General features: G+C 53.2%; 33 protein-coding genes, 1 long non-coding RNA gene and 3 other non-coding genes across 72 annotated transcripts; 23 read left to right on the top strand and 14 right to left on the bottom strand.

Moving 5' to 3' along the window:
- Window positions 1–9,383: 9,383 nt before the first annotated feature.
- On the top strand, window positions 9,384–17,811 carry HEYL (hes related family bHLH transcription factor with YRPW motif like). Its single transcript, XM_063177364.1, has 5 exons — window positions 9,384–9,544; window positions 12,959–13,025; window positions 13,364–13,447; window positions 13,890–13,971; window positions 15,304–17,811. Exons 1-5 carry the CDS (start codon window positions 9,465–9,467, stop codon window positions 15,972–15,974), a joined length of 984 nt encoding a protein of 327 aa, XP_063033434.1. The 5' UTR covers window positions 9,384–9,464; the 3' UTR covers window positions 15,975–17,811.
- A 3,578-nt stretch (window positions 17,812–21,389) lies between these two features.
- On the top strand, window positions 21,390–35,382 carry PABPC4 (poly(A) binding protein cytoplasmic 4). Its single transcript, XM_063177240.1, has 16 exons — window positions 21,390–21,473; window positions 21,736–22,294; window positions 27,450–27,643; window positions 28,425–28,540; window positions 29,002–29,141; window positions 29,316–29,410; window positions 30,000–30,137; window positions 30,704–30,799; window positions 31,256–31,528; window positions 31,766–31,853; window positions 32,547–32,663; window positions 33,125–33,252; window positions 33,815–33,908; window positions 34,002–34,132; window positions 34,211–34,310; window positions 35,032–35,382. The coding sequence occupies exons 2-15, from the start codon at window positions 22,102–22,104 to the stop codon at window positions 34,295–34,297; spliced, it is 1,890 nt and encodes a 629-aa protein (XP_063033310.1). The 5' UTR covers window positions 21,390–21,473; window positions 21,736–22,101; the 3' UTR covers window positions 34,298–34,310; window positions 35,032–35,382.
- On the top strand, window positions 30,418–30,553 carry LOC134430155 (small nucleolar RNA SNORA55). The gene has a single exon (XR_010030745.1). It is a non-coding gene; the product is annotated as a small nucleolar RNA SNORA55 (small nucleolar RNA).
- LOC134430152 (small nucleolar RNA SNORA55) lies at window positions 31,043–31,170 on the top strand. The gene has a single exon (XR_010030743.1). It is a non-coding gene; the product is annotated as a small nucleolar RNA SNORA55 (small nucleolar RNA).
- Window positions 32,762–32,894, top strand: LOC134430153 (small nucleolar RNA SNORA55). Its single transcript, XR_010030744.1, has one exon. It is a non-coding gene; the product is annotated as a small nucleolar RNA SNORA55 (small nucleolar RNA).
- A 1,206-nt stretch (window positions 35,383–36,588) lies between the features above and the next one.
- Window positions 36,589–40,756, top strand: PPIE (peptidylprolyl isomerase E). The gene is made up of 10 exons (XM_063177371.1): window positions 36,589–36,647; window positions 36,725–36,823; window positions 37,248–37,291; window positions 37,836–37,862; window positions 38,036–38,117; window positions 38,229–38,329; window positions 38,436–38,559; window positions 38,684–38,869; window positions 40,196–40,338; window positions 40,432–40,756. The coding sequence occupies exons 1-10, from the start codon at window positions 36,617–36,619 to the stop codon at window positions 40,498–40,500; spliced, it is 906 nt and encodes a 301-aa protein (XP_063033441.1). The 5' UTR covers window positions 36,589–36,616; the 3' UTR covers window positions 40,501–40,756.
- A 2,491-nt stretch (window positions 40,757–43,247) lies between these two features.
- Window positions 43,248–56,438, bottom strand: LOC134429831 (bone morphogenetic protein 8B-like). Its single transcript, XM_063177209.1, has 7 exons — window positions 56,048–56,438; window positions 49,139–49,334; window positions 47,500–47,648; window positions 46,781–46,975; window positions 46,157–46,236; window positions 45,743–45,853; window positions 43,248–44,022 (listed from the first exon to the last, which is right to left on the bottom strand). Exons 1-7 carry the CDS (start codon window positions 56,436–56,438, stop codon window positions 43,873–43,875), a joined length of 1,272 nt encoding a protein of 423 aa, XP_063033279.1. The 3' UTR covers window positions 43,248–43,872.
- A 1,130-nt stretch (window positions 56,439–57,568) lies between these two features.
- MACF1 (microtubule actin crosslinking factor 1) lies at window positions 57,569–204,541 on the bottom strand. Of its 20 annotated transcripts, none has more exons than XM_063177469.1 (101): window positions 204,307–204,541; window positions 169,778–169,839; window positions 168,492–168,581; window positions 167,200–167,298; window positions 165,224–165,301; window positions 163,827–163,919; window positions 157,440–157,606; window positions 156,617–156,729; window positions 156,417–156,523; window positions 155,941–156,060; window positions 155,749–155,844; window positions 155,393–155,520; window positions 155,217–155,310; window positions 153,857–154,011; window positions 152,122–152,398; window positions 151,476–151,604; window positions 151,161–151,238; window positions 150,913–151,074; window positions 150,264–150,368; window positions 149,684–149,779; window positions 149,239–149,364; window positions 146,845–146,997; window positions 146,228–146,382; window positions 145,814–145,940; window positions 145,208–145,391; window positions 144,023–144,192; window positions 142,704–142,882; window positions 142,396–142,534; window positions 141,742–141,935; window positions 141,452–141,614; window positions 140,909–140,992; window positions 140,707–140,814; window positions 139,940–140,038; window positions 139,627–139,779; window positions 139,437–139,525; window positions 138,915–139,050; window positions 130,777–136,314; window positions 130,132–130,281; window positions 129,599–129,814; window positions 129,368–129,517; window positions 127,454–127,687; window positions 126,034–126,177; window positions 125,715–125,948; window positions 124,994–125,209; window positions 124,027–124,542; window positions 123,573–123,749; window positions 123,019–123,142; window positions 122,509–122,717; window positions 121,220–121,537; window positions 119,337–119,503; window positions 118,295–118,451; window positions 117,573–117,690; window positions 116,299–116,361; window positions 115,338–115,579; window positions 114,473–114,602; window positions 113,512–113,711; window positions 112,243–112,738; window positions 110,190–111,661; window positions 90,307–90,468; window positions 90,003–90,173; window positions 88,706–88,872; window positions 87,611–87,770; window positions 86,889–87,215; window positions 86,114–86,198; window positions 84,934–85,175; window positions 84,647–84,853; window positions 83,578–83,697; window positions 82,417–82,524; window positions 81,871–82,089; window positions 81,073–81,276; window positions 80,294–80,302; window positions 79,031–79,262; window positions 78,021–78,247; window positions 76,662–76,784; window positions 76,471–76,572; window positions 75,728–75,829; window positions 75,453–75,626; window positions 75,198–75,353; window positions 74,856–75,053; window positions 74,399–74,527; window positions 73,895–74,068; window positions 72,668–72,823; window positions 72,341–72,547; window positions 72,109–72,228; window positions 71,794–71,963; window positions 71,518–71,677; window positions 70,790–70,984; window positions 70,088–70,216; window positions 69,862–70,005; window positions 69,571–69,759; window positions 69,144–69,261; window positions 68,540–68,703; window positions 67,326–67,488; window positions 67,088–67,242; window positions 66,791–66,865; window positions 66,072–66,089; window positions 64,081–64,198; window positions 62,448–62,659; window positions 61,829–61,939; window positions 60,045–60,168; window positions 57,569–59,284 (listed from the first exon to the last, which is right to left on the bottom strand). In XM_063177469.1, exons 1-101 carry the CDS (start codon window positions 204,524–204,526, stop codon window positions 59,028–59,030), a joined length of 22,782 nt encoding a protein of 7,593 aa, XP_063033539.1. In that variant the 5' UTR covers window positions 204,527–204,541; the 3' UTR covers window positions 57,569–59,027. The 20 variants fall into 20 exon arrangements, with proteins under 20 accessions (XP_063033539.1, XP_063033540.1, XP_063033547.1 ...); XM_063177470.1 differs by having other exon boundaries at window positions 127,460–127,687; XM_063177477.1 differs by lacking the exon at window positions 204,307–204,541 and adding an exon at window positions 199,286–199,417.
- LOC134430030 (uncharacterized) lies at window positions 160,136–161,618 on the bottom strand. Its single transcript, XM_063177490.1, has one exon. The coding sequence runs from the start codon at window positions 161,513–161,515 to the stop codon at window positions 160,469–160,471; it is 1,047 nt and encodes a 348-aa protein (XP_063033560.1). The 5' UTR covers window positions 161,516–161,618; the 3' UTR covers window positions 160,136–160,468.
- Window positions 172,456–175,489, top strand: LOC134429908 (uncharacterized). Its single transcript, XR_010030679.1, has 3 exons — window positions 172,456–172,570; window positions 173,544–173,607; window positions 175,185–175,489. It is a non-coding gene; the product is annotated as an uncharacterized LOC134429908 (long non-coding RNA).
- A 5,990-nt stretch (window positions 204,542–210,531) lies between the features above and the next one.
- On the bottom strand, window positions 210,532–211,671 carry NDUFS5 (NADH:ubiquinone oxidoreductase subunit S5). Its single transcript, XM_063177244.1, has 2 exons — window positions 211,364–211,671; window positions 210,532–210,802 (listed from the first exon to the last, which is right to left on the bottom strand). The coding sequence occupies exons 1-2, from the start codon at window positions 211,577–211,579 to the stop codon at window positions 210,698–210,700; spliced, it is 321 nt and encodes a 106-aa protein (XP_063033314.1). The 5' UTR covers window positions 211,580–211,671; the 3' UTR covers window positions 210,532–210,697.
- Window positions 211,672–212,658: 987 nt separating this feature from the next.
- Window positions 212,659–222,007, bottom strand: AZIN2 (antizyme inhibitor 2). 2 transcript variants are annotated; one of them, XM_063177401.1, is made up of 12 exons: window positions 221,728–222,007; window positions 221,102–221,215; window positions 220,835–220,938; window positions 219,670–219,844; window positions 219,422–219,598; window positions 218,473–218,645; window positions 217,623–217,754; window positions 216,337–216,502; window positions 216,054–216,216; window positions 215,494–215,606; window positions 214,581–214,801; window positions 212,659–213,664 (listed from the first exon to the last, which is right to left on the bottom strand). In XM_063177401.1, exons 4-12 carry the CDS (start codon window positions 219,766–219,768, stop codon window positions 213,523–213,525), a joined length of 1,386 nt encoding a protein of 461 aa, XP_063033471.1. In that variant the 5' UTR covers window positions 219,769–219,844; window positions 220,835–220,938; window positions 221,102–221,215; window positions 221,728–222,007; the 3' UTR covers window positions 212,659–213,522. The 2 variants fall into 2 exon arrangements, with proteins under 2 accessions (XP_063033471.1, XP_063033470.1); XM_063177400.1 differs by lacking the exon at window positions 221,728–222,007 and adding an exon at window positions 221,368–221,509.
- Window positions 222,008–223,045: 1,038 nt separating this feature from the next.
- Window positions 223,046–229,857, top strand: AK2 (adenylate kinase 2). Of its 2 annotated transcripts, XM_063177247.1 has the most exons (7): window positions 223,046–223,159; window positions 223,547–223,672; window positions 225,467–225,577; window positions 225,680–225,774; window positions 226,340–226,412; window positions 226,907–227,102; window positions 229,039–229,857. In XM_063177247.1, exons 1-7 carry the CDS (start codon window positions 223,046–223,048, stop codon window positions 229,044–229,046), a joined length of 723 nt encoding a protein of 240 aa, XP_063033317.1. In that variant the 3' UTR covers window positions 229,047–229,857. The 2 variants fall into 2 exon arrangements, with proteins under 2 accessions (XP_063033317.1, XP_063033316.1); XM_063177246.1 differs by lacking the exon at window positions 229,039–229,857 and having other exon boundaries at window positions 226,907–227,955.
- Window positions 229,858–231,955: 2,098 nt separating this feature from the next.
- On the top strand, window positions 231,956–258,687 carry RNF19B (ring finger protein 19B). The gene is made up of 10 exons (XM_063177684.1): window positions 231,956–232,037; window positions 244,964–245,637; window positions 250,866–251,071; window positions 253,371–253,515; window positions 254,064–254,226; window positions 254,637–254,751; window positions 255,187–255,327; window positions 255,472–255,679; window positions 257,157–257,288; window positions 257,880–258,687. The coding sequence occupies exons 2-10, from the start codon at window positions 245,075–245,077 to the stop codon at window positions 258,364–258,366; spliced, it is 2,160 nt and encodes a 719-aa protein (XP_063033754.1). The 5' UTR covers window positions 231,956–232,037; window positions 244,964–245,074; the 3' UTR covers window positions 258,367–258,687.
- Window positions 258,688–259,277: 590 nt separating this feature from the next.
- On the top strand, window positions 259,278–263,246 carry TMEM54 (transmembrane protein 54). The gene is made up of 6 exons (XM_063177583.1): window positions 259,278–259,290; window positions 260,692–260,886; window positions 262,089–262,147; window positions 262,272–262,451; window positions 262,527–262,664; window positions 263,154–263,246. The coding sequence occupies exons 1-6, from the start codon at window positions 259,278–259,280 to the stop codon at window positions 263,244–263,246; spliced, it is 678 nt and encodes a 225-aa protein (XP_063033653.1).
- Window positions 263,247–263,464: 218 nt separating this feature from the next.
- On the bottom strand, window positions 263,465–265,680 carry HPCA (hippocalcin). Its single transcript, XM_063177254.1, has 3 exons — window positions 265,224–265,680; window positions 264,248–264,353; window positions 263,465–264,038 (listed from the first exon to the last, which is right to left on the bottom strand). Exons 1-3 carry the CDS (start codon window positions 265,599–265,601, stop codon window positions 263,941–263,943), a joined length of 582 nt encoding a protein of 193 aa, XP_063033324.1. The 5' UTR covers window positions 265,602–265,680; the 3' UTR covers window positions 263,465–263,940.
- Window positions 265,681–276,689: 11,009 nt separating this feature from the next.
- FNDC5 (fibronectin type III domain containing 5) lies at window positions 276,690–292,787 on the top strand. Of its 2 annotated transcripts, XR_010030686.1 has the most exons (7): window positions 276,690–276,775; window positions 285,297–285,412; window positions 285,702–285,900; window positions 287,760–287,852; window positions 290,388–290,521; window positions 291,137–291,676; window positions 291,816–292,787. XR_010030686.1 is itself a non-coding variant. In XM_063177345.1 (6 exons), exons 1-6 carry the CDS (start codon window positions 276,697–276,699, stop codon window positions 291,176–291,178), a joined length of 663 nt encoding a protein of 220 aa, XP_063033415.1. In that variant the 5' UTR covers window positions 276,690–276,696; the 3' UTR covers window positions 291,179–292,787. The 2 variants fall into 2 exon arrangements, 1 of the variants encoding a protein (XP_063033415.1); XM_063177345.1 differs by having other exon boundaries at window positions 291,137–292,787.
- On the bottom strand, window positions 281,159–305,617 carry S100PBP (S100P binding protein). The gene is made up of 4 exons (XM_063177344.1): window positions 304,494–305,617; window positions 304,205–304,302; window positions 303,500–303,604; window positions 281,159–281,594 (listed from the first exon to the last, which is right to left on the bottom strand). Exons 1-4 carry the CDS (start codon window positions 305,502–305,504, stop codon window positions 281,477–281,479), a joined length of 1,332 nt encoding a protein of 443 aa, XP_063033414.1. The 5' UTR covers window positions 305,505–305,617; the 3' UTR covers window positions 281,159–281,476.
- A 1,173-nt stretch (window positions 305,618–306,790) lies between these two features.
- On the top strand, window positions 306,791–313,079 carry YARS1 (tyrosyl-tRNA synthetase 1). Its single transcript, XM_063177649.1, has 14 exons — window positions 306,791–306,845; window positions 306,945–307,009; window positions 307,674–307,820; window positions 307,899–308,074; window positions 309,571–309,700; window positions 309,950–310,030; window positions 310,300–310,392; window positions 310,571–310,706; window positions 310,879–310,964; window positions 311,324–311,459; window positions 311,752–311,846; window positions 311,954–312,147; window positions 312,242–312,383; window positions 312,488–313,079. The coding sequence occupies exons 1-14, from the start codon at window positions 306,830–306,832 to the stop codon at window positions 312,596–312,598; spliced, it is 1,608 nt and encodes a 535-aa protein (XP_063033719.1). The 5' UTR covers window positions 306,791–306,829; the 3' UTR covers window positions 312,599–313,079.
- Window positions 313,080–313,243: 164 nt separating this feature from the next.
- NHSL3 (NHS like 3) lies at window positions 313,244–328,400 on the bottom strand. 2 transcript variants are annotated; one of them, XM_063177647.1, is made up of 7 exons: window positions 328,299–328,400; window positions 319,275–319,430; window positions 318,969–319,024; window positions 317,696–317,813; window positions 317,236–317,352; window positions 314,290–317,148; window positions 313,244–314,075 (listed from the first exon to the last, which is right to left on the bottom strand). In XM_063177647.1, the coding sequence occupies exons 1-7, from the start codon at window positions 328,384–328,386 to the stop codon at window positions 314,053–314,055; spliced, it is 3,417 nt and encodes a 1,138-aa protein (XP_063033717.1). In that variant the 5' UTR covers window positions 328,387–328,400; the 3' UTR covers window positions 313,244–314,052. The 2 variants fall into 2 exon arrangements, with proteins under 2 accessions (XP_063033717.1, XP_063033718.1); XM_063177648.1 differs by lacking the exon at window positions 328,299–328,400 and adding an exon at window positions 320,713–320,877.
- Window positions 328,401–343,302: 14,902 nt separating this feature from the next.
- Window positions 343,303–351,117, top strand: SYNC (syncoilin, intermediate filament protein). Of its 4 annotated transcripts, XM_063177685.1 has the most exons (6): window positions 343,303–343,568; window positions 344,801–344,847; window positions 345,241–345,372; window positions 346,330–347,677; window positions 349,001–349,125; window positions 350,545–351,117. In XM_063177685.1, exons 1-6 carry the CDS (start codon window positions 343,464–343,466, stop codon window positions 350,606–350,608), a joined length of 1,821 nt encoding a protein of 606 aa, XP_063033755.1. In that variant the 5' UTR covers window positions 343,303–343,463; the 3' UTR covers window positions 350,609–351,117. The 4 variants fall into 4 exon arrangements, with proteins under 4 accessions (XP_063033755.1, XP_063033756.1, XP_063033758.1 ...); XM_063177686.1 differs by lacking the exon at window positions 345,241–345,372 and having other exon boundaries at window positions 343,315–343,568; XM_063177689.1 differs by lacking the exon at window positions 344,801–344,847 and having other exon boundaries at window positions 343,417–343,568.
- Window positions 351,118–351,442: 325 nt separating this feature from the next.
- Window positions 351,443–360,688, bottom strand: RBBP4 (RB binding protein 4, chromatin remodeling factor). Of its 3 annotated transcripts, none has more exons than XM_063177690.1 (12): window positions 360,585–360,688; window positions 359,176–359,323; window positions 358,768–358,913; window positions 357,592–357,765; window positions 356,453–356,568; window positions 355,688–355,848; window positions 355,289–355,415; window positions 355,118–355,195; window positions 354,000–354,076; window positions 353,816–353,873; window positions 353,611–353,721; window positions 351,443–352,537 (listed from the first exon to the last, which is right to left on the bottom strand). In XM_063177690.1, exons 1-12 carry the CDS (start codon window positions 360,598–360,600, stop codon window positions 352,472–352,474), a joined length of 1,278 nt encoding a protein of 425 aa, XP_063033760.1. In that variant the 5' UTR covers window positions 360,601–360,688; the 3' UTR covers window positions 351,443–352,471. The 3 variants fall into 3 exon arrangements, with proteins under 3 accessions (XP_063033760.1, XP_063033761.1, XP_063033762.1); XM_063177691.1 differs by having other exon boundaries at window positions 359,176–359,320; window positions 360,585–360,651; XM_063177692.1 differs by lacking the exon at window positions 360,585–360,688 and adding an exon at window positions 360,239–360,256.
- A 196-nt stretch (window positions 360,689–360,884) lies between these two features.
- Window positions 360,885–367,511, top strand: ZBTB8OS (zinc finger and BTB domain containing 8 opposite strand). Of its 2 annotated transcripts, none has more exons than XM_063177392.1 (8): window positions 360,885–361,049; window positions 362,190–362,366; window positions 363,641–363,665; window positions 364,684–364,805; window positions 364,993–365,075; window positions 365,286–365,338; window positions 365,504–365,540; window positions 366,158–367,511. In XM_063177392.1, exons 2-8 carry the CDS (start codon window positions 362,279–362,281, stop codon window positions 366,242–366,244), a joined length of 495 nt encoding a protein of 164 aa, XP_063033462.1. In that variant the 5' UTR covers window positions 360,885–361,049; window positions 362,190–362,278; the 3' UTR covers window positions 366,245–367,511. The 2 variants fall into 2 exon arrangements, with proteins under 2 accessions (XP_063033462.1, XP_063033461.1); XM_063177391.1 differs by having other exon boundaries at window positions 360,885–361,167.
- Window positions 367,512–369,976: 2,465 nt separating this feature from the next.
- LOC134430038 (zinc finger and BTB domain-containing protein 8A-like) lies at window positions 369,977–375,755 on the bottom strand. Its single transcript, XM_063177504.1, has 3 exons — window positions 374,807–375,755; window positions 372,505–372,674; window positions 369,977–371,027 (listed from the first exon to the last, which is right to left on the bottom strand). The coding sequence occupies exons 1-3, from the start codon at window positions 375,753–375,755 to the stop codon at window positions 370,695–370,697; spliced, it is 1,452 nt and encodes a 483-aa protein (XP_063033574.1). The 3' UTR covers window positions 369,977–370,694.
- A 2,831-nt stretch (window positions 375,756–378,586) lies between these two features.
- ZBTB8A (zinc finger and BTB domain containing 8A) lies at window positions 378,587–387,129 on the bottom strand. 4 transcript variants are annotated; one of them, XM_063177268.1, is made up of 4 exons: window positions 387,037–387,129; window positions 384,736–385,715; window positions 383,985–384,154; window positions 378,587–382,006 (listed from the first exon to the last, which is right to left on the bottom strand). In XM_063177268.1, the coding sequence occupies exons 2-4, from the start codon at window positions 385,685–385,687 to the stop codon at window positions 381,674–381,676; spliced, it is 1,455 nt and encodes a 484-aa protein (XP_063033338.1). In that variant the 5' UTR covers window positions 385,688–385,715; window positions 387,037–387,129; the 3' UTR covers window positions 378,587–381,673. The 4 variants fall into 4 exon arrangements, with proteins under 4 accessions (XP_063033338.1, XP_063033340.1, XP_063033339.1 ...); XM_063177270.1 differs by lacking the exon at window positions 387,037–387,129 and adding an exon at window positions 386,738–386,801; XM_063177269.1 differs by lacking the exon at window positions 387,037–387,129 and adding an exon at window positions 386,714–386,762.
- A 2,723-nt stretch (window positions 387,130–389,852) lies between these two features.
- Window positions 389,853–401,117, bottom strand: ZBTB8B (zinc finger and BTB domain containing 8B). The gene is made up of 4 exons (XM_063177299.1): window positions 401,064–401,117; window positions 399,186–400,055; window positions 396,511–396,689; window positions 389,853–393,719 (listed from the first exon to the last, which is right to left on the bottom strand). The coding sequence occupies exons 2-4, from the start codon at window positions 400,051–400,053 to the stop codon at window positions 393,408–393,410; spliced, it is 1,359 nt and encodes a 452-aa protein (XP_063033369.1). The 5' UTR covers window positions 400,054–400,055; window positions 401,064–401,117; the 3' UTR covers window positions 389,853–393,407.
- A 74-nt stretch (window positions 401,118–401,191) lies between these two features.
- BSDC1 (BSD domain containing 1) lies at window positions 401,192–412,536 on the top strand. The gene is made up of 11 exons (XM_063177300.1): window positions 401,192–401,238; window positions 402,007–402,067; window positions 402,597–402,713; window positions 404,178–404,345; window positions 404,426–404,480; window positions 405,187–405,302; window positions 406,403–406,471; window positions 406,610–406,691; window positions 407,158–407,679; window positions 409,264–409,367; window positions 410,520–412,536. Exons 1-11 carry the CDS (start codon window positions 401,228–401,230, stop codon window positions 410,550–410,552), a joined length of 1,338 nt encoding a protein of 445 aa, XP_063033370.1. The 5' UTR covers window positions 401,192–401,227; the 3' UTR covers window positions 410,553–412,536.
- A 760-nt stretch (window positions 412,537–413,296) lies between these two features.
- On the top strand, window positions 413,297–436,301 carry KPNA6 (karyopherin subunit alpha 6). The gene is made up of 14 exons (XM_063177336.1): window positions 413,297–413,337; window positions 422,619–422,728; window positions 423,898–423,993; window positions 424,825–424,924; window positions 425,191–425,285; window positions 425,848–425,979; window positions 426,151–426,239; window positions 427,639–427,738; window positions 428,930–429,093; window positions 430,539–430,617; window positions 430,709–430,834; window positions 431,661–431,788; window positions 433,340–433,518; window positions 434,811–436,301. The coding sequence occupies exons 1-14, from the start codon at window positions 413,334–413,336 to the stop codon at window positions 434,993–434,995; spliced, it is 1,587 nt and encodes a 528-aa protein (XP_063033406.1). The 5' UTR covers window positions 413,297–413,333; the 3' UTR covers window positions 434,996–436,301.
- Window positions 436,302–436,987: 686 nt separating this feature from the next.
- On the top strand, window positions 436,988–450,031 carry TXLNA (taxilin alpha). 2 transcript variants are annotated; one of them, XM_063177292.1, is made up of 11 exons: window positions 436,988–437,118; window positions 438,102–438,235; window positions 440,357–440,653; window positions 442,675–442,766; window positions 444,102–444,272; window positions 444,684–444,878; window positions 446,056–446,175; window positions 446,346–446,420; window positions 446,746–446,838; window positions 447,016–447,111; window positions 448,052–450,031. In XM_063177292.1, the coding sequence occupies exons 2-11, from the start codon at window positions 438,127–438,129 to the stop codon at window positions 448,337–448,339; spliced, it is 1,536 nt and encodes a 511-aa protein (XP_063033362.1). In that variant the 5' UTR covers window positions 436,988–437,118; window positions 438,102–438,126; the 3' UTR covers window positions 448,340–450,031. The 2 variants fall into 2 exon arrangements, with proteins under 2 accessions (XP_063033362.1, XP_063033363.1); XM_063177293.1 differs by lacking the exon at window positions 436,988–437,118 and adding an exon at window positions 437,124–437,140.
- Window positions 450,032–451,704: 1,673 nt separating this feature from the next.
- Window positions 451,705–453,551, top strand: CCDC28B (coiled-coil domain containing 28B). The gene is made up of 5 exons (XM_063177311.1): window positions 451,705–452,223; window positions 452,308–452,462; window positions 453,007–453,161; window positions 453,273–453,295; window positions 453,454–453,551. Exons 1-5 carry the CDS (start codon window positions 452,069–452,071, stop codon window positions 453,503–453,505), a joined length of 540 nt encoding a protein of 179 aa, XP_063033381.1. The 5' UTR covers window positions 451,705–452,068; the 3' UTR covers window positions 453,506–453,551.
- Window positions 453,552–453,927: 376 nt separating this feature from the next.
- IQCC (IQ motif containing C) lies at window positions 453,928–459,252 on the top strand. Of its 2 annotated transcripts, none has more exons than XM_063177306.1 (5): window positions 453,928–454,203; window positions 454,301–454,360; window positions 454,972–455,221; window positions 455,818–455,927; window positions 458,652–459,252. In XM_063177306.1, exons 1-5 carry the CDS (start codon window positions 453,943–453,945, stop codon window positions 458,754–458,756), a joined length of 786 nt encoding a protein of 261 aa, XP_063033376.1. In that variant the 5' UTR covers window positions 453,928–453,942; the 3' UTR covers window positions 458,757–459,252. The 2 variants fall into 2 exon arrangements, with proteins under 2 accessions (XP_063033376.1, XP_063033375.1); XM_063177305.1 differs by lacking the exon at window positions 458,652–459,252 and adding an exon at window positions 457,242–457,606.
- An 89-nt stretch (window positions 459,253–459,341) lies between these two features.
- On the bottom strand, window positions 459,342–462,218 carry TMEM234 (transmembrane protein 234). The gene is made up of 4 exons (XM_063177714.1): window positions 461,730–462,218; window positions 460,387–460,453; window positions 460,169–460,261; window positions 459,342–459,625 (listed from the first exon to the last, which is right to left on the bottom strand). Exons 1-4 carry the CDS (start codon window positions 462,216–462,218, stop codon window positions 459,564–459,566), a joined length of 711 nt encoding a protein of 236 aa, XP_063033784.1. The 3' UTR covers window positions 459,342–459,563.
- Window positions 462,219–463,176: 958 nt separating this feature from the next.
- EIF3I (eukaryotic translation initiation factor 3 subunit I) lies at window positions 463,177–470,863 on the top strand. 2 transcript variants are annotated; one of them, XM_063177304.1, is made up of 11 exons: window positions 463,177–463,287; window positions 463,544–463,636; window positions 463,719–463,806; window positions 464,274–464,339; window positions 466,045–466,194; window positions 467,437–467,564; window positions 468,810–468,920; window positions 469,196–469,285; window positions 469,699–469,772; window positions 469,856–469,948; window positions 470,520–470,863. In XM_063177304.1, exons 1-11 carry the CDS (start codon window positions 463,285–463,287, stop codon window positions 470,599–470,601), a joined length of 978 nt encoding a protein of 325 aa, XP_063033374.1. In that variant the 5' UTR covers window positions 463,177–463,284; the 3' UTR covers window positions 470,602–470,863. The 2 variants fall into 2 exon arrangements, with proteins under 2 accessions (XP_063033374.1, XP_063033373.1); XM_063177303.1 differs by having other exon boundaries at window positions 463,240–463,362.
- An 893-nt stretch (window positions 470,864–471,756) lies between these two features.
- LOC134429903 (myotubularin-related protein 9-like) lies at window positions 471,757–479,933 on the bottom strand. The gene is made up of 11 exons (XM_063177310.1): window positions 479,597–479,933; window positions 478,945–479,135; window positions 477,678–477,786; window positions 477,367–477,492; window positions 477,109–477,282; window positions 475,580–475,797; window positions 474,310–474,471; window positions 474,091–474,232; window positions 472,564–472,784; window positions 472,321–472,472; window positions 471,757–472,012 (listed from the first exon to the last, which is right to left on the bottom strand). Exons 2-11 carry the CDS (start codon window positions 479,124–479,126, stop codon window positions 471,867–471,869), a joined length of 1,632 nt encoding a protein of 543 aa, XP_063033380.1. The 5' UTR covers window positions 479,127–479,135; window positions 479,597–479,933; the 3' UTR covers window positions 471,757–471,866.
- Window positions 479,934–480,859: 926 nt separating this feature from the next.
- Window positions 480,860–482,494, top strand: FAM167B (family with sequence similarity 167 member B). The gene is made up of 2 exons (XM_063177309.1): window positions 480,860–481,202; window positions 481,942–482,494. The coding sequence occupies exons 1-2, from the start codon at window positions 480,918–480,920 to the stop codon at window positions 482,203–482,205; spliced, it is 549 nt and encodes a 182-aa protein (XP_063033379.1). The 5' UTR covers window positions 480,860–480,917; the 3' UTR covers window positions 482,206–482,494.
- Window positions 482,495–485,698: 3,204 nt separating this feature from the next.
- On the top strand, window positions 485,699–502,207 carry LCK (LCK proto-oncogene, Src family tyrosine kinase). Its single transcript, XM_063177294.1, has 13 exons — window positions 485,699–485,958; window positions 492,317–492,423; window positions 492,523–492,604; window positions 492,709–492,799; window positions 492,890–492,988; window positions 493,581–493,684; window positions 493,759–493,908; window positions 495,284–495,436; window positions 497,045–497,224; window positions 498,494–498,570; window positions 498,672–498,825; window positions 499,409–499,540; window positions 501,286–502,207. Exons 2-13 carry the CDS (start codon window positions 492,322–492,324, stop codon window positions 501,486–501,488), a joined length of 1,527 nt encoding a protein of 508 aa, XP_063033364.1. The 5' UTR covers window positions 485,699–485,958; window positions 492,317–492,321; the 3' UTR covers window positions 501,489–502,207.
- Window positions 502,208–502,669: 462 nt separating this feature from the next.
- HDAC1 (histone deacetylase 1) lies at window positions 502,670–521,759 on the top strand. The gene is made up of 14 exons (XM_063177298.1): window positions 502,670–502,764; window positions 506,896–507,008; window positions 507,351–507,468; window positions 508,700–508,774; window positions 510,280–510,418; window positions 511,520–511,661; window positions 512,631–512,723; window positions 513,437–513,545; window positions 514,795–514,935; window positions 516,773–516,881; window positions 516,969–517,099; window positions 518,586–518,732; window positions 518,905–518,974; window positions 519,898–521,759. Exons 1-14 carry the CDS (start codon window positions 502,716–502,718, stop codon window positions 519,923–519,925), a joined length of 1,464 nt encoding a protein of 487 aa, XP_063033368.1. The 5' UTR covers window positions 502,670–502,715; the 3' UTR covers window positions 519,926–521,759.
- Window positions 521,760–522,889: the final 1,130 nt, after the last annotated feature.

The raw sequence follows: 522,889 nt of genomic DNA, 5'->3' as shown, positions 1-522,889 counted from the left end.
CCCGTGTCTGCCAAGCCTGGCTTCCTTTTGAATCCTTTAGCTTGTGCCAAGCGAGGGAGAGCAGGAGGAGGGGGGGAAGAAAGAGAAAAAGGGGGAAAAAAAAAAGCAACAACCACAGGAATGTGTCCAGGGATCTGGCTTCATTCAGGCTGTGAGCCCTGAATACCCCGGCTCCACTCGGGGAGCTGGAGGGAGGCAGCAGCGGGAAAACAAACAGGGAAGGGCTGTGAGGTGGGGACAAATCAGGGAGGGGGATGCGTCCCCTGCATGGCACCAGGAGTGAGGGTGGCACAGGTGCCATGCTGGGAGCAGAGCTGCCATGTCTGGGTGAATCCTGGCTGTGCTCCATCCCGGGATGGGGACACGGTGCCCACCCCATCCACATCCCACCACCCTGGGGACGGTTCCCAGCCCACCCACACCCCGCCAGGGCTGCTGCCAGGGGAGCCTGGGAGAGCCTTTCCTCCACCACATGGGGAGAAGGATGGTTTTTGACTCGCTGCCGACTTTATTCCCAGCAAATTAATAATTTCCTCTTGTGGCAGCAGCGCTGGCCCGAGCGTGTGCGCGCTGGTGGCTCCCGCTGCCCTCCCGGAGGCTCCGTGCACCCCCCTCCATCCCCATCCCCATCCCCATCCCCAGCTGGGCTCCCTCCAGCTGTGCAGGGCTGTCAGATCCAGCCCAGCTGTGCCGGCCGCGGCCTCAGGAGCATCCCGGCGGGAGCAGGGCCCGGCTGTGAGCTGTGAAATGATGCTGTGAGCTGATGCTGTGAAATGATGCTGTGAGTGCCGGGGAAGCGCCTTGGGTGGCGGCGAGGGAGGCGCAGCTCCAGCAAGGAGCTCTCGCTGCCTCTTGGCTTCGCTGCAGCGCTCAGAAAAACGGGGAAAAAGCAGCGAGGGAGCCGCCAGCACAGTCTGGGCTCTGTCCTGGAGACACGGGGCGGCTGCTGGACAGTCCCAGCGCGGGATGGGAGCGTTGTGTTGCAGTGTGATGCAATACCCTGTTTCAGCTATCCCAGTTCCTTTCCCAGGTGTGCCAGTCCCCTCTCCCTTCCCCTCCCCTCGCCTCCTGCTGAAAGCTGCCCGTCAATCTCGGTGTGCCAGCAAGGGTGTATGATTGGCAAAGCTCAAAAGATGCCTCTCAGCCCTGGGGACATCGGGCCATCCAGGTGTCACTTGTCCCCTGAGACTTCCCTCTCCTACGTGGTTGGTGGGATCCCTACCCCTTCCCTCTCCCCGGGGTTAAAAGACACAGCAACCACACGGTTCTGGGTTCTGTTTATTCCTGTGGGCCAGAATAAAACTCTGGATCAAACCCTCCATCAGAACCGACTCCTTTTCCTTCACCATCACCTAAAGCCTTTCCACCAGAGGTAAACCTGAGCTCCTGCACGCCTGGACTTGTCCCAAGTGCCAGCTGCAACATCCAGCCAGCCAAAGGTGTCCGTGGGGTGAAACCACCACACATCCAGCCAGCCAAAGGTGTCTCTGGGGTGAAACCACCACACATCCAGCCAGCCAAAGGTGTCTCTGGGGTGAAACCACCACACATCCAGCCAGCCAAAGGTGTCTCTGGGGTGAAACCACCTCAGCTGCCACCCTTGGTCAAGCAGCAAGGGCCAGACGAGCCCAGGCACGTTCCGTCCGGCGATATTGGGACATAACTCCAATACTGGGGTTTGTCACTCGTGTCCTCCACACAGAGCTCCACACGTGCTCTCCGTGCATCCCCTCCAGTGCATAGAAGGCGCTCTGGGGCTGTCCGTGTGTCCGGCCGTGTGTCCGGCCGTGGCACAGACACCTCTCCCCAGCATGGGCACCCATTATTGGCCGATCTGCTGGGAACCATTCCTCGGGCAGCCGATTGTGTTTTGTTCCTTATTTATGTCCCCGGGGCGGTGCCACAGGTGGGCGATTGTTCCAGCTGACAGCCCGAGAGGCGAAGGAACGAGGCTGAGCTTCCTGCTATTCAATTAGAGAGAGGGAGCATTCAGCAGCAGCTGCTGGCTGCTGGCAGGAGCAGAACCGCGCCGTGGTGGGCGCAGGAAAAGGCAGGAAAAGCTGCCTGGTGCCATGGGCACAGCGGGCTCCGAGCACCTCTGGCTGCCACTGCTGTCTCCTCTGAGTTTGTTTTTTTAGGAGGAGATTTCCTGATCAAAGCAGCTCCGTGGAGCAGAATTGGGATGAGGAGTAGCTGGGTGAAAAAGGGGCTCAGGGGGGACCCCCTGGCTCTGCACAACTCCCTGACAGGAGGGGACAGACAGGAGGGGGGTCAGGCTCTGCTCTCAACAAGATGAGAGGAAACAGCATCAGGGGAAGTTTAGATTGGATAATAGAAAAAAAAAATATCTTCACTGAAAGGGCGGTCAGGCGCTGGAATGAGCTGCCCGGGGCATGGAGGAATCACCATCCCTGGAAGAGCTCAAAACCACACGGATGTGGCACTTGGGGGCAGGGTTTAATAAAGAGCATGGCGGTGCTGGGTTAATGGTTAAACTCGATTTTAAGGGTCTCTCGCAGCTTTAGTGACTCCGTGGGAAGCGCCAGCGTGGAAAACAGCAGCGTGTGGTGGTGGGGGATGCTCTGAGCGGGGAGAGGCCGCGCCAGGAGCAAAGCCAAGAGCTGGAAGTGCCGCAGGGAGCAGCTCCCCCCAGGCCTGCAGCTTCACCCCTGCCCTGAACTCTGCGTGATCCCTGACCCTGGGGCCTCTGTGGCAGAGGGCTGGTGGCTTTGGGAGCCCTCTGGATGTGCATTTCCCCTCCTCTGTGCTGGAATTGCCAGGGAATGATCCCTTCCCCTGCTGGCTGGGAGCTCCTTGTCCCTGTTTCCCCAGGCATGTGTGTGCTCCCTCCTGGAGGCCAGCAAGGGAGGGAGGAGTGTGAGCTCCGCATGGGGAGCAAACCTCTCTCCCTCCTCCCCTCACTGCCTGGGTCCCTTTTGAGGCATCCATGGCCTTGTGGAAACCCCTGCAGCGCCCAGGGTGCAGTGAGATTTCAGGGTCTCCACGTGCCAGGAGCCCAAGGCCATCCCTGCTCTGTTTCCTTCCCTCACTCTCCCCATCCTGGCGCTGATCCAATTGAAGAAGAGTTTCCTGCAGCCACCTCTCCCTGCCCCTTCCCCGTGCCATCTGTCCCCAGCACGGTGACAGCCTCACTGGTGGCGTTGCTGCTCCAGATCCTCCCATGCACCCCTGTGTCACAGACACATTTCATGGAAAATCCTTTCCTTAGGGTTTTTCCTCCTGAGAAGCTGGGAGGCCTCAGGAACAAAATGCAAACATTGATTATCTGCTGCTGTGGAATGCAACAGGGGCATCTGGGATTGGTCTCGTGGGGTTGTTTCTAATTAATGCCAATCACTGTCCAGCTGTCCGGACTCTGTCTGAGCCACAAGCCTTTGTTATCATTCCTTCTTTTTCTATTCTTAGCCAGCCTTCTGATGAAATCCTTCCTTCTATTCTCCTTCCTTCTATTCTCCTTTCTTCTATTCTTTTAGTGTAGTTTTAATATAACATATATCATAAAACAATAAATCAAGCCTTCTGAAACATGGAGCCAGTTCCTCATCTCTTCCCTCATCCCGGGACCCCTGCGAACACCGTCACACCCCTGAGCTCCCTGTTCCCAATCCCTCTGTTCCCCCGGGCTCTGGGGGTGTCTCCCAGGCTGGCTGTGATCCCCAGGACAGGATCTGCACACACACACACACACACACGGAGAGCCCCAGATGCCTCCACGCACGCCAGACCCGCAGCTCCACCACGCCGAGGGCGGGTCGGGGCTGAGCTCGGCACCTCGCACGAACATCGGTGACACTGCAGCAGCCGAGGCAATCGGCACCAATTATCCCCTTCTGGGAGCTCGCCCTGCAAGCTGCAGAGGCTTTTCCGCGCTTTGGGAGTGATGGGGGCTGGATGTGCCAAAGCTGCGGCCGCGTCCGAGCGAGGCTCGGTGTTTCGTGTCGCTTCCAGGGGGCTGGGAGGGCTCGGGGGGGATGTCTGTGAATGTTAAAGGCACTTGTGAAGCCAAGCAGCACGGGCGCATGCTGTCACTGCCTCTGCAGTGCCATCTGGCCAGCAGCGACGCAGCTAGAACCAGGGCTGCGCGCAGGAGAACATTTTACAACAGAAAGCAATTAACAGAATAAAGCCCCTTTTAAAATCCCGTAATTAAAAACAGTCCCTCCCCCTTGTTCTCCTTTTAAGCTGAAAGTTGCTGTTTACTCATTTGCTTTACAAAGTGTGCCTTGTTGTGGCTTCAGAAGAAATGAAAGTTTGAAGTGGTTAGAGAAGAAAGGCTCTGGGGCTGCTGCGCTCCAGGCAGGGCGGAGGGGCAGGGGCTCTCCAGCCCGGCTTGTTTGTATTTGTTCTTGTCTACTCACAAGATCGCTAAACACACATTTAACAAGTGGTGAAGCTGTCTACCAGCCCGATCTCTCCCAGGGTTCATGAGAAGAGGCCTGGCACATTAGCATTGCTGGGGGAAGGGGAGGGAGGACCGGCCTTTTGAAGGGTTGGTGTTTTGGGGCTGAGCAGGGAGGGAAGGGCTCCTTGCCCAGGCCAAGTCCCAAACAAAGGCATTGTGTTCCCCGGAGCCCTGGGGATTGGCCCCGGGGGAAGGCCAGGACCTTGCCTCACCAGCCACGGGTTTTCCCATCCCAGCTCCTCTTGTTTCCTAGCAGGAGTGCAGCCCTGGGGCCATCCAAGGCTTTCCAGAGGTGGAGCAGGGCTGGCATCTCCAGGGCTGGCTCATCCATCCCTGAGAGTGAGAGCCACAGAACCCAGGGCTGCAGGATGGTCATGGGGTGCCACAGCAGCTCACCTGTGCCCCACCACGCTCACCTTGCCCCCATCACCTTCACCTGGTCCTCATCACTCTCATCTTGTCTTCACCACCCTCATATTATCCCACCACCCTCACCTTGTCCTCACCACCCTCACCTTATCCCCATCACCTTCATCTTGTCCCCGCCGCCCTCACCTTGTCCTCACCATCCTCATCTTGTCCCCATCACCTTCACCACCACCCTCACCTTGTCCCCATCACCCTCGCCTGTGTCCCATCACCCTCACCTTGCCCCCATCACCTTCACCTTGTCCTCATCACTCTCATCTTGTCTTCACCACCCTCATATTATCCCACAACCCTCACCTTGTCCCCACCACCCTCACCTTGTCCCCACCACCCTCACCTTGTCCCAATCACCCTCACCTTGTCTCCATCACCTTCACCTGGTCCTCATCACTCTCATCTTGTCCTCATCACTTTCATCTTGTCTTCACCACCCTCATATTATCCCACCACCCTCACCTTGTCTCCATCACCTTCACCTTGTCCCCACCACCCTCACCTTGTCCTCACCACCCTCATCTTGTCCCCATCACCTTCACCACCACCCTCATCTTGTCCCCACCACCCTCACCTTGCCCCTATCACCCTCACCTATGTCCCATCACCCTCACCTTGTCCCCACCACCCTCTATGGGTACAAAATACCAGAGAGGAGCAGCCCAGTGTCCAGTGGCCACGAGTCCTCAGTCCCTCTCTGGATGGCCCTGACCTCAGGGGGTTCCTGGACCCCATCTGTGGGCAGGTTTGGTGCAATATCAATTATCACTCGTTGTGGCTTCTCTGTAAAGCGAGTGCCCAGTGCAGCAGCACCATTGTGGGTGGGGAAACTGAGGCACGACCCACTGGCGGTGTGTGATGCTAAACCATCAGGGTGGTGATCCTGCCCCACTGCCCCAGTGACACAGAGTGGCACAGACCCAAGGGGACACCAGCAGCTGCAGGGTGTCCCAGCTGTGAGCCCGGCAGGTGCAGCCCCTGGATCCCATGGGATTGCAGGGCCGAGCCACACTCCCAGACCCGCCGTGGGGCAGTAGGTGTGAGGACACAGCCAGCCCTGCCAGGGTGGTGAGGGCAGCGCCGGATTCCAGCTCGCTGTGCCTGCCTGGGGAAGGGTGAGGCCACGGCTTGGTGGGAAAATGTTGTTTTTCCCTCCCCTGGCCTGCCCGTAGCAGCGGGCTGGGCGGGCTCGGCGTTGCGTGGGCCGGGGAAGTGGGGGGGAGTTTGCAATTGTGGTGCCTCTGGCTTGGAGCAGAGCCACGGCAAACAATCCTCTGCTGGCCCTGCTCCAGGTCTGACAGAGCACCGAGGTGATAGCGCGTTCATCCCTCCACGCTTTCATCCCAAATCACCTCCTGAAAGCCCTGGTTCTCCTGTCTCTGATGGATCTGCTTAGCCACGGAGGGAGGCAGCCTGTCCGCAGCCAGGAATCCTGTCCAGCATCCCTGCGAGGCCTCTGCCTTGGGAATTACAGCTGTGGGACCTGAGGCTGGGAGGTGATGCTGACTGAAGATGTGAGGACAGGGCATTCCAGGCACGCACGGGGTTAAACCAGAGGTGTCAGTTCACGGGGAGGTAACAGATAAGTCCTGCTCCCCGGCTGCTCTGCCTTTCCAGAAGCCTTGCCCTCCCTCCCACATTCCAGCTGCTGCAGCTTTTCACAGCTGGCCGCTCTCCTGGGACATTTCCCAGAGCTGGGAAGGCAGGGAGGGGAGGGAGCAGCGTGGTCCAGGCCTGGGAGGGGGGTCGGTGGCTGGGCTGACCGTTGCCCCTCCAGGGACACTCAGTCTGGAGCCTCTCACCCCCAGGACAGGCCTGGCACAGGCAAACCCAGGCAACCCCTGGCAGGGATCCACCCTCAGCCCTGGCCCGGAGAGTTTTTCCTGCTGCAGGGAAGGGACATCAATCTTTGCAGCTCACTTATTCCTTGGCCTCTGAAGCAGGGGAGCCAATTAGTGCTGGGTGTGATGGATGGCTTAGCCCCGTCCTCGTGACACCCATCCTCTGGAAGCGGTTCCCACCACGGAGAGGCACAGCCAGCCGGAGCAGGGGACAGCTCTCAGCAGCTCCTGAGTCCCTCAGGGTCTCACAGGGGTCCCACAGGCATTGCAGCAACGCCAGCTGTGATTGCAGAGGGGAAACAGCCCCGAGCACGGGGCCAGTGCTGTTAATTCAGGGCTTGGGGAGAGATTTCCTCTGATAATTCCCTGGCTTGGCTGCGGAGAAGCCTGGAGCTCTCCAGGGAAGAGCAAAGCAGCTCTGGGCAGAGGTTGGGCACCCACTGCTCGTGGCTCTGCCCTCGGGGTCACTGTGCCATGGGAATTGGCTGCAAAGGTGCCCAGGGGGAGGCCAGGAAGGGCAGAACCCCCATTTCTGCACCCCTTGCCTGCAGTGGGGGACATCTGGCTGCTCCCTCCCGTGGGACGTGGGTGACACTCCCAAAATCAGCTCCCCTCACACACCTAAGCCCATTTAATCCTTCCCTGTTGTCTCCACCGAACCACCCCGTGAGGGGTCCCTGCTCCATCTGGGGTGGCTCAGATGTCCCTCACAATCCCCCCGGGATCCCTGGGGTCGGTTGGAAACGACTCTCCAGGAGCACAGGCTGGAGAAGGGATCCGATTACAGGAGAAGTGGGTTTGGGGGCCCCTGCTCTGCTCATAATGAAGTGTAATCCTAGAAAAACATGTTGCCAATTACACTTCAATTGAACCCAGATAATGATGCTTAGACAGGGCCCAGAAAAGATGGAGTCTGGACAGTGAATTCCTCTCTGATGGAGAAGAAAAGTGTCCCTCTGTGGCAGGTCTGGGCTCGGCTTGATTCAGGCTCGCTGTGATATGAGCAAGAGCCTGAAACAACCAATCTCAGGATCCCATTTAAATGGTTTTATCAGTGGAAAGAGTATTAATCTCTCAAAAACACATGTTTATGGGAAGTTTGGTTTGGAGATGTAAGTGTTTCTAACTGAAATCACTTTGGAAAGGGAGGAGGAGCGGGTCTCAAAACTGCTAAAATAACACTTTTCTAATTCTTCTGGTTCAAAGTAACTTTTCATTCGGAAATGTAAGCTAATAACAGCTCGGCTTCTTGACCACTTCTCGCAGTGAAAACAAAACACCAGAATTGGAGCAACAAAGCGCTGCGACCTAAAGCAAAGGTTTTACTCCCTTTTTTTTTTTCAGTTTACAAACACTGCCGAGACCTCAGTGCTCCCCTCCAGCCCAGGTCCCTGCTGCTTCACTTCAGAAGGGAGGACGGTGAGGTTCAGCCCCAAAATCTGCTCGGGGGTGGGTCTGTGTTGCGCTCAGCGTGGGCGAAGGGCAGGCAGGAGCCGGGATTTGGCTTTTCCGGAGCTGCTGGGGAATCGCAGACACCTCGGTGGGTGAGCTGGCAGAGATGGCTGAGGGAGATAGGGAGCACAGCCCGGGAGGCCGCGGGAGACGGGCGGCTTGGCTGGCCCGGGCTCTTATCGCCGCCGCGGTCTCTGCACAAGGGCTTTGGGAAACCCACGTGTTGCCAGATCTCAGCGCCGATTATTTTCTTCAAAATAAAAGGCATTATTTTCGTACTGGGAACCTCCACTTCGGCGCTCTCCCTCCTCCCCTCTCCCTGTCTCTCTCCCACACGCACACGTTTTTGCTGCCTTGGGGGATTTTAGCAGCAGCAGCAGGGCTCTGAGAAACAGATTCCTGCAGGAGCGGGGAAAGGGAGATGCTCGCTCGGTGCTGGGCTGTGGGTTAAACTTTCCAGCATTGTGAAAAGAGAACCAGAAATAGCATTACAAAGCCTTAAGTTGGGCTTCGGCCGTTTTGCCTCGCAGGGTCGGTGTCAAACGCCCTGGCAGCGCCGGGAGCCGGCACTTGAGGAGGCTCCGAGGCTGTGGGAGCGTGGCAGGGAGCCGAGCTCCCGGTGGCACCGGAGCTGGCCCGAGCTCGGTGCCACCGCTGCCACCCGGGCCTCGCCGGTGGCCGCCGACTGATGGCAGCCCCTTGGGCCGAACCGAGCGAGCCCCGAGCCCGCAGAGCCCGCAGAGCCGGGCAGACATGCGTGTGCGTGTGGGGCTGGATGTTGATTTTTCCCTGAAACAACTCAAGGCTTTATCAGTCCCATCTCTTTCCCACGGTTTTCTGTTGCCAGTGAGGTCACTGGTCCCTTTAAACTGGGGCTGAGGCCAATGTGCGGCGGGAGGAAGGGGGGCCGCGGGCAGGAGCGGGGGGGACATGAGACGGTTCACACAGACTGTTCCTTTTACAGGAAGACTTGGGATTTCGACCAGCGAGCGGGAGGAGGCGGCGGGGCTCGCAGGGGGGGCCCTGGGAACCGGGGAGCGCCGGCGCGGCCGCGTAATCCGTCACTCCCGGGAGATGGTGGCTCATTAACCCATTAGCCGGGAGGTGGGGACGTGCCGGGAGGGAGCCGGGCAAGGCGAGCCGGGGGTGGGAGAGGCGCGGCGGGCAGGGGAGGAGCCGTGCGGGGCCGGAGCGGCGGAGCGCGGGCAGGGGCAGAGCGCTGCCCCGGGCACGGCGGGCACGGACGGCACCGGAGCGCTGCCCCGGGCACGGCGGGCACGGACGGCACCGGGGCCACGCGTGGGGAAACCTCGGCCAGTGCCAGCATGAAGCGGCTCTGCGAGGAGAGCTCGTCCGACACCGAGTCTGACGGCACCATCGACGTGGGCCGGGAGGAGGAGTACAGGTGAGGGCAGGCTCCGTCCCACGCGGGATTTGGGGTAAAAAAAACCCCAAAACTCCAGGACCGCTCCCCGCGGGCTGAGAGGGGCGGCAGCGCTCGGTGCCTGCCGGGCACGGCAAGGGAGGGCACCGGGTCTGCCACGCTGCACCGGGCACAGCAAGGGAGGGCACCGGGGCTGGCACGGCTGCACCGGGCATGGCAAGGGAGGGCACCGGGGCTGGCACGGCTGCACCGGGCATGGCAAGGGAGGGCACCGGGGCTGGCACGGCTGCACCGGGCATGGCAAGGAAAGGCACCAAGACTGGCACGGCTGCACCGGGAGTCCCTCGCACCTCGGTTAACCCCTCGGGTTCGGGCTGGTCCTGCAGGATGACCCCAGAGTGCCACCCAGGGCTGGTGCTGGCCATGGGGCTGACCCAGCAAGGAAACCCAAGTGTTAAAGTCAGGAGAATGCCATCAAAGGTGGCTTCTCCTGCCAGGTGGCAGAAGGGCAGTGGGACCCGTTCTGTCCTCTGCACCCCGAGATGGGGCAGCCCCCCCCAGAGCAGAGGCACCCACAGCCCTGCACTCAGGCAGCCCGAGGGCTCACAGGGAATGTGGAAGAAAAGGGGGGTTTTGCATGAGAAAAACGCTTCTGCCGTGCTGGTGCATCGGTAAGGCAGCAGCTGGGGCTGTGATGTGCTAGGGAAGGGCTGTCCCGATGCCCCTTGGCAGTGCAGGCTCTGTCCCATCGCTGCAATTTTGGCTTTGCTGTTTGTGAGGGAATGGTGAGGACAGGAGCCGTGTGTGGTTCCCCTGGCGATGCCCTCAGGCTCCCCTGGCACCGGGCACCCCAGGCTGGCTCAGCCCTCCCGAGGGTGCAGACGGCACAGGGGATGAAGGAAAGGCTCTGTTATTTGTTCCCATCCAAAAATCAGCTGCTTTTGAACTCTTGTTTCAGTAGCCAAGCGTTTCCCCTCCCTCAGCGTCCAGCGAGGCCTTGGATTAATTCATTCCCTCTTGCTCTTTGCTATCCTGAGTGGAGGAACTGCCTGGCTGGTGCCAAGCTCAGCTTCTCATGGGACTCAATTCATGAATCTGCCTCTGATACAGGCGCAGCAGAGTCAGGCACGTCTTACACAAAATGTCCTGCAGAAATTCCCTGAGCCCTTATGCGTTTCCAAGTGCATCAATATTTAAGCTGCTTTCCTGCTGCAGCTGAAATGTACCCCACCTCTTCAAATCAGTGCAGCACAGAGCCCACAGGGATAAAACACTGGAATTGTCACAATATTTTATTTTCATGACCAGTAATGATGAACTTTTAATCTCTCTGTGGTGCTGCTAATGCGTTTGCCTTCTCGAGCCAGTGGCGGGACCAGGCTGGCTGCGATCTGGTGATATTTGTATAGGTGGATGTTGTTCCTCATGCCACGCAAATCTACGGCCAAAAGAGCAGTTCCTGCCCTGCTGGGGGCACACCCTGAGTAATGCCAGCCTGCATGGGATGCTGGTGCGCCCAGAAAAATCAAACATTTCCAGGCGGGGAGTGAGGAGGAGGAGGAGTGATTAGAGCAGAGAGAGGCTGCCTGCCCGGCTGGGGTTCCCAGCCCATTACCCATCGGTTGGGTGCTTTGGGCAAACCAGTTTCCCTGCAGTGAGGGGATGAGTCACGCCGGGCGTGAGGCTTGGATCGGTGTGTGGAGCAAGTTTGGGCTGCGGGGTCACTGCAGAAGTGCAAGATCTGCTCAGGTCACAGCCAGAGCTGTGCTGTGGGTGATAAAACCAAGCAAAGAGCAATGCAGCAATTTTCATCATTGGAGAATACGCTCACGCTACTTTTTTATGTGGTTCAAATCCACCAGATGTATTCTTAAAATACATTTTGCAGTGAGATGGGTGTTGATGTCCACATCACCAAGAGCTCACTGAGAGCAAAGCATCCAGACAGCTCTACAAAGAGTTTCAAAAATCACTATTCCTCTTTGGATGCCTATTTTGCATTTCCAGGTGGATTCAGCACCTGCCCCCTGCACCTGAAACACCCTGGTGTCCACATAGAGCCCGTTTTCACACCAAAATTGCTAATTTTCTGTGTCTGTGTAGCTGGCAATGCGTGTTAGTACTTGTGGAGCCAGCCAGCACCTCTGCCCAGAGAGAGCCCACCCAGCAGACATTCAAATAGGGGACCTGCATGGAGACGAGCAGAGCAGGCAGTAGAAGAACGTGTTATTGTGTAAAACCACTTCTGAAAGCAGCTCGCTTGGGCCTATTTTTAATAGGCTGCCCTGGGTCGGCTGGCTGCAGACAGCACTGTCTGTGCAGGGAAATCTTTAATAGACTCTTATTAAAATGCTTCGTCAAGCTGAAAAACATTTGTGTTGGGGTGGACCCAAGTGCCCCTTTTCCAGATTTGGGTGTGTGGCACCAGCTCTGCTCCTTGGGGCGTGCTGGGCTGGCCAGGGCTGAGTTCACATCCCTGCTCTGAGTTTGGTAAGGCACAGGGACAGCCCCGAGCCAGCTGCCCTGTGCAGAGGGACAAACCCTGCTTGGGGGAGCTGGGAGGGGGCCCAGCCAGCCTCATCCCCCTCCTCAGCCTCAGGGTTCTTGCTGCAGGGTGCTTCCCACGCCTGGTTATCTGTGGTTATGGAGACTTCACCTCCATGGGTTGAACTTTGCTTCTTTCTGCGCGTCTTGTGCTGACCTTTGGTGCTTTTAGCTGGGTGGTTTGTGGGGCCCTGCTCCTTAGATTGTCCCCATGATGTCCCTCATCCCCTGTGAGCCAGCAGGAGGGTCCCTGCTCTGTCACCAGGTGTCCTCTGGGAACGGTTCAGGGGTGTCTGTGAGTTCAGAACATCCCAGCCCACCCCGAAAATCGCGGCTGGGGAAGCGACTGCTCTGGGAAGCGCTCAGAAACCACATCAGTGCCACCACTGGCCTCACCCTGAGGAGCAGCCAGCCCTCCCTGGGTGGGAGCTGGGATCCCAGGGCTCACATCCCTCCTGCTATCACAGCTCTGAGATGCAAAGCCCTGCAGACAGGGCAGGCTCAGACACGAGAGAGAGACGGGAGGTTCACACGTGGAGGAGAAAAGGCCGTGACTCCAGAGCTCAGATCGCTGCTTTTCCAGCCCTGTGGAGATGCCATCACAGGCTGGGATGGAGGAATTGTGCCTGGGAGAGGATGGACAGTTTGGTGCAGAAATCTGTCCCAGGCTGGTGGGAGATTCTCAGAGGGGAGAGAGTGGGATTCAAGTGTCTGCTCTGCTCCCCATCCCCAATTCCTGAGCTCTGTGTTGTGGGTAAAAATGAGATGGGAACCACAGGAGACATTTTTTGGGATGGGGGGAGGAAACTGCAGATGGCAAACGTGTGTAGAACATATGTGCAACAGAGGTTGCTCTTCAGCCAGAAATGATCCCCTCTCCTTCCTTTGCAGCCACGTTTCCAGGTCTGTGTCTCCCACCACGACATCTCAGATACAAGCCAGGAAGAAGAGGAGAGGGGTGAGTGTTCTTTATGATGATCAGGGCAGCTGTGTCCCCTGGTCAGGCTAGTCCTGTGTGCACTGGGGAGCTGTTGGCCATTCCTTACTGTTAAAATCACCTTTACACTGCTCCTGCTCCACCTCCTGCAGAACTCTCCCAAAAAGCCAATTGGCAGAAAATGGGAGAGCAATTTCACCTGGGCTTACCACGCCAGCCCACGTTTCTCCACCCAACTCCTGCACCCCAAAACATTGACACACACACAGCCCTTCCAGGGCACCTGGAGGGTTTCAGACCTGTGAGCTGTGGCTGTCAGTGACTGTGGTTCCTTCTGTCTGCTTGGGAATCTCCCACAGATCATCGAGAAGCGGCGCCGCGACCGCATCAACAGCAGCCTCTCGGAGCTGCGGCGCCTGGTGCCCACGGCCTTTGAGAAGCAGGTGTGTGTTTGGGTTTGGGGAGCCCCTGGTGCCCCCTGGGACGTGCAGGGTTTGGGGTACAGCCCCCAGAATGAGGCAGTCTGGAGCAAGGCTTTGCCTTTCTTACCCTCCTCCCTCGCGGGAGTAAGTAGGTGGTGGAAATGGGGTGGTGAAATGATGCTAGCAAATATTCAGGAGCCCTGGGGAGGATCAAATCAATCTAGGAAGTGTTTTGCAGGTATGAGGAAGCACAGAAATGGGGGTTTTTCAATCTGCATCATGAAGGAGCTTCCTTTTTCTGCTCACTTGATGTGAAAAGCAGAGTCCTAGTGGATGCCTTGTGCCGTTCTGAGCACTCCTGGGTTTCAGGGAGGAAATCATTGGTCAGACCCTGGCTCCTGAGAGGCACAAAGCCCTGGGCCATAAAATGACAAATGACTTTTCCTTTCTGCTCCCAACACAGGGGTCTTCCAAGCTGGAGAAGGCAGAAATTCTCCAAATGACAGTGGATCACTTAAAAATGCTTCACGCCACAGGAGGAGCAGGTAAGAGCTGCTCTTGTGAGCACATGGGTGAGGTGAAGGTGCAAACCTGGAAGGAAAATTCCCCACTGGAATTTGGGGGAGCTGCCTCCAGCCAGCTCTGCCTGCTTCCCAAGGGAAACGCCTTTTGAGGGAGGGCAGATGGCATTTTCCTACAGATGGGTCAGCACCCCATGCATCCATTTGGGAGTCTGGGGTATGTGGGGTGCTGAACCCCCAGCCCCACAGGGACAGCACTGTTGGTGTCACACCCCCTGCTAAAAGCTGTTTTGCCAGAGACTCATTTATTCCTGCTCAGAAATGGAGCCTGCTTCCAGAAAAACCATATTAAACTCTTTACCTCCTCCCTGGGATACATTTCCTGCGGAGGCTGAATTCTGCATGAGGACTCTGCAAATAAACAAGGCTTTTTTTCCCTTTCTGTTCTTTTTTTTTTTTTTTTTTTTTTTTTGTCTGTGTGTCTCTTGGTTGTTGTAAGAAGAGAGAGGGAGCCCTGTGCAAAATCCAACAAAGGTCTTATTTGTACTGAGACCTCAGTACAGACCCTCTGTCCTGTTCCAGTTAACAGGATGGAGATCACAGCTCCAGTAAAGAAGCCTCTGGCTTGCTTACTACCCAGTTTTGGCTTGCTGGGGACATTGCTGGCATCCAGGCTTTGGTTCAGGGCTGTAACTTGGTCTGGAACATTTGTTTAGATATTCAGTTTGACTGCACTGCAACAAAGGGCTGCATTGTCACGAGAGACCCCATCAAGCACAGTGGTCCAGCACTTCAGTGTGCTGTGACATTCTCTGCTTTATTGCTTATGGTCTCATGAAGCTGCAAGTTGGGACCAGAAGCCTGAAAATCAGTGGTTGGCTGGTGATTTCTGTGGCTTTGAGCTTTCTCAGCCCAGCTGCTTTGGTGCTGACACTACTTTAAAGGGAGTGTAGATTTTGGGAGCCAGGCAGAGGGAAGTGGTGCTCAGCTGTGCGTTGAGGAGACACTGTCCTGAGTGGAATATCCCACTGGCAAAGGCAGGCCAATCTATCCCACAGCCACATCTCCAGCGTCACTGATAGAATCCAATAGGAAAAAACCCTTCCTGACCCAGGCAGAGGGATAAACCCTGCCTGACCCTGGCAGGTTTATCCCTCTGAGATAACCACAGATGCCTCTCTCATCTCACAAACGCCCAGTCCCTTGGGACACCCACTTGGCTGCCCGCTTCAGGAAAATCACACGGCAGCAAAGTGCCTCAAGTGAGATACACAGTGCATTAGAGAGGGTACTGAAATCCAAGTGCATTCCTGAGCTCTGCACCGTTTTACTGCCACCCACGTCCTTTCTCTCCAGGCTTGCTGGATGCCCGGGCCCTGGCCGTGGATTACAGGAGCATCGGCTTCCGCGAGTGCCTCACCGAGGTTGTCAGGTACCTGGGCATCCTCGAGGGCCAAAACGCTGCCGACCCCATCCGGCTGCGGCTCCTCTCCCACCTGAATAACTACGTGGCAGAAATGGAGCCCTCACCCGTGGCCGCCTCCCTGCTGCCCATCCAGAGCTGGCCCTGGTCCTTCCTGCACGGCGCCGCGGGACCGGTGCAGATGCCCAGGAGGGAGGCTGCTCCTGCCGCTCCACTCGTTCTGACTGCATCTTCCCTGCCCTACCCCAGCCCTGCAGTGAGGCCGGCCCCTCTCCGCCGTGTCCCCGGCGAGATGCTGCCCTCCCGCCGGAGCTTCCTGGCCAGCAGGATGGGCTCCTCCAGCCGGAGAGCCCGCGGTGCCAGCTCGGCCACAGCCGTGCCAGCCGTGCCCAGGATGGCATCGCCAGCGGGAGCGCTGAGAGAGGGCTCGTCCAAAAGCAGCCAGATCGCCACATTCCTCTTCTCCCCGGCCTCTGCAGGCATCCCTGTGCCGCCAGCTTACGTGGCACCTCCCGTCTTGGGCGCTGCCACGCAGGGACCAGGGATCAGGGTTGGGACATCCAGGATCTGCCGCTCCTGGGCGACGGAAATCGGGGCTTTCTGACCCTCCCTCCTCTTCTGGAGACAGGAGTTCTTCAGTGTTCACCACCCTGAGGACAAACTCGGTTGAAAAGGCGTCTTTCCTGCTTTGCAGAAGCCAAGGATCCATAGAGAAAATTCTCTCTGCTCTCGCCTCCCTCCTCGCGCCGCCCTCCTCGCCTCACCACCACGCGTCCTCTCCCTCGTGATGCCTGCAAACGTAAATCACATCCAGTTCCACGCACTTGTCTGCACCAGGCCATGCTCCAGACCCTTCTGGATATACGAGGGAGGGGGCACAGGCGTATCCCAGCCCCGTTCCTCCTCCAGCAAACCCCTGTGCAGAACCCAGCCTTGCTGTCCTCTGGAAAACAGCCAGCCTTGAAATACTGCCTTTATTTCCCCCGGGACGCGGAGCTGCCAGCCAGACTTGCTCGTGCCGATCCCCTGCGACGCATCCCCCGGCTGCAGCACCTAATTTTGGTGTGCTGGGATGGACACGGCTCACAGCCCATGTCCAGCACTGCTGGCACCCTCAAGGCAGGCTCCAGCCCCCCCAGCTCCCGAAGAGAACTGGCTGCCTGCTAATCCCCGTGCTTTCCTCTCTGCATTACCAGCTTTTCCCACTTATGTGCCCTTAAGGTGGAGTGAGGCAGCGGCTTAGCAGAGCTCGTTCCCACAGCCCGGCTGAGATCCCGCCGTGGCTGCAGGGCCTGTGCTGGGTTTCTCCTGCTGGAGCAGCCAGCCAGGCTGCCTGGGCACAGCCCCTGCCCCGCACCGAGGTGTGAAGAGGTGAGACAGAGGATTTCAAAGGGACGCCTGTCACCAAAGGGAAGGCTCTGACTGCCAAAGCGAGAAGAAAATGCCTTTCCTTCTGCCAGCCTCCCTGCTGGAGCTGCCTCTCCTCCACCCCCTGCTGAACGGCCGTGACTGCAAAGGGGGAAAATGGGTTGGAGCAGCCTGAATTTGAAGTGCCTCCCTTGTTCTCCCTGAGCTCAGCATCCCTCACCCTCCCCTCCCACGATGTCTCTGTTTTCTTTCTCCAGCACTATGTTTGGGTCTCACACCTCTCATCCCCCTCCCTGGGCCGGGTCCAAAACCCACTGAGGTGTCACTGCACTTGTCCTGAGTCCTGAGAGCTCACCCTGTGTGCCCCGTGATGACTGTCACAGCAGGTCACACCTCTGCTCCTGCAGCTGGCCTCCCCTCCTCTCCTCTTTGGGCAGAAAGAACAGAAGCTTGAAGCTTTCAAGCCCGCCTGTGCCATGGTGGCAGGGCAGGGTGTCCCAGTGCTCCCCCTCACCTGAACAAGCATTTGTGCCTTGACTTGCTGGGATACAGGTGCAGAATATTCTGGACCCAGCTGCACGCCCAAGCCTTGCCCACGAGGTGGAAAGAGAGAAGAGATCAGTGCAAAGAAAGGTGAAAAAGAGGGAGAAGATCTCTTTTGAATGGGAGAAACTCTTCCCATGCCTCAGGTCAGAGGTGCAGCCGGTTGGGCTGTGTGGATGAGCTGTTGTTTTCCCTCCTGCAGATGGTAATCTGCCGTGTGCATGTCAATGTATGTACCTGCCATTGTTTGGGAAGTGAGTCCCTCCCAGGTGTTTTGGTGGAAGTCATCCCATTAACACACAGAAATGCCTCTGCTGCTTCTCACCCTTGTCCTCGAGTGCTGGAATCAGCCAGGAACAACATATTCCCTTTTAATAAAGTCACAGGAGGGAAATCCTGGTGGGCCCTGGCTGTTCCTGCAGCTGGTTTGTGCACTAGAGCTCACGGCCTCACTTTACACTGTGCAGTGCTCTTAGATTCACGAGCTGTGACATCAGCTAAGGTGTCAAATAAAGTCTTTCAAACCCCTGTCCTCGTTGTGCAATGTAGTGTTGAAGTGAATCCAATCTGCTCGGATCACGGAAGGGACCTGGGAAGGTCATTGGTGAGTAATTTTGTGGCAGGTTTTGATTCCTGAAAAGCTTCAAAAGAAAGGTAAGATGCAGCTTTTAATGTGACATCCCCTCTGATTGTTTTATAGCTCTTGGTCATTCTGGCCCTAACGCTTTTTACTTGGGAAAACAAGTCAGAATCAGATGGGCATTCAGCAAGGCTTGCCCTGAGATTGGCAATAGACGAAATAATTTCATTAATGTTTACAGAAGTGTCAGGGATGAGATGGGGTCTGGCAGAGCCTTGCAGCCAGACTGAGGGCTCGCCCTGCTCTGCTGACCCTTTGCAGCCAGGACCAGAATAACCCCTGTGGCATCTCACTGTGGGGAAATGCTTTGGACTAAACAAAGAGCCACAGCTGAGAGCTTGTCTCTACTTTGAGGAAAAGACCAGTAAATGATCCCTCTTCGTGAAAGATGCTTGGGAGAATTTTACTGGGGAATGGTGGGAATTCAACTTCCTTTCCCATAACTCCTTCTCGCTGCAAAATGCCTTTCAAAACCGCCCATAAATCCCTTCCTTAAGTGCTGTGTGGGGAATTGCTGGAAGGGAGCAACTGCAGCTGTGATGCAGCATCTGTCTGGGAGCGGGGAGAAACTTCAGGAGCAATAATGGGGCTATTGATGAAGGCTGGTCCCGTGGTGCCCGGGCTGCCCTGACCCGGCTGGAGGTGACGGTGGGAGCTCAGTGCTCTGCTCTGGCCTCGGCCAGAGAGAGGAACCAGAACCAAATTCCCCTCCGTGGGAGGCAGCCACACAAACCGGCCCCGCGGGCTACAGGGCTAAAACAAAACAGAGACAGTGGGGAAAAAAAAAAAAAAAAAAGAAAATAAAAACCAAAGCCACTTCCTGATCTCTGCGGATCAAACGGGAGCCAGGGTGGGTGGAAGGGCATCGGTTCAGGCCCGTGGGGTTTTCTCCCCACAGCAACACGGTGATTACAGAGCAGTAGCTCGGGACTGCAGCTTCATTTTATTTTGTTTTTTTTTTTTTTTTTTCCCAGGGTTTTCTTTAGCCTAAACCCTAATACATCCCGGCAGCTTTTGATCTACCCTGCAGGGGAAATCCCCGAACTCTGGGTGCACTCCCTTCATCCTTGTTCTTCAGGCAAAATAAAAATCCTGATGGAGAAGGCTGTGGGAAGGCGTGGGCAGCTCGGTGGCACAGCGGTGTTAAACAAGGCTCCCACCCAACGTGGAGCAAAACAGGGTCCTGATGAACGAGCTTGGAGGGGACAGGGACACTCCCAGGCTGTGGGAGAGCTGCTGAGCAGCAGGTGCTGCAGGAGCCAGCCCTGCTCTCCCAAATTCCCCTGCATGACAAACATTGCTTATCTCAGCCCTGGGTGAGATGTTCTCCCTCCTCCCTGCTCCTGGAGCAATCCCTCCCTGCCATCTGCTGGCGAAATCCTAAAGCCGAGGAGGAGAAACCCCAAACCGGGGGCAGCATTTGGTGGAAAACCTGCCATCTGTGCTGAGAATTGGCTGATCTTTCAGGGTGACCATCAAGGACCGAGGCACAGCTCAGACACACGGTGGCACAGCAGCTTGGGAGGCCTCTGGATGATGGATGGGTCACCCACCAGCACCATCGATGGGCATGGATTGGCCAGATAAAGCCATTAACAGATGTCCCCGCTGCTCCAGGCGCTGCTGAAGGTCCTGAGAGGGCCAGCTGGGAGGATCTCAGGTATCTCAGGTCACCAGGAGCAGCTGCGCTCGTGTGCTGAGGGCACCAAGGGCAGGGGGTCCCTGGGGCAGTTTTGTACCCCCAGCCTGTCAGTCCATGTGGGGAGTAAGAGGGATCAAGCAGGACACAGGACTGTGGCTGTCTGCACCGAGTCCCCTGGGAGGGAGCACAAATGTCACTGAATATGTTTCAAATCAGAGCCACAGCGGCTGCTGCAGCCAAAGGGCGTTTTATGTGGAAACACGCTCTTTGAGCTGGGCTGTGTTTTGACTTTAGCTGTCAAAGCAGGAGCTGAACGCTTCCACAGCGACATGCCTGTGTCATGTCCCTGGTTTCCCAGCGGAGGAGGTGCCAGCTGTGAAGGACCGAGCACAAAACAGTGGCAGGTGTGATCCCACCAGTGCGGCCTCGCAGCACCCTCAGCTGTTGGGAGAATGATGAGAGCAGGAGGAGGAGGATTTGTGTCATTCGTGTTTTTTCAGGACAGAAAATATTGCAAATCACTACAATTTGCTTCGCTATTTTTACCTTTTTTCTGCTACTCTTCATTATTCTACTGTAGTGGAAGATTATTCCACTGAAGGGGAAGACACCATATCCCGTTTTTATGATAACGTTTTATCCTGCTTTTAAAGCAAATTAAAGGCAATTTAACAATTGAAAAGCCACAATGCCCAGCTAACCAGTGTCTACAGACTATCTTAGTCCCCCTTAACAGGACAGCCATGGAGCCTGAAGGTCACTGATGAATCACCGAATCCTGCACTGCCGTGTCCTCACCCTCCGCTGAAGATGCTGGAAATAGATAATTACGGATCTCCCTGGAGCTGATCTCGTGAGCGTGAAGCCACGGGACGGCAGCAGAGGGGGGAGAATCCGTCTCCCTTTCCTGCTAGCAGCTTTCTGCTGGGAGCTGTTTGAGCCTCACCCTGGGAAGAGCGACTGACAGCTCGATTCCATGGGGAGACATTGGGATAGGGCAGCCCATGGTGGGAGCTGGCACAGCACCAGGGCTGCTGCAGGAATTCGCGCTAATTTGGGGAAAAATGATGCTCTGAAGAGGAGGAGGAGGTTGTGGGAACAGCTCCTCATCCCGCTGCCAGCAACACCTCCAAAACCAGAGCTCAGAGAAGAAAAATCCCAGAGGAATTGTTCGCTCTTCCTCTGCCCCATGGCCCTGCTCTCCTCAGAAGGCTTCTCTGGATTTTTTTTGTGTTTTATGGTGGGACTGAGCTGCCCTGTGAGACATCTGCACATGTAGGATGGAGTGGGAGGGGAAAAACAACCCCACAAACTCTTCTGGGGTTTGCTGCTGTGGATCCATCTCCCTGCCAGCTGCCCACAGAAGATTGTGCATCCCTAAATCTTGTTGAAGTGGAACTTGTGTTTTAGCTTATGGCTGTTGCTCCGTGTTGGGAACACTGAACAGTCTGGCACATTCCTCTGACACCCTTTGGGGATATTTTATAGATTTATGGGATCCCCTCTCAGCCTTCCCTCCTGCAGGCCCAGCTCCCACAGCCTCCCCTCACGAGAGCGATGTTCCAGACCCCAAACCATCTTTGCGACCTCTGCCGGACCCCCCTCATCTCCTTGCCTTTATTGCCCTAAAACTAACAACGCAAGAGACATAATTTCCAACAACGATTAACTTTAATCATTCCCAACGCGGCCCGTTCTTTTGTGGCGCCCCCGAAATGGTGGAAGCCGGGAGGGAGCCAGGAGAGTCCTCCCGCCCGCTGGGGGGCGCTGCGTGCGGCGCGGGGCGCTCCGGGCCGGGCCCGGCCGCCTCCTCTCGGCGGCCCCGCGGCCCACTCGCGCCGCCGCGGCGCCTATAAAGGGCCGCCCGCCGCCCGAAACCGCCGCCTCTCCGCCCGCCGCGGCCGCACCGCGTGAGTTGGGGTCGGGACCGGTGCCGCCGAGCCCGCCCCGGGTCGGTGCCGCGGGGTAGGGAGCGCTCGGGGGAGCGCGGAGCGCTGGGAGAGCCCGGCGGCCGCGCCCTGCCCTGCCCGCCCTCAGGCCGCCGCGTGCCGCGCTGGTTTATTTATAACACCTTCAGGCCATCTAGCCGAGCCAGATTTAAGAGAAATAGTTGTATTAGTGCGTGTTAGAGCTTTGTTTATTTATTTATAGATTTATTTTTTATTTCCTCAGGAAATCAACGGGCCGCCGCTCCGCAGAATCTGGGCTAAATCGAAGCGAAAGATAAAGAGACCTTGGGGTTTTAGGAGATTTTTGTTGCCTCAAAGCGCTCGGGAGACGGCGGATGAATTTTGGCGTCTTATCCTCTCCAGGAGATTTAACTTTGTGGTGTTTTTGCTGATTTTTTTCAAGCTTGCACAACCCTCTCAGCTGCTCCGTGTCCTGGTGCCAGCCCCCCTTGTCCCAAGCTTCTGCCGGCCGCAGCTTAGCCTTTAATTAAGAGTTCTGAGTGTTCCCGCAGAATTAATATTTATAAGAAGCTTGCCTTGAACCCCCCCCAAGTGCAAAACCCCAGCGGTTGAGAGCGCCGAGGGGAAGATGAACACGGCCGCCAGCAGTTACCCCATGGCCTCGCTGTACGTGGGGGACCTGCACCCCGATATCACCGAGGCCATGCTCTACGAGAAGTTCAGCCCCGCTGGCCCCGTGCTGTCCATTCGGGTCTGCAGGGATATGATCACCCGCCGCTCCCTGGGCTACGCCTACGTCAACTTCCAGCAGCCCGCAGATGGTGAGTGACAATTGCAGCCGCATCCATCTCTTTTTTCCCCCTTATTTTAACTCGTTTTCCCCCACTAATTCACGTACTTTACAGGATGTGTCGTCTCTTTCTGGTGATTGCAGCTGGAAGAATTTTTAACTGCTTGCTGTCTACAAAATGCACTTCTCACTAACGTCTCTAATTTTAGACAGGCCTGTTTCTTGCACTGATAGTAAATTTCAGAGATTTGTGGTTTTTCCTCTCATAATCCCCGTGGTATTCATTCTGGGGTAGTTTGCGGCTGTTTCTGTGGGGATATGTGCAGCCAGTCCTAGCAGAGAAAGTTCAGAGTAGCTGAGTGACTGATCTGTGGCTGCTCCACATGCTCCCAGTTTAATAAATTTAATATCTCCTGTGTTCAAGCAGCTGGATATACCTCAAGTTGGGAAAGCGGCGTTCTTGCTTTAAAGTGAAATAAAACACTTTGTTCAATGTGTTGAGAACCAGATTGTCTCATGTACAGAAGCAACACTTGCTTTGCTCTTGCCAGACTCTTTTTTCCACACTTTGTTTCCTGCTCAAAGCCAGGTGTTGCAGCGTGAAGCAGCACATGAAAGATGGGACAGGAGAGGTCATTTTGGAACACGTCTTTTCTGGAAGGAAAATGGGTCAGCGTTTTCTGCCCCAGTTTTCAGAGCTCTGCCTGCTGACTGCTGCAAGTTTATTGCTCCGTGCTGGGATTTAACAGCATCTCTGTGTGATAGGGGCATCCAAGTAGAGATAAGAGCGATCTTTTCCCTTGAATTCACAATCAGTTTACATCAGCACAGATTTCAGCAACAAGTAAACTTTGCTTTACATTTTTGCAGAGCTTCTGTCCTCTCCCAGGGCTGTTCCTTGTGATGCCATTTCCTTGGGCTGATCTGACTGAGCACTTTGAATTCTCTCCCTTGTCATGCTGATTAAAAGCTGACTTGCACCCCACTGCATAATTTCTCATTCATGGCACCAGAAAGCTTTTTTTTTTTTTTTTTTGAGGGGGCAGTGTCTTAGGCTCTGAACTCATTTTGCAGGATCAGAGAAATAAAAGCAACGAGCAGAAACAAAGCCAGGAAGGAACTCCAGCTTGAATTAGATAAATTTTGGGGAGATGGGCTGCAGAAATGTAGATAAAGTTCTCTCAAAGCAGAGAAGAGTGATCTCAGAAGGGATCAGTGGCTGCTCCCGTGTGCTTTAGCAGAATCACTGCACCTTGTACAACTGAGGCTTTCCCAATATATTCCAAGGTAATCTTTTATGGTAATAAATAGGCAGGAATTTAGGGGGAGGCTGCACCATTCTGGGCTGCTGGGGAGGCAGCAGACATTTTAGGAAGCTCCTGGGCTTGAAGTGATACTTGGAGCTGGTAGCTGGTGTCTTGTTACTGGTAGGTCTTAGAAGGTCAAGTGGTTTAAACCTAATCATTGAGTGAATATTGGGACAGGGAAATAGTCAAACTCCTCCTGCCCTCATGAAGAAATGTGAATTTTTAAATTCTCCTGTCAAACTGCAGCATAAATAAAAAACCCCAGCTGCTGCACTCCATATAATGCAGCAGGACATGGACAGATAGTTTGGAAAAGGGCTGTGGTCTCTGCAAAGCAAACTTGACTATGAAGAACACAATTTTCGTTGTAAAATGCAGAAATTTGGACTGTTTTCAAGGTGCCACTTGCCTGCATGAGGCTTCCTGAGAGGAGGAGGGATTCTGTGTTTTCTTCCAGGAATGCATAATCAGAAATGCACTTGGCTTCATCCCACTAAATCTGAGTAAAGCTGAGGGGGGAGCACTGTAGGATCTGATGGGATTTAGGGTTGAGAGTAGGTGCTTACAGTAATCAGGAGCTTTTGTGCTCTGCAGACTTCTTGTGGACACGTGGTAGGTTTGAACTCTAGTAGGTGTTAAAAAGGTTGATAAATGATAATTTGCATTTCCCTGGCACCTCTTGTGGAAGGGTGAGGGCTTTGTAAATCTGAAGGAAGCGATGTTTTAACTTTATTTTGGTGTGTTCTAAAGCAAGACTCTGCCCGTGTGTCCACAGAGTAAATCAAGCAACCAGAACTCATCCCCATTTCAGGGTCACAAGGAGCTCACATCTTGAACGTGCTCTGCAATTCCAGATTCCAGTGTCCAAACTGGGCCAAAACTTATGTTTTTTCTTTACAGTTTTTAGGTGCTGGAGTGATGCTGGACAGGCATTGTCTAACTGGCAGTAATCTGCTGCAGAGAGGTTTATTTTTAGGGAAAATGAGCTCTGCTGGTTTTGATTGCAGTTCCTTACTGTAGTAACCAGGGAATGCTGAATCCTGAGCCTGTCATCCTGTGATAGGCAGGGTGAGGAAACGCTTCAAAGTTCTGCCTACTTCAGCCTCAGCAGTTGTTAATATTTATTCTTTCTGACTGTTCAGAAGGGAAAGAAAACAAACTCAACAAGCAAGCTGAATTTCTTTTCATGTGTTGCATGGAATTGAATTCCAAACATTGACAGTCACAAAAAGACAGCTCGGGGCAATGAAGCAGAGAAACTTTAGTTTGGCTGCAGAGATAAGGTGTCCTGAAAGTGCAGGAAAAACAGAATGTTTCCCAAGCTGAGGAGGATCCCAGGGCTGGAAATAGATCTGTGTTTCTGTAGGAAATTATAAATAAACTTGTTTGTTCTCCTCCTTGAAGACAGTGTAAAGGAGGAGCTGTGAATGGCAAATTGTGAAGTTGAAAGGGAAGAGTTGGTACTGCCACAGGCTTCTCATTTTGTTGTTACCTCAGTGATGCAGGAATTTAATTCTTTTGATTATGCACCATCTCTTTTTTTTAAAAAAGTGTCTAAATTTGCTCTGTGTGCTTTCCTTGTCAGGGCTTTTTTGCTGAGTGACCTAAGTGAGAGCCTGGAGGTTTGGGGAGAATAAAACTCCTTGTGCGGAGTTTTGGTTGAATCTTGGGATGTGAGGTTGGTTATTGATCTTCACGCTGCTCAACCACAGCCACGAATTCCTGCATTGTGTTAACTCTGCATCTGCACGGGAGGTTGATTGCTCTTTGGCCTGAGGCAAACTGCAGTGAGTATTCAGGTGCTCTCCTTATCAGAAAAGGAATGAAAAGCAAGCCTGAAAGGGGCTGTGAGTGTTTTATGTTCTGGATGAGCCGCAGTTGAGTCTGCTGGAAGGATGACAGGAACCAGTGGGAGAGAAACAGATACAGGAACTGAAATGGCCTAAGCTTTGTGGCTTAAATAGAAGAACATGAGAAGGTGTTTGCTCAGATGAAGGAAGTGAATCAGATGTGCTTGGTGTGAGTCATTCACAGAGCTCTTGCAGATCCTCCTCAGGTTTTCTGAGGTCCTGGTGTTGCATCTCCACCTGCGGGTGTGGCACAGATCCCTCGGGGAATCCTCGTGGGGCTTTCACGGCTCACCGCGAGTGTCTGGGTGTAATAATAGAGTGGAACAGTAGCAACCTGTTGGGAGAGCAGTGCAATAGTATCTGCTCGGGGAGAACCAGGAGGAGCTTCCTGACTGCTCTGGAGCTGGGTGCTGCCTGTGGAACCATCGCAGCCACTGCTTGATCTGCTGTCACCTGCCAGCAGCAGCCTGTTCCTGCTGCAGATGGTGTTATCCGCCCGGTTTGTGCCCTTGCCAGCACATGCTTCTGCAGGACCTCTGCCTGCTATAAATAAACACTGCCAAATTTGACGAGCTGCACCGGCTCTCCTGCTGAGCTGCCTGCACCAGGAAAGGACTGCAGGGAGAACCTGGCTTGCAGATTCTAATGCTTGCATGGACTTGGAGCAGCAGCTGAGGAATCGTTTTAGCCTGGCAGTTAATTGCATTTAGCACCTTGGTCTAAGCAGAGCTGTTGGAGACCTTAAATTATATATTTTTTTTTTCAAGCAAAGCTTGTTTCCAACTGGGTTTGTGTGTGGGGGGAGAACAGTGATGGTCCCACTTCAATTTAAAAAGCAGCAACAGCAAAAAAAAACACATTTCAAAGCACATGGAAAATTCTGAGAAACTTCCATGCAGTGGTGGAGGCTGGATTGGGGGCAGGGAGTGTAGGCTTTGGTGGGCAGTGTTCCACTGGAATTCCTGGAGGTACTTTTGGGACATGCTGAGTTGTTAATCAGGCTGCACGAGCCAAATCACGTGCAAGGTGTTCAGATTGGGTTTTTTCCCTTGCATTTTATGCTCCTGAAATCTAATCAGCAAATACCACAGGGTGAAGGTGGCCTGGGACAACTCAGCCAAACAAACGTGGAAAACTTGGGTTCTGCCCTGTTAATTTTCCTTGATTTTAATGCATGTCTTTCCATCTCTTTGCCTGCTCCATGCTGGGAATTAAGACTCTTTCTTTCTTCTCTGCTCGCTCCATGCTGGGAGTGTTTTCTGGCACAGAACAGTGCAAGCATCTCAATTTTATGAACAAGATCCTGATGTGTGTACGTAATGATCCTTTTAATACACCAGTAGGCAGCAGAAATAGCCTCGTGGAGGGGGGTTTCAGTGCAGGTTAGAATGACAGTGCTGGTGTTTGAGAGCTCAGATAAACACTTCCCTCTTAATCACATGGGGTGCACAGACCTTTTTCCCCCCAGAATTTTCTCAGCTCCCTTGTCATCTTTAGCTTGAGCAACTTGGGAATAATTTCTTGGCCACATAAGTTATGTAGAGGCTGACTCATGTCCTCACAGCCAGCCATGTGTTCGTGCACATTTTCCCTGACCTGACAGGGAGATGATCCTTCTCTCTGAATAGAAATGAGGATGGGGAGATGTGAGCTTCATGAAAAGCAAAACAGCCACAGAGTCACTCCTTTTACTTCATTTTTTTTTACCAGAGTTTCCTGTTCTTTTCCTTCTTTGAGTGGAGTAATTTACCTTTATAATAATTCAGAATATGGCTAATAAACCAAGCAGTTTAATAGCAATTTTGCTGTGATGGTGAATATATTGCTATAATGTAAATTGAAAGTCTGTGAAACCTTTAGTGACTGTGCTGCAAAAACTTCCCTTGAAACATTGAATTAAAAGCCATTGATCACCTCTGATAATAACCCAGATGAGCTGAATAAAATTCAGAGAAAAGAATCACCCACCCACTGGAAACCTTTATTTTCTAACCAACCACAGAAAATCTGTTCTTGGCTTCTCTTGCAGCTGAGCGAGCTCTCGATACCATGAACTTTGATGTGATCAAAGGGAAACCCATTCGCATCATGTGGTCTCAGAGGGACCCTTCCCTGAGGAAGTCAGGGGTTGGAAATGTCTTCATCAAGAACCTGGACAAATCCATAGATAACAAGGCACTTTACGACACGTTCTCAGCGTTTGGAAACATTTTGTCCTGCAAGGTGAGATGTGGTTACATTGTCCAGTTCTTTTAGGGTGGGGACATGATCGGAGGTCTGAGTGGAGGTGGAGAAAGGGACACTTTTTCTCAAGTATAAGGAGCAGAATCACAGAATATTCTGAGTTGGGATACACAAAGCTCATCAAGTCCAAGTCCTTAAATGAACGGTGCCTAAGGAGATCAAACTTTGGTGTTAAAACAGAATCTCTGAAGGGTAGAGTTAACCAAAAGCTGAAATTACATCAGATGTGGTCCTAAAGGAATCTGAGGCTCAGGAGCTGACCCTTGTCAGGAGCTGACCCTTGTCAGGTGTGATGGTGTTCGCAGGGGTCTTAGGATGAGGGAAGAGATGAGGATCTGACTCCATGTTTCAGAAGGCTTGATTTATTGTTTTATGATATATATTATATTAAAACTACTAAAAGAATAGAAGAAAGCCAGCCTTCTGATGAAATCCTAAGAATAGAAATAAAATGGAATGATAACAAAGGCTTGTGGCTCGGACAGTGAGTCTGAGCCTGCTGGACTATGATTGGCCATTAATTAGAAACAGCCACACGAGACCAATCACAGATGCACCTGTTGCATTCCACAGCAGCAGGTAGTCATTGTTTGCATTTTGTTCCTGAGAGAAAAAAGATCCTAAGGAAAGGATTTTTCATAAAATGTGTCTGTGACAGTCAGGAGCTGCCAGTGCTGATCCTTGGCGGTGACGCATTTTCCCCCGCTGGCCCGTGGCAGAGGGGGGACACTGACAGCTGCCTTTCCTCCCTGTCCTGCAGGTGGTGTGTGATGAGAATGGCTCTAAGGGCTACGCCTTTGTGCACTTTGAGACCCAGGATGCTGCAGATAGGGCCATCGAGAAGATGAACGGCATGCTGCTCAACGACCGCAAAGTGTGAGTGTCACAGGCGGCAGCAGCAGCGCTCACATGCTCCGGGATGCATCTCGGTATTAACAGGGACACACAAGGCACTGGTTCTCCTGGCCCAAGCCTTGGCCTGCTACCTCTCCACTCCAGGGCTGGTGAGTGACCCTGCCCAAGCCATGGCCTGCTACCCCTCCATTCCAGGACTGGTGGGTTTCCCTGACCCAGCCTTGATTTGCCACCTCTCTGCGAGCGGGCTGGGGTGGGTTCTGTCTAGGGCCACTGGGTCTCCTTGGCCAGCCGCAGCACAGGTGATTTTTCTGGTTGCTCTGTGGCCTGTTTGTTCTCCTCTGCTGTCACCCTTTCTTGTCCCCATTCCCAGCTCCTACTGCACACTCATTTTTTTTTTTGCCTTGCCACAAGTCACACATTATTTTTTGGCTCTTGAAACCGATCTGTTTATTGGGATTTTCATTTTTTTTGTCTTACAGATTTGTTGGGAGATTCAAGTCTCGTAAAGAGAGGGAGGCTGAGCTGGGAGCCAAGGCAAAGGAATTCACCAATGTCTATATTAAAAACTTTGGGGATGACATGGATGATGAAAGACTAAAGGAGCTCTTTGGCAAATATGGTAAATACAGAAATACTTGTATTGAGGCTGTGAATTTCATGAAATGTGGTAGTTTGAGTGCTGCTGTGTAGTCCCAACCTGGGTCACTTTAAAGCTGAGAACTGAGATATTACATGAAATTTAATAATCTTTACATACTTTTGATATTTTACTAACCCTGTCCCTTGGTAACAGGTAAAACTCTGAGTGTTAAAGTGATGACAGATCCCACTGGAAAATCCAAAGGCTTTGGCTTTGTAAGCTTTGAAAAGCATGAGGAGGCCAACAAGGTAGGACCAACTTTTATGTTGCTTGGATAACTTCAGAGAAGAAAAACTTGGTTTATATTGGGAGCCTGTTTCTGAAATGGAAGAAAATTCTGCCTTGGGCATGACCTCTTCTAGATGTGGGAACTTGGAAACCTTTTGCACCTTAATAGCTTGACATTCAAGGGTAACCTGGCATCCCTCCAGTTTCCTAGATCCACACAGTGGCATAATCAAGAATGTTAATTGCTGGAGAAATACTACAGTGCATGGCTGAAGGAGGAGGAGGGCACCTAGAGTGAGAACATTGCTCAAAAATGGTCTTTTCTAAGCAGAATGCTTGTTAAAATGTAGTTTTAATTACAAGAAAGAGTGAGGATGAATTTCCAAGTTAGTTCAGCACTCTGTGGTGTGTCAGCTTGATCTGTGTGGTAACTTCAGCTTGTCTTTAGTGATCCTTGTTAACAGGAAAAGTGCAAAGGTAATGTGCAAACTCCGATTTATTGGCTGACAGGCAGGGACACATCATCAGCCCTGGGCAGTCCTGCTCTGACAGGATCAGGGCTGTCCTGCTTGCAGCAGCTCAGAGTTTCCTCTTGAACCCTCTGTGCAGGCAGTGGAAGAAATGAATGGGAAGGACATCAATGGGAAAATGCTCTTTGTGGGCAGAGCACAGAAGAAGGCTGAGCGCCAGGCAGAGCTGAAGAGAAGGTTTGAGCAGCTGAAACAGGAGAGACTCAGCAGGTACCAGGTGAATAATGTTTATTTTTCTCAATGTAAGCACTATTTCTGGTCTGTTGTAGGAATTGCCAGAGCAGTTATTGTCCTGTGAGACATCCTGGGTTAAAACACAGAGATGTCTGTGTGGTATTTGGTGGCAGAGGGGGCATCAGGGCTTAGTTTTGATACTGAAAGTGTTTAGGAAAGTCTCCTTGACTTTCAGATGGGCATCCCTGGAGGGATGAGAAGAGCCAGCCCAACTCTGCGCTGCTCTCTGTAATTTGTGGCAGAACTGGGTTGTGTCAGAGGTGGCATCTGCAACTCCCCCACTCCCTGAGGTGCACTGCTGGGCTGGGGACATGTGATGATGCCACAGGAAGGCAGAGGAAATCCAGACAAGCTCCCTTTCACCACAGTGGGACTTGTCTCTACGCCTTTGCAACATTTATCACCCTCAGCTTTGGGTGGTGTGGCAGGAACATGATGCTAAATTAAGAGTTTTCAGATAAATTACAGCTCTGGCAGATGGATAACAGTTGATGTGCTGAAGAATTTTTTTTAATGTTGTGAATGTCATGCTGTTCTTTCCCTTTCCAGGGTGTTAACCTGTACATTAAAAACCTAGATGACACTATAGATGATGAAAAACTGAGGAAGGAGTTCTCACCTTTTGGGTCAATAACGAGTGCCAAGGTACTGTGGGATTTGGGGGTTACTTGGATTTTAAAGCCTGAAGAAGGAATTGTTGTCTGACATGGGATTAAAGGGCTGTTCTTAACCTGTGGCTATTGTGATTCTGAAAACACCTTGGCTAGTAAATAGTAGGATTTTACTAAAAACTTCATTCCCTTACTAAAAGGGGAGACAGGAAGTGGCAAACATGCTTGCTTGAGGTGGTGAGCATGAAATGGCACTTTCCTCTGTGCATTTAGGACTGCACCAAATCTTTCCCATTCCTTACTGTGCAGTGTGGGCCTGGGGACACATGGTGCTGACAACAACGCAGAGCAAATCCAGACAGGTGGCTCTTCATGAGAACCTGTCTCTACACCTCTGCAACAAGTTATGTGCTACCTAAAAATCTTAAAAACCACAGATTGTTCAGCTCAGTTGTACCAGTGCCCCATTAGCAATTGATCTTTGCTGCAGGTGATGCTGGAAGATGGACGGAGCAAAGGCTTTGGCTTTGTCTGCTTTTCCTCTCCAGAGGAGGCCACCAAGGCTGTGACAGAGATGAACGGGCGCATCGTGGGCTCCAAGCCCCTCTATGTGGCTCTGGCCCAGAGGAAGGAGGAGAGGAAGGCCCATCTCACCAACCAGTACATGCAGCGCATCGCTGGCATGAGGGCCTTGCCTGCCAACACCATCATCAACCAGTTCCAGCCCGCTGCTGGCGGCTATTTCATGCCTGCTGTGCCCCAGGTGAGCTCCCGTGGGGTTTTTAACCCGTGTTAATCTCACTGAGCCTTTCTCGTGCCTGTGAGCAGCAAGTCCTAATGAGGGGTGCAGCAGTGGAGTTAATTCTGGGACTTGCCAGCTGCCTGTTCTCTTAATCCGACCTGAGTGTTGAGTCCTGGCAACGGCTGCCAAAACACGTTGTAAACAAATGTTTGTGATGCACTTGGATGTTGCCTCTGAGCTTATCTCATCTTCCTCCAGGCTCAGAGCAGACCCACTTACTATGCACCCAACCAAATGACACAGATGAGACCCAACCCACGATGGCAGCAAGGAGGGAGACCTCAAGGTGAGAGTGCCAGAGGCTGTTTTGGTTGTAGAACCCTTTGGGAGCTGAACTTCCCAACAGGAACAATTCATGCTTTCCTTTGTGGGAATGGTCCTGTGCAGGGCCAGGAGCTGGACTCTGATCCTTGTGTGTCCCTTCCAACTCAGCATTGATTCTCTGATTCTCCCTGTGCACTGTGGTGGTGTTCCCCAGGGGTCCCAGGATGAGGGAAGAGATGAGGATCTGACTCCATGTTTCAGATTTTATAATTATTTATACATTTTATAATTATTTATACATTTTATTATTATTTATAATTTTACTATTTTATAATATATATTATATTAAAATAAAATTATATATTAAAACTACACTAAAGAATAGAAGAAAATTATTTAATCAGGCTAGCAAGGAAAGGAATGGAATGATAATAGAACCTTGTGACTGACCAGACAGACAGCTGGACTGTGATTGGCCATTAATTAAGAACAACCACTTGACACTAATCAAAGATGCACTTCTTGCATTCCACAGCAGCAGATAATTATTGTTTACATTTTGTTCCTGAGGCCTCCCAGCTTCTCAGGAGAAAAAGATCCTAGCAAAAGGATTTTTCAGAAAATACCATGGCTACAGTGCACCCCCCCTGTAGCTGACTGTCCTGCCTTGCCAGCTGGCTCTCCTTTGAGGATTTCCCCTCTTTCCACCCTCTAGGTTTCCAGGGAATGCCCAATGCCATGCGCCAGTCGGGGCCCCGGCCCGCCCTGCGCCACCTGGCCCCTGCCAACACCCCGGCCTCCCGCGGCCTCCCCGCTGCTGCCCAGAGAGTTGGTGAGATGGGGGCTCTTCCTGGGCTTCTCCCCTTCTCTGGGAGGGAGGGGGATGCTGTGGAGATTGGCTTCTTCTCCCCAAGGTGGTTGTTAGAGCCAGCACCTGCTGCTTTCCCGTTCCTCGCTGTGCGGTGCAGGTCTGGGGGCACCCGGTGCTACAGCACGGCAGTGGAAATCCAGATGGGTTCTGCTCCACTGGTTTGGGACTTATCTCTACACCCCTGCAACACAAAGTCTCTGTAGCTTATGGGTTTTGCTTTAGGAGAGCACCCAAATTTGTTTTTTCCCAGCTGGTAAACAAAAGGTGTGGAATCTAGGGAGAACATCCCCTTCTTGAAGCAGCCAGCTACACTTTGGTTTCTAAAGAAGTAGCGCCATGCGAAGTTTGAATTAAAACCAGACATCCCAGCTTGTTAGCATGTTGCTGCAGGTGTTTGTCACAGTGTTCTCCTTCCTTTGCAGGTGTTGGCACAGCAGCACAGAACTTGGCTCCCCGTCCTCCTGTAGCTGCCCCTGCTCCCAGGGCTGTCCCTCCTTACAAATATGCCTCAAGTGTCCGCAGCCCACACCCAGGTGTCCAACCTCTGCAGGTACCACCAGGGCTGGGCTGGGAGGTCCCTGCAGTTTCACATGCAACTGGAGTACCTTTATAGAAACTTCAAGCTCCTTTTATGACCCAGACAGTGTTAATTTGGAATTTAAAAGCCTGGCAGTTGTTCCTTTGCCAGGGGCACCCTGGTTGGTTTATACTCACAAGCCCTTTTGTAGCCAGACTGGCTGTAAAGATATTTTTTTTTTCTTGGTTCTTCCTGTTTTGCAGCCACTTAAGTCTCCCTCCTCTTTGCCAAGTTCTCACTGGGGTATCATTAAAAGAAAGAGCACCATCTACACCTGGCTTTCTCAACATCTCATGATGTTTGATCCAGTTTTTGTGAGATATTTATGGTGTTTTGTGTGGCATTCCTGAGTTTTGAGCTCAAGACTTGCAGGGAGTGTTGGTGAACCAAGGGCACCTTACCTGCCCTTTTCTGAAGCTGAGGTGCTCTGTAGGCTTGACAGAGATCGTGTTTTGGGAGGGAACATCATAGAATTGTCTAAATATGAAGCAATCAGCCTCATCCTTATTTCAGAGCCCTTGTCTGCCCTTTTCAGGCCCCTCAGCCTGCAGTGCATGTGCAGGGCCAGGAGCCCCTGACAGCCTCCATGCTGGCTGCTGCCCCTCCCCAGGAGCAGAAACAGATGCTGGGTGAGTCAAACCCCACTGCTCACCCATCGTTTTCCGTCCCTCGAGGTTTCAAAGACCCAAACTCACCCAACTGACCTCCTTTTCCTCCCTCAGGAGAACGTTTGTTCCCTCTGATCCAAGCTATGCACCCCAGCCTGGCTGGGAAGATCACAGGAATGCTGCTAGAGATTGACAACTCGGAGCTGCTGCACATGCTGGAATCCCCAGAGTCCCTCCGCTCCAAGGTGAGCTGCTTGGCTCCCTTTTTTGTCCAGAAAGGAACTCTGAGCAGGGAGAAAATCTCACTGGGTTTGTGTCTCCAGGTGGAGGAGGCTGTGGCAGTGCTGCAGGCTCACCAAGCCAAGAAAGAAGCTGCCCAGAAAGTGGGTGTGGTTGCTGCTACCTCTTGAACCAGGATGGCTGGTGAGTGTCTCAGCCTTCAGCTTCAGTGGAAAGCTTCCAGAACCAGTAAATAAAACAGTTTTAGTGAACAATTCATCTGGGTCTGTGGGCAGCACTTAGCTGATAGTGGTTCACTCTTCAACAACAAAAAACTCCTCATGCAGTTTCTCCCAGCAGGATATTTGTGTAGAAGTTAAGAAATATTCATTCTGGTGCTTATTTTAAGGGATCTAAAGATGCTGAAGTCCCCGAGGTGTTGTGGAGCTGCTAATGTGGGAAATAGCCACATTTTGAGACTAAACAGGCTCTTAGTGCCCATTCCTTATCCTGGAAACCATAAATGTTGGAAATGTTTCACTGGACAGGTCTGTCCACACAAGTGGTGCCACCTGTGTTTGGGGTTGGCTCTTGTTTAGTTTATGAATGAGGATTTTGATTCTTGGAATGCCTCTTCCTGTTTTTCATGACCCATTTTCTGTGTGTTGTCTGGAATTGCCATCTCCAGGACTTTTTCTGCTGCTGTTTGTGATCAGATGTCACAACTCAAGCTGGCAAAGAATTCTTATTTTCACTGGGTGGTCTAGCAAAGAATTTGAGTTTCTTGTGGATAATAACAATTTCTGATCATCTGACCACCACAAGCAGCTTCTCTGTGCTTTCCCAATCCTTTTTCCTTGGAATGGTGGAATAGTCTCTAGCCTGGAGCAGGAGTGAATAACTTCTCTCCCTTTTTCCCCTCCAGGATCCAAAGAAGCCAAATAGCCCCTTCCTAGACATCAGCTCAAGATGTTTGAAGATCCTTCACTGTCCTGCAGATCTCAAGGCCATGCATTGTATCACATAGTTATATTGCATTTTGTAAATTAATCTTAAAGATCTTATTTAAAAAGCCAACTCTAAAGCTTGAGGTTTCCAAAACCAGAATCTGGGGGGTTTGCAAGCTTTTCCTTTGCCAGAACAGAGCTGCCCCTTGTGTCTTCTAAAGAGGACGTTGAGGATTTTAGGCTGGAAGTATTTTTGTGAGTTTGTGTTTAATCGAACAATCCAGTTTGGAAAGTTTGGGAAACATTTATCAATAAAGGAATAAACTTGCGCTGTGTTTGTCATCATTTCTGTCTGTTGGGTGAATAAATGTGCTGTGGCTTTGTGAAATTAAACTGATGGCTAGTTATTGGGGGGTGAATATGTTAAACAGGGATTTGACTTATTCTGCTTGCTGATTTTGGATAATGAGTATTTAAAATCATGCCTGGGGCTGTGTCTCAAGGGATGATGGCTGTAAACAGTGATCTAAGAAGGGCTGGGGAGGTATTTTCAAGTGAAGGGTACAAGGGTTTGGCCTGTTTTTGATAATTTCTACATTTTCAGCTGGACTTTTAAGTGGTCCTGCTGCTATTTTATACTCCAAAGGTGGCTGAGTTTTACCACTGGGGTAAAAATCCTTTGCAAATTCATTTTGGGTGATCCTTTGGGATAAAAAGCATTATTCAGACAAACACAGGGCATGCACTAAGCTGGGAGAAATCCCCAATCAAAGCTCCAACACCTCACTCAGGCTGGAGCTGAAGGGCTCGGAGCCTTTGGGAAAGCCTGGGATGGGCTGGAAGGAACATGCAGGTGTGGAAAACACCAATCATTTGTTTTTAAAATGTTAAAAGTTTAATAGTAACAAAATTGTTATAAAAATAGCAATATACTTAGAGTGATAAACATTTTGGACAATTAGAATAAGGACAATAGAAACAAAGTTATGGACAGTCTGGGTACCTTTTCTGGGCAGCATAAGCTTGAAAAAGGACACCTGTAAAAGAGGATTAACCCTTAAAAGCAACAGTGCATTGCATATTCATACATGATGCAGAAATTCCATTCAAACACAGGATTCTGTCTGTTTATCATCAACTTCTTCCTTATAATCCTAACAGCAAGGCAGGGAGAAGTTCATTTCTCCTGATAATGGGACAAAAATTCTCTTTCTCTGAAAGATTCAGGTGTCCTGTGGCTGCTATCTCAGTGCGAGTCCTTTCTTTAGAAAAATTACATCCTACACAGCATATTTCCTATCTTAACGTTTTGTTACAACCCAAAACTGTATTCACCACACCACTTAAGAGAATTAACACAGCATCACTTTTAACACGACACATTTAAATATTCATTTTAACGTTTTACAATACTAATAAAATAAAATACGCATTTTTTTTTTTTTCACAGAGGGATGCCCGGGGCCGGGTTCTCTGCTCCCCGAAGCGCTCGGAGGGCGGAGCGCTGCCGCCGTTCCGGGGCGGGCCGAGCCGTGCCGAGCCGTTCCGGGGCACCGGGGCACGATGGCGGCCACCAAGAGGGTGCTGTACGTGGGTGAGTGGCCGGGCTGGGGCACCCCCGAGGGGCCGGGGCCGCCGGCGGTGCCCGGTGACCGCTTGGGCGCCCCGCAGGCGGGCTGGCCGAGGAGGTGGACGAGAAGGTGCTGCACGCCGCCTTCATCCCCTTCGGAGACATCACCGACATCCAGATCCCGCTGGACTACGAGACCGGTGTGTGCCTGGTGGGGCTGGAGCATCCCCAGGGTGATTTGGGGTGAGATCCCCCCGGTGGGACCGGCCGGAGCATCCCCGGGTCCGGGTTTGGGGTGGGACCCTACCCGGGTGCGATATCCCCCGAGGGACCAGCCGGAGCATCCCTGGATGCGGGTTTGGGGTGGGACCCCACCGGAGCATCCCTGGGTGCGGGTTTGGGGTGGGACGTCCCCCAACGGACCAGCCGGAGCATCCCTGGATGCAGGTTTGGGGTGGGACCCCACCGGAGCATCCCTGGATGCGGGTTTGGGGTGCGACATCCCCCAAGGGACCGGCCGGAGCATCCCTGGATGCGGGTTTGGGGTGGGACTCCTGCCCCACCGTGGGACTGCTGTGTCCGTGCTGGCCCTGACCCATCGTTTCCGTCCTTTCTTCCCTCCAGAAAAGCACCGAGGATTCGCCTTCGTGGAGTTTGAGCTGGCCGAGGTGAGGAACCAGCTTGAGCCATTCGGGGTTTTTGGTCCCCTTGGGGTTTTGGGATGGATCCTCTTCCTGCTGGAGGAATCTGTGAAATCACGTGTGGGTTACCCACTGTAATACTCAGATGTTCTGCTCTTCCAAGTCCCCACTTTTCGTATTTTCTCTTGGGCTGAATTCCCACTTTTCCCGTTTCCAACCCAAACTTCTCCCCTGCCACCGTCCCTGGTTGGGTTTCTTGGCTGTCACATATTCGTCCTCTGATTGTCTGTCCTGGGTTTCATACACAAATCTCTCCTCTCCCAGATGCTCATGGCAGCAATAAAACATCTTAAATATAAGGGGTTAGTGGGTTTTTCAAAGATGAGACCCACATGGGGTTTGGAAACCCCACATGGGGTTTGGATATGGCTTTTACAAAACCCATCAGTTCATGCATCCCTGGGATAAATGGGGTTTAGGAAAACCTGGCAGTTGTCTTTATAATAAGATGTTATGCTGGACCTTGAGAATAAATGTTAATAATTATTTTATTTTGATTATTTTTTGGCAGGATGCAGCAGCAGCTATTGACAACATGGTATGGACCCTGCTCCCTGTTCCTTGGGGATTTTGTGTGGCTTTGCTGCCCTGGGTGCTGTGGGCTACAGAGAGAGCAGAAGCTCTGTCCTCTGAGCTCTGCAGGGCTTTTGGGGGGCACGGTGGTTTTTTACCTTTTGGTGGGGCTTTGCTGTGCTTTTTTCCCCTCTGCAGAACGAGTCTGAGCTCTTTGGCAGGACAATCCGAGTGAACCTGGCCAAACCCATGAGGATTAAGGAGGGATCATCCAGGCCTGGTGAGCTGGGGAACAGAACATCCCTGGGCGTGCTTGGAGCTCTGTGCACAAGCTGAGCTGTGGCCTTTTGGGTCAGTTCCTGTGCTCTGACCTTTCCTTTTGTGGCCACAGTCTGGTCAGATGATGAGTGGCTGAAGAAGTTTTCAGGGAAGACTTTGGAGGAGAACAAGGAGGAGGGAGGAGCAGAGGCCCCTAAAGCAGAGGCACAGGAGGTAGGAAAAACAACCAGAGCCGTCTGTATCCCCATTACCCCAAAGGATGAGCATGCAGAGCAGAGAAACATCACCTCAACCCGCTTTTCTTTCTTTTCCTGCCCAGGAGGAGCCTCCTGCCAAGAAATCGCGGGTGAACCCGCAGGTTTACATGGACATCAAGATCGGGAACAAGCCGGCGGGGCGGCTGCGCATCCTGCTGCGCTCCGACGTGGTGCCCATGACCGCAGGTGGGACATTCACACACCTCACCCGTGGTGTGAGGAGGAGGAGGAGGCTCATCCTCCCCTCCTGGGCACCCCCAGGGCGCTCAGCTCTCACCTCCCTCCCCTTTTTTTCCCCCCGCACACACAGAGAATTTCCGCTGCCTCTGCACCCACGAGAAGGGATTTGGCTTCAAGGGCAGCAGCTTCCACCGCATCATCCCCCAGTTCATGTGCCAGGCCGGGGACTTCACCAACCACAACGGCACCGGCGGCAAATCCATCTACGGGAAGAAGTTTGATGATGAAAACTTCATCCTCAAGCACACAGGGCCAGGTAAAGCCATCTCCAGGAGAGAAAATGGCTCAGCATCACATGGCGTGTTAGCCATGTTGGTAGCAGCAGTCCTGAATATATAATATATAATATATAACGTATAACGTATAACGTATAACATATATAATATATAATGTATAGTATATATATGATATACTATATACAATATATATAATCTATAATCTATAATATATTGTATATTATATATTATATATGCATATTTTATATAATTATATAATTACATTATTATATTATATATTTTCTATATTATATGATATTATATTACATTACATTATATATAGAAATATTCTATACATTACATATAATAGATAATATATTTCTATATAATATAATTATATATTCTATAAATATAGTATATTATTATTATATGTATATATATATTTATATATTATACAAATATATGTAAATATAATATGAATATATAATATGATTATATATTATAATTATTATCATCTACATTGGCCAGATTTTTCTGCCACATTCAGACCCTTGTGTCACGGACATATTGCATGAAAAATCCTTTTGCCAGGATCTTTTCCCCCCAAAAGCTGAGAAGCTTCACCTTCTCCATGTTTTGCTGCTTTGGAATGTGATTTGGAGAATTGTTTACCCAGTTTTTACTTGATGACCAATGACAGCCACCTGTCATTGGTCATCAAGTAAAAACTGGGTAAACAATTCTGTTTGAGGCTGTGAGCAGTCCCAAGATTTTATTATCATTCCGTTCCTTTTCCTTGCTAGCTTTCTGATGAAATCTTTTCTTCTGTTCTTTTAGTATAATTTTAATATATCATTTTCTTTTAATATAATATATGTCATAATAAATCAGCCTTCTGAAACATGGAGTCAAGATTCTCACCTCTTCCCTCATCCTGGGACCCCTGTGAACACCACCACAGATAGCAGCAGCCTTGAATTATAGTTATAATTATTATCATCTACATTGGGCAGATTTTTCAGACCCTTCTGTCTCACCGAATGCATCATTCCCTCTCCATCCACTTTATCTGCAGTATTGCATAAAGGAAAAACAATTTCAAAGCTGCTTTTCCTGCTTGATTTTAAATGAGGAATGTCACAGCATGACTGTGAAAGGCAGGAGCAAGCAAATAGGTTTATCTCCATACAAACAGCTTTGCAGCTAAAAATAGCTGAGCATCCTTCACACTTGCAAGTGTTTCTGAGCATAATTAATTTCCAGTTTCTGTGCATTTCGATACCCAGCAGCGTCCTGTGTGGGATGTGGGGTTAGGGCTCAGGGAGCAGCTCCTGGCTCAGCCCTGACTCTGCATTTTCTGACCCCAGGGATGGTGTCCATGGCAAACTCGGGCCCAAACACCAACGGCTCCCAGTTCTTCATCACCTGTGACAAGACAGACTGGCTGGACGGGAAGCACGTGGTGTTCGGCGAGGTGACGGAGGGCATGGACGTGGTCAGGGAGATCGAGGTAGGTGAGGGCAGGGGGCAGCTGTGGGCAGAGCCCACCCCTTTCCTGCCATGAGGAGTCACCCCTGGAGCTGCTGCTGCTGTTTCCCCCAAGGCTCAGGGCACCAAGGATGGGAAGCCAAAGCAGAAGGTGATCATCTCCGACTGCGGGCAGTGCGCCTGAGCTCCGTGCTTGGAGGGAGCCTGGCCTGGAGGAGAAGCAGGGAGCCAGCAGGGATGGGGCACCCCAGGGACCCCCCAGCACTGCCCAAGCTGCAGCTTCCATAGGAATTCCCCTACTATTGGGGTTGGATTTATCCTTCCTGGCATAAATCCCAAATCCCTTCCCAGCCTGCGCTGCCCGAGCTGGGCTGGGCTGGTCCTGCTGCCGTGTTCTGGAAAAAAATTTATGGTAAAAATAAAACCTAGTTTTGAAAATACTGAGGGCCTGGCTGCTGAATTCCCTCTATGGGAGGCTGGTCTTTGAGCAAAGATTTTTTTTTTTTTTTTGTTTTTTTTTTTTTTTTTTTTTTTTGTTTTTGTATTTGCCCTCAACTTCATTAATCCTGTGCCTAAATCCTGGCTCCAGGGGAAGGTAACTGTACCAGGGAGAGCAGAGCAGAGCAGAGCTGAACCTCTGGTGTTGGTTGCATCTCCTGGAGGTGTTTTTGGCTCTGTAGTGTCCTTTTCCAGCAGCAGAGGGAGGCAGGTCCCTGGCTGGTGTCTGTCCTGCTGGTCCAGCTCCATCCCCATCCCCAAGGACGGTGTTCACTGGGAGAACACCAGGAAATGAGGGAGCCCTTTGAGTGGTGAAAAATAAAAAAAAAAAAAAAACCCAGAGTGATGAGGCTGTAGGAAGGGATTTCCAGCCTGCAGAGTGGGATAAACCACAGGGATTTATAGTTCCTGTGGTGGGCAGTGCTGTCTTTGCACTCAGAGGTGACCAGGATTGATGGATTTTGGGTTTCCTGTGAAATTATGGAAGGGGTGTTTGGTTCTGAGCTTGTGCAGGTGGGATGAGGTGGAGAGGAAGAGCTGATGTTCAGATTTTAGAGATCTTTGGAAGTGCTTTGCCATTGGGGATTTTGGGTTTACCCAGCCCAGCCCCTCACAAGTCGTGGTGTTGTTTTTCCATTAAAAAACACCAACTTTCCACTGCCTGGTTTCCTGGGGTGGCTGGTGGTTGTGCACTGTCCTAAAACTCAGACAAAGTGAGATTCAGGGGGTGTGATTCCTGACAGACAAACCAGCCCAGCTTTCCCCTTCCTTGCTCCCTGTTTTTTTTAATTTAAATCCCACATTTTAAAGTCTTCAGCAAGACCTGAGAGGGAGAATTCAGAGTCAATGCAAGGCCTGGGTGTTCTCTCTGCAGGAAGCACCAAATCCCACAGGGCCAGGATTGCATCCTGAGCTGGATTTTGTGTGGAATTAATATTATGGACATGAACCCACTAATTCTTTATTAATTAATTAATTAGTTAAATACCCAGTCAAGCAAAACCTTTCCTTGGGAAGCAGGGTGCTGACAGGGAGCAAATCTTCCTTATTTTGGTGGGGTTTTATTGGGATTTTTCCTCAGCTGTTCCAGGTTCTTTCCTTGTTTATTGATGTAAGGTTCCCCAGGTATCCGAGCTGAGAACCAGGACAGGCCTTTTCCTTTTAAAATCAGAGCAAATAAATAATTTAATTGTGCAAATAACCTGGGGAAGCTGCCTGGGACTGGTCACAGCCCAGCTGGGAGCCCACGGGATGGGCACAGCCTGACCTAAAACTCACATCAGGGCTCATTTTCAAGCAAATAGGTACAATTTTAGCCAGTTCTGAGTCTTTTTTTCATTGCAAAAGGCCCTCTGAACAGAGCCCTGTTGTGCTGTGACATTAAAAAACAAAGAGCAAGAGAAACTCCGTGTTTACTTTCCAAACTTTGCGTTTATTTTATAACAGTGCTGTAGCTCAATGTGGATATTTTATTTTTTTTCCAGCTGGCTGAGTTTGGTGAACTTTGGGTAAACAGGAGGGGGTTTAGTCAGCCAGCTGCTTAATTGGCTGATGATATTTTCATTAAGGGAATTAAAAGCACTTGGGTAGAGATGGGTTAGTGGAGAAATACACAGAAACAGCTCAGTCCCAGAGAAACCTGGATGCTGCCTGCCGCCCAAAAATGCCTCCAGCACAGGGAAAGCTCATCAGTCACAGACAAAACAGAATCAGCCAAAAATCCTCTCTTTCCTAAATATATATATATATAGATATGTTTGTATATATCTGTGTGTCATCAAGCAGGACAAGAAAAAGGAAGTTTTATATTATTTACAACCTAGAAAGGGGTGGGAGGGGTTTATTTTCGGATTTTATTGTTAATTATTGTTATTATTGATGGATTTTGCTCTGCTGGAGCCCACAATGCTCCTGTTCCATGCATAACCTGGGGTCACATTGCTCTGGTGGGAATGGGAGGGGACACTCAGGAATGGGGATGGGACACCCAGGGATGGGAATGGGACACTCAGAGGTGGGGATGGGACATTCAGGGATGGGAATGGGACACTCAGGAGTGGGGATGGGACACTCAGGAGTGGGGATGGGACACTCGGGTGGGAATGGGACACTCAGGGGTGGGAATGGGACACTCAGGAGTGGGGATGGGACACTCAGGGGTGGGAATGGGACACTCAGGGGTGGGGATGGGACACTCAGAGGTGGGGATGGGACATTCAGGGATGGGAATGGGACATTCAGGGATGGGGATGGGACACTCAGGAGTGGGGATGGGACACTCAGGGGTGGGGATGGGACACTCAGGGGTGGGGATGGGACACTCAGGAGTGGGGATGGGACACTCAGGAGTGGGGATGGGACATTCAGGGATGGGAATGGGACATTCAGGGATGGGGATGGGACACTCAGGAGTGGGGATGGGACACTCAGGGGTGGGGATGGGACACTCAGAGGTGGGGATGGGACATTCAGGGATGGGAATGGGACATTCAGGGATGGGGATGGGACACTCAGGAGTGGGGATGGGACACTCAGGAGTGGGGATGGGACACTCAGGGGTGGGGATGGGACATTCAGGGATGGGAATGGGACACTCAGAGGTGGGGATGGGACATTCAGGGATGGGAATGGGACACTCAGGAGTGGGGATGGGACACTCAGGAATGGTATTGAGACACTCAAGAATGGGAATGGGACATCCAGGCATGGGAGTTGGACACTTGGACAGGAATGGGATATCCAGAGATGGGAATGGGACACTCAGGAGTGGCAATGGGACACTCAGGGGTGGGAATGGGACACTCAGGAGTGGGAATGGAATATCCAGGAATGGGAATGAGACACTCAGGGGTGGGAATGGGACATCCAGGGTGGGGATGGGACACTCAGGAATGGGATTGAGACACTCAAGAATGGGAATGGGACACTCAGGGAAGGGAATGGGACACTCAGGAGTGGGAATGGGACACTCAGGAGTGGGAATGGGACACTCAGAGATGGGAATGGGACACTCAGAGATGGGAAAGGGACATCCAGGGGCAGGGATGGGACCTGTCCATCAGTGGCAGCCGCAGGATTTCACCACCATGTTCCTGTGCTTTTTGAGGATGACGTTGTTGTTGCTGTCGTAGTAGAGGACAGAGGTGGCACTGAGCTTGGTGGGGGCACAGCACGCCTTGGGCACGGCCTCAGGCTTCATCAGGTGGACCTGGGGGATGGATGGAGCCCGTCAGTGCCAGCAAACGTGGCTCCAGGCAGCAAACCAACCAAAAAAACCCCGGGTGAATGGGGGGATTATTTCCATCTTTTTGCAAAAATATTTATTCTAAACTCGAGGCAGTCCCTGCTGTGGTTTACATTGGATCAGGGCTCGTGGCACTGCATGGGCCAGGCAGCCCCTTCATTAATTTGGGATTTCAGGGCCCTTTTTTCTCACAAAACCAGACAAACGACTAAAATAAAAAAGCCCCCATAAATCAGCACAGCACGGGTCAGGCTCCGGTGCGTTCCAACAGAGATTCTCCACCCCAAACTTAAACCCTAAAATCCACAACACCTCTGTGAGCAGGGCTGCACTCTGGGATGGCTTTTCCCTGCTGGGGACAGGCGCTACCCAGTGTTTTCCTGCAGGGGCTGGAGGAGGCTGGCAGCACACGGGAGCCCCGACATGTGCGATTCATTTACAGCAGGGGCAGCCGAGCTCTCCCAGCTCGGAAGTCCGGTGTTTTTGCTGTCCAACCCTGCTATTTGCAGCTCAGGCTGGGGCTGGCACGGCTCCACAGCCGCCTTTGCCCTGGCTCTTCCCAGCAGGGCCGGCTCCAGGTGATTCACATCCTGCCCCAGCAGCTCCGTTTTGGGAACAGCGCCGGCTTTGGGGGCGATGGGTGGGTGTAAGGGGGCGGGAAAAAAGCCCCTCCCTGGACGGTTCCCAGCCCCTGGAAGTTTTTGTTAGTGTCAAAATTAAAACACCTTCAAAGGCCGGGCCGAGGGCTCGGCGCTCCCTGTAATTAACCGCGAGCACCGGAGCCGGGCGGGCTCTGCCATTGGGAAACCAAACACTCACAGGGCAGGAAATTCCAGAAATTAAAGCCCTGGCTGGGATGTGGGGTGGGTTTGGGAAAAAAACAAACCCAAGGCATTGAAGCTTTTCTGGCTGGGAATGTGCTGAGCCCAACGTTTGGGTGCTGGGGCTGTGGGTAAAGCCTGAGGGACAGCCTGGAGAGGAGGATGCAGGGATGACACTGAGAGTTTTTTGGGGGAGCTCTGGTGTGCCCTGGGCTTGTCTCTGCTCCTCATTTCACTGCCAGGGCAGAGGGATCATTAATCTGCCAGAAATAATTAATTTTGCCCCAGCTGCTGTTAAAAATGGAGCAGTCAGAACATAAAGAGGTGAGGGAGCTCTGGGATGACAAAATTCTGCTCTGGTTGAGGGTGAGGGACAGAGCTTTGTGCCCTCACTCTGGGCATGTCCACAAATGCCTTGAAATTCCATATTGGGACCTCCTGTCAGCTTGTGGTGGGGGCCAGCCTGTGAGCAGCCACCCAGATGTGTGAGCAGCCCATCCAGATGTGCGAGCACCCACCTAGATGGGCATGAACCCACCCAGATGTGTGAGCATCCACCTAGATGGGCATGAACCCACCCAGATGGGCAAAAACCCACCCAGATGTGTGAGCATCCACCTAAATGGGCATGAACCCACCCAGATGTGTGAGCACCCACCTAGATGGGCATGAACCCACCCAGATGTGCCTTCACCCACCCAGATGTGCACGCATGGTTCTTTATTCCAGTCGGGATCCCGACTGCGCCCTCCCACCTGAACACCCCAAACCCAGCCTTGCTGATCCCAAAATCCCAGCTCATCCTCGGGCTCTGAGTGCTCCCCAGGGCCCTGGATGTCCCCCCAGGGCTGCCCTGCACTGACCAGGGACTGCAGGATGGCGTGGTTGGTGGCGTTCATGCACGAGTCCAGCGGGAATGCGCACTCCCCCTCGCAGTAGTAGGCTGAGTATCCCTGTGGAGCAATCACCCAGTCCTGCAAAAATAGCAAAAATTGGGATTACATCAAGGGTTTAACCCTTCTGTGCCCCCTCATCCATTCCCACCTGCGCAAACAGCTCAGCAAGGGTTTATTTTTGGTTTTTCTGGATCAGCCATGAGTTGTTCGGGGTCGCCGGTGGGGATTGGGGTTGTGGCTGTTCCCGTTTGCCTTCCCAGCTCCTGGGATGGTTCCATGGGCAGGATTCTCCTGGGAGGGAGCCCAGGGTGGGGGAATGGAATGATAGGGGGTGTTTTTTGGGTGTTTTTTGGTCATTTACTTCTCCCAGCAGACAAGTACCAGCCAGCCAAGGTCCTGGAAGCTGACGTAGAGCTCGTGGCGCCGGCAGACCTGCCGCCCATCCGTGGGGTGCACATCATCTGTGGGACAAGGGAACAGGGATTTCAGCCATGGAATTGGGTGGGATTCACCCCCTGGGATTGGGATTAACCCAGGAGAACCAAAGGAGAGGAGCCTTTGTTGCTGCACAAAGGGAAAAGCAGCTCCAGACTGGCCTATAAATTGGTATTCCAATATTGGGATGAAGGAGTTCAGCTTTGGAAGGGCTAAAGCCCAGCTTTGCTCGCTTTGAGGGTTTCCCAAACTCAGGCCTTCCTGCTCCTCTCCTGCCTGAGCTTTCTGGAGCTGTGACACCTTTCCCAGGGCTCCAAAGCCAAGGGCAATGAGGCAAAAAATTCCAATATTCAGTAATCCTGACACGCTCACAAAACACCATTTCCTTGAGGGCATCCAACCCAAACCCTCTCAGCACCTCCCAAACTACAAAAACCTCCAGCCCTAAAACCTCAGGACTTTTTGCTCTGCTTCCCTTGGGCCAAAAAAAATTTGGGATTTCACGGTGCTGACAAGCGGAGCCTCGAGTTTTCCATAGGGACATCCCTCCTCCTGCAGGAAGCACCTTACCAAAAATTCCTGGGAGCTTGTTTGGGTGCGGGAGGTCGTTGGATTTCTTGTGCTGTCTCCTCCTGGCGGGTTTGGCTGCTCGTGTGACACGGGAGGGGCTGGGGCTGGCCCGGAAGAATGTCACCATGAAGGGCTGCTTGGAGCGGGGTCCCCTTCGCCCCAGGAGCCCGGCAGAGCCCGGATCCACGCTGTGCCCTGCAGGGACAGGACCATCCTGGGGGTTTGGCCTCAGATAGAACTGGTGTGGTTAAAGCAGAGGTGAAAAATACAGGAAATTTGCAGCAGGAGGTGTGGTTTTGGCATGCCAGCGTGAAATGGTGACGTGGGGCTAATTCAGAATTAAAAGTGATTTTGTCCTTCACCCCAAGGAATGGATGGGGCTGTGGTTCCTCCTCCCATGGAAGAGGAGCTGCTCTCCATGTGCCTTCCCACCTGGAAAAGACACTGCTGGAGCAGATTTAATCCCATGGGGAAAAGAGGGTTAATCCTCAGCCACACGCACAGAGGATCCCTCCAGGTAAGGAGCTCATTAACTATTAAGGAGCTTAATTACAGTCCACGCCATCAGAACCTGCAAACCCAGATTGCTGGCACCCATCAGAGCTGGAAGTTCAAAACTGCACTGAGATCAACCCCCCCCAGCACATCCACAGCACCGAGAGGACCCCAATTCCGGGGAATTCGTCCCCAAACTCCGCAGGCAGGTCGGGCAGGCTCACCATCATCCGTCTCCACGTAGAGCCGCAGCCCCAGGGTGTATTTCTGCTCCACTGCCCAGTGGCTGCTGGCAGCTGTGACATCAAACACCAGCCAGCCCTCCGTCCCAGCGCGCAGGTCCTGCACATCCAGCAGGAACAGGTCGGATTCCCTGCGGGAACAGGGGGAAGCGGCAGGTGAGTAACAGCACCCAAAGGGCTGCAGCAGGAGGGATAATGGAGATAATGGATGGGGATGACTCCTGGGAGCTGTGCCCGGGCAGATCCCGGCTCTGGGGTGCTGGACACCGCGGGGGTGTCCTGGGAAAAGCTCCCTCGGTGCCCAGGTGGAGATGCAGGGCGTGGCACCGCCCTGGGGAAGGTGTGGGAGCCGCCGGACACGGCGGTGCCGCTGCGGGTGGGGCGGGAGGGAAAGCCTGGGGCTGCTCCCCGTTCCTGTCCCCATCTTCATCCCAGTTCCCATCCCCTTCATTTCCATCCCCATCACCCCGTTCCCAACCCCATTCCCCTCTTCTTCAGTTCCATCCCCTCTCCCTTCAGTTCCATTCCCATTCCTATCTTCATTCCTGTACCCACACTCGTTCCCATCATCTTCATCCCCATTTTTCTCCCTATCCCCATCCCCATTATCCTTGTTTCCATTCCCATTTTCAGTCCCTATCTCCATTAACCTTTTTCCCCTTCCCATTCCCATTTTAAGTCTCTATCCCCATTAACCTTGTATCCATTCCCATGCCCATCTCCTTCATCCTCACCCCCATTCCCATCCTCTTCACTCCTATCCCCGTTCCCTTCCCATCTCCTTCACTCCCACACCCTTTTCCGCCCCCATCATCTTCATCCCCATTCCCATCATCTTCACTCCTATTCCCATTTTCTTCCCATCTCCTTCCTTCTCACCCTCATCACCTTCATCTTCATCCCATTCCCATCATCTTCATTCCTATTCCTGTTCCCTTCCCATCTCCTTCATTCCCACCTTCATCCTCACCCCCATTCCCATCATCTTCACTCCTATTCCCATTCCCTTCCCCTCTCCTTCACTCCCACCACCTTCATCCTCACCCTCATTCCCACCATCTTAATTCTTTCCCCTCTCCTTCATTCCCACTCCCATCACCTCCATCTTCATCCCATTCCCATCATCTTCATTCCTATCCCTGTTCCCTTCCCATCTCCTTCACTCCCACTTTCATCCTCACCCCCATTCCCATCATCTTTGCTCCTATCCCCATTTTCTTCCTCTCTCCTTCATTCCCACACCCTTTTCCACCTCCATCCTCATTCCCATTCCCACCATCTTCATTCCCTTCCCATCCCCTTCATTCCCACCCCCATCACCTTCATCCTCACACCCATTCCCACCATCTTCATTCTTATCCCCGTTCCCTTCACATCTCCTTCACTCCCACACCCTTTTCCACACCCATCACCTTCACCCTCACCTCCACTGCCATCATTTTCACCCCCATTCCCATTCCCTTCCCCTCTTCTTCATTCCCACCCCATCACCTTCATCCTCACCCCCACTCCCACCCCCATCGCCCCGCACCATTTTCTCCGCACCATCCCCACTCCCCTCGCCTCCATCCCCACTCCCACCCTCCTCATCCTCATTCCCACCCCTTTCCCAGCGCCTCACCTGTTGGAATGCTGGGCAGCCACCTCGTAGATGCTGACGTGCAGGCTGCTGTTGCCGTGCCTGGGGACGGCACCCCGGGATTTGTAAATTCGGAACTCGGCGGCCGTCACGGCCTCTCCCGCCGGCACCTGCGTCAGGTCGAACCTGAACTCCTTCCAGTAGGGCTTGGGCGACAAAAGGTCCCTGTCCTGCTCCACTGAGGAGGGAAAAAAGGGCTCAAGAATGGCCGGGACAAGCCTAGAACATCCCCGCTGAACCCCAGCGAGTGGATTTTGGGGATAAACCCGCTGGTTTTGAGGCGCTCGCCCTTGGTTGGAAGTTCCCGTTTCTTCCCGTCTCCCGAGGGTTTGGATCTGGATCAGCCTCCCCTATTTCTGCAATTCATTTCGCTGTAAACCCACCAGCTTCCCCTCCCAGCCCTCTTCCTTTATTAGTAATTACAATCAAAATAAATTGAAATTAAAAGCGCAAACGCTGGCTATGGGAGGAGCACAGAGAATGTGCCAGGCTTTAGCAGCCTTCTGTACTTCATCGAAAGGTGAAAAAAACACCAAAAAAATGAGGTTTTGGGGCAAAAATTGGGGTTTTCCAAACTTTTCTTGCAGCAGACAAGCCCAGGTCTCATCAGGGCCATCACTGGATATCACAAGTAAAGACTTGTCCATAAGTAAAATTTAGCCACAAATAAAAATTTTTATCCTGTGTATTTTTGGGGAGTTGGGAGGGAATATCAGGTCACTGCTTTGTAAAGAAACCCCTCCCTTTTTTCCGGAAAACACCTTATTTCTCCATCACACTGGGACGGGAAAAATCTGATTTTGTTCGTCCATAAAGAATAAACCTTCCTTTCTCTATGGTAATGCAGCCCCCGCAGTTTTGCTAATGTGCAATTATTTGCTTCAAATTGTTCTTTAAAAATATCCCAATCTTCCTGGTCTGAGTGTAATTAAAGTTTATGATTAAATATGATTCAATGTGACTAAAGCTTCTCCTGCTTCAGGCACAAAAGCAATGTAACCTGGTGCTTAGTTTTAAAAGTAAACTAAATAATTAACTAAAAAAAAATAACAAAACAAAAAACCATTTAAAACTCATTTTTTAACCAATTCCAGGGGTGATATATTCCAAATTTAATACACCATAAGCTTGCCATTCCTAACATATAAAAATATATTATATATAAAAAGATAAATATATATAAATATATAAAATATACTTATATGATATTTATAAAATAATATGTACTTATAGAAAATATAAATTATAAATATGTAACATTATATATAAATAAATAAATATAAATAATATAATTATATATATTGATATATAAATAATATAATTATATATTATATCCTTAACATATGATATATAAATAATATATATTTTTATATATGATTTAATATATATTTCTATATAATATAAATTATATATTTCTATATAATATAAATTATAAATATATATAAAATATATATTATTTATATATAATATATCAAAATATATAATATATATTTTATAATATATAAAAATAAGTTTATATAAATATAAAAATTATATAAATATTTATTTATAATGTTTATATATAAATATAAATAAATATAAATATTTATTTATAATATAATATATTTATAATATAATATATAAATATATTAAAATAAATATATAAATATATTAAAATAAATATATAAGTATATTAATATATAAAAATATATTTAAAAAATATATATGCATATACACATATATTGGAGGGAGCAGCGCATCCCTCCAAACCCAACCTCAAGATTTAAGATTTTACTCACATACCCACAAGTTTTTTTTTTTTCCCCCTTCTTATTTTTTCCTCTTTTTTTTTTTTTTTTTTTGCCCCTTCTTTTTTTTTTTTTTTTTTTGGGTTTGTTTTTTCAAATCCCACATTCGCTGCAGCTCCCGGCCCTCACCACAAGCCGTGTTATAAAAAGAGCCGGGCGGATGCGGAGAGCGTTTCCTGCCCTGGTGGTGGCTGCCAGCTGGGCAGGAGGATGCTGTGGGCACCTGTGGGCATCGGGGGGCACACGGAGCCCCCAAACCCTCTGCAGTCCCTCAGGCCCTTCCCTCTTTTCCATTTCTTCCACCGCCCCATCCTGGCGTGGTTTTATTCTTCCGGATTCTTGGGGCCTCGTGGTGCTCACAAAAATCCTTCAGTTCCCCCCAGAATGCGAGCAGAACAGTCACCTCTGTTTTTTCAGCGCTGATAATCCCCCTGTGAGTGTCCCACATCAGTGCAGGGGACACTCCAGGTGTCCCCTTGTGTGTTTTTGGTCATTTTTGCTCCAAAATCTTTGGCTGTAGCTGCACCCTCACCCAGGGATGTGCAGAAGGATTTTTTTTTTGTCAGGGCCACAGAGACCCCACACCAGATAAAAAAGCCAAAAAGGTGATTTTTGTCCCCTAAAGTGACAGCCTCCAAAAACTTTTTTTAAAATGAAAATTTCCTGTTGGTGTGGAGGTGATGGAGGGGTCCAGGGTTGAAGGCAGATTCGGTGGGAGGGGAGCCCAGGGACACCCTGGCAGCGGGAGAAACGCAAAAAGTAGCTGGGCTGCAATTAGCTGAGCTCCTTGATGAACCAAATAAGCTGGATCTGTCTGGGATGAAATCCTGGGAGGAATCCCTGGATTCTTGTCGTGTTGCACTAAAACTGCAGATTCTCTGCTGCTTCAGGGAGGAGAAAAAGGGAACCCCTTTGTAAGGGGAGGACTGAGGGAGAAGCTCCCCCTTCTGTGCCACCACCGGGGCACAAGCAGCAGCTTGGAGCGCCACAAACAGGAGCTTGGAGTTTTTGGAGAGGGCTCAACATCCCCGTGTCAGCTGCTAAAACCAAAATTGCTGTGAAATGGGAGCCCTGCAATTCCCCACCCCGAGCTCCCAGCAGAGCCGTGGGTGCTCGGATGCTGCTGGGGGTGTGCTGGAGGTGCCCCAAAAGCGCGGTTTGGGGAGCCCAGGGTGCCTGGGAACCGGCCCCTGCTCCGGCTTGACGCGGCCACACCAGCAACCCTCAATTATCTGTGGGTGGATGATCCGGATTGCGGAGCAGAGGCACCAAAAAAGCCCAGCCCAAGAGCTTGGCTCATCCCCAGGAGCTGCTGCCCCTTCCCCCAAAGCTGTGTCCCCCCTGTCCTCCCATTACCCCCAAAAAATAATATAAAAAAGCATTATAAACCAAAATAAACCCTCAATTACCTGTGGGTGGATGATCAGGATTGCGGAGCAGAGGCACCAAAAAAGCTCAACCCAAGCGCTTTGTTCTCCTTTTCCCCTCCTTTGGCATCATCCCCAGGAGTTGCTGCACCTTCCCCCAAAGCTGAGTGCCCCTCTGCACTCCCATCACCCCCCAAAATAATATAAAAATTATTATAAACCAATATAAACCCTCAATTATCTGTGGGTGGATGATCAGGATTGCGGAGCAGAGGCACCAAAAAAGCCCAGCCCAGGATCTTTGCTCTCCTTTCCCCTTCATTTGGCATCATCCCCAGGAGCTTCCCCCAAAGTTCAGTGCCCCTCTGTCCTCCTATCAACTCCCAAAAATAATATAAAAATGATTATAAACCAATATAAACCCTCAATTATCTGTGGGCAGATGACCAGGATTGAGGAGCAGAGGCACCAAAAAAGCCCAACCCAAGAGCTTTGCTCTCCTTTCCTCCTCCTTTGGCATCATCCCCAGGAGTTGCTGCACCTTCCCCCAAAGCTGAGTGCCCCCCTGTGCTCCCATTACTCCAAAAAATAATCTAAAAATGATTATAAACCAATATAAACCCTCAATTATCTGTGGGTGGATGATCCGGATTGCGGAGCAGAGGCACCAAAAAAGCCCAGCCCAAGAGCTTGGCTCTCCTTTGGCATCATCCCCAGGAGCTGCTGCACCTTCCCCCAAAGCTGAGCGCCCCTGTGTGCTCCCATCACCCCCAAAATAATCTAAAAATGATGATAAACCAATATAAACAGCCTTGGGGCCGTTCCCCTGTCAGGGGATGCCCAGCTCCACCTCAGCTGAGCCTCCTGGTGTCTCCCATTCCCCGCTCCCTTCCCAGATCCCACCCTTCCCTTCCTCCTGCTGCCCAGGTTATTCTTAGCTGCACGTTTTTCCTTCTATAAACTCCTACAAACCGTGCTCCACTCGTAATTACCGGGCCTGGCTGCTCCCCGTGGGTCCCCACGATCATTTCAGACGCCAAATTAAAAGGAGATGCCAGGATATTCAACCACATCAAGTGCTCTGCATCCCAAAATAGGTTTAAAGGAGATGCAGGGAAGATGCTGTCCTTTGCTAGCAAGCAGGGGGAAAAAAAAATAAGCTCTGGAGGATTTCTGAAGTGGGGAGGGATTTTAGGAGCTATCCCAACACATCCAGACTCCCAGTTTGCTTCCTCCATCCTGCTGGGATGAGCACTGGGAGCTGCAGGACACAGAGCTCAGCCACGAGCACCCTGTCCCAGGTGCATCCCAGGATTTATTTGGGAAGATTTTCCCATTAAAACGCACTCAGAGGATCCAGAGAGAGCACTGGCACCTCGGCACGGGATGCCAAGGATTTATTTGGGAAGTTTTTCCCATTAAATCCCACACAGAGGGTCCAGAGAGAGCACTGGCACCTCGGCACAGGATGCTTCCACCCCACGCTCAGGGTGCCCTGAGGTGCCTGAGGTGCTGTGGCTGTTTTTGGGTTCCTCTCCAGTGCTCCCTGGATTTTCCAGGGAGATGTTTTGGCTGTGGGCTCATCTGAAACAGCCACAGGGAAACCTTAAAGATCATTTAATTCCAACCCCTTGCCATGGGACACCTTGCAATAAATCTGGAGCCAGCCTGGAAAGGGGGGATGTGTGTGCTGTGGTACCCTGGGATGCTGTGAGCCCTCACCCCCTTCCCATTCCACATCTCCCTGCTCCACAGTTACCCCTGCCCGTATCCACGACTCACAGCTGAGGAGAAATCCCAAATCCCATCCTCAGCCGGGGCTTAAAAACCCCAAATCCCACTGGGCTGCTGCAGGGAGGGCACAGATACAGCACAGAGCAGGAGGAGCAGAAATTGGGATGGGGTGGGATGGGATGGGATGGGATGGGAGGATCCACCATCCCCAAACGCAGCTGGGGCTGCCCCTGTCCCCAAACCCGGCCGTGTTTTGGGATTTTTGTCACTCCCCCTTCCCAGGAACAAGGAGTGCCCGTCGGGAGCGGCTCACACAGGTCCAAAGAGGTCCAAGTGCCCGATGGGGCACAGACTTCACCCCATTTGCATGTCCCCATCAGGATAATTGTGCAGCTAATTATGCATGCAAATGAGAGCTGGCCTTCTCCCACAAAAAAACCTCCTTATTTAATTAACATGAAGGGGCTGAGGAAGCCGCAGAAATCAAAGCCATTCAAATGGAAGGCTGGAGCTGTGCTCCACAACTCTCCTGGCTACTCCAGGAGCTCTGGGAAGGGCAGCAATGCCCCTGTGTCAGCAGTGCCATCTCCTAAATGCTTCCCTGAGCATCCCACCGTGGTTGCCATCAGACCTGACCATTTTAAAGCTCATTTTGGTGCTTGGGTGTTGCCCCAAAGCGCTGAGGGGATTTGGTGATTCAGTTTTTGTCTCCATCACTCTCAGCTTTCCCAGGATGCTGAACTGCACCAGTTCCCTCAGGGCTCTGGGTGCGTCTGTTCCAGGGGGATTCCTCACACTCACGAGTGGTAGAGGGGATGTAGGAATGAGTAAGAGACACCTCTACAGCCCCTGCCTTGCCTAAACCTCCTCCCAAGGGTGCAGATCCCTCTCCCTGCCTCCCATCTCCGAGTAGGGATTCTCCCCATCCTCAGAGGCTGTGGGGAATTTTCTGCTCGGGGCACCCAAACATCCCTTAAAGCAACGAGCAGGGGCAGGGAAAATCTGCATATCCCAACTCCTGGTCTGCAAATCCCGCTGGGTTCAGCCCTGCGAGAGGATTCATCCCATCCCGAGTGTTTGTGGCCCCGCTGATGCTGCCTGGAAATGCGAGGGGTGCCGGAGCCTGGTAAGCATCCGGACGGGATTCCAGCAGTAATCAGCAGCCCGGAGGATTTATTTGGAGCCGGGATTCAGTGTCCCACCGAGGGGCATCAGAGCCGCTGTCCCGCCTGCCCCGAGCCCCGTTCTCTGCCCACCTTGTGCCCGCCGGAACGGGGACAGCGGGGATGGAGGAGCCTCCCTCGGCTCCTTCTCGCTGCAGGACATTCCCCTTCTCCATTTCCTCCTTTTTAAGCGGAACTGGGACTCATCCCGGCCACTTTCACCCCGCCACCGTGTCCCTCATCACCACCGTGTCCCTCTCCCCGTTACTGAGCTCAACTTTGGGAAGAAAAGTTCCTTATTTGAACAAGGGCTGAGAAACCACCCGGAGGGATGCTCGGAGCCGCCGGTGCCACGATCACGGACCAGGAGCTGGGGTTGGCATCGGCTCAGCCCCGTGCCCGTCCCCGGTGTCCCCCTGGTGCTTCCCGGCTCTCCTCGCCGGTCCTGCTTTGGTCCACCCGGTTCCTCCGTGCGCTCTGGTCCTCCCCGGTCCTGCCTAAACCAACTGGATCATCCCTGTGTGTTCCCACCGTCCCGGTGCCCCCGGTTCTGCCAAACCCGCCGGGATCCTGCCCGCACATCCCGGTACCAGCGGTACCTCCCGGTGCGCTCCGGTCCTCCCGGTGCCCCGCACATCCCGGTGCCCCGGTCCTGCCTAAACCACCCGGATCATCCCCGTGCGCTCCGATCGTCCCGGTGCCCCCGGTCCTGCCAAAACCTCCGGGATCCTGCCCGCACATCCCGTTACCCCCGGTACCCTCGGTGCGCTCCGCTCCTCCCGGTGCCCCGCGCATCCCGGTACCCCCGGTGCCCCCGGTACCCCCCGCGCCGTTTCTCACCCATATTAACGAGGCTGACCACGGTGTCAGCGCGGCTGACGACGCTGCCGGGCGGGGGGCTCTGCGTGCTGAGCCCGGTGAGCACCGGCCGCGACACCGCCGCTTCCTCACCCTCCTCCTCCTCCTCCTCGCCGGCCACGGCGTGGTACAGATCGAGCATGAAGAGCGGCGCGGCGGCGGCGGGGGCGCGGGCGGGGACGCGGGGCCGGGGCCGGCCGGGCAGCCCCAGCACGGCCAGGATCTCCCGCTGCACGTCCCGCCGCTCGCCGCCGCTCAGCCGCCGCTGCGGGACCCCGGCGGCGTGCGGCCGGCGGCGGAGGGCGCTGCCCGTGCCCAGCTGGCACAGCGCGGCCGCCAGCCAGAGCAGCGCCACGGCCCCGCCGCGGCCCATGGCACCGCCGGGAGCCCCCGCCCGCCCGGTGCGGAGCGGCCCCGGGCACCGGCACGGCCCCGGCTGCGGCCCCGGCCCCGGCCCGCCCCGGCGGGGAGAGGGAAAGGGACGGTCCCGGCAGCGGCACCGCCCCGGCCCTCCCCGCCCGGCGGCTGCGGGGCACGGGGAGCATCGCTGGGCATGAGAAGCGGCCGGAACACAAAGTTGTGGAGACCCAAAGTCATGGGAATCCATCCCTGGGGATGCTTGTCCTCCTGGGTAGCCAAAACCGTGGAGACCCAAATTCATAGGAACTCATCCCTAGGGATGCTTGTCCTCGTGGGCACACGAAGCTCTGGAGACATAAATTCATAGAAACCCATCCCTGGGGATGCTTGTCCTCCTGGGCACTCAAAGCTGTGGAGACCCAAATTCATGGGAATCCATCCCTGGGGATGCTTGTCCTCCTGGGCACTCAAAGCTGTGGAGACCCAAATTCATGGGAATCCATCCCTGGGGATGCTTATCCTGGTGGGCACCCAAAGCCCTGGGTTCCCACCCTCACTCACACCCAAAGCCATCCCTAGGGATGCTCCTGCTCGTGGGTGCACAAATGCATGGAGATCCATTCCTAGGGATGCTCACCCCATGGGCACCCACCCCTAAGGAGGCTCTCCCTTTGTAGGCAACCAAACCCAGGGGTGTCCACCCTCACTGGCACCCAAATCCATGAATATTCACACCTGGGGACACTCACCCTTGAGGGAAACCAGACCCAGGTGGATCCACCCTCATTGGCACCCAAATCCCTGAACAAACACACCTGGGGACACTCACCCTTGATGGAAACCAAACCCAGGGGTGCCCACCTTCACTGGCACCCAAATCCAGAAATACTCACACCTGGGGACACTCACCCACCTGAGAAATCCTCCCAAGGCCACCCAAACCCTTGGGCACCCCCTTTCATCCCTTCCCCACCCCACTGAGCCTCACCCACCCACCTGGACCACTTTAATTTTGGGGCTCGGCGGTTCCCTGCTCCATCCCACAAGAAAACCTGGGTGCAAACACCCCCCTGAATCCCACAGCCACTGCCTTCCCCCCACATGGGATAAGCTTCTTTACAAAGCTAACACTGGGGAATAAAGCAGGAGGCAAGATTGTTTATTACCGCAAGCAATTTTAATACAAAAATGTGTCTGGTTCTTTTAAACAATTCATTGGTAGAGCTTCGGTTTTGCCTCAATTTGAAACCAATTGAGAGAATCACACAGCAACACGGTCAGAGCCGGAGAGGAACAATATTTAATAAATACAGGAGCTGTGCAGAGCCCTCGTCTCCTGGTCACTTGGTCGAGTTGGATTTTATTACAAAGAAAAAGGAGCGTACAAAAGCGAGACAGGACTTGCAGCGAGTGTGCTGGTGAGACTCATTTCAAGGACAAGCAACTGTGCGTGTAAGTCCAGATTTCTCCTAGGAGCAGAGTTCACATCAATCTTAGCCTGGCTGGAAGTGGAATGACCAGTTAAATAATAAATAGGAAAACAAAAGAGAGATGCAGATAAAACAGTGATTGTGTAAGGAACGCCTCGGGGCGGGCTGGTTAAGCCATCAGTCCAGAAGATTCCTTGATTTTGGAGGGCCCACCACCTCTAAGGGATGCATCCCAGTGATCCAGACCTGCAATCCTACCCTGCACGTGAAGCCCCTCCTCAAACCCTTCCCCAAACCCTTCACCCTCGGTTTGTTCTTTAAAAAACAAAGTTGTCAGGACAGTATTTTCAAGACAGCAAAATTGTCACGGCCTTTGCTGTAGTGTGTGCAAATTTTATTAAAGTCAAACTCCGCTTTCTTCAGATAAAACCACATAGCTTTAAAAAAAATGGAAACATAAGCCCCAAGTCCCCTCACCTCATGTTTCTCTGGTTGAGGTATCTGTGATTTACAAAAAGAGAGTTCCTTGAACACTGCAGGATTCAGGTCTTTGCTTTTAAATATAATTTACCTTGCTGAGACAGCAAGTTAAGTTTATAAAGATGCATTTAGGAAACAATCCTAAAAGATAAAGCAGGTTCACACCCTGCACCGCGCAGAAATCCTATTTATATTTTAGTTTTTCTTTACACTTTCACATCTTGACCTTTTTTTTTTTTTGCTTCCTTTTTTTTTTTTTTAAATCTTTTTCTTGATTTTTTTTTTTTTCTTTCTCTCCCACATTTCAGTTTTCCAGGCCCCTCTCTAAACAGGGGGGTCACCGAGAGGCAATTTTTTTTTTTTTTTTTTTTAATATCTACATAAATATTCACATGAAAATAGTAACTTACAAAAAAGGAAAAAGAAAAAAAAGAAACCAAAAAACAAAACCATAAACCAAAAAAAGAAATAATCCAAATAAGGCAGCTTCATAACACAACTTTTCTTTTACACTTTTAACAATATAGTTTCTCCCATTTAGAATAAATATACATCCAATGTAGGGTTAAAAAGTGGACACGGGTTGGGTGCTTTTTTTTTTTTTTTTCCTCGTTTTTTTCCCGCGTGTGTTTTTCTGTTTGCATGTCTGCTTCTCCTTCCTCTCCCCGGGGAAGGGCGGCGGGGGTACAGTATTATCTCTTGGGGCCGGGCGTTTTCGGGGCGGCGGCGGGCGCCTTCTTGGACATGGTGGGGATTTTGGAGGGCTTGGCGGCGGCGCCGCGGCGGGAGCCCTGCCCGCCGGCCGCGCTGCTCTCCGAGGTGTCCGAGCACGCCGACTGCGTCTCCAGCAGGTCGAAGTCGGAGGCGTCGCTGCCCCGCCGGCTGCTGGCCCTGCTGCCCGTGCGGCTCCCGGCGCGGCTCGTGGGGCGGCTGGCGGCCTTCTTGGGGTCTGCAGGGAGAGCCCCCCGAGCCGTCAGCAGGGAGGCCTGCTCCCTCTGATGCCCTAAGGTTCGTTTCTCCCAAGGCCCTAAAGTGCGTTCCCCTGATGCCCTTTATTCCTCCTGATGCCCCAAGTTTTGCTCCCTCTGATGCCCTAAGTTTCGCTCCTCCCAAGGCCCTAAAGTGCATTCCCCTGATGCCCTTTATTCCTCCTGATGCCCCAAGTTTTGCTCCTCCTGATGCCCTAAGTTTCGCTCCTCCCAAGGCCCTAAAGTGCGTTCCCCTGATGCCCTTTATTCCTCCTGATGCCCCAAGTTTTGTTCCTCCTGATGCCCCAAGTTTCGTTCCTCCGATTGCCCTAAGTTTTGCTCCTCCTCATGCCTTTTGTTCCCCCAATGCTCTAAGTTTTGTTACTCCCGATGCTCTAAGTTTTGTTCCTCCCGATGCCTTAAGTTTTGCTCTTTTCGATGCCCTTTGTTCCTCCTGATGCCTTAAGTTTTCTTCCCCCTGATGCCCTAAGTTCTGTTCTCCCACTGCCCTAAGTTTTGTTTCTCCCGCTGCCTCTTGCTGCTTATGATGCTCTAAGTTTTGTTTCTCCTGATGCTCTAAATTTTTCTTCCTCCCAATGCCCTAAGTTTTGTTCCTCCTGGTGCCCTAAGTTGCAGAGCTGTTCCAGCCTCTCCTCCCTCACCATCCACCCCTCAAATATTCTGTACTTTCTCCACTGCACCGGGGGGGGGGGAGTTTCCCCACCTTTTGCTCTCACTCACCTGCCCGAGTGGTTTTGGCACCTGTTGAGACTGGGGAGGAGCTGTTACTGGTGTCCCCAGCCAGGGAGGTCCTGCTGGAGTGGAACGTGGGGCGCTTCAGCTTGCTGCCCGCCGAGGGGGTCACCTTGGGAGGAAGCACACACAGGACATCCCTCAGCTGCCACCTGCGCCCTGACAGGCCCAGGTGACAGGCCAGATCACATCCTCAGCAAAAATCTGGGCATTTGAGGAACCCCCATCTCAATGGTCAGGGAAGGCACAAGCTGCTGCTTCGGTGGTTTATAAAAGAAGGGGAAAGCCCAAATGCTGAAAATTTGGAGGGGAATGGCAGCTTGTGAGCTGCGGGCTGAAAAAGAAAATTCTGAGCAAAGCTGTTAAGAGGCAGCATCAGCTGGGCCGGAAACTTCCACAAAGGGAATGTGGAATATGGGAAAAATAGGGATTTTAGCATCCAAGCAGCTCAGGGGCATTTTGGAATATCAAGTCCAACTCAAGATCTTGAGTAGCACAGGGCAGAGGTGCAGGGACACCCTGGTGCTGATGTCCACACCACTCCCAGTGCCCAGAAGCAGCCAAATTGTAAAAGTGATGGACGGGGAGACAAACCACAGCAGCTCAGCTCTTTTCATGGCGCCTTTTCCCGACCTTTAAGATGTTGGAAGTGCAGCTGGTGTGGGGTGAAGCAGCACAACAGGCAACTCTGCTCCCACTGCTGCTGCAAGAAGCCAAGGGGAAGGTGCCAGCAGGGCGAGGGCACCTGGATCCAGCTGGAAAAGGCAGCTCCAGTTCCAGTTCACCATCCAAAGCTCTGGGTTTGGGGCAGAGCTGCAGGAAAGCGCCTGCCTGTGGTGTCCCCAGCCCTGGGGGTTTTTAGGGGTGCTGCATCCCTGGAGAGATACACAGAGGGCATTTCCTCCATCCCCTGCAATTTTGTCTTTTTTGGGAACCTCAGAAATGTTGGGATGTGATGAAACTGGAGCTGCAGGGAGAGAGGGGCAGCTGAGGGAATCAAAATCCATTAAGACGCGATTTTTGGGGCACCACTGTCATCATCAGAGATTTGGATTCTCATCCTTGATCCTATGTTAAAATAGGCAGCAAGCATCAGTTTGGGGCAATTGGGGAAGCGCTCCTGACCTCCTGATGAATCAAATTAATCCATTTTGCACATGGAAGCACCGCTGAGCAGCAAGACACGGGGAACCACCGGGATCTACCCGGTGCTTCTCATCACCCACTCGCAAGGGCAGGAAAAGTCCACGAGGTGGCTGAAAACTTTAGGAAAACCAAAGCCTCAGCCCAAATTCATCCTCCTGGGAGCACCAAGGCGGTGGCTGGACACACCAGACGTGCTTGAACACGGTGATAAACACAAGCTCTCCATAAAACTGAGGCGCTGTGCTCACGGCGCATGCGCTGTAGCTGATTTTCAAGTCTCAACTCGGCCGCCGGGTTTCAATTTTTTTTTGGGGAGCCAAACGCGGCCCCTTTCCAATAAAGCTCGGAGAATGAATACATTTCTCAAAGCACGAGAGGATTAACACTGCTTGGAAGCAGGTGAGGGCGATCTGAAAGCGTCGTGCCTCACTTTAAAGCCGATATTTAAATTTTAATCCGAGTTGGAGACTCGTGAAAAGCCAACAGTCGGAGGAGCGTTAGCGGTGCTACAAGCGCTGCTCTACCAGGAGGAAAGCGTTAGGAGCAGGCAGGGCAGTGGGGTGGCTCCGTGCCAGGGGCACTCCAGGCTGCCAGCAGCTCCTGTGGGGTGGCAGACCATACTCTACCTCAGTGCTGGGGAGCTGGAAGTCGGAATAATCGATTCCCCTCAGGGGGGTGCTCGCTTTACTGTTTATCAACCAGGGTTTGTCATAGCATCGGGAGAAGTGGTGTGGAGTCTGTGAAATGGAAAAGCCAAGGGAAAGGGGTGGGGGGGAGAGGCGGGATGAGTGGTAAAAAATAAAAAATAAAAAAAATAAAAAAAAAAAAAAAAGAGAAATGGGAGAGTAATCTGGAAAATGGGGGGGGGGGGAAAACGGTACTAAAATGGAGGGAGAACCAAACGGGAATTGCGTAGATTAAAATAAAGGGGGAAAACCCAAAAGGCGATGAAATAATGACATGGTGGGGAAGGAGAAATGAGGAGTGATGGTTTCCTCCTGACACCACAGCCCTGCCTCGGGCACCGGGAGCCTTCAGCTGCACGGCGAGCGCTGGGGACCCTCCTGTGGAGGGCTGGAAACCTGGAAATCTGTCCTGCAGCATCCCACCCCATCCCACCTGGACACCAAGGAGCACCTTCCAGACCCCTCCTCAAACCCCCAAACCCCAACCTTCCTCCTGCAGCTCCCCATCTGGGTTTTGGAGTCCCTAAAGGGAAGGGAAAGCTTCCCCCCCAGTCCCCACCTTGGCTCCGCTGGCTGGGGTGGCGGGAGAGGAGGGCATGGAGGCGCAGCTGTGGTTGCTCTGGCTGGCACTGGAGCTGGACCTGGTCGGGGAGGCCGCTCTGGAGGAGGGTTTGGAGCGGCGGCCCCGCGAGCGGAACGGGGTCATCCCCTGCGAGGCCCCCTCGGGCAGGATGAACTTCTCCCGCAGCTCCAGGTTGGTCCTTCCTCGTGCTGCAGGGGAGAGAGGAAGGAGAACTCAGCTTTGGAGGGGATCCAACGTCCTCATCAGGGCTCAGGAGGCTCCAGGGCTGGGAGCAGCTTCTTTGGGCATCTCCCCAAGCCCAGCTCTGAGAGCAGCGAGGTTCTCCTGCTCTGCCTTAAAACCATGGATCAGCTCTTTGAGAAACTGGCTGATTAAAAGCTGCCCCGGGGCCAGGAATTCACACGGGATGCTCAGTTCCTCTCTTGTGGAAAAGCATCCTGATGGCCTTTAAACTCACCGTGTCACAACAGTGTCCAGTGTGATCTTTAAAGTGTAATCTTTAAGGTGGCTTAAAAATAGCAAAAGCAGCTTTGAAGGGTTGAGATTCTTGAGAATCTGAGAGAGATTCTGCTCTCCAACAGCTCTCCATGAATTTTTTGGGGAGAGAGGAGAAAAAAAAACACCTTCCCAACTTTTCCAACCAGCCACTGGATTCTTGAGAACCTGAGAGAGATTCAGCTCTCTCACAGCTCTCCACTCATTTTTTGGGGGGCAGAGGAGAGAAAACCACCTTCCCGGCTTTCCCAACCAGCCACTGAAAACCGACTTTCCAAAAAAGCTTTCATCCAAACGCCTCAAAGAGCTGGAGGGTCTCCTTTTGACAAGCAAGGGGCAACCAAGCAGGGAGAAGGTCTGTGGGCTTCAGCTGACGTGTTGGAAGCAGGTCTGGGTGCTTCATGCTCAGGGGTGTTCAAGCAGAGAGCGAGGGCATGCACCGAGCCTTACGGAGGAATTCCGGGGCCAGAAAGCCAAGAAAGCAACACCAGGAGGGAAGCACCACGCTGAGATAAGCAAGGGATAGCAACAACCTCGATGCCAGCGCTGCAGAACATCTGCTGCAAAGCGTGAAGGGCGGAGGAGGAGCAGGAAAAGCCCGAGGGGGAGCTCGGCTCGCTGCAAATCAATCATGCTGCTTTCAGCAACAGCCGTCGGGCAGCCGGGGCGCGGAATGCAGCAGCTTGAACAAGACACAGCCGAAGCAATTAGCACCCCAGAGACCCCAGGGAAACGTGGAGCACTCTCCAAAACACGCTCCAGTCCTGGCCAGCCCCTGGCTAATCGTGCTCTGCCCCCTGGGCACGGCTCTGGTCCAGCCCAGGGGTTCTGATCACTGCCACACCTCAAGGTTTTGGGCAGGAGGTGACCCCAGCTCCACTTGCTGAGGCCTTAAAACCAAGGACAACACAACCCTTCCCTCTTTCCCTGGATAAACACTGCCAGGTTTGCTGCAGCATCACCAAATCTGGTGATTCTGAATTCTTGGTGTGCTTTGAATCTGTTTTCTCCAGCTCCTGCCCATCTGGACAATGACCCATCGTGCTGGTGACCCAGCCACGGCATCCAAACTCCCCTCCGTGGGTGGGCAGACTCAGATTGCACCAAGCCTTACCTCTGCACGGGTCATTCTTCACTAGAAACTCGTCCAGGGCCATCCATCCTCCTCCCACACGGACCATGACCGTGCTCCTCAGGATCCGGACCAGCCGCAGCTGCTGGGAGTCTCCGAACTGTGGGGCGAGGAAAGGGTCAGGGAAAGGGGAACAACCACGGGAACACGGCTCCTTCCCTCCCCAGGCTGCACCAGAGGCTCTCAGCCACCTACTCCACACTTTAAAGGCTTCTCCAGACAGGTTCTTCTGGAATAAGTGAGAGGTAAATCCCCAGCTGATGGGGAGTTTTCCTGCCTGGTTTGAAGATGATGCAACCAACCCGAATGCTTTAATTTTAAAGCTGTTAAAGGAGATTTTAGAATTTGGGGGTTGGATGGGTTTTCGCAGCCAGAATTCTAGTTTTTTCCTCTTTTTTTTTTTTTTTTTTGTGAAGGAAATAGAGGCTGGCAATGCCCTGACCCTCCTGGCGCAGCCCACGTGGGAAGGAGCCGGCTGATTCAGCAGGACAAGCCCAGCCAGACACTTCTGATCACCACCAACCAAGTCTGAAACCCAGGGATTCCCCTGAGCCTCAGACTTGACCCCACCAGCCACAAAGCCCCAGCAATTGCCCAGTGAGGATGTTTGGATGAGTGCAGAGTGATGGGAATCCAGGCAGGAGTCCCCAGCAATGTTGATTAGTGATTGCCATGTTCATTAGTGGTTTGAAATGCCTGTGGTATCACAAAAGTGCACCCCAGATCAAAAAAAAAGCATGTAAAAAAAAGCATGTAAAAGCTTGTAAAGCTCCCCCTGAATCTCTTGGGCACCCAAGCCCAGGCTCCTGGGTGTCTGCCAGACCTGGGAGGGACATGGAGAGCCTGGCTGGGATGTGGCAGCTCTGCATCCAGGTCTGCAGAGCACCTGCTGGGATGAGAAAACAGGAGAACCAGGTTTTGGAGGCAAGACCCTCTCCAGAATTATTTAAAAAAAAAGGGAAAAAGAACCCAAACAGGAACAGTTTCTGTGGGTGGAGATGCAAAATTAGAGATTCAATGAGAACAGAGTGTCTGGGATGGGTCAGGGCAGCAGATGAATCTCTGACCCACAGGGATATGGGACTGGACCATTGGTGGATCTCCCTGTTTGAGGATCCTACCAAGGTGTCCTTGTCCCAGTTAAAGAGCTGCTCACAGGCAGGGAAGGGAGCAGGGAAACCTCTGCATGAGGTGTCCTTCAAGAGCCAACCCCAGGAATGAATCAATTCTCATTATTTTTCAGTTTTTGTTGAAGATATTTCTATAATCACTGCCTAAACGAAAGCCAGAGCTCTCAGGAGTCATCCACTTCCAACATCCTCCAAGTTTGTTTCATTCTGGGCGTCTTTTGGGGCACATTTTTGGGTGGGCACCATCACTGCATGTGAAAAAGAAGTTTATTTTTATCTGGGCAGGGGCAGTGGGGACATCAGAGGGACACAGGGTGCCCCGGCCCTGTTCTAAAGGAGGCTGGGCTCACCTCAGGCCACGACACTCTCAGGATCCATGCAGGTGCTGGGAGGGGAGCCTTGCCCCAGTGAGGAGTTACTCAGTGGGAGTAGCAGGATGAGGGTTTAGTTGTCCTACAGGATTACTCAGCGCTCTCATTCCATGGTGATTGCAGCCCAAACCCACCCCGAGCCTGGTGCAGGCTGTGCCCCTCAGGAGAACACATCCAGTGACCATAATTCACCACCACGAACATCCCAAATAAATCCAGAGAGAAAGATCTCAGCACTTTTACCAAATCCTGCTTTTTCCATCAATTTTTTTTCTCCTTTTTTCTGCCCAATTTTTTTTTTTTTTTTTTTTTTTTTTGGGGGGTGGCACTCCTCTGTACCAGGCTCTGCTGAGCAGAGCTCCCAGATCACATCCTCCCACAGCACCACGGGACAGAGAGCAGCATCACAACACACACAGAGGGTTAAAAATAATTCCAGAGGTGAGAGACAGCACCACGAGGTAAACTGTACCTGATTGCCGAGGAAGAACTATGGAGGGAGAGGGAAGGGGGACAGGGGAGGAAAGTCCAGAGGAAGAGGAGGGGAAAGAAAAACAAGAAAAAACATTTATGGGATTAACAGTGCAACAATCATGAAATCTGTTAACTGCAGGAGTTAGAAATTTGGGGGAATTTGGGCTACTTGGGGGGAAGGAAAAGCTCTGGGAGCTTGGGGCCGGTGCTGCTGGAGGGGGATCAGCTCCTCCCAGCTGGAACGTCAACCCCAAACCCAGCTGGGGCAGGGCAGTGGGGATTGTGCTGCCACTTCACCTGGGTGAAGGGTTTGAAACACAACCAGCAGCTGCTTACAAAGAGATTCTGTCAGGAAATCCTTCTCCCTTCTCGGGGAGCGAGCTAAGGAAAACACAGGCACAAGGTACACTCATGCAGGAGGGAAACTCCAAGGGCGGCTCCAGCCCAGTGAATGCAGCGTTTCACGGGGCCCCTGGGCTGCCTGCCCCAGAACAGGGACACTCTTATGTTCTCCCAGCTCAGGGAACGCCCTGGGGCCAAGGATGGAGCTGGGAAAACACATCCCAGCCACTCCACCAGTGCCAGGGGACGAGGTCTCTGCCTCACCCTGGGTTCCCACCCTGTGCCGAGCTGGGCACCCCCTGGGTGATGCCCCCTCCCTGGGTGGGAAGGGGGAGGAGGATTTGGGGGGGGTTTGCATCCCCCTCTCTGCCTTACCCGGTATTTGTTCTCGCCGATCTGCTCCACTTGGAATCTCTTGGCACACTTGCACTGGGCCACTTGCCTGGTGACCTGCCACCAGCAACACGAGAGATGAGAAACCAGCATTTTGGGAGTCTCCCCCAGTGCAAATCACTGCTCTGATAAAACAACCCCAAGCAGCCTTTCCTTCTACAACCAATTAATTCAGCTCAGCACCACCAAAATCTTCTTTTTAATCGAATTTTTCTCTTCCCCGCAGCCTGAACCGCCCCAAACCCTTCTGAGCACCCCCTTTTTTTTTTGCTGCCTCACCTCATCCTCGATCTTGTCAGCATCAGTGGTGGGTCTGTAGGCGTCCTTGTTGGGATGGAGGGCAGCCACAAACTCGTAGTAGTCGATGTAGCCGTCACCATCGCGGTCAAAGATATCGGCCACCGCCGTCATCTCCAGCTTGGTGGTGGGGAATTCTGGAAGGGAACAAGGACAGGATGAGGCTCCTCAATCAGAGAGAGGCATGCAGGAGCTGCAGGGCTGGTTCCCAGGGACTCACTGGAAGCCAGGATGCCGTCGATGAACTCCTGCCGCGTGATTTTCCCGTCCTGGTCCTTGTCGATGCGCCGGAAGAAATCCATCACCCGCGACTTCTTGTGGTTCATCCAGCGCATGTACTTCTTCCTCCACACGTCAAAGTCGAAGTTTGCAAACTCCTTCAGCTGGAAGGAAAACCCAGGGGAGAGTCAGTGGTGGAAACCCCGAAGGAGCAGCGCTCACAGACCCGCCCCAAAACGCCCTTTGGTGAGCTCACGGCGCCACCGCTCCCTGCCCGCCCTCCTGGGAAGGCTTATCTGGACTTTTCCAGACAATTCCCAGCGAGGGCTTTGCCCAAAGTGGATTCCCAGCACAGGACACACAGCGGAGCCAACAGCCAGCAGGTGGATTTTGTGCATCCCAGGGGCTGGGGATGCAGCGCTGCCCACGCTGCTGTGGGGACACACAGGCAGGGAGGGTCAGCTACAGGCACACACAGACACACACATACACCTCTCCCTCACCCCAGGCACTGGCCAGGGAGGATTCCCACTGCCAGCATCAATCTGGGCACAGATCTCCCCTCTCCCTTCCCCTCTGAGCAGCCAAGAAGGGATTTCTTGCTCATCTTAAGTCCCAGCCTAACACCCTCCAATTTAAACACTCTTATCTCCCCACCCCAAAAAGGACACCCATGACCCATGACACCCCACCAGCTCAAGCAGCTCACACCAAGGTAACACAACAATTTTAAAGTTTTTTTGGTTTTTTTTTTCCCTCTCTCTGAACATTCTTGGGGTGAAAAGCAACAAAGAAAAAACATGGATACGAAGGAACTGAACTGACCTACAGCAAAAGCAACAGAAAACAAAAAAAAACCACTCACTTCTGGGCATAGCTGCTTTGTTAAGCATAAATAAAAACAAAAATGGCATTAGATGGTTGGATAAAATAGAGACAGTAATTGTTAAGCTAATTATTAGGAGGAAAGCAGGGCCTGGCTGTCATTAACTCTACAGATACCAAATACAGGGGCATAAAGCTGGTTAATGTGCAGTTAATTACTTAATCACCAAAGGGTTTTTTAGCCTTAATATTTTAGGAATATTTGACTTCTGAAAAGGCAGCAGAACTGCCTGTAGGAGCTGGGGCAGCACAGATTTAAAATGCTTCCTGCACCTCTCTGGGGATGAACTCCCAGCTCCTACCCTGCCCGGAGCAGCCAGGGGCTGTTACCTCCTCCAGCCTGTCCAGGGCATCGTTGAGCTTCCTCTGCCTCTCCAGGGCCAGCAGCCAGACCTGCTGCCAGCGTGCTGAGAGCTGGTTTATCCTGGGATTCTTCGTTTCTGACTGGGAGATGATGGGCATGCTGGGGGGAGCAGCCTGCCCCAGGCATTTCCCTGGCAAAAAAACGGGAGAGGAGTTGTTTGAGGTGCCGTTCACGGAGGCTGAAGAGCAGCAGTGAAATGTGTTTTGGTTCTTTTGGAAGGGGAAAACCTCCCACAGCCTTGCTGGCTGCTGTCCCCAGGTAGGAGGACAGGGTGACAGACGGCTCTACACCCACACCCCCAGCACTCAGGAACTCACACTGGACTCTGGCTTCAAGAAACCACAATAAAAGACCCCAAAACTTCATCCCAGAGAGGGGAGCAGTGCTGGAGCACCCCCAGGAACAGCACACCCAGATCTGGGAAATGTCACCTGGATTCTCCCCTCCTGACGAGGCTCAGCGCCTTCCTGGTGGCTGTTAGCGCAGGATGCCTCGTTAATTGATAATCAGAGCTAATTATCTTCCTAGGAATTTCATTTCCTGCCATCCTAGCACCCAGAGCAGACTCACTGTTGCTGCGGGATTTGTCGATGAAGGGCCCGTGGGGAGGTTCAGTCGCTTTCCTTTTGTAGGTTTTTGTCACCCGGTCCACGTCTGGCTGTTTCCGTGTCATCTCCTCCATAAAGGACTGTCAAAACACAGAAAGGATGAAAAAAAACCCCTTTGTAATTTCAGCCTTTTTTGCTTTCCAGCCCTCGCTGGGACACGCCAGGCCTGTAGAGGGAGGTGAGCACAAAGCACCAGCGACTGGGGATTGTGGCTGAGCTGCTGCTTGGGTTTGCCAGGGCTGGAGATCATCCCTGGGCTGTTTTTGCTCCAGCTGGGTCCCATGCTGATTTAATAGGGAATTCCAGGAGAAGGCAGTGCCTCCTCCAGCCAGGGAGGCAGGGAAAGCCTCCCTCTCCTGCCCCTGTCCCAAGCTCAGCTCAGGGCTCACCTGGTGCTCGGAGATGAGCGCCTTGACCTGATCAATATTCTGGGGGATGGGGTCCTGGTCCCGCTGGATCAGGGTGGTCTCAGCCCACTGGATCCAAGCCAGGAGCTCCTCCAGAAGCTCTGCATTGGCCACCAGCTCGGAAAGTGCTGACTCCAGCCTCTGCTGGTGCTGCTTTGCCCATGTGAGAACCTGTTGGAAACACGGGGTGACCACTCAGTGTGGGACACCTGGAGCAGGACCCACCACTCCCTGGGACAACCACCACCCTGGAACTACCCCTGCAGGACTCACCTCCTCAAACCTGGCCCGGATGATGGTGATCCAGTGCTTGATGGTGGTGATGCAGTCGGGGTGGCAGGCGCCCAGGATGACCTCGCCCATCCCCACCGCCGCGTTCACATCCACCCTCTTCTCCTCCACTTTCTTCATGAACTCCTGCAAGCCACAAAGGAGTTATTCACTGATATTCCCTCCCCTCTAAGCTCGCCCTGGGTGGTGTTTTGGAGCTCCCCATTACCTTGTGGGCATCAATGAGGGCTTGCAGGGCCTCGGCGTCGTCGGGCAGCGCTCCCCGAAAGCGCAGGGACTGCTCTGCCTCCGAGAGCCACTCCAGCAGCATGTGCACGGCTGTCCTGAACTCCTCAGCCTGCAGCAACAACAGCACAGGCTTTGCTCAGCCCCCTGGCAGCTGGAGGGCTGAAAAGGGCTTTAAAAATACTCAGAAAGGGGAAAAAGCCCCTTTTGGGTTTGCCGGGTACTCTGGCGCCTCCCTTCCCTCAGCATCAGCTGCTCTGAAGAAGGAAATGTTTTTAAAAACAGCACTTTTTAAAAGTGCTGTATCCTGAGCAATTTGGCACCTGGGTAGTTTATTCTGTAAATTGCCTACTTGAAGTAGAAGCTGCTTAAGAGCCTTTGACCTTTTTGGTTGTTTTTTTTTATTCTTTTTTTTTTAGCTCCAATCGAGTCTCTCTGGACACCGGCAAACACTGGCCTGGCCTGTCTGATCACTGCTGTGCACATCAGCGAGATCTTTCCATCCTCCCTTTTGCAAACCAGCCTTTATCTGCTCATTTTTTGGGAAAAAACAACCAGAAACCAGCCTGATACCACTCCACTGCTTCACAGGCACCACTGCGTCCTACCTGGAGAAGGAAAACCTGCTTCCCCTGGAGCCCAGCGAAGCATCCCAAGAGTTTCCAGCCACGGATTTTCTCCTCACCTGCTTGAGGGCCTGCTCCAGGCGGGTCTGTTTGGACACAGACAGCTTGCACACCGTGTCCCAGCGGTTGCTGAGCTCCTGCAGCTGCACCTTCACCCAGGTGGTGTCGTCCCGGCTGCCGTCGATGAGCTCGCGGCCCGAGCGCTTCAGCACCTGCACCGTCCCCGTGCGCTTCCCCAGCTCCTTCTGGAACACCTGCAGGGACACAGCAGAGGCTGAGCAAGGCCAGGAAGCTCCACTGTTATCACCTTTTCAGTAATGTGGAAGTTCTCCCCATTTTTTTTCTGGTTTTTCCCCCCCTCTTTATTTGCTCCAGGACAAGCAGCAAAGCACCAACTCTGTGTCTGCTCTCTGGCTTTTGGTGAGGATGAATCAATTCTCATTATTTTTCAGTTTTTGTTGAAGACATTTCTATAATCACTGCCTAAATTAAAGCCAGAGCTCTCAGGAGTCATCCATTTCCAACATCCATTTTGGGCATTTTTTGGGGCATCTTTTTGTCCCCACTCAGGACTCAGAGAAGAGCGGGGGAAAGGTGCTCTCACCACGTGAGCATCCATTTTCAGTTTTTGTTGAAGACATTTCTATAATCACTGCCTAAATTAAGGCCAGAGCTCTCAGGAGTCATCCACTTCCAACATCCAAGTTTGTTTCATTTTGGGCATTTTCTGGGGCATCTTTTTGCCCCGCTCAGAACTCGGAGAAAAGCCGGGGAAAGCTGCTCTCACCTTGTGAGCATCCATCAGGTTCATGACCAGATCCAGGTCCCCGTGGACAGGCTGGTCCTCAGCTAACTGGGGCTCCACCTTGTAGAGCCAATCCACCAGAGCCTGCAGAGCATCCATGAACTGCCCAGAGAACAGAAGGGCCTCCTCCAGCTTGTGCTGCCTGGAAAACAAACACCCCAGTGAACATCCATGAGCAAACTCACCTCCTTTTCTCACACCCCAGTGACTCCACACCCTGCCTATGGCACTGCTGGTGCAGCTTGGAGCTGGGCTCACCTTTCCACGGATTTTCCACACACTGTGTCCCATTTATCCCTGACTTCTCCCAGCAAATTGTCCAGCTTTTGAGTGTCATCTGGAAGCAAGGCTTTTTCTTTGAGGGCTCTGCCTGTCCTGATGGTGGTGTCATACACAGGCTGCTTCCCACCCAGGGTCTTCTGGAACTCCTGGGAAATGGAGAGAAAACAAAACTGCTTCAGAAAGCCTGGAAATGCTGTGAGGATCCCCAGATTTCCATGGCAATGGGAGGCATGGACAGGAGAAAAGCATTCCACCCCATCCAGCACCAGCCTGGCTTTGGCAGAGCCTCACCTTGTGTTTGGAGAGCTGCAGCTTGATTTTGTCAGGGTCATTGGAGATCTCCAGCTCTGAGTCCAGGTGATTCTCTGCATCCTCCAGCCAATCAATCAGCTTCTTCCAGGCTTCGTGGAACTGCAAGACAACACAAGCAAGCCTGAAACTTCACACTGGTGGTGTTCCCAGTCCCTTTGTGGTCCTGCTGGCCCTTCCTTGGCGTCTGCCACACCTTTCCCACGCCCCTCACCTGCTTGGCTCTCTTCCTGGCATCATCAAGAGCCCGTCCCCTCTCCACTGAGCGCTGCACCACCTTCTCCCAGCGGGACTGGACGCTGACCAGCAGGTTCTTGATCAGCACCACGTCCTGCTTCTGGCTGAGGAACTTCAGCTGGTTGCCAGTCTGGTCCAGCTCGATGATGCGGTCGCGGTGCGCGTTCACCTCGTTGGCGAACACCTGCCAAGAGCAAAGGGTGTCCCACGTGTCAGAGGGGATGGGTGTGACCCCCAGGAGCCACGGGAGAGGTGAGGAGCCACCCTGGCTCCCTCTACCCCGGGGATGGAGCCTTTGGGGTACCTTGTGCTCGTCGATCTGGGCCAGCACCGCGGCCAGGATGAGGCTGGGCGGTGGTGCAATGTTCAGGCTCTGCTCAGCCAGGGTCAGCCAGTTGATGAAATCCTGCAGGGAGTTCTGGAAGTCCGTGGCCAGGGCCAATGCCTCCTCCAGCTTCGCCTGTGGCAGCAGGGAAGGGAGAGAAAGGGAGAGGAAAAAAACACAACACGGACGGGGTGAGAGCTGTGATCTGCACACAGAGGCAGCCTTTGTGTCCCTGCAGCAGGAACCTCATCACCCCCCCAGCCCAGAAACACCAGTGCTGTGCCAAGGGGAGGGGGCTGCACTGAAAGGCAAGGCTTTCTCTGCAAACAAGAGCGGTGCCTGAAAGAGGAGCCCTTCCTCAGCACACGAGCAGCTGCGTCACCCTCGGCTTCCTGGGGAAGGGATCTCTGTGGGGACAGGGCTGGATGCATGGGGATGGGGTTCTGTTGGCAGCAGCTGCAGATTTATTCTGGGCCCTTGTTTTATCTCATCCCCGGCCAAAAGCTGAGGATGGAGTCAGCTCGGAGGAGGGTTTGGCTGGACCAACAAAGGCTGCCTTTGAGAGCTGCAGGAGCTGCTTCCCACCTCCCTGAATTAACCCAAAACACCATTTCACCCTCATTTTCTGTGTGATTTAACCAATTCTACAATACAAACCCCATGCCAACAGCCTGACACTCAGCACCACCTGAGAAGCAGATTCAACCTTTACAACCAAGAGAGATGGATTAAAAAAAAACCCAAATCCCAACTTTGTGTGAGAAAACAGGGAGCAGCTGCTGCCAGACCATCACAGACATCTTTTATGAAAAATCCTTTCCTTAGGATTCTTCCTCCTGAGAAGCTGAGAGGCCTCAGGAACAAAATGCAAACAATGGTTATCTGCTGCTATGGAATGCAACAGGTAAATCTGGGATTGGTCTCATGTGGTTGTTTCTAATTAATGGCCAATCACAGTCAGCTGGCTCTGAGACAGAGCCTTTGTTATCATTCTTTCCTATTCTATTCTTAGATAGGATTTCATCAGAAGGCTATCTTCTATTCTTTTAGTACAGTTATAATATAATATATATCATAAAATAATAAATCAAGCCCTCTGAAACACGGAGTCAGACCCTCATCTCTTCCCTCATCCTCAGACCCCTGTGAACACCGTCACAGTCAGACCACAGGGCAAGGCTGGATGCATTTTCCCCTCAATTTTACCTTTCTCTCCTCCATCTTGGTGCTGACCAGACTCCATTTCTGCTCCAGCAGGGCCACGCTCTGCTCTGTCTTGGAGCTGGAGCCAGAATCATCGCGGTTGAGCAGCATCAGCCTCCCCTTGGCCAGCAGCTGGCTGTAGACATCCTCCTTGGCTTTGAGCTGGCTGTAGAGCTCCTGCAAAGAGCCACCAGCCAAGGGTTAGGCAGGGAAAAGCCCAGGGAGGGAACATGCCGTGCTGCAAGGCTGCAGGTGATGGGAACAGGAGGCTGGGGAGTGACAGCAGAGCGACACTTTGAGCTCAGGGAAGGTGGTTAAAGCATCCTGATGGCTGTTCCAGGCATCAAATGCAAAATGATCTCTAAGAGGAGACCAGAGCAGTCTGTTCTCCCCATCACACACAGAAAGGAGAAGTTTTGATGGTGATATTTGACAGGAACTTGCTGAATTAAAAGCACTTTAAAGAAAAAAAAAATAACAAAAAAGAGATCTCTCCTGAGAAATTACCATGTGGGCATTGAGCTGTTCCCGGGCAGTTTCTGGCAGACCTCCCGTGGGTTTTGAGGCCGACAATTGGCTCTCCATCCTCGTTAGCCACAGGAGGAAGTCTTCAATCTCACCATGGAAACCCTGAGCCTGTTGGGGAACAGAGAATCGGCCCCGGATCAGATGACATCAGCCACCATTGATCCAGTGCCAGGGGTAAAGCAAAGCTGGCTTTGCTTTGAACGCAGATAAAGAGGCAGAGCTGGACGTGCCAGCGTGCTCAGGAGGGTGAGACTGGTGTGCCCACAACCCACAGGTGTGCCTGGTCCCCAGTGCACTTCAGGGCAGGCACTGAACCACAGCAGGTACAGAAAAACTTCCATTAGAAAACCCCAGTGTCGCCCCAACCCTTTCCCCCTAAAACAAAGGAAAAGTGGCACCCACAGCACAGGGGTGATTCCCACTGCCTCCTGCTGACCTGCTGGAGGGTGGACTGCAGCTGCTGCTCCCTCTCCTCTGTTTTCTGCAGCACTGATTCCCAGCAGGAATTCAGCTTCTCCAGGCGGTTCCGCAGGCTGCTGGCATCGTCCCCTGCACTCGACTCCAGCAGCTCATTCCCTGCTTTGTTCACTGTCTCCACGGTTGCTTGGTGGGCCAGGACATCATTCTTCAGCACCTGCACACGGTGGGCAAAAGTTGGAAACCTCTCCTAAACACCCTGCTTGCTCTCAGGGAGCAAAACAGCTCAAATCCTTCATGAGAAACTGAGTGCTGCCATGGGAATGGGCTAAAAATGTATCTGGGGTGGGGAAACACTCACGTGGTGCTTTGCAAGTTCCACCTCGATGACTTTAGGGTCCCCATTGATGGGTTTTTGGGCATCCAGCAGCTCCTCGGTGTGGGTGAGCCAGGCCATCAGCTCTGCCAGGGCGTGCTGGAACTGGCCCAGGGCCAGCAGGGCGGCTTCCAGCTTGTGCTGGGCAAGGACAGGGGTGGAAAAGGGGAGTTTTAAAGGGTTGGCTGGGGAGCACCAGAGCCAGTTTCATCCTGTGACAGCCCCAGGTGCTCACTCTACCTGTCTGTGAGCAATTTTCTCGCCCAAGTTCTCCCAGAGATGTTTGAGCTCTGTCAGTGGCTCCTTGATGATGTCTCTGTCTGTCTCATCCGTAGCCTTTTTTAGCATCAGTTCACCTTGGTGATTAAGCTTTTCCATCTCAATCTGCTGCTGGTAAACCTCCATTTTAAACTCCTGCCAAGACAAGCAGGACAAAAACCAGAGGCAGAGTGAATCACTGGAGCTCTGTGAGGCAAAGCAGCGCCACAGGAACCTCTCCCTCCCCTGCCAGGTACCTTCATCTCGTTCATCTGCTCCTTGACCGTGCTCAGGTCGGTGCCCACGGGGGACATGTTGCACAGTTTGATCACAGCGTTGTCCAGCCAGTCAAACATGGCCTGGAAGGAGCAAGGACAATGTGAGGGAATGGCAAAGTGGTCAGGGGATGAAGATGGTGGGGGATGAAGATGGTCAGGGGATGAAGATGGTCAGGGGATGAAGATGGTCCCTCCACCACCCCATGGACATGAAACTGCTCTGTCAGGGCAGCTCTGTCCAGCTCCCTCTCCTGCCTCCCCTCATCCTGCTGCTCTGAGCAGGCATCAAGCACAGTTTGATGTTGCACAGTTTGATCACAGCGTTGTCCAGCCAGTCAAACATGGCCTGGAAGGAGCAAGGACAAGGTGAGGGAACAGCAATGTGCCCCCTGCAGTTGGTCAGGGGGTGAAGATGGTCAGGGGATGAAGATGGTCAGGGGATGAAGATGGTCCCTCCACCACCCCACAGCCATCAAACTCCTCTGTCAGGGGAGCCCTGTCCAGCTCTTTCCCTCATCCTGAATCAAGCTTTGGGAAAACCAATACAATCAAATATCTGCTCCTCCTCAGAGCTGCTGGTTGAGCTCAGGCTCCCTCAGAGCCCTCACCCAGGAGATGTTTCCTGCTTTAAGAAATGCAAATCCCAGCACAGCTCCATGGAGAGGGCTCACAGTGCTGCTCCCAAGGCCCACCCGCTGCACACCAGCAGCCCTGCCCCTCACCTGGAGCGTGTCCTGGTACTGCACAGCTGACTGCATGGCTTCCTCCAGCTTCTCCAGCCTCTCCTTCCAGGTCTTGTTCAGGTTTTCCCACGCGTTGTTCATCTGAGCAACACAGAACTCGTCAGGCTCCACAACCAGAGCTCCCACCTGCTCCCACCCTGGTTTTATCTGGAGGGGAAAGCTCTCCCTACCTCGTCAATGCTCTTCTTCACTTCTGGCTTCTCAGTCTCACCGCAGGCAAAGATGAGATCAGTCCCCAGGAGGCGGATGAACTCCAGCTCCTCGTGCAGCCCGTCTGTCTCCTCCTTGATAGTCTGCAGAGGCACAGCCACGCAAGGAAAACCTTTGTGATCAAACCCTCTTCCAAGACTGCTCCATGAGCAGGAGGGTCCTTGCTGCTCCAGTGCCCTGCACCTTGGCCAAGAGCCCAATCCAAACCCCGAGAGCAGGTGCCACAGAGCGTTGGGAGGGTCACACAGAACAGTTCTGGAAATGATAAATTCTGAAATTTATGCAGTTTCAAGAGGCTTCTCTTGCCTCTCTTTGTTTCAAGATTCCCAAACCTTGATTGTAACAGCATGCTGTCTTTTACAGCTTCCCACAAAGTTTGTGCTTTACTCATTGGTCACAACAGATCAACACAGGGTTCACTGGTACAAAGCAGTCTCCACCACTGTTTTCAGCTAACACCCAACTGCAGGTTTTCATTTATCTTTTTCTTCTCAGTTTCCATGTCAACAACCTTGGTAGAATTCCTTTCAGGGGTAAATGTGAACCTTATCAGCTTCTCCTTCAGCTAACTCTTGCTGGCTCACAGAGCAGCTGTCAGCCCCTCCACAACAGAGAGCAGGTGGCCACTTTTGTCACCACCACCACCCTGCTCTGCTCCCACCTCTGGGACTAAAATAACAACATCTGTATTTAGCTGTGAGCCTCAGCTGCTCTGGCTGGAGATGTTGTTTACAGGAGATGGGTGTTTGCAGAAGCGTTTTGTCAATACAGGAGTGAGGGTTTTGAGGTTCAAAAGGCACAAACCAGAGTTTGAATGGTAATGAAAAGGGAGCAGCAAGGCTAAACTTAGCAAAGAATAAAGAAACAGCCCTGCTGCTCAAGGCCTGAGTCAACTCAAACCCACCTGAAGTGGATTTTGCCACTTGAAGCAACCAGCAACAGACAAATCCAAGCACTTATCTCTGCTCTGACCAAAATCTAAATATACTCTGCCCAAGCCAGCCAGCCTCTGGCTTGGGCTGGGAGCAGAGCCCTGCAAGCCTCCACATCACTCCAAGCAAGTGGGCACAGAGCTCTGGGCACACAGAGCTCCGCGTGCTTCCCAAAACAGCAGCAGATAATGTGATTTAAGGTGAAGGATATGTGAAATCCACTTCTGGCTTTTTCCTCGCAGCTCCAAACTGCAATGGAAATAACTCCTCATAATCTGACTGACTGCCTACAAAACTGATTCACCTCTGGCCACAGCCACGATCTAAGATCTTCCCAATTTAGCAGACAAGCTCCAGAGACCGAGGAGCAGCCCCATAGGACCTCACCTCTGCTGCTTCCACCTGCTGCTTGATGATGGAGGGGTCAATGCCTGGGCTCTCCAGGTCGTGGACAATGTCCTGGGTGTCCTTGATGGTCGTCAGGAGCGCTGCCATGTCGTACCAGAACTTCTCTGCAAGCTCCAGGACGTCAAGGAACTTCATCTCGCGCTCCTCGGTCCGAGCCTTGATGTCTTCCCAGAAGAAAACCATCTGATCCAGCTTGTCCTGGATGACTGGGGAAGGAAATCGAAGCGTTCAGTGAAGAAGGAAACCTTTTGGCAATGCAAGAGCATTTTCAAAACACTCAGAAACAGCCAACAGAATATCCAGAAGGGAATAAAGATGGCCAGGGCTATCAGAGCATTAACTCAGAGGGATGTGAGAAACTCCAGCTTGCAGAAAAGCCTTTATTTATGTGCAAGCTCGGGGCAAATTTGCCCACACACTCTCCCTCCAACAAACCTCTGTTCTGGCCACCTCTAGCATGAAGTGCCTGCTCACTCAGTGCATGAGCTGCCTGTTGATCTGCCAAGGAAGGTGCCAATTAGTGCCAATCGTGCTGACGGGCTTTTTGTGCTGGGGGATGTCCCTCCCCTCCATTAGATGCCGAAGGGACATCAACAAATCCTGTCCCAGGGGCCACCAACAAGAGGCCAGCTGGGCTGAGAAGCCACAAATGCTGCTTTTCTCTTCTGATTGATGCCAGCCTGTCTGCTCCAGATGGAAGCAGATCCATCCATCCATCCATCCATCCATCCATCCATCCATCCATCCATCCATCCATCCATCCGGCTCATCCTTGGTCCTAAAGCCAGGAGAACCTCCCAAATCCATACTAAGCACTCAACCTTGGTCCTAAGTCTAGGAGAACCTCCCAAATCCATCCAGAAGACTCATCCTTCCTCCTAAAGCCAGGAGAACCTCCCAAACACACTTCTGGGACATCAAAGCCTCGCCAGCAGCGATGGAGCCACGCTTTGGGGAGAAATTGGATGCGTAAATCCACCCAGAGCTACCTTTGGCTGCCAGGTCCTTGTCTGCTCCCTGGGAGCGGGCGATGAGCTCTTCCCCACGGCGTTTGAGGGCCTCAAAGGAGGGCTGCAGCTTCTCCAGCTCCACGGTGGAGTTCTTGTTCTCGCTGATGCACTCGCGGATCTTGTCGACCTCGGCGGGGATCAGGGGCGGCAGCCGCAGGCGGGACGAGAGGCTCTCCAGGCTCTCCAGCATGGGCTCGATCTTGTCGTGGAACTGGAGGGGAGCGAGGCCATTAGGGCGGGAGGGAGGGGACAAAGTGACACTGCAGAGCCACCAGCATGAGCGACAGCCCCAAGCGCCGTGCTGCCTCGGAGAGGGGACGGACAAACGCCTGCGACAGCAGCAATGACACCTCTGCAGCAGCAATGCCACCCCTGCAGCAGCAATGCCACCCCTGCAGCAGCAATGCCACCCCTGCAGCCTCCTGATCACACCTGCCCTGCTCCAGCAGAGCCCACAGAGCGACACTCACAGAGCACCTGCGACCCAAACACGGCAGCGCCCCAAAAATTCGCTTTTTTTGACGCTGTCTATTTTGGTGGCTGGGCACAAAACCTCAGTGCCGGTTGAGGGAATAGCCAGGCAAAAAAAATGCTGCTGGAAAAGGGCCCGTGTTTGGTGCTGATGGGAATCTCCAGTGGAAACCCATCCCAGTCTTTAGGATCAGCAGGAGCTGCATGCGGGTGGGGAGGAGCTGCGGCCTCAAAGCAGAACCAGAAAGCCAGGAGTGAGGGAGGGAGGGGGTCTAGCAGGGTTTATTGCTGTTTTTTATAAGAGAGGAGTCAACTTTGGCCTTAAAGATCCCAAACTGTCTCTGCTGGTGGGAAGGACAGCTCAGCTCTGGGGCTGCTCCTGTCCCTCTCCCAGTTCCTGCTGGGAACACACCAATGCAGGTGCCCAGTAAATCCCAGCAGAGAAGGGCTGGGGCTCTCGGTGCAAAGTTGATCAGGACAGGCTGGCTCAGCCAACAAGCAGGAGCAAGCCAGCACATCCAGCTGGAGCAGTGTGAACCCTTCCAGAAGCAAAACCTCTGCCCTGCAGGAAGCATTCCCAGCAGAAGCTGAGACCAGGCAGCAACGCGACCAAAGCCATCCCAAAAAAACGTGATTCCAGCCCCAACCCCGGCGTTAAATTTGAAGCAAGTACTGCTGAGCTGCGCACGGACCAGAAATGAAAGTCTGGGTGTCAAATAGAATCAGGCCAGGGAGGGTAAATGAACATCTGTGGAGGGGGGACTCGCTTACCTCCGAAATCTGCAATGGTGGGGCGCAGTCAACACAAGAATGAAATGGGACCATGTGGGGAGGACGGGCACAGGCAGCAACACACACAGACAACACATTCCACAATGGGAGTGAGAGATGAGAGGGGAGGGGAATGTGGAGGGGGGGGAAAAACTCGGAGTTAATACAAGTGCAAACCAAGAGAAGTGACTACACAATACAGGAATTAAGAAAATAAACACCCAGGACGTGACAAAAACCAACTGCGCTACGGGAACACGGGGTGAAATGAAACATGGCTGGGGGTCAGCAACCCTCAGCAGCAGGAGGAGCACTTCACCCCCTGTCTGGACTTCAGCACCTCCAGTCTCTGCCCTTCCTTTCCTGTTTCTCCTCCTGCACTCACCCACCTCCTCAGGAGATGCCCTGACCCCAGAGACATCCATTACCTCTCCCATACAAAGCATCCCGTGGCTGCTCACTGCACTCACAGCTTATCACAACTGAAAATTATCTCTTCAAGCTCTTTCAAGAGGCCCTTCCAACCTTGGGTGGATGCCAGAGCAGCCCCTTTGAACCAGCATCATTATTGAGGCCGTAAAAATTTACGACCCCATTTACTGTGTGGAGCCTCAAACGCCTTCTCCTCCTCTGCTCCCACAGCCACAGGAAACTACCCTGGAGGTGCCTGACCACTTTATTCCTTATAAAGGGCTTTTACAGGGGGAAATAAAACCACATTCCAGAGCACGTGGCTGTCCCAGGGGGCTGTGAGAGGCAGATTCACCTCCCTGGCATACCTGGGTGGACTGTGAGAACGCCTCGTCCAGCGCCAGGGCCCGCAGGCAAACCTCCTCCTTGATTTTGGCATACAAGGCTTCAGCCCTGGAGTATTTTTCCTGCACCATCTCCCCTTCCTCGGGGTTGAGGTCCTTGAGCTGGGGCCCGATTTTCAGCAGCTTGTCGATGTGAGGTTTGTGTTCAGCGATGGACTCTCGCAGTTGCTAGGGAATAGATGGAGGGGGGAAAAAAAAATAAAACACATTTGTTTAGAAATCTGCTGCGAGCCACTGCCTATTTATTCCAAACAGCACTCCAAGAGCAGGGATGGTATCTGGGAGGAACTCACAGCCTGGATTTCATGCCCCAGCATCTGCCAAGCACATGGCACTCGGCTCTTCCCAACATGGCTATGGCACAGTGCCTGGCACGGGTCCTTCCCCAGCCTCTGACCCTCCCCACAGCTCCACGGGGGACCCCACTGGGAATTTTTTGCTTTTCAGTCTCTACCCTAAAAGCACAAAGTGATTTTTTCCTCCTGCCACGAGCAGGAAGGAGATCCAAAAGCAGCCAGGTTTCCTTGGAAGCAAGCTGAATTTTGGTAAGGAGCGCTCCAACACAGCGAGGGATTTTCATGTGGCGCTCTTGCATAACACAAGCAAACCCCCCCAAAAAGAACAGAAAAGGGGGAAAAATGGAGGAAAATTCAGAAGAAAAAGGTGTTGCTGCCCTGTGTTGATGGACAGGAGGTGGAAACTCTGCATCCTTTTACCCTCATACTCTGCATCCTCTTACCCCCAAACTCTGCATCCCCTTACCCTCATGTCATCCTGCTGCTGCTTGAGCTGCTCGTGGTCGATGGCTGGGGGTGGCAGCTGGGAGATGAGGGCCTGGGTCTCCTCAATCCATGGGTTCAGCTCCTCGTAGGTCTCCCAGAACTGGTTCACCAGCACCTGGGCACGCTCCAAGCGGGCGTAACGCTCCGAGTTGAGCTGGCTCACAGCCTCGTACTGCTGCACCAGGGACTCGGTTTTCTCCTAAAAAAAAATATCAGGGAGGAGAGTTAAAAGGGCCCAGGAAAAGGGCCAGCTCCATGCTGAGAGCTGGAAGAGAAGGAGGTGCCTTTGGTGGCCTTCCACGTTGTAATTCCAGTTAAAGCAGCCTCGGGAATCTCCCCCTCCCCATCCCCAAACCTTGCAATAAAAACCGGCAATAAAGGAGAGTCATAAATGTAAAGAGATTTCTGCTAGCGCTGGTGGGAATTACTGAAGATGGAGCGATTTTAAACTCCTTCAGCACGTGCAAGGGGCTGGGGATTGGCCTCTCTGACCTCTCTGTTGCAGTCAATAGCAGAGGGGGCTCACCTGGAGCACAGCTTTTTGCTCCTCTCCACAGGTGCCAAAGATCTCGTGGCGCTGGCTGAAGAGCTCGTCCATGGAGTCCTTGTGCCGGATGATGTCGATGGAAAACGCCTGGAAAGAGAGAGGGGAGAGAGCTCAGAGCTGAGCCCAGCCCATCCACAGCACCCTCCTGCCAAAGAGACCCTGCAAAACTCAGTGCAAGCATCCTGTGGCTGGGAATGCAGATTCCTGCCTGTTTTCCTCATCTACACCAACCTCTCTCTTTCAAAGACCTGAAAACAGCTCTAAAAATGAGGTATAATCCACACCCAAGGTCCTCAGTGGAGGAAAAGCTCCATCATCCATTTGTTAGTGAATGTTATCCCACAAAATGATGCTCTCCAGAGCTGCATCCACCAATAACTTTGCCATTCCCAAGGTCCACGAGATTAACAGTGGGAAGCTGAGCTCAATTTAACTTAATGCTCGATGGTTCAATCCCCCCTCTCTTATAACACTGTCTTATTTTCCTTTTTTTTTTCCTTTAATTTTAAATCCAATAAGCCTGTGTGCTGCTCTGATTGCCCAGGCAGAGGGAAGAAAAGGGTTTATTTAAAGTGCACGTTCTTTCAGGCATGAGCTCATCTGAAAGATACATGGGAAAAAAAAAAAAACCAAACCCCAACCCCTCCAGCACCTCTTTGTTCCACGTCTGGCTGCTGGGAGGGAACTGTGGAGTCCCTCACTGCAGGGAACAATGAGCAAACAGCAAATGGAAACCACCCTCATTAATCAATACACACATTTCTCTGAACCCTTCCTGCTGCCAGCTCCGGTGAGACCCTGGCAGAGCTTGCTCTGGTGCCCACAAGGAAAAGCTGAAATGGGAGCAGATCTCCCAAGGGAGACCAAAGCAAAGCACCCACCAAGCCCTAAGTGGCTCCTGTGAACAGGCAGGAAGCTTTTTCCTTGGGAAGGCAAACACTTGGATGATTTATTTCAATATTTTCCTTTGTTTTTTTTTTGTTTTTCCTTTCACATCCCAAGGACAAGTGCTGCGTCTCTCCTGCCGCTCTGAGCTCAGCGCAGGGTAAAGCTGCTGCCCCAAAACGCATCCCACGACCCAAACTGGACCATCCCTCCTTGGTGCCCACCCCCAGAAGCCACCAGGGAGTGCACACAGACCTTCTGCACCTGCAGCTGGGCCGTTGTCTGGTCCTGCTCCAGGCGGATGGGACCCAGGGCCATCAGCTTCCTCTTGGTCTCAGCCACCCAGGCCAGCTCTGCATCAGCTGCCTGCTCGTACTGGCACAGGGGAGAGGAGGGGCAGTGGTCAGTGCTGGGCAGCAGGGATGGAGCACTCGGGGAGCTGGGGACGGTGGGAATGACAGAGGGACCCAGCAGGGACAAACTCCTCACCCCAGCGCCAGGAGAAGGATGGGGATCAGGTTTTGGAGCTCCTGCAGTTGGTTTTGGGGCAAGCTGGAGCAGCCACCTCTCCCCACACCCTCCCTTGTCTGCAGGGAAAGGGACATCCCCATAAACAGGAGAGTTTCCTTTGCTCCTCCCTGGAGAACTGACTCCATGGAGTGAGGTCAGGTATTCCCAGCACTCCACAGCCTCCAGTTTGTGCAGGACAAGCATTTTTGGGGAGGACTGCTGGCCTGGAACAAATCCCTGTGCTCTCCCAGTGGGGGATGATGTTTTCCCAGCTCTGACACTCACCCATCACCACTTTCACACCATCCACTTCACCCCTGCAGGCAGCAGCTCACAGGCAGGACAACACAGTGCTGCTCCAGAGTGATCCCATCCCAAAAACACACACCAGGAGGGGTCAGCCATCCCAAAACCATGCACCAGGACGGGTCAGCCATCCCAAAAACACACACTAAAACGGGTCAGCCATCCCAAAAACACACACCAGGACAGGTCAGCCATCCCAAAACCATGCACCAGGACGGGTCAGCCATCCCAAAAACACACACTAAAACGGGTCAGCCATCCCAAAATCACACACCAACAGGGGTCAGCCATCCCAAAAACACACACCAGGACGGGTCAGCCATCCCAAAAACACACACTAAAACGGGTCAGCCACCATCTCTGCTGCCACAGTCCATCCCTTGGAATTCCTGATGGGATTTACCCTTTGCCTATGCTTGCCATCCCTCCCACTGCCTCGTGTGACAAGCAGTGCCTGGCTGCTGGCTCCTGCTGTCCCAAGCAAACCCTGCAGGGGTTCTTCACTCACCTGCTGAGACCTCTGGATAGCAGCATCGATCTCCTCCACCCTCTGCCTGATGGTGTCACTGACCAGCTTGTAGCGCTCGTTGGTGTCCGACACCAGCTTGTCCAGCCCCTCCCGGGCTCTCCAGGGAACCAGCTCCAGCAGAGCCCTGCTCACCTCATTCACCGTGTCCAGGACCAGCCTGTGCTCCATCACCTCCTTCTTCAGCTCCTGTGGAAGCCACCCATGCATGTGTGCCCTTCCCAGCTCCTCCCCAAGCACAAAACAAACCATCCCTGCCGCTCTCCCACCTTTTGCCGCTGCTGGAACTGGGGGATCTGCTCTCCAGCAGGGGACTGCGCCCCGCTGGAGGCCAGCTCCTCCTCCACCTTGCTCATCCACCCGGTGAGCTCCTCGTGGGTGGACTGGAATTTGGTGGCCAGCTGCCGTGCCTGCTCCAGCGTGCGCAGGGCCTTGGAGCTGGCGGTGGTGATGTCGGAGTAGCGCGTCTTGATTCCGTCCAGCTTCTCCTGGATCAGCAGCACCTCCTCCCCTGCAGCAGGGGGAAAATGCTGCTGGGCTCTGGGGGCCTCAGGAGCCACCCCAGAAGGCTTCAGGAGCCACTTTCTCTATCCCGCTCCCTTTTAATTTCAGCATAACTTTTCTTTGTACTGGCGTGACTTCAGCCAGGTTTTATTAAGCTCTGACATCTTCCACATGGATGGGATGGGATGGGATGGGATGGGATGGGATGGGATGGGATGGGATGGGATGGGATGGGATGGGATGGGATGGGATGGGATGGGATGGGAGCTTGTGATAAAACCAGCTGCAAAGCCTGGTTTTGTCACAAGCCACCCCAAACCAAAGCCACCCCAACTCAGTTCTCATCAACGTGTCACAGCTCCAAGTAAAAAGGGTCACTTCACCCCTCGCTGCTGCTTCCAAGGGGACACAGGGCTGCCTGCCAAGTCCTTTGTAATCACTCTTCCTGCTCCACAGCTCCCACAAGGACACGGGGCTGTACATCTGCTCTGAGCAGACCACATCTGAAGGAAACGCAGCGCCCCGACCTCTCTTCCCACTCATAAACATAAACTCACACCCACGTGGCAACAGCCACAACTGCTCAGTCTGGGAAAGCAGCATTAGCAGAGGGCTGGGGGTATTTTTAACCTCTTTTCCATGTGATTTAGCAGCTGGCTGCAGTGAGAAAAGCCTCCCTCAGCACTGAGCATCCCCACAGCAGCACTGGGAATCACCCGCTCCCCAGGCTGGGAGTTCGGGATTTTGGGACCAAGCAAATCCTAAGCTAGGAGTGTTTGCAGCTCAGCATCTGGATGCAAACCAGCTACTCTGGGAGTTTCCAAAAGGAAATGAAGACCTGAGGGAGAAAAGCCTCCACCCAACAGAGCATGGACTTCCCAAGGAAAGGCACGTGGAGGATGGATTCCCAGACCCCCCACATTTCCCAGATCTCCTCCGTGTTACCTGTGGTTTGCTTCAGGAGAGCTTGTCCATTTCTAATGGCTTGGTCCACGTTCTTCTTCCTGTTCACAATTTCCTCATTCAGAGCCTGAAGGAAAAGGCAAATTTGGGTTACCCTGCTGCAGACAGCTCCCTGTGTCCTGCCAGCCAGAGATGCTGTGGGGAACATGAACTTCCCTACTGAGCACAGGCAGGCTGGACAACCCATCTGAAAACTGTCCAGCTATCCTGCTATGGGAATTATTAAGATTTTTGGGACTCAAAGGCCCAAATCTCAGAGCAAACCCAACCCAACCCATTGGATCTGTGTTACCAAAGGACTTGCACTTGCATTAAGCAGAACCTCACTCTTGCAAGGAGCCTGCACAGCCCCAGGGAGCGGATGCAGAGGCTTCCTCAGTGGCCAGCCCAGCTCCAAAAACCCAGCAGACTTTCCCAGCTCTCAGTTTTGGAAACAGCATCCAGCTTTCTGAAGGCACAGGGTGGCCAAGCAGCCTCAGACACTGCTCACAAATTAAATGAACCATTTGAAGTTCCCCCGCCTTGAGAAACACTTTTTTCTTTTGGTGGAGGGGGGGGCCCACAATTGTTGTTCATAACACATGAAATCTCTTTACACTCCTCTCCAAACCTCAGACAGACCCAGCAGCTTGGCAAAATTAAAATCAGGCCCCCAGAAACATAAACAAAACCAGCTAAAATGCAACAAAACAAACAACAGAAACATGGAAGAAAAAAAAAAAAAAAAAAAAATTAAACAAAAATAAAGGGGAAATACCAGCTGGTCGGCATGCTGCTTCTGCAGGACGTCCCGTTTGAAATCCTTTACGGACACTGAGCCCAGCTTGTCCTCCACCTCAGCCAGCCAGTTGAGCACTTCCACCTCCTCCTCCCCAAAAATCCTGGCGTTGGCCAGGGCCTGGTCCAGCAGGGCTGCCTTGCGGCCGCACCGCTCGCGGACCTCGCCGTAGCGGCCCTGCAGAGCCTCTAATCTCTCTGCCAGCAGCCTCTGCTCAGCAGCACAGCTCAGCGAGGACAGGGACTGCCCGACCCCCAGCGCCCGGGACACGTCGGTGGAGTGGCTCTCTATGTCCTCCTCGAGAGCCTGGATGGTGGTGGGGAGAACGGACAACAGAAAGGGTGGGGGGGGAAAAAAAATGAGTGGAAAATGAAATAAACGCAACTCAAATGGGGGAACGCAACAATGAACGCAACTGAAAAGTGGAGGAGATGTAAAAGCCACCCCTGAATGGGTAAACTGAGGAGAAATTAAAAAGAAACACATGAATGGGGATGGTTTTTTTTCCTATCCAAATCTGCTGGGAGGTGCAAGGGCACCGGTTTAATGTTTACCCTGGTGGGTCAGGGCTTGCAGCCTTCTCTGGATAACTCCTCCAGTCCTTGTTTGTGCCAAAAACCTCTCTGGTTGTGGTGGAAACAACACCACTGGAGCGGGACCTGACTCCAACCACCTCCATCCTGCTCCTGCACAGGTCCTACCTTGTGGCGGCTGATCTGCTGCTGGATTTTGGCAGTCTGGGTGCCAATGGGCTCAGAGTTGGCCAATTTCTTCTCTGTCACCGACAGCCACTCGGACACAGGCTCGGTGGTTTCGTGGAACTGCTTTGCCAGCACCAAGATATCCTCCAGCTGCTTCTGCCTATAAAAAGTAATCACAAAATTAGAAGGGAATAATTGTCCAAGGCCAGGTTGGAGCAATCCGGTCTGGGGGAAGGTGTCCCTGCTTGCAGCAGGGCGTTGGAACAAAATGGTTTTTCAGGTCCCCTCCAACCAAAACCAGTCTGTGATTCTCTGAGTCAGTGAAAACACTAAGGAGCAGCTCCCAGTTGGAGCCAGGCATGGGAAGCAGCTTCAGGTATTTGGAGGAAGCAGCTCTGTTCAGAGCAAGGTGAGACACCATTGTCAGGCAAGCTACAATGGCAAAGATAAAAATCAATGTGGAGGAACTGCAAAATAAGCTTTTCCTGCAGCTGTGCCTTTAGTTTAATGCCCTGAGAAGGCAGCAGAAGGGCTTCCCCATTGTGCAGTTTTTCATGAAACAGTTTGAGATGGAAAGGACCTTGAAGATCATTTAGTTCCATTTGTTCCATCCCTATCACTGTCTTGGAGATCCCTCAGCTTGTCACCAGGCTCTTGGTCTTTTGGAGATTCTGGTTAAAGACAATCCTGGATGGACAGCCCAGCTTGCTGGCAATGATTAAAAACACGGAGAAAGGTCCAATCTGGCCTCAGAAGTGACTTCATAACCTCAAACATCAGCTTAGGTAGAAATAAGTAACTCATAAACAAGATTCTGGCAGCATAAAGGTGTCAACAGGATGTTGCTAAACGTTAAAGCTTACAGGAATAAAAATAACATCCCTCCCCTGCAGGGAAATTATTTAATCTCATCTCTTCCCTGCCATTGTAAACCACTGCTATCAGCCCCAGCTCCCAGCCAGCCTTTGACTCCTCGTGCTTTCCAGCTGTTTCCAGGATGTATCTGCACCGAAATCTCCGCCAGCTTCCCGAGCGCTGTCCCCGCGCTCCAGGGCACGGCGACCCGTGGGATGAGCTGCTCCCAGTGCCCCTCACCTGGCAGCTGCCCTGCCCAGCAGCCCTGCCCAGCGCCGTGCCAGGCTCTCCAGCTGCCCCACGATCTTGTCGCGGTCCGCGGGCTCGGCCGACTGCGCGATGCGGTCGCCCTCCGCCTGGATCATCTCCACCGTGGCCTTGCGATCGTCCAGGAGGCGCTGCAGCAGCTTGGGGGAGGCAAAGGAAGGGGGAAGTCACCAGACTGGGGCAGCAGAACCAGATCCAGCCCTTGGAGGGGTCACATCTCCAATTGTGGCTCAGAACCGCTGCCAGTTCTGGGCTGAGAGCAGGCCCAGCCCAGGGGCACGGCTACGCCTTCAAAACCAGCTCAAAAAATTATAGAGTTATATTATATTGTTATATTACATTATAACAATCACATGCTTTGATTTGGGCAGCCCTGAAGTGGTCAGGCCGCCGGATAGGGTGATCATTGTAGGTCCCATTCAAGTGAACTTTCATTGCATCTATTCTATTCTATTCTGTTCCGTTCTATTCTATTCTGTTCCGTTCTATTCTATTCTGTTCCGTTCTATTCTATTCTGTTCCGTTCTATTCTATTCTATTCTATTCTATTCTATTCTATTCTATTCTATTCTATTCTATTCTATTCTATTCTATTCTATTCTATTCTATTCTATTCTATTCCATTCCATTCCATTCCATTCCATTCCATTCTCCTTTCCCTTTTATTTCCCCTTCCCTCCCTTACACTACTCAAGACCCAAACCACTTCTGGGCCAGAAGAGTTTTCCGAGTCTTTCCCACCAACCCCCTCCAACTTATCAAGTTTTTAACCTCCACTTGAAGCCCATTTCCTCTTGCAACCTCCACACGTCAGACCAAGCCTGGCTGAGAATTCATTTCTGAAATATTTCCCCATGACCACACTTGACCTCCCCTACTCCCGCTCCGAGGGCAGGCGCCGACCCCGGGCTGTTATCTCAGCAAACACCGGCACACCTTGGGGCTGCTCTCACACTTTGTAACGTTCCCTTTGTCCAAACACCCCAACCAGGCCCTGCACCACCACCAGCTCGCTCCTGACACAGCAGAATTATCAGCACAAAGCAAAACTCAGGGCTGGAAAAACACGGCCAACCAGCAAAACCAACTTCGAGAGGCAGCGGGACAACGGAGGGACGCGGTGATTTAGGCGATGGAGATTCTTGAGCGTGGGCAAACTGTTCTTTACATTGGGATGTGAGGAACTGAGATCCACCAGGAGAGAAGAATGGAGAGAGCCCCCCAAAATATTGTCTGGTTGTCCTGAGCTCCCCTCCCAGCGCTCACTCACCTTCTGCTCTTGGATCTGGGCTTTCACCACCTTGTACTCGGCAGAGGGAGGTTTCTGGTTGGAGATGAGCTCCTCGGTGTCTGCCAGCCAGCTCAGCAGTGGCTCCAGGGCATCCTGGAACTTCCCGCAGTGCAACAGGGCCTCCTGCAGCTGGGCCACTCGCTGGGCCACCTGCACCCCAAAACCAAAAACAACCCCACTGCAGTGTCAGGCACTGGCCTCGGAGCCTCAGCTCCCTGCCTGTGATCCCATCCTTCCCCCAGACCCCAAAAAAAACAGGGACAGCCCCTCCCCACGCTCCCACCTTCTTGTTGAGGGTGTTCCAGCGGGTGTTGATTTCTTCCATGTCATGCTCCAGCCCTTGGACATCACAGTTTTTCCCGGCGCTTTGGATGAGTCCCTGACCAACTCCATTGACTTGTTGCAGCTTTAGCTGGAGGGGATCCACTTGCTCCTTCTGGAATTGCTGTGGGGCGGAAAAGGTGGGAGAGAAAAGGTGAATTTATAAGGTCTGAGCTGCTCTTCCAGCCACTCAGTCTTTCCATGGATACAACAGGCTTTCCTCTCTAGGGAAGATGCAGTAGCCACTTGCACTGATTTTATTGGAATTGTGCAAGTTTGTCTGAACTCCTCCCTTGCCTTGACCTAGTGACACAGATGTCACAGGAATCTGCTGGTTTGGAGCACAGCTCAGGGTCTATCCACATCCACCTCTGGTTTTAAATTGGAAAATCCCATTTTTCCTGGGAAAAGCACTGGAGTGAAGTAAAAAGAGAAAACCGAGGAAGAAATGAGAGCATCGGCTCCAACTCGCCATCAGATTGGGAAATAATGCTCCTGGGGAAAAACCCCAAGCAATTCTCACAGTGAAGCTATTGAGAACAGAGACCTGACATCATATGAGTTTTGTTAACCACGAAATTACAGGCAAGCAGAGGAGCTCGCTGCATTTCGAAAGACAAAGGCAATAGGCAATTAATGTGCGAGTCGTTTACCACGGATTTGGCACGGTCCTGCCTGGGAATCCTGTGGGGAAAAGCTTTCTAAACCAAAAAAGATTCGATAGGGAAGGGGGAGGAGAGCGAATGAAGCTCCCCATTGTCAGGAGAGGCAGCAGGGAGAATCCTGTTCCTCCGGAGGAGATAAATGCTCTTTATCAGAGCTGGGGATCTGCTGGAACCACGCGCTGCCCGTGCAGTCCTTCAGACGAGCCTGCCCTGTCCCCCACAGCAAACAGCCCAAAAATAGGGAGCAGACTGCTGGCTGGCTCTGCTCCCCTGGCCCAGGAGCCCATGCAGAGCACGGGTCACCCCGCAGCCCTTGGCCCTGTCACGGCGTTTTCCCGTTGGGAAGCAGAGGGGATGGCAAGCAGCCACCTGCTCCCCGTGCCCAAGAACGCAGGGGCACTGCCTGCACTGAAAAATTCCCACTCGGATGCAAGATCTCCCCCAGCAGAGCAGCAGCTCGCGGAGGACACGGCTCTCTGCGCCCGGCAACCGGAGGAGCACGAAGCAAAACCCCCTAAAAACACCAAAATCCCCCTCAAAACACACAGGCACGGCTCCCAGCCCGAGCGAGAGGCACTGCTTTGACTTTCCCTGCCTCGTTTCCAAAGGGAAAAAAAAGCTTCTTTTTCCCAGCAGAGCTCAGGAACCGGAGGGCAGGGAGGTCCCTCCAGGACACGAGCGAAGGGTGAGCTGGCAGACACTGTCCAGAGCTGTTTTGCTCGTGGAGAATTCTGCCACGGTTATAAGAAATAAATGGGGACTTGGAATCACCAATTCCTGGGCTGTTCTCCTGTTACTGTTTATATATGGAGCTGCTGGGTACAAGAGCCAAACCCACAAAAGGATCAGGCTGATAAGGCTGGCATGCCAGGCTGGTCCGAGCTCTCCATGTTCTGCAAAACAAACTCCAAAGGAGCCAGGCAGGGAGGGAGCCCTGTGGAAAAGCCTGGGTGATCCAACCAGGGGTACCTGCAGCACAGGTATCAGCCAGCCTGAGAGCCCAGAACAGCCTGAGGAGCCTGACAAAAATAATCCCAGCAACAGCCTGAGGGTGAGCGTGTCCAACACACTTGTTTTCCTTTGCTCATAAAAGATTCCAGTGATTTAGCTCATTAACCTCACTGTGACTCAGCTTGGAAACAAATATTTAATGACTCCCCTTTGCTGTGGAGCAAGGTGGCCTGCCTTGGACAGACATTTTGGGACTGCAGAAGGACATCTGCTCCACCACACCTCCTCCTCCTCCTCCTCCTCACTCCCAGAAAGGCTTCCCACAGCATCCCCTTTGCTTTCTGCTTCCCTCATCTCCCTTAACCCCTCTGCTGCTGGATTGTGGAATTCCAGGGAGCCTCTCCAGCAATGCCCGGAGCAAGGGGAAGGTTTGTGGGGTCAACAATCAGAGGAGCTGAACCTAAAATAAGGATCCCCCTCACTGATTTTCAAAAAAACAGAAACAACCATGGCAAGGACCCAATGGTTTTTCCCTCACCCAGGTCCCCTCTGGGTGTCCCAGCCCATGCTCACGTGGACCCCCATGTGAAACCACCTCTCCAAGCCCCTCCACATGCGTATCTCAAAGGGGTGGTGCAGCCCAAAGGATGAGTAATTGCCACCAAATCGGGATTTTTGGTGCTGACTAACTTCTGATGTCTCCTTAGTGATATTCCTCCTGTTCCAGATGGCAGGAAATCAGCGCTGGGCTGTGGGAACTCCAGCACTGAGGTCTCTCCAGGCAGGAGCCACAAGAAACACAAATCCCCAAACACCAGAGGGAATCTGAGCCCCTTCCCAAGCACCTTCTGAGCCTCAGCACCTCAATGCTCACAGAAAAAAAAAAAAAACTACAGACAGCGATGACTGCACGGGGCAGGAATTCCCTGCACTTAATTCATTTTACAGGTTTCTCTTCCCTGATGTATTTTCTGCTTCAAAGATGGGAACTCCCTGCCAGGAGCCAGCGAGGAGGTTTTTTTTCTAAAGTCCGTGATTTCCATCTGAGTGACCACAATGTACTTTAATAAGCCAAAAAAGTGCAAGTCAACATTTCAGGTCATCGAGCAGCGAGAAATCTTTTGCCTCCCTTACTTACACAATCACACAATTCCCCCCCCCATCCCAAAAAAAAAAACCCCAATTTTTTTGCCTGCCAAACCCAAGACGATCTCGGGAGGGAGAAGGCTGTTTGGGAGCCCAGATCGTGCGTTACTGAGTGGGCTCCCACCTCCCACCCATCCCTGGAGTGCAAAATAAAGCGAATTCTGTGCCTGGAGCCCCGGCTGCGGGAGCCTGAGCAACAAATACCTCGTTATCTGGAACGAATCCATCTGGGAGAGCTGGGGGCCCTTCTGCCATGGCAGCAGCAGCACCGAGGGCTCCCTCTGTGCCCGGTGTCCCCAGTTCCTCACTGGGACACAGGGAAGGGGCACCCCCATAGCTGCGGGGATGGGGGGAGCCCCTCAACACAGCCCTGGGGAGGGTTTGTGCCCTGGCTGCTGTGGACAAGGGCGTCCCCAGCGCCCTGCTGGGACCCTCTGGGAGGGGTGACAAGGCACCAGGGGGACCCTGCCAAGCTGCCACCCCTGCTGCAGGTAAGCTGGAAGCAGGGTCGTCCTCCAAAGCCACCGCTGCAGCGGGCAGGTGCTCCAGCACGGGCGGCACAAGCGTGATGGCAAAGTCATCTGCGTCCCCCAAGGACACCACCAACGGCACGGGGGCACCGCCGGGGTCCCTGGCACCCGAGGAGAGTGGCTCAGCTGCTGGTGGTGGCACGGTGGCGACAGGCACGTCAGCAAAGGGTGGCGGGGCTTCCAGAAGCTCCTCCACCATCAAGGGCATGGCAGTGGTGGTGGCTCCTGGAGGTTCCTCAGCATCCATGGTAGGATCCCCTGTGGCTGGTGGCACCCCCTGGGGCTCCGGGACAGCCACATCTCCTGCTGAAAGCGGGTGGGCTGGAGCAGAAAGCTCCCCAAAATCCCATGGGATGGCAGGCCCTGCAATGGACAACGTGCCAGCAAGCTCTTCAGGGGCGGCTGGGCAGGCAGGACATGGCACCTCCCAGCTGGGGGCAAACAACAAGTCCACATCTGCTTGCAGGACGGCTGCTGGTGTCCCCCCATGTGCGACCATGCCCTCTGCGTGGGCAGCCCCTTCCAGAGACAGGGCACGGCCCAGTGAAACCATTTCCCACGGGAGCTCCTCAGCAGGCACTGGGAATGTTGTCGGAGCCTGGGAGCCTGGCTCTGATGCAGAGCCAGCGTGGAAAGGCAGCAGAGAACCACAGCAAACATCCCCACTCCCTGCTGGACGAGTCCAGCCCTCAGCTCCACTCCCTGATCCCAAATCTGTGGCTTCATCCTCAGAAACCAGTTCTGGGACATCCCAGCTGGCCACCTCAGTCCTTCCAGGCAGGAGGTGATGGGTCCTGAAGGGATCCATGCCCTCAGTGCCAGCCTGGCTGTGCCCTGGGGGGGACCCCAGCTCCTCCATGGCTGGGGGCTGGCAGGGGGACACTGGGCCACGACAGGGCCCCTCGGGAAGCAAGTCTTGGTTCTCTTCACCCCAGCCCTCTGGAGCACTGGGGTACCCCTCTCCCCCCAGCCCAGCAGCCACATGTGGCCCTGGGTGGGAGGTCACCCCAGCAGCCACAAGCTCCGTGTCCATGAGTGCATCAGGATCAGCCTCCCCCAGCACCGGGGGGCTCTCCAGGAGGGACCCCAGCCCGGCCATGGCCACGGGGCTGGGGGAGGCCCCTCCGTCCGAGTCCGTGGGGGTGACAGCCAGGGTGTCCCTCTCTGAGAAGGGCTCTGTCAAGGGCTCCAGCGTGCTCAGCACCTGGGAGCTGCAGGTGACATCAAAGTCCTCCAGATCTGACACAACGGCAGAGTCTGAGGCGCTGATATCCAAGGGGACCCTGTGCTGACCCCCTTCAACCACCAAGCCAGCCAGTTTGGCCGAATCTGGGTCCAGCCCCTCTGAGTCCATTGGGGACATCTGAATGTCCAGGCAGCTGGGGACAGCTCCATCACCCCCGTCCTCATGCAGGCACTGCTCCTCCAGCTCCAGGAACATCTGCACCGAGTCCGTGTCGGACAGCTCGGGGCCCGTGGGGCTGGCTGGGCGCTCCAAAACCGGAGCAAAGTCCTCAACCCCACATTGCACGGCCACGTCCTCCGTGCAGCACGGGGTGCCACCATCCGCAGGGGACGTGCAGGACAGGGAGGTCCCCGGGCTGAGGGCAGAGCCATCCTCAGGAGCAGTGGATTGTTCCCTTTCTTCAGAAATATCTGCCAAGCAACAGCTCCTCTTCTCCTCTGCCACCAGAACAGCCTTTCCTCTCTCTGACAGCGTCGCCTCCTCCCACTCCTCCATCATCACCCAGCGCTCGTCCTCCTCAAATCTCAGCTCAGACTCCGTTTTCTCCCTGAGATTGGAGGTGATGAGAATATCCAGCCCCGTATCCAGCAGCTCCTCACTAAGGCACGGAGAGAGGTTGACGTTCTCCACCGTAGAGTCCGACTCGGAGGCCTCCAGGGTCTCCTGGTGCCCGTCGTTGAAGTTCCCCCTGATGAAATTCTTCCTGGCCCGTGGCCAGGTGGCACTGGGCAGCCGGCGGGCCCTGGCCAGCGCCCTGGCACGGCTGTCACCGGCGCTCAGCAGGGCCTGGCGCTCCTCCCGGGGACCCCCATAGCCATCCACGCTGAACTGCTTGGCCCCCAGAGCCTCTGCCGTGCCAGATGCCTTGGAGACGTGCTCCAAGGTGAGCGACTCGGACATGGGCTCGCCGTGCTCGGGCTGGCCCGGCTGCTCGGCCAGCATGGTGCTGGAATCCCGCTTGTCCCGCAGGGAAGGGTTGGAGGCGCCCGCCTCCGACACCTCGCTGAGGGAAGCCCCCATCCTTTCGGCGAACTCGGTGAAGTTGGGAGGCATGAAGGACTTCCACGAGCGCCGGTTGACGTTCTCCTTCTTCTCGGGGTTCGGCCGCCGCTTTGGCGGAGCCGGCGCCGGCTTGGAGACGTCGCTGCTGAGCTTCAGCTGGTCGAAGATGACGCGCTCGTCCAGCTTCTTGGGTTCTGGTGGCCTGGACTCGAAGACGTTGGCAGCCCCCAGAGTGCCGTTGCTGGATATGGTGCTGCCGTCCCCCTTGCCCAGGGTGCTCTTGGAGAGCTGGTTGAGCTTCGATCCCTGATCGATCTGCTCGTTGATTCTCATGGTGTCGTATATCGACCTCTGGGGCACGTAGCAATCCTCTATGTAGCCATCCTCATCCTCGCCCTTGCCCAGGCAAGTGCGGTTCTGCCGTAAACAGTCTGGCCGGCTCAGTGGTTTGCCCATACTCTCGTCCTTATGGATGAAGGAAACACCCCGGCAACCTTTTGCCCGCCACGGCAGGAAGCATCACACGGCCAGCAGGTCCCAAACCCGCCGCCGGGGCAGCCTCTAATCCCAAAGTGATGCTACGGGGATGGGAAGTCCCGAGCGGCAGTCCCGAGCAGTGAAACAACCCATCTCACCCCCCCCGGCACCCCTAAAAAACCCCATCCATCAGCGGCTCATCCAAAATCCAACAGCTCCGGTAAAAATATTCCAAGCGGCAGAAACGGCGGAAGAGTTTGAAGCGCTCTCAAATTATCCCGTCCGTCCTTCTTGACTAACAAAGGCACTGCTTGTCCCGGCCGCTGCCGGCTGGCAGGGGCGAGCGGCTCCGCGCGTTTTCTGCCCAGCTCCGAGCGCCGTGCGAGTCCAGCTGGTCCGAATTAGCCTCTCCCCCCGACTCTCGTGTTTTCATTTGAACCGGGCTTGTCAGCGGATATTCGTACAACTTTAAACACAGGAAGTTCTTCATTCGGGGCAAACTCGGAGGTTTCCTGTCTCAAAAACATGATGGCATTGTCGCTGCCGTCACCTCGCCCGGTGCCACCGGCAGTGGCGGAACCCCCAAAATCCAGCGGGTGGGAGCGCGGCGGTGGCGGCACGGCGGAATCGGGAGGTGGAGGAAGGCTGCTGGGTCTTCGCTTTTTTTTTTTTTTTTTGCTTTCTCCCCAGGGGAAAAAAAAAAATTGGCTATAAACCGCATCCAAAAATGGCAAAGGGACGGAGCGGGATGGAATCCCCTGAGTTGCCTCCGGGAGCCGTCGGGGGGGACGGGGAGCAGCGGCGGCTGGAGGCGGCAGTTGCCGCTGCTGCTGCCGCTTCTTCTTCTTCCTCCTCTTCCTCCTCCTGCTGCCGGCCCCGCTCGCACTAACTTTCCCGGCGGCCGGTGTCGGGCTGCGGCGGCTCCGCGCCACCGGGCGGCCCGGCCATGGCGGGGCGGCGGGCGGCGGGGCCGGTACCGGCGGCGATGCGGGGCGGACCGGGGAGGATGGGGATGGTGCCGGGGCGGGCACACACACACACACACACCCCCTCACCCCGGGGCCGCCCTCCCGTTCCCCTTTCCCCGCCGCTCTCTCCCCTTTTGTGCGCGGCTCAGCGGCCGGGCCGGGGGCGGGGGGCTCCGCGCCGCCCCCGCGGGCAGCCCCCGGCCGGCGCGGCGGGATGCATGGCCGCTGCCTTCCTCCTCCTCCTCCTCTTGCTGCTGCTGCTCCTGCTCGTCCTCCCGCTGCCGGCCGCCGCCTCCCGCTCTGCTTCCCGCCGGCGGAACAAAAGGCCGAGCCGCGCAGGCCGCCGCACGCCCCGGCCCCGCCGCCGCCGCCAGCACCGGCTCCCGCGGAGCTCCAGCCCCGGCGGAGGGCGGGGGGACGCGGGGGCGGGCGGGGGGCGGTGCCGCGGGGCGGGGCGGCAGCGCCGGGGCCGCCCCCTCGCCGAGCCCCGCGGGGCCTCCCGCGCCCCCCGCACCGACCCCCGCCCGGCGGGCCCGGGATGGGGGAACCGGAGCGCGGCCCGGCCCCGGGGAGCGGGGGGGAATGCTCGGAGGAGGCAGCGCGGGGGTGGCGCCCGCCCGCCCCGCCGGGGATGGCCCCTCCTCCGGGGGGAGGCGGCGGCAGCCCCCGACAAAGAGCAGCAACGCCCTGGCTCGGCGGCGGCTCCGGCTCCGGCTCCCGCCGCCGCCGGGCCCGCTCCCCCTCCGGCCCTTTGTCCGCCGTTCCCCGAGCCGGAGCTGGCGACACATCGGGTGTCCCCCCCTGCTCCTCGCACAAAGAGCCGAGTTCCGAATTCAGCGCAGAAACGCACCCGGAACACCCCCAAAGTAGCAATTTTGCCTCCCCCCCCCCATCGCTCTGCCAAAAAGCCGCCCGCGATTTGCCACCGTTCCCCTGAACCACTGCAGGCTCTTTTGGTAAAAATCATGATTTTTATAGCCCCGGCTCTTGGGTAGCATCCTGCTCCTCCCATCATCCTGAGTCCTGTCACCCTCTTTTCCTCCCCCAAAACCCTTGGGTTTAGGAGATGGGGGACGTTGGAAGCGGGGAGGGAGGCAGCCCGGGTGCGTGAATCACCGCTGCGAAGTGATGCTGAGGGAAGTCACAGACTTGGGAGAGAAAACAGGAGGGTTGGGAACAGCCTCCACGCATCTCCAGGCAACAACCCGCCCCACCAGCCACCCGGCCTGCTACTTTGGGATGAATTATGGCATCGGGATAAAAATACAAGGTGTTTAATACAGAAAAACGTGCAGCATTGCACTCCAAAGGCACCAACACCGCGAGAATCAGAGCTCGGGCTGTGCCTTCTGTGCCACAGCTTCACCAAAATCCTTCCCACCTGGCCATGGAGAGCCACAGCTAAGGAAGATGAAATCCTGAATATTTTTGGATGCATTGCCATCCTGAAAACGCCGAGGCTTTGCCAAAAAAGTCATGGTGTGGTGTGGTGGGAGCCCAGCTCCCACATCCCCAAGCTCTCAGCCCCTGCAATCCCCATGTCCCACCACCAACCACGGCGTTCCCAAAGCTTTGTTTGGCTTTGGAGAGATGGGAACGGATGTTCTGTGGAAGGGGAGGGGTCGGGGGAAATTGCCCATTAAACGGCCCGAGGTGATCCTCGGATGGAGATTTTTGCACAGTGGGAAACCTTTGGAACCCCTTTTTTCCACCATCAAATACAACCAAGGAGAAGAGGGGGAAGCAGGGAGGGAGTGAGGATCTGAGAGGGGATCCCAAACATCCCCCAGGGAGCTGTTCTGTCCATCCAGGCCATGGAGGGGATCCCAAACATCCCCCAGGGAGCTCCTCTGTCCATCCAGGCCATGTCCCCTCCACATCCCCCTGGACATTCATCTTGCAGCCTCCATCCATCCATCCATCCCCAGCTGCCAACACTGCCCAGAGCGCCCCAACGCCGGGATTTTCCCCCCTTTGGCGGGCGACACCGCAGCTCCTGGTGGCTGCTATTAATGCAGAGCAGCTGAAACAACAAGAGGACAAAACGGAGCCGTGCCAGCATCGGCTGCTCCTCAAGCACCTTGGCCGGGAGCTGCTCCGTTACCGCTCCCAGGGCCCCTCCGCCAGGAATCCCAGGCATCCGGGCTGGGGCGAGGAGGCTTTTTTGTTCCACTGAGAAGGAGGAACGAGCTCTCTTTCTCTCTCCTCTCTCTCTCTCTCTCTCCTCTCTCTGGAGCTGCCCCGTTTCACAGCCAGAAATTCTTTTCCCATTTCCTCACCGAGTCCCGTGCCAGGAGCGAGCCGAGCCTCCCTCAGACACATTCTGCCCCCTCCCCACCAATAATTTCTGGGAGCGTTAGGGGAAGGTTGGGCAGGGATGAAAGGCAGTTGGAAAGGCAAAGATCGCGGCCACAGCTCCTGCAGGTTCCTCAAATCGCGGCTTTGAGGCTCCAAGTGTCACCCCAGCGATGGGGACAGGAGCCAAACAGGGCTGGGAATTGCAAGGTCAGGGCTTTGCCTGAGCTTTGTGTCGGTGCAAGGGATGGATGCGAAGGACATGAAGGTCCTGCCTGATTTTTGTCCTTTCTGGTATTTCTTCAAGACCCCTGGTTTGGCTTTTGCTCAGTCCCCAAACCAGTCCCGTCACCTCACCCAGACCTGGACCCACCTCAGGTCAGGTCCTGCAGATAAAACACCCTCAGCTAAAACCCACCCAGAGGCTTTCCAAGACCTTCTCCAAGCAGGAACATCCCCATTTGTCTCCTGAACCTGCTGGTTTCAAGCTTTCCTCACATGGCCACCAGCCCTGGCGTGTGGGGACGCGTGCTGTCCCTGTCACAGGCTGATGCCACCCTGCTTATGGCCGTGCTGCACCCTGCCACCTCTGCCACCACTGTTTACAGGGCACAGCACTCTTTGGAAACATTTTTAGCTTTCTTTTAAAGCATCTCAGCAGCTGGAAGTGAGGTGAGATGTGAGGAGCAAGAGAGATCAGAGGCAGCTCAAGATCTCTGATGGATTGGTCATTTATGAGATCAGAGTGAAACCAAAGGTCTTCTTCACCCTCAAAGCTTCTCTAAAGTCCACCTTGGTGCCCTTCTGCCCTGGGAGTGCAGGATGGATGGAGGAGAGCTCCTAGCTTTGTCCTTACAGGCCTTGCTGACCATGCCATAAAATGGAATAGTTTGTGTTGGAAGCCGTCATAAAATAGAATAGTTGTGTTGTCCCACTCCCTGCTCTGGGCAGGGACACTTTCCACTAGACCAGCCTGGCCTTGAGGGCTGGGGCAGCCACAGCTTTTCTGGGCAACCTCTCCCCTGCGTCTGCCATCGTGTGGGTCATCACTGTGTCCCCAGATGTGACCCCAAGGTGCCAGCCCTGGGCTGGGACACTGTGCCACGTCCAAGCAAGGCAGGGTGGACAACCCCCAGTGCCTCCAGGCCAGCAGAAGGACCGAGGGCGCGTCCCACCCTCCCTCAGACGCCGCAACAGAAGCACAAAGCCAAATCGAGTGCACGCAAAATCTCCCTTAGAAACGGCGCTTTAGGTTGCGCTGGGATATTTTAGCAGAGGATTCATGCTTTTCAAAGCTTCTGCTGCGTTTGTCACAAGGTCAGAGAGATTTCTTTCTCTCCCTCTTGCTCTCCTAATTCATTCCTCCCCCCAGATCTCTGTGGTTGCCATTCCAGCTCCTGACCCGGGCAGGAGCATTGGGGCCATTCCCACCCTGCTGTGCTGCCCTGGGTGCTCCCTGATCCCTTTGGCTCACAAACCAACCTCACACCAGGGCTCTGCCACCGCTCAATCCCTCTCCAAAGGCTCCAGCTGCTCGGGATGCAGGGAGCCAGCACATCTTTAAATCAGCCATTTGGAACCTGCTCATTCAGGGCTCTCCTGCACGGGGCTGTGGGAGGAAACCTCAGCATCCTCTGTGGGGGTCTGCGCCTCCCTCCACATGGGGAAAGTTTTAGGAAGAGGTTAAAATCCAAACTCGCAGAGAAACCTCCTGCACTTTGGATGCACAGCTGCAGCGAGTGCTGTGCAAAAAAAAAAAAAAAAAAAAAAAGTTAAAAAAAATTAAATTTATTTTGCAGGAGCTGCGCTGCAGCGCTCTCCCTGCAAGGCAGCTAATATAGATGTTGGTATAAATAATTCTCCAGAACGAAGCCTGGAGCCCACGTGTTACAGCAGAGCTCAGGCACAGCCCCACAGCACTCAGTGTTCCCATGGAACCCCCAGAACGCCCCAAAACTCCCTGGCAGCAACCTGAGATGGGACTGGGAGAGTCCCAGGGCCCTTGTGCCAGGAGGTGAAACTGCAGAAATGCTGAAATGCCCATTTTTGTCCTCATCTGCTGCATTTCCCTGCAAACTGAAGCACCCTGGGCATCCCAGTGCCCACAAAATGCAGAATCTGCTCCCCAGAGCAAAGGGGCACAACAGGGAGATGGGGTGAGTAACAAACTGCTCTGAGGCTCTTTAGGAAGTGAGCTAAGTGTGTTATCATCCTGAGAATCCTCTGGATGGGAGACATCTAAACCACTCCTTCAGCAGGAGAACTGGCAATTGTTCTTGAAAAGGCTGCAGTGACTAATCCAAGCCCGAGTCCTTCCCTGCTTGCTCCAGACTCAGTGGCCACATTTTCTCCCTTCCCAAGCCTGGTTTGGATGCTGTGGGTGATGGAAATGTCCCCCAAGATCCCCTCTCCAATGGCTGCATCATGCCAGGACCAGGAGAGGAGCCTGCTCAGACAAAACCCTTCCCATCTCCTCCTCCTCCTCCCTCGGATGCTCAGCTCTCCTGGTCTTATGCAAAGCCGGTATTTTTAGTCTCTCCTGGAAGCGCTGTGAAGTGTCATCACCAGCAGCTAACGAGAGCTCTGGGGAGAGGACATTCCTCTGGCCATGCCCCTCGGCTCAGACCCGCCAGGGCCACCACAGCACCTGCAAGTGGGTGGCTTTGGGAGCTCCTGAAAGGCACCATTTGATCACAGCCCGGATTGTTTCACGGGCAAGGAAAGAAAAGGAAAGGAGGAGGGGGAAAAAAAAAAAGCAAAAAAAAAAAAAAAAAGCAACGATTTGGTCGATCTCAGCAACTCTTGGCTTAATTCACTCTTGTTCTCGGGATCAGGGAAGCCTCTGCTGACACGTCAAGGTCGAAGCCCACCCGTGGTTTGCTGATGGACCAGCACACAGCAGCGTTCTCTTTAGCAAGGAGGAGCTCCTGGGCTACCTTTGCTCTCTCCTCGCTGCTAAAATTTATTCCCAAGGAGAGAAGAGGCTGCCAAGGCCACTGGCAGCACATGGTGGCCAAGTTAGAAATGGGGGCCAGGTTAGAAATGGGGACCAGGCTAGAAATGGGGGCCAGGTAAGAAATGGGGGCCAGGCTAGAAATGGGGGCCAGGCTAGAAAGGGGAGCCAGGTTAGAAATGGGGGCCAGGTTAGAAAGGGGAGCCAGGTTAGAAATGGGGGCCAGGTTAGAAAGGGGAGCCAGGTTAGAAATGGGGGCCAGGCTAGAAATGGGGGCCAGGCTAGAAAGGGGAGCCAGGTTAGAAATGGGGGCCAGGTTAGAAATGGGGGCCAGGTTAGAAAGGGGGGCCAGGTTAGAAAGGGGAGCCAGGTTAGAAATGGGGGCCAGGTTAGAAAGGGGGGCCAGGTTAGAAAGGGGGGCCAGGTTAGAAAGGGGGGCCAGGCTAGAAATGGGGGCCAGGCTAGAAAGGGGAGCCAGGTTAGAAATGGGGGCCAGGTTAGAAAGGGGAGCCAGGTTAGAAATGGGGGCCAGGCTAGAAAGGGGAGCCAGGTTAGAAATGGGGGCCAGGTAAGAAATGGGGGCCAGGTTAGAAATGGGGGCCAGGTTAGAAAGGGGAGCCAGGTTAGAAATGAGCCCCACCAGGGCTCTGCAGCTCGGGCCACCCTCCCTCGGTGACAGCCCTGTCACCCAGCACAGCCTTGTGCTCATCACCCCCATTTATCACCCCCTTCCCCAACGAGGGGAGATGGTGCCTTTAAGGCAGCTCAACAGCTGTCAGAGAGGAGGCATTTCTGCCCAGTGCTGCTGATGCTGAAAATACGAGCCAGAGATACTTTAAGCAGGCCTGGAGAGCGTTCAGCCAGGAGACACCGTCACGCAGCCCGTCCCCACTGCCAGCCCGGGCCCACCCAGCTGCTCCCAGCCCCACGCCTGGCGGGAGCCACACGCATTCCTCCGGGGGCACACAAGGGTTAAAAATACCCCGGGGCACAGCAAGTGGCAGAGGGTCCCTTCCCTGCCACATCCCGTGCTCAGGAAGCCACCTCCCCTCGCCCACCTGCCGGGGTTTGGCTGCTTGGTGGGCTCAAAAAAAGCTCCTGGCCAGCCTATCCATCAGCAAGGTTGTTTTCTCCTCCCTGTGGTTCTCCCAGTGGGGAATCTCTGTTTTCCAATAAAACTAGAGTGGTTTTATCCATGCTCCATCTAAGAAGCCATCACCCAAATCTAGTGGCTACATGGTCTGGAAGCTCCTAGGTGTATAATGCCACCACTTGTCCTGGCTGAGGACCACTCTTGTCCCGCTGCCTCCAGAAATCAAGGTTTTTGAGTCTCAATACCTCGTGCCATCAGCACATGGAGTCGCCCCTGCTCTCCAGTCCCATCCAAAATGGGGTGCTGCTTTTCCTCTCTGCTCTCCTCAGGAGGGCTGGAATGAGGTGATCTTTAAGGTCCCTTCCAACCCAAAGCATTCTCTGATCTCCAAGAGAAGCCCTGGCAGGAGCAGAGCTAACAGTCCCAGGGAGAACCACAAAAATCACCGAGCTTGGAAAAGATCCTCAAGATCACCCAACGAAGGAAGGTCACAAAACGCCACAATCATCAAAAATGAATGGGCTAAAATTTCTGGGGAGAAACCCAAACTCTGATCCTCCTGCAAAATATCCTCAGTGAAACACTGCAGGATGATGGATGCAGGATGCTGGGCAGTCCCCATCCCATCCCATCCCATCCCATCCCATCCCATCCCATCCCATCCATCCCATCCCATCCCATCCCATCCCATCCCATCCCATCCCATCCCATCCCATCCCATCCCATCCCATCCCATCCCATCCCATCCCATCCCATCCCATCCCTGCCTCTGACATCAATGGCTCATGAGATCACATCAGTGGCAGCCCCCTCCCCAAAACCTCTCCAAAACCTCAGGCAGAGACACCTGGGACAAAGCCAGGGACATTTCTGACATCACCACTGACTCAGCTCCCAGGTGGAAAGGTTGGAATTACGAGTCATAAATGAAGAGCTGAGAGAAGCTGACACCCCCAGGCAGGCAGGAAGGGGGGCACAGGAACCTGTGTGGGCTCCCCAGCCCTGGCCAGCTTCTGCTTTCTCTCAGACAGCACCACTGGAAGGGCCAGATGAGTAATTCTGGTCTGGGCCTCGCTCAGGGCATCACCACTCCCAGGATTTCTTTCCTGATTTTTCATTTTTGTATTGAAGCAGACAAAGAGGGTGCTGGAGGCACAACGGCTGTGTGGGCCCTGGCTGACCTGACCTACTCTGAAATAAAGCACTGAGGCTTCAGTTACTGCTGTCTAGGGATTCTCCCTCCCCCTCTCCATCATCCAGCATTAAACCTTTATTGGTGTGACACAGCACTGCCAGAGTTCACTGCATTGAGGAAATCCAGTTCCCAAAAACGCCAGGATCCCAAAATCCCATCTCTTCCCTCTGCTGCCTTGGATAAGCCATTACCCACTGAAAGCTGGATGCTGGAGACCCCCTCCTGCTCCTCCCTGAGCAATTCCAGTTCCCAAAAACCTCCCCAAAAACACCAGAAGAGGCAGGATCCCAAAATCTCATCTCCTTCTGCCTGGGCTAAGCCATCACCCACTGAAGGCTGGATGTAGGAGACGCTGTCCTGCTCCTCCATGAGCAACTCCAGCTTCCAAAAACCTCCCCAAAAACATCAGGAGAAGAGGCAGGATCCCAAAATCTCATCTTCTCCTCTACTGCCTTTTCTAAGCACTGAAGGCTGAATACTGGAGACCCCCTCCTGCTCCTCCAATTTCCAAAAATCTCCCCAAAAGTGCCAGGAGAAGCGGCAGGATCCCAAAACCCCATCTCCTCCTTCCTCTGCCTTGCCTAAGCCATCACCCACTGAAGGCTGGGTACTGGGGACCCTGTGCTGCACCTCCATGAGCAACTCCAGCTTCCAAAAACCTCCCCCAAAAGTGCCAGGAGAAGCGGCAGGATCCCAAAATCCCATCTCCTCCCTCCTCTGCCTTGCCTAAGCCATCACCCACTGAAGGCTGGATGCTGGAGACCCCCTCCTGCTCCTCCCTCGTCTCCGGGGTGGGGTTTAATTAACCCTGGGAGGCAGATTTGGGATAAACAGCCCGGCTGTGCCAGCTGCAGCAGGTCCTGGCTCGCCACATTCCTGCGCCCTGCCCCAGCGCCACCCAGCTCAGCTGTGGTGACAGCAGCAGCCTGTGGTGACACAGACACCTCACCAGGTGTCCCTGCACCTGCAGCCACCCCAAAGTGATGGCAGCCTTTGGTTGGGGGTCATGTTTGATGTCGTTTTTTTTCCCCTTGGGTTTCATTTTGGGGGAAGCGTTCCAAATTCTTGTTCCACGGTTGAGCACGGCTCGGAAGGAATGCAGGGTTGGATCCTGCTCTCATCTTCCTCACGGGGACAAAGCGTCCCCTGGCCATGACACAGCTGAGGTTCTTCCTGCAGGAAATGCCCACTTATCCCTGGAAGAGTTCAAGGACAGGGTTTGGAGCAAGCTGGCAGAGTGGGAAGGTGTCCCCTGCCCCTTCCCACCCAAACCATTCCACGATTCCGTGACTGGGGAGGCACCAGGATCCTCCACTCCTGAGCACTGTGAGGCAGAGAGCCCAAAAATCCCTCCCAGCTGACCCAGGGCTGAGCTCCAATGCTGTGAATTTCATAGGTGAAATGTGACAGCGTTTAGGGTTTGTCCAAGAACAACGCCAAGAATCAAAGAGGGTCCCAGCTCAGAGCTGCCAACGCCAAGCTTTGAAACCCAAGTTCAAAATCCACTGTGTAAAAGATAAACAAAAGCCAGGCTTAAGCTTGCTTAGCCAGGAGGCCAAGCTACCCCAGCACAGATGTCTCCCCCCAAAACACCCAAGAATTTGATTCCACCAGCTCCATCAGGGGCTGATGGGTTCCCCTTGGCCAGACAGGACAAGCCCATGCCTGGGGCATTCTGGCACCTCTGCTCCCAACCAGAAAACCTCACTTCGCATAAAGGAGTCTGAGCCACTTGCACTGAGCAGCACAAGCTTCATCCCATTAGTTTCACCATTTTTGGGGTGAAAAGTTCTCACTTAGGGTCTCCCAGCTGATCTGGGGCTGCTGCTGATGGAGACAAAGCAATGCAGAAACTCCCTCTGCCTTCACGTGAGTGACCCCCCTGTCTCATCTGTACCTGGGGAATCATTTCCCTGGGGGATTCTGCGGTTTGCCAAACTGAATCCACGGAGCTGTTATGTTTAGAAACATCTCAACCGTAGCTCACTCGATTCCAGTCATTAAAATTTAATATTAGCGTAAGCTTTGAGAAACCTGAGCTGACAGCAGAGACAGTGGAGGGGGCAGAAGTGCCCCAGCCTGGAAACTCCTACGAGCAGCTCCTGGTGCTGCCTGGCACTTGTCCCTCGTGCTGAAGAGCCCAGCTTGGCCGTGTGAAGCTCAGCACAAAGCTCCTCCTGACTCTCAGCACCTTTTTACACAACACAGGGGCTCCTCAGAGAGCCAGCAATGGAACCAGAGACACCTGGGTTAAACTCCTGCTGGAGATGAGGAGTTAAAGATGAGGTTCCTTCGCTCTGACAGCTCTCCATGAGCTAAACCCACGTTGTTTCTTCTGTGGCACAGCTGGATCCGAAGCGATCCGTGGGGATGTCCATATAAGCACAGGCTCCAAACCACAGAAATGCCTTTCAGCTGCACTTGATCTCACCAGAAAACTCAGGGCTCCATCTGATGACCCCTTAAAGTCTCCTCCAGATGGGCTTTCTTAACAATCCTGCCACAACCAACCACTCCCTGCCTGGTTTTCCTGGTCACACCCTGGACCCTTGTCCTGGCTCCTGATGGCCGTGGGAGCTGCTGAGGATCTGTCCCCAAAATCACATTTTGCTGAAGCAAAAAAAACCCCCTCCTGCAAACAAAGCTTCCCCCTGAGCATGATCTGACAGCTGCTTCCCAGCCTCCTGCCTCGGAGGAACCCAGCCAGGAGGAAAACTTACAGCAGGAGAGGGCTCATCCATCCCAAAGCCAGGATTAGTCCCTCTGTGACCTGGGAAAGGGGCTGGGGGGGGAGGATACAGAGGAAATGCACAAATGGCAGTTTTCCAAAAGTTAAGGAGGTTGTGGCCTTTTGGGGAAAGAAAAAGGGAAAAGAAAAATACATGGGAAGCTTCAAATGTGAGCTGCTTCCAAAGCCGTCCGTTCCCAGCCTCCACCAGAGCCTTCAACGTTTCTTCTTTATTAAAACGTGGACACAATGAGTCCAGAAGTGCCCACCTTTGTCAGGGCTCTGTTGGCAACTTGCCTGGAGCCCCCGGGGCCATGCCTAATTTGCATCTCATTTACACAGATGTTCATTAAAATTAATGCCTTAAGACATAATATCTGCCTGCATTCGAGCCCTTCTGGACAGACAGAGCGCGAGCGCTCGCGGTCACCCCATCCCTCACCCCATCCCTCCCCACAGAGCACTGCCAGCAGGAGCAGCTCCTCTGCTCCACCAGGACACTCCGGGCACGCCCCTGGTTTGCAATCCAAGCAGGGCAAGAGTTGTGATGTTGTCTTAGAATTTGTTGGGAAATAAAAGCACGAGGAGCCCCCCCCACCCCGAGCTCCCCATAAAGCACCAGCCAGGGTTTTTTGCACAGCTCTCCCTCCAGTCCCTGCTGATGCCCTTCCACGTGCAGACCAGGATCTGGGAACTGTGTCCCCCTTAGGTAGGAGCAGGAGGTGAAGCGTTGCCAAGATCAGCTCTGCAACCTTTGGGATTTGTGCAGAAATCCCCGGGGATGAGCCTTGCATGGAGGGAAAGGAGGAATGAAGGAAGGAATGAAGGAATGCTGCTGTAACCACGATTGCTCCATCCTCCCCTCCTGCTTCTCCCCCATTTTTCACTCCCAGCCATTACACAGCAAATCCTTCCCACCACTGCTGCCACTTTCACTTTCCCACCCACAGAGGCCTCAAATGCTCCACATGGCCTCAATATCCAGAAAATGACTCTTGGTAAGGATACCTCAGACCCCCAAACCCCGCTGGCTCAGGTCACCCATGCCTTAAGGGGTCATCCCCAAGGTCACCGAGCTGTGGACCACGTGCAAAGCCCACGGTGGGTTAAGCTGCTCCTGCCCAGCCTGGGTTTTGTCATCATTCCTAATGAGAGCTGGGAATAATCCCATGTTCTGCAGGAAAGGTTCGTTGATTTTAAGGGCTAAAACCTCCTTTTTGGATGTAATTGTTCCAAGTGACTCTGTGGTGTTTTTAATGGTGATTTTAAATCCTCACCACTGATATCAGCTCAAAGCAAACTGCCCAACACAAGCAATGCCATCAGATGGTGTTGAATTTGTCCCATAAATACACTTCAGCTATTTTTTTTCAGATAGGCAGACCCCAAACCAGAAACACCTTGTCCTGGGGAAGGTTCCACAGAGCTGCTCGAGTGGTGGAACGGGATCAATTAGCCATGAGATGGAAAGTAAATGGCTGTAAAAGTGCCTCTCCCTCCCACCCCCCCATTAACACCAGGAAACAAGCAGCCAGATGTAAATCAGCCCAATCGTCAACTCCTGAGCACATCAGGAATAAAAGTTTCACAGCAAGAGGATTTCTAAGCCATGTTAATATAATTAATGGAGTGTAACAGCATGACCCAACTTCATGATACTGTATAGAAATATATCAAACACACTCCAACTCTTCCCTCTCTCAGTGCTTCATGCAAGCCTTGATGGTCTCCTTGCTGGAGATGTGAACAGCCACATAAAACTTCACCTTGGTTTTATTTCCTTGTCTCACAGTTTATATCTGTAGCTCTTTTTGCACCAAAATGGATGCAACGTGTGACCCAGATGGAGTGAACAACAAACAGAACAGAGGGCCAGGCAGAGCCAGACCTACAGGATGATCTGATGTGGGCTAGACTCTCAAACGGCGCAAATTCACAGCTCAAGTGGACTCAAACCCCTCCCTTCCTCCCCCAAAATCTAGATGCCACCCACCCCTACCAGCCCACGAGCTGCTGGCACGCCAACATCACACATCACCAGGAGAACGGGGATTTTCCTGCCAATCTCTCAATTTTTCCACACCTTTCCACCACAGACTATCGAGTCCACCAGCAGGATTTCACACCCTCCAGAACAAGGACGCTTCAGTGCAAACCCACTCACAAACCACAGCAACAAAAACCACGGAGACGCCACGGCTCGAAACCCACCAGAAAAAAAAAAAAACGCAACGCCAAAAAACACTTTGAAAAAAAAACCCAAAAAAACTCCAAAAAAACCCCCCAAAAAACCCCAAAAAAAACCCCAAAAAAACAAGGAGTGCAAACCCACTCACAAACCACAGCAATAAAAACCACGGAGACGCTACGGCTCGAAACCCACCAAAAAAACCCCACAATGCCAAAAAACACTTAAAAAAAAAATCCCCAAAAAAACCCCAAAAAAACAAGGAGTGCAAACCCACTCACAAACCACAGCAACAAAAACCACGGAGACGCCACGGCTCGAAACCCACCAGAAAAAAAACCGCAACGCCAAAAAACACTTTAAAAAAAAAACCAAACAAAACCCAAATCATCATGGAATCAAACCTACCTTGAAGTCTGCCAGCTGCTGGTTGATGGCCTCCACCTCTGTGCCCACCACCCACTGCAGGGCCTCGTTCTCCTCGGCCGCTGTGGTCATGAGGCTCAGCTCCTTCAGGCGGCTGTAGAAGTCCTCCACGCGGGACAGCGTGGTCTCCACCTGCTCCTGCCGGTTCCTGCCCCTCTCCGTCAGCTTGCTGCACTGCTTGCTCAGCGTCTCCAGCTCCCTCCTCAGCCCCAGCAGGTCGGGGCTGCCCTCGTCCTCCAGCATTTTCTTGCACTCGCTCTCGGAGGACTCGATGTCGCCTTTCAGCCGGTGCAGCTTGCCCAGGAAGGCGCGGACGTCCTCGGCCTGGGACTGGAGGCTGTCAGAGTCTCTCCCGATGGGGCCCATGCTGTCCAGCTCATCATCCAGGTCTGCCAGCTGCGAGAACATCTCCCTGACCCTGCTGTTGAACTGGCCGATCCCTTCCAGCTTGTTCTCCATCAGAGCGCAGCAATCGTTGATTTTCTGTTTGACGGCCTTGAAGTCCTGCTGAGCCACCTCAGCTTGGCCGAGGAGCTGGGAGCAGTCAGATCCATCTGGAGCGTCTTCTACCAGGCCCTGAGTGAGGTTTTTCAGATAATCCACCTGCGGCTCCAGGGCCTGCAGCACCTCCTGCTGTGCCCTGAGCTTCTCCAAATTCTTGTTGCTGCAGGCTTGTGGCCCCAGGGCGTCGTAGATCTCCAGCTGGTGCTTCGCCCCTTCCAGCTTCTTCTCGATGTTCTTGAAGCTCTCCTGGAACTCCTTGAGCCTCTGGGACATCTCTTCAATGGAGCCAGTCTTGGTCTGCAGCTCTTCTGTGATGGCATCCATCTTGTGGTTGATGGCGGCCTTCTCGTCGCGGATATCATCCTCGTCCGTCTGGGAAGCGTCAGTCAGGATGTCAGCAGCACTGTTGAGCATCTCCAGCAGGGACCTGCGCTTCTCCACGTCACTCAGCATGGCCTTGGACCTCAGGAGAGCGGCCTCCAGCTGCACTGGGTCCAGGGTTACCTCCAGCTCTGCCATCCTCGCCTTGCAGTCCTCCACCCAGGGCAGGAGGTCGTCGGCGTGCCGCTGGTACTTCTGAGCTTTCTGCAAGCAGTCCTTGAGCTTGGAGTGCCTGTCAGCAGCCTGCTTGCTGAGCTCCTCCCAGTGTGTTTTCAGGCCCACCAGCTGGTTCTGCAGAGTGGTCTTCTCCTCCCCAGGCTGGACAGAGAGCAGCAGGGCCTCTCCCTCGGCCACAATCATCTCGTAGGAGCCGCTGTGTTGGTTGAGGCTCTTCTGGAACTCTTCTTGCTCCTGGATTTGGCTCTGCAGCCTCTCCAGCTTAGCAGAGATGGGTTGGCTCTGGGCTTGCTGGCACCTTTTGTCATCCAGCCAGGTCCTGAGTTCATCAAACATGTGCTGGAACTGCTGGGAGCTGGCGAGCGCTGTCTGCAGCCGGTTCATCCGGTCGGCTGCAACGGCAACAAGATTAGGAGGCGACAATTAAGCTCAAATCAAATAAGCGAGGTGCAATTATTTAAAATCATCTCAGATGCACCAACTGTGTTTTGATTAACAGGAAGAAGCTTTCCATTGCATCACCAGCCCTTTTTTCCCCCTAACTGATTCATAAATTTCTTAAGTAGTAAGAGGCAGTGGTAATGCCGAAGTCTCAGCCCTCCTGACCAGTCTCTAAATGTAAACTCTGAGAAACCAGAAGATGCATCCCAAGATCAGAGGGTGGCCACTGGGCTTTCTTCATGCCCCAGTCTGAATTTAGGAACCTGGTTTTTGTTCCAAGCATGTGCCACCCTGCTTGGTGAAGAGTCACATCAGTGGGGCTAAACACCTCTGCTCCCTCTCCAGCTCAGGTATTGCTGGAGTTGGAACTCTCCCATGCTTAGTGCCACATAAAACACCCAAGAAGAACCCTAAAAAGTGATAAATGGTGCTTCCCCTATTATTTTCATAAACCCAGTGGTGGGAGAGCCCTTTGGCAAGAGCAGGGGTTGTGTTTGACATCCTAACATCTCAAGCAACTCCTCTATCTCACCTGCCAGATCTTCCAGGCCTTTCAGGGGAAGTGCCACCGTCTCCAGACGTTTCCTCAACTCATCCTTGAGGTACTGCTCCCCAATCAGCACGGAGAGGTCATCACAGAGGGTCTGAGCCTCTGAGATCTCCTCCTCCAGCTGCTCCAGGTCCGAGCGGATCTCGCTGGTCTCCTCCAGCTGCTGTTTGACAGCATCAGGCTGGGTGCTGATGGCAGACTGGCTGCTCAGGCGCTGCCCAACAGCCTTCACCTTCTCTGAGAGGCCCTGCAGAAGCTCCTGGTACTGGGTGCTCTTCACTATGGCTTGGTCAATCTGGCTGGAGCGGGAGTTGAGGCGCTCGGTGAGCTCGGACCATTTCTGGTTGACCCCTTGGAGCTCCTCCTGCACCTGGCTGGTGGATGGGGAGACATCTCCAGGCCCAGTCAGGATGCTCTGGGCTGCCTGGTTGAGCTGCTCGTGCTGCTGCCAGCGAGCTTCGAATTCCTTCAGCATAAACTGCAACAGAAATAACATAAAAATGTTTGCATAAAACTGACGGCTCCGAGTACACACAGTCAAAACAAACCAGACCTCCAGGGGCTTTATGCAGCCCATGGAATCAGCAGGAACAGGCCCTGGGGTGGGACAGCAGTTGGCCTGGGTAGCCCAGGATTTACTGTGACCCTGGGAGTTTAGAAGCTGGGAGGGGTCTATGACTCCAGGACTTTGCTCTCTCTGTTATTTGTCTTATAATGTAGCACAAACCACTTAGATGAGATGAAAATCTAATTGTCTCCACTGGGGATTGTTTTTTTGCTCCATGACGTGGCTGCTTAGAGCCATGTTAGGATTTGGGAGCAGGAGGAATGGAAGGGCCAGGCTGGCAGGCAGAGGGGCAGCACCAGCGAGTCCTGCAGAGCATCAGCACAGGCCTTGTTTAAAGCAATTTCACTCTCCAGGAGGGGCCAAGTGATTCACTGCTGAGTCAATCCAGCGCAGGAAGGGAGCTCAGCACTGCTCCCTTTCCAAGTTACTCACAGCAGTTTGGGCTCAGAGGGGTTTGGAGGACTTGGAAAAGAAGCCATGAGATCTCTGAGCACTCACTGCACCTCAAAGTATCCACAAGACCAACGCAGCCTTTGGGCTCAATGGGGTTTGGAGGACTTGGCAGATGAGCCATGAGGTCTCTGAGCACTCAGAGTGCTCACAAGGCCAGCACAACCTTCACTGCTGGGCGAGATGTTCTCCTCCATCCTGAGCCCACCACCAAGTCACAAACCCCTTCTCACCTGCACCTGCTGCTTCTGAGCGTTCAGCATGTTGGGGTCGATGGAGAGGGGGCCCAGCACGCTCATCATCAGCTCCTTCTCCATCAGCCAGGGCCTCAGCTGGGCCTCAGTGGCCTGGAACGTGGCCAGCTGGGTCGCTGACTCCTCCAGCTTCTGCTGCCGTGCAGCCGTGGCCTGGCTGGCCCTCTCCCACCTGCAATCTGAAGCAGCACCTCTGTTGGCCATGGCCAAGCTCCTGGCCAGCCCATCCCTCCATCACCAAGGTTGTTTTCCCCTCCCTTTGGTTTTCTCCATGGGAAATCTCTATTTTCCAATAAAACTCTATCCACGTTCCACCTAAGCCATCACCCAAATCCAGTGGCTTTCTGCTAGGAGCTCCTGCAAGCTCTTAGGAGGAAACCTTGCAAGCAGGATTTCTGTGCTCTAATCACTGCTGCCATGACCTTGGGTGAGCCATCTCACATCCCTGATAAACGAATATACTCTCATGTGTACCCATCCTCACTCAGAACTCCTGGATGGAGCCAACACATTCCCGCTACTTCAAAAGAAGGAATCTCTGGGCTCCTTTTTGAACACACAGCCTTGTTTAGTCAACACTTAATTACCAAGGGTAGCCTCACTAATGACTGGGATTTTATATCAAGCAGTGAAGCTTTTAATCAAAACAATCAACCTGTGCTGCTAACACATTCCCCCCCCTCACCTTTTTTTTTTTTTTTTTTTTTAAGGAGGCAATCCTTTAAAATCCACATCCATCACAGAGATCCCATTAATCACGACAGGGCTCATCTCAGGAACACCTTCCACACCAGACAGCTCAGAGATAGGTTTGCTGTTTACTGAATTTTAATTAGAAGTGACTCTGCTCTAGCGTGACTTTGGGGCTGCCCCTCACTCCTGAACCTCCTCTAACGTGATGTTTGGTGACAGAAGCCTCATTAATGCTCCAGGCACTTACTCAGGTCTTCCTGCATCTTCTTCCAGTTCGCTGCTTCTGGGGAATCTGGATATTTCTCCAGCAGGCCAGAAAGTGCTTCCTTCACCTTCTGGATCTTCCCAGAATTCTGTTCCAACTCAGCCAGAAATGCCTGGAAAAGAATGATTTGAACTTCCTCAGGCACAGGGCAGGAGAATCAATGAGCAGGAACGAAGCAGCACCTACAAGCTAGAGCTGGATGATTTCTGCTCTTTGCTCCTCAGTTAAATCAATTTTTTAGCACTATTGTGACCTAACTTGGCTGCAAGGGCAGGGAAAAAGCTGGGAATTGCTTTCCAGGAGAAATTGCAGTGACTCAGCAGCAAGGGCTCCAAATCATCTCTTTTTCCCCTCAGCCTGACATCAACAGGTCTAAAAGCAAAGGGGAATTTTGGGATGCTGCTCCATGAATCTGCCTGGAATTCACAGAATGACCAGGTTGGAAATGACCTTCAAGATCATCGAGTCCAACCCAGTCCTGACATCTCAACTAAACCATGGCACCAAATGCCACATCCAGTATTTTTAAAACACATCCAGGGATGCTGATGGTGACTCCACCACCTCCCTGGGCAGCCATTCCAGAACTTTATCCCCATTTCTGTAGAAACTTTTTGCTGATATCCAACTTAAATTTCCCTTGGTGCAGCTTGAGGCTGTGTCTGGGAATGCCCCTCCTTCAACTCAGGGCAAATTGTGCTAATTTGTGGCTTGTGGCCAATTCTGTGCAATAAAGCCCAAATCTCTGGGATCCTCTGGGAGATGCACAGCAGAGGGGTGGAACTGGATTATCTTTAAGGTCCATTTTGTGATTTTATGACCCCAGGAAGTCGTGAAGAGCCATCACCTTGTTGTGCTCAGCCTGCGCTCTCATCGTCTCCGTCTTGGTGGGCGAGGAGGAGGCGTCCAGCTCGGACAGCATCCTTTCCTTGGACTCCAGCCACTTGAGCATGGAGCTGGCCTCCTCCTGCACCTGCTGCATGCTGTCCAGCATGGCTGAGAGCTGCTGCAGGCGCTCCTGCAGGGCTGCACCCAGCGCCTGGTACCGCCGGCTCACGTCCGACACGTCGCACTGGATCTCCGTCAGGTCTGCACCCAAAAAAAAACCAGCCCGGGGTCAGCAGCACTGCCCACCATCCTCCCCCTCACTTAGAACACTATCAGGTTCTAAGCCAGCCCCAGGCAGCCACAGAGAGCTGAGATGAGGAGTAAAGAGGCCACGTTCTGCCTGCGGAGCGACGTCGCATCATCCTCACCTCTCCTGCCACGGGGGATTGTCCACTTGTCCCCCCTCTATGCCCTTAGACAGTTTACAAACAAAGCTCTCTGTCGGTGAGCTTGATGCAAGCTGAGCCCCCTTTTCATGAAGCCACTGCTGATACAAGGTTAAATAATTTGGCAGCAAGATATGAAGCCATTTTTATGCACCTATTATCTCGCTGAACCGCAGAACTAACAGCAGATAACGGGCAATAATTAAAATTGCTCTTCAAACTGGAGGGTTGGATGCTGCTATAATCCCACAGAACCAATAAATTTAATTGCAGGCCTTAAAATGATCTCCCATTTATCAGTTCCTAACACCACCTGACCAGGTGTCAGGGTGCTGTCACTCCCCAGGGCTGCTCCTCTCCGTCCTTCAGCCCGACCTCCACCCTCCAATTACAGCAGCTGAGAATTCCCAACCCCTTGCCAAGCTCATTTCCCTTCTGCTGGGGTGCTGGCAGTGCCACACTGAGGTTGGCATTGCCAGGGAATGGAAATGCAAGGATGAAGATGGGGCAGGGTGGTGTTGACAGTGAGCTCACCTTTGCAGGTGTGGTATCCGTTCACGCTGCCTCCCGAGCCTCCTGCAGTGGGCAGAGTGGCACCTGGGCAGAGGGGACAGGGACAAGAGGGACAAGAGAGAAGTGTCAGGGGTGCAGACAGCAAGTGAGGAATGGCTGCTGCATGACAGGGAGCACCAAGCACTGACGTGGTGCCTCCACCATCCGCCTGCCCAGCACGGGGCAATAATTTGGTTTGGAGCCCCTTTATCTCTCCACCTTGTGCTCCCCTCGTTTTCCTGGAGCTGTTCCTGCCTTTTTGGAGTTTCTGGAGCTGGGCAGCTCTCCCATCACCCAGACAGCAGGGATAATGTGGCTCCTGCATGGGCTGGGGGACCACAGGCATCTTGCCACTCCTGGGAAGCTGCCACCCTGAGCATGATTTTGTGACTTACACCCAATAAAACTGCTGAATGCCTTCCCTGAAGGGATTCATTCCCCCACATCCTCATTTTTTATGGGATGAAACTATTCAAAGCTGTCATTTGCCCAGGGATGCACCAGTGTCCCTTCTCTGGACATCAGATGTCACGACCAAAGGCAGATTCACATTTTCAGGCAGGTCTCTCTTTTCTAACCCCATATTTTAAACCTTTCATGGACATAAGGGGCTGCACCTTTGGTCACCCTCAAGCCTCTCCCCACTTCTCCTGATGGTTTCCCTGAGAACTGCTCATGAGCTTAATCCTAACAAACAAATCCAGACCATAAATTGCCATAAATTCCCATCAGTGATGAGAGTCCAGGGACTTGTTCTCACGAGCTGGAAGACATCTTCGAGCTGGTTTCCAAACGAACCAGACATAATCTCATTGCTTCACAGACTTGAAGCCAAGAGGGAGACCAGTAAATCACATCTGACTATCACAGCCCCCAAATGTCATCCAGATATGAAACCCAAACTGCTGGAGGTCGATTAAAACACTCCAGCCCTCAGGAGGCTGAAGAACATCACCAGGAGAGAGCAGGAGCCACTTCCATGAGCTCCCCAGCTCTACCAGAGTGTGATGTGTGTGCCCACAGCAAGCACAGGGCAATTCATTAGGCTACAGTTAATTAAGCCAAGTTAGGATGATGCATTGAAGCAATGAGTGGCAGTGACTCAACCACCGAGCCTCACCATACTCAGATCACCACAGGCCCTCTGGATTTGGTTAAAAGGAGGAAATAATCTCATTTTTTTTGCTGGAGGCAGGCTCGGAGAAGATGCAGTGCTGACAGCAGAGATGTCCTTAGGAGTGCTGGCCACCACTCACCTGCCTTGGGAGGGGTGTTGGGGGCCGTGATCTCCACGATCAGGTTCTCCAGGAGCGTCCCTCTGCGGCCGATCTCCTCCACCTGGGGGCCCTTCCCCTTCCATTCCTCCAGGAGATCCTGCTCCAAAAGCCAAGTTTGGGGTTGGAAGCCACACTTGCCTGGCCACAGCCCCCTGTCCCCTCTGTGGGGACATCAGCAGCTCATGGCTGCACTGGGGGAAGTGGCTGTGATAAATCTATTTTTGCCAGGGCGGGGGGGAATCAAACAGCAAAAAAAAAAAGCTCTTCCCAGCTAATGGGTCTGCTGAATGAAACCTTCTCCCTCCCACCATTCTGGGGACATCCCTCCTCCCCCTCGCTGCCCTGGGTGCTGTGGGGTGTGAGGGCTGTGGGTGATTCAGCAGAGCTGAGTCAAAGCCCAGCACATCCTGATTTATCACATCCCTCTCTCTGCTGGAGCACAGCGGGGGCTCGGGTGACAGGAGGCCACCTTCCACATCCACCACGGGAAACACAGGAAAAAACAGCGTGTTCAGGTCTCCCACTCCTAAATCCCAACCAGAGCAGGCACAGGGAGTGACAGCAAACCCAAGGAATCTCTCACACTGCTCTCCCTGCTCTGCACGGGATGCACGCTGAGACCATCAGCAGGCCTCTCCTTCGTGGGATTTATTTCACATCCCAGCATTTCAAGGCTTTCCCAAGGATCTCAAGGCTCCCACCTGGATCTGCTGCCTCTGCTGCTGCAGCTCCTGGGTGCCCAGGGAGGTCTCAGCAGGTGGAATTTTGCCTTCAGCCTCCCTCAGCCACTTCCTGACGGCGCCGACCAGGTTCCGAAACTCGTCCAGCTGCTCCTGGCAGGATGAGGCGTCCTTTTCTCTGGGAGTGAAAAGGTTTTGGAGAGTCAGAGCTCGTGCTCTGCCTTGTAATTACCCCCTCCTGAATGTGGCACGGCTGTGTCCCTAGGAGCCCTTTTTTAAATTATTATAATTATTATTATTATTATCAGATGTTGCCAGGGAACAGCACAAAATGGGGTGCACCCAGTGCTGCTGACCCCATCAAGTCCTGGCTGGTGGCACTTTTGGGCACTCCAGTGGTGCCAACAGCCATGAGACCATCATTGCCAGCCTGCCCAGGCTCTTTATCCTGGGAAAAGTGACAATTTTGGGAAGACAGGGCTCATTCAAGGCCCCTGCATCCCTGGGGAGCCCAGGTTGTGCTGCCTCTCCTCCTTGGCCACAGCTCCATCCATCCAGCCCATCCTGGGGGAACAGGGCACTCTCAGGCCCCTTTGGCTCATCCTTGCTGGCCACAGCAGCCCTGAATTTCTGGGGATTATTGAGAGTTTCACCTCCTTTTCCCCACCACCTTCCCTGCATCCCACAGTGATTCTGGACACACAGCCAGAGAGGTGTGGATGCTGCTGCTGCTCTGACCCTGCTCCAGCTCCCTTTTATCCCCATTTCAGGGCAATCCAGGCTGCTCCCCATCCTCCCAGCAGCCAGCAGGACGCTCAGAGCTGGAGCTGGGGAAATGCAGAGCTCCTGCTCCTGCTGCAGCACCAGGAATTTTTCACAACGCCCCCAGCCAAGGCTTTTTTTAAAGCGTCAGCTGGAGCAGAGCTGCCTCAGGATCCTGGCGTGGGAGGAGGGCGGCAGGAAGAGCTGGCTCATGTCCCCCCTCCTTGGAAAGGAGATCTCCACAGGGAGGGCCTTGCTTGGACCACGAGGCCACCCCCAGGCTCCCCTCCTTGGGACTCACCTGTCTTTTGCCACCTTTTGGAGCTGCAGGAAATCCTTCTTCAGGCTCTGCAGCTTCTCCTGCTGCTGGGAGGAGCTGGGGGTGAAGCCACAGGAGCTGAGCTCCTCAGCCAGGTGCTCCAGGGTGGCCAGGTCCTCCTGGTGCTGTCTCATCTCCGAGTTCAGCTCCTGCCAAGAGCAAAGGGGGGGGATGCTGGCCACGTTCCCCAGCAGCAGAGGGGATGGACTGGGCAGTGCCACAGCCTGCTGAGCTCTGTGTGGCACCGGTGCCAAGTGTTGGGCACAGCTCGCTGCCACCTGCTCCTCCAGCTCAGCAAATACTTGGAGCAGCTGCAGGGGCAAAATCCCACTTTTCTCAATGCTGGTGACTGGGACAGGGGGCCCTAGACCAAGCCAAATCAACCCCTGCCACAGCACAGGTGTCTGGTTTTGTGTCATCTTCCAGCATTTCTCAGTGGACAAAGCACCCCCTGTGCCAGGACACTTGTGGGAATCCTGCACAGCTCCACAGCACCCCTGAAAGTCTCCAAAGCAACCCTGAGCAACCTGGTCTAGTGGAAAATATCCCTGTCCCTGAGAGGGGCCATGGAATGAGATGATCTTTAAGGTCTTTTCCAATCCAAACCATTCCAGGATTAAACACTCCAGCCCTCAGGGGGCTGAAGAACATCACCAGGAGAGAGCAGGAGCTACTTCCATGAGCTCCCAAGCTCTACCAGAGAGTGATGGCTCCAAGACTTCCAAGATCTCTGGCTCTATGACCTCCAGGGTCTCTGGCTCTGAACCTCCAAGATCTCTGGCTCTGAACATCCAAGATCTCTGGCTCTGAAACCTCCAAGGTCTCTGGCTCTAAAATCTCCAAGATCTCTGGCTCTGAACATCCAAGATCTCTGGCTCTGAACATCCAAGATCTCTGGCTCTGAAACCTCCAAGGTCTCTGGCTCTGAACATCCAAGATCTCTGGCTCTAAGACTTCCAAGGTTTCTGGCTCCAAGACCTCCAGGGTCTCTGGCTCTGAAACCTCCGGGGTCTCTGGCTCCAAGACCTCCAAGAACTCTGGCTCTGAAACGTCCAGGGTCTCTGTCACTCTTACACTGCCCTCACAGGGATATTTTGCTGTATTAACCCCATGGAGTCTTTAACTGATAAAATCCTGCTGCGTTTGGACTGGATCCTAAAAGACCCCATCTGAAAACCAGCCTGGCCCCGGGGAAACACCACCCCACTTTTCCCACAGCTGGGAACGGCTGGATCCTGCCAGCCTGGACCTTCTTCAGACCCCTGGAGCAGGCAGAGCTCCTCCCCAGGGCCTCACCTGGATGTGCTGGGAGAAGTGAGCGATGTCGTGGTCTGGTTGATTTCCAGATGCCAAAACTCACATACTGCTCTCCGTGAAGAGAGCAGGACCAGCCTGAACCCTCCTCAGACCTGCTCTCCATGAAGAGAGCAGGACCAGCCTGAACCCTGCCAACCTGAACCCTCCTCAGACCCCTGGAGCAGGCAGAACTCCTCCCCAGGGCCTCACCTGGATGTGCTGGGAGAAGTGAGCGATGTCGTGGTCTGGTTGATTCCCAGATGCCAAAACTCACATACTGCTCTCCGTGAAGAGAGCAGGACCAGCCTGAACCCTCCTCAGACCTGCTCTCCATGAAGAGAGCAGGACCAGCCTGAACCCTGCCAACCTGAACCCTCCTCAGACCCCTGGAGCAGGCAGAACTCCTCCCCAGGGCCTCACCTGGATGTGCTGGGCGAAGTGAGCGATGTCGTGGTCTGGTTGAGTCCCAGACACCAACACTCACATACTGCTCTCCATGAAGAGAGCAGGACCAGCCTGAACCCTCCTCAGACCCCTGGAGCAGGCGGAGCTCCTCCCCAGGGCCTCACCTGGATGTGCTGGGCGAAGTGAGCGATGTCGTGGTCCGGCTGGTTCCCGGACGCCAGCAGCCGCGTCCTGCTCTCCGTGAACTGCTGCAGCTTCTCCCACAGCTGCTCGTACTGCTCCACCTTGGGCAGCAGGCCCTTGAGGGCGTCCTCCCGCTGCTGCTGCTGCTGGCACAGCCTCCCAAAGTGCTCTGTCACCCGCGCCAGCTTGTCCTGCAGCGTGGAGGCCGCGGGGCTGTCGGCGGCCTCGGTGAAGCGCGTCACCATCTCCCTGGTGGCCTCCAGGCAGCTCCTCTGCCTGGCAATGTCCTGCTTCAGCTTCTGTGGGGAGCACACGAGGACAGAGAGGGGTTTTTAAGGAGGGTTCTTCAGCAGAACTGACTGGGCAGCCCTCTGGAGCAGCAGCAGGTGGTTTGACACAACGAGAGTTGGGAAAAAATAGTTTTGTATCCCAGTTTTTCTTTCCTTTCTGACCTGCCCAACATGATCTGCTTTTCCCCGTGTCTGAAATCTTGTTAGCAAAGAAAAAAGGAGAATTTCAACAAGTCTGTGACCTTGCACAGAGATGCTGGAGCTGCCTCATCCCTGGAAATGTCCAAGGCCAGATTATACAGGGCCCTGAGCAAGCTGGTCCAGGGGAAGGTGTCTCTGCCCATGGCAGGGCATTGGAATTAGGATGGTGCTTAAGGTTCCTTCCCACCCAAACCATTCAGTGATTCTACATAAATAAAATAAAATAAAATAAAATAAAATAAAATAAAATAAAATAAAATAAAATAAAATAAAATAAAATAAAATAAAATAAAATAAAATAAATTTAAAATAAAATAAATTTAAAATTAAATAAAATTAAAAAAAAAAAATAAAAGTAAAGATAAAAATTCAAATAAGAATTAAAGTAAAATAAAATAAAATTTAAAAAATAAAAATAAAATAAAATAAAATTAAGATAAAAATTCAAATAAAAATTAAAGTAATATAAAATAAAATAAAATTTAAAAAATTTAAAAAATAAAAATAAAATAAAATAAAATAAAGATAAAAATTCAAATAAAAATTAAAGTAATATAAAATAAAAATAAAATAAAATAAAATAAAATAAAATAAAATAAAATAAAATAAAATAAAATAAAATAAAATAAAATAAAATAAAATAAAATAAAATAAAATAATTCTGCTCATATTCATTTTAAGGGTTTTTTTTTTGGTGCTTTCAGCACTCAGCAGTTACCCCTGCATGGTGCAGGTGCTGCTCTGGGGTGTTTGGGGTGAGGGAGCCAGCCCAGCCTTACCACACTGGTGGCAAGCGAGTCCTGGATGGAGGCAGAGGTGAGCACAGCTGGCTGATCCTTCTCCAGGCTCTTCTCAATCTCAGCCACGGACTGGAGGAGGCTCTCCAGGCTCTCCTGGACGCTCTGGGACTGGGCAATGGATTTCTGCAGCAGGTCTGAGCGCTCGGACATCTGCTGGGACAGGCTCTGGAAGCGGCTCACGATGGCATCTGCAGGGTTCAGCACAGAGCACACTCAGTGGCACAGAGCTCCAAGTGCTCAGAGAGCAGCCAGCGTCACCTTTGGCTCCCCAAAATTTTCAGTGATGACAAATCCCTGTCCCCAATTTCAGCAGTGAGACAGGGGACAAAACACAAGTGGCACATCCCTCCTCACATGCAAACCCTGAAGATGCACTGCCATGTGATTACCCCCAAATTCCCTCCAAAAAGTGATTTATTTTTGCTCCCTCTGGCTTGTTCCCACTCTCCCCAGCCCTCCCTGCTAACAGGCAGCTGCTTTGCTCTGTACCTGTTGTCTCCTGGATGTGGCTGTGGTCTGGGGCTGGCTCCCCTTGGATGTCCAGCAAGGTCCGAGCTGCTTTCTGCAGCTTCTCCACTGGCACCTGGTGCTCAGCCAGGTCTCCCTGCAGTTGCTGTTTCCACACAAGATAAGGCAAAAATCAGACATGGGTCCCAGGCAGGATTGCCACACTCATGGAGCTTTTACACCCTCTGAGGGATCCTCTGCACTTCATCCGGATTGTTAAGAAATGATGGAAAAATCTACCCCCACACAGAGCTGGATCAGAGGGTTTGGGCTGTCCCAGTGCTCTGGCACCCTCATGGGGGAGGAATGTCCCTCTCTATGCCCCTCTAGGGTGTCTGCAGCTCCTAAACACCTTCCCCAGAAGTTTGACTCCACCTGACCTGCAGCACAGAACCTGCTACACCTGCAGGTGCATCTTTGCCCTCAACCAGCACAAAAAAACCCCCAATGGGTCAAATCTCCCTGCTGCTGACTGCTCAGAGCAGCCAAATTCCCATCCAGGCTCCTGCACTTCCCAGGAAATCCTTCAAATGTACCTTGGTGCTGGCGAGTTGCTTCTGCAGCACGGCCAGATCCGAGGAGACCGTTTCTGAGAGCAGCTTCCCCAGGGCAGCCTCACTCTCCTGCAGCCACGTCCTCAGAGACTCTGCCACCTCCTGGAACTGCTGGTAGTGATCCAGCAAGGTGTTCAGGTGGGAGCCCAGCCTGGAGCACTGCAAGGGAGCAAGGAGAGGTGACAGGGATGCACGTGAATGCTGAGCAGCCCGCGGGAAAAGGCACAGGAATCAGCAAGAAAGAAAAAGCAATTTAAAAAAAATCAATCTTGCCACAGGCTAAATGAATTACTAGGGGTGACACGGATGTTGCAACAGCAAGACAAGGGTGTTGCCCAAGCCCTGAAGAAGACAATCCTTGTCCTACAATCTATAAATGCCATGATGGCTGGGACACAGGAGGAAAAGAGCCCCCAGCTCCCAGCCCTTCCCATACCTTGGAGTGCAGCGTGGTGTATCTCTGCGTGGCGTCCTCCAGCTTGCTCTTGACCACGCTCCTGGACATCACCAGCTGGGATTCATCACCCCCAGCATCCCCATCCAGAAACTTCTCCCCCGACATGGTGACGAAGCGCAGGTCACCCTTGTGGGAGATCACATCCTCGGCGAAGCTGCCCTGGCGCCGCAGCAGCTGCCTCAGGGAGGCAGGGTCGCTGTCCCCCTTGTACATGCCCTGCAGCTCCTGCTCCGCCTGCTCCAGCCAGGCCTGGAACTCCCCGTGGTCCTGCAGGAACTTGTGGAGCTCCTCCCTGAGGAGCTGCACCCGTTTCAGCTGCGCCTCGGCGCGCGCCAGCGACGCCGGGTACCGCTCCCGCAGCTGTGCCAGCTGTGCCTGCAGCCTCTCCTGCTCCTGCCCAGCCAGGCTGGGCCCCTGCTTGTCCAGGAAAGCCTGTGCTGCCTGCGTGGCCAGGATGATGTCCTGCTGCTGGGACAGCAGCTCCTGGTGCTGCGCCTGGAAGGTGCAGGGAGAAAGGTGAGCTCGGTGCTGAGGGGGCTCTGCTCGCCTCTGCAGCTGTGGATGGGCCAGCACTGGAAGGGTTAAAGCAAAGAGTGGAGCAGCCTGGTCTAGTGGAAGGTGGGAGTGGAACAGGATGATCTTTAGGGTCATTTCCAAGCCAATTATTTTCATGATTCTGCGACAAAGCATCAGCAGGGTGGGGAAAACTGGGAGCGTCCCAGGTTGGGCTACAGGAGTACAGAGTGAGCCCTTCTGTGGGCATCATGGGCACCTGCTGGACCCTGGTTACACCTTGTGGGTGGGCACACGCCCACCACACATCCTGCATCTCCTGCAGGGCCTGTCTGAGCTTCCCCCATGGAGAATCCCATATTTCATACCCATATAACAGCAGGGACAGGCATGGGGCAGGAGGCTTTGGGTGGGACAAGGTGTCAGTGCTGACCTTCAGCCTCTCGTAGTGCTCATCCAGGCTCTCAGCAGCACTGCCTGCTCCCACAGTGTGGCCATCAGGGACATCCCCAGTGCTTTTTGCTGAGCCTGGGCTGGCAGGGTGGGGTCTGTACTCTGGGAGCTCTCCCCTCTGCTCCAGCGACGCCACCCAGCTCAGGAGGGAATCGATCTTATTGCTGTTCTCCTCCAGCTCCTTGGCAGCTTTCACCTGAAAGCACAAGGGCTCCAGATAAGAATGACCCAGTTCTTGCATGTTCAGCAGACTGCTGCACGGGGGAGGGAGACAAAAATCAGCAGAAAGAGGGAAAAAAAAAAAAAAACAAACCCAAGGAGTTTCCCAGCCTCAGCAAATGCCTGAGACACCTCCAGACCCTTTGTGGCTCTCTGGAAGGTGCAGAAAAGCTGTGAGACATCTCAGCCTCGCTGCTACATTGAATTTCTCATGCTCATACACCCCAAAAGGGCTGGGATGTGATTGGCAATCCTCATCCATCAGGGGTCACCCCAAAGGCAGAGTAAGGGACCTTTCCTCCCCCATTCCCTGCACAACCAGCTGCAGCTCCCAAGGCATTTAATGACAGAAATATCTGGGGGAAAGCTCACCCAGGAAGGAACCACAAGTTGCTCTGTGCTGCATCACCCAGATGGGCTCCCAGGACCTCACAGTCCCCTTCAAGCAAAGCCTGGAAGCTCTGCAGCCCCTGGCACGTTACCTTCTCAGTCTCCTGCTGCACTGCAGCACTCACAGCACTCTCCAGCTCCTTCTGGGCCACCTCTGCCCTCTCCTGCAGGGACTGGTACTGCTCCTTGGCACGCTGCAGGTCCTGCTGCAGTGCTGCCAGCTCCCCAGGCTCCAGCTTGGCCTTGTTCTCCTCCAAGAACTGCTCTGTGCTCTTCAGGACACCGGCGAAGGAGGCGGCTCTGCTGTGCATGCTCCTCTGCAGCTCCTGCATGGGTGAATTCATGAGGCTCTGGGCACTCCTAAAGTGAAACCTCCCCACCTCTGCCCCCCAAAATTTAAATATCACCGACCTTAACATCGCTCTGCCTCTGCTGGAGGGCGGGCAGGTCCCCCTCTGCTGTCTGCTGCTCTGCCAGGGTGTCCTCAGCCTGGCCCAGCCAGCGGCTCAGCTCGGCCAGGCTCTGTGCCCGGGCTGCCTGCTGCTCCTGCAGCGTCTGTGGGCACAGCAAAGGGGACAGGGGCACAGTCAGGGCCAGCCCTGCACCTCCTCTCACCTGCTGCTGAAAGGCAAGGTCAGGTTACAGCTCCTGGAGGGGAGGATGCAGCACAGAAAACTTTTGCGGATCTCCAGGTGCTCCCTGTCCGGCAGCAGGTGTCACATCCCTGCCGAGCTGGTGGCACTTTTGTCACTTTTGTCACTGGAGGTTTCTCTCTGTTGAGCTGCAAGATGGAGCTGCACTGCTCTCCCAGCAAAACTCAGCCATGAGTTTCTGTGCCTTTTCCATTCTACTTTACAAACATTAGAAGTGCAGCAGAAACTCATTGAGTGAGAGGCAACAACAGCCCGGGGCAGGCAGCGCCACTGTGGAGCCCCAGACAACCCCAAATAAGGGATTTTTAAAAATGATTTGGGGTTGGAAAGGGAGCCCTGGAGAGGGAAAGTGTTTCTGTGGCTGATCCAGCTCCTCTTTTTGCTGCCAGAGCACAACACAGAAGCGCCTGTTTGAGCAATTGAGCATGATGTGACCTGAGAGTCCCTGTGACACCCCTGTCCCCCTCTGCCAGGGGGGATAAAAGGTTTTTGAGCTTTTCACTGGGCATTTCAGCAAGGTGATGTACAAACTTGTGCCAAACACTGTGCCTGTTTCTCCCAGTCATAAGATAAAACAACAGAAGCAAATTGAAAGAGCCTTCTTAAGAGCTCTTCAGCTGCAAAGCGAGTTCTTCCCGGGTTAGGATGGGCTCAATCTGAAAAGGCAAAGCAAACTGGTTAATACACACACACACACACTCCAGAGAGGACAGGCAAGAGTTACAGAGAGCAATTGTTAATAATAAAAACACATTAATCCTGTCTTGGATGAGAGGATCCATGCAGTGCTGGGTGCTGCCCAGAGATCTGAGGGCTTGTTTCTGCCCTTGCCAGCTGTTTCCCTGGGACAGCAATGCCTGATGTGTGCAGTGGAAATAGGACATTGGGTGCTCCCTACACAGGGATTTTGGGGGTGATTACAGGGTTTATTCCACCCAGCCCCAAACAATTCCATATCTAGCAGAGAGCTGCTGCCCAGACCTTGGCAGGGCTCCACATTTTGGGGAGCAAAGCAACTTTCTGCCTGGTAGGGAGAAGAAAGCCTTTTAGAGGAAGCTCATGATGTGCAGTGAGAACCCCTGAACTGAGAGTGGCATGCAGGGGAAATCCCAGAGTGGAGGTGCTGCTCCTGTGGCCGGGAAGCGCTTCAGCAAGCAGAGGAGGAGATGTCTCACAACCTTCACCTGCTCCGTCTGCTCCGCTTGCTGGAGACAGAGCTGCAGCACCTCCAGCCGCGCTGCCACGCGCTCTGACAGCTCCCTGAAGGCTCTCTGCAGCTCGTTGAGCAGCCTCAGCAGCTGCCTGCTCTGCTGGGGCGTCAAATCCTGCGCGTGCTCCGAGATGAGGAGCTGGATGTCGAAGGCAGCGGCGTCCAGCTCAGCCTTGGTGCCAGCAAGGGGCTCCTTCAGCTCCTGAATGGGGGAGAAAAAACACCCAAAATGACCTTAAAATGACCCTAAAAATGACCCTAAAAATGATCAGGGTTGTGGCTGCACTGCTTCCCATCTGCAGGTGTCACATGAAATACATTCCAAAAACACCAAACTCTCCCAAAACTGAACTCAGCATGGAGGTGAGTGTCGCAGACATCTTTTATGAAAAATCCTTTCCTTGGGATTTTTCCTCCTGAGAAGCTGAGAGGAAAAACCTCAGGAACAAAATGCAAACAGTGGTTATCTGCTGCTGTGGAATGCTACAGGTGCATCTGGGATTGGTCTCATGTGGTTGTTTCGAATTAATGGCCAATCACAGTCAGCTGGCTTGGACTCTCTGTCTGAGACACAAACCTTTGTTATCATTTCTTCTTTTTCTATTCTTAGAAGAAATCCTTTCTTCTATTCTTTTAGTATAGTTGTAATATAATATATATGATAAAATAATAAATCAAGCCTTCTGAAACACGGAGTCAGATCCCCATCTCTTCCCTCATCCTCAGACCCCTGTGAACACTGTCACAGGTGACAGCATCTCACCACTGGGATTTTCCAACTTCCCTCTGCACCAGGTGCTGTTGGCACCTCACCAAGAGGTTTCTTGGATGTGTGTAGGGCTGCCCTTGGGTCTGAAGATGACCCACACATGACCACAGCGACTCCACGTGCCACCACCAGCTCTCAAAGCCTTCAATGCCCTGATTTCCACGCCCAAGATGCCACCACCAAACTTGGAAACAATCTTTATTGCTAGAAGATGGATAAGAAGACTGGGCTGCACATACAGGTGATGGAGACCAGGGCAGGTGTGATGGAGCAGCTTCCCAGAGGATGCAGCCTGACAGGAACCTCCCCAGGTCACTCAGCCACCACCACAGCCCTGCACAGGAGCACTTCAAACAACCAAACCAGGCTGGGTATTAGGGAAATAAATGATTTTAGAGAGAACACGCAGCACAGCAGCTCCTGCTGCAGCACAAGCTAAGGGCAAACCCTGGGAGAGAAGCAGGATTAAAAGCTTCTCTTTTAATGTATTTTAATTATACACTTATATAATATATAAGTGTATAATTACACAAGTTATATACACTTATAAAATTATACACTTACATATAATATATAATATATAATATATAATATATAATATATAATATATAATATATAATATATAATATATAATATATTATATATAATATATTATATATTATATATTATATATTATATATTATATATTATATATTATATATTATATATTATATTAGTGTATAATTATATACGTGTAATCATACACTTATATAATATATAAGTGTATATATTATAAGTGTATATATTATAATGTGTATTACGGAAATAAATAACTTTAGAGAGAACACCCAACACAGAAGCTCCTGCTGCAGCACAAGCTAAGGGCAAACCCTGGGAGAGAAGCAGGATTAAAAGCTTCTCTTTTAATGTACATATATAACTATAAGTGTATATATCATAATGTGTATTATTGGAAATAAATGACTTTAGAGAGGACACCCAGCACAGCAGCTCCTGCTGCAGCACAAGCTAAGGGCAAACCCTGGGAGGGCTTTGCAGGATTAAAAGCTTCTCCTCTGTGCAGAGGGCAGCAAGTTCAGCAGGCTGCAGGATTAGGGGCATTGCCATGGCTACCTTGTAGTGCTGCAGGCAGTGACCCAAGCTGCTGCCATCGGTGGCCTGCTGGAAATCTCTGTCATCCAGTGACTCCGTGGTGCCACGGACCCAGCTCAGCAGCTCCTGCAGCCTGCCCTCCAGAGCCTCGTGCTGGGCCAGGATTTTAGCCTGAAAAGCAGAAATCCGTGGTTTAAAGGAGGAATTTCAGGGAGTTTTTGGGGGCAGCAGCGGGGCAGTTGTCAGCTCTACCTTTTCAGCTTCCGCTGCCCCACGAAGGTTTTGCAGCCGGGACTGCAGGACCTCGCTTGCAGAGCTCAGAGACTTCTGGAGGTTCTTGGCATCCTTCTCCAAAGCCTTCAGTAACTGCTCAGGGACCTCTTCAGGCGGGTTGGCCACAATCCTCTGCACGGCATCCAGCTCCTGATTCACTGGGCAGCTCAGCTCCTGCAGCTCGGAGCCCAGAGCCTGAGACAAAACAGCACCACAGGGTGACTTCGCCTCCCTGCTGCCAAAACCCAGCAGGGCTTTTGGAGAGGCAGCTCCAAACACTCAGCCTGGAAAAATTCATCCCCCCCCTCCAGCCCTGCTAGGCTGCCAGCACTCTCCTGCCTCTCTCCAGGCTGTGAAATTCCTGTCAGCCAAGCTCAGGCTGTTGCAGGAGGGATGAGGTTTGATATCAAAGCCTGTTAAACCTGAGACAAAGGTTTCTTTCCCCAGGAAGCTGGGGAGAGGGGGGAAAAGCTCTGTCTGACACCAGCCAAGCCTGGCCCAGCCTCTCTCACCTCTGCTTGCTGCCTCAGGTCGTGCAGGGCTGCCAAATTCTGCTCTGCTGGCTGCACACGCTTGATTCTCATCTCGATGTCTCGGAGCATGGAGAGATAAGATATCAGCCTCTGGTCGTGCTCCAGACACATCTTCTTGCTGAACTTGATCTGCAGAATCAGACAGGAAATCAAAGCTTCAAACTTAGGCAGAAAAGGAGACAAAGTGTTATATAAAATTCTTTTTTTTGTTGTTTTTTTTTTTTTCCCCAAAGGAGAAATTTGTTAATAACGTTCCCGCTCATGGACTCGCCACTTGCCAGCCTTATCTACAAGATTTACTACAGGAGAAATAAACCACATGGTTCTTTTTCCAACATAAGCTTATAAATGGCAAGAGATCTCTTGGTGTTGCAGCAAAAGTGCCAAAAAAAAAAGGAGTTTTACTTGTTAGTCATTTAGCAGTAATGCTCCAGCAAAAGGAGCCACAACTCAGCCCTGAGTGTTTCCAGTTGTACATCACCAGCTCCTTTACCAAATCCACTGCAACATCCACTCCTCCTGCTTCAGCTGCCCTCTGTGCTGAGGATTTCAGACAGATTTAGCACCAAACATCCACAAATAGCTCAGGAAAAAACTGCCTAAATAGCAAAAATATTCACTGACCTGGGCCGGCCTCGTGGACTCCCTCGAGGTTTCCAGCAGCTCCCCCTCCACGATCACAGGTAAGAGCAAACCTGGGCCTGGCTGCTTGCTCCTCTCCTGGGGGGTCTCTTCTTTGGGTTTTGGGGGAGCAGAGGCTCCTCCTTGGTCTCCTCTGAGCTCAGCTCTTTGCTTGTGCTGCTTCTCCTCTCCAAGCTCCAGGATTGCGGAGGTTTCCTGAATTTCTGTGGGTTCCTCTCTGATAATTAAGTCATGGGGCAGTTCCTGTGCCACGGTGGCTGTGCTGGGCACATCCTGGGTGGTTTCCACCCTGGTGTCATCCTGAGCCATCCTTTCCTCCAGACTCAGGCTCCTTTCCTCACGTTTCAGGGCCACCGAGGAATCCTGCCCATCCTTGGTGCCACCTTCCAGCACCTCTCGAGCTTCCCCGTGCTCAGGGAGCACCCGATCCTCTCTGGGGGTTTCTGTGTCTTTCACAGGAATTGTTTTCCTCCCTTTTCCACCCCTGTGCTTGGCTGTGTCTCGTGCCAGCCCAGCAGCAGCCTCGGTGCTGGATTCATGTTCTGGCTCTGGCACCCTGGGGACAAAGTGCTGCTCCTCGCCCTTTCTCCTTGGAATTTCTTGGGGAGCCAGGGGAGGAAGGAGCTGCTTCTCTGCAGGTTCCTCTGGCTGAGCGCTGTCTCCTGGAATGCTGCCCTGCTTGGCTTTCTTCTTCTTGCTTTTCTTTTTCTGGGTAGGTTTTAGCTCAGTTACACTGGTTTTTTCCTGCTCACTTTCTATGCGAGGGGTTTCTCCTCCTGTGTGTTTGGCAGCTCTTTCCCCTGCAAGCTCATCTCCCACAGGCACACCAAGCTCAGGGGGTTCTGCAGGACCCATCCCTCCCTTCCCTGTGCCCACACTGACAGAATCCCTCGGGGCTGCTGGTGTCTCCTGGACCACGCTGGTCACTCTCTCTCCATGCCCAGAAGCCACCACTGCACCTTCTCCACCTGCCACAACTCCCTCTGCACTTACAAACTCTTTCCTCCTCTTCCTCTCCTCATCATCATCCTCCTTGTGAAGCACCTCTGTGCCCAACTGCCCCTTCTCCAAGCCCTGTCTCTCAACTTTCTCTGCCCTTCCATCCATTTCTTCCCTCAATTCCTTGCCCTGGGCTGCTCTCACTTGGGAGATGCCTTTTGGGATCCCTTTTTCCACAGCCCCTGTCACCATTGCCTCTTCAGGGAGGGACACTGTCCCCAACACTGAGGGGAGCTCTGGAGTCACCTCAGCCTTTGCCTGGGGGTGATGAAGATGACGATGATGTTCATCTTGGGGATGGACACCACCCTCTGAAGCTTCCTGGGGCTTTAATTTCCTTTCTGGCCATGCTTTGGGGGATTTCTCAGTGGCAGCAGCTGCACTCTGAGCTGTGTCATAGCTCACAGCTTCAGGACGAGCTTTGGGCTCAGCACCATCAGACCTGGCAGGGAGGATGACGCCCTCCTCTTTTGGAGACAGTTTTTCTATTTTTTCCTGCATTTTTTCCACTTTGAACACCTCAGAGCCAACCTTCTCCTCAGATATTGGCATGTCTTGAAGACCAGCAGCTAATTTTTGGCTAATCAGCCCTTTCCCAGCAGCCTGAGCTGTGTCATAGCTCACAGCTTCAGGGTGAGCTTTGGGCTCAGCACCATCAGACCTGGCAGGGAGGATGACACCTCCCTCTTTTGGAGACAATTTTTCTATTTTTTCCTGCGAGACTTGCAATTTTTCCGCTTCGAACACCTCAGAGCCAACTTTCCCCTCGGACACCTGCACATCCCGAAGACCAGCAGCTAATTTTTGGCTGATCAGCCCTTTCCCAACAGCCTCCCTCACAGTCAACCTTTCCCCACCGGGGGCACCCACGATTCCCCCAGCCCTGAGCTGGTTGCTGGCGATCACTTTGGCCATGGCCTCATCCAGCACGCCGCGCTCCACAGCCGCCCTCAGGGACAGCCTCTTGCTCACGGAGCCCTCCACCACCAGGCCTCCGGCGTCTGCCTGTGCCTGCAGCAGCCTCAGGGCGGGCAGGGGGTCCACCCTGCCCATCCTCACTGCCTGGGCACACGGCAGCTTGGCGCCCGTGGCCTCGTCCCTGACGGCCTGCAAGGGATGCACCTCCAGGTACCGCTGGCCGGATTCCACGTCGATTCTGCACTTCTTCAGGAGCTCTGAGTAGGGGGTGATCCGGCAGCTCTCGGGGTCCACAATGCCTTCTCTCATGGCTGAAGATGACAGGGCTTTCTCCACCGCCTGCTGGGGCACCAAGCCCTCCCGCGCCGCCTCGCTCAGAGCCAGCCGCTGGCCAGAAGCTGGATCGAGGATGCTCCCGCTCTCAGCCTGGATCTCCTGCACTTTCCTCTGGAATTCTGGGCTGAGGAGCCCCAGTGACACTGCCTGGGGCAAGGGCAGCTTCTCCTTGGTGGCCGGGTGCACAAAGCCCTGCCGGACCACGCTTTCAGCTTTCCTGAGCTCCTTGCACAGGGCTGGACTGATCAAACCGTGCTTCATGGCGTTGTCCACCGACAGCCTCATCCCAGACACGTGGTGGATGATCCCTCCATCGCCAACCTGCTTGGTCAAGAGCTGAAAAGCTTTTTCCTTCTCCAGGAGCCCTTTTTCAACAGACTCTGCCACAGTCAAAGGCTGCTTGCTTGCAGGATCCACAATCCCACTGGTCTCAGCCTGCAAATTAATGAGCTTCTGCCTGGTCACCTCATCAGTGCCTTTCCCCTTGGAAGCCTTCTCCAGCTTCACCAGCTCTGCCTGGCTCGTCGGCTCTACGAGGCCCAGATTTGAAGCCAAAGTCACTGACACCTTCTTGCCACGTTTCAAGTCAACAATGCCCCCAGTGACCACCTGCCCTTCCAGGATCCTCATGGCCGTCTCCTTGTCCAGAAGGCCAACAGCAGCAGCGTCCTTGATGGAGTAGACAAAGTTGTTGCCCGGGTCAAGGACACCACTTATGGCTTTGTCAGACGTGAGCACCTTCTGGAGCAGCTCCTCATCCATCAGACCTTCCTCAATCACGTCCTCAGTGGTCAAGGATTCACAGGCCTGAGGGTCAAAGAAGCCACTGAACATCTTCATCCTCTCCATGAGTTTCACAGCCGTGTGGCCAGACACCAGCCCAGAGGCCACGGCCTCATCCAGCAGCAGGGTCCTGCCCGTCTGCTCGTGGGTGATGCCACCACTTTGGAGCTGCATCAGGAGCTTTTCCAAAGTGTCCTCTGCTTCCTGCTCCTCAGGGGCTGGCAGGGGTGGCTCCTCAACGCCCTCATCACCCAGCACTTCTTCCTGCTCTCCTGTGTCCTCTGCTTCCTGCTCCTCGTGGGGTGGCAGGGATGGTCCCTCATCACCCAACACTTCTTTCCACTCTCCTTCCTCCACTTTCAGCACGGTTTCCGTGTCCTTGCTTTGCCTCTCTGCTGGTGCTGCCTCCCCACGTGCAGGGAGCACATCCTCCTCTCCTCCCAGCACACCATTTTCAACTGTCCCCTCCTTCAGCACATAAACCTCTCTCACATCTCTCACATCTCCTGCCTCTCCTTCAGGCTCCCTCACACCCCGAGACCCCTCTGCCACCATTTTCAGTCTGTCTCTGCTTTCTGGAACGCCCATTGTAATGCAGATTTCACTTTTCACAACCACTGCCCCACTTTCCAATGCCCTCTTCTGATATTCGGGACCTTCCACTCCATCTGCTGCAGGAGGCTTGGACTCTTCTTCTGCCTCGATCATCATTTCCTCTGTTTCTCTGGTTAATCCACTACCAAGGTCACTGGGAGGTTCTGGTATCAGTAATTTTACCTGATGCTTATCCCTGGTTGTAAAAATCACCTGTTCTTTTCCAAATTCAGCATCAGTTTCACTCCTGATGCTCTCCAGCTCAGGGGAAATCTGCTCCTGCTCTTCCACACGCAGGAACTCCTCTGCATCCTCCAAGAGGAGACCTTCAGGTCCCACCACCACCTCCCCATTCTCCAGAGCACTTCTGGGTGGTAGGATCTTCTCACTTTCACCTTTTGAAGGAGCAGATTGAAGCTCAAGCTGCTGCAAAGCCAAACCATTGCAAGGTTTGCTTTCAAGAGCTGCCTCCCTCTCCTCAAAGCCTTCCAACACCTGTGCACAGGATCCATTTTCCTGGCTTTGGATGAGAGCTTTAGTGAGGTTGTTCAACTCTGCATCCACCAGGAGCACCTTCTGGCCATCGTGGATGTTGATGTAGCTGTGGGTCATCAGGTGGAACATCAGCTTTTCATCAGCACTCCTCAGCAGAGGTTCCTCCTGACCTGTGGGGCTCCTTCCAGGGGAGCTCTGGCTCCTGCTTGGAGCTCCAGAGAGCTGCACGCTGGCCAGGACATCAGGGATGGCTGTTGCTTTCAGCTCCTTCACCACCTCTCTGTCCAGGATGCCCTGCTCCACTGCCCTCTGCCAGGACACCACCTCTGTGGTTTCTGGGACGAAAACAGCCTGCAGGAGCCGCCTCTTGCTCAGAGCCTCCTCCATCAACTCCGTGGAGAGCATCCCCTGCTCCAAAGCATCTACAACGGGGATGACCTCCCCTGTCTCTGGCCACAGCAGCCCCATGAAGGACCACAGGGACTCCAGCACCAGCAGCGCAGTCCTTGGAGCCACCAAACCCCTCCTCAGGGCCTCATCCACGCTCAGCCTCTCTCCCGTGGTGGTGTCCACGATCCCACCAGTCTGGAGCTGCCGGACGAGGAGCGTGCAGGCCAAATCCTGCTCAATCAAATGGTGCCTGACAGCCTCATCCACGGTCAGCCTGTGCCCTGTCCTGGGGTCCACAATGCCACCAGCAAAGAGCTGGGCTTCCAGCAGCCTGGTGGCCACCTGCCTGTCTATGAGCCCCTCCTGGAGAGCACGGAAGATGCTGACCTCCCTGCCTGACCTCAGGCTCACCATGCCACCCGCCAGCTGCCTGACTGGGAGCAGCCTCAGCCCGGCCTCGTGGTGGGTGATGCACCTGTCCAGGAGCTCAGGCAGGCTGATCTTCTCAGCAGTGTTGGGGTCAATCAGGTCCTTGCCACATTCCAGGTGGGACAGGAGCCTGGAGTGGAGCTGGGGGGGAAGGAGACCCTCTTGCACTGCTGTCTCCACGCTGATTCTGCCCTGCTGGGATTTAAAGCCCCCAGTGAGGAGCTCGGCCTCAAGAATCTTCAGCCCAATGCTCTCGCTGATCCTGCCCTCTTCTATGGCAGCAGCGACGGGGAGGAGCTGCCTCCCTTCACATCTGATCTCTTCCACCTGCTGGAGGGCATCCTTCAGTTCCTGCAGCACCTGGAATGCCCTGGGATCAATGATGTTTCTTGCCAGGGCTTCCTCCAAGGAGAGTTTCTCACTGGTCTCTGGGACAACTAAGTCAGAGGAGATCACCTGGGCCTCCAGGAGGACCAGGCCTGTGTCCTGATCTATCAGACCTCTCTGCATGGCACCAAACACAGGGAATATTTCTACCGTGCCAAGATCGATCACTCCTGCCACGGCTTCGCTGCCCTGGAAAAGAAAGAGAAGGAAAAGAATTAGATCAAAATTCAGCATTTCCAGCACTCATTGCGTGAGTTTCAGGGAGGCCTCACTTAAAAAACAAAACAAAAAAAATTTAAATCCCCAAACAGGCTAGAAAGTCCTAAAGTGTTTGCAATCTAGTCCATCACCAGGGCAGCACCAAGATGCTTCCAATATCCACCAGCAGCAATGCAGCAAAGCAGCAAGCACCAAAACTCAGACTCATTCCTAATGCTCCACAGAAAAGAGGCCAGGAAACCAACAAGCACAACAAAGCCCTTCAACAACTCCACCTTTAAAAAGCAAAGACAACACAAATCCCACTCTTGGGGAAGAAAACCCCCCCAGAACCACCCACTGTGGGGTATAAAGAGGAACCTTCCCCAGCACAGCCTCCATGCTGATCCCTGCCATGCTGAGAATCCTGCACTTGCCAAGCAAATCCCAAGTGCCAGGATGGGTGGGGAACACCACAGAGCCCCGTGGCATGGAGCAGCTCCCAGCCATGCATCAGGGCAGGAGCAGCACAGCTCCCCACTGCAGCACCTCCAAGCTGCTCCTCAGACAGGGCCAGGGGACAAATGGAACAAGTTGGAGGTTTCAGCATGAACAGGGACAAACTGGGGCCACACCAGCTACTGGAGGGGCCTTTTCTTGCTGCTATCCCCACAGGGAGGGTGATAATTTAAGTGATAAAGTGTCTTTGTTCAAAGGCTCTTTGGACGTTTAGGTTTCTCCCCATTGGGTATAAGGCTGGCCCAAGCACTCCAAGATTTTTGTGGGGATAACAAGGAGGGAATCAGGACTATGGAATGAACTCCTTTTGCATCCCAACACCCTGCTGTGGGGACGGGAGGAACCTTCTGGGACAACCTCAGCTCTCCACCACCACGGCCAGGCCCTGACGTGCAAACTCAGCGACGTGGAAAGACAGAGAAAGAGGGAAAAAGGGGGGAAAAACAAAAGAGAAAGATCAAAAAAGGAGATGGATGGGAGGGAGGGGAGTAAAAGGCTTTTACTTACCGACTTGCAGGGTGTGCCTTGAGCAGTTAAAGACAGAGCCTTATGGAGCAGTTCAGCCGTATCACACACAGTGTAAAGCTTGGGGTTAGCGTCCAGCATGCGACTGTTTTGTTTTGCAAAAAGAACCCCACACACAGGTCCGTCCTCTTTCCCTTCTGTGTGTTTTGTTTTTGTTTGTTTAAATCCCAGGGGGGTTAGTTAAACTTGTAAGCAAGGATGTCAGTTAATCTTAAAAACAGTTGACATGAAACACAAACCATACAGGGACACATCATGCTCAATTTAGCGCGCTCTGCTTTGCAATTTTTTTTTTTTTTTTTTTGGTCTTTTGTAACTTCTTTCTGACAGTTGGATGTTTCCAGCAAGCAAATGTTAAAGAGTTCTTCATGCTCCCTCTACAGTGAAGCAACAGCTCCGCAGCAGAGCTGCAGGGATGGTTTTGCAGACGGGGATTTGAGGTGAAGCCCCACTGCCATCTCTTGTTTTGCTGCCTGGCCTTCTTTGAGTCTGTGAGTGAAAACTGTTCCAGCCCCAAAGCAGCTTCATGCTGTACCAAAACAGCTTGACAAGCCCTGGAGAAGGCTTTTGCTCTAAAATAATTTTCCTGATCAAAAGGGAGGAAAAGGGAAAGGAAAAAAAAAAAAGCACCCATTCCACAGGGAGGCTGCATCAAATCCGTGATGGCTTAACAAAGTGATTTCTTCACCTTTCTGCTGCCAGCACAAGGGCTAAAGGGCTTGCAATAAAAGAAATCATTTCCTGCTCTGAAACACCTGGAATGTGCTGTAAAGTCCAGTTTGGAGCAAAACACTACATTTTTAGGTGAAAGCTGGACAGGAAGATCTCAAAAAAGCAGCTCTGCCACCTTCTCCCCATGAGTGGCTTGAACAGGGCTTCACTCACAGACCTGGGAGCCAAAACCTGCATCTCACAGCCAGATGTGAGCGGGCTGTTGCTTCAGGGCACAGGGAGCCAGCAAGCAAACACACAAAAATATCCATTGACACATGAATATACACTTAGAGAACAGGCACACGTAAATCTGTGAATGACAGCTGGAACAGAGGCAATAAGGATGCGCTCCCAGCCCTCCCTGCAAGGATGGGGCTGGTGGGTGTGAACAGGGAACAGGTCCTGAAGATCCCCCGGGTCAGATGAGGGGCTGGATAATGTAATTGCCTTCCACAAGGAAGAGAAAAACCCTTGGCCAGACCCTGAGGCCACATCAGTCCCACCTTCCTGCAGTGGGGCTGAGCCCCCTGAGCTCACAGGACACAGATTTTCCTCATGGGGACACTTCCAGGGCAGAATTCCATCTGCCACCCTGCTCAGCAAGCACGAGTGAGCCTCGTGCAGGGGGCAGAGCCCTGATGGCAACCAAAGCACAGCTCTCACAACAGCTCCTGCTTGGCCTCCAGGCACCACCAGATGCTTTGGGTGACCGTGAACAGGAGAGAACCCCGTGCAAGGGGCTGTGAGTGGCCAGAGGCCAGAGACACAACAAAATGAAACCTTTTCCACAGCCTGAGGAGTGGACAGGGCTGAGCACGGAGCTCAGGCAGTACCTTGTGCTCTGTCTCCTGAGCCAGCTGGCTCTGGAGCTGCTGGAGCTGCTCCGTGGAGTTGCTGCAGAGAGCCTGGTAGGTTTCCTTCAGAGCACCGATCTGAGCAGAAATCTGGTCCTTTTCTGGTTGGGAAAGCCTGCGAAGGGGAAGGGGAAATATCTCAGGGTGCTGCCTAAAACAGCTCCACAGAATTGCCACATCATTCCAAGAACAGGAAAAGGCCAAATTCACCATGAGTCCCTTCCTCTCCCTGCCCAGCTCAGCTAAAACCTGCCAGGGTAACCAACCTGCATTGTAACAATCAAACCACAAATATATGTGTCTGCATCTCAACTAAAGAGGATTAATATTGCCCCACAGCATAAATGAGTGCACATTTCACAGATCTCACTGCAGACAACAAAGAAGACAACTGTGGTGTGCAGCTCATTGTTTTTAGCGGGAGTTAGGCACTGGATCCCATGGATCCACAGCTCTAAGGAATCTCATTCCAGCCCCTTTTCTCTCCCTGGTCACACTCACTTGTGGCTGTGTTTTGCCAGGAAGATTTGGGAAGTTTTGATGGCCTCAGAGACCTGCTCCTTCTTCGCAGTCAGCTCCTCATTCAGGGCCTGGAAAAAAAAAATGGAAAAGTGAAATAAAGCAGCTTAATGCAGCTGTGCAAAAAAGAGCAGAAGTTAAACCTCAGGGCCTGGCGTCAGCCCTGCTTTACCTGCTGCTCTGAGATGGATTTCTCAATGTCTCCCAGCTCTCTGCTGCCAGCAGCAGCTGCCCTGCCCTGCACACTCTGCTTCAAGCCCAGGGCCCAGCCCAGGAGCTCCTTCACCTTGTCCACGTGCTCCTGCTTCTCCTCCTCCACCACTTTCTGCAAACAGAGCAGGGAGGAGGAAGACAACCACGTCAAAAGGGAGCTCCAGAGGGGGAGGGAGGGGAGATGCTGCTCCCTCAGCACGGAGCAGCATCCTTGGGGATGTGGGGCATGTGGGGGATGTGGGGACAGGTGCAGGTGTGCCCCATGGCCTCACCTCCTCCTCCTCCAGGCGCCGCAGAGCGTCGCTGATGTACTTCACGTGCTGGGTGGTCAGAGTGACCAGGGCTGTGTAACGGGTCCTCAAATCCATGAACTGCCAGTGGGAAAACACAGAGGGGAAAAACAGAGGGGAAAGGGGGTGCATCAGTCCCGCTGGCAGATCCAGTGTCACCCTTCACAGAACACGACATGGATGAGGCACCTCTGGCTCGGGAACCCCCCAGGGCACCTCTGGCAGAGCTGGGATGGCACCAATGGAATGCAGCCAGTCTGCTGGGGAGGGTGGTGGTGGTGGCGGCCACACAAGGCATGCTGCACGACACTGGGGCGAGGGGACACTCCTGCCACGGACACTGGGGCGGGTGCTGGACTCTCACAGAGAGGGCTGCCGGGATCTCTGACGTATCCACACAGAGCAGACAGGAGCTCGGCTCCCTACAAGGTTCTCATCCCAAAGATGCACACACAGCAACACTGCATGGTGCTCTGGTTTATTTACCTCGAGCAAGGCTGGAGGGCTGAGCCGACCCTGCTGGATTTGACCCAGGGGTTCCCAGGAGTCAAGGTATGGCATACCTGGTGCTTAGGGCACCAAGCCATCCTCTCTGGCTATTGGAAAAAACAGCGAGGGTGGAAACTTTATTTATACAAAAGAGAGTTCAGCAGGAGGGAGCTCATTTTCACAGAGGCTGCTGGGTGGTTTTGCTGGGCGTGGAAGAAGCCCCCAGAATGTCCCCCTGCTGAGCTGAGGTGGGTTCCTACCTCCTGGGTGATGGCATCTGAGGAGGAGAGCATCCGCCGGCGCTTCATGGGCGACTTCTGCTGCGACTCCACGAAGGCCCTGTAGGTCATCAGCTGCAGCTCATAGTCCTGAAAAGGTGGGGAGATGTGGAGCCTGTGAGATCTGCAAACTCTGCCAGGGCTGCCCCTGCCCTGCCCAGCCCAGCCCAGCCAGGAGCTGTACCTTGACAGCAGCCGAGTATTGCTGGGAGAATTTCTGACACTGGTCCAGCTTGGCTTGGTTCTTCTCAATTTCTGCAGCCAAAGCCTTCAAGGGAATTCAAAGGGAAAATGGTTGTCAGAACAGATTGGCTGAGTTGTTGCCCAGAGAAGCTGTGGATGCCCCAGCCCTGGAAGTGTTCAGGGTCAGGTTGGAGCAATCTGGGATAGTGGAAGGTGTCCCTGCTCACAACAGGAGGATGGAAACAAGACAATCTTGGAGATCCCTTCCAACCCAGCCTTTCTGGGATTCTATGACAGCAGCCTTGGGGACGTGAGCAGAATTCTGGTTCACATCCCTGCACTTTTGGGTAAAATCCTTACACTCTCCAATTTTTCACACAAGACCTGATCTGCACCTCGAGCCAAGCAGAGCTCCTCCACTCCCCAGACACCCAACTCAAGCCTGCAGCCTCTTCCCTGCTGCTTCTCATATTCCCAAGCTCAGAGAATGACAAGAAGTGACACGGCCAGGGCAGCAAGGAGACACCACGAGCTGCTGCCTCACCGTTTGCTGGCTGAGCTGCTCCGACAGCACCCGGCTGTCCTCGGCCTGGCCGGGCTTCATCAGCTCCTGCTGGGCTGTGATCTCCTCAATCCACTGGATCAGGGCACCGTGGCACTGCCGGTAATCGCTCAGCACCTCCTGGATGCTCTCCAGCTCCGTGTGGCTGAGAGAAAACCGCCACAGGTAAGAGGAGAGGGAGGTGAAATCCCAGCCAGAAAAAATTTCCCCTCCACCCAGGCTGACCCAAGGGTGAGTGTAAAGGTTGGGAGAAGAGGAAGGAGGTGTCTCACCGGGTCTCAATCTGGGCACAGACTCGCTGCCAGCGGTCCCACAGCTGGCTGCCCTTCTCCTGGAAGCGCTCCAGGTCGATGCTGCGCTCCTGCCTCAGCCTGAAGAGCTGCTCCCCCACCTCCTTTGCCCTCGCCATCTCCTCCTCCAGCCTGGAGAACACGGAGCCCTTGTCCTTCACCTCGCCGAGCCATTGCTGCACAAGGAGACAGCACCGGGTCAGTGTCACCGAAAGCAGAAGGGACCAAGGCAGGGATGTCCTCCCAGACAGAGGTGACGCAGCTGGGAAGGGGTTAATGGGTTTATTTCCCCCTTCTCCTTAAGCTGCAAAGAACGGGGAGGTGTAGAATGAAGGGGAACATGCTCCCAGGTCAGACTGCAGACAAAGCACAAGCCACAGCAGCTCCTCTACACTCACAAAGCAATCAAGGCTCTCACATCAGCAGCACAAAACCCTCTAAAAATGTACCAAGGCAAGAAAAACAGTCCAAATTTAGCAGAGAAAAAAGGAGAGACACTGCTCCTAGTCCTAAACACATTCATATTCTTAACCCTAACAACCTTCTCCACCCCCATCCTATTTCCACTCGTACCCAACAACCTCAAGAACACCCCCAACACAATTACAAACAGTCAAAACCTTCTTCATCACCAACCTGCAGGGCTGTCCTGTGGGTGTGAATGGCTGCCAGGTCAGCAGGAACAGCCTCCTCCTGGCTCAGCTTCACCTCGTAGCCCTTGACCAGGGATTCTGCTCCCTGGGTGCTGCGGATAATGATGTCAACCGTCTTCAACCTGGTGGAATCAAAGAGAACACAGTGAGATCCCGGGCGTGGCACAGATCTGGAGGGGGATGGATTCAGTTACACCCACCACAAGGTGTGCTGGAGGGACACAATAAGGCCTTCAGTGAACAGGGAACACTCAAAAGGGTGTTTAGGAACAGAGGCACGTCCCAACTCACTTTTCCAGGTAGATGGAAGACAGCCCATGTGTCTGCTCCATCTTGTTCACCACCAGGTCCAGCTCTGAGCGCAGGTGGGGCGTGCTGGGCCCTGCAGGAGCTTTGTCCAGGAAGCTGTAGCACCTCTCAGACACAACCCTGAGCTCTGACTGCAGCTGCTGCAGATCCTCCTGCGTGCGCTGCAGGGGGAGGGAGAGACAATGTGAAAGGAGAGATCAAACAGCCAGGGAAAAGGCAGGGGAAAGGGAAACAGGCAGGGAAAAAGGGAGGAAAAAGGTAGGGAAAAGGGAGGGGAAAAGGGAAAAGGGGAGGGAAAAGGGAGGGGAAAGGGAGGGAAAAGGGAGGGGAAAGGAAGGGGAAAGGAAGGGGAAAGGAAGGGGAAAGGAAGGGGAAAGGAAGGGGAAAGGAAGGGGAAAGGAAGGGGAAAGGAAGGGGAAAGGAAGGGGAAAGGAAGGGGAAAGGAAGGGGAAAGGAAGGGGAAAGGAAGGGGAAAAAACAGGGGAAAAGGCAGGGAAAAGTGAGGGAAAAGGGAGAGAAAAAGGAAGGGAAAAAGGAAGGGAAAAAGATGGGGAAAAGATGGGGAAAAGGCAGGGAAAAGGCAGGGAAAAGGGAGGGAAAAGGGAGGGAAAAGGCAGGGAAAAGGGAGGGAAAAGGCAGGGAAAAGGGAGGGAAAAAGGCAGGGAAACAGGCAGGGAAAAAGGGAAACAGGCAAGAGAAAAGGCAGGGGGAAAGGGAAACAGGCAAGAGAAAAGGCAGGGGAAAAGGGAAAAAGGCAGGGAAACAGGCAGGGGAAAAGGGAAAAAGGCAGGGGAAAAAGGCAGCAGAAAAAAAACGTGGGGAAACAGGCAGGGAAACAGGCAGGGGAAAAGGGAAAAAGGCAGGGAAACAGGCAGGGGAAAAGGGAAAAAGGCAGGGAAACAGGCAGGGGAAAAGGGAAAAAGGCAGGGGAAAAAGGCAGCAGAAAAAAAACCGTGGGGAAACAGGCAGGGAAACAGGCAGGGGAAAAGGGAAAAAGGCAGGGGAAAAAGGCAGCAGAAAAAAAACTGTGGGGAAACAGGCAGGGAAAAAAAAGGCAGGGAAAAAAAGGCAAGGAAAAAAAAAGGCAGGGAAAAAAAAAAGGCAGGGGAAAAAGGCAGGATTGCCCTTGGCAAAGCAGCTGGTACGAAATGAAGCAGGCTGTCCACCTGCTGAGCTTCCCTGATGCCTTCTGCACGGCGAGATCCCCTCAAACCCCGAGACTCCCTCAGACCCAGAGATTCCCTCAAACCCCGAGATCCCCTGGCCCACAGAGAGGAGCCACAGCTGTTTTTGGGCCTGACCTCCTGCTCTGCAATGCGCAGGGTGTTCTCCTGGATGGTGTCCCCGTCTGCCCGGGCGCTGCTCGGGGCCTGGATGCGGCTGACGAGGCGCTGCTCGCACTCCTCCAGCCGCAGGCGGATGTTCTTCAGCTCGGACAGGTACGTCCTGGCCACGGTCTCATCCTTGTCCTCTGCAAGGCAGAGACACACAGAACAGCAGCTCAAGCACCGCTGGTCAGGAGCTGTCCCAAACGGGACCTGCTGGAATGCCTGGAGCCTCTGAGCATCTCTGCTTCAGATGGAAAACACCTCGACGAGACACCTCCGTCTCTGAGCTCAGAAAGGAAGGTGTTTGGAATGCTTTCCATTGAGGGAAGCACCTCAGCGGAATCGTTAAATCAACACCTTAATCACATCACTAAATCATCTCCTTGTGGAAATGAGTCCAGCCACAGGACCGGAGTCCTCGCGCCTGGTGGGACTCATGGTGTCACAAGTGCCACCACCACGTGTATTCTCCCAAAGACTAACTGCAGGAAGAGCTCCTTGCTTGGAATGCATCCCCTCTGCCAACACTGTAAGGGCAAGAGGACTCAGTGTAACAGACATCTTTTATGGAAAATCCTTTCCTTAGGATTTTTCCTCCTGAGAAGCTGAGAGGCCTCAGGAACAAAATGCAAACAATGGTTATCTGCTGCTGTGGAATGCAACAGGTGCATCTGTGATTGGTCTCAGGGGGTTGTTTCTAATTAACGGCCAGTCACAGTCAGCTGGCTCAGACTCTCTGTCCGAGACACAAGCCTTTGTTATCATTTCTTCTTTTTCTATTCTTAGCCAGCCTTCTGGTGAAATCCTTTCTTCTATTCTTTTAGTATAGTTATAATATAATATATATCATAAAATGATAAATCAAGCCTTCTGAAACACGGAGTCAGACCCTTGTCTCTTCCCTCACCCTCAGACCCCTGTGAACACGGTCACAGCTCAGCAGCTCAGCTGAAGCTGCAAAGCCAAGGCCTCTCTGCAGGAGCAGCGCTGGACAGAGGCCGAACACTCGCATGGATAGATGCGGGAATAATGAGAGCAGCTGCTCACACCACCAACCAGCCAGCTCAGGAAAAAGGAGGACACGAAGCCATGCCATTAATCCTTTGTTTATGAGCTCCCACAGCTCCTGGCTGAAGCAGCAGGCCCTTTGGAGCTCACCGTTCTCCATGGACTCCAGCAGCTGCCGGATGTGTTCCTTGGAGGACTCCACCTCCTCCTGCAGGCGCAGCCGGTCCGACACGGAGAACAGCTCTGAGTCGCGGCTGTCCTGCAGGAAATCCTCGTAGTGGCCCTGCAGGCTCTTCAGGGCTTGCTGACACTCCCCCTGAGCCAAGGATCTCAGCTGTGAGTGGAAAAAGAGGCACGTCCAAACATCAGGAACAACGGCCTGAGCACCAACTGAGCCGCCTTCGTCTGCCCAAGGGGTATTTTCAGAGGGGGAGAGAAATCCTTGTGCCTCCCCTCAAGCTGTGCTCACTCCCTAATGAAATGCTCAATCCACAATCTCTCAGCAGCAGCAAACTCGTGATGCTCCTTTTATTGGGAAAAGCTGCAGTCCTTTAGGACAGCATCCCCAAACTTTGGTTTTCAAGGTGTGAATTGTTCCTCTTTTCCCCATTGCTGTAAACTGCCACCCTTTTCATGGTGTGCACTGTTCCAGGTGTAAAGACCCTTGATTTCTCCATTCCCTGGTTTTCCCCCTCTCTCTGGCCACACAAGAGAGCAGCACAAACCCCAGAAGCAGGCAGGGAAGTTCCTCTGTACCTTTTCCATGCTGAAGCTCTGCACCAGGGCTATGTCCTTCCTCAGGTAGTTCCAGGAGATGAGGCTCTTGGTGTTCATGTGCAGCTGGTGCCAGAGAGCCATCACCTTCTGGTACAGCTGCTCCACCCTGCAAGGGGAAAGGAGCAGCTCCATCAGCCCAGCAAACCCTGTGAACCCTCCAGCCATCTCTGACAGACAGCCCAGTGACCCCAGTCAGGGAGTGATGCTCCTGCTGTTCAGTGCCAGAGATCCCTGAGGGGATCCCTCCTCCCAAATTGTCATTTTTTTTCATTTTGCAAGCTACAGCAGCAGTCTCTGCAGTGGAGTTTGCAGAAGGATTCCTTTCCCCACCACAAACCACCTTCACACCTCCATCCCCACCATCCCATCTCTCTGTGACCGTCCCCAAGTTACCTGTTGGCCATCTCGATGGCCTCTTTGTTGGGTGGGGGGATCAGGAAGCAGACAGAAGGCACCATGGCCTCGTTCCCTGTGGGGCTGATGACCTTCCACTTGGTCCTCTGGGAATTGTCCTCCAGGACACACTCGTCGTTCCTGCAGATGGTGATCTGCAACAGCGCCGGCGCCCATCAGAAACCAGCAGCAGGGCTGTGCACGCCTGTCCCTGCTGCCAGCCCCTGTCCTGGGGCCGAGCCAGCCCCCAGAAATGCACAGATGGATGTGTTTCAATGGAGCAGCAGCCTGGGGTGGTGCCAGGCAGTTCCGCACGCGCGTGCCGGGACAGGAAGGGACAGGGGAGTCACAGGGAGGAGCTGGCTGCCACCCACGGGCTTGCTTGGCTCAGCACGATGAAGCCCATCCTCCCTGGAAGGGGAAAGGACTCCAGCTCCTGCCCAGAATAAATCTGAGACGCGGAAATGTGCTCCAGGAAAAACATCCCTGCTGTTTCCCTCCCGCTGCCCTCCCACTCCTGCTTTCCACTGACAGATCTCATCCCAAACCACCCCAGTGTCACTGCCTCGTCCCTGCCTTCCCTTCCCAAGTGCCAGCAGCAGCCTGGCAGCCCTCACCTCGATCTGCCTGTAGTCACAGACAGCCTTGATGGGGATGGTGCTCCTCACGGCGTGCTCTGGGTTCCTGGGCCGCAGCTGGACGATGGTCTTGGAGCGTCCCACCAGGCTGGCCACGGAGCTCTTGGACTGGATCAGCTGCTCCTTCTCATCCTGGCAGGGACAAGGAGCATGGGCTGCTCAAGGAGGGTCTGTGCCAGGCTGCTCAGCTCGCCCCCCACCCCAGTGCTGGCCTGCAAGGGCTGAGCAAACACCTCAGAGGATCCTGCTGCCCTGGCAGGGTGGGGAGAGGGCTCAGGAGATGGGATGGGGCATCGCTGCTACTCCCACTGCCCTGCAAAGCCACATGCACGCCTCTGCCTCTCTGGCTGGTAGGACAAAGAAATGTTTTCTTTCAAAAGGGTGAAAATAAGAGAACGCAACATCCACCAAAACAAAGTCGCAGGAGCTGAGAGGGGCTGAGAGCAGGACAATGCCCAGCCCAAAGCTGGGGATGTTTGGCTGCCTGCAGGAGAGCCCAGGGAAGCATGCTCCCTCTCTAAAGCAAAGGATGAAAAGGTGTTTAAACCAATGGCTGGAATGGGAGATGATGAATTACGGGGATCAAACATCTCAGGAGAAAGGGCTCGGGGTGCAGCGATCGCACAGGCCTCTGGCTTTGGGGAGAAATCTGCCAGATGGAGGAAATTCTATTCCTACAAATCCCTGCTGGGTGTGGTGATGGCACCAACCAGGAGGGGAATGGTGGCAAAGCTCCCCTGGAACAGCCTCTGGGGACATGTGCAGATCACAACACTGGCAGCTGGTGTGAGTAGTGACAGCTCAGCCCCTGCTGGCTGTGGCAAAGGTTTCAAAAAAAAAAAAGGATCCCAGAAAAGGTTCTCCCTCATGCTTGGTACTCTGGGGTTGGTTAGTGTGCTAAGACAGTGGAGGAGAACTTAATGGGTTTTAAAAAAATGAAATTAAATAAAATTTAAATAAAAGAATAAATGATTAAATAAACTACCTGTGCCTGTCCCAGGGAGCATGATTGGAAGAAATACAACTTTAACTTATTAGGTAAGAAAGAGTAATATAGCTGAGCTCAGGGCAGCTGCCCCAGCCCTGGGTTTGTGGCCACTCTCTGGCTGCCCAGAACAGCCTCTCCCACCCCAGATGTGCCAGGGCTCCCAAACACAGCCCCTGGCTGCTCCAGGTCCTGGCAGCACCAGAGACAGGCCAGGAGAACCCTGAGAGAGGATGGGGGAGCCCCCAGTGCTGATGCACCCATCACCCCCCGTTAGGGCACCCCAGAGCCACTGGGGACACCTTGCTGTGCCCTTCTTGGTGACCACCTGCCTCCACACCTCAGTGTCACCTCCTGGCCCTGCCACCACGGCTCAGCACTTCAGCCACAGCCCAAATCCTCCCCTGGCCCTGCTGATGCTTTGCTCCTCGGGGGTTGTTTTTAGGTTGGTTTTTTTTCAGGCCAAATCAGGCAAAAAAGGTGACAGTGCCACGGCCTGGGCTCTGCTCTGCTCAGCTAAGCCAGGCCACGTGTTCAGAGATCAGCCCCTGGCACAGCCAGGCCGCCCTGGCTCTCCCCCCATCCAGCAGCATGGATTAGCACAGGATTTGGGCTGGATAAAGAGCAGGCCTTTCTCCACCAGCTCCAAAGCAGAAGCAGGAGCATCCTAAAGGCCCTGCCTTTGTCAGCAGGACTCAAGCAGGATGGGCATGGCTGGGGCAGGAGCAGCTCAGGTTGTGATCTTGCACAGCCTGCTCCTCACCCTGAGGACACAGAGAGGGCAGATGGTGCCTCTGAATGACAGCGACCAACTCCAGCTGCACCACACAGCTGCAGCTCATTCAGCAGCTCCAAGGGCAAGCAAATCACTGCTTGAGGTGGAACACAAACCAAAGGAACACTGTTGCAAACGTCTTTCATGAAAAATCCTTTCCTTAAGATTTTTCCTCCTGAGAAGCTGAGAAGCCTCAGGAACAAAATGCAAACAATGGTTATCTGCTGCTGTGGAATGCAACAGGTGCATCTGTGATTAGTCCATGTTAGATGTTTTTAATTAATGGCCAATCACACCTCAGCTGGCTTGGACACAGAGCCTGAGCCACAAACCTTTGTTACCATTCTTTCCTATCCTATTCTTAGCCAGCCTTCTGATGAGAACCTTTTCTTCTATTCTTTTGGTACAGTTTTAATGTAATATATATAATAAAACAATAAATCAAGCCTTCTGGAACATGGAGTCAGATCCTCATCTCTTCCCTCACCCAAGAACCCCGTCACAGAACACAAACCACGTCCCACCAAACTGTGGGGATAAAAGAGTTCTCCTTGGGGAGCAAAGAGGTGTCCCTGTGGAGCACAGCAGGGTGCTGGGGTGTCAGAGGACCCACCATGGAGTCCTGCAGCAGGTCCTCCAGCCGTGTCAGGCTCGTGTTGTGGTCGCAGGAATATTTCCTCTTGATGGAGTCCTGCAGGTTGCGCAGGTACGTCTCCGACTCCCGGGCGTCGCTGAAGAACTGCCAAGGCAAAAAAGGGTCACGGGGAACCTGGATAAATCCCCTGGAGACAGGCAAGGAGCACCCCAAAGGCTCAGCCAGCAGCTCCTGACACTGCTCTGGCTTTAGGGCTGCAAGGGCAGGATCATCCCAGCTGGATGAGCAGAACTACAGGGAATTGTGGATCCCTTTCTCCCCTAGAAATGCCCAGGGAGCAGCTAACAGATATTCCAGAGGGAAAAAAATCCCTTCTTCCCTCTCCATCAAGGACAACAGCAGAGTGAGGAGCTCATGGAGTGGGATTCAGCAGATGGGATTGAGGGAATTTGGCCCCAAATACCTGGAAATAGGCAGCGTTCTCCTTGACGTGCTGCTCCACGCACAGGCACAGCTGCTTGATCCACTGCCACTGGGTGTGCACAGCAGCACTGTAGGCCTGTGGAAAACACAGAAAAAAGAACTGGAATAGGGAATTCACAGCCAGGAGGGGCACAGCAAGGACACAGGAGCCTGAGGGAGGGACAGAAATGACCAAAATCTGGCTGCAGACAGGAGGGTTTGGACACAGGAGATGGCAGACCCTGTCTCAGTGTCCCCATGTCACCCACAATGCCAGAGGCAGGAACAGTTTTGCTTTTACCCCATGGAAAAGGTTCCCACAGCCCTTTGCTTCACCACCACGGTGTCCTTGGAAGCCAAGGCCATTCCATGCATCACCTCTCTGTGGGAAAGGCTCATTCTCTTGATTTGAGGTGGCGATTATTCGGGAACGGCCACTTCCCAAAATTAAAAACCTCCACCACTGCACTGATGTCCTGCCACCACAAAACACCTCACCAGGCACTGTGGGGCGAGGCAGTGAGTCTTTTAATTCCATCTGAGGTGATCTGACCCTTGGGAGCCCCACAGCTCCTGCTCACCTCCACGGTTTGCTTGGCAGGGTGGTTCTCCAGGGAGAGCAGCTCAGCCGTGTCCTGGAGGGAACGGAAGATGTCCTGCTTCTCTTCCAGCTCTGCTGTCAGCTCCTGCAGGAGGGAAAGCCCAAATCTCAGCTCTGGGATATCAGTCAGAGCATGTGTCCAACTAACACAGCGTGGAAGTTCTAAAGGAGGTACCAGTGGATGCCAGGGAATCCAGCACGGCACCACAGCCCCATTCCCAACAGGAATCTGCCTCCTGTGTGCCAAACAGGCACTGGAAACCTGCCCAGGGACCTCTTCAGCTTCATACGGTGATTGTGGAAAGATGGGAATTTGTTTACACTGCTGTAAAGAGGAATCAATTTTCCTCTTTGGCTCAGACTCACTCCCCTCGCCCCCGCTAGTTCAAGACGCCTTGAGCTCTAAAATAATGCTAAAAATACATCTTTTGATGCCTTTTTGACTGCAATTCAATTGAGCACGCACATTCATTTCACTTTCTGCTCTGGAGAGAGCTTCCATCAGCTCTGTTCAGGCACAACAAGCTCAGGGAGCTGGGAGGGAGCATCCAGCCTCAGGATTTTGGGTCTGTCGGGAGCTGAGGGTTCCACAGAGCACCAAAAGCAGCACCTGCCCTCCCAGCACTCACCGAGAAGTAATTCTTCTTGGCTGCAATGTTGGGGTTGTTGTCACTCCAGTCGTAGGCCAGCTCCTCCTCCTCCTTCTCATTCAGCCAGATCAGCTCAGCTGTGGCCCTGGACACGAATCCGTGCAGGCTCTGCAGGTGCCTCAGCCTGAAGCTCGAGGTTTCCTGGACACCAAGAATGGTTTATTATTCCTCCTGATGTTCTTTTCCCCTCTCCCCAGTCTTGGAGCAGGGAGGGCCCCCAGGCTCACCATCAGTTTGCAGTACTGAGTCTCCAGCTTGCCCAGTGTCTCTGTGTAGCTGGCGCGGAAATTCGGAGACATTTTGCCCTGAAGGATGAGAAATGTTCTTATTATCCTTCACAGGACAGCATCACTCAAAATCCCACCCCCAAATCTTTCTCCACAGCTCTGCATGAGGAAGGGGAGGGTGGAGAGGATGGCTCAGTACAATACTGCATCAACCCAGAAGCTGCATCCTTCAAAATCCTCTCTGTGCCAGGAATGTGAGCCACAAGAGCTGATCCCAATGCCCTCATTTCCCACGTCTGGTGTCCCCCACCATACCTCATACACCCTGGCCTCCTTCACGCTGGATCCCAGGTCCTCCACGCTGGCATGGATGTGCCTCTGGGTCTCCAGCTGGGATTCCACACTGGGCAGGTCAGTGCCCCACTCTGCCCGCTCCAGCCTCATCTGAAACCAAGGGGGTCAGGTCAGCACTGCTCACTGTGCTCTCAAAGGGACACCAGGATCATCCCAGAGGGAAGAAACACCTCCCAGTCTTGGTGGAAGATCACCAGGAATCCTCCCAGGTCACCCCAGAGGGAACAAACACCTCCCAGTGCTGGTAAAAGATCCTAAGCCAGTGCTCCAACTCTGAATGTTTCTGGGACAGCCTACACAAGCTTCCCACCCACGTAAGACCAAGTGAGTGCATCAGCACAGATCTGCTTCCAGCTTTGAAAGGTGACCAGAGACCAGCAGGACCCCAAGAGAGAAAACCCAGATCCAGCTTTGAAAGGCTCCCCTGGTCCCCACTGGCCAGCAGGACCACAAGAGTGAAAACCCAGCTCCAGACAGATGCCTCAGATCTCCAAAAACTACAAACCACCAAAGCAATTATTCACAGATAAAGGCAGGAGAAGGCCTGGGGGCAGCTTCCCCCATCAGCCTGAGCACAGGCAGGAGGTTTGGCCCAGCATCTCCTCACCTGCATCTCCTCCACCCAGGCCAGCAGCTCGTAGACGAAGCGAAGGCTGCCTTCATCTTCAGAGGAGGAGATGGCCACCAGCTCCGTCCTGGTCATGGGCTTCCTGAACCAGGAGGCCGAGGAGGTGTGGAGCCCCTTGGTCAGGGACTCGCCCTTGAGGTGTGTGGTGCTCAGCGTGGACGTGGGCACCAGCTCCAGGGTGGAGAAGTGGCCCTTCCTGTACAGGTTGGTGCACTCCAACCTCAGCGTCACCAGCTCGTCCTTCAGCCTCATGGTCCTGGGGGAGCAAGCAAGGAGTGGGTAAGGATGGGAACGTGTCACAGAGGGACAAAACTATCCTTGGCCCCCAAAAGAAAGAAAAAACAAAGAGGTTTCTCTCCTTGATTAGGTAAAGACACCTCATAGGACCTGGGGGACTTCACCTCAGACTTAAGGATGGACAATTGGACAGGAGCCAAAAAGTTCCACCTAAGCAATTTACTAGAAAAAGAGAACAAATAAACTAATTGCTTTTAGAGAACAAAGAAACTAATGGCTTTTGTGAGGTGTTTTACCAGGAGCAAGAACCCCTTGCACCTGGCTGGGTTTTTCTCTGTAAAGAGTTTGGTTATTTTGCCTTTTAATAAAACTTTTCTGTTTTCAATACTACCACAGAAGCCATCCTGCTGATTTTATACGTTCTAAGGTAGCTGAGCTATCTTAGGTGCAATATAAATCTCCAAGAGCTTATGAGAGCTGGCTCGAGGAGACCATGTATCAGGTAAGGAGATGGACACGTGAATCACCATTTTTTCTGAAAAATCCCTTTGCCAGGATTTTCCTCCTGAGAAGCTGAGGAGCCTCAGAAAAAAAAAATGTAAACACTAATTATCCGATTGCTTGGAATGTGGTTTGGAGGTTGCTTACCAACAAGTTTGATTGGTTTAATGTGAATTGTTTTAACTTAATAACCAAACCTAGCCCAGCTGTGTCAGACTCTCTGGTCAGTCAGGAGTTTTTATTATTCACTCTTGTCTAAGCTTTTGATGTCTCCTTTCTCTTTCTTTAGTATAGTTTTAGTTTATAATTTTCATATAATATAATATAATATAATATAATATAATATAATATAATATAATATAATATAATATAATATAATATAATATAATATAATATAATATAATATAATATAGTATGGTATAATATAGTATAGTATAATATAGTATAATATAGTATAGTATAATATAGTATAGTATATATAATTATATATTATACTATACTATATATATACTATAATATATATAGTATAGTATAGTATAGTGTAGTATAGTATATATATACTAAATATAATATAATATAATATAATATAATACAATACAATATAATATAATGTGATGTGATGTGATATGATATAATATAATATAATGTAATATAATGTAATATAATATAATATAATATAATATAATATAATATAATATAATATAATATAATATAATATAATATAATATAATATAATATAATATAATATAATATAATATAATATAATATAATATAATATAATATAATATAATATAATATAATATAATATATCAGCCTTCTGACAACCTGGGAGTCAATTCTCATCTCTCACCTCACCCTGGGGACCCTCAAAACACCACAACAATGGGTGACCACACAGAGGGGCTGCGCAGCCCCTGAGGGGATGTGCCCCACACAGAGGGGCTGTGCAGCCCCTGAGGAAGCTCCTCAAGCCCACCTGAACACCAGCTCCTCCAGCTGGTAGTAGTTCTCGTCGCGGAGGATCTGCACGTCCACCTGGAGCTGGCGGATGAGCCCCTCGCTCTCCTGCAGGAACGCCACCACGTCGGCCTCGTGCTGCACGGGCTGGCCTGCCTCCAGGTGAGCAGCGTCCTGAGGGGACAGGGGACGCTCAGGACGAGCCCCCTCAGCCCTGAGTGGGGCTGAGAGTCACGGGGTGCTGGGTCACAGCATCTCCTGCCACCGCCCCATGGCACATCCTTCTCCCCATCCTTCCTTTCTCCCCCAGCGTGGAGCTGCTCCATGGCTGGAGGGCAGAGACCTCCTCTCCAGGTGTTTTCCTGCTTCTTAAATTGGTGTTTTTTATGCTCCAGGTGGACGCCCCCTGCCACACCTGCAGCCCCAACTAGAGATTTTGGTGGTGGAGCTTCCCCTGGCACACCTGCAGCCCCAACTAGAGATACTGGTGGTGGTCTGTTACACACATATTTTATGAAAAATCTTTTTGGTTAGGATTTTTTCTCTTGAGAAGCTGAGAGGCCTCAGAAATGAAATGTAAATAATGATTATCTGCTGCTGTGGAATGCAACAGGGGCATCTTTGATTGGTCTTATGTGGTTGTTTTTAGTTAATGGCCAATCACAGTCTAGCTGTCTCAGACTCTCTAATCAATCACAAAATTTTATTATCATCCCATTCCTTTCCTTTTAAGCCTTCTGACGAAGTCCTTTCTTCCATTCTTTCGTGTAGTTTTAACAAATCGTTTTCTTTTAATATAATATATATCATAAAATAATAAATCAGCCCTCTGAAACATGGAGTCAAGATTCTCTTTTCTTCCCTCATCCTGAACACCACCACAGTGGTCCCTTCTCCTTGCCCACCCTGGGTGCTGCTGGACCATTCCAGGAGCCCGAGGATGCTGGGGCTCCTGGTATGTCTTTTCTCCTATAACAAAGAAAATCTCTTCAGAAACCTGCTCCCTACCCAGGGTCTGCCACTGAGTCCTTTCCACCAGGCAAATAAAACAGATTTTGGGGGTTTTAAGCCTCATTATACAACAAAAAAAATACTGAACAAGCTTTCCTAGAAGTGCTGTTCTCCTCTCTGCAGATGTCCAGCCCCGCTTGCTGTATTCCCAGAAACAAAACCATTCCCCATCCCTCTGTCCTCAAGCTGATCCATGGATCACCAAATATCTGCCACCACTCCTACAGCACCTCTAGGGCAGGCTCAAGGGCAGAAAAGAAAGGAAAACATTCCAGGCAGAAGAGAGGAGAGGAGATGGGTACAAAACAAGAGCAGCAAAACAAACCAATCAATAAAACCAGGAGGGGCAAACCCCACTCCCCACTCACAGCCTGCAGCGTGTTCTTGGCCAGGGTGAGCTTTTCCTCACAGCTCAGAGCACCATTCTGGATTTTGTTGGCGATTTGTAGCAGCAGTTCCAGCCTGGAAGGACAGAGGGAGGTGAGGGAGGGGTTTTGGGCGAGGAAGGAGCAGGGGATGTCCCTGCCAGGGGCACGGCACCCACCTCTCCACCGCCGGCCGCAGGAGCTTCTCGCGCTCCAGCATCTCGATGATGAGCTTGCCCCACTCCTCCTCCACGTCGTTGGGGTGGTAGCCCTGGGGCAGCTTGATGCGCCCAAACTCGATCCAAACCTGGGGGGAACATCAGCAGGATGGCATTTCCCACCTCTGCTTTGAGACTCCAGCGAGGGAAGAGGCGCTCTGCCTCCGCTCCTGCAGTGCTGATCACTGCTCGTTTGTCCTGAGGGGTGTTCCCACTTCCCCACTCCAAAATAAACCTGAACTGAGCACAGTTCAGGCCTGCTGAAAAAGCACAGCACTCCCACCTACCAGCCTCTGGGCAGCCAGGATGATCCTTACCTCAAGCAGTTTGTAGAGCTCCTCTATCTGTCCTTTCTCCTGCTCCTTTGCTGGGATTTCAGTTTCTTTGAAGTGTATGTACTGGTTATAAAGTGCCTGGGACGAGAAAGGCTCATCAGGAACCACCCTGGGGAGTGCCACATCCCTCAGCACTGGAGACACTGAGGAGGAGAGACCTTGTCCAGCACCTACCTTTAGCTCTACAGGGTTCTGGGGGAAGGATTTGTCTGACATGAGTATCGTGTGCTGCTTGATCCACGAGATGAGGGACTCCACGCGGGTCTGGTACTCCAGCCACCTCGAATCCACCTCCTGTGGGGAGAGAGTGTCTCTGCAATCACTGCTGGTGGGCAAATCACAGAGGAACTGAGGTGCTGCAGGGTGGGTTCATGTGCCAGGGCATTCCTGCAGTGATGCCATCCCAGGTACAGGGAGGAGGAAGAGGAGGAGGATTCTCCTTTGCTGGTTGCTCTCTCCAAGCTCAGCTTTTTTCCTGCTGTGGCTTTACAGACACCCCAGCAGGTCACAGGGCAGACACCATAATGGGGTTCTCCTCCTCCTCCTCAGCCCTTTTGCACAGGGAACAGCCCCTTCCCCAAACCCTGCCCAGCACCCCCAGCTGCCCCACAAAAGGCTGTCCCAGCCTCCCAGCCCTCAGCAGTGCTTACGATGGCGCTGATCCCTTCTCCTCCCTCGGGGACTTTGGGAAAGGCATCGTAGATTGAAGACACGTAAGTTATCACAGATTTCTCATCTGGAGAGGGAACATCCACATCTGGAAGGAAGGGAAGCAGAAAGGCAGTGAGGAAAGGAGAGGGAAGAGAGGCTTGGCGTGTCCCTGCAGTGGTGTCACACCCTGGGCACCCACCTTCAGCATCCAGCAGCCGAGTGACCCCCAGGCGCTCGGCGATCTCGAAGGCCTGCTCCAGGTTCTCCCTGTTGCTCTGGATCTGCACCCTCTCCATGTCCACCAGATCTGGCCTGCAAGACACACCCCAGAGTCACAGCCAGCACCGGGTGGGCAGGGCAGGGCATCACAGGTGGGCATCACTGCCACGGGTGGCTCCCAGGGTTGGTCTGAGCTCCTGCCCCACGTGGGGGCTCTGCAAGGGGCTGCAGGACTTCCCTGGCTCATCCCCTTTGGAAAGGGGGTTCAGGCTGCAAAGAAAAACCTCTTGTTGCTAGCTGGGGGAGAAGGAATCAAGAGAGGATTAACTGCTGCTTGGGAGACCTCCAAGATGCTTGGATAAAAGCATGGATGGAAGTGCTGCTGTTCATGGAGAGCAAAAGGGCAGCACTGCAGCACTCGAGAGTTTTAAAGCTTTTCATTTCTGCCTCTCTACCCAACCTCATTAAGATTTTTTTTTTCCTGCAACCTGATGTGTCTTTTGCTCATTCCAAGCATCCCCTCCACCACAGGTACCACCACCACCACCACCAAAATCTCTTGCTGGGGCTGCAGGTGTGGCAGGGGAGCTGCACCTGGAGCACCCTGTTGTAAAAAATACCAACTTAAGAAGCAGGAAAAAACACTGGCAGAAGAGAGAATTCCAGGTATAAAAGACACTGCCCCCTGCCACATCTCCAAGCACTCCAGCCCATCACTGACCACAGTGGTGGGCAGAGACCCCTGGGAGACCCTCATCCCTCCTCCCACCCTCCTGACACTCCCATTGCTGCTCCCTGCCCACCTGTATCTGTGGATGAGGGCGTTGAACATCTTGCCATCGCTCCAGCAGGAGGAGAAGTTGGTGCACTTCAGCCCGATGTAACCTGCTGTCACCTTCTGTGTCCACAGCAGGAGCTTCTCCTTGGCTGACATATCCCCCAGCTCCCCGCTGATGTAGATGTCAGAGATCTGCAAGGAAGCAGCACAGCCATGGGAGGATGCAGGAGCAGGGAAATCCACCAGGATTTCCTTGCCCCAGACCTGGCTGCCAGAAAGGGCAGGAGGCAACTCGTGGTCACCATGGGGAGAGGGGACGCTGTGGAAGGCCAAGGAATTTGGGAAGGGGTCACAGGATCGGTTTGGGCAGGCTGGAGATCCAAACAGACATTTTCCAACCCCATTTCACAGGGCCACCAGGGGCTGCTTGGCCACACAGCCCAGCCCAGCTGGGACACGAGCTGACAGCTCCAAACCCCAGCTGCCAACAACAGGGAGCCACTCCCTGTGCACCACCCCTGTCCCCACAGCCAGGGACACACCTCACTGGGAACACAACGTCCTGGAGAGAGGAGGCTCCAGGCAGGCCCTTTCCTGCCTCTCCCTGCTCCAAACACACCGTGCACCCTCCTGCACCCTCACTGCTCCCACCCCAGCACCCTCAGACACCTGGGGCTCCTGGAATGGTTCATCACTGCCACCCAGCAGCACCAAAGGTGGGCAAGGAGAAGGGACCACCACCAATATCTCTTGTTGGGGCTGCAGGTGTGGCAGGGCAGCTCCACCTGGAGCTGTTGTAAAAAACACCAACTTAAGAAGCGGGAAAACACTTGGAGAGGACGTCTCTCTCTCTAACCTCCAACCATGGAGCAGCTCCATGTTGGAGCAGCACCCAGGGCGGGCAAGGAGAAGGGACCACCACCAATATCTCTTGTTGGGGCTGCAGGTGTGGCAGGGGAGCTCCACCTGGAGCTGTTGTAAAAAACACCAACTGAAGAAGCGGGAAAACACTTGGAGAGGAGCTCTCTGACCTCCAGCCTTGGAGAGCAGCTCCACACTGGGGGGAAAAGGGAAGGATGGGGAGAAGGATGTGACATTCCCCCTGTGCCTGGTTGGTGCCAGGGGGTGCTGGTGCCAGGGGGTGCTGTGACCCAGTTCCCAACCAAAGGCAGCGCCAGTCACGGACCCCTCAGACTGCGAGTCCCAGACTGGCACGTGACGCCACGCACGTGCCCCCGCATGCCAGCAAATTCCTGACTGGCACGGCTTCCTCCTCACCCTCCCCTCCCCAGCTCCCCACTCGGCACAATTACCTCCCCTCAATTAAGGGCAGGACAAAGGGGAGGGTGGGAGCCACGCGGATTTTCCAGGGTGCCCACGGAAAGGCAACGCAGGCTGCTTGCTCCCCAAATTCCTCCTGCCGGCACTGCAGGGAGCAGGTGCGCCAGCACCCAGCCCTGAAAACACCCAAATCCCTCCCCAAAACACGCTCAGCTGGGCGCTGGCAGCGCTCAGGGCTGTCAGACATCCCTGAGCAGGCAGGAGACAGGGACCTGCGGGATTAGCAGCGTCTGTCCCGCCCCGCCGGTGTCATTGGTATGCCGCAGCTCACCTCCCTCTCCAGCCTGACACGCTCATCACACATAGAACTGCTCTTTGTCAGCTGCTGCCACGCTGCCGGAGCTGCCTTTAACTCCTCCAGCCCCGGGGCTGCCTTTCCCCCTCTTCCCAGGGATGTTGGGAATGGGCACCTGGTGGCAGAGCTGGGATGGATGGGATGATGTGCTGGGTGAGCAGCAGGATGGGACCCTCCACACCTCCAGGGAGGACCCACAAAGCTCCCTCTGCTCAGCACCTCTTTATTAATTACCTGACGGCTCTTAATTAAGAGAAGAATTAACCCTTCTGTGAACCCACCCACCAGCTGTGCCCCACTCCAGCAGTGCTGCCCATCCAGGAGCACTCACAGCACCCCAGATCTGAGAAATCCTTTATTTTTAATCCCTGACACAGCACTGGGGGTCTCCAAGCACTGGGCCTGCTCCCTGAGAGCATCCTTGGTGGAAACTCTCCCAGAGACGTGCTTATGGAGGTGCAGGGTGCGGCACCAGCTCCACCCTCCTTTCTTCACATGTCTGTGACAGGACAAAGATTTAGGGAGGCACCAGCAAGAAAAGAGAGTGGAAACTCGCAGGAATTGGGGCCAAACCCTTCCAGCACCAGCTCTGTGCATCAAGCAACTGGTGGCAGGATGCTGAAGGCCACATGGTGGCTGTGACAGTGGTCCCAACCTGGCAACCCAACACTTGTCCTGGGGCATTCACAGCTTGACCAGACCCAAGGACACCTTTGCCCATGCTGTCACCCCCAAAAAAGTGACCAGCAAGGAGCAACAGGCTCTGAAACACAGCACCATCCCCTCCTGTTCCTCCTGGAGACCCCTCAGGGCAGGCAGAGCCCCCACATCTCCATGTTCACCCTGCTGCCATCCATCCTGCACAGGCAGCAGGAAGGGGACACCCCAAATTCACACCCTGAGGGCACGAGTGGCAGTGGTGACAGCAGCCACCAGCCGCACCCGCTGCATCCAGGAGCTGTCACTGTCAGCCTGCCTGTGCCAGGAGCAGGGACAGGACAGCTCAGTCCCCAAGGGATGCTTTCCCCGTGGAGGGGAAAATCCTCAAGGAGCTGTCTGCCCCAGCATCCTGCCACCCTGCCAGGACAGCTCACTCCCCCCCAAGGGATACTTTCCCAGAGGAGATGCTGCAGGGGAAAAGCCTCAGGAGCTTTCTGCCCCAGCATCCTGCCACAGCACGAGATTGGTCCTTGCCGAAACAACCATGCCCAGGAGCCACCAAGATCTGGGGTGCCCTGAGCCGAAATCACCATGCCCGGGAGCCACCAGGATTTGGGATCCCCTGAGCTGAAATGACCATGCACAGGAGCCAGAAGGATTAGGGGTCCCTGAGCCGAAATCACCATGCCCAGGAGCCAGCAGGATTTGGGGTCCCCATAGCCAGACCCTCCCACCCCCACTCCAGAAAGGGGGCACACTCACACACTGACCATTGCTCCGGCTGTCCCCGAGCTCCCCCTGCAAGCCCGGCCCTCCAGAGCGAGCCCGAGGCCACCATCAGCGGGTGGCACCGTGCTCCCAGCAGCTCCGGTGCCCTTGGCCGGCCGCTCGCTGCCGTACCCCGAGGAGCTGCGGGACGCCGCCGGCCCGGCCCCGTCTCCCTCCGACGGCAGCCCCGAGCCTCTCCCCACGCTGGGGTTCTCCAGCTGATCCACCATGGGGGACGGCGTGGACAGCTCGGACACGGTGCCCGGCTCTGCTGCGGAGGAGGAGGAGCAGGTCCAGGCGGTGCTGGAGGTGGGATCATCGCTGCCTGCTTTCCCCCAGGCATCCCTGGGTGCTGGTTCATGGCCGGGCACGGGATCATTGCTGCCTCCTTTCCAAGCATCCCTGGGTGCCGGTTCCCGGCCGGGCACGGGATCATTGCTGCCTCCTTTCCAAGCATCCCTGGGTGCCGGTTCCCGGCCGGGCACGGCGCTGGCCGGGGACAGCAGTGTCCCAGCACGGCCGTCGGTCCCTGCGCGCAGCGGCAGCAGCACAGCCCGGCAGCTGCCGCTCCTCTGCAGCTCGACCAGGCGGCTCACCGCCTTCTCGCAGTCCTTGTCGGCCGGGTTGTCCAGCAGGCGGGCGATGACGGTGGTGCCTTCCTCCCGGGCAGCCCCCGCCACACCCGGCCGCTGCGGCTCCAGCACCAGGCGCGCTTTCTGCAGCTCGCCCTGGAAGCGCTCCTTCACCTGCACGATGATGCCGGGATGCAGCGCGCCCAGATCGGCGTCCCGGCTGCCGGAGGGCTCCTCCTCTCCTCCCTCCTGCCCTGGGGATGCCTTCGCTGCTTTGAGCGCCTCATCCTCATCCTCGGCCACCTCCAGCGCCGGCGGCTCCTCCTGCGGGGCCGCCTCGGGCATCGCTCTCCTCTTCCCTCTCCGCCTCCGCTTGAAGCGCACCCTTTTTTTGGGAGACAGCGGTGCCTTCTTCCCCGCAGCTTTTTCCTTCTGCTCTTTAACGCAGCCCAGCGAATTCCCCATCTCCCGCTGCTCGGCAGGAAGGCAGCTGGGCGAGTCGCCGGCTCCCGAATAAATCCCGAGCGGGGCTTCATCGGATCCGACACCGCGTTCCACCGAGCGCCCCTTGCCGCCGTCCCCTCCCGCCAGCCCTGCCGCCACCGCCGCCGCTCCAGACAGCCATCTTACAGCCTGGGCGCTGCGAGAAGACAAATTCAAAGCATCTCACTTGACCTAAAAGCAGAGGGAGCGGGGATTGGCTGCGGCGTCCTTCTCTCCAAATATGAGGTAATTGGAGCACGGCCCTTGCCAACACAAACAGGGGGGGAGCAGCGATCGAGGAGGGGAGTGGGAGAGGCTGGGGAAGACGGGGATAAAACACAAAACCTAAAGGAAGGTTGGCAAAGGTAGAATAAAGGAAGGGGTGGGAGAGAAATGGGAAGGGAAAAAAAAAAAAAAAGAAAAAAAAAGCAGGGAGGAGTCAGAGTGACTCTGCATGCTCCGCAGGGCTGCCTCTCTCCAGTTCGCAAGGTTTGCTCCTTAATTCTTCATTCTTCATTCCGGGAGCCCCAAAAGCCCAACTGATGCGCTGCCAGGCTCACCCAGTTTGGGGCACAGAAGTGCCCTGGGGACCCAGCATCGCTCCAGGGAGCTGCAGCCAGAGGGTCCCGGCAGGAACGGGAACGGGAGGATGATGATGCTGCCCAGCCCAGTTCTGCCTCTCCCCTGTGGTTCCTGCCCCAAATGCCTCCCAGGGCAGGGGTTTGAGGGGAATGAGCACCCCAACTCTGCCTGCCAGCTCAGAGGGACCAGGGCAGGGTCACACGCACCAAGAGTGGGGGTGAGGCAAAAACTGGGGACACAAAGATGGGGGGACTGAGCTCAGCCCCAGGAAGCAGGGAAACATTCAATGAGGAAATGCTCAACGGGAAACGCTCAACAGGGAGCAATCCAGAGGATGACTAAGGGAAAACAGTGACCACAAGAGCTCTCAGGACATGAGGAAAAGCCCCCAGGGCACCAAGGCACCCTCCTCATCTTCACCACGACAGAGCTGGCACAGCCTGGGCTCCACAGCAGCACCATCCCACCCCCAACCCCTCTGGGGCTCTCCCAGCCGCCTGCCCCCAGGCAGCAGCACTGGGACACTAAGGGAGATTAAGAGGTTCACAATGGAGCTACAACCCCAGAAAAAATCCCGTTAGTGCAGCAGTGGGAGCAGGATGCACAGGCTCACCAGCACCAGCCCTGCTCCCGTGTCACCCACACCAGGGTGGCAGTGTCCCCTCCCGGCCATGGAGGGCACCCAGGACCTCCTGATGCCCCTCTCCTGCAAGAGAGGATGCACCAGGATGACCACAAGGACAGCAGGGACGAGATGCCACAGCCAGGGCCCCACAGAATGACAGTGACTCATCAGCATGCAGAGCCTGACCCCGGCTGCTCCCAGGGCCAAAGCCTGGGAAGAGCCCTGTCAGCAGCCTCACACCCAGCTCAGCCCCAGGCTGACCCCAAAAGCCTCTCCCTGAGGCACTGCCCAGTCTCCAAAAATACAATCTTCCAGTGGAATCTTCCTTAGGAGTCTCACAGCCACACTAGTCCTGCCTGGAAGATGCCAGCAGGGATAAGGCAGGGAGCTGGGATACAGCAGATCCCACAGAGATGATGCCATACAGCACCAAACCCCAAATGCCAACTCACTGATGGCCACACATCAACCCCCTGAAGCCATCAAACCCCAAAGTGCCAACTCACTGATGGGCACAGGTCACCCCCTTGAAGCCATCAAACCACAAATGCCAACTCACTGATGGGCACAGGTCACCCCCTGAGACCATCAAACCCTAAATGCCAACTCACTGATGGCCACATCACCCCCCTGAAGCCATCAGAGCTACAATTGGATAATTTGAAGCCATATAAGACCCAAAATTCGCTTTTCCAACAGCATATCTAGCACACAGAGACAGTCCCAGGTCAGGGCACTTCTGCCATGCCTGTGCTGGCACCCGGCTGACACATTCCATGCCAGTGAAAAGTTCTTCACCCAAAGGGTCAGCAGTGCCCTGGGATAAAACCCCTGGCCCCTTCCAAATTTACTCTTCTCCAGACACTCCAGCTGAGCAAACAGGCACGGCCAACAAACCACACAACCCATCATTAATGATTTCATTATGCAAATGATGAGGGGAAGCTGCTGCTGCTGCTCTCCCGGCGTGGTCTCCATGACACTGCCATGAACCTCCAGGCCCATCCATGTGCTGACATCTCCACGGAAAACGCAGGAAAACAAGGATTCCACAGCTCCTGACGGCAAGAAAATCCCGTGTCCTACCTGGAAGTGGAGGATGATGGTCCAGATGAGCCCCAGGGTGAGCTTGGGGTTGCCATCTGTGATGTCATCATTGCGGATATTCACCAGTTTCACCTTGGGAAAAAAAGGCAAACCAGGGTTAAAGCTTCCCGTCAGCCTCACATGGAGAGCACAAGGACATGTCCCCACCACGCTGTCCCCAGGGCCACCCCAGTGAGGAGCAGGCACACAGGAAGATCCCAGGGCTTCCCAACGAGGCAGAGATGGATTTTTCCATGTTTCCAGCACTCTCCATCCTGAAGTGCTTTCCCAGCACTTAATGGCTTTAGTTCAGCTCACAGAGCAGCGTCCCCAAAGCCCTGAGCACTGGTGCATAATTGAACAGCCACAGAGCACAGAGAGGGGGCAAAACGGGGATGACCAAGCTGTAACTCCAGCTTTAACTCAAAATCAAGCTCTAATAAAGGCAGGAACACCCTCGCTCCTCCCAGGGGGAGTCTCCTCTCCCCAGCACCCCATGGATCATTCTGGGGTAAGATCCCAGCAAGGCCACCACACTTCAAAGGAAAAAGCTGTTTCATCCAAGTGGAGAAACAAGTTCCCCAGAGCCCTTGGCAAAATGTCTCTATCAAGGAGCTGAGGAGGAGGAGGAGGAGGAGGGGGGCTGGAAGCAGCTCGCCCTCCCTGGAGTAGGGAATGTGCTCAAATTTATTCCATGCCCTCGGGCCAGCAGCGAGGGAGAGGAGTCTCTGCTCCAGCATGAACTGGTACCATTTATCATCATCATCATCATCATCACCGTGGCATATCTGGGAGCATCACGGCGGGGAGGACCTGACCCAACAGGCAGAACAGGACACCCAGCCCCTGGGGCTGTGCAGGCAACAAGTCTCAGGATGCATCCCACTGCTCCAGGCAGGATCTGCCCAGGGCTGTGCAGCTCCCAAAAACCTGCTGGAGAGAGCCTGCCCTCCAAAAACTGGGGGACAATAAGTCCATGAGCCCCGAGGTCAAGGCTGTGTGGGCTGGGCAGAGCCAGCTGCCACACGTCCCCAGAAATTGGTGGGAAGGCACAGACGTGCCACAGCCACCCATGCCCACAGCAGGGATCTGCCAGGGAGCCCCAGGGCAGCCTTTTTGGGGTGCAGAAATGACATTTGCCAGCCCTTTCTCAGAGCTGGGGCCAGGTCCCTTTTTCACAGTGGTTTTTGTGTGCAGGGCTGGTTTCCAGAGGCATAACACCCACAGGAGAAAATCCACAGAGTAAAATCCCCCTGCAATCCATCCTCCGTCAGCGCCACAGAGACGGGCACACCCCAGCACAGGCTGCTCCTGCACTCCTCCCAAAAGCCTCAGACAAGACAAAGAACACACAAAAACCACCCAGCTCTGCTGGATGAGCTTTTATCAGCCCTCACCTGTCGCTGCTTCAGGAAATCCAGGGCAATCTGCACGTTCTGCAGGCGGTGGAAGCGCATCCGCCCCTTCTCACGCGGCTGCAAAGACACAAGGCAGCACTTTTAGGTCAGGCTGCTGCTGGGGCTGGGCTGGCAGCACCCCACATGCACAGTGATCCCCCCCTGGGAGCTGTCAGCGTGCTGCTGTGACCCCCTGTGCCCCCCACACACCCTGCTGTGCCTTGTCCTGGAGTAAATAAAGTCATTGCTATGCACAGTCCTGCTGGAAGAAGGTTAAAATGCCCTGGTGGGAGATGGAGGTGGGAAGATGTTGAGATCCAGATCTCTGCTGAGGTCCTGAGGGTTTGTGTGCAGGCCTGGTTGAACCTCTGAGATCCCAGGGCAGGATTTTGCCCAGCTCAGGGACAGCCAGACAGGCTGGGAAGGGGATTCAGCAAAGAGATGAACTCAAACAGCAACAGAGTCCAGTATGTCCAGGTGGAAGCAGAGGCAGGACAGAGGGACTCAGGACAGAGGGACTCAGATCAGGGGGTCTCAGGACAGGAGGACTCCGGACTTCAGGTCCCCATGAGGGCAGAGGAACCCTGAGCTCAGCACCAGCCCCTGCAGCTCTTCCCACACATGGCAGAGGCTGATGCTCCAGTTCCTCTGAACCCCTTGGGAAGGGACTCCTGCTCCAGGCACCTCTGAAACCCTTAGGAAAGGGCACAAGAGACACCCTGGGCCTTGCCCATCTCTGCTGAAGCTGAGGGATTTCCAGAGGTTTCCATCAGCTGAGCCACAGGCAGGGAAAGGGGATGGGAGGCTTTGAATCAGCAGGAGCGGGAGGAGCAGCACCCAAAAGCAAATCCCAGCCTCAAGATGAGGAATTTTCATGGGATCACAGGAGGTTTGGGTTGGAGAGGACCTTAAAGACCATCTGATTCCAGCCATGGTGGGGGGACACAGCCCACAGCCATGTTCTGAACTGCTGGGACAACCCCAAGTGCTCTGAGTCACCTTCCTGCTCCAGCCTGAAGGGAAGAGCTGTCCCAGCAAGGAAAAGTTGGATTTGCAAGGGGAAAATCTGCCCCTGGAAAGGGAAAATCTGTCCCTGCAAGGAGAAAATCCGCCCCTGCCAAGGGGTAAAGGTGTCTCTGCAAGGGGAAAACCTGCCTATGCAAGGGGAAATCTGTCCTTGCCAAGGGGTAAAGCTGCCCCTGCAAGGGGAAAACTGTCCTTGCAAGGGGAAAGGTGTTCCTGCAAGGGGAAAATCTGTCCCTACCAAGAGGTAAAGCTGCCCCTGCCAAGGAGAAAACTGTCTTTGCAAAGGGAAAACTGTCCTTGCAAGGGGAAAAACTGTCCCTGCATGGGGTAAAGCTATCCCTGCAAAGGGAAAACGTGTTTCTGCAAGGGGAAAACTGTCCTTGCAAGGGGAAAATCTGCCCCCGCCAGGGGAAAATCTGCCCCCGCCAAGGGGAAAACTGTCCTTGCAATGGGAAAATCTGCCCCTGCCAAGGGAAAAGCTGCCCCTGCCAAGGGGACACCCCCAGGGCTGCAGGGGACCATCAGGAAGGTGCTCCAGGGAGGTGACACTGCACAAGGGCATTGTCACCCCGAGCACAAGGGCTGACAAACCCATCTGGGCGCACCCTGGGCTCTGTCCCTCAGCTGTGCTCGCTCCCACCCCGGCCCCATGCAGGATCCCACGAGGTGCCCGCGGTGCCCAGAGCCTGTCCATGCAGTGCCAGCAGCGTGCAGGAGCTGTCCCTGTCCCCCCCCTGCCCCGTGGAGGGGACACACGTGCTGTCACAGCGGGCGGGTGGCGTGTCCTGCCTGCAGGCTGACCCCGCAGTGCGCACACAGACCATCCAGAGCGGGAGCACATCCCTGCTCCAGCAGAGCACCCAGGGCTGGGTTTCACCCCAAACCCCGCTGGGGTGGCACTGGATGATCTGGTGGCACTGCTGCTGCGGCCAGGGGCAGGCTCCACCTACTTCTTCATCATCATCATCTTCCTCCTCCTCGCTGCTCGCACGGCACCAGGCTGGTGCTGCCACCAGGCGAAGGCTCCACTGAGCTGCTGGCTCTACGGGCTAAGGAGGGCGGGGAGGGTGGCACACAGGGCAGGGACACAGAATGGAAACCAAAATGTGACACCCAGGCACGAGGAGAAACCAAAAAAACAAAAAAAATATAAAATAAAAGACAGCAACAGGAGAAACACCCAGAAATAAAAAATAAAAAACAGCAGCAGCACGGGGTGAAGGTGGCTCGGTCTCCAACAGGAGAAACACCCAGAAATAAAAAATAAAACACAGCAGCAGCACGGGGTGAAGGTGGCTCGGTCTCCAGCACGCCCTGGGTTCCAAGAGTGGAATTTCCTCCTGATTTTTTGGAGAGCTGTCTGGATCACAAGTGGAGCGATCCAAGTTTGCAGCCCCCGCAAAATCGCGTTCGGCGTCTCCGGAGGGATGTGGGAGATCTTTGCCCAGATCCTATTTTTGGGGGGAACTAAAATAATTCCTGCTGTGCTACGGCAATGGGGATCTTCCCAGAGCTGAGGGAGAGTGTCAGTCACAGAGGGAAGAGGAGGAGGAGGAGGAGGAAGGAGGGGGAACTCCATGATGCTCCAGGCACCAGTGATGCTACAAACCCAGGAGCTGAGCACGAGTGTCACATCTGAGATAAACTGCTGGGCACGCTGCCACAGAAGCAGTTTTTGGTCAAATTCTGCTGTTTTCCATGATCTTAAATATGGAGCCACATCTGGAAGGGGAAGGTGTGTAAAACTTGGCAAGAAGAGGGCTTTGCCCAAGGCACCATAATCAGGTGAGAGACCAGCCTGGGGAACAGGGGTTTGAGTAGAAATAAATAAAATAAAATAAAATAAAATAAAATAAAATAAAATAAAATAAAATAAAATAAAATAAAATAAAATAAAATAAAATAAAATAAAATAAAATATAAAATAAAATAAAATATAAAATATAAAATAAAATATAAAAAATAAAACAAAATAAAATAAAATAAAATAAAATAAAATATATAAAAAATAAAATAAAATAATATAAAATAAAAAATAAAATAAAATAAAATAAAAATACAATATACAGTGATAAATATAATATTAAATAATAAAATTCATGATAATAAAATAAACAATGACAGACATTTGAAATGAGACCATGGGGTGAGAAAAGACAGCTGAAGGCTGAAGGGGAGCAGGGAGAGGATGGAGAGGGGTTTAGGGGCACTCCAGAATCCCTGCCCAGCCCTGGGGACTCACCAGCTTCACTCCTGACAGCACTTCCAGGAGGGAGATGAGGTTGTGCCCATCCCTCAGGTCTTCATAGAGGTCATTGATGTGCTTGCGCACCTGGGGAGGGGAAAAGCCATCAGTGATGCCAAAATCATGGCCAGCAAAAGCAAAATTATGACCAGGGAAAGCAAAATTATCAGCAGGGAAAGCAAAATCATCAGCAGGGAAAACAAAATCATCACCAGAAAAAGCAAAATCATCACCAGGAAAAGCAAAATCATCACCAGAAAAAGCAAAATCATGACCAGGAAAAGCAAAATCATCACCAGAAAAAGCAAAATCATGACCAGGAAAAGCAAAATCATGACCAGGAAAAGCAAAATCATCACCAGGAAAAGCAAAATCATCACCAGAAAAAGCAGCCTCCCCCTTCCCAAATGGCCTGGCGGAAGCTGCTGCCAATTCCACACACAAAACCCAACTGTGGCACCATCTGCACCCCGGGTAACCCCATGATTTTAACTTCTGAATTTAACTTCTCACATTCCTCCTATTCCTCCCCAAACCCAGCTCCCACCTGGCAGCAGAGCAGCTCCCCAAGGGCACCACGTGCAGCCTCTCTTCCCCCAACACCCAGAGCTTCTCCTGGGGTTTCACCCACTTGGGAATCCCTGGATATTTCCCCCAAGCAGCCCCGAGATTTTTCTGTGTTTTCCCATTTTTTTTCTCTGTTTTCCCCTCCTCTGCAAGGTTTAGGAAGCAGCCCAAAGCTTGGCACAGAGCTTTGCAAAGCTGGCAGGAAAACACAGCTGGGACACCTAGTGCTCAAACCATATTTTTTCCTCCTTTTTCTTTGCTAAATTGAGAATTAATTAAAACCCACCCAGCGTTAACCAAGAAAGCAGGAGGCACCTCGTGGTGCCACGTTAATCCTGCTTAACAAACTTTGGATCTTGTCTCCATCCTGGCTTCAAAAGGAAAAAAAATGACCATTTTTCCTGGCTAGGGGATGAAAGGGGGATTCAGGATCCCCTCCTTTGCCCCAGGATGGACAAAACCTCATGTTAATCAAGGATCAGGTGCCCAGGCAATAAAAGGGAGCTGTGGTGATGCTACAGTGCCCTCCAAAGGCTCCAGCACATTTCCAGCACATCCTGCTCTGCTCTGACTCACATGAACACTCAAAACAAAGTGCTGGCATTAAAAAAAAAACTTAAAAACCCTTAAAAAGTCATTTATCTGCCAGTCCTGAGCTGCAGCAGGCAGAGGGACGGTCATTTCGGTGGCTTTACAACAAAATCCGCGACTCTTACCTTCATCAAGTGTTTATTGACCCATTTAGTGAAGGTTTTCTTTTGGACTCTGTCCCGTTCATCTGTCGAAAGGAGACAAAGGCAGCTCTTGGTCAGTGGTTCTCATGCAGAAACTCAAAACGGTTTTGAAATGAGGGGAAGAGACAGAGGCGTCGCCGGCGGTGCCAGCGCAGGGCACGGGGAACAGAGGCAGCTTATTCAGGGAATGCTGCGGGATGGGAGGCTCCAGAACGCCCCCAGGGCAGGGAGATGGCAGCCAGAACCAAACACACCTTTTATTCTTCTCTGCTGAGAATAAGGATGCTCAAGGAAAGCGGCGTGGATGACTGGGATGGGCACAACCAGAATTCACCCTCTCTGTGGCTCCTCGCCCCCTCCAGAGGCAGCACAGGGGGGTCTGCCCGGTTTCAGGAGGGTGTCCCCCCCTTCCCCTGCCCACTCTTGGAAGGTTTTAGGGTGTTACATAAACCCCCAGATGTCCCATCACAGGTCCTGGCCCGGCATGCAATTAGCAGCTTATTCTGCCCCTGTATTTTTGGTTCATTGGATTGCCAGGATTTAATGTTTATTTCTGTCCCACGGCTCAGCCCTGGCCGGGCACTGGGAGCTCTGAGTGCTGCCAGGACAGGGTGACAATGTGGGTGCCACCCCCAGTGGGGACAAGATGGGACAATCGTGGTGATGCCAACAGCCATGGGGGAGCTCCAGAGAGGCTTTTTGCTCCATTAAAAACTAATAACAGAGGAAAAAACACAGACAAACAGGCTAAAGGAGACGGTCCCACAGGGCAGAGGGTCCCACTCAGCTCCCCAGGCAGCGAGGGGGGCTCGGGGCAGCCCTGTGCCCAGCAGGATTTAGCAATAACGACGGAGCACAATAATCATGGAGCACACAGAGATCCCCAGCACCAACCCACAGCACACAGCCCCGAGCACTGCATCTCCAGCCCACGGATTTTTGGGAAAGGATGAGCCCTGCTCACCCCAAACACATCTTTGACATCAGGATCTACCAGGCAGCAGCACCCCCTGCTTTGTTTTTATGTCAAAAATCGAGAAAAAGGAGAAAAAAAACCAGCATTTCCCAAGCCAAGCTCCCCAGGACAGCTCCAGAACTCCCTCCTGGCATTGGGGGGATCACTGGGGGTCCCCACACAGCCCCAGAGACCCTGGGAAAACCTCCCCATGTCTCCATCCACGCGGACTGCAAAGCACCACCCAACGGAGCTTCCTCTTCCTCTTCCTCACCCACACGTGGCACAGGGTGACACGAACGTCCCCTCCCTGCGTCCCCCTGCGTCCCCGGGCCACGGCACGGAACCAGGAGCTAAAATCCACCCGTGGGCAGAGCCACATCCACCCTCCCTTCCCATCCCACCAGGCTCCAGCCTTGGCACGGCTGCAGGAGCGTCGGGGCTGCCGGTGCCAGCCTAGGAAGCTGTGCCACTTCCACTTTTGTTTTTAGGGAGTTTCCCGCACCAGATCCCTCCAGAGCAGCAATATCACATCCCTTCCCAACTCCAGGGAAGCTGTGCCACTTCCACTTCTGTTTTTAGGGATTTTCCTGCACCAGACCCCTCCAGAGCAGCAGTGTCACATCCCTTCCCCATTCCAGTGCCCACTGGGGATCGATGGAGTGGGCACGGGAAGCTGTGTCACTCTTACTTTTGGTTTTAGGGATTTTCCTGCACCAGACCCCTCCAGACCCGCGGTGTCACGTCCCTTCCCAACTCCAGAGAAGCTGTGTCACCCCGTTTTTGTTTTTAGGGATTTTCCTGCACCAGACCCCTCCAGATCCACAGTATCGCATCCCTTCCCAACTCCAGTGCCTGGTGGGCATGGATGAAGCCCATAACCTCAGGCAGGGGAAGCTGTGTCACTCCCACTTTTGTTTCTAGGAATTTTCCTTCACCAGACCCCTCCAGATCCACAGTATCACGTCCCTTCCCCATTGCAGTGCCCACTGGGGACGGATGGAGCCCGTGGGGATGGATGGAGCCCGTGTCCTCAGGCAGGGCAAGCTGCGTTGCTCCCACTTTTGTTTTTAGGAATTTTCCTGCACCAGACCCCTCCAAAGCAGCAGTATCACATCCCTTCCCCACTCTAGTGCCCACTGGGGATGGATGGAGGGCAGGGGAAGCTGTGTCACTCCCACTTCTATTTTTAGGGATTTTCCTGCACCAGACCCCTCCAGATCCACAGTATCTCACCCCTTCCCCACTCTGGTGCCCACCGGGGATGGATGCAGCCCGTGGGGATGGATGCAGCCCGTGGGGACGGACGGAGCCCGTGGGGATGGATGCAGCCCGTGGGGACGGATGCAGCCCGTGGGGACGGATGCAGCCCGTGGGGATGGACGCAGCCCGTGGGGATGGACGGAGCCCGTGTCCCCGGGCACGCAGGGAGGGGGTACTGACCGATGCAGCACATCCGGCACACCAGGCAGGCGCTGAGCCGCCGCTTCTCCCCGGCCAGGAGCCGCCTCTCCATGGTCCCGGCCCGGGATGGCGATTCAAACCGCAGCACCCCGGGGAAGGGTCCTCAGCCGGCACCTCCCGCTCGCCGAGCCCGGCCCCGGCGGGTGCGGACGGATGAGTTCAGGGCCACGGCTCCTCCCACCGAGCCACTTCCTACCCCCGGTGCCCCCGGCAGAGCGGGCAGCGCCCGTTCCTGCTCCGCGCCATCGCCGCCGACCGACCTCGCTCCGCTCCCGGCTCCGCAGAACCCTCCCGAACCCCGGCAGGGCAGCTCGGAGCGCTCCGGGCAGCGAAGGGCAGAGCTGCTGCTCCCGCCGGTTCGTGGGGATGCAGCGATGCCGAGCGCGGAGCGGCTCCCGCAGCCGGGAGCGGGATGCGGGACGGGGATGCGGGAGCGGGATGCGGGACCGGGATGGGGGAGCGGGATGCGGGAGCGGGGATGCAGGACCGGGATGCGGGACGGGGATGCGGGACCGGGATGCGGGATCAGGATGCAAGACCGGGATGCGGGAGCGGGATGCGGGAGCGGGATGCGGGACGGGGATGCGGGAGCGGGATGCGGGACCGGGATGCAGGACCGGGCTGGTCCCGCAGAGCCGGGCGCTGCCCTGCCTGCTGGGCCGGCTCCTGGCTTGTTTTTCCTCCTCTCGTTTTCCAGTTAATTGCACCAGGGACGGGAGGGACAATGCCCGGCTGTTCTCGTCCGCCAGCCCGAGGCTTGTGCCCAAATCATGTCCCGGGTCCCGGAGCTCGGCACGCGGGGAGATAACGGGGGCCACCTTATCAGCGCCTCTCTTCCTCTTCTTCTAAATATAATCGCCCTGCAGCCCTTCTGCCGGCCTGGAGGGCGAGAGGAGCCGCGCTGCTGCCCCCGAGCATGGCACGGGACAGAGGAGGGGTGGATGTCACCGTGGGTGTCACCGTGGGTGTCACCGTGGGTGTCACCGGGTCCCACTGTCACTCCAACGCTGCATCCCAGCAGTGCCCACAGCCCCAAGGCGGCTCCATGAAATCCCCGTTCCCATGTCCTGCAGAAATTGGGGGTTTTCCTCTCTTTTTTTTGCCCTGATTCACCTCCTCTGATGGTTGCCGGGCTCTCACCAGATTAAACCTCCCCAGCCCCGGGGCCCGTGCTATCAGCTGAGCTAATAATAATGCTGGTTACTGCTTACTAACAATATTAAGGCATTGCAAGCTTATCTCTGCCCAGCTAATCTTTTCCAGAGTCACCCTGGCAAATAACTTGTTGCAATCCCCCTCTCCATGCTCGTTTTCTCCCTGGTCTAGCAGAGGTTTCAGCAAACCAAAAACCCATCCTGTCACCATCCAGGGACAGTCAGCGGAGGCATGGCAGGTAGGTAGGGCAGGGAGAGAGGGAAGATTTTGGGGAAAAGGAAAGGAAAATCCGTGCCACTCCAAAGACAAGGTAGTGGCAGGAGAAGGGACTGCAGAGCCTCAGGCCCCTCACAGGGAGCATCAGCAGCAAGCAGAGGCCATGAACAGGATCACACGTGGTTCAATTCCCTCCCCACCTCCTCTCCCAACACTGCTCATCAGAGCTCAGCTCACTGCACCCCCAAAAATGGGATCCCAAAGGAACCCAAAGGAGCAGGGGCACTGAGGCACAAATCCCCCACAGAGGCCTGAGGGGCATTGGTGGCTGCTCAAGGGCAAGGTGAGGCCTGGGGAGGTTTCCCTTTCACCAAGTGAAAGGAAACAGGGAAAACCATCCTGCCCCACAGACAGAAGAACTCCCACTCCCCATCCTGCTGGAGCTCAGCATCCCCAGACACCTTCCATCATCACAGGGATGGCTCCCACAGGTGCTGGGTGCCAGAGAACCCTCCCAGAACCACCACAAGGCCCTGCACAGACAATGCCCATCAGAGCTCAGCTCCCTGCATCCCCAAAAATGAGGGATCCAAAAGGAACCCAAAGGAACAGAGACACTGTGGCACAAATCCCCCACAGAAGCTCAGGGAGCATTGGTGGCTGCCCAAGGAGAAGGTGAGGCCTTGGGGATTGTCCTCTGCTCTTAAACTCACCAAGTGAAAGGAAACAGGGAAAACCATCCTGCCCCACAGACAGAAGAACTCCCACTCTCCATCCCGCTGGAGCTCAGCATCCCCAGGCACCTTCCATGGCTCCCACAGGTGCTGGGTGCCAGAGAACCCTCCCAGCACCACCACAAGGCCCTGCACAGACAATTCCCACCCCATTTGCCTGCAGCAGCCTCTGTGCTGGCAGCCTGCCTGTCCCCAGCAGCTCCCAACACGTCCGGCCCCAGATCTCTCCTCCATCATCACCACCCTGTGCCACTGTCCCATTCCACCCCTGTGTGTCTCCTCCTGCCTCAGGCTGCTGCCAGAGCCCAGCCCCAGCCCCAGGAACCAGCAGGATAAAAGGTTTCTGACCAGGCACCATCCCTAATCGCAACCCTGGTGTGGCATCCTCCATCCCACCAGCCTGTGGTGCTCCCTTTGCCATCCTTGGGAGGGAACCAGGGGGTTTGTGCTGCCCATCAGCTCTGGAATAAAGCTGGGAAGTGATTCCCAAACCTCCTCCTGCTGTTAAATCCAAAGGAACACAGAAGACATCAGACAGGGCACTGATATCACTGAGATCTCAAGGATATCTCCAAGCCCACGCCCAGTGTGTAAGTGGGATTAAATATGAGCCAACCATGGCCTAAAGGAGGGGTTGGTTACCTTAAAAAGCCTAAAAATTTTCCAAATTTTTAAGCATTTTAACCCAGAGGTTTCCCTTCAAAACAAGCAAAGAATGAGAACGTGCAGGGGGCTTTTTGAACCTGGCACTTCTGAGAGGGGGGGATAGGCAAAAAAAAAGAAATCTGGCTGGCTGAGGAGCACAAGGTATTTAAAACACGCTGGCTGCCAACTCGAGAGCTGACATAATCCATCATGACAACAGAGCCAACAGGGCAGGATTTACAGAGCCTTCCACCCAGGGAGAGGAAACGGAGCCTGATTCAGCCGGGAAGAATGCACAGGAGATACCTGCGGTGGAAAAGTATCCAACACCCAGATACTTAATGAGGGAGACACCTGAGATGTGGTGATGCAAAAGGAGAGCAGGGCAGATGCTCGGCAGAGCGTCACAGAGCAAAAAACCTGCTGCAAAATTACCTTGGTATTCCAGGATTGGGCTTTTCCTTCACTTTTCTGGGAAAAAGCAGTGCAAAAAAAACAGGTTTTGAATATACTTGCTGTTTGCAACACTGACTCCAAGATGGTTTCAAAAAGGGGTGGATTTGGGGTGGAACATCCCTCCAAGTAGGATGAAGCAGCAGGTCAGCATGGGGAAGAGATAAACCCCAAAACACCCCTAAGAGGTCCCCAAAACCATCCCTGGACAACAGTGCCCAGCCATGGAGATTATTTAAGCGGGAGGAATTGCAGCAAGGCTGGGTTTAGTGGGTGACAGGGCGCGTTCTGCGTGACATTTGTGCAATCCCCTCTCAACCTCCCTCTCCCCCAGTAGAGCTCAGAGGGAGGAAGGAAAAGTGAATCTCAAAAAAGCAGCATCCAGGGAAAATCCTGCAGGCGCTGCCCGGGCTGCGCAGTCCCGCCCCTTTGCATGGGAAAAAAAAAAAAAAGGGAAAGAAAAGAGGGAATAAAGAGGGAATCGGTCATGGACGCGGGGAAAGGGCCCCATGCGGAGGCACGGCGAGAACAAGCACGGCCGGAGAGAAAGAGCGAGGAATCAAAACAAACAAATCCCAGGGGGAAGAAGAGGTCGGGAGGGAGAGAAGGCGTCACCAAATCCCCGTCTGGAGCCTGGAGCTATCGCACACCCCTGAAACGAATCCTTGCCCTCCTTGAGCAGTCATGTGCGGGCCCTATTTTGGGAAACTGAGGCAGGGTCAGCCCCAGCTGCTCGGAGAGGCCGTGCCAGGTCCGGGAGAAGCTCCCAGGGTTGTTTCTTGCTGGTGCTGGGGGGTGACGGGGACGCCGCTGTCACGGACAGGGAAGGCAGAACCCCAGCGGGGTGGTGGGATTGTGCCAGACAAAAAGCAGCTTCGTCCCCCCTCATCCCGGTCATCCTCAGCCTCACACAGGCCGGGAATGGGTGGTGAGGCCAAATTTAGGCTCCCAAACTCTGTCCCCCCTCCCCATTTGGGTTCAGAGCCCCATTTGGGTTCAGAGCCCACTGAGCGTTCCCCATGGCCGTGTGTGTCCTCCTCCCTCCTCCCCACAGCCACGCCTGTCCCTGTCGCTGCCACGGCTCCCGGGGAGGGACAACAACCCGTGCCAGGTCGTGCCGGCCATTTTAGCACTCTGTGCCCCCCCAAACACCCCCCCTTTCCCTGCCCTACCTTCCCTGCTCCGGCTCCTCCAGTACAGGACGCCGGCGATGCCCAGGACGTGGCTGAGGACAAAGGCAGCGGGTGGCAGATAGGAGCTCTCCGAGAGAGGCATCGCTTCCTATTGCCGGCCCCTTAACCCAATCCTGGCTCCGAGTTTCCTTCTCCTGCTGGAGCCCAGCATCGCCGGGAGGGTGAGGGGATGGATGGACGGATGGATGGGGGCTGAGCAGAAACTTCCAAAACTTCTGCGTGCGCCTCTGGCCGTGTCCTGTCCCCGGAGCTTGGCAGGGCTTTGGGACAGCCAGCGCCGCTGGGACTGGGAGATTTGGGAGCTCCAAGAGGGGGCGGGTAAAGGGAGAAAAGCGAGCGTCAGGCCGCCTCAAACATCTTTCCTCGGAGTTCTCGCGGCCAAACTTCGCCGTCGTTTTCCCCCCCTCCTTCCCTTCCCCGCTTGAACGTCATCTCCTCAATATCCATTCCCAGCCCCGCTGAGAAGGAGCCGCGGCCGAGGGGATATCGGCGGCGGCAGCTGCCGTGCAGGCATCGCCACAACGCCCCTGAGTTCACCAAAGGGGGTTTGGGACAGCCACAAATCCTCAGTGAGCCCCCCCGCGGATGGGTGACAGTCAGCAGCGTCCCCTGCCAGCAGCAGCCGGAGGTGCCAAACGCAGCCGGGACACGGAGACAGCAATTCCAGGGCATCCCGGGCTGGATCCAGCCCTGCTCGTCTGCAGGAAACTCAGCCCAGCAACGGTGTGACAAAATTTGACCTTCTGGGGGTTGAGGAGCACAAGCACGTCCCCATCACCCTCCCTGGATGCTCTGAATAACGGGAGAACGCCCCACCGTGAGGAAACACCCCAAAAGATGCTCTAACACCAAAGGTTTGTGCACTCCCCCACCCTTCCCGTGGCTGGGTGGGAGAGTGACAAAATTTGGCTTTCTGGGGGTTGAGGAGCACAAGTATACCCCCATCACCCTCCCTGGATGCTCTGAATAACGGGAGAACACCCCACCATGAGGAAACACCCCAAAAGATGCTCTAAGAGCAGAGGTCTGTGCGTTCCCCCACCCTTCCCGTGGCTGGGCGTTCTGCCTGCCCTCAGCACGGCACACTGTGCAGCCCACAGTTTACTAACGGTTTGCACCGCGGTGTTGGGCGTTACTCAGGGTTTCGGTTCTGTTCGGAAACGCTTCCGCTGCCGGCGGTGCCAGGAACGGGCAAACCGAGAGCAGCCGGCGCCTGCCCGGCCCCTCCGCCCCTGTAACCACAGGCCAACGGGCTGGGGAGGCTCCCACAAAGGCTGGATTGATCTCACAGCCCCTCACAGGCAGCTCCACGGGGAGAAAGCGGCTCTTGGACGGAGGCTGCGCGGAATTAAAGGCGCGTTTTTCGCCGTTTCTGTCTCCCCGGGGCTCAGACAAGAGGGGCTTGTTGCTCAGGTGAGGGTGGCACGGAGCAGAGCTGCAGAGCATCAGCCTGGCTCAGGATTTACTGGTGGGCGAGCCAGGAATCCCAGCTCAGGAGTTGCTGACCAGGAGATGCAGCAGATGCCGTCCCACAGCTCCTGCTCCACACTGGGGAAAACGCCATGAGATCCAAGGTTCCATCCAGGTGCAAACAGAAATTTATAGGATATTTACAACCCCGAGCTGCAAGTTACAGTTCCCCAAACCCAGTCAGGCACACAAAGAAAACCATATCGAGCAAAACCTGATAGACCCAAACACTGCCTGAAACATTCCAAAACTTGGCACAGTTTGCCCAGAGCAGCTGTGGCTGCCCCTGGACCCCTGGAAGTGTCCAAGGACAGGCTGGGTGGGGTTTGGACCCAAACATTGCTTTAAAACATTCCAAAACCTGGCACAGGCTACCCAGAGAAGCTGTGGCTGCCCCTGGATCCCTGGAAATGCCCAAGGCCAGGTTGGACAGGGCTTGGAGCACCCTGGGATGGTGGAAGACTACCCTGGATGGAATGAGATGATCTTTAAGGTCACTTCCATCCAACCATCCCATAACCCTATAATTGCATCGTTCACTGGGGTTCCTGCAGCCCCCACATTTTTTTGGGACAAGGAGATGGGTGATAAAAAATACAGAATTGCCCCGGCGCTCGGCGCTGTTGCAATATATTCTCCAGAGCTCCATCCCTGCCTGGATGAAAAATATCCTGGCATAGTTGTCCCCCCCAAAAAGAGGTCTGCTTTCTGTTAAAGCCGCAGGAGGAATGACCCACCACGAGGCCACCATAAATGGGCCCCTGGTCCAGCCTGAGAGGGGCAGAGAGCCTCCTGCCAGGCAGATGGGAGCTGGTGACGTGGTGGAGCTGGGATGTGCCACAGGAAGCTGGAGCTGGTTTCCAACATCCCCTCACCCCAGCTGCAACCGTGGGGGCTCAGCTGCTCTTGGGCATCCCGGGTGTTTCCTGCACAGAGGGGACGATAAAATGCACTGAGCGCTGCCAGCTGCTGCAGCTGGAGAAGGCTTTGGGCGAAAGAAATTCTTAAAATATATATAATTGTATGTAAATATATGGTTTTTGTGCATATAAATAGAATTTGATGGAATCGCAGAACGGCCCTGACTTGGAAAAGACCCACGAGGATCATCGAGCTGAATTTCTGAATATATTTATATAAATTTATATTTATATCAATATGTATGATATATATAAATATCAATGCATTGATATTTATATTTATTTATATTTCTATAAATATATTTATATTATATGTTTATAATTTATATATTTATTTGTATTTATATCAATACATCCCTCTGCTGCATCGGGACACCCTGGGGGTTCCTGTGATCCCAAATCCCCCCAGTTTAACACCGTCACCCCACTTTCCTTTTTGCACTGCAGGAAGCTGACAGGGCAGGAAGGAGGTGCCTGACAGTGCAGGGAGGGGGTGTCAGGAGCCAACGCTGAGTTTTGGGATGACTCTGCCAAGCTCTGGGGACCACCCAGCCCCGGATGCAGCCACCAGCTCCCACATTCCCCCTCCCTGCCATGGAAACCACCGAGAGCACCCAAAACACAAACAGCTCATTTTTAGTTCCTCGCAAGGCGGCTTTGCCCGAAAAGGAAAGGGGTGGGGAGAGGACACATCTCCTGCCCACGCAGGAATTTGGGGAGGGGAGAGGCCCTGCCCTCCCACAGCGGGGTCTGCACCTTGCAGGGCACCCCCTTGCCCCACAGGGTGCCCTGGGCAGCGTTTTGTGCCGCTCAGAACGGTGGGACCCCAGCACTGGGTTTAGGGTGTTGCCCCCGCCCGGGTTTAGGGTCCCCCACGGGGCAGCTGAGGGGATGCAGATTTTGGATCCCCTCGCTCCCCTTGCCTGGAGCTGAGTCACGGCAAGCTCTGGGTGTCCCGGGCTGTTCCTCCCCCCTCCATGTGCCTCCCCAGTGAGTAATGCTCAGGCGGCAGAGATCAGCTCCCGCCTCGGCTCCCGGCTCCGGCATCTCCTTATATGACCAGGGAAGCTGCCGGGCAGGAACCGGGCACAGCCCCGTGCCCTGGCACCGCTCGGGGCATGGAGGCACCCTGGCATGGCTGTGGGCAAAGCCTCTGGGCTGCTCCTTCATGCCCTGCCTGCTGTGGCCTCGCAGAAAGCAGCAGAAGCTCCGCGAGCTCCGTGTGCCAGCCCGGGGAGGTGGCAGCCAGGTGGCACTGTGGAAACGCTGCGGTGGGCACGGCTGTGGCAGAGACAGAGCTGGCACCCCGCAGCACTGAGCCGGGGTGAAGCACTGCTCTGGGGCTCTACCTGTGCCCAGGTGCGTGGGGGTGCTGCCGATGCCCCCCCAGCTTAGCCCAGCAGAGCCCCTCTATTGCCTGCAGCAGGAAAAACGGGACATGGGAGCAGCTGGGAGTGCCCTGCAGGGCTTCTCTGCCCCAAAGGGTCACCCCACCCTGCCCAGCAGCACCCCAGACCCCACAGCAGGTAAAGGGCCTGTCCAGCAGCAGTGCTGAGCACGCACAAACTCGTGACTGCAGGACAGGAGCCAGGTTTCCTGCCGTGCTTCCTCAGCAAAGCTTTTCCCCTTTCTGCTGTTTTTTTTTCCTCCTTTCTGGGAGCTTCAGGAGCAAATCTCGTTCAGTTATGACAGCGGCTGAAAATCGACCAGCAGGAGGGGAAGGAGAGTCCAGGATTTGGATCAGGGGTGCCCTGGTAAATCAAAGAGAGCATCACCCAGGGGCAGGTGGGTTGAGATAGCATCACCCAGGGGCAGGAGTCTGTCTGGACTTCCAGAGGGGCTGTCTGGGGGCACAGGGCTGGAACAAACACAGCTCCTAACCCTTAACCAGGGGATGCAGCACATGCAGGGGATGGAGCACATGCAGGGGATGGAGCACATGCAGGGGATGCAGCACACGCAGGGGATGCAGCACACGCAGGGGATGCAGCACACGCAGGGGATGCAGCACACGCAGGGGATGCAGCACACGCAGGGGATGCAGCACACGCAGGGGATGCAGCACATGCAGGGGATGCAGCACATGCAGGGGATGCAGCACATGCAGGGGATGGAGCACATGCAGGGGATGCAGCACACGCAGGGGATGCAGCACATGCAGGGGATGCAGCACATGCAGGGGATGCAGCACATGCAGGGGTGCAGCACATGCAGGGGATGGAGCACATGCAGGGGTGCAGCACATGCAGGGGATGCAGCACATGCAGGGGATGCAGCACATGCAGGGGATGCAGCACATGCAGGGGTGCAGCACATGCAGGGGATGGAGCACATGCAGGGGTGCAGCACATGCAGGGGATGCAGCACATGCAGGGGATGCAGCACATGCAGGGGATGCAGCACATCCAGAGGATGGAGCACATCCAGGGGATGCAGCACATCCAGGGGATGCAGCACACGCAGGGGATGCAGCACATGCAGGGGATGCAGCACACGCAGGGGATGCAGCACATCCCTCCCTCCATAGCCCAGATCTGAGATCATTCTTTCCCCCCCCCCCTCCGCAGCATCACACCCTCCTAGCAAACCACAGCAAAGGCAGCTGCGGACAGACAGACAGACAGACAGACAGCCAGCTCAGCAAGGCCCATCCCTGGCTGCCGCACGTGCCCGCTGTGCCCGGCAAGCACGGGCAGCGCCCCGCTCCACCCTGCCCGCGGCGCCAGCAGCCTTGGGAAAGGAAAGCCAGAACAAAGATGACGTTTCTTCTGATCCGGGCTATTAAAAACAAGGTGGAACGAGGGCAGGTCACAGCTCCCGACGCTGCCCAGCTCTCCCGGGCTCCTGCTCCCCATCCCTGCCCTGCTGGTGAATCACCCAGAGCGTGTGCGGGCACGGCCGCGGAGCCCTCGCCAGCCGGCTCCTGGCACAGCGGGCACATTCCCCACCTTCAGCATTTCCTCCTGGCTTTCATCATCCCCCCGCGGCCACATTCCTGATGGGAGGGACAGGGAAAAGCCTGAGGGGTCCCGTGCTGGCCCCTGGGCATCAACACCCAACTCCAGCACTGGGCATCACCACCCAATTCCAGCGCGGCAAAAATATGGAAAGACACAGCAAAGCCCTTGTGGCCCTGCAAAACCAACGTCCCAAACACAGGGGTTTGTGTAAACAGGGATTTTGGCTCTGAAAATCCCTCCACTGGGATTTCCACATCCCCTCACCTATTCCTATTTGCACAGGAATAGTGGGAGCTCGACGTGGGGTTCATCTGGATCATCACCACCCAACTCCAGTGCAGCAAAAATATGGAAAGACAGACAGCAAAGCTCTTGTGGCCCTGGAAACCAACATCCCAAACACAGGGGTTTGTGCAAACAGGGATTTTGGCTCTGAGGATCCCTCCACTGCTCCCCATTTACACAGGAATAGTGGAAGCTCAAGGTGGGATTCATCTGCATCATCACCATCCGACCCCAGTGTGGCAAAAATCATGACTATGGAAAGACAGACACCAAAGCTCTTGTGGCCCTGGAAAACCAACATCCCAAACACAGGGGTTTGTGCAAACAGGGATTTTGGCTCTGAGGATCCCTCCACTGCTCCCCATTTACACAGTAATAGGAGCTCGAAGTAGGATTCATCTGGATTAAGCAGAGCAGCTCCATCCCAGCCAGGGCCGGGGGCTGTGCTGCACCACTCCCCCCACTCTGCACCGTGAGAGCAGCACAAATCAATATTTGCCTGCAAATGTCTCACAGAGGAGCTTCCAGAGGTCAGCAAAACAAGGGGAGAGAGAAGGGGATGGGAGGAAACCCTGGAACCCCCCCAGGCACCATCAGTGGTAAAATCAGAACTGAGGGAAAGGAAGCTCCACTGATAAGAACAGAGATGTTCCCTTTTCCAGCAGACGTCTGGGCACCAAAATTAGAATAATATCTTTCAAAAAAGACAAGACTTCCCTTCCCACAGCAGGGCTGGCAGTGCTGAACTGGGGGGGGACATGGGAAAGCACCCCAGGACCCCACTGCTGTGGGATACAGAAATGGAGGGCAGGATAAGAAGGTTCAAGGCAGGGCTGGAAGCAAACATCATTCCTGTGGCTTTCATCCTGCAAAGGCAAACAGCTGAGCTGGAGGCCACCTGCTCATGACTTAATCATTCCCCAGCAGCATGAACTCCTGCTGCCAGGCTGGAGGGCAAATCCTCCAGCACAGCAGCAGTTATGGGGTCTACAGGAATGTGACATCCCAACAGGGGCCATCCAAAGAGACCAACTCTGTGAGATGGACAGAGCCAACAGGAGAACCCAGGGCCTGGAGAACCCCAAAAATAACTCAGGAGGAGACCATTGCCCACACAGCAGGACCAGGAAAAGGCTCCCACGTTTCCTGCAGGAAGAGCAGTTGGCATTTCCAAGGCATCACCTTCCTTTCCTCGGTGGGGCTCACATTCTGATGCCCCAGACTGAGGGCATCCAGAGCCAGCAGCACTCCATGCATTCCCCAGAGTGATCCAACTCCCTGTGCTGGGACATAGATCCCAGCAGATACTTGCCCACAAGCCACGTGCACACAAATCCAACCTGGACACATCTTAATTCAACTCTCCCCAGCATTTCCTGGCCTTTGGAACTCTCCCTGTGCCCCTAACACAGAGCCTTGCCCATGAGCCACATGCACACAAATCCAGCCTGGACAGATCTCATTCCTAACTCTCCCTGTGCCCCTAACACAGATCCCAGCAGATCCCTAACACAGATCCCTTGCCCACGAGCCACGAGCACACAAATCCAGCCTGGACACATCTCAATCCAACTCTTCCCAGCCCTGCCTGCCCTTTGGAACCCTCCCTGCAGCCCGGGATGAGCGTCATGCTGGAGGGGGGTGATCTCACCGCTGCTTTCCCAGCATGACAAACCTCCCATCCCAAGGCTGCTGGGATCCTGCTGACGCAGCAGCTCAGGCATTATTTCATCGCTTCCCACTTCTGGGAAGCCTCCCCTGCCTTGTCACCCCTCCGAGGACGCTGGCAGCTCCTGCTCGCTGAGTGATGCCATGAAATTCACGGAAAGCACTGGAGCTGGCACGGACTCGGTGGCATCGTCCTGCACGGGGAGGGCAGGAGGGAACAGGGACAGACAAAAGCTGCACAGGGAGACTGGAGCCATCCTGGATGCACGTGGAAATGCCGGGAGGGAAGAGGATGGGGATGCACAAGGAACAGCAAAAGTTGTTCCAGCAGCAAACAGCGTGGTGCTTTCGGGAGGGAGCAGCACCAGCCCTGGGCAGAGGAAGGCTTGCTCGCACACCCACGTGCAAGAGGACACACAGGTCTGCACGCCTTGCCAGGGGCCTGTGCTGACACGAGAGGTGGCTCCTTTCCCAGGCCGGGGGAGGAGGAGGAAGGCGATGCCATCTCCGGGTCCCTCCCTGCCCCTCCGGCCACGGGGACACCTCCACAGAGCCGCCGCCGTCTCCTCTCCACGGCTGGGTAAACAGCAGCTCAGGAATTCCCAGCACACCCCGGCAGTGAGGGGAGAAAGCCACGAGAAAACAAATCAGCAAAAAAACCTCCTCACCAGAGATGGAAAGCCCAGCAGAGGGGAGAAGCACAGGAGAGCAAAGCAAATGCCAAATCCTGCACACGCTGCCACTGTCTGCAAAGGAGCCAAGCAGCAGGAATGCTCTGAATGCTGGAAAAATCCCCCAAATGCTGGAAAAATCCCCCAAATTAGGTCTCAGACCCCGGCCCCTCTTGGAGGAGGCAGACCCTGTTGTGCTGTGGCTGCTCAGAGGAGCAGTGAAGAGCTGGATGGGAGCCACAGCACTGGGATCATCCCTCAAGTCCCAAGCTTTGCACTTCCCACAGCAGGAATGCCCTGAATGCTGGAAATATCCCTCAAATGCTGGAAAAATCCCCCAAATTAGGTCTCAGACCCCAGCCCCTCTCTTGGAGGAGGCAGACCCCACTGTGCTGCGGCCGCTTGGGGTGAGGAGCTGCTCGGGGGTTCACATCAGAGTGGAAGCACTGGGATCATCCCCAGCAGCTCAAGCCCAAGCTTTGCACTTCCCACAGCAGCGGCTTAGGGAGCAGGAAAGCCAGGGGGGCGGAGGGATGGCCGGCATCAAAACTCCTTTTCTGCCAGCTAACAAAAGAGCCGGTGTCTGCGCAGAGAGGCTCTCGTTATTCCAACGCCAAGCAGAGGCTGCCTGGCAGCGGGGGAAACAGGCAAATGTTGGGCTAGTGGGAACTGGCTGGGCTTTGTTTGGGGGCTGCTGTGTTTGCACAGGCCCCACACAATGGGGGTGTTGGGGCCAGGGGGGTCAGGGCTGGGCTGTCCCCTGGCTTCTGATGGTGGCCTCGTCCTGCTCCCCACAAATAAAGGTGCTGTTAAAAAGTTGTGGGTCCCCCCTTTTTTCTGCCTGCAGCTCGCCCGGTGAGCCCCAAAAAGCAGCTCAAAACAGCACCTTCTGCCCAAGGTGCTGTGAGAAAGTTGTGGGTCCCCAGGTGAGCCCCAAAAAGCAGCTCAGGGTCTCCCCAGCCTCGCCAGGCCGCGAACACGGCGGTGGTGGAACCAAAGATGTGCAAAGCCTGCTCTGAGAAATGGAGGTCAAAGAGAAGGAAGCAGCCGATTCCCTCCTCTTCCTCTGCAGATGGAGGGCAGGCAGCAACCTTGAGCCCTGATCTCATTAGATGTCCCAAACTAAGCAGTGTGAAACCTGATTAGCGCCGGGCGGGAGGCGGGAGAAGCAGCGGCGGCTTGTTGTGCCAGCCAGCCCCAGCACCCTGCTCTGGAGAGGGGGATCTGAGGAGCAAAGAACCCACAGCTGCCTCCCCACAGCACCCAGGCCTGGTCCTGGTCCTTCCAAACTCCATCACACCCCAGGTCATGGCGGTGCTGTGCCCTGAAGTGATGCTTCATCCCAGCTGCTCCCGCCAGCTCACGGCCAGTTGGCCTTGGCGCGCAGCAGCACAAGAGAAATGCAGGATTAAAAAAAAAAGGGGGAGGCAGGAGCCCAAAACTTCTGTTCCCTAGAGACCTGCTCTCCTGCAGAGAAACTTAATCCCTGTTAAAAAGCAAATGAAATAATCCAGTTGCTAACACTGCTCTGGCCGCTCCGTTCAAGCCCCAGATCCGCCGGACCCCTCCAGCCTGGCCCAGGCCCAGCAGATTCCCTCAGCAGGGCTGAGCCGGACCCCTCTGAGGCTAAAACCATCCCTGGCACCACACAGAAGTGGTGGGAAAGCTGTAAATCAGCAGAGATCCTCAGTGAGGGCACAACCTGGGAGTGTCCCTGCCTGGCAGGGGGACACTTCAATGGGTGGCCGTGCTGGAAAAGTGTCCCTGACCCTTTCCCAGGAGACACCAGCCCCATCCTCCTCAGGCACAGGGCTGGCAGAGCCAAAACTCACCAGGGCCTCCACCCAGGGAAGATGTTGGCCCTGGATCTCTTATCACACCCGGCCACCTTGGGCGGCCCCGTCTGCTCCTCGGGGAAGCCACCACGCGATGGGACGAAAGCAAACAGTGACAAGGGGACGAGCTGTGGCACCACTGTGGCACACAGCAGGGCAGGATGCTGCTCCTGCCTCGTGCTCTGACCCCCACAATCCTTCAGGCAGCACCTAACACCCAAATCTCTCCTTTTTAACAGCAGAAACTCAGCGGAGCTGCAAAATTCCTCACTGCGGGCACATGCGGCACGGTGAGGTGACATGGACCCACTCCTTGGTCACAGGGGAAAATCTGAGCTTGGTTCCCCTGGGGAAAGCACGTGGCAGCTCCAAGGTCAGATGGAGCCAGATTAGCTGGCAATGCACGGCCAGGGCCCAGGAGATGCCAGGTTTGAGCCGGCCACCAAGTAAACAACAAAACTCCTCAGAAAGCGAAACCAGCCGGCCCCGAGCTCGCTGGTAAAATTAACCCAGCAATAAATTTGTAATCTAATGGCTTTCCTCGGCCAAGCCCAAAGGATCTGGTCACTTCAGGGCCGTGACCAACGCTGCCCTGCGAAACTCAAGATGGAAACTGTGTGGAAAGTCCGGGTGACCCCACACCCACCGGGGCAGGGTCCTTTGTCCCCGGCATGGGGACAGGGATCTGGCAGGGCCCCCCTGCCCCATCCCAGCTGGGGGCACTGGGACACTCTCCAAGCCCCTTGGAGGGCTGACAGGGATGGATGCTGGCACGGAGCCGGGGGTCAGGGGCCTGGACTTACACACACGAGCATTTACATATGAAACACTCCCAGCTCCAATATCCGCTGCTGCCTCCACCTCCCCGGGGAGATGAATAGAGATGAGGGGGGAGAAGGGAAAAGAAACCTCTCCAGCAATAAAACCTTGTTTTCCTCCAGCTCTGTAGCTCAAGGGCAGGCTGGGCTGGCTGTTCTCAGTGCTGGGAGCACACTTAGATCCATGGCAATGCCAAGCAGTGACAGCAGGATGCACGGCACAGCATCCCCTCGCCAGTGAGGGCCACAGAGCCAAACATTCCCTGTGGGCACCCCTTTTGTGCTTGGATGCACTGGGAAGCCCCCAGCAGCGTGAAAGGGCTCAAACTGTGCTGGTTCAAGCAGCATTTGGCCTCCTCCAAGCAGAGAATCCCAGCCTGGTTTGGCTGGAAGGGACCTTAAAGGCCATTTCGGCCTCAAGGGCAGGAACACCTTCCACCAGACCAGGTTGGACACTTCCAGCCTCCACCCCACCGAACTGAAACCACAAAGGGCTATGGTAAACACAGCTGGTGACAGACAAAGTCGTCATCACTGGCTCTAGAGGCAGCAAAACAGAGGAAAACCCACAGACTGGGCTTACTGGGGACGTGCCACCCATGTCCCCATGTCCTTGTTCCGGGCTGGAGGGACGGAAAGTGCCACGAGCTCTGGGATGTGGAGCCAGCACAGGAGCCAAGGCTCCCAGCAGGGCTCTGGGCAGCACCTGGAGAGGGGAAGGCTGCCAGCTCAGCTCCAGCAAGCAGTCACCTTGTAAACACGATTAATAATGTCATCTTGGCCGCCTGCACCTCGCTGTGGCGGGCACGACGGGAGCTCACCGAGCTGCAGCTGGAAACGGGGCTGGGAGAGCTTCAGCAGCAGCCCCAAAACACACAGTGGGGCTCAATGCACCCAAACCCACACCCAAACCCAGCAGCCATCCCTGCTCTGGCTGCCAAGGGGCTGGAGACGGAGGGGACAGAGCTGCCACCACACCCAGGCAGCACATGGCCACTCGGGGCTCCTCTTACATTGATTCCCAGTGCCAGCTGCAGCGAGGCTCAGGAAAAATGCATGATGGACACCAGGGCAGCATAAGAAAGTGAATTATATTCCTCCCAGACTCGATAACTCAGGGCAGCTGTCAGCACAGAGCTGAGGGATTAACCCTTCACAGCAGCAGCACGGGAGGGTGGGGACAGTGCCAGCCCGCTGGTGACAACTCCCTTGGCTCCCTGCTAAATTAAACATGGAATTGATTCACCTTTGTTATACAATGGGATCAGCTGGTAAAGCCCAGCCGAGGCCTTGCTGTGAAAAGGGGCAAGTCAATGACAGCATTGTTGGGCGACAGGAATGGCATTCCAGGTGCCTGCTGCTCTCCTGTCCCTCTAGCAGAACTCCTGAGGCTGGCTGGGAATTCCAGGGGGGGAAAAAAAAAGCTCCTCTGACAGCAGGGAGGATAAAAAAAATAGAGAAAGAAAGGGGAGAGAAAGCATTCTCAGAGCTGCAGGTAAGCTGAGCTGCTCTCCCACAGCCCGGGCTCGCGGCTGGTGACCGTGGGACAAGGGCTGCGTGCCTCCAGCCACCTGCCAGGGGCCAGCCCTGCACGATCGGGTGTCCCAGCTGCCTCTCCAGGGACAGCCTGAGAGGGCACAGCACTGGGAAGGAGCTTTAGAAAGAGCTCAAGTGGGAAATCAGCAATCCGCACCCAAACGCCACCGTCTACCTGCAGCCAAACAGTGAAAACACGCTCAGCAGAGCAGGATCAGCCCCCAGCCTGTGGCAACAGCAGCCTGGAGCAGCAATTTCAGCTCAAAATTTCCCAGTTATTTGCCAAGCAGCTTCCCCGGGCTCCCTGAGCTGCCCCAGAGCTCCAAAGGGACAAAAGAGAGAAGTGCAGGAGCCCTGGGAGCAGCTCCTCCTGGGTCTGCCTCGATCAGGGATCGATGGCAGATGGTGGCACCCATCTGCTCAGCCTCCCCCTGCCCGTGGCTCACAAATACCTCTGAGGGTGCCCAGCCCATCCAGGAACTTCTTGTACTTCTCCAAGTTCATCTTCTGCTGCTCAGCTGGCTGGCATGGGGGCACGCAGCAGCTCCAGGCACCGTCCCCAGCCCAGCATTCCTGCTGGACTCCTCTGCCCTTTGACCACTGGCAATGTTTCCTTATTTGATGAAAGCCTCCCAGGGCTGAGGCCACCCCCCTTTTGTGCAAATGAGCCAAACAACTGCCCTGCACCAGCAGGGCCCCCCGGCATCCCCTTCCCACCCGTTGCGGAGATTGTGTGTCCTGGGGATATTTCCAGCAGGGAGAGTGCTCGAGGGAATTGGGAGGGGAAGGAAAAATAAAAAAAAAACAATGGGATTTAAGGCAGGGGGAGATGGGTTCCCATCCTGGTGGGAAAAGCCACCTAACCATCAGAAAAGTGGCATAAAATGTTGGGAAAATGCCAACATTTCCCAGGTGAGAGGCAGGAGCAGATGGGGAGCAGATCCCGCCTGTCTCTGCCCCCCGACACTGCCACATGCTCACCTCACCCTGGCTGCAAGGGGCTTACCAAGCTGAAAAGGAGATTTACTGGTTTTAAAGGAATTTTTGGCAGCAGAGCCATCCAAGGGGGATGGATCCAAGTGCCTGACCTGCTCATTGCTGCCCTTCAGGACTGGTGTCCACCAGGCACAGACCAGGACTTCTGTTAAATCAAATAATAGAGATAATAATGACAACGATAATTATAGTAATATAATCATCCTCAGTAGTGTTGAAACGTGCTGTCATGGAGGTAGATCCTGCTCTCTCCATTCCCTCTCTGGACAGATCCCAGCAGATTGAGTAAGACCCACCACACGGTGCAGGATCATCCTGCCTGGGCTGCCACACAGCATTTCAGCTTTGCCAGAGGAAGGGGAGAGAAATGGAGCAAGGATGTGCTGCAGGAGCCAAATCTCCCCCCAAAAACAGGGGGGAAGCTCCCTGAAACTCAGGGTAGTGAGAAGATTCCCCTCATCCACAGGAACATAAATCCCTGGCTCCGTCACTGTGTTGAGATGCATCCCCCAAGCAACCCACAGTAAATTATCCATAAAAATATAAATAAAACCAAAACACTCGTGGAAGCAACCCTGTATCCACCTCCTCCACAGCTCCAGGACAGACAGCCACTTCTCCAGGGACAGACACACGCTGGGGATATCACTTTGCATGGGCAGCAGAGCAAACCCAGCAGTCCAGTTGCTGCTTGTACCACTGACAGCTGGGAACCAGGGAGCCAAAAATCCCTCTGGGAGCTCCCAGTTGGGAAGGGGGGCACTGGTGAGAGGCCTCCTCCACACTCTGGTTACCCCAACACCCTGGGGATGGAGGTGACATCCATTCATCCCAGCAAGGAGCTGATCCAGGAGCTCATCCAGGCCTCATGAAGAGCCTGGATTTAGGAGCTGGAGGTGCCTGGTGCCCTCTGCATCCCTGGCATCTCAGGACCATTCCCAGCCATCTCCCCCTGTGCCTGTCAGCAGCAGAATAAAAGTTGTTGGGAGAAGCCAAGTTGTCACCACTAAAAATAGCACAATGGAATTTTCCTCTAAAGGAAGAAAAGAAAAAAAAAAAAAGGGGCAAAAAAAAAATAAATCCTGATCCTTGCTGACAAAGGGGCTGTGAGAAGGAAGGGTGGGAAGGGACAGGAGGGGACATCAGGTTCTTCCTCTCCAACAGCCCCAAACAGGCACGGAGAGCTGAGCCCATCATGGGGAAAGTGAGATCCCACTTTATTTATCTCCATCTTTCCCTTCCTGGCAAAGGGGAGAGAGCAAACTCCTCCAGGATGGCAGGCAGCTGCTCCAAAATGCCAACAGCAGGAGGAAGATGGGGGGAACTCACCCCAAAACCCACTGAGCTCCCCCAAACCTTGCCCTGATGGGGAGAAGGACACTCCCCTCCTCCAGCCCCGAAGGGGTTAATGGGAAGCGGCTCTGACGCCACCAGATCCCATCCCCAGGCATCCCAGCTCCTCTCCCCTCCCGGAACGCCAGGAATTCCTGCAGGAGGGAGGATGAGGAGGGAGGATCCTCCAGCTGGCTCCAGAGGGGGGGAGAGGCAGGGGAGCCCCCCCCAGCTCCCGAAACATCCAGGAATCCCAGATCTCCCAGCACAGCAACTGCAGGAACGAGAGGCATCCCAAAAAACAGCCAGGGCCGGGATGGAATATCCCAAATATCCCCCAGGGATGGAATATCCCCAGTATCCCACGGGCAGCAGGATGGAATATCCCAAATATCCCCCAGGGATGGAATATCCCCAATATCCCACAGGCAGCAGGATGGAATATCCCCAGTATCCCACGGGCAGCAGGATGGAATATCCCCAGTATCCCCCAGAGATGGAATATCCCCAATATCCCCCAGGCAGCAGCATCTGGAGGCGCCTGCACTGAAGCCCCCTGTGCCACCCCTGGATGTCCCCAGCACTGTCACCCCAGAGCTGGGGGGATGCTGGGACATCCCAAAAAACAGCCAGGCAGGATGGAATATCCCAAATATCTCCCAGGCAGCAGGATGGAATATCCCCAATATCCCACAGGCAGCAGGATGGAATATCCCCAATATCCCACGGGCAGCAGCATCTGGAGGCGCCTGCACTAAAACCTGCACTGAAACCTGCACTCTGTGCCACCCCTGGATGTCCCCAGCACTGTCACCCCAGAGCTGGGGGGATGATCGGACATCCTAAACAGCCAGCCAGGATGGAATATCCCAGATATCCCTGGGGATGAAATATCCCCAATATCCCACAGGCAGCAGGATGGAATATACCCAATATCCCACAGGCAGCAGAGTCTGGAGGCGCCTGCACTGAAACCTGCACTCTGTGCCACCCCTGGATGTCCCCCCAGAGCTGGGGGGATGCTGGGACACCCCAGAAGAGGGGATGGGGCTGTTTGAGCCATGCCAAGGGTGCTGCCAGAGCCAGGAATGGATCCTGGACATGTCTGGGGTGGATTTATTTAGGGACAGCCCTGGCGAGCCCCCAGCGAGGTCACAGGGCCACACCAGCTGTCCCCAGCATCACTGAACACGCCTGAAGCACAGGGAGGGCGCTAATTAACACTCATTAGCGGGGACCACCAGGGTGGGAAGCCCTCCAGACCCCACCCTGCACGGAAAGGAGTTGCTCCCACAGGATTTACCAGGAGCAAAAGTGCCCCAAGGTCAGCTGGAATCTCCCAGCCTTGTATACAGTTTCCTGCAGGGAAAAATAAGCTGCTGGCCAAAGCATTTCTGTAGGGCCACAATGGACCTGAATAAGGATTAATAAAAAGCAAGATGAGTTTGGTGAGGCCTGATAGGACACAAAAATCCCACTGGGAGCAAGGCACAGCTTCATGGCTGTGCAGGATTGAGGTGCAAGGGCAAAGCAAGAGATTTGGAGGAGATGTTTGCAATCCCAGCCATGCCAGCATTACACCCCCAACCTGGGCAGGGGTCCCAGCAGGGTTTGAGGAGGGGGAAAAGGCTCCCAGCAGAGCTCAAGGTGGGCAAAACAGAAGCTGGAAGAGAACACAGCCCACGCAGCTGCTGCAGATGTGCAAAACACAGCACTCATCACCTGTGGGAGGCTGGAAAAGCTTCCCCAGCATCATTAAAGAAAAATGTTCATCTGAGCAGGGGAGGGCAGGCAGGGCACGCTGGGACTCAGCAGAGGGAAACAGGGCTCGACAGGAAATGAAAAATGGAAATGCAGCCTTGTCACGCACAGGAAAACAACAAAATAAACACAATTGTGGCCTCCCAGCGCCCGGAGCTCGCTGGCTCTGAGCGCTGATAAACACTGGGTGACAAAGGGACACTGCAGGGGCCAGCACAGGCCCTGCAGCCAGACCTGTCCCACCTCTGCTGGCAGCCACAGAGCCAGGCTGGGCTCTGAGAGCCACAGGGGCTGCAGCCCGTCCTGCTGGGATCAGCAGCCTGCTCCTCACCCCGAACCTCCCAAACCATCTCACCCAACACCCCCCTCCCACTTCCCCCTGTTCCAGGAATCCCTGGGCTTATCTGACCCAGGAGCAGGACACACAGATCACATCCCATTTTATCCTGTCCAGGGCCAAACAAACACCAAATCTGATCACTCAGCCTCCCGCCCCATCACACATCCCTGGAGGGGGCTGGAGGATTCCCCATCCCGGCCCCCCAGCTGGGTGAGATCCATCCAGACACACAAAACCCCACGGGTGAGATCCATCCAGACACACAAAACCCCACGACAAGAGCTTGGAAGTGAAACTTCCCAGCTCATTAACATCAGCATCCTCCATTCATGGAATTTCCTTGGCAGTTTCCTTCTCCAAGCTGGAAGCTGTTTGAACCCCCCCAGACCCTGCAGCCAGGACAGAGCTGAGAGATTAAATCTGGAATTTCCTGGGACAAAGAGCATCTCCAGGAGAGCATCCCTGGGTTTATCTGCCCCAGGAGCAGGACACACAGATCACATCCCAGCACTCATTTCACCCTGTCCAAGGCCGAACCCACACCAAATCTGATCAACCAGCCTCCCGCCCCATCACACATCCCTGTGGGAAGCTGAGGATGGAGGATCCCCCTCCCAGCCAGGTGAGATCCATCCAGACACACAAAACCCCACAGGTGAGATCCATCCACACACACAAAACCCCACGACAAGAGCTTGGAAGCGAAACTTCCCAGCTCATTAACATCAGCAGGGAATTTCCTTGGCAGCTTCCCTCTCCAAGCTGGAGGGCGTTTAAAACCCCCCCAAACCTCCCAGTCAGGACAGTGCTGAGAGAGTAAATCTGGAATTTCCTGGGAGAAAAAAAAAAAAAGAGTGTCTGGAAGGAAAGGCAGCTCTCCAGGACAGCATCCAGCAGGATCAGGGGTGTGCTGGGCAGATCAGCTCCCTGCCTGCACCTCCCAGCACCGGCTCTGCTGGTTCCCACCCCACGGGATGGGATGGGATGGGAAAGGTGTGTGAGCAATCAGGGTTTGCTGCTCCTGCCCATGGCCCTGCGAGGGCTCACCCACCGCCGGGGGGCACGGCAGGGCTGACCAGCCCCAGCTATCAGGGCTGTGTCCCCAGGTGTGCCTCTCCCCAGGGCAGCGATTGCCTCACCTGCCGGCAACACTCACCTGGTGTTGCTAAGACCCGGCCACAGCCATGCTGGGAAGGGCTGGATTATTGTGGGGTCCCTTCCAGGGCTGCTCTGGGCTGCTTCCCAGCTGCTCCGAGCATCCTCCTGCTGCAGCCGGCAGAGAAACACTGCCCCGTGCAGGAACCAGGCACATGCTCCAGGCAGGGCTCACAGCCCCTCCGGGCAGCAGGATGGAGCTGCATCCAAAAAAATCCAGCACGGACCAGCTCCTTTTTGCCCACCCCGAGCTCCAGAACAGCAGAAAGACAGGAGGAACTGCAACCTGCAGCACCCTGCTGCTCCCACAGCCAGGATTTATCCATTTCAGACCCATTAAAAAGGCACTTATCAACCAGGTATTCAAAAATGGCGTTAAGACATTTAAATAAAGAAAAAGAAAAATATAAATAAGAAATAAAGAAAGATATAAATAAGAAATTTAAATAAAACCTCTTGTTTTACTTCCCTCTGGGATGGAGCTGGATGCAGGGATCCCAGCACGGACCAGCTCCTTTTTGCCCACCCCGAGCTCCAGCACAGCAGAAAGACAGGAGGAACTGCAACCTGCAGCACCCTCAGCCTGGATTTATCCATTTCAGACCCACGAAAAAGGCACTTATCAACCGGGTATTCAAACAATGGTGTTAAGACACTTGAAATTCAAATAAAACCTCTTGCTTTACTTCCCTCCGGGAGGTTCCTTGCCACTGGCATCAGCCACGGTATGTCCAGAGCAGTCTAAACTTAGCTGACACAGGCCTGCAAAGGAGGTTGGCTCAGACCCAGCAGACGGAGGTCAAAGACTCCAGTCTCGCCCCGGAGCATGAGCCAGGAAGGAAAAGGCTCCACGGGAATGCAGAGCTGAGCAGAGCAGGCAGGGAGCAGCCCCAGCCCCTTCCAAAGCCGCTGAGAGCAGATCAAAGCCTTGCAGCACATCCTGGAGCCATCCCGGGTGAGGCCAGCGAGGCTCAGCCACCCCCTGCCCGCCCTGGGATCTTCTCACACACGTGGGAAGGAGGAGAAGCAGCCAAGAGCTGCAGGAGCTGGGAGAGCAGGGCTCAGCCACCGTTCTGGGTCACCAGCAGGGCACCAGGACAGCGCCAGCCGTGGATTCACTGATCCCGGGGATGCTGGCAGCACACACGGCCTGGCAATGCCAGCCTGGGGGGCACCTCTGGGCCTTGGCATGGCGGTGGGTCCATGCAGAGAGCCAGCCAGGCCAGGTGGAGCCTGTCACCTGCAGCAGGGGTGGATCCTGTCACCTGCAACACCACCAGCCCCGTTTCCCTGCTGGCCAAAACAAACCAAGCACAGCTCCCCAGTGCTGGGGCTCCACCTCACACACCCACGGCTGCCCCACCTTCCTGACCCCCCTTTTTGCCTCTGGTCCCCTCCTCCCACGCCAGAAAACCCAATGACTCCCAATAAACCCTCCCAAAATCAGGGTTATTCACCCAGTGATGGAAAACCCCAGCCCAGCTTCCCCCCACGCTGCTCCAGCCAGGGACTCTCCAGTCCAAAAGTGGAACTTGGCCAGCCCTGCTCCCCAGGGATGAAGAGGAAGAAGGGCTTCTTCTCCCCCAGTGAGGAGTCACCACCACGCCAGCAGCCCCAGCAGTGATCTCAGAGGCCACAGAGGCCTCGTGCAGCCCACTCAGCACCAGCCAGGAGTGAGGTTTGTCATGGTGGGATGGATCTCCCAGCAATTTCCTGCATCACGAGGTGCCTGCATGCTGGGAGAGCTGCTCGGCTCAAGGAACAAGGCCTCAGACACCTCCAGGTGCATTTGTTGTGGCACAGCACCAGCCACAAGTGGGAAAAAAGGAGGTTCTTCAGAGATGAAGGCCAGGAATGCCACCCACCACCAGCAAGGCTCCAGTCCCACCTGGAATCAATCATGGTTGATTTACACAAGGATTCCCCACCTCTCCCACCACCCCAGGGTCTCCTCCAGCCCTTGGGAGGTTGTTCCCTCCCTAACTGAAGGCAGTGCACTCAAGCAAGGTGACAAGCCACCCTGTGCTGTCCCAGTCCAAACAAGCCAGGCCACGTGCTGGGCACCCTGGAGCAGGGCAGAGACAGCACCAGGAGCAGGGAAAAGCTTTGGAGGCGCCACAGCTCCAGGTTTTCTACCCCCAATCCCAAAAAAAAACCCCAGTGAATTAGGAGAAAGAAAGGATTTCAGCAGGATTGATTAGTTAATGTTTACAGCAGGGGAAGCATGACCTGTGCTCTGAGCTTGGCAGAGCCACCGGCACCCTTGAGCTGCCGGGGGCTGCTCAGCACGGGGCTGTGCTTTCCACATCTGATTTCCCAAGTGAGGAAAACACCCCCAAAATACGACAGGAGGCTGCCAGGGGAATGGAGAGGAGCCCTCAGCTGCTGGGCTTTGCTCAGGGTGACAGAGAGGTGTCCAAAGATCCACCGTCAGCGTCACCCCTGCGCCGACTCCATCATTCCCACCGGGATCCACAGCAGGTCCCAGCATGTGCCACGGCTCTCTGATCCAGGGATGAGGCAAGAGAAGCTGGATCCCCACAGGGAACAGGCCTGCTGGCTTCCAGCTGTGCCACACAGGTGAGGGTGGTGGCACTGGGGACCTCCAAACCGCAGGTGCGGGGGTTTCTCCAGACGGGACAGCAACGAAACGCTGAGACGTCACCAACCACCACCCCCAAAACGGCCACTTTTAGCCCCATCCTCTGCTTGCAGCCACCCCCTCAGAGGCAGGGCACGGCGGGTGGGTGTCCCTGCAGTGCTGATCCAATGTCCTCCCCCAGGGGATGGGAGCAGAGCCCCGGTGCTGCAGCGCTGCGGCAGCTCCCGCGCCCCGCTGCCGAGGGTGGGTGTTCTTAGAAAGAAAGGAATCACGGGGATCTGCCAGATCTGCCAGCTGCTTCACTCCTGCTCACCAGGGAAATTCAGGACTCGCAGCCTGCTCTGGGATCCTTCACGTGCTGCTGCTCTGCTTCCCTCCAGACCTGTCCCAGCTCGCTCGACAGCAGAGGCCTCGCTGCTCAAATTGGGGTTTTTTTAGGGTGTTTAGTGGTGCTGGCTGAGAGAAATGCATTTGCAATCCTGGCTCTGGCAGTGCCAAGCGTCCTCCTTGCCGCCAGTGCCAGGTCCTGGATGTGGCACCACAAGAACACCACAGGTCTCCTCGCTCAGCAGTCACATTTCAGTGAAAACTCTTTTTTTTTGCAGGATTAAGAGGGGGAGGGGATGAGCCAGTGGAAAACTTGTTCTGGACAGGAAAAACCAAACAGGAGCTGCAGTGGGGAATAACAGGGAAGAGACAACATATCCACCAATTCAAACCCAACTGAGGTTCCCACTCGGCCCTTGCAGCGCTGGTGGGACGCCCCAGGAGGGGTGGGGAGCTGGGAAATGGGTCAAAAGCAAAGAAAAGCTTTTATGGATTATAAACAAACTCATTTCCCCTACACCACAAACAAGCTCTGACAACACCCAGCAGGGTATTTCCAGGTTTTCCAGCTTTCTAGCGTATCCCAGTGCAAAAATCAGGAATTCCCTAGAAAAACTCCTTCCCAAAAGAACCCAACTGCTCATGGAAGGCACCAAGGGCCAGAGCAGGGAGCGGGCAAGGGGAGCCCAGGTGCCAAGGGTGCTCCAGCTGAACCAAGTGCATTACAGGCCCTGGAATTTCCATTTTTTTTCCTGGAACAAAGCAAACCCGATGCAAACAGCAGCTCCTTCCACGCCGGCGTCTCCACGCTGAACCCAACTACATCAAAGCATCTTTTGATTAATAAAAAAAAAGTTTGTCAAGTTCTTGGACGAGCCCAAGTCACGTTTCCAGTGCCTTTCCAAGGCACCCGAGGAGGTTTCACCCCCTGCTCCCTGCGGAGGCTGCGCCTCTCTCCCTCCTCTGGGGTGTTGGGGTGGCACCCCCCGAATCAGGGAGCCAGGGAATCCACGATTCCCCTTTTTCCGCAGGAAAAAAAAAAAAAAGAGGAAAAGGAAACAGGCACTGGCTCCTCTCAGCATTTTCAAGAGGCTTGGCTGCTAAACTCATAAACCGGAGCACTGGGAGCCCTGTGGGGCTGGAATCTGGGCTCCAGGACAAGCCGAGCGCTGCAGCGGGGAGGAGGAGGAGGAGGAGGAGGGAAAAGAAAATAATAATAACAAGCAGAAGAATGGGAACGCACACACAGCTGCCGGGGACGAGGCGCTGCCATCAAAACTGCACAATCACTGCCGGTACCGGCACCGGCAGCACCTGGGCCCGCATCCTCCGCCGGGAGGGACCCTGGGGACACCGAGGGGTCCCCAAATCCCTGGTGGCACCGCGGGTGAGGGACACCGAGGGGTCCCCGCATTGCTGGTGGCACCGGGGATGAAGGATGCCGCGCTGCTCGGGGTGCCCGGCCGGGATGCTGGAAGGGACACGGGGACCCCAAAACTCAGCGAAAGGCACCCAGGGGAGGTGGGGGGGATCACGCGGAGCCCACGGACACCCCACGCCGGCGACAGCAGCGTCGCTCATCCTTCAGGCACCCCACGCAGGGATGCTGAGCCCGCGGGCAGCCCACGCAGGAGCGGCGGCACCCGGGAGACCCACGCGGGGATGGAGCTCCGGCACAGAACCCACGGGGGAACGAGGGACATCCCACGCGGGGATGGAGCTCCGGCACAGAGCCCACGGCAACCGAGACACCCCGCGCTGGGGACACCCGGGGCGCTCAGACGCCGTCCCCAAGCTGGGGACACCCCAAGCGCAACCCGAGGATGCTGCCCCTGAGCACCCAGCCCGGAAAACCGAGAAAACACCGGGGAAACAACAAGAAAACACAGGGAAAACACCGGGAAAACACCGGGAAGGCTCCGGGACGGCGCCGGTTGAGCCCCGCGGGGCGGCCCCGGCGCGCTCCAGGCCCGGCGGCGCGGCCCGGCGGGCTCGGTACCTTTGTATCGCTCCAGCACGTCCTCGTAGGCCTGCACGAACTCCTTCTCCTGGCTGCGGTTGGCCGGGAGCAGCCCCGGCACGTAGCCGGCCATGGCGGCCTTTGTGCCCGCGCTGGGCGCAGCTGCCGGCGGCGCGGCCAGGGCCCGTCTGTGCCGGGGCCGCTTCCGCCGCGCCGCGCCCGGCACCGGGACCCGCCCCCGGGCACCGGGACACGCCCCGGGACACGCCCATCGGCACCGGGACCCGCCCCCGGGCACCGGGACACGCCCATCGGCACCGGGACCCGCCCCGGGACACGCCCATCGGCACCGGGACCCGCCCCGGGACACGCCCATCGGCACCGGGACCCGCCCATCGGCACCGGGACACGCCCCGGGACACGCCCAGCGCCACCGGGACCCGCCCATCGGCACCGGGACACGCCCCGGGACACGCCCATCGGCACCGGGACACGCCCCTGGGCACCGGGACACGCCCCTGGACACGCCCATCGGCACCGGGACCCGCCCCGGGAGCCGCCCCTCGCTACCGGAACCAGCCCCGGGGATTCGCCCCTCGCCACCGGGACCCCCACGCTGGCACGGGACCCCGCCCCCCGCGACTCGCCCACGTGGGGGACACGCCCTTGGGTGGTGCCCACCAACAGGGACACGCCCCCAGACCCGCTCGTGGCTCCCGGGACGCCCCCACACCGGCCCGGTAACCGGGATGGGTGAACGGGGACAGTGCCGTGGTTGGGGACACTGCCACGGGTGGGGACGCGCCCCTGGGCACGCCCCCGAGACATAAATTATTATAACCACGCCCGTCTAAAGTCTCCGCCCATCTGATTGTATTTGCTCCACCCCTATTGAAGCCACGCCCCCGAATAGACCCCGCCCCCTGGAGCCCGCCCCGGGCCCGCCGCGACCCCTGGCGGCCACTCGGGGTAGGACCGGGAGGGGACAACGGGGGTGACACCGGGGGTGACATCGGGGTGATACCAGAGTGACATCGGGGATTATAATGGGGGTAACATGGGGGTGACACTGGGGATTATACTGGGGGTGACATCGGGGATTACACTGGGGTGACATGAAGGTGACATCGGAGTGACACTGGGGATTATAGTGGGGGTGACACTGGGGGTGACAATGGCCGTGACGCGAGGAACGACACCAGGGGCGTGGTGACACTGTGTGTGACACCAGGGGGTGACACTGGGAGTGACACTGGAGGTGATACCGAGAACGACACCAGGGAGTGGCACTGGGGACAACACAGGAGGGTGGCTGGCACAGACAGTGGCACCAGAGGGTGACACAGAGGGGGGGCAGCGGGGCTGACACCAGGGGTGACACCTTGCACTGCCTGGGGACCCCTCAGCATCACCTGGCGAGGGATGGGCAGGAAGAAGGGGGCCCTGAGAATCAGCTGGGGGACTTTGGAGGGGATGGGAAGGCCCCACCAAGGGGAGCAGTGGGACAGAGCCAAACCCCGCTGGGAAATGGGGGCTCAGGGCCAAGCCTGCCTGGCACTCCCATACCCACAGAAACCTCACTCAGTCCCCCATTTCCCAGCTGAGCTGATGGAGCAGAACCTCCCGTGGAAACGGGAGGGCACGAGGGTGGCTGTCCCCAGGCCAGGGGACACCCCAGTCCCCCCAGCCCCGCTGAGCCCGCAGGACACCCCCTCGCCATGACCCCCACCAGCCCCAGCCCCCCTCACTGGGGCAAATCCCGGCCCTTTTTTGGCCATCTCGAGATGTCGCTTTTTCACCCCGATGCGCCGTTCCCATGGCAACTGGAGGGCCCGGCTGGGTAACCATGGCAACGAGAAAAGCCCCATCCCGCTCAGACAGACACCCTGTGCGTCCCCACCGTCACCCAGGGACCCCCGAGCCCCCTCAGGGTGGGGGCACCGCGCCCCAAATCCCTCCAGGGAATGAAGAGGAACCAGGGGCAGCACCTCCATCTTCCTCCTCCTCCTCCCGCAGCCCCCGGCCTGGGGTGGGGTTACACAAATCACCCCCCTAATCCTGATTTTGGAGGCACCTCCCTTTCAGCTTGGCGCCTTAATTAGGAAAAGTAATTAACGTGGCACAGACCGCCGGTGCCCGGCTGCATCCGTGGAGGGGAAGGAGGGTTTCGATGGCAGCGACCTCGTGGCAGGGCCTTTGTGCCCGGCGGTGCCAGGCACGGATCCTCGGTGGAGCATCCCGCCGGGAACGGCCCGAGAATGACCCCGGGAAGGGCCCGAGAATCCCCCGGGAACGGCCCGAGAATCCCCCCGGGAACGGCCCGAGAATCCCCCGGGAACGGCCCGAGAATCCCCCGGGAACGGCCGGAGCATCCCCCCGGAACGGCCCGAGAATCCCCCGGGAAGGGCCCGAGAATCCCCCGGGAACGGCCCGAGAACCCCCCCGGGAAGGGCCCGAGAATCCCCCCGGGAACGGCCCCAGGGCCGCAGCTCTGCCCGCAGAGCCGCCCCCGGCACGGAGCCCTGCAGAGGTGCCACATCCCTCTGACCCAAAAACGCGTTCCCAGGCACAGGGAAATCTGTGCCGGCCAGCTGGCACTCAGCGATTCCTCCTCGGGCAGCGGCAGCGCTGCTCGGAACCGGCGCCCAGCTCCCGAGGCAGCGAGAACAAGGGGGTTTGTTGCCGTCTCCCCGGGGATGGAGCCCGGCTCCCTCCCGCAGCCAGCGCCGGCTCTGCCAGCGGCGCGGGTGACGCGCCCGGGTGACAAAGGACTCGCAGGAACCTTTTCAAAGAGCCCTTGGAAAGCCCCAGCGACGCCTCGTCCATCAGCCCTGCCCGCTCAGCCCTGGCATCCCGGAGTGCCCCGGCCCCTCCTGGCCCAGCAGCGCCCCAGCACGGCCCTGGCAGCAGCAGGTTTGGGATAAAAGAGCCCTTTTTTCCCCCAAAAGCAGCCGCCTCCGCCCTCTCTCAGCCTCTGCCAAGTGCCTGGAGGGAGACAGAGCAAGGCAGGGCCAAGGGTCACCCTCTGACCCTCCACGTCCTGCTCCCCCTCGGCTCCCGCCGCTGCCTTCCCAGGAGGTGCCAGAAAAGCAGGGAACGGCTCCAGAGCTGCCTGGAGACCTGGGCCAGCCCTCCCTGGGCTGTGCCCTCCTTTCCTTGGCTCTCATGGCCAGAGGGGACGCAGAGACGGCTGCACCCCACATACAGCAAGGAGGAAGAGCCCCCCAGATCTCTGTGTCACCCCAAACCCGCAAAGGTGCCACTCCTTCTGCGGCATCTCTGCAAGCTCCATGGTGGCACAAGAATGCCACCCCAGCCCCAAATGATGCCCAGGCTCCATCCCCAGGCCTTGCTCCGCTTCCTGGAGATCCCAAAAAAGCCAAGACCCCATTGGCCTCCCCTGAATGTGCCAGGGCACCATCCCTGGTCCCAGCCTGATCCCAGTGGGATCAGAAGAGGCACTGGGGCAGCCAGCGCCCCGCAGACATTCCCACTGAATAATGCAAGGATCTGAATCAATATTTCAGCTCATTTTCAAACTTGGTGACACAAAACTGTCTCCGAACTCTTCTTTTTTTTCCCCAGCTCAGCACTGTCTCGCTGCACCTCCTGAGTTATTTTTAATGGGCAATCTGCATGAGACCGAATTTTGTGACATCCCCCTGCCTTTCATCACGGGCTGGATCCAGCTGGGTGATGACAAACACTCGGCATCCCGGGCAGAAATGGAGCTGGGGAATGGCTGGGCCTGGGCAGAATCCATCCCTGGGCTGTGGGAGGATGGGGATTTTGGGGCAGAGCAGGTCCATCCATGAGAAGCAATGAACACAGCAGGATCCTGGTACCCCTCCATCTCCCAGCCCCGGGGATTTGGGATTTGGGATTTGGGATTTGGGGCAGGCCCAGCCACACCCTGCACATTTGCCTGTCCCAGCCCCAGACAGTGCATTCTCAAGAGCCATCATTTGAATCAACTGGTTCTTCCAGCCCCAGGATTCCCAGGCTGGCACGGAGGCACAGCCAGATCCCCACGCTCTCCGTGCCATGGGGCAGACAGGGAGGGAGCAGCTCCCCACAGCCACCCCTGAGCTGGTGGCACCTGTCCCTGTGCCAGGTGTGTCCCTGCTCCCAGTGCTCCCGGTCTGTGTCCCCACAGGATGGGCTGGGCAGAGCGGGCACCTCAGGCCTTTGGCACCCTTGTGCCCACTCCCACCAGAGAGATTCAAACCCAACCCCGGGTTTCTCTTGGAGCAACAGCCAGGAGCAGCCTGGCCAGGGCTCAGCAGGGTCCCTGAGCACGGCCCTGATTCCCAAATCCCCGTTCGCTCCGGCAGGGGCAGATCAAAGGCGCCTGGAGATGTGGACAGAGCCGGCACACACAGATCAGAGCCCTCGATGGCCGTTTGGCCCCGGTGACAATCAAAGCGCAGCTCTGGTGCCCGGAGCCACCGCCCCGAGCAGATTCCCCCACGGAGCGGGGTCCCACCGCCCCCAGGAGCCCTCGGCCGAGGCGGCTCCAGCCCTGCCTTTGTTTCTGCCTCCCAGCCCCGCTCCTTCCCCGGAGCTGTGAGCGGTTTAGCAGGCACAGGGACACACGGGGCACTGTCCCCTCCACACGGGGACACCAGCGTGTCCCAACGACCGCAGAGATGGAGCGCCACAAAGGAGCAGCCCCGGCTCCATCAGCCGGGCGGGAATCCCAAACCTCCCCGGGCAAATTCCTCCCCGGAGTTCAGCCGAGGGCATTGTTCCACCAAGGAGCCATTCAGCCCCTAATGAAGCATTTTAATGTCACCCAACCCGCACTTGGAGGTGCCCAATGATCCCTCAAGCCCAGCGCTGATGGGATGAACCGCCCGGGGCCAGCCTGGAGAGGACAAAGCCGTGGCAGACACAAACCACCACCCTGCTCCTCGGCCACCAGCGCCGCATCCATCCCTCCCCTCCTCTCCCCACACACCCCCAGGCTCCCCGAGGAGCAGCAGGGCACGGAGGTGACCCCAAGATCATCTCAGTCCCCGCAGGAACCCCCGGGGGGAGCCAACAAGGCGCTGCCTTACCTGCGACCCTGACGACAGCCCTCTCGGCCGGGTCCAGCACCGAATCCTGACTCTTCCTCTTCCTCTGCTCGTGGAGGGGTAAATTCCAGGGCAGGGTGTCCCCGGGGGGGCAGGGCGAGAGGCTGCCCGAGCGCTCGCTGCGGTAGGAGCGCTCGCTCCGGCACGATCGCTCGCTCCGGCAGGAGCGCTCGCTGAGGGTCTCCTCGTCGGAGGACGACATGGCCCAGGGCACGGCCAGCAGGGCGGGCACGGCGTCCCCGCGGGCAGCAGCACCCTGCAGAAGGAGCAAACAGCGTGTGACACCGGGCCACCGGTGCTGCGGGTGGTGGAGAAGGGATTGTCCACCATGGGCGTCTCAGCCCTCCTGATGCTGCCTCAGTTTCCCCCTTTGCTGGGGTTCTCGGGGATGGGGGATGCTGGCGAGGCTGCTCCTCTACCAGCGAAGCTCACACTGGCATCCCTGAGCTCACTGCCACAAAGCCGAGTCCGACCTTTTGGGCTCCATTTCTTTGTGCTCAGCGCAAGAAGGAGAATCAGCTCGGCTCTGCCCTTTGTACCTGCGGGTTTTTCCCCTCTGAGAACGGGGATGGATTTAAAAATCTTATTAATCATGGCAGAGGAAGATGGTAGGGCTTTCTGGAGCACGCCGGGAGTGAGCTGTGCCGCGTACACACGCTGGGCAAATAAGCACCTTGCATGAGACATATTTAAAATAAATCTCATTGTGTCCTCTAGCACGGCCAGGAAAAATGCCTGAGACTCCTACAACCGATGTGCCGCGGCGCAGGAGCCGCCTCCATCACGCCGAGCCTTTCCTTATTCCCATCATTTAATCAGCAAAACAGGAACAAAGAGACCCAAAAAAACATTGAAAGAAACGGAGAAAGGATTCCATGAGTCATTCACCCCCCATTGAAAAGCTGCGAAAAAATGAATCGCGGCCCCAAACCGCGGCTCCCCCGGCAGCCCCGAGGGGCTCGGCCCGCGCCCCGGTGTTGGGGGACCCTCGGGTGCGGGGCTGGGGGGTGCGGGGCCGGGCGGGGTGCGGTGCCCGGGCAGCGGCGGGGCCGGGGGCTGCGGGGGCCGGAGCCGGGTTTGGGCACGGCCGGGGGGCGGCAGGTGCCGGAGGCAGCGGGGAGCGGGCACGGCTCTGCGGGGGCACACGGGGCCGGTGTGGCCCCCCCGGCTCCCGCTCCCACCTGGTCCTGCCCCTCCTCCCGGGCATCCTCCGGTGCCCGCAGCTCCAGCCCAGCCCCGCGGCCGCCGCTGCCCGCTTTTCCCGGCGCTTCCCCATCGCCACCCGCCGCCTTTCCGCGCTCCATCCCCGCTGCATCCCCGCGTCCTGCCCTTCCCGCTTCATCCCCCGCTCATCTCCCGCTCTGACCCTGCGCTTCCATCCCCGCTCCATCGGCCGCCCTTCCCCGCTCCCTCCCCGGTGCGCAGCCGCCCCGGCCCCGCTCACCCCCCTCCGGCGCTCCGGTACCGACTCGGCCCCGGGCAGGACGCGGCGCTCCGGTGCCGGCCCGGCCCCGCCGTGCGCTCCCGGTCCGGCCGCTCCCGGCCCCGCCGTGCGCTCCCGCCGCCGCGGCGCCTCCCCCGGCCCGGCCCGGCCCTGCCCACCGGGCGGCGGGGAGCGGCGGGGGGGTCCCGGCCGCCTCCCGCCCCCGCGCCGGCACAACCGGCACCGCCACCCCGGGCAACCCCCTCGGGCAACCCCCTCGGGCAACCTGCCCCTGCTCCTCAGGGCCCCCCAACGCCTGCTGCCTCCCCACCCTGCGCCCCATTGCACAGGGGGTGCCCCCAAACCACCCGTCAGCTGCCCGCACCCCGCAGAGCCCCCCCGGCATCCTCCCAGCATCCCCGATCCATCCTCATCCTCCGCATCCCCCCAGGCCCAGGGTAATTAGAGCAGCCATCGATCGGGGATCGCGGCCAGCAGGCGCAGCGCAGCGCGGGGGACACGAGCAGGGTGCGGGGACACGAACAGGGTGCGGGGACACGAACAGGGTGCGGGGACACGATGAGAGTGCGGGGACACCAGCAGGGTTTGGGGACACTAGCAGGGTTTGGGGGCACCAGCAGGGTTTGGGGGCACCAGCAGGGTTTGGGGACACCAGCAGGGTGAGGGGACACCAGCAGGGTGCGGGAACAGAGCAGGGTGCGGGGGACACGAGCAGGGTATGGGGACACCAGCAGGGTGCGGGGGACACGAGCAGGGTGCAGGGGACACCAGCAGGGTGAGGGGACACCAGCAGGGTGCAGGGGACACCAGCAGGGTTTGGGGACACCAGCAGGGTGCGGGGGACACCAGCAGGGTATGGGGACACCAGCAGGGTATGGGGACACCAGCAGGGTGCAGGGGACACCAGCAGGGTGCGGGGACACCAGCAGGGTGCAGGGGACACCAGCAGGGTGCGGGGGACACCAGCAGGGTATGGGGACACCAGCAGGGTGCAGGGGACACCAGCAGGGTGCGGGGACACCAGCAGGGTGCGGGACAGGCTCGGGAAGGTCCGGAGGGCCGCGCTGGCAGAGCCGGGAGCTGCCCAGGGCCTCACCTGCGGGCCAGCCGCGCATCCCAGGCGCAGCCGGACGTGTCCCAGCGCCAGGCGCGGCGCGGGCAGGGACACCAGGATCAGCCCGAAGGGGTGGCGGAGCTGCAGGACGGCCCCAGCAGCCTGGCAGGAGTGAAGCAGGCTAAACCGCTCCGGCTGACGGCACATCCAGCCGCCCCGCACCGACGGCGGCATCCAACGAGCAGCAGCAGCAGCGGCGGCGGCGGCAGCTCCGTGCCACGGCCCCGGGCCAGCGCGGCTGCTCCCGCGGCGCCGCAGCCGGCCCGGCCAAGCCCGGCGCCCCAGTCCCCCCGGGGTCTCGGCGCACCCCAGCGCCCCGTGGGCATCTCTCCCCCGCCGGTTTTCAGATCTCATCCCAACACTGCTGCTTGCCCGGTGTGTGTTTTGCCGAGCGCTTGCAGCGACGGGGTGGGACGAGGTGCAGGACACGGGGCGTGGGGTGTGGTGACACCTGGACGCGGCTGGGGACGTGGCTGGAGAGGAGCACGTGTTGCCCTGCGGCCCTGCCCGCTGGGACGCAGCCATGGGGAGGAAACACTTGGCCAAAAGCCGCCCGGGTGTGGATACACCAACGGGGTGACCCCACAGAGGCAGGGGCAAGGCCTTAAAGACGCAAAATCCAGCTGGGAATGACTTCTGGGACCTGGGAAACCTCATGGGCTGCAGCCAGGCCACACTGGTGCTGGGGAACTCGGGGCAGAGTAAAGGATGTACTGGAAATGGGTGTGCTTGCGCTCTGGCACCAGTCCCACCACCCCAATGATGGTGACGGTGACAGGGCCATCACCCTGGTGCCACCCTGACGCTGCTTTCTGAGCAGCGTGGTCAGTGGTACTGGGCACTGATGGATAAACACGCTCGAGGGGGGCTGTGGTTCCCATCGTTACGGGGGACCCCAAAAGCCGTGAGAGAGGAGCAGGGGAAGCTCAGTCCCAGCAGAGCCGGCAGCCCCAGAGGCGCTGGGAGGAGGGAAGTGCCTGCAGACGCAGACGCTGCCGCAGCGCCGTTCCCAAAGCTCCCGGACGGGTCGGGCGGCTCTGCCGCGTGTCTGCAGCGCCGAGAGCGCGGCCACGGCCGGCCCGGCCCCGGGCACACGCTGGGGGGATGCCGTGACACCCTGGGTCACCCTCGGTGCCCGCCTTGGTGACCGGGCACCGCCCGCCCTGGGCACAGCACGCAGGGTTCAGTGCCCGGCCGGCTGCTGGCTGTGGGGTGACACCTGCCTTTGTCACCCCGTGTGTCACCCCGTGTGTCACCGGGAGCACACGCAGCCGATTCCAGCCGTGCTGAATTCCAGAGCAGGCGGGCGGATGGGAGTCGGCGGCGCCGGCTCCGGCCCGTGAGGATCTCACACCCGGAACGCGCTTCCCGAGATCCCTCGCAGCGCCGGGAGCTGCCGGGTGATTATTTGTGCTGCTGCGAATCTGGGTTAGGATCCTGCCTTGTTTTGCCAGCGTGGAGATGGGGAATCGTTATTTTAGGAGGAAGGGGGAGGCAGGTTCTCCCTAAATCATTGCATTTCCCTGCTCCTGTGCTGCTCAGCAGGGTTGAGGGGACCCCTGGGAGCCCGAGTGCACATCCACGGGATGCAGGGAGATGTCTCCTGGTGCAAATCAGCCAGAACCCAGCTCTGCCCCAAGAACGCTCCCCTCTCCCTCATTAAAACCTTCTGCCCAAGCCCAGGGCTGAAATCTGCCTTTTCCCTTGACTTTTGATAAATTATTCATCTCCTGAGAGTTGTTTGTTCCCCCTCTCCGAGGCAGAGAGGAGCTGCAGATGATGCACAGCACATCCAGGGCCGTGGGAGATGCAGGAGGAGGGGACCCATCCCCAATTCCAAATCCTGGGGGTTAAAAGTTGTAGGAAAATGGGAATGAGGGGCTGGGGCCCAGCCAAGGCAGAAGCAGCTCCCCACGGAGAGATCTCCCACCCCATCCCAGCCCCGGTGCCTCCCACCCAGCTGGGACGTGGCATCACCCTCTGCCAAAACAGCGACAAAAAAGGCAAAGAGCAAAATATAAATCTGGAACTACTACAGGCTGGATGTGGATCCTGTTCAGGCTTGGTGGTGAAGCACAGCGTGGAGCTGAGGATGCTCCAAATCCCTTTGCCCAGGGGAATTCTGCCAGGAGCGTCGGATCCATTCTCGATCCCTGCTGCTCAGCCAGAGCCTCGCCTCAGTCTCCTCCCAGCAGAGCAGGGAGGTGTTTTTCTTTTAATCTCTCCATAAATTTGATTGTTTTCATCAGGTCTTTGATTATTCCCCTTATGGGTGAAATTCCTGACAGAGCTTTTAACTCAGGCAAATGGATCCTCCTGGCTGTGATCACCAGAGCAATTTGATTTTGAAGGGATCTAAAGAGCCCCTGGGGAGCCAGGAGTGTTCAGATCCATCCCAATATTTCCTCTGACATCTGCATGGGATGAGTCACTCTCCACACTGCCAGGCTTTCTGCTGAGCCTGGTTTTTCTCCTTCCTCTCCCTGGAAAAGCAACACTTCTAATCAAAACAGGAGTTTTTCCCCCAAAATTCCTGGGAGCATTGGCCTGTGCTGCTCTGGGTGCCACCAGCCCTCACATCCAGCTTGGGAGGAAGTTGTGATGCCACTGGCAAATTCTCCACCTCAAAGTCTTCTCTGCACTCCTCCACCAGTGGGAAAGATAATTGATAATAATAATTAATCATCATCCATAATGAGCGATTGCAAGCGTGGAGGCTCATGAAGGTTTGATCTCCTGGCTGGCTTTGCTTCCCAAATTTCCATGCATGGCTGAAACCCAGGGATTGCCCCGGGGAGTTGCAGGGTGGTTTGGAGAGAAATCAGCTCCTGGAATAGCTCAGAGCTTTTGGGTGATCCATGTGGGTCCCCAAATCCCCCAGCCACAGTCCCATCCCCTCCCTCATTCCCCTTCCCCAAATCCCCCTGGGACAATTCATGAAGATAAATAACTCCAATGGACAATCCATGAGGATAAATAACTCCAAATGGCTCCATGGCACTGCTCAATTTCCATCCCCAGCACCATTTTCCCTCTTTATCCATCCCTTATTTGTTCTGGCAGCTCTGGAGCCTCCCCAGTCCTTTTCCACCTGAAGCCATTCCCTTTTCCTCACGTGGTTCCCATATTTTTTCCATATCTCCACCTGAAGCCATTCCCTTTTCCTCACATGGTTCCCACATTTTTTCCATATCTCCACCTGAAGCCATTCCCTTTTCCGTATTTTCCCTGGGTTTCCCTCCTCAAAGCTCCTCCTTGTTCATTTTTACAGCTGAGATCCATGGAGCACTGATGTCCTAATGTTGGTTTTCCTCTCAAACTCACCACCAGCAGAACTTTCACATTTAAAGCAGCAATCAGAATCCCTGAGGATTATCATTCTCCATCAGTAACTGCAAGGACAGCCAGGAATTAGCCAGGATCCAACCAGGATGGGGTCTTGGGTCATTCACAGGAGAAAAATATAAAAACTCATGAAAAAAAAAATTTAAAAGGACATTATTTCCAGAGTTCCCCCAGTGAGGAAATCTGCCTCCCACACAATGAAAACCCCAGAGGGATCCCAAATCCATCCATTTCTGCTCTGAACCCATGTGTAAACGAGGTGTTCCCCCCCCCCCCCAAAAAAAAGAGGAGACAGAGGCAAGGAGACATTCCAAAGGGATATTTACTGCCCCAGCAATGCCCAGCCTGAGGCTGCTCCCCTCCAGCCACAGCAGGGCCCCTGCCCCATGCTCTGGGGGTTTTCTTCCAAGGGGAATTTTTCTTCCAAGAGGAATTTTTCTCTTTTCTTCCAGGAGGGATTCCAGAGGCAATCAGGGCCTGGGCTCTTCCTTGCCCATGTGGTGCTCGGGGGGTGTGTACTTCCCCTGCTTGATCATCCTGTCCCGCTGCTCCAGGATGGTCCGGAGCCGCTGAGTCTGCCAGGGACACAGGGGGGGTCTCAGGGGGTCCCCAGGGCAGCCCCCCAGATGTGCAGCCCCCGCTAACCCCGCTCTGGGGCTCCTCACTCCGGTTCGAGGCTCTTCTCAAAGATTTTGCGGCTTTCAGGACTGATGAGATTTGGGTTTCCAGCCGCGTTTTCTGACCAGGATTTTGTCCTGGGTGTGGAGGGTGCTGGAGGAGCGCTGGGGACAGGGACAAAGGTCGGCTCCACATGGAGCCAAAACATGGAATGCTTTGGCTGGGAGGGAATAAAATCCCATCCAACGGGCAGGAGCTCCACACTGGGCTGGAACTCTTCCAGGAGCTCCCGGAGCTTCTGCAGCCCCCACAGCCCGGGGGAAGGGGCTGTCGCAGGGCCAGGCCCCCCCCCTCAAGGCGGGCAGCGCTCCCACCCTGGGTTGGAACCCCCAAACCTTCCCCAGGGCATTGCCAGGACCCTCTGCACCCTTCCCAACACCTGGAGTCCCCCCAGCCCGCACTTGCTGCCCCCTTTATCAGGATCCCCCAGGCCCCCCGTGTCCCCCCCGCTCACCCACCAGCTTGGTGCGCTTCATGCACTCCATGAAATCCTCGTACTCGAGCTGACACTCGCGCCGGGCGCGGGTCTGGCCCAGCCCGTGCCCGCACTCCACCCACTCGCGCTCGAAGGCGTGGCACACCGCGGCCTGGCCGTGCGGCTGCGGCATGCTCTGCCGCAGCAGGAAGCTGTCCACATCGATGCCCAGCTGCTTCTGCAGGCCCCAGAACGGCATGGCTGCGCTGCTGTCGCGACACGGCCGCTGTCGCGCCGCTCCGCCCTCACGGGCCCGCCGCCGTCCTTCACGGGCCTTTCGCGGCGCCCCCGCCGTCAAGCGCGGCCGAGGCGCGGCACCGCGTTGCGCTCTACGGCTGGGCGGGGCCAGGGAGAGGAGCGGCAGGAGCACCCCGTCCCGCGCTGCAGCGCCCTCTGGCGGATGGGAGAGCTCGCTGCGCGCCGCGCCCCGGCGCCCTCTGGCGGCCACGGTGCGCAAGGCGCTCCCAGTGCTCCCAGTGCTCTCAGTGTCCTCCCAGTGTCTTCCCAGCGACCCCCCAGTGTCCTCCCAGTGCTCCCAGTGCCCTCCCAGTGCTCCCAGTGCCCTCCCAGTGCTCTCCCAGTGCCCTCCCAATCTTCCCAGTGCCCTCCCACTGCTTCCAGTGTCCTCCCAGTGCCCCAGAGTCCTCCCTCTGTCCTCCTCCCAGTGCCCCCCCAGTTCTCCCAGTGCCTCCCAGTGCTCCCAGTGTCCTCCCAGGGCTCCCAGTGCCCTCCCAGTGCTCCCAGTGTCCTCCCAGTGCTCCCAGTGCCCTCCCAGTGCTCCCAGTGCCCTCTCAGTGCTCCCAGTGTCCTCCCAGTGTCTTCTCAGTGCCCTCCCAGTGCCCTCCCACTCCTCCCAGTGCCCTCCCACTGCTTCCAGTGTCCTCCCAGTGCCCCAGAGTCCTCCCTCTGTCCTCCTCCCAGTGCTCCCAGTGCCCTCCCAGTGCTCCCAGTGTCCTCTCAGTGCCCTCCAAGGGCCCTCCCAGTGTCCTCCCAGTGCCCTCCCAATCCTCCCAGTGCCCTCCCAGTGCTTCCAGTGTCCTCCCAGTGCCCCAGAGTCCTCCCTCTGTCCTCCTCCCAGTGCCCTCCCAGTTCTCCCAGTGCCTCCCAGTTCTCCCAGTGCCCCCCAGCTCTCCCAGTTCCTGGCACAGGAGGAAGAGCCAGGGCCTTCCTCACCCAACCCCTCAAGCCACCCCGGGCTCTCAGTGATCACCCCCGCCCCTAAAACCAGAACCCAAACCTGCCAAACCCCTTTGGAAGGCACGGGGACACCACAGGAGCTGGAGGAGCAGGATTTATGGGAGAGGATAACACAGACAGAATTCTGTGTTTGAATGGAATTTATGCATCGTGTTTGAGGTGTGTGAATGTGCAACAGGTTATTGTTTTTAAGGGTTAATCCTCTGTTAACTGTGTCCTTTTTCGGGCTCGTGCTGCCCAGAAAAAGGTACCTGGACTGTCTATAACTCTTTGTATTTGTTGTCTCATATTGGCCTAATTCAAATTGTCCAAATTATTATTAATCTAATTGTATTACTATTTTTATAACCATTTTATTACTATTAAATTTTTAAAATTTTAAAAACAGGAGATTGGTGTTTTTCACGGGGAGGGTGGAATATGACAGCTGCTTTAATAAATACAGGACAGACTGAGAATTATTTCACCCCTGCAAATGCCAACCCTTTGATCCCAACACAAAAGAATTTCAAAAAATAACTGTTCCCAAATAGCTCCAGAGTCCCCCTAGTGTTTGGGACAGATTTCTCGACCCAAAAAGAGACACTAAACCCTGAAAATTCGCCAGCATCAATCCCAAATTAGAAAACTCACAAAAATCTTTTGATAATTTTCAACTAACAGACTGGGATGGAGTCAGACACCCAGTGGGATTTTCCCCACCCTAATGTCCCTAACACCATTATAGGATATTTCCCCTGGTGCTGCCATGGGAATTTTCCCCAATACCATTATGGGATTTTTCCCCACCCCAACACCATTTTGGGACATTTCCCCTAGTGCTGCAATGGGATTTTTCCCCAATACCATTATGGGATTTTCCCCACCTCAACACCATTTTGGGACATTTCTCCTGCCAGCACCACCACAGGCCCTTTCCCAGCGTGGCTCCTTGCCCAGAGCTGCTCAGATGATGCCAGCTGGAGCGAAGACAGGGGGCACACAAAGGGTCTCTGCCATCTCCCAGCCACAGGACAGGGGCGTGCAGAGGCTCTCACGCTCTTCTTCTGTCTGGGGTGGCTTTCCCTGCAACAGCTGGATGGTTTTCCTGCAAGGGGAGACACCCAAGGGGGAGGAGAAGCCCCTTGAGAATGGGATGGGGACACTCCAGGGCTCTCCTGTCCCTCAGAGGTGAGCTGGATCTTTTCTCTCCACCAAAAAAACTGCCTCAAGTATGATAAAATTTGAAAAAAATAGGATTTTTTCCTCTGAGGCCAGGATTTCACCCCGGATTTCCAGGTTCTGGGACTCAGATTTCCCCCTCTCCCTTGGGCCCAGGTAGAAGAGAAGGCTCAAGTTTAATATAATAATAAGAATATTATATAAGATATTATTGTATAATAATATGTTATAATATATATATGTATTCTATTATTATATAGTATAATAATGTATGTAATATATTATTTAATATGAAATTAATTTAATTTAATTTTTAATATTATTATAATAACAATAGTAATAATAGTAATAGTAATAGTAGTAGTAGTAGTAGTAGTAGTAGTAGTAGTAGTAGTAATAATAATAATAATAATAATAATAATAATAATAATAATAATAATAATACTATTTTAAAAGCAGGATTTTTGCCTCTGGGGCCATGATTTCACCTTGAATTTCCAGGTTCTGACACTCAGATTTCCCAGGTGGAAAAGAAGGCTCAAGTTTAATATATTATTATTATTATTATTATTATTATTATTATTATTATTATTATTATTAGAATTAGAATTAGAATTAGAATTAGAATTAGAATTATTATATTATTTATATAATTTAATATAAAATTAATTTAATTTAAAATTTAATATAATAATAATATTTTTTAAAATATTATTTTTTCCTCTGAAGCCATGATTTCACCCTGAATTTCCAGTCGTGGCACTCAGATTTCCCCTCTCCCTTGTGCCCTGCAGGAACTGAATCCATCCCCTGGCACAGAACCCTCCCTGCCCGTCCCTTACCAGGCCATGCGGGACATGGCGTAGGTGACCCGAGCCTGGGCGCCGCCAGCTGTGCCCAGGGGTGACGTTGGCATGCTGTAGGCTCCCATGTCCCCGAAGATCAGCCAGTCCCCCACGTGCAGCTGGGGCAGCCGCAGCCCCTCGGCGATGCTGGGCTCCTCAGCGTGCCCCCGCGGGCCCCGCAGGCTGCAGCTGTGCCAGGGCTGCTCTGGGCACGGCCTCTGCAGGGGAAACGGGGCTGGGGGTGTGCCAGGGGCACCCTGAGCCCTTCAGCATGTCCCCATGGCACACTGAGCCCCTCCCCGTGTCCCAGTGCCACACTGAGCCCCTTTACCCTGTCCCCATGGCACACTGAGCCCCTCACCATGTCCCCATGGCACACTGAGCCCCTCACCGTGACCCCAAGGAGGTGAGGCCCTCACCATGTCCCCATGGCACACTGAGCCCCAGATTCAGCCCCCTGTGGCAGGGGGAGGCTGACTTCACATGAGGGACATCCTGAGCTGTCCCCATGGCACACTGAGCCCCTCATCATGTCCCAGTGCCACACTGAGCCCCTCCCCGTGTCCCCATGGCACACTGAGCCCCTCACCGTGTCCGAGTGCCATACTGAGCCCCTTTACCATGTCCCCATGGCACACTGACCCCCAAGTTCAGCCCCACAGACTGGGTGCAGCTTCCCTGTGGCAGGAAGGTGGCTGAGGGGCATCCTGAGCTGTCCCCAAGGGCCTCTGTGGGATGAGCATGTCCCAGTGACACACTGAGCCCCAAATTCAGCCCCCTGTGGCAGGGGGAGGCTGACTTCACATGAGGGGCATCCTGAGCTGTCCCCATGGCACACTGAGCCCCTCACCATGTCCCCATGGCACACTGAGCCCCTCCCCGTGCCCCCATGGCACACTGAGCCCCTCACCCTGTGCAGCCGGGGCCTGGGGCAGGGGCTGTCGAACAGGAGGCAGCTGAAGGCACCGTAGATGCCGTCACTGAGGTGATAGACCAGGCTCTTCTTGCTGCCACACTCTTCCTCTGGAAAGGAGGGGGGAGAGAGTTCAGGTAGCCCAAGGACACAGGGGACACCTCAGGAAGTGGGAAGAGGGTTCAGGGACACAGGGGACACATTGGGGAGTGGGGAGAGGGCTCAGAGGGGTTCAGGGACACAGGGAACACATTGGGGAGTGAGGAAAGGGCTCAGAGGGGCTCAGGGATGCAGGGGACACCTCAGGGAACAGGGAAAGGGTTCAAGGGGTCTCAGGGTCACAGGGAACCCATTGGGGAACAGAGAGAGGGCTCAGGGACACAGGGGACACATCAGGAAGAGGGGAGGGTTCAGGGAGTCTCAGGGACAGAGGGGACACCTCAGGAAATAGGGAAAGGGTTCAGAGGGGTTCAGGGACACAGGGGACACACCAGGGAGCAGGGAGAGGGTTCAGGGGGACTCAGGGACACAGGGGACATCCCTGCTGTCACACCTACCATCAGAGCCAGGCTGCTCCACAGGGATCTCCTCCAAGGCAGTGATGCTGACAGCCAAGGTGAAGGCAGAGGTGACGAAGTAACGCCCAGGCCTGGCAATAATTTCCACCCCGCTGCCCTCAGGGAAGTACAAATCCAAGGCAGAGTTTATCCCAGCAGCAATCTGTGAGGGAAGGAAAAGAACCTTCCCTTTGGTTAGCTGGGAATTCTGCATGGATGCAAGCCCAGGGAGAGCTCCCAGCTCATTCCCTGCCTGCTGACGGTGGCTGTTGCAGGTTTATACCTCTTCCAGCGGGGCTCTGGTGTCCTCGGTGGCAGGGAAGCCTCCCCCGATGTCCAGGAGGTGCATGTGGTGTCCCAGCTCTGTCCCCATGTCAAACACCAGCTGTGCTGTGGCCACAGCCTGCGCCCAGGCCTGGGGCTCCAGCCCACGGCTCCCCAGGTGGAAGCTGAGGGGACAGACCCCATCTCAGCAGGGCCTGGTCACCCCCAGAGCAGAGGGGACACGGCCCTGGGGTTGGCACTCGCAGAGTTTCCCACACACCATCCCAAGTCAGACCCACAGAGCCTTTCCTGGGGCCCCAAATTGGCCCCAACAAGGTCAAATCCCTACCTGCCCCAAATTGGTGCCAACAAAATAAAATCCCTGCCTTAACCTCTCTCTGAAGAGCAGCTGGATCACTGACCCAAGCCAGACCCACAGAGCCCCACAGAGCCTGTCTTAAGGTCAAACCTGCCCCAAATTGGCCCCAACAAGATCAAATCCCTGCCTTCACAGCACTCCCAATGACCCAAGCCAGACCCACAGAGCCCCAGGAAGCCTTTCCTAGAGTCAAAGTTAGTCCCAAATCAGTTCCACCAAGATCAAATCCCTGCCTTAACCTCCCTCTCAAGAGTAGCTGGAGCATTGACCCAAGCCAGCTCCATGGAGCCTTTTCTGGGGTCAAACCTGCCCCAAATTAGTCCCAACAAGGTCAAATCCCTACCTGCCCCAAACTGGTCCCAACAAGGTCAAATTCCTGCCTTCACCTCACTCCCAAGAGCAGCTGGAGCACTGACCCAAGGCAGACCCACAGAGCCTTTCCTGGGGTCAAACCTGCCCCAAATCAGTCCCAACAAGGTCAAATCCCTGCCTTAAACTCACTCCCAATGACCCAAGCCAGACCCACAGAGCCCCATGGAGCGTTTCCTGGGGTCAAAATTGCCCAAAATTGGTCCCAACAAAATCAAATCCCCTCCTTCACCTCGCTCCCAAGGGCAGCTGGAGCACTGACCCCAACCAGACCCACAGAGCCTTTCCTGGAGTCAAACCTGCCCCAAATTTGTCCCAGTAAAATCAAATCCCTGCCTTCACAGCCCTCCCAATGACCCAAGCCAGACCCACAGAGCCCCACGGAGCCTTTCCTGGGGTCAAACCTGCCCCAAATTGGCCCCACCAAGATCAAATCCCCTCCTTCACCTCCCTCCCAAGCACAGCAGCTGCAGCACTGCTGCTCCAGCAGGGCAGAGCTCCCCAGATCCCCATCCAGAGGGGCTGAGCACCCCCAGGGAGGGAGCCCAGGGCTGTACCTGATGCCAACAACCTCCACAGCCTGGTCCTTGGCTGCCTGCAGCAGGTGCCCACAGGATTGCAGCGTGCTGCCAAAGCTCAGGCTGGGGTGGGCAGCAGGGATGGAGTCAGCAGTGATCCCCAGCAGCATCCTGCACAGCAAAGCCACCAAAGCTGGGTTAAAGGGCCTTGGAATAACAGGATCATAGAGGAAAAGCCTTTGAGGGCTGGAAAAGCCCTCAATGATCACTGAGACCAAATATTAACCCCAAGTATTAAGCCCAGCACTAAACCATGTCCCTGAGCACCACATCTACAAGCTTTTTTAACCTTTCCCCTGGTGCTGCAATGGCATTTTCCCCACCCCTATACCATGATGGGACATTTCCCACCCCAATACCATAATGGAATATTTCATACCCCAATACCATGATGGGATATTTCCCCTGGTGTTGTGGAATTTTTCCCACCTCAATGTGATTATGGGACATTTCCCCTGCTGCTACCATGGGATTTTTCCCACCCCGATATCATTATGGGATTTTCCCCACCCCAATACCATGATGGGATTTTTCCCACCCCAATATCATTATAGGACATTTCCCACCCCAATACCATTATGGGGTATTTCCCCTGGTGCTGCCATGGTGATTCCACCCCTTCCCTGGGCAGCCTGTTCCACTGCCTGGTCACACATTCAGTGATTCAATTTTTCCCCCATATCCCATCTAAACTTGGCACAGCTTGAGGGGCCGTTCCTCTTGTCCCATCACTTGGGAGAAGCGACTGACACCCACCTTGTCCAACCTCCTGTTGCCCCCCAGAGCCCCCTGCCCATTCCCCGCCCCTGTGGCACTGCCAGGCACCCACCTGGCACGGGGGTGGCTCCTGGCCACCTTGCCCAGCTCCACCTCGTTGTCAAAGGCCATCAGCCTGACCCCGTGGCTGGCTGCATACCTGAGGTGGGCCACCTGCTTGCAGGGGCTGCTGTAGAAGATCCTGTCTGGTGGCACCCCAATGCCTTGGACGCGGCTGATCTCTGCCTGCGGGGACAAGGGGACACGTGCAGCAGGTCCCAGGAGCTGGGTGGGCACCAGCCACCAGGGCTGAGCAGTGTCACAGCCTGGGCATTTGCAGGGAAAAGCTACCAGAGCTCCAAGGGATCACAGTGGACCTTGTGCTGGCATGGAGAGGTTTGAAAACACCAGAGAATGGGAGAGGAAACAAGTGGGGTTAGCAGGGCTGGGGCTGTGACAACTCTTGCCCTTTCTCGTCCTATTTAATTACATAAAAGTGATTGAATTTTGCCTCCTCCCTGGAAGTCTGGCTGTTAAAAATGACAAGCAGGAGGGAGCAAAAAGCTTTAGGCTCAGCCCTAAGGACATCAAGAGTTGGACAGATGTGGCAGTGACACCCCAGGGATGTGCTGTGCCACCAGCCAGGACAGCAGCTCCAGGGACAGGAACGGGGACAAGAAATTCCTCTTGTCCTATTTAATTACATAAAAGTAAGTGATTTCATTTTGCCTCTTCCCTGGAAGTCTGGCTGTTAAAAATGACAAGCAGGAGGGAGCAAAAAGCTTTAGGCTCAGCCCCGAGGACACCAAGAGCTGGACAGATGTGACAGTGACACCCCAGGGATGTGCTCCAGGGACAGGAATGGGGACAACACAGATGGGACAGGGATTTTTGGGCTGTGACAGCACAGGGACACTCCTGCCCCTGTCAATGTCACCTAGAGCACAGACTTAGGAAAGGAGGATGAGCTCTGCCACGCCCCCACAAACATTTCCCCTGGAGCTGCCCTCCCACAGCCCTACCTTGTTGGCACAGGCAAATCCTGCCCCCAGCTCTGCCAGCAGCCTGAGCACCCCCTCACTGCCGTTGCATTTCACTGGGAAATAGGGCTTCACCCTGGGCAGGGCCTTCAGGAAACACAGGTGCTTCTTCACGACGTCCCCCAGGTCTGCCACGAAGAATGCTTGCTGCTGCTGGCCCTAGGGGACAGCCAGAGTGAGCAGCAGCTCCAGGAGTGCCCTTTGGCAGCAGCAGGAGCCTCAGCCCTCACCTCCTGGCACAGCTCTCCCAGCAGGTTCTCCAGGAGGTCTCTGGTGGTGAAGCCCTCCTCCACCATCAGGAAGTCGGATTCGTTCAAGAACCCGTTCATGGTGGGATGTTCTGGGCGTGGGGATGATCCTTTAAAGCCTCCTGGAGTTGGGGATGGCTTCTAAGGATGAGACACACTGTAAAAAGGAAAGGAATATTTAGAGGAAGGGTCCAGAAGCTCCATCAGCACGGGCCACCCATCCCACAGGCAAGGCAGAGCTCTGTGCTGCTCTGCTCCAAACCAGCAGCTCAGCAGAGCCCTGCTGTGGGTTACAGCATCTTCCCTGGGGGAGGAGACACATTTCTCTGCAGTTCAGAGCTGTTTTGGCACACAGCAGCATCAGCAGGCACCAGAACAATCAACAACAGAGCCAAGAGTGCACCACAAAGAGCAGAGATGCCTCTCTGGGCCGGGACAGGGCCCTGAACATCCCAGATGGATCCCAAACAGCTGAGGCCTCCTGGACCCACCTTCCCAGGAGGAAGCCCCTGCACAGGGCACTCACTGGCACCACCCAGCCTCTGCACAGCCTGGATCCCTGCTGTGGATGCAGTTCCACGGCTGTCCCGTGTCACAGGGTGTGGAACAAGGGGACAATCAAACAGCACAGAGTTTTCTGGCTCATCCTAGCAGGCCTTTAGCTTTGAGCTCACACCCTGAGCTTTAACAATCTCCTGCCCTGCATCCAGCCTGGCCCACAACCCAGGGAGCTGGTGAGCTAGCAGGGAACATTTCCACCCTGATAATCCAGGTGTAGCTCCAGGGCTCTTCCAGGAGCATGGTCGGTCTGATTGGAAGTGAGCAGGAGGCAGAGGTTTCATCTCTCAGAGCTGCACAGAGACCTCCTGACAGCATTCCAGGGGCACTGGGAGAGAGACCACACTGACCCCAGAGCAGCAGGATGTTGTAATGCATTGAGCAAGCACCACCAGCCCATTCCAGAGACAGGAATGGGCTGAAAAAACATGTTTTGAACTCTTAGAATGAAAGGAGGACTCTAAGAAGGAAAGGAGAGCAACTCCTTCAGCTTTACCCTTCAGTCTCCATCACCAAACAGCACCAGCCCACTCTGGTTGGCACAGAAAGGATGAAATGGGTCGTTTCCCCTGGGACATCCCCTCCTTACCACGGTCCTGGTGTCCCTCCCAGGTGTCCTGGCGTGCTGTCAGGGGGGCTCCCCAAGGAACACCGAGCTCCTGAGGTGTTGCTGTGCCTTTGGGTCTGGAGTTTCTGGGGAGAAACAGTGCAGGGTTTAGAGAGGGAGAGGGAAAGGAGAGCAACTCCTTCAGCTTTACCCTTCAGCCCCCATCACCAAAAAGCACCAGGCCACCCTGGCTGGGCACAGAAAGGATTAAATGGGTCACTCCTGTCAGGACTCATGCCCCAGCCTTACCAGGGTCAGGTTGTCCTTCCCGGGTGTCCTGGTGTGCTGTCAGGGGGGCTCCCCAATAAACACCGAGCTCCTGCAGCAGCCTGAGCTGTAGCTGTGCCTCTGGGTCTGGGGTTCCTGGGGAGAAGCAGTGCAGGGCTTAGAGAGGGAGAGGGGCACTGACAGCACAATGCCCTTCATCCCTTCTTAAATTAGGCACTCCACAGCTCCCTTCTCACTGTGCCAGGCAAAGCAGCCCCCCCACAGCCCCCCCCCAAACGCCCCCTTACCTCGGAAAGCATTTAAACAGCTTCTGCCATGGGTATCCCAGGAGAATGAACCAGCCCCAGGGCCGGCTGTGCGTCCTGCCCCAGCTCCCTGTCTGTCCCGAGCCCCTGCAGAGGATGGGGGGGCTCTGCACCCCTTCCCTCCCTGCCCTGCCTCCCAACCGTAGCCATGACGACCAAATCCAGCCACGCCATTGGCTGGGCCGCCTCCGAGCATCCTTCATCCCTTTTGGAGGAGGCTCCCCCTCCTCTCCCCCTGCAGCCACGCCGGGCTCTCACCGCGTCCCCGCAGCTCATCCCCAGCCCGGCAGCCCTGCCCTGCCTCCCGCGGGGACCCTGACGGGGGAAGAGAGGCCGAAATACCTCGGGAATGGCGCTGCCAGGGAAAGCAGGCTTCCTGCAGATGAAAGGCTGAGCGGTGTCTGGCTGGGAATCCGCAGAGGGGGAGGGAGTTGGGAAGATGTCAGGGGCTGGTCCTGGGTGCCCCAGGGGCAGATCCAGCTCTGCCACCAGTGCAGATGCTCTGTGTGATCTGTGAGAGCTGGATCTTGGACACGGTGCCACTGCTCATCCCACAATTGTTTTTAACTTTCCTTAGATCTCTCTCTGGTGCTGTTGAGGAGCCAATGTTCTGTCTGTGGAGAGGTGGCTGTCCCCGCTGAGGGGGGAGTGAAAAGGACCAAATTATCCTGGGTTTCTGTATTCAACACTGTGGTCTTGGCTTTGCCACAGACTCTCCTGGCAACCAGGGCCAAGGAAGGTTTTGTCTGCTGTGAGATCCTGGCTGGTTTTGCCTGTGCTCTGGCCCATCCCCAGTGCTGGACTGTGCTCTGTGGGGTGTGGGGACCATGCAGAGAGGTTGGGAGAGCAGAGAGCACAGAGCCCTGCAGTGCCAGCCCCCCCTGGATGTGCTGGGCAGTGTTGTGATGCACAGCTCAGGCAGAGCAGGGCACTGAGCCCATTCCACACAACACAGCTCAGGATCACAGGATCGATTAGGTTGGAAAAGATCTCTGAGATCACAAAGTCCAATTCTGACCAGACACCACTGTGTTAACTGGCCCACAGCCCCAAGTCTTTCCTTAAATACTTCCAAAAGTGGTGACTCCATCATTTCCCAGGGAAACTTGTTCCAATGTCTAATCTTCCTATGAAGAAATTCTTCCTAATGTCCAACCTTGTGCCCTTGTGTAGCTTAAGACTGTGTCCTCTTGCCCTGTCACCAGCTACCTGGAAGGCAAACCCTATTGCTGCCCGGCTCCAAACTCCTTTCAGAGAGATAAGGTCAGCCCTGAACCTCCCTTTCTCCTGGCTCAGCTCCCTCAACCGCTCCTCATCAGATTTGTACTCCAGCCCCGTTTCCCTCTTCTGGACACACTCCAGCAGCCCAACGCCCTCCTTGAGCTGAGTGACCCAGAGCTGGACACAGAGCCCAGGAATTGGGGACAACTCGGGGCGAACTCGGGGACCCCGAGCGATCCAAGTGGCGAGCAAAGCCACGCCCACTTCGGCATGACCACGCCTACATCATACATAACCCCGCCTACTTCATTCATAACTCCGCCCACTCATGTAAAAACTCGCTGTTATTTGCATATTACACATCTCGTTTGCATGGCCCCGCCCAGCGGCGCTGTCCCCGCCCACGAGGCGCGGGCCGGGCGCGCAGTCGGCGGCGGCCATGGCTCCGAGCGCTCAGGCGGGCCCGGGCCGCGGGCAGGCCCCGGCCGCGGGGATCCGCCACGGCATCCGCGCCGTGCTGCTGGGCCCGCCCGGCGCCGGCAAGGGCACGCAGGTGAGGGCGATGCGGGCGGGAGCGGCCGGCGGGACCGTCCCCGCTGCCGGCGCTCAGCGTGTGACCCCCGCGTGGAGGGAGGGACGCGGGTGTCCGGCCTTGGGCTGCCCGCTGAGGGATGGCGGTGTGCGGTGTGTCCGTGTGGGCCCGGCTCTCCCTTCTGGAAGGGCTCGGTTCTATCCCGCCTCCAGGGCCCCGCTCGCCGCGGCTCTTTGTCCCCGATCCCTTTGTCCCGGATCGGACCGGGTGTCGCTGAGCTCCGGGGCTCCGTGCCGGGCCTGGCCACGTGCGGGCCGGTCAGCGACTGTCCCGACAGGGGGACGAGGCCCCTCCGGCCGGGGATCCTCAGCCTCCGAGGTTCGATCTCACCTCTGTCCTCTTCCACAGGCCCCGAAGCTGGCCGAGACCTACTGCGTGTGTCACCTGGCTACCGGCGACATGCTGCGGGCCATGGTGGCCTCGGGCTCCGAGCTGGGCAAGCGGCTCAAGGAGACGATGGATTCGGGGAAGCTGGTGGGTCCTGGGGAATGCGCTGGGAGGGGATACAGGCTGGCGGCATCTGGAATGAGAGCAGGCAAAATCCATCTCCTAATTAGGATTCTTTCATTAGTGTTGGAATGCAGATTGCAGGGTGAAGGCAGATTGCAGGGTGAGGGTAAGGTTAGGGTGGGGGCTTCTTTCACCCTGCAGGAGAAGCATCCTATACAAACATCCTTCCTCTTCAAAATTAATGTTTGCTTACCAGCAGCTTGTGGCCCTGGGTTGTTTTTATCTTGTAGGGGGTGCAGTCTGGCTGGTAATTTTCTGGCTCCTGAACACTGAGGTCACAGTGTATCCTTGGAGCTGCAGGATGTTACAGCCAGGCTTTGAGGCTCCTGTGTCTCTTCACTTGATACCTGAGCTCCAGGTATCACTTCAGAGGGTTCATCTGCATCCCAGCTCTTGCATAAGCTCGATTCACCTGTAACTATAAGGTGAAAATGGACCTAAAGGTGTTGCTGTGGTAGGATGGGCTTTATGCTGTATGAGAGAGACACTTTGGATTCTCAAGGGACACAAGTTAGAATCTCTGATATTCATTTTCTGAGGGTCTCATTATCTCATCCTAACGACTGAAATATCTCAGGGAAACTCAAGGAGCCACAAATTGCAGTGACTTGCCCCAGTGTGGGGCAGATCTAAAGCATCCCTGTGGCTGCCACAGGCTCCTGACACCCCAGGGAGAATCTGCAGGCCCCAGATGGGGAGAGCAGCCTTATCTGACTTCTGCTCAGAGCTCATTGCAACACCGAGCCTGCAATACCCAGCTGGTTATGAAAGATAGGGCCGTTATCTGGCCAGGCTGGTGGTATCTGCCACGTGTGTTTGTGTGTGGCAGGCAGCTCCAGGCTGCTCCAGGGGCACATCCAGCAGCTCTGATAACTCAGCTGGGAGCACCCCAGCATTTCAGGATGGGCTTTATGCTCAGGATCTTTTTTTCTCCAAAGGGTGTAATCAGGAAGGCACAGAAGTGACTTGTTGCTTACTCCTCCTGCCTGCAGAGCTGTTTGTTTGTGTGTTGTGACATCCTGGTCCCCAGTCCTGCTGGGTCCCAGCTGTGTGTGCTGGAGAAAACAGAACTGCTCCCAAATAAACAGCTATTGCTGGGGCTGCAGCATCTGTGAGTGCTGCAGTGTGGAAAAGGCACTAATCCCAGTGGTATGCTGAGATTGTTAGATGGGGAAAAAAACTATGCAGTGAAGCCAGAGCTTGTCAGCAACTCTTGGGTTTTTACCTTGGGATGAGGTTTACGGCAGTCAATGAGCAACTCTGCCCTTCCTGCCCAGGCCTGCCTCCCGAGGTGGATGTGTAGGTGAAGGTACAAAGTAACAGGAAATCAAGGTTGTGTTGATACTTTGTATTGTGAATTGGTTAAAAAAAAAATTATAATCTAAGGAGTTTGAGCTGACAGCGTTCCTTGCAATACAGTAACCTTTGTAACAGTGTGGTTACAGTGCTGATCCAAGTCCCTGCGTAGGCTGGAGCGTCCCTGGAGTGAAATGTGGCATTGCCCATGTCCTGGTGTTGCAGGGAGTGCTGCCCTGATGTGGGCAGGTCTGAACAGGCAGCCTGAGCATTGACATGAATTGTGGAATAATCACAGAATATCCTGACACACAAGAATTGGAAGGGACACACAAGAATTATTGAGCCCAACCCTTGGCCCTGCACAGGACAACTCCAAAAATCCCACCCTGTCCACATGGGCACAGCTGTGTGTAAATTCAGGGTGTCCCTCCTGACAACATACCTGTCTCATGTCTGCAGGTGAGCGATGAGATGGTGGTGGAGCTGATTGAGAACAACCTGGACTCCCCTCCCTGCAAGAACGGCTTCCTCCTGGACGGCTTCCCGCGCACCGTGAAACAGGCAGAGATGGTATGGGAGCCCCTGCTCGGGGGCTGCTCCAGCACCCCCTTCCCTCAAACCCAGGGGGCCCTGCTCCCTCAGCCCCTCTCAGGTGGGTGTTTGCTCTTGCAGCTGGATGAGCTCCTGGAGAAGAGGAAAGAGAAGCTCGACTCCGTCATCGAGTTCAGCATCCCCGACTCGCTGCTGATCCGGAGGATCACGGGACGGTAAATCCTCCTGTCCCAGTGCTCAGGGCTTGGGGTTTCCTAGTCTGTGGAAGAGCATCCTCATTTCAGATCCCAGGTTGTCCCCAAGTTGTCCTTTCATTCCAGCTTAAGGCTGGTTATGCCTCCCTGGTCTCTATTTCTGCCCTCTGCCTGGGCCAGCCTTGAGCAGAGCCCCTTCCTTGCCCATAAATCAGGGATTTCTATAGAAAATCTCAGCTCACTCCAAGTTCCTCCTCTCCAAAGCTGTAATTGCTCCCTTACACAGGACACTGAGTACATTTGGGTACCAGTAAACTTCCTCCAGGGTCAGGAGTGTGTTCTCTTGCCCTGTTTTCCAGACCTCTTTCCCAGCAGAGCAGGATGTAAACCTCCCCTTCTCCATCTCCCAGCGCAGCTGCTCTTCCAAACTGAAGAGGCCCTTGGTACAGAAATAACTGGAGAGAATTTACTTACAAGTGAAAGGCTAATGGTGGTGCTGTGGCAGATGTTTCTGTGCTGATGAGTGGCAGGTTCAGGAGATCTTGTCCTGACCAGCTGCTTTGCTGACACTTCTTTTCTGTCTCAGGCTGATTCACCCAGCGAGCGGCCGCTCGTATCACGAGGAGTTCAGACCCCCGAAAGAGCACATGAAGGACGATGTATGTGAGCCCCCAAGGCTGCAGCTTACCTTGCTTTGGGTGTAGCTGATGCTTTGCAGTCTCTCCCTGGAAAAACTCATTTCTTTCCTTCTCTTGTACCTCCCTGTCCTGCCTTTCTGGGGAGCGTGGGGAGCAGCTTGGGCAGCCTGAGCCAACGGCACTGCGGGGAGCGAGGCCTGGAGGGATGGATGGATTGGATGAAGGGCATGGCCAGTCTGCAGAGCTCAAATTGTGACTGGTTTCCATCCTGGGGAGCAGCTGTAACTGGTGCCTGCTCTCGAGGCTCCTTTTAGCAAGCAGAGTGGTGTGTAGGGAAAACAACCACAGTGCTGAGCCCTTCTCTCTTCAGTGACCGCTCTGAGACTTGTTCTGGCTGCTCTGGGTTCGCTCCATCTCCTCTGCTGCACCGCCCTGGAGGAGGAGGGGAGCAGGGAGAGAAGGGGGGAGCATGCCAGGCTGCAGCTGGCTGGAGAATGTCCCCTTGCTTCTCCCAGGTCACTGGAGAGCCCCTGATCCGGCGCTCGGACGATAACGAAACGGCCCTGAAAACGCGGCTCAAGTCCTACCACACCCAGACCTCCCCCCTGGTGTCCTACTACAGCAAGAGAGGGATCCATACGGCCGTGGATGCCTCCCAGTCCCCCGACGTGGTGTTTGCCAGCATCCTGGCAGCCTTCACCAAAGCAACATGTAAAGACCTGGTTATGTTCATTTAAAGCTCCATCCCAGGATGGGGTTCTCTTTTTTTTTTTTTTTTTTTTTCTCCTCTCTCTTTCTCTGTTCTGTCTCTCTGGGGCCGAGGAGGGTGAAGAGCTGAGCAGAGTAGAAGGGGAAGGGATGAGGTGATGCAGCCCAAGGCAGGGCTGTGCTGATTCTCTAATTTAATTAAACGAGCTGTTAACGGTTTCGATGTGGTTATATGTGAACGTCAGTCTGTGTGCAGATGTTGGGATTTTTGGCCTCTAGAGGCCGCAGCGAGCCCAGGCTCCAGCTGCCAAAATGGGCTCTGCACTCCTTTGGGTGAAAAAGCCTTTGTTTCATCCTAGAAATGCTCCTCTCTGAAAGGAACTGTACTCGCAGCTCCTCCCAGCTACCCCACAGGGGCCTTGGAGAAGGTTGGGGATGTGGGGCAAGGATTTCCCAGGAGATGTGAAGCTGCAGGATTGAAACCTGGGATTGCTCTGTTTACGTGGGAGCAGCCTGAGGGACAGCCTTGGGGCTGGATGATGATGGATTCTCCTTGTATGTGTTTTATTCCCTGTGGGGTAGCAGGTTCCTGTTCTGATGGCACTTGATGGGGGGTTTCAACCTTTATTTATCTGTGGGATTTATAGCAAATTAGTGAGATGCTGCTTTTTAATGTGAAATCTGTGGTCAGAGTCTGACGGTTACTGTGTGGCAGGTTGGGATGTCCTGAGGATGAGAAAAGGAGTTGGGTTTTAACTCTTCACTCTTGCCTTGGTTTTGACCAAGGAGAGGAAGATGAATTGAGCTTCTCCTGATCCCAAAGTCTAAATATAATAAAGCCTTATTGCAAAACAAATGATTTCTCAAGGCTCGAGAGACAGCGTTATTAAGCACTGGCTCCGTGTGCCCTTGAGCTAACGACCTTCACTGAGCTCATGGAAATGTTCCTGTTTCTTGAGCAAACCCAGCAGCTCCAGCAGGCTGTGTTTGAGGACACTGTGTGTGCTCAGAGCCTTTCCAGGGCATTGTGCTGCTGTGTGGTGACACTGCAGGGCTGGCACTGACCTTTGGCCACGAGGGATTCCAGCCCTTCCTAGAGGGCCGTGCTGTAAATATGGATTGGCTCAGATGAAACTTTGTCCTTTGGCATTCCATGTGTGTTTACTGATTGTTACTGAGTATCCTCCTCTCTCTCTCTCTGGGGATGGCCCACTCCATCCTGTGCACTGAGCTGCTGTGAGCTCTGTGGCCAGAGCAGATGTTTAATCCTCAGGAATCCCTTGCTCTTTTCCTTGATAACTTCTCTTTTGCCTGACAATCCCCTCTCTGTCCTCACACATCCTTTCCAGGGACAGAACCTCTTCCCTTCCAGCAAACTGGAAACCAAAAGCAGTGGACTTGTTGCTCTAGCAAGCACGTGACTGAGGAGAAAGGCTCTGACAGTAAACAGGGCTGGGTTTGCCAGCAGCCTGTTGTCCCCTGGGACTCCCAGACAGCCCTTGCTCTGTCTCTGGGTTTCCTGTGGAAGGATAACCTGGAACTGGTGTGTTGGGACAGTGTTTAGGATAGGACTGCCGTGCCCCAGAGAGTGGGAAAGTGTGTGGGTTACAGCTGCCCTGGCATCTTGGTGACTAAAGAAGTCGTGTGGAAGCAGCTTTTGTTTTGAGAGCCAAAGGGGGAAATGCAGCTCCCTACACTCTGGGAAGGGTTCCCAGCCAGTTGGCATTCCTGGATTTGGTCAAGGTTTTACTCTACAGCAAGAGCAAGATGTTCCCCCACTCTTCTTTCCGTTCCTCCCTTGTGCTCTCTTCACATCCAACTCACCAACCTTTGTTTGGTTTTTGTTGTTTTTTGATTTTTTTTACCATAAACCATGCTTAATTTTGTTTGTTTGTTTTTCCCTAAATATTTTTTTTCTCTCTGTTCCCATTTATTCCAGCTGAGTGACTCCATCAAGCAGATGAGACACCACCAAACGCTGCACACTCTGCTACATCACCCATTGCAGCCCTTCCCTGGGTGCAGGGAGGGCAGCTGGGAGGGGGCTATGATTGATGGGAGGGGGGGAAGGAGGTGGCAAACAAGGGGTTGGGGGGCTGATTTGGTTGGGTTTTGGTTGGATTTCTTATTTGGCAGAATCATTGTGAAGAGGAGGCGGCCTTCTCCTTAGAAATCATGTTTGTGGAGGCAAAACAATTGTGGAGAGGGAAACATGTCTCAGTGATCAGCTGCAGGTCCTTGACCTGTTGGAGGGCAGGGCTAGATGTTACTCCAGGCTTCTCCAGGACTTTCAGGGCTTGTCTCATGGGCTCTTGGTACTCTGAGGCCACTGAAAGGTTTGCTGTGATTTTTTTCTAAAGTTGCTTCCTATCAGCGAGGACCAAAAGGAACAAATGATTCATCATCATGTGTGAAATGGAAAGGAAAAAACAGACATGGTCTTTTCCTGGAAGTTCTGTTTTTCTTGTTCTGCTGCATTCCTAAACCCTGGCATAAAGACTTCTCAAGGATTCTCTGCTGCTCAACAGAGGGGCTGGGGCTCTAGTCCAAACCTGCCTTACTTGGGAATGGGGTGGCTTTTCTGTGATCATGACCAAGCTGGAATTCACACAATGCTGAAGAAATGCAAAAGAGACTTTTCTTAATTGCCTGCAAAAATAACACTTAATTGGGGGAGGTTTTTTTGCATTTCTTTTTAGATAAATGGTGCCTTGTCTAACCTCTGAATCAATAATAAAATAACCCCTTTACATTTGTATCTGGTGCTGTGTCCTCTTTGACCTGCAGACAGTGTGGAGGATGAGGAGGCAGATGACAGCATCAACTAACAATTGAGCTGGGTGGATCCTGGGGCCTGATCCTATCTCAAGGATGTTCTGTGCAGCTGGAAATGTGGCTTCTAATTCCTTTTATCTCTTCTCCTTGCTGAGTGTGTCCAATGCTTTAGATCACCATAGCAATGGTGGTTTTTTGCTGGTTCTCTCTCCTGTTTCTTCCTGTGTGAGGCTGAAAGCACCAAGTCCCTGTGTATCCTCTCTGTCCAGAGCTTTGCAGCATTTGAACTGATGTAATCCCTTTTTTTCCTCCTCCCTTTGAATCTCCAGTGTGTGGAGGAGCTGATGTTATTTCCTTCTCTCCTTCTGCAGCAACTGGAAGCCACATTATTGTGTCTTCTGTTCTGCCTTTCATACTTTGCTGCATCCCTCCCTCTCTCTAAATTCACTGGGAAAATTCTGTCCTAATGCAGGGAACGAGAGCATTTCCTGTCTTCCCTTCCTCCTGCCTCCACAGGGACTCTGACCCTCTGTGGTACCCCAGAGGAGGCTGTTCCTGATGGACTGATGGAGGTTTGTTGTTTATCCATGATTCTTGCAGCCCTGCATGTGTTCAGAAAGGGTTGGGCTGCATGTACCCATTTCCTGCAGAAATTATTGGTTTTCCAGCATAATTGGGCTCTCCTGCTCCTCCATTCTGTCTCTGTGCTCAGGTATTTTCATTACCTCTCTGCACCTCCATTACCATTCTTGTGCCTCTCTGGCCTTTGTGGCGTTCTTCCCTTGTTCCTTTTGTTGGTGGCTGTTAAACTGTGCTCTTCCTCCTTGTCTGGGATTGTGTCCTCTGCTCCTTGCCTGCTGTTGTTTTAAAAACCTGTTCTGCCTGCTCCTCCTGGCATTCTGCTCTGTGGGATAGAGGAATCCTGGCTCCTCTGAGCTGGGCTGCCTCTGTTTGATCCTTACCTGAGTGTGGAGCATGAAATGGAGTGCTGGGGAGCTGTGGGGAGGCTGCAGTGGGGAGTCTGTGAGCTCAAGCCTGGCTCCTCTGGAGCTGGATCTGTGCTGTGACCTGTCTCTCTCAGGCTGACCTTGAATGTTTTCCACAGCACACGATGCTCTGCAGGTGCTGTAAATTCCTTCTGCTCAACCATTTCGTTCCAGCAAGCTGCTTATCAGGCACTCTTTTGAAAACTGTGTTCATATTTCATACACACAATTATTCAGCAACTATAAAAGGGGAAAATTCCTATTTATAGCACAAGGACCAGCATCAAATAGGACACTGAATTCTCACTGATAGAGGAAGTGACCTGTTCTCTAATGCAGCAATATTTCTGCTGAAAAGAAACAGCATCTTGAATGGGGGGAGGGATGAAAGCCCTGGGCCATCTCTTTCCATTAAAAATGTGCTGCAGTCCTAAAAATGTATCTGCCCTTCTCCCTTCCCAGTGAAACCATTGGAGACAGGGATTGCAGGAAAACCTTTCGCTGTGGGTTTGTGGTTGGTGGTAATGAACCCACCGACTCCTGATGGTCTGCTTTGGAGCTGGGCTTGAGTTTCTGATCAATAACCTGATCCCTGACCTTGATGTGGGGGCGAGGAGAAGCCGCTGCAGAGATGTCTCTGGGGACTTGGTGCCATCACGGTGCTACAGCCATGAAGGAGCTGAGGAACACGTGGGGCTGAGAACAAAGAACTGATGGAGGGAGTGGGAAGGTGGGCAGAGCTCAGGGGACAGGGGTGGAACTGCTGCAGGTAAGATGAGAGCCTGTTTGCTCTGAGCCTGCTTCCCCGGGCTGCCTCTGCTCCCTCTCCCTTCCCTTCCAGATTTGTTGAACCACAAAGCCACCACTGCCTGCTGTCCCCTGCTGTCGCCCTGTCCTTCCCAATGCAGTGGGTGATACCAAGCGAGGCCCTGGGCGGTGGAGGAGCAGAGGATGGGATTCCCCTGCTGTCGCTGTGGCAACGCTGGGCAGGGAAGCAGCAGCAGCAGCGGGGCGCGATGGGCGGCTGCGTGGCGTGGAGGGAGCGCCGGGGAGGCTGCGGGGGCCGGGCTGCGCTGACATCACGCGGGGAGGTGGCGCAGAGGGAGCGGGAGTGGGAAAGGGAGAGCGGGGAGACTGCGGAGGGGAGAGCCGGCACCGGACTGGGCTCCGGGGACAGGTAAGGGATGGCAGCGGGGCAGGGGGGCTCTGTGCGATGCTGTGGGATCAGCGCCTGCCTCGGCATCTCTCGGGGGGATGGCTGCTGGGCAATGGGAATATTATACAATGCCTGAACAGCCTGGCACAGCAGGGCTTGGCTGTGGGACAGTGAGGGCAGGTCAGAGCCCAGCTGGCTGGTGCAGGAACTGGTGCAGATGCTTCCTCCCAGGAGAGCAGCGTGTATGGCACTGGTGCTGTACTGGGAACAGCCAGGAGCACCTGCACTTCCAGAACAGGAGAAACGGGCTGGAGAGCAGCCCTGGTCCCTGGCTGGAGAAGGAGAGCAGAGCTCTCCCTGGGGATTAATTTCATCAATTTCTCATTGATGAAATTAATCAGAAGTTTGAGACTCCATCCCCTGAGTTGCATTTATCTTAGAGCAGAGCTGGCGCACTGGGACCGAGCCCAGCAGCGCGTTTGTGGTGGGAATCCTAAACTGCACATCCCCAGCAGCCTCAGCACTTCCCTGCCTGTGCCATGGTTCTGGGGAAGGCAGCCAGGTGCATGGGCACTGCCAGCAGCTCTCTGCATGTGGATCCTGGGGATTGCAGACCTGGAAGGCAAAACAACCAAGTCCTTGAAGCCTCTCTGGGTGTCGTGTTGCCTTTTAGCACAAGGGTTGCATAACGGGATCTGTTTTGTTAGCAGAGGGAGTGAGGGTGACAGTCACCTCTGCCCAGCAGTACCTGCTTGCTGTGCTGGCCCGTGCTCCTGGGGGGAATTTCATCTTTTTCTTAATCCAAGAGTTGGGCTGGTTCCCTGCTGCTTGTGGGATCCCACAGCAGTGGGGTGTGGGGACTCCACACCTGCACTCAGGCTACATGGCCTTAGCAAAGTAGAAAATGAGTTTGTGGGCACCCCCTCATGTGTGCTGACCTGATTGTGGCCTGTCAGGATTCTCAGCTGAGGAAAACACAGCTGGGGTCAAAAGCACAGTGTTGGTGACCCCTGTGGGTGTCAGAAACCAGTATGAGGGTGGAGATGGAAGAGGCACAAAGTAGAAACCTTGCTTGAAATCCAAGAACAGGGAGAGGCCAATGCTCCTGTCACGACCATTTTGTTGAACCAACACATTTCCCAAGGCATTCAAAGGGCTGGGGGCTGTGACCCAGTGGCACCACAGAGGAATGCTTGAGGTGTAATTGCAACAAGAAGCATAAATATGCTTTAATTAGGGAAGAAATTACTGTGTGAGGCACAATCCCTCCCCACCAAGGCACCCATGCTGGGTCTGCTGGGACCACCTGGGAGCAGCCCATGTGGCCACAGTGCTGCTTATGGGATGGAAAGTGCCAACAGCAAGAGCTTGTGCTGCTCTGTGGGGCTTCTCTGGGGGCAAGGGGTGGCAGCCCCACGCTGGGAGGGTGACAGGCAGTGCTGTCACCCAGCTGGCTGCAGGGCCAGCTGCATCCCAAGCCTCTGGCATGGGCGGGCAGGGAGGAGAGGGCCCATCAGCTGCTCTGTGCCAGCCCTCAGCTCTGCCCAGGGCAGCTGTGCTGGGAGGGAGCCAGCTGGGGATGGGCCCCTGTGCCCCAAGGGGGACCTCCCTGGGCACAGCCTGAGCTGGGCTCCCAGGGCCAGCTTGGGAAGGGTGCAGGGAGGAGTTAACACTGCTGTTCTTCCGCAGTTTCATTCCCCAGGTTGTGGTTCTGCATGACCAGCAGCAGGACTGCCTCAAAGTCATGTTCCAACTTGATTTTTTTTCAAGGTTATTCAAAATTCAGTGCAGGAATGGCACCAGGACCTCTCACAAACAGAAAGGCCAAGTCACCCCCTCCTAGTCCTTGACCTTCTCTGTGCCTCAGCTGGCTCTCCCTGCTTTCCCCCATTCTTGCCTACACTGCAAAAGGGATGATCATGTGAATATTACAAAGCCTGGCATCTGCACATCAGCTGCAGCAGCTGAGGCTCTGCCATGCTCCCGGTGCCTTGGTGTGACCCTGTCCCCACAGCCATGCTCTGTCACCTGTGTGCTCAGCCCCCACCACAGGCTGTCACTGCCAGGCACTCAATAATACAGAAATAATTAACTGGGAACTCGTGCTCCCTTTGGGAAAAGTGCTATGGATCTGTGAGCCTCTGCAGAGACCTGGAGCATCAGGAGGAGCTGCCTTTGTGCCAGTGTCCAGAGAAGGCCCTGGGAGCTGAGCCAGGTCCTGTGAGACATTTTAATCCTGCCTATTTCACAGGCTATCTTGGCCACCACTCCACTGCAGTGAACATTTTCCCCTTCCTTTGTTGGGGCACTCACAGGCACCTCCCTGGTGTTTGTTTTCACTCCTTATCTGGTGCCACTGGGAGCAGGCAGGGCAGCAGTGCAGCAAGGAGAGTCAAGGAGAGTGGGAATTCACATTCCTGCCACCCTGGCCACCCTGGAGACCCTCAATCCTCTCCCTAAAGCCAGGCTGAAATTTCTTTCTGCTGAGGTAGCTGTTTGTTAAATAGTTGAGGTTACTTGAGTAATCAATAGTTCTCTGGTTCCCAACAGAAATATTATCCCTCTGGCCAAATCAGCTTTTCTATCTTTGCTATAAACCTGCTCCTGACTCTCAGCTGTTGAAGGATGGAGGTGCATTCCTGATTTACCTGCACAGAACCCCAGTCCTCTTCTTCCCTCCTGCCAGCACCACTTTTCCTCTCTGAGGTTGAGCTGTAAGGGCTGGAAGCACACGGAAAAATCACTGGAGTCATTCAGTCTCAGCCCTTCTCTTGGCCTTGCCCCAAGAGCTCCTTCTCTGTGCTTGCTCCTCCAAGGAGAGAGGTGAGAGTCAATGGGATCCTCATGGCCAAGGGCACTGCTGACACAACTCCCAGGCCATGGACTCCAAAACAACTTAGCTGAAGAAAAATTGTTCCCATCCCACAGCAGGAGCTGTATCCCAGAGAAGCAGGGCTGGAAGACAAGGCACACAGTGAGGTTCCGTGGCTGCACATAAATTTTCCTTGCAAACAGGCAAAGGCACCAACTCCCAGGAGCTGGATTCCTGCTTCCACCCCGGCAGCCAAAGGCTGGGCTGTGGCTCTGGGCTCCAATTTCTTGTGACTGAAGGAGGCCACGAGGTTTGTTCTGCTGCTGGGCCAGTGGAAACAGCCTTGCTGTGCATTGTGAGCATCTCTGCACATCTCTGTTCTTTCCAAACCAGAAAAGGTCACAGAGACCCAAGAGAAACCCACTTCCCTCCTTCACTGAACTCCTTCTGCCTCGCACATGCTTTTGTTGCCATCCCTTGCTTGCCAAAGGCAGGAACAAACACTGGGGTTTGGCAGGGCTCAGAGCCTTGGCGTGTTGGATGGGAAAGAGGCATTCTTGGTGCTCAGCCCGGGGACAGGGCTCTGCTCCACGTCCCCTGCCAGATTTTCCAGCTGCGATTTCGCTGCTCATCCCATGCTGAGGGCACCGTCCTGGGGATGGGGAGCACCCCTGGGTGCTGGGCTGTGCATCCTGCAGGAGATCCCTGGAAGGGAGAGGGAATAGCTGGAGCAGCACCCAGAGCTGTGTGAACCCCTGGGTGCTGCTGAGCTGAGCTTCACATCCAGGGAGAAGCACAGGAGCTGGCGCTGCCCTGAGAGGCTTTTCCCCAATTCCAGGGGAGCAGGGAAAGGCAGAAGGAGGCCATGTAAAGCCAGGCTGTCTCTGCTTTGGTTAAATAGGGCTGTTTTTGCTGACAGCTCCTCCTGAGAGCCTGCAGGGAGGGATTCTGTAACTCAGAGGCAGCTGAGAGGCTCTTGGCAGCTACTGCTGTTTCAGTGTCAGGCACTGGACTTTTCCTGGTGCTCAGGGGAAAAGGGATGGCAGGGCTGGGCAGATGAGAGGCTGCTGCCTCCCTGTTAGAAGGATGCTCTGGAGCAACAGCAGGGCCTGATTTCAGAGAAGCATTTGAGGTCTCAGTGCACACTGATCGCCCCAGAAACCTCCTCCTCAATTTTCTGCGGTGCACAGGCCAGCCTGAGGCAGCACAGGGGGCAGTTTGCTCCAACACTGGTTAAGACAGCCCACAGATGACAAGCCCCAGTGAGGGATGAGTGTTTCTCATGGTGGTGAAGGGCTGAGGGAGAGGAGGGAGGGAGAAGAGGAATTTCCTGGTTGTGGTAAAGGTGGGTTGTGCTTGAAGTTAGAGAGAATGGGCTTGTGGTCACTGTGTGAGGTTGGGGGAAGGAAGGCGTGGGTCAGCAGCAAAACCCAGCAGAACAAACCCCATTTGCCTTTCCATGGCAGCCCGGGAATGAAGGGCAGCTCCCCTCTCCCTTTGGCCACCCTGTGCTGCAGAAACAGAGCACAGGGGAACAGCCCTGGACTGAGCTGGGGACAGGGGCCTGGCAGCCAAGGGTCAGATCTCAGCTGAGACAAGGGAACCCTGAGCAAGCACATGTTCAGAGTGAGAGGCTCACACATTCCCCACCTGGTTAATGCTGGCTCAGCCCTCTGGAAAATGACAAACGTTTTCCTTGCTGTGGGGCCAGAGAGCTGTGCTGGGAGCTCTCCCTGCTCCCCCAGCCTGGCTGCAGGCAAGAGGTGCTGCTGGCAGGGCCCAGAATCGCTGTTCTTTCCCCTTTTCACAGCTGTTGCTGGTTATGAAAATGGGACTGTTCCCCAGGCAGTTCTGAGCAGGAGCTGCCCTTTCCAGGGCTGACCACACGGGCTCTTTCTTCTCCTTCCCACCTCCTGACAGCAGTCACAGTTTTGGGTACGCTCTAGTCTTGGCAAAGCACTGCCCTTCCCTGCTCCTCTTCCTCACATGACACACAGGAGAGAGAGGCTGTGGCCTGTGGAAAGGGAATGTTTGTTCCTGGACTGAGATCAGTACAATTCTTGAGCCAGTCCTCCTCCTCCCAAAGCTCAGAGAGAGACAGAAGAAAAGTTGGGATCAGTCTCACACAGTTGGGATTTAATTTACACCCCAAACTGTCAGTCTGTCCTAGCACAGAGGCCCTGGCACCAGCTCCCCTTTTCCCAGTGCAGGATGGGGAGGCAGAGCTTGCAGGAACACCAGGGCATTTTGTGGAACGTTACATCAAACCTGGTGCAGTGTCAACAGCACAAAGAAACACTGAGAAAAGCTTAGGGAAGGCAGGAAGGAGACAGCAGGGCTTGGTGCTGCTGGAAGCTGAGGGTCAAACACCTCTGCAGGCAGTGAGACTGTGCAGGAGCTATCACAGATTTCAGGGTGGGAAAGCCCAGGGTTCAGAGCTTAAGCCAGTTTGTAAGAGAAAAGAGCTCTTAGCAGGAAAGGGGAATGACTCCAGGCCAGCTTTCTGAGCTTTCTGGCAGTGCTGGATGCTCAGAGGACACTGATGGCACAGAAGGAGGTGGGTTTGGGCCACATCCTAGCCAGGAAATTGGGAGTCCTTTGGAAAACCCAAATAATGCAAGTGAGCTAAGTCAGAGAATAGTGGTCTGGCTAAGGCCAGTCTGAATAATTCCTTCCACTCTGCCTTCCTCTTTGGTGCAGTGAGGCAGGAAGCTGAAAATTCTCTGGCTGGTTTTGGGAGTCCAGAGGTCAGTGACCACTGATCATGATGGCTCTGAGGAACAGATGAGTGTGTTAGCACCCAGCTCCCTCCTGACTCCTTAGCACACATCCACAGAATTTCCTGGCTTTTTGTTTCAGAACTCAGGGAAAATTCCTGCCACCAGCGCTGAGTTAAACTGAAAGTTGGTAAATTCAGGAGGCTTCTTTTGACAAGGGACTAACCTTTGGAATTGCCTGGAGAGCTGGTAAAGTCAAATAATAACTGGCTTGGAAAATCCTGATGGTTTTATGACCTTTCACAATGTCTGCACTTCTGTACCCAGACAAGGGTCACCACACTGCTCCAAGGCATGAGCAGAGGGATAAAGGAAGAGTTCTCTTCCTGTCTTTCCCTATCCTGGTGTGATTGCCACTGCTCAGCTCTGTAAAGCACAGGAATTACTCCAGGCCAGAGCAGAGTGGCTGGAATGCTGAGCCTGTTCCATAAACATCATTTTGGGATGAGAATTCAGATCTCTCCATGACCTCCTGACAAGTGAGGGAATGTGGATGTGGCCATTGCTGAAGGGGCTTCAGAAAACCCTGCTGAGAGCAGTTTGTGCTCTTGTCCTTGGAGGTTCTACCGAGACCTTTCCCTTTCTAGGTGCTTTGTGGGATTGAAGCCCAAACCTCCTTGGAGGCCAGGCAGCCACAGGGACAGGCTTCGTCCACCACCTGCCCATGGCAGCAGGTCCCAGTGGTGCTCAGTTCACTGGAGCTTTCTCCCACCAGCAGGTCCCTGTGAGCAGTGGATGATGCCCTGGCAACAGGGACACTGCAACATGCAAGCCCCAAAACTGCAGTGCCTGCTCCACTACACAGCAAAATAGGTCGTGCATCAGCAAATGAAAAAGGACAGATGGTGTCTGCTAATACAGCTTAGTTTATGGCCTGCAGGATTAACTCACTAGTTGTCATGTCTGCAGAAAATAGGAAATGGGTGGGTCAGCTGGAGGAAATGTGTGGTGTGCCCAGCCCTACCTGTGCTGTGGGATGCACCAGCTGGAGAGGATGTCAGAGATCCTGTGAGGTTTTGAGATGTTGCTGATGGGCTGCCAGTGTCTTTGGGGGGCTCTGAGCACTGGAGATGGTGCCTTGTACCAAAGCCTCCCTGCCCACCTTGGATTCCACAGTCCCACAATCACAGGGATTGATGTGAGCTGAGCAGGGATCTCCAGCAAACACAGGGACATCCCTCCATGGTGTCTGCTCCAGCAGCTCTGCAGGAGGGGCCCACAGCTTCCTGTCCTGTGCCAGCTGCAGGACAGCTCCACTTCAGCCTTTTGAACTCCCCAGCACCCACGTGTCTGCAGGAGTAAGACTGAAAGCTGAGGCAGAAGCCTCAGGTCTTTTCACTGCCTCCTCTGTGACACACTGTTCTCCTTTCCTGGAAACCAGGCCAGTGCCTCACTCTGTTCTCCTTGCAGAAATCCAAGCCCGTGCCAGAGCTCTGCCTGGTGCATCTGCTCTCTGAAGGGCAGGACAAACTCTTCCTTAGCTCTCCATGGGTGCTCCTCCTCAAGATTTCACTTTGATCTTGCTGCTTCTGCTGTGGCCAGGTTTGCTCATGTCCTGACGCTGCAAGGTTTGCTCAGCAAGACGCTGAGCATCCCAAAAAGAAGCTGGCATCAGGGAGATACTCCAGAGCCAGGAGCATGCCATGCCATGCCATCTCCATATCTCTTGGCCTTGTGCTGTCACAGGTGTTTGTCACCACCCTTCTAACCACAGCCAGCCATCACAGGCACTGAGGTTTTCTCCAGTGACTAATTTGCCTGTGTTTACGCCAACACCAAACATTTAATTGTCTATTGAATGACTCAGGTGAGGAGGGAGTCTGCCTCCTTCTTCTTGCCACATGGATCTGGCCAGCCCTATCCTGATGGCAGCACCCTACAGTGCTAAACCTTCTCAGCTATAAATCCCCCATCATTAAGGGCAGCAGGTCAGTGGTGAGAGTGACTTGAGAGCGGGGATCATTGTCACTTCTATCCCCAAAGCTGTTCAGCGAGCGTGGAGGTGAATAAAGAACTCAGAACAGCCTGTGCTTTTATTACAAAAGGAAATGCTGCTTTTTGTAGAGGGGAAAAGCATGTCAGATTACTATTATAAGTAATTGCTTAATGGTCCCTACCTCTGCGTCATTGCTGAGGAACATCCGAGTCCCTTTTCGGGGTCTCTCCTCACTGCACGTGTGTCACCAACGGGGCCAGGCTGTGGCCATCCCAGCTGTGGGAGCCCTGCAGGAGACAGGACGGGGGAGCTATGTGGGCATGAGAGCCTCCACATTGTTCCCCCTCGAAATCTCCCCACCTCCCACCTCTTTTATCAGCTGCTGACAAGCCTTGCCATGTGTGTAGGCGGCTCCCAAGCTTCCAAGACGATTCCCCTGCTCCCCCCAGCTGCCACCCGTGAGAGGAGCGCCCAGGATTTCGGGGAGGGGGAGCTCAGCGTTCCCCCGGCTGCCGGCCTGTTCTGCAGGGCCTGTTGTGATGCTGTCAGAGAGCTCCATGTGGTAACTCTCCCTCTCTCTCTCTCTCTCTCTATCTCCCAGGATTTCACATGACAGCCTCTTCCCCAGAAAGTCACAGCAGGGAGTGGAAGATTGCCGTGCATGTGTGGGTGTTAGGAGGGAGCAGAGTGGGATGGGGAGATGGAGGGGAGAGGAGGTGTAACCACAGACTAAACCAGAACAAATCCTCTTGGAAGAGCCTTGCATTTCTGATCCCAAGGCTCTCATCTCCTGCCTCTTCCTCTTCATTTAAAAGTATGTCAATCCTTGTGAAGTCCAGCAGAGAAAAGAGGAGTCAAGCACAATCATCTCCTTCCTTCCCTGAACACATCTCGGGGGACCAGGAGAGGCAAACAGAACACGAACTAAGTGGATAGAGGCAGAGATGTGCACACTGGGGAGAGCCCTCCCCAGCCTCGGGTGTCCTCCCTGGAGAGACACGAGGGGCCGTTAATGACATCTCCATCTGACAAACGATCACAGTGCATGTCATTATGGGCCAGCGCTTCCCCGGGGCCCTGGCAGAAAATGACCCCAATGAGCTTCAGTTCTTGCAATCACAGCTGCTCCCCGTGAACGTTCAGTGTTCATCCCGCACAGCTCCGGGCTCTCGGGGTTAAACCTTGCCGAATGCCTCGGGCAAGCCGAGATTGACATCCCTGCCCTGGAGCTGGGACCCGTAAAAGAGGAGTAGGGAAGCCCACATGGCCCTGGCACAACTCTCCAGGGCAGGGAGCTGGGGGACCCCTCACACTGCACTTCTGAGAGGTTTAACATTATCTCTGTGCTACTTAAATCTGTCTGTCCCCCTCATCCTCCTCCAGATGCTGCGAGTGCAGCACATCTCAGGTAGGGCTCATGGTGGGTCCTCAGCAGAGAGACCCCTGAAACTGCCATCTGCATTTTGGCATCCTGATGCACCTGGATCACTTGAACCCTGGCTGTCCCACCTTAATAGGGCCAAAGGTCTCAGCCTGCCCAGTAAAACCAGAGCTGAGTCATTCTTGGGCCTCCCTGTACAAAAACGAGGAAGAATTCCCGGTGTAAAACTGCTCCCCTCCTTCCTGCATTTCATCAGCAAGCAGCAACACGAGCTGGGTTTTCTCTGAACTGTGCAATGCAGCCCTTGAATAACCCGCCCATCCCTTCCTGGGAAAAGTGGGAGAAACCCTGAGGAGACCCAGGGACTTCCAGAGAAAAGAGGCAGTGCCAGGGAAGGGTTCACACCTCAGTGCCTGCATTCCAGAGGTTTGAGGCAGCTTGGATCTTTGTGTGTCCTGAAATAATTGTTTCAACAACCCCTGTGTCCTGCAGGCCAGGGAGGAGAGCACCAGGCAGGTATTTCCCATACCTGTGATATTTGGGTCACCTGGAAGGGGGGAAAGGTGGGCAAAGGGGATGTGGTAGGAGCTGGAATTTCAGTTCAAACATAAACAGATGTGCCTCTTGCCACAGCGATGTTCCCGGCCAGGCACACCCCGGTTCCTCCATGCAGTCTGACTTTCACAATCCCTTCCCAGCAGCTCAGCCTCTGCTTTCACTCTCTGAATTACCAAGGGGAATTTTCATTACATCACCAGAGGCGCTTCCTCCTCGACACTGACAGAGCTGTCACTCTGCCTTTCAGGGGGTTTTTGGGGTGTGGGTGACGAGGACATTTCTCTGGAAAGAGAAATACCTCCCAAAAGCAGGTCCAGCCCAGCTCAGCCTCCCCAGGTGGCTTTATCCAGGCTGGGAACGGCACTGGGCAGTGTGGGGTGGCTCCAACCGGTGTCTGGACAAAGCCTTCCTGGGGGACACAGCGCTTTCAGGCAGCTTTAAAAGCCGCCTGTGCCAAATCCAGCGGGGTCGGAAGTCAGCAATCTTCCAGCTTTCTGCCAGCGTAAGCAAAAGCCAATTTGCCTATTGGAGCCGGGATTTGCAGAACGATTCGCTGCAGCGTTTGAATCCCCCCCCCGCCACGCCCCCGCCTTCTGTATATCTTTTTTTTTGTTTGTTTGTTTGGTTTGGGTTTATCTTTTCAAATATCCCCCAGTTTAACGGTCGGGCTGGTGGCAGCTTTCCCCGCAGCTCCGGGGAGGGGCTGATGTGATCTCACTCCCAATCCGGTGACTTCCCAATCAGCCTCTTTCCCTCCCTGGCAGCTTGCTTTCCTGCCCTCTGCTTCCAGTTCCTGGCTGTTTGTCTTGGGGTGGTTTTGTTGGTTTGGTGTTTTTTTTGTGTTTTTTTTTTTTTTTTTTTTGAATCAAAACAAACTACCGGGTTCAAACTGCTCGTCAGGAACACGCTGAGCAGGAGCCTTTGCTCCTGGCAAGGGCTGTGGAAACTCGCCATGGAGAAACACCTTTGCCATGGAGAATTTGATTTTAAGTAGCTGGGATGTCTCTGAACCACAGCAGGGAAATCTGTATCTCAGAGCTCCATAAAAGCACTGAGTTCCCTCAAATATATAACCTCTGCACAGCTTGGGAGGAGGGAAGATGGCTCTGAAGTCACTCGGATTTACCCTGGCCTCCCCCAGCCTTGCTGCTATCGTGATTCCTCATATAAGGCAGCGAAGAGTCATTTCTGCCCCACCAGCCCGTCCTTTCCCAGGAGCTCCAGATGGTTTTGCTCTCTTATGTCTGCACTACTGGTAATTCAGGCCTGTCTCACATTAGCTTTTGAGCTGAAACCTTCCCACAATTAGTTGGAGTCTGCTTCTGCGCTGCAGAGGACGTAGGGCTGAGCTGGCACAGCGCTGTCTGGGAGATCCATCCCACACAAGTCCTGTTCAGGTTTCTCTATTTCAGTCAAGAGTGTGATTTTTCTAGTGAAATCATCAAAGCAAGACAGTCTCTGCCACAGATGGGCAGCGACAGCCATTTGAGAATGCCTCATACCTGGCTTGTCTCAAGAAAATAGTAGTTAATTTCAATATAATCTCGTTTTACACCAATATAACAACTCTCCCTCCTTTCCCTAGGAAAAGCGTTCTTTTCCTCTGGGAATTCCACACCACAAAGTATCAGGGAGATCTTCATGTCTGCCCAAGGAGCACAGCTCATTGAAAATGTGCTCCACAGACACCCTGGAAGCATCCCTGCTTCTCTTGGAGCAGAGCTGTTTGGCCCTTGCCAAATTAACTTGCTAATTAACCGGGGATTTTTTGATCCCAGGCAGGAATTTACCACTCTGAGGCCAAACCTAAGTGTGGTCCAAAACTTCCAGCTTGTCCAAAGCCCCGGAATGTGAAGAGCTGACAAATGTCTGGAGAATGCAATCTCTGGGGAAGGACTTGGGTGTAGCAGACATCTTGGGATAAGCAGTGAGGGAGGGTGTATGCAGGCACAGAATTAATGGAGAAGGAGCACAGGGAAAAGCAGGATTGCTGCAGGGCGTTTAGGAGAGGAGGAAGCTTCATTTGTGCAGGTGATTTACTCCTTATGTGCCTTCATTCACCCATCAGACAGGGAAGTGTCATCATTATCCTCCCTGTGCCGACAGATCTGGGGTCTTTGCCTACAGCAATCCAGCAGCACCAGCACCAAAATCCTGGTTCCTTGTTCCCATCCCAGCTCTTGGAAGGATCCTGGTAATAATAATCATGCAAACAGGCTTTGCTGAGGGAGATGATTCCAGGAACAGTGATAGCTGGGAGACAGTGATGGAGCCACACTTGTCACATGAATAACCACAGTCTGTCCAGTCAGAGCTGACAGTCTAAGGCAAGGCAGCTCCTTCTGTGCTGATTTAAGAGGCTCTTTGTAGACACAGCAGATCTTTCTGCTTCAGCTCCCCTGCATAATAAGAAGCAGCATCCTTCCTGTTAGTTTATCTGCCTTTGGATGGGATGTGAGGCTGGCAGACCCCTCTGGGCACAGGGGAACCCTGGAAGGAAACGAAGGCTTTTAACTTTCTGCATGAGTGCAGTGAGAATGTGGGTTGGAGTTTCAGTGCCTCTAAACCTGGCACTCGGGGAGGAGTTCCCAGCTGAGTAAATCTTTATGTGATCTTCAGAAACGTTATCAAGGAGGGACACACAGAGAGGGACAAGGGATGGATGGATGGATGGATTTAGAGGGGGTTCCTGAGGTTATAGACACCCCTCAACAACGAGAGATGTTAAAAAGCTAAGTGTCCCAGGGTTTTTTTAAATAGAAACCTTTTTTTTCTGCACAATCCAGCCACAAGATTCCCCTCATTCCAGGCCCTGGGTGAGGCAGCCATGGCAGTGCTGAGTGAGAGATGTTGAGGAGAAGATGTAAATACGAAGGGAGAGTCATAGAACAAACTGAGACAGAAGGGACCCATCAGGAATATCGAATTCAACTCCTGGCCTTATGCAGGACACTCTATGAATGCCACCATGAGTTACCCGAACACTGAGGGAATCAGGGCTCTGAGGGGAAAATGGGGATGCTGAGGGGACCCAGGGGCTGAGGTGAGCTGGGTATTGAGAGGAACCAAGGGCATTGAGGGGAAATAGAAGGGAGACAGGGGCGTTTAGGAGACATGGGGGCACTGAGGAGAGCAGGGGGTGCTGATGGAACCGGGAAGCTGAGGAGGGTTGGGCACTGAGGGGAGCAATGGCGCTGAGGGGAGCAATGGCGCTGAGGGGAACCAGGCGCTGAGGGGAGATGGAGGCGCTGAGGGAAGGAGGGAAGCGCAGAAACAGAGCAGTGGCTCAGCTCTACCTCACTGAGACGCTTTAAAGCCACTTCCAGGCACCGCAGCCGCGGGACGGGGACGGGCACCGCAGGCTCCGGGACTGCCCGGGGGCGGTGCCCACAACCGAAATGGCGGCGGCGGCGGCCGCGCCCGGTGCGGGGCGGGACGAGGCGGGGCCGCGCTCACCCGGCCCCGGCGCCGCTCTCGTTACAGCGCGGCCGAGGCAGCGCCCGGCGGGACGCGGCGCCCGGAGCCCCCGCACTGATCCGCTGCCTCCACCTCGGACCCCGCCGCCGGTGACACCGCCGGGCTAACCTCGCCGCCATGGGCTCCGAGCGGGACTCCGAGTCGCCGCGCTCCTCATCCATCCACTCGGCCGCCGCCAAGTGCCCCAAGCCCGGCCGCCGCCGCCGCCTCTCCTTCCAGAGCGTCTTCTCCGCCGCCGCCGCCTCCGCCGCGGGCGGCCGCCGCCGCGCCAAGGCCGAGCCGCCCCCGGCCGCCCCGCCGCCGCCCCCCGCCGCCCCGCCGGCCCCTCCGCCGCCGCCACCGCCGCCGCCCCCCGAGGAGGCTCCGGTGGTCCCGGAGGGCGAGGAGGAGCTGGAGTGCCCGCTGTGCCTGGTGCGGCAGCCGGCGGAGAACGCGCCGCGGCTGCTGTCGTGCCCGCACCGGTCGTGCGGGGCCTGCCTGCGGCAGTACCTGCGCATCGAGATCACCGAGTCCCGCGTCAACATCTGCTGCCCCGAGTGCAGCGAGCGCCTCAACCCCGCCGACATCCGCCGCCTGCTCCGCGACTCCCCGCACCTCGTCGCCAAGTACGAGGAGTTCATGCTGCGCCGCTGCCTCGCCGCCGACCCCGACTGCCGCTGGTGTCCGGCCCCCGACTGCGGGTGAGTGATGCGGGTGGCGCTGGGGTGATGCTGCTCCGTGCTGGGACAGCCCGGGCAAAGGGGGACCTGCTTGTCTCTCTATGCTGGGACAGCCTGGGGAGTGGGGAACTGCTGTCCTCCTGTTCTCTCCGTCCTGGGACAGCGTGTCCCTTCCATCCTGGGACATCTTGGGGAGTGGGGAACTGCTGTCCCCATAGGGTGCTGTCCTCTCTGTCCTGGGACAGCGTGTCTCTTCCACGGTGGGACAGCTTGGCAGGGAAACCTGCTGTCTCCTTAGGGTGCTGCCCCATCTGTCTGCCCTGGGGTGTGTTGGGGAGGTAGACCCTGCCCTGGAGGGATGCTGCCTGTCCCCAACACGTGCTGGGATAGCTGGGTGAAGTAGAATCCGCTATATTGCTGCCTATCCCCAGCATGTCCTGCGGATGGCATCCCGGCTGGGATGGCCCTGGGATCACTGTCCTGCCCCACGTGTGTCCCAGGATGGCACAGAGAGGGGTGGCTCACCCTCAGTAGGGTGCTGCTGATAATACACATCTGGTCCTGCTGTGTCCCATGAAGAGCCCTCATCACAGAGGTTCTTTGCTTATCTGCAGTCTGTTCAGGACAGCTGGGAGGCCTTGGGTACCAAAATTCCATCTTATCCCCATTATCTCTCAAGAGCTCCAGGATTTGACCTTGGGGATTGTGAAAACACAGATTGGGTAGGAGTGATATGACTTGAAGGGGGTTTTAGCAGAGCCATTGCTTCCCTAATAGAACAGAAACCTTTTTTCCTGCACAAGTGATAAGTGTGGACTTTCCCAGCTGTGCATTTCTCTGCCAGTCCTGGGGACAGTCCAGCATGGGGACAGCGCTGCAGCCTCCAGCGGTGGGGAAGAAGGAACAGTAACCAGTCACTTTTTCCCAGTGAGGACAGGAATACACAGCACAGAGGAGTGATGTTGACTCACTGTCCGCTGCCCAAGTGAGGAAACGTCTGTCTGTCCAGAAGTCAGCCCAGCCAAGCCTGATGACTGTGTAGTTATGAACGTGTTGCTTTCATTTTCTCTTCCCTTTTCTTTTAAACGAGCTCTGTTCGGTTTCTGTTTGGGGCGTGAGCCAAAGCTGCCTGGAAAAGGGCTTGGTCGGGGAACTTAAGAGAAGTGCTGTGAAGTTGAGCTACGACTCAGCTTGGAGGGCAATTTTGGGTAGCAAGAACATGAAAGGAAAGTCTGACCTAGTAGTCGGAATGGAAAAGTTGGTGGGAGGGTTGTGAAGATTTAATCAGAGCCTTGTAATAGGCATCCTATGCAAATCAGTGAACCTGGCTCAGATTACCCATTTCATGGCCTCTCGAGCATCCTGTATGAGGGCTTGTTCCTTCCGAGGGTGAAGTTAACAGCAAACACCTTTGCTCCTTTCTGAAGCCAAATCAAGTGCAAGATCTCGATATTTCAGCAGCGCTGGGGATAAGATCAGGGACAGAGAGCAGCCACGGAGGGAATGCCTCTGCTGGTGACCGGCTGGAGAAAATCCGGTTCCTGCTCACCGAATCTCAGCTCCTTGAGTGTTGTGATGTTATCTGTGGCCGGGATAAGGTGTACAAACAGCGGCGTCACCCGGGCTGGCTGCTTGGAAGGAACCAGCTCCAGGGCGTTGCCTCTGTGACAGCAAGGCAGCCTGATCCCTTCCATCACTTCCATCCCTTCCTCTGGGGGATTTTGGGCAGGCTGGTGCCACACTCGGCCCTTTCTCTGAGCTAAACCCTCCTCCCTGGTTCCTCACAGAGCAGGATGACATGCTGGCATCCTCCTCCAGCTGCCCAGAAGAGCAAGAAGCGACCCCGGGGCTGCTGGAGATGTTGGAGACAGCTCTGGTGGACCAGCGCTGCTGGTGTGTCTGTAGCAGCTCGAACAAAGGCTGTTGGAATCAGCCCTCCGGCAGGGAGAGGAATTAATCACCCTATTCATTCTTCCCAGCAGAGCTTGTGTGGCTGTGCTTATGTAAAATCAGGGTATGAATTATTTACAGCGGGCTTTCCCCGCTGTAGTAGTGCCGGGAGTAGTACGGAGTGTAGGGCTGGGGGCACGGCAGGGTGATGTTTGGTATGGGTGTCACCCACTGCTGTCACCCCGACTGAAACTCGCCAGCAGCGTCATTTCAGTGGCAGAGAATCGAGGCATTCCTTTATTCCGGCCAAGATGTGCAGCAGAAATCATTTCATCCACACATGCCTGGCTTGTGCAGTGAAAATACCTCCATCCCACCTGGTTCTTTACCAGACATTTCCCATTAAAACCCTCAAAGAAATTCTTGTTAGTTGGTCTCAAATTCCATATTATTCCATCTCCTATTGGCTATTGATCCCTTCGATGCCAATTCAGCCCTCCTTCTTTGGTTCTCTTATCTTTCCCCAGACCAGGTGTCTGCAGCCTCACCAGGGGGTGATGTTTGTTGATGTCCCTTTATTTCCTCTGTTCCTCCTGGCTCCTCCCAATCTGTTGATGTTCAGCTCCCCCGGCCTTTTGAAGAGAAACTTCAATTCCCTTCCCCCTGGGCAAAGGCCAACAAAACCCCTGAGTGAAGTTACAACAAAAATGCTAAGTTTTTGCTAAAATGATTTTGCCAAAATCATTTCCAATGCCACAGAGGCACCCCACAAGGGCTGGGGTGACATTCTCTGGTCACCCCCCTTGAGGTGGTGGCATCAAAGGGCAGCAGGGCTGTGACAGGACCCTAAAAACATCCTGTGCCTTCCTCCTGCATCATTTCCTAAATGAAAGAGCCTGGCTGTGCTGCCCGGGAGGAGGAGGAGGAGAACACAACACCGGTGTGTGTTGCCATGGAAACCCTGGTCAATTGATGCGCCATCAATGGCAAAACAAATCATTTTCTGTGTTTGCAGCTCTGGTTTTTTGTTGTTTTTCTCCCCCCTTGCTACAATCAGGTGGTATCGCTGTCTAGTGTTTGTCACACTGCAGCCTTCCCCAAAAGCTTGGGAGAAAAACAGAACCTTTAAAGAAAACGGAGGTGTGTGGGCTGAGATCCGTGAATGGGCAGGAGGAAACTCGTGGCCATCCAAGGAGGGGGCTGGAAATGGAGCTGTGCCATTCCTGGGGTCTCAGGAAGACACTCACGTTGCTTTGTGGGGAAAACTCAGGGAGGAGAACTCAACTTCTCTTATCTAAAAGGATTGAGCCTAAAAATGGCCATTTAAGCCAGTGGAAGAGGAGAACCACTGTCCATCCAGGTCCTGCCATGTCTATTCCTCAGCATTTCACTTCCAAACCCACTTTCAAGTTGACCTTGACATGGAGATGTGTTATTTCCATCCCCACTAGACACTCCTGGAGCTTCTTTCCCCACAGCTGTGGCCTTGTGCATGATATTTCAGCTCCAGCAATAAAATATAAATGCTGATGATTTAAATTTCTTGAGTGTTTAAAAAAACCCAACATTTTGAGCAGGGAGTTAATTTAGAGTGTGCTTAATATATTACACTGAGCTCTCCTAGGCTGCTCTTATGGTTTGAAATAGCAGTGTCACAACACAGCTGGGCACATGAAGCTTTTCCTTTCTGTTTTGCCAAGGGCAGGCCAGGGTGAGGAAATTTAGTGGGATATTCCTTAGACAAGGTGCATGGGAATCAAATTTATCCCTCCCAACCCTCTGGGTCATTTCCATCACAGAATTATATAGGAACAGAGTTGTTTGGGTTGGAATGGACCTTAAAATTCATCCAGTCATGAATTGCCAAGGGCAGGCCAGGGAGTAGTGGCAGGGTGAGGAAATTTAGTGGGATATTCCTTAGACAAGATGCACAGGAATCAAATTCATCCCTCCCAACCCTCTGGATCATTTCCATCACAAAATTATATAGGAACAGAATTATAAAGGAACGGGTTTGGCTTGGAATGGACCTTAATATTCATCCAGTCACGGGCTGGGACACTTCCAGGGATGGAGTTTTCCCATCTCTGCTCCTGCTGGGCTCAGGGCAGGTGTGTGGATGCCCAGGTAGAGCTGCAGTCGTGCCTGGCAGCCCTCAGCTGTTGTTTCTCTGGCGATGCTGTCGTAGCCTGGCAGGATGAAGTTGCTCAAACTCCCACGGGATATGAATCACTGTGGTATGACACATTCAGTGGTTCTCACGCTGCTGCCTCGGAGGAGAAGAGGCAAAATACAACTGGAGCCACACAAGCTCTGAATGTGACACCTTAAATAGGAGTTGTTCTCCCCTGACCACTAACAAAAATACCCTTTTTGCCATATGGGTGTTGCAGGACTGGGAAGGCGCTTCTGGGATTGCTCATGTCAGCCCCTGCCAATGGAAACAGCCTCATCCTCAGTGCCTGTCAGTCAGATTTCTGCAGCACTGCTTGGTGATGCTGCTTAGGCTTCTGTCTACACAGGACACTTCCTTCTGGGCGTGCCACGCTGAGCTGGTTGAGCTTGGCCTCTCTCTCTTGCACAGTTGGTTATTTCACTCCAGTTTTGGCTTGTTCCAAAAGGAGGGCATTGTTCTTCACCACTCTTTGGAAAAGGAAGCTCTGAGGAGCTCGCTTGTTGACTTAGCTATGTATGGAGCTGTTATTCTGGAGCTGCTATTCCACTTTTTTAGGATCATTCAGCTGATAGAAGTGCCCAGGACAAGCTCAGCTCTCCTAGACTCTTTTGGACCATCCACAGACCTGTCCTAAGGAAACAGCAAGGAGTTAGCTGGGCACACTGGGCCAGACAGATCTGCCCTGTGTGAGCTGCCAGTGAGAGCTGCCAGCAGTTACTGAGCAGAGAACAACTCAGCATCTCAAGCTGCCTGCATGAAAGGTCCCTGCCCCGAGTAACCCAATTAGCACTGCTTAATTCCAGACCCTGCAGAGCGCAGGAATGTGTCTGCTGTGGAGGTTGATGGCCAGGAACGAGATGGGCTGGTGGCTCTGGGTGTGTGAATGAAGGAACTCTCACTTGGGAACTTGATAAAAGCAATTCTCAATTTCGGTAACTTTATAAAAGCAAGTCTTCCTTGGTAACTATAAAAACAACTCTCACTTGGTAAATTTATGAAAGCAACTCTAACTTGGGAACTTTATAAAGCAACTCTCACTTGGTAACTTTATAAAAGCAACTTTCACTTGGTAACTTTAAAAAAGCAGCTCTCCTTTGGTAACTTTATAAAAGCAACTCTCACTTGGTGACTTTATAAAAGCGACTTTCCCTTGGTGACTTTGTGTTTGGATTCCTGCCCGCAGGTACGCAGTGATCGCCTACGGCTGTGCCAGCTGCCCCAAGCTGACCTGTGAGAGGGAGGGCTGCCAGACAGAGTTCTGCTACCACTGCAAGCAGATCTGGCACCCCAACCAAACGTGTGACATGGCCCGGCAGCAGCGGGCACAGACCCTGCGCGTCCGCACCAAGCACACCTCGGGCCTCAGCTACGGCCAGGAGTCTGGGCCAGGTATGGATCCACCCTTTTCTCATCAAATATCCTCCTGGGAAGGATGGAAGTTTGACCAGAAAGCCTCACAGATGCGTGTGCTTAGCAGAAAGATTTTTAAGCGTAGAGTTTGATGAAGGAATAGAGATGGGAGCGAGTTTTGATCTAGAAGAAAAGAATTGCTGAGCCATTACTGGATAACCAAGGAGGCGAAGGATGTGTTAGTGAGAAGGGGGTTTTATGGCTTAGAGCAAAGGATAAACCCACCTCAAAACAAAAATATATTTTTGCTGAGCAAAAAGATAGCACAGGCAAACAAGCCTGCCCATGTTGCAAGTAGAAAAAAGGTCTCCGAATTTTCCACTGCAAGAAAACTGAAAAACAACTTCTAGCTTAAACTGTGATGTACTGACTTTTAGTGATTGGAGAACAGGAACATGAATATGGTAATTACATTAGTTATGATAGGCTATGGATAAAAGTTAAGGTGTAGATTGGTTCTGCTGTATTAAGATGCTCAGCAAATAAAAGTAAATAATGCATTGTAACAACAAAAAAAGTATAAAATGCATTGTAACCAAAAGAAAAGTATAGAATGCATTGTAAGCAAAAGAAAAGTATAGAATGCATTGTAAGCAAAGAAAAGTATATAATGTATTATAGCCAAAAGAAAAGTAAATAATGCATTTTTAACCAAAACCAAAGGGTCTCCAGGCCTGCCTGCAGCTGGAGCTGACAGCTGTGGGCACAGCTCTGTCACCCACCACCCTGGGCTGCTGTAACATCTTGGATACAATAAACTGCATTTTGAAGAGCCCACATCCCTCATTTAGGCTCTTACAATATCCCAAGCTCAGAGAGACCCACCAGGCTCCAGCTCCTTGCCCTGCAAGAGTCACACCCTGATTTTTTGGCTGCTTGGCTCTGTGTGTGTGTGATGAGGAAGCAGCACCACCGTGCAAACCTCCTCCCCTCAAAGTTCTCCAGCAGCTGTGAAACTCAGAGTCATTTCCCCTCCTCCTGTGCGTTAGAACACATCTGATCTCTTCCAGCAGCAGCAAATAGATCAGTAGGTGATGATGTGCTTTGGGTCCTTTTGTGTCACGGCAACTCCCCCCATCCGCCCCAGCTCTGCTTGTGGCTCTTTTGATCTTGGATGTTCTTGTATTTTTTTTGCTGATCTAAACCCTGAACAAGCAGTCACTTTTTTACTGTTGCAGCCTCAAAGCTGCCTGGTGGTGAGGAGCAGCATTCACGGCCAGCTGAGTGTGGGGAGCTCTGCTCTGTGCACTCTTAGGTCTTGCTGATGGCAGGTACCAAGAAAATGCCAACCCACAGAACTCCTCCACTGCCTGGTAGGAGCTGCTGTGTCTGCTGAGTTTGTGTTCCTTAAAAATAACTGTATTGACTCTGGAAGTGGGCAGTGAGGCCGTTTGTTAAAGCCCTGCCCTACCCCCCAAACAAAATACCCTGTTTTTCCTTCTGTGTGAGGAGTTTAAATATTAATTCACTCAGTGTGGAGCTGTCGTGGGTGGTTCTGAGGTGGCTTAGTGGTGTGCTGAGGCCCAACATGCCCAAATTTAGAGAAGTCTTAGAATGGACAGCATAGAAACACCCCAGCCAGCAGAAAAACCCAGATTTTCTATGCTGTTAAAGAGATCCCTGCCAGGAAGGGCACTTAGCCATGGGAAGGGAGGTTTTTGAGACAGTGGTTTCTCCCCAGCCCGCCGTGCTGGATCCAGCCTGGTGATTAATAAGGTGTGAGCTGGGCTCACAGCTGGATTTCATCTTGCTGAGCCCTGAACCACGGCACAGCCATTGCATAACCACGATCAGATGATGCCTGAATTAAGGAAGGGATGAAAACCCCTTGTCCTGCTCTGCCAGCAGCAGAGTTGTGTGTGGCTGCAGCCCCATGTCCCCTAAATTTAGGCCAGGTTTGGGGTTTCTCCCGTGCCTGTTCTCCCAGTTGTCGTGTTGTTCTTGGCGCGTGAATCACCTCCGTGGAGCAATTCAATAATGGCTCCTTGTGCTGGGCAGGTATGACTTGTTCCCTGTGTTTAAGCCTGAATTCTGGAATACATCCCATTCAAGATTAGAAAAAAGCTTTTAAAAGTGGCTGTTGTTCCCCGGCCCCTGCTGTTGGTGGGGTCTGTCACATCAAAATTAGATAAATTAAAGACACACCACCCCCTGCGAGCAGCAAAGGTGTTTCTGCTGTGGAGCAAATAAAGATTTCAGTCCTTAACGAGGATGCCCTGGCTGACTGCTGGCTCTGAGGGCAGAGATGCCATCCGAATTCCCTGTGTTCTCCCCTCAGCTGATGACATCAAGCCTTGCCCACGCTGCAGTGCTTACATCATCAAGATGAACGACGGCAGCTGCAACCACATGACGTGTGCCGTGTGTGGCTGCGAGTTCTGCTGGCTCTGCATGAAGGAGATCTCAGACCTGCATTACCTCAGGTGAGCAGGGCACCAGCACGTGCCTCTCTCAGGCTCAGGGCAGGAGTTCACTGCCCCAGCTGGACTTTCACCCTTTTTTTTATTGTTCCCGACCCAAAGAGGTGAACTCTGATCCCACTTTACAGCGTTCAGGTGCTCTTCTCACATCAAACAAAGCTCCTGATACAATTGCCTCTGAGAGCTCTTGGTGTACTGAGTATTAAACATAGACCCAACAGTGTGATAATCACCTTTTGAGGGTAAAAAAGACAGAAAACTTATTTGTGTTGTCCACCTCCTTCCTAAGTTTTGAGGGTAAAAAAGACAGAAAACTCATTTGTGTTGTCCACCTCCTTCTAAAGTTTTGGGGGTAGAAAAGACAGAAAACTCATTTGTGTTGTCCACCTCCTTCCTAAGTTTTGGGGGTAGAAAAGACAGAAAACTTATTTGTGTTGTCTATCTGCTCCCTAAATTTTGGGTTTTATTCATGTGCAAATTGAACGTGGGGTTCTCAGGAGCTCATAGGAATTGCTGGAGTGCTGATGTAATTTTTTTGCCCTTCCATGCAGCCCCTCTGGCTGTACATTCTGGGGCAAAAAGCCATGGAGCCGTAAAAAGAAGATTCTCTGGCAGCTGGGCACGTTGATTGGAGCTCCTGTGGGCATTTCCCTCATTGCTGGCATTGCCATTCCTGCCATGGTCATTGGCATCCCTGTGTATGTGGGGAGGAAGGTGAGTGTGGGGGGCAGAAAGGGTTTGGGGTGTTCTCTGTGCTGAGCAGAAATTTAGAGCTGATAGGAAGGGTGGATCTCCTCATAGAACCCAAATTCAGTTTTCTCTTCTAAAGCTTCTCTTATCTCCTGGGCTTTGTGTGGGAAGGGGAAGGTGGTGGCTGATAATCCTGGTGCATTTTACATTTCTTTTGTGCCTCTGCCCTGACCCAGGAGCACCCAGGGGTTCTTTTTGAGCCCATCAGCCCTGTACTTGTGGTTGCTTCTTTTCCTTCAACACAGACCCTGTGAGGAGATCTGTGTTCAAAATGAGGTTCTTCAAGGGCTCATGCAGCTGGCAAAGCTGTAAAATCACTTCTTCATGTCCCCTGGGACTCTGCTGTTCTCACCTGGTGCTTTTTCTTCCATCAGATCCACAGCAGGTATGAGGGGAAGAAAACCTCCAAGCACAAGAGGAACTTGGCCATCACTGGTGGGGTCACCCTGTCTGTCATTGCCTCCCCGGTCATTGCTGCTGTCAGTGTGGGTAAGTGGGCTCAGCCCTGTCCCTTCTGCTGGCCCAGGAGCCACTGAGACCCGGGGGTGGCCCAGCCCTGTGCCACGGGGGTGGCTTTGGGCACAGTTTGCAGAGTGCCGCTGCCTGTGGCTTTGGGCACAATGCTGTCTCACATCCTGGTGTGCTCAGGCTGGCCCACAGCCAGCACAGGGCTTGTCTGCAGCACCACAGCCCATCCTGGAGTCCCTTTGTCACACAGAGCTGTCTCCTGTCATGCTTTGGTGATGCCTTGGGGGTTCAATGCTTTTGGGGCTCCCCCGCTCAGCCCACAGTGCTCCCCCACTGTCTGTCTGCATAACCGTGAACTGGAGCCTCTAAAAGGAACAAAAACACAACTGAGAGAGTCCCTAAAAAATCTTAACTCATCTTTAAGCTCCTCCTAACCCAGCTCATCCTCCTCTGCAGGAATTGGGGTCCCCATCATGCTGGCCTACGTCTATGGGGTCGTGCCCATCTCGCTGTGCCGGGGCGGTGGCTGCGGGGTCAGCACAGCCAATGGAAAGGGGGTGAAAATCGAGTTTGATGAAGATGATGGACCCATCACAGGTAATGACTGGTGATGGGAAGGGGGTGAAGCAAAATGCTCTTGTAATGAGGTGCTTTGAGCTCCTGATGCCTCCCAAATCTGAGACATCAAAACCGAGCGTTCCCTGTGCCAATTCCAACCCCCTGTGCTCTCCTTCCCCGCAGTGGCCGATGCCTGGAGGGCCCTGAAGAACCCCAGCATTGGAGAGAGCAGCATTGAGGGGCTCACCAGCGTGCTGAGCACCAGTGGCAGCCCCACGGACGGGCTCAGTGTCATCCAGGGCAACTACAGTGAGACTGCCAGCTTTGCTGCCCTGTCCGGGGGCACCCTGAGCGGGGGGGTCCTCTCAGGGAGCAAGGGCAAGTACAGCAGGTAAGGGGGCTCTGGGAAAAGCTGAGGGCACCCCAAGGCTCCCTCAGCTCTGTAGGCTCACTGAAGTGATGCTATGGAAGCAGGTAGCTTAAAAATCGTGGATAAATTGTTCATTGCATATGAAAAGTTGTCTTTTTTTTTTTTTTTTTTCCTCTCTTTTTTTTTATTTGTTTCCATTCCATGCGAGGGTTAGACACGTTTCCTTCTGGAGTAATTCCCCCCAGCAGAGTTCCTGGAGGTTTGAAAGCAGCCATGTCCATAAGGGCAGGCCTCAATGTGGCCTTCCAGTGCTTAAAGAGTCTTAGTAAAAAGTTGGAGAACAACTAATTGCAAAGGAAGATAGCTATAGGACAAGGGGGAAAATGGCTTTAAAGTGAAAGAGAAAAAATTTAGATGATATGTGAGGAAGAAATTCTCCCCTGTGAGGGTGGCAAGGCCCTGGCACAGGGTGCCCAGAGAAGCTGTGGCTGCCCCTGGATCCCTGGAAGTGTCCAAGGACAGGTTGGATGGGGTTTGGAGCAGCCTGGGATGGTGGAAAGTGGGTTTGATAGTGGAAAGTGGGTTTGATAGTGGATAGTGGGTTTGTTCTGGGGAGCTGCCCAGGAGTGTGAGTGAAGCTGCTTTGATCTAGGGGCTGTGCTGTGGTGTTTTGTGTTGGTCTGTTGTAGAATAACCAGGTCTAGGAGATCACCTGGGATGATCTGGAACCCAGAGCACCCAGGGTGGGAGACACTGGCACAGACTGCCCAGAGAGGTTGTGGGGTCCCCATCCTTGGAGATATTCCAAGACCAGGTTGGATGGGGCTCTCAGGTCTAGGAGAAGGTGTCCCTGCATGTGAGGGTTGGAGCTGGATGATCTTTAAGGTCCTTTCCAAACCCAAACCATTCCATGATCCTGTTTCTGATGCCAGTCTAGTTCTTGCAAGGAGGACAGATCCCTCCTGAGCTCCTTGAGACCACAGAGCTGATGCTTCAGCTCAATTTGGAGCAGCACAGAGCTCCTGCCTGCCCTGCTTAAAGCCATCCCAGCCCTGTCAGCCCAGCCTGGAGGCTTTGGTGCTTCTTGTTCTTCAGGCAGGGCCATGGCTCTCAAAAGCCAGGAGGTTACACCACAGCTTTTCCTCCTAACTTGCCTGTGAGTCAGTTTGCTGGGTGATTAGAGCCACGTGTTGATGTGGCAGCCGGTGTGTGAGATCCATGGAAATCAGCTCTTCGCAGGAATCGTGTGAGTCATGGATGTAAACACGGCCTCACCTTCGTCATGGAAAACAGAATGGATCTGCCTGAATGCAGCCAAAAATGAGGCTGAGCGAGAGCAGCCACCGGGGTTAAACTGCTGTCACGCTGAGCTGGGCCAGCTCATGGGGGCTCTTGCTTTCACATGAGGAGCAGGGATGGGTTTTGTGCTTTCCCGTAAGGAGCAGGGATGCGTTGGTGCTCCTAAAGCATTTCTGAGGAAGCCTCTTCCTCCCCACAGGCTGGAAGTGCAGGCAGATGTGCAGAAGGAGATTTTCCCCAAAGACTCGGTCAGTTTGGGGGCCATCAGCGACAACGCCAGCACCCGAGCCATGGCTGGTTCCATCATCAGCTCCTACAACCCCCAGGACAGGTAGGAGGAGGACCTGGAGTGCTGAGGAGAGCGTTGGTGGGAGGCTGTCCTGGAAAAATGCAGGCTCTGTGGGTGGTGGGATGGCCGTGTTTGCACAGGGATCCATCCTTCTAGCACAGGAAGGGCTGGGGACAGTCTGGGGGCAGATTCCATGTGTGGGGAGGGGATTTGCAGAGCCCAGCACCCTCAGGGGCTGTCCTGGCACTTTGAGGGGACTCTGGAGCTTTCCTTGGCTCAGCTTTGGGATGATCTTGGCTCTGTTGGGAGGATTCAAGGAGAGCAGTGGGGTGATGAGCAGCATCTTGCTCATGTTTGGGGGTGGGATCCTCCATCCTTCTAGCACAGGAAGGGCTGGGGACAGTCTGGGGGCAGATTCCACGTGTGGGGAGGGGATCTGCAGAGCCCAGCACCCTCAGGGGCTGTTCTGGCACTTTGAGAGGATTCTGGAGCTTTGGGATGATCTTGGCTTTGTTGAGAGGACTCAAGGAGAGCAGTGAGTTGTGGGGTGATGAGCAGCATCTTGCTCATGTTCGGGGGGTTTGGCGCTCCCAGTAGAGCCCAGTAACGTGAGGGTGGTGGCTGTTCCTGCAGGGAGTGCAATAACATGGAGATCCAGGTGGACATTGAAGCCAAACCCAGTCACTACCAGCTGACCAGCGGCAGCAGCACAGAGGACTCCCTGCACGTGCACACCCAGATGGCAGAGAACGGGGAGGAGGAGGAGGAGGAGGACGAGGAGGAGGAGGAAGAGGAGGAGGACAAGCAGGAGCAGACGTGCCAACACCAAAGCTGCGAGCAGCAGGACTGCATTGGCAGCCAGACGTGGGACATCACCCTGGCCCAGCCCGAGAGCATCCGCAGCGACCTGGAGAGCTCGGACAGCCAGTCCGACGACGTGCCCGACCTCACCTCGGACGAGTGCGAGTCCCCCCCGTGCCAGACTGCGGCAGGCTGCCCCCAGACCCCCCGAGCAAGAGGTGCCCAGAGCCCAAGTGCCCACCTGAGCCACTGTGCCCAAGCCGAGGGCTGCAGGCTGGACGAGATGGTCCAGCTGGAATGCATCGAGGCCAGAGTGTGAGCTGAGCACGTTGCCGCTGGCACTCTGCAGCTTCTGGGCCGGGGGTCGTGTCCCTGTTGGCTTCTGTTTGCCATCCTCCAGCTGGCTCCCCCAGCCTCGCCTTGGGGAGTTGTTTCTTACAGGAAAAAAAAACCCAACAAAAAGAAAAAAAAAAAAAAAAAGAAAGGAAAAAAAATAAGAAATCCCCCTTCGCCCTCTTTTTGTTTTAATTTATTGGTTCAAACTCTGTGAGGTGTGTAAGAGTGTAAATATGTACGTGTGTCTGTATGTCTGCAACCATCCTAAGGGACTGTTGGAATAAAGACTCTGGTTGTCATTGGGCCTGAGTCCAGCTCGTCCTTTCCAAAGGGAAATCTTCCAGCTGCCTTTGCCCACGTGAATGCTGTTCCCAAAGGCTTGGGAAGAGGAGAGGTCTCTCTTCCCCCTCTCCCTGTGCAGCAGGGCTGGGTACAGGTGAAAGGAGGGGAAGAACGGGAAAAAAAAGGCAAATTTACAGCACTTGTGGAGCTGAGGATGCTGAGAGCAGTGGCTCAGGTGGCACCCTGGGGACAATGTCTTTCCCCAGAGCAGTCCCAGGAACCAGAGTTATCCCTGGAATTAAATTGCTGGACCCCGTGGGCCCTCCCACAGCCACCCCAGCAAGGCCCTGTCCCCATCCCAGTGCCTGGAATTTCCCCGGAAGCTCCCTGAGGGCCACCAAAGCATCTCCTGAGTCACCTTTGGCCAAGTCACCTCTGCCCTGACCCCTCTGCTTTGCCCTGGCCCTGCAGGGCAGTCCTGGCACTGCTGCCCTGTCCCTGGCACTGCCCCACCCCAGGGTGGCTCCGGGTGGCCCCGGTGTCCCGGTCCTGCCCCGTGCCAGACCCGATGGATCCGAGGGGCTCTGAGGGGCTGATCCCGGCCCGGTGAGGATGTGCCGAGTGGGTGAGTCCGGATCACGACGGGAGGGCTCCATCCGTGCCCTCTGCAGGGGAAACTGAGGCACGGAGGGAGGGAGAGGAGCTGAGAGGCTCAGATCGGTCAGGAGAGGAGCTGGGCTGAGCCCTGGTGGTGATGGCTGGGTGAGGATGGAGATGGCTGGGTGAGGATGGTGATGGCCGGGTGAGGATGGTGATAGTTGGGTGAGGGTGGTGATGGCTGGGTGAGGGTGGTGATGGCTGGGTGAGAGTGGTGATGGCTGGGTGAGGGGGGTTCCAGAGGGGCAACAGCCCCATCTCTGCCCTCTGCAGGGGAAACTGAGGCAGGGAGGGAGGGAGAGGAGCTGAGGGGCTCGGATCAGTCAGGGGAGGAGCTGGGCTGAGCCCTGGTGGTGATGGCTGGGTGAGGATGGTGATGGTTGGGTGAGGATGGTGATGGCTGGGTGAGGATGGTGATGGCTGGATGAGGATGGTGATGGGTGGGTGAGGATGGAGATGGCTGGGTGAGGATGGTGATGGGTGGGTGAGGATGGAGATGGCTGGGTGAGGATGGTGATGGCTGGGTGAGGATGGCGATGGCTGGGTGAGGATGGTGATGGTTGGGTGAGGGTGGTGATGGGTGGGTGAGGATGGTGATGGCTGGATGAGGATGGAGATGGCTGGATGAGGATGGTGATGGCTGGGTGAGGGTGGTGATGGCTGGGTGAGGATGGTGACGGCTGGGTGAGGATGGTGACGGTTGGGTGAGGATGGTGATGGCTGGGTGAGGATGGTGATGGCTGGGTGAGGATGGTGATGGCTGGGTGAGGATGGTGATGGCTGGGTGAGGATGGTGATGGTTGGGTGAGGATGGTGATGGCTGGGTGAGGATGGTGATGGCTGGGTGAGGATGGTGATGGCTGGGTGAGGATGGTGACGGCTGGGTGAGGGTGGTGATGGCTGGGTGAGGATGGAGACGGCTGGGTGACGATGGTGATGGCCGGGTGAGGATGGTGATGGTTGGGTGAGGATGGCGATGGCTGGGTGAGGATGGTGATGGCTGCGTGAGGGTGGTAATGGCTGGGTGAGGGTGGGTTCCAGACGGGGAACAGCCCCACGCTCACTCCTCCAAGCGCTGCCTGCCAGACCCAGCCCTGGAGCTACCATTTGGGGCCAGCTGCTCTCCCAGAGCTTCCTCATCACCCTGAGCAGCCCCAGCCCTTCCCAGCCCCACAGGGACACTGTCCCCATGGCCACTGGCCCCACACCTTTGCTCCAGCCCCAGCAGAGCTGGCTGGACCAGTGGTGGCTTCCACATCACCTCATCCCCCTGCCAGCACGGCCACATCCTCTGGGGCTGTCCCCAAATTCCTGTGTAGGGACAGCTCGGTGCCGGCCACCCCAGAGCCTCCTCTCCCTTTTGTCTCAGGCCACCTGGACCCCAGCAGGCACCGAGCGGTGCTGATGAAGACGGGGCTCATCCTCCTCATCGTCGGGCACCTCATCTTCATCAGCGGGGCGCTGGTGCGCGGCTCCGGGCTGCGCTTGGTGCTCGGCGCCCGCGACGCCGCCGCCCGGCACTACGGTGTCACCAACAGTGCCACTGCCATCGCTGCGCTGCTGGGACCGCCCAAAACGGGGCTGGGGGCACGGGGGGACGCGGGGAGGGGTCGGGATGAGGGAGGGATGCAGGGCGGGGAGAGGGGAGGCAGGGCGGACGCTGCTCTGTCTCCCCTTCCCCACCTGAAATAAACCTTTCCTGGGGGGCTCAACACCTCTTTCTTGGGGAGTTCAACGCTCCTTTCCTGGGGAATTCAGCACTCATTTCATGGGGGATCCAACGCTCCTTTCCTGGGAGGTTCAACACTTCTTTCTTGGGGAGTTCAACGCTCCTTTCCTGGGGAATTCTACACTCCTTTCTTGGGGGATCCAACGCTCCTTTCCTGGGGAATTCCACATTCATTTCATGAGGGATTCAACCCTCCTTTGCTGGGGAATTCTACACTCATTTCATGGGGAATCCAACGCTCCTTTCCTGGGGAATTCAGCACTCCTTTCTTGGGGGATCCAACCCTCCTTTCCTGGAGAATTCTACACTCATTTCATGGGCAATCCAACCCCCCTTTCCTGGGGAATTCTACATTCATTTCATGAGGGATTCAACCCTCCTTTGCTGGGGGGTTCCACGCTCCTTTCCTGAGAAATTCAATGCTCCTTTCCTGCGGAATCCAACGCTCCTTTGCCGGGGGATTCAACAAACCTTTCCTGGCGAATTCAGCACTCATTTCCTGGGGAATCCAACCCTCCTTTCCTGGGGAATCCAACCCTCCTTTCCTGGGGAATTCAGCACTCCTTTTTTTGGGAAATTCAACCCTCCTTTCCTGGGGGATTCAACACTCTTTTCCTGGAGAATCCAACACTCATTTCTTGGGGAATCCAACACTCCCTTCATGGGGGATTCAACCCTCATTTCATGAGGAATTCAACCCTTCTTTCCTGGGGGGTTCAACCCTTCTTTCCTGGGGAATCCAATGCTCCTTTCCTGGGGAATTCAGCACTCCTCTTTTGGGAAATTCAACCCTCCTCTTTTGGGAAATTCAACGCTCTTTTCTGGAGGATTCAACCCTCCTTTCCTGAGAAGTTCAACGCTCTTTTCCTGGGGATTCAACCCTCCTTTCCTGGAGAACCCAACAAACCTTTCCTGTGGAATTCAACTCTCCGGAGCTCATTGCTGTGTGAGGTGAATCTCTGCTCCATTCCCAGCAGGGAAAGGATCCCCAGTCCCAGGGGCTGCCCTTGGCTGACCCCCCTGTTCTTCCCCACAGCCCATCTCCTGTGGGGTCTGTGCCCTGCTGCTCTCCCGGTACCTCGGCCCTGCTGCCCTGGTGAGCGCCCCCAGCCCCTCTCCCATCACCCAGGGAGGCTGCACAGCCTCCCGAGCCCCTCTGTGGCTCCATCCTGAGCAGGGACATCCCCGCTCTGCCTCTCCTCTCCTGTCCCCCTGTGCAGAAATGGGCCCTGCTGGCCCTGAGCTGCTGCAGCAGCCTGTGCTGCCTGCTGGCGCTGCTCGTGGCCGTCGCGCTCGCCCTGGGCACGCAGGGCCGGCTGCTGCTGGGCCCCTGCTCGGCCGGCAGCTCCACCCCGGCCCCGGGGAACCGCGAGTGCCCCTTCGAGCCCACCCGCGCCTACGTGAGTGCCCCCGGGGCTGGGGATGCGCCGGGCTGGGGAGGGTGCGCAGGGGGTGATGCTCCTCCCGTCTCGCAGAGCTCCACGCTGTCCCTCTGGGTCATCTCCCTCCTGCTGGAGGCCACGGGGATCTTCTTCAGCACCCGCTGCCTCCTGCTCACCCTGGAGCTCCTGAGCCTGGGCTGCCGCTGCTGCCGCGGGATGCTCAGGATGGAGGTGATTCCTGATCCATGGGCTCAGCCCCATCCCCTCCTCTGTAGGGCTGGAGGTGATTCCTGATTCATGGGCTCAGCTCTAACCTCTCCTCTGTAGGGCTGGAGGTGATTTTTGGGTCCTGAGCTCAGCCCCAACCCCTTCCCTGCAGGACTGAAGGTGATTTCTGATCCATGGGCTCAGCCCCAACCCCTTCCCTGCAGGGCTGGAGGTGATTTCTGATCCATGGGCTCAGCCCCAAACCCTCCCCTGCAGGGCTAAAGGTGATTTCTAATTTTTGGGCTCAGCTCTAACCCTCCCCTGAAGGGCTGCAGGTGATTTCTGGGTTCTGGGCTCAGCCCCATCCCCTCCTCTGCAGGGCTGGAGGTGATTTCTGATCCATGGGCTCAGCTCTGACCCTCTCCTGCCGGTCTGGGGCAGTCCAGGGGTGATCTGTGGGTCCGAGGTTTCCACCCCTCTGCTCCTGCTCTCATCCTTCTCTCTGGCTTCCAGGTCTCTCTGCAGGAAGCTCCTGTGGAAAGCCCCAGCCCTGGGCAGTGCCTGGCCTTGCTGAGACTGGACAGTGGAGAAAGTGCCCGGCTCTGAGGGGCAAATGACCCTGTGGATGTGTCCTGGCTGCTCCTGCCCCGTCCCAGCACCAGCACAGCCCCAGCTGCCTCCAGGATGTGTGGACAGATCCCCCGGGAACAGGAGCCCATCCTGGGGCTGCAGTGAGGGCTGGAACCGGGCTGGATCCACACCCTGCAGGGAGGAACTGTCCCCAGGGTCCCCGTGTCCCCTTTCCCAGCACGGACTGCGCTGACACAAACTTTATTCTGCAGGAATTGAAGCCCAGGAGCACAGCCCCATCCCCTGCAGCCCACCCTGTGGGGAAGGGGCTGACCCAGCCCTGCCCATGGGGGTGTCTCCATGCGGGGCTGGGTGCTGGGGACCCCCCAAACCACGGGGCTTTGTCCCCTGGGCTGTTTCCCCACATTGTCCCACCAGGCTGGGCTGTCCCTGCTCCAAGCCCCGGTTCTGGGGGCTCTGTCCTCACTCAGGGGCTCTGTCCTCACTCAGGGGCTCTGTCCTCACTCAGGGCACTCCCTGCCTTCACCTGCCACCAGTAAAAGCAGTGCAGGACCCCCAGGGATGGGGACAGCCCCCCTCACCCCAATCCCACCCAGGCTCCATCTCCCATCCCACGGGGGCTGTGGGGGCACAGCGGGGACAGCAGGGGCTGGGCGAGGGACAGTGGCCATCAGCAGGGTGGGGGGTGCCAGGGGGGGCTCCGGGGGGCTCAGAACTGCATGGCCCCGCTGGGGTCACACTGCAGCAGGCGCACGATGGACGGGTCACTCTTGGCCCCTCTGATGAACTCCTCCAGCGACAGCTTCCCTGTGGGGAGGGGGACACAGCTCAGGCACCTCCCAGCGACCACCAGAGACCACCCAGAGCAGCCCACGGACCCCTCCCCACCCCGGGGTGGGGGGGGAGCACCCAGCACCCCCAGCCCCTCGGACATGAGCCATTTAATCAGCTCCTCCTGATACCCTGGATTTAGCCATGAGACCTCTCCCTAATCCCCATCAGCTCCTCTCATTTACCGTCGTTATTAGTGTCCATCTGTCGGAAGATTTTGTCCGTCCTTTTCTCCGGCGTGGATTCGTCTTCAGGCATGTTCATGACAGAGGAGACCATTTTGTAGATGGCCTGGGGGAAGGACAGGGGGTCAGGGTGGGTCAGGGTGGGCTCCTGGTATTGCCCACCCGGGACAAGGACGCGGCTCTGGGCTTTGTTCTCCTGGCAGTGGGGCTGGTGTTTGTCACCCTTGCCATGGCATCGGGGTTTCAGCTCCCAGGAGCTGCTCCTGCAGGGAGGATTTGGCCACTGGGACGCCCCTGAGGACCACCAGGTTGGGATCTGGGCAAGGAGAGCATCTCCTGCCCATTTGCCAACACCACCAGGTGTGCTGGGAGATAACAACCCACCCTGGAATCACAATCACGGAGGATGAGGGGACAACTGCCCACCGTAGGGGCACGGGTCGAGATGACAAAGGGACATCCCCATGCAGGGAATGACTCGGGGATGCTCCAGCATAAAATGACCCCTGGGCTTTGTTCTCCTGGCAATGGGGCTGGTGTTTGTCACCCTCCCCATGGCATTGGGCTCTGAGGGCTTCAGCTCCCAGGAGCTGCTCCTGCAGGGAGGATTTGGCCACTGGGATGCCCCTGAGAATCACCAGGTTGGGATCAGGGCAAGGAGAGCATCTCCTGCCCATTTTTCAACACCACCAGGTGTGCTGGGGAACAGCAGCCTGACCTGGAAGCACGGGAGAGTCCTGGGACGACAAAGGGACATCCCCGTGCAGGGAAGGGCTCAGGATGCCCCAGGATAAAACAACCCCTGCGCCCACAGCTGCCAAGCATCAACAGCTTCATCCTTGCTCCAGCAAAACCCTGTTCTGGGGGGGTTCCAGGGGGTGAAATCCCCAACCCAACCTCAACCCCAACCCAACCTCATCCCAGGAGGCGACACCCGGAGCACAGGCCGGGTGGGATGGGACAGCCCGGTCGGTACCTGCACGATCTCCAGCATCTCCTCCCGGCTGATGTAGCCGTTGCCATCCAGGTCGTACATGCTGAAGGCCCACATGAGCTTCTGCTCGAGCTTGCCGCGGGAGGTGACGCTCAGGGCGATGATGAACTCCCTGAAGTCGATGGTGCCGTCGCCGTTGGTGTCGAAGGTGCGGAAAACGTGCTCGGCGAACTTGGAGGCGTCGCCGTAGGGGAAGAAGTTGGCGTAGATCTTCTTGAACTCCTCCACGTCCAGCATGCCCGAGGGACAGTCCTTCAGGAACCCTTTGTACCAGCCCTGCAGCTCCAGGTCGGAGAATTCCGTGTTTTCCCGCAGGTCCTGGAGCATCTCCGGGCGGAGTTTGCTGTTCTGCTTCCCCATCGCGCTGGGACGGGGTTGAGGACGCGAGAATTGGGGGGCACAAAGGGTCCGGCCGGGCTCGGGGGGTCCCTGTGCGCTACAGGAGGGGACAGGGACGGGGCAGAGCTCGCTGGCAGCCCCCGCACACCCAGCCAGGCGCCGATGCTGCTCCCTCCATCCCCGCCGGCCGCTCCGAGCGCTCGGGGAGCACCGGGCAGCGCCAGCCCCCTCCTGTTTGCGTAATTATCCCTCTGAGCTCATTTGCATAATAGATAGGTGATATTTAGGTGGGATCAGGCGGCCCCGAGGAGGGGACAGAGCCGTGCCGGCGGTTCTGGGTCCGGCCCAGCTTTGGGATGGCCGGATCTGGGTCAGATCCCCTGGAGCTGGGTTATTTTCAGCTCCTCCGCTCTCCCCGTTCGTGTTTGATGCCTCCGGAGCCCCGGGAAGGGCTGGGGGCGGCAGGGACCTGCTCGGGGCTCTGTCCCTGCCTGCCCCGGGGTGTCCCCAGCGGGTTCAGCTCACGGGGAGGTGTCCAACACCCACCATGGGGACTCTGCGGTGACCTTGACCCGCTGCCACCATCCTGGGGTGCAATGGGGGCTTCACTGCCCGGAGCTGCCTCATCCAGGGTAGGGAGAGACCCCAGCACCCCCAGACCCCCCAAATTCCTTCAGATCTCAGGGAAAATGCGGCCCCCGGGAGGAGCAGCCAGGACCCCCCAGTTATGGGGGGGACCCCTCAGGGTCTCTCCATCACAGGGATCCCATAGGGTCTCTCCATCACCCCCCTCACCACCCCAGCCCCGCTCCAGCACCCCGCGGAAGGATCTGCCTGTCCCACCCCACTCAGGGGTCCCCGGTTTTGTCCCCACGACCCCCACCCGCAATACCCGGGGTCTGTGACCCCTCCCCAAAGCCCGGGAGGGAACCCGTGGGGGGCTCTGCACCCCGAGAGGGCTTTGCAAGGAACCCCCCCAAATCAGACATCCCCGGAGGGGCGGCGGGGCGGGGGCTGGCTCGGTGCCGGTGCCCGGGGCTGGTCGGTGCCGGTGCCCGGGGTTGGTCGGTGCCGGTGCCCGGGGTTGGTCGGTGCCAGTGCCCGGGTCTGGTCGGTGCCGGTGCCCGGGGCTGGTCGGTGCCGGTGCCCGGGGCTGGTCGGTGCCGGTGCCCGGGGTTGGTCGGTGCCGGTGCCCGGGGTTGGTCGGTGCCGGTGCCCGGGGCTCTGCGGTTCCTCCGTGCCCCCCGTTCCTGCGTGTGCGTGTCCCCCCCCGGTCCCCTCGTCCCTGCCACCTCCTCCTACCTGCCCGGACACGGCCGCCGTCGCCGCCGCCACCGCAGCCCCGGAGCGCCCGCCGCAGCGCCGGGGGACGGGGGGGCACCACCGGCAGCATCACTGGGAACACTGGGAATACTGGGAACACTGGGCGGTTTTCAGGCACTGGGAACACTGGGGACACTGGAAGGATTTCGGGCACTGGGAGCACTGGGAATACTGGGTGGTTTTCAGGCACTGGGAACACTGGGAATAGCGGGAACACTGGGAACACTGGGCGGTTTTTGGGCACTGGAAACACTGAGAACACTGTGAAGTTTTGGGGCACTGGGAGTACTGGGCGGTTTTCAGGCACTGGGAGCACTGGGAACACTGGGAATACTGGGAACACTGGGAGGTTTTGGGGCACTGGGAGCACTGTGAGAACTGGAAGGTCTTGGGGAATGGGAAGGCTCAGAGCACTGGGAGCACTGGGCGGTTTTCAGGCACTGGGAGCACTGGGAACACTGGGAATATTGGGAGGTTTTGGGGCACTGGGAGCACTGTGAGAACTGGAAAGTTGTGGGGATTGGGAAGGCTCAGAGCACTGGGAACACTGGGAAGGAGCACTGGAAGCACTGGGAGGTCTTCGGGCATTGGGAACATTGAGAAATCTTGGGGGACTGAGAACACTGGGAGCACTGGGAGGGCACTGGGAGCACTGGAAAGTCTTTGGGCACGGGGAGCTTTAGGAACACTTGGAGCACTTGGAGCACTGGGACACGCAGTCTCCACTGGCCCCAGAAGGTGCCAGGCCAGGCTTTTTAGGACCAGAAAGGGACATTTTAGGACCAGAAAGGGACATTTTGGGACTAGAAAAGGACATTTCTGGGCTGGCTGTCCCCAGGCCTCGGGTGAGGGCAGCAGAGCATCCCCAGTGAGCCCAGCAAGGAGCAAAGTGGCTTTGGGAGCCAGGGAAAGAAAGGGCTGCAGCGGGCACAGATGCTGCCCATGAGGAGCTGCCGTGCCCAGCTGGGCTCCAGGAGCAGCTCCCTCCTCCGCAGAGCCCCGGGCAGCAGATGGCAGGGGCAGATGGGGGCAGGAGCCACTCTCCGTGGAATTACACAAACAAAAATGCAGCAGGGATTAAAGGCAGGGCCCCATGGGGGAGCAGGGACGTGCTGGGGGAAGGAGCCAACGTGGGGTTAATTCACCCCAAAATCTCCTGGGCATTCAAAAACTGTGGCTGACCCTCCCGGCCCTCGGGTTTTGGTTGTTAATTGCTGCCCCCAGATGTGCAGGGTGTCTCTGCTTCGAGAGAGGAGAGGCTGGACTCTTCACTTTTCGGTCTTGAGGTTGTTTATTAATTCTTATCTATAAAATTTTACTTTTATTAATTCTTCTCTATAAAATTTTCTTTCTGCCCAGCCAAGGTCTGCTCAGCAGGGCAGCCAGAGGCACTCTGACCACCCCTGAGGCGGTGTTGTCCTTTTATACTATTTATAATATATATAATAATGTATATTTATATATTTATAATATGTAAAAATATATAGAAATATATATGTAAAAATAAATATATATTTAAAATATATATTATATTTTAAATATATATATTTAAAATATAATATATATATAAAATATATAGAAATATATATGTAAAAATAAATATATATTTATATATTTCTTAAAATAAATAATATATAAATTGAAATATCATTATTAAAATAAATAAATATATAAATATATAGTTTTATATTTTTAAATATTATAAATATATATTTATGTATTTTATATAAATATTATAAATACACATTTTATGTATAAATATTTATATATTTATTTTTATATATAAATATTTATGTATTTATTAAAATAAATAATATATAAACTACAATATCATTATTAAAATAAATGAATATATAAATTTACTAAATATATATATTTATTAAATATATATCTAAATATATATTTATATAATTATAATATGCAAAATATATAAAAATATATATTTATTAAAATAAATAATATATTAACTACAATATCATTATTAAAATAAATAAATACCTAAATATATATTTGCTAAATATATATTTATTAAATATATATTTATATATTTATGCTATTTATATATATATATTATATAACATATTTACACTTAATTCCCAATCCCTATCACCTGTGTTAGACAGTGCCCTTCTACTCTAAACCAATCCCAAAGTGCCAACATCACTGCAGGAAATGGAGAAGGAGAAGAAGAAGAACAAGGAGAAGAAGGAGAAAGGCTGGACATGCCCAGATTCCTCCATCTTGTCCCCGTAACCCCCATACCAAAAATCCTAAAATCTACATTTTCACCCTGTGATTATTTTGTTATTGCACCATTCAAACCTTCAAAGCCGGAGCAGGAGATGGGGAGCAGTCGTGAGGGTGCCTTGGAACACCAGTGGGCAGCTCTGGACCAAACAGGAGTGGAGAACAGGAGCAGCCCAAGCCCTGAGGAGCACAGGGACCTGATACAGCACAGGAATGAAAAATTCCCACTCACGAACCTGGGAACCCTCCCTGAGCTCCAGGTTTGGCGTTTGGGCACTGGGAACCCTCCCTGAGCTCCAGGTTTGGGGTTTGGGCACTGGGATCCAGCCCTGAGCTCCAGATTTGGGGTTTGGGCACTGGGATCCAGCCCTGAGCTCCAGATTTGGGGATTTGGGCACTGGGATCCAGCCCTGAGCTCCAGATTTGGGGTTTGGGCACTGGGATCCAGCCCTGAGCTCCAGATTTGGGGATTTGGGTGCTGGGATCCAGCCCTGAGCTCCAGATTTGGGCACTGGGATCCAGCCGTGAGCTCCAGATTTGGGGTTTGGGCACTGGGATCCAGCCCCGAGTTCCAGATAGGGGATTTGGGCGCTGGGATCCAGCCCCGAGCTCCAGGTTTGGGGTTTGGGTGCTGGGATCCAGCCCAGTGCAGCATTTTGGGAATGGGATTGTGCTGGGAACACGGGAGCTGGGCAGGGGAGGTGCTGCAGTGGTGATTTCACCTCTCCTGTTGTAGGAGATTTGGGGATGGGTTGGGATGGGATGTAGGCAGAAAGGTGAGGAAAAGGGAGATGTTTTTGCTGTTCTGGGGGGCTGGAACTGAGCCCCCCACAGGCAGCAGGGTGGGGGACAGTGGTGGCCCCAGTGTGGGGGTGCCAGTCCCCCTCTGATAATCTCCATATCTATTTTAATCCCCCTGGGCACGAGTGGCAGAGGCACAAGTGACGCAGGCTGATCTGAAAACATCCCATTTCCGACTGCAGCCCGACCCTAAACCCAAATAATCCCCGAGCTGGAAGGGATTGCGGGAGGGACGGGCAGGATAATGCCCACGAGGGGGGCACAGCAGGGACACCAAACCCCCTCAGCGATTTGTGGGGTCCCTGGCACTGGGGGCAGCTCGTCCTGCCCGGCTCCCACTCTCTGCACCCCAAAATGTTGTGGGGTTATGGACACCTGGGGAAGGGACACCCCATGAAGGGGACAGCCAGGAGGGCACGTTGTGGTGTCCCCGTGCCCCAGGACGGGGTTCAGGGCACCCACACCCCTCTGTGTGCCCCCAGCAGTGTGTGGTGGCCTCAGCCTGGCCCTGGCTGCTGTCCCCAAGCTGATGGGGCTCAGTGATGCTCAGGGTGCTCAGAGCTCCAAGATTTGGGCTCCAGCCTCAGCCTCACCGCCCTCATCACCCCCCAGTGCCCACGGGAGTGTCCTCGTGGGTGCCCACACAGCCAGGGTGGCACTGAAGGATTGCAGGTGTACCCAGGATGGCCGTGGGTGTGTCCAGGGAGGTTTGGTGCTCAGCACACAACGGGCACCGTCCCTAAAACCTTCTGGGATACTGGGACAAACTGGGACAGGGCAAAGCAGGAGGGGCTCAGCCCCTGGTTGTACCAGTGAGCACAGCCAGGGGGTCCCAAATGCCCCACAGACCCCTCCCCGTGGGCCCTTGCTGTCCCCAGAGCATGTCCCTGTCCCCAGAGCGTGTCCCTGTCCCTGTCCCTGTGACACAGGGCCAAGGTAAGCGGGCCAGGCTGGGGCAGGGGCTGCGGGAAGAGCCGGGGATTAAAGGCAAATACGGAGATAATGAGGATCTTTGGGAAAAAGCCCATTTGTATCATTTAAATCTCTAATAGGCTTCCTGGAATACAAAGCCCTTTGTGATGCCCCATCTCATCGGGATCAGGAGCCACTCTCTCGCTAAACCTTGATGTTTCATAACATTTCATAACGGGGCGGCTCCATCCTGTGTCCTTGTGTCCCCCATGTCCCTGTGTCCCCATTTCCCCGTGTCCCCCGTATCCCCGTGTCCCTGTATCCCTGTGACCCCGTGTCCCCCATATCCCTGTATCCCCATAGCTCCATGTTCCTGTGTCCCCCATATCCACATGTCCCTGTGTCCCCGTGTCCCTGTGTGGCCCATATCCCCCTGTCCCCGTGTCCCCTGTATCCCTGTGTCCCCTGTCCCCAGGTCCCAGTGACCCCATGTCCCCTGTGTCCCCATATCCCCCATATCCCTGTGTCCCCCATATCCACATGTCCCCGTGTCCCCTGTCCCCAGGTCCCAGTGACCCCATGTCCCCTGTGTCCCCATATCCACATGTCCCTGTGTCCCTATGTCCCCCATATCCACATGTCTCCATGCCCCCATATCCCTGTATCCCCATGTCCCCCTGTCCCTCTGTCCCCATGTCCCCACATCCCCGTGACCCCCATACCTCCATGTCCCCACATCCCTGTGACCCCCATACCTCCATGTCCCCATGTCCCCATGTCCCCACATCCCTGTGTCTCCATGCGCCAAGTGTCCCCCATATCCCCATGTCCTCGTATCCCCATGTCCCGTGTCCCTGTATCCTTGCATCCCCTTGTCCCCGTGTCCTTGTGTCCCCCATGTCCCTCTGTCCCCATGTCCCCGTGTCCCCATATCCCCATGTCCCCATGGTGCCACCCTGCAGCACATCCCGCTCCCCTCTCCCTGCCAGCCAAGGTCGGTGCTCCTGGGGACACCGTGTGGCACCCGGCCAGGTGCCCTCAGCGGTGCCACCACCCCCGTGCCCGGTGCTTTGGGACACTCTGGGCTCAGTGCTGTCCCCGAGCTCTGCCCAGTTCTCCCAGTTTGGGCCCTGCTGGGGGGCTCAGGCCATGCCCGAGGCTGCCTGGGGGCTGCAGCTCGTCCCTGTGTGTCCCACCCCGGGCTGTGGAGGTGGCACTGCCACCCCGGCAGGGGCACGGTCCCATGGTGCAGGAATGGGTGACGCCGGGAGGGGTCTGCACACAGATTTGTCCCTTTTTCCCCCGCTAAAAGGACCGCAGGGGTTAAACGCCATCGGCAGCGCCACCAGCGCCACCATCAGTGCCACCACCAGCGCCACCGCTGTCCCCAGGGCTCCCTCTGGTGGCTTCTCGGCCCTTTCTATGGGGTGACCGAGGGACCCGCGGGGACGCGGCGGGGCCGGGGGGCTCGGCCGGGGCTCCCCGATCCGGGGGGGCTCCGAGCGGGGACAGCCCTGTCCTGTCCCCTCCTGTCCCCTCCTGTCCCCTCCTGTCCCCTCCCGCCAGCCCGGCTGTCCCCATCCCCTGCAGCAGAACCCGCGGGCCCGGAGGGGGTGCGGCTCCTGTCCGGGGGTGCCGGGGGATGTCGGGGGGTCCCGGCTGTGCCCCCCATCCATCCCCTCCGGGCGCTCCGCGGGGCCGCAGCCGGGCCGGGGTCGGCAGATGGCAGCAGCGGCGTTCGGAAGGGCTGGGACAAGGGGGCTCCCGGCATTGCCCGCACCTCCTGAACCCCCTGAAAGCCCTGAACCCCCTGTATCTTGCACCTCCTGAACCCCCTGAACGCCCTGAATCTCCTGCACCTCCTGAACCCCTGAATCTCCTGTAGCCCCTGCACCTCCTGAACCCCCTGAACCCTCTGTATCTTGCACCTCCTGAGCCCCCTGAGCCCCCTGAATCTCCTGTAGCCCCTGTACCACCTGCACCTCTTGAACCCCCCGAACCCTCTGTGTCCTGCATCTCCCGAACCCCCTGAATCTCCTGTACCCCCTGAACCCCCAGTACCTCCTGAACCCCCTGTGTCCCGCACTTTCTGCATCCCCAGAACCCCCAGAAACCTCTGTGTCCCGCACTCCCCGCACCCTCTGCCCCTCCTGAACCCCCAGAACCCCTGTATCTCTTGAACCTCCCGTATCCTGCATCCCCTGAACCCCCAGAACACCCTGTACCCCTCGTTCCCTGCACCTCCTGCACCTCCTGAACCCCTTGTACCCTGTGTACCCCCTGTACACCCTGAAACCTCTGCATCCCGCATTTCTGCACCCCCTGACACCCCTGAACCCCCAGAACCCCCTGTGTACCCTTCACACCCCAGAACCCCCCGTAACCCCGGTACCCTCTGGACCCCCTGGACCCCCTGCCCCTCCCAGCACACCCCTCTGTACCCCACACCCCCCCCCAGAGCTGGGACTGTCCCTTTTGGGGGACACCCACCCCCGTTTCCCTGCACAGAAATCCCCTCCCGATGGTCCCACCCCCATTTAGGGACAGTTTTCGGTGTCACCGCGCTGCGGGCTCGGTGCTCGGCCCCAGCAGGGCCCAGAGCAGTGAGGAGGGCTGGCTGTGAGGGGTGGGACAGCTGGCGGCTCCCAGGTGTCCGTCTGGAGCCCGAGTGCGTAATTAGAGCTGCGGCTTAATTGGCAGCCGGGGGGACGCGTGACGGGCGCGGCGTGACTTGAATGGTGATGGGCTGGGGAGGAGCAGGAGGCTCAGAGGGAGCCCAGAGGGACCAGGACACCCCAAAAAGCTCCGGCAGGTGGTGGGAAGGGAGAGGGGACAGGGAAAGGGCAAGCAGAGCGTGGGTTGTGCCATGAAACCCGGGACCTGAGCCCTCAGAGGGGACATCAGCGTGGTGGTGACATCCCAGGGCACCTGCTGGGCGTGGCAGATGTGGTGGGGATGGAATGGAGCGATGTTCCTCCTTTGTTTGGAAAGGGAGAGAGGAAAAAGCCAAGGGGTTGTGGTGTTGCTGTGTTCAGGCTCTGGAAAAATACCGGGACACATCCAAAACCCTCCTGGGGGAGTCTGGGAGGCAGTGGCATGACAGGGACCAGCCTTGTCACATCTGCCAGGAGCCTCTGGGGCAAAACACTGCCTGTCCCGTGTGTGGGGCTCAGCCTTGGTTCAGGATGAGGTCCAGGCAGGCAGGGAATCCTTGGTTTGTGTGCCAATCCCCGCATCCCACTGCTGGGGGACTTGGAATTCCCTCTGCAGAGTGGCAAAGCTGCTGCTGGCACGGAGGCACATCCTGCTGGGAGCTCAGCTTTGCCTTCCTGGAGCTGGGTGGCATCTCTGGTACCAGAGTTTGGGGTTTGTGGTGCTGCTCCAGGTGTGCAGCCCACGGGGGAGGCGCCACAGGAGCCTGAGCCCAGCAATGTCTCCTGCCCAGCCTCGTGTTCTGCCAAAGGAAGGCCCAGGGGAAGCAGCAGCGTGGCCTGGAGCCACTCCCTGCATGGCTGGGCCAAAAGGCTGCTCCTTGCAGCCCAAATATCCCTGCATTGTGCCCAAATGCTGCTCCTTGCAGCCCAAATATCCCTGCATTGTGCCCAAATCCTGCTCCTTCCAGCTCAAATATCCCTGCAGGGCAGTGCCCAAATCCTGCTCCTTCCAGCCCAGTCTGGCTGTGCCCAAATGCTGCTCCTTCCAGCTCAAATATCCCTGCATTGTGCCCAAATGCTGCTCCTTCCAGCCCAAATATCCCTGCATTGTGCCCAAATGCTGCTCCTTCAACCCATCCATCCCTGCATTGTGCCCAAATGCTGCTCCTTCCAGCCCCAGGACAGTGCCCAAATCCTGCTCCTTCCAGCCCAGTTATCCCTGCAGGGCAGTGCCCAAATCCTGCTCCTTCCAGCCCAGTCTGGCTATGCCCAAATGCTGCTCCTTCCAGCTCAAATATCCCTGCAGGGCAGTGCCCAAATCCTGCTCCTTCCAGCCCAGTTATCCCTGCATTGTGCCCAAATCCTGCTCCTTCCAGCCCCAGGGCAGTGCCCAAATCCTGCTCCTTCCAGCCCAGTTATCCCTGCACTGTGCCCAAATCCTGCTCCTTCCAGCCCCAGGGCAGTGCCCAAATCCTGCTCCTTCCAGCCCAGTTATCCCTGCACTGTGCCCAAATCCTGCTCCTTCCAGCCCAGCCTGGATTTGGGGCTCCCCAATCTCAGTGCAGGCAGCTCCAGCGAGGTGCTGAACCCCCCCCCTTGTCCATTCCTGGTGCTCCTGCTCCTCCCCTGCACCTTCTCCAGCGCTGAATTGATGAAATTTTAATCTGCTGCCAGGCAGGAGATGAAAGGGAGGCACCACAGGCATTTCCCTGGATGCAGCAGGGACTGTGGGGCTGGGATTGTCATCGCCCAGGCTGGGCAAAGTGCTGGAGTGGCACGGCTTTGGCAGGACAGGGCTGTCCCCTGGCTGTCCCCTGGCTCTGGCAGAGGATTTTGGCTCTCCTTGGGTGTCTGTCACTTGTCCAGGAAGGATCTTTGGGGATTCCTATGCTGGGGGGGGCTCTCACTGTGCCCGTGCATGGCTGGAGGGAGGGTGGCAAAGGCAGGGTGGCAAGGGCAGGGTGGCAAGGGGAGGGTGGCAAGGGCAGGGTGACAAGGTTCTGCCAGAGCCCTCCACACCTGATTCACTCCCCTCTCCATCCAGAGCGGGGAAAAGCCACCAGACCATCAACCAAACCTTAGGGAGCAGGATTGCCATAAATGTGGGAGCCCAGTGATGCTCCCGGAAGCTCCCAGCACACCCGGGCAGGTGGCAGATGGACGCCTGGGACAGACAGACAGACAGGGAGGGACACACAGCCAGCACTGCCACTCTCAGCACGGGTGGGTGCCCCACTCAGGGCTGTCCCTGGCTGCTGGAATGTGCCACCTGTGCCCAGAGCCACCCAGGACACCCCATTGCTGCTGGGGGGTCACAGCAGGGTCCCCCTCTGGTATCACAGGATTTGGGACTTGGATTCTGTCCCCATCGCCAGCCAGCATCAATCAGAGGGTGCCGTTAATTAGCCTGGAGGAACGGCTAATTGGATCCTCTTCCCTCGGAATCCAGAGCCCGCTGTCCCGCAGGGCTGTGTGACACCCGGGAGTGACATTACCCCACAGGGCTGTGTGACACCCGGGGGTGACACTGTTCCCTCAGGGCTGTGTGACACCCGGGGGTGACATTACCCCCCAGGACTGTGTGACACCCGATGGTGGCGTGTCCCTGCAGGGCTGTGTGACACCCGGGGGTGACATTACCCCACAGGGCTGTGTGACACCCGGGTTGACATGACCCCCCAGGACTGTGTGACACCCGATGGTGGCACGTCCCCACTGCTGCTCCCGGCCGGGATGGGACCCCCGGTGTCCGAGCAGCCCCGGGACGGCAGTGCCGGGATCCCGGCGGGGTCGGGCCGGGGAAACTGAGGCACGGAGCGGGGGGCCCGAGGCGCCCCCGTCCCGCCGCCCCCGGGGCCGGGGGAGGGACCGGAGCGGGGCTGCCCGGCGCTGCAGCGGGCGGAGCCGGGGCTCGGCGGGGCCGCCTCCCGGTCGAGCCCAGCCGTACCGTACCGTGCCGTGCCGAGCCGTGCCGTGCCGTGCCGTGCCGTGCCGAGCCGAGGCGAGCCGGGCGGAGCGGAGCCGCACCGGGCGGCACCGGGCGGCACCGGCGGTACCGGCGGCCCCGGCGCTCTCCGCGGTGCTGAACGGCTCCGCCGCGCCCGCAGGACGCGCCGCCGGCGGGGCCCGGCCCGGCCCGGCCCGGAGCGGCTCGGCCCGGCCCCGAGCGGCCGCGGGGGATGGAGCCTTTCCTCGGCTGCACCGGCGCCGCGCTCCTGCTCTGCTTCAGCTACGCCGGTCTGCGCCCGGTGGAGGCAGGTACGGGCGGCCGGGCCCGGGAGCGGCTCCGGGGCTGCCGGGGCGGGTTCGGGGCCGGGAGAGACCCCGGGGGCAGCGGAGGGAGCGGGCAGGGCTGCGCGGAGGGGCCGGAGTTTGGGGGCACTTTGGCGGGAATTGGGGCCGGGAGAGGCGGCGATTCGGGACACGCGGCCCCCGGTACCGGGCTCGGGCAGCGCCGGGGACCGAGGGGTGGGAACGGCGAGAGGGAAACCAGGAGGGAGAGGGGCAGGGGGAGCTTTGGGGCACCTGAGCCGGAGTGGAGGGGGCAAAGCCGGGTCTGCTCTGTCCAGGTCCCTTCCTGGCTGTCCAGGGCCCAACCGGGCTCTGCTGGGAGCTCTGAGAACGATGGGGGAGCGCCGTGGTCCCAAAGGAACCCTGGTGGTCCCACAGGAACCATGGTGGCCCCAGAGGAAGCATGGTGCTCTCAAAGGAACCCTGGTGGCCCCAGAGGAACCCTGGCGGTCCCAAAAGAACCCCAGTGATCCCAAAGGAACCCTGGTGGCCCCAGAGGAACCACCTCTCCACGGGCACTGCACAGCCCAGGCCCCTCCGAGCTGAGCAGCTCACCTGGAGTGGGAGATCTTTGCTGAAGGCAGTGCTCCCTTGAGCTGGAGCTAATTTTGGAGCTACCAGGATGGACCCGAGTCCATTCCTGCCTTGGCTGGCCCCAGGAGCCCCTGTGTGGGTGTGAAGTGGGCAGTGCTGGGGGAGCTCCCCAGCCCAAAGCAGCTGAGGGCTGGCTGCTTGGCTGGTTGTGAGATGTTGGTGGAACAGCTGCTTTGATTTGCAGCCTGCTGATTGCCAGGATATCTTGCATTCCAGGAGGCTGGGGGTGATTATTAGGGACGCAGAGCTCCAGGGAGTGGAAATTCCTTCTCTCCAGCCATCCCTGGAAGTTGCTGGAGTTCCATTTGGGGTTACACACGGGGCTGCAGCAAGCCCTGGGTGCCTTCAGCTCTGCCACCCGTCCTTGGCCAGGCATTGACTCCTGAAGTTGCTGTTTCACATCTGCCAGACCTGGGGAGATTAATGAAAGTTGCCAAAGGGAGGGAGGGATGAGGAAAACACCATGAAAAACACAATGGAGGCGTCTGCAGCTGTGACAGCACTCGGGGTTTCTGTAAACGAGGCCACTTCCCCGCTCTTCCTTATCCTTGGATCACCTCACTTGGCATCCCAGAGCAAACAGGGAGTTGTGTCTGTGCCCAAAACGCCTCATTCTCCTGTCAGTGCCACGTCCCCAGGAGCTGACAGCGAGCTGTGTCACTTTGGGGTGATGCCATGCACCCCTCACTGCCTCCCCCTCCTCCTGTGCCACCCGTGCCAGGCTCTCCCTGCACCCAGGTGAGGCACAGGGTTTGTGCTGCCCCTGTTTCCCGGGGATGAGGGCACTGAGTGATTTTCCCAAGGTCACACAGAGGCAGTGGCAGCGTCACCACAGTGCCAGCTCCGTGTCCCCAGCCCCCACAAGGCCACCAAGGCACACGAGCCCAGAGTCACTGGAAAAGCCCATGGGGAGGAAATCATTCCCAGGCAGGGATGGAGGCTCCAGGGTTTGTCCCCCTTGTGTGAGTGGGTTTAAAATAATTCCTGTCATGAGAGATTAAAGCTGCCATTCCCAGGAGGGACTGGTGCAAATTCCCCCCTGGCAATGCCAGGCCAAGGGCTGGTGGGTGGCACTGAGCACAGGCCCTGCTCTGAATTCAGAGATTTTGGCCAGGCAGGATCAGTTTTTGCCAAGGTGATGCCAAGGTGAGTGAGGAGGGGAAGCAGGAGCAGGAGGATGAGGTGGCTGAGAAATGATCTTCACACCAATGCTCCTGGGCAACCCCAAATCCCACCTGGGTGGGTGATGCCCTCCCATCACTCCCACGGCTCCAGAAGGTCCCTGAGGAAACTCAGGATGGTTGGAAAGTCAGGAATAAGATTTAATTTTGTCCCCTCCTCATTAGGCTGAGCTAACGAAGAGGGGGGAGCTGGGCTGGGCTCGGGGCACTGCTGAGGGCTCAAGGAGCAGGGGGGTGATGATGGGAGACCCCAAAATAGGCCACAGCCCCTGTGACTTGCAAACAGCCTCACTGCCAGGTGCCAGCCCGTGGAGCAGCTCAGGTCAGGTTTATTTTTGTCAGATGGAGAGCAGAGGTGACACAGCTCAGGTAAAACCTCCTTCTGCCAGCCCTTGGAACCAGGACAAGCTCCAGTTTGAGGAGCCCCTTCACAGCTGCCCAAAAAGGTGCCAAACCCCCCTGGCTGTATTATGAAACCACTTCAAACCAGCCTCACCCCTCTCTAGGCAGCCCCCAGCCCTGTGGGGGAAAGGAGAGCAAAGCAAAGGCTCCGATCTGACTCCAGGTGCCGTCTGAGCTGGGATCACCCCTGGATCAGGGTGAGCCACAAGCTCAGCAGGCTCAGGAGAGCAGCACAAGGTCTCTCAGCAGTTTGGAAACAACAATCCAGCCCTCTGCAGCCTCTCCCTCCATCCCAGAGGCCGGGGAGTTCCCTGCCTGGCTGGGGATGGCGTAAGAGCTTTATTGATTGCTGTGCTCGGCGTGGGAGGGATTTCATTGGGATGGGGAGGTTTCTCACCCTGGTGTCAGGCTCTCAGCAGGGATGGTGCTCTGAGAGGCAGCCAAGGTTGAGCCATCCTCTTCCAAATGCTGTTTCCTGCTGGGATTCTGCTTGTGGGAAAGGGAGATTCCTCCCAGAGAGATGTGCTTGCAGTGCCACGCACGTGCTGCTCCTGGATCCGTCCTCTCCCTTTGGATGTTCATTGCCAAACAAACTCTTGCTGGTTTTATGAAGTGCCCAAAGGCTGAATTAGGGCCTGGATCGAGTATAATTCAGTTAAAAGCAGGAATGTGTGGAGCAATGAAGCTGCAAACCTTTATGTGTGCAGTAAAAGGTGGGAAACAGGAGCAGGGCTGGGCTGGGAGCAGGCAGCAAAATCCTGGGAGAGGTCGGGTGTCAGCATCCAGGCAATTCCCAGGCCTCCTCACCCCCCTGATTGCTCTGATATTTCAGAGATGTGGGATAAAAGGAGCTAGAAAAGCCTGTGGTACCCAGGTCTCTGTGGATATTTAGATCCTGGATAAAAAAAATGCAAAAATGCCACGATGGGAATGAGTCTGCTCTGAGCTGGCAGCATTTAAACCCAAACTGTGGCACTGAGGAGACCTGAGAGAATCCTGCCTGTCTCTGGGACTCTCCAGGGTAGAAACATTCCTTCCTTCAGCCCCAAGGAATTCCCAATGGCTGGCTGGCCACAGTCTCTGTGCTCCCTGAAAAGGCTCCACGCTCCTGGCAGCATTTCCAGCACGTTTGGGCAGCTGCTCCCTGAGGAATCAGCCCCAGAGCCAAGGGCTGGGCAGGAGGGGGCTGGGGGCCTATTAATATCCCATTTTTATAGGGAACTGAATGGCCAGCAGGGAATAATTGCCTCTTTCCCAGCTCAAGAACCACCAGTTGGCCTCTGTGCTCTTTGAAATCTCTGGATCTTAGCAAACAGCTCTGCTCCCCGTGGGGCTGGGAGCAGGAATGATCCCTGCTCCCACACATCCCCCTGGGGCTCCCTTCATTAAAACCCTTGGGAATGCTGAGCCATGTGCCAGCCCTTCCTACACACCCCATAAAACCCACAAGCAATTATGGGATCCACGCTGGGAGAGCACAGAGAAAGCAGCAACAGCAGCTCTGTGTGAATCCACGCTCAGGGAAAGGGTAGAAAACATCACATGGATTTCAGGGATCGTGTCCTTTCATCTCCTGCATCTCCAGGGAAGGCTGTGGTGCAGGAATCAAGAGATGCTGGGGATTAAGGATGGGATTCACTGCTTGCTGCAGGAAGGGGCAGCAGGAAAGCAGGGAAGGAGCTGCTCCAGAGCCTCAGCTCACCACACCATGGCTCTGAGGCAGCTCAAACCTTTCCCAGCAGGGAAGGAGCTGCTCCAGAGCCTCAGCTCACCCACCACACCATGGCCCTGGGGCCCTGAGGCAGCTCAAACCCTTCTCAGCAGGGAAGGAGCTGCTCCACAGCCTCAGCTCACCACACCATAGCCCTGGGGCCCTGAGGCAGCTCAAACCCTTCCCAGCAGGGAAGGAGCTGCCTGGGAGAGGAGCTGAGTGAACTGGGAAATGCTGGGAATACAGCACAGCCTTGGGAAGGATGCAATTCCAAGTATCTCCATGGGAGAGGTGAATTCAGGGGGTTTGGGGGACCCCTTGGGGGGCTGGAGAGATAAATCCAGAAATGCACTTTCATTCCAGACCTGTGGAATTCTGGACTTGGCTGGCCCCAGGTGACCCCAAGGGTGTGACATTCCCACAGGTTCCTCCTTTCCTTCAGTGATGCTGCTGTGGCCTGGGTGCCTCCCTGATCCTACCAGAGGTTTGGACACCCCAAAATTCAGCATCCTCCCCATTCCCCAGGTGACAGCAGCAGTGGGATGGAACAAAACTTTTCCCTGCTCTTTGTCCCATCCCAAAGCTCCCATGAGGGATCCAACTCACAGAAAAGCACGGCGGGGGCTCCTCTTCCTCACACCACTTGTGCCCATTATGAGCTGCAGAGCACGTGTGGGGTTCTCTCTCCAATTAAAGTCCAACAATAACGAGGAAAACGTTTAATGGAAGGCTGGGAGGGGTTCTCAGCACGGGGGAGGGAGGCAGGACCATCTCCAGGGCTCAGGATTTCTTGGTGCACAGCGGAGGCTCCGACCTGCTCCGGCCAAAGGGGCCCCAGGTGCGGCGGAACCGGGGAGGGCTGGGACACACGGGCCTGGGGCATGGTAGATTCCTCACTCTGCGGGAAGGAAAGCAGATGGGGTTTTAGAAATCCTCTGTTTTTAAGCTCCTATTCGTGTTTAAAAGTCAAAATTTCAGCTGAAGTCATCAGGGTTTCCCTTAATGGTTTCCCTTTCTGCTGACGTGAAAATGAGAATATTTTTTTTCCCATCTAAATTTGGGTAAATATCCTCAGCCAGTTTGGAGGGTGGGATTTGCTCCAGCATCCTGCACTGGAATGAAGTTAAAGTGCTAAAGCAGGAATCTTGCACCATTCCCTAATGGAGCAGACAAGGAACGTGCTGCCCTCAGCAGCTCTGGAATAAACAGGCACAAAAATAAAAACCTTGGTCCACAAGCCATTCCCTGCCATCCCTGCAGCATTCCCACCCTCTGTGCCCACTCCCAGAACACCAGCAGCTTTCCTGGCTGCCACAGGCACAGAAGCAAAGTTTCCAGGAGTTGCACATGACTCTAGAAGGAAACAAAAATTTGGATTTGGCACCTCAAGGCCCTGCTGGAGCTGCTGACTCCCTGCAGGCAGCTGGGAAATGACAGGAATTGCACCTTTGCCACCTGATCTCAGCCAGGCTGGCACTGACAAAGAGCTGCACCAGGGCCAGGGAGCCAAAAGTCCTGAGGAATATCTTGGAACAGTGTTTTAGGTCTTAGGAAGTTGTGATCTCATCATTCCATCTCTTGGGAACAGGGAGAAAAGCAACCTCATGGATGAAAATTTCAGTTCCAAATTTTCCCTGCAGCTCTGGGAGCAGGAAATTCATTTTCCTGGGTTTATATTTCTGTCAAACACGGTTTAATTCTCTTTTTAGTGTTTTTATGCTGCTTTGACACCACTGATTTGGGTGTAGCAGAGCAAGGGAAGGCACATTGGGATCTGCTGGATTTTAGAGCTGCTGACTTCACTACCCCATGCCTCTCTCAGGTATTCCTACAAAGAGAGGTTCTGGAATGTTCCTGACCACCCACTCCAGGGGATTTCACCCTCACCTCCATGCAGATTCCATTTTTGGAGGCTTCAAGCTTTGCTGAGTGCTTCCCTCCTGCCTCACATCTCTCCACCCTCTCCCACCACTTCCCAGGAGAGTTTTTTTGCTCTCCTCCAGCTCTTCAAGGTCCTCCCAACTCCCCCACATCTTATGCCATCAGGAAACTCGGACACATTTTATGCTGTGCCTCCCTCAAGGTCACAAATTTCAAAGGGGACCTGAGCACTCCGAGTGCTGTTCCTTTCTCCCGTGATCTCTGCTCTCTGTTCCTGTGGGGTTAATTCATGTCTTTTCAAAGCCCTCCTCCAACTGAAGCTGGCTAAATCAGTGGTAGCTCTTAAAAAAAATATTAAAATTTAGCTCCTAAAAATACCCAGGGAAGACAACCAGGGAGGGATTGAGCTCTGCGAGCCGGGAAGGGCCGAGTGCTTGGCTGCAGCTGGAGAATGTTTTGTCTCCCGTCCCTCAACTCCGTCATGTCCTCAGTATGTTCCAGCAAATTCATCAGGCATGACTCACAGACCTTCCCCGTGCACATTCCTGTCTGCTGACCGCCCCTTCCTAAATTTAGACTCGACTTTTGTTGCTTCAGTCACGGGGGAAGGTGAAGAGCTGCAGACCCACGTCCCTTCCCCGTGTCACAGCCGGCGCTGGAGGGGACTTGGATTCCAGCATGGGGAGGAGGATTTGTCTCCTTCCTCAGCTCCTCACTGGCACTGCTGCTGCAGGGAGGGTGAGGATGGTGAGGGATCACATCCTCAAGAGGAAGGATGGGCAATTCTGCATCATTCCATGAGGGCAGAGATGAGAATGCTTTGGGTCAACTCCGACTCCATTGTTAGATCAGAGAGGAATGACATCCCTCTGTGGAATCAGACTTGCTGCTCCTCCTGAATTTGTGTGAATTCAGCCATCCAGTGACTTTTTTTCTTACTGAGAATCAGTCCTAAATTTGTGTGAATTCAGCCCTTCAGTGACTTTTTTTCTTACTGAGAATCAGTCCTGAATTTGTGTGAATTCAGCCATCCAGTGACTTTTTTCCTCACTGAGAATCAGTCCTGAATTTGTGAATTCAGCCATTCGGTGACTTTTTTCCTCACTGAGAATCAGTCCTGAATTTGTGTGAATTCAGCCATTCGGTGATTTTTTTTCCTTACTGAGAATCAGTCCTGAATTTGTGAATTCAGCCATTCAGTGATTTTTTTTCCTCACTGAGAATCAGTCCTAAATTTGTGTGAATTCAGCCATTCAGTGACTTTTTTTTTCTTACTGAGAATCAGTCCTGAATTTGTGTGAATTCAGCCATTCAGTGATTTTTTTTTTCCTCACTGAGAATCAGTCTGCCTTGAATGGTTTCTCCAGACATTTCACATTCCTGAGGCTCTTCCTGCTGGCTGTGAAAGGAACAGGGATCACTGTGCCAAGTGACCTTCAGCTGGGGAATTCTGTGCTCCTCTGTTCCCGGGGGGGAACATTCACCAGGAGTGATGTCAGACACTGACACCACAGCTCGAATATTTTCAGCTCCATCCAGGCGCCTGGGAATGGCCATAAACCCAACAAGTGTCACTGGAGATGGGGACAAGTGCACCCCTCTTGTGCCAGCCACAAAAGGGTGGTTATCATGAAATAAAAGTATTCATTTCTCATAAAAACTGGAATAAAATGATTCTTCCTCACCCTACTGACCTCCTGGGGCTACCCAGAGCATTCACTGCTTTGGGTTCAGAGCAAAGCTGAGGATTGTGAATTAAATTTCACCAGAGTGGGGACAGAGTCCAGCTGGGAGAGCTGTGCCAAGCCTAGGAGGGAAAACCTTCACTTGAGATGCCAGGGAAGGCTTTGGAGTGGGCAGCTCCCTTGGGAAGAGGCTCCTGGGGAGGTTGTGCAGCTCTCCTTGGCAAGGCTGGGAGGATCCTGCTGGAAATTCAGCTGTGCTCTGGAACTGGGAATGAACACAGAGCCTCAGGCTCCTGCTCTCCTGGCCTGCCCTTCCCACATTACAATATCCACCAGCTCCAAGGGGATGCTCGCTAGATGTGCTCTGACATCAGCCACAAAACATTGTAAGGAACATTTTTCTGCCAGGGAAAAACAAAATAAAACTCTCACAGTTATTCCACTCCTGCATTTCAAACCTCTGAATGCTTTGAGGAGTATTCAGAGTGCACACGTCCATGGCAGAGCTGGAATTTGCTCCCAGCTGTCACTGTCAGGCTGTGACAGGGAAGATGTGCCCTGGGAGGATGGCATGAATGAGCTGCTCAGGGCTTGGCTGTGGTGGTCAATAAATTCTTCCCAAGGGTTGGGTATTTCACACATGGAGTCGTGGAATGGTTTGGGTTGGAAGGGACAGAGGATCAGCCAGTCCCACCCCTGCCATGGGCAGGGTCACTTTGTGCTGTCCCAACCTGGCCTTGGACACTGCCAGGGATCCAGGGGCACCCACAGCTTCTCTGGACAACCTCTCAGGGAAGGATTTATTCCCTATATTTAACTTAAATTTCCCCTCTCTCAGCTGGAACCTGCGTTGAATTTAACTCGTATTCTCAGCTGACATCTCCCAGCTCCACCCTGGGAATTAAGATCTGGAGTTGCTGCAATTTCCAGGTCACAAATCCAAAAGAGATCCTGAGGAAGGTCCTTCCCCACTCCTTTCCTCGCCCTTGCTGTGTGTCCTGTCCCTGTCAAGGCTCTGCTCTCCCTCCTTGCAGACAGCCCTTCGGCTCCAGTGAATGTCACAGTCAAACACCTGAAAGCCAACTCGGCCGTGGTCACCTGGGATGTCCTGGAAGACGAAGTTGTCATTGGATTTGCAATTTCCCAGCAGGTACCGTGCTAGAATCACCCACTTCCAGCCACGTCCATCTCCCTCCCAGGTGGTTCCCAAATCCTCTTGCTGCAGTTCAAGCCCATTCCTCTCGCCCTGTCCCTCGTGGTCCTGTCGGGGATTTGGCTCCCCTATCCCCTTTGCAGCAGTGGCTGCAGAGAGGGAAGGATCCTGAAGGTTCCTCCACATCCACGTGGTGGGCAGGGCAGCAATCAGTGGCCTTAGGTGACAACAGATGCACGTGGAGAAGCCTCTCCACCACTCTGTGCTCTCCTCTCTCGGCTTCCAGAAGAAGGACGTGCGGATGCTGCGCTTCATCCAGGAGGTGAACACCACCACCCGCTCCTGTGCCCTCTGGGACCTAGAGGAGGACACTGAGTACATTGTGCATGTCCAGGCCATCAGCATCCAAGGCCAGAGCCCTGCCAGTGAGCCAGTCCTCTTCAAGACCCCCAGGGAAGCTGAGAAACTAGCCTCTAAAAATAAAGGCAAGTGTGGGTGAGTTCCTACGTGGCCCCTGGGGACGCAGGGCTCTGCAGAGAGAGGAACAAGGATTCTGTGTGCTGAGAGGAGCTGGGAGAATAAATAGGTGATAAATAGATAAATTCTGTGAGATAAACACTCATGGGGCTGAGAGTCCTCTCAGGATGTGCTGAGGGGGCACAAGGTGCCAGGGAGGTGCTGCTGGAGGTGGCTGCTCCTTCTGTCTCAGAGGAGATTTAACAAAGTGAGGAGGAGGAGGAGGAGGAGATTTGCAGCTCTGTGCAGCTCCCTCCAAGTGGAGAATTCCTGGCCAGCCTGTGAATTCATGTGCATCCAGTCCCCCTGGATGGCACTGGGCACACCACTGTGCTCACAGGGCACTTGGGGGACTCACAGCACCTCCTGGGCTTGTGTTTCAGGGAAAAAAATACTCCTTCTCCAATCTCAGATGGGATTTAACAAGGTGAGGAGGAAGAGGAGGGGATTTGCAGCTCTGTGCAGCTCCCTCCAAGTGGAGAATTCCTGGCCAGCCTGTGAACTCTGGTGGATCCAGCCCCACTGGATGGCACTGGGCACACCACTGTGCTCACAGGGCACTTGGGGGACTCACAGCACCTCCTGAGCTTGTGTTTCAGGGAAAAAAATACTCCTTCTCCAATCTCAGATGGGATTTAACAAGGTGAGGAGGAAGAGGAGGAGGTTTGCAGCTCTGTGCAGCTCCCTACAAGTGGAGAATTCCTGGCCAGCCTGTGAATTCATGTGCATCCAGTCCCCCTGGATGGCACTGGGCACACCACTGTGCTCACAGGGCACTTGGGGGACTCACAGCACCTCCTGGGCTTGGGTTTCAGGGAAAAAAAAAACACCCAGAGCTCCCATTTTTCTTACATTTTCAATATTTCTGCCAAATCACAGAGAGATGAGCTTGGAAGGGACCTGCCCCAGGCAGGGTCGAGCAGAGCAGGTCCAGGATCACATCCAGCTGGGTTTTCATTATCTCCAGGGAGAAAATCAGGCACTTCCTCACTGACAACTCCTTCACTTGTTCCTTTTTAGCCAAATCAGGCTCTTGAGGGTTTTCTATCAGCAAAAACCCTGCTCCAAAGAGGGCCTGGAAGCACAGGGCTGTGGGGACACCCAGGTCCCCCCTGCCTGCTGAGGGCCCAGCCTGTTCCAGGGCTTTTGGCCGTGCTTCTGAGGATGTGAGTCCTTGACTCTCTTTATTAGACTGATTTGGAGGCTGTAATCCTGAATTGCTGTTTATCTGGAAGCACTAAGAGGAGCACTGCTCCTTTCCTGGGGGCCTGAACTGTAATCTCCTTAATGCTTTGAAGCCAAGGAGGCGAATTACGCCCTGCCAAAAAGGCTCTGCTCCTTTCTGAATCCCAGAGCTCTGCTGGAAAATATCCTGCCAGGCTCTCCACGCTCCTGGAGCATGCCAGGCTTTGGGACAGGTGCAGATGGCACTAACAGGGACAGGGACAGCAGAGAGAGCAGCCATGGGCACAGAAACACTGCCAGAAAACACCCTGGTTCCATCCCCTCAGGGTGTGACAGCATAAATCCTGCAATTCCAGCCTGGTTTGGGTTGGAAGGGACATAAAGCTCATCCTGTGCCACCCCTGCCATGAGCAGGGACATTTCCACCATGCCAGGGTGCTCCGAGCTGGCCTTGGACACTTGCAGGGATGGAGCAGCCACAGCTTCTCTGGGAAATCCATTCCAGCCCCTCTCAGAGGGGAAAATTCCTTCCTAAATCCCAACCCAAGGAGTGTCAGAACTCTGCTCCTGCCACAGTGCCTGGGCTCAGGAGCTCTCCTAAGCCAGGCTTTGTGTCTCACCGTGTCTCTTTGCCCTCGTGCAGATGAGGTGACAATGAAGGAGATGGCGAAGAAAAACCAACAGCTGCGAGCAGGGGAAGTTCTCATCATTGTTGTGGTGTTGTTCATGTGGGCAGGTCAGTGCCAGCTTTCTCAAATTTAATATCCACAGGATATCTTCAGGAATGCCTGGCTGCACGTGGAACCATGGAAGAAACCTTTCCTCACACACAAAAAACAGAATTCCCAGCTGTAAGGGCACCTCGAGTCGGGTTTTGCAGCTCGAGTTGGGTCCACCAGGAAGGAGAAAATGGATTTGATGGAAGCAATTCCCTATGGATAATCCTGTAATCTCATTTTTTCCCAGACTGCCCTGATTATGATGCTCTCAGCCACAGAAACATGGAATGGTTTGGGTTGGAAGGGACATAAAGATCATTTTGTTCCACCCAACCTTCCACCAGAGCAGGTTGCTCCTGGAACATTTCCAGGGATCCAAATTCCAACAGGATATGCCTTGAGTCCATCAGATATTACAGGTTGCAGTAATTTTCTGGATATTATAGAACTCCAATGCTCAGGCAAAATGGAGATTTAAGAGTCTTGCTCTCCACACCCACTATCTATATCTATATCTATATCTATATCTATATCTATATCTATATCTATATCTATATCTATATCTATATCTATATCTATATCTATATCTATATCTATCTATATATCATCTATATCTATTTTATGTATATATTTATTTAATATCTGTATATATTTATATTTTATGAATTTTATAATTATATTTATAAGTTGTCCACAGAAATTTCCCCATCAGAGAAAGGGATGCAGGAATCCAGGTGACACTGAATCAGATCCATGTATAATAATTTTTTCCCCCCTTATGTGCATCTCCAGAAACTGGACAGCAATTATTCCTAAAGCAAACAATCACATGAAAATGGAAATGAATTTAGAAGATTTCCAGAAGCTCTAGGCCATTATTTTTTCAGCATTTATGCCATGTTTTAGTTGTTCACATCCCAATTTCAATGCCCTGCCAGGGAAAATAATCATGAATAATTACATGGGGTGACTGAACAACTGATTCATCTCCCGCTGTAGAATAATCTGAGACTCGGATCAGCTGGGAACAAAGAATTTGCTAATCCCACAATTTCCCTTCCAGACAAATTACTTACATTTAAAAAGCAAAAGGGGTGTGGGGAGAATCTCTCTACATCAAATGAGTTCTTGAAAAAGTCTCAATACACAAAAACCTCCTTCCAGCTTTTCACCTGTCCTGTGTGACAATATTTGAGAAAATCCAAATGAAACCAGAGCTCTGGACTGAGCCAAGCCTCAGCTCTTGTGTTTCTGGAATTTTTCATGGCATTTTCCTTCTTTGTGTGTCAGTTTTACCCAAGGAAATCACACAAGGAGTGGCTGTGGCAGATGTTAATGCCTTTTCTCCTGGAATCAGCCACTTACCCACATTCCCAAAGAAAGAATTTGGGCCACCGTGTTTATCAGCAAAGCCTGGGGGCAACTGCCACGCTGCTTTTATAGAGCAGGATGCTGGAAGATTTAAATATATTTTGCTATTAAGGAAGATTTTTTCAAGGAGGGAAAAGCAGCATCTGCCTGGATCCACTTCACCTACGTGTCTGGAATGTGCAGGCAGAGAGGTTATTTGGTGGAAACATCACATAAAAGCTTCTCAGACAGACATTTGCAGTCATCCTCCGTGCCACGGCTGCCCCTGCTCCCCTCTCCACGTGCCTGGGGCTGTGGGGGAGGAAATTTCCACTCGCAGCTTGTGCTGGTGCCCATTTGCAGGTGCTGGAAGGTTCAGAACCTCTCCTCTGCCAGCTCCAGGGACAGGGGACAGGGAGGAGAGGACAGGGAGCAGAGGACAGGGAGGAGAGGACAGGGAGGAGAGGACAGGGAGCAGAGGACAGGGAGCAGAGGACAGGGAGGACAAAAGGAGGAGAGGACAAGGAGAAGAGGAAAGGGAGGAGAGGACAGGGAGGACAAAAGGAGGAGAGGAAAGGGAGGAGAGGACAGGGAACAGAGGACAAGGAGAAGAGGACAAGGAGGACAAAAGGAGGAGAGGACAGGGAACAGAGGACAGGGAGGAGAGGACAAGGAGGACAAAAGGAGGAGAGGACAGGGAACAGAGGACAAGGAGCAGAGAACACACTTTCACCAGGCAGAAATTCCAGGAGCTCCTCCAATGCTCACTGAACAGCAGGAGCAGAGGACAGGGAGCAAAGGACAGGGAGCAGAGGACAAGGAACAGAGGACAGGGAGCAGAGGACAAGGAGAAGGGGACAGGGAACAGAGGACAAGGAGCAGAGGACAGGGAGCAGAGGACATATTTTCAGCAGGCAGAAATTCCAGCAGCTCCTCCAGTGCTCACTGAACCACGGGGTTGGCGTTGGTCGAGGTCCAAGTGCAGAGCTTAAAACACTTCATAACAGAGAGACTGGAATCTAATTAATCTTCTGTCGTCCTGTCTAACTAGTTTAGCATGGAATTAAGGGAAGGGAAGAGCCAGAGGGCAGCCTGGCCGTGGTCTGGGAGGAACTGGGAATGCTGCCGAGGCTGGCCAGAGGGATCTGTGATCTCTGCGGGCTGCTGAGCCTGGCTGTGATGCCGATGCTCTCTCCCGGCAGGGGTGATCGCCCTGTTCTGCAGACAATACGACATCATCAAAGACAACGAGCCCAACAACAGCAAGGAGAAAGCCAAGAGCGCCTCGGAGAACAGCACACCCGAGCACCAGGGCGGGGGCCTGCTGCGGAGCAAGGTGAGTGCCCGATTTGTGCTAAATCGGCCCAAAAAAAGCTCTGCTCAAAATCCTCTCCTCGAAGGGAACACCCTGCACACCCACGGCTCTGCTGATCCGGACGGCAGCGCTGCGCTCCCACCTCCAGCATCCTGCGTGGCCGCCAGAAATCAGATTTCAAGCCACGTTTCTGGATGATCTGAGCGTCTCTGGAGGAAAAAAATGAGTTCCTCGGGTCCTCCCACAGCAGCACGTGGCAAAGAGGACGCTGCTGCTGTAATTAACTGCAGAGTTAATCAGCAGGAGCAGAGATGGTAACAAAATGTCGAAGTGTAGATAGGTCAAGCCTTTAATTTATCCCAACTTATTTCAATTAATGGAACTTTCTCGTGTTTCTGTTCACATTCCCACCGTATTTATTCAGTATTTTAAATAGTTCACTGATTTTTGATGGTTCAGAAGCAGTGATGAGCCCCACAAGCCTAAAACCTCAACTCTGACCCTTTTTCATCACCACGAAGGTGTGGGAAGGAGAATTTTCACAAAACACAACCTGCAGACTGCGCTGAGCTCTGCTGTGATTTTTCCCTTGTACACATCCGTTTTTTTTTTTTTTTCCTTTGTTTCCTCTCCTAGTTTCCAAAAAACAAGCCCTCAGTGAATATCATTGAAGCATGACAGCCTGACACCTGAGAGATGGACTCCACGCCTCACTCTCACTCTGAGCCGTGCTGACTGGGGAGGTGAAACATTGGCGGAGCGATTTGCAAAACAAGACCTGGTGATTGTCACTCGCTGGCATCCACCTCCTCATCCGTGTTTCTGCAAAACATCTGGCCAGGAAGGGAAATCCTGCAAAAATAAAACAAAAAAAAAAAAAAAAAACAAACCTGACACCCAAACAAAGATGGAGAAGAACCAGTGATGTGAATCAGATTGGAGCAACATCTCCCACGCTCACGCTCCATCTTCTGGGACAGTTTTCCTGGTTTTTGGGAATGCACAAGGTTCTGTTGTGTCTTTCTCACTGTCACTCCATCCCTGGCAGGACTCCCAGGCATCAGGCACATCCCTCTGTGAGCAGGAATGGAGGGAAGCTCATGGCAAACTCCACCACCGAGAAGCGCTCGGGCCTCGCTTCGTTCATCGATGTGTGTCGTGTACCACGTCCTGCAGGTGGGTTTCTCAAACAAAAAAACATCCCCCAGTTTCCATTTCCACCAGGAGAACTTCCCTGGCTGTTCTCCAGCTGGGCTGCAGCACATTCTGCACTGCTGCTGTCTCTTCTCTCTCACACTGGTGCTCTTCACCTCAGAAAAATCGGGGAACGCTGAGGCACAGACCAACATGAGGGGACACCAGGAGCTGTTCTGTGGCTTCCAGGATAATTTCCACCATTTTCTTCGTGGTATTTTCAGCTGGGCCTGAGTCCACCACCAATGGGATAAAAGGTCCATAAAAATGTAGCCAGACAGCAAAAAAATACAGAAAAAGACAAAATACCTGAGGGTTGCTATGCAAGGTCTCCAGGGGCAAGAGCTGTTTATTGTGGAAGGCTCTGGCCTGAGGGGCCTTTTTTTTTGAGGGCTTAAGTTCTTCAAATGCTTCTTTTAATAAAGTTTGTGTGTGGGAAGGGCTGGTTCTCCTTACACAGCCTGCCTGTTGGAATGGCAGGAGCCTGCTGGACACAGCCCTTCCCAAAAAGGGATGAGGATGGAGGGGAAAAGGGCTGAGCTTCTCCTCTCTCTTAGAAAATGCTGGATGTTTGTAAGCTGACAGGATCCCTGGGGATTGCTGGTGCTCTGGAAAGCTGGGAGATGCAGGACCATGACATGGAAAAGATTTATTCTTTGCAGTGTGCCATGGGGTATCTGTGTTTATTTAACTCCTCCACAAGACCACTCCACACGCACTTAGGGGATGAGGTAGGATCCGAATTGTTCCATCAAATGCCAACATCAGAGGTTGGCCTGAGGAAGCCTTGGAGGAGCCTGGGTTGGGAGTTCCTGAGCAGGAAGAGCCTGGCAGTGAGGAGCTGCCATCTCTCCTCCTCCCCTGTCACCAGCTTTTCCCAAAGAGCTGGGTTGGGGAAAAGGCACTGGGAAGTTCTCCTGAAGATGTTCCTGCTTCCAGGCAGGCCAACCCCAAAGGTGGCTCCAGGATCCTTTGCCTGAACATTACTCTTCCATCACAAAGAAGGAGAGGTCACCACCTCTGATACAGACAGAGCAATAAACATTTTGTAATGTACAATAAAAGATTAAAGGCATCTCTTGTGTCCTTGTAATGCCTGAATTTCATTATTTTATATTCACTTCTTTTGAGCAGCACACACACACCCTAAAACTTTGTATTTCCCAGACCTAAAACTTTAACATATCTACAAAATTAAATATTTTCTCAGTGTTTGGGTGGAGAAAACCAGGGAGGGTTCTGGCTGCAGGACTAAAAAAACTTTCACCAAAAATAGCACCCCAGCCCTACCTAACAAAATTCTTCAGGCACGTCTGTTATCTCCCAAGGAAGAAATAGCATTTGGAATGCACAGCCCTACAAAGGGAGATTTTGGGACAGATGGTACAGCATGTGCAAAATGATAAGGGAGATGCTCTCTCCTAATCCTGGGGCAGAGAGCTGCTCCAGAGCAAATCCAGCCTGGTAATTTGGCAGCTTTGGGGGTTGTGTGGCTGTTTTAGAGCCACTTGTCCCTGGGAATTCAGATATATCCCTTTTTTTCCACAGTTGTTGTTCCCTAGGGACAGATTTAAGCAATTTCTTTCCTGACAGAGATGTGATCACTCATTTGGTAGAGCAGAATTAAATTTAAAGTGTCAGTGAGGGGCAGAGTTCAATATTCACATGTGGCAGGAGGTGCCAGGGTTATTTTGATAACCTGCACTTGATAACCCATAAGTGCAGCCTTGGAGAGTAAGGAAATGTGATTTGTGAGGAGAAACAAATGTGGGCTGGCAGAATCCAGCTCAGACAGGGACTCCAAACCACCTAGTCCAAGTGATTCCCTTCAAGGAAATTTTCCAGCCACTCTGAACTGAAGTGATGGAGTAAATCCACACTTTAGGAAAAGGTTAGAGGAGAATAAAGTTACTTAAAACGCTGCTGTTCTGAGGGTCATAAACATCAAAGCTTTAACTGCTGTCTGGGTACAAAATTCCACTGTAACCCATGAGAGTCAGCCACTAAACCCATCTTTAGAACAGAGACCTCACTCTCATCAGCAGCTGCCAAAAGCTCCTCCTGAGGTGTTTTACAGTCAATAAAGCAAAAATAAACCAAATCCACACTGAGGGAAGTCATGCTGGGCCACAGCTCAGCCCACCCTCCAGACCCCCCACTCCCCCCACGTGTTTTTGCCCCGAGTGCTGATTTTGACTCATTGTTGGAAGCGGGGAGCTGCAAAAAGGGAGCTTTCAAGAAACACTAAAAAGCAGCAAGTGGGAGTGGGCTGCTGTGCCAGGGATCCCAGCGAGGCCGATTCCCTGCCGAGCTCTGAAAGCAAAACCCTCCCAGCTGGCTGGGGATGAATCCCGTGGATTTCCAAGAACCACCAGAGCAGAGATTTGGGGCACAATAGCTGCAAACAAGGGAGCTGCAAACAAAACCCTTCGCCAGCACGCTCGGGGTGTATTTGGAGTTAAGCGCCGCTCTCCTCCCTCCTTGCCAGCGCTGCAATATTATGCCTACAAAGTACAATTTAACCAATAGATTCCTCCCCCACGAGTTTAGCAAAAAGAGGAGCCGCGGGAGGAAGTGTGGAGCAAACAATCCTGCACAGCGTGTCCTTCCAACTCACAACACAGCCCCAGCCGCTCGTCACCCCCTCCCCCGGGCCACCAGGCACCGGCGCAGCTCCTGCTCCCAGGGAAAACGGCAACACGAGGCGCTTTGGAGCCGCTGCCACTCCGAGAAAAAGCGAGGAGGAAACACCTACGCTGGAGGAAAAGTGTTAGCACAATCTCAGCTGCTGATGGAGATGCCAAGGGAGAGGAACGGGCTGCTGGTGGCAGCGTTTGCCAAGGATGGGAGAGGTGGCATCGCTGCAAAGCCAATGGCACAGCTGCATGTCGCGGACATTTTTTCACAGAAATAATTTTTTTTTTTTTTCAGATTTCTGCATTTTCTGAGAAGTAAGAGCCCCAGAAAGAGAATGTAAACAATGATTATCAGCATAGAATGCAATAAGATGCACCTGTGATTAATTCGTGTTCCCATGTTTATAATTAAGAGCCAATCACAGGCGCAAGCTGCAGACAGAGTCCCTGGACACAACTTTGTTATAGATCCTTTCTTTCTATTCTTAGCTTAGCAAGCATCTACAACTTCTCTCTTTATTTCTATTTAGTATAGTTATAATGTATTAAATATCATATATCAATAAATCCAGCCTTCTGATCAAGAAACAAGATTCTCGTCTCTCTCTCACCCCAGCGACCACCTCAAGTCGCTGTGATAGCTGCACATCCATTTTGCCCAGCACAGCACGGCCCGAGCTTCCCGTGGAGAGAGGGCTGAAGATGACACCATATGTTCCACCAAATGTAATTTCCCCCAGATTTGCAGCAAAAAAAAAAAAAAAAAAAAAAAAAAAAAAAAAAAAAAAAAAAAAAAAAAGCTTCCTAACGACGCGTAATGAGCTATTACAGCCTCGTCTGGAAGCAGGGCTGACCAAATTCAATCAGCTCTCCCAGCTTTTGTTCAAAAGCTGCCCCATCAAGGCGCTTGTTATGCTAAAATATTTTCTGTTTGCTCCACAAATCTGGCGTCTGTTGAATTTGTCTGGTGACCTCAGGCATTGAAATGATGCTGCTCCCCCTTGGTGGGGCTGCAGCCCACACGTCTGGAGGAAAAAAAAGGAGCTGGTTTCTCCTTCAGCCTCAATTTTGGTGAAGTAAGTTCCAAATGGAGAATCTTCATTATTAGTGGCAGAGCTGGGGAAGGCACAGCTTGAATTTCAGCTTCCCAGATGGAGGCAGCAAAGCTGGCAGCCAGAAAAATCTTCATTTTCCTTGGAATTTGGGCATGCTGGACGCAGAGCCATTGAGAGGCAATAATGACAGAGCCCCACGATGCCATTTGACACTTTGAACTCACAAAACCCTCACCTTTAATGCCACCAACTAAATAAAATAAAACCAACGAAATAAAACCCAAATAAAACCTATTTATACCATCCAGACCCGTTCTGCACCTAAATACCCTCCCAAACCAAAATTTTATCAGCTTCCACTATTTCCCATTTGAGGATGTCATTTTTTCCTCCTTACAGGAAAGATCTGGTTGGTTTTTGAGAGGAAGGCATTAAAAAAACCCACAGAGGGGTTTCATTTCAGCCTCATTGTTTTCCAGCTGCAATGCATTGATGAACACTGTTAAATTTTTAATTGTGATGCATTTTGCCAGAGCTCATGCAGGGCTCACTCAAAGCCAGTTTTATTCCAGTTTTTGTTGGTATCTCTGGGTTTTACTACAGCAAAAATCATCAGCAGGGCTCTTGGTTGCTCTCTAAGAGCAAACAGACAGAAAAACACTCTGTCTGTCCTTCCAGGAGGTTTAAATCACAGTCCCTTCCTCCTCTCTCCACCATCCAGATGTGGATCAAAGAAGGAAATTTGCAGCCCTAAATCCTTCCCAAAGGGCAGAGCTGCTTCATGGCAGAGTTTTACACTCCCAAAACCACAAACCTGAGGGGATGGAGCCACCATGAGCACCTCCCTGGCACCATCAGGAGCTGCTTGCTGACAATTTCCATCCCTGGAAATGTCCAAGGCTGGGCTGGACAGGGATTGGAGCAAACTGGGGTAGTGGGAGGTGTCCCTGCCCTGACTGAGATGATCTGAATGATTTTTGTGTCCCTCTGAACTCAAACCATGCTGGGATTCCATGGCTATCAGTGAAATTGTCTCCAGAGCACAGGTAAAGGATTCCTTTTCCAAAAAAAAAACTTAATTTGTGGGGTTCATTGGTTTAAAATCCAATGACAACTCCCATGTGCTTTCAAGGGATTTCTCCTTTTCCCTCAATGCAAATCTCTCTGTAAATAAAATTTACAGAGGTAAAATTCACATCACAAAGCCCTGACAGCGGCCATGCCCCAAAAGTGCTGTTCCTTCCTGCCTCAATTCTGGGATTTCTGGGATTTTTGCAGCCAAGCTTCACTGCTGATCCTTTGGATAAATGACTTCCATTTCCCTGTCTCAATCATTGCACATTCAGGGCAGGGAGAAACTTTGTTTTCCAAAGTTCTGTCCCACTCTGGGTGTCACAGATTAAAATCTATGAAGCACAACGTTAAAAAAACTTCAGTGCTGAGCTGAAATTTTGATTTCTTTAAGATCACATGGGCCAAAAGCATCTCCAAAAATAGTCAGATTGCGATGATAAAAATATGAGATGATTTGCTGCCTGAATAAACTTAATTTGCTCTCCAAAATTCCACTTATAAATACCTAAAGGAGTCACAAGGCCCTGCTGGCACCCCTGAGAAGAACATTGGGAAGATCAACCCATCCACCTCCAACTCATTTGGAGTTGCTCAGTAGCACAGGAAAGAAGAAAATGACATCTAAAAGCTGCAAAATATTTATAAACTCAAGTGCAAATCTCATGAAATGCTTCTGCAGAAGGAGTCACAAATGAAACTTCAAACCACTGAAAACCAGACCAATTAACACCTCTAAATGCAGAACAAGAACCAGCACAGCCCCTCAGCAGTGGGGTTGCACTGGAAGCGTTCAGGAATTCTCTGGAAATTGTGGTTTGGCCAAGTCCTTGCTCATCCACAGGGATGGGTTGGAATTTGGGGAATTTCTGCAAAAAAAAATTCAATCAAAAAATTAAAACAAACATGAGAAGAACTCTGAAAATAAATCTCCATTTCCTTGGTGCTGGCAGCTGGTACCTGATTTCCTTGGTAAGAGCTTTTCAAAGTGAAACCACATCCTCAGAAGGCTCCTTGAGAAGGGAGAACATCAAAGTTCCTTGCAGGAATTCTGCCTGGTGCCTCATCCCCTCCTTTGCAAAGCTCCTTCTCCCTGGCCCACCACAAAGGCTGAAGGTTCAACTTCAAACAAAAAAGGAAATTTTCCTCACCAAGTGCTGCACCCACCTTCAATCCTCTCATTTGCACTTCCTGAAATAGCAAGACAAAACCCCACCAAGTTGAGGCAGCCTCAGAAAAATAAGATTAAAACCCAAACTGCTTCAAGGGACTTGGTTATCTGCAGGCCTCAGAGTGCTACAAAGCTTTGCCCCATCTGTGTTTGGGAAAAAATCCAACTTTGCTGCCTTATTTTGATGTTGTTTATGCACAGGGATGAGCCTAACTCGGGAATTCACATTTCTGAACTGCAAATCCATCTGGGTTTCAAGCAAAATCCAACCATGGGGGTCACTCCTGCAAAACCACTGTCCAGAATCTGGTTTGGAGCAGGAGCAGCTGCCTGGCACTGGGTTGTCACCTCTGTCACAGCACAATTTTATATTTTCACTGCTCAGCAAGTGACCAGAAGGGCTCCAATGAAAGCAGCTTGGCCTGGATTCCATCAGAGCTCAGGGAAAGGCCAATTCCCTGGAATTCTGCCCTTCCCAGAGTCCAAACTCCAAGATTTTCCATGCTGCAGCCATGGGAGGGATGTGAATCACAGCTCCTCTCCCCAGCAATCCCAGCCTCCTTCATGAACTGCAGGATCAGCTCCTGCTCTCCCAAAGGAACAACTCCTTGCCAAAAACTGATACTTCCAGAAAGGATTTTTAGAAGTTTTTTTTCTTGAGAAATCCACGGGTCGTGTGGGAGGAAGGGAGGTTCTCCAAGGCAAACTCTCACTGCACACAGCAGCTCCCATTGTCTGCAGGAAGTGTAGAAGAAATCACAACTTTATTTCACAGATTTTGAGCCTTCCTACATCTCAGCTCCCTCCCTTGGCCTTCTGAGTCAGAGGTGAAATGGGTCATAAAAACAGGGGGAACATTTCCTGCTGCCAGGGGTGCACTTTTCACCCTGAGGAGAGACAAGGACTTGGGCAAACTCTCACCCTGAGTCACTCCAGGAAAAGATTTTGAGCTCCTCTCCAACAGGGGAAGTCCCAGGGGCAGATTAATCCCACCAAATATTTGGAGGAATTTATCCCAGTGCCTCAGCATCCAGCCCAGGGCTCTGAGACCTTTTGGCCTGAGGAAAGGGGGCTGGAGAAACTCAGCTGCCATGGGACAGTGCTTAAAATCCTTTCAAAAAAGACTTTTATCTCCTTGGGCACATCCTCATTCCTTCCACAGCAGCCAAGACCAAACTACAGATTTATGATGAGGTTTTCAGGCAGGTTCCACTCATTTAGGAACCAGGAGCTCTGATTATTTCAGCTTTGCCATTAAAAAATTCCCTGGACCAGAAATTTCCCACTCTGAACCTAGAGAAGTTCCTACTCTCCTCACCATAAACTTAGAAATCCACTTTATCAATTCTTACTCCATCCCACATCTCTTGAAATGTAGGGCTTGGAGGTGGATTTCATTTGCTTTGAAGTGAAATCTCCCTCCTGAGCTCAGCCACTAAATGGAATTCTTTCCTTTATGCCAGCACAGCCCCAGCCCTGCACCTTCCCTGCCCACTCTCCATGCAAGCAAAATGAATTTGGGCAGGTAAAAACTGCTTCAAGATTCAGGGTTTTTCCTTCCCCTCAATCAAGGGGCCAGAGTCTTTCAAGGCAGAGTCTGCTAGCAAAGAGTTCATTTGTGTTTCACAGATTTGTTTCTCCATCTGTTCCCTGACACTGCTCTCCCTTTCCATCACCTCAAACACACTGTCTGGGTTTTTGAAGATACTGATCTTTGTTATTACAGTAAAACCAGATGGTTTGTGCCTCTTTATAAGGTATTTCCTCCTCCATCCCCTTTGATTCCAGGGAGATCCAAGGAAATAATTTATCAGGTTTCTGCCAGGTTGTGAGAAAGTCTGATAAAATTTCTGAAAGCATCAAAAACCTCCAGCAAGCAAACCAAGCCTCAAGGAGAGCTCCTGATGGAGTTCTGGTTGGGAAAAAAAAAATGGATGGAGGTCAGACAGGAGGCAGCTCAGCTTCCCAGACGTGCCTGGAGCTGTGGAAAGTTCCCTGCTCATGGAACAGGATCATTCTAAAGTCCCTTCCAAGCTGAGCCACTCTGTGATCCTGCTCCAAATAACAGAGTTTTATTCGTGTAGCTGATCCAGCCCCAGAATTGCCAAGGAGGATCTCATCAGGAAGGAAATAATTCCATTTACTGCTGGATAAAGGGCAATAACAAAGTGCAAACACTGACAAATGGTCAGCTGGCAGAAATCTTGTGTGGTCAATTATCAGCCCCCCCATTGCCAAGCAGATGCTCAAATCACAGCTCATTTTTGCATCTGCTCCAGCACAGCCTCAGCAGCATTTAAATTCCTAGGAGAAGCTGCAAATAAATGAATAAATTGGGATTTAACAGCATCTAGAAAGCAGAATGAGAGGAAGCACAAGTTGAGCCACGGGGTTCTCTCCCAACACACTGGAGATAGCTCAATTCAGAAGTTTATTCTGAATATAAAAGGATTTTTTCCAACTTGTCAGTGTGACTTTTAGCACTCAATCTCCCAACATAAGCATATGTATGAGATATAAAAGAGATATATATGAAAAATGGATTTGATATATATGGAAGTTGTAGTTATGTATGAAAATTCTATTTCCTGCAGCGTGCAGATAAGGGAAAAGACAAAATCTCTCCTGTAGCCAGCTTGGAATTCCCTCAGACAGCACAGCAGCAGGAGCCAGGATCCAAGGAAGAACTGACAGATTACGTAAAAGATGGGACAGCAAAGCAAACATTACCCTGAGACAAATGCCAGGAGATTTGCAACTCAAAGCAGAGCTGAAGATTTGTAGCAGCAATACATTAGTTACAGCTTCCCAGAAGGAATTCCCTTGCTGGCTCTAAACCTGCTGATTTTTCTTTCTTTCCTTCATGAATTCCTTGGGATTCACTCAGCATTCCTTGGGATCACTCAGCATTTCCCATGCAGATGGCACAGACAGGGCACAGCTCACAGGGCACTGCCAGCCCACCCAGGAGCTTTTTTCACCTGGCACAGCCTGGCACAGCCTGGCACAGCCCACGCTGCCTGCTGGGCTGAGTTCCAAGCCTCCAGCTATTTGCAATAAGAAAGGTTTGCACTAATAAGAAAATCAAATTGTGTGCATCACAGACAATGCTCTTCCCCAGCCAAGGAGAGCTCAGTTTCACTTGTCAGCCCGGCTCCTTTAGAGCTCCTTGCCTGATTTTTTGTGACTCACAACATACGTCTTGCATTTTTAATTTGAAAGCAAGAGGAAAACAGGCCATTTTAGCTTTCCCTGCCTGTCCCCTCTGCATTACTTATGCTGGATTCATCCTCTGGAAGCAGCCCTGTGGCAATGCAGCTGCTCCTGCTGCCTGCCTAAGTGCAGGCTGCACACACACAACTGTCAGCTCCTTGTGCCTCACAAGAAATGGCAATTATTGCACCCATGAACACTCTAAATAAGCACAGGGAGCCGTGGCTGGAAGCTACCAGAATGTTTTGGCTCTCAGAATATCCCAGGCTGATGCAGCAGGTTTTAGTATTTGTATTTTTGAGATTTGCTGCTTTAGTGTGTAGTTCTGAGATTCATATTAAGGGATGGTGAGCTCTGTGCACAGAGCAGGGAGACAAAACAATTCCTGCTCCAGCTGGGGACCAAGGACAAATGATCCAAATTTCAGGGCCAAGAGCACAAACAATGTGGACTGAAGAGAGAAAAACAATCAGGATGGGACTGCATAACCTAAAGCTGCAATTGAACAATTAATTCCAATATGCAAATATAAAAGTGAGAGACCCCATGACCAGGTGTCCATTTTGTGACCATTTTGGTTCATTTTGGGTGTAGCCCTGGCTGGGCTCTTGTGCTGCCCAAGGCCTTTAATAAATCCCTAATTTAGGGATTTATTGAGGCCTTTAATAAATCCCTAATTTATTCTTTAACTCTGTTCTGGGTCAGCCTTGTCCAGGCATAAAGAGGGACAGAAAACACCTGAAAATCCCCCTGGAGCAGAGACAGAGGAACCCCCAGCTCCTGTAATCCAGAAGGTGTCAGAGCCCAAGAACCCTGGGAGCTGAAGGGATATTCTATTTAGCCTCTAAGTTAGGTGTGAGGGGTGTTTTGTACTCCAAGTCCAGGCAGGGTGCAGTGCTCTCCATCTCCCCTGCTGGTAGGAAGGGAAAAGCTCTCTAAGAACCATTGGTGAGACACCAGCAGGGGTGGTGCAAGGGTTAACTCCTCATGCTGCGACTTTGAACGGTCAGGAATTTGAATTTCGCCTCTTCTTCTTTTCCCTCTCTCCCTGTTTTTATTTAATTTCTACTCACAACCATAAAAATCTGGGGTGTACATTCTCCTGTGAGTGTTGTCGTAATAATATCCCTAAAATTGTCCCCTGAGATCAGCACTGAGAAATTGGGGAGAGTTTACCAGGGGGGAGTCATTGTTTTTGAAATCCAAACTTAATTAGAATCCCAGAAAAGATCTGGCACCACCCCCAGCCCCCAGGAGCTGAAATCCAAACCTCTCTGCAATCCCAACACCTTCCCTTCCACACCCCCACAGTCAGTGGCTCTTGGATGACACCACTGAGCCAACACAGAGAAGGTGTCAAAAATAAACCCCAATCTAAATCTCAGCATTTGAGCTCAAGATTCCCCCAGCCTGAGTCCAAATTTCAGCTCAATTCCCCCAGTCTGAGTCTAAATCCAGCACTTGAGCTGAAGATTCCCACAGTCTCAGTCTGAATCCCAGCTCTTGAGCTCAACTCCCTCAGTCTGAGTCCAAATTTCAGAATTTGAGCTTAAGATTCCCCCAGTCTAAATCCCAGCTGAAGATTCCCACAGTCTGAGTCTAAATCTCAGCACTTGAGCTCAAGATTCCCCCAGTCTGAATCCAAATCTCAGCACTTGAGCTCAATTCCCCCAGTCTGAGTCTAAATTTCAGCACTCGAGCTCAAGATTCCCCCAATCTAAATCCCAGCATTTCAGCCCATGATTCCTCCAGTGTGAGTCCAAATTTCAGAATTTGAGCTCAAGATTCCCACAGTCTGAATCCAAATCCCAGCACTTGAGCTCAATTCTCCCAGTCTGTGTCCAAATCTCAGCATTTCTGTTCAATTCCCCCAGTCTGAGTCCAAAATTCAGAATTTGAAGTCAATTCCTCCAGTCTGAATCCAAATTTCAGCATTTGAACTCAATTCCCCCAGCCTGAGTCTAAATTTCAGCACTTGAGCTCAAGATTCCCCCAATCTAAATCCCAGCATTTCAGCTCATGATTCCCCCAGTGTGAGTCCAAATTTCAGAATTTGAGCTCAATTCTCCCAGGCTGAGTCCAAATCTCAGCATTTCCGTTCAATCCCCCCAGTGTGAGTCCAAAATTCAGAATTTGAGCTCAATTCTCCCAGTCTGAGTCTAAATCCCAGAATTTGAGCTCAATTCCCCCAGTCTGAGCCCAAATCCCAGCACTTGAGCTCAGGATTGCCCCAGTGTGAGTTTCAGGGAGGTGGAGCAGTCCTGGAGGTGGCACTCAGTGCTCTGGGCTGGTGACAAGGTGGGAACTCCATGTTCTGGAGGTGTTTCCAGAGTTGATTCCAGGATAAGTTGTGAATTGACAAACCCAAATTAATCCCCAACAGAACAAGGCACAGCTCTGCTTTTCCCATGGAATACAAACCTGCTTTGGTATTTTCCTGATTTTCTGATTTTTCACACCAAACCCCTTCACAACATTTCCTCAGAGCCAGCCAGGTTGATTCCTGTGCAGGAATTTTGTGTGTGGCAGTGCACAAATTATCACAGACATTTTTTATTCCCCTCTGAAAACAAACACACTCCAAATAAAGAACTCGAGTCCAGCCAGGAGCTGAATTTTCCCTCCCCACCAGCCTCATCCCCTCCCACCTGGGGGTTACCTGAGGTAATAGCCACACTTTTCCTCACTTGGATTGGCACAGCCTGGAGAGAAACGTCTCCTTTGCTCAGGCTGTGCTTCTGAAATGCAGCTCCGTTGTTTTGGCCTTGAAAAAAAATAAATGGTGTTAATTTTATTTTAGGTTATTTGTTAAATTAGGTTACAGTTCACAGAGAGGGCAAAGAGCCCTGCAGAACTATGGCAGATGTGACATTTTTGGGGATGGAAAAAAAAATGAAAGAATTTATTTGAGTAAAGCTGCCAAAGATCAACCACGCCGAGAGCAAAGCAGCTGAGCCACCCAGGCGGTCACTGCCCTGCTGACCACAACGGGGAGCTCTCAAAAGCAGCAAAATCTCTTTTTCACACAACAGCAACACAATTCCTCCCCAGGAGGAGGGGGAAAGCCCCGAAGTGGCGCCTCCAGGAGCGGGGAAGAGCAGGAGCTGCATCCCGAGCGCTCTGCTGCTGCCACCTGCAGGGAACGGCTCCGGGAGGAGCGGCCAGGGAGGCACAAACTCCTGCCTGCAAACCAAAACTGCCTCACCCACCTCCTTCCCCACTTCCCGATGTTCTTTCCCCTCTTCCGGGGTGAAATATTTATTATTTCCCCGCTATTTCAATGCGATTTGATTTAGAAATAAACCCAGTGGTGGAGGAAACAGCTGGGATGGTTTTTTAAAGGGCAGATTTCCTGAGAGATTACCTTTCTTCCTCCTCCTGTGGGACAGGAATTACTTTGCCACTTTTCTTGCCACTGGGTGGCTCTTCCTGCCCACTCTGGCCTACAGCTGTGTCCCTTAACTGGAAAGGGAAGGAAAAAGGGGATTAACATCTAATAAAACTTTTCCATGTACATTTTGCTTTTAGAGTTATATAAAAATCCACTTGGAAAACCTCCCCCTGTATCAACACAGCACTTGTGTGCACATGGACAAATCCAAAGGGATGGGATTCAAACCATTCAAGTGGCAAGAATGAAGATGGGAGTTTACTTTAGTGCTGCCTGGTGGCTGCTCAGCTCCTCTGGATTCCCCTTCAGCATCCTCTGGAGAGCCTGATTTCCTTGACAAACAGCTCAGTGTTGCTTTGGGAAGTTCTTTTTTGGGTGGAAGTCCAGATGCTGGACTCTGATCCCCTGTGCCCTGGCCACAGGGAAGGCTGGATGAGGGCAGGGATTTCCCCAGGCTTTCCTGCCCTTTAGGCATCACCCTTTCTGAGGGTTTCTCAGCAATGCAGCTCCCAGCAGCAGTGGAATATCCCAAGCAATCATCTATCATGGCATCCAGAGTTTCTCTTTCCAGGTTGTTTTCCTCCAGAGCCTCCTCAGCACAGGCAGCAGCAAAGGGGCTCAGGCTCAGCAGCTCCTGCAGGTCAAGGTCCAGCTCCTGCTGCAGCCTCTGAGCCCCATCCAGAGCAGAAATGCCACTCAAAACTCCAGGATCACGCCCAGAGCTGCCTGAGGGATGCTCCTGAGGCTCCTCTGCCTCCTGGGTGGCCTCACTGAGTGACATCCCCTGGTCGCTCCTCCCGCTCTCACTTTGGCTCCCGTGGCTCTCACCAGGGAGGCTCTGCTGCTGCTCAGCCTCCATGGAATCATCTGCCAAGATTTCCTGGATCTCCTCCTCGGTGTAATCAAAGGGAGAATTGCCTTTCTCGCTGCCTGACAGCTCCAGCAGGGAATCATCCAGCTCGCTGTCGTCGAAGCACCTGCTGATGTCCAGGGAAATGGCCACATCATCGTACTTGGCCACGGCAAAACCGGCCCCAGGCTCGTCCTGCCCGCTCTCATCCAGGAGCAGGGAGCAGCCAGAGCCTGGGGAAGGGAGCAGAGCGCTCCCTGCAGGGTTTGGGGTGCTGCAGTCACGGCTCAGCACGCAGGCTTTCTTGGCCGACTGCAGGGCCTGCACCTGCCCCGTGGAATCCGAGAGCCTCTTGGCCCTGGGGGCTGGATCCTGCCTGAGGCCCTGGTGGAGCCCAGGGGAGGGAGGGCAGCTCTCTGCCATGGCTCTGTGCCTTCCTGCAGCTCTGCTTCCAGCTCTACAGGCTCATCTGCTGCTGCTGCTGCTGGTCTTTGATCAGCCCTTCCACAGGAGGGATCAGCAGGAGTCAGCTCCAACCTGCCAGCAAAAGCAATGGCCTCAGTGAAAGGAGCTCAGCTGGAATTTAGCAAAACCAACACAATTTGATCTCTGTTCTGGACTGCTTTGGGTCCCAACCAATCCTTCATCCTGAGTGTTCCCTCAAGCAGGAAACCCCAATGATTAGAAACCCCCTCTCCTCCAAAGTGCTGCCAGTCCCTCTCAGCAGACCCCAGGAATCCCAAAGCACAGCTTTAAACTGCAGAACACGCCTGAGGCATGAAATAAAACCTCCAAGTGTCTCAACCCCCACCTCCGCCCTTCAGAGATACAAATAAACACATTATTTTTTAAAAAAAGTCTTTTTTTGGCTTGGGAAAAACTGAGCAAAGGAAGAGGAAGCCTGTCAGGGGATTAGTCATTGAGACACTCACACAAAATCCTTCATTTGGGTGTAGCCCTGGCTGGGCTCTTGTGCTGCCCAAGGTGGATCCATTGAGGCCTTTTAATAAATCTCTACTTTATTCTTTAATTCTGTCCGGCCTCTGTTTTAGGCCTTTACAAGGCATCATCTGTGCCAGGACCTCACCGCCCTCACAGAGAGGGAATTTTCCCCAATATCCCCTCTCCCCTGGCAGTGGGAGCCATTCCGGTGTCCTGCCCCTCAGGCCCTTGTCCCACATCCACCTTGGAGCCCCTTTAAACACCAAAACCCTCACTCGGCTCACCCTGGAGCCTTTCCCTGTGCCCATTAAAACCTCAGGAGGCGGCACAGCCCCGCTCTGCCCTCACCGAGGCTTTGAAGCCAACACCGCCTCCGTGAGGGACCCGCCCGTCCCTCAGCGGCACCGCCCAACCGGCGCCTCAACGGCACCGCCCCAAGGCGGGGCCCAGCCCGCCCCGCCCCCGGCTCCTCCTCCCCGCCCACCCCAACACAGGGAGCTCCCCGAATCCCGGGAAAAAAGGGGTAAAACCGCCCAAAATAAACGAGGGAGAATTAAATTGCTCTGAGGCAAAACAGCGGCCGCGGCCCGGCCGGGCCTGGCGGGAAAGGCGCTCACCCGCCGCCATCTTAACGGCGCCAAGGCCACGCCCACACGAGCGCGAGGCGCCCTCTGATTGGTGGAGCCCGCTCTCCTCGCCGCGCGAGGCGCTCTCTGATTGGAGGAGCGCGCCCCTCTCTCATCCCGCATCGGCAGCTCGCCGCTCGGCGGGCCTCAGGCGCGGCAGTCGAGCGCCGAGCGGGGCTGATGCAACCCGGGGCAGGTCGGTGGGACCGGGCGGGGAACCGGGGAGGGAAACGGGGAGAACAGGGGGGAACCGGGGGGAACCGGGGCTCCGGTAACCGCGTGTCCTGCCCTGCAGCCGCCGCCATGGAGCCCGCGCCCGGCCCGCAGGAGAAATATCAGCTCATCACGCGGAACCTGCAGGTACCGGGAGGCGGATGGGGCCGGGGCGGCGGCGTCGGGGCTGGGCCGGGGGGACGAGTGGCGGCGTCGGGGCTGGATCTGAGGGACGAGCGGGGATGGGCCGGGGTCGGGCAAAGGACCCTCCAGCTGGATCTGAGGGGTGAGAGGGGCTGGATCGAGGTTGAGCGGAGGAATAGGGGCTGGGCGGTTTGGGTTGGGCTGGAGCGGGGGCGATTGGGGCAGGATGGGGTCCAGGTACCGGAGGGAATACGGCAGGATTGGGGTGCGAGAGGGGGAACGGGGCAGGATCGGGGCGTGGGGAGGCCGGGATGGGGGGATCCCACCGGGATGGGGGCGATCTGAGGCAGGGCAAGCCCAGGGACCCGGCATGCGGGATTTGTCCCAGCGGGATTTGTCCCCTGGGATGTGTCCCTGCAGTTCCCTGTGCTCTGTCCCCTGGGATGTGTCCCCTGGGATGTGTCCCTGGGGGATTTGTCCCTGCAGTTCCCTGTGCTCTGTCCCCTGGGATGTGTCCCTGGGGGATGTGTCCCTGCAGTCCCCTGGGATGTGTCCCCTGGGATGTGTCCCTGGGGGATTTGTCCCTGCAGTCCCCTGGGATGTGTCCCCTGGGATGTGTCCCTGGGGGATTTGTCCCTGCAGTTCCCTGTGCTCTGTCCCCTGGCAGGAGGTGCTGGGTGAGGAGAAGCTCATGTCCATCCTGAAGGAACGGGAGCTGAAGATCTACTGGGGCACGGCCACCACGGGCAAGCCCCACGTGGCCTATTTCGTGCCCATGTCCAAGATCGCCGATTTCCTCAAGGCTGGCTGCGAGGTGGGCACTGCCACCCTGCTGGGTGCCACCTGCAGCTGGCAGGGACGGCTCCCCTGACCCTGCTGCCCCCTGTCCTAGGTGACAATCCTCTTTGCTGACCTCCACGCCTACCTGGACAACATGAAGGCTCCGTGGGAGCTGCTGGAGCTGCGCACCCGGTACTACGAGCAGGTCATCAAAGCCATGCTGGAGAGCATCGGGGTGCCCCTGGAGAAACTCACATTTGTCCGGGGCACTGATTATCAGCTCAGCAAGTGAGTCCTGGGCAGCCAGGGGGCCCTGGGGGACTGGGCTAGGACAGAGGCTGGGGGAGTTAAAGAATAAAGTAGGGATTTATTAGAAGAATCTAATATTCTATCTATCTATATATTATATATATATATATATAATATATATATAATACAGTATTATCCTTAAAAGTAAGGATTTATTAGAAGCATCTAATATTGTGTGTATATATATATATCTAATATTATATATAATACAGTATTATCCTTAAAAGTAAGGATTTATTAGAAGCATCTAATATTGTGTGTATATATATATCTAATATTATATATAATACAGTATTATCTTTGAAAGTAAGGATTTATTAGAAGTATCTAATATTGTGTGTATATATATATATATCTAATATTATATATAATACAGTATTATCCTTAAAAGTAAGGATTTATTAGAAGCATCTATTATTGTGTGTATATATATATATCTAATATTATATATAATACAGTATTATCTTTGAAAGTAAGGATTTATTAGAAGTATCTAATATTGTGTGTGTATATATATATATCTAATATTATATATAATACAATATTATCCTTAAAAGTAAGGATTTATTAGAAGTATCATATATATATATATATCTAATATTATATATAATACAGTATTATCCCTAAAAGTAAGGATTTACTAGAAGTATCTAATATTATATATATATACAGATATGCACACATACAAATTATTATATATTATTTATTATTATTAATAATTATGTATTTTATATATGTATATATGTATCTAATACTATTATACATAATACAGTATTATCCCTGAAAGTGGGCATTTATTAGAAGTATCTAATATTTTATATCTATAAATATAGGTATATGTAAGATATATATGTGTATATATGTTATATATATAGCTAGATGTAGATATATGTAATATATAAATGTAGAAGTATCTAATAATGTTATATATAATGTGTTATTATCCCTAAAAACAGGGATTTATTAGAAGGTCTCAATACATCCACCTTGGGCAGCACAAGAGTCCAGCCAGGGCTACACCCAAGATGAACCAAAATGGTCACAAAATGGATACATGATCACAAGACCTCTCACTTTTATAAGTTCTGCTTCATTTCCATATTGCAGTTAATGGTCCAATTCCAGCTTTAGCCCCTGAAGCCCAATCCTTCTTCAGCCCATGTTGTTTCTGCTCTTGGGCCTGAGATTTGGATCATTTCTCATTGGTCCCCAGCTCGAGCAGGAATTGTTTTGTCTCCCTACTCTGACAGTGGTGTGCCCAGGAGCAGCTGGCACAGCTGTCCCCATGCCCGGTGTGCCCAGGAGCATCTCTCAGAGCTGTCCCCATGCCCACTGTGCCCAGGAGCAGCTCTCAGGGCTGTCCCCATGCCCGGTGTGCCCAGGAGCATCTCTCAGAGCTGTCCCCATGCCCGGTGTGCCCAGGAGCAGCTCTCAGGGATGTCCCCATGCCCCTGGTGACAGTGCTGTCCCCACAGGGAGTACACCCTGGACGTGTACCGCCTCTCCTCCGTGGTGACGCAGCACGACGCCAAGAAGGCCGGGGCAGAGGTGGTCAAGCAGGTGGAGCATCCCTTGCTGAGTGGTTTGCTCTACCCAGGCCTGCAGGTGAGGCAGGGGTGGTGGCCAGGGAGGTGCTGGCACAGCCAGGGCCACAGGGGTGTTGGGGGCAGAGTGCCAAGGTCGTTGTTGTTCACCCCAGTGTCACAGCTGGCGGTGGCACAAAGGCTGGCCTGAGCACAGAGCGAACAGTCTGGAATGTTCCTGACTTTCCCTGGCTGGGAGTGGCCCAGGAGGGGCTGAGGGACAGGGCAGGAGTGTTCTGGCCCAGCCTCCAGGCTCTGTGTCTCTCCACAGGCGCTGGATGAGGAATATCTCAAGGTGGACGCACAGTTTGGAGGGGTGGATCAGAGGAAGATCTTCACCTTTGCTGAGAAGGTCAGGAATGGGGGATTTCTGCCACACTGGGGTTTGAGGGAGGGCGTGGGCACTCCCAAATCCATTGGGAGAAGTGTGTGGGATTTTGGTTGATGTCACAGCTCTCTGTGCTGCTCCTGTGCACAGCCACACATCCCTGGCTGTGACTCTGCCCTTCCTGGGTGCTGTTACCCCAGATCCCAAAGCTTCCTGGAGCCAGGAGCAAACAGGGATTGGGAATTAAAGCTGAATCAGGCTTGGGTCTGACTTGCCTCCTTGTGTTTTCCCAGTACCTCCCTTCCCTGGGCTATGCCAAGCGTGTCCATCTGATGAACCCCATGGTTCCTGGGCTGACAGGCAGCAAAATGAGCTCGTCAGAAGAGGTTGGTCCTGGGTCTGGCTGTGCTCTGGGGGGACAGCTTGGTGGCTGGGGGCTGAGAGGGGACCACCCCAGGGAAGGTGAGCTCTTCCTCACCATTCACGAGTTCTAAGAAGGTGCAGCAACTCTAGCATGAGTTTGTAAAAGCTTGGGTGGAGGGCTGAGGAAATCTCTTGCTGCAGGACTCCAAGATTGATCTTCTGGACCGCAAGGAGGACGTGAAGAAGAAGCTGAAGAAGGCTTTCTGTGAGCCAGGGAACGTGGAGAACAATGGTGTCCTCTCCTTCATCAAGCACGTCCTCTTCCCCCTCAAATCAGGTTAGAGGCTCACCGTGCTGGGGTGTGGGTAAGAGGAGGGGACAGGAGTGTGTCCCCTGAAACAAGGCTGTCCCTGAGTGCCACCTGCCCAGCCCCTGCTCTTGGGCAGGGTGGGTGGGGTGGTTTAGCTGAGCCTTGAATTAATCTGAGTTTAAAACCTGTTTTGTCCCAGAGTTTGTGGTCCTGCGAGAGGAGAAGTGGGGAGGAAACAAAACCTACACGGCCTACGAGGCCCTGGAGAAGGACTTTGCTGAGCAGGTGAGTGCTGGCAGGGGCTGAACCTTCTGCCTGAGGTTCCTGGGAGCAGTCTGGGAGATGGAAATCTGCACTGGAGGAGGTGTGGAGTGTGGCCTGCTAGTGTGGGATGCTCCCAGGCAGGAGAGCCTGGGGAAGAGAGGATGAGTGAAGGGTGTGAGGTCAGGACAGCACCACATCAGCCACATCCTGCAGCAGAGCAGCACTTTAACCCTTCCCAGCTGTTCCCAACAGAGGCTGGAGGCAGAAGCATCCAGAAACTTCTCATGTCCAAGGGGAATCGGGTCTAGGATTTGGGATTCATCTTCCCACCCTGTTTGGTCTCTGTGGCCTCAGACAGGAACATCTTTGTCCTGACACAGGTTGTGCACCCTGGAGACCTGAAGAACTCTGTGGAAGTGGCCCTGAACAAACTGCTTGACCCCATCAGGGAGAAATTCAACTGCCCAGAGCTGAAGAAGCTGAGCAGTGCTGCATATCCCACCCCATCCAAAGCCAGTAAGGAGGGGCTGGGAGCTGGGGGAAGTGGGGTCCTGGGAGCTCAGGGAAATGGGGCTCTGGCCATGCAGGGCTGAGTGGGACAGAGAAAAGTTTTGAAGCTCCAGACTCAAAAGCAGCCATGGAGAACATTGGGAAGGGTGAGGAAAGCCAGCACAGGAGGGACTCTGCTCTCTGGTATAGGGACAAGGATGGAATTCCCTGCAGGGAATTGCCCCCAGGGCCTGCATTCGGGGCTGAGCACCTGCCTGGGTTTGTGCTGAGTGTTGTGACCATTCCCTTCACCCTGCAGAGCCTGGAGAGAAGGGAACCAAGAACTCAGAGCCAGAGGACGTGATCCCATCCAGGCTGGACATCCGTGTGGGCAAAGTGATCAGCGTGGAGAAGGTACGGGGAGAGGGGAGCAACCCTGCCACGTGGTGACATTTGGGGTGTGCCTGGTGGGGCTGGCACCTTCTCTGCCACCCCATTCCCACCCCTGCTCCCCCTGGCAGCACCCAGATGCCGACAGCCTGTACGTGGAGAAGATCGACGTGGGCGAGGCCGAGCCCCGCACCGTGGTCAGCGGCCTGGTGCACTTTGTCCCCAAGGAGCAGCTGCAGGACAGGCTCGTGGTGCTGCTCTGCAACCTCAAACCCCAGAAGATGAGGGGGGTGGAGTCGCAGGGCATGGTGCTGTGTGCCTCCAGGTGAGGGACACGGGGGACACCGGGGCTGGACCAGCCCTCCTGCCTCAGGGGCAGCACCCTGGGGTGACTCTGGTGTCTCCACACCTCTCCTTAGTGTGGGGGAGCCCCGTCAAGTGGAGCCCCTGGACCCCCCAGCCGGGTGCTGTGCCGGGGAGCGTGTCTACGTGGAGGGCTACGAGGGTGGGGAGCCCGACGAGGAGCTCAAACCCAAGAAAAAGGTCTTTGAGAAGCTGCAGGTGAGGCCTGGGAGTGGCTGTAGCTCCACCTCTGGGTGACCCCAGATGTTGCTGTGGAGATGAACCCTCCCAGGGCTGACTCTGCTCCCTCTTGTGCTCCCCAGGCCGATTTCTGCATCTCTGAGGATTGTGTCGCGCAGTGGAAGCAGAGAAACTTCCTGACCAAGCTGGGCACTGTCTCCTGTAAAAGCCTGAGGGGTGGCAGCATCAGCTAACAAGTGCCAGGGCTGCTCTGGGGCCTCCTGCCGCTCAGCCAGGCTCCTCCCAGTCATCTCCCCACCAGTGCTCGGCCCTGGGGGCTCTGGGACTGAACCTGCAGCCTCTCACCCAGAGCTGCCTCCATCATCCATCCCCCTGGGCCCCTGGGGACTGACTGGAGGTGCCACCACACGCAAGGGACTCATGTGACTCATCCCCACGGCCTTGGGGCCACCCAGCTGTGCCACAGACTGGACTCCCTGCCCGCTGGGGTGCCACGTGTGGCTGCTGTGGTGAGGGCAGAAGGGAAAAGCTGCTTCTCCAACCTTGTGTTGCTGCTACCAGAGCTGGGGACAGCCCGGCAGGCCCCGTCCCCTGCTCCACCCCCAGCCCAGGCAGCACCCATGGGGCTGTCCTGAGCCTGTGAGGGGTGTGGGCCTTAAACACTGACTCGGGAACCATCTGTCTGTCATAAAACCCAATAAAATGTCGAGCTGACTGCACGTGGCTGTGCCCATCTGTCCAGGGGAGCTGGCAGCCAGCCCTGCTCCAGAGTTTTATTGGGCAGTGGTGCTGGGAACCAGCCCAAGGGTGTCCCTGGAGCTCAGCAGCACCAGGAGGGACCTGCAACCATAAACCAGGAAGAACAGGAGGCAGCAAGCTTCTGTCATCATTTTTACCAGCCAGGTACAGAGCTCTGAGCAGCTACTCGGCGGCAGAGGGTCAGTTGCTTTTGGTTTGGTTTAGTTTGGTTTGGTTGGGTCTGTTGTTTTGTTTGGTTTTTGTTTGTTTGTTTTTTTTACAATCAAAGAAATCAAAATGTGACCCGAGTTTACAGAAACAGAATCAAGGCTCTACCCCAGAGCCCAGGGCCAGCTCAAGGGGCAGCCAGGCCCTTCCTCCTGCTGGGCAGTGGTGAGTGGCCAGAACCAGTGCTGACCACAAGCCCCTCTGGCCTTTCCATCAAGAGCCAAAGCCCTGATCCCTCCCCACCAGCACCTCCATCCCCTCCTGTTCCTGTTTTCATCTCCCCAGGTGCTGTCGTGGCCAAAGCCTTCCCATTCTTTGTCCAAAGTGCTTCCATTCCTCGTGGGCCTGCCTGGCCAGCAGCAGTGGCTCCAGCTCCGGCGTCTTCGGCCCCAGCTCCGGCGTCTTTGGCCCCCAAACTCCTCTGGGTGTTGGCTGCTCAGCTCCACACACCCACACCGAGCATCAGCTTGGCAGGGAGGAGGTGCTGGCTCTGGGCACGGGCCTCGAGTCCAGTTAAAAAAAAGCAAAATAAAGCTGTAGTACTTAGGAAAGTGAAACCAACACCATTTTTGCATAAATATCATCAAGGCCGTGGAGGCTAAGGCTGTTTGCTTCCTGTATTAAGTTAGTTGCCAGTTCCACACTCGTCCGTTGACCTGCCCAGGTCCCTGAGAGATTTGGATTCCTGTCCATGGGGGCTCCAGTCCTGCAGTGTCATCCTTCAGGCCGTCTCTCCCCGTCTGTCTGCAAAGCAGGAGGAAAGAACCCATCAGCCACCTGAAATCCCAGCTTCCCACAGCCCTACCAGCCTCCGTCCCTGCTGTCCCAGTGCCTCCCAGCTGGAACACAGCCCAAGAGCCGTGCTGGGAATTCATCCCTTGGGAATGCACAGCTCAGGATGCTCAGCAGCGAGGCTGAACCTCCAGCAGCATCATCCCGTGGCTCCCACCCCACGTACCTTGTGCAGGGAGGCTCTGAGCCGGCGGCTCCGCGCCGTTCCTGCCCTCCGTCCCCTCCAGCTCGCTCTTAGTCCTGCTCTCCTCCACCTTGGCATCCCCGTCCAGCACCGGGGAGCCCAACGCTTCTGCCCCCGGTGCCTTCGGGGAAGGAGCCGGCCCCGAGCCCAGCGAAGGCTTCTTGGCTACTGGAGGGGGGATCTTGCCGGGTTTCCTCTGGGTTTGCGGGGCGGCAGCGGCCGGGGCTGCCGAGCGCTGCCCCGAGAAATTCATCAGCTCGGCCACCAAGTTCCGCTTCAGATCAGCCTGTGCCTCGGGGGACGAGGCCGTCTCGATCACCAGCTTCCTGGAGCTCTTGGCGAAGATGAAGCTGGCGGTGGAGGCCGGCGATTTGCTGCGGGGGGACAGCTGCCCATCCCCGGCGGGCCCCTCAGGGCCGGGCTGGGCCGCTCGGCTTCCCGGCGGCTTCTCCGCGGCCTCTGCGGAGGCCAAGGCGGCGGCCTTGAGGTGCACGGCGTGGAGGAGCTGCTTGGAAGGCACCGCGTCTTGGGCGGGGGGCGGCTGCCGGTTGGACAGGGAGCGCCGGACGGGCTTCTGAGGGGCCGGGCGCTCCTCGGGCCCTGCTCCAGCCCCGGCTCCAGCCCCGGCTCCAGCCCCGGCCGCGGGCTCCACGCTGACGGAGCGCAGCCGCACCATCTGCAGCAGCGACGGGGTGACGATGGGCAGGCTGGCGTCCTCCTTGGCCGCCGGGCCGCTCTTGCTCCGCGACACCGGCTCCTTCTTGGCCTCCGCCCGGGGGCCGTTGGCCGCCTTCTTAAGGCTGATTTGGGGCGGCAGGGCCGGAGCCGAGGGCGGCGGGAGAGGCGGCGGCGGTGGCGGGGGCACGGGGGCCGTGGGAAGGGGCTCGGCGGGGTGTGGAGGCTGTGGAGCCCCGGTGGGTGGCTCTGGCTGTTGAGATGGTGAAGATGCAGCCCCCGGGCTCGGTGTCGCCGTCTGCCCGCCCGCCGGGGCCGAGGTGGCATCGGGCAGGCTGCAGAGATAGGATTCATCCGGAGGGGGGAAGTCTGCCATGGACAGGTCGTGCTCCTCGGGGGCCGGCGGTGGTGGCGGGGGCCAGGCGGTGTCGGTGGAGGGTTCACTGCTGCTCTGGGGGCTCCCCTCCACCTTCTTGGCCGGCGGGGGAGGCGGGTGGTAGGCAGGCGGCGGCGATGGCGGTGGGGATTTGCCGCTGGGCTTGGCCGAGGTCTCCTGGCCGGCAGTGCTGAGCGCTGGGGAGGTTTGTGAGGGCTGCAGAGAGCCGGCGGGGGCCGGGGGCTGCTGGGACTTGGTGGGTGGCGGGGAGAAGGGAGCAGGAACCTTGGGGTGCGGCGGGATGATGAACCGGTCTGAGCGAGCGGTCAGCACCTCAGGAGGGGTCGGGTCCGAGGCCGAGGAGGAGATGGAGGTGAGGGAGGAGGACACGGAGAGCGCAGGCGACTGCAGGGAGCAGACCCGGTCCGGCTTCTGGGGCTGAGACTTGCCCGGCGACACAGCTGGGGGTCCCAAGCCCTTGGTGGGCAGTGTGGGCGTCCCACTCTGGCTGGAGTAGCCGCTGGAGGGGGACATGGTGCGGTCAGAGCCATCGGGGCAGCTCCACTTGGCCTGAGTTTGGGGCTCCCTCAGCACCACCGTCACCCCGGGGCGGCCCCGAGGGGCCTCGGGGGAGCTGGCGCCCGCCAGGCTCTCGGAGCGGAGGCTGCTGGTCTCGCTCAGCGCTGGGGAGAACACCTCATCCTCGCCCGTGGGGCTGAAGGGCTCGGGCCGCGGGGACCAGGGCGCGCTGCTCTCCCGCTGGGGCCGCCGCTCAGGCCTGGGGGGCAGCCCCAGCACCTTGGGCTCCCCGTCAGCTTTTTGGTGCAGCGAGTAGGTCCTGCGGGGAGGGGCCGGGGGCTTCTTCATCTTCCTGAGGGACACGCTGCGGGTGGAGGAGCGCTCGCTGGCCAGGCTGGCCGTGTCCGAGCCCTCCGCCTGGCTGCTCGTGCTGTAGGCAGGGGATGCACGGCCGCTGCCCACGCCCAGGAGCCCGGGGGCTGCAGGAGCGAGGCCGGCAGCGGGCTTGGAGCAGGAGCTGGCGAAGCTGGCGGAGCTGTAGATGCTGATTTGGTCGGTGTCGGAGCGAGCTGCCGTGTCCACCTCGCTATGCGGCCCCACCTCGGGCTGCCGGTGGTCACAGCCACCCTGGGAGGAGATGGTGGAGCTGTTGGACACGATGGTCTCCGTGGACTGCGAGTGGCTCCAGTTGTCGCTGGAGGAGGAGGGCTCGCGGCTGCGGGGGCCGCGCTCCGAGAAGCGGGACAGGGAGCGCACCGAGGCCGGGCTGGACGACACGAGGCTGCAGCGGCTCAGCGTCCGCACGCTGCTGCTCGTCAGGGCCACCACGTCCACCATGGGCGGCAGGATGGCGTTGGGGATGATCTTGGACATGTAGGTGCCCTGGGGCGAGATGGACATGACGGGGCCCACCAGCATCTCCGGGGGGTTGGCGTAGGTGGTCATGCCCGGCACGGCCAGCGACTTCGGCCTCATCATGGGTGACAGTTTGGCCGCTGTCTTCCTCCCTAGCAAGCTGTCGTCGTAGTAAACCTTGTTGATGTGCTTCTGCAGGGCTGCATCTGCCTCCTCCAGCACTCCCAGGCAGACTCGGGCACCGCCGACTGCGGGCAGGGGCTGCAGGTTCCCATCGATGGTGGGGATGCGGATGGCATCGCCCGACACCTGCCCCCCGTTCAGCATGGGCTGCACTGCCTGGCCGTCCCCACGGCCTGCTGGCCCTCTTCCATCCGCCTCAGGATGTCCCTTAGCTCCATGGCTGTTCCTGAGACCTGGGAGCAGGGAGAGATGAGCTCAGTGTGATGCCAAGGGAAGGCAAACAGATCCTAAAAATCCCCCCTTGCTCCCCCAAAGCTTACCCAGCTCCTTATGGACGTGCTGGGGGATGCCCAGCACTGTCGTCCTCCTCTCCTTCCTCTTCTTGCCAGCCCTCTCTGAGGATTTGGGAAAGGAGTCGTGTGGTCGGAAGGTGGAACCTGCAAGAGGTGTGAGAGGGTCCAGCAGGTGAGTGGGGAGCCTTGGTCTGGATGTCCCCAGTGTCCCCAACACTTCCCACTGCCAGAGGTGCTCTGGAATAAGCCAGACTCAGGCAGTGGAACAGGCACCAACCGAGCAGTCTGAGCAGGGAGGAGACACTGTCTGTCTGTCTGTCTGTCTGTCCATCCCCCTCGCCCAGCCCCAACGCTCTGACTCAGCCAGAGCTGCTCTCCTCTCTCCCAAGGGTCCCCAAATCCTTGTGCTGGCTCTTGGGCAGAGCCCAGCTCCCTGCCCTGCTCCCCAGCCCCCCTGGCAGCCCCGTTCCCCAGCCCAGCCCGGTACCTTTGCGCTGGATCATCTCGGAGCGGATGGAGAGCGCGTCCTCTGAGGTGCTGTCCGTGGCACAGGAGGCTGCCCGGCTCCGGAAGGACAGGCTGTCATCCTCCGAGGACGCACAGGACTGTGGGGGGACACAGAGGGCTCAGCAGAGCCCAGGCTGAGGGGACAGAGCCGCCCCAGCCCCGGCCAGGCCCCTTCCCCGCCGCGAACTGACTGTGCAGTGAGACAAAAGCTCTTCCGAGGGCCAAAGGCTGAGTCAGCCACGCCGGCATCCAGAGTCCTCCCACCAGGAGCAGGGCTGGGAGCAGCCCCTGGGACCCCTCATGGCTCTGCAGCCCCCCCGAGGGCAGGAGAGACGGGGCTGGGCTGTGCAAGGAGCCCCTGAAGGAGCTGCCCCCGTGCCAAGCCCAAAATGACTCCGTGGGTGCTCCCGGCCTGGCTGTGCCCCAAACTGCAGGGCTGGAGGGCTGCCATGGCTGGGAGAGGGGTGTGGGACAGGGACAGGCAGGATCCCCTGGACACAGCCCCGTGCAGGCCATGGCTCAGTGTCCCCATCCCTTCCCCTGTCCCACTGGGACAGGCAGAGGTTGGGATGAGACACTTCAGAGTTAACTTGAAGTTAACTTCACTGCCGCCGTGGCTCTGCCCATCCTGGGGTTCCCAGTCCCCCACTTCCAAGGGGTTAAAGGGGTTTGCCCAGTCCCCCATTTCCAAGGGGTTAAAGGGGTTTGCCCAGTCCCCCATTTCCAAGGGGTTAAAGGGGTTTGCCCAGTCCCCCATTTCCAAGGGGTTAAAGGGGCTGAGAGCCAACCAGAGGCAGCAGCTTGAGCAAACACAAACAGGGTGAGGCGCTGGCAGCGGGGTCAGAGCCCAGGGATTGCCAAAGCTCAGCCAAAGGAGGGGGAGTTTCCCCTCGTCAGCAGCCAGGGAGGGACACAGGCACCAGGCTGGGCATGGCCAACAGTCCCCATACGCCACCAGGTCACCCCTGCTCAGTCAGGGCTCCCAGGGGACACCAGTGGGGAAGGGACAGGGGGATGCAGGCACAGGGGGACCCCACAGGGCAGAGCAGGACGTGCCAAGGCTGAGGATGGGAAAAACAACTCGTCATGGGGCAAAGGGGATAACACACACAGCCAGTTCCAGCCCCACAACCCCCCTGGACATGGTCCTGCCGCCTTGGCTGGTTGTCTGTCTGTCCCCAACATCACCCAGAGAGGACGGAAGAGCCCCCCTGTGTCCCCTCACCCCAAAAACAGCACTTGGCAAGGCTCACCTGGAGGCTGCTGGTGTCCCCGTGGTCCCAGGCACTTTTGGTCTGTTTCTGCTTCTCTGCGGAGGGAAGACAGAAGGTAAAAACCCTCCAGGAGATCCAGAGGAAGCAGCTGCTGAGCTGGCAGTGCCCCCTGTACTGCCCAGCACCAGCACTGGACTCTGCTCAGCCCCATGCGCCGCCCACAGCGCCCGGCCAGCCAGGAGCTGGGGACAGCCCTTCCACCGTGTCCCCAAGGCCACCCTGGGGCTGGGGACAGCCCTCCTTCCACCGTGTCCCCAAGGCCACCCTGGGGCTGGGGACACCTACCCTGGTGCTGCAGGGACTTGAGCCCCTGCTGGGCCTGGTTGTGCAGCTCCTCCAGGTGCGGGGGCCGCGTGCTGGGGAAGAAGACGTTGTCGGGACATTCCTGGCCCGCCGTGTACTGCACGCTCAGCCGCTTCTCACCCTCGCCCTTGGCAGCACCTGCGGGGACAGCGGGGTCAGCTGGGCCGGGGGGACACGGCCACGCTGCCACCCAACGCGCAGGGGACAGCGCCAGGGGGTGACAGCCACCCCGGGGTGATGTTATCCTGCTCAGCTCCAAACAGGGCGCTGGAACACCGAGAGAAATCCCATCCCATGCCGGTCGATATTCCGGAGTCAGGATGTCTCTGCTGCTTTTCTCCCTAGGATGTGGGACCTCCCTCCTTTCCCAGCGCCTTCATGAGGAGCTAACGAGGTGACAGGACCTCGTTGTTCAGCCCTGAATTGTGTGGGGCTGGGGGCAGCTGAGCAGGGAAGGGGCAGCACGGGAGGGGATTAAATGTGGAGGGAACGAGGATGAGGATGAATTTCCCTTCAGAGCATTGCGTCATTCCCAGGCCTCGCTCATCACCCCAAGAGCAGAGACTCCCCCCATGCCCCGGCAGGCTGGGAACGGCACAGACGAGGGAAACTGAGGCACATCCAGCGGCAGAGATCCCAGAGGACCCAAATCCCTGCTGGCTGCTCAGCACCACATCAGCCACGCCTGGGGCAGCACGGAACCTGCACTCCCAGCCTGGCAGCCCCTTCCCCACAGCCACCACAGCACCCAGGGGCTACCCTGGCATCACCCAGCCCTGGCATCACCCAGCCGTGGCACTGCAGCACTGTGGGCACAGCCCTGCCCGCTCCACGCCTGAGCGAAGCCTCAAACTCTCCCTGCAAACAAAAACAATCTTGAAGAAGGGAAGGGCGAGCGCAGGAAACCATCGAGGCTGGCACCGCGGGGGCACCTGCTGCTCACACCACCCCTCATCCCCCCGTGCCCCTGCACCCCCAGGGGCCAGGCAGCGAGGCAGCCGTGCTGGGTCTCCCGCACACAAAGGAGCAGGCCCGGAACAATGGAGCCTCCCGCCCCGCCGCCATGCCGGCCTCTGCCTCCGCCGGCACCGGGGCACGGCCCGGCGGGTGCTGCCCCCCCGATGCCCCGCGCCGCCGTGAAATCCCTGCAGGCCGCACCAGACACCCCCAGCCCCCCCAGCATCACGGCCCTAACCCGCTTTTCTCCCCCAGTTTCGGCAGCCGGACACCCCCCAGATGTGCTGGGGAGAGGAGCGCAGTGATTTATCCACCCCGGTAACTCCAGGGCCGGGTGACCTTCCCTGCCCTCCCCCGGGGGTGGCACAGCCCCCCTGCCCGCTGCGGTGGGCGAGCAGCGCGGGGTGGGCCGGGGTTGTGTAAGGACAGGGCTCCGCTCCCTCCCTGCCCGCTGCTCACTCACCCTTCTTCTTGAAGAAAGCCAGCAGCGAGGAGAGGTTCCTGCCCATGAAAACCACCATGGTGGCCGGGCAGAGGGTCCGGTCCCCAGGGAACGGGGGGGCTCCGCCGCCCCCCGAGGATGCTCAGCCCGTTGTGCCGCTCTCACCCGGTGCGTGCCGGCGGGGCGGATGCCGGCGGCCCCCGGCTCCCTCCCTCCGTCCTCATCCGCACGGGCGGGAGGATGCTCGGCCAGGCGAAGACGCTCCGGCGCAGCTGCTCGAGAGCAGGGAGCAGCCTGAGCCGGGGACGGCTGCGCGGTGGCGGGAGGGGACAGTGCCCGGCAGGAGGGGACAGCCCCAGCTGCGCCCACCGCTCCCTCGGAGAAGGGAACAGGGGGCCCCTCCTCTGGCCCCCGGCCCTCCCGCCTCCTCCCACGCACGGCACAGACCACAGGGATCTGTTCTTCCAGGCTCGGGGCCAGCATTTCCCCTGCTCCTCCCTCCTGGACCCCTGGGACTCCCCAGGACCCTGCTGGGCACAGCAGCGCCGCAAACCAGTCCATCCCTTCCACAACTGGGAGGAACTGGGAGGGTTTGTACATCGGCTGTGACACAGCACAGGCAGCAGGGTGGCATTCCCCACGCCAGCCTGTCCCCAGTGTCCCCCAGGACCCTGCCAGGAGAGCCCCGTTCCGGGCAGGGAACACAGGACAGGGCCAGGGCTGTTTGTCCTTGGGGACAGGGCCACGTCACGGTCACAAGGGCTGGGGGAAAACCAGCCCTGGGACCAGTCTAACCAGTAGCTCCAGTGCTGCTGTGGAGGCAGGCGAAAGCAGGGGCAGAAATGCCAGGCGGTCACACAGTGGCACTGCCAGTCACTGTCCCCACCATGGAGAGCAGTGGGGGAGCTCCATTGCCCCCAAAAAGTGAACAGCACCCAGTGCTTACCCAGCAGGCAGCCGTGTCCTTGTGCCAAACCCTCTGCCCCTCCCCTGCAGCCCCCCACGGGTTTGTTCCAGCACAATTCAGGGTGGGCTCACCCAGCGCAGGGTCCCAGCAGCGCCCGTGCAGCCCAAGGGACAGTCTGACCTTGTGAAGGACATCTCTGTGTCCCCAGCCAGGCAGCTCTGGGCTCAGAGAGGATTTCTTCCCTGGAATCCCAACAGCAGCAGCTCCCTGGCTGTGCCCGAGCCAGCACCTGCTCCAGGATGGGCCCTGCTGCCCACTCACCCCCCAGAAGGTGCTGGTGGGGGTGGGCACAGGCTCCCCAGCCCTTTTCACAGCACAAGTGGCAAAGGGACATAATTAAAGGGCTGAGGATGCACAAAGCAGCAGCCACGTGCTGAGCTGAGCCCTGCTCTCTGCTCTGGGCAGCCTGAGCCCAGCAAGGGCCACGGGTGGTGGCAGCTGGCAGGGACGCTGCTCCTGGCTCCGTGGGTCAGGGTGCAGCCTTCCAGCTCTGCCCATAGGGATGGGACTGCAACAAACCCCATCCATGGCACCATGGACTGCACAGACCCTCCCTCCATGGCACCAGGGACTGCACAGACCCCCTCCATGGCACCAGGGACTGCAACAAACCCCCCTCCATGGCACCAGGGACTGCAGAGACCCCATCCATGGCACCAGGGACTGCACAGACCCCCCTCCATGGCACCAGGGACTGCAACAAACCCCATCCATGGCACCAGGGACTGCAACAAACCCCATCCATGGCACCAGGGACTGCAACAAACCCCATCCATGGCACCAGGGACTGCACAGACCCCATCCATGGCACCAGGGTCTGCACAGACCCCATCCATGGCACCAGGGACTGCACAGACCCCAACCATGGCACCAGGGACTGCACAGACCCCAACCATGGCACCATGGACTGCACAGACCCCCCTCCATGGCACCAGGGACTGCAACAAACCCCCCTCCATGGCACCAGGGACTGCACAGACCCCCATCCATGGCACCAGGAGCCCTCCAGTAAAGGGGAACAGCCCCTCCTGAGCTGCTGGGGCAGGGCCCAGGCGCAGCTGAGCTTCAGCCCAGGTGGAAGCTGCTTCCAGGGCTGTGAGGACGTTCCAGGTGCTGGCAGCCAGCCTGGCCCTGCCTGTGGCCCATTGCCCACACAGGACCTGGAGAACATCCCTCACTGATGGAGATGTGTCCCTCTCCAGTGTGACACCCCTGAGGAGGAGCTGCGACCTCCCAAAAGAAAATCCAGGGCTGAGCCAGGGCACGGAGGAGCCACGTGGCAGCTCCACTCCTCCCACTCCCCGTGACCTTCGCTACCTCATCATCCTCACCCGGATGGCCGGCCTCACCCCGGCTCTGTCAACACACGGTGAAACTGCTGGAAACGGGGGGGATCCAGGAGGGACAGGGATCCCCCCGGTGGGCAGGGGAATCCAGGAGGGACAGGGATCCCGGTGGGCCGGGGAATGAATCCAGGAGGGACAGGGATCCCGGTGGGCTGGTGAATCCAGGAGGGACGGGGGTCCCGGTGGGCTGGGGAATGAATCCAGGAGGGAGAGGGGACCCGGTGGGCCGGGGAAGCCGCCGCAGCTGCAGCCGCTGCCGGTAGCAACACGCCCGGTTTGCAGCCGGTGTCCCGGCCCCTGCGCATTCCTTGCGGTGCATCCCGGATCTCCCCGTGCCCTCCGGGCTGGGCTGGCACACGTGCCTGGGCCACACGTGGCAGCGGGGCTCTGCCAGATAAGGAGGCCGGCACTCCTCAAGGATGGGCTTGGGGCTGGTACCTGCTGCTGAGGGGGCACAGCATCACCGGACAAGGCACGGGAAGGGACAGGGAACACCGAACACCCTGCCTGAGACGGGCTGGGGGTACCAGAGTGGGCTCCACAAGGGCTGAGACCCCACAGGAGCTCAGCCAGGGCCGCCCAGCCCGATGCTGCAAACACATCTCAGTGCAAACACATCTCAGCGCTGGCCCAGCTCTCTCTCTCTGCTGCTCTTCACCTGGAGAGAGCCAGCGGAGAAAATCCCACCTCGCGTCCCCCTGCTCGGCAGCCCGCGCCTCCTGCGAGCAGCAGGTTTGGCCGGGCCGGCTGCAAACATCCATCGTGCCTGCTCGGCACTGCCCCGACTTGCCTGCTGCGGGTCCTGCGGCGGCTCCTGCCCGCCCCTCCACCGCCACCGACTGACTCACCGCCCAAAAATGGGGAGGGGGGAGCCCCGGGCGGGCGGGAAGGGGCTGCGGGGTCCCCAAGGGGGTCTGTGTCCTGCTCTCGGCAGCCAGAGCAGCCAGAAGCCCCCCTGGTTCACGGGGTTGATGCTCTCCCGCCTCTCTGGGGGTCCCTCCCAGCACCATCCAGGCCTGGGCACTGCTGTGCTTGACGACATCAATGGGGGGCACCAGGGACCCCGTTCCTGAGAGCCCCGTGGAGCTGGCAGGACCCTGACAGGGCTGTGCTCCAGTGTCACAGAATATTCTCATTTGGAAGGGATCTTATCCAGCCACTCCGCTCCAGCATCCTGTCCCTCTGCTCCCTTTGCAACCTCGAATTCTTTAGGGTGTCTGGGAGCCCCGAAAGGCGACGAACCCACTCCCTAAATCCGTGTGTCAGCGCAGCATCCACGCCCTGGAACACCCCGGGGGAGCCAGAGCACTGCAGGCAGGGTGAGAGCACAATAATATTGACAGTGGCTCCGGCCACGCAGCCCCTGCTGCCAGCCGGCCCTGGGCCACACCTGGGGGCTGCTCCAGCCAGGAAAACATCTCCAGCAAGCAAACAAACACCGCCCCATCCCCGCTGCCGGCTCTGCTCCCAAACACGATCCCACGCAGAGCCCGAACTAAAATTAATTTCAACCGGGAAAACAAACTTGGATTGTTTTTTTTTCTTCCTCTAAATCTCAGCGCAGAAAGCCGCCTGCTCTCGCCTCGGTGAGGCAGCAGGCCCTGGAGAAGGAGCTGGAGCGGGGTGAAATCCCGCTTGGAGCAGAGTGCGGCTCCAGCCACGGCTCCTGTCGGGACAGGAGCACTCAGGGCTGTGCAAGGGGCCCTGAGCTCGCTGCTGTCCCACAGCCAGCCCTGAGGGGACACGGAGGGTCCCCTGCTCCCCGAGTTATCCCAGATGTGGGTAGCAGAGCAGAGGGGGACACGGCGGGACCACCCCAGTGCCCGGCTGTGCCTCATCCCCGCACGGCCTCCATCCCACCACGTCCCCACGCCCTGCAGAAGCCACCGAACAGGTTTGAAGGTAAATAACAGCCAGGAGCCGGATCCGGGCGGGAACATCCCAGCTGGGGAGCGCAGGGAGGGAGAGGGAGACACACACGGGGTGACACCGGTGGCACTGCGACCGGGGCTGGGCCACCAACACCTCCTCCTTCCATTCCCCAGAGCTTTATCGCTCCCGATGTCCTTCCCTCGGTGTCTCCAGCCTTTCCGGTGCCCCGGGCCGGCTGTCCCCGCGTTGTTTGCAGGGCACCGGGCGCTCCTGCCACGGCAGAGGCGCTGCCTGTCGCAGCAGGCACCTGGCTCCCCGCAGGAGCCGGCCCGGCAGACGGATTAAGGACAAGACGTTGCAGGTTTTTTCCATGCACGGATCCCCCGTCCTTGCAAGCAGCAGCTCCCAACCCCGCGGGGCTTTTCCAGGGAAAGCTGCGGAGGTGCCGATCCTCCCTCCCGTGGGGACGGACACGGAGAGGAGCTGCCACCGAACGGGGTGGGGGATACCCAGAGGCGCAGGGCAGGTCCCATCCGTGCCAAGGCGGCACGGCACGGCACGGCACGGCATGTCAGAGCCGAGATGCCTGCCCGGGCAGCACCGGGAAGGGCTCGGTGTCCCCAACACCACCGGGAAGGGCTCGGTGTCCCCAACACCACCGGGAAGGGCTCGGTGTCCCCAATACCACCGGGAAGGGCTCGGTGTCCCGGACAGCACCAGGAAGGGCTCGGTGCCCCGGGCACAGCAGGATGCTGCCCGGAGGAAGCTCCTGTGTAAATCTCGGGTTTGTGCCCCCGCCGGGACCGGGCCCCGCTCCCATCCGCCCCCCGGGGGTTGCGGAGCCGGCCCAGCGAGGCGCTGGCACGGACAGAGCTCAGAGCTGGCACGGACAGAGCTCAGAGCTGGCACGGACAGAGCTCAGAGCTCCTCAGCCCACACCGGAGCTGCCCCGCAGGAGCCGGCACTGCCCAGGGGCTCCACGGCTGCTGCTGGGCGCGTTCACAGCCACAGGAGCCCCTGAGGAACGCGGACACCCCATCCCTGGAAGTGTTGGTGCAGCCTGGGGTAGTGGAAGGTGTCCCTGCCCGTAGAATGGAACGCGATGAGCTCCAAGGTCCCTTCCAAATCAAACAGTTCCAGGGTGTTTTTCCCTGTGAGCCGCCAGGGCAGGCGGGTGCGGGGTGACCCCACAGCCAGAGCTCACCGCCGCTGACTCCGCGGGGCGCAGCCTGGCCCGCAGCCACGTTCCTGCGCCCTGACTCAGCAGGGCCCGCCGGGGAGTCCCGATAAGGAGGCGATAAGAGGCTTCGCTCTCCCTGGGGCTCAAGGACCTTCCCCGGCACGGGCGAGAGGCTGGGGATGCCCCCGGAGCGAGCCAGGCCCCGCTCTGGCACGGGGAGTTGGGCACGGGGTGCGCGGGTTTGGCACCGGTGGGCAGAGTTTGGGTGAGCTCAGCGACAGAACCACCCCAGTGCCCCTGGGGACCCTGCTCTGTCCCCTCAGCACCCAAAGGCTTGGGTGGCACCCTCAGCACCCACCCCTCTGCACACACGGCGCAACACAAAACCATCAGCGCCGGGCACGGCAGGGCCAAATTAATTCCCAGTCACCAAAGAGGCAGGAACTGGGGACGCTGGTCCCGCCACCCACCACATGCAACTGTCCCCGGGCCCAAAATCCAGCGGGACCCGGGGCGGTGCAGGGGGAGAGGGCGGCGGCAGGGCCGGCACACCCAGCCCCCAGCCGGTGATCCCTCCGAAACGCTGAAGCGACACAATGCAAATTCTTTGGCTTTGTGGCCGCCGCGCCGTTGCCATGGAGCCGGGGCAGAGAACAAACACAACTCGCCCCATGTTTTCTCAGCACCTTCCACCCCACGGCCCTCGGCCCCAGAGGCAGCCCTTGCCTGCCCCGGTGTGCCGGTGCCACATCCCGCCCGCTCCGGGGCACCCCAGGGGCAGCCGGGCTTTCCTGGGGAGGGCAGGCACGGTCCTGGTTGGGGACGGACGAGGGACAGCCAAGGCTGGCAGGGATGGGGAGGAGATGGAGGCCAGGCACGGGGAGAGGGTGAGGATGTGCCGGGGATGGCGGCTCCAGCCCTTCCTGCACGGAGAGCGCGGCCAGAGGAGCCTGCAGCCACCCCGGCGAGGATGAGGAGAGCCCGCACTGAAGGGGATGCTGTCCCATGCCACCTCCTGCCTCAGTTTCCCCCAGCACCGAGCGCGTTTCTCAGCCAGCACATTCCTGCTCCCTCTCCCTGCGCACCTGCGGGGTCTCCCCATGCCAGGCCCCACCTCTGGGAGGGTTTTGCTCCCGTGGTTTTGTCCCCTGGCCTGGGCAGAGCTGACTCCAGGCCCTGTTTACCCACACCTGGCTGCTGCCTGTGAAGGGACACGGGGCAGGAGGGACAGCAGGGCCAAGGATCCCACAGGGCTGGTGGGGAAAACCCCTCAGTTACCCCTGGGTGCTGCTGTCCTGCCCCATCATCCTGCCCACGCATCTCCCAGGGCTCCTCCTTGCCTCGGGCAGGGCTGGGGACACGGGGACAGTGTAATGACACCATGGGAGAGTCAGCAAGCCCGGGATGGGGGCGATGTCAGTGTGAGAGAGCTTCCCTCGATCAGGTCACTGTGAGACCTTCCCTGCTGGCACACCCTGCCCTGATGGGGGAACCGCGGAGGGAGCTCTCCAGGCACCCACGGGGCTCGCTGATCCGCGAGTGGGTCCAGCCTGGCGTGGGACCCTTTCCCTGCAGGAAAGACCTCAAAAGATCCCAACCCCGGCTTCCTGCGGCGCTTCCCAGCATCCGCGGAGACGGAGCATAAAGCAGCGGGGCAATGTGTGTGGACAGACAGACAGACAGACAGACGGACGGACGGACGCACAGAGAGAGGGGGGAGCAGCCCCTGCGAGCGCTCCCAGATTTCCGCGGCACAGAGAGAGAAACTGAGGCACGGGGTGGGAGTGGGAGGAAGGCAGCGGTGGGATCCTGCTCGGAAAACAAATCAGTGAAATCGGGATCCCGCTTGGAAAACAAATCAGTGAAATCGGGATCCCACTTGGAAAACAAATCAGTGAAATCGGGATCCCGCTTGGAAAACAAATCAGTCACTGATCGGGATCCCACTTGGAAAACAAATCAGAGAAATCGGGATCCCACTTGGGAAACAAATCGCTCCCTAACCCAGCTGATCCCGTCCCGATAGCGCGGCCGCTCCGGGCACAGCCATGGGCGCTCCCCCAGCCCCGCTCCGGGCTCGGGGGCCGATCCTGCCCCCCAGCACCGGGAGGACGCAGCCAAACCTCCCCTCACCCTCTGCTCCTGCCCATCCCAGCCCAACAGGAGAACTTTCCCACTCTCCCAGCGCGATCCCTTCCAGCTCCGAGAGCAGGAGCCCCAGGTGTCCCCAGGTGTCCCCTACCTGCCCTGGCTTTCCCGGCGCGGCCGAAGGGCCAGGAGGTGCCAGCCTTGGTGCCCGCCGGGCTCCTCTTGCGGTGCGCGTTGCCCATGAGGCCGCTGCCGCCTCCACCGCGGCCGGGTGGAGGGCACGGCGGTGCTACATGGCCGGGCCGAGCCGAGCCGTGCCGGGACAGCCGGGGCCGCCCGTGGCTCCCATCGCGGCCGCGGCGGAGCCGAGCGCTCGCTCGCAGGCGGCCGAGCCGGAGCCAATGGTGCGGGCAGAGAGGAGGGGCCTGCCGGGATCAGCCGGCGGATCGCGGCACCCTCCCAGCCCCATCCCCGCGCCGGGGATGCCGGGGTGGTGCAGGGAGGCTGAGCGGGCTCGGGGAGACGCCCCGGTGGCCAAACAGCCCCGAGCAGCGCGGGGGTTTCGCCTCCCTGGAGTTCGCCACCGCTCCGGCTGTCCCCAGCTTCAGCTGCCACAGCACTCCCCCGGTGGGTTTTGGGGATGGGGAGACCCCCCCAGCCCGGCCAGGGTTAGGACAGGGTTGCTATCAAGGCTATCGGAGCAAAGCGCCCGAGGCCGCGGGCTGGGTCGTGCCGCTGCCCAAAGCCGGGGCGAGCACCCACATGCCAGCCTGGCGTGGGTGGCAACCCCCGGCACCCTCCCCACGGCCCCTCCTGGCTCTGGGGAGAGTCACGAGCACCTTGCTCACACTGCCGGCACCTTCCTGCCCTCCCCCGTGCACCTCAGCCTCTCCCTGCTCCAGGGCTGGCAGAAAAACCCCGGGAACTGCTGGCAGAAAAACCCCGGGAATTGCTGCTCCAAAACCCCGGGAACTGCTGCCCCAAAACCCCGGGAACTGCTGCCCTAAAAGCCACGGGAACTGCTGCCCTAAAAGCCACGGGAACTGCTGCCCCAAAACCCCGGGAATTGCTGCCCCAAAACCCCGGGAATTGCTGCTCCAAAACCCCGGGAATTGCTGGCAGAAAAACCCCGGGAATTGCTGCCCCAAAACCCCGGGAACTGCTGCCCCAAAACCCCGGGAACTGCTGCCCTAAAAGCCACGGGAATTGCTGCTCCAAAACCCCGGGAATTGCTGGCAGAAAAACCCCGGGAATTGCTGCCCCAAAAGCCACGGGAATTGCTGCCCCAAAACCCCGGGAACTGCTGCCCTAAAAGCCACGGGAATTGCTGCTCCAAAAAAGCCGGGAATTGCTGCTCCAAAACCCCGGGAATTGCTGCCCCAAAAGCCACAGGAATTGCTGCCCCAAAACCCCGGGAATTGCTGCCCCAAAAACCCCGGGAATCGCTGCTCCAAAATCTGCCCACACCACCCGGCCAAGCCCCTCCACGGCCCCTTCCCCAAGGCCACTTTCCCCTCCTGGTTTTTAATGAGAACATTAAACGCTGCGAGGGCAGGGAGGGGTCAGCCAGGCAGGCAGTGGTGGGCAATTCCTGCTGGCAATGTTTATGTTCCTTAGGTGATTCATCAAAGGCTGGGATAAATAGGAAGGAGGGTTTTTGTGGGAAAGGCACAGAACCGGGGAGGTGGTGGAAGGAAGGAAGGAAAAAAATTAAAGATCAACCAGCAGCTTTGTCCTGACCTCCCGAGGTGATCGGCACCGAATTAATCTTTGGACTTCAGTCTCCTCAGCAATGGAAATATTGATGGATCAGCTCCTCAGCAGCTCGGTCGGGTGCCCAGGGCACGCTCAGCTGGGCAGGGACTGCCCCCGTGGGTTTGCTGCCCCATTGCTGTGGGAGATGAGGGCATCCAGTGGGGAAATGTTCCCTGTTTTGCACTCCTGTTCACAGCACAGCCCTTCCGCCTTGGGGCAGCGGGGATCAGACAAGGCCACGGGCACACGAGGAGATCAGAGTGGCTGAAGTGTGCCCAGGGACTGGGGGACAGGATTTCACCTCTGCCCAGCCAGGGACATCTCTGGGCTGGGATGAGGCTTCCTCTCGCTGCCCAGCACCTCTCAGCATCCCCTGCGATTTCCATCCCAAAACTTGGACCCACCATTGCCACTCAGACCCCTCCTCAGGGGGCTCCTCTGGAGCCACCCGGAGCAAATCTCCCAACGCAGCTCCTGCATTTCTGTCCCTGGGAGAAGCAGGGAGGCTGGAGCTGCCCCAGATCCAGGGAGACACTTCCCCCTCCACTCCCAAAACAGACACCTCCCCTCCTTCCTTCCCTCCTTCCCTCCCTCTCAGCACTCGCTCAGGGAACCAACGCGGCCACCGAGGCGTCGCCGCCCCCGGGCACAGCTGAGATTGGGAGCCAGCCCCGGGCACCCCACGGGTGCCAAAAATACCCCGTGGCTTCTCTGAGATGGGCTAACACAGCCACGAGGAGCTGCAGCTGCTCCTGGGCCTCGTGGTTCAGTCCCTGCCCGATTTTGGGGGGTTTGGAGCAGCATTGGGGGGGGGTTCAGCATCCCCACAGACCCCACTGCTGATTCAGGGCACAAACCCCCCCTGAAAGCTGAGGGCAGGATTGTCCTCATCCTGCATGCCAGAGCTGATGTTGCCGTGAGCAGGAATGTGGCTCAGGGGACAGCTGAGCACCCCAATTCCCTGCTCTGTGTTAGAACCTCAATGGGGAGGGGAAGGGAAGCACCCTCAGCCTCCCATGGGGAGCTGAGGGGCCAGAGATTCCAGGCAGAATCCCTTCTCCAGGCCAGAAATCCCTGGTTTGACTCCCTGAGAGAGCTCTGATAAGAGCTCGGGGCAGCAGAGAAGCTGTTCCTGAGATACAGATCTGCCCAGCACAGCGTGACTGCCCCGAGCACATCTGATCTCCACAAAGTCACACATTCCCTGGGTCAGAGGGGCCAGCGCAGGCATGGGGACCCCTGTGTGCTGCCACAGGGGGCAGATCTGTCCCTGCTGGTGTTCTGTCCATCCCTGCTGGTGTTCTGTCCATCCCTCCTGCTGTTTCACCCATTCCTTCTGGAGTTTTCTAAACCTGACCCCCATCTCCCAGCAAACACTGAGCTGCCTGAAGGAGAAAGGAATTCAGCCCTTGTTCCCTTCACGGGGAAGTAAAGCTCAGCGAGGCAAAGGTAACACCAAAACCCCACTTGAGATCCCCAATCATTAACAGAAATACATAACCAGAAGGGTTTCAAATGATTTCCTGCTCCAGCCGGAGTCCAGGCCGGCTCTGCTGATGACAGGAGCAGCTCCAGCCCCCAGAGCTGGAGGGTCAGGTGGATTTTATCCACGCTCAGCACGCCCAGCCCGAGGCTCCGGCTCCTGCTTGGCAGGGAAATGGTTTTTCACTTCATCCTTGCCCAGCTCTTCACCTTGCAGCGGGTTCTGTTCCCATCGCTGCCGGGGCTGCAGTCAATGATGATATTGTCTTATGAAACCAGAGCTCCCTGGCACGGGGGAAACCCGACCCCGCAGAAATCGCTTTATCGGATCTCAGGGAACGTTGTTCTGGGGAGAAATCCTCCCAGTTGTCTCCAGGTGGAATGGCTGTGCTTGCAGACACACCTCTCTTTGTTCCCCCGTGCCAGGCCAGGCCGGCCAGGGGATTCCTGCTGCTCACATTTGCTCAAGTGTCACTCTGTGCCTCTGGCAGACCTACAAACTCATTCCCACACACACACACACACAGCAATCCCTCTCCTCTCTCCTCTGGGCTCAGCTGTGTTTGCACCAAACCCTGCCTGGCAGCAGAGCATGGAGGAAATCACGGTCCAGGGAGATCCCACAGCTCAGCCCCACATTTCCCCGAGGGCTCACGTGCGCCCCGTGGCATCAAATGCCATCAGCACAGAATCACAGCGTTATTAAGGCTGGAAAACCCCTCCAAGACCATCAAAGCCAACCTGTGATCAAACCCCACCTTGTCAGCCAGCCCAGAGCACCGAGTGCCACGTCCAGCTGCTCCTTCAACGCCTCCCAGTGCTTCAAAACCTTTTCCATGGAGGAGCTGAGCACGATCCCCAGCACAGCCCAGCCCCTCCGCCCTCTGCTCACCCTGCACATGGCAAATCCCCAGCCCCAACAAGCACTTGCTGCTGCTACAAAGCAGCTGTGAGCCTTGAAAGCTTTTATTTTTAACAGCACATTTTATCCCCCACCCCAGAGCAGGAAATCATTGCTGCTGGACTAAGCTGGCATCAAAACGAGAAAAAAAAAAAAAAAAAAAAAAAAAAAAAAAAAAAAAAGGGAAAAAAAAAAAAAAGCCAACCCTAATTTAATATTTCTGGAACATCGATTCCTTTACTTCATCAAGGAATTAAGAGGAATGTTGTGAAAGCTGGATAAAGCAGCAGCCAAAAAAAAAAAAAAACCAGACTAAAAGCTCTGGACCCCAGCAGCAGCCCATCCTTCATCCCAGAGCTGTTTTCTCACCTCTGCACCCCAAAATGCAGCCCAGGCAGTGCCAGCAGCCGGGCACCCCAAATCCCTGCTCCGTTTGACCCTTGGCACTGCCCAGCTGCTCAGCTCCCACCCCAGAGCTCAACCACTGCTCTGCTTCCAAAGGTTATTGTGGAAATGAACAGGGCTGGGCAGGCTGGGACAGCACCTGCAGCCAGCAGGGCCATGCAGACAAACAGGGCACAGCACCCAGAGGATGCAATTCCAGCTGGGATGGAGCCTGGCATGGAGCAGGGCCATCCAGACAAACCAGGCACAGCATCCAGGGGATGCAATTCCAGCTGGGATGGATCCATCCAGCATCCAGAGGCTGCAATTCCAACTGGGATGGAGCAGGGCCCATTCACCAAACCAGGCACAGCATCCAGGGGATGCAATTCCAGCTGGGATGGATCCATCCAGCACCCAGGGGATGCAATTCCAGCTGGGATGGATCCATCCAGCACCCAGGGGATGCAATTCCAGCTGGGATGGAGCCATCCCCCCATCCCAGAGCTGCTGGTGTCCCCCAAAGGCGGCTGATGGAGGGGGATTAGGGAGCTTTTCCTCCCGGCTCAGCTGTTTGGGCAGCCAGAGATGGGGTTGCTGATAGCCAGGGAGCCACGGGATTGATCCAGAGTGGAAATGCTCTCATCATCCTCCCTCTGCCTGGTGCCAGTGCTGAGCAATGCCGGCCTCACCAGCACCCACAGCACAGCGGGGGGATGCTCAGGATGAGCCACGTGCCCTGGGATGAATTCTGAATTCTCTCTCCCGTCCCTTGGTGCCATCCTGGTCCCCCTCCCCAGGATGGTCAGACATGCCCTGCCCCAAATCCGTGGCTAAACCCACCTGGGGAAGGGCAGGGTGGTGGATCACGGGCCTGATCCAGCATCCCCAGCACCACACAGACACTGAGAACACCGAGGGCACTCAGAGCTCACCACAACTCTCTCCTCTCGCCATCCCACAGCTCCCAGCTGATGTTTGGAACAATCCCCAGCCGGTCCTGCTGCAGGAAGGCTCGGCTGGTGATACCAGCGCTGCTCCCCAGAAAACACCCAGGGCTAACACTCCTTCCTTCCTGCCCACAGCCCTGCCCAGCACCTTGAGGATCCTCCAGGGATCCTCCTCAGGCATCCTGAGCCCCATCCCACGGGGAAACGCTGTCCCCATCCTGGGGATGGATGGATGGATGGATGGATGATGGATGGATGGATGGATGATGGATGGATGGATGGATGGATGGATGATGGATGGATGGATGATGGATGGATGGATGGATGGATGGATGGATGGATGGATGGATGGATGGATGGATGGATGGATGATGGATGGATGGATGGATGGATGATGGATGGATGATGGATGGATGATGGATGGATGATGGATGATGGATGGATGGATGGATGGATGGATGATGGATGGATGGATGGATGGATGGACAGACAGATGGATGGATGGATGGATGGATGGATGGATGATGGATGGATGGATGGATGGATGGATGGATGGATGGATGGATGGATGGATGGATGGATGGATGGATGATGGATGGATGATGGATGGATGGGTGGATGATGGATGGATGGATGGATGATGGATGGATGGATGGATGGATGGATGATGGATGGATGGATGATGGATGGATGGATGGATGGATGGATGGATGGATGGATGGATGGATGATGGATGGATGCCAGGGAAGGATGGATGCTGGTAACCCTGGCATGTGCTGGAGCAGAGCTGGAGGTGCTGGAGCAGGGAGGGGTTCCTGGCATGCTCTCCATGCTGGAACCACACAGGGAGGCTGATTCAGTCACACGGGCAAGCCACAACCACTGCACATCCGCGCTGAATCTCCCGCCACACCAGGGAAGATGTGAGGGAATTTGGGGCACCTCCCCTCCCAAAAGCACAGACAGAGGGGAAAAGTCCCCCAGGCTGGGGCACTGAACAAGCCCTCCATCACCAGCACGGGCTGTGGGCACTCAGCACAGCTCTCCTGGGTGCATCTGCTGGGACAGCAGGGTGACAGTGCAGTGACACAGCCCTGGCTGCCACAGCGAGGTCCCCGAGCTGTGACCCTGACAGGCCGTGACTTGGCATTTTGAGGATTAGCTGGTGAGCGGTACAACTTCAGGGAAAGGGGAAAAAAAAAAATGGAAAAAAAGGGCTGGCAGAGCTGCTGGGGGCGTTTCTGCCGTGAAGAGGAACATCACATGCTCCGGCACATCTCGTTTTTTCTGCTCAGGTTTCAGTGCTGGGCTGTGGCAGTGGCATCCACACACGGAGAGCTGGGAAGGAACCACCAGCAGCATCTGATGGATCAGCCCAGGAGAGAGCTCAGGATCAGCCCAGGAGGGAGCTCAGCTCTTCCCAAGCCTCTTTTCCCTTTCCACTCCTGTCCTAGCACAGATCTCCATGTGCTTCTCCACACAGCATGCATGGAAATTCACTCCCTGGAGCGGATTGAGGAAGAAAGTCCCAGCTGACACCCTGCCGTGCTTGAGTGCCACAGGAGAGGCCTCTCCCTTGGCAAAAAGAGCCAAAACATCCCTGCCAGAGGTGCCTGCAGGGAGGGCAGGGCTGTGACACAGACGGTGTCCCCGACACCGCGGGGTGGGACAGGATTTTGGGGTGATACCTCCCTCATTGGGACGTGCCAAAAGAGCGCTGAGGAGAGGAGCATGACCAGACAAGCCAGCACCCACGGCTCTGCCAAAGCTGCCTGGCAGAGCCCTTGGATCCCCAAAAGCCCCAGCATGAGGGGACCCAGCGCAGCTTCCCTGCAGGATTGTCCTGGCCGAGGGGGTGGCAGGAGGGACGTGAGTGGCCGTGGAGGCAGCAGCCGCCCAGGAGCCGGGTGAGGGCCATATCTGGGGCAGGAAGGGCCACACCTGGAGCACGCAAACACCCTGCCCAGGAGGAGGAGGAGGAGGAGGAGGAGGTGGCAGCGGCTGGCATCCCTCCAGAATTCCCTCAGCCCCAGTGACCTTCTGACTCAGCGCAGGAGAACCTACCCAGTGAACCGGCACCAGCCCTCGGGGCCAGACCGTGCCAGGGACTGCCGGATCCATCCTGCTGCCACCACGGCCACCACTACTGCCACCATGGCCACTGCCACCACCACTGCCACCTCCTTCCTCTGCTGCTGCCACCACAGCCAGCAACTCCGCCCCACCTGTGCCCCCCCTGTGCCCCCTCTTTAGCCACGTCCGTGGTCACCACCTCAAGTCCTCTCCAGCCCCCATGGTGACCCCTCTTTGGCCACCTCCATGGTCAGCAGCCCGACCCTCCTTGGGTTCCACCGTGACACCTCCTCGGCCTCCACGGCCACCACCTTGACCTCTCCTTCACCGGCTCCTCCATGGCCACGGCTGTGACTCCTCCTTGGCCTCAGCCACCACCCTGAGCCCTCCACGGCCACCAACCTCATTCCTCCTCACCCATTGTCCTGGCCACCACTGTGAACACCACCCCAACATCTCCCTGACCACCACCCAACACTTTGCCATCACTCCAACCCCACTGTGGCCACCACCACGACCCTCCTTAGCCACCACCACCTCAACACCTCTTGGAGCAGCTCCCTGAAACCTCCTCATCCACCTCTGCCGTGGCCACCACTGTGACCCCTCTGTAAGTGCCACCATGGCCACCCCCGTGCCCCCTCCTTAGATGCCACCATGGCCACCACCGTGCCCCCTCCTTAGATGCCACCATGGCCAACACCGTGCCCCCTCCTAAGTGCCATTGTGGCCACCACCCTGACCCCTCCTAAGTGCCACTGTGGCCACCACCCTGACCCCTCCTAAGTGCCACTGTGGCCGCTACCGTGCCCCCTCTGTAAGTGCCATCGTGGCCACCACCGTGACCCCTCCTAAGTGCCACTGTGGCCACCCCCGTGCCCCCTCCTTAGGTGTCACCGTGGCCACCACCGTGACCCCTCCTAAGTACCACCCTGACCCCTCCTAAGTACCACCCTGACCCCTCCTAAGTGCCACTGTGCCCCCTCCTTCGGTGCCACTGTGGCCACCACCGTGCTCCCTCCTTCGGTGCCACCGTGGCCGCCTCCCCGCCCGCTCCTCACCTGCTCCCTCCGTCCCTCCCGAGCCTCCGCCGTCCTTGTGCGGCCGCCGCCGGCCCCGGAGCCAGCTGAACGCCCGGCGCAGCGAGTTCGCCCGGGCCTTCTTCCGCCGGGGGGGATCCCCGGGAGCCCCCTCCGAGCCGCCGCCGCCGCCGCCGCCCCGCTCCGGGTCCCGCTCTCCGCCTGCCGCAGGTGCAGCCCCGGCGGACATGGCCGCGGGCAGCGCCCCGCACCGCCCCGCGCCGCCGGCAGCCGCTGCCCATAGGGCCGGGCCCGCCCGGCTCGGCTCGGCCCGGCTCGGCCCGGCTCCCGCTGCAGCCCCGGCCCCGCTCCGGGCTCCCGCCGAGCGCCCGGCGCCGACGGAAAGTTTCTGTGCGAGGCGGGGCCGGGCCGAGGGAGCTCCGCCCGCACCGGCGCCCGCCCCTCCGTCACCCGCAGGTGGCCCCGGGGGCGTGGGGACCGCGGAGCCTCCCCTCGGTGCCACCGGGGCTCCCCGGGGTGCTCCGCCCGCTCCCCGGTGCGCCCCGGCTTTGTCCCCTCGCTCTGCGTGCGGGGCCAGCGGGGGTCGGTGCCGGCCCTTGGCACCCTCCGTGGTGCCCCCGCGGGGCTGAGCATCAGCGGGAGGAGAGAGCAGGGAAACGGAGCAACACCGAGAGGAGCGCGGAATTCCAGCATCGTCATCCCGGGGCGGCCTCCGCTCATCCCGGGGGGGCTGGCGATGGATCCCGGCCCTGGATCCCGGTACCGGGAGAGAAACCGGAGCTGGCAGCCCTGTCCCGCCCGTGCCCTCCCAGCCCTGTCCTGCCCTCGCCCTCCCATCCCGCGATCGCCACCGGTTCCTGACCTGATGGCCCGGGGGTGACACCGTGCTCCGTCCCGTGCCAATCTGCTGCGTGCTGCTGATAATAATTCAGCTCCTGAAAACCGAATGGCACAGCGTGAGGGGGGGTTCGGCTCTCCAGGCTCTGCCTGAGGCCGGGAGAGCTCCTGGGAAAGGGAATCTGGGGAAGGATTTCGCTGCCCTGGTGTTGCTCAGGAGCATGGCCGCTCCAATCTGATCTAGATTGGATTTCAGGCCATGAATCCTTCCCTGTGAGGGTGGGCAGGCCCTGGCACAGGCGCCCAGAGCAGCCTCTGGATCCCTGGCAGTGCCCAAGGCCAGGCTGGACAGGGCTTGGAGCACCTGGCACAGTGGGAGGTGTCCCTGCCCACGGCAGGGGTTGGAACAAGGTGAATTTTAAATTCCCTCTCAGCACAAACCATTCCATGTCCCACGATCCAGCTGAGAGGGGACAGCGGGACGAGCAGGGACTGGGCTGGAGCAGAGGCAGCTCGGTGACAGGAACGTGCCAAAGGCAGGGGAAGGATCCCAACAAGAACCCAGCTGGTTTCTGCTGCATTTCCACACTCCTGGCTGCCAGGGTTTGGGTCTCTGTGTTTCCTGCCGCCTCTGTTGGAGCCACATCCTTCCCGGACGCTCCCAGGGCCTGGCCCCGCGCCCAGAGGAGTTTGCCAGCTGCTGGAAATGCCTGGAAAGGTTTCTGAAGCAAGAAGCTTCTCCATCCCTCAGCCTTCCCAGCACATCAGCGTCTCCTGTGGGATTCAGGCTCTTGCATCTTGTGGGCTGTGCAAACCTGAGCATCCTGCTGCTTCCAGGATGCAGTGACCAGGAATGGGGATTTGGCTCCAAATCCAGGGAGGCAAGGTCGGGATTTGCTGGGTTTTTGTGTCCCTGCCTCACATCCTCCCTCCCCTTCACCCATCTGAACCCAAACTCAAGGTTGAAATGAGCACTGGAAGGAGCTGGGCACACATTTCTGTGCCCCTCCGTGGTGCCAGGGGTTGATTCCTTTCCAGGATGAAGTCTGACAGTGCCACTGCTCCCTGGGCTTTGCTGACCCACGTCGGGCTGAGCTGCACTGAGGAGATCTAATCCCCAATTAGGGTGTTTGTCTCTGCTGCTGGCTCTGATTTCCGAGTCATTAACCTCCAAAAAAAAAAAAAAAAAAAAAAAAAACTCAAAAAAATCCCATTTTTCATCTTTCCCCTCCTCGCGTGGCAGCAGAAATATTGAAAAAAGATATTTCTGCACGGAGTAATGGGGCATTGTCCAAATAATCAGAGAGAGTGAGAGAGGGGGAGAGGATCGGTGACACTGCAGGGGGAGCTCCCATCAGAGCAAGGGAAGAACAGGAGGAAGGTGAAGAGGAAGGTGAAGGTGAAGGTGAAGAGGAAGGTGAAGAGGAAGGTGAAGGTGAAGAGGAAGGTGAAGGTCAAGAGGAAGGTTGTCCCAGCCCTAGGAATTCCAGGACTTCATGGAGAGCCTCAGAAAGCTCCAGCAGGGTCCCCAGCTGGGTAATTCATTTCCACTTGCAGGGCCAGGATGATCACGGGATTTTCCTGGGGACAGCAGCTCCCGCCAGCCCCAGGGGAGGCAGAGACTCTGCCACATCCCCAGGTGAATTGGGGACCCCCGGGGAGTGAAACCCAGAATAAAGCAGCCAAAAAAAATGAGCTGGCAGCGATGGCATCACCCTGGAGCAGCTCCTGCAGCCGGGCTGGGCTCATCCCACCCCTGCCCTGGCGGGGACACGGAGCCCTGGCTGCTCCCTCGTTACTCATTAACGCCGGGACAAGGTCCTCCCGCATCCCTGGGAGCCCCGAGCAGGAGCTGCTGGCCCCAAACCCCTCCTGCTCCGCCCTTCTTGCCCCGGGCCATGGAAAAAGCCAGCGCGGAGCCCGGGCCGCGATCGTTGGGGCTGCTGGTGGATCAGCTCCGTTGTAAAAATGGGTTTTAAAAATGTCACAGGCAAAGGGAGGGAGGCACTGGTGTCCTTGCTCAGGGGTCGGGCAAGGGAATGGGGTGAATAAACAGCAATTCTGGTTTTTCCTTCCCAGATCCGTCGTGTTGACAGGGACAGCTCTGGCACAGCACAGGAGCATCACCCGTGGTGGTGACAGGGACAGGCGGGCACAAGAGGCACCTCCCGCTCCTGTGGGAGCATCCTGAACCTTTCTGGGAAGGGAAAAGCCCGGGGGAATGTCAGCACGGCCTGGGTGCCGTGTGGGACACATCAGAGGACCCAGCAGGACCAGGCAGGACCCGGCAGGACCCGGCAGAACCTGGGAGGACCCGGCAGAACCTGGGAGGACCCAGCAGGACCCGGCAGGACCCGGCAGGACCCGGCAGGACCCAACAGGACCCGGCAGGACCCAGCAGGACCCAGCAGGACCCGGCAGAGCCCAGTAGGACCCAGCAGGACCCAACAGGACCCAGCAGGACCCGGCAGGACCCAACAGGACCCGGCAGGACCCAACAGGACCCAGCAGGACCCGGCAGGACCCAGTGGGACCCGGCAGGACCCGGCAGGACCCAGCAGAACCCGGCAGGACCCAGCAGAACCCGGCAGGACCCGGCAGGACCCAGCGGGACCCAGCAGAACCCGGCAGGGCCCAGATAAGCGGGAGCCGCTGGCGCCGCTGCCCCGGGGCTGCCGGGCAGATCCCGAGGTCCCTGCGGGGCAGACGGCGCCTCCGGGCTCTCCTCCCATCCCTGCCCCAGCTGGGCACACGCCCACCTTTCACTCCTCCTCCTCTTCCTCCTCCTCCTCCTCCATCCCTGTGAGCAACCTCCCCTCCCTCTCCAGGGTCCAACTCTTACTGGGGAAACTGAGGCACGGGGTGAAACAACCGGGTTGTTCCCGAGGGGACAGCGGCATCCAGCCCCTCGAAGCTGGGTGAGTCCCCCCGGGGAGTCACAGGGGACCCCTCACCCGGCCGGGCAGGGCAGGGCAGGGCCGGGCAGGGCAGGGCAGGGCAGGAGGGGCACCCGGTGCCACCGCCCCCGGGGCCGGGCCTTCCCTGGCAGCGCTCCCGGCCCCGGGATGAATCACAGTCACACATTCCCTGCGATCGGATTGCGGCTCCTGCGCCCGAGGGGCCGGACCTGGCACCCCCCGCGCCCTCGGCAAACAGAGCGAGCCAGGGCACGGCGCTGCCAGAGCCCTGATCCCAAATCCCCTCTACCGGGGCTGGAATCCCATTGTGGGACACTCCACAGCACTGCCAGCGCTGCCAGAGCCCTGATCCTAAATCCCCTCTACCGGGGCTGGAATCCCATTGTGGGACACTCCACAGCGCTGCCAGAGCCCCGCTCCTAAATCCCATCCACGCTGGAATTCCACTGGGAGCTGGAATCCCATTGTGGGACACCCCATGGATCTGCTGGTGCTGCCAGAGCCCTGATCCTAAATCCTCTCTACTGGAATCCAACTAGGAGCTGGAATCCCATTGTGGGACACCTCACAGCACTGCCAGCGTTGCCAGAGCCCTGATCCTAAATCCCATCCACCGGGGGCTGGAATCCCATTGTGGGACACTCCACAGCATTGCCCTCGTTGCCAGAGCCCTGATCCTAAATCCCCTCTACCGGGGCTGGAATCCCATTGTGGGACACTCCACAGCATTGCCCTCGTTGCCAGAGCCCTGATCCTAAATTCCATCCACCGGGGGCTGGAATCCCATTGTGGGACACCCCACGGGGCTGCCAGAGCTGCCAGAGCCCTGCTCCTAAACCCCTTCCACTCTGAAACCCCACCATGAGCTGGAATCCCATTGTGGGACAGTCCATAGAGCTGCCAGCACTGCCAGAGCCCTGATCCTAAATCCTCTCTACTGGAATCCCACCGGGAGCTGGAATCCCATTGTGGGACACCCCATGGATCTGCCAGTGCTGGCAGAGCCCTGATCCTAAATCCCCTCCACTCTGAAATCCCACTATGAGCTGGAATCCCATTGTGGGACACCCCATGGATGTGCCAGTGCTGCCAGAACCCCAATCCTAAACCTCCTCTACTGGAATTCCACTGAGAGCTAGAATCCCATTGTGGGACACCTCACAGCACTGCCAGCACTGCCGCAGCCCTGTTCCTAAATCCCCTCTACTGGAATCCAACCAGGAGCTGGAATCCCACTGTGAGACACCTCACAGCCCTGCCAGATTCCTGCTCCTAAATCCTCTCTACTGGAATTCCACTGAGAGCTAGAATCCCATTGTGGGACACTCCACAGCAGTGCCAGCGCTGCCAGATTCCTGCTCCTAAACCCCTTCCACTCTGAAATCCCACTATGAGCTGGAATCCCATTGTGGGACACCCCATGGATCTACCAGCACTGCCAGAGCCCTGTTCCTAAATCCCCTCTACTGGAATCCCATTGTGGGACACCCCTCAGAGCTGCCAGAGCCCCAAAGTCGGGCTGGCCCTTCCAGCCCGTCCCTAAAGATCGTGCAAAGATCGGGACAAAATGTTCTTTTTACGAGCATTGATGCATTTCAGAAGCACGGAATGATTCCAACCCCTCCGTTCTATCAAGCACCTGAACCCAGGTGTCTGCATGCCTTGTGAAACTCTTGATTTGGAACATTTCAGTGTTTTTTCAACACTCCTCTCCTACACAATTCCAACAGGAGGATCTGAAATCCAGCAGATTTTCTTTTTCTTCACAGTGACTGTGAAGCTGCCGTGGCAGTGCCAGGCTGGTGCCACCCTGGTGCCACCCTGGTGTCCCTGCCCTCAGGGCAGATCTGCCAAGCATGACGAGAAGGAAAAATCCACCAGGAAGGGAGAGACAGCCCCAGGGCAGCAGAGAGAGGGTTCAGCCGCTCTATATATCTAAATTTGGGGGTTTAGATAAATATTTGTTGGCGATATGGTGGATAAGTGTGGGATGCACGGAGTGGGGAGAATGTGGATGGGCACCATGGGAGGGCAGAGGTGGGAAACCAAGAGGGGTGAGGGCGGTGTTGCTGTTGGAGTGTGACCACGGGGCCTGTGCAGAGGGAAATGTCACCTCCTGCACCCCCAAAACAGAGGGAAAAGGGTGGCAGGGATGGGCTGTGGGGCGGAAGAGGAAGCAGAGGCCGTGCTCTGCCATCGCTGGGGTTTGTGGGGCGTGGGAAGGACCCCGAGAGATCGGGATTGACTCCGTGGATGATCAATTCCTGGGCAGTGCAGCCTCACAACTCTCTCCGGTCTCTCCTGCCTTTCCCTCACCTCTGGCAGCGCCGGTTCCACCCCTCCAGCTCTGTTTGCCGGGGCAAAGTCCGCGCTGTTGGCATTGTCTCCCTGCACTGCCCGGCCCTGCCGGGGACACCGGGGACACCGGAGCCGCCCGTTGCCTGGTTATATCCACAAAACATCCCCGTGCCGGGGTTTTGGCCGGGGTATCCTCTTACTGGGAACAGCTGAGCCTCCTCCCTCCCCACCCTACCCTTGGCAGCTCAGCAATCGGCACTGTCATTGTCCCCTCCAGGCCCTACAAGGGTTGTTGGACCCGGCCCTGTGTGATCTGCAGGTTTCTCCCCCTGGCACTCGCAGCTTTAGATGGATATTTATACACCCAACTTGTGCGAATTAACAGCATTCCTCTCCGATTGAGTCAAAAATAGAGGCGCTTCATGGAAAAAAAAAAAAAAAGAAGAGGGAGAAAAAGAAGGTGTGTCGCGCTGAAAAAAGGAACGGGATCCAAAAAAAGAGAGAGAAAAAAAAAAATCCCCACTCAAATCTCCCTTTTCCTTTTAAAGCTCTGTCCTCGAAGGATGGACCAGCGCTGGTATTTTAAACCTGATTTCTGCAGATTGAAATCTGATTTCAGCCCCGTGGCCGGCGAGCCATGGGCAAGGTGGCGGTGCCAGCAGTGGCGGGGTGGCACCGGCGATGTCACACGCTCTGCTGGGCGGCTTTTGGGGCACGGTAAAGCTGAAACTTCCTGAGAAGCCAGCGCTGACTTCCTGGGCACGGCAGGAGGGGCAGCGGGCAGAGGTAGGCTCGGGGGGCACCACCAGGACAAACGGTGACCCCAGGGTGAGGCGCCCGCGCCCACCTGGCAAAATATATCTAAATTTGGGGGTTTAGATAAATGTTTGTTGGTGATATGGCGGATAAATGTGGGTTTAGGGTGCACGGAGTGGGGAGAATGTGGATGGGCACCATGGGTGGGCAGAGGTGGGAAACCAAGGGGGTGAGGGCAGAGTTGCTGTTGGACACCCAGGAGTGTGACCACGGCCACCACGGGGCCTGTGCAGAGGGAAATGTCACCTCCTGCACCCCCAAAACAGAGGGAAAAGGGTGGCAGGGATGGGCTGTGGGGCGGAAGAGGAAGCAGAGGCCGTGCTCTGCCATCGCTGGGGTTTGTGGCTTTGTGGGGCGTGGAAAGGACCCCGAGATATCGGGATTGACTCCGTGGATGATCAATTCCTGGGCAGTGCAGCCTCACAAATCCCATTCCATCCCCCTGTGGCATTTGGGGGCCCTGAGCTGCATCCTCTGGCACTTCCCTTCCCACTGCAGCCAAACCCCACAGCCCTGGGGGACCCCATGATCCCTATTCCATTATTCCCATCCCATTATCTCCATTCCAGCCAAATCCCACAGCTCCAGGGGACCCCTGTGAGGCACCCCATGATCTCCACCCCATTATCCCCACCCCATTATCCCCATCCCACGATCCCCATTCCATGATCCCCACCCCATTATCCCCATCCCATTATCCCCATCCCACCCCATTATCCCCATCCCATGATCCCCATCCCATTATCCCCATCCCATCCCATCCTATCCCATCCCATCCCATCCCATCCCATCCCATCCCATCCCATCCCATCCCATCCCATCCCATCCCATCCCATCCCATCCCATCCCACCCCATCATCCCCACCCCACCCTGCCCAGGATCCCGGCGGGACGGGGGGGACCTGCGGATCCACCAGTGACACAGAAATAAGGGGCCATAAACCCAAACTGGCCCATAAATCAGGGCTGTGAACAGCCGGGGCGGGCTGGGGGCTGCGGGCTGGCCTCAGCCCGTCCCTGCGGCTGCCTCTGCCAGGGATGCAGCCAGCCGGGCCTTCCCCGCCCTCCTCCTCCTCCTCCTCCCCGGGGCGGAGGGAGGAAGGCAGCGGCCGCAGCTGGCACTGCAGGCGGTGGCCGGGGGGAAGCGGCTGCTCCGATTTCCAGCGCTGTTTATTAATAACCCCTCTCCGCCCCATGCTAAGCCCATGTGCAGCGCAGAGCCGGCGGCGCTGGGCTCCAGGGGAGGAAGGTAAGAGCCCACCCGGGCTGGGCAGGAGAGGGGCCGGGGTCTTGGGGGGGGTCCCTTAGGTGCGGGATCCTCGGCGAATTGGGCAGGGATGGGATGGGGGCATCGGGGGTTCAGCGTTCATGGGTCCTCAGGAATGATCAGGTAATCCCTCTGGGGTTTGGGGGGGCTCTGGGATGAGGGACAGAGCCCCCCCAGGCCCGCTGGGCAGGCAGGACACGGCGCCCTCCCCTCCCGTCCTGGCCGTGCCAAGCGGCTCCAAGAACTCCAAGAACAGGGAAAATCGGGGCAGGGGAGCTTTCCCCCCACCTTTGCCGGGGCTGCCCCTTCTCCAGCCGCCCGGCCGCCGAGCCCGAGGCTGCGATGTGTCAGCAGTGCCGAAAACTGCCTTATTAGGAGAGAAACTATCGGGGAAAATCAGATCTTTGCTCAAAGCCGCTGCTCCGAGCGCAGGGCTGCCTGTGAGTGCCAGCCTGCGCTCACTCCTCGGGGAGTGACGAGACATGAGCTCAGCGGCGTGGCCGAGAGGTGAGAGCATCCTCCCACCCACCCCACCGAGCAGGGAAACCTCAGCTCGTCCCCGAGCGCTGTCGGGTCCATCCCACGCCAAAAAAGCAGCCGGGAGAAGGCACAGGGAGAGGGTTTGGCGGTGGTGGTGACAGCCGCAGGTGCCGTGGTGGGGACAATGCCGCGATCGGATGACTCGGCAAAGCGGCTCCTGCTGCGGGCGCTGCCGGGCTCCGAGTGCGGGGTTCGCTCGGTCTCGGCCATCCCGGAGCCTGAGGGCTCCCAGCAGCGCATTCCCGTGCCGTGAGGTTATGGCACAGCGAGAAAATCGCGGCCGGTTTTCCTCCAGGGAGGGCTCGCACGGGGCAGGTCGGTGCTGCTGGGTGGGCTGGTGCTGGCAGGTTGGCACAGGAGGAATTGTTGGGTTTGGGGTCTGAGTTTGCATCCCTCACTCCTCCTCCGTGGCACTCAGACACTTCAATGGGGTTTTGACGGGGTTTTCTTTCCTATTGCATTGTGAAAGCAATAATAATAATGCCCAAGACGTGTGTCTAGACGCTGAACAGAGTATTTGCCACTTTGAAATTCATCCAGTCACTGATCAGAAGACTGTGCTCGTATATACTGATAAAGGTTGTGTGTGCCTGAGAACTGCCTGTGCTGCTGTAAAAATTGGTAACAACAATGTTATTTTGCCTAGCAGAAACAATTCCAATTCCTGTATTTGTAATTTTGTTAAGATTATCGGGTGTGATTTTTCATACTTGGCCCCGGTGACATCCCACCGGTGGATTAAAACCAATTACACAACGCATCACAGACTATCACTATTGTCACTATTGTGTGGGTCACACAGGGATGGTCACAGCAGCAGGGCCATGGTGGGACCCACTGGCTCTGGGGTCTCAGAGGATGGGGAGGAAAGGCTGAGATTGCTCAAACTCGTTGCTCTGGTTAAACATCCCCTCTCCTTCGCAGGGACCTGATGGCACAGCCCGAGCCCCCTCCAGAGCTGCAGCTGGATGAAGCCAGAGCATCCCCAGCCCCACAGGGAGCAGCTGAAGGAGCTGCTCCACACCCAGAACGTGCTCACAGCCCCTTGGATCCAGCAGGGAACAGGTCTAAACCCCTGCACGGGGGCAGCCCAGACTGCAGGCCTGCCAGCAGAGATCCCTCCTTGGAGATAAGCACAGCAGGAACTCATCTGGATGAGGGGGCAGACGGGGCTGGGATCCCGCTGGACGTGGATGGAGATGGGACAGGAATCCCACTGGACGTGGATGGAGACGGGGTAGAGGTTCCACTGGACGTGGATGAAGGCGGGACAGGGATCCCACTGGATGAGGACACATCAGGAATTCTGCTGGACGTGGATGAAGGCGGGACAGGGATCCCAGTGGATGAGGATGAAGGTGGGACAGGGATCCCGGTGGACAAGGATACATCAGGAATTCTGGATGTGGATGAAGGTGGGACAGGGATCCCACTGGCCATGGATACATTAGGAATTCTGGATGTAGATGAAGGTGGGACAGGGATCCCACTGGCCATGGACACAGAGGGAGCAGGAGGCCCTCTGGACGCCCCAGAGCAGCGGTGCCTGAGCCTGGAAGAGCTGGGGAGTTACTTCCAGGAGTGCATCGAGGTGGTGGAGCAGCTGGAGCGCGAGCGGGACCGGCTGATCTCGGAGCTGGCGCAGCTGCGCGAGCCGGCGCTGCAGGAGATCCGCCATGCCCACGAGGAGATCCAGGCCGCCTGCAGGCTGCTGGCCAAGGTGGAGCTGGAGAGGGACAACCTGCGCGACGAGATCCGCCAGATCAAGCAGAAGCTCTTCAAGGTGACCAAGGAGTGCGTGGCCTGCCAGTACCAGCTGGAGAGCAGGAGGCACGACCTCTCCCAGCACGCCGCCTACCAGGGCGAGCTGCAGAGCCAGGCGGGGCAGCTCTCGGGGGAGCTGTCCCAGCTCAAGGAGAGCTGCGAGAAGGAGAAGGAGGTTCTGAGGCAGCGCCTGGAGGCTCCTCCGTGCCGCCAGGACAACCTGTACCTGCAGGAGAGCCGCAGGCTGTCGCTGGAATTTGAGAGTTTCGTGGCCCAGAGCCGGCGCGGGCTGGAGGAGCACTACGAGCCGCAGCTGCTGCGGCTGCTGGAGCGGCGTGAGGCCGGGGCCAAGGCTCTGCAGGAGATGCAGGGGGAGATCCAGGGCATGAAGGAAGCCCTGAGGCCCCTGCAGGGCGAGGTCAGCCGGCTGAGGATGCAGAACCGCAGCCTGGAGGAGCAGATCGTGCTGGTCAAGCAGAAAAGGGACGAGGAGGTCGGGCAGTACCGGGTATGAGAGCCCCAAAGGGCACAGCTGCATCCTGGGAATGTTGTTGAGATGAGGATTAGTGGGGTTCCTAGCAGGGATGGGCTTGAAAACTGGTCAAAGAAGCTTAAATTCATGGTGGTGGTTTGCTAGAGGGGGGATTTATTGATACCAACGACAGAAGTTTGGGTTGGATGATTAGGGAGAAAGGGAGTCATGAAGTGAGCGTGATAAAAAATCAGGGGCTGGGGTTTAGTTGAGGCACATCATTAAGGAGGGGGGACATCACTGGATGCCAAGCACGGCTCCACATTTTGTTTGGAGAGTGGGAGCTGTGCTTGGCATCCAGGGATTTGCTTGTAGGGCCCAGGGAAATGGGGTGGATGAGGATGGGGAGGATGTGGAATATGTCCTGCTGGTTGGAATCAAAGATATCCCACACCCTGGCATGGGCCAGGTGAAACATAGGCATAAGGCAAACCCAGAGATGTGGTGGGGCTTCACCAGCTTGGAAAATGGGTTTTTCCTGAATATATTCACTTGGTTTGGCCTCTCAGAAATGGCTCCAGGCTTGAGGTGGAAGGGATGGGGGATTTCCTTCCCAAAGCTCAGCGATGCTGCTGAGCACAGGCCCCAGACACTTCCCGCAGCTCCTCTGAGCCAAGAAAAGCCAGTTTTAAATACAGGCGGCTTTTCTTACAAATCCCCTTCCTGCTGGGGCAGGTTCTGCCCGTCCTGCTACCAGGAAGGGTCTCACCCGTGTCCCCAGAGCCCCAGGCCCCAGGCTGCCTCCTGGGAGGGCCATTTGGCTGGGCCAGGCGTCCCTTGGCCCGAGGGACAAGGCAATTCAATATCTCCAAGAGCACATTTGGCAAAGAGGCTCCACAATTAATCTGCCCCCTTTCAACGCTCTCAGCTCTCGGCTCGCAGTCGCTGCCTCCTCCCAGCAGTTTCTGGAAGCTGCCCTTGCCCTTCCCTCACAGCTCCTCCCTGCTGGGATGGGGATCAGAGCCACCAGAACCCCCACTATGGGTTTTCAGGGTCTTTTGGATCCCTTTTGCACCCCCACATTTTCCTTTTCCCAAATTCCTCATTTATCTCCTTCTGACTCACGCGTTTATACAGCTCTGGCAGCGTCTCAAAACACACACCAAGTGGTTCAGGGGACAAAACCAAGCAGGCAGGAGAAGCCTGAGGACAAAACACGGCCCAGCCCAGCCCAAACCCCCACCTTTGTGCTAAAACAAAGATTTTGTTTTGCGGGGTGGTTGGGCAGGGGCAGCCTGGCTGTGCACAGGGAGATCCCTGAGGAGAATTATCAGCTCTGAACTGGTTTTGTCCCTGCAGGAGCAGGTGGAGGAGCTGGAGGACAGGCTGAAGGAGCTCAAGAACGGGGTCCAGCTCCAGCAACGCAAGAACCAGGAGCTGGAGGAGCTCAGGACCAGCCTCCATCGGGAGCTCTCCATCTACAAGTGAGCTTGGGGGGTCATCCCTGCGGGGCAGAGGGGCTGGGAGGAGGAGAGGGATCCACAGTGGGGTCACAGGGCTGGGAAGAGGGAAGGGATGGTGGGCAGGAGCCCACAGTGGGGTCACAGGGATGGAGAGGAGCCCACAGTGGGGTCACAGGGCTGGGAAGAGGGAAGGGATGGTGGGGAAGAGCTCACAATGGGGTCACAGGGATGGGAACAGGAGAGGGATGGTGGGGAAGAACCTACAATGGGGTCACACAGCTGGGAAGAGGAGAGAGATGGTGGAGAGGAGCCCACAGTGGGGTCACAGGGATGGAGAGGAGCCCACAGTGGGGTCACAGGGCTGGGAGAAGGGAAGGGAAGGTGGGGAGGAGCTCACAGTGGGGTCACAAGGATGGGAACAGGAGAAGGAAGGTGGAGAGGAGCCCACTGTGGGGTCAGAGGGATGGGAGCATAAGAAGGATGGTGAGGAGAAGCCCACAGTGGGGTCAGAGGGATGGGAAGAGCCCACAGTGGGGTCACACAGCTCAGGGCTCCTGCTCCTGGTGCCCAGCAGCAATTCCAGCTCCTTTGCACAGCAGCACAGAGGGATTTGCTGGGAACTGCCACGGAGGAGTGGAGTGGCTTCCCAAGGAGCAGGTGTGGCAGTTTGAGTGGTGGTTTCCTCAGGAAGGTGTGGAAAGGAGCTGAGGTTTGGCTTTGGGAAGCTGGGCTGGGGATGCTGGAGATGTTCTGTCCTGGTTTCACTCAATGAGTGGTGTGCAATGTGAATTTCTGAAGCTCCAGAAGATGTCCATGAGTTTGTGGATTGTTTTGCTCACCCAGTTTGGAGCTGTTGTGTTATTCCAGCCTCAGCTGGACACACTCTTAACCATTTTCTGCAGCCTCACTGCTCCTTCAGCATTCCTTTTCCCCTTCTCCACCCAGGATATTCCCAAAAACCCCACAGGTTTTTTAGGATTTTTATCCAAGCACAGGGATGAGCTCTCAGCCTGCAAACTCCATTTAGGATTCAGCCCAGATCCCAACACCACCCTGTCCTTACAGCCTGGGTTTTCTAAATCCCAGCCCAACATTTAATCCCAAATCTGTATTTGTGGAGTCTCTTAAACTCCTGGAATTTACCAATTGCCACCCCTGGAAGCGATGACACCTTTAAATGGGGTTTCACTTTGCTCTGGGGAGCTCAGAGTTAATTGCAGCTCTGAGCTGCCTTTTCCACGAGCTCCCCCAAAAATGACATTTCCTTCTGTTAAATCCTGCTTGCCAAGGACACTCCAGACCATGGACTGAGCCCCTTGAAGTGTTTCCCAATTCCTTTTTCTTCCATATTATGAAAACAACTTTTTCCCCCCCTCTTTTCTCCAGCCAAAGCATTGATGTAAATATTCCACAGCCTGAATTTCCTTTCTCCCCTCACAGGAGCTGCTTAGAAATCTACGGGCACCTCTGCAAATCGGAGGAAAAAGCAGAGCAGGACTCTTAGAACCACAGAATTTTCCTCTTTGTAGCAAAAACCAATGGACAGAGGATGCAAGGGATTCTCCTCGTGCTGCTTTACCCTGCCTGATGTGCAGCAGCTGCCTGGAGTTGGAATTCCAATCCTTGAATTTCCAATTTGAAGTTGAATTTCCAATCTTTTCCCTGGGTATTTCCCCAGGTGCTGCTGCTGCTCTTTGCTTTTCCCCAGAGGAGCAGAACAAAAAAAAAAAAAATCTTTGTACTGAACAAAGGATATGGATGAGGAATAACTGATTGGTGTTTTGCTGTGTTTGGGAAATGTTGTCTTGTTCAAGTTCTGGGAGCTGGTGTTAGGAGGGGTTTGACTTTTAAAGTTTACATGCAAGAGGAGCTTTCTCCTTTGAAGAGGATTTTCTTTTGCATTTCAAGTTTCTGCTGTACTGGGACATGCTCCACAGAAATGAGGTTTGTGGGCAAGAGGTTTCCACTTTATATCGAGTCTCACACTGAAAATAAAAGGTCAGAGTTTAAGGAGCCTTTTTGTGTCTCAAAAACCCAAATTTATCACACTGAGGTGTTTGTGTTAAAGCTGTGCTGCAGGGTAACAAAAAACACTTTGTGGAAAGGGCTGAAGGCAGAGAAAGCAGCAGGGCTTGAGGGGAAGAACAATTTGAGTGCTCATTAATTTATTTCGCAAAGCAGCAAAAATTAGAGGAGAAAAATCCAATTTAATGTCTTAAAAATTAAAATATATCCCTCCCATCACCCAACCTCATGGACACACATAGGCAGAGACCACCCCGAAAACACCCTCAGCAAAGCAGTAAATGCAGAAAAAAAACCACAAAACTCATCCAACTTGGCAGCATTTATGTAGAAAAACTTTATTCCAACTGAAGAACACTCAATTAGTCACGAGGAGATGGAGAGAACAGGCTGCTGGTGGCACTGGACACCCGAGTGGAAGACGTGCAGGACCTTGTGGGCAAGGACTAAACTCCTAAAAAAAGCTGAGTTTCTCCACATTTCACTTGTTTTCCACCAGCTGCCAAGGCTGCTGAGGGCACTGGGGTCACCCTTGGTACAGACAAACACCTTTCACGACTTGAGGGCTCCCCCAAGTTTCAGAAAACCATTTCACAGAAAGGAAAGAAACATTATGTGAAAAACACAGCTCAAGAAACACACAACAGAGCAAAAAAACATGGCAGGTGAGAGAGGCTCTGCAGGAATAGCTAAAACCAAATTGCTGGCACCCAGCAGGAGGGAGGAAAGGGAAAAAGGAAGGAATGAAAAACCCAGAACTGCCAGGTGAGACAAAAAAAAAGAGAAAAATTTCAGTTCAAGTCAGAACTTGCAAGTCTTGTATCTGCAAAGGCAGAAAAAGCCACAAAGAACAGATAACTAAAGGAATTCCAAGGTTTCTGAGTTTTTCTGAGGAGGACAAGACCTTCCACACCATTTCTGAGCTGTCAGGGGATTAACACTTGAATCATCTCTGTTGGCTCAAGCCCACTCGGGCAGCTCTGCCAATTTAACTTTTGTTTAAATTAGGCAAAAGCCTGTGGCTGCAGCAAGCAAAAGAGAGGAAAAAAAAACTAATCCCAAGCATGAAGGCAGCTAAAAAGGGACAGCCAGACCAATAAAGGAGGCAGCTGTAGGAATTTTGGAGCCACAGCAGTGACCTGCCTGAGGGGGCTGAGCATTTTTATTTTTCTTTTTTGGGCGGTGGGTTCTCAGTGTGTGGGTGGAAAAGGCAGTGATGGGATCTACAGGAGCATGGCTGAACACAAAAATCAACCTGTGTGTCTCAAAACCAGTGTTAAGTCAATCTGAGGGCTGAGAGGGAAGAGAAGGAGAAAGACTAAAACCAGGGGGAAGTTGCCATTTAGGATCCTTGACCTTCTGGATCCACGCTTCCTTCGGGATCTTCATCGTTGTAGATGTTCTCTGCCTGCAGGACAGGGATGGAGACACTCAGGGAGCAATTCCCAACCCTCTGCACAGGATTCCACCCCCAAAAAGTTCTGGTTATTTTTGAAATTTGCAGGTATGGATCACTCATCCTTGATTTACATTAAAGCAGCAACACAACTTTATCCATAAATCCAGGAGTGAAAAAATATCCTGTAAAAAGGGATCTGCTAAAGGAGAGTGCATGCAAAACTCACAAATGAGTTTCAATTTGCAGGTATGGATCATCCATCCCTGATTTACAAACAACTTTATCCATAAATCCAGGTCTGCAAAAATATCCTGTAAAAAGGGATCTGCTAAAGGAGTCCATGCAAAACTCACAAAAGAGTTTCAATTTGTAGATATGGATCACTCATCCCTAATTTACAAACAACCTTATCTATAAATCTAGGAGTGAAAAAATATCCTGTAAAAAGGGATCTGCTAAAGGAGAGTCCATGCAAAACTCACAAATGAGTTTCAATTTGTAGACATGGATCACTCATCCCTGATTTACATTAAAGCAGCAACACAAACTTTATCCATAAATCCAGGTGTGAAAAAATGCCCTGTAAAAAGGGATCTGCTAAAGGAGAGTCCATGCACAACTCACAAAAGTTTCAAGTATTTGTTTTACTCAGCAGCACTTTCTAGAAGAATTACACAGAAAGTTGCCAAGAATAAAATTTAGAGATAAACAAAAAAAAAAAAATTGGAAAATGGTCTTGTCAAAGGTCAAGATTGTTTTCCAAAACCTTCAACAGGCCAGCAAACTGTTCCTGTTCACCAGCACCCTTTTCATCTTTGGAGAATGAAATCTCAAATATTCCTTAAGACAGTAATACAGAAACCTCAATTTCATCCTTGGTTCTCACACAGAGAAGGGAAAAATTTCCTTCTGCACCAGCACTTCCTCATTTTTAACACAAAACATCTCCTGAGTATTTGGAAACCATTTCTCTGACCAAATCTAAAGGGGATTCCACTGCTACAAACTGGGGAATTCTGAGGGCTGTAAAGAAAAGCAGGAATGCTGAAATCCAGGAATTTCAAGCCACCCAAAGAACTCACCATTTGCCAGACTTGCATGATATTATCTTCTGATACAGAACAAATGACCCAGGGCTCATTGGGATTCCAGGAGAAATCTGAGATCTTTGCAGTGTGACCACCATGGATAAACTGGGATTGGGGAAACGAGAAGGGGAATGGTTTGAAATTTGTACTGCAGGGTGAGTAATAAGTGAAATGAATTAATGAGAGTGAAGAGGCTCACCAAGAGCTCTGGGGGACCATCCTCAGCATCCTCAGGGGATTGCTCCTCTCCAATTTTACTGCAAAAAAAAAAAAAAAAAAAAGAGAGGAAACAAAGGAAAAAGGTGAGGGTTGGGGGTTTTTAAATTTGTTTTTTGAGGTGTGATGGAATTAATCAGTAATATTTTGAGGAATTTGGGATTTACCTCAAGTCCCAAACATTTAGCCTGCGGTCTGTGCCACTGGAGGCCAGGATGGTTTCATTATGAGGAGACCACTGAACCTGCAGACAGGGATAAATTTAAGTTTTTTAATTTATTAAATTTAATTTAATAATATGTTTATTAAATTTAAAAGTAAGTTTTAAAAAGCTGTAACATAACACTTCATTTTGTGCCCTGAAAGCTTTACAGGAACTCAATTTGACAGCAACACAAATAGTGTAAATAACATTCATCACAGGAAGACTTGGGAATATTCACACACAAAAAAAGCCATTTCACCACAAAGTGCCACCTGGAACTTGTCCTCCACCAAAACCCACGTGGTTCCCAGTGCAAACAGCTCCCAAGGGTATTGGCTGCTCCTTATCTCAATCAGGATTGCACAAATAGGAGCCACAGACTCCTTCAGCAGCAGGCACAGCTCTCACATGAAAAGAAATCACTGTAATTAAGCTTAACTGCCCAAAAGCTCCCATTTACTGCTTCTGCTGGAGATAAAGCTCTCCAGAACACACCACTCCTAATAGGATCACAGGATTAGGCAGGAACACAGAATTCTGCCCACTAATGTGGCATTTCAGGATTCTGTGATTTTATGTAGACATAACACAGTCTGAACTGATAATCCCTCCACCAAAAAAAAAAACCTTCTACATATTTTTCCTGTGATTAAGGCACGAGTTGGAGATGGAAATATTGAATCTGCTAAGCAGGTGCTGCCCATGGAGTGAACATTCTCTATTTCCAGCAGCAATTCTCTTTTGTCAGAGGGTGTTAAAGCTTCCTGCAGGTCCAGGCTGAGGAGATGCAAACACTGCAGCCATTTCCCTGGGCCTCCTGCCTCAATCTGCTGCCATGAATAATTGAATGGACTCTGCACTGCTCCCATTTCACCCTCCTGCTGTGGTGAAAGCTCCACAGCATTTCCCTGATCCCTTTCTGGACTCTGGGAGCTCTGCAGGTCCACAATAACAACACCCAGAAAAAAATAAAATAGTAGTTTTTAAATGTAAAAATATTGTGGAAGAACTACTTTCCTTTTCCAGGCTGCTGAGTAGAAGTGAGTCTGTGAGGATAAAAGATAAATGCTTTTTTTATACCTGAAATATTTCATCTTTATGTGATTCAAAGGAGTGCAGCTTCAGTTTTAGGTTCCTCAAGTCCCATAGAGCAACAGTCTAGGGGAAAAAAACAAAAATATTTTGTTGAAGTCACCAACGTGGATTTCCACCCCAGAAAATGAGCAAGGATGCTGCAAGATGCAGAAATACCTTATCAGCTGATCCTGTGGCCAGGATAAACTCACTGTAGGGGTTGAAGGAGAGGCAGTTCACCTCAGCTGTGTGAGCATCCACGGAATGGCTGGGCTTGGAGGTGTTGTTTGACCTGGTGTCCCAGCTGGGAGGGCAAAACATGGAATTAACCAAGGTTTGTGCCTCATTTCACTGATTATGGAATCGTCTGTACCTCATTTCATTGATTATGGGGGCACTGGGGTCACCCTTGGTACAAACAAACACTTTTTGTGACTTGAGGGCTCCCCCAAGTTTCAAAAAATTTCACAGCAAGGAAAGAAACATGATGTGAAAACACAGCTGAAGAAACACACAACAGAGCAAAAAACAGAGGTGAGGGGCAGAAAGAACTTGTGAAGGGCTTCCCCCACTTACATCATGAGCTTCTGGTCATCAGCAACAGATCCAAAGAGGGATTCATGGAGCAGGTGCCAGGACACATCTTCCACCACGGCCGTGTGTCCCGTGAAGATGGTCTTGGCATCCACCACTTTGCCTTCTTTGGGAACAGCACTGATATCCCACAAGCAAATGGTCTTTAAAACAACAAAAATGTAAAAATTTACATCTTTAGACTCTCTTTCCTTCCTCCTCCTCAAACCCAGGATGCATCCCACAAACAAATGGTCTTTAAAACAACAAAAACGTAAAAATTTACATCTCCAGATTCTCTTTCCCTCCTCCCCTCCAAACCCAGGATGCATCCCACAAACAAATGGTCTTCAAAAAAACAAAAACGTAAAAATTTACAATTTTAGACTCTCTTCCCCTCTCAAATCCAGGACGTATCCCACAAGAAAATGGTCTTTAAAACAACAAAAATGTGAAAATTTACAATTTTAGACTCTCTTCTACCTCAAACCCAGGGAGCATCCCACAAGCAAATGGTCTTTAAAACCACAAAAATGTTAAAATTTACATCTTCAGACTCTCTTTCCTTCCTGCCCCTCAAACCCAGGATGTATCCCACAAGAAAATGAACAAAAATATTTAAAATTACATCTTTAGACCCTCAAACCCAGGATGTATCCCACAAGAAAATGAACCAAAATATTAAAAATTACATCTTTAGACCCTCTTCCCCTCAGACCCAGGATGTTTTTGCCCTTGCCAGGGCACAGCCCTGCCCCGGGCACTCACGTGGTCATCAGAGGCACTGAGCAGGTGCCCGCTGAGGTTGGGGTTCCAGGACAGCCCGTACCCCTCCTTCTGGTGCCCACGCAGCCGCAGGTCGGGGTTGCACTCTCCAGAAGGATCTGGAAAACAAAGCAGGGTGAGGATTCCAGGGCCTGGAATCATCCTGGAATACCTGGCATAAAGTTTGTTCAATTTACTTTAACCCTCCATGATTTGGTCTGAGTTGCAGCTGCAGCTCAGCTGTTACTGCTCAAAAAACTCAGAAATACAAGGTGGGGTATTTTTCTTCCTCTCATCATCTCCAGAGGTGACAAAAACAGTGGAAGTGCAGGAAAAGGTTTCCTTTCCCAAGGATGCATTTGGATTTACCTGCTTAAACTTCATACAAAACAACCTCTTGAATAAACACCCACACATCCCTAAAATCCCAAATAAGGGGCAACCCACACCATTTTTAACTCTTTTTTGAGTGCCCACACAGACACAAGTCAGGGTTGCACTCCCCAGAAGGATCTAAAACAAGGCAGGGTGAGGATTCCAGGGCCTGGAATCATCCTGGAATACCTGGCATTAAGTTTGTTAAATTTACTTTAACCCTCCATGATTTGGTCTGAGTTGCAGCTGCAGCTCAGCTGTTACTGCTCAAAAAACTCAGAAATACAAGGTGGGGTATTTTTCTTCCTCCCATCTTTCTAAAGTGAGGAAGGCACTTCTGAGTCTCCACACAAGCAGCAAAAGGAGTTATTTTAAACTATTATATTATAGTTTATTATAACTATTATATTAAAGTTATTTTAAATTGTTATTTTAAACAATCTTGATGAGTTCGTAGGTAAAGGACTGTTAATATATTTAAAGGATATCAAGGGAACAGCTCAGCTGCCCACCAAAGCAATCATAGTTTCCAAGAATTCATCTTCTACCACCTGAAACACCTCACAGTGAGGTGATAAAAACAGTGGAAGTGCAGGAAAAATTTCCTTTCCCAAGGATTCATTTGGATGCTGTTTAAACCTCATACAAAACAACCACTTGAATAAACACCCTCACATCCCAAAAATCCCAAATAAAATGCAACCCACCCCATTTTTAACTCTTTTTTTGCCCTTTGGGGGATGAGCTGCTGCTCTGTGAGCACAGACCTGGCTTGGAGGGGTGTTTGGTGTAATCAAAGACCAGGACATCACTGGAGGGAGTCTTGGTGGCAATGATGCAGGGGTTCTGGGGCATGTAACGGGCTCTGTTCACCTCTCCCTCGTGGTTGATCTTGATCTCAATCTCAATTTTTCCACTTACTGAGCCAAAGCCTCCAAACTCTAGGAAAAAACAGAGTTGGGAATAATAAAAGTCAGATTCAGAACAAGGCACAAAGAGTTGGTTCAAGGTTTGCTACCAAGCTCTCAGAATAGACAAAGCTGTGGTAAAAACAAATTGCAATTTTAGGACTGTGATATAATTTGTTACAGCTCCCTTGTCTTTATATATAAAATAACTTAATAATTCATAAACCTGCAAAATTTGGGTAAAAAGAACGGACATTTGGATTATCTGGACATACAGATTATTTTAGAATTAATTTAAAATATTTTTGAGAAATACTGATACAAAATATAAACATAGATTTGTTAGACAACTCTGTGTGCATAAACAACTTTAAGAAGCCCAAAGATCAAAATACTCATTGCACAATCCAACCTTGCTGTAAAAAGCAGAGCAAACATTGGATCATGAAGGACTTTCACCAGGTGGAAACACTGATTCAGCCAAGCAAACAGGAGAAATGTCTGACTTGGGGCAGCCACAAAGATTACAAAGCATCAAATTCAAGTCTGATACATGGAATAAAACAGAATTAAAATATAATTTCACCCCAGAAGGGCTGGACAGCAATCAGGCAGCAAAATTCACAGACAAATCAAGAATGTTTGCAATGTTACACCCCTCTGAAATAAAAGTGTTCTTTTACATGAGTTTGCGTAAAAATGTTTTACATGACTTCATATAATGCAAATGGGGTAATAAAAATACCAATTAAAAGCACTGTGTGGGATTCAAGGTCAGCTCCTGAGAAACAGGGAAGGGAGAGGTTTTTCCACACAGAAATATTTTTGCAATTAACTCTCTGTTTTCATCACTAGAAATATTAGATTACACATTCAAGAAACAGAGAATTTGTCTATTAAGGAGGTACCACTTAGAAATAAAATTTTTTTAGAAGTAAAATCTGAACTTTGCTGCCGGAACCTTAGGAAAAGACAAATTTTCTACTGAGAAAAGAAGGGGAGGATGGTTCAAATCCCCTTTTTTTGGGCTCTCACCTCCTTTCTCACTGTCATAGTGGGAAGCATCAAACTGGGCATCGTCGTTGGGCAGCTGCACACTGGCAATCACCAGGTGGTTCTGCTCATCTGAGGTGTGGGTGCCCAGCACCAGCCTGTGGATGCTGAAATCTTTGCCTTCAGGTCTGCAGGGGAAGAGAAACAGAACAGGGATCACCAAATGTCCTCCCTGTGAGGATGGGGAAGTGCTGGCACAGAAGTTGTGGCTGTCACATCACTGGAGTGTCCAAGACGGAGCTTGGAGCAACCTGGGACAGTGAAAAGTGTCCCTGGGAGAGTTTTAAAGTCCCTTCCCACCCAAACCAGTTTGGGGTTCTGTCATCTCACCCTAACAGTCAGCCCAGTGCTGGGTTTGCTGTTTATTCTGCTTTCAGGGGGTCCCTTTACCTTGTGACATCAGGAAGCCACTGAGCAGTCAGGCTGGGCCACTCCAGGGCATGGGTCATCACCAGGTCATAGAGGAAAGGAGTGTTCTTCTTCCATATCTTGTACTCCTCGTTGATCACACGCTCCTCCACGGCATCATCAAAGGCTGCTGGAGTGGTTTTTTAATAAATACATACAATTAATGATTTATAAATGGATTTAGGAATCCCACTGTGGGCAGAGTCAAGTAAATCAATCACACCCTGGTTTGCTATTTGCTCTATTGGAGTAGTCACTAAATGGTTAAAAATCCCCTGTTGCACGTGCTAATCCTTTTCCTGCATATATGGCTGGCAATTAATATTAATTATGTCAAATTTCATGCCTGGAAGTGTCCCAGGACAGGCTGGACAGGGCTTGGAGCAGCCTGGCATGGTGGAAGGTGTTCCTGCCATGGCAGGGCTGGGATGAGTTTAAGGTTCCTTCCAACCCAACGCATTCTGGGATGATTTTGATGATGATATTGGAGCAGCACAATAAAATTCTGAGACTCAGAGCATAGAGAGACAAACCCCAGTGTTTAAACACAGCAGATCCAACAACTGCTGTTAACAGACCGGTCTGGGTGCAGCCTTGAACTACTTATTCCCAAAATCCAGTTTCCCAAGGCTCCTTCTGCTGCCTCGTCGCTCTCCAACACTTTCTCAGCCCATCTGTCACCAGCCTCCGGTGCAGAGAAGGCGACGGGCAGAGCTGGGGGAGCTCACAGGCAGAACGGGGACACCCCTATGGAAATGGGGACACCTCCATGGAAACGGGGGGACACTTCCATGGAAAAGAGGGACACCCCCATGGAAACGGGGGACACTTCTATGGAATGGGGGGACACCCCCATGGAAACGGGGGACACTTCTATGGAATGGGGGGACACCCCCATGGAAACGGGGGACACTTCTATGGAATGGGGGGACACCTCTATGGAAACGGGGACACTCCTAAGGAACAGGGGGCACCCCCATGGAACGGGGGGATGTCTCCATGGAAATGGAGCTACCCCACGGGAGCGGAGCGGAGCGGAGCTCACCCATGGAACGGAGGCGCACCGGCCGAACCGGGGCACCCTCAGGGCCGGTGCCGCCTCTTTGTCCGCCCGCTCCCCCCGCAGGGCACGGCCCGGCTGTCCCGGCCTCACAAACCCCTCCTAGGGGCACAGGCCTGGGCAGAAGCTCCCGGTCCGGGCCGCTCTCCCCGCTCGGTGCGGCGGGCGCGGGGAGGCAGCGGCGGCCATGACCGAGGGGGGCCCCTCAGGCCCCGCCCCCGCGCGCCCCCTGGCGGCGCCGCCCCGCTCCCCTCACGCCGCACCGACCGCGGGGGGGGGGGGCACCGCGCGCCTCACGGCGAAGGCCGCGCCGCCCGTACGGAGCCTTTACCTTCCTTGTCCGCCATGGCGGGGCCGCGGGGCGCTCGGCGGGGCGGGCTGGGCTCGGCGGGCGGGCGGTTCCGGCGCTGCCTGCTCCGACCCCTCCGGCCGCGGCTCCGTCTATTGTTTCCTGCCCCCGCTGCGTGCGGCTCCCGGCGCCGCGCACCCCTTCGCGCGCCAACGCCGCCCAATCAGCGCCCGCCGCCGGGAGGCGCCGGCCAATCGGAGGAGGGCAAGGGGGCGGGGACGGGAGCGCGCGCGGCGGTCACGTGGGCGGGCTCCCCGCGGGAGCCGCCATTTTCCGGAGCGCCCTCAGCGCGCTCTTAAAGGGGCCGCGCCCCGCGCTGAGGGTGGCGGGTCCCGGTTCGGTTCCGTTCTCGCTCCCGGTCCCCGGTTTGGAAGAACCGGTGGTTGCGGCTCCTCCGGTCACCACAGACGTGGGCAGAACGGATTGAGGCAGCACTGGACCGGAGCGGTGCGTGTGTGGGCCGAGGCCTCCTTGCAGGGCCGCCCTGACACCATCGCGGATCCTCGGCGTTATTAATTCTCTGTAATCACGAATATTTTCCCTTTTTCCACAATTCAGTGCCGCGGTGAGTTTTAGAGGTGTCAAATTTGCTGGTTCTGCTCGGCTGCTGAGGGTAACTGTCCCCAGCTGAGGTTTAACAGGTTTAAAATCAAATATCAAATCAATTTCTGCGTTTATTTCTCAAGGAAGTTCTCAATTCCTGCCCGACTTCTCAATTTCAGACTTCTCTCTTCAAAACACTTCGATTTTAGCAGAAATTAAAAATTGGAAATGCTATGTCTCGTTTCTAAGCCTTGGAGTAGGAACTCCTGTGTAAAAGTTAAGGGGTATCTGTAAATTATTTGTGTTGTTTGGGTTTAGCTGTGGATGATTCTTATAATGTATAAAATATTAAACAATGGTTATGATGTCTGGAAATCTGGAGAGGAAAATTAATTAGCCTGAAGTTAATTAGGTTTTTCAGTTTGTGTCTGTTGGATTTATAAAAGAGGAAAACAGCAATTTGTGAGAATCTGACTTTTCAATGGGGGAGTTGATTCAGTTCTTTTTGTTTATTTTATTTTAAAAATCAGCCAGAAAAGGAACACAGGAACTCCTGACACTTGGGTGACAGCTGGATTTATGCTTTGAGGTTTGGAGGTTTAAATGCAATCTTTGACCTGAGAGACCATAACTTTTTTCCCTAAGAAAAATCCTCTGGAAGGTTTTTGGGGCAGTGACACTTCAGGTGTGTGATGTACAACGGGCTGAGCGCCTTAAAAAAATTAATTAGAAAATTAAAATTTACCTAAAGCATGGAAGTTTAATTCACTTTACAGCTGTTCCCATCAGCTGTATTCCATTATTTATGAATGAATGGAATTCTCAGTGTACACAAGGAAGAAAAAACACAGAAAAAGACTTTGACTTTTTCTTGCCCCCAGAAAAAGTCAAAGTCCACAACTCCCATAAGGAATATTTCCCTTGGCTCTGCTGAGTGCACAAACATCAGATTGAACTCCCAACTTCCCCATTTCCCAGTTTGCCCCAAACCACCTGAAATTACACAAATTTAGCACTGAGAGGATCCCTCCTTGTTCTCCGCAGGTTGAATCACTCTGGGGAAAGCAGGAAGGAGAATTCAGGCTCTGCCCAGCAGCAGAAGGGAGGGATCCAATTCCTGTGGAGCCTCAGCCATGGCAGCTGAGGACAGGGACTACAACCTGACCCAGGAGCAGAAGGCTGTGAAGGACAAGTACCCCCCTCTCTGCAAGAAATATGAGTGTGAGTATTTGAATTTTTGTTTAAATTAATTTTTCAATTTAAAATTTTTCTTTTTAAAATATTGTTTTCTAAAAGTTAAAAGTAATTTAAAATAATTTTATTTGAAAATAAATTTGAAAATATTTTAAAATATGAATTTAATAATTAAAATTAATAATTTTAAATACGCACCGTGGGTGTGGCAGTGCTGTTGTGAGGACAAGGAAGATAACAGGAAATTTAGGAATGAAAAACCAAATTTCTTCACTGTGCTTTTCTTATTAGGGCACTAAAAAAAAATCACAATGGAAATAAATAATTTAAGTGTCACCATGAAAACTTTTCATCCTCTTAGCAATTTTTCTGTCTCTCGTGTAGGAAGGGACATTCAGAATTGTGCTGGTTTTGTGTGTGCTGTTTTTACTCTGCTTAAAGATTTTTATCTCCCTTTTTCCACCCCTGAATGTCTCCTAAGAGGATGTGGGTGGCAGCTCAAGGCAGGGGACAATTCCCTCCTGGTTTTTGTGCCTGTCTGGAGGCACAGCCTCTGTTATCTCTGATATAATTTATATTTTTAGGCTGCCTTTATTTGACAGAAGTGCAGGAATTGTGACACACCACAACAGCCATGCAGTTTCCATAACTGCAGGAGGTTTTCTCCCTCTTTTGCATCCAGAGGAATTTGTTTGCTTTAGAGACTGTTGTTGAGATCCTTTAATAGTGTGTGATCTCTTCAAGCAGCACCAGAATCATTTCTCATTTGAAATGAACGTTTATTTCCCATCCCAACTCAGTTCTGCTGCAAGTTTGCATTTCTTTCATTCCTCTGAATAAATATAAATGAGGTTCATGAGATGTTAATCATGCTCCATGAGTAAAGTTTGCATTCTATTTTGTATTCCATTCTGTTTTAAATTCTTCTCTTAGCATAATGGCTGCTTTTGGGTGTGGACAGGTAGATTTCCTCACTGAGCTGGAAATATTTGCAAATCTCACCCTCTGCATGACTAACTTTTAGTTTAGCATAAACTCTTTACTCCTGATGAAAGTTTCTTTTTATTGCAGTTAACTTGTGGAAGCCATAATCCCATTAAACAGTTTTTTTTGGCAGAAATAATCCAAAATTCCACCTCTGTTAAATTTTTTTAATATACTATAAAATAGATTTATCACAGCTACAGATGAATGTAAAAATGCTCTGTCAGAAAATCAGATATTTATGTTATTTCTTTTTTAATCCTCGTGTTATAAATACTTTTGGTGACATCATTCTTTTTCTTTTTGCTTCCCCCCAGATTTGGATCACACAGCAGACGTGCAGTAAGTGTGGGCAGCTGGGATTTCTCAGGGTGACAAATTGATTATTTCTTACTGTGCTTGAAGCCTGGAGGAACAGCCAAGGACATTTTGCAGATGTGGAGCTCTGAAATTTCACTCACTGCCTGCTTTGACATGGTCAATTTTGTTCCTGTTCTTGGGACACCATAGAATTATGTTTGGTTTCTTTTTTAGTATCTCAGTTGTGCTTCTGTGTTATTTGAAAATGTCTTTTGAAATCTCCTTTTAAACAAAATTTCTTCAAGGTTTACTTTTGTAGACCCCAATTAGCCACATGAGGAGAGAACTTTCTTGGCTGATAAAGCATTTCTTTTCCATATTCTCCCAAGAAACTCTTCTAGAGTTTCTAACTTCCTAGAAAAATGAGGTGGTTTTTTGTTTGTTCCATATTCTGATTTTTCACCTGCATGTGAGTTTGGGGCTGTTTCTTTTTGGTGTGCTCCAGAATTTTATTGTAGTGATTTTTCCACGTGTGTTTTGATTCCAGTGATTATTCCATGTAGTTTTTTTATTCCAGTGATTATTCCATGTATTTTTTTTATTCCAGTGATTATTCCATGTGTTTTTTTTTTATTCCAGTGATTTTTCCATGTGTTTTTTTGATTCCAATGATTACTCTATGTGTGTTTTTTGATTCCAGTGATTACTCCATGTGTTTTTTTGATTCCAATGATTACTCTATGTGTGTTTTTTGATTCCAGTGATTACTCCATGTGTGTTTTTTGATTCCAGTGATTATTCCATGTGTGTTTTTTGATTCCAGTGATTGTTCCATGTGGGTTTTTTGATTCCAGTGATTATTCAATGTGGGTTTTTGATTCCAATGCTTACTCCATGTGGGTTTTTTGATTCCAGTGATTATTCCATGTGGGTTTTTTTATTCCAGTGATTATTCCATATATTTTTTTGATTCCAGTGATTGTTCCATGTGTGTTTTTTGATTCCAATGATTACTCCATGTGTGTTTTTTGATTCCAGTGATTGTTCCATGTGTTTTTAGGCTCCATGCCTGGGGGGACACGTTGGAAGAAGCCTTTGAGCAGTGTGCCATGGCCATGTTTGGCTACATGACAGACACAGGCACTGTGGAACCTGTGGATACAGTGGAGGTAGAGGCAGAAGGTGAGGTCTGCACTTCTTCTGTGGACAGCTAAAAAAGGGAGAAAAGCACCAAAAATCTCAATCTTTACACATAGCCTTAGTGCAGTTAATGAAAATATAATTAAACATCATTATCAGAATCTCCTGAACATCTCAGGTGCTTTAAAAATGTTTTTTTTTTTGCTGAGACAATCTCTGCTTCACACAGGGCATGACCTGTTGTCTCTTCTCTTCCACTTCCTGGATGAGTGGCTGTATAAATTCAGTGCTGATGAGTTTTTTATACCCAGGGTGAGTGTTCTGGATTCAGCTTTTTGCAGTGGGATTTTAAGGGAAAAAGGAACATGAAAAATACAAGGCCAGGCTGGATGGGGCTTGGGGCAAGCTGGGCTGGTGGAAGGTGATTAAACAGTGGGAAATTACCTTTGTAAGTGGGATTTAGTGGGAATTTCTGCCTGAAGGTGGAAGATGTGACTGACACAATTCTCCCACTCTCTGCAGGAAGTGAAAGTTCTTCACATTGACCGAAGGCACTTCAAAATAAGATCAATTGGGTGAGCTAAAACCCTTGGCTGGAAATGGATTGTGGGCTTTTCTTGCTTCCTTTGGGGCTTTAAATGAAAATCTCACTCTTCTGTGCTCATCACTGAAACAAATTCTAGCATTTGGTAAATATTACCTAAATTACAAAACCTCTCTTGTATTTTTTGCCTTTACAGGTGGGGAGAAGAGTTCTCTTTAGAAAAACACCCACAGGTAGGAAGTGATTCTTCTTTTTCCATTTTAGGGAGAGGAGGTGTGGTGTCCTGTAAATCAGAATCTGAATTCTGCAGAGATCAAAATATAAATGTGGCTGAAATACCACTGAACTCAAGATCTCACTTCCTGCATGGTTTGGTGAAACTGTCCCTGAAACTGAGCATGACATTTCCTCCAAACTCAGCAAATTAACCCAATTGGCTTCCTTTGTATGATGTTGATTACACAGAAAATCAATTTATATTCACAATTTATTGGTACAGATTTCTGCTTAGTCAGGTTTTGCTTTTTTCTTCTCTCTTTTTTTTCCTAAAGAATTGTTAGAAGCAAAATCTGATGTCTTGCTCTGTGTCATTTTTAGCAGAGCAAATGTTGATGGTCTGTCAGAGGTAAAAGAAGGAATTTGTGATATTAAGAGGCAATAAAATAAGGGAAGAGTTCCCTTTTCACTGTTTGACCTGGCCATTAGTGTGGCAACTTCCTTATTCATCAGAACAAATATAGTTATAGCTTTTTTGGGGGGAAAATGAATTGATAGCATGAGAACTGGGGGTTCTGAACTGGTAAAAGTGATAAAATTCATTTCTAAATTATGTTTTGTGTCTCTTTTCTAGGGCACAGAGGTCAAAGCCATAACTTACTCAGCAATGCAGATCTGTGAGGATGAAAAGCCAGAAGTCTTTGTCATCATTGATATTTAAAGGAAGAAAAGTTTGGTTGAGTGGATATTGGTCATCAGCTGGCAAAAGCTCCCTAAAACTGTAATCCCTGTGGGAAAAACTCAGGAATTGGCCAGTTAAATCAGAAATTGAAGGCAGGGAATGTCAGAGTGTTTTCACTGAGACAGAAAATAAGAATTATTTGAGGTTTGGGGGGATGGAGAAGGAGAGGTTTGTACAGGTTGAAGGAGTCCCAGGAATGCTGGCAGCTTTTCAGGCTGGTACATGTGCTAAGGGCAGTATGAAATACAGAAATTGGTGGAGCTGATAACTAAAATACTCCCTTTTTGCAGCCTGGCAGGAGATAATGTTCATCTAGATTGATTTCATTTGCATATTTCATGTTCTAATTCTGAGCTGAACATCCCTTCTCCATATTACATAAATCCAAAATAGCTGCAGTGGCTCAGATGTAATGTGGGGAAAAAAATATCTGAGTGTTTAAAATTAGACACTTAAAAAATGATGCCAATTAAACAAACAAACCACCACATCTTTTAAGGTACTTTAAAAAGAAGTCATGCCAGCAGGTGGTGCTGAATTGCTGTAAATAAATTGCCATATGAGCTCTTAAAACATGTGACTGTGTACCTGAAATCCTTTTATCACCTGTGATAACTCTAAAAAGTTGGCAGCTTTGCTGCTGTGCTGGAAGGGAATGGAAAGGGATGTCCCAGGTTCTCCTTGGGTTCACTCTCAAATTCTGAAAACTGAGTCTTTTTTAAAAAGCATGGTTTGGATCAGCCTAATTGTCTTTTAAAAAGAATAATACAGACAATCCTTAAATGTCAAAGGATTATGGACTTGACTGAATGAAAATTAATCAAAAATTATCAAAAGTGTGTTGTTTTTATTTTAAATGACAGGATGGCAAATGTGCATTGCCTGCTGTTTTAATTTAATTTAAATGTGAGGAGCATAGGCCTGGCCTGCTCTGTTACCATAAATGCTTCAAGTGCCTCACTTGTGCTGTCTCATTTTGTAAAATCATATTAAATAGTTCTGGTTTTATTTCCATGCTGTACAGACTGAGGGATAAAACCTCTCTCATTTTTTAAGCAAGCCTCAATGCCAAAATAAAACTTGGACTGAAACATTAATGGCTTTGTGAGTGATCTTGACGGGTCAATTCAGACACAAATTAATTATATTTGTGCGTTGTTCCTTGTTAAGGTGTGCAGACTCATTTTTATCAGTAAGAATGGCAACATGCCAGTGTAATGGTACAAAATAAATGTGATTTTTGACAGCTTGGCGTTTCGTTCTCCTCACGCAAAGCCGCAAAGGCAGTGAGGGCACGGCCGCCATTGCGGCCCCTCAGGGGCTGTGCTGGAACATCATTGGCTGGGTGGGTCATGTGACTGTGCTCGGCCAATCGGGCGTCAAGTTGAGGCAGCTTGTGTTCTCCATGAGGGGGCTGAGGGGAGATGGACACAACCGAGGGTCAGTGGTGTGGGGAGATGGACACTGAGGGGCTGAGGGTCAGTGGTGTGGGGACATGGACACTGAGGGGCTGAGGGTCAGTGAGGGTGGGGAAATGGACACAGACCGAGGGTCAGTGGGTGTGAGGAGAGATGGACACAGACTGAGGGTCAGTGGTGTGGGGAGATGGACACTGAGGGGCTGAGGGTCAGTGGTGTGGGGAGATGGACACAGACCGAGGGTCAGTGGTGTGAGGAGATGGACACAACCGAGGGTGAGTGGTGTGGGAACATGGACACTGAGGGGCTGAGGGTCAGTGAGGGTGGGGAAATGGACACAGACCAAGGGCCAGTGGGTGTGAGGGGACACGGACCGAGGGACTGAGGTTGTGGGGAGATGGACACTGAGAGGCTGAGCTGGGGCTGAGGGTCAGTGGTGTGGGGACATGGACACAACCGAGGGTCAGTGGTGTGGGGAGATGGACACTGAGGGGCTGAGGGTCAGTGAGGGTGGGGAAATGGACACAGACCGAGGGTCAGTGGGTGTGAGGAGAGATGGACACAGACCGAGGGTCAGTGGTGTGGGAAGATGGACACAGACTGAGGGTCAGTGGTGTGGGAAGATGGACACTGAGGGGCTGAGGGTCAGTGGTGTGGGGACATGGACACTGAGGGGCTGAGGGTCAGTGAGGGTGGGGAAATGGACACAGACCGAGGGTCAGTGGGTGTGAGGAGAGACGGACACGGACTGAGGGTCAGTGGTGTGGGAAGATGGACATGGACTGAGGGACTGAGGTTGTGGGGAGATGGACACTGAGAGGCTGAGCTGGGGCTGAGGGTCAGTGGTGTGGGGAGATGGACACAGATTGAGGGACTGAGGTTGTGGGGAGATGGACACGGACTGAGGGACTGTGGTGTGAGAAGATGGACACGGACTGAGAGTCAGCAGCTGTGGAGAGATGGACACAGACTGAGGGTGAGTGGTGTGAGGAGATGGACACAGACTGAGGGTGAGTGGTGTGAGGAGATGGACACTGGCTGAGGGTCAGTAGGTGAGTGACTGAGGACAAGGACCTGAGCTGGGGCTGTGGGGAGGTGAGTGAGGGGCTGGGGTTATGGGGAGATGGGCAAGGAACTGAGGGAAGGTGGATATAGGAGCTAAGGGCAACCTTCTTTTAGCCCAGCTCTAAAACATGAGAAATTTATGTGGTTAAATTTTAACTTTGCAGCAAACGCTGAGGTGCCCAAGATCAGTCTCAGGCTAGAATAACACACTGAAGTACTCACTGAAATGCTGACAGGAGCTTGCTAGGAAAACATTTGGAATTAACTAAGTAAGTGTTATTCATCTACATTTTTTTTCAATATTTATTAAGTACTTACTATAAAACAGGCCTTAAATTCACCTTGTTCCATTTGCACAGCTGTGGCAGGGGCAAGTTTCAGCTCACAGTGCTGCTCTACTGAAAGTGGGTCATTAAAAAACACCCTTAGACTGCAAACCCTTCTGGGGGTGCCAGAGGATCCTGCAGATATAGGAAATTCATGGATAAGAGTGGTGAACTACTTGGAAAAGACCTGCATTGGTGGTTACTAAATTTACAAATCTCAAGGAGAACTGAAAAAGGCTGCAGATTGGGAGAGCTTTAGGGAATTATTACAGAAGCCTGCCCCATTCTCACTTTGGCCAAGGTTAATGGCAGCTGCTGGAGGCAGAACCTGGATGTGCATCAATGTGGCTGCTCTCAAATTCTCTGTGGGGAATTTCTGCTTTCTTGGCAGGAACCTCAGGCTACAGATGCTGCTAACAGGAAAGGAAACCCAGCATCAAATGAGACATGAGACCAAACAGTGGCTCTTTAGCAGGAGTACCCACTGGGAATGCCATTCTCTGCTCTCAGGCAGAAGCTTTCCTCTGTGCACTCCTTGAGCTTTTCTTTTTAAATAATTTAATAGTGAGCATTTTTAGTTTCTCTACCAAATGCAGGTTCTCTGATCCAAGTGGCTGGGGAAATAAATATGACTACAAAAGTTTAAGATAGTCCAGAATTACAAGAGTTGCTTAACCTCTGAGGGAAATTGTGCTGTAAAAAATGTTTTTATGCTGTCAAGCACCCTAAAATTACACAAGCAGGAGAACCTTTCCAAAGTAGCTCCATGATCTTAAGTCACAAATATCCCACTGAAATTCAAGGGACTTGGCCTTTTTATTCCTAGAGTAAGAGAGATGGGTTTAAGCAAATCTTGCATCAGTCCTGGGGAAAAAAAAATGGAAAAAACCTGACAACTGCACTTGCAGTGATTGCACTTTTATTTCCTTGGAACCACGTTGGTGTATCTTTCTATAAAATTCACAGTACAAAAAAAAGGCAAATTCATACTATCCAAGTGCACTACAGCTGCTCTGGTCACCTACTCTACTCTGCTGTGGGAGTTCCTAAATCATGCTTTTCTCAACTAGAAGAAGCTGTAAAGTTCACTGACAAAACAAAAATAAAAAGGTTCTTCAACAGGAAGAACTCCACTTGTTTCCTTCACTCCTTTCTTAGGAGCATTTCTGATGTGTTATGTACAAATTAATTACAGCAAAAAAAAAGTGGTTTAACATTTCTCAGCTGCTCACCTCACCGAGAGTTTTTCCAAAGCAAATTAGCAATATTTGGTTTTTAAAAATCTGTATCATAGAGAACCTTTGTAGAACTGTAAATTGGTTCACAGCAAGAGCTCTGGGCAAGTCTTTGATGAAATATAAAACAATTCTTCTAAATAATTTCCAGATAATAAGTGAGCAGCTGGACTTCAATGTTCCTTTCAACTCAGGTTATTTTGTGATCCTCATTTCTGGATGACATTTAGAAGCAATTACACTCTTCCACGTCTGCAAAACAACTTCTTTCAGTCCAAATGTTGCTTCTCAGGACAGAAATTTTAACAACACTTCATTTTATTAAAAGTAAAATACCAGCATTGTCATTTCATCTTGAACACAACAAGAACAAATCCACAAAGCTCTACCTCAGGTTTGGCTTCACCTTTTCCTTCACCTCCTCTGGAATTTCATCGCTACTGTGCCGAACAACCAAATTATAGGGCTCCTCCTCCCCTGTCTCTTCCCCTGACTTCTGCTCCTCCTCCAAATCCCATTTGGGCCGTTTATTTCCCGTGGAGGAGGCAGGAGAGTGTCCAGCAGGACTGAAATCCTCGGGGATGCTGTCGAAATTGGCCTGTGCCAAGCACTTGTGGCACAGCCTGTAGCGCCGCGTGCCCTGCTGCACCACGCAGCCCGTCAGCTCCGTCACCTGCCGCTTGCACTTCCTGCAGATCAGCTTGCCAGCCTGGTGGATCTGAAAGATTTCACATTCTTTAGCTTGTCAGGGTGTCAGAGAAAAGTTAAAAGTCTCTTTTCCCGGCCCAATGCTTGAAGAATGAGCCAACTCTTCGTTTCTCGCTCTCAAGGTTGTTTATTGTATCTTATCTATAAAACTTGTTCTCCTGCCTTGCCAAAATTTGCTCACCAAGCACTCTGCCTGCCCCCTTTTCATACTAAAAACTACATCTACAATATTTACAATTACTTCCCAATACGAGTTCTCAACCTGCCATTGCCCCTTGCTCCATCAAGCTGGCAGATTCTCCTCATACCTCCTCATTCAATTTTTGCTCAAACATCTTCCCACAAAGCACTCCAATTTTGATAAGTCAGCACTTTTAGATGAAAAGTAGCTCTGCCTAAGAATAAACAGCTAGCTTCAGCTTTGAGAGCTGTAGATTAGTCAGTTGCATCAGCAAGGGCTGACTTTGAAGCTGAGATATAAACACTTTTATAATACCCAACCAAACTCTGCTAAGAAAGGATGATTTACAGAGCAATGCACCTATCACCTGTGTTAGACACTGAGCTTCTATTCTAAACCAATCTGCCAGTGCCACCATCACAGCAGAAGATGGAGGCCAAGAAGGAGAAAGGCTGGACACTGCCAGTTCCCTCCATCCCTCCTGAACCCCCACACCAAAACCCCAAAATCTACTTTTCCACCCTGTGATAACTTCACTATTACTCTCCCTGAACTGTTGTGGCTTGCTGATCTTCATCTAAGGTTGGTAACTTGCTCCATGGGTCATAATCAAACCCACAGGGGCATCTTGGGCTCTGAGACCCCTGGCAGGGGTCTTGGCTGCTCAGTACAGCCAGAGGGATGTCCTGGTTCTGACACATTCAGATTTTCAGCCTTCATCCTTTTATTTTAGACCATAAAATTGTCACAGAGAGCAACACAACTTTCCCAGGTGTCATTCTGGGCAAGGCTGTGAGAAGCTCAGAGAAAAGAATGAGGAACAATTCTTAACTTGCTGCACCTGTGGAATGTGTTAGGGGGATTGGTTTACCAAAGGGTGATTTCTTGATTAGCCAACAGTGATGATGTTTTAATTAGAGAACCAATTAGGTCCACCTGCAGCAAACTCAGGTGTAAAACCATAGGTTTATAATAAAGATTATTATGAGCCTTCTGTAAATGCATGGAGTCTATGTCAATTATGGTCGTGGCTTGTTGGGCTGACAGAAAATGTGCTGAAAAATTAAATTTTAAATACAAATTGCCACATAAAATCATGAATAATGAAATAATTAAATAGTAATAATGAATAATTCAAGCTGATGTGCTGCTTTGCTGGTGTTGAGCTTGAGATGCCTACCAGTGAATTAATTCACACTTTCACAACGAGCCGAGTCTTTGCTGAACACCTACAAACCAATCCTCCTAAACGCTTAACCTCGGAGGGAAATTGTGCTGTAAGAAAGGTTTTGGGCGGGTTTCCTACCGTCTGGAAGTGGTTGCGGAGGTGCTCCAGGCGGGTGAAGCGCTTCCCGCACGCCTCGCAGGGGTACGGCCGCTCCCCGGTGTGACACCGCAGGTGGCGCTTCAGGTCCGCCCGCCGCTTCACCGTGTGCGTGCAGAACGGGCACTTGAACCGCATGCGGGGCAGGTCACCTGCAGGGAGAGGGCGCACTCACAGCTTCAGCCCTTTCTTTAAATAGGAAAAATCCCCAATATATATATTATATTATAATTATATCATGTGGGTGCAGAACGGGCACTTGAACCGCATGCGGGGCAGGTCACCTGCAGGGAGAGGGCGCACTCACAGCTTCAGCCCTTTCTTTAAATAGGAAAAATCCCCAATATTTATTTTATATTATATTATAATTATATCATGTGGGTGCAGAAGGGGCACTTGAACCGCATGCAGGGCAGGTCACCTGCAGGGCACACAGCACAGCTTCAGTTCTTTCTTTAAATAGGAAAAATCCTCAATATATATATTATATTATAATTATGTCATGTGGGTGCAGAAGGGGCACTTGAACTGTATGCGGGGCAGGTCACCTGCAGGGAGAGGGCGCACTCACAGCTTCAGTCCTTTCTTTAAATAGGAAAAATCCCCAATATATTATATTATATTATATTATATTATATTATATTATATTATATTATATTATATTATATTATATTATATTATATTATATTATATTATATTATATTATATTATATTATATTATATTATATTATAATTATATCATGTGGGTGCAGAAGGGGCACTTGAAATGCACCCAGGGCAGGTCACCTGCAGGGAGAGGGCGCACAGCACAGCTTCAGTCCTTTCTTTAAATAGGAAAAATCCTCAATATATATTATATTAATTATATTATATTATATTATATTATATTATATTATATTATATTATATTATATCATATCATATCATATCATATCATATCATATCATATTATAATTATATCATGTGGGTGCAGAACGGGCACTTGAACCGCATGCGGGGCAGGTCACCTGCAGGGACAGGGCACATGGCACAGCTTCAGTCCTTTCTTTAAATAGGAAAAATCCCCAATATTTGGGATAGTTGGATGCTTATATATTATAATTATATTATATGGGTGCAGAACAGGGACTTGAACCACATCCAGGGCAAGTCACTTGGCAGGGACAGGGCACACAGCACAGCTTTAGTCCTGAACTTTCATCAGTTTTCAGTTAATAATACATACAGCTCAAATTTTCTTTAAATAGGAAAAATCCCCAATATTTGGGATATTTGGATGCTTATATATAAGTATGTATGATATATAGTATACAATGATACATAAAATCCAGGCTTTGGGGGATGTGGGAAATGGATTTATAGAAAATTTTCAAAGTTTGACAGAAGGTTTACATAGTATGTATTTGATGTAAACTTCGAGATAAGAAATGTTGATTTAGAAATGTTATGGAGTAAGATATTGTTGAGAGAGAAATTGAACTAAACTAAGTTTTAGAAAATTGTTTTATAAATAAGGGGTATATAGATTTGTTAAATATGTCTCTTGTATATCCCCCAACTTGCATTTATATTCTTATTTAACATGTTAATTGACCACTTGATAGTGTTTTCCTCCTGACAACATTTTTTAGATATAAAGGTTATCATAAATATGCAGCTGTTCATACATAGCCATCATATCTGACCCTTCCACCAGCTAATGGTTCATAGCTTTGACATTTATAATCTCTGGGTGATATATAAAGATGTCTTTAGAATATGCAGTTATGATCTATATGATCTACAGATGTGTTCATTTCCAAAGGAACGCACATGGGAATAAACCTGTGAGCTTTGTTCCACCCTCTCAGGCAGGTGTTGGCAGAAGTTTGGGCTGGTTGGACCCCAAAATGCAACATCCCAGCAATGCCAGTGCCTCTCATGTGAAGGACTTGGATTGGGCTGAGGTTAAACATCTCTGTGATTGCCAGATATTGGAGAGACTCAGTCCTTCAGGTCCCCAAGCCAATTACAGCCCTCAAGGCTTCATTAAACTCCACTTGGGCCCAAAGAATCAGGCATGTTTGGGTTGAAATGTACAGAATACCTGGGTCAGTCCCATTCCAACTCCCGTGCCCTGTTCTGGCTTCAAAATCTCAGTGTTAGCACTACAATTGAGCAGATAAAATCCCCTATAATTCCAGATACATTTTTGGTTTCCATGCAGCCACACCAATTCCTTCCAAATCACCACCTGAATTCTCCTAAACAAACCCAAACTTCTCCAAGCTGTTCCTATTGTTTACCTTCATTCCAGCTACTCATTACCCCTAAAATCGTGGGCATTGAGGTGTACAGTTCTTCTGCCTTTAACTCCATGAACTCAGGAGTTCTGGAAAGTTCTTGCTCTAGCTGAGCCACCGACCACCTCTTGGCTGCGGCCTCTGCTGCGGGGTGATATCCAAACTCATCCCGATCCACCTCGTTCTCGGCATCAAACTCGGCCTCCTCCTCCTCCTCCTCCTCCCCGCTGCCCCGGGAGCCGTGGGCGGGATCCGAGGCTCCGGCTCGCTCGGCTCTGTCCGCTTTGCCCCCGGCCAGCTCCCGGTGCTTGCGGCGCTTCCTCGTGGAGCTCTGTTTCCTGCCTCTTTTGGACAGCTGCGTCTCTGCCCGCTGCAGGATCACCTGCGAGGACAGGTAGCTGCTGTAGCTGCTCCAGGAGTTCTCGTTCCCGTTGGGTTTTTCATCCGGGATGGAGTAGGAGCGCCGGGGGTTGCTCTTTGCTTTCCTTCTGGAGCGGTAAAGAGCCGGGCGGGCAGGGGTGGGCTCAGTGCTCGCACTTTTGGCCGAGAGGCTGAGGTAATGATCCTTTTCCTTTTCATTAATATCCAATGAGGACTTAATGAAGGTCTTGCAGACATTGAGGATATCCGTCATCTGCAGATAGCTGGCGGCTGACATGACTTCGATCACATTCTGACCCGTTAAAGACAATATCCCTGAATACACAAAGTCCAGGATGACCATGAACGTCTCTGGAGAGAAGACCTCAAACGTGGCTATTGTTGGCTGACTGGTCTCCTTCGAGCTCTGCGAAAGGAGCATTTTGAAGTAGCCGCTGCTGGCGAACAGCACATTGCGATGGGCTTTGAAGACCTTGCCCTCCACCAGGATGTTGCAGTCACAGAACAAGTCCTGCTTCCGCTGCTCGTTCAGCTGCTCCAGGAGGTGAGACTGGTGGGAAGAAATCTCCATTCCAGGCGGGGAGTAACAGGAAGGTTTGCTGTAAAGGAAAAAAACATCATCGTGATCATCTAAATCAATGATGCTGAATCCTAATTCAATGAGATGAGCTCTCTTTTAAAAAGCGCTATCACATTCCTAAAGTATCTCCAATCTCCCTGCGGCCGCTACTCTGCATAACAAGAGAGAAGAAACTTAACTCCAAAAGAGGTGAAAAGATGTCCCAGCGGGATTACTCCGTATCCCAAAACAAGGAAAATGATATCGACCAAGCCATGATGGTTCTCAGACTCCGCAAGAGAACTTGGCCCACCCGCCCTGGGCAGAGCCGCGGCTGAGGCGGGCGGGCGCACGGCGGGCGCAGCCTCCGCCCCGGCGCACCGGGACCGCTCGAATGCGGCGGCAGCGCCCGGGGGTCGCCGCCCTCCCGTCCCGAGCCCCCGGCATTGGCCGCGGCCGCCGTCACTCACCCGCCCGCCCGGCCGAATTGGCCGCTCGCTCCCGGGCAGCCCGGGGCGCCCGACGGCGCCGGAGCCGCTCCGCCAGCGCGGAGGCGCCTCCCGGTCCCGGTCTCAGTCCCAGTCCCGCTCCCGCCTCGGGGATCGCAGCGCCCGCCAGCCCCGGCCGGCTGCGCGCTGCCCTCCGCCCGCACGGACCGCCCCGGGCCGGGTGTGCCGCCCGCAGCCGCCCGCGGGAACGGAGCCGCCCGGTCCCGCTCCGCCAGAGCCCCCCGTGTCCCGCCCGCTGCCGGGCGCCCGTGGTTACCCCGGCCGGTCCCGGTCCCGGTCCCGTTCCCGTTCCCTCCCGCCGCTCCCTCTCGCCTCCGCCGGCAGCGCCCCCGCTCCGCCGCCCCCGCTGCCGCCGCCCGCCCCGCGCAGCCCCTTTGTGTCCGCGCCCGGGGCTGCAAATGGCGCCCGGCGGGGACGCGGCAGCGCCGGCACCGAGCGGCTCCGGGCGGCACCGAGCGGCTCCGGGCGGCCCCGGACACGGCGGAGCCCCGCGCCCTCCTCACCGCCACCCGCCCGCCCGGTCCTTCCCATCAGCGCGAAGCACAACGGCCGCTCACCGGCGGGGAGCTGCGGGCGCTGCCGCCGAGCCGGGGGGAACGGGCGGGCGGTGGCTGCGGGATCCCCGGCCCCGCCTCGGGGCTCGCCGTGCCTGCAGGCGCCGCGCCGCCGCTCCCGCAGCCCTGCGAGCCCGAGCGGCACAGAAACAAAAGGTATTTGCTGACGTGGGCGTTGGACAGAGACGCCCGAGGGCTGGGGACACAATTAAAGGGGCAACGCAGCGATCGCAGCCGCAGCCCCGCGCCTGCCCCGGCCCCAGCGCCCCGTTCCCCGTTCCCCACACCCACATGCTGCTCCGAGCCGCTGCCCCGCTCACACCGGGCTTTGTTGTTGCCACCTTTGTGTGTTCGCAAAGGGAAGGCGCCACCTGAATGGTAAACGGCAGAAATCCCGAGCTCCGCGGTGTAGGATTAATGATATTAACTCGATATCGCAGCATTTTTATAACGGGATTTTTGTAGTCAAACAATGAGGATAATCCCAAAGCAAAGCGCTGCACTGTAGGAGTGTAATGCACAGATTGTCCCGTTTTCCCTTCTAGGTGGAAAATGGAATCAGGATGCTTGTTAAAAGACAAGACACTTCCAAATTCGTGCCTGTTAGATGAGATTCTTTCAGTCTTTTCAGTCTTATTCCTGGAGATCATGGAATAATTTTGAGCAGGAAGCTCTGCAGTCATCGGTCCAGTCCCCTCCTCAGAGCAGGCTGCAAGAACCTGGCAAAGAACAGTTCCCATTCCCACAGCAAGCGTCGGGTGAGATCTTCAATAGTGTTTAATTTATTCCAGCAGCTAAGCCAAGATAGGGAAGGCTCTTTCCAGCCACTCCTCCCAATTTTCCGTACAAAATCTCTTGTTCTGTGCTCTTGCTCTGTTTAAATTTCTTGATGCACCAAATAAGCCTCCTCTTTGCATTTCATGAGTTAAATAGGATGAAGGGTTACGCCTCCAAAGTAAAAAGGTTTTAAGTTAAACAGTATAGAAAATCTTTAACTAAATGATATTATAAGCTTTTCTTAGTGGCTTATCAACTTAAACCCATCACTCAACAGTGTTGGCACGATTTGCACCTAATGGAAAAATTCTGCAAGGCAAGGGCTGGAGGATTAGAACATCCTTTTCTTCAAAACTCAATCTTTTGGGCAGAATTGGAGATTTTTTTTCTTCTATTTCATTTTTGTACTTGTTGCCTCCAACCAAAAGTAACTAAAATAGAAGGCAGACATTGGCATGGCATAACTCTGACAGTGACCAGATGCTTCAGGGAAGAAATGTATATTGCATTATTTTATATTCAACAGAATTTTGTGGGTTTTTTTTTTCTGAAGTTATCACTGAAAACTTGAGATGGATCCCAAAATCCTGGAGGATGGAACATTCTGCAGAGCCAGGAGTGAGGCAAGGATACCTGCAGCAGTCAGAGTCAGCCCTCTGTGAGATCTGTGGGCTTTCAGTATTTTCAAAGGACCCTAAATCAATATTTCTGGGTTTTTTTCTTATGTCAGTTCTTTAGAAATTACAAAGGTTGGAATGGGAGATTCATTCTGAAGACAATTTTTGGGATTTTTTTTTAAGTGGGGATACCCAACTTGTTCTTTAAGATAAGGACAAATTACATTTTTTGGATAGCAAATATGGATGTTTATGTAATTTAATGGTAGTCCAAAAATAAAAAAAAAAAAAAAACAAGGGGGAAATTTTGTGAAAGAACTAATCAAGCATCACACAAGTCATAGATTTTTTGGGGCTGAAATAATTCTGTAAGAAACACCTGAAAAGGAAGAGAGGGAATTTTTTAATTCAGCATTTCAGCCTTTGAAAGGATGGGAAGATATTGTCAGAAAATAAGGAGAGTTAAGAGACATTGATCAGAGGATGATGAACTTTGTCTTCACTCTTGACTGTGGTTTTGTGAATACAAAATAAACACAAACCAAGCAAAAATAATCACAGAATTCTTGGAAAAGACCCCCTAAGATCAAATCCAGCACTAAACCCTGTCCCTAAGAGACATAAAGATGAAAGAAACGCAAGGAAATAAATAAATTAAATGGGAACATCCCTGTCTGGTCTTTACTTTCCTCCTTGAAATGTTCCTTGAGCTGATGAGGGGCAAGTGATGCTCACAGAAATATGAAGAAGACAATCAGAGGCAATGGAAGGAGACAAAAAGAAAAATACTTTCATTTAGAGAAAAAAAATGACAAGGAAAATACATGAGTGTAAAATGAAGGACGTGGAAAACAGAAGGCACTTAACATTTATCTTGAATTGCAATACAAAAGGAAGGAAACAATGACCAAAATTAAGACAACAAATGTAAAAATGGTAACTTTTAAAAACCAGAAAAACATCATTGACTGTGGGAATCAGCCTTGAGCTAAACCTCCAAGCTTAATATGATACTTTAAAAATTACTACAGATACCTAGTTCTACTAATGAGAATAACAACATATAAATCCAGAAAAAAAGGCCTTATTTGCCCAGCAAATCAACAATTAATCTGTGTTTACAAAGTAAAAGTCTTCCTGTGGATAGATTGCTCCATTTGCCCGTTTAGAGCCACTTCAGATCTCGTTCTGAAGCATCTGCCCCTCAGTATTGTTAGATTTATGATCTCTAATTAAATTGAGTATTGATCCAAAAATCCCTTTGCTTCTAAAAACACCCCCCACTATTAAGAAACACTTAATAGCCTGACCTTTGCAGTTGACAGTTAAGATGTCAGGTCTGGAGAGAACACTTTATTTTCATTTTCCCCTCCCCTTTATCCATCCCCAAACAAAGCCAGCCCAATTCCAGCCACGTTTTCCCCCTGGGACAGCAGGCACTGATACCTGGGATTTGTTGTCAAACTGTTTAATGGAAAGGCAAAGGGAAACATCTATGAAATTTGAGCAAAGTTACTCCATATCCTTTGAAATCTTTCTTGTTCTGTGTATTTGATTTAGTCCAGGTTGCTCAGGAATATTTCTAAGCCATTTCATAACAGGCATTTTAGGAGTTGAAAAGCTCCAAGAAATTAAATGTCTGTTTTCACATCAAGTCCATTTTTGGGCTGCTAACCAAGTGTCCCATAAAATCAAGTGTAAGTCTTGTTTAAGATCTTTTCATCTGAGTAATCACAAAGATTTTTAAGTTACTCCCTCCCCAAACCTAAGCCAATAAATTATAATTTTTGTAGGAACAGCAAAACACCATTTCTTGTGTCCTTGGGATGCTTCCCATGAAGAGGAGGGTGCATAATCCTTACACTGAATTTAACATGAAGTTCTCAAGTTGTCATTTGTTGGTCACCTGCAGCCTGGAATGAAAATTCTGCACTCTCTGGTCATGATGATACAAGAAAAGTTATACAGTTTTTACACAACTAAAAATAAAATAGTGACTTTTTAGCTGTCCCTGGGAAGGGTTATATAGTACATATACATATATATTTATATTTATATATATGTATGTGGGATTGTTGTGTAAGAAAGCCCAGGGTTCAGCCAAACATGCTTACAAAGCTGTAAAAAAGAAAGAAAATAGATAGAATTTTCTAAATCTACAGCCATTGAGTTCCATGATCCCAAGAGTTGCAATAACACTCAGGTGTGTCCAAGGAATGCAGAGCAAGGGACCCCAGGAGCATCTCCTGCTCCTCTCCTCTGACAGTGCTGGGTAAGAAAAACCCCCCAAGCAGCAAAACCAAGCTTATTTTGTTAGAGAAATAAAATTTCTTTATCATTACCCATCTCTGTAGCCTAACTGTGGGTGAAATGACACAAATATGGTGTCTGGAACTTCCAGTACATCTTGGTTTTACTGGTACAAATTGGGAAAGGTGCACAGAATTCAATGTCCTGAGCTGGAGGGGACCCACAAGGATCACCCAAATCCAGCTCCTGGCCCTGCACCCCAACAATCCCACCATGTCTGGGCACTTTTGAGAGGTTTCAAAATATAAAAAAAGAGTATTTTAATAGTCCTTATTAAACCAACCCAGTCTGAGATGATAATTTTGAGACAAAGACATCTACTGCCATCAATTAATGATCCAAATTTAAATCAGTTTGATATGTTAAGCATTTATGTGCTTATTTTCTTTGAAAGAAAGAAATCTTGAACATATGATCTACTGAAGATTCATCTCATCCTAATAAATTTTACAGAAATCCTTTTCCAGACAAAAGTGCCAAAACATTTAAATGCTCTGTCTTAATTAGCTTCTGTTTTCCTTATTATAACATGAAGATTTAATGAAATTTGATGGATAATTCTCTTCACTTCTGAACACTCAAGAGAGGTTGTCTGGTCTGGGGGGTTTTATACTTTGTTTATATAAACCCCACCTCTCTACAAGTGTAAAAAACGGGCAATTTACAATAATCTGTGACTTTTAAAAAAGTATTTAAACCTCCTTGCAAGAGGCTTTGAGATGTGCCCCATTGCCTGCTATAAAAATTACCCAGATAATAATGCAGTTTCCTTATTTCTCCATAATTTCAGGATGGATCTTTTTGACCAAACAACACATGGGGGTTCTGCTATAAAAATTATCCATGTAATACTACAGTTTCCTTGTTTAGCCATAATTTCAGGATGGATCATTTTGACCAAAAAACACAGGGGGTTCTGCTATAAAAGTTATCCAGATAATAATGCAGTTTCCTTGTTTAGCCATAATTTCAGGATGGATTTTCTAACCAAACAACACATGGGGGTTCTGCTAACAAACCAGCATGGCCTCAATGACGTGTCCATAAATACATGCAAGTCTGGACCTGTTCAACCACGTGTCTCTGTAGGATCAGCTGGCAGAGGGCATTTGCTCACAGTACATCCTCCCTCTTCCACAAAATTCCCAATCCTTGTCTTCCAACTACCTAATGTTTGGTTTCACTTCCTTCTCCTCCGCTTCATCCTCGCTGTCATCCACCTGCTGGATGACCAAGTCGTTGGAGCCGTCCTCGACGATTTCCACGTCAGACCTGTTGTCCTCTCCGTAGTGCCACCTGGAATCCTTGTCCCCGTCCTGGGGGAACTCCAGGGGCGCCTCAGCCTCCAAGTCAATGCGGATGCTGTCGATGCCAGCCTCTGCCAGGCACTCGTTGCACAGTCTGTAGCGCCGCGTGCCCTCCTGCACCACCTGGCCCGTCAGCTCCGTCACGTGCCGCTTGCACTTCCTGCAGATGGGCTTGCACGCCTGGTGGATCTGGGGAAGGCACAAGGGATGGAGTTGGGTTGTGAGGTCAAGATTTACCTCACAAACCTGCTTCCTCCCATAAATCACCTCTCTTTTCCCTTCCCTTGCCCCTTGCTGAGCACTGTCTGTCAATCCTGGCATTCCAAAAGGTGCTCGAGTGATTGGCAGATTCAAAGGATGCCCTCTACCCCTGGAAGAAGAAACACCTGCCATCCAGGTGTTCTTTGTCCCCATCCAGGTCTTCTTTGTCCCTTGAGACCTCCTCTCATGTACCTGGTTGGTGGCTTCCTACCCCTCCCCTCCCCATCTCTCCTGGGGTGTCGCACACATCTTTTATGGAAAAATCCTTTCCTTAGGATTTTTCCTCCTGAGAAGCTGAGAGGCCTCAGGAACAAAATGCAAACAATGATTAGCTGCTGCTGTGGAATGCAACAGGTAAATCTGGGATTGTTCTCAGAAACAACTCTTTATTAATGGCCAATCACAGTCAGCTGGCTCAGACTCTCTGTCCGAGCCACAAGCCTTTGTTATCATTCCTTCTTTTTCTATTCTTAGCCAGCCTTCTGATAAAATCCTTTCTTCTATTCTTTTAGTATAGTTTTAATATAATATATATCATAAAACAATAAATCAAGCCTTCTGAAACATGGAGTCAGATCCTCATCTCTTCCCACATCCTCAGACCCCTGTGAACACGGTCACACTGGGGTTCAAAGGAACAGCAACCAAGCAACCACAGGGTTTGGGAAGTTCTGTTGGAGCTGTTGCTTTGTTCTGTGGGCCAGAATAAAGCTCTGGATCCAAACTCCATCAGAACCGACTCCTTTCCTTCACCATCACCTCAAAGCTTCTCCACAGAGGGAAAGCTGAGGAGCAGCCCCTGTTGTGGGGGGAAGCTCCATCTCGCAGGATGGAGTTGTTAAGCACCCACATATGGGGTTTTTGGGAGATGACTGCTGTAGGAAAGGCATTTTGTGCTGTTTTTGTGAGCCAGCAAAGGCTTCCTGAAGATAAGGAGAGCCCCATATCTCTCTCAAGGAAGACACCAAAGCTATCCCCATGACAAGGTGATGGAAGAGAGAAAGTTAAAAGATATGACGTGGCTCCTTGTTCACCTATTGAGAACTTTGTTTCTTTCTTATGACCAATGGGCAGTGAATGTGTCTGCTAAATAAATGTAAATATCTTGAAAAACTATAAAGGCAACATGTTGCTATAATAAATCTCTATTATGCACCCTTCTGATGGAGTTTTGGTGCTTTACACTGTGTTGCACTCTATAGGGACAGACTGTCACTGTCACATTTCCTGAAAAATCCCTTCACCAGGATTCCTTCTCCTGGGAAGCTGAGAAGCCTCAGAGAAAAATGAAAACAATAATTATCTGATCAGCTTCTCCTGTGTTTTGCTGCTTTGGGATGTGGTTTGGACATGGTTTGATTGGTTTAATGTGAATTTTTTTGACTTAATGACCAATCACTGTCCAGTTGTGTCAAACTCTGAGGAGAGACTAATGAGTTTTTCATTATTATCTTGTTATGCCTTCTGTCTGTATCCTCTCTCTATTCTTTAGTATAGTATTCTTTAATATAATATGGTAACATAAAATAATAAATTAGCCTTCTAAGAACATGGAGTCAGATTCACCATTTCCTCCCTACTAGGGGGGCCTCAGAAAATCCCAGACACAGCATTGCCTCAATTTGAAAGACATCAAACACTGAACTGCACCAGCCCAGGCACAGTAATTGCCCACTGGAGCTCTCACAGGCTGCAGAGAGCAGAACCTCTGCAAGCCATCAATTAGCCAACAAATTCCTCCCCTTTCCTGCAAATTATCCTTCAATTCCACTGCAACCAAACCAAATGAATTTTCTATCCCCCTCTTCTTTACGGGAGTCATTAGATCAACCAGATACACTCACACTGTGTTTAATTAGCTAGATTCACACGTTAAATAAATCATGCAGCTGCTAAAAATACTCACAGTTCGGAAATGGCTGCTGAGGTGATCCAGCCTGCTGAATCTCTTGCCACAGGCCTCGCAGGGGTACGGCCTCTCTCCCGTGTGGCAGCGGAGGTGACGCTTCAGGTCAGCTTTTCTCTTCACCACGTGGCTGCAGAATGGACACTTGAACCTCATCCTGGCCAGGTCATCTGTCAGAAAATAATGGGATTAAAAAAAAAAAAAAAAAATCATCAAATCATTTTTATCAAAATCACGTCACGTAATGCTGTAGGACAAAGTGTGTTATGAGAAGAATAGCACATCGCTTTTATTAAAATAATATTCATGGGTTGTTTGGGGCACAAAGGTTTGGTGTGTGCCTGCAGAACACACAGGAGTGCAACAAAGGAGGAGAGGAGCATTGGCTGTATTAACACAGACCTGGTAAAGCCAGCATGGACAGGGCTTGGAGCAACCTGGGACAGTGGGAGGTGTCCCTGCCCATGGCAAGGAGTGGAGCAAAATGAGCTTTAAGATCCTTTCCGACCAAAACCATTCTGTGATTTCATGAAAATGAGCTTAAGAATATCCCAACTTGTATTTATTTTTAAATTTAATACCCCAGCTACTTCAAGAGCTCAAAATTATTTCAAGATCATGAGTTCAACTTTCCATACACACATTTCTGGACAATACATCTGGTTTTTTGGCAGCTGTGCTTTCCTATTGAGCAAGACCCATTTTCTCAGAGCCAGAAGAGAGGATTCTCAGGTGTCTCAACCCCACTCACCTTCAGCCCAGTTGCCCATGACTCCCAGGATGGAGGGCATGCTCCCGTACTGCTCCTCAGCTTTGGAGGACTTGGATTTACTGGAGGAGCGAGGTGATTCGTGCTCCTGCTGGGACACAGCCAAGCCCCTGGGCATCACCTCAGCCCCCTGGCTGAACTGGTAACCCACGTGAGGAGCTTCCACCTCGGCGTCAATGTGAACCTGCTCCTCGGGCGGCGCGGCGTGGCCGGCGGGCTCGGCAGCCCTGTCCTCCAGCTTACTTGATTTATAGTGGGGGATGTCTGCGGGCTGCTGCAGCCCCAGGTGCCGGGATTTCTTGATGGAATCCTGCCGCTGCTCATGTTTGGACAGCTGCTGCTGCTGCTGCTGCTGGGCATTTCTCTGAGAGCTGGGGTAATAGTTGAAATTGCTCCAAGCGTTGCCGCCCATCATGCAAGTCCCAGGGTCTGGGCTGGAGTGGGGATGTGGGGGGCTGCTCTCTGCCCTCCACCCTCCGCTGTACACACAGGATCTCTCCACGCCGTTGGAGCTCACATCTTTGTCTGACAGGCTGAAGTAGCGATCCTTCTCCTTCTCGCTGATGTCCAGCGAGGACTTGATGAAGGTTTTACACACGCTGATCACATCGGTCATCTGCAGATAGCTGGCGGCTGACATGACCTCGATCACATTCTGACCAGTGAGCGACAGTTTGCCTGAATACACAAAATCCAGGATAACCGTGAAGGTGTCAGGAGAAAAGGCCTGGAAAGTGGCTGTGGTGGACTGACTGGTCTCCTTCGAGCTCTGCGAAAGGAGCATTTTGAAGTAGCCACTGCTGGCAAACAGCACATTGCGATGGGCTTTGAAGACCTTGCCCTCCACCAGGATGTTGCAGTCACAGAACAAGTCCTGCCTGCGCTGCTCATTTAGTTGCTGCAAGAGGTGAAACTGATGAGAAGAAATCTCCATCCCAGAAAAGGTGAAATGAAACGTCGCTCTGAAAAAATGAAGAAAATTATTACACTCTTGACTTCAATGCCGTGTAACTCAGCCAAAAATGTCAGACCCAATTTAAAAGCTATAATAATACCATTTCTTTATTTATTCCAAATAATAGCGTTCCTTTAAATCTACAAATATATTTGTAAACGACGATATGCTCAACCACGGATTCATTTTCCAACAGGACAAGAGGGATGACAAAGCCAAGCCCGCGTTGTTTGGCACAGACGGGTGAGCTCCAGCCGGGAGCATCCCCGTGCCCAGGCTGCGGGGCTGGATGCGGGGCTGGAGCCGTGCCGCCCGCTGGGGCTGCGCAGCCTTCCGGCAGCTCCGGGAGGACCAGGAGCCAAGAGCAGCTGCGGCTGCGACCGCGGCCGAGCCTCGAACCGGCGCTTCCGCCTCGCCCCGCTCCGCCCGGGCCCCGCTGCCGACAGCTCCGGGGGCAGCGCCCGGCCCCCCCGGCATTGGCCGTCACTCACCCACCCGGTCCCCGGGACGCCCGACGGTGCCGGAGCCGCCCGGTCCCGCTCCCACCTCGGGGACCGCAGCGCCCGCCAGCCCCGGCCGGGCTGCGCTGCCTTCCGCCCTCACGGACCGCCCCGAGCCGGGCGCGCCGCCCGCGGGAACGGAGCCGCGGCTCCGCCAGAGCCCCCCGTGTGTGTCCCCCCCGCCCGGCGCCCGGTGCCCGGCGCCCGGTGCCGCTCCCGGCCCGCCGCCCGCAGCCCCCTCCGCCTGCAGCGCCCCCGCTGCCGCCGCCCGCCCCGCGCAGCCCCTTTGTGTCCGCGCCCGGGGCTGCAAATGGCGCCCGGCGGGGACGCGGCAGCGCCGGCACCGAGCGGCTCCGGGCGGCACCGAGCGGCTCCGGGCGGCACCGAGCGGCACCAAAGCGCCCGTGGCCGCTGCGGAGCCCCGCGCCCTCCTCACCGCCCCTCACAGCCCGGCTGGCTCCGGGCGGCCCGTTCCGCCCCGCTCCCAGCGCCCTGCCCGGCCTACCGGCGTGCGGGAGCCGCCGCTCACCGGCGGGGAGCTGCGGGCGCTGCCGCCGAGCCGGGGGGAACGGGCGGGCGGTGGCTGCGGGATCCCCGGCCCCGCCTCGGGGCTCGCCGTGCCTGCAGGCGCCGCGCCGCCGCTCCCGCAGCCCTGCGAGCCCGAGCGGCACAGAAACAAAAGGTATTTGCTGACGTGGGCGTTGGACAGAGACGCCCGAGGGCTGGGGACACAATTAAAGGGGCAACGCAGCGATCGCAGCCGCAGCCCCGCGCCTGCCCCGGCCCCAGCAGCGGGGATGGGATGCCCTGGATGCCTCCTTTTCACACCTTTATCTATAGCAGGGGCCTCGATGACCCAAATCCTTCTCCTTTCTCTTGCAGCATCCTCCAAAGGAGATGTGACATCTTCTTTTCTCTGTTGGGATCTGTTATCTTCTGAAGAAAGCATGGCTGAAAGCGAAACCTGAACCTCTCACCTTCTCTCCCTCGAAGTTTAGTATCTTTCTCCTTCCTCTTCTTACCACCAGGGTCTTTTCTGTGATTTTGACGCCCTAGTTATTTTTCATAAATATTTATTTTCCCATGGAAACCATTCTTCCTTAACCCAGCCCTTTGTGGCATTTTTGGCCTTCCTTTCTCTAACTTCAGACATTCCACCTTGAAACAATCTATCTTTCTTTGCAAGTGTAGCAAAATTGACTAAAGACTTTATCTAAAGATAACAATCCAAAGACTCTTTCCTTTAATCATTAGAACCGCTCTCCCACTAATTCATATACATTTGTTCATCTTCAATTTATATCCATTCATATTTTGTATATATATATATATATATAGTATATATATGTGTATGTATGTATGAATGTATATGTAATAATATTAATTTTCCAGCTTATTTCCCCATTTTTTCATAAATTTTCTTAGTTGTGTAGATTCTCCTTTCAAACCCAGGCCTAAAATCTTCATTCTGCTTCTATGAGATTCTAAATTAAACATTCTTGAACATGGAACAACTGGAATTCACCCCAGCTTCTCAAAGCTCTTACCACTGAGAAATAAACAATACAATCAACTAAACTATCAGATTGTTTAATATATAAACCAGAATATTTATTTGTAGTATCAGGTTTTAATACCATTTGGATTAATTTCTTTAAAGCTTATTTTTGCCTGTCAAGCCAAGTAAGTAGCAGCTTTTTTAATTTAACATGGAACCACAGAATCCCAGGATGGTTTGGGCTGGAAAGGACCTGAAAGACCATGGGCAGGGACACCTTGTTGCTCAACATTCTACATAATTTGGGCAGAAATGTAGAAAAAAGCTATTTTATCAGCTGAAAGCTTCCCTTGGAAAAGAATTATCTGGAGGTATTTGTTCTGTTTGACTTGCCTGGGTGGTGCTTTCACTCCTGTCAGTGAGCTTTGTGTCAATGTCAACAGGAGCTTGAGGGTTCTCCTTCTGCCAGGAGAATTTAAAAAATATGGGGGGAAATTTCAGTGCTATCTGAAGTAGCTTAATTAGAATTTTTACAGATGCTACAAGTGCTTTGGATCCACAGAACAAACTTTGCTTTTCTCATCCGTGGGGCTGATTTCATCCTGTTGTGCACAGTAATGCATCCCAAACAATCCCAGACATCAGAGAGGATTTTTTTTAGGTCGTGTTTCTAAATTTTAGAGCTAATTTCAGCTGAGAAAGTTCCACTTGAGCTGTTGTTTGGAGAGTTTATCCAGAGGGAATGTGCTTGGCAGCTGTGTGAAGGAGGTGAAGGAGCTGCCCCTCACAGCCAGAGTGCAAAGAGTTTGCTCTTCACACTAAAAAATTACATTTTTCTTGCTCATAGAAAAATTAACATACATTTCTCTTTGGGTTTGGTAACTAAATAGGATTAACAATAATAATATATAATGGTATCATGTGATATATTATAATAGTTTAATGAACAGTGGCACCAATTAAAATATTTCTGTTCTCCTCAAAATAAATATTCCTCATGAATCCCAGCCTTCAGTGATGGTGCCTCTTCTAACTTTAATTATGCAGGGATGTTTTTTACCAAGGAAAACTCCAGAGCCTATACTAGAACAACTTAAGGAACTGTTCAAAGCCTAGAAATTAATTAGGAATGAGATTACAATTTCCGTGTGATCACTGCCAGCTTGGATTTGGGTTTTATTCATTTGTATCATCGTTCCTGTCCTCAGCTTTGCCAAGGACCAAACAAGGAGAGTTGAATCACCCAGGGTTTGAGCTCCACCTTTGTGTTCCAGCACAAATCCAAATCTTGGGTACAAACCCATGGATTACCAGGGGATTTCTTCCTTTTTCAAATGAGCAGGAAATCAGAATGTCCTGCCCTAAACCCCCAGTCCAGGGAGGAATTTTCCCTCTGGCAGCAATGTCCAGTTTAGGAAAAACCTGAGATTTGGTGGAACCCCAAATCAATTAAACAATTAAACCCTCGTTAAGCTCTTATCTTACCCAGTTTCTGGAACACCCAAACGTCCCACGTTTGCATTCAGCTCACCTTGATGGCTTAGGGCTGGACCCAAACAATTCTCCTCCCCAAATCATTCCCAACTTCTCTGACCTCTGCTCTCCTCTTCCTTCCCCCACAAAAAAATCCTTTTCACCAAGGGTGGAGATCACCACCCTCATCCCTCTGAGTTCTTCAGCATCTCACATCTTTCATGAAAAAAAAAAAAAGGTAAAAATGTCTACTTGCAGGGAGATTTTTTGTCAAATATTCAATATAATTTAAAATTTTCTGGAAAGGATAATTGGGGTGTTGTCCTCCCCACATGCATCTCCTCCTAGCTGGGATCAGTGTCTGCTTCCCAGCAAGAAAAATGAGAAGTTTCAAAAGTTAAATTAACATAAAACTACAAAGACTGTTTAAAAAATTAATAAAATAAAATATTATCTAAAAATCTCACTTGGCTGGGGTTCAAGTGAACAGAATCCTTTTAGTCCTTTCCTTCCAAAAAACCTGATTTTTCTTGCAATCTAGCTGACCCCAAAAATTTATATGTTAATTTTTAAACCAAATTAATGAAATGGAAACATTAAATATTTAATTTTAATGCCAGAAATTGAAACGTGAGCCTCAATCTAGACACTCTCAGGTTTACTCAGTCAACATTTGAAGGGTAAAAAAAAAAATCAAAGCAACCCTCTCAGAGAGTTTTATTTTCTAGACAATCAAAAAACTCCAGAATGCTCCAAGATCCACAAATATAGTTCAGTCACTTCCACAAATAAGGGTCAGTTTATAAGAATTTGTCATCATTACTGGACTAAAGGACTTGGGTTATGAAACTGTCTTACAAAACATCAGGAAATTCAACGACCACATCTGGAAGATTTACAAGGGCTTTGCACCAAGAGGTTAAATGCACTACAAACACCAGTGCAGCATGTATTCCTTCAGTGAAATACAGTGCATTTCTGTGCAAAAATACATGAAAATGTGTATTTCTAAACAAAGTCAAGTACAACCAGCTAAGTTTTAAGATATGTCATCTTCACGGCCTTTAAAAACCTTTGAGAAAGAGATTCTATTAGAAATAGCTCCCCTAAAAAGATGATTTTTGTTTCTTCATCAAGCACCACAGGAAGGTTTTTTTTTTTCTAAACAGCCAACATCATTTTCTCAAAGCTTGTAGAGGCTGGATCTACAAATGGAAGATTTCAGGAAAAAACATCCAGAAAACGAAGCGGAAAAGCACAAGAAAACGGATTTACATGAACACCCCGGTCACAAGCATGTGGATAAATAAACTCCATCCTCTTCTACACCCAAAGGCTGAAAAGACTCCACAGAAAACAAAACAAAGCAGCACAAAATGACAATTGAACAGGAACCACCGAGTTTGGTGGAAATTTCCCTGTGGAAAATCCTCCCCCCGCCCACCCGGCCCCTGACAGCTCCATTCTCTAGGCACGAACACACAAGGACAATCTCTAAGGGTGAAGGGAAAAGTCTCTGCAGCCACTCCTGCAGCTCCCAAAGGGTTCATTTTCCCTGCTCCAAGGTCTCCCCAGGCTCAGTCAGCAGAGTTCAGCCACGCCAGGAGCTTCCCAACCTCGTGGAGCACGAGCCAGAGGCAGCTCAGCTGATACTCCAGCTCTTGTGGCTTCTACCAATATTTACAGCGAGGTGGAATCTTCATGATTCTCAATATTTATTTGATCCCTATTTACATTCCTGCCCCACTTCCATCAGCGAGTTTCCCCAAAAAAATCAGATTTACCCGTGCCTCTTAAGGCAGAAAGTCCCTCCTTTATCACCTTTATCACCCCGTGGTTTTGGGTGGACTCACCAAAAATCCAGCAGTCCAAAAGACAAGCCCTGGGAGGCTGGAAGGTGCTTTTCCAAACATTCCAGCGAGATTTACAAGACCTGAGCTGATACTCCAGGTCTTGTGGCTTCTACCAATATTTACAGCGAGGTGGAATCTTCACAATTCTCAATATTCATTTGATCCCTACTTACATTCCTGCCCCACTTCCATCAGTGAGTCTCCCAAAAAAATCAGATTTATCCATGGCTCTCAAGGCAGAAAGTCCCTCCTTTATCACCCTGTGGTTTTGGGTGGACTCACCAGCAGTCCAAAAGACAAGCCCTGGGAGGCTGGAAGGTGCTTTTCCAAACATTCCAGCAAGATTTACAAGCCCCACATTTTGCTCAAGAGCACCAAGGAGCCAAAAGCACAGCAGGATTTCAGAGGAGCTCCAAAAGTGGCACCTCCATGAGCTGTCCCTTCAATGTCCCTTAATTCAGATTGATTAAACCAGGGGCTCTGGAGCAGGGAATTCTGTAAAGATCTTGTCCTGTGCTCCAGCTCATACTAACTCCAATTCCCAGCTGTTCTGGAACAGGGATGACTGAAAATCACCCAAATTAAGGGACAGAAAATAAACCCAGCACATCATCAAGAACTTGGAGCACACCACTCCAGAAGAAGTCTCTTCACCTTCTGCTCTTTGCAGCAGCCACCAATAAAGTGAATTCTTTAAAAACAACTTTATTTCTTCTTTCCTCATCCTACCTGCTGTGGCAAGGAACCCTTGGCTGCACTTGTGAGAGCAGGATCACCTCTCACAAATAAATCTGAGATGATAATGGGGCAGTTTCACTGCTGGGTGAAGCAGAGGGAGAAGCTGAATTGTTCTTTTTCAACGTGTACAAGAAAAGCACGAGGTATGCAGAACAAACCCTGGTTAAATCAGAAGGCTCTGGGGTTTTTTAGGTTTGCCAAGTGGAACAATCTTTACACCAAAAAACCCTCAGGAAACAGCACCAAGTGGGAGGAACTGCTCACTCTTTGTCAGCCAAATCTGTCTAAAAAAATTCTGCTCCAGCCAAAAAGACTCATCAAATTTGCCTTTTCGTGAAACACTTGGGAACAGCAGAGTGAAGAAGCATTAACAGTCTTATTTCACAGTATATTTCAGTTTTGTCCCTTTGTCAGGGAACAGGAGGTCACCCCAAAGCAAACAGGCTTTCTGGTGGTGCTGGGTTTTCTTCTAAAGCTCCCCAGCCTGAGTTTTGATAGCTCTAAAAAACTTGCTGCTGGAAAGGTGACAAAATCTCACCTCCTTTGTAAAGTTTTAGCTGCCCCAGCAAAGAAACAGGAGGTCCACAGTGGAGGTTTTTTAAGAAAATAAATATTGGATAAAATCACCAAATATAAATCATGAGAGGATACCCGAATTTGAAAAGAAATTACAGGAAAAGAGGAAGAAAATGATTCCAAAAGGGCATTCAGAGCTCTTTTATAGCACAGCTCAGATATTTCACTGCTCCTCAGCTGCACCAGGTGTGGGTCTGGTTATTCAAAGTGCCACAGTCAGAATTCCCAAGGAATCTGCCTGACAGCTTTTAACTCCTATTGTAAAAAGCTGAAAAGAATTTGGGGTTTTCTCTTGGTCCTGGCCACTAAAACACCATTTTTGTGTTTAATATTGAAGCCAAGACTACTGAATTCTGGGTGACATTAAAGACACAGCTGAAGATCTACGGCCTGAGCTCTCAGGAGAGGAAGATGCAGTAAAAATTCAGAAAGAAAAGCTTGACCTATAAATTACTGCAATTAATTATGTGAAAGAGATGGATTCTTCCTGTCTATCCTTTCAGCAGCAGCATATTTTTGTTGGTTTTTTGTTTTGTTTTGTTTTTTTTTTTTGTTATCATGGTTTTTCTGCCCTGGTTTCCAGGTCAAACCCAGTCTCAGCAAACATTTATGGTTCATCATTTAGATAACACTGTCCTAAGACAGAAGATCACAGATTAGCTTGGAAAAGTCCCAAGGTAAGAGATGTAAACCACATTTTATGTCATCTTCAGAGGAAAGGTGGCATCCCTTTCAGATCAGGGATTAAGGACCAGGACTCATTATTTGAAAAAACCTGTCCCCAAAACAACCCAGAGGTGTTCCACCTGCAAACCCAAAACCAGCAGGCAGAGAAACTGCTCAAGTCCAACCTCTGTGAGCCCCAGATGAAGATTCTTCACAGATTTCTGGTGCACAGCACTGAAAACTTAAAAAGTATCAAAAAATCCAATTCTCCTCACAATTGAATTAAAACCCAGAATAATAAAAACCAGCACAGTGTCACTGATTGAGCAAATGTGCAGTTTTCTGTCACAGACACTGCCAGGGAACCTCTGAGTGCTCCCCCTCTCCTCTCACTGCTACATCAAAGTCTCTCTGTCTGACAAACTGCGGTGGATTTCCTGCTTGTCATCGCCATCATCATCCTCAGCTGGGTCATTTTCCTCCCCAGACTCCACATAGATGGGCCAATCATTGTCAGCATCTCCTTTTTCCTGCCCTTCTGAGGCCGTTTCCACCAGGCTGAGGTTGATGGGCAGGGAGTCCTCGTGGGTGGTGGTGACACAGGTGCAGCTGTCACAGAGCCCGAAGCGCCGCAGCCCCTGCGACAGGCTGTTGGTGAAGGTCCTCCTGCAGCCCTTGCAGATGATGGGCTTGTTGGAGCGATGGACCTGCATGGCAAACAGCAAATTTGGGGGGGAAAAGGCAATTTGAGGCTTTGGAGAGATTGCCACAAAAGAGAAACAGCCACGATTCAGCTGAAGGGGAGTGGAATCGCCGTCGTTATTCTGCCCACAAAGATCTGGGCTACCCAAGTGTAGCAATCATGGAATGGTTTGGGTTGGAAGGGACTTAGTGCTTGTCCAGCCCAGGGACACCTTCAACAATTCCAGGTTGCTCCAAGTCCCCTCCAACCTGGCTTGGGACAATTCCAGCAATGGGGAATCCACACCTTCACCACCCTGCAGAATTCCTTCCCAAAATCTAACCTAACAGATTAGGAAAATAAAATGCCCCAGGGACGGGCTGTTGGTGAAGGTCCTCCTGCAGCCCTTGCAGATGATGGGCTTGTTGGAGCGATGGACCTGCATGGCAAACAGCAAATTTGGGAGGAAAAGGCAATTTGAGGTTTTGGAGAGATTGCCACAACAGGGAAACAGCCAGACCCTGGCAGTACCTCGGCCACAGTCCTGGCTCTGCCTGGATGCTCCAGGATGGAAGCAAAAGAGAGCTTGGTCATGAGATCTCACATTTTTATAAGTTCTGGTCTATTTGCATATTCAAGTTAATTATTCAATTACAGCTCCATCCTTCTTCAGCCCATGTTGTTTGTGCTCTTGGGCTGAGATTTGGATCATTTGTCCTTGGTCCCCAGCTGGAGCAGGAATTGTTTTGTCTCCTACTCTGTGCAGAGAGCTCACCATCTGTGGTATCCACATGCCCTCTGAACAGAGAAAAGCAGAGAAAAGAATAATCCAATCAATTCTTATCTCATTTTGCTGCTCCTGTGTTTGTGCACATGTGGAATGTGCTGGAAGATTATTTACCTGAAGGAATTTGGTAATTGCATTCTGCTGAGGGTTGTTTTGTTTCCTTGGCCAGTCACTCAGAGCTGTGTCCTGACTGTCAGCAGACAGCCACAAGTTTTTCTGTAGTAAGTATAATATAGTGTAGTATAGAATAGTATCTGGCATAGTGTAGTATGGTATAGTGTAGCATATTAGAATAGTATACTATACTTTATATAGTGTATAGTGTATATATATATTCTATATACTATATATATAGTATATATAATTTGGAGCAGAATATATATATATATATATCTATATATATATGTCAGAATTTTTTATATATACTATATATATAGTATATATAATATATATAAAATATATACTATATATACTATATATAGTATATAGAATATATACTATATATATATAGTATATTGTGTGTGTGTATATATATATATATAGTATATATTCTATACTATAGTATAGAACAGAATAGTATGGTACAGTATGGTATAGAACAGAATAGTATAGTATAAAATAGTAATAGCATAGTATAAAATAGTATAATATAGTGTATAGTATAGTATAATATAGTACAGTACATTATAGTATAGTATAGAATAATATAGCATAGTGTACTATAGTATAGAATGGTATGGTATATAAAATATAATTACTATGGTATATAAAATATAATTACTATAAAATAGTAATAGCATAGTATAAAATAGTATAATATAGTGTATAGTATAGTATAGTATAGTATAGTACACTATAGTATAGTATAGAATAATATAGCATAGTGTACTATAGTATAGAATGGTATGGTATATATTGTAGTATAGAATAGAATAGAATAATATAAAATAGCATAGCATAGTGTACTATAGCATAGAATAGTGTAGAATAGAATGGTATAGTATATAGTGTAGTGCAGTGTAGTATAGTGTAGCATCGTATAGAACAGTACAGTATAGTATAAAATAGTATAGTAATAGTATGGTATAGAATAGAATAGTATAGAATAGTATAGTATAGAATAGTATCTAGCATAGTATAGATTAGAATAGTATGGTATAGTATATAGTGTAGTGTAGCATAGTGTAGTGTAGTGTAGTATAGTAATAAAATAGTAATAGAATACTATGGTATGGTATAGTAATAGTAATAGTAATAGTAATAGTAATAGTAATAGTAATAGTAATAGTAATAGTAATAGTAATAGTAATAGTAATAGTGATAGTAACAGTAATAGTATAGAGTGTAGCATAGTGTAGCGTAGTGTAGTACAGTATAGTATAGTATAGTGTAGTAATAAAATAGTAATAGAATGCTATAATATGGTATAGTGTAGTAATAGTGTAGTAATAGTATAGTATAGTTATAGTATAATATAGTGTAGTGTAGTGTAGTACAGTACAGTATAGTATAGTATAGTATAGTATAGTAATAAAATAGGAATAGAATGCTATAGTATGGTATTGTATGGTAATAGTATAGTAATGGTATAGTATAGTTATAGTATAGTATAGTATAGTATAGTATAGTATAGTATAGTATAGTATAGTATAGTATAGTATGGTATGGTATGGTATGGTATGGTATGGTATGGTATGGTATGGTATATAGTGTAGTATACAATAGAATAGAATGGTATAGTCTATAGCATAGCCTAGTCTAGTCTAGTCTAGTATCTCTCTTTAATGTAGCTGTGATGTCACATAATATAGTTTTAACAAGGCCAGTGTTCAGCATTCCCTGGAGTCAGATGCCAATCTCTTCCCAGCTTTGCGGCCACCTTGCAATTCCAACAACCATCCCCTGACACGATCCCCAGACCCACCCACTGAAGACCCTGAAAAGCTAAAACCCGAGGCAGCCTGCAGGGCCTGTGACCCCCTGTGACCCCCGTGACCCCGCAGGTGAGCGGGCTGCGCGGGTGACTCACGCTGAGCGCGTGGCTGCGCAGGTGCTCCTGGCGGGTGAAGCGCTTGCCGCAGGTCTCGCAGGGGTACGGCCGCTCCCCGGTGTGCGAGCGGATGTGTCGCTTCAGGATCCCCTTCTGCTTGGCTGTGTAGGGGCAGAACGGGCACTTGTGCAGCTTGATGGGCACCACCAGCACGTCACCTTGGGGACAGAACACAGCCTGTGAGCTCGGGCACCCTCTGCCACCTGCTGCTGCCAGGGCTCCTGGTGCTGCTCGCTGCAAGGCTCGGGTGGGAGCTGCATCTTCCCTCGCCTGGGGGCTCCTTGGCTGTGCCCTTGCAGAATTCAGGCAGCTGCAGTGCCCTGGAAAAGCAGCCTGTCCGGTGTTCAACACAGCAAAACATTCATTTTAATTTAGGAAGCACCAATAATCTGCTTCTAGTCAAGTGGGGTCTCTGGTCCATCTCAGCCACTTGCTTTTTTTAAAATTATTAAACCGTTAGCATCAGAAACTAAAACCTTTAACACAAACTGCGGGCAGAAATAGCAAATTTTGGCTATTCCTTTCTTTAAAAATTATTAAACCATTAGCATCAGAAACTAAAACCTTTAACACAAACCTGCAGGCAGGAATAGCACATTTTGGCTATTCCTTTCTTTAAAAATTATTAAACCATTAGCATCAGAAACTAAAACCTTTAACACAAACCTGCAGGCAGGAATAGCGTATTCTGGCCATGTTCTTTCATATTTAGATATAAAAATCCATAAATATATTACTCTTGGCATTAAACAGCATCAAAAACTAAAACCTTTAACACAAACTGCAGGCAGAAATAGCACATTTTGGCCACGTTCTTTCATATTTAGATATGAAAATATGACTCTGTTTCTACTCCCTTCCTGTTGGGAATAACGAGGTGAAGGACTCCAATATATTTCCTGACAATATTTTACCGTTCCAGAAACCAAACCACAAGTAATACACAATTTATGGAGTCAGGTGCAAGAACAGAATTAAATTTGAAGATCCCATTTTACAGACAGGTGGGCATTGCCAAGTTTTTCAGCACCAGACCAGCTTCCCTTCCAGCACAAAAGTGGAGATGTTGTGCCAAAGGATTGATTTTCCCTGTTCCAGGCCCTGATTCAGGGAAATGTTTTGTGTCTCAAGCAGGTGAGGCTGCAGAGCATCCTTTGCATTAAGGTTTATCCAACCCACTATCAAAAAAGGTGTGTCTGGTATTAATGATGTGAGTGAGAGTCTTGGAGCTTCCCAAGGGATTGCAAATCCCTGCTGGGCATTCAGAGCTTCATTTAAACCCAGTTCTTAGTCCTGCCTTGCCTCCAGGGCTCTACAGGTGCCAGTTTTCCCTCTTTCTGCTGTGAAGGATGACTGGAACAGAGGTAGAAACTTGAAAAAATGTGAAATTTATCTCATCTCTTAACCTGAGTGCACCATTCTTTTACCAGGAGTTTGTGTTTCTCATTTCTGGTGCCTTGTGAAGAAGCTGAGGCAGCAGCAGCACTGAAAGCTGAGAAACTCCCACTCTCCTCACTGCTCCAAGGTCCTGTTTTAGCACAGAGACAGAAGGAAAGGAAGGTTTGGTTTCTTTTCCCTCACTCCTACTCAAACCCCATCTCTCACTAACATTTCTGCTACACTGCCAGGACTCCTGATGTTCCCTATCAAACTCTGGGAGCATTTCCCTTTTAATGACTCATGAACAGCCTGGAGATGTTGAGAGAGGAAAAAGAGAAGTGAAATTTGTGTGTTGGATGTTCTTGCCTTGGCACACATCAAAAAGCACCAGCGTGAGTGGTGACAGCCCTGCTCTGAGAGTAAACCTGCAGTTGTGATTTTATCAGTGCCCTGCTTGAGAGGATTTGTCACTTTTTATTGGCTTTAAAGTCACACAGGCAGCTTGAGCTGCAGATGACAGGAAAATAAATTTGCTGGCTACAGTCAGTGCCAGCCCTGTGGCATTTGTCACATCCTCAGCACCTGTGGCACTCACAGTGTGGCAGAGCCACCTCCTGTCCTCACAGAGCTGTTTGGACAAGGCACTTATGAAAAACCAGATAAAATGCCCAAATCTTTATTGTCCACATCAGGAGAAATGCACATGGGCATGGTTTTCCTGAGAGTGCTGCCAGGAAATATTTCTGAGATATCCCAGCTGGTGCTGGGGCAGCTGGAAAATGAAAAAAATCCTCATTTTTATGCCATACCACAGAATTCAAAGCTTTCAGTGCTCCTAAAGGACTCACAGGATTCCCTCAGTGTTGGATAAAGCTGATTTCTGCCCTCTGAAGTTGCAAACAGAGCAGCAGTGGCAGGAGCTGGGATGGGATGGGAACAGCAGGTCCTGCAGCAGATCCCTCCTGTTGGATTGCTCTGTGACCATCAGGAGGGAAAAATCCTCTTTAAAAGCATTCAACGAGATTCCAGTGAGTTTGTTTATGAAAGAAAAATCACTCCAAGTGGAGTCTGGGGTGATTTGGGAGCTGCAGAGCTGTCAGCAATACTCACCTGCCACGGGCTGCACCAAACAAACAAGTAGAGCTGCTTTCAAAGTGCACAACAAGAGTTTATTTCAGCGTGCCAAAAATTCAGCAAAATATTCTTGGACAAGAGTAACAAAAGGAGCCCAACAAAGCTGTTCCCTCCTGCCCTGCAGCCCCGAGTCCTCTCACCTGTGTCCTCACCATACCAGTCGCTGTGAATGTCCACCATGGAGCTCACGGGCACTCCAGCCTCCTCAGCCCTACCCTCAAATCCCCGCACCAGGTGATGCACCACGTCCTCCTTCCTCGGGGCCGAGCTGTTGCGCAGCAGAGCCTCCAGGAACTGCTTCATGTGCAGGTTATTGCAGGCCAGCTCCAGGGGCTGCCCCTCTTCCATGGGCTCCAGCGCCGCCGCCGCCGCCGGCTCGGCCTCAAACTCCACCTTGGGCTCCACCCTCCTGCAGCCATCGGGGGAAACGCTGCTCTGAGGGTCCCTGGCCACCACCTCCAGCGGGTGGCAGCCACTGCACTCCCCGCAGGGAGGGTCCCTCTGGCATTCCAGAACCTTCTCCTGCATGGAGGACACGGGGCCGGCACCCTTGGAGCCAGCAGAGGGGCCCTCCCTGGCCGAGCTGCCGCTGTCAGCCTGGTAGAACACCACGGCCTCCCTCTCCATCTTCCTGCAGATGTCCAGCGAGGACCTGATGTAGCTCTTGCAGAAGTTGACCACGTCGGTCATCTGCAGGTAGCTGGCCGCGGACATCACCTCGATGACGTTGTCCCCGCACAGGTCCAGCTTGCCCGAGTAGAGGAAGTCCAGGATGACGGAGAAAGCCTCGGAGGTGACGATGTCCAGCGAGGCCGTGCTGTGGCGCCCGCTGTCCTGGATGTAGTGGATGAGCAGCGCTCGGAAGTAGCCGCTGTTGGCGAACAGGATGTTCTTGTGGGCTTTGAAGATCCTGCCCTCCACGATGATGCTGCAGTCGCAGAAGAAGTCGCGCTTGCGCTGCTCGTTCAGCTCCCCCAGCAGCTTGGTGTAGTAGGACTGGACCTCCATGGCTGTGGGGACAGAGGGGGGTCAGTGAAGGGACAGGGGACAGTGGGACAGGGGGACAGGAGGGACATCGGCACCTCCATGGCTGTGGGGACAGAGGGGGTCAGTGAAGGGACGGGACAGTGGGACAGAGAGGGGTCAGTGAAGGGACAGGGGACAGCAGGACAGTGGGACAGTGGGGACATTGGCAGCTCCACGGCTGTGGGGACAGAGAGAGGGTCAGTGAAGGGACAGGGGGACAGGGGGGACAGGGGGACAGGAGGGACATCGGCACCACCATGACTGGGCAGGGACAGAGGAGAGTCAGCACCGGGACAAGGGGACAGCGGGACAGGGGGACAGACAGAGCGTCAGCACCGGGACAGGGGGACAGGGGGACAGAGGGGACACCGGGACAGTGGGGATACCTCCACTGCCACCCCCTCCCAGCCCTGCGGGGACACCAGGACGGAGGGGACACCGGGAGCCCGGGGGACATCGCCACTGCTACCCTTTCTCAGCGCTCCGCCAAGGACCGTCCCGCCCGCTACCGGGGGTTCTACGCCCCTTCCCGCCCGGTGCCGCGTCTCCGCTCTGCTCGGTACCGGCAGTCCCGCATCTCACCAAGGTCCGTCCTGCCCGGTACCGGCATCCCCTAGAACGCCACGGTACCGGGATAGCCCACAGCGCCATCACCATCCTGCTCGGTACCGGGATCCCTCACTGCTCCAAGGACCATCCTGCCCGGTACCGGGGATCCCGAACGCCGCCATGGACCCTCCTGCCCGGTACCCACCGGATGTCCCGGGACACCAAGGACCGTCCTTCCCAGCACCGGCATCCCCTAGGGCCACCCTGCCGGGTGCCGGGATCCCCCGCCGCGCCAAGCACCGACCTCCCGGTGGCGACATCGCCCGGCACGTCCCGCCCGGTACCGGGAGCCCTCCCTGCTGTCAGCACCGTCCTGCCCGGTACCGGCGTGCCCCGAGAGGCGTCCCGCCCGCCTCGGGCAGCGCTCGGTGCCCATCACTCACCTCCGCCCGGCTCCGCTCCCGGTCCCGCTCCCGGTCCCGCCCGGCCACCGTACCCGGGCCGCGCCCCCGGGGCGGGGCAGGAAGTGACGTCAGAGGGGCCCGGCTCCGGGGCGGGGCCCGCGGGGTGAGGGGTCGGTAAATATTGGTGACGTCACACCGCCAAGATGGCGGAGGGGTGAGCGGCGCTCGGCCGGGGGGCGGCGGGACCGGAACGGGAACGGGAACGGAACGGGAACGGAACGGGACAGGGACCCCGTGGGCAGGGGGACGGCGAGACGGGACCGGGCAGCGGGGCCGGGCCGGGGCTGCGGTTTGGGGGGTGGGAGCTGGAACCGGGGTCTGGGATGGAATCGGGGGATGGAACTTGGGGTTGGGGTCTGGGGTTGGAATCGAGGATTGGAATTTGGGGTTGGGATCTGGGGTTGGGGTCTGAATCTGGGTTTGGAGTCGAGATCTGGGGTCTGGATCGGGGTCTGGTGTTGGAATCTGGGGTTGGAATTGGGGTTGGGATGTGGATCTGGGGCCGGGGTGTGGATCTGGGTCTGGGGTTGTGATCCGGGATCGGGGTCTGGGGATAGAATCTGGGTTTGGGGTCTGAATTGGGGGTTGGAGTCGGGATCTGGGATCTGAATCTTGGTTTGGGGTTGGAATCTGGGGCTGTGGTCCGAACTTGGGTTTGGGGGTCTGAATTTGTGGTTGGAATCGGGATCTGGATCTGGGTTGGGATCTGCGATCGAGGTCTGAAGCTGGGATTGGGATTGGGATCTGTGCTCTGGGATCCATGTATGGGGTTGGGGTTTGGGTCTGGGATCGAAATCCAGGATGTGAATCTGGGGTCAGGATATGGGATTTGGGAGCTCGGTGTGGGATCCTGGTTTGGGGTCTGGCTCTGGGTTCGGGCTGTGTGTGTGGGCTGTGCTGATGCCGTGCCTGTCCCTCGCAGGGAGGATGGCGGCTGGTGGCGGAGCTGGCTCCAGCAGAGCTACCAGGCCGTCAAGGAGAAGGTGAGAACCGCTGAGAACCACCGGGAACCTCCGGGAGCCACCGGGAACCTCCGGGAGCGGGAGGGCGGGGCCTGCGGGGCGGCCCCGGAGCTCCTCCCATCCCGGGAGGGTCCCCCCGAAGCGGGTTTGGGATGGATTTGCTGGGGATCAGACAAACCCTGGGTCGTGCTGGGCTCTGTGATGTGGAGATCCCCCCCTGAGCAGGGGTTGTGGTTCCAGCGTGGCTCTGTGGTGTGGAACTTCCTGCTGTGACAGCACTGCCTGTGTTAATTACACACAAAACCTAAAGCCAGGCTTCTGCCAGCCTGTGTTTTTCCTGCTCTTGGCTTCAGAGCCTCCTGGAATGTGTTTTGGGCAGAGCAGGTGCTGTTGTTGGTCAGGTTATTCTGGTTTTATGCATTGCCCAGGTTGGGGTGAGGGTTCATCTGGGCCAAACTCTCCCACCTGAATTTTTGTAACGTGCCGGGAGTAATCCCAGCTTTGCTGGGGGAGCAAAACCCTGCAGAATCCATGTGCTGTGTGCTTGCAGTCCACAGAGGCTTTGGAGTTCATGAAGAGGGACCTGGCTGAGTTCACACAGGTGGTGCAGCACGACACGGCCTGCACCATCGCCGCCACGGCCAGCGTGGTCAAGGACAGGCTGGCAGTGAGTATGGGCACCCAGTGGCACCCCTGCCACGGCAGGGACACCTGCCACCCTCCCAGGCTGCTCCAAACCCCGCCTGGCATCGTTCCAGGCATGGCACAGCCACGGCTTCTCTGGGGATTCCATCCCAGTGCCCTCACAGGGAGGATTCCTGCCCAATATCCCATCATCCAACCCCATTTCCTGCAGATTAAAGTCATTCCCCTCGTGCTGTCACTCCCTCGTGATTCCCTGTCCACTGTGCTGAGCAGGGGACACTGTCAGTGTCACTGTAGGGGGACAATGTAGGGGGGACAGTGGCAGTGTCACTGTAGGGGGGACAGTGGCAGTGTCACTGTAGGGGGGACAGTGGCAGTGTCACTGTAGGGGGGACAGTGGCAGTGTCACTGTAGGGGGGACAGTGGCAGTGTCACTGTAGGAGGACACTGGCAGTGTCACTGTAGGGGTGACAGTGGCAGTGTCACTGTAGGAGGAGCACTGTCAGTGTCACTGTAGGGGGGACACTGTAGGGGGACATTGGCAGTGTCAGTGTAGGGGGGACACTGGCAGTGTGACTGTTGGGGGACAATGTAGGGGGACAATGTAGGGGGACACAGGCAGTGTCACTGTAGGGGGACAGTGTAGGGGGACAGTGGCAGTGTCACTGTGGGAGGACACTGGCAGTGTCACTGTAAGTTGACACTGTCAGTGTCACTGTAGGGGGACATTGGCAGTGTGACTGTAGGGGGGACACTGGCAGTGTGACTGCAGGGGGACAGTGGCAGCGTCAACGCAGGGGGACACTGTAGGAGGACACTGGCAATGTCACTGTAGGGGTGACACAGGCAGTGTCACTATAGGGGGAACACTGGCAGTGTCACTGTAAGGTGACACAGACTCCACATGAGCTGTGACCCTCAGCCCTGCCCAGCTGCTACTGGGACAGCCCCACCCCACACCAGCAGCCCCAAATTTGGCTGTGCTTCCCCCACAAAGCCCCAAACCCAGCTGTGCTTCCCCCACAAAGCCCCAAACCCAGCTGTGCATCCCCCACAAAGCCTCAAACCCACTGTGCTTCCCCCACAAAGCCCCAAACCCGCTGTGCTTCCCCCACAAAGCCCCAAACCCACTGTGCATCCCCCACAAAGCCCCAAACCCAGCTGTGCATCCCCCACAAAGCCCCAAACCCACTGTGCATCCCCCACAAAGCCTCAAACCCACTGTGCTTCCCCCACAAAGCCCCAAACTGGGCTGTGCATCCCCCACAAAGCCCCAAACCTGCTCTGCATCCCCCACAAAGCCTCAAACTTGGCTGTGCTTCCCCCACAAAGCCCCAAACCCGCTCTGCTTCCCTCACAAAGCCTCAGCTCAGCTCCCCTCAGGTGTCCCCCACCTCACCCTTCCTGAGGGGTCAGGTCCTGCTTCCTTAAGGATTCCCAGAAGCCCTGGGGTGTCACTGACCCCGTGCTGCCTCTTCCCCTGCAGAGGGCAGAGGGCTCAGGTGCCACAGAGAAGGTGAGGAAGGGCCTGTCTGACTTCCTGGGGGTCATCTCGGACACCTTCGCTCCCTCTCCGGACAAGACCATAGACTGTGACGTTATCACCCTGATGGCAACACCCTCGGGCACCACCGAGCCCTACGACAGTGCCAAGGTCAGTGTGGCACCCTGAGCCTGTCCCCTGGCCCTGCTGCTGTCCCTGCCCTCACAGCTGTCCCTGTGTGTCCCCTCCAGGCTCGTCTCTACAGCCTCCAGTCCGACCCAGCCACCTACTGCAACGAGCCCGATGGTATGGGGGGGTCAGGGGCTCCCCTAGGGGGGTTCAGGGTGTCCAGGGGGGTTCAGGGGCTCCAGGATGCTGCCTTGGGGGGGTCAGGGGCTCCCCTAGGGGGGTTCAGGGTGTCCGGGGGGGCTCAGGGGCTCCAGGATGCTGCCTTGGGGGGGCTCAAGGGCTGCCCTAGGGGGGTTCAGGGGGTCCAGGGGGGTTCAGGGGCTCCAGGATGCTGCCTTGGGGGGGCTCAAGGGCTGCCCTAGGGGGGTTCAGGGTGTCCAGGCTGCTCCCCAAGGGGGTTTGGGGGCTCCCTTAGGGGTTCAGGGGGGTTCAGGGTGCTGCCCTAGGGGGTTTGAGGGGTTCAGGGTGCTGCCCTAGGGGGGTTCAGGGGCTCCAGGGTGTTCCCCAAAGGGGTTTGGGGTCCAGGGTGCTACCCTTGGGGGACTCAGGGGGTCCAGGGTGCTTGCCCTGGTGGGTTCAGGGGGTCCAGGGTGCTTCTCTAGGGGATTTGGGGGCCAGCTGGAGTTCCCTGAAACCTTTGGCCAGCAGGGCTTGGCTGTAGAAGAGCAGATCTGGCTCTTAGCTCAAGGACCAGCTTAGTCTGAATTTCCTAACCCAATTTAAATTGGGCCTTGAGCTGGCAGCGCATTTCTGAGCCCTGTGTCTCCCTCCTCCTGTGCCCCAGTGAAACCTCCCCAAACTGAGGGGTTCTTGTCCCACACAGGCCCTGCTGAGCTGCTCGAGGCCTGGCTGGCCCAGTTCAGCCTGGAGGAGAAGAAAGGGGAGATTGCAGAGCTGCTGGCCACCAGCCCTTCCATCAGGGCACTCTACACCAAAATGGTGAGGCCCCAAAATGGCAATTCCTGACCTGGGGAATGCTGCAGGAAAGCCCTGAGCCGTTTGTGCCCTGTGGTTGGGGTGGAAACTATGGAAAAGTTATGGATGGAATAAAATGGGAGCTGCTTTGGGAGGAGAGAGGGGCACAGCTCTCCCTCTGAGGGCACAGCTCTCATTCTGAGGGGCACAGCTCTCTCTCTGAGGGCACAGCTCTCTCTCTGAGGGGCACAGCTCTCCTTCTGAGGGGCACAGCTCTCCCTCTGAGGGCACAGCTCTCCTTCTGAGGGGCACAGCTCTCCTTCTGAGGGCACAGCTCTCCCTCTGAGGGGCACAGCTCTCCTTCTGAGGGGCACAGCTCTCCTTCTGAGGGGCACAGCTCTCCTTCTGAGGGGCACAGCTCTCCTTCTGAGGGGCACAGCTCTCTCTCTGAGGGGCACAGCTCCCCCTCTGAGGGCACAGCTCTCCTTCTGAGGGGCACAGCTCTCCTTCTGAGGGGCACAGCTCTCCTTCTGAGGGGCACAGCTCTCCCTCTGAGGGCACAGCTCTCTCTCTGAGGGGCACAGCTCTCCTTCTGAGGGGCACAGCTCTCCCTCTGAGGGCACAGCTCTCTCTCTGAGGGGCACAGCTCTCCTTCTGAGGGGCACAGCTCTCCTTCTGAGGGGCACAGCTCTCCCTCTGAGGGCACAGCTCTCTCTCTGAGGGGCACAGCTCTCCTTCTGAGGGGCACAGCTCTCCTTCTGAGGGGCACAGCTCTCCTTCTGAGGGCACAGCTCTCTCTCTGAGGGGCACAGCTCTCTCTCTGTGGGGCACAGCTCTCCTTCTGAGGGCACAGCTCCCCCTCTGAGGGCACAGCTCTCCCTCTGAGGGGCACAGCTCTCCCTCTGAGGGGCACAGCTCTCCCTCTGAGGGCACAGCTCTCCCTCTGAGGGGCACAGCTCTCCCTCTGAGGGCACAGCTCTCCTTCTGAGGGCACAGCTCTCCCTCTGAGGGGCACAGCTCTCCCTCTGAGGGCACAGCTCTCTCTCTGAGGGGCGCAGCTCTCCTTCTGAGGGGCACAGCTCCCCTTCTGAGGGGTTCATCCCTTTCCCTGATGCCTTTCCCAGGTCCCTGTGGCTGTTTCCCACCTGGAGTTCTGGCAGCGCTACTTCTACAAACTGCATTGCCTGGAGCAGGTGGGTCTGGGGGGGTTCCCTGGGGGGCTTTTCCTGGGCAAACAGATCTGGGCTGAGCCTTGGGGTCAGTGATGGTGGAATGGCTGGGGGAGGAAGGGGACTGGGCATGTGAGCAGCTGCTGTGTTGCATTCCTGCAGGATGAAGCCCGGAGGGAGGCTCTGAAGCAGCGAGCAGAGCAGAGCATGCAGCAAGAGGAGCCAGGCTGGGAGGAGGATGAAGGTGGGACAGGTTTTGGGGCTTCCACGGGGTGGTGGCTCCTCCTCACTGCTACAAATCACAGAGATCTCTGCTCTGTGAGCAGTGGTGGGATCTGAGGGAATTTCTGGAGCTGTGTCAGGGTGGTTGAGGTTGGAAATCAGGAAATGTTCTTCCCCCTGAGGGTGCCAGGCTCCCCAGGGAATGGGCACAGCCCCAAAGCTGGCACAGCTCCAGGACAAGGCTCTCAGGGATGCCCAGGGTGGGATTTTTGGGGTGTCTGTGCAGGGCCAGGGGTTGCACTGGGTGATCCCTGTGGGTCCCTCCCAGCTCAGGGCATTCTGTGATTCTGTGAAATCCAGCTCAGGCCATTCTGTGATTCTGTGAGATCCAGCTCAGGACATTCTGTGATTCTCTGCAATCCAGCTCCCAGCCCAGCTGCTGCTGCCCTTGCTGAAACATCTCTCACTTCTCTTCTGCCTCCCTACAGAGGAGTTCTTGGGGATGTCCCCCCTGCCTTGTGCAAACATCACATTTCCAGGAGCAGCACAGAAAGCGCCCAGCCCAGAGGGACACCAGGCTGCTGCCCCCAAGGCTCCCTGTGGGCAGAGCTGGGCTGTGCTGCCCCCAGAGCAGGTGCCAGGGGAGCAGAGCCCCTCGGAGAGCAGCGACAGCGCGTCCCTTGTGACTCAGATTGCAAACCCTGCCCCTGTGCCTGCCACCCAGCTACAGACTGCAGCTGCAGCCCCAGAGCTCTGCCAGAGGCTGGTGGAGGCCACCTTGGAGGAGCAGAGCTCGCTGCCAAAGCCCCCAGAGGCTGCTCAGCCTTGTGCACCTGGCCAGCCATCAGCAGCATCCTCGGAGCTGGCAGCTGGAGCAGAGCCCAGAGAGATGGAGAGCAGAGGGCAGGGCAGGACAGAGACTCTGAGGGAGGAGGGACCCACGGACCTGAGAGTCTTCGAGCTCAACTCGGACAGCGGCAAATCCACCCCCTCCAACAACGGCAAGAAAGGTTCGTGTGGGGCTGGGAAAGCTGGGAGGGACCCTGGGGACAGCTCGGGGTTTGTGGTGCTGGGGGAGAGCAAAGGAAAGGGAAATAAATCAGTGATCTGCTGGCTGAGCAGTGTGTGAGTGTTCACAGGGGTCTGAGGGAAGAGATGAGGATCTGACTCCATGTTTTAGAAGGCTTGAATTATTGTTTTATTATATATATTATATATATAATATTTTATATTTATGGATTATATTATATTTATAATGTTTAAGAGATATAATATATTAATATATATTATATATTATATATCATTAATGATATATTATTATATAATTTATCATTATTATAATATACAATATATAATGAATAATATACAATATATTAATATATTATTTTATATAATATATGTGAAATATATATAATATATAATTGTATATATTAATATAATCAATATATAATATATTATATATAATACTATATATATTGTAATATATAATATAATATAATATATATAATATAATATAATATATAATATAATATATAATATAATATAATATAATATAGATTATATTATATTATATTAATATATAGTACTCATGATATATTATTACATATAATATATAGTGACTAATACATAACATATATTAATATATCAATTAATATATATTATTATAGATAATATATAAAATAGATTATATAGGAAAAAGATTTATTATTATGTATTAATATATAATTATATATATTTGATATGTATTATATATTGTTATATATTATATGTTATTTTATATATATTATATATAATAGAATATGTTATCTATAATATATATTTTATATATCATTATTATATATATAATATATATTATTTTTTATATATATATAATATATATTGATATCTATTATATATTATTATAATATATATTATATTAAAAATTCTAACAGCTAGTAGTTTTGTAACAATGACTTTCTCCAAAACTATACGAAAAGCACAAAAGAAAGTATTTCATCAGGAGGCTGGCTAAGGATAGAAAAAGAAGGAATGATAACAAAGGATTGTGGCTCAGAGAGTCTGAGCCAGCTGCCTGTGATTGGCCATTAATTAGAAACAATTAACATGGGCCAATCCCAGATACACCTGCTGCATTCCACAGCAGCAGATAATCAATGTTTACATTTTGTTCCTGAGGCCTCTCAGCTTCTCAGGAGGAAAAATCCCAAGGAAAGGATTTTTCCATAAAATGTGTCTGTGACAGAGCAGAAAGCCCTTTGGTCCCTGGCTGCCAGGAGAGGCTGTGCTCTGTGGAGGGGATGTGCTGATCGCTCCCCTCTGCCTGTCATCCCTGCTGGCACAATGACAGTCCCCACATCAAAGTCCCTCCTGTCATTTTCTGTGTGGCTGGAACCTGACACGTCCCTGCTCTCCCAGGCCAGAGGAGAAATTCTTTCAGCATCCACCTCTCCCCCTGGCTGTGCACCAGCCCCGGCTGTGAGGGGAGCAGGATCCCCTCCCATCTGTGTTCCTGGCAGTGTGGTGGCTCTGAGCCCTGGGAATTCCAGGCTCTGGGGCCAGCTCTGGTGGCTCAGTGGGGACATTTGTGCTTGCAGGCTCCAGCACGGATATCAGCGAGGACTGGGAAAAGGACTTTGATCTGGACATGACGGAGGAGGAGGTGCAGCTGGCACTGTCCAGGGTGGAAATGTCTGGGGAGGTGAGTCAGGGCACAAAAACTGCCCCCAAAGCATCACCAGCCCCTCAGGGTGTGGGGTTTGTGAGGGTGCCCAGGACGAGGTGAGAGATGAGAATCTGACTCCAAGTTCTCAGAAGGCTGATATATTATATTATATTATATTATATTATATTATATTATATTATATTATATTATATTATATTATATTATATTATATTATATTATATTATATTATATTATATTATATTATATTATATTATATTATATCATATCATATCATATCATATCATATCATATCATATCATATCATATCATATCATATCTATCATATCATATCTATCATATTTTACATTATATTACATTATTTTACATTGTATTACACTATATTTCACTATACTATACTATATTATATTTATGATATATATTGTATTTATTATATACATTATATTATATCAATACTTATTTATTTTAATTTTTATTTATTATATTTCTTTTACTAAAATATAATATAATATAATATAATATAATATAATATAATATAATATAATATAATATAATATAATATAATATAATATAATATAATATAATATAATATAATATAATATATATTTGATATTATATAATGTAATATATTTATTATATTATATTTATTGTATCTATTATATCATATTAATTATATTATATTCATTATATTGATTATATTATATTCATTATATTACATTTATTATTATGAATGCTATACTAAAACTATACTAAAAAAAGAGAAAGGATAAATCAGAAGGTTTCACAAGAATGAATAATAAACCCTGTGACTGACTCAGAGTCTGACACAGCTGATGGTGATTGGTCATTAATTAAAAACAATTCACATGGAACCAATCAAACATTCACCTGTTGGTAAACAATGTCCAAGCCACATTCCAAAGCAGCAAAACACAGGAGCAGCAATCAGATAATTATTGTTTTCATTCCTCTCTGAGGCGTCTCAGCCTCCCAGGAGAAACTCCTGGGCAAAGAGGATTTTTCAGAAAATACCATGGTGGCACTCAGGGTGCAGAGAGGGGCTGGTGGGGTGAGTGTGCAGCTTTCCCAGGGGGAAATCTGTTGATTTACAGACACAAACAGTTGAAACCAGCTCAGAAGTTTATTAAGTGGATTTCCTCTTGTTTGCAGCTGGAAGATGAAGAGTGGGAAGACTGGGAATAAAGCAGCTGCTTGCAGTGTGTGTCACAGGCTCATTTCCACCATCCAGTGTGAACTCAGACTTGGACCAGCTGTTCCTTTGTGTGTGACTGTGCTGGGGCTGCACCCCCAGCCTGGAGGAGTTCCCATTCCTGCAGAAACCTGGGGGCAACTCAGGTGACCCCTGCAGCTCCAGGAGGAGGAAGCAGGAGGTCACTGGCACACAGGAGCCCGACTTCTCCACAGATCCTAGAGACTGGCCAAGCCAAAAGTGACCCTGAGGAGGCAGAGTGAGGGGTCCTGGGGCCAGCTGGGCACTCAGAGCCCTGCCAGGTGTGCTGGGTGCTGCCAGGCTGCCAGCTGGCTCCTTCCCTGCTCGTGTGTGCACGTGGAACCCTCACCTGAGAGGCTCCTGGACGTGGCTGTGCCTGCTCTGCTCACTGCTCTGCAATTCCCACCCAGGGAGAGCCTGAGGGCTGCAGGTGCTGCACAAAAAGCACTTGGCTCGTGGCTTTGACCCTGGAAGGAGCCAAACCCCTGCCAAACCCTCAGCTTCTGCCTGGCTTTTTGTCTTGGAAGCTTTTTCTCATGGAAATTCCCATTTCCAGCAGTTCCTCCAAGAGCCAAGGCCTGCTGCTCTCCCCCCCTTTGCAGCTGCAGCACCTTCCTGCTCTGGGTTTTGTGTCTTTCTAGTTAAGTTCTCCAAGGAGAATCCTCGTGGCTCGCTCTTGCTGCTGGGCTGGCAGTGCTTTGGATCAGGTGGGGACAGAACCTCTGTGTTGGTGGCACTGGTTTGGGTCAGTTTGGGACAGAACCCCAGTGTTGGCACTGGTTTGGATCGGGTGGGGACGGAACATGGTGGCACTGGTTTGGGTCAGCTGGGGACAGAACCTCTGTGTTGGTGGCACTGGTTTGGGTCAGCTGGGGACAGAACCTCTGTGATGGTGGCACTGGTTTGGGTCAATTTGGGACAGAACCCCAGTGTTGGTGGCACTGGTTTGGGTCAGCTGGGGACAGAACCCCGATGTTGGTGGCACTGGTTTGGGTCAGTTTGGGACAGAACCCCTGTGATGGTGGCACTGGTTTGGGTCAGTTTGGGACAGAACCCCTGTGATGGTGGCACTGGTTTGGGTCAACTGGGACAGAACCTCTGTGATGGTGGCACTGGTTTGGGCTGGCAGTAATTTGGGTCAGTTGGGGACAGAACCCCAGTGTTGGTGGCCACTACAGCCCTTGCCAAGGTCCAGCCTGGCCCAAAGACCACCTCAACCTCAGCCTGGCCAGCCTGGGGGGACAGAGGCTCCCAAACTGGGGTGTCCCTGTTGTGTGTCCCCATCTGAGCCCTGTCCCACCCGTGCCAGCCCTGCAAGCCACCACGAGCTTTGGGTTCCTTCACTCAACCCCTGGCACTGTTTGCTTCACTCCTTCAGCCCCACAGCTCCTTTTTGGGGCAGTTTCATGTCACAAGAGGAGATGTTGCTCCTGCACAGTTATCCCAAGGGGACAGAGCCCTCCCTGGCCTTTGGGGTGCTGGGGTGACACTTTCTGCCTTTGTCCTGGGGGTTTCCTGCTGCCTTTGGACAGCACCAAACGAGGTGCACTTGGAAGAGTTGGGGTTTTGGGGTTGGCTTTTCCTTCTTTAGGTGGGAGCATCCCTGTCCTGCCACAGCCCTGGGTCCAGCAGAGCCTCTCCTTGTCCTGGCTGGGATTGTGGAGGGCAGGGGACACAGGGGACATCGATGGGGACATCCCCAGCTGGTCCCACAGCAGAGCTCGAGGCTGCAGCATCTGTGTCACTTTCTTTCCTTCTTTTAGTGGAATTAACCGTGGGGTTGGTTGTGCAATATTCTCTCTGTTCTTGAACTATTCCACATCTCCCTGAGCCTTTTCTAGCTGGGGTGACAAACCAGGAACAATTCTAACAGCTGCTGGTAGTTTTGTAACAAAGACTTTCTCCAAACCTTTTACAGACTTGCAGTTAACAGCGATTAAAGGAGTTCTCAGAGTCTCTGCCGTGTTCTCATTTCCTCCGGGGTGGGGATGACACAAATTTTCCTTTCCTCCCATTTCCCTCAGGAGAGGGAAAGAAATCTCCACTGCCAGAGGCTCCTCAGGATCTGAGTGACCCCATAAATCCACCCGGTCCTCAAACTCTGTCCTTTACTTTTCAGGGCTCTGAGTGACCCCATAAAACCCTCAGGGATCTGCCCGGGGCAGTGCTGGGCTGCAGCAGCTCCTCCTTCCTGCAGGCAAGGGAACGGGACACGAGTGACAGGACAGAGGGGACATGAGAGGGAACACGAGTGACAGGACAGAAGTGACTGAACCCGTGTGAGGGGACATGAATGACAGGACAGGGGGGAAACGAGGGAAGGAACATGAGTGACAGGATAGAGGGGGTAAAACCCGAGTGAGGGGACACGAGTGACAGGACAGAAGTGACAGAACGCGAATGACAAGACACGAGTGACAGGGCACAAATGACAGGACACAAGTGGCAGGACAGAGGTGACAGAACCCGAGTGAGGGGACACGGGTGACAGGACACGGATGACAGGACAGAGGTGACAGAACCCGAGTGAGGGGACACGGGTGACAGGACACGAGTGAGGGGACACGGGTGACAGGACGCGACAGCCCCTGCAGTTCCTCTCCCGCTCGCTGGGGGCGCCCTAGAACCACAGCCGTCCGCTCCGCGCTCACAGGTTTGGCCCCTCGCGGCCGCCGTCCGGCCCGCGCCCCGCCCGCCGCCGCCATATTTTGGCCGCCGCCGCCAGCCCCGGAGCCGCCGCCGCAGCCGCCGCGATGGGTGAGGGCCCCGAGGGGCGGGCGCGGCCCGGGGAGCTCCGGGCACGGCCGAGCGGATGGGGTGGAGCCGGAGAAGCCGCCCCGAGGTCGGGAAGCGCGCACAGCCCGTCCGCACCGCGCTGCCGCCGCCCTCGCCTCTCACCGGCGTCCCGGGCGCTGCCGGGGCTGAGGGCGGCGGGGCCGGCGCGGCCGCTGAGTCATCCCGGGGCCGCTCCGGGGGGCGGGGGTGTCTCTGGGGACTCCCGGTGAAGGCGGCCCGGGGGTTGTGGCCGCTTCGGGCAGCGCCTTTGGGGAGCTCCGGGGTGGGGCGGAGCTGCGGCGGGAGCCGGGGTGGGATAGCCCGGGTTTGAGGTGAGATACCCCGGGTTTGGGGTGCCAGGGTGGAATAGCCCGGGTTTGAGGTGAGATACCCCGGGTTTGGGGGTGCCAGGGTGGGATAGCCCGGGTTTGGGGTGGGGTACCCCGGGTTTGGGGTGAGATATCCCGGGTTTGGTGTGCCAGGGTGGAATAGCCCGGGTTTGAGGTGAGATATCCCGGGTTTGGGGGTGCCAGGGTGGGATAGCCCCGGTTTGGGGGTGCCCGGGTGAGATACACCGGGTTTGGGGTGCCAGGGCTGCAGGGCCCTGGGTTTTGGGGGTGCCAGGCTGGGATACCCCGAGTTTGGGGTCGCCAGGGCTGCATTACCCAGGTTTGGAGGTACCAGGTAGGAATACCCCGAGTTTGGGGGTGCCAGGGTGCGATACCCCGGGTATGGGGTGAGATACCCCGAGTTTGGGGGTGCCAGGGTGAAACAGCCCAGCTTTGATGGTGCCAGGGCTACAGTGCCCAGGTTTTGGGGGTACCAGGTAGCAATACCCCGAGTTTGGGGGTGCCAGGGCTGCATTACCCAGGTTTGGAGGTGCCAGTGTGAGTTACTCTGGATTTGGGGGTGTAAGGGTGAGATAACCCAGGTTTGGGTGGTGGGAGCTGTAAGAACCCAAGTTTTGGGGGTGCCAGGGTGAAATGCCCAGGTTTTGGGGTGTCAGGGCCTGGATTTGGGGGTGTAAGGGTGAGATAACCCAGGTTTGGGTGTCAGGGCTGTAAGAGCCCAAGTTTGGGGATGCCAGGGTGAAATGCCCCGGGTTTGGGGGTGCCAGGGTGGGATACCCCAGGGTTTGGGGGTGCCAGGGTGGGATACCCCAGGTTTTGGGGTGCCAGGGCTGCAGCACCCCGGCTCTGGGATGTGAGAGCTGTAAGAGCCCGGTTTTGGGGTGTCACTGCTGTCACTTTGGGGTCTCACCTGGCTCTCAGGTCCCTGCCCCATTTAAGTTCTCCCCCAATGCTGGATTTCAGTTCTGAGCTCCCCCAGAGCTCGGGGTTCAGGGCAGCACCCCACAAACCTCTCCTGGCTTCTGGGCGTTGGGATTTTTATTAAAAACTCCACGCTGGGCCCTCAGTGCCACCCTGGTGTCCCTGTGCCACCCCTGGGTGACACCACACCAATGGCATCTGCTGCAGACAGCTCTCTGTCCCCTCATATAAATCCCAGCTCTGTGTTTCCTCTTCAAAAAATGTTTTAATTCCAGCAGCTTTTAGTTTTGGTTTGCTTGATGTGGGAGGGCCCAGCTCAGGGAGGAAAGGTTGATTTTATTTTATTTATTTATATATTTTTTGAGGAGCTTCTGAAAATAAAGATTAAAATGTTTCCATTTTCCACCTGCAATGTTGTCTTCTAACCAGAGAGCTGCTTCAGAAGATGAATGGCTTTGAAGTGACAAATTTAGGTTGGATTTTGGGAAGAAATTCTTCATTTTGAGGGGCTGGGATGGATTTCCCAGAAAAGCTGTGGCTGGAATTATCCCAGGCCAGGCCTGGGACAGTGGAAAATGTCCTTGCCCATGGCAGGGGTGGCACTGGAGGAGTTTTTATCTCCTTCCAAACCAGAGAACCTTCAAAAATGCTCTGTAATAATTTAAAAATGATCATTAAAAATCATCTTACTTGTCCAGGAACTTTTCTGCCCCCTCCAAACCCTCCTGTGGTGCTGCAGGAGAAATCAGTGACCAGCTCTGTGTGTGGCTGCTGCCCTGGACAGCTTGGAAAAATTCATTTATGGCTTCAGATGTAAAACCTGGAGTGGCAGCTCTGAGGAGAAAAATGTCCTGAGGCCTGCTGGGAATGTCTGGAAATTCTTGGGGCAGTTTTGTGTGGAGCTGAGAATTTTAGTTTGGTGTGGAACTGAGAATTTTAGTTTGGTGTGGAACTGAGAATTTGAGTTTTGTGTGGAGCTGAGAATTTTAGTTTTGTGTTTTATATGGAGTTGAAAATTTTAGTTTTATATTTTGTGTGGAGCTGAGAATTTTAGTTTTATGTGGAGCTGAGAATTTTAGTTTTATGTTTTGTGTGGAGCTGAGAATTTTAGTTTTATGTGGAGCTGAGAATTTTAGTTTTATGTTTTATGTGGAGCTGAGAATTTTAGTTTTATGTTTTATGTGGAGCTGAGAATTTTAGTTTTATGTTTTATGTGGAGCTGAGAATTTTAGTTTTATGTTTTATATGGAGTTGAGAATTTTAGTTTTATGTGGAGCTGAGAATTTTAGTTTTATCTTTTATATGGAGCTGAGAATTTTAGTTTTATGTGGAGCTGAGAATTTTAGTTTTATATTTTGTGTGGAGCTGAGAATTTGAGTTTTATGTGGAGCTGAGAACTTTGTGCACAGGAGCTTCCCACCCCATAAGAATTGAATCTCCCCTTGTTTAAATTATCCTCATGTAACTTTATTATTTTTAAACAAGCTAAGGCTGTTTTTTTTTTTTTTTTTTCATTATTTTAAGTTAATGATACTTTTGGAAATTATCATCAGTTCATTCAGTTTGCCATGCAAACGAACCCTTTAAATGCCATTTTTAGTGCTGTTTAACCCATGGAGCAGTGGAGTTAATGCTCAATTCTCAATAAAACCCCATGGCTGATGAATTTCCCAGAGAATTGGCTGCTTTGCTTTGTTTGTTTAGTTCAGCACAGCAAACATGAACTTTGGCAAGGGGGAGAGTTTGATCATTGAAATCCTGCAAGAGTGAAAGTCCTGATTCCTTCAGGCTTTCAGTCCTGCTGAGCTCCAGGTAAATCTGCTTAGCAAATCACACAGAACTGCTTGGTGCTGAGGGAAAGCACATGTTGGGAAGGATGGATTTACTGGAATTCCATTTTCCTCTGGATTTACTGGAATTCCATTTTCCTCTGGAATTATCTCTGCTTGGTTTTAATCTGGAACTCTCCTGGCTTGAGTTTGAGTGGATTCAGTTGAAGTTTTCCCCTTTTTTAGGGGCTGTTCTCGGCTGACACTTGTGCCTGATCAGTCTGTTTTTGAGGGAAATCTGAATGGATTAAACAGGCTGAAAAGAACTTAAAACCCTCAAATTTTGGGATGGAAAAAATCCAATTAGGAGTGGGAAACTGAGAACTGGACTGAGGAGTTGCTGGGTTAGCAGGGAAGGGACATTCCAAAAAGATTCCTAATCTTGTTTTAACCCTGGGACACAAACCAGCTTGGAGAGAACTTAAAACCCTCAAATTTTGGGATTAAAAGATCAAATCAGGAGTAGGAATCTTGAGAACTGGACTAAGGAGTTACTGGATTCCTTTTCCAGCAGATCAGGGACATTCCAAAAGGATTCCTAATCTTGTTTTAACCCTGGGACACGAACCAGCTTGAGGAGAACTTATAGACCCTTAAATTTTGGGATGAAAAGATAAATCAGGAGTAGGAAACTTTGAGAACTGGACCGAGGAGTGCTGGATTCTGGGGCAGGGATATTTGAAAAGGATTCCTAATTTTGTTTTAACCCTGAGCAACGAACCAGCTTGAGGAGAGTTTAAAGCCCCCAAATTTTGGGATGGACTGAGCAGTGCTGGATTCCCCAGCAGATCAGGGACATTCCAGAAGATTCCTGATTTTGTTTTAACCCTGAGCGATGAACCAGCTTGAAGAGAGCTTAAAACCCTCAAAATTTGGGATGAAAATTTTGAATCAGGGATAGGAAACTTTGAGAACTGGACTGAACAGTGCTGGGTTCTGGAGCAGGGATATTCCAAAAGGATTCCTAATCTTGTTTTAACCCTGAGCAACGAACCAGCTTGAAGAGAACTTAAAACCCTCAAGAAAAGATAAATCAGGAGTAGGAAGCTTTGAGAACTGAACTGAGGAGTTGCTGGATTCCTTTTCCAGCAAGGCAGGGACATTCCAAAAGGATTCCTGAGATCATTTAAAATGATCCTGCTTGTCAGGATCTCACCAGGATCCTTATAATAATGTATTACATATATATATATTATAATATATCTTAATAATCTTGTTTTAACCCTGGGACACGAACCAGCTTGAGGAGAACTTATAAACCCTTAAATTTTGGGATGAAAAGACGAATCAGGAGTAGGAAACTTTGAGAACTGGACTGAGCAGTGCTGGATTCTGGGGCAGGGATATTTGAAAAGGATTCCTAATCTTGTTTTAACCCTGGAACACAAAGCAGCTTGAAGAGAACCTAAAGCCCTCAAGAAATGATAAATCGGGAGTAGAAAGCTTTGAGAACTGGACTGAGCAGTGCTGGGTTAGCAGGGCAGGGATATTCCAAAAAAATTCCAAATTTTGTTTTAACCCTGGGACATCAACCAGAGTGAAGAGAACTTAAAGCCCTCAAATTTTGGGATGAAAAGATAAATCAGGAGTAGGAATCTTTGAGAACTGGACTGAGCAGTGCTGGGTTCTGGGGCAGGGATATTCCAAAAAAATTCCAAATTTTGTTTTAACCCTGGGACACAAAACAGCTTGAGGAGAACTTAAAGCCCCCAAATTTTGGGGTGGACTGAGCAGTGCTGGATTCCCCAGCAGGTCAGGGACATCCCAGAAGATTCCTGGTTTTGGTTTAGCCCTGGCACAGAGCAGCCAGCTCTGCCTGCCCTGAGCTTCCCCCAGAGAGAACTTTCTGTCCCTCGCCCTGTGAGCGCTGCACATTCCAGGCTGCTATCACATCCCCAGGCGTTATTGCACAGCATTTTTATTTTTGTGTGCCTGTTCTCCTGTTTAGTTTCATTTGTTGTGTCTTCTGAGCAAATAAAGTGAATTTTTCCTTTTATTTTTTTCCTATTAATTCACTGCAAAACTCTTGGTGACCCTAAAAAAGGTGGTTTTGACTGATTCCTGCTCGAGCTGTTCTTTCACACATTATTTTTATGGAGTTATTCATTTGATTTGTATTTAAGCAGTCCAGATGATTTAGTCTTCTATTTCTAGGGTTTCAGTTCATTTAATAAATTGATTTTTCTTTCTAGAAGAGTCCTCTGGAGATGTTGATGATGGGAGGATCCTGTGGGATTTCAGGGATTGGAGATAAATGAGGAATGAGGTGAAACTCAGCAGTTCATCCATTTATTTTACTGCAATTTGTCTACATTTGTCTAGGAGTTTAAATAGTTTAAAATTTATTTTAAAATTTAAAATCAAGTTTAAACTTTTAAAGATTATATTATTTTAATTAAATAAATTAAATAAATAAATTTTAAACTTTATTTTAAAGTTTAAAATAAACTTTATTTTAAAGTTTAAAATAAGTTAAAATAAATTTTAAAACAATTTTTCTAGGAATTTAAATAGTTTAAAATAAAGTTTAATATAAATTTTAAAGTTTATTTTATTTTAATAAAATAAATTAATTAAATAAATTTTCTTTTATTTTACTTTATTTTAAAGTTTAAGATAAGTTTGAAATAAATTTGTCTAGGAGTTTAAATGGCTTAAAATACCGTTTAAAATAAATTTTAAGCTTTATTTTATTTTAATTAGACAAATAAAATAAATAAATTTTCTTTAATTTTTACTTTATTTTAAAGTTTAAAATAAGTTTAAAATAAATTTTTCTAGGAGTTTAAGTAGTTTAAAATAAAGTTGAAAATAAAATTTAACGTTTAAAATTTTCAAGTTTATTTTAATAAAATAAATAAATGTTACGTTATTTTAAAGTTTAAAGTAAAGTTTAAATAGTTTAAAATAAAGTTGAAAATAAAATTTAACGTTTAAAATTTTCAAGCTTATTTTAATAAAATAAATAAATGTTACGTTATTTTAAAGTTTAAAGTAAAGTTTAAAGTAAGTTTAACTAGGAGTTGAAATAGTTTAAAATAAAGTTTAAAGTTTAAAATTTTCAAGTTTATTTTAATAAAATAAATTACATAAATAAATTGTATTTTATTCTAAAGTTTAAAATAAGTTTGAAATAAATTTGTCTAGGAGTTTAAATAGTTTAAAATAAAGTTTGAAATAAATTTTAAAGTAAGTTTAAAATTTTAAAAAATATATTATTTTAATAAAATAAATACATTTTGTTTTACGTTAAAATAAAGTTTAAATTTTAAAGTAAGTTTAAAATAAATTTGTCTAGGAATTTAAATAGTTTAAAATAAAGTTTCAAATAAATTTTAATTTACATTTTAAATTAAATTCAAATAAAATTTAAAATTTAATTTATATATTATTAAATATATAAATTAAATAAATTTCATTTTACTTTATTTTAAAGTTTAAACTAAATTTATGTAGGAGTTTAAATTGTAAATCACCAACTTTATCCCATCCCAAGGGAAGATTTGAGTGAAAGCTCCTTTGGAGGTCCCTGAGATCTGGGCATGTCCCCATGTCCCCGTGGGCAGATCGGTGCTGCTGGAGCTCCTCAGGTGGATTTATTTCCACATTTATTAAATAAATGATGATTTATCATTGCCAGCCCTGCTGTGTGCTCAGAGCCACCTCGGGAAGGTCCCTGAGGGGCACTCCTGGAATGTCCCCTGGGAAGGGACATTGGGCTGCAGAAGGGCAGGGTCAGGTCTGGCACTGCCTTGGCCCTGACTCAGCAGCTCAAACCCTGCCCTGACTCAGCTCCCAGCGCTTCACAGCGAAGGAAATGTTGAAATCAAATTTTTCTTGTCTTGAAATAAAAAATTCCCCACCCAGGAGCATCCAGAAGCTGTTGGAGTAACAATTCTGGAATTGCAGCTGCCTGCTGGAGCTTGTGCTGCATTTACAGTGATTTGATTTGAGTGCTCTGCTGAGCCTTCCAAGTTAAAATTTCACCTCATATTTCCTTTCTTTTAAGTGGGAAATACCTTCTCATCCTCCAGTTTGTGTGGCAGCTTGGAATTGTAATTCTTTGGCAGCTGGAGGGATTTTTTCCCCTCAGTGAGGACAAAATCCTGCAGTGACTCAGCTCCCAGCGCTTCACAGTGAAGGAAATGTTGAAATCAAATTTTTCTTGTCTTGAAATAAAAAAAAAATTCCCCACCCAGGAGCATCCAGAAGCTGTTGGAGTAACAATTCTGGAATTCCAGTTTCCTGCTGTTCTTTGTGCTACATTTACAGGGATTTGATTTGAGTGCTCTCCTGAGCCTCCAAAATCAAATTTTCTCCTCGTTTTCCTTTATTTTAAGTGGGAAATACCTTCTCATCCTCCAATTTATGAGTGGAGCAGCTTGGGCTTGTAATTCTTTGACAGCTGGAGTGATTTTGGAATTTTTTTACCCTCAGTGAAGACAAAATCCTGTGGTGGTTCAGCTCCCAGGGCTTCCTGCTGGAGCTGGTGCTGCATTTACAGGGATTTGATTTAAATGCCCTGCTGAACTTTCAGAGTCAAAATTTTACCTCATTTTCCCTTTATTTTAAGCGAGAAATACCTTCTCATCTTCCAATTTATGAGTGGGGCAGCTTGGACTTGTAATTCTTTGACAGCTGGAGGAATTTGAGGACAATCCTACAGTGACTCAGCTCCCTTCAGCAGTGAGGAAAACATTGAAAGTGTTTTTTGAAAGTGAATTTTTCTTGTCTTGAAAAAAAAATTTAAAAAGAGGCAGGCTTGGATTGCGACAAGCAGCCCTAAGGAATTCTTTTTGGGGGTTTCCCTGCAGGATGAGGGTTATGGGACAAAAAAAAAAACCTTAAAGGATGAGGTGCTGAGTGTTCCTGAGCTGGGTTTGGAGGCAGCTGAGCTCTCATGTGTCCCTTGGCTATTTATGGCACTCCTGGGGATCCTGGGCTTCCTCACTTCTCTTCCTCCTCTTCCTCAAAACCACCTTTTAATTGGAGGCTTTGCTTTCCTAAAGGAGGATTAAAATTCTTAATTTGTTTGGAGAACTCAGCTGTCAGCCTCTTCCTCTTCCCCGTGGCTGCATGAAATACAAATAAAAACATAACAATGGAGTGGAAATACGAATAAAAACATAACAGTGCTGCTTAAATACATTGCTAAATGAAAATTGGCACCTGGCTATTGTATGGTCAGCTGTAAACTCCTAAAGTCTGTAAATTTCTCTCTTTTTTGGTGTGTTTTTAGCTGGTTTTGGGAAATCAAAGAACTGAAAGTGTTTTGTTTCCTCTCCTGTTAAAATATTATTTTTTTCCAGTTGTTTTCTCTCTTCTTAGTAACGAAAAGCTGGATATTTGTATTTAGGTGTTTTTTTTCTTGTGTTGGCTGTGGACTTTTGGGTCTGACACTTGTGCAGTTGATCTTGGAAGGGCTCCAGAGTGGCTGGAGGTTGTTGATAAGTGAGACTGAAACTTTCTGTGAGCCACAGGGCTGAGGGTGCCTCAGGCTTGAAATGAGGAGGAGATAAAACTGCAAACTTCCTCCTTGCAGCTGGGAAAAAAAACAAAAATATTGCTTTTCAAATGAGTTCTGAAGGAGTAACTCGGTTCAGGGCTTGTTGAGCCCTCTGAGGATTATCCTGAGAAAGGCAAAAATGTGGAAAAATTGTGAGAAATGGGAGAGTTTGGGGAATTCCATGCTGGGGCAGTCAGGGGTTGCCGTCCTCAGTTACAGCTTGGCCCTGGCTACCTTCAGCTGTGCCAGAAATTGGAGTTTCCCTTCCCTGGCTGGGAGGGAGAAAAAACAAACTTGGAGGGAAGTTCTGTAGGAATCAGGTTGGAATTGCTGCATTTGTCAGAATGCAATTTGGAAATCTGCATTTGTCAGAAATGGGTCAGGTCCTGAACACCTGGTGGGACGCAGGGGCTGTCCCTCACAGCAGCTCTGCTCTGGGGTTGTTATAAACTCCTTCATGTTATATATTCCTTAATTTTGCTCTCTGGGAATAAATATCTGTGGAAAATGCTGTGCTGCTAGCAGGGAAATAGGAATTTCTCTGAAAACCAAGGAGTAAATAAAGGTATTCCATCGGATTATCCCATGGGAAGGACACACAGAGAGGCGGTGCAGGAGCCCTGAGGCAGAATTGCAGAATTGCTCCTGTTTTCACAGAAAACTATCGAATGAAGAGCTACAAGAACAAAGCCCTGAACCCCGAGGAGATGCGCAGGAGGAGGGAGGAGGAGGGGATTCAGCTGAGGAAGCAGAAACGGGAGCAGCAGGTAAATCACCCCCTCAGCAGCCTGGGTCAGCCCCAGCTGCTGCAATCTTCAGCATCCTGTCCATTAAAGTTTTTGTGGAGTAATTTTTTCTGTTCTGAGATCTTACAGTGGGTAACTCACCCACCTGAGCAGGCTGGGTGAGCCCTAACTGCTGGAACCTGCAAGTTTCTGTGCATTAAACTTTATTTGCAGTCTTTATGTTTTCTTTTTTGACTGAGATCTTGCAGGTAACTCACCCCCCTCAGCGAACTGGGTCAGCTTTAACTGCTGGAACCTGCAAGGATCTGTGCATTAAACTTTGTTTGCAGACTTTATTTTTCCTGTTCTGACTGAGATCTTGCAGGTTACTCACCTGGAAAGGCTGAGTCAGCCTTAACTGTTGCAATTTTCAAGGATCTGTGCATTAAAGTTTGTTTGCAATCTTTGTTTTATTGTGTTCTGAGATCTTGCAGCAGGTAACTCACCTGGAGAGGCTGTGTCAGTCTTAACACAGCAATTTTCAAGGATCTGTGCATTAAACTTCATTTCCAGTCATTTTTTCTGTTCTAACTGAGATCTTGCTTTTTTCTCTTTTTTTTTTCCCTCTGGGCCCAGTTCACATAGAAAGCTTCCCAAGCATTTTGTTCTTGGGCTATTCGAGTTGTTTTTTGTTTGGTTTGGGGTTTTTTTGGTTTTGTTTTTGGTTTTTTTTTCCACAGATCTTTGATTTTAAAGGTGGTGGTGGGTTTATTTTAGCTATAATTAGTAAATGGGATTATTTCCTGGAGAAGCAGGAAGAGCAAGTGCAAGTATGGACTTAACCCTGGGTGCATTTCTTTTTTGGCAGCACGAGGTGATTCCCAAGTGATATCTCTGGAACTAAATATTTCCTTTATTAGCACCTTATCCAAGCTACTTTTTTGCCCATTTTTCCTGATTTTGGTCAAGTTCTGCACTTGCCTTCCCTGGTGGCTCAGTGATTTGGATATTTTCATATCTGAGAGCAAGAATTACCATTTAGTTTGTGTGCCAGACCAGCCCTGGGAGTGCAGAGCTGCTATTAATGACCCCTTTTTATTCAGGTTACCTCAGTCCAGGAGGAATCTTGGTTGAGGAACAAGAAAATCGAGTTGTGGAGCCTGTTCATGGTTATTTTCTAATAACAACCCCTGTGTTCTGCTCCCCACCAGCTCTTCAAAAGAAGGAATGTGGAGCTGATCAATGAGGATGACTCCATGTTTGACACTCTCCTGGTGGATTCCTACGTCACTTCCACAACGTGTGGGGTAAGATGCCTTCAAACAGATTTAATTCATTAAATTAAATTTAATTTAATTTCATGTTTTGGGGCTCTGCAGAGATTTCCACACAAGCTGTGGCTGCCTCATCCCTGGAATTATCCCAGATTTGATGGGGTTGGAGCACCCTGGGGTAGTGGAAGGTGTCCCTGCCCTTGGAACTGAATTATTTTTAAGCTCCTTCCACCCCAAACCATCCTGGGATTCTGTGCTTGCATGGAACTGCCAAAATCCAGTGGTTTTATTCCCTTATTTTCAAGAATGTTTGTGTAAATTGGTGCTGGCAGCTGGAACGGCCATAAACCCTTGGCTAAAATGCAAAGAGGAGATTTCTTCCTGAGGGGGAAAATTCTATTCCTGAGGGGGGAAATTTCTTCCTGAGGGGGGAAATTTCTTCCTGAGAGGGGAAGTTTCTTCCTGAGGGGGTAAATTCATTCCTGAGGGGCAAAATTCATTCCTGAAGGGAAAATTTATTCCTGAAGGATGCAGAGGGACACCAATGGATCCATGAGCCCAACAAAGCTCAGACCATGCCAGGAAATCCTCATTCCATTGCCCACTTTGGTTTATCAAGGGTTATTTCCAGCTGCAAAATTCTCAAAATCCTCCTCCAATGTTCTTTTATTCCATTTTATCCCCTCTTTCCCTTTTATCCCATTCCCCCCAGCATTGCAAATGTGAACTGGGGGATTTCTGCTGTGCTGGCATCCCCAGGTTTGAATCTTTGGATTTCTGTTGAAGCCCAAATTGTAGGATGTGATGTGTGGAATAATCCCAGTGTGAAATAAAACAATTTCTGTTTCCTCTGCCTCTTTCCAGGAGGGATTGATCACAGGAGAGATGGTGGAGATGCTTTTCTCAGATGACCCTGACCTCCAGTTAGCAACCACTCAGAAATTCAGGAAATTACTTTCCAAAGGTAAAAAATAATTCATTCCTACCCAAGATCCAACAGAGCCTTTTACAGGGATTTGTGCACAAAACTTTGCAGGTTGGGGGAAAAAATGTCCATAATTGAGAAATATGATAATATTTTGTATTACTGATGATTGCCAGTTGTGATTTGTACAGAAAATAATTCTGCCAAGCTGCCCTGATGAGTTCAGCCCAATTTGAGATAATTTAATTAACATTTCAGGTTTGTTAATCCCCTGTTCACTCCCTGACACTGCCTTGCTGTTTCAGAGCCAAATCCTCCAATAGATGAGGTGATAAACACTCAGGGAGTGGTGGAGAGGTTCGTGGAATTCCTGAAAAGAAGTGAAAATTGCACATTACAGGTAAAGGAAATTCTGTTATCAATTCTTCAGGGTGTGGAGCTGTTTATCCTGTGAACCCACAGGTGCTGTGAGGGGAAGTTGATATTTTGGACCCCAAAAATGTGATCTATGGGAGAAGACAAAACTGTAATGCTCAAGCAAAATAAATAAATTGTAAATTGCTCTGAATTAAATTACTGGAAAAATAATTTACTTCTGACCAAAAAAAAATTTAATTCTGGCAAGAAAATAATTCTGGCTAAAGAATTAATTTAATTCTGGCAAAAATCACCTAATTCAGCTGATTTTATTATCTATTTTTCTGAATCACACTTATTTTATTCTTTTATTTTTCTGAATCAGGCTGCTTTTATTTATTTTGCTGAATCAGGCTGCTTTTATTCCTTTATTTTTCTTAATCAGGCTGATTCTATTCCTTTATTTTTGTGAATCAGGCTGCTTTTATTCCTTTATTTTTCTTAATCACACTGATTTTATTCCTTTATTTTTCTTAATCAGGCTGGTTTCATTCCTTTCTTTTTCTGGATCAAGCTGATTTTATTCCCTTTTTCCCTCCTTCCAGTTTGAGGCTGCATGGGCTCTGACAAACATTGCCTCAGGCACCTCCCAACAAACCAAAATCGTCATCGAGGCTGGGGCAGTTCCCATCTTCATAGAGCTCCTAAACTCTGACTTTGAGGATGTTCAGGAGCAGGTAAGATCCCTCCTCACTCTGGGATTTTGGGGAGAACCACAAATTCAAAATGCACTGTTTAAATGGAGTGATCCCAGCTGCCTGGAGCTGCAGGAAAATCGCTTTTTCAGCGCGCTGCCTGTGTGTCCCTGTCAGAAATTGGATACTGAAGCTGTTGGTGTTTCCTTCCAGGCTGTCTGGGCGTTGGGGAACATTGCTGGAGACAGCTCTGTGTGCAGAGATTATGTCCTGAACTGTGCCATTCTCCCTCCCTTGTTAATGTGAGTAGCCACGAGCAGTTCTGTACCAGGGAGCAGGGTTGGAGCTGGGCCATGGATTGGGGATCAAACCTGCTTCAGAAGGGTGGGATTGTGTGGAGAACATTCCTCAAAGATTCCCTGGCAGTGCTGGCATCTCTGGAAATCAAACCTGGTTCAGAGGAGTGGGATTTTGTGGATCACATTCCCTGCAGGGTCCCTGGGAATCAAGACTCTGGTTTTGGGTGAAATTCTGTGGCTAGCATTCTTTAGAGATTCCCTGGTAATCAAACCTCAGATTCTGAGTGTGATTCTGTGAATAGCATTCCTGACAGAGTCCCTGGCACTGTGGGATCCCTGAGAATCAATTTAGAGGAGTGGGATTCTGTGCATAATATTCCTGACAGAGTTCCAGGGAATCAGTCCTCTGCTTCAGAGGAATGGGATTTTGTTGATAACATTCCTGACAGAATCCCTGGCACTGTGGGATTTCTGGGAATCAAATCTCTGGTTCTGAGTGAGATTCTGTGGATAGCATTCCTTAGAGATTCCCTGGTAATGAAACCTCAGATTCTGAGTGTGATTCTGTGGATAGCATTCCTTACAGAGTCCCTGTCACTCTGGGATCCCTGGGAATCAAACCTCTGCCTCAGAGGAGTGGGATTGTGTGGAGAACATTCCTTACAGATTCCCTGGCACTGTGGGATCCTTCAGAATCAAATCTGGTTTAGAGGAGTGGGATTCTGTGGATAATATTCCTGGACAGAGTCCCAGGGAATCAATCCTCTTCCTCAGAGGAGTGGGGTTTTGTGGAGAACATTCCCTACAGATTTCCTGGCAATGCTGGGATCTTTGGAAATCAAACCTGGTTCAGAGGAGTGGGATTTTGTGGAGAACATTCCTTACAAGAATCCCTGGGAATCAAACCTCTGGTGTTCTGAGTGGGATTTTGTGGATAACATCCCTGACAGATTCCATGGGAATCAAAGCTCTGGTTCTGAGTGGGATTCTGTGGATGAAACTCCTTCATGCTGCTCTGGAGTCACAGGTGTCCCTCAGCTCCTGCTCTCTGCTTGGCTGTGGGTTTTTGGGATTGGAGCAGGATCAGGTCTCTCACACCACCTCCCTCACAGTAATGATAATGTAATTGTGTCAGGCCTGGGCTCTTGTTCTCTGACAAGAATTAATCTTCATCCCACCCTGGAAAAGTGAGGTTTTGTCCCAATATCTGATTTTGCTGCTTGGTGTCAGCCTGACTCCTCACCCCACAGAGCTCAGACTGAGCAGTTTGTGTCACTTGATTTGTGGTGATGACTGGCAATGTTCTCCTGGGCTGAACTGGAGCTAAATATTTTAGTTTTAATTCTTTTGCTTCCCTCTATTCCACATCAAGGCCAATAATCCCTGCTAATTCTGTGTTCAGGCTCCTCACCACGTCCACCAGGCTGACAATGACACGAAATGCTGTGTGGGCCTTGTCCAACCTGTGCAGAGGGAAGAGTCCTCCTCCTGAATTTGAGAAGGTGAGAAGAAATGCTCTGATGGCAGCCAGGAGGTGGGGAAAGACCCAGTTGGGAGCTTTGGCTGGGTTATTTTGGGCTGTGGAACAGGATGAGGTTTTTCCTGCTGAGGTTTTTCCTGCATGTTTCATTTTTCCCAACCTTTCTTCTGCATCCCTCAAATAAGGGACAGGCCCAGGCTTCCCTAGAAAATTTCTCTAAATAATTTCCATATGAACTCTGGAATTTTGAGACTTCAGTTACAACCAACAACTATTCTGAGACCTGGAAATGCTAAAAACCAGAATTCCTGTGAGAATTCCTGTCCAGGGAACCTAACTAAAGGTCCTGCTGCCTTTTCAGGTATCTTATCCTTCTTTGGCAACACAAAAATATTTTTAAGAAGTGAAAACATGCTGATTTAAGTGAAACCTCACATATCAAAGCTGGGAAGCCTTTGGTGAGGGCTGAAATCTGAATTGAGTGTAAATATAAACCCACTTATAAATGATTGTGGTGAACACTGAGAGGCAGAAATGGAGCAGAACTCTTTAATAGGAGCTCCTAAAGCTCTGTGTAACTTTTCAATGTAATCTAAGTGTAGCAACCAAGCTGAGGTGGCTTCAGTGAGGGATGAATTGAGAGTAAATATAAAGCCATTTTATATTTACATATAATTGAGATTGAAATAATTGAGATGAACTTTGAGAGTCAAACGGAGCAGAACTCTTTAATAGCAACTCCCACTGTAACTCCTGAGTGTAAATTAAGTGTAGCAACCAAGCTGAGGTGGCTTTAGAGCTGTACAAGAAGGGCTCTGTGGCCATGCAGGGCTTGCCCTGAGCAGGAGCAGGTATCTCATCCTCCTTTGGCAACACAAAAGTATTTTTAAAAAGTGAAAACATGATTTAAATGAAACCTCACATATCAAAGCTGAGAAGCCTTTGGTGAGAGGTGAAATGTGAACAATTATAAATAACTGAGGTGAACATTGAGAGTCAGAAATGGAGCAGAAGGAGCTCCCAAAGCTCAGTGTTACTCCTCAGTGTAATTTAAGTGCAGCAACAAAGCCGAGGTGCCTTTGGAGCTGTGCAGGGAGGGCTCTGTGGCCATGCAGGCCTTGCCCTGAGCAGTGAGCAGGAGCAGGGGGTGTTGTCCTGCAGCTGTGGAGCTCCTGGCCTGCTGACTAACCCTGGGTGGTGGCTGTTGTTGCAGGTGTCCCCCTGCCTGCCAGTGTTGTCCCGATTGTTGTTCAACAGTGACTCTGACCTGCTGGCCGACGCCTGCTGGGCTCTGTCCTACCTGTCCGATGGTCCCAACGAGAAGATCCAGGCTGTGGTGGACTCTGGGGTCTGCAGGAGGCTGGTGGAGCTCTTGATGTGAGTGACAATCCATCTAAATCCCATCAAACACGGGATCCAGGCACCTGAGCTGAGACCCACGAGGGTCTGGAGCAGGTTCACAGCTGGGATTTGCTGGTTTGGCTTCCTCAGCTGAAGGTTTTCCACTATGAAAAGATACCTGTGTTGGTCTCAACATCTGCCCCAAAAATTACAAATTCACTGATAAAACAAACATTATGTCTACAAATTCATTGATAAAACAAACATATCCCTATAAATTTCTGACTTGGCTTCCTGAGCTGAAGATTTTCTAGTTCTGTTCTACACTATGAAAAGATATCTGTGTTGGTCTCAGCATCTGCCCCAACAATTACAAATCATTGATAAAACAAATATTATCCCTATAAATTTCTGAAATTCAACCAATTTTTGAGTGTGGGCCAACTGCACAGACAACTGGGAAGAACATTTTCCTTTCCCAGATTTCCTCAATGATTGCAGAGTGTTGTGTGCTCTCAAACTTCAAATGGAAGCCTGTCACTGAGTGACAATCCATCTAAATCCATCTGAATCCCACCAAACCTCCCCTGCTCACAGGATCCAGGCACCTGAGCTGGCCCACGAGGGTCTGGAGCAGGTTCACAGCTGGGATTTGCTGGTTTGGCTTCCTCAGCTGAAGATTTTCCACTATGAAAAGATATCTGTGTTGGTCTCAACATCTGCCCCAAAAATTCCAAATTCCTTGATAGAACAAATATTATCCCAATAAATTTCTGAATTCAACCAATTTTTGAGTGTGGCCCAAACATTATCCCTATAAATTTCTGAAATTCAGCCAATTTTTGAGTGTGGGCCAACTGCACAGACAACTGGGAAGAACTTCCTCCTTTCCCAGATTTCCTTAAAGATTGCAGAGTGTTTTGTGCTTTGAAATTTCAAATGGAAGCCTGGTTATGAGGGAAATCAGAAACAGTGGCTAGGAGAAATCAGCTTGGCTTTGTTTCTCCAGAATCTCTGTGGAGAAGGAGAGGGGTGGAATTTGAATTGAGTGTAAATATGAAGCCAACTTAGAAATAATTAAGATTAACTTTGAGAGTCAAATGGAGCAGAACTCTTTAATGGGAGCAGAATCCAAAGGACCAAACAATATCCAGGTGCTGCAGCTTTGTTTTCAGTGGCTTTATGCTGTGTTCTGTGTGCCAGGGGATGGAATCCTAAGGAAATCCTGCAGATGGGATCTTGGGGAGGGATCATGGTGAATATCCCAGAGGTCTGATGGAGCTGGGTTTGTCTCTGCACACTTTTCCTGCAGGCACAACGATTACAAAATGGTTTTGTTTTCAGTGGCTTTATGCTGTGTTCAGTGTGGCAGGGGGTGGAATCCTAAGGAAATCACACAGATAGGATCATGGGGAGGGATCATGGTGAATATCCCAGTGGTCTGATGGAGCTGGGTTTGTCTCTGCACACTTTTCCTGCAGGCACAACGATTACAAAGTGGCCTCTCCAGCTCTGAGAGCAGTTGGCAACATCGTCACAGGGGATGACATCCAGACCCAGGTGAGAGGAGAGGAATTAATAATTAATTCCCTGCACGGAATGCAGTGCCTGCCACTGCTGATCTCACCTGTGCTTCCTTTTCCCCACAAAGGTCATTCTAAACTGCTCAGCCCTGCCTTGCCTCCTCCATTTATTGAGCAGTCCCAAGGAATCCATCAGGAAAGAGGCGTGCTGGACCATATCCAACATCACAGCAGGGAACAGAGCACAAATCCAGGTACAGTCTTCTCCAGCCTGCATGCAGTGATCCCACATTCCAGGCTCAGCATTAAGGATTTGCAGCTTTTCCCTTTTTCTGACCCTTAGAGGCTGGGTTGGTTCACTTCTCTTACTCTGCAGCCAAATGAGCTAAAAAATGGGAATAAAATTGGGAATGGCAGCAGCACATGGGCTGAACCCCAGAGGCTGGATCATTGGAATTAGAGGAGATCCAGCTCCTAATTGTCCATCTTCAATCCCTTGGAAGAGCTGGAGCTCCTTGAGGTTTAATTTCTGATCTCCATAAGCAGAGCAGAGATTTCAGAATTCCTCCAGTGTTGCTGCAATTCCAGGGTGCTGGTTATGGAATATCTGCTTTTAAGAGGATTTGGCTGAGGAATAAACCACAGCAATCCCTTCAGCTTGGGAAGTTCTTCACATAGGGATATGGAAATGAAGGTTTCTGTCAGGAAGCCTTTTGGGATAATAAAATTGGGAATGACAGCATCACATGGGCTGAACCCCACAGGCTGGATCATTGGAATTAGAGGAGATCCAGCCCCTGTTTGTCCATCCTCAATCCCTTGGAAGAGCTGGAGCTCCTTGAGTTTTAATTGTCCTTTTCCTGACCTCCACAAGCAGAGCTTTGAGCATTGCTGCAATTTCAGAGTTTGTCTGCTGTGGTTATAGAATATGTGCTTCTTATAGGATTTGGCTGAGGAATAAACCCTTCAGCTTGGGAATTTCTTCACACGGGGCTATGGAAATGCAGGTTTCTTTCAGGAAGCCTTTTGGGAAGTGCTGCCAATGCCAATGCCAAGGCCTGTCCTGCCCTCTCTTGCCAGGCAGTGATTGATGCCAACATTTTCCCGGTGCTGATCGAGATCCTGCAGAAGGCGGAATTCCGCACCAGGAAAGAGGCGGCCTGGGCCATCACCAACGCCACCTCAGGAGGGACCCCCGAGCAGATCAGGTACTCCTGAGCCCCTCCTCACTGCCTGGGAGCAGGGGAGGCACTCCTGAGCCTCTCCTCACCTCCTGGGAGCTCTGCCTGCAGGGGAATTGCCAGGCAAAGCAGGGATTCTGGAGAGTAACTGAGCCGGGCAGAGCTGGGTTGTAATTTGTGATTTCCTTCTGGATGAGGATAATTTAATCCCAAATTTTCTCCATCCTTCTTTGGATAGTTGAGGCTAAACGTCTAAATTTAATGAGAGTGTGGACTTGGCTTAATTTGAGCAGCACCTGGATTTCAGAAGGATTTTGTGGAGAACATTGAGGGGGTAATTGAGGCTAAATGTCTAAATTTAATGATAGATAAAATTCCAGTGTGGAGGTAATTTGATCAGCCCCTGGATTTCAGAAGTGGCAGTTGGGTAGTTGAGGTAGTTGAGGGTTTGTGTAGTTGAGGCTAAATGTCCAGAATTCCAGTGTGGAGTTTATTTGAGCAACACCTGGATTTCAGAAGGGGTAGTTGAAGCTAAATGTTCAAATTTAATGACAGATAAAATTCCAAGGTGGGCTTAATTTAAGCAGCACCTGGATTTCACAAGTGACAGTTAGGTAGTTGACACTTTGGGTAGTTGAGGCTAAATATCTAAATTTAATGACAGATAAAATTCCAGTGTGGGCCTAATTTGAGCAGCACCCAGATTTCAGAAGGGGTAGTTGAGTAGTTTAGGTAGTTGAAGCTAAATGTCCAAATTTAATGACAGGTTAAGGTCAAGTATGGACTTGACTTAATTTGAGCAGCACCTGGATTTCAGAAGGGGTAGTTGAGGCTAAATATCTAGATCTAAAGACAAGTTAAATTCCAGTGTGGGCTTAATTTGAGCAGCACCTGGATTTCACATGTGGCAGTTGGATAGTTGAGGATTTGGGTAGTTGAGGCTAAATGTCCAAATTTAATGGCAGATAAAATTCCAATGTGGGCTTCATTTGAGCAGCACCCAGATTTCAGAAGTGGCACTTGGGCAGTTGAGGATTTGGGTAGTTGAGGCTAAATGTCCAAATTTAATGACAGGTTAAATAAATTCCAGTGTGGACTTAATTTGAGCAGCACCTGGATTTCAAAAGGGGTAGTTGAGACTAAATGTCTAAATTTATTGACAGATTAAATTCCAATGTGGATTTGACTTAATTTAAGCAGCCACCTGGATTTCAGAAGGGGTAGTTGTGGCTAAATATCCAAATTTAGTGACAGGTTATATTCCAGTGTGGATTTGACTTAATTTAAGCAGCACCTGGATTTCAGAAGGGGTAGTTGTGGCTAAATGTCCAAATTTAGTGACAGGTTAAATTCCAGTGTGGGCTTAATTTGAGCAGCACCTGGATTTCAAGTGGCTCCTTTCCTTAGAAAAAAAATAAATCTGAAAATAGGGTTGCATGCAATGCAAATAAATGGATCAAAATGAACCTTGAAGGTAAATTTCTGGATTTTAGTTGGACTCATCTCCCGTGCTTTCCCATGGAGCAAAGGTGATTCTCCTGGGCAGGCAGTGATGCTGGTGCTGCTCTCCCCCTGCAGGTACCTGGTGAATTTGGGTTGCATCAAGCCCCTGTGTGACTTGCTGACTGTCATGGACTCCAAGATTGTTCTGGTGGCACTCAACGGGCTGGAGAACATCCTGAGGCTGGGAGAGCAGGAGGCCAACCAGAGTGGGACTGGGATCAACCCCTACTGCAGCCTCATTGAGGAGGCCTATGGTAGGTGGGGTTTGGGGTGATTTTCTGCTCTCTCCAAGGGTTTATTGTATTCCAAAATAGCCAATATTTGTCCCAAAATCTTTTCAAACTCATGTAGTGGGTGAGGAGAAAATACCTGGAGGTAAAAACTCTGGCCTGGAGTCCAAGCTGAAATCTGTGGCTTGCACCAGGTGGGAATATGAGCCAGAAAAGAGCTGAGCTAAGTAAAAGTGACAGTTCTGGGTCTAAAATTGTTCTGACTGTGCCCAGATTTACACTTTCAATCCAGGGAGACTTCTCCCTGGAGTGACTTAATTTGGTGCTGATGGATTTATTTTTTTTTTTTTTGTTCCTCCTCGATGCTTTGAGGAGGGACAAGTTCCTATTTTGGTCTGGAGCTCCCTGGGAGCTGGCAGTGGCTGCTGTGTCCTCTCATTGCTCTGAGTGTCCTGGTTCTGCCTGCAAGGACAATTCCTGGAGTTCCTCAGGGTGCAGTGTGTGTGTGCTGGGATGTTTTCTGTGCTCACTGCAAGGACAATTCCTGGAGTTCCTCAGGGTGCAGTGTGTGTGTGCTGGGATGTTTTCTGTGCTCACTGCAAGGACAATTCCTGGAGTTCCTCAGGGTGCAGTGTGTGTGTGCTGGGATGTTTTGTGTTTCCCTGCCAGGACAATCCCTCAGGGTGCAGTGTGTGTGTGCTGGGATGTTTTGTGTTCTCCCTGCAAGGACAATCCCTGCAATCCCTCAGGGTGCAGTGTGTGTGTGCTTGGATGGGAGGGTTTCACTGGGGTGAATGGTGAAGGGATAAGTTAATTATATTCTGAAACACAGGGTTTAGGATTTCTGTACAGGGGGGTCTAGAGAAGTAAGATGGAGGAATTGGGGCATGTCCTGTCCTTCTTCTTCTTCTTCTTCTTGGCCTCCATCTTCTGTGGTGGTGGTGGCACTTTGGGATTGGTTCTTACTAAAAGTGCACTGGTTAATAAGGGTGAAAGGTATTGGGGAAAATAGGTAAATATTGTATATGTAGTTTTGGGTATAAAGATAAGTGACCGCCCCAGGGGCTCTCAGTGTGCTCATGGCTGGCTGCTGTGCTCTGTCGGGCCAAGAGAAAATCTTGTAGATAAAAAACTAATAAACACTGAAGACCTGAGAAAAAACCTGAAGCCTCTTTTTGTCCTTTGGAGCACGGGCTGCCCAAGGCCATCCCCGAGCCTTTCCAGGCCATAAAACAGCCGAGACAGCGACAGAGCGCTAACAAGAGGACAGACAGCAAATTTCTTTCTCTCATCCCATTCCATTTTCTCCTCCCCAGGTCTGGATAAGATCGAGTTCCTGCAGAGCCACGAGAACCAGGAGATTTACCAGAAAGCCTTTGACCTGATCGAGCACTACTTTGGGGTGGAGGAGGACGCGGCCGTGGCGCCCCAGGTGGACGAGAACCAGCAGCAATACATCTTCCAGCAGGCTGAGGCTCCCATGGAAGGATTCCAGCTATAATCCTGGGGGAAAAAACTCACCAAAACCCCCCAAAAAACCCACCACAAACTCTCTGGAAGGTTTGGGAGAGCAGCTGCTGGTCCTGGCTGGGAAGGTTGGACACACACTGCACCTGTGTAGGAAAACTCTGCAAAAAACCAAGAGCTCCTGGAGAGAAGGGGAATTTCTGCTCCTGGTTCCTTTGGGTGCTGCTCACCTTGGCTTTGGAGGCAGGAAGGACACTGAGGTGACACGTGGCACCTCTTGGTGGCTTCTTCTTTGTGGTGGTGTCTCCCCAGTGCAGATTTGACCTCGTTGGGTGAGGACACAGAGAGGAGAGGGAGCTGTTCTGGCCACAGTAATTCTGCAAAACCTGGCTTGATCTATTTAAAATTTCCTTTTTTTTTTTTTTTTTCCTTTTTTTTTTCTTTTTTTTTTTTTTTTTTTGCACATCTTACTCTTTATTATAGACTCTTTAAATATGCCAAGAGCAAAAATTTAGCCCTGGCCTTCCTCCTTCAGGTGGACAGTCCTGGTGAAGCCAGGGCCAGTTCCCTGATGAAAAATACTGAAAATGGACAGAAAAAAATGAGAAGTTCTCTCACTGCTGGGAAGTTTGGGGTTTTTTTCTGCTGCTTCCCTTTGTCTAGATTTTTTTTTGTTTGATTTTTTTTTTTGTTTTTGAAGAACTGCTAGTGGTATTTCCAAGGATTAAAAACAAAACAAAAACAAAAAAAAAAAAAAGCAACAAGAGCCCAAAGATGGGAACTGGGGTGGATTTTTTTGGAGCAGGAAGCACAGCTGCTGTTGCACAGGTTTGGTTTGCATTGTACTGACTGAAATGCTGAAACCCACCTTCATCTTTACTTGAAATACTTTATTTGCCATGAGAAACATGGGCAGAATTCTGGGGTTTTCCTGCCTTGGGGTGGTTTGGGGTGGAGGAAAATCCCAGTGCTGATGGGAGCTCCAGCAGCGCCAGGTTTTCAGGTTTACCTCCTGCTCACAGTCAGCTAAATGCACATTTTCCTTCCAAAACCAACAAATTTCTGTATTTTTTATATTCTAGATAGGGAGATATTTGTCTAATTGGGCCACAGAGAAAATTCTATATGAAATTCCTGTGATTGCTGTAGATGAGCACTGTGAGGCAGGCACACCTGCAAACCCCCGGGGCTCGGCGCTGCCCCCGCCGCTCCTCCCGGTGCTCACGGAGCTCCCCGAGCCCTCACGGCGCTTTTTTGGGCCACTTTGCCACGATTTCGGTCAAAGCCCCGCTTCTGGGGTGTCCCTTGTTGTGGAACGAATAAATGCACCTGTGCAGGTGTCCGGCTGTGCTGTGCTGTACCGGGGCTGATCGGTGACCTTGGAGGGGCTCCCGGTGCCCGGTAACGGCGGCGCGCTCGGGGCGTGCTGGGAATTGTAGTTTCCGGGGTGGGCGTGCGCAGGGCATGCTGGGAGTTGTAGGCCACGCTTTTCCCTCCTCCTCTAACCCCTTCCCTTCCTCCTCTTCCTCCTCATCTCCTTTTTCTTCCAGAGCAGGGCGGGAATTGTCCTCAGGGCCGCCATGCGCGAGGCATGCCGGGAGTTGTAGGCCGCGGTGTCCTTTCCCATCTTCTTTCCCAACGGCGGGGCATGGCGGTAGTTATAGGATAGAATTTCCTTCCTCCTTCCCTTCCTCCTCCTCTTCCTTCCTCATCCTCTTCTCCTTCCAGTCCTACAGAGCTGCAGTTCCTGTGGTGGGCCCCCGTGCTGAGCATGCCGGGAGCTGTAGTTCCTGTGCCCGCTTTGTCGCGGAGCATGCCGGGAGCTGTAGTTGCTATGGGATCCCCGCGCTGAGCATGCCGGGAGCTGTAGTCCCCTCCGCGCCGCCCGCCGTGCTTGCCGCGTCTCCCCGGTGCTTCCCGGCAGCCCCCGCGCGGCGGGCGCTGATTGGGCGGCGGCGCGGGCGGGCGCACGCGCGGCCGTTGGAGGCCCCGGGCCGAGCCGCTCCCTCAGCGCCGGTACCGCCGGAACCGCCACAACCGCCGCCACAGCGGCACCGGCCGGGCACCGGCACCCAGCGCCCCGCCGATGCGCCGGGCCCCCGTTGGCTGAGGAGCGAGGCGACACCTGCGTCAGACCGCCGGCGCTGACGTCACGGGGTGCGCGCGTGACGTCACGGCGGTTCGGGGAGGGGGCAGCGCGGGGCCGCTTTAACGGGGGGGGCGGAGGCGGGAGCTGGGCCGCGCCCGGGGCTATAACGGGGCTGGGGGGGCGTTGGACCGCGGGCAGCGGGGCTGGGCTGGGCGGGCCGGGGCTGCCGGTGCCGAGCGAGCCATGGGCCGGGGGCTCCCGGGGCTGCGGGGCTGGGTCACCGCCGAACCCCGTTATCCCTCCGTCCCCCGGTTATTATCACCTCCGTACCCCGGTTATTATCGCCTCCGTACCCCGGTTATTATCGCCCCCGTATCCCGGTTATCGCCCCCATATCCTGGTTATTATCACCCCTGTATCCCTGTTATTATCGGCCCCCGGTTCTCGCCCCCGTGCCCGGTTCTGGCCCCGGAGCTGCCCCGGTGCAGCAGCAGCAGCGGAAAAGCAGCGCCCGGGGCGCGGGGCAGGTGCCGGTGAAGGCGAAGGGCGCTGCCCCGGACACCCACACGTGGGTGCTGCCCCGGGCCGGGCTCTGGCGCCGCTGTGCCCGCGGGTTTGCCTTCCCGGAGCCCCGGTAACTCCCGGTATAACCGGGGACTCTTCTTTCCCTCGGGACCGGCAGCATCAGCACCCCCAGCTCCTCATCAGGGGGATAAAGGGAAGGCTGAGAACATCCAAACCTCTCCGGGGATGAGGATGAGGATGAGCTGGGATTTCAGGCAGGGAATTCAGCAGGAATTGAGCTCTGTGTTGTGCCAGCTCTGATTTCTGGGTCAGGTTTGAAATCCCAGATTTGGGAAGGACAGAAAGGGTTGAGGGAGATATTCCCAGTGGGAAAATTCTGTTATCTGTGGGTTGGGAGATTCCAGCAGGAATTATCCTGACACAACTGAGAATCAAGAGATGCTTTCCTCAGCACTGAGCTGCTCCTTCCTCCTGACTCCTAAAATCCTGCAGATGTCCTCAAAACCTCTCCCTTGTGTCTCTGCAGAGCCTGAGAGGGTGCAAAGGCTGTGATGAAGAACCAGGGAGTGGAGGCCAAGGCAGCTCCACGTCCTTCCAGAACGAGCAGCGGGATGGGGCTGGAAGAGGGAGACTCACCAGAGGCTGCAGCTCCCCCAGAAGGTGGGGAGAAAATCCTGCGTTTCCAGGGCAGAAAATTCTGGTTTTCCAGCCCAGAAAATCCTGGGTTTCCAGGGCAGAAAATCTAGGTTTTCCAGGACAGAAAACCCTGGGTTTCCAGGGCAGAAAATTCTGGTTTTCCAGCCCAGAAAATCCTGGGTTTCCAGGACAGAAAATTCTGGTTTTCCAGCCCAGAAAATCCTGGGTTTCCAGGGCAGAAAATCTAGGTTTTCCAGGACAGAAAACCCTGGGTTTCCAGACCAGGAAATCTAGGTTTTCCAGGACAGAAAATCCTGGGTTTCCAGGGCAGAAAATTCTGGTTTTCCAGCCCAGAAAATCCTGGGTTTCCAGCCCAGAAAATTCTGCTTTTCCAGCCCAGAAAATCCTGGGTCTCCAGACCAGGAAATCTAGGTTTTCCAGGACAGAAAAACCTGGGTTTCCTGGGAAAAAAAAAAAGTGGTTTTTCAAGGGCAGGAAATCCTGGGCTTTCAGGCCAGAAAATCCTGGATTTCCTGGGCATAAAGTTGTGGTTTTTCAAGGCCAGAAAATCCTGGGTTTCCTGAGCAGAAAATCCTGGTTTTCCAGGCAGAAAATTATGATTTTTCAAGGGTAGGAAATCCTGGTTTTCCTGAGCAGAAAATCCTGGATTTCCAGAGCAGAAAATCCTGGGTTTTCAAGGTCAGAGAATCTTGCTTTTTCTAAGCCAGAAAATCCTGGTTTTCCAGATCAGAAAATCCAGGTTTTCCTGGGCAGAAAGTCCTGGTTTCCCTGGCCAGGAAATTCTGGGTTTCCAGGCAGAAAATCCTGGTTTTCTAGGCCAGAAAATCCTGGGTTTCCAGGCAGAAAATCCTGGTTTTCTAGGCCAGAAAATCCTGGGTTTCCAGGGCAGAAAATCCAGGTTTTCTTGGGCAGAGAATCCTGGGTTTCCAGGGTAAAAAAAAATAATGGTTTTCTAGGCCAGACAATCCTGGTTTTCCAAGGCAGAAAATCCTGGGCTTCCAGGCCAGAAAATCCTGGATTTCCAGGACAGAAAATCCTGGTTTTCTAGGCTAGAAAATCCCGTTTTTCCAGGCAGAAAATCCTGGTTTTCCAGGGCAGAAAAATCTTGGTTTTTTCCCTATTTCTGTGTGTATGCATCCTGGAGGAGCTCCCCTCTGCCTGCTGCCAGGATCCAGGATTCTGCCTGCTCCATCCCTGTTTGCTCCCAGCTGCTCCTACCCAGGTTTCAAATCCATTCTCATGCTAAAAATCCCAGCCCTGGATCTTCCAATTCCTCTGGGAGGGAAAAGCTCACACACAACCTGCTTTCCTTAAAATAAAAAAATAGGAGAGAGGGGGGAATTCTCCCTCCTGACAGATGTCAGGGGCTTGGTCATGCTCTGCTGATCAAAGGAGAGGCTGGTGGGAATGGAACAAAGCAATTTATCCAGCCAGGAAAAAGCTCCCATTCCCTGCAGGGTGAGAGGAGGGAGCAAAACCTCAATTTATAGCAATGTGCCCCCTTGATGGAGTGACAAAACTGTCTTTTGTCCCCTTAAAAAGGAAATAAGCTCAGAAAGTTCTGTCTTTAATTACATAAAAAGAAATCTCATAGGACTTGGGGGATTTCACCTCAAATTTAAGGATGGGCAGTTGGACAGGAGGCAAAAATTGTCTGAGCAATTTACTAGAAAAAGAAGAGAATAAATAAAGTAATTGTTTTTGTGAGGCGTTTTACCTGGAGCAAGAACCTCTTGCACCTGGCTGGGTTTTTCTTCTCTGTAAAGATTTTTTTTATTTTACCTTTTATTAAATCTGGTTTTTCCCCTATTTCTGTATCCCTGGAGGAGTTCCCTTCTCCTGCCTGCTGCCAGGATGTTCTAGCTGCTCTTTGCCAGGTTTCAAATCCATTCTCACGCTAAAAAGCCCCCAAAAAAAAAAATAATAAAGAGGAGAGAGGAGGGAATTCTGCCTTTTGACAGATGTCAGGGACTTGGTTTCTAACACTCCCACAGAAACCACCCCTGCTGATTTTATACCTCCAAAGGTAGCTGAACTATTTTGGGTGTGACATAAACCTCCAAGAAGAGAATAAATCAATTAATAAATTAATTTTTTTTGTGGGTTTTTTTTTTCCACTCCCAGCTCCCCAGGAAGATCCCAAATCCTCTCGCGACGTCTCGGAGGAGCTGAGCCGGCAGCTGGAGGACATCCTGAGCACCTACTGTGTGGATGCCAGCCAGGAGAACCCAGGGGAGGATGGGGGGCACGGGGAGCCCCCCGAGGAGCCCGACAAGGGCCGCAGTGACTCCCCCAGGAACGGGGAGCAGGAGCCGGGGGGCCCCGAGATCAACGGGGAGAAGGAGAACTCTAAGGGCAGCGAGGAGGCTGGGGACAGGGACCAGAAGAAAGCTCAGGAGAAGAAGAAGGCCAAGGGTTTAGGTGAGAGATTTTCAACTCCTGAGGGGTTTAGGTGAGAGATTTCCTGCTCCCCAAGGGTTTAGGTGAGAGATTTTCAACTCCTGAGGGGTTTAGGTGAGAGATTTCCTGCTCCCCAAGGGTTTTGGGGAGAGATTTTCAACTCCTGAGGGGTTTAGGTGAGAGATTTCCTGCTCCCCAAGGGTTTAGGTGAGAGATTTTCAACTCCTGAGGGGTTTAGGTGAGAGATTTCCTGCTCCCCAAGGGTTTAGGTGAGAGATTTTCAACTCCTGAGGGGTTTAGGTGAGAGATTTCCTGCTCCCCAAGGGTTTAGGCGAGAGATTTTCAACTCCTGAGGGGTTTAGGTGAGAGATTTCCTGCTCCCCAAGGGTTTAGGTGAGAGATTTTCAACTCCTGAGGGGTTTAGGTGAGAGATTTCCTGCTCCCCAAGGGTTTCAGGGAGAGATTTTCAACTCCTGAGGGGTTTAGGTGAAAGTCTTCCTGTTCCTCAGGGGAAAAGGAAATTTAGGGGAAGGATTCCCTGCTCCTCAAAGGTTTAGATGAAGGAGTCTCTGCTCCCCAAGGGTTTAAATAAGGGATTCCCAGATCCCTAAGGGTTTAGGGGAGAGATTTTCAACTCCTGAGGGGTTTGGGTGAGAGATTTCCTGCTCCCCAAGGGTTTAGGTGAGAGATTTTCAACTCCTGAGGGGTTTAGGTGAGAGATTTCCTGCTCCCCAAGGGTTTAGGTGAGAGATTTTCAACTCCTGAGCGGTTTAGGTGAGAGATTTCCTGCTCCCCAAGGGTTTCGGGGAGAGATTTTCAACTCCACAGGGGTTTAGGTGAGAGATTTCCTGCTCCCCAAGGGTTTCAGGGAGAGATTTTCAACTCCTGAGGGGTTTAGGTGAGAGATTTCCTGCTCCCCAAGGGTTTAGGTGAGAGATTTTCAACTCCTGAGGGGTTTAGGTGAGAGATTTCCTGCTCCCCAAGGGTTTCAGGGAGAGATTTTCAACTCCTGAGGGGTTTAGGTGAGAGATTTCCTGCTCCCCAAGGGTTTAGGTGAGAGATTTTCAACTCCACAGGGGTTTAGGTGAGAGATTTCCTGCTCCCCAAGGGTTTTGGGGAGAGATTTTCAACTCCACAGGGGTTTAGGTGAAAGTCTTCCTGTTCCTCAGGGGAAAAGGAAATTTAGGGGAAGGATTCCCTGCTCCTCAAAGGTTTAGATGAAGGAGTCTCTGCTCCCCAAGGGTTTAAATAAGGGATTCCCAGATCCCTAAGGGTTTAGGGGAGGGATTCCCAGGTCCCCAGGCGTTATGGAGGAGGATTCCCACCTCCTCAGGGGTTTAGGGGAAGGATTCTCTCCTCCCCAGGGGTTAAGGGGAAGAATTCCCAGCTCTCCAAGTGTTATGGGGAAGGATTCCCTGCTTCCCAAGGGTTTAGGTGAAGGATTTCCAGCTCCCCAGGAGTTTAGGTAAAGGATTCCCAGCTCCTCAAGGGTTATGGGGAAGGATTCCCAGCTCCTCAAGGGTTTAGGTGAAGGATTCCCAGCTCCCCAAGGGTTTAGGTGAAGGATTTCCAACTCCCCAGGAGTTTAGGTGAAGGATTCCCTGCTCCCTCAGGGTTTAGGGGAAGGGTTCCCTGCTCCCCAAGGGTTTAGGTAAAGGATTCCCTGCTCCAGCTGTCCCTTGGGATATCAGTGCATGGATAAATGGATTTTTTCCATTTAAAATGGATAAAATTTGGGATAAGTGGATTTTATCCACTGGGGGAAGTCAGAGCCTTGGATGGGTTTGGGAACATCCTCCTGTTCTGTTCTGCACCCACTGCAGCCTCTGAATTCTGTGGGTTTCTCTTCTGCTGGGCACAGCCCAGGGATGGTTTTCCCTTCCAAAATTTTCAACAAAATCCACCTGCTCCGTGGGAGATCCTGGGGAGATCCTGGGAACCTGCTCAGCCCCTCCTTTTTCCACCTTTCCATTCCAGATCTCTGTGTAAACCCATTTTTATCCCATTTATTGCACCATTCCCATTCCATGTCCCCTTTCCAGGCAAGGAAATCACTTTGCTGATGCAGACCCTGAACACCCTGAGCACGTCAGAGGAGAAACTGGCAGCTCTGTGCAAGAAATACGCTGAGCTGGTGAGTGCTGGGGCTGGGGGAGGCAGGAGGGCCCTTGGGGAGGGACATTCCAGGGTCACATTGGGGCCTTGTGGTGTCCTGGGATCCCTGCCCAGGAGAGCCTGGGTGGTGCTGGGTGAAGTCTGGTGGTGTTTGTGGAAGGAATTTTGGCAAATCTGGCTGTAAGAGCTCAGTTTCAGCCTGATCCCACATTTAACCAGAGGCAAGGTGGAATTCCAAGCATGGATGGAGGTTTGGGGCTGCCTGCGCATGTCCAAAGTGCCCCATCTGTGGCATTTCCACTGTGCTGGGGGAACGTGGAGCTCCTTCCAATTCCAGCAGGGTGGGAATTGAGGAAGGAGAAAATCCCTTGGGCTCTGTGTCACTGCTGCTCTGCCCTGAGGTGTCACAAAGCTGCTGGCCTTGGGGCACAGCCAGATGGTGTCCCCTCAGGAGGGTAAATGGTGTCCCCTCAGATGTCCCCTCAGAAAGGAAGATGGTGTCCCCTAAGGGGTGGATGGTGTCCCCTCAGGAGGGTAAATAGGGTCCCTTCAGGAAGGAAGATGGTGTCCCCTCAGCAGGGAAGGTGGTGTCCCCTCAGATGTCCCCTCATGGGGGTAGATGGTGTCCCCTCATGAGGGTAAATGGTGTCCCCTCAGGAAGGAAGATGGTGTCCCCTCAGGGGGGAAAATGGTGTCCCCTCAGGGCGGTAGATGGTGTCCCCTCACAGGGCAGATGGTGTCCCTTGGCGGGGAAGATGCTGTCCCCTCAGCAGGGAAGGTGGTGTCCCCTCATGGGGGCAGATGGTGTCCCCTCGGGAGGGCTGATGGTGTCCCCTCAGGTGTCTCCTCATGAGGGTTAATGGTGTCTCCTTGGGAGGGAAAATGGCGTCCCCTCAGGAAGGAAGATGGTGTCCCCTCAGGGGGGGAAATTGTGTCCCCTCAGGAGGGCAGATGGTGTCCCCTCAGGAAGGAAGATGGTGTCCCCTCAGGGGGGGAAATTGTGTCCCCTCAGGTGTCCCCTCAGGAGGGCTGATAGTGTCCCCTCAGGGGGGGAAATTGTGTCCCCTCAGGTGTCCCCTCAGGAGGGCTGATAGTGTCCCCTCAGGGGGGGAAATTGTGTCCCCTCAGATGTCCCCTCAGGAGGGCTGATGGTGTCCCCTCAGGAGGGCTGATGGTGTCCCCTCAGGAGGGAAGGTGGTGTCCCCTCAGGAGGGAAGGTGGTGTCCCCTCAGGTGTCCCCTCAGGAGGGAAGGTGGTGTCCCCTCAGGTGTCCCCTCAGGAGGGCTGATGGTGTCCCCCTGAGGCGGGGACGCCTCTGCCCTGCTGCCCCTCAGCCTGTGCTCCCCTGTGGCAGCTGGAGGAGCACAGGACCTCGCAGAAGCAGATGAGGATGCTGCAGAAGAAGCAGAGCCAGCTGGTGCAGGAGAAGGATCACCTGCAGAGCGAGCACAGCAAGGCCATCCTGGCGCGCAGCAAACTGGAGAGCCTGTGCCGGGAGCTGCAGCGGCACAACCGCACCCTCAAGGTGCTCCATGATCCTTGCCCACCCCTGGAACCCTCCCCAGGAGCCACCTGGGCACCCTCACCCCTCTGGGACAGGGCTTGGGGTCTGGGGTTGGGCCTGCAGTGTCTGAGTTGTTGTTTCAGGGTTTGTGCCCTGAAGGGAGGGAAGGGGGAGAACCCAGAATCCTTTCCTGAGGGATGGAAGGAGTCATGGGGAGCTGAATTCATTGGGAACATCATTTTAGGAAGTTCCCCTGATGGAAATAAGGAGTAAAGGGAGGCTGAATGGGTTGGGGAACACAATTTTAGGAAGGTTTTGTGGTGGACACAAGGACATCATTTTGGGATGGATATAAGGAATAATGGGAGTCTGGCTAAGTTGGAAACACAATTTTGGGAAGCTCCTCCCTTAGCTGTCCCATCCCTGCCGCAGGAGGAGGGCGTGCAGCGTGCCAGGGAGGAGGAGGAGAAGAGGAAGGAGGTGACCTCTCACTTCCAGGTGACCCTGAACGATATCCAGCTGCAGATGGAGCAGCACAACGAGCGCAACTCGAAGCTGCGCCAGGAGAACATGGAGCTGGCCGAGAGGCTCAAGAAGCTCATCGAGCAGTACGAGCTCAGGGAGGAGGTGGGTCAGCTTCTCCCACACCTCTGCTGGCCACAGGGGCTCTGGGATACACAAAACTTGTTTTTCTTAGCTTGGGCAGTCAGCAGAGTCAGGGTTCTTTTTGTTTATTGCTTATTATTTCTTATTTTTAACATTATTTTTTCTGGCTCGCCCTAGGTCTGTTTGGCAGGGTTGAGGCACACTGCTTGCCTCACTGCTTGTCTTTATACTAAAAACTACATGTTACTTAAACATGTAGTTTAAATACACTACAATATTTACAATTACTTCCCAATACCTATTACCTATGTTAGACAGTGAATTTCTACTCTAAACCAATCCAAAAGTGCCACCTCCACAGAAGATGGAGGCCAAGAAGAAGAAGGAGAAAGGCTGCCCAGATTTCTCCATCTTGCCCCCTGAACCCCCATTCTAAAAACACCAAAACATCTATTTTTCACCCTGTGATAAATTCACTGTCATTCTACTTGAACTCTCTTGACTTGTAATTCTTCATATAAAGGTGGGAATTGTTTTTTCCAAGGGCTAAATCAAAGGCACAGGGCTCTGGGGCTCTGTGCCAAGGTCTCTGAGCCCCCTGGGCAGGGGTTGGAGCCCTTTGGGGCAGGCAGAGGAATTTCCTGCATCCTGACACTTTTGTTTTCAAGGTTACTTGTTATTTCTTGTTTATAACATTCTTTTTCTGACTTGCCCTAGTCTGTTTGCAGGTCAGGTTGAGGCACACTGGTGTTATCTTTTTATACTAAAAACTACATCTATAATATTTAAAATTACTTCCCAATACCTATTACCTATGTGAGACAGTGAATTTCTACTCTAAACCAATCTAAAAGTGCCACCATCACAGCAGGAGATGGAGGCCAAGAAGAAGAAGGAGAAAGAAGAACCTAAGTGTGTCCAGTCTATCTTGCTTCTTGAACTCTCATTCTAAAAACTTCAAAAATCTATTTTTCACTCTGTGATTAACTATTATTCTACTTGAACTCTCTTGACTTGTAATTCTTCTTATAAAGGTGGGAATTGTGTTTTTCTAAGAGCTAAAATGGAAGGCACAGGTGGTTTTGACTCTGGGGCAGGGGCTGGAGCCCTTTAGGGCAGGCAGAGGAGTTTCCTGGTCAGCACTGGGAGCTTTTCCTGCTGCTCTGGGTGTGCCCTGAGCTCTGCTGTCCCCCTGCAGCACATTGACAAGGTGTTCAAGCACAAGGAGCTGCAGCAGCAGCTGGTGGATGCCAAACTGCAGCAGGCCCAGGAGATGCTGAAGGAGGCAGAGGAGAGGCACCAGCGGGAGAAGGATTTTGTAAGTGTTGGAGCAGCTGATTGAGGCACTTTTGGGGTCTCAGTCTGGGTCCCTGGGTGCTATCCCAGATGTTGGCATGTCCAGGAGCCAGGCTGGAGCTCTGCTGAGCTCCTTGTGCCTCTCCTGAGCAGGAGAGCATCCCCAGATAATTCTTTGCCCTCCTTCCCCAGCTGCTGAAGGAAGCTGTGGAATCCCAGAGGATGTGTGAGCTGATGAAGCAGCAGGAGACCCACCTCAAGCAGCAGGTGAGTTCCCTGCTCAGCTTATTTTGTTTGGGGATTTCCCTCCCTCCCTCCCTGAACAACCCAAAGTTCTTTAATCTGGAAAAGAGGAGCAGCATCCTTGCTGGGTTTGGTTTTGTGAGCTGAGCCTTTGTTCAGGGGCTGTTTCCCAGTGCTGGGAGCAGTCATGGGATCAGCCAGGAGGAGTTTGTGGAGCTCTCTGCTCTCAGGATGTTTCCCTGGGACAGAATTTGCCTTTGGCAGAGCAGCTCCTGCTGTTTGTCCTTGTGCCAGGGCTGGGCTCTCCCCTCTCCAGCCCTGCTGCCATCAGCTCCCTGTCTCTCCACAGCTGGCTCTGTACACTGAGAAGTTTGAGGAGTTCCAGAACACCCTTTCCAAAAGCAGTGAAGTGTTCACAACGTTCAAACAGGAGATGGAGAAGGTGGGTGATGCTTTTTTCCCCCAGCTCCAAATTTCAGTTCATTTTAAGTCTACACCCAAAATTTGGGGTGACACATGAGGACCTGTGGGATGTCACTGCACTGCTCTCCCTGGGCTTGGTTTATTTTGATTCCTGTGGGGATCAGGACATTTTGTGACTCCATTTGTGGTCCTGTAGATGACCAAGAAAATCAAGAAGCTGGAGAAGGAGACCACCATGTACCGCTCCCGCTGGGAGAGCAGCAACAAGGCCCTGCTGGAGATGGCAGAGGAGGTGAGGGGAGGCTGGGGGGCAGCTGGGGACAGGACAGGCCCTGCCTGGGTGCTCTGTGAGTGCAGAGGGAGGAGGAGGAAGCTCCTGGGTGCTTTGGGCATTGAGGGTTTGCTTGGTTTCCCCAGAATCAGTCATGGAATGGTTTGGGTTGAAAGGGACCTTAAAGTTCATCCTATTCCAGCCCCTGCCATGGGCAAGGATACCTTAAATTGTCCCAGGTTTCTCCTGGGATAAGTGTCCTGGGATAAGCCTGGCCTTGGACACTTGCAGGGATGGAGCAGCCCCAGCTTCTCTGGGCACCCTGTGCCAGGGCCTTACACCCTCACAGGGAGGAATTCCATCCCAATATCCCACCTAACCCTGCCCTCCCTGCACTTCAAACCTGTCCCTGTTCTCTCCTATCCTCTGCCATGGGCAGAGACACCTTCAGTTATCCCAGGTTTGTCCAAGCCTGGCCTTGGACACTTGCAGGGATCCACAGCTTCTCTGGACACCCTGTGCCAGGGCTTTACAGCTTCACAGGGAGGAATTCCATCCCAATATCCCACCTAACCCTGCTCTCCTTGCACTTCAAACCTGTCCCTGTTCTCTCCTATCCCTTTGGGGTTCCACATCTCCCTCTGTGCCTCTCTCCCTGCAGGACAAGGAGCTGGAGCACCCTGTGCCAGAGCCTGCCATCCCATCCCAATATCCCACCTAACCCTGCTCTCCCTGCATTTCAAACCCATCCCTATCCCCCTGGGGTTCCATCTCTCTCTCTCTGCCTCTCTCCTGCAGAAAACCCTGCGGGACAAGGAGCTGGAGCACCCTGTGCCACCCCACGGGCAGGAATTTCACCCCAATATCCCACCTAACTCCATCCTCCCTGCATTTCAAACCCATCCCTATCCCCTCCTATCCTCTGGGGTTCCATCTCTCCCTCTGTGCCTCTCCCCTGCAGAAAACCCTGCGGGACAAGGAGCTGGAGGGGCTGCAGGTGAAGATCCAGCGCCTGGAGAAGCTGTGCCGCGCGCTGCAGACGGAGCGCAACGACCTCAACAAGAAGGTGCAGGACCTGTGTGCCCACACAGAGCTGCTGGAGCCCCTGAAGGAGCCACCACGGGACAGCTCTGAGGCTGCTGCAGATCCCCTGAGCCCGGGAAAGGCCCCACAGAGCCCACAGGATCCCACAGGAAGCCTGGCAGAACTGAGCACGGGGCAGAGCGGGACTGAGCAGGGCACTGACTGAGCCCCAGCTGGGTGAGGGAGGGGGACCTGGGAGCTGCTTTAGATTCCACTCTCCCTGTCCTGGGCCAGCTGGGAAAGGACAGGACACAGCCCTCCTGGGCGTGGGAGATTTCCTAGTTTAGGTTTTTGGAGGGATTTTTTTTAAGATTTTATATATATATATACATATATATATATAAGATATATAAAAATGTGCAGGGCAACACTTTATATCTATGGAAAGAAGCAGAAGGGCCCAGCTCCCTGCCTGTGTGAATATTGAAAATCTGGAGCCTCAGCTGATTGTCCCTCTCACTAAAGGACCTGGGGACAGGCACAGGGACAAGGGACACGCCTCCACCACCACAAGGACTCCACTCTGGAGTGACAGCAGAGCTGGGAGAATTCCAGAACATTCCCAGCACTGGAATCTCCCTCTTCCCCCTGCCAGGCAGGAGGAGCTCCTGGTCTGGCCCTGCTCGTGTGTGAGCTGAGGGCACCAGAGGCCGTTCCCTGCTCTCCATGGGCTCTGTGTCTGCACTGGGGACCAGGAGAAGCAGCAAAAGGAGGTGCCTGGTCCCTCCCTTGGGAATTTTTTGCTCTTGCCAGGCCCTGCCAATCTCAAAACCGCCTTATAATTCACAGTTGCCTCTTTGCTGAACGCACACGTGCACAAAGTGTATTAAACAGTTATCCCAAAGGTCTCATTCCCAAGTGTTGGCATCGTTGTGCACAGGGACTGGGGAGGTGCCCCCCAGCCCTGGAGGCATCCACAGAGCTGGGACTGCAGGAGGATCCAACCTCAGAGCTGTGTGAGCCCCTGGAGCTGTGTGAGCTGGAGCTGCTGCAGGAGGATCCAACCTCAGAGCTGTGTGAGCTCCTGGAGCTGCTGCAGGAGGATCCAACCTCAGAGCTGTGTGAGCCCCTGGAGCTGCTGCAGGAGGATCCAACCTCAGAGCTGTGTGAGCTCCTGGAGCTGCTGCAGGAGGATCAAACCTCAGAGCTGTGTGAGCCCCTGGAGCTGCTGCTCCATCCAGGATCAGCTCCTGGGGCTGCTTCTGCTGTCCCAGCCCCATTTCCTCTTTTCCTCCCTGCCTGAAGAGCATCTCCCCAGTGCTGCCTCACCCCTGGGGCCTGCATGTGCTGGGAGGGAGTTCAGGGACAGCTGTGGCACCTGCTGGCACCGGGTTTTGGCATTTTCCTTGCTTTGTCAGGACTTTGTCTCGTCGCTGATCTTTGGAAGATCAGGCTCGCTTGGAACCTCGCTGCAGCTTCAGTTTGTGACAGACTTCACTCCCAGCATTGCCTTTGTGGTGCTGGAGCTGATCCCCACCCTGGATGCACCCAGTGGATCCTTTTGGGATTCTCTTCTGGCACCACAGCTGCTCTCACATCTCCCTCCATGAAGGACCTGCCTCCACATCTCCTTTTTCTCCAGATCTGAGGAGGGCAGCATGGACAGAGCCCTGCTGGACACGCCCTGGGACAGTCCCTGGAGCTGTGGTGGCTTTGTCTTCCAGCCCTGCTGGTTCCTCTGGGATGATCCATGAATGTAACCCAGCCAGGCTGAGCAGGGCTGCTGCTGACATCTGGACTGCAGAAAAAGCAAAACCCCTTAGAAATTCACCAAACCCCCTTTTTTTCTGTCTTTTCCCTGTTAAGGTACAGAAACCTCCTGTGTGTATCCTGTATCCAATAGAAACACTCCCAACCTCGCTGCTGCCTCCGGTGTCTCTGTTCTTTACCCGGGGGTGGAGGTTTTGGGTGTGGGGTGGCTCTGTGGGGCACACATTCCCTGTGTGTCCTGTCAGAGTGTCACCATGCAATTTGCAAAAGCTGTAACCCTCACAGAGTAACGCCAAACCTCTTCAGAAGGGTGCAAGCATCTGTCCTTTACCCGAATTTTTGTACCCCTCACATTGATGCAGGGCACCTGTGTGCCCTCTGTGCCCTTTGGTCAGCACAGCTGGGCACTCTGTGGCTCACCTGCTGCTCGCAGTGGGGCTCATTGGGGGGCAGCTCCACTGCTATCCCCACAAACTGAACCTACACACAGTCCCCAAACCCCACAAACTGAACCTACACACAGTCCCCAAACCCCACAAACGGTTCCTACACACAGCCCCCAATCCTTACAAAGTGTGTCCCTACATGTAGCCCCACTGCTATCCTCACAAACTGTGTACCCCACTCCCAATCCCCATAAACTGTTCCTACCCACATCTCCACTCCCAATGACCCCAAACTACCCACACACAGCTCCCAAACCCCACAAACTGTTCCTACACACAGCTCCCAAACCCCACAAACTGTGTTCCTACGCAAACTGTGTACCCCAATCCCCACAAGCTCTGTTCCTACACACAGCCCTTGTCCCAGTCCCCACAAACTGCCGCGTCCCAGAGCTCTGCTCCTCCTTTCCCCGGCAATGACCTGGGGGGAGGCAGGGAGGGATTGCACGCTTTTCCTGCCGTGTGGATGGGATGTCCCTGCTCGGGTGTCCCCAGTGTCACCTGGCGTGTCCCTCCCCGGGACGCTGCAGCCACCAAGAGCCACCAGCCCCGAGGGTCCCGGCCCTGGGGGCACCAACCGGGCTGGTCCCTTGTGTCCCCAGCGGCTCCAGAATGTCCAGGATGGGTTAAAAATCCTGCCGGGATTTACAGCAGCAGCCGCGCTCGGGCTGGGAGGGGGGGACGGACGGGATTTGTTAATCCCGGCTCTGCGCCAGGGCTGGAGGCCCTTCCCGGCTGCTCCGGCAGTGACGGATCCCGCGGAGCGGCGGGGACACCGGAGGGGACTCGGGGTAAAACCCGCGGGGACACCGGAGGGGACTCGGGGTAAAACCCGCGGGGACACCGGAGGGGCGGGAGGGGGCGGCGGGAACGAACCGGGGGCTGGGGAGCGGATCCCGCCCCGTTCCTGATCTGCGGGATGCTGATCCCGGGGCCGATCCCGGGGCCGATCCCGGGGCCGATCCCGGGGCCGATCCCGGGTCACGTCCGCGGATCCTGCGGAGGGAAAGGGAACTCCCGGAGGAAGTTCCCTTTCCCTTTAAATGCAAATCCCGGCTGTGCAATCGGTGTCCATCGGGCGGGGGGCGTCCGGTGGGCCCGGGGTGTCCGGTGGGCCCGGGGTGTCCCTCGGGTCCCGGAGGCCGGAGCGGGCCTGGCTCAGGTCAGTCTCGGCCGTGGCGCTCCGGACGGCGGACAAAGGGGACAAAGAGGCTCCGAACCGGAGCTGCCCGGTCCTGGCACCGCGCGGGGCTCGGGGGGGCCGGCGGGACAAAGGGGTGACGGTCCCCATGCGGTCCCTGTGCTCCGCTCTCCCCGGGGTGTTTCGGGGCCGAAATCCTCCTTTCCATCTCGCCGGGGCCCGGCCGGAGCTGCGGCTGCGGTTCAGGCCCCGGCCGGGCTCCTGCGGGGATGCTCCGGGCGCGGAGCCCCCCGGGAACGGGCACCGAGCTCCTGCTCCGGTTCTGCCGCCGCCAGCGAGCCCCGGGGCGGCTCGGGGTGCCCGTGGGTGTCCCGGTGCCCCTGGCTGTGTCCCCTTCTATCCTGGGTGTCCCCGACCCTCTCCGTTGTCCCCGGGGGTCCCGGTGCCCCTGGATGTGTCCGCTTGTCCCGGGGCTCCCCCGGGCATCCTCATCCTCTCCCCGTTATCTCCGTGCAGGGAAGGAGCCTCCCCACGCCGTGTCCGCCGCACGCCCGGTGCCGGTCCTGATCCTGGTCCCGGTCCCGGTGCCATCGGCCCCATGGAGGAGCGCAGGAAGAAGCGGAGCCCGCAGAGCTGCCTGGCCCAGCCGCCGCCCGCCGGGGCCCCGCGGCCGCTGCCCCCGAGCAAGAGCGCGTCCTTCGCGCTGCCGCTGCCCGCGCTGCCCTCGCCCCGCCAGCGGCCGCGGCCCCGCCGGTCAGTGCGGCCCGGGGGCACCGGGGGCCGTGCCGGTACCGGTGCCGGCACTGATGCCGGTGCTGACGCCCCGTTCCCCGGCAGGGCCAGCAAGGAGCGGGCGCGGGCGGGCGCCGGGGGCTCCCGGGGGGCGCCGCTCCAGCACAGCTTCCTCACGGATGTGTCCGACGTGTGCGAGATGGAGCGCGGGCTGCTCAGCCTCCTCAGCGACTTCCACTCGGGAAAGCTGCAGGCGTTCGGTGAGGGACGGGGGGGGATCTGTGGGGTGGGATGGGGTGGGATCCATGGGATAGGATGGGATCTATGGAATGGGATCCATGGGATGGGGTGGGATGGTTTGGGATAGGATTTGTTCCATGGGATGAGATGGGATCCATGAGATGGCATGGGATCCATGGAATGGGATGGGATTCTTGGGGTAGGATGGGATTTGATCCATGGGATGGGATCCATAGGGTGGGATGGGATGGTTTTGGTTGGGATTTGATCCATGGAATGGGATCCATGAGGTGGAATAGGCATGGGGAAGGAGCAAACTGAGGAATTTTGGGGCTGGGGAATTTTGGATCCACAGGGAAGAGGTGGGATGGGGGAAATGTTGGATCCAAGGGAAGGAATGGGATGGACGGATGGACGGACGGACGGATGGATGGATGGATGGATGGATGGATGGATGGATGGATCAGGGACAGGCTGGGTGCTGGGATTGGTCCACAGGGAAGGTGCTCTGGGGCTGTGCTGGACGCTCCCCAGGGATGTTCTGGAAGGTTCTGGTGCCCCCAGGGAAGGAGTGCTCCTTCGAGCAGCTGGAGCACGTGCGGGAGATGCAGGAGAAGCTGGCGCGGCTGCACTTCGGGCTGGACGTGTGCGTGGAGGAACTCCCTGAGGAGCAGAAGAAGGCGGCGGCTGACAGGAACCTGGACCAGCTGCTGGCACACGTGAGTGGCACCTGTGACACCCTGTGACACCCCTGTCACCCCTGTCCCTTGCCAGGCCTGGCACAGCCTGGCATCCCCTCTGCTCCCTCAGCTCTGCCTTTGCTCCCACAGCTGGAAGAGCTCAGCAGCTCCATGTATCCTTGGCTGGTGACAGTGACAGTGGCAGAGGTGACTGTGGCAGGGGTGGCAGTGATGGTGGTGTGGGTGGCAATCACAATGGTGGCAGTGACAATGGTGGCAGTGACACCGGTGACAGTGACGGTGCTGGCGCTTCCCCTTGACCCGCTCTCAGACAGAAGCTGCACCTGGCCGAGAGCTCGGACCCCGAGGACGCGGGGCCCTGACCCCGGCCCTGTCCCCGGCCCCGCCATCCCCGGGAGCCCCGCGCGGGCGCGGCCCTGTCCCCGCCATGGCGGCGGCGGTCGCGGCCCGATGACGGCAGCAGGCGGCGCCGGGGCCATGGCGGCCGCGCCGGGCCCGCGGGCCGGGGCTGAGGCTGAGACCGAGGAGCGGCGGCGGCTCCTGCGCTCCGTGACCCGGCTGCAGGTGCGGGACCGGCCCGGGGGAACGGCGGGGAGCCGGGAAGGGAAGGGGGAAGGCGGGCGGGGCCTTTGGGCGGGGCACTTCGGGATGAAAGCCCTGGGGTGGCACATCTGGAGAGGGCTGAGAGGGCACCCCCGGCCGGGCAGGCACCTCCGTGAGGGCACCTCGGGGCGGGCACCTCCGTGAGGGCACCCCCGGGCGGGCACCCCCGGGCGGGCATCCCCGGGCAGGCAGCTCCATGAGGGCACCCCTGGGCACGGGCGATGGGATGGGTTCGGTGCCGGTGCCCGGTTGCGTTCGGTGCCGGTGCCCAGTTGGGCTCGGTCCCGTTCAGCGCTGCCCCCGGCCGTGCCAGGCCTGTGCCAGGGGGTTCCTGCTGCGGCGGCGCCTGCGGAGCGTGCGGGCGGAGTTCGAGGCCGCCGTGCTGGAGATCGAGGGCGACCTGAGGCAGCTGCGCTGGAGCGGCCGCGTCCTGCAGCGGCCGCGCTTCGGCCCCGAGGTCCGTGAGCACCGGGGCACCGGGAGCGGTACCGGGAGCGGCACCGGGAGCGGGGCTGTGCCCGGTGGCAGCGCTGACCCTGTGCCCCTGCCCGCAGGACGCTCCCGGCCCTGCCCCCGCAGGATTTGGCGCTCCCGGTGCAGCCCGGCCTGCCCAGGTGAGTGAGTGATTCCCCTCCTGCGCCACTGCCCTGAGCCCAGGAGAGGTTGGGATGGCTCAAACCGGAGCAGCAGAGCCATTATATTTTTAAAAATATATTTTATTTTGTGTATATTAATATTTTTCTTTGATATTTCTTTGATTTTTTGATACTTCATTATAATTATATATTATATATTATATATTATATATTATATATTTTATAATATATATTATAATATATTATATATTATAATATATATTATATTATATTATATTATATTATATTATATTATATTATATTATATTATATTATATTATATTATATTATATTATATTTATAATAAAATAGAATATAATATAATATATAATATATATAATATAATATATATATTTCCTCCTTTATATTTTCTTTGGTATGTTTAAATTTATTTACCTTTTCTTTTATATATTTTCTTTTGTTTAATATTTTCTTTTACATATCTTCTTTTAATATATTCTTTCATATTTCTTTATATTTTCTCTTATACATCTTCTTTTATTTTAATACTTTCATTGATATTTTCTTTTTCACTCTCTCTCATTGTATTGGGATTTTTTTTTCTCTTTTCCTTTTTTTTTTTTTTCCAGCACTCTCCAGGAAAACCTTTGGATCCGGGGGAGGCTGCAGAGAACAAAAAAAGAAAAAAATGCCACAAGTTGAATCCTGGTGGAGCAGAGCGGGGTGGGAACATAATGCCCTCAACCCCAAACCCCAAAAACCCCAAAAGCACCCAAAACCCCCCAGATTTGGTGTGTGGTGCTGCTGAAGGCCCTGAGGAGGAAGAGGAGGGAGCCCTGGAGTGGGACAGTGACAGCAGCGAGCTGGGAGCCAGCACAGGTGAGGGACACCAAATATTTTGGGAATATTTTGGGAATGTTGGAGAAGCCCCCTCAGGGCTGAGTTTGGGTTTTTTCCCCATTTTTTTGCAGGAATCTCAGAGGAGCTGCAGGATCAGCGCTCACAGAGCTGAATTTTGATTTTTTTTCCCCATTTCTTTTCAGGAATCCCAGAGGAGCTGCAGGAACAGCGCCTACATGACTGAATTTTGATTTTTTTCCCTATTTTTATTGCAGAAATCCCAGAGGAGCTGCAGGAACAGCCCCTACATGACTGAATTTTGATTTTTTTTCCCCATTTTTTGCAGGAATCCCAGAGGAACTGCAGGATCAGCCAGCACATGACTGAATTTTGGGTTTTTTTCCTGTTTTTTTTTGCAGAAATCCCAGAGGAACTGCAGGATCAGCCAGCACATGACTGAATTTTGATTTTTTTCCCTATTTTTATTGCAGAAATCCCAGAGGAGCTGCAGAGGCTGCCCCTACATGACTGAATTTTGATTTTTTTCCCTATTTTTTTTTGCAGAAATCCCAGAGGAGCTGCAGGAACAGCCCCTACATGACTGAATTTTGGGGTTTTTTCCCATTTTTTTGCAGAAATCCCAGAGGAGCTGCAGGGGCTGCCCCGTTGGGAGCTGCAGGCCCTCAGGACTCGGCTGCTGCTGGAGCTGCTGTGGGTCCAACAGGCCATTGCCAGCAGGAAACAGGTGAGGAATGGGGATTGAAAAGGAAATATGGAGGAAAATCAAAGAAAATATAAAGGAAATATCAAAGAAAATATAAGGGAAAATATATAAAAAAAATTCAGAAATATCAAGGGAAGTATAAAGGAAAATATAAAAAAAATAGGAAGGAATAGCATGAGAAATATAAAGGAAAATATTAAAATAGAAGGAATATTAAAGCAACTATGAAGGAGATATCTAAGAAAATATAAAGGAAAATATTAAAATATAAGGAATATTAAAGAAAATATGAAGGAGATATCAAAGAAAATATAAAGGGAAATATTTTAAAAGATAAAGGAATATAAAGGAAAATATTTAAAAAAATAGAAAGGAATATCAAGGAAAATATAAAGGAAAAGATAAAATAGAAATATCCAAGAATATATAAAAGAAAATATAAAGGAATCTAAAGGAAAATATTAAAATTATATAAAGCAATATAAAAGAAAATATAAAGGAAAATATAAAAGGAAATATAAAAGAAAGTATAAAGGAAAATTATAGAAAATATAAAGAAATATCAAGGAAAATGTAAAGGAAAATACTTTAAAAATATAAAGGAATATAAAATATCAAAGAAAATATAAAAATAGAAAGGAATATCAAAATATGAAGGAAATATCAAAGAAAATATAAAGGAATATAATATATAAAAGAAAATATAAAAATAGAAAGGAATATCAAAATATGAAGGAAATATCAAAGAAAATATAAAGGAATATAAAGGAAAATATTGCAGAAAATATTTAAAAATTAAAAGAATATCAAAGAAAATATAAAGGAAAATATAAAATAAAATAGAAATATCAAAGAAAATATAAAAATATAAAGGAATATAAAAGAAAATAGAAAATATAAAGGAATATAAAAGAAATATTAAGGGAATATAAAAGAAAATATAAAGAAAGCTAAAAAATAAAGTATCAAATCTATATCAAAGGAATATAAAAAATATAAAGGAAATATTAAGAAAATAAAATATAACGGAAATATATCAAAGAAAATATAAAGGAAATATAAATGAAAACATAAAGTAGAAAATATAAATAAAAAGAACTATCAAAGACAATAGAAAAGGAAATAGAAAATAGAAAATAAAATAGAAAATATAAAGAAATATCAAAGGCAATAGAAAAGGAAGTAGAAAAGAAAATATAAAATAAAATAGAAAATAGAAAGAAATATCAAAGACAATAGAAAAGGAAATTGAAAATATAAAGAGATCTAAAAGAAAATAGAAACAAACACATGGAAAACACAAAGCAATGTACATCGGGCTGTGTCTCCCCGCAGTTCCTGCTGCTGAGGCAGAAGTTGGGAGTTGCTGCCCCTGCCAGCAGCATCCCCGAGTTCCTGGCCTGCTGTGGAGAGGCCCTGGGGCTGCAGCAGCAGCAGCTCTGATGGCACAGGGACAGCTGGGGTGCCTCACCCCGGGGAAATGGAGCTAAATCCTGCTGGGGGTGTTGGGTGTGAGCAGCACTGAGCAGCAGCAGCCATGGGAGTGTCCTGGAGGGATCCCTTCCCTTCCCTTCCCTTCCCTTCCCTTCCCTTCCCTTCCCTTCCCTTCCCTTCCCTTCCCTTCCCTTCCCTTCCCTTCCCTTCCCTTCCCTTCCCTTCCCTTCCCTTCCCTTCCCTTCCCTTCCCTTCCCTTCCCTTCCCTTCCCTTCCCTTCCCTTCCCTTCCCTTCCCTTCCCTTCCCTTCCCTTCCCTTCCCTTCCCTTCCCTTCCCTTCCCTTCCCTTCCCTTCCCTTCCCTTCCCTTCCCTTCCCTTCCCTTCCCTTCCCTTCCCTTCCCTTCCCTTCCCATGGATCCCACCCCATCCCATGGATCCCATCCCAGGGGATCCTGCTGGGGCTGAGCTGGATGATCCAGGTGGGACAGGAGGGTTGGCACTCCCAGCAGGGGCTGTGGAGGAGCAGGAGCTGCAGGAAGGAGCTCTGCCCACAGAACTGGGGGGGTTCCATGTGGGAGTTGGGCTCTGGGGTGGCTCTGCACTGTCCTGGGTGTCCCTGGGGGTTTTTGGGAGTGCAGAGTGGGGAGGGAGGGCAATCCCCTGATCCTTGGGGTGAGGCTCATTCTGCCTCTGGGAATTCTCTCCTGGACAAAGGAGCTGGTGCTTTTGGCAATTCCTTCAGCTCAGGGACACCCCAAATCCCTCAGAAAGGGACATCCAGGGACATCCCAGGTCCATCAGAAAGGGACATCCCTTGGGGACACCCCAGATCCCTCAGAAAGGGACATCCAGGGACATCCCAGATCCCTCAGAAAGTGACATCCCAGGGGTCATCCCAGATCCCTCAGAAAGGGACATCCAGGGACATCCCAGATCCCTCAGAAAGGGACATCCCTTGGGGATATCCCAGATCCCTCAGAAAGGGACATCCAGGGACATCCCAGATCCCTCAGAAAGGGACATCCCTTGGGGATATCCCAGATCCCTCAGAAAGGGACATCCAGGGACATCCTAGATCCCTCACAAAGGGACATCCCAGGAGACATCCCAGGGACATTCAGGGACATCCCAGATCCCTCACAAAGGGACATCCCAGGGACATCCCAGGTTCCCTCAGGGACTTTCTCCCACACTGGTGCTGTTCTCCCCTGCCCCGACCCCACAGCAGATGTGGATCCTTCTGCTCTGGAATTCTGGAATTCTTTTTATTTTTTGAGAATAAAAAAAAAAATCTTTTCCTGATGCTGAAGCTGTTCCTGCCTGGCTCACTGGTTTCTCCTGGTGTCTCCATGGCTGAGGGAGGGGTGGCCAGGACAGGACAGGAGCTTTGGGACTTCCCAAACTGTGACAGGTAGGTGACAGCACCTGGACAGGGGTGGGACACGAGTGCTGATCCAGGAATCCTGGGGGATAAATCCTGCAGGATCAGAGAGCCCTGAGGATGTACAGGAGGGTTTGGGGTGCTCAGGAGGCTGCTCAGGAGGTTTAGGGTTGTCAGAAGGGTTTGGGGTGGCTGGAAAGGTTTGGGATTCTCAGAAGGGTTTGGGATTGATTGTCAGAAGGGTTCAGGGTAACTGGAAGAAGTTGGTTTGGGCTTGGCAAAAGGGTTTGGGTGCAGTGAGGGGCTGCTTGGAAGGGTTTAGGGTGGCTGGAAGGATTTGGGATCAGTGAGGTTGAAGGGTTTGGGGTGCTCAGGAGGCTTTAGGGTGCTCAGAAGGGTTTGGGGTGGGCAGAAGGGTTTAGGATAACTGGAAGGGTTTGGTTTGGGCTCAGTGAGGGGCTGCTTGGAAGGGTTTAGAGGTGGCCAGAAGGTTTTGGGGTGCTCAGGAGGGTTTGGGATCAGTGAGTGGCTGCTTGGAAGGGTTTAGGGGTGCTCAGAAGGGTTTAGGGGTGTTCAGAAGGGTTTGGACTAATCAAAAACTCCCATCAGTGCCAGGAGGTCACACTGGATAATTTATTAACCCTTTCTTACCCCCCTTCAGTGCTGTCCAAGTTTGGTCACTGTGGCCTTCAAAGAGGCACCAAAATCCCCTTAAGGCACAAGGCTGGCTGCTGTCCCTGCAGTGGGGAGTGCAATCCTTGGGATTTGTTTGGGATCCATCCCAAAACACCTTCCCAGGTGGATCATCCTCTGGATCATCCTCTGCTGTTCTGCTGCTGCCTCAGGCCCCAGCCAGGCACAGGGACACCCCCAGCATGGTGAGCAGCATTCCTGCCACAGCTCCTGGGGAGGAACAAATCCAGGATCAGCAAATGGGGACAAGCTGGGAATCTGCCCCAAACAACGACCTCCAGCTCCTGCAGTTTGAAATTCCCCAATTTCCTGCTTTTTCCTGACCACCTGAGCAGGGCACCTTGACTTTTGGGCCACTCCTTTTCCATGGTGGGCATTTTACTGAGGGAAATTTAAATCCTTTTAGCTTTAAACAGACAATTCTGGCTTTAAATTCACCAGTCCTGCCCAAAAATCTATTTCAATTCCCTTTCCCTTTTCAATGGGATAAAAAATCCCATTAAAATAGGAATTTTCCATTCCCTTTTCAATTCCCTGCAGCCAAAGCTGCTCTGACCCAGTTCAAGCCTTGTGGGGTGTTTGGCGTCTTCAGATTAGATTATAAATTAAATTATACATTAAAATCAAATCTCCCACATGAAAAATCAAATCCCCCCACATTATAAATGAAATCCCCCATATTAGAAATTAAATTTTACATTAAAAATCAAATCAAATCATCTCAATCCAATAAAAGCTGGAAGTGGGACTCACTTTTGCCCCCAATGTCCTCTCCCAGGATTTTCCCAGTCACCAAGGTCACAACCAAAGCCAGGGAGTTGCAGAGTGGCACTGCCAGGGACAGGTCTGAAATGTGAGATCCAAGTGCAGAAATTTGATTTATTTGGGATTATTCCAAGGGATCTTCTTGCTGTTTGGCTGAGCCACAAAATCCCATCAAAGCACCCCAAAAAAAAGCAGCAGGATCTGACCTGTGGAGGCCAAGGTGAGGTAGAAGAGCAGAGATCCAGCCTGGTTGAGCAGGAAGGGCACCAGGTACTGCAGGAGAACACAGAGCTGCCTGAGGTTCCAAACTGGTTTCAATTTCAAGGCTGACCTCAATCCTGGAGGTTTTTCCCATTCCCAGGGCTCTGGTTTTGGTGTCTCTGGTTTCCCTGCCTGCAGGTGGTGCTGGAGGAGGGCAGGAGCCCGTGGATGTGACCAAACCTCCACCAGGACTGGCAAATTCCAGGCCAGGTTGGTTCTTTTCCCTCTGGCAGGGAAAATCCTGACCCAGAGCAGCCCAGGGATTGATCTTCCCTTTCCTTTGAGAAACCCTGGAGCTCTTTTTTTTCTTTTGTTTTTGAGGATTCTGTGGTGCAGGACACCTGGGAGAGGTGGGAATTCTGCAGGAATAACCCCCTGAGCATGGGGAATTGTGGATATTGGGGTTTCAGCAAGGATACCAAATTTTCAGCAAAGTTTTCTTTATCTCTTGATGTCCTGGTCCTTGTTATTGTTATTTCATTATTCAGATAAGACAGTCCACAAATACATTGAATTTACAGAGCTATTTTACATTATTATCTGAGTTAGTTCCACAAATAAAATATTTAACAGCACATAGTTTGTACTTGAATAGTATGAGAAGCTCTAAGCTATATTTATCACATTATTATTTAAATAAACTACTCGGTGCGTACAAAACCTGATATATTATATTATATTATATTATATTATATTATATTATATTATATTATATTATATTATATTATATTATATTATATTATATTATATTATATTATATTATATTATATTATATTATATTATATTATATTATATTTACATTATGTTACATATAACTGTTTTACATTAATTATATAATAATATATAATATACATTATATATTAATTTATATTAAAATTAACATATAAATATACATTCTATATTAATTAATTTATTAATATTACTTAATAAACTATATATAATGTAATATATTATATATATAATATATTACACATATAATATATTATATATAAACTATATATAATACAATATATTATGTATAATATATATAATACATATAATATATATTATATTACATTATTATGTTACTATATTATAGTATAGTATATTTATTTTATTTATTATATTTATTATATTATTTATTATATTTATTATATTTCTTATACCAAAAAGCGGTTAAAAGGGATTACAAGCTGCACTATATCAGGATCTCTGTGATTACCAATAACTTGCAGAAGCCAACACACCAATGACAAAGAAGCCAATAATGATATTTATAATTTATAATTAATGCCAGGCGGGCTCTCACCTGCCAGTTGAGGCTGAGGAATCGCAGCTCGGCCAGCAGCTGCCGCAGGCGGCCCCGGCCCCGCTGCTCCTCCATGCCCGCGGCTGCGGCCCTCAGGAACGGCCCGGTCCCGCCCCAGAGCGCGGCCACCAGCGCCAGGGCCAGCGCCTGCCCTGCGGGGAACGGCGGGGTCAGAGCTGGCAGCCAGCCCGGCCTCGGCCCCGGGAACAGCGGGGTCAGAGCCGGGAGCCAGCCCGGCCTCAGCCACGGGAACAACGGGGTCAGAGCCGGGAGCCAGCCCGGCCCCGGGAACAGCGGGGTCAGAGCCGGCAGCCAGCCCGGCCTCAGCCACGGGAACAACGGGGTCAGAGCCGGGAGCCAGCCCGGCCCCAGCCCCGGGAACGGCGGGGTCAGAGCCGGCAGCCAGCCCGGCCCCAGCCCCGGGAACAGCGGGGTCAGAGCCGGGAGCCAGCCCGGCCTCGGCCCCGGGAACAGCGGGGTCAGAGCCATGGAGCCAGCCCGGCCTCAGCCCCGGGAACAGCGGGATCAGAGCCATGGAGCCAGCCCGGCCTCGGCCCCGGGAACAGCGGGTCAGAGCCGGGAGCCAGCCCGGCCCCGGGAACGGCGGGGTCAGAGCCGGGAGCCAGCCCGGCCTCAGCCCCGGGAACAGCGGGGTCAGAGCCATGGAGCCAGCCCGGCCTCAGCCCCCTTGATGCCTTCAGTTTTAGGTGTTTTATTTTCCATACTCTGCAGTGCCTTAGTGTGTGACTCTGAACTTTATATAAAGTGTTTTAGCAAGTTCTCCTCACAGCTCAGTCCCACAGCACAATCCTTTTCCTCTCCTCAGTCCCGCAGCACAATCCTTTTCCTCTCCTCAGTCCCGCAGCACAATCCTTTTCCAGCCCCAGAACCAAGCACACCGCTGCAGCCTCAGCCCCCAAAAGTGCAAACAGCAGGGAATGGAGGGGAACAAACTGGGAGGGTGGGACTGCAGAACCTGAGCTGGAATTGGACACTGAAGCCCATATGGAAATGGACCAAAACTTATAAAAGCGTGAAAACTCGTGACTTGGTGTCTATCTTGGGTGTAGCCACAGCCGGGCTCTAGTACGGCCCAAGGTGTATCAATTAAAGGTCTTTTAACAAATCCCTACTTTATTCTTTAACTCTGTCCAGCCTCTGTTCCAGAGAGCCTCTCCAGGCATCACCCTCAGCACCGGGCAGTGCCCGAGGCCCGGCCGGATGAGCCCGGAGCAGCCCGGGCCGGTGCCAGCTGTCCTTGTCCGTGGGACCGGCTGATCCCCAAATCCCTTCCCCATTCCACGTCCCCGTCCTGCCACAAGAGCCCGACCCTCCCTCCTCGCACCCCCTCAGCCCTCCCAGCCACATTTCCCCTTCCCATCCAAACCCTCCCCGCGCCGCCATCACTCCCTCCTCACCCGCGGTCGCCATGGCAACGCCGTTATACTTCCTGCTTTCCCGGAAGCCCCTCTGTTACCATGGATACCGGAACGTATTTCCGGCGCGCCGCCGCCATCCCGGAAGTGCCGCCCCCTGAGGCCTCAGCGTGGCCGCCATGGTGAGAGCGGGATGGCCGCGGGCTCGGGGCCGCGAGTTTCGGTGCCACCGAAGATTCACCGGCTCCGCACCCCCGGTCCGAGGCTCCTGGGCGCGGCGGGGCGGCTTGGCTTGGCTTGGCTTGGCTTGGCTTGGCTTGGCTTGGCTTGGCTTGGCTTGGCTTGGCCGACCCCCCGCGTCCCAGGAGCCTCGGACCAGGGGCCGCGCTCACCCCCCCCTATCCTCACCCTCATTAATTATTTAATCATTAATTACAGAAGCCCATCCTGCTGCAAGGCCATGAGCGCTCCATCACTCAGATCAAATACAACCGCGAGGGAGACCTGCTGTTCACCGTGGCCAAGGATCCCGTGAGTGCTCCCCACCCGCGCTAATTAACCGTCCATTAATTAGTCCTTAATTTTAATTAGTTTTTTCCCCCCTTCCTCGCAGATTGTCAATGTTTGGTATTCGGTGAACGGCGAGAGGTTGGGGACCTACAATGGGCACACGGGAGCTGTGTGGTGTGTGGATGCTGACTGTATCCTTTGATGCCCAAACCGGTTTTATTTCATATTTTAGTGGCTGAATCATCCCCGGTGCTTCCTCCCGGCTGCTTCTCATCTTCCTCTCCAAGAGCAGCATTTAAATTCTTCTGCTGCCTCTTCTTTTCCTTTTTTTTGGGTGTTTTCCCATTTGAAATAACATCCCAATGGATATCTGGGTTTGTTGTGCCTTTTGCTGCTTCTCTGGGTATTTGGGAAGGTTTTCCACAGGCAGCAGAGATAAAAGTGTGGAAAAACTGTTTAAATGTAAGAACCTGAACCTTTTCTTTTAAATTTCATGAGGGAATTATGGGATTTTGCCATGGGAACACTTGGGCTCTGTGTTGCCTTCCCTGGGGGAGGTTTTGCCCCCCCAAAAAAAATCCCTTTTTGGGTTCAGAACCGTTCTGTGAGTGCCCTGGCAGGGGAATTTGGGGCTGATTTTCCCTTAATGGAGGCCCAGGGGACACCAGGCACGTCCTGACCGGCTCTGCAGACAACAGCTGCCGCCTGTGGGACTGTGAGACAGGTGAGAGCACCCCAAATTCCCTCTGGGGACACTCCTGGGACAGTCTGGGACATCCCTGGGCCTGGGGGACACTGCTGGGACTCCTCCCCTCCCGTGGTAAAATCTGAGGCTGCCCCAAGCAAGGCTGGAAGTGACACCTCAGCACAGGGATGTAGAACTGAATCCACTCCTAAATTGCCTTCCAGAGCATTCCAGGGTTCTACTCCAGGCTGTTTTTAATGAGGGAATCCATTCCCAGCTCCCTGAAAATTCCTTTTCCCTTTTAAAATTTGAGGCTCCTCTGAGCGAGGCTGGAAGTGATACCTCAGCACAGGGTGTGGAACTGAACCCATTCCTAAATTTTCTTCCCACCTAAAACATTTCAGGATTCCATTCCATGTTATTTTTCATGAGGAAGACATTTCCCAGGTCCCTGAAAATTCCTCTTCTCTTCCACTGTTAAAATCTGAGGTTCCCCCAGCAAGGCTGGAAGTGACACCTCAGCACAGGGTGTGGAACTGAATCCACTCCTTAATTCCCACCCAGAGCATTCCAGGATTTTATTCCATGCTCTCCAGGCTGTTTTTAATGAGGGAATCACTTCCCAGAACTTTGAAAATTCCTCTTCCCCTCCCATGTTAAAATCTGAGGTTCCCCCAGCAAGGCTGGAAGTGACACCTCAGTGCAGGGGTGTGGAACTGAATCCACTCCTAAATTCACTTCCAGATTATTCCAGGATTCCATTCCATGTTCTCCCAAGATGTTTTTAATGAGGAAAACATTTCCCAGCTCCCTGAAAATTCCTCTTCCCCTGCTCTGTTAAAATCTGAGGTTCCCCTGAGTGAGCCTGGAATTGTCACAGAGCAGGGACCTGGAACGGAATCCATTCCTAAATTCACTTCCAAATCATTCCAGGATTTTATTCCATGCTCTCCCAGTTTGTTTTTAATGAGGGAATAATTTCCCAGCTCCCTGAAAATTCCTTTTCCCCATCTCTGTTAAAATCTAAGGTTCTCCTGAGTGAGGCTGGAACTGACACAGCACAGAGACCTGGAACTGAATCCATTCCTAAATTCCCACCCTGATCATTCCAAGCTCCAATCCAGGGTTCCATTCCATGTTCTCCCAAGGTGTTTTTAATGAGGAAATCCCTTCCCAGCTCCCTGAAAATTCCCCTTCCCCTCCCCTTTTTAAAATCTGGTGTTCCCCTGAGCGAGGCTGGAATTGTCACAGCACAGAGACCTGGAACTGAATCCACTCCTAAATTCCCACCCAGATCATTCCAGGTTCCATTCTATTCCAGCACCTTCTCCTAATGAGCATGGGTGTTTTGAAGGATGGAATCACTTCCCAGCTCCCTGAAAACTCATTTTCCCCATCTCTGTTAAAATCTGAGGCTCTCCTGAGTGAGGCTGGAATTGACACAGAGCAGGGATCTGTTACTGAATCCATCCCTAAATTCCCACCCAGAACATTTCAGGGTTCTATTCCATGATATTTTTAATGAGGAAAACATTTCCCAGCTCCCCTGAAAATCCCTCTTTCCCTGTTGAAATCTGAGGCTGCCCTGTGCAAGTCTGGAATTGGCACAGCACAGAGACCTGGAACTGAATCCATTCCTTAATTCCCACCTAGATCATTCCAGCTTCCATTCCAGCTTCCATTCCATGCTCTCCCAGGCTGTTTTTAATGATGAAACCCCTTTTTCCCCTGCTCTGCCCCCCAGGGAAGCAGCTGGCCCTGGTGAAGACCAGCTCAGCCGTGAGGACGTGTGGCTTCGACTTTGGAGGGAACATCATCATGTTCTCCACGGACAAGCAGATGGGCTACCAGTGCTTTGTGAGCTTCTTCGACCTCAGGGACCCCAGCCAGATTGGTGAGGGGCCAGGGGAGCCCCCTCTGGGGTCCCACTGGGGCTTTTGGGGTTAAATCTCATGGGCAGGGATTCCTTTCCCCAGCCCAAGTTGCTCGAACCTGGAATATTTTCAAGGATGGAGCAAGAGAAGCTTCCCTAAAAAAATCTCTTTTGTGGATGGTTTGGAGTGGTTGGGGGTGATCACATCAGCAAGGACACAATTCCTTCATCCCCTTCCTTATGGGATTTCAAAATGCTGCCCTGGAAATCTGAGCTCCATAAATAAAAATCCACCCTTGAAATCCTGGAAAATCCCAAATCCAGCTCAGCAGGGATTCCTTTCCCTAGCCCAAGTTGCTCTAACCTGGAACATTTCCAGGGATGGAGCAGAGGGGATGATTCCCTAAAAAATCTCTTTTCTGGATGATTTGGAGTGGTTGGAGGTGATCACATCAGCAAGGACACAATTCCTTCATCCCCTTCCTTATGGAATTTCAAAATGCTGCCCTAGAAATCTGAGCTCCATAAATAAAAATCCACCCTTGAAATCCTGGAAGATCCCAAATCCAGCTGAGCAGGGATTCCTTCCCCTAGCCCAAGTTGCTCTAACCTGACCTGGAATATTTTCAGGGGTGGAGCAGAGAAACTTCCCTAAGAAATCTCTTTGCTGGATGATTTGGAGTGGTTGTGGGGTGATCACATCAGCAAGGACACAATTCCTTCTCCTCCTTCCTTATGGGATTCTAAAATGCAGCCCCTGAGCCCCCTGGAAATCTGAGCTCCATAAATAAAAGCTACCAAGGAATCCACCTTGAAATGCTGGAAAATCCCAAATCCAAGCTGAGCATGGGACATAAAAGGATAAATCTTAATTTTATGGGGGATTATAAAGCTCCCTTTTACCTCAGGAGCATCAGGAACAGGGAAGAGCCAATTTGTGGGAATGCTGCAGCAGGGAGTTCATCCTGAATTCCTGCTCTTGAAAATTGAATTTCCCTAAAAAATCTCTTTGCTGAGAGTGCTTGGGGGTGATTTTTTTTTTCCCTAAAAAAATATCTTTGCTGGGAGGGGGGTGATCACATAAGCAAGGACACAATTCCTTCCCTCTTCGTTATGGGATTCCAAAATGCTGCCATGGAAATCTGAGCTCCACAAATAAAAATTCGCCTTGAAATGCTGGAAAATCCCAAATGCAGGCTGGGCAGAGGGCACAAAGGGCTCAGAGGTGGCTCTGGGTGCTGATTTCCCCTTTCCCTCCCCCAGAGAACAACGAGCCCTACATGAAGATTCCCTGCAGCGACTCCAAGATCACCAGCGCCGTGTGGGGCCCCCTTGGGGAGTTCATCATTGCTGGCCATGAGAACGGGGAGCTCAACCAGTTCAGTGCCAAGGTAGGGCCTGGGACAGCCTGGGCAGCATTCCTGGGGGGATCAGGGCTGGCATGTGGGATTGGGGGCTCCAAACAGCAGCTCCAGCAAGGATCGTTGAGATATGGGGGTGCTGTGAGCGAGGCTGGAGTTGGCACAGAGCAGGGTGTGGAACTGAATCTGTTCCTAAATTTCCTTCCAGCCCAGAGCATTCCAGGTTTTATTCCATGAGCTCTTCTGTTCCATGTTTATTTTAATGGGGGAATCACTTCCCAGCTCCCTGAAAATCCCTCTTCCCTTCTCTTGTTAAGATCTGGGGCTCCCCTGAGCAAAGCTGGAAGTGACACCTCAGCACAGGGACATGGAAATGAATCCATTCTTAAATTCCCTTCCTACCCAAAGCATTCCAGGATTCCATTCCATGTTCTTTTAAGTTGTTTTGAATGAGGGAATCGCTTCCCAGCTCCATGAAAATTCCCCTCCCCTGTTAAAATCTGAGGCTACTCCAGGTGAGGCTGGAAGTGATGCAGAGCAGGGACAAGGAACTGAATCCTTTCCTAAATTCCCTCCCAGTGCATTTCTGTTCTGGGGGTTCTGTTCCTCGTTCTCCCAGGATTTTATTCCATTATCTCCCAAATTATTTTTAATGAGGAAAACATTTCCCAGCTCCCTGAAAATTCCTCTTCCCCTCCCCTGTTAAAATCTGAGGCTCCCCCAAGCAAGTCTGGAAGTGACACCTCAGCACAGGGTGTGGAACTGAATCCACTCCTAAATTCCCTCCCAAAGCATTCCAGGGTTCTATTCCATGTTCTCCCAAGATGTTTTTAACGAGGGAATCACTTCCCAGCTCCCTGAAAATTCCTCTTCCCCTGCTCTGTTAAAATCTGAGGCTCCTCGGAGCGAGGCTGGAATTGACACAGAGCAGGGACCTGGAACGGAATCCATTCCTAAATTCCCACCCTGATCATTCCAGGTTCCATTCCAGGCTGTTTTTAATGAGGGAATCACTTCCAGGATTCCATTCCATGTTATTTGTGATGAGGGAATCCCTTCCCAGCTCCCTGAGAACTCCTTTTCCCCTCCTTTGTTAAAATTTGAGGCTGCCCCAAGCAAGTCTGGAAGTGACACCTCAGCACAGGGTGTGGAACTGAATCCATTCCTAAATTCCCTTCCCACCCAAAGCATTCCAGGATTTTATTCCATGATCTCCCAGGCTGTTTTTAGTGAGGAATCCCTTCCCACCTCCCTGAAAACTCTTTTTCCCTCCAGTCAGGGGAGCAGCTCTCCAATATCAAGGAGCACACCAAGCAAATCAACGACATCCAGACCTCCAGGGACATGACCATGTTCATCACTGCTTCCAAGGATAACACAGCCAAGGTGAGCTTTGCCTGCACTTTTCCTGCCAGGATCTCTCCTCAGAGGGGGGTTCTGCTCCTTGAGAATGTTCAGTGAGAAAGAAAATGAACAGCCAAGCATTGAAAGTGAAATATTTTGGTATTTCCGTAGAACATTTGCAGTTCAGATTCTGGAAGGTGGAAGATTTCCCTTTTTGGGGGAATATTTTTGGGATTTGAGCTTGGAGAGGGAACATCCATGCAGGTGAGGCCCAGCAGCTGGAGAAAATTAATTAATTTATCATTTTTCCCTCATAGCTCTTTGACTGCACCTCCCTGGAGCACCTGAAGACGTTCAGGACGGAGCGGCCGGTGAACTCTGCTGCCCTGTCCCCCATTTTTGACCATGTAAGGATGAGCTCCCTGAGGCTCTCACTGATCCTGGCACTCCTGCAGTGTGGCTGTTCCCAGTTCAGCCCAAAACCAACACTCTGGAATAAGGAATAAACCTGGGGAATTTTTGCTGGGTCAGGCCCTGGGAGCAAAGTTTGGTGTGCTCTGATGGAAAGTGCCAGGGAGGTGGGAATTCCTCAGGGGGTTGGAGGCTGCTGGTGGATTTGTGGGATTTGTGGGATTTTTGGGAAGTGCTGGAGGCTGTCACCACCTCTGGAGGTGTCCAGGGAACCTCTGGACCTGGCACTCACTGGTCTAAACTGGTTTTAAGGTGGGGATCAATGTTGGAGGTTTTTCCCAACCCCAAATCCCAGAGGGAAGCACTGAAGGGCTCTGTTTGTGATTTCTCTGGTTTCCTTCCCCTGCAGGTGGTGCTGGGAGGAGGGCAGGAGGCCATGGATGTGACCACAACCTCCACCAGGATTGGCAAATTCGAGGCCAGGTTGGTGCTGTTTTGTTGTTTTTGAGGATTCTGTGCTTTTGTCCCTCTTGGCTTTGTGACAATTTCCATCTTCCTCCTCCCAGGTTCTTCCACTTGGCTTTTGAGGAGGAGTTTGGCAGAGTCAAGGGGCACTTTGGGCCCATCAACAGCGTGGCCTTCCACCCTGATGGGAAGAGGTGAGAGCCTTGCAGTGTCCCCAGTCCCACTTTTGAACTGGGATATGACCAGACTCAGGGTGGGAGTGGAACCAGGCCCTGAATTCTCCCATTCTGAGCCAGCCCAGGGAGTCACCCACACCCTGCCCCACACTTGGGCCACATTCCTGAATTTTTTTTCCACTTTGTGATTCCTGTATCAGTTTCAGGAGTGGATGGGGAGGCCAAACTTCCCATTTTTGCTGCCAGCAGCGTTCCTGACTCTGCCATTCCTGACTGACTCTGCCATTCCTGACTCTGCCATTCCTCCCTGCAGCTACAGCTCAGTGTCCCCAGTGCACCCAGTTCCACTTCTGAACTGGGATATGAGCAGACTGAGGTGATTTCTGTGCTGGGAGTGGAACCAGCCCCTGAATTCTCCCATTCCCAGCCCAGGGAGTCACTCACACCCTGCCCCACATCCCTGATATTTTTTCCCACTTTGTGATTCCTGTATCAGTTTCAAGAGTGGATGGGGAGGCCAAACTTCCTATTTTTGCTGTCGGCAGCATTCCTGAGTTTCTCATCCCTGGTTTTCCCTTTCCTCCTGCAGTTACAGCAGTGGGGGTGAGGATGGCTACGTCCGCATCCACTACTTCGACCCCCAGTACTTCGAGTTCGAGTTTGAAGCCTGAAGGAGGAATTTCCTTCTCTTCTCCTCTTCTTTTCCCTTCTCCAAGCCCTTGCCCAGGGCTCCAGGAAGGGCCTGAAGTTGTTTTTGGCAGCGATTTTGGAGGTTTGGGAGGTTGGGGAAGTGGGAACTCTCCAGTGGTTTTTACTGGGACAAGAGTGAGGGGAACTGGAGTTGGCTGCCTGCCCTGGTGGGCATATTTATAAACCAGGGGGAGGGGAAAAAAAGAGGAAATAAATAGAAATCTTTTCTAAACACAAAGAAAAGCACCTCTGTGGGTTTTTTTTTTAGGTTGATTTTTCCCTATCTGGATCAAAATTAACCCAAGGACTTTGTTTTGCCAGCTCTGTTGTCATTTGTTCCACACCCATGGAGCAGTGCTGCTCCTCCTGGGACCTCTGCCCATCCATGAACTCCTTCCCAGGGAGGCTCCACAGCCTCAGCCCTGCCCTCAAGTGTGAAAAAGCTGCAAATTCAGCAGCCAGGAATTGTTTTGCACACGCCTGGCCCCACTGCTCTGTCTGCTGGGCTGACCCTGAGCCAGCTCCTCTCATGGAACAAACATTGCAGATATTTCCTTTTCCTGCCCTGGGAGCTCCTGTGCAGATCCTCACCCTCACACCCTCCTGGCTCTTTTATTTTTTCCTCTTTCCTTCCTCAAAACTGGGCTCAAGGGCAGAATTCCCAGACTGGCTCTGGGCCCAGAGCTGCTGGCACGACAGAAGCTGCAGCCTTGGGCATTTTAGAGGGGGAGGATATTGGTTTTGTGTGTCCTGTTGGGGTGTTTTTGTGATCTTTTTGGGATTTTTGGTGTGATTGTTGGGTTTTTTGGTGTGATCTTTTGGGGTTTTTTGGTGTGATTTTTTGGTGTGATCTTTTGGGGTTTTTTTGGTGTGATGTTTTGGGGTTTTATTGATGTGATCTGCTGGGGGGGTTTTGGTGTGATCTGTTGGGGGTTTTTTTTGGTGGGATCTGCTGGGGTTTTTGGTATGATTGTTGGGTTTTTTTGGTGTGATCTGCTGGGGTTTTTCTGTATGATTTGTTGGGTTTTTTTTCTGTGTGATCTGCTGCCCTTCATCTCCAGAACCATTCACGGGCCCTACTGCAATCCCAGTGAGAAGGAGCAGCTTCCTTATGGAAGAGCAGGACACAGGCCAAGGCTGGGAGAGAAATTTACTGAAACAAGCTCAGGGTGGGCAGCTGAAGGCTGGGACAGCTCTGCCCACGGGGTCTGTGTCCTGCACAGCCCTTCCATGGCACCATCCAGTGTCACCTTGTCCCCAGTTTCCCATTTTCTGTCTCAGCTGGGGGCTCAGGGAGGGTCTGGCTCTGCCTTTTTTCATGCACCAACCTCTGGATCTGCCCCCAGGCCTCCTCCAGGTGCTGGGAGGGACGGATCCAGCGCAGGAAAAAACCTGGGAGGGAGAAAGGGCTGAGGGTGAGCTGCGCCCTGTCAGAGAGGGAAAAACACAAAAGGAAGAAACTGGCAGGGAGAAAGGGCTGGGAGTGAGCTCAGCTCTGTTAGAGAGGGAAAAACACAGAACTGAGGGACAAAACCTGGGAGAGAGAAAGAGCTGGAGGTGAGCTGAGCCCTATCAGAGAGGGGAAAATAGCACCAAAGGAAAAAACCTGGCAGGGAGAAAGAGCTGAGGGTGAGCTCAAGCCCTGTCAGAGAGGGAAAGGCAGAACAACTGAGGGTGGGTTTTGGGAGGATCCCGCTCACCCTGCCACAGCTGGATGCTCTGAGGCTCCACAGAGGGCCAGATCACCAAGGGGTTGTGTGAGTAGAGAGGGTTCAGGTACTTGTGCTTCTCCTCGGGCTGCTCCAGCCATGCCCACAGCGAGTGCGTGCTTTCCTTCACCTTACACAGGCTCCTGTGGGGGCACAGGCGGGGACACATCGCAGTCCCCAGCGGGGTTTGGTGTCCCCTGAGCCGTGACAGGAGGGGTTTGTCCCCACACCCACCTCTCCCTCTCGTTATTGCACAGGAAGGTGCCGTAGGCCGAGGCGTAGGCGTTGTCAAAGAGGGTGAGCAGCAGCTGCTCCCCGAATTCCAGCGACAGGGGGAACTGCCGGCTCAGCTGCCACACGCAGTCGAGGAAGAGGAGGAAAACCGGAGCCTCCTGCTTGCCCCGGGCGTGGGAGGAGGCGGAGCGGGCGCAGCGCAGCTGGAAGGGGTGCCCGGCCTGTGGGACCGCCATGGTGACCCGTGGTGAGGCACCCGGCCTGTGGGACCCCCAGACTGAGGCACCCGGCCTGTGGGAACGCCATGGTGACCCATGGTGAGGCACCCAGCCTGTGGGACCCCCAGACTGAGGCACCCGACCTGTGGGACCGCCATGGTGACCCATGGTAAGGCACCCGGCCTGTGGGACCCCCAGACTGAGGCACCCGGCCTGTGGGACCGCCATGGTGACCCATGGTGAGGCACCCGGCCTGTGGGACCGCCATGGTGACCCAGAGTGAGGCACCCGGCCTGTGGGACCGCCATGGTGACCCATGGTGAGGCACCCAGCCTGTGGGACCGCCATGGTGACCCATGGTGAGGCACCCAGCCTGTGGGACCCCCATGGTGAGGCACCCAGCCTGTGGGACCGCCATGGTGACCCATGGTGAGGCACCCAGCCTGTGGGACCACCATGGTGAGGCACCGGGCCTGTGGGACCCTCATGGTGACTCCGAGTGAGGCACCCAGCCAGGCTGGGACCACCGCGGTGACCCAGGGTGAGGCACCCGGCCTGTGGAACCACCATGGTGACCCGTGGTGAGGCACCCGGCCTGAGGGACCCCCAGAGTGAGGCACCCGGCCTGTGGGACTGCCATGGTGACCCCGAGTGAGGCACCCAGCCTGTGGGACCCCTATGGTGACCCATGGTGAGGCACCTAGCCAGGTTGGGACCCCCACCTGGAGCAGACCCCATGGATCTGACCAGAGCTCCATGGAGGATTGAGATTTAACAGTAGGAGCTGCTGAGTCAGGGTGAGACAGCGAAATAAGCTCCTGTCTCTGACCCCTTGGCCTTATCTTTGTAACCACACAGGCCACTATCCCTAACCCTTACTATTTTATAAGTTTGGATCCCCCTATACCCTATAAAAAGGGGCTGTTTTAGCCCTTTTGGTAGAAGAAGAGCTCTGGAGCCCTTCACAGACCGCCCAATAAACCATTGGTGTGGAACACCAGGACCATCCTTCTCCTCTCTCCTCCTTCTCCTCTCTCGCGTCTGCTGCAGCCTCAGTCAAAGGAACCCACCCAGCAAGCAAGCAAAGACCTGAGATCCTAAGAGAGATGATGATCACCAAAGAGCTGAGATCCTGGGAGAGCTGAGAATCACTAAAGAGCTGAAATCACCGAGCTTGCTCAGGGTAGGCCTGCGGCGGCTGTGAGGGCACTCTGTCTCCCTGAGGGACTGAGCTCCCGGACCTGCATTGCTCGATAGTCAGGCCAAGATCGAGGCGTTGTTGTACCCACCCTGCTCAGAAATGCCTCACCTGGATCCATTCCCGCTCCAGCAGCCCCTGGAAGCCCTGCAGGGTGCGGCAGGCGGGGTCCAGGATGAGCTGGGCCAGCGCTGTCACCAGCAGCGTGGTGTCTGTCCCCTCAGCGCCGTGCACCAGCACCGTGCAGCCCTCCCTGCGGGCCAGCCGGGGTTTGGGTGTCACATTGGGGACTCAGAAAGGGACAAGGCGGGCGAGGTGCTGCCCCCTCACCTGTCCAGGCACTGGGCAGCCAGGCAGGCCGTGCTCAGGGCGGCCTTGACGTGGCTGAGCCAGCGGCTGCTGTCCAGGCGGCACAGCCAGCGCTCCATGGTCACAGTGGGGTCAGCGCACAGCTCCGCCAGCCTGGAGAAACTGTCCTGCAGCACACGGCCCCTGGGGACACGGGGGACACTGTCACACACGGGGGACACTGTCACACAGGGGGGACACTGTCACACAGGGGACACTGCACAGCTCCGCCAGCCTGGAGAAACTGTCCTGCAGCACACGGCCCCTGGGGACACGGGGGAAACTGTCACACATGGGAGACACTGTCACACACAGGGATCACTGTCACACACAGGGGACACTGTCACACACAGGGGACACTGTCACACACGGGGGACACTGCACAGCTCCACCAGCCTGCAGAAACTATCCTGCAATGGGCAGCCCCTGGGAGACACGGGGGACATGGTGGCACTGTCACACAGGGGACAGTGTGCCAGGATGAAGGAGGAATTGAGAATCTAACCCCGTGTTCTCAGAAGGCTGATTTATTATTGTATTGTATTGCAGAATTTATATTTTATAGTATATATTTATAGTATATTTTATTTTACAGTATATTTTATATTACATTATATTTTGCATTACATTACATTTTTATTTCATATTTATTTTACATGTTATATTTTATTTTATATTTTGTATCATAGTTTGTTATATTTTACGTTATATATTATATTAGGTATTACATTATGTTCCATATTATGTATTATATTTTGTATTATAGATTATAATGCATTATGTATTATTTTATTATGTAATATCGTATTATACAATATTATAATACAATAATATTTATATTTTATATCTATATTATATAGAGATATTTTATATTCCTGTTATATAGCTAGAAGATAGTTATATATTTATAAAATATAGTTATATTATATTATATTATATTTTATTATATTATATTTATTATATTATATTTATTATATTATATTTTATTATATTATATTTATTATATTATATTTATTATATTATATATTGTATATTATATGAATGCTATACTAAACTATCCTAAAGAATAGAGAGAGGATACTTACAGAAGGCTTATCAAGAATGACAACGCAAGCTGGTGACTCCTCACATCCTCCACACATCTGGCCGTGATTTGCCATTAATTTAAAACCATCCCCAAGCCGGCTAAACCATCCCAAAGCAGCACACCAGGAGAAGGGAATTTCCCCGAATTTGGCAGCGCCGCCCTCACCTGTCCAGGGCGCGGTGCAGCCGCCTCCAGCCGGGGTAGGCGGATTTGTGCTCGGTGCCGCCGCCGCTGATCCGCGCCTGCTTGGCCGCCTGCGCCGAGCGCGTGTCCAGCACAAAACCGAGCCCGGCCCCGGCCAGGATCGCCCCCAGCAGCTGCTCGTCCTCACGGCTGCGCCGCCGGTTCGGGCCCGTCAGCGGCTGGCTGCTGCGGAGCAGGGCCTGGGCACGGGGGAGAGAGGGAGCCAGGGTGGCCTCAGAGAGCCTGGAGGGGGACCAGGAGGGCTGGAGAGGGATTTGGGGTAAGGGAGTGGGAGATGGCGCAGCTGGGAATGTCCAGGCTGGAGGAGAGAGGGCTCCAAAGTGACCTCAGAGAGCCAGAAGGGGCTCCAGGAGAGCTGGAGAGGGATTTGGGATAACAGATTGGGGAATGGCCCAGCTGGGAATGTCCAGCCTGGAGAGCAGAAGGCTCCAGGGTAACCTTAGAGAGCCTGAAGGGGCTCCAGGAGAGTTGGAGTGGGATTTGGGATAAGGGACTGGGGGATGGCACAGCTGGCAATGTCCAGCCTGGAGAGGAGAAGGCTCCAGGGTAACCTTAGAGAGCCTAAAGGAGTTCCAGAGGGCTGGAGAGGGATTTGGGATAAGGGCGTGGGAGATGGCGCAGATGGGAATGTCCACCTCGACAGGAGAGGGCTGCAGGAGAGCTGGAGAGGGATTTGGGATAAGGGATTGGGGGACAGGACACAGGGAATGTCCAGCCTGGAGGAGAGGGGGTGTCCGGGTGGCCTCAGAGAGCCTGAAGGGGCTCCAGGAGAGTTGGAGAGGGATTTGGGATAACAGATTGGGGAATGGCCCAGCTGGGAATGTCCAGCCTGGAGAGGAGAAGGCTCCAGGGTAACCTTAGAGAGCCTGAAGGGGCTCCAGGAGAGCTGGGGTGGGATTTGGGATAAGGGATTGAGGGACAGGACACAGGGAATGTCCACCTGGAGGAGAGAGGGCTCCAGGAGAGCTGGAGAGGGATTGGGAGACGGGACAGCTGGGAATGTCCACCTGGAGAGGAGAAGGCTCCAGGGTAACCTTAGAGCGCCTAAAGGGGCTCCAGGAGAGCTGGAGAGGGATTTGGGGTAAGGGATTGCACATCTGGGAATATCCAGGCTGGAGGAGAGAGGGCTCCAGGGTGACCTTAGAGAGCCTGAAGGGGCTCCAGGATGGCTGGAGAGGGATTTGGGACAAAGGATTGAGGGACAGGACACAGGGAATGGCAGAGGGCAGGGCTGGATGGGATCTTGGGAAGGAATTCTTTCCTGGGAGGGGCTGGAATGGCTTTCCCAGAGCAGCTGAGGCTGCCCCCGGATCCCTGGCAGTGCCCAAGGCCAGGCTGGCACACCCTGGGACAGCAGAGGTGTCCCTGCCATGGCATGGCTGGCACTGGATGAGCTTTAAATCCCTTCCCACCCAATTCTGGAGCCTTCTGCCGACGGAATCCCCCTTCCGAGAGGCCGGGGGGCGGGCAGAGGGGCAGCCCGGACTCACGGTGCCGTTTTTGGGGTGGAAGTAGCTGAGGACGGGGAAGCGCCCGCCCTGGCGGAACCGCGCCGCCCTGGCCACGGTGTCATCGGGCACGGCCGCGGGCACCACCACGGCGGGCGGGTACGAGGGGCAGGCGCTGAAATCGCCGTTCACGGTGCTCAGCCGCCACCGGCTCGTCTGGGGGAGAGGCGACAGCAGCGACATCAGCCACAGAGCCAGCAGGGCCCGGGGAAGGCGGCGGGTCCGCCCGGGCGGGCTCACCTGCGATGCCACCCGCTGGAAGTGGCACTCGGGGACCCGCAGGTGCCAGCCCTGCTGGAGCTGCAGGCTCGGCGGGCGGTAGAAGAACGGGTACAGCATCATCACCGAGTCCACCGAGGAGAGAGCCTGCTCGGGGACACCGGGGCTGCTCGGGGACACCGGGGCTGGCGCTGTCCCCGCGTGCCCAGCCGTGTGCCAGCGCGGTGTTTACCCAGTTAATGCCGAACCCAGAGCAAACACAGCAGCGCTTTCCGCACCCTTTCGAGGCCGGCAGCGCTTTTCCAACCCTTCCTTGCCCGGCTGGGTCTCACCTCGATGGAGCTGGCGATGTTCAGACACTGCTCCATGCCCGGGATCTCCAGCTGCAGCACCTGCAGGTCCTTGCAGCGCAGCGTGATGGTGCCCGAGGAGCCGCAGACCCTGCGGGAGGGGTCAGGGCTGGCTTGGGGACAGCCAGGGATGGCTTGGGGACAGCCAGGGATGGTTTGGGGACAGTCTGAGCTAGTCTGGGGACAGCCAGGGCTGGTTTGGGGATGGTCAGGGCTGGCCTGGGGACAGTCAGGACTGGTTTGGGGACAGTCAGAGCTGGTTTGGGGACAGTCAGGGATGGCTTGGGGACAGTCAGGACCGGTTTGGGAACAGTCAGAGCTGGTTTGGGGACAGTCAGGGCTGGTTTGGGGACATTCAGAGCTGGTTTGGGGACAGTCAGGACTGGTTTGGGGACGGCCAGGGCTGGCTTGGGGATGGTCAGGGCTGGTCTGGGGACGGCCAGGGCTGGTTTGGGGATGGTCAGAGCTGGCTTGGGGACAGTCAGAGCTGGTTTGGGGACAGTCAGGGATGGTTTGGGGACAGCCAGGGCTGGCTTGGGGATGGTCAGGGCTGGTTTGGGGACATTCAGAGCTGGTTTGGGGACATTCAGGGCTGGTTTGGGGACATTCAGGGCTGGTTTGGGGACATTCAGAGCTGGTTTGGGGACAGCCAGGACTGGCTTGGGGATGGTCAGGGCTGGCCTGGGGACAGCCAGGACTGGCTTGGGGACATTCAGAGCTGGCTTAGGGACATTCAGGGCTGGTTCGGGGACAGCAAGGGCTGGTTCGGGGACAGCCAGGGCTGGCTTGGGGACAGTCAGAGCTGGCTTGGGGACAGTCAGAGCCGGCTTGGGGACAGCCAGCGTTGGTTCAGGAACAGCCAGGGCTGGTTCGGGGACAGCCAGGGCTGGCTTGGGGACACACAGCGGCAGCACCGAGCCGTCCGAGGGCCGTGCTGGATTTGTGACCCTCATCTGCCACCGCAGCCGGGACAGAGCGAGGTGACAAAGCCGAAAAAGCCAAACCTGGTGTCCCGCAGGGAGCCGCCACTCCGAGGGGGTTGGTACCAGCCTAAATTCTGCACTCTGAGGAGGAGGAGGAGGAGGAGGAGGAGGAGGAGGAGGAGGAGGAGGAGGAGGAGGAGGCAATGCCCGCTCTGCCTCCCCCGGGAGGAAGAGGAAGGACGCGATGCCCGGGTGCAGCGCGGTGCCCAAAGGGACAGGGGGTGGCACGGTGACAAGGACAGGGACAGCCTTGGGGACGTGCCCACCTTTTCTCCACGGCGTCCACGTTGCGGATGAGCAGCCAGAGCTCCAGCTCGCCGCGGGGGCAGGACGAGAGCAGCAGGTGGTGGCTGGTGATGCACAGCGTGCCCCGCGCCGCGGGCAGCCCCTGTCGCGACAGCAGCACGTCCTCCACTGTCGCCGTCTTGATCAGCTCCGAGAACTCCATGGGCGCCGCCTGGGCCCGGCCGGGGAGGGAGGAAAGGGAAAAAAAATTAAAAAAAAGAAAAAAAAGAAAAAAAAAAAAGGGGAAATCCTGCGGCTCTGGGCCCGCCTGGAAACCCCTGCCCTGCGCGACACGCGGCGCGCTGTCCCCTCTCCGTGGTGGCATTGTCACCTCCAGAGCGGCAGTGCCATATGGCGCTGGGGAAACTGAGGCACGGCGGGCTGTGCTGGGGGGGGATTTTGGGGGGGATTTTTGGGATCGCAGGGAGCGGCTCCCGCTCCTTCCCCGCCCCGCTGGGCTGGACCCCGTTACTGACCCCGACACCACCCGGCTGGCAGGGTCCCCACGGGCTCTGCTGTCCCCAAAGCCACCCCCGGGGCTGGGGACAGGGCAGGAGAGGAGGAGGAGGAGGAGGAGGAGGAGGGTGGGTGGATTGGCGGCGGTGCTGCTGCCCCGGGCACCCCTCTGCTTACCTGCTCGGGCTGGGTGGCAGGTGGGGACCGGGGGGTGACAAACAGGGACAAACCGGGACCTGGGGACACAAGCCGGGACAAGCAGGGACTTCGGGGGACAAGCAGGGAGGGACCTGGGGGGGACAAGCCAGGACCTGGGGGGACAATCAAGGTGCGAGCAGGGGACCTCAGAGCGCCAACAGGGACCTGCCGGCCATAAGGAGAGGTTTTTTTGGGGCGCAGCCGGGAATTTTAGAGGATTTGGGGGGACAAGGAAGAGCTCAGGGTGCAGGGAGGGGATTGGGGGTGCAAGGAGGGACCCCGGGGTGGCAGCGGGGGAGCTCGGGGTGCTCGGGCGGGGTTTGGGGGCGCGGAGGGGCAGTTGGGGCGCTCGGGCTGGAACGGGGGGTGGCGATGTCCCCGCACGGCCCGGCCCGGCCCGGCCCGGCTGGCGGATGTCGGGTTTAAGGTGGCGCGGGCAGGAGGGAGGCGGCGATGCCCGGGGTGGGTTTGTTGCTGGGTTTGTTGCTGGGTTTGGGGTCCCTGCGTGCGGTGCCACAGCGAGGGGACACAGGGGGTGGCGTGGGAGGGGACACGCGTGGGGACAACGGGAATGGGGAGCAGAGCGGGGGGACCGCAAGGAGGATTTTGGGGATACTCTGGGGGGCTTGGAGGGGATGAGGGCGGGCAGGTGAGACCCCCGAGCCACCCGCGCTGTCCCTGGAGCCCTGCGGGCACGGGGAGGTGACACGGGACAGACCCGGACGCGGCTCCACCTTAAGGACCCGTCCGGGAGCGGGACCCCGGCTGCCCCCCCGGGCACCCCCCCCGGTTCTTTTTTTCCTTCCTCGGGTTTTTTTTTGGGCCCCCCCCAAGACGCGGGGAGGGGCGGCTGGGACCGGGGATAAATCATTAAATCATTAAATCATCATTAAATCATCATTAAATCATTGCCGCTCCTCAGCGCCCGGTGACGGCTCCGTCCGGGAACGGGGAGGCTCCTCCCGGGCGGAGACAATGATGTTAGAAAAGAAAAAAAAGAAAAGGAAAAAAAAAATAATAAAGCAAAGTTAAAAACAAAAAAAAAAAAACCAAAAAAAAAAAACCAAAAAAAAAAAAAAAACTAACAAAAAGAAAAACAACGCGAGAAGCCAAAAATACTCCTCCAGATAAGGAAATTCATAAGGAAATTCCTGCCCCTCGGATTTGACCTCGAGGAGCGGATAAATAGCCGGGAACCGGGAGCAGCTGGGGCAGGGAGTGGGGCAGGGCGGGGGCTTCATCCACCCGTGGGCGCAGGAATCAGCGCGGTTTTGGGCTCGGGGCTCTGTTTTGTCCCACCATGGCTCTGAGCCAGCTGAAATTCAAGGAGCTGGGCGAGGAGGAGCCCACCTGGGAGCAGGAGAACCTGGAGAGCCTCAAGGCGCTGGCGGCCAAGCTGAAGCTGCAGACGCGCCGACCCTCGTACCTGGAGTGGGAGGCGCGGGTGAGGGGGCAGCGCTGGGGCACCCCCGGGGGCACCCCCGGGCCGGGGCAGAGCCCCCCGCACCCCCGGCAGCGGCAGCCGGGGGGCGTTTGTGGCTTTGCCACCCTGGAGGCGGCTCTGGAGTGGCTCAGGACGGAGCTGGTGAGTGGCACAGGGACAGGGAGCGGTGGGGACACCGCGGGGTGAGGGACTCTGGGTTCCTCTGCCAGCCTTGCTGGGTGGGCACGGATTGGATTTTGTGGCTCTGGGGTGCCACAGCTCCATCCCTGACCCCTCGTGGCACCGGCTTTGCCGCCGTGGAGGTGGCTCTGGAGTGGCACGGGGACAGGGAGTGGTGGGGACACCGGGCCCGAGTGCCCGACCCCACTTGGGCACGGCTGGGCTGGGGGGTCTGGGCATCTCTGCCAACCCTGCTGGGTGTGCGGGGATTGGATTTTCCCGAGGGTTTTGCGGCTCTGGGGTGCCACAGCTCTGCCCCTGACCCCTCATGGCACCGGCTTTGCCACCGCGGAGGTGGTCCTGGAGTGGCCCAGGACGGAGCTGGTGAGTGGCACAGGGAAAAACGGGGACACTGGGCACGACAGGGTGAGGGGGTCTGGGCATCTCTGCCAACCCTGCTGGGTGTGCGGGGATTGGATTTTCCCGAGGGTTTTGTGGCTCTGGGGTGCCACAGCTCTGCCAGGGTGGTGGCCTTGTGGCGGTCACCCCCTTGTCACCCCCTCCCGCCGCTCTGGGGGTGGCACAAAGGGCACGATCTCAGCCGTGCCCGTGCCCAGCCTGGCACCGCGGGCGCATCGCGGGGTTTGTGCCCTGGCCGAGCGCCATCCCCGCTGCCCGGGCACCGATCCCGCTGCTCCACGGCCGTTCCCTGTCCCCCCAGCGGGAGATGCAGGCCCTGGACCAGCGGCTGGCGCAGCAGCTGATGCGGCTGCGGGCGCGGCTGCACCGGCTCAAGGTGGAGCAGGCCTGCCACCGGCACAAGGAGATGCTGGACGACGCCACCTTCGGCCTCGAGGGCTGCGAGGAAGACTCGGATCTGCTGTGCACCATCCCGCCCAGGGCCGCCTTCCTGCTCTCCACGCCGCTCAAGCACATCGGGGTCACCCGCATGAACATCAACTCCCGCCGCTTCTCGCTGTGCTGAGCCCGGGCCACCCACGGGCTTTGGGCACCGAGGGACTCGGGCAGGACGCGCTGCCCACAGGGGGTGGCACGGGGGCGTCACCATCCCCATGGGCGTGGGAGACGATCCCTGTGAGGCACCAGAGTGTCACCATCCCCATGGGTGTCACCATCTCCAGGGCATCGGGGATGTCACCATCCGCCCTGGGGTAGGGGAATCTCATCATCCTTGTGGGGCACAGGAGTGTCACCATCCCCATGGGTGTCACCATTGCCCCCAGGGTATGGCAATGTCACCATCCCCACGGGTGTCACCACTGCCCCCAGGGTATGGCAATGTCACCATCCCCACGGGTGTCACCACTGCCCCCAGGGTATGGCAATGTCACCATCCCCATGGGTGTCACCATTGCCCCCAGGGTATGGCAATGTCACCATCCCCACGGGTGTCACCACTGCCCCCAGGGTATGGCAATGTCACCATCCCCATGGGTGTCACCATTGCCCCCAGGGTATGGCAATGTCACCATCCCCACGGGTGTCACCATCCCCAAGGCATGGGAATGTCATCATTGCCCCATGGGCACGGCAATGTCACCATCCCCACTGGCACCAGAATGTCACCATCTCCATGGGTGTCACCATCTCCATAGGCACGGGAATGTCACCATCGCCTCCAGGGCGTGGCAATGTCACCATCCCCACTGGCATGGTAATGTCACTATCCCCACGGGCACAGGAATGTCACCATCCCCACGGGTGTCACCATCACCATGGGCACAGCAATGTCACCATCACTCAGGGGCATGGGAATGTCACCATCTCCCCTGCAACACGGGAATGTCACCATCCCCATGGATGTCACCATTCCCCCATGGGCATGGCACTGTCACCATCCCCATGGGTGTCACCATCCTCAGGGCATTGGGGATGTCACCATCCCCTCATGGGCACAGGAGTGTCACCATCCCTGAGGGGCACGGGAATATCACCCTCGCCTCTAGGGCATGGGAATGTCACCATCCCCATGGGCACTGTGAGTGTCACCATCCCCATGGGTGTCACTATACCCAGGGCATCAGGATTGTCACCATCCCCGAGGGTACAGGAGTGTCACCATCCCCATGGGTGTCACCATCCCCATGGGTGTCACCATCCCCCCCAGGCATGGCAGTGCCACCATCCCCGAGGGCACAGGAGTGTCACCATCCCCATGGGTGTCACCATCCCCCCCAGACATGGCAGTGCCACCATCCCCGAGGGCACAGGAGTGTCACCATCCCCCCGGGGCGTTTTGGGGCCTGTCCCCGGGGGTGTGGGGGTCCAGGCCGGTGGGCAATGTGGGGTTCAGGCTCTGAGGTGCAATAAAAGCAGCCGAGGCTCAGAGCCGATGGCTTTTCCTTATCGGCGCCCCCAGATGTGACTGCCGCCCTTTCTCCGTGCCGGCGACACCTCCAGGTGCCCCTCGGGGATGCGACATCCACAGACCGCGGGTGAAAGCGCCAGGGGAGCCTCGGGGATCATTTTGATCATTTTGGGGGCTGTTCCTCCCTGCAGGGACACGAGCAGAGCCCGAACGTGTCCCCGAGGTGCCACATCCCCCCCCCGCTCTGTCACCTCTGCGCTTCCTGCCTGCGCCTGCGGCTTCCCGCCCCATCAAAGCAGCCAGCACAATGTCACAATGTCGCTGTGGTTCGGAGCTGGCCCTAAAACAGCGCTGCCACCCCCCCGGGGGCACCGCGGGTCCCCTCCGCTCCGGTCCTTGTCACCGCGGCCCTCAGGGCAGCCGTGGCGCGGTGGTGACACGGCGGTGACACGGTGGTGACAGCCCGAGGGGGCTCTGAGCGGTGTCCCACGGCATCCAGGGGACATTGTGTCCCTGTGCCGTCCCCTCTGACCCTGCTCTGTCCCCGCTCTGTCCCCTCTGTGCCAGCCTGGCCGTCCCTGCCCCACCCCAGCGTCCCCTCCTGGCACTGCCACCCTCCTCCATGTGCCTCAATGTCCCCTGGATGCCGTGGGAGGCACATGGAGGAGGGTGGCAGCGCCAGGAGGGGACACTGGGGTGGGGCAGGGACGGCCAGGCTGGCACAGAGGGGACAGAGCGGGGATAGAGGGGACAGCACGGGGACAGAGAGGGGACAGTGCAGGGACAGTGCAGGGACAGAGGGGACAGCACAGGGACAGAGGGGACAATGCAGGGACAGTGCAGGGACAGAGGGGACAGCACAGGGACAGCTCAGGGACAGAGGGGCGCTGGCAGCAGGTGCCACCCCCTCAGCGTGCCCTGCCGGGGGCCCGGCGGTGGCAGGAAGCCATCGGGGTTTGTCACTCGTTCTCTTGCGGTCGGGGGCGAGCTGAGAGCGGCTCCGGGCTCCTCTCGGCTCCGCTCATGCGGCGGAAACCGGAGCGAGGCGGGGACAGCGGCGGCGCGGCCGGGCCGGGGGCGCTGCTCCCCAAAACACCCGGGGGGCTCCGCTCCGAGCCCCAAAACACCCGGGGGGCTCCGCTCCGAGCCCCAAAAGGATCGAAGGACTCCGCTTTGCTCCCCACCCGGCTCGAGGGGAATCATCTCTGCACCCCGAAAGATCCAGGGGACTCCGCTCTGCACCCCAAAAGGACCGCGAGGCTCCGCTCTGCACCCCGCAAGGCTCGGGGGGATCCTCTCCGCATCCCAAAAGGTTCCAGGGGCTCCTCTCTGCACCCCAAAACACCCGGGGGGCTCCGCTTTGCACCCCAAAAGGCTCGGGGAACTCTGCTTTTCACCCCACAAGGCTTGGGGGCATCCTCTCCGCACCCCAAAAAGGATCAGGGGGATCCTCTCTGCACCCCAAAAGGCTCGAAGGGATCCTCTCCGTACCCCACAACGCTTCAGGGACTCTGCTCTGCTCCCCACAAGGTTCTGGGGGCTCCTTTTTGTACCCCACAAAGTTCGGGAGCCTCCTCTTTGCACCCCACGAGGTTTTGGGGGGATCCTCTTCGCACCCCATAAGGCTCGGGGGGGGCTCCTCTCGGCACTTCACAAGGCTTGAGGGACTTGGCTTTGCACCCCGAAAGGCTCGGGAGGCTCCTCTTTGCATCCCTCCTGGCTCGGGGGGGATCCTCTCTGCACCCCAAAAGGCTCGGGGGGCTCCGCTTTGCACCCCAAAAGGATCGGGGGGCTCTGCTTTACACCCCAAAAGGATCGGGGGGCTCCCCTTTGCACCCCAAAAGGATCGGGGGGCTCCCCTTTGCACCCCAAAAGGATTGGGGGGCTCTGCTTTACACCCCAAAAGGATCGGGGGGCTCCCCTTTGCACCCCAAAAGGATCGGGGGGCTCTGCTTTACACCCCAAAAGGATCGGGGGGCTCCCCTTTGCACCCCAAAAGGATCGGGGGGCTCTGCTTTACACCCCAAAAGGATCGGGGGGCTCCCCTTTGCACCCCAAAAGGATCGAGGGACTCCCCTTTGCACCCCAAAAGGCTCGGGGGGCTCCCCTTTGCACCCCAAAAGGATTGGGGGGCTCCCCTTTGCACCCCAAAAGGACCGGGGGGCTCCACTCTTCACTCCACAAGGTTTGAAAGACTCCTCTCTGCATTCCATAAGGATCGAGGGACTCCCCTTTCCACCCCAAACGGATCGAGGGGCTCTTCTCTGCACCCCAAAAGGATCGGGGGCCTCCCCTTTGCCCCCCAAAAGGCTCGGGGGGCTCCTGCCGGGCTGCCGAGGATGAGGAGGATGCGAGGGCAGGACATGGCTCAGTGACAGCGGCCGCTCCTCGCCCGCCCCGCGGCTCCAGGTGAGAGCTGGGGAGGTTTTGAGGGGCTCGGCCCGGGGGCTTTGGGGGGCACCCGGGGCTGGGGGGGCGATGGCAATGGGGGTTCGGGCTCGCTCCGAGCCAGGCTGGGCTCTGCATCCCTCTGGGACGTCCCTGGGGACACAAAGGCGCCGTCCCCGCGTCCCCTGCCCGCCTCGGGGCCCTGCCAGGGCACGGTGCCCTCCCCAAACCCCCACGTCCAGTTTTGTCCCCAGGGCTGTGCCCGAGGGACTGGCAGCAGCTCGGTGCCAGTGTCGCAAGGTTGGTGCCCAATCTGGGGTTCATGTGCTCAGAAATTCCCATTTTTGGTGCCCAATCTGGGGTTCATGTGCTCAGAAATTCCCATTTTTGGTGCCCAATCTGGGGTTCATGTGCTCAGAAATTCCCATTTTTGGTGCCCAATCTGGGGTTCATGTGCTCAGAAATTCCCATTTTTGGTGCCCAATTTGGGGTTCATGTGCTCAGAAATTCCCATTTTATGTCCCAAATTTGGACTTTCAGGTCCTCAGAAATTCCCATTTTTGGTGCCCGATTTGGGGCTTCGGGCGCTCAAAAGTTCCCATGTTTGGGGCACGATTCCCATTTTTGGGGCCAAATTTTGGAGCTACAGGCTCGCAGAAATTCCCATTTTTGGTGCCCAGTTTGGGAAACTCCCATTTTTGGTGCCCAATTTTGGGCTTCAGGTGCTCAGAAATTCCCATTTTATGTCCCAAATTTGGAGTTTCAGGCTCTCAGAAGTTCCGATTTACGGTGGCCAGTTTGGGGCTTCAGGCTCTCAGAAATTCCCATTTTTGGTGCTAAATTTGGGACATTCTCATTTTTGCTGCCCAATTCCCATTTTTGGTGCCCAATTTGGGCTTCAGGTCCTCAGAAATTCCCATTTTTGGTGCTAAATTTGGGACGTTCTCATTTTTGGTGCCCAATAAATTTGGGGCTTCAGGCACTCAGAAATTCCCATTTTTGGTGCCAAATTTTGGATTTCAGGTGCTCAGAAATTCCCATTTTTTGTGCCCAATTCCCATTTTTACTGCCCAGTTTGGGCTTCAGGTGCTCAGAAATTCCCATTTTTGGAGCCCAATTTGGGGTTTCAGATGCTCAAAAATTCCCATTTTTGGTGCCCAGTTTGGGATTCAAGCACTCAGAAATTCCCATTCTTTTGGTGCCCAATTTGGGGTTTCAGATGCTCAAAAATTCCCATTTTTGGAGCCCAATTTGTGGCTCCAGGCACTCAGAAATTCCCATTTTTGGAGCCAAATTTGGGGCTTCGGGGCTCAGAAATTCTCATTTTTGGGACCCGGTTTGGAGCTTTGGGTGCTCAGAAATTCCCATTTTTTTGGTGCCCAATTCCCATTTTTTGTGCCAAATTCCCATTTTTGGTGCCCAGTTCCCATTTTTTGTGTCAAATTCCCATTTCTGGTGCCCAGTTTGGAGCTTTGGGTGCTCAGAAATTCCCATTTTTTGGTGCCCAATTCCCACTTTTGGTGCCCAGTTTGGGTTCCAGGCACTCCGAATTTCCCATTTTTTGTGCCCAATTCCCATTTTTGGTGCCCAATTCCCACTTTTGGTGCCCAGTTTGGGTTCCAGGCACTCTGAATTTCCCATTTTTTGTGCCCAATTCCCATTTTTGGTGCCCAATTCCCACTTTTGGTGCCCAGTTTGGGTTCCAGGCACTCCGAATTTCCCATTTTTGCCGCAGTGTCGCCCTTGGGGACACGGCCCTGGGTGGCCCTGCCAGGCTGTGCCACCCCTGGCCGCCCACCCAGAGGGCTCACATCTGGCTCACATCTGGCTCGGGGTGCCACCAGCCGTGGGGACAGCTCAGATTTCACCTCCTCACCCTGGTGACAACGGTGACAAACCAGCAGCGCCACGTGGACGGAAGGGACAAGACAGGGACCCCAAACTCAGATTAAAAAACCCCAAAATTTGGGCACACACCTGGCACAGCCAGCACAAAGAAATTCAGTTGCACCGACAAAACAAAAAACCAACTTCAAACACTCTTTTTTTGGGGGTTTTTTTTTGTTTTTTTTTTTCTTGTGAAACGGCTGCCGGGTGGAAATTACGCTGCGGCTTGGGGCTGGGAGAGATAAAAAATCACAATAGCAGCACCTCCCTGCTCAGCATGGCAGGAAAAAACAGAAAAAACAGCTCCTGGAGGGGTTTGAGGGGCTCTGGGCAGCTCCTCCGGGGGTGGAATTGGGAATTCTCAGCTGTTCTTTAGCTCTGGGTGAGAAATGTGGGCACCTTGATGTTGTTCTGGTCCTAAAAGTTGAGTTTAAGTTGGGTTCTGCTCAAAAAAGGCCTCAAAATGTTGGTGAATTTTGGATTTTTTTTGGTCTCTCGGCTACCTGGCTGAAATGTGGGCACTTTGTTGATGCTGTTCTGGTCCTAAAAGTTGAGTTTAAGTTGGGTCCTGCTCAGAAAATGCCTCAAAATATTGGTGAAATTTGGATTTTTTTTTTTTGCTTTTCTGGTTACCTGGATGAGATGTGGGCACTTTGCTGCTGTTCTGGTCGATAAAAGCTGAGCCTGAGCTGGGTCCTGCTCAAAAAAAGGCCTCAAAATGTTGGTGAATTTTGGATTTTTCGCTCTTCTGGCTGCCTGGCTGAGATGTGGCAGATCCTGGTGGTGCTGGGAGTTGTAAGGGAAGAGTCTGAAAAAGGGAACCCAAACCCTTCTTAGAGACCCCAAAACCTCTCTGGGGACCCCAAAACCTCTCTGGGGACCCCAAACCCTTCTTAGAGACCCCAAACCATCCTTGGGGACCCCAACCTCTCCTTAAGGACCCCAAACCCTCTATGGGGACTCCAAACCATCCTTGGGGACCCCAAACCTTCCCTGGGGAGCCCAGACTCTCCTTAGGGACCCCAAACCCTTCTTGGGGTCCCCAAACCCTCTCTGGGGAACCCAAACACTCCTTAAGGAGCCCAAACCCTTCTTAGAGATCCCAAAACCTCTCTGGGGACCCTAAAACCTCCTTAAGGATCCCAAACCCTTCTTAGGAACCCCAAACCCTCCTCAGGGACCCCAAACCATCCTTGGGGACCCCAAACTCTCCTTAAGGACCCCAAACCCTCTATGGGGACTCCAAACCCTTCTTGGGGAGCCCAAACCCTCCCTGGGGACCCCAAACCCTTCTTAGGAACCCCAAACCCTCCTGAGGGACCCCAAACCCTCCTGGGGGAGCCCAAACCCTCCCTGGGGACCCCAAACCTTCTCTAGGGAGCCCAAAGCCTCTTTAAGGACCCCAAACCCTTCTTAGGAACCCCAAACCCTCCTCAGGGACCCCAAACCATCCTTGGGGACCCCAAACTCTCCTTAAGGACCCCAAACCCTCTATGGGGACTCCAAACCCTTCTTAGGAACCCCAAACCCTCCCTGGGGACCCCAAAACCTCCTTAAGGACCCCAAGCCCTTCTTAGGAACCTTAAACCGTTCTTGGGGACCCCAAACCCTCCATGGGGACCCCAAACCTTCCCAGGGGAGCCCAAATCCTCTTTAAGGACCCCAAACCCTTCTTAGGAATCCCAAACCCTCTCTGGGGACCCCAAACACTCCTTAAGGAGCCCAAACCATTCCTGGGGACCCCAAACCTTCCCTGGGGACCCCAAACCTTCTCTAGGGAGCCCAAACCCTCTTTAAGGACCCCAAACCCTCCTCAGGGACCCCAAACACTCCTGGGGGACCCCAAACCCTTCTTGGGGACCCCAAACCCTCCTTGGGCCGCCCAAACCCCCCCCGGGGACCCCAAATTCTCACTGGCTGCCAGGTCAGGGGGGCACAGCTGGGGCTGTGGCACACCTGGGCTGGCTGGAGGTGACAAAACCCTGCGGAAGTCACACGTGGGATGAATCCTGGCGCCGTGGGCGTGGGGGATTCTGCAGAAGAGAATTTCCGGGGCCCCACGAGGGGTTTGTGGCACGCTCAGCGTTTTGGGAAGGCCAGAGGAGGTGCCCAGAATTGTGCCACGCTCAGTGTTCTCACCCAGAGGTGCCCACGTGGTGTTTGTGCCACGTTCAGTGTTCTCAGGAATGGGTGCCCAGGTTTGTGCCACTCTCAGCGTTTTTGGGAAGGCCAAAGGTGCCCGGGTTTGTGCCACACTCAGCACTCTCGGGAAAGCCAGAGGTGCCCACGGTGTTTGTGCCACACTCAGTGTTCTCACCCAGAGGTGCCCACGGGGTTTGTGCCACGTTCAGTGTTCTCAGGAATGGGTGCCCAGGTTTGTGCCACGCTCAGCGTTCTCACCCAGAGGTGCCCGTGGGGTTTGTGCCGTGTTCAGCACTCTCAGGAATGCCAGAGGTGCCCACAGGGTTTGTGCCATGCTCAGGACTCTCAGGAATTGCAGAGGTGCCCATGGGGTTTGTCCCACCCTCAGCACTCTCAGCAAGGCCAGAGGTGCCCAAATTTGTGCCACACTCAGCATTTTTGGGAAGGCCGAAGGTGCCAGGGTTTGTGCCACACTCAGCACTTTCAGGAAAGCCAGAGGTGCCCACGGTGTTTGTGCCACACTCAGTGTTCTCACCCAGAGGTGCCCGTGGGGTTTGTGCCATGCTCAGCACTCTCAGCAAGGCCAGAGGTGCCCACAGGGTTTGTGCCATGCTCAGTGTTCTCACCCACAGGTGCCCGTGGGGTTTGTGCCACGCTCAGCGTTCTCACCCAGAGGTGCCCACAGGATTTGTGCCACCTCAGTGTTTTTAGGAATGCCAAAGGTGCCCAGATTTGTGCCATGCTCAGCCCTCTCAGGAATCCCAGAGGTGCCCAGATTTGTGCCATGTTGAGCACTCTCAGCAAGGCCAGAGGTGCCCACAGGTTTTGTGCCATGCTCAGCATTTTTGGGAAGGCCAGAGGTGCTCATGGAGTTTATGCCACACTCAGTGTTTTTGGGAAGGCCGAAGGTGCCAGGGTTTGTGCCACACTCAGCACTCTCAGGAAAGCCAGAGGTGCCCATGGTGTTTGTGCCACACTCAGTGTTCTCACCCAGAGGTGCCCACGGGGTTTGTGCCACTCTCAGCATTTTTGGGAAGGCCAGAGGTGCCCATGGGGTTTGTGCCACGCTCAGCACTCTCAGGAATGCCAGAAGTGCCCACGAGGTTTGTGCCATGCTCAGTGTTTTTAGGAATGCCAAAGGTGCCCAGATTTGTGCCATGCTCAGCATTTTTGGGAAGGCCAGAGGTGCCCATGGATTTTATGCCACACTCAGCACTCTCAGGAATCCCAGAGGTGCCCACGGGGTTTGTGCCACTCTCAGCATTTTTAGGAAAGCCAAAGGTGCCCGTGGGGTTTGTGCCATGCTCAGCAAGGCCAGAGGTGCCCAAATTTGCGCCAATCTCAGTGTTTTTGGGAAGGCCAAAGGTGCCCGGGTTTGTGCCATGCTCAGAGCTCTCAGCAAGGCCAGAGGTGCCCACGGGGTTTGTGCCACTCTCAGCGTTTTTGGGAAGGCCAGAGGTGCCCGTGGGGTTTGCAGATCTTCTCCCAAAGGTGCCCACACCCTGGTGGCACTGTGGGCACACCGGTGTCACCATGGCTGAGCCTCGAGGGTGTTGCAGGATTGGGGGTTCAGGAACCGGGCTGGGCGTGCAGAGAACGGGAATTTGTAGGAAAAGGAGTTTGGATGTGCCCACAGCCACCTGTGAGGGGATTTTAGGGATTTTAGGCTCTTGCCCAGCCAGAGCTCGTTAACGGCGAGCTGCAGGAGTGCGCTAATTAATTGCTAATGGGATGTTAATGAGGAGGTTGTTATGCGCAGGGAGAGCAGAGGGATCAGCCCCAGAGCAGCACGGCGGGGAGGAGCTGGCACAGAGGAGCCTCAGGCTGGGCGCTAATTGCCTTCAGTGGTTTAATTAACGGAGGCAGGATAAATTAGGAGGAAATAATGGCTGGTGAGGGAGTCAGGGAATGTCCCTGGGATGGATGGATGGATGGATGGATGGATGGATGGATGGATGGATGGATGGATGGATGGATGGATGGATGGATGGATGGATGGATGGATGGATGGATGGATGGATGGATGGATGATGGATGGATGATGGATGATGGATGGATGGATGGGTGGATGGATGGATGGATGGATGGATGGATGGATGGATGATGGATGGATGGATGGATGGATGATGGATGGATGGATGATGGATGGATGGATGGATGGATGGATGATGGATGGATGGATGGATGGATGATGGATGGATGATGGATGATGGATGGATGGATGATGGATGGATGGATGGATGGATGGATGGATGGATGGATGGATGGATGGATGGATGGAATGAGGATGCACTGGATCATGAGGAGAGCCAGCAATGGGGTTGCCCTGTGTCACCCATGTCCCCCACAGCCACCATGGGCTGCTGCTGCAGCTCGGACTATGACGAGGACTGGATCGAGAACATCGACATCTGTGAGCACTGCAACTACCCCATCGAGCCCGACAGCAAGCGCCAGGTGAGCAGGGGTGACAGACCCCAATCCCCGTGCCCAAACACCCCCAGAGGTGCCCAAACCCCACAGACTGGGGGCTCACCAGCTCCTGTCCCCTGGCAGAGGCTGATCCGCAACGGCTCCGAGGTGCGAGACCCCCTGGTGTCCTACGAGTCCTCGTCACCTCCGTGCTCCCCCATGCAAGGTGAGGCCTGGCTGTGGCCTGGGGAGGGCTCTGCCACCCCCAGAGCGGTCACTGCCACCCCCAGAGCGGTCACTGCCACCCTGTCCCTGCTCTTGTCCCCACAGACAAGCTGGTGGTGGCCCTCTACAACTACGAGCCCAAGCACGACGGGGACCTGGGGCTGCGCAAGGGGGAGAAGCTGCGAGTGCTGCAAGAGTGAGGAACCCCAGAGGGGCTGGGGGGTCTCACTGAGGGCCTGGGGGGCTCATTGAGGGTCTGGGGTCTCACCGAGCTCTGTCCCTGCAGGAACGGGGAGTGGTGGAAGGCGCAGTCGCTCACCACGGGCCAGGAGGGGCTGATCCCACACAACTTCGTGGCCTTGGTGAACAGCCTGGAGCCCGAGCCGTGAGTGGGGAGGGAGAGGGTGATGGAAGGATGGATGGATGGATGGATGGATGATGGATGGATGGATGGATGGATGGGGGATGGATGGGGGATGGATGGATGGATGGATGGATGGATGGATGGATGGATGGATGGATGGATCCATGGATGGATGATTCCATGGATGGATGGATGGATTAATGGAAGGATCCATGGATGGGATGGATGCATCCAGGGATGGATGGAGGATGGATGATGGATGATGAATGCATCCATGGATGGATGGATGGATGGATGGATAGATAGACAGACAGACGATGGATGGATGGATGGATGGATGGATGGATGGATGGATGGATGGATGGATGGATGGATCCATAATGGATGGACGGATGGACGGATCCATGAAGAGATGGATGATGGATGGATGGACAGATCCATGGAGAGATGGATCCATGATGGATGGATGATAGATGATGGATGGATTTCTCCATGGAAGGATGGATCCACGGATATGTCCCAGTGGGATCTGATCTCAGGGAAGGACCCCACAGCACCCCACAAATCCCCAGTGCCGGTTCCTCTGTGCCCTGACCCTGCCCTGTGTCTCCAGGTGGTTCTTCAAGAACATCAGCCGCAAGGACGCCGAGCGGCAGCTCCTGGCCTCGGGCAACACCCACGGCTCCTTCCTCATCCGCGAGAGCGAGACCTCCAAAGGTGCCACCCGCGGGTCCCTGGGGCGCGGGGGGCTCGGGAGGGCTCGGGGGTCCCACGCGTGTCCCTGTCCCCAGGCTCGTACTCGCTGTCCGTGCGGGACCTGGACGAGAGCCAGGGAGAGACGGTGAAGCACTACAAGATCCGGAACCTGGACAACGGCGGCTTCTACATCTCCCCCCGCGCCCCCTTCGGCAGCCTCAGGGAGCTGGTGCAGCACTACACACGTGGGAACGGGAACGGGGAGAGGGAATGGGAATGGGAATGGGGCGGGAATGGGAATGGCGCAGGGATGGGATGGGATGGGATGGGATGGGATGGGATGGGAATGGGGCAGGGATGGGATGGGATGGGATGGGATGGGATGGGATGGGATGGGATGGGATGGGATGGGATGGGATGGGATGGGATGGGATGGGATGGGATGGGATGGCAGGATGATATGGGACAAGATGAAATGGGAATGGAAGAGAATTGGATGGGGTGGGATGGAATGGAATTGGAATGGAAGAGGATGGGATAAAATGGGAATAGGAGAGAATAAGGGGGGATGGTACAGGATGGGATGGGAATGGCACCAAACAGGATGGGATGGGATAGGAAAGTTGTGGGATGGGAAGGGTGTGGGATGAGACAGGACAGGATGGGATGGGGCAGGGTGTTATGGGACAAGATGAAATGGGAATGGGGCAGAATTGGATGGAGTAGAACATAATGGAATAGGAATGGGATGGGATGGGATGGAATGGGATGGCACCAAACAGGAGGGAATGATATAGGATGAGATAAGAAAGTTGTAGGATGGGACAGGACAAGATGGAATGGGACAGCATGATATGGGACAAGATGAAATAGGAACGGGACAAAATCAGATGGGATGGGATTAGAGACAGGATGGGATGGGACAAGATGAAATGGGAATGGAAGAGAATTGGATGGGGTGGAACACGATGGGATAGGATGGGGTGGGGATGGGATGGAACAGTTGTGGGATGGAACAGGACAGGATGGAATGGGGCAGGGTGTTATGGGATGAAATGAAATGGGAATGGGAGAGAATTGGATGGAGTAGAACATGATGAAATGGGAATGGAATGGGATGGGGTGGGATGGGATAGGATTGGAGGGGATGGCACCAAACAGGATGGAATGGGATCAGACGAGATAGGAAAGTTGTGGGATGGGACAGGACAGGATGGAACGAGGCAGGGTGTTATGGGACAAGATGAAATGGGAATGGGATAGGATAGAGACAGGATGGGATGGGACAGGACAATATGGGACAAGATGAAATGGGAATGGAGGACAATTGGATGGAGTGGAACACCATGGGATGGGAATGGGAATGGGATGGGATGAGGATGGGATGGGATGGAATAGGAAAGTTGTGGGATGGGATGGGAAGGGAGTGGGATGAGACAGGACAGGATGGAATGGGGCAGGGTTATGGGACAAGATGAAATGGAAATGGAAGAGAAGAGAATGGAATGGGGTGGGATGGGACAGGATGGGATGAGCAGGACCCGCTGCTCCTGGTGCCCCAGCCCAGCCCTGGCTGTGCCGGGTGCCGGCGCTGGCCCAGCTCTGCCTCCCCGTGCCCAGGCAGCTCCGACGGGCTGTGCTGCCGCCTGGGCAAGCCGTGCCAGACGCAGAAGCCGCAGAAGCCGTGGTGGCAGGACGAGTGGGAGGTGCCGCGGGAGTCGCTGAAGCTGGTGGAGAAGCTGGGAGCGGGCCAGTTCGGAGAGGTCTGGATGGGTGAGTGAGGGGGAAACTGAGGCACCAGGGTGAGCAGCGGGATCCTCCAGCCGGGATCTCCCACTCCGCACAATTCCAAGATGTACATTTCACTTAAAATGGATTTCTACTCTAGAAAATTTCCACTCTGCAGTTTTCAAACCACAGACTTACTCAAAGATGTACATTTTGCTTAAATCCAAATGGATTTCTACCCTAGAAAATTTCTACTCTGTAGTTTTCAAACCACATACTTGACGTAACTCAAAGATATATATTTCACTTAAATCAAAGTGGATCTCCACTCTAGAAAATTTCTGCTCTGTGGTTTTCAAACTACAGACTTAAAGATGGACATTTCACCTAAATCAAAATGGATTTCTACTCAAGAAAATTTCTAAATTTCTACTCTAGTTTTCAAAGTACAGACTTCACTCAAAGATGCACATTTCACTTAAATAAAAATGGATTTCCACTCTAGAAAATCTCTACTCTGTAGTTTTCAAACTACAGGCTTAAAGATGGACATTTCACCTAAATCAAAATGAATTTTTCCTCTAGAAAATTTCTACTCTATAGTTTTCAGACTTAACTCAAAGATGTAAATTTCACTTAAATCAAAACGGATTTCTGCTCTGGAAAATTTCTAAATTTCTACTCTATAGTTTTCAAACTACAGACTTAATTCAAAGATGCACATTTCGCTTAAATAAAAATGGATTTCTACTCTAGAAAATTTCTAAATTTCTACTCTAGTTTTCAAAGTACAGACTTCACTCAAAGATGCACATTTCACCTGAATCAAAATGGATTTCTACTCTAGAAAATTTCTACTCTGCAGCTTTCAAACTACAGGCTTAAAGATGGACATTTCACCTAAATCAAAATGAATTTTTCCTCTAGAAAATTTCTACTCTATAGTTTTCAGACTTAACTCAAAGATGTAAATTTCACTTAAATCAAAACGGATTTCTGCTCTGGAAAATTTCTAAATTTCTACTCTATAGTTTTCAAACGACAGACTTAATTCAAAGATGCACATTTCGCTTAAATAAAAATGGATTTCCACTCTAGAAAATTTCTAAATTTCTACTCTAGTTTTCAAAGTACAGACTTCACTCAAAGATGCACATTTCACCTGAATCAAAATGGATTTCTACTCTTGAAAATTTCTAGAGTGGAAATCCAATTCTAGTTTTCAAACTACAGACTTAAAGGTGTACATTTCATTTCAATCAAAACGGACCTCTACTCTAGAAAATTCCTACTGTGCAGTTTTCAAACTACAGGCTTAAAGGTGCACATTTCACTTAAATCAAAATGGATTTCTACTCTAGAAAATTTCTAGAGTAGAAATCCAATTCTAGTTTTCAAACTACAGACTTAACTCAAAGATGTACATTTCACCTAAATCAAAACGGACCTCTACTCTAGAAAATTTCTACTGTGCAGTTTTCAAACTGCAGACTTAAAGGTGTACATTTCATTTACATCAAAATGGATGCCTACTCTAGAAAATTCCTAGAGTAGAAATCCATTTATAGTTTTCAAACTACAGACTTAAAGGTGTACATTTCATTTCAATCAAAACGGATCTCTACTCTAGAAAATTGCTCCTCTCCCCCCAAGGTCTGTACAACGGGCACACCAAGGTGGCAGTGAAGTGCCTCAAGGCTGGCAGCATGTCCCCCAGTGCCTTCCTGGCCGAGGCCAACCTGATGAAGAAGCTGCAGCACGCGCGGCTGGTGCGGCTCTACGCCGTGGTCACCAAGGAGCCCATCTACATCATCACCGAGTTCATGGAGAAGGGTGAGGCCACCCCGGGGGGCTCCAGGTGCTGCCTCGTCCTCGGGGATGTGGCCATGGAGGTCTGGGGGTTTAAGGTTGGGAAAGGTCTTTGGGATGAAGCTCATGCTGGGGAAAATTCCCATTTAAACGGGCAGAGTGATGTGTGCTGGGCGTTGTCCTGAGAAGGGTGACAGAGACTGGGGTGGTTCCAGCCACCCAAAATGGGACATGGGCATTGTCCTGACAGGGGTGACCAATCTTAGGGAGGTCCCTGTGGCCCAAATTGGGTCCTAGGCATTGTCCTGGCAATGGTGACAGAACCTGGGATGGTCCCTGTGGCACAAAATGGGTCATGGGCATTGTCCTGACAATGGTGACAGAGCCTGGGGTGGTCCCTGTGGCACAAAATGGGTCATGGGCATTGTCCTGGCAATGGTGACAGAGCCTGGGGTGGTCCCTGTGGCACAAAATGGGTTCTGGGCATTGTCCTGACAGGGGTGACCAATCTTAGGGGGGGGTCTTATGGCCCAAATTGGGTTGTGGGCATTGTCCTGGGAAGGGTGACAGAGGCTGAGGTGGTCCCTGTGGCCCAAAATGTATCCTGGGCATTGTCCTGGCAAGGGTGACCACTCTTAGGGGGACTTTGTGGCCCAAATGGGATTCTGGGCATTGTCTTGGAAGGAATGACCAACCCCAGGGTGGTCCCTGCAACATGTGGGTGACCCAAAGTGGGTCTTGGGCATTGTCCTGGCAATGGTGACCAAGCCTAGACTGGTCCCTAAAACCTGGGGGTGGCCCAGTTTAAGTCCTGGGCATTGTCCTGGCAGGGGTGACAGAGCCTGGGGTGGTCCCTGCCACCCAAAATGGGTCCTGGGCATTGTCCTGGCTGGGATGACCAACCCAGGGTGGTCCCTACAACATGTGGGTGACTCAAAGTAGGTCCTGAGCATTGTCCTGGAAGGGGTGGCCAAGCCTGGACTGGTCCCCAAAACCTGGGGTGACCCAAACGGAGTCCTGGGCATTATCCAGGAAGGAATGACCAAGACTGGGGTGGTGTCTGCCACCCAAATTGTGTTCTGGGCATTGTCCTGGCAAGGGTGACAAATCTCAAGGGAGTCCCTGTGGCCCAAATTGGGTCCTGGGCATTGTCCTGGCAGGGGTGACCAAGCCCGGGGTGGTCCCTGCCACCCAAACTGGGTCCTGGGCATTGGCCACATTCCCAGAGGTTTTTTGGGGGGACAGTGTCCTCGTGACCCCCCCAGGAGCTGAGAACTGCTGCTTTCATCTCAGGCAGCCTCGTGGATTTCCTCAAGACCTCGGAAGGAGTCAAGCTCAGCATCAACAAACTCCTGGACATGGCAGCTCAGGTGAGGGGGGGAGCAGAGAGCTGGGGATGGAGCTGGGAGAGCTCTGCGGGGCCGGAGCCGCTAATTAACGACAGCAATTAATTAATAATCCCAAACCCCAGATCGCTGAAGGCATGGCTTTCATCGAGGCCAAGAATTACATCCACAGGGACCTGAGGGCCGCCAACATCCTGGTGTCGGACACTCTGTGCTGCAAAATCGCCGATTTCGGGCTGGCCCGGCTCATCGAGGACAACGAGTACACGGCTCGGGAGGGTGAGCCCGCCCTGCCAGGGGTCACAGGGCTTGGGGACATCGGGACAGGGACCCTGCAGCTCCGGGGAGCTTGGGGACATCGGGACAGGGACCCTGGAGCTCCGGGGAGCCGTCACAGGGCTTGGGGACATCGGGACAGGGACCCTGGAGCTCCGGGGAGCTTGGGGACAGCGGGACGGGGACCCTGGAGTTCCGGGGAGCTTGGGGACATCGGGACAGGGACCCTGGAGCTCCGGGGAGCCGTCACAGGGCTTGGGGACATGGGCACAGGGACCGTGGAGCTCCAGGGAGCCGTCACAGGGCTTGGGGACATCGGGACAGGGACTCTGGAGCTCCGGGGAGCTTGGGGACAGCGGGACGGGGATCCTGGAGTTCCGGGGAGCGGTTCAAGGATGGTTTTCCCTTTTCCATCTCGCTCCCCGCAGCTGGAGCGGGGCTCCTGCTTTGCGTGGCTGCCACCAAAGCCAGGCTGTCCCCAGGCAGCGACAGAGCCCGGCTGGGGACAGTCCCCAGGGATTAACGCCGCGATTCCAGCTCAGCCGGGGCTCTTCATCCCCTCCCTTCCCTTTTCTCCGCTTCGCAGGAGCCAAATTCCCCATTAAGTGGACGGCGCCCGAGGCCATCAACTACGGCACGTTCACCATCAAGTCGGACGTGTGGTCCTTCGGCATCCTGCTCACCGAGATCGTCACCTACGGCCGCATCCCCTACCCAGGTCGGGGTCCCGGGGCGGCCGCGGGGCTGGCACGCCCTCGCCGTGTCTGTGTGTCTGTCTGTGGGTGTGTCTGTGTGTCTGTCTGTGGGTGTGGCTGTGGGTGTGTGTCTGTGTGTGAACATGCAGCGCTGCACGCACGCCGCTGCCAGCCTGGCTCGCTGCCCAAAGGGGCCGCACCGGGCACCTGGGGAGGGGTTCGGGGGCTGGGAGGTGCCCCCCATGCGGGGTTTGGGAGGGTGGGGGGGCAGCTGTGACCCAAAGTGGGTCCTGGGCATTGTCCTCGCGGGAATGACCAAGCCTGGGGTGGTCCCTGTGACCCAAAATGGGTCCTGGGTGTTGTCCTGGCAAGGGTGGCTGAGCCTGGGGTGCTCCCTAAAACCTGGGATGATCCAGCTTGAGTCCTGGGCATTGTCCTGGCCAGGGTGACCAAGCCTGGGGTGCTCCCTAAAACTTGGGGTGACCCAAAATGGGTCCTGGGCATTGTCCTGGCAAAGGTGACAGACCCCAGGGTGGTCCCTGCCACCCAAAATGGGTCCTGGGTGTTGTCCTGGCAAGGGTGACAGAGCCTGGGGTGGTCCCTGTGGCCCAAATTGGGTCCTGGACATTGTCCTGGCAGGGGTGACTAGGCTTAGGGGGTCCCTGCCACCCAAAGTGGGTCCTGGGCATTTTCCTGGCCGGGATGACCAAGCCTGGGGTGCTCCCTAAAACTTGGGGTGACCCAAAATGAGTCCTGGGCATTGTCTTGGCAAAGGTGACTGAGCCTGGGTGGTCCCTGCCACCCAAAATGGATTCTGGGCATTGTCCTGGCAGGAATGACCAGTCCTGGGGTGGTCCTTAAAACCTGGGGTGACCCAAAATAAGTCCTGGGCATTGTCCTGGCAAGGGTGACAGAGCCTGGGGTGGTCCCTGTGACCCAGACTGGGTCCTGGGCGTTGTCCTGGCAGGAATGACCAATCCTGGAGTGGTCCCTGTGGCCCAAAATGGGTCCTGGGTGTTGTCCTGGCAAGGGTGGCTGAGCCTGGGGTGCTCCCTAAAACTCGGGGTGACCTAAACTGGGTCCTGGGCATTGTCCTGGCAGGGGTGACCAATCTTAGGGGGGGTCCCTGCCACCCAAACTTGGTCCTGGACATTGTCCTGGCAGGAATAACCAATCCTGGAGTGGTCCCTGTGATCCAAAATGGGTTCTGGGTGTTGTCCTGGCAAAGGTGACTGAGCCTGGAGTGGTCCTTGCCACCCAAATTGGGTCCTGGGCATTGTCCTGGCAGGAATGACCAATCCTGGAGTGGTCCCTGTGACCCAAAATGGGTCCTGGGTGTTGTCCTAGAAAGGGTGACTGAGCCTGGAGTGCTCCCTAAAACCTGAGGTGATCCAGCTTGAGTCCTGGGCATTATCCTGGCAGGAATGGCCGAGCCTGGGGTGGTCCCTGCCACCCAAAGTGGGTCCTGGGCATTGTCCTGGCAGGAATGACCAAGCCTAGGGTGGTCCCTAAAAGCTGGGGTGACCCAAAATGAGTCCTGGGCATTTTCCTGGCAAAGGTGACTGAGCCTGGGGTGTCACCCAACACCACGGGGGTGACCCAACCTAGGTCCTGGCAGGGGTGACCAACACCAGGGTGGTCTCTGTGACATTGAGGTGACCCAAACTGGGTCCTGGACACTGTCCTGGCAGGGATGACCAACCCCAGGATGTCACCTCCACCACAGGGGTGACCCACCCTGACCCCCACACCGTTCCCCTCCCTGCAGGCATGACGAACCCCGAGGTGATCCAGAACCTGGAGCGGGGGTACCGCATGCCGCAGCCCGAGCAGTGCCCGCCCGAGCTGTACGAGCTGATGAGGCAGTGCTGGAAGGAGAGCCCCGAGGAGCGCCCCACCTTCGACTTCCTCAGGAGCGTCCTCGAGGACTTCTTCACCGCCACCGAGGGCCAGTACCAGCAGCAGCCCTGAGCCCTGGGGGTCCCCACAGACCCCATGGACACCGCCCCGGCCTGGGGGTGAACTCTGTGAACATTTGCAGCGCTCCAGAGCTTGGGAGCAGCAGATTTGACTCTTTCAGGAGGAGCTGAGCAGACCCATAAGCACTGAGGGATGGCACAGGATGCCCACCCTGCTGTCCCTGCCCTTCCTGGGGCTCATCCAGGCCCCAGCCCCTCAGGGCTCCCCTCAGCCCGCTCTGTGCCCCCTTCACCCCCTGGGGATGGTCAGAGCAGACCCCCCCAAATCCTAAAGGATGGCAGAGGTGCCCAGAGGGTGCCCACCCTGCTGTCCTTGCTCTTCCCAGGGGTATATCCAGGCTCTGGCCCCTCAGGGCTCCCCTCAGCCCGCTCAGTGCCCCCTTCACCCCCCGGTAATACTCAGAGCGGACCCCCAAGCGCTGAGGGATGGCAGAGGTGCCCAGAGGGTGCCCACCCTCCTGTCCGGAGCCCACCCTGCTGTCCCTGCCCTTCCCTGGGGCACATTACGGCCCCAGCCCCTCAGGACTCCCCTCAGGCCGCCCTGTGCCCCCCTCACCCCTCAGTGATGGCAGGAGCCCCCTCAGCAGCGCTGCCCACTGCGCCCCGCGGCTGTGGGACGCTCCCTCTCCCCCCCAAGGTGTTTGCAGCACCTCTCCCACAATAATTTTGGGGAAATAAAGGCGTTTGCAGCGGCGGGGGCCTCACAGGGCCGGGCTGCCATGGGGAGGGGGATGTGGGGTGATGCCCGCGGCGCACGGACCCCATTGGGGGTACACGGACTCCACTCGCACCAACACACCCCGAGGAGCCCCTGGGACCCCCCGGGACCCCCCTGACCCCACCGGAGCCCTGGGAGCCCCCCCAGACCCTCCCTCGCCCACCCCCTGCCCTGGGGTCCCCCCTCCCCAGGGATGGTAGAGCCCCCCCTTAACCCCCCCACTCAGGGAATGGTTCCTCCCCGCCCACCTGGACCCCCCTCAGCGATGGTACATCCTCCCCCCCCGTTCTCCGCACAGTGGTACCGCCCAAGCTCCCCCGGCGCTCAGCCTAACTTGCTAGGTGCCGCTGCGGCTTGCGATTGGTCAGCGGGCGGGAGGGGGCGGAACGGAGAGCTGCGATTGGACAGAACAGCGCGGGAGGCGGGGCCGCGGGCCCGGGGCGGGCAGGGTTGGTTGCGCGGCACGGCGGCGGGTCGGGCGCTGTGAGGGGAGGCAGGAAAATGGCGCTGACGCAGGGCACGAAGCGCAAAGTCTGCTACTACTACGATGGTGAGGGGCTGCGGGCACCCGCCGGGGCCGCCGGGCCGAGGGGGAGCCGTCCTGGAGCGGGGGGCAGCGGGGGGCTGAGGGGGCGGGGTTGAGGGGTGAGGGGAGAATGGGGGGGGTGGGTGTGAGGGGTCGCTGAGGGGGAACGGGGAGGGGGATGAGGGCAGTGGGGTCACTGGGGGAGGATGGGGGTGCTGGGGGTGGGAGGAGAGGGTGGGAACGGGGGATCTTTGGGGTCATGGAGGTGAGGAGGGGTTTAAAGGTTGTGGGGATGGGTATTGGGGGTGTTGATGGGCAGGGGAGGTCAGGGTGTGAGAGCAGGGGTGTTTGTGGGGTTTTTAATGGGGTTGAGGGGTGTAGGAAGCGTGTGGGGAGAGCTGGGGGGGAGAATGGGGTGAGGAGGGGAAGATGGGGGGGTGGGATGGGGAAATTGGGAGATTTAGGGCAAGATCAGGGGATTTGGAGGAAGATCTGGGGGAAGATCAGGGGAGTGAGGAAATGTGGGGATCTGGGGGAAGATCAGGGCAATGGGGTGAGGAAATGTGGGGATTTGGAAGATTGGGGAAAGTTCAGGGGACGAGGAAATGTGAGGATTTGGGGGAAGATCAGGGGGATGGGACGGGGAAATGGGAGGATTTTAGGGACTGGGGGAAGATCAGGGTCCAGGAACCTCCTTCAGCTCTGGGAGCTTTTGGGGCTGCAGAAAAAATCCCAAACCCTTCCCTGGGTGTCCTGTGAGCTCCCAGTCCTGCCCCTCTCCCTTCCCTGCTCCCCTTGTGTCCCAGACCTTGTGCAATTCTCTGAAATCAAATAAAAAAACTTCTTCTTGCTGCTTCTTCCCTCTCTAAGGAAGTGCAGGAGGCTTTTCCAAATCCTATCCTATTTTTCCCCTCTAAAAATGTGATTTTTTCCTCTAAAAATGTGATTTTTCCCCTCTAAAAATGTGATTTTTTTCCCATCCAAAATGTAATTTTTTTCTTCTAAAAATATGATTTTTTTCCTCTAAAATGATATTTTTTCCCCTCTAAAAATGTAATTTTTCCTCTCTAAAAATGTGATTTTTTTCCCTATAAAATGTGATTTTTTTCCCTCTAAAAATATGATTTTTTCCTTCTAAAAATGTGATTTTTTTTCTCTAAAATGTGATTTTTCCCCTCTAAAAATGTGATTTTTTCCCTCTAAAATGTGAATGTTTCAGAACATTGAATTATTTTCAATGGGGGAAAAATGTATTTAATTTAAAAAAATGTATGTAATTAAAAAAAAATTCAGGGATCCACAGGGAACACGAGCTCAGGTTTAACCCATTTAAAATGGACATTTTTAAAAGCTTCACTGAGTTCTGTTTTCTCCTCAGAGCCTCAAATATTTCTTGAAAGTTCCTCAAATTTTTGATTTTTGAGGTGGAAAAATCCATCCCTGAAAGTGGCAGTGGATTGGCAAAATTTCAGAAAATTGAATTATTTTCAATGGGGGAAAAATGAATTTAATTAAAAAAAATTGTATTTATTGAAAGAACAACCAGGTAAATTCCAGCAGCAGCTTTGCCTGGATGGGGGATTTGCAATTCTGGCATCTCCTGAAAATAGATCCACTGAAAATCCTGAAAATTTTCAGAGGAGGAAAAAAGCTGCTTGTGCTGATGAAATATTAATTTAAATATTAATTTAAATATTAATTTAAATATTAATTTTGCTCTCTGAGTCACTGGCCAGACCGGATTGGAGCAGGAGCAGCTTGCTCTGCTTGCCCAGGAAAATGAGCCTTGGGACAGAGAGATTCCTGCTCCCTGCAGCCAAATGTGGGAGCTGAAAGGGAAATTTGGGGGAATTGCAGGGAAATGAGTGAGGGTAAAAATCCCATTTTTAGTTTGGAGCAGGAAATCCATGTGGGGAGGTGATTTTGGTCCTAGAAAAGAATTGCTGGGGGATTGGGAGGGATAAAAAGGGGTGAAAAGAGGAGTGGAGGGGTGAGAGCAGGCACTGACCCCAAAGCTGGGAGACATCCCTGGGACTGACACCAAATCTGGGACACAGCCCTGGGACTGACCCCAAAGCTGGGAGACATACCTGGGACTGACACCAAATCTGGGACACAGCCCTGGGACTGAGCCTTGGGCTCCTCTGACCCCAAATCTGGGAAAACAGCCCTGGGATTGACCCCAAATCTGGGAAACAGCCCTGGGACTGACACCAGATCTGGGAAACATCTCTGGGACTGACCCCAAAGCTGGGACACATCCCTGGGACTGACCCCAAATCTGGGAGACATCCTTGGACTGACCCCAGATCTGGGAAAACAGCCCTGGGACTGACCCCAAATGTGGGAAACATCCTTGGGACTGACCCCAGATCTGGGAAAACAGCCCTGGGATTGACCCCAAAGCTGGGAAACATCCTTGGGACTGACCCCAAATGTGGGAAACATCCCTGGGACTGACCCTGAGCTCCTCTGACCCCAAATCTGGGAGCTTCCTCCTCTGCACAGCCACAGCCATGGAATGGTTTGGGTTGGGACATGATCCAGCAGCAAGGATCCAATTCCAGCCCCTTTCCAAAGGCAGGGACACCTTCCACTGGTGGCATTGCAAATTCCCTGTCTGAAATTTGAGAGTGAAGCCTGAATCCATGGATGCAGCAGCCCTGATCCAATCCCAGCCCCTTTCTAAGGAAATGTCCCTTTGTGGGGACATCCAGAGTCAAAGCCTTGGGCTGGAGCTTTGTGGATCCCCCAAAAACCCCAGGGAGGGGCTGGAGCTTCACCTCAGGCTCTGTCCCTGTTTTAACCTCTCTGCTTTGAATCCATCCCCACCTCCCTGCTGGATTTTTGGACACCTTGCACTGGTGGCATTCCAAATTCCTGTCTCAAATTTGAGGATGAACCCTGAATCCATGGAGGTCCCAGTGCCAATCTTGGAGATCTTCCTTTGCCACAGCCATGGAATGGTTTGGGTTGGGAGCCATGGAATGGTTTGGATTGGGAGATGATCCAGCAGCACTGACCCAATTCCAGCTCCTTTCCACTGGTGGCATTCCAAATTCCTGTCTCAAATTTCAGTATGAACCCTGAATCCATGGATTTGCCTGTGCCAATCTTGGAGATCTTCCTTTGCCACAGCCTTGGAATGATTTGGGTTGGGAGATGATCCAGGAGCACTGATCCAATTCCAGCTCCTTTCCAAGGACTGGTGACATTCCAAATTCTCTTTTCTCAAATTTGAGGGCGGAATTCCGAATTTGTCTCAGATTTCTGGAGGAGCCCTGAATCCATGGATATCCCTGTGCCAATCTTGGAGATTCTTCCTCTCTACTGCCACAGCCATGGAATGGGTTGGGGTTGGGACATAATCCAGCCTCAAGGATCCAATTCCAGCCCCTTTCCAAGGACTGGTGACATTGCAAATTCCTGTCTCAAATTTGAGGATGGACCCTGAATCCATGGATTTCCCTGTGCCAGTCTTGGAGATTCCTCCTCTACTCCCACATCCATGGAATAGTTTAGGCTGGGAGACGATCCAGCATCAATGATCCAAATTTCAGCCCTTTTCCAAGGGCAGGGACACCTTCCACTGGTGGCATTGCAAATTCCCTGTGTGAAATTTGAGGATGAACCCTAAATCCATGGATATCCCTGTGCCAATCCTGGAGATTCTGTGGCCATGGAATGGTTTGGGTTGGGACATGATCCAGCAGCACTGGATCCAATTCCAGCTCCTTTCCAATTCCAGCCCCTTTCCACTGGTGGCATTGCAAATTCCCTGTCTCAAATTTGAGGATGAACCCTGAATCCATGGATTTCCCTGTGCCAATCTTGGAGATCTTCCTTTGCCACAGCCATGGAATGGTTTGGTTTGGGTTGGGAGATGATCCAGCAGCACTGACCCAATTCCAGCTCCTTTCCACTGGTGGCATTCCAAATTCTCTTTTCTCAAATTTGAGCGTGGCATTGCAAATTCCCTGTCTCAAGTTTGAGGGTGGCATTGCAAATTCCCTGTCTCAAATTTCACTATGAACCCTAAATCCATGGATTTCCCTGGTGGGAGATCCCAGCCACTGCTGGATGAGAAATAAATCCCAGAGGAGCTGATGGTTCCCTGTGCAGGAATTGCTGACACAAACTCCTTTCTGCTTGCAGGGGATGTTGGGAATTATTATTATGGCCAAGGACATCCCATGAAACCCCACAGGATCCGCATGACCCACAACCTGCTGCTCAACTATGGGCTCTACAGGAAGATGGAGATCTATGTAAGCTCATTATTTCATGCCATAATTGATGTTTTAGGCTTTAATTGTGGAGCTTTTCTCTGAGAGGAAAGGAATAAACCCCACTCAGTTGTTTTTATGTATTTCTGGTTTTGCTCTGTGGTGAAGTGAGGGGTTCTGTGCTTCAGAGAGGTTTTGCAGACTGCAAAACTGATTTTCATCCTTGAAATTCAATTTATTCCCACATCTCCCTATGTAACTCACCAACAATGCCATTTTTCCCTTTCGAATTCAGATTTTTCCCAGTTCCTGGGGGAAAATGTGGGACTGGAAATGGGAATTGGGGAGGGAATAAATCCCAAAGCTGTGTTGGTGTCCTTGCAGCGTCCCCACAAGGCCAATGCAGAGGAGATGACCAAGTACCACAGTGATGATTACATCAAATTCCTCAGGTCCATCCGCCCTGACAACATGTCTGAGTACAGCAAGCAGATGCAGAGATGTGAGTGAAAACCTGGGATTTTATCCCAAACTTCTATCAGCTTTCATTCTCCTGACTTTGCTTTTTTTGGGATTTTTCTGATGAATAAAGAATTTAAAACCAAGTCCCACTCTCAAGCTAAAGGAGCTGAGTGAAATCCTTTGACCTGGTTGTGTTTTGGGTTTTTTTTTGTTGCCTAAATTCCTTTCCTGGCTTGGAGATGACAGAATTTTCCCATTTCTGACCTGTGTGGATTTTGTGTCAGTGCTCATCTTCAGCCAGAAGAGTTGGTTTAAAACCAGCAAAATAAAAAACCCCCAAAACCCAAATTTGTTGGTTTAAAACCAGCAAATTAAAAAGCCCCAAATCCTCAATTCTACCCCAAATCTGAAGGATTTTCAGGGCAGTGGCAGCCTGGAAAGGGGCAGGGTGAGACATTCATCAATATCTGATGATTTTATGGGTTAATTTCTTGTTCCAACCTCTCCAATCCATGGAAAAATCTCTTTAATGATACAAAACCCTGGATTTGGTGTCTCAGCCACTCTGAATGATGTTTTTATGGCAAAATAAATTTCTGACAACCAGTGGGGAGAGCTCAAGCTTCATTTAAAGAACATTTCACTCTTGGAAAGCCCCTGAGAGCTGAAGGGGACAGAGATTTCTGCACAAGGTTTGTGATTAATACACACTGAAAGCCTTCCCCCAGCCCATGATATCCTTTAATCCACCAAATGACAGCCAGCAAAAATGGAATTTTTACCCAAAGTGACCTGTTTACCCCTGGAGCAGCCACAGCTCATGAACACTCAGCTCTCTCTGGTGCTCAGGGTTTTCTGTGCTGGTTTTATTCCTGAAAAAAGCCAAAATGTGAAAATGAAACATGCAAAGGACAGAGCTTTTCAACAAAACCTGCTGGAATGGGAATGAGCAGTCTCTAATTCCATTTTTGCATGCCAGAGCAAAATCAAAGGGCCTGAAGTTTAATTTCTTGTAATGAGTGATTATTTTTAATAGTGGAATTAATTACAGCAACAATTGATTGAGGCTGAAACTCCAGTTGTGCTGAGAACCCAGAGCTGTGTGATGTGAAGTCAAAGGAGTGTGCAAAGTGTCAGCCACACATTTCCATTGCATCATTTGATCTCAGCATTTTGTTTAACACTTCTGGCCATTTCACAAATCCAAATGTTGCTGTAAAATTCTGATTTTATTGCTTTTGTCTTAATAATTCTTTTCCATTCTCTTCCAGTTAATGTAGGGGAGGACTGCCCTGTGTTTGATGGGCTCTTTGAGTTCTGTCAGCTCTCTGCTGGAGGCTCTGTTGGTGAGATCACAAATTTTTTGTATTTTTTATTGTGTTTTATATTCTGTCTCTATTGCTGATTTAATAATGAAATCCAAGCTTTGCCTATTGAATCCTTTTCCATTTATTAATCATTATTTTAGGTTACCTCACTGAAGGAATGAGTGGCTTTGTAACAACAGCAATGAGTTAAAGCAAAAAATAAGAGTTAAAACAAAACCACAACATAAAAAAAAAAAAATCCAACCTGAGCTTTACATTTAAATAAAAGTTGTAAAAGTCTCACCCTGAGCAGGCACAACCTGAAAAGGAAAAACCAGGCTGGTTTAGGTGCTGTTTTTTAAAAAACCACCAACTCTGGACATGAGGCAAAGCAGAAACTGAGAGGTTTGAGAGCTGGAACATTGAAATGTTGTTTTATTTTCTCACAGCAGAGCTGTTTGTGTGCACAGCCCGAGAGCTCTGTGGCTGCTGCTGCCACAGTGACACCTCCAGCCTGGATTTCCTGTGCCTGCAGCAGCTGCTGAGGCAGCTCTGTGCTCTCTCTGCTCCCAGGGCTGCACCATTCCACTCCATTTCTGATTTTTGGGATGCTGGCAGGTTGCAGGACGTGCAGAAAGTTGGTGGGAGGGGCTGGGGGAGGAGAATTCCTCTGGGTGCATTTTCACTCAGTGAGCTGAGCATAGCTCAGCTCAAACCTTGCTCTGTTCAGGGCTCTGAGAAAGCAGAGTGACCCCAGCTGGGTGCTGGTTTGTGGGGTTTTCCTGCTCTGAGGGAAAAGTGGGAAGGGATGAGAAATATTTCCTATTCCTTTGGTTTATGGGGGCATCCAGGATCAAACTCCTTTTTTCCCCAGTCAAAACTGGGAAAAAAGATGAGAAATATTTGCCATTTCCCTTTGATTTCTGGGGACATCCAGAGTCAGACCCTGCAGCAGGAGCTCCCAAAAACCCCAGGGAGGAGCTGGAGCTTCACTTCAGCCTCTGTTTGAGGTTTTTCCCTCCTGCCTTAACCTGTGTGGGATTTCCTCCTCAAACCTTGCTCTGTTCAGGGCTCTGAGAAACCCAGATTATTTCCAGTGTGACCCCAGCTGGGGACTGGGGATTTTCCTGCTCTGAGGCAAAAGTGGGAAGAGATGAGAAATATTCCCATTTTCCCTTGATTTGTAGGGACACCCTGGAGCGGGAGCCCCCCAAAAACCCCAGGGAGGAGCTGGAGCTTCACCTCAGGCTCTGTTTGAGTTTTTTCCCTCCTGCTTTAACCTGTGTAGGATTTCCTCCTCAAACCTTGCTCTGCTCTGAGAAATCCAGATTGTCTCCAGTGTGACCCCAGCTGGGTTTGTGGGATTTTCCTGCTCTGAGGCAAAAATGGGAAGGGATAAGAAATATTTCCTATTTTCTCTTTTTTTGTGGGAACACCCTGGAGCGGGAGCCCCCCAAAAACCCCAGGGAGGAGCTGGAGCTTCACCTCAGGCTCTATTTGAGGTTTTCCCTCCTGCCTTAACCAGTGTGGGATTTCTCCCCCAGCCAGTGCAGTGAAGCTGAACAAGCAGCAGACAGACATTGCAGTGAACTGGGCTGGAGGGCTCCACCACGCCAAGAAATCAGAAGCTTCTGGGTTCTGCTACGTCAACGACATCGTGCTGGCCATCCTGGAGCTCCTCAAGTACGGGCAGCCCTCGGCCTCCTCTTCCTCACTGCTCATCCTCAGCATTTTTCATTTATTCTGGGGGTTTTCTGGTTTTTTGGGCTCTGATCCCCTCTTTCCCAAAGGGATTTGGGGGGAAAAAAATCCTAAATTTTTTGGGAATGTAATGTGTAATATATAATATGTAATATATAATATGTAATATATAATATATAATACATAATATATAGCATATAACATATATAACATATAACACATATAATATATAATACATGGTATATATTATATACTATATAATATGCAAAATATAATATAATATAATATAATATAATACAATATAATATAATATAATATAAATCATGACGTTATGTAATATGATCTATAATATATAGTAATATATAATATATATGTTACAATGTGATATAATGTAATATATATTATAATAAATATATATCATATATACTACAATATAACATAATATCCTATAATATTACATAGCATAACATTTAGAAGAATATATAATATATAGAATACATTATAACATATAACATATAATATATAATATATAATAATTATAATACTGATTATTATATAATACAATTATCTACTTTGTTAGAAATAATTCAAATATTTTTACTATTATTTTAAATATAATATTTATAATAGTATGATAGATATTATATAAATTATATTCTATTTATTACAAACTAATTAAATTCTAAATTGGGGATTATAAATCAATCCCAACTCCTCAGGCCCCCCCTGAAATAAAAGAGGGAATTTGAAATGCCACCAGTGCAGGGGGCAGAGGATTTGTGCAACTTTTTAGATGTCACATTTTTCTGCTGCTTTTCTTTGTCCCACCCATGGCTGTGTGACAGCTCCTGGCTGCAGGCAAACCTCACTGTGGGAGGGTTGGGCAGAAAAATCTGCATAAAAATCTGCATAAAAATCTGCATAAAAATGCTCTTTATTGGCCGACTCTGAAACAAACTCAGCAGCAAAAATCACTTTTTTTCTGTCCCACTGCTGTCCCTTCCCCTGTAGATCCTGGCCTGAATTCCCTGCTGTGGAGTCACTTTTTCCTTAAAATGAATCCAAAATTCTGATTTTTTCCAGGTACCACCAGCGAGTGCTGTACATTGACATCGACATCCACCACGGGGATGGGGTGGAGGAGGCTTTTTACACCACAGACAGGGTCATGACCGTGTCCTTCCACAAATATGGAGAATATTTCCCAGGAACTGGGGACCTGAGGGTGAGAGCCACCAAATTCCTAGGAAATCTGGAATTTTTTTCCAGCTTTTTGGGGTTTTTTTTCAGTTTTTTGGGGGTTTTTTCCAGCTTTTCCATCCTGACAACCATTTTCTGAGGGCAAAGGTATGGGTGATCATTTTTTAAAGCCAAATCTTTGCTCTCAGTCTCTCTGGTGGGGTTTTGCTCACAAAAATGACTCCAAATGTGACATTTTGGTCACTTTGCAGCCCCAGCTTGGTGACGCCAACTCTTGGTGAAGGTTTCTGAGGGAGTGGAGTTTTATTGGCACTTCCTGCCGTGACTCAGAGTGTCACCTGTGACTGTGACATTACCAGAACTTCTGTTCTCAGGGGTGAAAGGTTCTTTACTTATTCTTAAGGGATTTTTACAAGAATTGTGATTGATTTTTTTGATCTAAATCCTCTCACCTTTCACACAGGATTTGTATTTTTCAGCCCTACCAAGTGCTACACCATAAATGAAATAACTATTTTTAATAAACCACTTGTCTGTGAGAGTGATAAAAACATTAAAATATATAATATTTTAGTGCAGAATTTTTTATTTGAAAATAGAATTCAGTGACTGAATAAAGTCTTCCACTTGGGATTTGTATTTTTTCACCCTACCATGAGCTTGGTGCTGCACCATAAATGAAATAACTATTTTTAATAAACCACTTGTCTGTGAGAGTGATAAAATATTAAAATATGTAATATTTTAGTGCAGAATATTTTATTTTTATTTTATTTTATTTATTTTATTTTGATTTTAAAGTAGAATTCAGTGACTGAATAAATTCAGCGACTGCTCTGCCCAGCCCAGCGCGCCGCTGTTCATGTCTGCAGTAAATCGTTAATATTTAACAATATTAATTGCTCTGGATTTGACTGGGTTCCAAGCTTCCTTTCCCAGTTTGGGGCAGGATTTGGGTTTTTGGTGAGCTCTGTTCTGCTCTCCCACCCCACAGGACATTGGGGCAGGCAAAGGGAAATACTACGCTGTGAATTACCCGCTGCGGGACGGCATCGACGACGAGTCCTACGAAGCCATTTTCAAACCTGTGAGTGGAACCTCCTCTGCTCAGGGATCCTCTGTGGTGCCACTTTGTCCTCAGGGCCATTTTTTAGGGGATTTTATTGAGTTTTTGTGGGATTTTTTTTTAATGGGACAAGATTCACCAAGGGATCTGTTCTCACTGAGCAATCAGGGTCTGTGTGGGAGCTCCTGGGTGTGAGAGAACCAGTGTTGGCTGGGGATGGGATTGTGGTGGAGATGGAATTGTGCTGGGGATGGAATTGTGGTGGGAATGGTGCTGGGAATGGAATTGTGCTGGGAATTGTGGTTGGAATTGTGCTGGGGATGGAATTGTATTGGGGATGGAATTGTGATGGGAATTGTGCTGGGAATTCTGATGGGGATGGAATTGTGCTGGGATTGGAATTGTGATGGGAATTGTGCTGGGGATGGAATTTGCTGGGAATTCTGATGGGAATTGTGCTGGGGATGGAATTGTGCTGGGAATGGGATTGTGCTGGGGATGGAATTGTGCTGGGAAAAGCCCAGAGCTGAGCAGGGTCCATGAGCTCTCCATGAGGAGCATGTAGGGTTTCAATGCAAGGATTGAGCCCCCCTGGTTTGTGGGGACATCCAGAGTCAAAGCCTTGGGGCTGGAGCTTTGTGGATCCCCCAAAAATGGCTCCATGTGCCTGGCTGTCACTGTGCTGCTGTGACAGTGGCCTGTGGGCAGGGAGGTGACAGAGCTTTTGTTTTTAGGTGATCTCCAAGGTGATGGAGACGTTCCAGCCCAGCGCTGTTGTCCTGCAGTGTGGCTCTGATTCCCTGTCTGGGGACAGGCTGGGCTGCTTCAACCTCACCATCAAAGGTAGGAGCTGAACTGCTCAGCAGGAATTCCATGGGAAAGCTGGCATGTTGGGAAGGATGAAAGTTTGACAGGAAAGTCTCACAGATATGTGTGCTTAGCAGAAAGATTGTGAAATGTAGACTTTGATGAAGGAATAGAGATGGAAGCAAGTTTTGATCTAGAAGAAAAGAATTGCTGAGCCATTACTGGATAACCAAGGAGGCAAAGGGTGTGTTAGTGAGAAGGGGTTTTTATGGATAAACTCACCTCAAACCAGGAGATGGTTTTACCGAGCAAGAAGGTAGGACAGGCAAACAAGCCTGCTGATATGGCAAGTAGAAAAAAGGTCTCAGAATTTTCCACTGCAAGAAAACTGAAAAACAGCTTCTAGCTTAAACTGTAATGCACTGACTTTTAGTGATTGGAGAACAATAACTTGAATATGGTAATTACAGTAGTTATGATAGGCTGTAGATAACAGTTAAGGTATAGATTGGTTCTGCTGTATTGAGATGCTCAGCAAAGAGAAGTATAGAATGCATTGTAACCAAAAGAAAAGTAAATAATGCATTGTAACCAAAAGAAAAGTATAGAATGCATGGTAACCAAAAGAAAAGTAAATAATGCATTGTAACCAAAAGAAAAGTATAGAATGCATTGTTACCAAAAGAAAAGTAAATAATGCATTGTAACCAAAAGAAAAGTAAATAATGCATTGTAACCAAAAGAAAAGTAAATAATGCATTGTAACCAAAAGAAAAGTATAGAATGCATGGTAACCAAAAGAAAAGTATAGAATGCATTGTAACCAAAAGAAAAGTAAATAATGCATTGTAACCAAAAGAAAAGTAAATAATGCATTGTAACCAAAAGAAAAGTAAATAATGCATTGTAACCAAAAGAAAAGTATAGAATGCATTGTTACCAAAAGAAAAGTAAGTAATGCATTGTAACCAAAAGTATAGAATGCACTGTAATCAAAACCAAAGGGTCTCCAGGCCTGCCTGCAGCTGGAGCTGACAGCTGTGGGCACAGCTCTGTCACCCATAAACCTGGACTGCTGTAACTCTTAGATACAATAAATTGCATTTTGGAGAGCCCTTGGAGTCCCACATCCCTCATTTCAGCTCTTACAGTGGCGCCCAACGTGGGGCAGCATTAGTAAGGGCCTGAATGAGGGATGCAGGACTCCAGGCCTGCCTGCAGTCCCTCATTTCAGCTCTTACACTGACATTTATGCCGTGAATGTGACCTTTTTTTTGCACTGCAGGCCATGCCAAGTGTGTGGAGTTTGTGAAGAGCTTTAACCTGCCCATGCTGATGCTGGGAGGAGGGGGGTACACAATCAGGAACGTGGCTCGCTGCTGGACCTACGAGACTGCTGTGGCTCTGGACACTGAGATCCCCAATGGTAAAACCCCCTGGGGCAGGGCTGGGTTCACTGATAGCCCCTGTGTCAGTTTGGAAAGGCAGGAGGCTGCTGAGGAGGGCAGGAGCATCCCCTGAAATGGAGAAAATTAACCCCCTCCCTCCAAATTGCTATAAATTTTAAATTAAGGGGCTCTCAGCAAAAAAATATGGGAGCAGGAAATAACAGTTCTTTAATAGGGAAGAAAATAAAAAGATAAAATAAACAATTAAGTAAATTAAACCAACACTGGCAGAGTCAGAACCCAACCTGACACCCTGTGGGTCAGGCTGGTGGCAGCAGTGCCATTGGAATTGTGGCTCAGCCCTCCTGCAGTGTCAGGGCTGGTTCTGCTGGAGCAGAGATCCTGGAGAAAGGTGCAGTCTCTGCCTCTGAAGATCCAGGGGCAGAGGCAGCTGCTGTTCCTCTGGGCAATCGAGTAGTGAAAAGCCCTGCAGGTGTTCCAGAATCTCCAGGTTATATCCAGGTAGGAATGTTTGAAATCTCCAGATTATATCCGGGTAGAAATGTTTGAAATCTCTAGATTATATCTGAGTAGGAATGTTTGAAATCTCCAGATTATATCCAGGTAGGAATGTTTGAAATCTCCAGATTATGTCCAGGTAGGAATGTTTGAAATCTCCAGATTATATCCAGGTAGGAATGTTTGAAATCTCCAGATTATATCCAGGTAGGAATGTTTGAAATCTCCAGATTCTATCCAGGTAGGAATGTTTGAAATCTCAGATTATATCCAGGTAGGAATGCTTGAAATCTCCAGATTATATCCAGGTAGGAATGCTTGAAATCTCCAGATTATATCCAGGTAGGAATGTTTGAAATCTCCAGATTATATCCAGGTAGGAATGTTTGAAATCTCCAGATTATATCTGGGTAGGAATGTTTGAAATCTCAGATTATATCTGGGTAGGAATGTTTGAAATCTCCAGATTATGTCCAGGTAGGAATGTTTGAAATCTCCAGATTATATCCAGGTAGGAATGTTTGAAATCTCCAGATTATATCCGGGTAGGAATGTTTGAAATCTCTAGATTATATCTGGTTAGGAATGTTTGAAATCTCCAGATTCTATCCAGGTAGGAATGTTTGAAATCTCCAGATTATATCCGGGTGGGAATGCTTGGCTCCTCCCTCAACTCCCAATGGGATGCTGCAGTTCTTATCAGCCATGCAGGGACATTCCATAGCCTCTTATCAACAGATGTCCCCCCAGAGGAAGTAGTGATTGTGATAACTCAGAGAGAGATAAGGAAAGCTGCCCACTTGATAAAAGACAACTGCCATCCAGATGGTAACAGAATCCATTCTGCCTCTAAATCTGGAACATCTCCAAGAGCTCAGGTGTAGAATTTGCAGCCAACCCCAAGAAGGGAAGAGATGAGAAAAGATTCTCATTCTTGACTCCATGTTTCAGAACACCGATTTATTATTTTATGATATATATTATATTAAAAGAAAATGATATGCTAAAACTATACTAAAAATAGAAGAAAGGAAAGAGGAAAGGAAAAAGGAAAGGAAAAAGAAAGGATGATAATAAAATCTTGTGACTGACCAGCTGACTGTGATTGGCCATTAATTAGAAACAACCACATGAGACCAATCCCAGATGCACCTGTAGCATTCCACAGCAGCAGATAATCAATGTTTACATTTCATTTCTGAGGCCTCTCAGCTTCTCAGGAGAAAAAGATCCTAAGGAAAGGATTTTTTATAAAACATGTCTGTGACACTCAGGGACATGCACCATCCCTTTTGGATTCCCAGTGCTGTATCCTGCTGATAACCTGCTGTTAATTACCATTAATTTCCCCCTCAGAACTTCCATACAACGACTACTTTGAGTACTTTGGGCCAGACTTCAAGCTGCACATCAGCCCCTCCAACATGACCAACCAGAACACCAACGAATACCTGGAGAAAATCAAGTGAGCACTGGGGGAAGGACCCTTCCAGGGGGGCTGGTGGCCTTGGTGGCCACTGGTGACAAAGTGTCCTTCCCTGGCTGGCTCTAGGCAGAGGCTCTTTGAGAACCTGAGGATGCTCCCTCACGCTCCCGGGGTGCAGATGCAGCCAATTCCTGAGGATGCTGTGCAGGAGGACAGCGGGGATGAGGAGGAGGATGATCCTGAGAAACGCATCTCCAGTAGGTGCTGGGCTGGGATTGTGGTGGGAGTTGGGCTGGGGATGGAATTGTGATGGGAATGGTGCTGGGGATGGTGCTGGGAATGGTGCTGGGGATGGAATGGTGCTGGGATTGTGCTGGGAATGGTGCTGGGGATGGAATGGTGCTGGGGATGGTGCTGGGGATGGAATTGTGATGGGATTGTGCTGGGAATGGTGCTGGGATTGTGCTGGGAATGGAATTGTGCTGGGAATGGTGCTGGGATTGTGCTGGGGATGGAATTGTGCTGGGAATGGTGCTGGGATGATGCTGGGGATTGAATTGTGCTGGGAATGGTGCTGGGATTGTGCTGGGAATGGAATTCTGATGGGAATTCTGATGGGAATTGTGCTGGGGATGGAATTGTGCTGGGAATGGTGCTGGGGATGGAATTGTGATGGGAATGGTGGTGGGAATTGTGCTGGGGATGGAATTCTGATGGGAATTGTGCTGGGGATGGAATTGTGATGGGAATTCTGATGGGATTGGAATTGTTCTGGGAATTCTGATAGGAATTGTGCTGGGAATGAAATTGTGCTGGGAATGGAATTCTGATGGGAATGGAATTCTGATGGGAATTCTGCTGGGAATTCTGCTGAAGATGGAATTGTGCTGGGAATGGAATTGTGCTGGGAATGGAATTCTGATGGGAATTGTGCTGAAGATGGAATTGTGCTGGGAATGGAATTGTGCTGGGAATTGTGCTGGGGGATTGAATTATGCTGGGGATGGAATTGTACTGGGAATGGAATTGTGCTGGAAATTATGATGGGGATTGTGCTGGGGATTGAATTGTGCTGGGGATGGAATTGTGCTGGGGATTGAATTGTGCTGGGGATGGAATTGTGCTGGGAAAAGCCCAGAGCTGAGCAGGGTCCATGAGCTCTCCATGAGGAGCATGTAGGGTTTCAATGCAAGGATTGAGCCCCCCTGGTTTGTGGGGACATCCAGAGTCAAAGCCTTGGGGCTGGAGCTTTGTGGGTCCCCCAAAATCCCCAGGGAGGAGCTGGAGCTTCACCTCAGGCTCTGTCCCAGGATTTTCACCCTCTCTGCTTTGAACCCATCCCCAGCTCCTGCTGGGTTTTTGTAGGACAGGGCACTGCAGGATCTCTCCTGGCTGGTGATTTCCATAGTGGGATAAACTTGGGTTTTCAAGGGAGAATTCCAGCAGTTCCTGGGGGCTGGGCAGGATCCTTGGCAGAATCCTGGGTGTGAAAAATGGGATTTTCTGTCCAGCTTGGGGTCTGGCACACAGATTTGGCAGTGTCAGCGCTGGCCATCCCGCTGTGCCTAATCCCACTTGTCCACACGATTTTGGAGCAGGTGGGAAGGGATGAGCCCACAGCTTCATCAGGTACCACAAAAATCACTTTTATCACAGCCCAATCCTGATTTCTGTGAGCTCCACTCAGACAATTAATGCTGGGAACCTCCTGAGGCTTGGAAAATCTGTGCTCTCCCTTTTCAGTCAGAAACTCCAACAAGAGAATCTCCTGTGATGAGGAATTCTCTGACTCTGAGGACGAGGGCGAGGGCGGCCGCAAGAACGTGGCCAACTTCAAAAAAGCCAAACGTGTGAAGGCAGAGGAGGAGAAGGAGGAGGAGGAGAAGAAAGGTGAGCCCCAGGGCTGCCCCCTCCTGCCTGCAATTTTACCTCCTCTGTGGCTTTTAATTAATTTTTTCCTCCTCTGTGTCTTTAAATTAATTTTTTCCTCCTCTGTGGCTTTCATTGAATTTTTTCCTCCTCTGTGTGGCTTTAATTTAATTTTGATTTTTTTTTTCTCCAGATGAGAAAGAAGAGGAAAAAGCAAAAGAGGAAAAAGCAGCAGCAGCAACAGCAGCAGCAGAACCCAAAGGGTAAACCTGGCACTGCCCATGCCCAGGGGGTTGGGAGCTCATCCTGGCACTGCCCAGGGGCTTTGGGAGCCCAGCCTGGCACTGCCCATGCCCGGGGGTTTGGCAGCATTGAGCCTGGCACTGCCCATGCCCAGGGGATTTGGGAGCTCAGCCTGGCACTGCCCATGCCCAGGGGGTTTGGGAGCATTGAAGAGCTGATGTGACAGTTTGGGTGGCACTTGGAGTGAATTTGTCACAAATTCCTCATTGGAAGTTTGCAGGTGTTGAGAGGGCTGAAAAATCAAAATATTGCCCTTTCTTTCAGCTATATATATATATATATATATATAATGTATTTAATATAATTAATAATATTTAAATTACAAATGAATAATAATGACATTAATATTAATTAAATAAATTCATTGAATTGAAAGTAATGAAATTAATAATATATTTAAATCATTATATAATTTGATATATTATTAATTATAATATTATATATTATATATTTATTATATTACATTATATTATGTATTATATTATATTATATTATATTATATTATATTATATTACATTACATTATATTACATTACATTATATTACATTATATTATATTACATTATATTATTATATATAATTTATATAATTATATTAATATTTTATATATTAATATTATATCTATTGTATCTATAATATATATAGTAATGTAATGTAGTATAATATAATATAATGTGATGTAATACAATATAATATAATGTGATGTAATACAATATATAAGTTAATAGATTGTTAAAATAATAATCTTAATATATTTAAATTAAATTAAATTAAATTTTAGCTGAAAATGAACCAAATAAGCCACACTTTTAACCCCCTTGTTGTTACACCCAAACCCAAATTATTGATTTAATCCAAATCTTTCTCTTTTTTTGCTTCCCCAGGGTGAAGGAGGAGACAAAATCCACCTGAGGGGCTGCAGCTGCCCTGCCTGCTGTGGGTTTAACCCCCAGGATTTCTATTTTATAGATGTTTTCTGTATATATTTCTATATAATTGTACAAATGACTGGAGAACTGTAAATTATTCCTTGCTGACCAGGGACTTTCACCCTTTGCCTTCCACTCCCCTCCTTGGTGTGGCTCCAAAAAAACACAAAAATCACTTCCACCCCTTCCCTTCCTCTGAAATAACCTTGCAAAAAAAAAAAAATAATTTAAGTAGAAGTAGTGTCTGCATTTCAGGTTAGGTGGAAAATGGCCATCAATTTCTTGCTTTTTTCCTCGATTTTTTCTCTTTTTTTTTTTTTTTTTTTTTTTTTGGGGGGGGTGTTTTTAATGGGACAATTCCCAAATGAAGCCTGGGAGAGACTTTTGTGGTTTCCAGTTGGATTCCACCACAAGAAAAAAAAAAAAACAAAATAACAAAATCCTGCCAGCTGGTGCCACTTCTCAGGGTCACAATTTTGCAGTTCTTGAACAGAGTTGGTTCCTCCTGCAGCAAACTTGGGCAAAGAGATGAAGCAGCTGAAAAAAAAATCTGAAAAATACATTTTTTTCTTGTATTTTTGGTTTATTTTTAAAGTAAATCAGCCCCAGATCTGGAAAATATAAAATTATAAAATAAAAATCACCCTTAGGGGGTGGCTCAGATTTCCAAGATCTGCATCCAGGGAGTGTCCAGCATTTCCATGCATGGGATGGGATTTTTAACCTGGTTTTTATTCCCCTCTCTAAGTGGGGAGAAAATTCCTCCTTCTTGGCTTAATTTTCTTCTGAAATCCCAAAAATCCCTCAAATCCAGGCCAGAGCCCAGCTGACATCTTTGACATCTTTTCTTCAAGTGTGTCCCTAAAAAAACCAAATTTTTCCTGATTATTTCCTGATTTTTTTCCACATTTTGTCCTCATTTTTCCCCTGATTTTTTCCTGATTATTTCCTGATTTTTCCCTGATAATTTTCCTCATTTTTCCCTGAATTTTTCCTGATTATTTACCTGATTATTTCCTGATTTTTCCCTGATAATTTTCCTCATTTTTTCCCTGAATTTTTCCTGATTATTTCCTGATTTTTTTCCTGATTTTTTTTCCTGATTATTCCCTGATTTATTCGTCATTTTTTCCCTCATTTTCCCCTCAATTTTCCTGATTATTTTCCGGATTTTTCCCTCATTTTAACCAAGTTTCCATCTGAATTTCCCTCACAAAGCCAGTAAATAAATCCCAACACTTTTTTATCCTGCTGGAACAGCAGATGGGGCTCTGAGCATTTCCCAGCTCCTTCCTCCCACCATCCTCACCCTCACATCTCCTTTCTCTTACTCTCCTTTTCTACAGCAGGGAATGCAAAAAAACCCAATTTTTGTGGGGTAAAAACTCCAATTTTTGATTTTTTTTCCCTTTTTTTCAGGCTGCTCTCCTTTCTCAGGGGATCCCTGTGCAATTCTGGAATTTTGCAATTCCAGAGGATTTTTATTTTTTGCACCCTCCCACGGGAGCACTGCTGAGGTTTCAACTCCAATAATGCTGCTAAAACTTCCCACAGCTTCTTTTGCAAAGGGTTATTTTTTTAATTCCTCCTTTTTCTCCCTTTTTCTCCCCCCCTTCTCACGTGGAGTTTTTTAGTCTCTTTGGGGTCTGAGTGAGGTTTTCACTCTGAATTTTCAGTGTTTTTATGTGAAACAAGAGAGAGATCAGTGTAACTTTGTGTCTGGGCAAGGTGGGAGGGAAAAAAAATCTATTGTGGTTTTTAAAGAAGCGTTTATTTTGAATTTTCAGAACCTTTGTAATAAAACTGCTCCATTTCTATGCTTGGTCTCTTTTTTCCTTAATTAATTCATTAATTTTCAGAGGGTTTTTTTCGGATTTCATTGTGATCCCAACAAAAAAATTAGAGGTGGAATTAAGATTTGAAAAATTAAGCATTAATAATTAATTAAGCTAGGAAAAGTAAGGCATTAATAATTAATTAAGATTAAAAAATAAGGCTTTCCTTTTTTTATATTATATATATGTTATATATATAATATATGTATTAGATTATATATTATATATAAAATATATAATATATATTATATACACTATATATAATATAGTATGTATATAATATATATAATATATATTATATAATATGTTATATATATTATATAATATATATATTATATAATATGTATAATATATATAATATATTATATATAATATATATAATATATTATGTATTTTATATTATTAGTATATTCTATTATATATTTTTATATTTTATATAATAACATATTTTATATTTTTATATATTTTATATATAAATATATTTATTTATATATATATATTATATATATAATATATTATTCCCTCCTCCTTTGAGGAATGTTGGTTTAATTCCATCCACCAAAACATTTCATTTATTTATTTATCCTACACTTTAAAACCTCCTGAAATCTCTTTTGGAAATTGTTATTTCCTTTGTAAATTATTTGGGATTTTATTTTTAAAAAATCTCCCTCTGTCTTGAAAAATGAACTCAAAACCTGATGGATTTCGGGTTTTTTGGGTAATTTTATTCCAAATTTCCAGCTGGGTCCTCACCCCTGACCCTTTGTGGTTGGAGTGGATCAAATTGGGAATAAAATGATGGGAAATTATGGATTTAATTCATCTTTGGGCTGAATTTAAATGGTTTTATCCACAATCCAAGGGGATAAAATTAATTTATTTAATTATGAGCAGCTCCATTGTGGAGCTGAGCGTTCATCACACCTGAAATGGCCACAAAACCCCAAATTTGCTCTTTTTGGAGTAAAAAAAAAGCAGATTTTGTGTGTGCTGGAGCAGCCCCATCCTCCCTCCCATGAAATCCTCCCCTTTTGGGACAAAACCTCTGCAATTCAATGGCATCTCCCTGAATTTCCTTTTCCAGCCTTCCTAAAATGGCTGCCAGGCTG

Source organism: Melospiza melodia, chromosome 27 (assembly GCF_035770615.1).
Source record: "Melospiza melodia melodia isolate bMelMel2 chromosome 27, bMelMel2.pri, whole genome shotgun sequence".
Taxonomy (NCBI): Eukaryota; Metazoa; Chordata; class Aves; order Passeriformes; family Passerellidae; genus Melospiza; species Melospiza melodia.
This window is presented reverse-complemented; position numbering and strand designations above follow the sequence as displayed.

Excerpts from the sequence above, each read along its gene's own strand:
- YARS1 (XM_063177649.1), top strand. Across the intron at positions 309,701-309,949 it reads TGCTCTACCCAGGCCTGCAG|GCGCTGGATGAGGAATATCT; the intron begins GTGAGGCAGGGG and ends GTCTCTCCACAG. Across the intron at positions 312,148-312,241 it reads ATGGTGCTGTGTGCCTCCAG|TGTGGGGGAGCCCCGTCAAG; the intron begins GTGAGGGACACG and ends ACCTCTCCTTAG.
- PABPC4 (XM_063177240.1), top strand. The coding sequence starts at position 22,102 with ATGAACACGGCCGCCAGCAGTTACCCCATGGCCTCGCTGTACGTGGGG. Across the intron at positions 31,854-32,546 it reads GCAAGGAGGGAGACCTCAAG|GTTTCCAGGGAATGCCCAAT; the intron begins GTGAGAGTGCCA and ends TCCACCCTCTAG. Across the intron at positions 34,133-34,210 it reads CAGAGTCCCTCCGCTCCAAG|GTGGAGGAGGCTGTGGCAGT; the intron begins GTGAGCTGCTTG and ends TTGTGTCTCCAG.
- MACF1 (XM_063177469.1), bottom strand. The coding sequence starts at position 204,526 with ATGTCGTCCTCCGACGAGGAGACCCTCAGCGAGCGCTCCTGCCGGAGC. Across the intron at positions 142,883-144,022 it reads TGCGCATTGCAGAGCAGGAG|CGCACGCAGGAGGATCTGCA; the intron begins GTCAGGCCCAAA and ends CTCCCCCTGCAG. Across the intron at positions 112,739-113,511 it reads CTCAGAAGCAGCAGGTGCAG|TTTATGCTGAAGGAATTCGA; the intron begins GTGAGAAGGGGT and ends TTTCTGTTGCAG.
- LOC134429831 (XM_063177209.1), bottom strand. The coding sequence starts at position 56,438 with ATGGGCCGCGGCGGGGCCGTGGCGCTGCTCTGGCTGGCGGCCGCGCTG. Across the intron at positions 46,976-47,499 it reads CTACGTGGAGACGGATGATG|GGCACAGCGTGGATCCGGGC; the intron begins GTGAGCCTGCCC and ends CTGTCCCTGCAG. Across the intron at positions 45,854-46,156 it reads TCCAGGACCTTGGCTGGCTG|GACTGGGTGATTGCTCCACA; the intron begins GTACTTGTCTGC and ends CTATTTTTGCAG.
- BSDC1 (XM_063177300.1), top strand. Across the intron at positions 404,346-404,425 it reads AGCCCTACGACAGTGCCAAG|GCTCGTCTCTACAGCCTCCA; the intron begins GTCAGTGTGGCA and ends TGTCCCCTCCAG. Across the intron at positions 404,481-405,186 it reads CTACTGCAACGAGCCCGATG|GCCCTGCTGAGCTGCTCGAG; the intron begins GTATGGGGGGGT and ends TGTCCCACACAG.
- RBBP4 (XM_063177690.1), bottom strand. Across the intron at positions 354,077-355,117 it reads ATAAAGATGAAATATTTCAG|GTTCAGTGGTCTCCTCATAA; the intron begins GTATAAAAAAAG and ends CCCTGTCTGCAG. Across the intron at positions 353,874-353,999 it reads CTAAATGTTTGGGACTTGAG|TAAAATTGGAGAGGAGCAAT; the intron begins GTAAATCCCAAA and ends TTTTTTTTGCAG.
- FAM167B (XM_063177309.1), top strand. The coding sequence starts at position 480,918 with ATGGCTCTGAGCCAGCTGAAATTCAAGGAGCTGGGCGAGGAGGAGCCC. Across the intron at positions 481,203-481,941 it reads AGTGGCTCAGGACGGAGCTG|CGGGAGATGCAGGCCCTGGA; the intron begins GTGAGTGGCACA and ends CTGTCCCCCCAG.
- TMEM54 (XM_063177583.1), top strand. Across the intron at positions 262,148-262,271 it reads ACCTCGGCCCTGCTGCCCTG|AAATGGGCCCTGCTGGCCCT; the intron begins GTGAGCGCCCCC and ends CCCCCTGTGCAG. Across the intron at positions 262,665-263,153 it reads GCGGGATGCTCAGGATGGAG|GTCTCTCTGCAGGAAGCTCC; the intron begins GTGATTCCTGAT and ends TCTGGCTTCCAG.
- S100PBP (XM_063177344.1), bottom strand. The coding sequence starts at position 305,504 with ATGGCAGAGAGCTGCCCTCCCTCCCCTGGGCTCCACCAGGGCCTCAGG. Across the intron at positions 304,303-304,493 it reads AGCCACCAGGCAGCACTAAA|TTAAGGGACACAGCTGTAGG; the intron begins GTAAACTCCCAT and ends TTCCCTTTCCAG. Across the intron at positions 303,605-304,204 it reads CCACAGGAGGAGGAAGAAAG|GCCAAAACAACGGAGCTGCA; the intron begins GTAATCTCTCAG and ends TTTTTTTTCAAG.
- LOC134430038 (XM_063177504.1), bottom strand. The coding sequence starts at position 375,755 with ATGGAGATTTCTTCCCACCAGTCTCACCTCCTGGAGCAGCTGAACGAG. Across the intron at positions 372,675-374,806 it reads AATGAGTAGCTGGAATGAAG|GTGACCTGCCCCGCATGCGG; the intron begins GTAAACAATAGG and ends CTCTCCCTGCAG. Across the intron at positions 371,028-372,504 it reads TCCGCAACCACTTCCAGACG|ATCCACCAGGCTGGCAAGCT; the intron begins GTAGGAAACCCG and ends GAAATCTTTCAG.
- KPNA6 (XM_063177336.1), top strand. Across the intron at positions 423,994-424,824 it reads TCACTTCCACAACGTGTGGG|GAGGGATTGATCACAGGAGA; the intron begins GTAAGATGCCTT and ends GCCTCTTTCCAG. Across the intron at positions 424,925-425,190 it reads CAGGAAATTACTTTCCAAAG|AGCCAAATCCTCCAATAGAT; the intron begins GTAAAAAATAAT and ends TTGCTGTTTCAG.
- LOC134429903 (XM_063177310.1), bottom strand. The coding sequence starts at position 479,126 with ATGGAGTTCTCGGAGCTGATCAAGACGGCGACAGTGGAGGACGTGCTG. Across the intron at positions 474,233-474,309 it reads GCTGCCCAGTGCCTGGACAG|GGAGGGCTGCACGGTGCTGG; the intron begins GTGAGGGGGCAG and ends GCTGGCCCGCAG. Across the intron at positions 472,785-474,090 it reads TGGAGCGGGAATGGATCCAG|GCCGGGCACCCCTTCCAGCT; the intron begins GTGAGGCATTTC and ends GCGGTCCCACAG.
- LOC134430030 (XM_063177490.1), bottom strand. The coding sequence starts at position 161,515 with ATGGGGAATTCGCTGGGCTGCGTTAAAGAGCAGAAGGAAAAAGCTGCG.
- EIF3I (XM_063177303.1), top strand. The coding sequence starts at position 463,285 with ATGGTGAGAGCGGGATGGCCGCGGGCTCGGGGCCGCGAGTTTCGGTGC. Across the intron at positions 463,363-463,543 it reads TCACCGGCTCCGCACCCCCG|AAGCCCATCCTGCTGCAAGG; the intron begins GTCCGAGGCTCC and ends CATTAATTACAG. Across the intron at positions 463,637-463,718 it reads TCACCGTGGCCAAGGATCCC|ATTGTCAATGTTTGGTATTC; the intron begins GTGAGTGCTCCC and ends CCTTCCTCGCAG.
- NDUFS5 (XM_063177244.1), bottom strand. The coding sequence starts at position 211,579 with ATGCCGTTCTGGGGCCTGCAGAAGCAGCTGGGCATCGATGTGGACAGC. Across the intron at positions 210,803-211,363 it reads GCATGAAGCGCACCAAGCTG|ACTCAGCGGCTCCGGACCAT; the intron begins GTGGGTGAGCGG and ends TGTCCCTGGCAG.
- IQCC (XM_063177305.1), top strand. The coding sequence starts at position 453,943 with ATGAGGGCACCCCTGGGCACGGGCGATGGGATGGGTTCGGTGCCGGTG. Across the intron at positions 454,204-454,300 it reads GGCCGCGCTTCGGCCCCGAG|GACGCTCCCGGCCCTGCCCC; the intron begins GTCCGTGAGCAC and ends CCCTGCCCGCAG. Across the intron at positions 455,928-457,241 it reads CCATTGCCAGCAGGAAACAG|TTCCTGCTGCTGAGGCAGAA; the intron begins GTGAGGAATGGG and ends GTCTCCCCGCAG.
- HEYL (XM_063177364.1), top strand. The coding sequence starts at position 9,465 with ATGAAGCGGCTCTGCGAGGAGAGCTCGTCCGACACCGAGTCTGACGGC. Across the intron at positions 9,545-12,958 it reads GGCCGGGAGGAGGAGTACAG|CCACGTTTCCAGGTCTGTGT; the intron begins GTGAGGGCAGGC and ends CTTCCTTTGCAG. Across the intron at positions 13,026-13,363 it reads CCAGGAAGAAGAGGAGAGGG|ATCATCGAGAAGCGGCGCCG; the intron begins GTGAGTGTTCTT and ends AATCTCCCACAG.
- AZIN2 (XM_063177401.1), bottom strand. The coding sequence starts at position 219,768 with ATGAACGGGTTCTTGAACGAATCCGACTTCCTGATGGTGGAGGAGGGC. Across the intron at positions 217,755-218,472 it reads AGGAGCCACCCCCGTGCCAG|GATGCTGCTGGGGATCACTG; the intron begins GTGGGTGCCTGG and ends TTTGCTGTGCAG. Across the intron at positions 214,802-215,493 it reads CCAGGCCCCGGCTGCACAGG|AGGCCGTGCCCAGAGCAGCC; the intron begins GTGAGGGGCTCA and ends TTTCCCCTGCAG.
- ZBTB8A (XM_063177268.1), bottom strand. The coding sequence starts at position 385,687 with ATGGAGATTTCTTCTCATCAGTTTCACCTCTTGCAGCAACTAAATGAG. Across the intron at positions 384,155-384,735 it reads CATGGGCAACTGGGCTGAAG|ATGACCTGGCCAGGATGAGG; the intron begins GTGAGTGGGGTT and ends ATTTTCTGACAG. Across the intron at positions 382,007-383,984 it reads TCAGCAGCCATTTCCGAACT|ATCCACCAGGCGTGCAAGCC; the intron begins GTGAGTATTTTT and ends TGCCTTCCCCAG.
- ZBTB8B (XM_063177299.1), bottom strand. The coding sequence starts at position 400,053 with ATGGAGGTCCAGTCCTACTACACCAAGCTGCTGGGGGAGCTGAACGAG. Across the intron at positions 396,690-399,185 it reads CTGGTATGGTGAGGACACAG|GTGACGTGCTGGTGGTGCCC; the intron begins GTGAGAGGACTC and ends TCTGTCCCCAAG. Across the intron at positions 393,720-396,510 it reads TGCGCAGCCACGCGCTCAGC|GTCCATCGCTCCAACAAGCC; the intron begins GTGAGTCACCCG and ends TTTGCCATGCAG.
- PPIE (XM_063177371.1), top strand. The coding sequence starts at position 36,617 with ATGGCGGCCACCAAGAGGGTGCTGTACGTGG. Across the intron at positions 38,560-38,683 it reads CGTGGTGCCCATGACCGCAG|AGAATTTCCGCTGCCTCTGC; the intron begins GTGGGACATTCA and ends CCGCACACACAG. Across the intron at positions 38,870-40,195 it reads CCTCAAGCACACAGGGCCAG|GGATGGTGTCCATGGCAAAC; the intron begins GTAAAGCCATCT and ends TTCTGACCCCAG.
- TXLNA (XM_063177292.1), top strand. The coding sequence starts at position 438,127 with ATGAAGAACCAGGGAGTGGAGGCCAAGGCAGCTCCACGTCCTTCCAGA. Across the intron at positions 442,767-444,101 it reads GCAAGAAATACGCTGAGCTG|CTGGAGGAGCACAGGACCTC; the intron begins GTGAGTGCTGGG and ends CCCCTGTGGCAG. Across the intron at positions 447,112-448,051 it reads TGCTGGAGATGGCAGAGGAG|AAAACCCTGCGGGACAAGGA; the intron begins GTGAGGGGAGGC and ends TCTCCCCTGCAG.
- AK2 (XM_063177246.1), top strand. The coding sequence starts at position 223,046 with ATGGCTCCGAGCGCTCAGGCGGGCCCGGGCCGCGGGCAGGCCCCGGCC. Across the intron at positions 225,578-225,679 it reads CCGTGAAACAGGCAGAGATG|CTGGATGAGCTCCTGGAGAA; the intron begins GTATGGGAGCCC and ends TTGCTCTTGCAG. Across the intron at positions 225,775-226,339 it reads ATCCGGAGGATCACGGGACG|GCTGATTCACCCAGCGAGCG; the intron begins GTAAATCCTCCT and ends TTTCTGTCTCAG.
- LCK (XM_063177294.1), top strand. The coding sequence starts at position 492,322 with ATGGGCTGCTGCTGCAGCTCGGACTATGACGAGGACTGGATCGAGAAC. Across the intron at positions 492,605-492,708 it reads TCCGTGCTCCCCCATGCAAG|ACAAGCTGGTGGTGGCCCTC; the intron begins GTGAGGCCTGGC and ends TTGTCCCCACAG. Across the intron at positions 498,826-499,408 it reads CGAGTACACGGCTCGGGAGG|GAGCCAAATTCCCCATTAAG; the intron begins GTGAGCCCGCCC and ends TCCGCTTCGCAG.
- SYNC (XM_063177685.1), top strand. The coding sequence starts at position 343,464 with ATGTCACACGCTCTGCTGGGCGGCTTTTGGGGCACGGTAAAGCTGAAA. Across the intron at positions 344,848-345,240 it reads CTGGGCTCCAGGGGAGGAAG|GAGAGAAACTATCGGGGAAA; the intron begins GTAAGAGCCCAC and ends CTGCCTTATTAG. Across the intron at positions 347,678-349,000 it reads AGGAGGTCGGGCAGTACCGG|GAGCAGGTGGAGGAGCTGGA; the intron begins GTATGAGAGCCC and ends TTGTCCCTGCAG.
- RNF19B (XM_063177684.1), top strand. The coding sequence starts at position 245,075 with ATGGGCTCCGAGCGGGACTCCGAGTCGCCGCGCTCCTCATCCATCCAC. Across the intron at positions 255,328-255,471 it reads AGATGATGGACCCATCACAG|TGGCCGATGCCTGGAGGGCC; the intron begins GTAATGACTGGT and ends CCTTCCCCGCAG. Across the intron at positions 255,680-257,156 it reads AGCAAGGGCAAGTACAGCAG|GCTGGAAGTGCAGGCAGATG; the intron begins GTAAGGGGGCTC and ends TCCTCCCCACAG.
- HDAC1 (XM_063177298.1), top strand. The coding sequence starts at position 502,716 with ATGGCGCTGACGCAGGGCACGAAGCGCAAAGTCTGCTACTACTACGAT. Across the intron at positions 507,469-508,699 it reads CAGCAAGCAGATGCAGAGAT|TTAATGTAGGGGAGGACTGC; the intron begins GTGAGTGAAAAC and ends ATTCTCTTCCAG. Across the intron at positions 516,882-516,968 it reads GAATACCTGGAGAAAATCAA|GCAGAGGCTCTTTGAGAACC; the intron begins GTGAGCACTGGG and ends GGCTGGCTCTAG.
- ZBTB8OS (XM_063177392.1), top strand. The coding sequence starts at position 362,279 with ATGGCAGCTGAGGACAGGGACTACAACCTGACCCAGGAGCAGAAGGCT. Across the intron at positions 362,367-363,640 it reads TCTCTGCAAGAAATATGAGT|ATTTGGATCACACAGCAGAC; the intron begins GTGAGTATTTGA and ends GCTTCCCCCCAG. Across the intron at positions 365,339-365,503 it reads TTCAAAATAAGATCAATTGG|GTGGGGAGAAGAGTTCTCTT; the intron begins GTGAGCTAAAAC and ends TTGCCTTTACAG.
- HPCA (XM_063177254.1), bottom strand. The coding sequence starts at position 265,601 with ATGGGGAAGCAGAACAGCAAACTCCGCCCGGAGATGCTCCAGGACCTG. Across the intron at positions 264,354-265,223 it reads AGATGCTGGAGATCGTGCAG|GCCATCTACAAAATGGTCTC; the intron begins GTACCGACCGGG and ends TCCTTCCCCCAG. Across the intron at positions 264,039-264,247 it reads GATGGACACTAATAACGACG|GGAAGCTGTCGCTGGAGGAG; the intron begins GTAAATGAGAGG and ends CCCTCCCCACAG.
- TMEM234 (XM_063177714.1), bottom strand. The coding sequence starts at position 462,218 with ATGGCTCTGACCCCGCTGTTCCCGGGGCCGAGGCCGGGCTGGCTCCCG. Across the intron at positions 460,454-461,729 it reads TCCTCAGCCTCAACTGGCAG|TACCTGGTGCCCTTCCTGCT; the intron begins GTGAGAGCCCGC and ends GTTCTCCTGCAG. Across the intron at positions 459,626-460,168 it reads AGAGGACATTGGGGGCAAAA|GAGCTGTGGCAGGAATGCTG; the intron begins GTGAGTCCCACT and ends GTTCCTCCCCAG.
- CCDC28B (XM_063177311.1), top strand. The coding sequence starts at position 452,069 with ATGGAGGAGCGCAGGAAGAAGCGGAGCCCGCAGAGCTGCCTGGCCCAG. Across the intron at positions 452,463-453,006 it reads GGGAAAGCTGCAGGCGTTCG|GGAAGGAGTGCTCCTTCGAG; the intron begins GTGAGGGACGGG and ends TGGTGCCCCCAG. Across the intron at positions 453,296-453,453 it reads GAAGAGCTCAGCAGCTCCAT|ACAGAAGCTGCACCTGGCCG; the intron begins GTATCCTTGGCT and ends ACCCGCTCTCAG.
- NHSL3 (XM_063177647.1), bottom strand. The coding sequence starts at position 328,386 with ATGGGCAACGCGCACCGCAAGAGGAGCCCGGCGGGCACCAAGGCTGGC. Across the intron at positions 317,814-318,968 it reads GGGACACCAGCAGCCTCCAG|TCCTGTGCGTCCTCGGAGGA; the intron begins GTGAGCCTTGCC and ends GTCCCCCCACAG. Across the intron at positions 317,149-317,235 it reads GCACGTCCATAAGGAGCTGG|GTCTCAGGAACAGCCATGGA; the intron begins GTAAGCTTTGGG and ends CCCTGCTCCCAG.
- FNDC5 (XM_063177345.1), top strand. The coding sequence starts at position 276,697 with ATGGAGCCTTTCCTCGGCTGCACCGGCGCCGCGCTCCTGCTCTGCTTC. Across the intron at positions 276,776-285,296 it reads TCTGCGCCCGGTGGAGGCAG|ACAGCCCTTCGGCTCCAGTG; the intron begins GTACGGGCGGCC and ends CCCTCCTTGCAG. Across the intron at positions 287,853-290,387 it reads GGTGTTGTTCATGTGGGCAG|GGGTGATCGCCCTGTTCTGC; the intron begins GTCAGTGCCAGC and ends CTCTCCCGGCAG.